General features: G+C 37.7%; 2 protein-coding genes across 2 annotated transcripts; both read right to left on the bottom strand.

The window, feature by feature from the left end:
• Positions 1 to 36,381: 36,381 nt before the first annotated feature.
• On the bottom strand, positions 36,382 to 60,852 carry TMEM47 (transmembrane protein 47). The gene is made up of 3 exons (XM_030951198.1): positions 60,346 to 60,852; positions 45,922 to 46,062; positions 36,382 to 40,163 (listed from the first exon to the last, which is right to left on the bottom strand). Exons 1-3 carry the CDS (start codon positions 60,569 to 60,571, stop codon positions 39,985 to 39,987), a joined length of 546 nt encoding a protein of 181 aa, XP_030807058.1. The 5' UTR covers positions 60,572 to 60,852; the 3' UTR covers positions 36,382 to 39,984.
• A 251,745-nt stretch (positions 60,853 to 312,597) lies between these two features.
• CFAP47 (cilia and flagella associated protein 47) lies at positions 312,598 to 573,455 on the bottom strand. The gene is given in 64 exon segments (XM_030954886.1): positions 312,598 to 312,850; positions 322,887 to 323,055; positions 332,612 to 332,773; positions 334,297 to 334,468; positions 345,925 to 346,077; positions 350,172 to 350,263; positions 350,898 to 351,057; positions 374,490 to 374,585; positions 381,511 to 381,667; positions 383,255 to 383,359; positions 390,394 to 390,505; positions 394,047 to 394,154; positions 396,467 to 396,642; positions 416,131 to 416,228; positions 434,344 to 434,481; positions 444,379 to 444,490; positions 453,680 to 453,853; positions 455,367 to 455,510; positions 459,160 to 459,356; positions 469,175 to 469,355; positions 475,482 to 475,708; positions 476,573 to 476,675; positions 481,540 to 481,685; positions 482,785 to 482,852; positions 488,475 to 488,558; positions 489,863 to 489,951; positions 490,617 to 490,767; positions 493,566 to 493,678; positions 494,166 to 494,300; positions 498,034 to 498,150; positions 498,992 to 499,089; positions 512,202 to 512,397; positions 514,762 to 514,902; positions 515,443 to 515,536; positions 516,220 to 516,426; positions 517,210 to 517,459; positions 518,211 to 518,339; positions 520,421 to 520,521; positions 529,791 to 530,000; positions 531,365 to 531,557; positions 536,273 to 536,432; positions 537,507 to 537,607; positions 540,456 to 540,606; positions 548,024 to 548,118; positions 549,664 to 549,808; positions 550,363 to 550,440; positions 551,651 to 551,782; positions 553,176 to 553,298; positions 554,407 to 554,537; positions 555,478 to 555,722; positions 556,388 to 556,604; positions 557,835 to 557,931; positions 558,036 to 558,225; positions 558,877 to 559,029; positions 559,406 to 559,619; positions 561,585 to 561,777; positions 562,442 to 562,677; positions 563,259 to 563,392; positions 564,128 to 564,282; positions 564,821 to 565,049; positions 566,205 to 566,343; positions 568,444 to 568,559; positions 570,613 to 570,764; positions 573,294 to 573,455. Coding segments are annotated over 64 exon segments (9,528 nt in total). The 3' UTR covers positions 312,598 to 312,628.
• Between the last annotated feature and the right edge of the window lie 3,261 nt (positions 573,456 to 576,716).

The raw sequence follows: 576,716 nt of genomic DNA, 5'->3' as shown, positions 1-576,716 counted from the left end.
TGTATTTTAAAATAAAAGAGCACTCAAAAGATGCTTTGAGTTAGAGGGATGACAATGGTTTTGGAGACTCACATAATTCCACTAACCAGATATCACCTTTCTCTCCTATTATGGCTTGACAGCCCAGAGAAGATGAGGTTGCACAGTCAGAAATTGGCACACTGGGCTGATGTGGGGGAAATGTGGGTTCAGATTTCCTCAGAAACAGCTCCTGCCAAGTGCAAACCCCAGTGCTAGGGCTTGGGGCAAGGAGACCACCATCAGCTCCTCCTTTTCTGGTGCGTGCTGTAACAGAAAAACATTTTCCAAACTTTCAGAGTTCAGCAGAACAGAAAGCTTTTTTTCTTGTCGCTGCTGCTATTCTTGGCTCCCACAGATGCAGAGAAAAGCTTTGGGTATCTTTCAGATTAAGACTTAAGACTTCAGTTTCTGGGACAAAAATAGATAAGGTATTTTAACACTGTAATTCCATGCAGCAAACGCTCTTGCTGGAAGATTATGACATAGTAAAAAGTGAGAAGCAATCTACTCTGTATACGGTGGCCACAACTTCATGCTTTCCAAATGATAACAGCACCTGCTAATTTGAATAGATGGCTGTGGATCTGATGGACCACATGCAGTTCCAGATGGTGTCTGGTGCTGGACAGCACAGACATCACACAGGAGGAAGGGGTGGAAGGGGAAGCAGCTCCATGTGCTGGCACCTGTGAATGAGAGGGAGCAGCATCAGTGGTGGAGCTGCAGGTTGTCTTCTCAACAGAGCATCCTGCAGAGCTGGAAAAGGCTCTGCTGGAACAGCCATCACCGTTTCTCCACAAGGAGCTTCTAAAAAAAAAAGAGGTGTTTTACTTTTTTTTTTTTTGTTTGTTTGTTTGGTTCGGTTGTTTTTTTGGGGTTTTTTTGCACCCACCAGTCCTGCCTCTTACTCCCCCCCCCAAATCCCAGAAAGCAGGAGCACTTTCAGGAGCACTGGGCACCAGGGCTGGCTATGTGGGCTCATGGCTGGGGTTGCTCCCTTCTCCACTCAGGCCTAGCCAGGGGCAGAGCTGGAGTCACAGGGCTGCAGATTAGCCCAGGAAAGACTTATACCCTCAAAGGGTATCTTTTTAAACTCAAAACCCAAGACACTTTTATAGTGATATTTTTAAGGCCTGATGATCATCACTTTTGCCCATTTCTGCTGGCAAATCTCCCCTCACATCACCCTACACCAAATGCAAATGAGCACTGTGCAGCTCCACTCTTCTGTCTCTCCTCACTTCATGTCTCCCTTGGTGTGACTGATTGGTGAAGAAGGTGGGTAAACAAACTGCATTCCAGCTGAAATGTTCCTTTCATCAGGAATGCTCCCAGCTGGACAGATGCTGCCAGAGGCTGACTCTTTTATGCTGCCTATGCAAAGTAATGGGACTGATTCAGTGGAAAGGATATTGCCCTACATACTTGCTATTTAAATAGCTTGCAAATTTAAAAGCAGCCTCTTGATCATTTTTAAAGTGCTCAGTGGATATGAAGTAAGTAATGCAAAAATAATTTCATCTTATTAGGGGATTTTGGTGTGCACCAGGGATAGTGGGCATTTAGTAAATTCACTTGGCAAAGAACATTCAAAAACAAGACAAATAATAAAATATGGTGTCTGCAACTCCCAGACTTCACTCTAAGACATTGTTTTGATAAACATGAGTGCTTAGGTAAACTATTGTTTGGTTTAAGTTCAATATATAGTCACAATAGAAGATATTACTCGTAGATACTTAATTTTATAGGGTTTTTTTTGTTTAAAAAGAAGACAGGACAATATTGGATAGAATGGAATGTTTTATGGGGACATCTAATGTTCAGACTGTTAAAGAACAAAGGCATTTTTATGGTTTTATTTTTACATATATTTTAGGTCCCCACTTTTATATTCATTTTAAGAAAATTTAATGGATAAATCATCCTGATTATAAATGAAAAATTCCACTGCTATCTCTGTCCATTTGTTATTCAGCAAGTTTGCAATAACTAAGATGCATCTTAAAGCCAACCTCCCAAAGCACAAGATATGAACATTCTCGGTACCTGGCAGTCAGGTTTTATTGCTGCATCTTTTCTAAATGTGGAAGCAAATCAGCCCCACCTTCCACAGCTTCTTTGCAAGTCCGTTGATGTAAAAACTTGAATTTGAGTTTATCTATCATGTCCTAAAAATAGTAAATGTCAGTTTTGAAGCAGCCTAAGCAATGACATCACTTCCAACACACAGAAGATAGAATTCAACACAAATGGGTCTATGAGAAATTTTATCAGTAAAAAAGCAGTCATACATGAGTTGAACAGTGTTTAGACAAAGAGTTGGAGAGAAGATGGAGCCATAACTTAAATATTTATGTTGAATAGAAAATACTGGTTCTAACTTCTGACCTAAATTTTCTTCTGAAAGGCTGTCTACCACGTAGGGACACCACAAGGGAGAGATATGTAAGAACACCAAGAGGAAGCCACATGTGGGAAAAGGGAAAAAACATTCATTCCATGATAATTGAACATAGTGTAACCAAAGGGAAAACCCCAGTATATTTATCTTTGGCAAGGAACACATCTTCTTGTGTTTCCAAGCAGGACTTTGCTCAGTGCCTTTCCCCACACAGACCCTCTTCTCTTCCACAAGCATGAAGGGAACATGCCCCCGCAGCTCACAGCTCCCCTCTGCTTCCAGGCAGGCTCCTCCATTCCGCCTGGAGCTGTGAGTCTGGGCTGCAGTGGCTGCTTTAGGCACAGCTCACCCCCTGCCCCAGCTCATGCGTGTGCCCTGCCTGCTCTTGTGCCAGTGGCTGCAGCCCTGTCCCCCAGAGCTGCCCTCCTTCCATCAGCCAGCAGCTCCCAGGGCTGCAGGCACACAGCTCCTGGCAAACCCCAAATTCTGGGGCTAACATGGCTGAAAGGCTCCCTGGGCTGCCACAGGCACTGCTGCCCTGCTCCTTCTCCTGCACTAAATGGGTTTTCTTACCGAGCCTCCTCCAGTGCCAGCCACAGCTCTGTGTGCCCTGCAGCCCTCTCTGAGCCATGAGCAGCTCCAGCTCACTCTGCTTCCACAGGCAATTTAATTCATGAAAAGGGTGAATTCTACTATACAAAAAACATAGGAAATAAATAGGAACAGTACCTCTGATGTCCACATGCGTGATTAATTCATTGCTTAGCTCAATTTTAGATGCTTCCTTTACCTTTCTCACATCTCAAGCACAGTTTAGTTTATTTCTTACCTCATTGATTCTTTAGTTAACATAACTCCACTTTGCAGGTATTTCCTAGCACACTGGGGCATAAGGAAATGGTTCACTGCAATCAAGTATGATTAACTACAGCAGTCAGGACACACTGAAAATGTGAATTTGCTTGTTTTTGAAAGTACTGAATTAAAGAATCGTAGAGTAACATGGATTGAAAGTGACCTCAAGAGATATCTGGTCCAACCTTTTGTGGAAAAGTCAGTCTAGCTGTGATTATCTAGCACCTTGTTCATTTATCCCTTAAAAAACTCCACCATGTCCCATGGGGTTATTCTGAATGATTGTTGTCAATGTAAAAAATTCTCTTATACTGAGATGAAACCTCTCCCAGTTCAACTTGCATCCACTCCCCCTTGTCTTCTCTATGTGATTTATGGTGAAGGGAAAGCCTCAATTCTCCTTGTAGATGACCTTAAAGTACTGGGAAACTGTGACAGGATGCCCTGAGAAGCTTTACTTCTCCAGAGGGAAGAGACCTTTTGCCTTCGCTCATTACTCACAGGGCAGGTCCTCCAGCCTGCCTTTGGACCCTTTCTAGTCTGTCCACCTCTTTCTGAATTGTGGGGACCAGAAGTGGACACAGCACTGCAGGAGCAGCCTGGCAGGTGCTGAGCAGAGTGGGATGCTCCTGCCTCTATCTCAGCCAGCTGTGCCCCTGGGTGCAGCCAGGATCTGATTTTCCTCATTGCTGCAGCCCTGCTCTGCTGGCTCACAGTCCCCTTGCTGTGTACCAGTGTAAGAGCCTGAATGAGGGATGTGGGACTCCATGCAGCTCTCCAAAATGCAGTTTATTACATCCAAGCTGTTACAGCAGTCCAGGGTTGTGGGTGACAGAGCCTGTGCCTACAGCTGTCAGCTCCAGCTGCAGGCAGACCTGGAGACCCTTTAGTTTAGGTTACAAATGCATTATATACTTTGCTGAGCATCTTAATACAGTAGAACCAACCTATACCTTAACTTTTATCTATAGCCTATCATAACTACTATAATTACCATATTCATGTTACTGTTCTCCAATCACTAAAAGTTAGTACATTACAGTTTAAGCTAGAAGTTGTTTTTCAGCTTTCTTGCAGGGGAAAATTCTGAGACCTTTTTTCTACTTGCCACATCGGCAGGCTTGTGTGCCTGTGCTATCTTCCTGCTTGGTAAAAACATCTTCTTGTTTGGGGTGGGTTTATCCTTTGCTGTAAGTCATAAAAACCCCTTCTAACTAACACACCCTTTGCCTTCTTGGTTAGCCAGTAAGGCTGGCTCAGCAATTCTTTTCTTCTATATCAAAATTTGCTTCCATCTCTATTCCTTCATCAGAGTCTACATTCAAAAATCTTTCTCGTAAGCATACATATATGTGAGATTTTCTTGTCAAATTTTCATCCTTCTCAACACACCAGGGCCCCCAGATCCCTCTCAGCAAGGCTCCCCAGGCACACAGGGCCTGTGCTGGGCTCTTTGGTTGTGCCATCCAGTGCAGGAGCTGCCACTTGCCTTTGTTATCCTGCTGCTGTTATTGCTGGCCCACCTTCCAGCCTGGGCAGGTCTCTCAGGATTAGGAGGCTCAGCTCTGAGAACAGAGAGGTTGCTCTGAATTCCAGCACTAGAGGCATGGAGTTGAGCTGGCATCAAGCTCTCAGGGTGGCAGAGCTTTCCAGAGTAGCCCTTGTTTTACGCTGAGATCAAGCAGCAAAATGAAATGTTAGTGCCCTCCCTCAATGAAACCCCCTGGTATGGGGTATGTTCACAGCATCAGTCCACAGAATGGAAAAAAGATTAATTTATCATATTTAAAAGCTGTGTAAATCAATGCCTGTATTGTTTTAATACCTTTCACACTCTGTGATCTCCAAAAGGAGGATCTTAAAGTTCTGTAGTGTGTTGAGTTCTCTTTGACAAGAGAAACTTTGCAGGAAATTTAAGGGTTAAGTCATCTTGCCTCTGTTTTATCTGAAGGATAAACAGTAAAGGAGAAATCTGACATACCTAATGCAAATAAAATAACTCAGTCACAACATTATAAAACTTCTCTGCTCCTTCCAAAGCATAGCAGGATCAAGAAAAAAAACCCCAAAGTTTCAGACTTTGTAAAATGAAATTCATGGCTTGTTTAATGGGATATAAAACTTATCAGATTTATGCTTTAAGTCATAATAATTTAGAAAGAATAATGAACCTACCATGAGACACACCATCCCCAGAAATAGTATTATTCTTACTTGTCCTAGAAACTGGCAGGGTGTCATCTCATTTTTCCATTCTGGTACAAGCAGACAGAGGATTAAAATAAGGCAAAAACCAATCTTAAATAAAACAGAAATGGCTCAGGGCTCAAACCAGAGACAGATCAGTTATCTTGTGACTCCATGCCCAAAAAGCCTGGTAAGCAGAAGCATGCTAAATCACTGTTTAGTGCACAAACCTTGGGCTTGCAAAAACTGTTTTCAAAGATTTCTGTTTCAGCCTTTTATTTTCCTTATAATGTAATTTGTGCTATTCTTATCTTTTTTTGGTATATGAAACCAAATAAGTAGCTTAAAAATTTTAAAGTGCATCAAGGAAATCAATATCCTTCATCATCAGTTTATGTACATGCACCCCTTCCATCTCAGCTGGGAAGGATGAACTTTTCACAGTTATTCAAATGGTTTGCAAGCACTGACATCCTGTTTACTGTTCAAGTCAGTTCAGATGCTGTGTTGAATTTTAGGCTTAAATGTGTCCATTACAGAGGTTGCCATGGCAACAGCTATACTTTAAAACAGAAATGTTGGTTTCATTATAGACTCCCTTTTCTTTTTCTGGTCATAGCCAGTAACCAGCTCATCATGCCAAGTGTTTGGGATGTTCCAAGTCAACTGATTTAGTTTTGGTCATTTGCACAGCATCCACCAAGCATCCCTGAATTCTGTGCTTTGTTTTGACCACAGTGCAATACACCCCTGGCCTGTGCATACCAGCCTCATTTGTGCGATGTATTTTGATACAATATTTCATGCAGAGTCCAAAATTTAAGCTCAGGTTGTTTTATAGGTCTCAATTCAAGCAAAAAGCTTGGAGAACTTTGAAAAAGAAAGCCCAAACAATTCTGAACCTGTTTTTCTTCTGACTTTAGTGTTCCAGCTGTTTCAGAGGCCTCTGAGAAAATCAGATAGGCAGTTACTGCTTGGACTTCAAGCACTGCTCATTATCTCTGCATCATAATTCAGTGCTTTTGCTGCTTGACAATCTCTTGGTGTTATTTGCACTTATGTGGTTCCCCTTTCCCTCTCAAATCACTTGAACTCTAACAACTGTCCTTGGTTTCCAGCTGCTAAATCAAACAGTTTGTCTAGGGTGGCTAACTGGGAATTGCAGCATTTAGTAGAGTTTAGTGGCATTTAAAACTACCAAAATCCTGCTGAAGAGAACTGCAGCAACTCCCTCCTCCAAGTGAAGGCTGGCCAGACAGTTCCTGGTGTGCCAGTAGGATTTGGTTATAACCCATCATCCTCTCCACATTTAGCTGTTCCCACTCTCTCTTTCCATTCCATTCCCTTCCCTCTCCCCTCTCTGGCTGCCAGGAAGGCACCAGCTCAGGCCAGCACAGCCAGTTCTGCAGCTGCTGCAGCTCCTGGGAGCATTGCAGGGCCAGGAGGGTTTGGCAGCCAGGCTGCAGCATCCTGAGGGTCCAGTCAGCTCCATCTGGGAGCTCCTGTGACCCCTCTGCCAACACAGCTCTGCCTCTGCTGCTGTTGGTAACACCTGGGCAGAGGGAGAGCCAGTGGCATCCCACGCTGTGTCCCCTTCAGCAGCATCAATGCCATTAACTCTTTGTCATTAGGAAAAACCATCCTACCATCCTAATTAATTTGCCAATCTTTGCATTAAATTTTTAATCATGCTTATTCCGAGTGCCTTTTGTTTCAGATTGAGTGTTATTTTTAAAATGGTTGCATTCTGCTGATGAAAATAATACAATGTGTTTTTTCAAGATGACCAGTTATGGCCATTCTATTAATAACTTCTTAATGAAGTGCAAGATTTTTAATATGTCTTAATCTAAGCTGTGCTAACATTTCAGTGCAAGTGGAATTAATTCAGGAACTTCAGACATGGCTTTCATTTAAACAAGATTCAGTGAGTGGTCCAAGATTCGTGCATCAACACAGTCTTCTCCCTAAAAAGGAATTTTACAAGAGAAGACTTCTATTTTATTGTTTCTTTACTTTGAAGAAACAAAAGCTATCCATTAAAAGGATAAATTCATATTTTTTGTCAGGAGCTTGAACACAATGTTCTAACATTCCTTCCACCAAACAATGCTCTAGACATTGCTGATACACAGCCATGGCATTCACAACCATATTAAAGTTATTTACAAAATTGTTGGAGGCAGAGAAAGTCTCGAGTACATGTCCCAGAACATATTGCCTTCAGAAACTCTAGTTATAAAGTCATTTCCTCTAGTTTAATCAGAGCCCTGAAATGTTTCAAATGGCACTATATAAACAAAGCAAAATATTAAACAACATCCTCCCTGTTTCCCTCAGCAAGTGAATAACTCAGTATTTCCCAAGGCTCCATAAGACCTGAAAGAAAATGAAGCTCAAAGATTACAGTAGGACCTTGAGAGAATAACTGCAATCAGAGTACTGCCACCCTGCACTTCAGTTTCAATTAAAAACACCTTAAAAACTTTAAAAAAATTAAACTTGTGGCTCACAGATGAGTGCTTGCAACCTAAAAATACTGCTGCATCTCATTTTGACCTGTACAATGGAAATATTATCAGCATCCTCTATTAATTCATATATCTGATCTGTTCTGTGACAGGAAAAACCAGTTTCCTTTCTCTTTGTAAGCTGGTTTTATTAGATGATAGAGGAAATGCCAAGGGAAGAAAAGAAAACTATATAGATAAATCGAAGGAGCTCATGTGTAAAAATAGTTTCAGGAAAAAGCAAACCCCACAGGTTTCAGTTCTGTTCAATGGATCCAGCCTGAAACACACATCAATTCAAACAAAAGGAAAAAAAAAAAAAAAAAAAACAAAAAAAAAAAAAAAAACAACAAAAAAACCAACCCTCCCAACAAAAAAAAAAAAAAACTCCAACCCCTCTCCCCCCCAAACCACACAACAACAAACAAGCAAGCTACAAAAAGCCTCAGCTCAGGTGTGACCCATAAATTCAGTTTTTATGCAACCAGAGCAGTTCCAAAGCCATTTTTCTCATTAAGAAAATCCTGAGTATGTTGCTTTCATATTCTTGAGCATAACTCAAAGGTGTGTCAAAAATAGAAAGGAAATGGCCACACGGTGCAGCATAGATAACATTAATGAAGCTTCTTCATGTTTAATTTTTAGTCCTTTTTTTATTTTTTATTTTTTTCTGAAGGGAAATTCTGCCAGAAGATTACAAGGAAAATTGTAAAGGAAAGTTATAGTTTGGCTTATCCTTCACCAGAATGTGTCTCTTCTTGTGGCTGTGAACAAACTTTCAATGGTGAACTGGGAAAATAAAGGCAAAATATAAAACCACAATTCCTTGCTATTTTTGTATTCCCTGCATGTCCTCTTCAGGGAGAGACAACTCAATGTTTCCATATTAAAATAAAATTAGGTCTACTGTTAGAGAAGGGTAAGTAAGCCAGTGCCACAAAAGAAAACCCCAGCTTCATGACCACTGATCTCAGCCAGTAGTCTTGACCTGGTCAGTAAGATTTTGTTCTCACCAAAAGTCAGCAAGGAAGTAGCAGTGCACAAGAAAGATGAACAAGCTTGGATACAAGACCAGAGCTTTCTGATGGCACATAATTGTGACCCACAACTACTACCACAACTGTTGATTATAACTATTTCAGTACTGCACATGGCCTCAAAGGTGAGCTATATAGGTACTCTTTTTGCATCCCACCTAAGGATGTGTAAATGCAGTGCAATTATTCAGGGAGTAACTTATTAAACAGTGGGTTTTGTTTGGGAGAATAGTAAATACCTTTCACAGTGATGCTTCAGGTTTTAGCTTTTATATTTTTCAGATTCTGTGCTGCTTTAGTGTGTAATTCTGAGCTTCATATTATGGCATAGTAAGCTCTCATCACAGAGTAGGGAGACAAAACAATTCCTTCTCTAGCAGAGGACCAAAGACAAATGATCCAAATTTCAGGACCAAGAACATAAACATGGACTGAAGAGAGAAAAACAAGAAGGATGGGACTCCATAACCTAAAGCAGTAATTAGACAATTAACTCCAATGTGCTAACAGACCAGAATTTATAAAAGTGAGTGGCCAGTCATTCATTTTGTGACCATTTTGGGTTCATCTTGGTTGTAGCCCTGGCTGGGCCCAAGGTGGATCCATTGAGGCCTTTTCATAAATACCTACTTTGTTCTTTAAGTCTGTCTAGCCTCTGTTCTAGGTCAGCCTCCACAAGGCATCAACAGTATGCCTGAAAGAAAAAAAAATGATAGGGAAATCATGCTTTTCTCTTTAAGAAAACCAGCCAATTCCATAATCCAAGACAGTCTGGATGTGAGGAAGTGAAATAGCTCAAGCAGCTTCATATACTGAGGTATGAACCTCTTTACTGTTTTCCTTACTGCCAGCTGAAAGAACTCCAGGGTAAGGGTCCTGTAATGCTCCTTGTGGGGGTCATGGCAGCCTTAAGGAGACAGAGCAGTGTGGGGAGGCCTCAGCTCCAGCACTGTGTGCAGTTTTGGTCTCCACAGTATAAGAAAGATATTTAGCCCTTAGAGAGCATCCAGAGGAGGGCAACAAAGATGGTGAAGGGCCTTGAGGGGAGGCCGTGTGAGGAGGGGCTGAGGTCCCTTGGTCTGTTCAACGTGGAGAAGACTGAGGGGAGGCCTCAGTGCAGTCACAGCTTCCTTGGGAGAGGAACAGGAGGGGCAGGCACTGATCTCTGCTCTGTGCTGACAGTGACAGGACCCAAGGGAATGGCCTGAAGTTGTGTCAGGGGAGGTTTAGGTTGGGTATCAGGAAAAGGTTCTTCCCCCAGAGGGTGGCTGGGCACTGAACAGGCTCCCCATGGCAGTGGTCACAGCACCAAACCTGAGAGTTCAGGAAATGCTTGGACTCTTGGGGATGGTCTTGTTCAGGGCCAGGACTTGGACTCAATAATCCTTGTGAGTCCCTTCCAACTCAGGATATTCTACGATTCAGGCATGCACATTAAATACAGTCACTTTCTCCAAAGGGAGTAACGCTGAATGGTTTCTTCTGAACATGAGTAGGCACTCAAGGAACAAAAAGAAGAATCTGTGTTGCAGACTCCTGCCTCAGACAGCCCTGGAGAGCTAACTAAAGATTCACTTCTTTATGTAATTTGAAGAAAAAATAGCTGGGATTCTACAGAGAAAAGCTCACCTCCCCTGCTCCATCTACCCATTCACATCTGCAGAGGCACCAGTGACTCACACAGCTGTTCCCTACATAGTGCAGAGCACCTCACAAAATCATTTAGCCCAGTTACAGGAGAAAGTGTTTTCTTCCTGCTGTCTGGAGAGAGGATAACTCATTTCAATATATTTGCACATGTAAAGGACCTTCTCTGTGCTGTCATCTTCCAAAAGCTTCTGTCCACTGACAGTGACATGATAGATCTTGTAAAGTGACTGCCTGCACATCCACAAACAGGTAACACAAGGCATCACTAAGTGGAATTTACTCAGTTAAACCTTTTCGTATGGGTTTCCAGGAAACCTATTGTGTGGAAGTGAAAGCTGTCTATGTCCTGACAGATATTTACTGGGCTTGGAGCAGCAACACGTAGGACAGATGTGAGCAGGGCTACACTCAGGATTAATGAGCTGCCTCAGAAGCTGTGCAGTGACGAGTGACTCACCCAGTATTTAGCAGTTCACAGGTGGGATGCATCAAATTAAACAAAGAGCTTTACAGCTGAGCTTTTAGGGCATGAGCTCTCAAGTAAGAGCCTGAAGTAAATGACAGCAATTGCCCCCCAAATTTGTCATTTATTTCCTTTCACTAGAGAGATGATCTATTTTGTAAAGCTCTAAAATAAGTCAGATGAACCCTGAGTGTTTGCAGTAAGAATTAAAGGGGGGGAGAGGGGGTTGAAAGTATTTATCATTAGATGGGTAAGACACTTGTCTTTACAGATGTCCTGAGTGTGATGTTTAGCTGCCTCTGGATATCATGGATTGAGTACTGAAGGCAGAGCATCTTCATTAGCCTTGCCCTCTACCAGATAAAATCAGCCCAGGTGATTCAAAAACACAAACTACAAACATAGCCTTCAGGTTAGCAGTTTCAGTGGCTGTTTCACAATCTCCCAGGCAACTAAGAATTTCATAAATGTGGTCTTGAAGCCATTTTAAATCCTTCTGGTTACTGCTAGAGTCAAATACTGACTTTCTTAATACAATTACTGGAAGGCATAAGGGGAAGTAGTAGCTGCTTTTAGTAAAACACAAAACAAGGAGCCAATTTTTATTAATGTTTTGTGTGTGAAAATTATGATAGTTGAAATTATCCTTAGCCTGCCTTTGAGGATAATAAAAAGCACTACAGCAAATGCTGAGTACTTGAGATATTCTCTCTCTACTCTGTGATTTTTCATTTCACAGACATTTCTGAATTACCACAGTTATTTCACAGCCTTAATACCTGTTCTTAACAGCATTATGGAAGGAATATCATTTCCAACCCTTCTGGTATCATGGTGGATGTGCACTTAGCATGAAGAGCATTCTAGGTATTCCTTAATATATTTGTATAGGGTTAACTTGAAGTGAAAAAGAGTTTGAGAAACTGTTGGCATGCAATAATGCAGCACAACAGTAGAGAATGTCCTTCCCATCAGAGGTGGGCAAGTGTCAGATCTAACAAAGAAACACCACAATCTTCTCAAATCAACCCAGACAACCAGGTCACTTCAGCAATCTTCTGGTGAAATTCTCAGCTGGAATAAATGGGTAGGATCTTCCAAACCTCCTTCTTTATTTTTGCCCTCAGTTGTGGAGTGGAACCTCGCTTCTAAATTAATGTTGAATTGTGGAATCAAATCTGTTGTATGAGTTAATCCTTTTCCCAGATGGAATGCATAAATCTCACAGCATACCCCTGTTACAAGGAGAAAACAAGTTTGTCCCATCATATCTCAGGTAGAATACCAGCATCCCTGCGCTGAGACCAGGAGGGAGTTCACAGCAAGGTACATGAAAAGGAGGAATATTGCTAGGATGAGATTTCTGCACAGGGTTCACTTCTGCTGGATGACTGTAGTGCAGCAGAATAGAAAGAAAGTCTCATTCAGGTATTCACAGGAATTTCTTTTTAATCTGTGGTGAAGGAGCCAATGGTCAAGTACCTTTCCACCAGTCTATGAGATGGGTTTTGGTGGCTGTGAAATTACTGTCAGGGTGAGGGAGGCGAGCAGGACCTGCCCACCACTGCTGGTTAAATGAAAACCCAGTAGCACACTCTGGCTCACGCTGTCAAGTCTGCTTGTGGAGCTACTCTCTTTTACCTTGGACATCAGTAAAGCTTCCCACATTCTGACTCAGAGGCCTCCCTAATGCTTGGGAGCTGGGTTCTCAGATGAACCCACTATTCAAGAAAATATACATTCCAACACCATGGAGTATGAGACTTCTAATTTCAAAATGCTTAAATGTTGTTTCTTTCTTCTGGTGAAACATATACAGATTTCTTCCTTTAGCTTCACAACATTGTTCCTGTTATCAATAATGGAACAGATCTTCAGCTCAATTGTTTTCAACAAGGTCCATTTTTAATCAGTCTTTTCTTAAATTTAGCATAGAGGCATTAAGCTAGTCATTTCCTTTGAAGTAAAACAAAAGTATTTATAAATATTTTCTCCACAGCTCACAGTAATTATATTGAAGTTTTTATTTGGTGAGAAATAGTTGAGGGAATTTGATAACTTAAGGCACAATCTTATGTCTTCATTTATCCAGCACTGGTTACCATAACTCCTGCTTCCACCACCTCAAACAATTTCTGATTTCAGAGCTACAACTGGCCAAAAAAATTCTGCAGAATCTGTTTGTAGATTAGATACTTTTCTAAGAGACACTGGAACTTCACAGTTGTGTAAAAGGGATAAAACAAAAGAAAAATATCCACAGAAGTCAGAGAAACTTTCAGGAATACACAAACGTGCTGAGAGTCTAGTTGTATAGAACCAAGAAAGTAATTTTCAGCTGCATTGTTTTCAAACATGTTTTACTTAAAAGCCATTGGAACAGAGATTCCTAAATCATTACAAGAATGAGAAATTTAAAAATTACAAAACCTAAGAAAAAAGGCAAGAAATATCTAAAGCCAACAGTAAAATTGATGGAGCAATTAAAGCTTTTCACCTATGCCAAATTATAGGCTAAGTTGAGAAAATAAGATCTTGTTTGCAATATGGAAAAATGGGCACCCTGGAGCCAGTCAATGGATTTTAGTCAGTTAATTGGAGCAATTCCCATATAGCATTTTGTATTTCCTGCGATTTCTTTATGAAAATATTGCAGAACTAAAAATCTTCACTGAGCATAACAAATTCAACTTTAGTAGGTATTGCTTGAGAATGGGCCCCTTGAGAACCATTACTTCACATTTAAATGAAGCTCAGGAGAACTTTTGTTCATTAAAAGCTCAATTAATTCCTTAAAATATGACATTTATTTCAAAAGCACAACTAGCACTGGAATCAACAAGTTGGCAATTAAGTACTTACACCTTTGTCAATACAATAAAAAATTATAGGTTATTTTTCTAACAAAGGGATATTTTCAATAAACATGAAAAAAATTATGCTAAGTGTTATGAGAAAAAGATAATTCTGGAGATGATTAGTTAATAAGTAATCATCAAGGCTGATTTTCTTTCCCAAACATGAGCTCCACATGTATTTCTTGTTTCAGAAAGGTAGCTGATTTGTACCAAAGCCTGGAAATTTTGAAAACAAATTTGTTTTGATGATGTAGCAACTTTCCAAATCCAAGTCCTGGTCATTTCCTATTGCAAAAAACTGGACCAAGCTCATTTCCCAAAACACTACATTAGAAATGGAGGTGTAGCGAATTTGAAGCATATTAAAACAAACTCCATTGAAAGGGGACAGGGGAGGAAGTATTCCTCATCATCATCATCCTTCATATCAACACAGTGATGTTGGTTCTGAGCCTCTCAAAAACAGAACACCATGGAAAAAATGTCACCACGGAGGCCCCCCTGAACAGCTAGCAAATTAAAGAACAACTATTGTATGAATTATGGACCGCAGCTGCATCTCTACCACCAACTATTAGTTGCCAAAAAAAAAAAATTGTGAAACTGATATAGAGGGGGAAAAAAATCAAAATGCAGTCTGATGTTCTGCTGGCTTTCCTAACAAAGTGCATGTGTGAATCACCTTTTTAATAGTCTCATAAAGAAAACATCAAATTGTCTGCACTAAGGTAGACTCCATGCCATATTTAGAGCATTTAAATTAGAGAAGCAAAAATGCCTGGGTTGACACTGGCAGGTATTTTGTTCAACAGAAAGCTGAACACAAGGACATCTGCTATCCAAAACCTGGCATCAGTCAGTGACCCTTGCAGACATGCAAAGACATGCAAATGATAGATAAGGCAAAGTTATGGTGGGAATTGGCCTCATTTCATGACACACTGCACATTTTAGGGTGAGAAGCAGCACTGCTGCAGCAGCCAAACAGATCAATTTTTCCCCATCTGCATAAAGTCAAAATAACCACACTGCCATGGGGAACAGGTGATGTGCCAAAACAGGGGGGAGATCAAAGGCAGCAAGTTTGACATTTTTGCCTCCAGACAAGCTCAGGCAGACAAGAAGCAGGGAATCAGGGAGACATCCTGGGACACAGCAACTGAGGTGACAGCACCTCACAGCAATGCTTGTTGGTGTCCTGCAGAAGCTGGCAGTCTCAGGCCTGTCACACAGTGTCACCTGCTGCTTCTCTTGTCTTTCTTCACAATATTTGGTCACCCCAGATCCAGCCAACATTACTGCTGCTGTTATGTTGGCCTGGCTACAAGAAGGCTGTGGGCTTAGCAGGTGAGAACAAATCTTGTGCCAAGTCAGATCCCAAACCACAAAGCAGGCTCCTAGTTTTGCAACAAGGTGTCACTTTTGGAATAATGGGTGTAATATGTCCCACATCAAATCCATGTCACCATCTAAGTCATGTTAGCCAAACTTCCAAAATTCACTAGTGATTTTTCAAGATCTGTAATAAATCCAAGCTCTGTACCTACAACAGCCAACAGTAATTGTTTGAAAAATACAGTGACTGGGGAAAGGTAAAACTGAAATGTCTCTTGTTACTAAATAATGGAACTTTACATGCTATAATTTGAATAGTTCAGTGCTGTGACAGAAGTCTAATGTAAAGATGGGGGGAAATTCTCTCTTTTCCTTCACCTTCACTAGACTAAATTGCCAGTCTTGCTCTTGTTTTGGACCCCTAATGACATAAGCAGGGCAGGGGAATAAAAGTGAAGTGTCTGCAACAGATAAAAGTTGGCTTAGATGGTTTTGGGCCTAAGAGAATTATTTAACAGTGACTCAACACATCTCTTCCCTGAGAAGGAAAAGTGCAGCAATTACAATGGGTCAATGTGTACCAGTTTGGTTTTTGGTTTTTTTTTTTTCTAATAGAGAAGAAAATTCCTGATTGAGATAATGTTGTGATGTCCTGGTTTTAGCCAAGATGGAGCTAATTTTCTTTACAGTAGCCTGTATGGGGCTGTTTTAGATTTGTGCTGCAAACAGGGCTGACAACACAGGGTTGTTTTCACAACAGATAAACAAGTAAGAAACAAAGTTACTGCCTACCTCCAAAGCTGTGAACAACATCTGCAAATTAACAGCTACTGACAATGTCCTTTGAAGATACTTTTAGATGGCTTTTACTCTCCCACTCAAAATGAAATGCATTCTCCTGCAGTCAAGAATAGAAAGGGGTTAATAGCAGTGTCTTTCCTTGTTTCCTCATGTCATATTTGTATTTCTGGGTAAGAGTAAGACAGAGTAGGGATATCCCATTTAATATTTATTTTGTTGTAGAAAAATAATGGATAATCTCAGAAGAAAAGTTTATTTGAATTCTTTATTGTTTGCCCTATAATGCTGAGGCTGAAGACAGAATAGCAAAGAAGGATAGAGATACTCCAATATACATCATTCCTTTTCTAAGTTAAACTGGAAGAATTTAGTATCATTAAGAATTATGGAGGGTTTTGACCATAGATAACACATGATTTCTTGTATGACCAATTATTCCCTGTGTACTCAGATATAGCACTTGGCCTTCCATACCCAGAATTTATATGAGATTTAAAAATCCTTAAAAATGGAAAAAGCTGCTTCTGTTACATCATTTGCTCCAAGACAGAGGCAAAAATCTCAAAACATTGGGTTTGCATTTTTTAAATCATGTAACACAGGTACAGGACAGTAAAGTGAGAAATCCAAGAGACTTTCCTGCTACAGAATGGTGAGTAAGGAACTTGCCTGAGCTCACACATTTTGCATTTGAGGCAGTTTCTTTCCATGGTTCAGGTGGTCAAGCAAGGTATGGCTAAGTATGAGATCCTGTTTCTGCTCTTACCTCAGAGAGCATTCAGATGAATTTACATGGGGGTGCAAAAAAAAGTGGAACATATTTAGGAATGTTTGCTGAAGAGTTCCCAAAGTTGTTGAAAAGAGCCAGATTATAGCAAGAATCAGATATTTTCTATTCCCACCTGGCCCTAGATGCAGATTTGCAGAATAAGCTCCTGTCCATGGGAACAAAATGGCAAACAGGAAAATGTAGAGTTGGGAAGTGCCCACATCCTCCATCACCCTTCCAGAGCACCATTTCCCTGTGATAGGTAATGTAAACTTATTCAAAACACCACATCTTTTTCATGACAAACTTATAACCTAAAAAGTCAAGACAAAGACAAGGAGAATACAAAGATACAGAGAGAAGAGAAATTATTTACACAAGGAATTAGTAACAGTGTTGTTCCCACCATATTTCAAGCTTGCTGGTTTTGTTTTTGACCCAAGGAAACCCTTTCATGCTCAGAGCTGTCTCTTTTCTGCTTTAATAAAATCTGATTTTGTACATGTATGCAGACATTTCTGTAGCAATTTTGCACTAACCAATTAGCAAAAAGAACCCAGTAATGTCAGGCAGGGATAAAAAAAAATAATTTGGAATACATTCTAACACTGTATCCATATCTTCCCATATTAATGGTGTGTCTTTTGAGACTGTGGACAGATATTTCTGGGGGATGAATTAATACTATTGTTTGGGCCTCTTTTTCCAACTAACCATTCAGGGGACTCTGGGTGTGGGGGTGAAGGCTGTTGAAAACTGTTAGTGTCTGAATTGTAGTGACTTGTTTCTGTAAAACAACCCAAAATGCTAGGACAGGAGAGAAAGCGGAGCTAAGCTCCCACATGAGACACAAATACAGGAGTATAACACACTCAAAGCAGGCAGAGATTACATCTCTTTGCAGCCCAGGCTTTCTTGCTGTAGAACAAGGTGCTCCTGAACCTTGTCAGAAACCTTCAAGGAGCTCCAAATCAGTTCTCAAATGCCTGGAGTGGTGCATAAAAAAACAACAACAAAACCCAAACTCAAACAAGTTAGGATGCCAATAAAATTCCTGCTTGGATTTTATGGAATTTGTTTAAAGTGAAACAGCATCAACCCCCAAAACTGTCATGTAGGACAACAACAACCTGAAAGTATCAGGAGAGTTGAACCATCCAGACAGAAACTATGACTCCCCACAGAAAAGCCAAGGGTTAAACCAATGAATCGAAAACTTCACGGGTTACTTTGCACAGGCTACAGAAAAATTAGAATAAAAGGGGGAAATCACTAATTTTAAAGCAATATTTGGGGAGCTGAGGCAGGTATCCACAATTAGGCAAGCTCTTTAAGTTATTGCCCATTAAGCCTTGCAAAAGAAAGGCAAGACTGATAATCTAACACAGTGAATTTTGCAAGAATTTGGATAAAAATCAAAGGCAATCAGTGTTGAAAAAGGGATTACCAAAGAAAATGTGGTTTTGGGGGATATTTTTTTCATTATTGTTGTGTTTTAAGTGCAGAAGAACCAACACACATCAACAGAAGGAAAAAAATGCCTATTATGTGATCATACCAAGTGCCACTGGCTTGGAGGACACCCTGGTGTTGGTATGCTGCATATCACCTTCTGTTTTAAGAGCCAGTTTAAAAAAGCTTTACACAGGATGCTTTGGGATCTGCCCTGAATTAGGATTGATTTTTTTAATGGCCACAGTGGAGCAAGAGAAAGGGAATGACTCAGGCAAATGGGGGTCTACACAACCAGAATTATATTTTATAATACCACTCTGTACCTGCAGAGTACTCCACCTTGCAGGCAAAGCCAGTGTTAGCTACCAATTGATTTTTATATGCTGAAACGCATCTTAACTTTTAGGGGCACCACACTGCACTGCACCAGACTGAGATATTTGTCACCCTCCCAGTTAAGTGAACTGTATTGCTTAGAAAACCCTGAGAAGTCATCATAAATCCCCCATGAACCAAAAAATTCTTAGATAATAAAGATCAAGATAATTCACTATGATGCATTAATTTATAACAAGTCATAATTCTAACACAATTAATGAACAAACTTTCATTAAGGACAAACAAGTCACCTTATCAGACAAAACACAAAAAACCTACACCATAATTCCATAACACATTTCCTCATCTCCCTTAAGTCCCATGAAGTGTAAACATTTTACAGGATAACTATAATAACCAAATATTCAAGGGCATGCAAGAAACAATTTTTTTTTTAACAGAGGGAGGCAGAAAAAGGTTCTATTTAAAAAGAGTTCAGGAAACAAGAAGCTGGACAAAGCTGAGTTTATTGTGTTTACAGTCACTGGTTGCAGTCCTTTAACATCATCACCCCCATTTGGGAATTACAAGGAGGAAAAAGCAAACAAGTGCATTTCCCTCAGGCAGTGGTGTTTGTTCAGCATTTTGAAAGAGTGCATAAGATTGGATCTGGCTTCTATAGATCTAAATAAGTGTCTTAAGAATGAAATTTTATCCCAGCAACTGCATGGTAAAAGCAAGAGTGGAAAAAAAAAAAAAAAAAAGCTGTTGAAAAGAAAATGTGCCCTTAAAAACCAAATCTGCCTGGGGACATTGTTTGAGACAATAAAAGCTTTATCAGAATCCCAGAACCACAGAAGATTCTGAGTTGGGAGGGACCCATTGGTACTTTTAGGGAAGCCAGGAGCAAGTCTGTCAGGGAAGCAGGATGTGTACTCTGAGAACTCACTGGAGGGCCACACTCAACACATTTCCTTCAACAGAGGTGACACAGAGCATGCTGGAGGCATTGTAAGGACTGCAGTGGAGAAAAGCACAGGGAGGATATGTAATAGAGAAGAATATAAATACAAGTCACATATAAAGATGTTCACAATGGGTATTTATAGTAGCTAGCAAAGGTTCCTCTACATCTATGTCACTCTATTCACCTTAAAACAAAACAAAACAAAACAGAGATGGAGATTAAGTATTTAAATAAATTTACATAGAGTACTTCACCAAGTTGCTTCATTAGCAGCTATCCAGTTTTGTTTGTGGTTTTAATCTGATTGTCCAGGCCACCCCCATCCTTCTAGCAGTAGCTGGAAATGTGCTTTACACAGCTGTGATGTCTCTGCCTGCAGAATGACCACAGGACCTCTGCCACCACTGGTAAATATAAAGAAAACTTGTAGTCAGTGAGGCATCTGAGTAAAACTTTACTTGATGTCTTGAGAAACTCTTAATGAGTAATGGCCAGGTGTTTTCATTTTCAGCTCATTAGAGGAGCTGTCCACACTAGAGCTTTGCTAATGGTTTGTCAAGCCAGAGTGTTATTCCTGGATATTACATCAACAGCAGCCCTTCTATATATCACCACTTCCATAAAATCCTTTACATCACAACAAAGAGTTTTCACAGTGACTGGTCCTAATACTCTTGAGCTGTATTTGATACTCAGCCTGAGGTCAGTCAGAGTTTTTCATGGAAAGCCATATGTCACTTTCTAAAGAGTGGCATTTCTTCAGCTCTCTTCAGGTGGAATTGTAAGCTTTTGTACCTGGAGTCACTTATGAAAAACTGTAATCCCAGTTTTTTAATAGTGGGTACCTACAGAAAGAATGTCCCCATATTAACACACCTGCATGAGAAGATCTGGGAACTATGTTGTTAGTTCCTTGGACATGAGGAAAATTCACCCTCCTACAGGAGCACACCATCACACCAGCTAACATGGCTTAACAAACACCAAGAAACAAAAAACTCCAAGAAACACCACCTCACTTCTGATAGGAAGGTTCATGGCCCACAGCTCTGGATTACTCTCCTTCTGAAATACTTCTTCTTGCATCTAAAGCAAGGGAGGGAAAAGTAAGGATTTGTACTCATGGCAAGTTTTGATTAACTTAACACCTGTTCACTGGAAATTAGATAGTAGATGGATTTGTTTTATTGAGGCTGCTGCATGGCCATCTGAACATAAAGATTTTTTACCACCTCTGAATTGAGTGTGGTATAGAACAGGCCTAAAACAGAATGACTCCACTTTACCTGAACACACCTTTGAAACATACAGATGCCTCATGCCTGCATTTCCTTTTTTTAATGTTTTCTACCTGGAGGTACTTAGAGAAGTAGAACCAGAGTTATTTTTACTTAAGAGAGATTCTAGAAATATACTGGAAAAAAAAAAAAAGAAACAGAAATATAAAAAAAAAAGTCATTTTCCAATAGTAAACGAAACAATTACTCCCTAACTGCACACGCTGTTCTGATGAAAGAACAGTGAGACCATTTGCTGCTATTTCCTAGGCAACAATCATATATTCAGAAATAAATCCCACTGAATTCTTGTGAGTTAGCCTTAAAAAATAGATTACACATGAATACAATCCATAGCATAAGTCATGCTGTGCAAAAGCTGAAGGAATTAATAAGGTGTTCTCAGTACTTTTGATAAGGTGCAGCAGCAGCTTGTGCCACCTTAGTGACTTAGAGGGAAGGGAAGGATTTTTCTTCCCCTCAGTCTCCTTCAAATATACTTGCTGCAGAAAGGAGGATTTGTTAACCTTATAACACTGACATTTTAAAAGTACAGATAATTATAAACAAGGTGAGAAAACCCTACCAAATGGGTTTAAGTGGAATACTTATAAGGTCTCTTTTTTTTTTCAGCAGCTAAATATGTACTAGACAACTTTAATGAGGCAGCACAAACAGGAACTATCTCAAAAGACATTCACCCAGAGATAACACAATCCAATTTCTGTTTGGTTCAGAATTTAACTCACAGTGGCAAACACCTATCCTGTTTAATTAAAAGAAACATTCATATAAGGAACATGAGGTTCTTGAATATGAATTTAAATATAACAGCCTAAGAAAGCAGTTAAGATTAAGAATGGACTACAATTACAAGTTAAATTATCTGCAATCCTTACACTTCAGGAAATTCAATAGCTGTACAAATATTATAAGCTTTGAATACAAGGTATCAGATCTCAGCTAATGCGATCTGTTCAGATCAGTTGATAGCTTATATTTGGCTCTGTGTGTGTATAAGGAGCCTAAAATTATTCATACTGGAGTTGTAGCCAAATCCTCCAGTTACCTCTGTAGTTATGTGGCTCCTACCACAAAGCAAAATATGGTTCCACTCAGAAATAGCTCAGTAGATTTGCTCTCAGTGTTTAGCCAGATTTTGTAACTTTGGTACCAGTTTCTTAAACCTCACTAAAATTAAGGCTTAAAAATAAAGCTTAAATTTTTTCGTTCCTTCCAGGTATATCAAGAAGGTGTCTGGGAACAACTAGACAGAGTTTTCAGAATTGAATCATACTTTACCAACATGATTGTCTTCTACCATCATCTACCAGCTGCGATGACTGGTAGCATGGATGATGGGAGAACTGTGGATGTTGTTTATCTTGGATTTATTAAGGTCTGTGATGTTGTTTCTCTTAGATTTATTAAGGCCTATTTTCCTACAGGAGCCCTAGACCAAAATTAGAGAGATATAGGTTAGAAGAACAGACAGTAAATAGGCTTGAAAACTGTCTGGATAGCCCAGTCAAAGGTTCATCTCCAGACTTCAAAGTCCACCTAGTGGCCATTAACCAGATAAACTAATTCTTCAGGAGCCAGAACTGGAACCAATAATGTCCAGTTTTATTGATTACCTGGATTATAGGACAGAAGGCGCTCTCAGCAAGTTTTCAGATGACATAAAACTGGGGAGAACAGTAAAATACAGTGGGGAGCAGGGCTTCCATTCAGAAGGACCTCAGGAAAGTAGAGAATCTCACTAATTTCAACAAAATCAAAAGCAAATCCCTGCACCTGAGATGGGACAGCCCAATACACAAGACACAGGATAGGAATGACTGATCAGGGTGTAGCTTTGCCAAAAAAAGCCTTTGAGTCCTGGTGGACAAATTCAACATGACCCAGAAATGAAGACCAACAAATGAATGAAGACCAAATGAATGCTGAAGACCAACAGCACCCTGGGCTAGTGGAAGTGCAACCAGGAGGTCCAGGAGGGTGGTCCTTCACCTCTGCTCAACACTTGTGAGAGCACAACTGGAGCTCTGTGAGTTTTGGGCTCCGCAGTACAAGACAGGGACATCCCAGAGCAAGTCCAGCACAGGCCAGCCAGGGTGCTCCAGGGGATGGAGCACTTGGCAGAGAGGATGAGCTGAGAGATGTGAGTTTGTTAAGCCCAGATAAGAAGACAGGTCAAGGGACGAACTGCAGTCTAAATTATTTATTCTATCCTAATTACTTGCAGGATATGAAGACAGACTTTTCTCAAAGATGGACAGTGGAAAGATGCATGACACCATGGGCATACTGGAATACAGGAAATCAGACACAAGGAAAATGGGTGGTCAGACACTGGAACAGAGATCCAGAGATCCATCCTTGAAGTTACTCAAATTTCAGCAGGGCAGCCTTGTCTAGGTGACTCTTTTATGAGTAAGGACTGGACCAGCAGGCTTCCAGAAGCCCATCCAAACCCCATTATGACCATGATTCTGTGGTTCTAGCTCTGGATTCAGCAAACAAAAGAAGTAAATGAGGTATATCTCAGCATATCAGCACCTTGGTGTTTCTACCTAAACTATGTACAGAATTTTTTTCTAAAATTTTGGTTTTGTTACCCTTAGAAATGGGCCCTGTCTGCTGAAATGATCATTGGGTCCCCTTTACTACACTTATCTGGTCATGTGGTGAATATCCTCTTACTGCTGCCTCCTAAACTAATTAATTAAAAAGGTACCAAACCATCACCCCATCACAAGAATGAGGAAGAAAAATGTGAAAAGATCCAGAGATGCTCACAGACCCACACAAGGAGTTTTTGGGAAATCACACATATGCTCCCTGAATCTCTAGTGTAACCCTAAACTTAGAGGTGTTCTTTCTTCTTCAGGAGGTGAGAGTAATTTTGCAAAGGTAAAGAAACTTCTGAAAATCCACAGCTCTCTCAAATTACCCAAAAAGAAGGCAATTTAGTGGCAGATTATTGTAGGTGACACTGTGTGACTACAATGGCTAGGGTGTAGGACTAGAAAATGAAGGTAGGAATGGAAGTAATGAAAAAGCAAAGTGGAATAAACACCATAGGACATTACACATAGGGCAAGTCCCCATCATATACTTTCACAGCATTTCCAGAGTCCAGTCTCATTTTAGGCTCTGTATGTTGAATCAGCCAACCAGTCAAGGGTGCCCCTAGACTGAGTGCATCTGTTCTAAAACAGAATCCAGGGGTTTGAACTCTGCCTTTCAAAGGGGTGACTGGCCCAGCCTGGGTAGCCCCATCCCTTTCACTACACCAGGTAATGTGAAAAGCTCTTTAAGGTAAGCTTGCAGCTGTTAGCTAGCTATGATAAATGCTTTGAGTGCATTAGCACGAATATATTATCCTCACCCTCTGATTCCCACAATAAATTAAAAACTGGATCTGTACAAATTGTATGCGTGTGGGGAGAAAGTTCAAAATCAGCAAAGTGTGACTGTATTGTAAAGTTAAATTTGTAGGTAGTTCTCATTTAAAGTTTTATGGGCTTGCAAAGATTGGATAATATGTCAGAATAGTTAGGAGGGGATTGGGAATCCTATTTGCAGTTCTCCAGCAGGCTCAGTCCTCAGGCTGATCTGCTAATAAAGGCAACCCTTGGACCATGGAAGAACTACTGAAGCAAAGCAAGGTGTAATGGCCAGATGCAGTATTAATACCAATTGTGAATTACATATTATTTAGGCCAAGTAGTGATATAAAAAAGGATATTTCCAGTGCTGGCTAAATGAGGAGAGAGAAGAGAAAACTGCTGACTTTAATCATTACTTGGTATGCTTGGTTTCTCTGTTTATGAACAACAGGAAAAAAATATACATTTCTCACTTAAACTTATTCATACAAAAAAGGGAGGCCAATAATATCAGAGTGATACATGAAAGACTGCTGAATTGTTTCAAAAAAGATGATGTACTACTAGGAATTCAATTAGAGCAAGGCAAAGACAAAGAAGGGTGGGAAGTGGCACCAGGACAAACAGGACAAAGCTTAGAACTGTATTATCAGTAAAATACCTGTACTATCTGTACTATGTACTCAATATATGTGACATTAAGGTTAATCATCAGTGTGAGAGCTTGTAAGGAATTCCTTGACACTCATAGAGGGACGTGTCCAGCCTGTGGTTGGAGACAAAGGAAACATCTAAACAAAGGCAATTCACCTCAGTGTACTGTACTCTGGTGTTTCACTTCACCCAGGAAACATCAGGCTCCTCTAAGCACTGCCGTCCTTGCACTGTGCTGTAGTAGAAAACTTAAAAGACTCTGCCTGCGCACAAAAAGGAATTTGCACCAGACTTCATGAAAAAAATATTCCCAGCTCTAAGCAAGCAAGATAGGAGAAACGCTATGGGATAAAGATTTGAAACAGTGCACAAAGCACCAAAGCTATAAAATCCTAGTTAATATACATGGAAAAATAATTAGTATGCATTGAAGCTTTGGGAAGAAAGCAGATGCACAAGCATTTTTACTGTAGATAAACACAGTGTGGCTGCTGCTGAATGTAAAATACAGAAGGCAACTTTTTTTCTTCTTATCCCTCGTCATGCTTGATGATCTTGCAGCAGTTTGGGATGGTAATTAAGTAACAAACTCATGGAAATTAATGTTTTACCTAGTCCATTTAATCTCATTCCTAGGATGTGAATGTATGGGATGAAATCAAGTATCCCTGTGGTGTCCCTGTTGTCTGAAAGATACTGTTGCTCTATGCTAAGAAAAGATGCAGGTATAAAGATTCTCTACATTTGGATATGAAAAATTTCCGTGAAGTGTGCGGAGAGGTTCTGTACTAAAGATCTATAATTAACTCTGGAAGTCTTCATCACTGTTACAAAAGGTAGTAAGAGGCAATATTTTTAATAAAAGGTGATAATAATAATGATTTCCTTTGTTTTCTCTTCTTTCCTTGTTCATCCTTTTCCTTATTCTCCATTGCTCACATTGTTCATTAGTGATCTTTTGAGGGTGGTTCAAGACCATCCTCAAGACTTCCAGCCTCTTGAAAGAAAAGTGGATAAATCACTCTAGGCCCAGAAAAACCTATGGAGAAAACAATTTTCTTTACCTTTCCCAGAAAATTAATGTGCAGACTACACCAGGAATAGATACTCTGAGAAGCTGCTATTATCTTGGTATTTGAGCTTACCATAGATATTCACAACATATGGGGTCAAATATAATCTTTCTCTCACTCATCTTGACTGTTACTATTGGATCCATAACTAAAAAGGGGTTGAGCCATAATAGCTGCCTTCTTATCTGGCACTTATAGAACATGCTAAGCAGAAGCAGGATTTGACTTGTTTCAAGACTTGAAGTGCAAGAAATTAATTGTATGTCATAGTAGCAGGAAATTTTAAAAGTAGATAGAGATCAAAAGATGCAGCCTATGGCACACTGAAATACTCAAGAAATATTGAAAAGCAAAAAAGGGAATTAAAGGTTTGGTCTATTTTCTGTCGTTGTGGAAGATACATCAAAGAGAAAGGAAATGTAGGGTCAGACTGTAGCTTACACTGGAATTAAGGTGATTGATTTTATATCGTTTGCAAGTGCTCATGTTTGAAATCCAAATTAAGTCTTGAGGTGAGGAGCTTCCATTGACTCTCCTCTTGCCTGATGAGGCTGCCCAGCATCCAACACACCCAGAGCTCACTCTCCCCACTCATGACTGATGGCAGTGCCCTGGAAGAAAGGTACAAACCAGCAGAGACAAAGGGCTTTTGTGTGGAGGCAAGAAAGAGATAAAATGCGATTCTCTGACAGACTGCATAAATCTGACCATATCTCCAATTCCTTAGCAGCCCTGGCAAGGGGAGCAGCATCTGAGTCTGAATAGAGGATATTGCCCAGTCTCCTGTGAAAAGCTTTGCCTGTGCCACCCACAGTCCTGCTGAAAACCAGCTCTGAAATGCAATCACTCCTCTTGCCAAAAGCATCCTCTTCCCCACAGGAGTCCAAACCTTCCTTCTCTCTCCCCTTGTCATTAAGCAAACATTACAAACCCATTCAGGGCTTTCTATTGTTGCCAGAAGAGCATTTCTGCTACTGACTTATACAGCAGAAGAGATACAAGTAGCCACATGTTCATCAGACATCTTAATTTACACTCCTTCCAAAGCCAGCACGTATCTGAGAGCTCATCAGTTTCTAAAACAAATTACACATCACTTATGACATATCAAAATTGAAGGAAAGCTCAGCAGGACTTATCAATTCTCAGCAAAGACTAAATAGCATGGTGAGAGATTTCTAATGCCTGTTTAAAGGGCTTTTTAAAAATATGCATATGGATACCTTTAGCTAGAACATTTCATCATGAGTATCTAAAGACAAACTGCAGCTGTCAAAATCAGAGGACAAAAAACATCTTTGTGATTTTTATTGTTTAGTGATAAATTTGTCTCTTGCACACAGAATATCATATCTATCTTATCTTGCTGGTATTTCAGGGCACATTATTGTACCATATAGGAGCTGAATTCCACATTCTTTGTGCCCCTCCAAGTATCAAGACAAATTTGTCCTGCTGCTCTGGGGTACAAAGAATTTTCCAATACCTTGAAATAAAAATGAAAAAAAAAAGAAAACCAGGGGAAAAAGGAAAAGAGCTGTCTCATGGTCTTTGTGTATGTATTGCAAAAAAGAATCTGCAATTTTGATTCAAGCTGCTGTTAGAATCAGATGCAAGTGAAGTTCAGTAGCTCAGATGGAAGTGAAGTTCAGTAGCTCTTCCAAAAATTACCTAATGTGCATTTGCTCTGGAAAAAACATCTACCTCAAGATATCAGCGGAATAAAAAAGTAATAGAACACATATATTTAAAATCAATGTCTCTGCAGACAACATCCATTCCCCATTGTCTGCACTTTGGCTTGGGAACTCTCTATTTTCCTCAGTGTTAGGCTTACCTTCAGACTCTTCAAACACTGGGGAAGATGGCTGAGAAAATAAATTCCTGCTTGTTGAAGATGTTCTAACCAGACTCAATCACAGGGGCAAAGGATACCCCTTCTAATGACCCTCATTTCCCTTCCAGCATCCAGTGATTGGTCTCACAAATATCATGGTTTTTTCTTCAACTATATTCTGAGTGCTGTTAGTCCAGGCACAACCCACTTGGTATAATTCAGATTAGTATTTAAGGTTAATTTTAGGGTTACATCAATATCTAGGAAGTCTCATTCTAAGGTGGTGGACAAAAATTTTCTTCTAGCATCTCTTTCTGCCACAGATTTATTTTTTAAGCCCGTGTTCTACAGGCAGCCTTCGAAGTCAAGTTGGGAGGATACATGCATGCATCTCTGAAATTAAGGACTGTAGTTTTGTTCTATGTGATAAGGTTCATAGAAGAAAAGGGTAGGAAATTGCTGCAGTCCATTTGGGACAGAGAGAGAATATTCTTCACTTTGTTCCAAGATTGTGTAACCAGTTTACATGCACTGGGCAACTTACACTTCACAGATTCTTGCTGCTCTAAAGCCCCTAAAACCAAAAGAAATCTTTCCATTGACTTCAGTGGTTTTGTATCCAGTTCATACTCTACAGAGAAATCTGTATTTCCCACTCAGATCAATAAAACACAAAGCAAAATATTCACTATGTCATGTAATCCATCCTGTTCCAGCTCTGTAGCGGACAAATGAGACGTCCTTTATTGAAGCTCACAATGAATAAATGAGACTTTCTGCAAGTTTTATATGTTCATCAATGATCATTACTTCTCAATTGATTTTCTAAGATCTGAGATATTCTTCTACCTGCATTTAATATATGCCCTTGCTTTAGTTTTTTTGACTGCAGTTGAAAGTCTCCTGGCTCTGATTCCAGGCTGAAAGTTCCCTATTTTTTTATGACTACAAGATGAAATAGTGCTAATTGCATCCTTCACTAAAGAAGAGTGGACACCCTGTAACTTATCAACATTTTATAGGCAAATGAATGAGTTTGCTGAATAGAATATCTCTACCAGCAAAAAAAAATCAGATTACTATTACAGAATATTCACAGAAAACAAAAATTGAAGTCACCCATAGGGCTGAAATTGAGAAATCCTTTGTTATTAATCTTGTGCATTGAATCAGGGAACAAAAATGGTGGCACTATGATTCACACTGATAATTTAAATTACCTTAAAATTTCAAAGCCAAATATTCAGGATGGCCATCTGACTTGCATTATTCAGACCAAAAGCTGCAAGAATTATTAACTAATTATTTTGAAATATAAGCTACTTTCCACATTTTCATCCACTGTACAGTTTGTTGACGCCACTGATGCAATAACATATCAGTAAGAAAAAGGTCAGGTTTCCATACAAAGTGACCCTTTGGGGAGAGTATCTAGTGGCCTGTTGGGTCGGACTGTATCAGAATATCTGATTCTTGTTTCAGACACTCTGATTTTTGCTTTTTTAACAGTTTCCAGAGCTTCTGTTTCATCTGCCCTGAGAAACAGATATAATCTGGGACTTGCAACAGCAGCAGGGAAGGAATAGCTGTTGTCATGAGTGAGGGGTCACAGCAGAGAGGCTGGGGGTGTGACAAGGACAGGGGACCTGCCCAGCAGTGCAGCCACAGCTCCCTTCATAGACAGCAGCAGGCACAACTTCCCAAGGATTTTTCCTGGGAAGGCAGTGAGAAGCACCGAGAGAAGAAGAGAAAACAACTCTTATCTCTATTCACCTGTTTTTGTGTGGAATGTGTTACGGAGATTGTTTACCCAAAGTGATTTGGTTAATTGGACATGGGTGAAAGTTGTTTTGAGTGATTAGCCAATCACTCAAAGCTGTGTCCTGGCTGTCTCAGTCACAGGTTTTTCTTTAGTATAGTGCAGTATCTCCTTAGTATAGTTATAATATAGTATTAGTGTAATATAGTATAGTTTTAATAAAGCAATTCTTCAGCATTCTGAATCATGGAGTCAGAGCATATTATTCCCCACATCAGGAGCTCCCTGTCTCGATACAGCAGTGCAGCTGGGGCCAGTTCTCCCCTGCCCACTGGTGCTGCCCACCCCTCCTGGTGTCCTGCTGCAATGGTCAGAGCTGAGGACACTTCCCAACCACTTCACTGTGCACTGGATCACTGAAATTATTCGAATTTACCATGCAATCCTGGAAAATATTGTATTAGAACAGCAGAGTTTGTGAGCATAGTATGGTAGGCAGGAACAAGAAGCCAAAGGAAAATATGGCATTACAGCCTTGAAAACAGAATCTGCCTCAAGAAATCAGGAAAGACCAGAGGACCATTTTCTATATTCTCTCTTTTAGCTTGAAAGGAATTTTTGCCTCCAGATGGTAACTAATTAATCCCAAACAAATGTCAGTAAAGGTGGCTAAAACACTTTTTGGAGCAGCCAGTCCTCACAAAGTCACCCTTTTCTCTTTGACCAGCCCTGCCCTACTTAGAGAACAAATCTCACTGACATCTTAATTATGAATTTGACTGGAAACTCCACAGTATAGAGGGACTGGAAATTTTCAGGGGCTCTCCTTTGGCGTTGGTTCAGTTCTAACACAACAGAGTTTAGTCTCAGATGGAATGCCTAGCTATGATGAATTTACCAGTAATTAAAAAAATATTAATTTCAGTAATAATAGTACCGTTATTCTGATTGACCTCAATCCAAGAATACAAGTCCCAAAGATACCGGAGGAAAATTTAAACACTCTTTTTTTAAACAGTGCTGTTTTTTGTCCTGAAAATAGACTCTTACAGATGCTATAAATACATTCAGCATAATGGTCAACAGTTTCTAGCACTGCTCTGTGAATCGTTTTAGCTATGCTTCTGACTCCTAAAATTGAAACCAATTTAATTTTAATTTTACTTCATTGTGCTTGGAAAGATTTTTCAACATAGGGTTTGGAGTTTTCCTTTTGTTTCGTTCTTTTTTTGTTGTTGTTTTCTCTTTTTTTAAAGCACTGCTGTTTCAGGTTTTGCTGGCAAATAGTGCTGAACTCATTCAGTCTGTTTGCCAGAGTTAAGGTCACTGCAGCTTTAGTTTTACAAAGAACACCATTTCTCTGTTTCTCTGCTAATCTTGGCCTGAAAAGACCACACAGTACCCTTCCCAGCTGAACAGTTTAGCCTTTGTTCCTTTGTTTGGGTTATACTATTAATCTGCTAGGTCGATAGCAAAAACGTGTGAACTGCTGGTGTACCAGATGACTGACAGGCAATTAGCAGCTTCTAGAGAGCCCTGCTTTGAATTCCCCAGATATGTGACTGTGTTGGGAGGCAGAGGCTGCTGATCTGACTTTTCTGTAAACTTTTGCTGCAGCACTAAAAACGAGATCTTTGAAAGAACTAGTGTAACTATTCTCAGGAGCTTCAGCTGCATGAGACCCACCAAACCGAACCAGAGGTGTGAAAAGCTTAAATGTAAGCAAATAATTAACCTGTACCTATTTAGATTTCTCAGAAAATAAGATTTGCAAAGCAGCATTTGTTTTAATCTTTGCCCAAAGAGCAAGTAAAATTCCTCATTAAAACCCAAATCTGAGAAAACATTCTTCTCCTGCTTTGTGGGAAAAGGTGTGTAGCCCGTAAACAGTGAAACTCTTACACTTGTTAGTTGTTTGTGAAGTTCTCATTTTTTGTCTTCCTGCTGCTAATTTCTTATTAAGATGATCACCCACTTTATGTTCTGTTAAGCTCTGCTAAAAACTAATAGTGTGAACAACATTCTATAATGGCATTTCTGTACTCTCTGCTGATATATATTCTGATTTTTTTAAGTTTATACATTTGAAAGCATGTAGATGTGCTCAATGCTACTCCAGTTCTCTATGTAGAACAAGTCTAAGACATGAGAGTTGCATATCCTTCTCTACCAACATAATATTTTATTTCCTCAGGAGATTTTTCATGTGTGTAAAGCTTCATCAGCAGAAGTGTGTAAGTGTAGGTCATTTCTTACAGACACACGTGCCCCTGAGAATTGCCAAGTGACAATTTCATCATTTTTTGATGGGGTTTGGGCTTGGTCAGTCACCACCAGAAGAGCAGGTTACACCTTTACCAATTCACAGTTAATGTGCACGAATCTTCACCTAGCCAAGCAGGGGAAAACCTGCCAACCTGCGAGAGCTGCTGGCCAAAGCTCTCCAGGAGCAGCAGCGCTGGATCACATCCCCCTTGGAGAGCCATGTCCACAGACATGCACAGCTCTGCAAATCACTGCAGGGACACAGCGGGAATTTGTGATGTGAGAAATGCTACTCACTTCCAAAAATTTAGAAACGCTTATTAGAACCTTATCAAAAATACAACAGAAGACTGAATAGAGAAAATAATACAGTGTCAGGAGCACAAGGTTTTCCCCACAGTGTGCTCATCCACACAATGGGGGTTTTGCCTTTTAATCCTTTTGCCTCTCCCAAATTTCTGTCCATCAACTCCTCCTTTGCTGTCCAGTGGTGGAGTTCACTTTCTCAAATCTTGATTGGAGGGCAGGTGTTGCCATAGTGACAAGCTGACCCTCCCAAATGTCCCAAGCCCAGGCTGTCCCCTGATAACCACACAATAAAACATAACTATAAATCTATAAAACTTTTCTTATCATATATACATGATATTTGCCCTTTAATTGTGAGAGTCAATCATCACATCACTCATCTGTCACAGTGAGAAGACTGGATTGGTTCCCTCCCAACCCCCTTCCCACATCTGCGGCAATGACTGCTTTTGTACAGACACACAACAGCCAAACTCCTGGGGGTTTAGCTTTAGTCCATGAGGCTCGAGAACCAGAAGCTGCAAAGAGCATCAAATTGTTATAGATGGATAATGAGATGATTGGCTCTCACAATTAAAGGATGACTATTGTGAGAATATTAAGAAAAGCTTTAGTGATGTATAGTTATGTTATTGTGGTTTAGATGTCCTCTGTTCTCCCCATAGTTCCCCTCCCCCCTATATTGTTGCCATCACACAGCCTGGGCTGTCTAGGACAGGTACAAAGAAGGTGTGCACAAACACCCCTCTCCTGGGGCAGCTGGGAATGGAAAAGCTTGGGGGTGCTTAGGGGGTGAGGCATGGCAACACTTGACCTCCAATCAAGGGACAAGAAAGCAGTTTGCACTGATAAATGGCAAAGAAGAGCTGACTGACAGACTTTGGGAGGGGCCAGGGCTGGCCGATGCAACCCCCAGGGGTATAAAAGACTGAGCATCCACCTTGAAGATGAGCTGGCTATGTGGTGTCTGTGAAAGCAGTTCCCAGTGCTGTGAATTTTTCCTTATGGAGTCCTTTTGTTTTATTTTTGTCAAGGTTTAATAAACCTTTTTAAATTTTCAAAGTAAGCAGTTGTTTCTCACAAAATCTACTTTGCCAGGAGGAAGGCATGAGCTGAGGGAAGTTTGGATTTGTGTCTTTGGTTCCCAAGAGAAATGGCATTCTAAAACCTGAGGCCTAAACCTCCATGTTGTCACATTCTTATAGCTTCAAAAACAGCCACAAAAATAAGCTGTGCTGGAATTACAAGATGTTTGGAAGGGAGTATAATAGCACTGCACTTCCATCAGGTAAGGGCTGTTTTCAAACAAATGGAGCACAATCTGTTCACTCTTATGCTTCTCAGAATATCTTTGCCTGTTCCTTTTGTGAGCTGCATGATATTTTATGTTAAATACCCATGTGTGAAAAGATTCAGAAAAATGCAGCAGTGTTTCTTTTAATCCAACATCTGCAAAGCTTTTCAGATGTTCCACAGTGAAAATAATTTTCTCCAGCTAGAACTTTCTGTTTCATTACAGAAATCCCTTTTGGCTTTCCCTCAAGCAAATTTTATTGATGCAATAATTTAAGTTGTTTCCAATTAGGCCTCGGAAATTAGGTATTCTAAACATTTCCATTAGAAATTCTTGATATTAGTTTAACAGCTACTTTGTCATACAGCTTTGCAGCAAGCACACTTACTTCAAAAGATGACCAGGACAAATCCTGAAATAAATTCTTCTTTTCTTGTAGCATCAAGAGAAGAAATGGGAACAGATAGAAACAAAGTGTGTGTGTCTAGGAAAGAGAGGCCTTTTTTCTCAGCTGCTATTCATTTCACCATTTTTTCAGACATTTTTATTACAGAGCTATCTGCTGATGCAGCTGAAATTAGCCCCCCCACACTCCTGTTATTCCAAGATAAGAATACTGTTCAGCCTTGCCCTCCTATTCTCTTAACTTCCAAGTGGCTCAAACGTTTCAGCTTTCTTTTTCTGATTGATGTGAAAAATAGATAAGTAGTAGAAAGGGAAATAAGAAACCAAGACCTAAACCAGATGTACCAGCCAAGAAATTATTTTAGAAGAGATGAAGTTTCACAACCTGAATACATTTAAGTATTTTAAATAATTCCAATATTATTAAATTTCCTAAGAAAAAAACTTGACTTGCTCTCAATGAAAATACTTTACAAAAATGGCTCTGATTCTGCCTTCTGTGACACCAACCTGAAGACAAAGGTATTTTAAGCCCACAGCAGCTCTGAGTCAGAAAGTACTCCTCATATTGAGGAGGGCATTTATGAATCCATTCATCATCGTTATATACCAAAGCTTCTCTCGCTGCAGAAAATCTTTTGTAGCTCACAGTAGCATTACAATTTATCTCAGTTCCAGCTGGTTTCACATTCACCAGGAGTCCCAGCTGTCTGCATCTAATCTTCATCTGTGGGATCTTGATCTATGGCAGGACTGAGGAGCATCCCAGACCCCTCCATGTCCTGCTCAGCTGCAGTGTCCCAGCACAGTGGGACCAGGCTCTATCAGTGGTGCACAAAGTGCAGAGAGCTCTCACAAGGTCCACAGCGACCAAAGGCACCCACAAGGGCAAAAGCACCACAGGAAGCTCACATTCAGTGGGAATGCATCAAGGGTTTGAGCTCACAAAAGCCTCCAAAGCTGCTCTGCTGCCCAGTTCCTCTCAGGGGATTGAAACTAAGATCTTTCGCGTGTCTTTGTCACCCTTGAGGCTCAGCTCCACAGGCAGGAAGGTCACTTACTTCTCTCAGGTGTCTGTCACCTTGACCTGAGCCAGAGGGCTCCCTGTTTAATGCTCACTTGTGCTCCTCTTGTTCATTGTACCCCAACTCCAAAACCTTACCCACACCTGGCTGCCTGCCGGGAAGGGCAGTCTCCTTTCAGCCGAGGATCAGATCCCTCCCAGAGAGCAGAGGGTAAAAAGACAACTCTCTCCCTGCTGCCCTCTTTTACAGACCCTTTAGTGTGACATAACATACGTGGTACCACAAAGTAACCACAATCAGGTACCCAAAACCGTTCAGCTGCCTGTCCCAATACTCCCACTCCAGGTGTTTTAAGTTACACCACTATTCAGCAGCTTTGACAGAGAAGTGCTGAATTGTTACCTCCTCTCTCATTGGAGAGAGGGAGGAGGCTGCAAGGCCTTGTGCCAATGTGTAGGAACACAAATGACCTAAAATTTGGGCATTAAAACAAGGTCAAACCTTTGGGTAATGTACCCCCTAAAACCGCAACTACAAGAATTTTAATGCAGATTTCCAGAAATATGCCTTTCACTACCCCTGACTTGATCCCTCAATCCCAGTGGATTCATAGTTCCCTATGAACATCCTTTCTCAATGCATTTCAAAGGAAAACAAAGCTTCAGATGCCTCCTATCCTTGTTCAGCCCCATCATGCTTGTTCCCTGCTCCAGATTCATTTCCTATGAGTTGATTTCCACTCTGGGCACCCATCCTTGTGCCTGTACTCACTCAGCACTCGTCTGCTGAAGCAAGCAAGGCTTTTGCCTCCCATTGTCCTCCTGGTTTCTGCTGGAAGCCTCAGGTTGCTGCCCCCTGACTTGAGGGATATCCAGTGATGCAGTAGATAGATACATTACCCAGTAGTAGAAAAAACACAGTATCATGTCCCTCTTAGTGCTTTAAACTTGCTTTCCCTTTTTTGCAACACCACCTTTCAGGTTCAAAGCATCTGTGTTTCTTCACAATGAAGAGTAACACAGCTTTCAGAACCAAAATAGGCAAAAGTATTAGTTATTGGAAATTCAAGAACAAAACCTGTATATAATGAATAAATCCCCCCACTGGAACAAGGTGCTCAGTACAGATTCCCATTTCAACACATGGCCTTGTTATTTACATTTCAAGCATTTGGTTTTCTGATGTTACAATACTTGCATCTTTATAAAGGCAGTGTGGGCTCTGTGACACCCAGAAACTCACCCTGTGCTACTGCTTTATGGCCAGGTGAGATACAGGAACCTGCCAATGACACCCCTCCATCTCTCCCTCTGTGTATTTTGGTATGACTCCTTTAGCATGCAATTAACTGAATACCAGGAATATTCATTAGCCTAAGAAGCCTGTTCCTCCTCAGTAAACCACACCACCTGAGCTGCATATATCTTCTACTCAGAGCAAAACAGGCACATTTTCTTAGTGTAACAATTTTTTTTTATTTCAGTTACTTTTCACATAAAACTTTATGTAAGCTACAAAAATCGTGAAATGCAGAAATGGTATTAAAACTGCAAACTTAAAAGTTTAGATTAAAAAAACAGTCTTTCCCTGCTAACAATGACCATTTAAAATGAACCATATTTTGATGGATTCATTTAATAAACATACCATACACTTCTCAAAAATAAATAAAGAACAACATCAGAAAAACCAATACTATCAACAACATGAAGCATTTAATCATCTTTTTTCTTTTCTTTGAAAGACATAAATGAAATTTCTAGGCACAGTTTTAGGCATTATAGAGGACACAGAGGCAATAGGTTAGTGTGCACTGCGCTGTACAAAAATACAGTCTGAATAAATTACATTGCTAGCCATAAGATTAGACTTCACTTACCAGTCAGTTCATTGCATGTTTAATAATATACAGTTACATGCTAATCCATATATATCATTTATATTTCAAACACATAGGTCTCTCTATATTTGTTTTTAAAATTTACAAAAGCTAAACGAAGTTGTGCAAGAAATCCAGAAGAGGTGCTGGGTATTTGTCAGCACCGGACGGTATACTTTAAGCTTAAAAAATACAAATAACTAGCCCTGCTTGCAAGTTTGCTATATATATATATATATATATATTTATTCATATATATTTGGAAGAAAAAAATGGATTTGTTGTGGGAGAGAATCATTCCGCCAGTGAGATAAAGTGAAACAACTGAAATAATGGTGACATGACACAAGCACAACATACAAAATTATTAATTTGTTGTACGTACACTCAGGACACAGACTTGCATCTTTTTTGTGGCTAAAAAACCCCCAAGAATCAGCACAAAGTTGCATTTACCTTTAGTTCTGTTCTGAGAAACAGAATGTTTGCCAAAATTTGCAATGGTAAAGAGGAAAAAAAGAGACACTGCAGTAGCAACCTAAGCTAAAGGTAGGTACCTAAATCCACATACTGAATGCCCAAACACAAAGGTCCTGAGGAGTCTGAGGTGGGTCCTAGTAGACTGCATCACCTTCAAGAGGAAAAGCAGATGTTGGGACTGAAAATCAGATCTTTGACTCAACTGTGAAACAAGATCCTTGTCTTTAGGCATTGACATTTGTAAATTGTTGTGCCTGAAGCCTTTCACATTAACAGCCAGTGACTTGCACAGCACACACCATTCATTTGCATCTGCCTTAGGCCTGGCAGCTGCTTTCACTCAAACTCTACATAAAGAAAAACAATTTGATAAATTAGTGGCTATGTTGTGGGTTCAGCATTGTGCCTTCTTGTCAGCACAGACAAGTGCCACAATGCTGGCCCCAAAACACCATCTTAGAAAGGTACAGACATCTTCTCACAGTGGGCTTCTCTGCACTAATCTAATTCCCATGCCAAACTACAATGCCCTCCATGCTGCTAAATAAAAGCAGAACTACACAGCTGTTCAGAAAGATACTGAGTGAACTATATACTGAATATCTGCCTTAAGTCAGTCTCAGGAAATAAAGCAGAGTTACAAATGCTCTCTTGGTGCCTGTGAAATAACTGGAGCCAAGTTTTCCTCCCATCCTTTTTGTTCCCCAGGCATTGCCATGCAGTCCCTTCCATGTCAAGCTGTCATTTTGCTCCATCTAATCTAATTAATCACCACTGCTGATTCTGAATATTCTGCCACAGTAGTAAAGACTGAACTCCAGAGCATGCCAGAGTTTTATAAACCATCTCCACAAGCCAGCAATACTTGCACAGTGACCTCCTAAAGGCAGCCCTGTGGTCATTGCAGACTCTCAGCACCCCGGAGATGGTGGCCCAGCAGAAACACAAGAGATGCCATCTTAACACCCAGTAATTCAGGAGCTTTTTCCATGGAACAAGCAAAACCGTTTGTGTAGAGGTGGATGTGCAACCCCAGCATATCTGCTCGTGTAGAGGTCCACATAGAATATATTTTAAATTTCTCCATTAAAAAAAATAGTTTTTTCTAAAGATTACAATTGTATAAAAATATGCTTATAATTAATTGAAAATATCCAAATAAGCAAATTGTAAACAAAAATAAAAGTGATGCGGATCAAATTCATGTGAAGGTTCTTCCTATTTTATCTTGGGTTTCATATCATGAGTACAGTCTCTGGATGTTTTAAGTGGGAAACATACTAAGCAAGGAGTAATCAGATGTACATAATCACCAAAGAGTCCATTAGAAACTCAGTTTTTAAAAAACAAGAGATTACCTCCTGAAGTGCCAATGTTTTAATATGGACATGATGGGGTCTCAGCTGTATTCTTGATGATCAGGGACACTCACAACCTAACCAGATTTTTAAAAAATGGCAGTTTTAAAATTTGCAACACCCTTAGAAAAGAATTTTTAGCAAGTATTATATTACACATGGAATAGCGAGAAGTTATTTTTGTCCAGTTCTACCTTAACTTGATGTGAACTTTTAAGCATTTCCCATAACACAGAGTCTGTACAAGGGCATATACAGAAGACAAACCGTTGTGTGTTTATTTTGTAACACCAATCAAAATTGGGGGTATCAATCCAAGGCTTTCAAGAATGTGTACAAAGTTAGTATTTCAACCACTGCATCACAGCTCATTTTACAATTTTAGGATGAATCATTTCTCTCCCTCTGCATATATATTTGCATTATATATATTCATTTATACTAACAAATACCTTTCAAAAATATAACTGAACTTGTTCCATTTGCATTCTTTTCATGACAATGTTTGCAAGTTAAATGGTTACTCAGGACAACTTCAATTCATTCACACATTTTAGATGTCCTAGGGACAGAACAGGTCTTTTTCTATTCCCCTTTATCTTCACCCCTCCAGCAAAACACTGAGAGCTGAGACAACTTCCAACTACACAGTCAGAAGCACATGTCTCTGGGTTTGGACTTCCTTCAACAATCTGCTACAGCTGGCACGGTGATGTCGATTACTAATTCATGAAATCCTATGTGGGTTGGTGGCTTGTTTGGGTTTTTCTTTTTTTTAAATTATTCTACCAGCAGACTGTTGAATGCAGGTATTGGACAAGTCATTAACCAGTTACATTCACTGCCCTCAACACAGTCCCTTGCAACTAATTCCTTAAGAGTGTTTTTGAGCAAGTAACAAGGGGCCAACTCAGCCTATTGTACACGATGCCATTGCCTGCTTATCAGACATCTGAATCCTCTATGATACAGGGAAACTTCTAAATGGAGCCCATACCAGCTGCTCCCCTGAAGGCAATAGCAGATGCTGGCATTGCATTCTCATTCCAACTAGTTTTCTCACAATGATCGCTGTCACGTAGATCCTTTTGCTTGTTGTCAGGAAAAATGAAGTTTATGTATCAGCAGCTTGCAGCATCTGCCTATGAAAGATCAGCAATCCTAGTGTTTGCAGTTCTTCTAAATGGTTGTAAAAGCTGGTTACAGTGTTCACACCCAAAAGGCAAAGGCTATTTTATCAACAGAGCAGACTGTTTGGTGCTCCACAAGTGTTCTAAAAAAACTGTGAGCTAGAAAAGATGGGGTAATCCTTTTTTTTTTAATTTTTCTTTTCATTAAATGATTCTAGTAATAGTCTTCATAGTTCTTAGGGTTCAGGCAATAAAGAATGGCACCCCCAAATGAAAATATAGTTGCACCCCACGCCAGGCCATAGCCCCAGTTGAATTCATGGTATATTTTCAAGCTGACCGTTTCGATGAACTTGATTGGGTAAAGGACTAAGCTGCAGACCTGGAGAACAACTGAAAAAGAAAAAAAAATACAAATGTCAAAAGAAGCCTTATTTTGCTTCCCTAAAAGAAAGAAAATATCAAATAACTGAAATTCACATTTAAAATGCTTTTGGAGATTTTTAGCTTGTAAGTGCTGCCCTTTTTAAATCACCTTCATTTCATTCACAGACAACAGATCAGCTCTTCCATACTCCCTTGCTGATCAACAAATATTATAGCTGTGATACAATGATGATCCTTCAAATGTCCACAACATAAACAGCGAGAGTAGCATTTCCCAAATTTTTTCTGTCTCTCCTTTATATTTTAGTTTGCAGTCATTACTTCTTCCATAACAGCAAAACTTGTTCTATTGCCATTATAAATAAGCCAAAACGAGAAGCGAGAATACATATTAAGAAATGTTGCTGAGAATCAAATAATTTACTTAGCCTAGAGATAATTCATTGTCACAGGTGATATATATTTGTGCTCAGTAGAGACTCAGTGAATCACATATTTCATATTCATTACTGTGTTCTGTAAGCAGAATTAATGACATTCTTGCACAGAATACCAAGGAAACTATAAAATTTGATCAGTCACTAAACTTCAAGCCAGCAAACTATTATGAATTTAGGGGGTGGGTCAGAAATACTGTGTGATGAAAGAAGATAATAAAATAGGTCAAATCCAAGACATTAAAAGCTTCAAAATCAATACTTCCTATAGCACTGTCTCTGAGATCTACAGACACACATTGGCCATTTCACTCACACACACCCTTGCCCAACTGGCCCTTTTCATTAGCCCTGGAGACAAATGCTCACCTGTCCTGAGGACAGGGCTGGTATGGGGAGATCATATCCCATGTTCATCAGAACTCCAGTGATAAAACTCTATAAGATACTCACTGGAAATTTCAGCTCATCCACCTTAGCCTACAGAGTAGAGTCTTTGGACCCTTACTTGAGACTGGCAATCTGAATAATGTTTGTACAGTGGATTTTCTGATGTGGATATCAAAATCCACAGGACTTTAATTCTACACTTATTGAGGTGTTACTTAATATTATTCCATTTGAATATAATTTTTTGTCTGTCAGCTCACAAAATACTGTGTAACATTCAAGAAACTCTGGCAGGGTACACTGGGAAAAGCACCCACTCTTATAAAAAGATTATGCATTCCACTTCTGTATAATGAGAGCATCTTTATATCCAAAAGCACCTCAGCATATGCTCAGTTTTCAGAAACATCTTTAAGACCATTCAAGGTCAGAAAGGATTTCTGAAAATGTATGGAAATATATGGGTTTTTCTTTAGTGCCTTCCTGCACTGGGGATGCAGCATCTCTGCTGAGTCAGTGCAGAAACTGCTCCATGTGTGTCTGTGTCAAGTGCAAACCAAGGAAGTCTCCACCTTCCACAGTGTAACATATGAAGTATGCTTAATCTCAGTCTACAGATTGGACTTGTCAAAACACAACCAAAAAAAAAAGTGATTCTCTTGGAAGAGGAACATGTTGCTAAAGCAGCAACACACACAAGAGGGCTTTTTGACATTTTCACAGTGAGGGTTCCAGCTTTCCCTACTATTGATCCAGATTTGCTATTGTAGAACTCAGAGCAAGTGCTGGCAGCAAGTGGCTGGTGGGAGCAGCCACCCTCCATAGCACTGTCATCACTTTGCACTGATTTTGCCTTCTGTCATTGTTTTTCCCTGTAGAGCAGGAAGGGAGCTGTGCAAGCTAGAGACAGCAGTCAGCAAAGTTATGAGAAATGACCAGCATGACCCCAAAAGTTGTTGAAAGCAATGCCTGCAACTTCTGATCTGTTTCTAATGAATTTAAAGGAACTCCATGCTATGCTGACCTGCTTAAGGGAAGTGTGGACTATCTTTCTTCAGAAGCACAAGTCTTTTCCTGTAGAAAAAAACAGGCTGCAAAGGAAATCTTAAAAAATCTGCTAATCAAATGCTGTTCAGAAAAGCCTAATCATCTCAAACTTGATTGTTCACTTCAAATGTAGACACGTTTTTATGAAGTACTATGATGTTTGCAATATGGGAACAAGAATACTGGTTTTATTCCATTCACATGAAATATAAGCAATTATACATACTCATCATATTAAACATGCAGAAATCATAAGAAATGCTTTAAAAGTAGGAAAAAATAATTTCACTCATCTTTTTTTGTACAAATGTTTGACTAAAAATTTTGATGTCAAAAAAAGAAACCACTTATGATGTGGCTTTTTAATTTATCTGTAATTATGAAAATTCTGGTGCTGGCTAGTATGTTCTGCACTTCTGTTCTCTACCTCCTGCTCATTTCACATGAGTAAAGCACTTCATTAATAAGTGCTGGGTATTTCAAAGATTACCTGAAAAAGTAGCTGCAACAATGATAGAAAAAAAATTCCTCTTTGCAGTGCCAAGTAAGCTGGCAGTAATGAGAGTGGACACTAATCTCAGAAATTCAGGATGGACATCAACAAAGAAAAAAGTATCCTAAGGAGGGCAGCAAGGGCCCAGGACAACGTGCTTAGAAAGGCCGTGACATCTTCATGCCTGAATTTCTTCAAAACTGGACCACACAAAGCTGTCACTGTTAGTGACCATCCTGCCTCAAAAAGGACATTGGAGCACATAACCTAGAGAGCATTTTCCCCAACAGTATTTCTTTGATATTATGACTCTTTTTGCTGCCCTGTAGCAACCTGCACTACATTCTACTGAAGTCAGTCCTACTTTTTCAAACCATTCCATCAACTTCACAAAATCAAATTCTGGCTTTCAATGTTTCTGCAATTTTTCCTACTTCCACTGTAAAATTTGACAAGTAAACTTTCATTCTATCTTCCACTAACTTCCACTCTATAATTATGAAAATAGGTGATAGCATAGAACTAAGGATGCCATCCAACTGTGCTCTCTCTATCAGAATTAAAATATACCTCCTTAAGTATTCTCCAATTATCATCTGCCACCATTTTATATTACTCTCTTACCTGTCATATTTTCACTTAGCCACTGTTTTCCCTATCTTGCATGTAAAAGCACCTTGTGAAATGCATTAAAAGCTTGTTAATGCCACCAGGATAGTCTTCCAAACACTGTCACAATTGTTAAAACAGCACTGAAAGGCAAGCATCTTTACTTTTTCTTTTGTTTCTTTCATGGACTTTCAGCAAGCACACTTCCTATTTCTGCCCCTAAGTTAGACTTGGTTAGCACTTAGCTAAAACAGTAAGTGAATGATGAAACTCCTGCACTGACAAGTTTGTGAGCCTGCACTTTGAGGGTCAGTTTGATTCATGAGCTCTAAGACACCCCAGCAGGTCCATGAGCCAGAGGCTCCACTAGACCACAGAGGCACACGAGCCAAGGTGGCTCCATGTAAAATTTCCTGCAACTGCCTCTCTGTCTGCTCCACATTTTTCTACCACCTGAGGTGTTCCTCTACCTCTCAACATTAAAATACATACTGTCAGCTCTAGGAAGACACATTCACATCTTTTCATTACTTGCTGGCTTATTTTCAGCATCTAGGTTGAATTTTGGTTTTTTTGGTCCCTTTCTTTCTCATCTCTTCCAGTCCTAGTCAGTCAATCTTCTCCCTCACCTACAGATTTGCTAACTGAAACCTAGAGCTGAGGGAAAAAAAAATCAAAACTTGAAGGAAAAAAAATAGCCTGGAGCTAACTGTTTAGACTCTTATAAAGCACCTGGTAATAACTTTTCCATTTTGTCCTTTTTCCACACAGAGACCTTTTCTACCCAACACCCACACATCATTAAACGTCTCTGGGAAATTCATACTGTGCCCTTTTTCCAGAGGCAGCTGATAGACTCCCAACCAGAGTTACACAGAATATTTGGTCTTGCCAGCACATTCACAGGTCAGGGTGGTGTTTATCCTGAAAGATTTGTGAAATCCACAGATGAAGGCTTGAATCCATGGAAAGCTGCATAAGGCACAAACTGCTACAATCTTAACCTTCCCCTCTTCAGTGGGGGATTCTTTCCATAATTCTTTCAAGATACATCATCCATATTCATCTCTACAATTGCTAACATCAAAGATAAAATCTGTAGGAAATGTCTTCTAACAATATAAATGTCAAATCCTGAAAGGATTCTCCTCAGATTTGCTAGATAATGAAGAAGACTGGGGCAGGTTGTCTTGGGCTCATCATCTCTCCTCTCATATGCTTCAGGTTATGGCTGTTCAAAATGCACATGCACACACACAGAGGCAAAGGGAAGATGTAAACATCATCATAAGCTAAAGAACCAATTTAATTTCCTCTTAGATTCACGTAAGCATTAAAACCCTTCACCACCAACCTTTTGTAGTAAAGACTAGAAGCAATTTTATGCAGAGGAGAGCACATGAAGAGAAACAGTAGGATTTGAGGAAATCTTTTCTTGTGGAAAGCCATTTCTTTTTTTTAGTACAAACTTAACTACTAAATGAGCAACACAGCAAGACAGGCATGTATGGCTGAATAATTACCGAGTTACTACATGATGTTATGAGAAATGAAGCCAAAAGCCAAACTACAAAAATTACATAACCCCATTTCCTTCAAAGTTAACTGCCCAACATACCTTATAAACCTCAGAATTAACACTAATTTTAAAAGAATGGCACCACTACCTTTATTCGTTTAACCAAGCAAGCAATGCAACACATAGAACAAAACCAGAGGACTTCCACTCAGGGAATCTGATCCTAGGTTGCTTTAATTTCCTGAAAGCAAATGAAATGCAATCTAGGAATATGTCCTGAGCACATAAAAGTGCATCTTGAAGGGCTTGGTTCCATCAAGGCAATGTTATCAGCAGGGGGCAGCAGGAGCCTTCCCGGAGCTCTGCTTCATCCCAAACTCCTCCAATTCCACATTCTCATCCTCTCATATCCCTCTAAGTGGCTTTTTTTAATACATCCCAAAGGTTCTGTCATCCTCTTCATTATGGGCTATCGGAAGGGGCTTAAGCTGCTGGCTCCAATGCAGATGTGAGTGACAGGATGAAGGCAAACCACGGTTGGGGAGTCTCAGGAGAATCTGAAACATCCATGCTGACAAAGCCCCAAAGCACCAGAATATATAAAAGGAGATGATTTGATATTGTAATTGTACCTCATTGGACCAGTCTTACAGACAATTCAGATTCTTAGCCCTCCCTTAAGATTTTGTGATAGTTTATATAAACTGTTCCATTTTTGTGTTTTTAAAGCTAAACAGAGGCTACACTGTGACAGCTTGTTAAATTAATAACCAAGCGAGATGACACAACAAAATTAATTCCTTATGGCACAGGGGCATATATAAACACCTTGAAAGATAATCCTATTTATTTTCACATGTAGAGCTTCCAGGGCTCACCTTTGGGTATTAATTTCCCTGTTTTAAAACTGCAAAAGAGAGAACATTAAAATAAAAATGGCTTTGCACGAAGAATAAAAATGGGGACATCAAGCAGCACAAAGTCACAGATAAAAAATGGGATTTTAAGATTTACCCTCTGTAGTTTCTCCTGCTGCATGTACTTCATAAAACAATAAATATAATGCAAATAAATAATTGTTTATGAACTAATAATAGTGCAACTGCAAAAATGATTAATGCTGTGCAGAACTTACAGCCTGAGAAACCTCACTGGAGTTAAGGCAGAAGTAACCAAACACCTCTGAATTAGTATGCAGAACGAGGCATATCTCCCTCCATGCAAGTCCAGCTGCTCTCAGGAAATCTTTTTAATGATGCCAGTGCTTACCTGCAGCAAAGAGCATGACTGCAACTGGTCTGTAGAATCGCCTCCGAGATCCCACGCAGATGGAGATCAGCCCAACCAGGAAAGCTATGAGAATAATGGCAGCACCACCCAGCAGCAGAGCCAGAGTAGCTATCTGCCAGTCTAGAGGGGAAAAAAAACAAAGAGGGGGAAAAAATAATTATATAATTTCAGTAAAACAAGCCCACAGGCCTGACAGAAACAAGAGAATATGAGGAACACAGAGGCTGCATCGAGGCTTGAGTAAATAAAGAGCCGTGCCTTGAATTTCTTTTTCCCCTAATTAGTGAATCACCTTCATAAAACAGATGTAACTCAGAAGCAAAGTGCCACAACCTCCCATGCTTACTCCAGCCTTAGTTGGCTTCGTTGGGATTTTTTCTCAAGTAAAACTGAGTAATTTTGTCCCCTGGTTTTTATCCAATTTAGAATGAGAAATTGAGGCTGGCTCGGAATTAGCTGGTGTTAGCTGCCCCTCAGTCTGCTGTAACTTTCCCACAAAAGAGAGTGAAACTCAACCTCTTCATGAGCTGATCAGGATGACACAGCAAGGGAAATGCACAAAGCCTCATCATACACACCTGTCCCTTGGGAAGTACCAAGGCCACACAGTTTGAGTAACAAAACCGAGAAGATGCTCAAAGGTTAAAAATATTTTCTTTTTTTCAACACTAAAAGATAGTTGGAAGTCAAGAATTTCTAAAAGCAGTAAAAATCATTAGGTGCAGATCCAGTCAAATCTCAAGCCCATTTTCAAATGTTAGTTATCCTCAAGAGTCAGTTTTTCTTCCCCCAAAAGCAACCCCTGCACTTGTTCCAGACCATTTTCTAGTTATTCAGATACATAATGGATAGAGTTATAAACAACATATTTGCAGTCTTAAATCACATAAATCAGAATCCATTTGTAAGCTGATGGCCATGATGCATGTATACAACATCCAAAATCTAACTTAAGAGCTTCTGTGGGACTTTAGATAGGCACAGGCATTAGGTTGTCTCTTTTCCCAAAAGAATATCTAAGACCTTTCCTCTCTACAGTCATCAAGAAAAAGAATCAGATCATTATTTACTGCTTATCACTACTATTTAGTATTTCAAGAAGACGATATAAATTCAGCTCATGGGAAAAGCACCTATGGATCCTCTGCATCTCACTACTTTGAAAATGCTACCAGTCATGTGACACTCAGAATAAAATGTCCAAGTTCGCAGAAAATAAGATTATTTCCAAATTAAATTTAGCTATCTTAAGGTTAGTAAAACAACAACAAATACAACAATGAACACTGTCTTTTGGGAATGAGTAAAAAGCACTGTTTTAAACAAACAATGGATCCAATCTCAAGAGGAATCTAATCTGCTGAAGATACAGACAGTGCAGCTGTGGAGTTTGGGAATGGAATGCTGGCAGCTACTATCACCAAAAGGCCCTCACATATTACATGAAAAAGGACGAAGGAGATTAGAAGAAGAAAGTGGGCAGAAGAGCTACAAAAGCATTGCTTGAAAAGAAAGTTATTTTAAAGGTGTGTTTGTGCAAGTACACACATTTATTTTCATTCTTTTCAGAAATTCAGGCATGTCTTTTACTAATAATTTAATTACTAAGTACTCAACCTTCCAAGTTATTTTACTCCTTGTTTTCTTACTGGACTAAACCCCAAGGCTGGGAACAATCTTTCATTCTATCATCACCATGCAATCTCTAAATCTCTAATGCCAGTTTGCTGTGTGTCCCACCGCTACACTATCACTATTGGGATGGAAATATGATTTTAGGACTGGACAGAGATGTTTCAGTGAGTGGTTTTTAATATTAACATGAGCCTTCAGAAACACCAAGAGGTTAGTGTACTGATGATTTAGAAAGGATTTTTCCAATATCAAAGTGCATTACAGATACAAAAAACAGAAATAAATAAACAGAATGGATCACTTTGGAACAATATTAAAGGAATCCTTGCACTAGAAAACTACACAGATACAAAGACCAGCCACATAAATCCATATCACACCAAAGTTAAAAGACACATAAAATTGATGAAATAAATCAAAGAACCAGACAGGAAAACCCAGAAACTAAAATTTTTTGACAGTCACCACAAATAATTAAATATTAAATGTTATCTTTGCATTGATCAGGTGCCAAACTCTAATGCAAAGCGATGCGTATGACACTGGAGTAGCAGCGAAATGGAACAAAAAGCTTAAGCATCCTATTGCTTTCCAAAACCACACTGGAAAAATCACCAAAAAACTGATAATAAATTAGGAAAAGATTATATAAGTGTAGGGTTAGAATACAGTTTAACTTCCAGGACAAATATACAGATTTTAGAAAGGTTAAAAAATAAACAAACTACCTTACTATAGCACTGATGTGGGAGGTAAGAGGACAAATGAGTGTTGGGAGACACCTACACTCCTAACTAAAAAAGAACTGCCTTGAATAAACAAAATTAATTTATTGAGTAAGACAACCTACTCAGAGATGCTGACAGCAGGACAAAACCAAGGCTCTTACAGCTCCCCACTACCAGCTGGGGGCCAGGCACTGAATGCTGTGCTCTGGGCACATCTGGAATTGCCTGATTATTTTAGTCCCTTTCACAGGAGCATACAGTGCTACCAGCCTTTGCCTTGAGCTGCAGGGACTTTGGTTGAAGAACATTGTGAAGGTCAGACATTAGTGCATGAAGAATACAGAACTAAACTTTCCTATAGTGGCTGCCATAGTAACTACATGTTTAAATCTCCTTGTCATCTTGGAAAAATGTTACCTTTCAATTCCAAAAGCCACTTATCTGGTGACAAAATAAAGCTTATGGTGGACTGAGAAAGCAAAATCTTCTGCATGGGTCTTCTACTTAACAGCAATTTTTTATCTTTTATTTTTTTTTTAATCCAGGCCATTGGTCTTTACACAAAATAAAGATCCAAAGAACCACTACTTCTGAAGGCAGAGCACCCTGTAAATCAAATATCTGTAATATAAACACATAGAGCAAACAGAGTTTTTCTACAAAAAGATCTGCAGTGCTTGTCAGACTACCCAAGAGTGATTTACAGGACACAGCACCAGAATGGGATCAGGAGATTGTTCTGTTACACAGTGCTACTGGTACACAGAACACAAACATCATAAACCTACTTTAGAGCATCCAAAATATGTTTGTATCTCTTCTAGGCATGCACCAATCTTGCAAAGAAGTTACTAATAAGAACTGTAAGTTCAGGAGCCTCAGCAGTTTAGTGAGACTGCTTGTTCTCACAGAGATAGAAATATGAAAAAACAGAAGTAAAATGGGCCTTACAGATGATAATTATTACTTTTCTGCATTCAAAACACAATTGGTTACACTTGAAGAGTATACATCAGTCTTTTTCACTGTACACCACTACAGGTTTTTCAACTACACATCCATTATCTAAGCAAAATATTAGGAACTAGTAAAAAACTAGTAAAACACACAGAAAGGTTAATAAACTTTTAGACTTTAAAAAGCACTGCAACCTAATATCATGCCCAAGTAAGATTTCCTTTATTGGTTTATATAAACTTTAGATTTTTTCAGTGTTCCAACATTTTATCAATACATTAAGAACTACACCAGTAGTGCCACCTATCCCATGCAAACTAGAATTAAGACATTTTTCACAATTATCAGGTAACTCGAGAGATTTCTTAAGAAAAGGCTCACTTATTGTATCCTATTTTTAGGTCTGAAAATCCCCAAGAAGCATCCCAATGTCTATAACCATGAGAAAGATATACTGCAGTTCTGACAGTGATTACAGTGTTTGCATATTTTAAACTATAACAATCTGCCCATTAGTTTGGGGATGTGGGCTTCAGTATTTGGAAATATATATAAATATGAACCTAGGCACTTGAGACATATTTTCAATACATATTTGGTGAAAAAAAATTATTAAAATTACCATCTTCAGTTAAAAAAAAAAAAAAAAGAAAAGCCACCAAACCATGATGATACAGTTTATTTTCAGTTAGTTCCTCATACAATAGTCAGTGCCTTTCTAGGGGACAGCTTGGTCTCCTTGCTATTTGGAAATTCTGCCTGTTTCTTAGTGACCCAGAGGCACAGTGTCAACTGTACACTGACATTTCTAACTCTCCTCGCTTCTTTCCCCAAAAGAAATGACCCAAGGCTTTGAGCTGTGATTTTTAATTAAGAGCAGTGCTATTTCCTCAATTCCTTGGACAAAATAATACTTCACTACTAGGAAAAAATCAGGGAAAGCCATTAAAGAAGAATAAATCACATCAAAGTCCTGAAATGTCTATTTTAATAACTAGGTCCTTTTTTTAATACAAGAAAGATCAATGCAAAAGGCTAGTCTAGATGTCATGTTTTCAGTAAGGTACCCCAAAATTAAATATTCTTTTCAACATGGTATTCTACCAAGTAAAAGAAGTAGAAGAAGTGGTGGGCATAGAAACATACTGTGGAATATGTGAAGCATTTGTGTATAGGGCTATTCCAGACAGTGCATGTGAAGTGAATTAATTTCTTAAGAAACAATCAAATATTCCTTTCTTCCATACAACGGCTCTTCACCAAGTCTTCTCAAAAAGGCTGAAGTACCAAAATGCATGCAGCTGTTACCTGATGAAGGCAATGCCTGACCTTCTAAACAAAACAAAATCTTGGTAAGAAACAAAAACACAATACTCAAGTAAGTTTTTCTGATTCATTGCAATGTTTCTATTTATCAAGTACCTACCCTCAGACAATACATGCTCTAAGAAATTACAATATAGCATTTAAAATCAAGAATAATGATTTTGAAACAATATGTGAAGCAGAGAAACCTGAGGCACCCACACATAAGAAATTAAATGTAACCCACTGAGCGTCATAAAAACCAACTTAAATAAATAGGATAGCTAGAGATATTCCCAATTGCTTCATATTCAAACTTAGATATCAAATAGCCAACAAAAGTTTGAGAAGTGTAGTGCATATATAAAAACATGAAGGCAAACTCTAGTTCATGAAAGTGCTTTGGTTGCATGATCAATGAGATTTCTTCTTTCTTCAGCAGGATCACGAGCAGAGGTCTCTGTGCAAGGTGAAGGTCCACTGAATTCTGTGGAAAAGCTGAGGAACAGCAGGGGCCATTAAAGTCTCACATCAAATTACTCCACAGAGATCACCTCTGGAGCCTCTACCTGAGGCAGAATGATGGTTTTCAAAGAGCTGCCCAGAAGAATTCTGCCCTGAGTGAAGGGGATGTTGGCTAAAGCTGGGAAGCCCAGTGGCTGGAAGTTCCTGGGTCCACACTCCTCTGCTCCTGTAGAGCCAGCCTGCGAGTGCAGTCCTTTGGGATCCCACAATGGACACTTCTGCACACTGCAGGCACACTGCTTTCTGGCAAGATCCATACCAAACCTCCATAAATTGCTCTAGCCACAGCTTTTCACAGTGGAGCCTTGTACAAAAATGACAATAAATAAGTATTTTCTGGTCACTGATTAGTATAGTATGTTTACTAGTGCTGGCTGCTGCACAGACATACTCTGGCTTTTATATTCTGGCTTTTATATTTTCTTTTTATTTTATGGACTGAGAATAAGATTTTTCTGAAGTAGGAAAATTACTTGCGCATGTGGCTGGCTACTCAAGTCACTCAGACACTTGAAAAGCATTACCAGAGCTACAGAAACCAGCCAGCTCTGTCTGAAAGCACAATTTCCTTGAGGGAACTCGCTTTCACACCAAGGCTTTCTTTTAAAAGCCATAAATTCAAACAAATGAAACAGCTATGTTAAATCACAGATATGTTAAAAAGAAGGACATGACATTTTCCCTAAGAAATCTGTCTTCATCCACACACAGCAGCACGTGGGACAAAGCCCTGGATAACACAAGCACTGCACAACACCCATGGGACTAACAGGAAGCCTTTCCCATAGCTCCAATTCACCAGGACACTGACAACACCCAAAGAGAAATTTAAGCATCTTATGCTGGGTGCCAAAATCCTCAAGTGCCTCCTAAGGATAATTCAGAGGCTCCACATAATGCATCAGTCATTTTGCATTTACTGTACCAGAGGCTTGCAGGATGGTTTAGTGTTCCTGATGCCAAGTGAAGAGTCACTTAGAATCAGTCAAAGAAAACAAGAAGAGAGATATCCAAAAAACAGCTTTCTGGTGCAGACCCTGTGTCTTACAGAGGTGCAGAATGCTAATGGATAACGAGGGCAGCCGACCAGTGAAGGAGGAAAGGCAGATAATTCCTTAGCTGCCATACACCAGGGGCTAGAGAGCTTTTCAGAAGCTGTAAGGCCTTTGCTTCCCAGCTCTGGAGCCAGACTCTAACCTCACACCTCTGCTCCCTTTTCCCAGTGGGATTTCCTGATTGCTAGGGTAGGCTGTAACTGTCCTCCTCTGTCTGCTAGACCGAAGGCACAAAAAGATTTGAGGTCTGTGAACAAATAGGTACAAGGAAATCCAGATCTGAGTCTTGCTCCAGAGAGCCTCTTATTTAACTGGTCCCTTCCAATGCTCTGCTGCTGTTGATGCTTCTTTCCCCTGATGCATAGGAATGCTGACCATTACTGGATGGTGGCCCAGACTCAGGGCTCTCTCGAGGGAAAATGGCCTGAGCAGCTCCCTACAGAGCTGCAACCCTCTCACCTGGGCTCCTCCTGTGGCTTTCCTCTTCTCAAGAGCAAGGTAACTTGTCACTATAAGACACGAAACAATACGACGTGGACACACTGCTGTTCTCAAGGTAAAAAGGGAAGTTTATTTTCTGACTTCAACATTTACAGATTTCCAAAAGTGACAGTGGATTGGAGGGTGAAAATGCCACCTCTCCAATGACACTGGACAAACCAACAGTCCATCAAATTTCTCCTCCTCCATAAAAGAATGCAAAACTGTCGCAGACATCCTTTTTGTGAAAATCCTTTCTTAGGATTTTTCCTGCTGAAGCGGAGAAGTTTCAGCAACAAGATGTAAACAATGGTTATCTGCTGCTGTGGAATGCAACAGGTCCATCTGTGATTGGCCCATCTTGGATGTTTATAATTAATGGCCAACCAAGGGCCGAGCTGTCTTGGACAGAGTCCGAGAGAGCTGCTTTTGTTATCATTCTTTCTATTACATTCTTAGCTTAGCCTTCTGAGGAAACCTTTCCTTAGTTTCTTTTTAGTATAGTTATAATGTAATATATATATATATATATCATAAAATAATAAATCAAGCCTTCTGAACATGGAGTCAACATTCTCGTCTCTTCCCCCACCTGACAACCCCAGTGACCACTGTCACACGAAACAATAAGTTATTTACAGAAAGTGTGTGAGAAAGTTAGTTACAAGAATGTAAACATCAGAAGGCTTAGAAAATCTTAAAAAATCAGGGTGACAGAAACTGAGATGAGCAAGGAAGAGGTTGACTATTCCAGGCAAGATAACAAACAGCCCACTGGCAGGATGCTCCAGGCTGAAGGTGCTCTCCTCCCAGCTACCTTCCTCAGCCTGGAAAGGATGTGCCTGATAGTCTGGGGGAAGAACTAGGCAGCCACTATAGCCACTATGCAGACTGCTCACCTTGCCATGGAAAGCAGTGTCCCTCCCTCACCTTCCACCCAAAGGTGCCATTGGGAGTGCAGGGCACAATTTGGTTATATCTGTAAAAATATGGTAAGCAACTCTATTGCTGTGTGAAAGAGACAGCAAGACAACAAAATGGTTTAAATGCCTGGGGGGGTGCAGATGCATGAGCAACTTGAAAGGAGCAGGTGCTTGCTTATCTGTACACAGACACAAACCTCTCCTGAAGAATCAAGCTTGCATTCCTTGTTTATATGAAATATATACACTTTGCAGAGGTGTGGGTTGGGGTGAGGAATGTTGTATGTCTGCTCTGTGGTCCACTTTTATTTATAAAATCACCAAGTCCTTTAAACACAGCACAACTTCAAATAAAAAATTAAATGGTGCCATTATACAGATCTTTATTTTACCATTTATAAGCAACAGACATTGCACACTGCTTTTGCCAACAGAGGACTTCAAGACAAGCACAGCATTACAGAAAATCATGTAATCTATAATTCATTCACAGAATAGTACAGCATGTGCTCAGGCATTTCCTCTATTGGATACACAGCATTCTTCTGAGATTTGCTTGTTACTATGTCATTTTAATTATTGTGTATTCATTCATTCAATAAGAATAATAAAAAACCCTCAAACAACTGCACACACCCACAACTTTGAGAACTTCACAAAAACCTGGAACTCAGAACTCTGCCATTAGGAAAGAAGTGTGGGAGATGTGTTATACAAGCTTTTCACAGTAAGCTCAATATTTTTGACCTCTTCTATAAAAGCTACTACTTTTTAGCAATCTGAAATACTATGCTTTGCATTGGAACTGGAAGTAACTAATTTCCACAGTTATCAATGTTCTTCCAGAAAACTGGCAATCTTCTGCAACTTTCAAAACACATTCCATTGTTCCTTGAGAAAAACAATAAGCATTTTAAAGAGTTTGAGGTGTACTTCCCATCAGAACGATGACTTTAAGTGGAACAAGTGAAATACATAAAGCAATACAGCTGGCTGGACTTTACCATTCCTCCTGTTACTCTGAATCTAATGTGGTCATCTTGGGCCACAAATCAGTAACAGAGGCAAGGCCACTCTCGATGCAATTCTAAATATAAAAATCTCATCAAATATTAAAACTTCTTCCATTATCCCTAACTCCAGAGACATCATATTTAATAAACAAAACTTAAAGCAACAGGATTCATTACTGATTTTAAAACTGCAATGAGCAACAGCAGTAGCAATAACCCACTATAGCGACAAGTCTTTATTTCTTTTAAGAGTATTATCACTGATAAGGTGTGAGGTGCTCTTGCCCTGATCACACAAACATCACAGATGTGCTCTAACCATGTCTCTTACTGCTTGGAGAAGGGTGGCTGCAATGGCAGCCTGCACCATACTAAAAGGTCCAGACTGCTGAACAGGTTCTGCTGCTCCCATGGCCCTGGGTCCATTTGTAAGAGAAGGAGCATTCCTTAAAATATTCTATCAGGGGCTGCTGAGAGGGGTAGTTAAGCCAATTCAAGGCACTCTGCACAGTTTGAAGAAGCCAGATAGACTTCAGGCATAAACAGAGTGTCAGTCATCACAGAATCACAAGAATAACTTAGGTTGGGAAGGGTGTCTGGAAGTCACCTAGTTCAGCTCCCCATGGAAAACAAGGCCAACCTTCAAGTCAGACTCAACTCAAACTTAGATCAGCCTGCTCAGAGTCTTAGACACTGAGTGTGAAGTAGTATGGCTTTTGATTTTATATCCATCTTCAGATACAGTGCTGGGGATGATTATTAGAGCTAACACAGAAAATGAAAGACTACAGTATTCAAAACCAGAAGGAATGTTTTATTAATTCCTCCTTAGATTGTATGAGCCTGTCCTGGGTTGACTATATGATGCTTTTATCCCCAAATCGTCTCATTGGTTTATGCTGAATAATAATAAGTTTTGCACCTTTAAGACTTGTTGCAGAGAGTGAAAGGGGGGAGAGAAGAATCGCACAGTTCTTTTTTTTTCTTCGCTCAGACATTGCACGTACTCCCCGCATTCCTGCTCCAGGACTGTGTTGTTCGCGGACAGACAGACGGCAGGACAGAGAGCTCTCCTTTTGCTTTTGGTTAGTTTTAGCTGGCTGAGGCAAAGAAGAGTCCCTGGACTGTGGTTTTTCTTTTCCTTTTCTTTGGACCTCTTGGAACCTGCTCTGGACTGAACACCCAGGGAAGCACCGGCAGCTCGCACCTGTGGCCACCGGGCCAGGCCGGGCCTGGCCTGCGAGAATTCCAGCACCAGAAGGACTGATAAGAGACTGAGTGAGCTGGGCTGCAACCGGGGGGGGTTTTCTCAATTGGTCATCTCTTTTAGAGCGGCAAGGGGTTTTATTGTTTTAATATTGTTAGGTTCTATTGTTTAATAAACAGCTTTTTTCCACTTTTCTTCAAGGAGGTATTTTCTCCCGGACTGGTTGTGGGGGGTAGGGGCCGATTGAATTTATCCTCCTACTAGAGCCCCTCTGGGGACTCTCTCTCTCTCTCTCTCCCAAAATTTTGCTCTAAACCAAGACAGAGCCACTTTTCTTTTTACAGGTAAGTAAAATCACATTCCTTCTTCTGTTATTTTATAGCAAACTACCAGCCTTGCTGAGCTTTTTACAAATACATGTCAACATCAAATCTGAGCAATGATCCAGATTTTCTAATGAGGAAGCTGCTTTTGAGCTAGCAATTTCCCCTTGGAACAGCTCCTTAGATTCTGAACAGGGAGATACCATCCAAGACTATTCTGGCATGTCAATTCTGATATCTGCATCTAACGTGTAATTAAGGTTAAGCCCTTGAAGGGCTACTGAATGAACAGCCTCTGATGCTGCTTTAATTTTAAGAACAAATTAGAACAAAATTACAAGCATAAAACTAGACTCAATTTGTTTACTGCACTGTGCTACAGGCTAAGCTTACCTTCATTGTTTGCTCATCACAAAGTTTAATACACATTCAGAGACTCTGTTGCATGTATTTCCTGGAGATGTTTTGTATTTCAAGTATTCATGGGCAGTTGTAAAAGGGCATAATCTTGAAGAAAACTGAATGTTGCATAAAGGAATCCCCAGGTTGTAAAGTAACAAAGCCATATACCCCACATTCACCAAAATGAATACAGGTAATCAAAACCATTCAAAAGTATTTTTATATATGCTGTTTTCACAATAAACTGAAAGGCTGTAAAGGAGCCATTGTTTTCTATGAATAGCATATACACATATTTAAGTCAAAATAGACAATGTTCACCAGCAGGTCAGATTCTATGGAGCCCTTTATTTCTTCTACATTACATTCGTGTATCTTTGATTTAAAGAGCCATAGTGGCTGCAGTCTGTTGCAAAAATTCACATTTACTGTTATTAATCTGCAGGAAGAAGATAAGTACCTGTGACAGTATAGCTATACCAGGCAGTTTTGTACTGGATGCATTTAATTTTAATGCTGTGACAGGAATAAATATTCATATATAACTCTTGATAAATGTGCAAATAAACCATCACAAATGAGATATAATGCATTTCAAATAGGGTCTAAAAAATAAATTTGTTTAAAGACACACAAGTTTAAAATACAGTGTGTCCAAAGCCAACTTGTGCATCATTAGCCAAGGTAAGCTTTGATCACAGAAAACAGCTATATGTCAAGACAGGTGGTGAAACTTCAGAGCTTTACAACTGCATTTCTGAATTTCAAGATTTTATAATGAAGCTTTCCACACTGGCAACTTTGTTATTCATCTCCTGAAGTTGCTGCTAGTGGGAGATTTACTCAGATCCTAAAGACTCCAAAAAAAAAAAAATAAGATGAGATATTTTATAATTTTCAGATGTCAAAAAATTAATTTGACTCACTATTTTACATATTTGAACCATAATTATTGTGAAGTACTTCCACAAGTTTAAAAGTAGTATGTGAGCAAACAACACTTGCAAGTTACAAAAAAGCCATTGGAACAGTGAAAGGACAAATGTGAACACATGTCCCAAGCACTAGCAATGCTCCAGGAAAAATGAGATTATTCTCTGCTACAACAGCCAATGCAGCCATGCTCTGTGCATTTCCTTCTGCTCTCCACTACCAAGTTGCCCTTCTGACAGCAGTCAGGGGTCCTACATCTAATTACAACAGAAGTTCTTAATTAAACCTCGAATATGCTTTAACAGCTTCTAGTGTGAGCATGCCCTTGATGGTGCCACTTGAGGTGCTCTCCTTCAAGGGATGATGAAGTAAATCTCTTAAAACCATCGGTGAAGATGCCTTTTTTCCTGTGTGTGCTGCTGCTTCTCACAGCTAGCTGCAAAGCTGCCTGCACCGGTATCAAGCTAAAAGAGCTTTCCCTGTGGGAGCTCTCCACTATCTGCAAAATACTGCTTGCTGGATTCACAACGTAGGCAGAAAGTGCACTTAAAATATTAATGCCAGCACACACAACGGTCTCAAATATGAGCCAAATCCAACTTGGTGAACTTAGTGGGAGCCCTCCTATTGGCTTTAATGGCAATTGTACCACAGTAGCAAAAGGCAAGAGGAAAACAGCACAGTTTCTCATATTTCAGGTCTGGTCAGAATGCAGTACTCTGTGCTGAGCACGAGGAAAGTGAAGGGTTTATCCCAGTCACCTCAAGTAAAACAATCATTCACTTCTTCCACAGTAGCTTGTGAAACTTGCCTCTACTACACCGGAAAGCATTTGAGGAAAATGGGTAAAGCTCATTTAAGAAACTTGAATAGGTAGGAATTTGTGCACGATAGAAAAAGGCACCAGCAGAGGACAGACCAGATTTTCAACACACAGCATCCAATGAAAGCTACATCTCATTCCTATCCATCCTCACCCATTCATCTTCCACATCCCCACAGACAGACAGGTGACCAAGAGAGGAACAAGAGAGATTAGTGTCCTTCTATGCTGTTCCATAAGCTGTCCTGCTTCTCTCCCGTCCCACTTTTGTGTGTGTGTGTGTGTATACACACGCATGCGTGACGGGAGATGGATGGAGGGGGGAGCCCAGCAGAGCGTGTGGAGCTGGGGGGGATTGGAAGCAGGTTCTCATTCAAGCCATCTGAAAAGTCTTTCTGTAATCAAGGGGATACTATTTCAGGAGACAGGGAGAAGGGGCAAAGGATTCACGTTGCTAAGGAGACACGTAGAAGCTGACATTCCTACATAAATTTCCATTTATACCAGGGAAGGAAAAGAAAGCGCTCCAAACTTTGTGCAGACACCCTGGTAACTGACTGAAACCAGCATTTCTTTACAATTCATTTTATGTTACTTGAAACAAAATCCCAAACAACATTTAAACCCTCGAATATTACTGCACACGACAGAAAAAGCAAAATAAGCACAGCAGCAAAGGAACCTGTGTAATTCCAACTCAAACTGAGATCAGTTATTTCCCAGAACCTATACAAGGACTTCAGAGAACACAGGAAAACAAAACACACCAAGAATATAGTCAGTCCTTTGCTTTCCCTCCCAAAACACACATCTTGTCCTTGCACGATTTACCCAACCAAAGAGCACAGCAATCCAAACAGATGATTTATCAATGCGAGTGTGTGTGTGTGTGTGGACAGAAATGGAGATAAAAACGATGTGGGGGGAGGCTGGCTGCATTTGTCAGTGCTTCTGTTGGGGCTCCAGAAGTTGCTATCAGGCACAAAGTAAATAAAACCACCCATGAAAACCAAAACAATTATCACACTACAAAAGAATTTACTGAAAAATATTCAACAGGCAGCTTGTTTTTATCATTCACAACCCGTTTTTTAAGTACTCCACGCAATAGTGAAATGACGTTAAAAAAAACCAATCTGTGATCAAAGACCTAAAGAGGTGAAGTACGAATGAGCATCAAGAAATCACAACGGGGAGTGTGGCATGAAGGCAAAGGAGCGTGAAAGACGATGGGGAGATCAGTACGTGCTAAAGAAAGGCACACACAAGCACACCGGGCGTGATGGAGAGAGTCCAAGCCCAGGCGTCACCACTCTGGACAAAGTAGCAACCGGTTTTGGTTTAGGAAGCCCCAACTTTCCATAACCGGAGACTTCTCAGATGGGGGCGGAGGAGCAGTATAAGATACTCGATCCCAAACAGTTTCTCACTGTATAGGGAAGCCGCCACACGGAAAAAAATAATCAAAACTAGTTCAAACTCGGGATCTTTTGTGACAGTACCACGGCACGGAGGGAACCAGTCACCATATGCGACTCGTTTCGCTCACTGAAGCCCTACACCTCCCGCACCCCGGGCACGATCCGAGCTCGGCGCTGCCCCTCCCGCACACGCCGCTCGCTGGGAGCGCCGCCGCCTCCGCCCAGCCCGACCGCCGGCGAGATGCGGGTCGGGGAGGCTGGGGGAACACGGGGAGAAGGAGGAGGATGGGGGCTGGTGAAGAAGCTCGGGAAGGGAAGGGGCGCGGAGGGCGGGCGGACAAAGGTGCAGGCAGGGGACTCCTGCCTGCGCTGGGAGCCGGGCGGGGACCAGGGGCGGCAGGGGGCGAGGCGAGGAACAGACGGGGGCAGCGGGGCACGGCCCCGGGCACTGCTCCGGTCCAGGGGGACTGGCCCCAGGAAGGGCTGGGATACACTCCCTAAGGAGACTAGGGTGAAGGAGAGGCAGCTCGAGGGATGCTGGTGGGTCAGCCAGGGCACAGCGAGGGGAAGGAATTCTCGGTGCCCGCGGTGCGGGCAGCGGGAAGCGGACGAGGAGGGGGAAAGCAGCAAGGGGTGGCGGCGGAGGGGAGCAGCGGGGGCAGCCGAATCTCACCGCTGTTCAGCGTCGACTCGCAGAGCCAGCTGTCCAAGTTGCCGGGCTTGCGGCAGGACTCCCAGAGGGACAGGTAGTACTGGTGGTCCGCCGTCACCCAGGCGGGGCTCAGCACAGCTCCCAGGTCCAGGCACAGCGCCAGAAAGATGCACACCAGCCCCACCAGCTTCAGCGGGGTCAGCACCGAGACGCGCACCTCCTCCATGCCGCTGCCGGCCGAAGCCATGGGGCCCAGGGGAGACGAGGAGGACGCGCTGCCGCCAGCCCCGAGGGGAACAGGAGCGAGAGCCCAGCTCCGCGCACAAGGGGCGGGCAGAGGGAGAAGCGGCGAGACCAGCGCTGTCTAACGGCGGCGAGAGGCGTTCGCAGGCGGCGGCAGCGCCGCTCCCTCCCGCCCTCCTCCGCCGCGCTCCCGCCCCGGTGTATCAGGTGCAGCAGCTCCCCCGGCCCTCCGGCGCCGCCCGGCCCGGCCCGGCGCGCTCCGCCCCGTGCCCGCCCCTGCCGGGGAGGCCGGGCCGCGCTCCGCGGGGAAGGGGCGGGGTGCGGCCGCAGCCGGCCCCGCTCCGCCCCGCCGGGGCCGACTTTGGGGAACTTTGAGCGGCCGCAGGCGGCGCCTGGAGCCGCTCGCATCGCCTTGCATCGATTCCCGCTGTCCCCGAGCGGCCTCCCCGGCCTCCCTGGGGGCCTCGGCCGCGCCGGGAGCGGGAGAGGCGCCGGCTGTGCCCCCGGGTGTGCCGGGCACTGAGGCGGTCCCGGGCCGGCACCCCCGGCCCCGCCGCGGCATCGCTGCAGCGAGGAACCGGGCAAAAGGAAAGGCCGCCTCGGATGCAGGATTAGCCGTGCCTGACCTTGATTCTTCTTCTGGAGTGACCTTTAAATCACAAGATATTAGTGGAGGGTTTAAAAAAATAATTCAGCGTTTCATTATTCGTGTGTGGACTTACCTGCGTTTCGCGCTTCCGTCTCCCGTCAGCGGCGTTGCTGATCCCAAATTAAATCTTTGAGGAAGGATAAGTACTTTGCCCGGTTTCCATTTAGTCTCTGTTTATTTTGTTTAATTAGCACTGAGGTGCTGAGAATGTCAAGGGCAAATGTTTGGGTTAGTTATTAAAACAAGGTACTAGTATAATTCACCGTCTGAAGCAGCTCTTCCTCGAGATACAAACACACACAGGCACGAAGGTGGAGTGTAATGTCCATAAAGGATTATTAAAAAAAGAAGAGCAGGAAGATTCAACCTGCGGATTTTAAAGTGTATGTTGCTACTTACATTTGAGGGAGAACTAGAGAGTGGGAAGATAAAAGTTAAGCCAGAAAAGCCATTATCTAGTGAAAAACAGGGAAAATCTTGTCCATGAGTGCTAATTATTATATCCCTATTAATAGTACTTAGAGGGTTTTTACCTTCTAACTATAGGAACGTTCACGTTAATTTCAAAAGGTGCAGGTTTAAAACTGAGTGGTTTGCACAGCTTCCTTCCAAGTTTAATTTCATTCTGTTCACAGTTTAAGGCTGAAACAGAAAGAAAAAATATTATTTACATGACAAACTTCTCAGAGCACAAACAGCCTTGCTCTTACAGCTGCTCGTAGGAGTTAGCATATGAGGTCTAGTCCTGGTTTCTCAGTGGTGTTATGTTAGAGAACACTTACAGCATATTGCAACAATTTCTCCTTTTCATTTAGATGTCTCCTCTGCTAGAAGCGCAACCACCAAAGCTCAGTACCCTGATTCCATAGCAGGTGTATCACAGTGCATATGAGGAACATGATGTTAGCAGAAGTTTGGTGTATTTCTAATGGGCTCTTGACCATAGGTACCTGTGAATTCAGCTACCACCAGTCTGTCACCAATACTGAAAAAGAAACTCGTTTCCTTGAGCTGTTGCTGCTAGAACTTGGAAAGAAATTAGAAATTTGGAGGTGGAATTTTGTGGAGTTTGTTGTGTTTTGGATTGTTTTTAATGAGTGGTCTCACTTCACTAGCAATGTACCAGACACATATATTAAACAATTTGTTTGTTTGAATCATATTTCTATTACGTCCCAAACATAAAGTGTTAAGTATTGGAAGAACGTAGCAAAAATAATTAAAAAAAAAAGGAGTTAAACAATAATTGATAAAGAACATAGATGTGCCAAGCTGAAGACTTCAAAACCCCATGAAGTGCAGAATCATGGTTTTGATCTAGTATTTCAAATAAAAGAGAGAGAAAAAGTAAACACCTTGCTAGAATATGTGAAAACTTGTGATATTATATACAGAAATAACACTGGTACCTATAGTTAATGAGTTAATGTTGCCAGTACTTTCTGGCAGTAAAAACTCAGTTTTTATTTAATTAAACCTTTGCTGTTTGGGCTGGAGTTGCCTATACAAGATACCTGCCTCAGGTTGATTTTCTTGTTTAAGAGTTACAGCTAAAATTCAGTCACATGTAGTCTGAAAAATAGATATTTTCACCATCTCCAAAAAAAAAAAAAATCCCAAAGACTTCAGCACTTTGCTCAGTGAGAAGCAGAAGGTTGACATATGATCTTCCCCAAAAACAAACCCAAGCACAGCCTGCACACCTCAGTACAGTGTGCTGTGCTCTAGAGAGATGCTTTGGTATCTCACAGTCTCCAAAGAATTCATCTGAGGTGAGTGTATGGAATCCATTTACAGTTTCTCTGTCTGAATAAATGATGTATCAGCAAATGGACACTTGGGCAGGCTCCAGCCTCCACCTTCTGGCCACCCACTGTTCCCAAAGTACCTCAGAGAGAGTGCTGGGGCCACTTTGGGAGTGAAAAGGAACAGGGACATGTTAGCCCACCTCAGAGACACTCACAGATCTTATTAAAAACAGCCCACACGGTGGGACCACTTGTCCTAAGGCACCTTCCAGCACTGGGGGTTCAAGGGTTAAGAAAGCCTGGGCTTCACAAAGGGCAAGGAGGGCTGGAAAGATGGCAGAGGCACTATAAATGTACGAGGAAGGTTATGTGAATGGAGGCAAAATGGGAAAAGACAGCGAGAAAGCCGAAGTAGCAGAGTTCATAACAAAGTAACAAGCACCATTGCCTCAGAAATTTCTCGTTGACTTAAGTATTGTGACAATCTCTTTTCCTATGGTCAATGGATGTGAAATCAACTGCAAAAGTCTGCCCTGCCCCCCTGGGTGGTCAGTCCAGAGAAGGAACAGCCACTGAAGCTGTTAGTTCAAGTGATAAGGATCTCCTCTGTGTCCCCAGGAGGACCTGACCTTTGCTGATGACATAAATTGTGGTTCAATGCAATTTCACACAGTGTGCCTCTCATCTGTACAAATAAGTAATTTTTTGAAATGTCTGAATGACTTACCTGGTTTCATTTTTGCAGCTCAAACTGGAAAATGAAATCAATTATAAGGATGTTTCTAACATGTAAGATATCAAAAGCTTGTTGAATATTTCCAAATACCAGGTGCAAAGCACTGCCCACTCTTACCATCAGTGGGCAGTTCCAATGAATCTCAGGAAGTCTGTACATGGAATCTCTCTCAGGAAACAGGGAAAAATACACCATCTCTAAATCTAACAGAGATGTTCATTACTGTTTATGAGAAGCCATATGCTAAAGTTAGAAAAACCATCAAAGTATTTCAAGAGAATTAATACCATTGTATTCAATTAAAAGTATAGAGATAAAATTCGATGAATTAAAAGTAAAGGTTCTAAGACCTACTGTCTGCCTGCTTCATTTCCTTGGAGAGCAGGGATCCTTGGGAAACATAGCTCATGCTTATGTATTAATTAGTATGCCACCATTTACATTAGTCAGAGCACATGTAGAAACAGCTGAATTAAATCCATCTAAATCTTGTCATTCCCTCACTTCTAAGTGCCACACTTTGGAACAACAGTATCTTTCAAAGTACAATGTATTATTCTGCATATAACTTGAAATGGAACAACTCTAATTTAAAGCATTTCCAATGAGTACTATTTTTCCAAGATACAGAAAGATGTTAAGAAAGTCAGCTGCTACTACTATTACTGTTGTACTAGTTCATATGTCTGGCACCACCATTTTTGTGTCTTCAGGTCAGGAAATAGTGAGATCTTCTTAAGCCTTTACTTCTCCAGGCTCAACAATCCCACCTCTTTCAGCTTTTTTATATAGAGTGCTCTGACCATCTTCATTGTCATCAGCAGGACTCATTCAGCATGACTGTACCTTTCCTGCACTGGGCAGCCAAAATTTTGGACAGAGCTCTCCAGAAATGGTCTTACAAATCCTGAATAGAAATGGTGAATCACCTTCCTGGACCTGCAGGCTGCATTTTTACTGAGGCAAGCCAGGATGCTGTTGGCCTTCTTCGCTGCAAGGGCAAGAGCCCTAAAATTAATGACATTGCCCATCTTGATCACCTCCCTGCCCATCTTGATCACCAGGTCATTTTTATTCAGAGCTGATCCCAGCTATTCATACCCCAGCCTGTACTGGTGTGTGGTATAATCCTCTCTAAGGTGCAAGGTTTGCATTTGCATCCTTGACCTTTGTGAGGTTCCTGCCAGACCATTACTGCAGTCTGAGCAACTCCTTCAGAATTCCCAGTCCTGCCCTCCAGTGCATTGCCTGCTCCTCCTCCGGCTCAGTGCCACCTGCAGATTTGTGGAGAGTTGCTCTTCATGCCATCCTAAGTCACACACCTTGCCAAGGGTCCTTCCAAGTCAAAGAGCTGAAGGAATTGGCCTGAATATGATGGACACTGCATAAGGAAAAGTGAGGGGTTCAAGCTTTTCCCTCTTCTGTCACGAACACAGCTCTTACAGGACAGCAGTAGCAAGCAGTCAAAGCCTGGTCCCACAGCTGCCTCTATTATCATTTTTTGCAGACTCAATAGGAAAAGCTGTGTGACAGAGGTCCCCTGAGATGGTTCCAGCCTTGCAACCTTTAAAAAAGGATCCAAGCAAGCAAGATGTTGGTTTCTGTGGGACTTCTATTCTGCATAGTGTCTTAGCACCAGACCCTGTGATAATATCAGGAGCACTGAGGCAGCAGCTCAGTTCTTTTTCTCTGGAGTGGGGTAGGGTCTGAATTATGCATGGGCTGAGGTCACTGCTGCTAACATGCTTGGTTTTAAATTAGACTCCAAAGCCAAATAGCACCCAAACTGGGAACTACAGCACCGCCTAAGAGCTGCTTCATTTCCCTTATCCACAGTGAACCTGTCACTATGTGGCAGGAGAAAACCTTGGGTGGTTTAGTACTGGCTGTGACACAAAATGCACAGTCACTATGAAAAAAATGAAGCAGATTCTGAAAAAGCATGTGAAAAGTTTATCTTAGTAGGAATGGAAAATAGTGTTATGTCCATGCAAGAAAACAAAATGTGTTTTGAAAACTGTGATGAAACAGAATATGACATATCAAAGAAAATAAAAAAGGTGAATAGAAACTACTCTTTGCACCAGGTGGTACACTCATACCAAGGAGAAATATATGGTTAAGCTAGTGACACACAGAAAATTCAATGTGACTGATTCACCCAAAACTAAGAAGAGGAGCACCATTGCTGCAAATTTTAATATCCTTTTCATTTCTTTTCTTTTTTTTTTCCTTTTCTGCAGAGGCTGGGATTGTAGGAACATTATCTCCTGATATATTGTCACCTCATATGGCCAAATGAGCTACTGTGCAACTTCCCAGACATCATATCTGGGAAAGTATATTTGTTCTGCTTGTTGATGCCTGTTGGAATTTCTTTCACAATGTTTTGAATCTTTCCCCAAATCGTTGTCATTTGTACATCTGACTGAGTGCATTTCCTCACTCATATATTTTAACACTTTTCATATGCCCTCGAGCATCAACAGAAATGTATTTTTCATTGGCTGAATTGATGTTGCTGTTTCTTCATTGCATTTGTAATGTGACATTCGTTTTTGTTTTGTTTTGTGTTTTGTTTTGTTTTGTTTTTTCTCCTAGTACTCTACTTTAAATGACAAAGTATTTAAAGAGAGCAAGCTGGTTCATTCTACTCTGCTGTATTAAGAGAATGCTTCTAACTGCAATGTTAGAGCTAATCTAATTAAAATTAATGACAAAACTCAGCATTTGAAAAAAGGGATATATTGCTGTGCTCTTTGATTACTTTGGTTGACATGAAGGTCACCTAGAAAACCATTCCCTCCCAGCATCCATCCTGTGGTTCTAGGTCTCCTGCTAGTGGGAAGGACAGCCAAGCCTGGAAGTTTTGCTGCTTTCCAGGTGTGACCATCCCCAGTGCAGTGCTCCCTCAGGCTTTTTTTTAACCTTCCAGTGGTCCATTTGGCATTTGACAAAGGCACCAGGCCTGTCCTCCAGCAGCATTCCTGCAGTTCCCTCTCCCTAAACTCCAGCCCTTCTGTCCCCTTGCATTTCCTCTTTTCTGTATAGCCCTTAGTAGAAATGCAGATGAGGAAGGGAAGGCTGATTGTTGAGGACAATCCTATTACTAATCTAGCAAGGCTATTTTATTATAATAATATGGCAGAGTTTTAGTCATAGTCTTTGTGCTGCCTTCAAAACAAATTGTTCAGATCTTTCTCCTAAATGAGGGAAAGGACAGTCACCTGGCTGGGGTTTTTTTTAAACACTGTCTGGCATTTTTTTTTATATTCTGAGAATCTATAAAAAGTGTTTTACACCAATTTTTTGTAATCTCCTCTTCTGTCAGACTAACTTCATGCATGTTTAACATTTAAGAAAAAGAAAATTGAGACCTAGCAGTTCCCTTTCCTCTTTCTCCCTCCTCCACACTGTACACTCACCACTTGTTTTTAGCCAAGAAATGGTGCTTCACAGCTCCAGTTGCTTTGTTATTCATATTAAGACTGCCAGTAAAAGAGTTTCATTTGGCTTCTGTCAGTCATACAAGAAGTAGTGAAAATAAAAGTGAAGGGAAGCTTGCAATCAGAAATACAGCCAAAAAAGTTTTGCATTGAGAAGTCTCAAAAGTTCATTTCTTAACAGAATTGAATGCAAAGCAAATAAGGTGATAAATTTTTAGACAATTGAGAAAATAATGGATATTTACTAAGACTTTTCCCTAGATCTATTTTAAGTGGTTTTTTTCCCACCAAAATGCTTTGTTTTCATAAGGAAAAAAATCCCAAAAACATAAAACCCAGATTCAGAATGAAACCAGGAAAATTATTTTGACTTAAAAAAATCAGGTTTAGACCAAGAAACTAAATTAAAATGCTCTCATGAAAGGTGACTTAAATTTTCCTTTAACATGTGTGTCTCTCCACTAGCTGGCCAGGTAAACCTAGTCCACTTAATCTGGACAGTGAAATTCCACTCTTAAAATCACTGAAAAAACAGTGACTCGCTTTTCCTAAGTCTATTTACCACAGTCCTGTGTTTCTTCCTTTTCTGGATGCCCCCACATTAAGAAATATGAAGAATGAAAGAGGCTGTCATGGTCTATTGAGAGATGTCAAGGCACCTTTGATGTTTTCAGGATCCTTGTTCACTTGAAGGAAAACATTAGTTATAAAATCATGGACCAAAGAGCTGGTGAAGATTGTGAAATTAGTAGAAAAAAAATAGTACAATACATTGTACAAAAATTAAATTTGTCATTTAAAAGAAAAAAATAGCTTGATGTCTAGTATATTAAATATACCTTCACCGGAGCACAAAGCATGTACCAGTCAATTACTGATTAAGGGAAAAGCTATATGTCAAATACAGTATATGATAGATTGAAGAAAAATCACTTTGACTAGCATGAAAATTAAACCCAGTCCCAGATTCTTTGCATACCCCAATCTCTTACTGAGTTGAGTAGATGAATACATTAGGAATGCACACTAGTTGGGATCAAGCACTGGTAATAAATAACCCATATCCTTCTGGGGTATGAGTTCATTCCTTTCAGTTCATTCCTTTCTCCCCTCTTATCCTGTCACAGGGGCAAACATTTGTGTTTTGGTGTTGATTATATAAATCAATAATTTTTAAAAAATTCAACTTCCTTTTCAGTTTCAGGAGTACAGGTTGCAGCAAGGTTTTCCCTATTCATTTATCACTTACAGAAACTTTATATATATTCCCCACAGCTTTCTGTCCTTGTGGGACCACAGTGGGATGGCGGCCAGCTGCTGGCAGCAGCGTGGCTGGTGTTGCCCTTGGCTGTGAGCAGTGCCTGCACAGGCACACACAGAACAGATGTCTGTGGCATGCTGCTCATTGGAGATGAACCATTATAGACCTTTCACACTGCTCATCCAAAATGTGGGCTGGAAATTGCCTCTCTGTTTTGAGTGGGATTCATCTGTCTGAAGAGCCCCATTGGTGCAAAGAATGAAGGGTCTGATTCACAAGCAGATGCAGCCTGAATGTACAAGGAGCATTAGGAAGCCAGGGAGCCAAATGCTGAGGGCTTGCCTCTGCCTGAAGGCAGCTGCAGGTCTGGGGCTGAGAAGAAAAGGTCCATGGCCCTGTTACATTGCATGTCTGGCTCTCGAAAAATGGCATTTGGGACCCAAAAACTGACTAGAAACAGCAAAACAATACTAAAAGCAAATTGATTCCCACCACTGTGAAGTAAGGGTGTGTATTGTATTTACTGGGATGCCCTGACAAAGGCAGGAATCATGCATCTGACTCCATGTTCTCAGAAGGCTAATTTATTACTTTATGATACTATATTATATTAAAGAATACTATACTATACTAAAGAATACAGAAAAGGTACTTACTGAATGCTAAAAAGATAATAATGAAAACTTGTGACTCCCTCCAGAGTCCCGACACAGCTTGGCCCTGATTGGCCAATGAGCGAAAACAACTCACAGCAGAATCCAATGCAACAATCACCTGTGGGTAAACAATCTCCAAACACATTCCACATGTGAGCACAATACAGGAGAAGCAAATGAGATAAGAATTGTTTTCCTTTTGTCTGAGGCTTCTCATATTCCCAGGAGAAAAATCCTGGGCGAAGGAATTTTTCAGAGAATGTGAATGCCACAAGTGTGAGATGGGGGTTGGTTCCAAGAGTTAGATCTTCTTTTCAGCCTACATCACACCTATCCCACTGCCCTGCCTCCCCACTGAAACAGCGTGCCTGACAGGGGATTCTCTGTGGGAATGCCAATGATTTTACATCAGTGTTGGGTCATCTTCTCATTGAAACAATTCACTTTGTTTTGGTAGAGAAGAAAATACTGTCTAGCCTCTTTCTGTGCTTTATAGCACCAATTCCCACTCTGGAAGGAGTACTCACATACTTTAGGTTAGATGTGTCTTCAGTGCCCTGGCAGACAGAGGCAGATGTTTCCCTCCTTGTGCTCCATCTGCCAGGAGAACAGGGCTGGAACCAGTCTCACAAGCTGCCAGAAATAAGCTAGCAGAGAGCAGAAACTTTTAAATGCTGCAAATTTAGGCCTCACTATTACCAACAAAAACAGAAACAAATTTCAAAGTATTTTCCCATAAATCTTCATTCCTTGCTATTTTAAGTGAGCTACACTGTTTTGTTGTGTATGACCACACAAGGTTTTAAATTTTTGGGGTTGTTTTTTCTGGCTTGTTTTTTTTTTTTTTTTAATAAGTTTCAGCTTTATGGAAATTCTGTGACATCCTTGAAGGCTGGGATCAGATCCAAACTGTCTGTGCCATAATTATTTTCAAAACTTGCTGAATTTTGTGTCAACTTTAACTTGACGCCAATATTTCTGTTTCACACAAAAGCATCAGATGGTGCTGTGTATGAACAAGTGCATGTGGACATGATAAACTAGCACCTCCATAATGACTTGGAGTGACTCCATGTCCCTGGCTTCAAAAATATGCAAATTTGGGTTTGTCATAGTGAATTTTTCTCTTCTTCCCACTCCAAGAAAGAAGCAAGAAGAATATGAATTTCAAAATGTAGTAGTAAAATGTGTTGGTTTTTACAAATTGACTACTTAATTAAAATGGATGAATTCTATGGCAAGAAAAATACTTCCCAGTGTGAGAAAGACACAAAGGACTGTTGTGAAAATTAGAAATAGATATGCAATTTGGAGACAATAATTTCTGTCCAATATTCAAGAGTCTTCATATCTCACATCCCTTTGAAATGATGCCTCTATGCATTGGTTTATTTTTTGTACTAATGAGCCATATGGATTTGTTCTTGCTTTTGGTAGCTGTTTTATTTGCATTTGGGAACTTTAAAAAACAACTTAATGTGTAGCAGGAGTTTAATAAGATTTTATGAAAGCTCCTGGATCAGGCTGACCTTTCCTACTCAGGTGTCTGGGAATTCTGCCTTTTTTCCATGCTTCAGAACTATGTGTTTTTTCTTTGGAAAGAGTGCACAGAGAAATTAAAAGAAATACAACAGCCTTCCAAATCCCTTTGCCCTGCTAGCTATGAGGAAAGCTGATGAAATGTGGGGGAGGTAATAGGGAGAAATGCAATGAAAAGTTAAGGCTGGAGTGGAAGGTGAAGATGGGTGGGGACTAAATGCCAAGGATACTGGCAGAAATGGTAAAAATGAAAAAAAATAGAACACCAGAAATACCTTCACAGTGATGAAAAGAATTATTATGTTCAAGGAGGTATTCAGACTGTGCAAGAAGTGGTAGCAAGGTTGAAGTGCTAACATGAAACTGCAGAAATGTCACTGCAGTACAATGGGATTTGTAATCCCTATCACAATGGTAAGAGTAGTCAGTTGTGGAAATTCAGATACCCACAGATGTCACTGAATTCAAAGGTTTGGACGCCTGGTAGTCTGTATGCTCTCTATCATTGACGTGGAAAATATGGATTACTCATAAAGATGCAAAAATTAGTGCTCATTTAATTGGTATATCATATTAAAAATGTAATGTTCAAATGAGAATAGAATGAGCAAAAAAACACATGGGTTATTTTTTTTAATGCAGTTCACAGTGAGATCAGACTGTGAGTATAAGGCTTTAAGAATAACATGGGCTTGCATAGATAATAGATGAAGGGCATCCTAAGTTGTCAAAGTCTAATACTAGTGAAAGCTGTAATTCAATTGAAAGTATAAAATAAACCAAAAAACATAAAAATGCAGCACAGGATTGTAAATGGGACCATCAGAGGAGATACCTCACCTGATAACAGCGAGGCTGTAAATATGAGGATGACAGAACTGAGAGAAGCAATGGGACTAAGCTCATATCATGGCAGTGAAAAGCCATAAAGTGGGAGGGCAAAGAATATTTATGGGAGGAAAGACACTGAAAACCGAAAAAGATATGGGAAGACACCAGCCTATATTTAAAATAATAGATATGTCATGCAAAAGAGGCAGAATGAAGGAGATGAAATATTGTGCAATCACACATCCGGGTCACCCAGAAACCCACAGAGCTACTGTGAATTAAATGCTGTTACTGGGGCATTATTCCATATTTCTTTACGTGGTACCAGCAACAAAGAAGAATGACAAAAAATGAGTCTGCATTTAGGTAAAGGTGATTAAATTTGATTTAAAATATAAAATTGCAATCTGAACAGCTGTTAACCACTATCAAAAATACCAGCACACACGGAAAAAATATGTAAAATCCCTGCGTCACTATCCACTAGGCCATTAACAAATTAATTTTTTGTCAAGCTTTCAGAATACTAGGCAATGTGGCATTGTCTATAAGATTACCACACATATAAATTCTTCATATATCCCCTGAAGAATCTACAAGACAATATAAAGTTAAATATCCAAGTGATGCATGTGCAAATCTTTCACAGGCTTGAAAGGAGTGAAAAAAGAAAGGTAATACTATAAGGACTGTCTTTTCTTTAAGCTTCCTTGATTTCTCTAATAAAGGTGCTTAGAAGAGCATTTTAATACTAAGAAATAAAATATCCTTTAAAATACTTTATTAAAAATTGAAAAATATTTTATTCCAGTTGCATAACCGAGGAGCTAAAATAAAAGGTAAAACACATTTGTAGAATTAAAATTAAATTATAAAATTAAAGAGTCTTTAAGTCCTTGGAAGATAATTTAGGTTTGATAGACATAGATAGAGTGAGGGACAGGAAGGAACCTTTTACAAAAATCGGAAGTTTCTTTCTCAGGAGAACAAGAGCTACAGACTATTTCCAGTAACTTCTTATCTTACTAGAATGAGGCCAAGAAATAAGGACTAACCTCTTACCAGAAGACTCACCTCTCTGTTTGAAGCAGCCAAAGAAGGCTACAAAGGAGCAGAACAGTAGGAAGAGAAGAAAATTACTATTAGCTGCATATGCCAAATTTCTGGAAGGCACATTTAGGCTCCCCTTCTATATGCCGAAGAGATCAATGTAATGAATACTTGATTTCCTTTCAGAGGGACTATGAAGTCTAAATGACATTTTTAGCCATCCTATATCTCTAGATCATAAAGCTTCTGACAATAGCCATCTAGAAGATGATGAATTGATAGATTTCAAAATATTGTAATTGAAATTATATACATCCTATACAGCCAGAGGATTATGCAGCAGGAGCTTTTAATTAGAATTGGTTTTATTCCATCAACAGCATGTTTAAAGAAATATGGCTTCTTATATTTCATAAAATGAGACCTCTATATTATCCATATTTTGCTGTATTTAAGAGAGATAATACAGGGACAAAAACCAATGCTAATTTGTTAGTCCAAAGTCTTTCCACAGCAGATAATGATGTGTCCTTCCTAAGAGCTGAATGTTGATTCTGCTCTGAAAACAGACTTGCAAAAGCCCTCAGTAAATAAGTATTTCTTCTATTGACTCTATGCCCTAAGAAGCTTCTGTTTGCTATTTACTGCTACCTGCATACTGAAAAATTACACTCAATAAATTCCTTCCTGCTATGCCTTTCTCAGATGGTTGGATAAGATTAGTCACAGCAGAAGGTGCCTTCATCCTTTTAAAAAGGCAATCTATTTTTTTCCAGAAACACAGGCATTCGTTTAGATGTCGGAACTGCCTTATAATTTATTTTAAATTACAGTGGGTTTTTAAATCACCTTTTCACATACTTAATGTTGTGGAAAACAGTGTAAATAAATGGAAAATTTCATATTTTATAGTTTTACTTTATTTTTTAATGTATGTATGCACATGCATATAAAATGCAACATATATGTAATATGCTTATAAACAGTATATATATATATGTGTGTATGCCATATATTTTCAGTGAAAGAAGAAAAGAGTCAGAAATTCATGTTCTTCTGTCTTGGTTAAAGCCTCATATGAATGCAAAATGTAGAAATAATTTAAATAGCATTGATGCTCACTATTCCTTTCAATTTGCTTCATTGTTGCTCAGAATCCAACATTTCATTTAAGCACTGGTAAAAATGAATGTCTGCACTTCAGCAGGGAGGTTCTAATAGAGCAACATGCACCCAGCAGCAGGAACTCCTAAAGGTTCCTGTTCAACTACATGTCAATTTTTTGGTAATTATATTCATAGGCAATGAGACTTGGTATAATTATATTAATGTTTATAAACAAGATAAACAATTCAAGATAAACAAATCAAGATATGTGGGCCTGTATACAAATGGCAGAAATTTTCACAATTGACTATTAATTTTGTAACTTCGTGCATTTTTATCGAACTCCTAAAACAAGATCAGATATCTTGTAAAAGAGCTCAGTTGGAATGAAAGTAAACTTTATTTTTCTTGATAGTGGGATTATCAATGAGTGGTTACTAGCCCTGTGCATTTTAAAGGTATGGGATGGAAAGCACATCCCATGGGACAAACTGAGAGGAACTTCAGTCCCTTAAATGAATTATTAACATATCTCCTGGTGACCGCCTTGGTGCTCTAGTCCCACTCAGATAAGTTTAGCCACAGGAAGTACAATCCCTGTTAGCTGGGATCCTGGTATTGTTGTTTTCTATCAGACTTTGTATGTCAGCCAAAATTCTTTTACAATAGTTGAACTAATAATTTTAGATCTGAACATTGTGCATAGATTGCTATCAAATGGTTACAATGACGAAATAGATTGCAGTGCTCAGCTATGATACTTGGTGTGGCAAAAATTAATCATCATTTCTGCTAAGTGTCAGTCTCTAAAACAGTAGTGCCTTTCAGATCAGAGTCCTTTCTAAGTGTTTTTCCCCATGCTAGAATCCAGTATGCCAGAGAAATAACAAAAAGTAGTTTGAGCACAGGTAAAGAGGGTCACAACTTCGGTGCATCTGGACTTTTTTCTTTTAATGTCAGTAATTCTGTGCAGGTACAGAGAAAATACATATATTCTTATTTACTGCTGGTGGTCATACATACAACCAATGGTAGGCTCATTAATGCATCTCTTTTCAAGATTTTTATGTTCTAAATCTTTTTGCAGCTTCACACATCCTCTAGTTAATTAAAGTCAACCACTTAGCAGAGGCTTGGAAGGTCTCTGTGTATCTCACTTTGAAAACATTTGTTTGAGGGTCAGATATTTATACAGTTGGAGAGGCTTAAGAATATTATTTATTTAAATGCTTTCTTGTAGATGTTTAGAATCAGACTCATCATGATTAGGAGTCTAAGTCTGCTAATTTTCATGGCAAAACCCAATTAAAATAATTGGAAAGAATACCAAGTCCTGGTGGCTTTACTACAGCTTATGTATACACACAGAGAAATTGCTTCATCCATCACTGATGCTCAGCTGTCACTGTCTGTCTAGAGCTGGCATCATCACCAGCAAATCAGGGTTTTATTATTTATCTTTAAGGACAATGCCCAGACTTCTTGCTGGATTAGTGGTTGCTGTATTATTTCCAGTGTTATAATGTCTTTAAGTGTACATCTTCCAATTTGAGATATGATACTTTCCCTCAAAAAACATTAAAATAAAACAACAATAACAACAAACTAAAATAAAATTAATCTCTTCTGGAAAAAAATGGGGTTTTTTCACTGTATAAAATAAATACAAAGAAAGTAACCCTATCTGATTATGTGAATACTAACACTGGCAGGCAAGTGCTCTATTTAGTTCCCCATAGAACGAGGATAAAAAGAATTTGCTCTGAGCATCGTCTACACATTGGGATTCTCCTTAGAGAGTGCAAGAAACAATTCTCAACCAACCCTGGGCAGCTTTAAAATTATGGTTTAGCTGTGTGTTGAAGGGAAAGGGGAAAACTGGCCCAAAAATACTGCTGGGTGAAGACGTCCCCAGGCAGCCATGCAGAGAGGAGGAGCTGCAGGTGCTGGATATGGAGCTGGTGGCTGTGGCTGCAGCCGCTGCTGAGGCTCACGTGTGGGAAGGAAGCAGAAATCCACTTTTGCTGGTGACAGCTCTCTGTTGGAGGGACGGAGCATTCTGCCCCAGCAGGAATACAGCATCACATCTCCTCAGAGAGGTGTCCCCAGGTACCAGCTCCAACCCAGGGCTCTCAGGCAAACACCCCCAGCTCCAGGAAGGCAGCTCCTGGGGATGCATCCAGCAGCTCATGGGGTGCAGGATTGAACCCCTCACAGCAGCAAGCAGGACTTTCACTCCTTGGAAAGGATGACCTGTTTTATAAATCCAGCTGTGACCAAAACAAAAGGGCTGATTCTCTGTAATCACTTATCTTTTGTCTCAGTTCTCATGTTGCAGCATTTACTGTGGGTTTTTTATCTTTTTTGCTGTGTAATAATTATCCTTCATCTGAAAATCAGAAACAAGCTTCTTAAGCTCTCAACCTCAGCTCCACAGGATTAGATATTATCACTAAGTTTTCTGACATCTATTCAAATGCTTCCTTTTTTTAAACTTTTCTTCTTTGAAACCAAAGGAGAAATTTTTGACTTAATTTTCTCCTCTACTAAATGAAGAGTAATACATTTAAGATTAATGTCCTCTTGGGTCAGGTAGAGCAGCCAACATTCCCATGACTTTGGACACCAGATGGTCTCTAGGAAAATATTGTGACTTATAGGCACATTTTAGTCCTAACTGTTATGAGTTTAGAGAAAATACTCTGATATAAGCCTGGGATCTAAAAGGAGAGCTGAGCAGCGTATAAACAACCACACTGGCAGTTGACATCAGGCAATGCTTGTAATCACTCACTGAAATGGGAATTTGTAGTGTTCTACAGCAGAAAACCTTCATTTCCTGCCTATCATTTAAAAGGTTTCCTGCAAAATTTGTATCACAATGAAAACCAGTCATAAAAGATACTTATTATTTCCTGATTTGATATCGTCTTTAATTTGCAACTTACAACACGCATTTCAAAGACACAGCTCAGGACTTGAATTAGAGCTTGGTTATGCATTTTCTAATTCCTGCTTTTGTGAATTCTAATAGTTACAGGGAGAATTCAAATTAATTTGACAGCTTATCACAGGATTTTGTGCTAATAAATCTAATTTAGTAGTATGTTCTTCAGTGCAAATACATAATTGAGATTTCCAATATTTGGTCTGCCAGAGTATTTTGAAAGTGCCCACACAGATCTAACAAAAGCTACATGTATCCCTCATTTCAGCAGAAAATGCATTATTTATAAAAGGTTGGATTTGGTTCCTATGTCTAATAATTTCATTTTGACTACTTGGGAGATTTTTTTTAAATCCAATACCTATCCAGATTGGTTTTTTTTTTTTTTTTTTGTCTCAATTAAATCTCAGCCATGGCAAAGGTGATTATCATATATCATGGAGCGGAGCACTAAGTTGGCATTACTTAATAGTCTTTGAAGTTATTTACCAGTTCCTTACATCTGAAGAGAAAGCAAACGGAATAAGTGCTTGCTTTCTTTTTAGAAATCAAATTGGAATTAACTGTTTAAAAATAAAAGGTCAGAATTCGATAAAAGGAAACATTTCTTAGTAGACAAGCAATTAGATAATGGAAAAATGCTTTCTACTGATGAACCTGAGTCACTTTCACTAATGGTGCTCAGAAATAAGTTAGGTACATTTCTTGTTGGCTTTCTGTACATTTTGGAACATTGTGCTCCTCACAGGAGGTGGTACTGAGTGATCTGAGAGATCTTCTCCAGCTCAATAATCAAAGCTTCTGCAAGAAACAGGAATCATTACAGATCAGTGAGTTTTCTTCATTTTTTTTCAAGTGGAATATACTGATTTGCCACAAATACTGCTTGAAATAACCTCAGCATTTCTTATTCTGCTAGTTAAAAACTTTTGCAGTCCTTCTATATGCATTCACTGCTTTCAGCAAAATTCCTGGTGTAAATTTAGGGGTCATAACCTGTGGTATGTGTATAGTGCTAGTGGTGCAGAGGTGATTAGCTGATTCAGAAATGGAATAAGGCCTGACATGAAAACCCTCACCCCACTGCATGCTGCCATCACTGCTTCTAATGGTGAGAGTTTGCAAAAAAAGAAAAAATCTGCAAAGAGGTTACAGTTGGAAATGAATATGCTAGTGTGCTGATTTTGGCTGGGGTGAAGTGAATTTTCTTCCCAGTGACTGGTACAGGGCAGTGGTTTTGATTTGTGCTGAACACAACGTTGACAGTGTAGAGATATTTTTGTTATTGCTGAGCAGAGCTTACACAAAGCCAAGGCCTTTGTGGCTTTTCACGCTGTCCCACTGGTGAGGAAGTTGGGGGTGAGTGGGAATCTGGGAGGAGTCCCAGCTGGGGCAGGTGACCCAGCTGACCAAAGGGATATTCCAGACCGTGTGACATTGTGCTTGGTGTAAAACCTGGGACCTGATCTGTGTTTAGAGGGGGGCTCTGGCACTGGGCAGAGAATGGTGGCAGCTGTGTCCTAGGGTGACGTTATGATGCTTGTATCCCCATTCGTGTGTTCTGTTTATGCTAGATATTATGTTCTGTGCCTTTAAGACTGGCTCTGAAGAGTGAAAGTTTTGTTTTGGTTTTTTCTTATCAGCCTGACAGAGCACAGAGATATGGCAGTACATAGTGCTGCTTTTGCCTTTTTTTGCTTTGGCTTTTCGCTTTGCTCTCTTGCTTCTGCTTTGCTTCTGCTTGCTTTTGCTTCTGCTCATTAGCTAGTTTAGCTAAACAGTCCAAATTTCTTCCTGGACTGTTTCTCCCTTCCTTTTTTTTCCGACCAACTTGAACCTGCTCCGGACTGGGACCTGGGAACACGGAGAGTTTGCACCTTGCGGCCTAGCGGGGCCTACTCTGGGCAGCAGCTGCCCCAGAGCCTGAGGGACTGATAACAGAGCAATCACCCCCAGAGAGACTTTCTGACTTTGTCACCTTTTTCAGAGTGGTGAAAGAGTGGTGTCATCCTGTACTGTTCATTCTGTGTGCTGGGGGGTGCTGTGCCTGTTAAATAAACAGGTTCTTTCCACTTCTCTCTGAGGAATTCTTCCCGAACCATTGTGGGGAGGAGCTGTGTGGGTTTGCTTTCTGGAGGGGCCCCCTTTGGAGATTCCCTCGCAAATTTGCCCCAAACCAGGACAAGTTGTATTGTGCATCACTTATTGTTCCCTTTTTTCATAATTCTTATTATCATTTACCATTATTACTGTGTTTTACTTTGTTTCTGATTATTAAACTCTTCTTATCTCAAGGGAAAGTTTTACTTTGATTCTCCTTCCCATTCCAGTGGGCTCAGGGGAAGAGATGGTGGCTGAGCAAGTGGCTGAGTGTATCTTAGTTTTCAGCAGGGCTTAAACCATGACAGCTGACAATTTCTGTTACTGACATTTATATTGTAAAAAGTACACTATAAAAGTGATATTTACAAATATCCTGTGCATTTAGAAGTTGAAAAAATTAAGTATTGGAGACTCGAGAAGTTCTAATCTTTTTGTTAACTTCTGTTGTACACTAGTGACTTAAAGCCTGTCAGGAAGAGTGATGGAATTAAACAGAATAATAACATTTCTTTGTGATAATTCTGTCACTGGGGTTTTTTTGGTGTTACAGTAATACAACAGAGATACATTTGTAAAATGTTACATATCTGCTTTTCTTTCTTCAGTCTTTTGTATTTATAATTTTACATCCAGGCATGATGCTTAGAAAAATGAATTGTGTGTACTAGCCTGCTTACTTATTGTTTTTTGCTACTTGGTAAGCAAGAACTCAAACTTGGACTCCTATGGGAACACACAGTTTTTGTCCTCAGATCAGAGGGAATCATTTTTACACATTTTCCTCTGGCACTAGGTGTTTATAGAAATCTAGATACATGTGCAAAAATATGATTTTTTCAGTATTTTATAAGACATCAATTATGTGATTTTGCATAAAAACCTAATTTTCTAATGTTCACTTATTGTATGTGGTAAGCTACAACTCCATTAACTCTTATATTAGATATAACATGAGTACACAGAAAAATAAGAGATATAAATAGAGCTAAGTTTTCACTGAAAAAAGGCTATAGATTTAGCAACTCAAGGAAAAAACAGTAGCCTTCTTCAGTTTTGGAAAAATTGTCTTCCTGGGTTTATCTTCCTTTGTGAATTATAGGAGAGTAGAATTATATAGAGAGATAGATATAGATACAGATATTTTCACATCTGCTTAACTATGAACTGGAAGACTTGTCCCATTTGAAAATTGAGAAAGTGAACTGAGGCTTCAAAAAGCTTTCATTTCTGTTTCATAAAAAAATTTTGGTCTTAAATCCTGTGTCCACTGCTGGAACTGAGTAGCCAGTTCCAACTGAGCTGAACAGAGTCAAGGCACTGAAAGGAAAGTCAAGACAAGGTGAAAAACTGAATTTACTCAGCAGGAAAATCAGTTCTGGGGAAATCAGGAAATAATTTGATCTCAGGAACTGAAGGAGACTTGGAACCTCCTGATGCTGGCTGCCAGCAGAGGTGGGAGACAGGGCCCTGCTGCAGCCCCTGGAACTCGTCCCTCTCCTAAGTCCTGCATCCCCTACACTGGCTTCCCAAGCCTCTCCTTTCTAAGCACAGCTCCTTGCTGAGGGAACGCTGCTGCCCCAGGCATGGTCTGGCAGAAGTCTCTTTTCTTTTTCTAGACCAGCCCCAGGTTAAGAAGTTGCTCAAGGCAAGGAACCCCCCATCAGACAGATATTCTGAGCCTCCTGTGCAGCACCTGCAGTTCACTCACCCTTCTGTTTGCACAGCAGAGGAAACTGCCCCAAAACACAAAATCAATGTTGTTCAGTTGCTCATAAAATGTGGCTTGTTAATGCACTTATAACATTTTTATAGGCAAATGTATTATTTACATGGCACTGAGAGTGAGCTGCATTATTTGATTTATACCATGTACATTGCCTTGCAATACCTGGAGTTGCAGACACTTTAGCAGCTCTGCTGAATCTGTGGTTGGTCACAGTTTCTTCTGCTTTCTTATCAATCTGAGGAAGATTTTAGGATAGGAATTACACGTGATTTCTTCAGCTGGAGTAGCAGTTCACTCGAGTCAGCCCTACAAAACAGGCACAAACTGTGCAGCCTTTAAAGCTGAAAGCTTAAAACAGAATAGCTCAACAAGCAAACATTCCAAATAAAAAGCAAAATCAAAAACCACAAGAAACCAAATCAGTCTGAACAATATGGGCTGGTTTTGGCTGGTTTTACATGAAACCTATGTGAAAATAATTCATGATTTGAGTGGAGTGTTATGAAATTGCTATAGCAGGAAGACTAGGAGCAAGGGGAGGAGTTAATTGTGATCTTAAACCCTGTAGCCTGGACCAAAATGATTGGGGTGGAGATTGTATTGGATATGCCTTTAAATTGTTGGATAGTGTAGGATGTGAGCATGACATAAATGGTGCAGAATGAGGGGTGGAGAACTTTACTCCAACCAAAAGCAGCACAACATGTTCCCTGAGTCAAAATGTATTAAGCTAGTGGTGTTTTTAAGGGCAAATCTGAATTATTTTCTGCTAAGCACATGTAAGGATTTTTTTATTTCTTTTACCCAGATTATGCTGGGGCAGGATGATAAGATCAAACAAAAATAATATTCATATACACATATGGAAGATTAATCTCTGAATACAAATCTTAAGCTCCATATTTAGAATAGAATCAACATTTTCAGATTTTCTTCATATGCATATATACAGAGACACAGTCATGTGTACATATGTGCATGCACACAATTGATACCCATAAATATTTAAGAATTTCTATATTTAGATGAGGATTTTTCATATAACAACACTTTGCAAGCCATGTTTATAGAATTACATCTACAGTGTAACCTGCAGCAGAACTGCTAATCAAGCAGGAAAAGAAACCATCTAATATTTGGTGATGAAAATTGCTTTAGAGTGACTGATTGTGCTAATCAATCTTCGCCAAGTAAATCACCACTAAAAAATAGTCGATAATTATAGGATCTTTCCCTGTAACTGGGTAAGAAGAGGAATAAAAATAAACTTGCACAGGAAAGCTGTCCTCTTCAGTAAACACAGTAGTCTGCTTTGCTTCCAACATGTTGGAAAGAAATTTGGAAAATGTGTCCAAGTTGTCTTAGCTTTCAGAAATATAATTCTTGTGTTGATTGAGCTAACAGTGGTAAAATTGGCCATTGAAATAATGTATGCAGTGATCCACACAAGACATCTACAAACAGGTTGCAGCCTTACTAATTTCTTCATGATTCACAAAACTTTGACAGCTTTTATAAAAATGAGGACACTTCTGGCATTTTACTGTTTAAAAGAAAGAATTTTTCCTTTCTCCACTCTTCACAAAATTCTTAGATAAATGTAATTGTTGGAGACCAGTTCCAGTAGGAAGAAAACATTTTTTTCTAAAATTATTATGCAGATTAACATTAATAAGTATATATAAATAAATCAGTGAGGTGATAAACTCAGAAAAACAAATTCACAGGCTTCAGCCACAAAAGATGCCCCAAGGAAAAAAATTCATTGGATTGCCATTAAAAGTACAGGACACCAATGAATTGTAAGAACTCATGCAGACCAGAGCAGAACCTCATGTGGGCAGGACAGAAACACCAAGAGTGCAACAGGGAAGTGGTCTGAAGGAATTGTGCCTGGGCTCTGTGACTGGTGAGGGTTACGCAGAGCTCTGGAGCTCTCTCACACTTAGCACAGACAAAATTCTCTTGGCCCAGGCACCTAGGGAATGCCCCACAGAGCCCCATTCATGTCCATGTCCCAGCACAAGGATTTCCAGTCTGGGTGGTGACATTCAGCACATCAGGGAGGGACAGGAAACGAAGTTCATACATGACTTGTTCCTGATCCAGCAGGGCTGCTGTGTTGGTTGCTCTGTGAGCTTCCTGCAGACTTCTAATGCCAACCTAAGGTTCACTTTCAACAACTTCAGCAAGGCAGGGTCAAACTAGACAAGTCTTTGACCATGATGTGTCAAGGTGGTCGCAATCTTGTGAGAAAAGTTATGCTAAAGAGCCTGTTTCAAAGTATTCAAGAGAGGAAAATGTATTATTTCAGTTGAAATATTCAGTTGATAAATGAACTTCCAGACTAATGATGACATTCAGGGTGTGCTGCAGGATTCTCTTTGGAGCAGATTTTTCCCCATTGTTAAGCTAATGGGGGATGAAGAAGAGTAAAAATGGCATGTTTGCCAAAAGCAAAACCTGCTAAAGTGGGAAGCAGGTCCCCAGTAAGGAACCTATTGTGCATATATAATTACCCACAGAATGTCACAAAAACTCCAGGAAAAGCAAAAGCTCAGAGAAACCTGCAAGCTGTATTGGCCCAACTTCATGGAAGTGTCACTACTCTTTTGTAGTAGTGGTACTCTTTTGATATTGTAACAGGTCTGACTTTATTGCATAGTCATCTGTGGGAACTCTGCACATCACTCTGGATGTGAGGAGTCCCCCGAGACCACGTCGAGAGCCGAAACCCCGTCAGGGGGCTCGGAGATCTTGGCATGATGCCCAGAACATTTGGTGGCTGGATTTCGATCCTGCAAATGAATTGCCAGTTTGGTATGAGGGCTGGAAGGTGTCACAGGTTTAAAGGGTGTTTTTATAAGGTGTACACAGGGTGGAAATATAAGTTTTAAAAATTTTCGTATAAAGGTAATGGGGACAAGATGGAGGGAACAGGGCGTGTCTCATCCTTCTTCCTTCTTCTTCTTGTTCTCCATCTTCTGCTGTGGTGTTGGCACTCAGGGATTGGTTTGGGGAAGGGGTGCACTGTCCAACATGGGTGATAGGTATTGGAAGGTAAAGGTAAATATGATATACGTAATTTGTGGTATAAGAGGCAGCGCAGCCTTGGGGGCGGTTGGAGAGCGTCGTGGCTGCCTTGCTGGTCAGACCTCTGTCTGCCAGGAAGAAAATTTTGTAGATAAGACTTAATAAACAACCTGAAGACCGAACAGCAAAGAGTCCAGTCTCATTCTTCAGAGCCTGGGGTCGCTCCCTGGACCACCCAACTCACCTCGGGGGCAGAGAACAAGCAGCCGACCCCGACAGTCATCCATTACAGTGAAGTAGCAAAACTTCCAAAACTTATTTTCTTAAACCAGCTTCAAAGGTGGCTACCACCCCTAACATTAAAATGCAGATAACATTTTTCTGGATGAATAGCTCACACTGCACTTTTGTGTTGCTCCATTAGCCCACTTCACTTATCTATCATTCCTGGAGATGACAGGAAGGTCATATATCTTATTCCCAGCTTCAGAACAAATGCTGCCTTGGCATCTTTGGACATCTCCTGTCTCCCCTTGTAATTTGTAGCTCCTGAATTCCACTGTGAAGATACTACCTTGCTGTGTGAGGGGAAATTTCAAGTAGTGATGAGAAATATTTTCCACAGGTGAACCATCTGTGGTGAAAACTTTGAAGTGTATTGAACATGAAAGAGCTTAGCACATGTCTGACTCTTAGATTAAAGAGCTATTTTAAATAGGTGAGTGCAAAAAATTGTGCCAGTTTATTTCTAAGAAAACTACTTTATTGCTCTTTCTAGTTTCCATTTGTGAAGGTGAGAAAAAAGCCCCACAGTTATTCTTTTATTTTGCTGTACTGGAGTTGAAAGCCTGCATTTTCCCTTCAAAAAGTAGCAGAATTTCCCATTTCTGTTCAGCTTGGGATATGAGCAATGATGCATATTTCCCCTTTGTCCTTGTAGAACAAGCCAACATTGTGTTTAAAAGCAATTCCAGTGCTGACAAGACTTTTTTTCCCCATACTGCCTTTTCAACTGTCATCAGGCACAAGATCCTGGTTGCTGCTTTTGGATGACAGCACTGACACTTTCTTGGAAGCACCTGCTCTGCTCTTGAGTTTCCATTGCTGCTCACTGTCCTTTGTCAAAGCTGCTGCGGAAAACTGGGTCTGCAGAAAAGGTATTTTTGCCAGAAATTTATAGCTAGATTGCAGCTCAGATTCCATTTTCTTCAATGGACCCTTTTATCCTTCCTTCAGCTAGCCCTTGTCTGTGCCTCAAAGTCCAAATTTCATCCCTCAAATCCAAAATGATTTACATTTTTAGAGATCAAACCCCACCATCTCTGGAGACTGTTCTCAGTGTACTCAGTAATAAGTGGTGCATTTCCACCTGTGACAATCAATTACATGCCCTTGTCAATTATCAAGCTCATCCTGCTGATATTGGCAACTAAGTCAAAAAGACCATTAAACAGGGCACCAGTGGATGAGTTAAAATGAAAATTCTTAATGTGCAACAGATGGTTGATGTTGACTTGTTGTTGTTATTTATGCACCAAAGAAGCACATGAAAAGAGTTTTAAAAGCCTGTTTGACAAAAAAACCCAAAAAACAGAGATGAAAGAAATTCATAGCTAACCCTGGGTCTTCCAAATGTGAAACATTCTCCACGTAATTCTCCACATGCCTCAATTAATTTGCATGATCAGATTTTAACTCCAAGTCTCCAACATTTTTTGTATCTTGTGCCACGTTCTTATATGATTGCATAGAATATAATCCCAGGTAAACAACTTTCCTTGCAGGCAATAACACAATCACTGCAGAGCAGTCTAAAACATTTCCTTTCTCAAGGGCTGAGCAAAGCCTGGAGTGTCCTTAACAAGATCAAGGGACAAAGACCTGTCTCTCTTATGGCTGCTGAGAACAGCAATCATCCAGGCACAAGAGGAATCTTCCAGGTTTTATACTATGCATCAGATTTAATAAGAGGCTATATTTTGCTTTATGAAAGATAACCATATTGCCTCTGACTTCTTTAGGTCTTTGTCAGGGAATTTACTTCAGCTCTGGTCTTCTCTGTTTTCAGATTGCATTCTATTTCCTCAACACAATTCACATAATTCCCAGAAAAATATTTCCATTCTTCCTCTGAATGTTTCCTTGTCTCTTAATATAGTGACAGATGAAAATAATTCAAATGCTGCAAATGTGAAAATAATTCAAATGCTGCAAGTGTGGCAAATACTAAACATTCCAGAGCTATTTAAAAGTCACAATTTAATAATTTATACTACAATAGTATATTTGAACATATAGAATAATAATAGATTTGCAAATTGAAAAGCTGAGTAATAGCTGAAATCAGATAAATAAATTTATCTTTAATCAGATAAATCAATTTATATTATCTGATTTCAGTTTGATAAGTCTGAAATCAGATTATCAGAAAACAGATTAAGATCTGTTCCATTCAGATTAAGAATCCAAAGCTAGGCTCTCATCTTTGTGCTTAAAAGCAAAGGAAAGAGGTTTTCAAAATCAGTGGTTTACTAGAATTTTCAGTTAAAAGCAAAGCATTCTGAGTGGACTTTAACAACTTCTGTAGACAGATTCCATTGCTTGTGAAATGGAAAGTACTGGCTTTTTGACAAGGAATTCTAGTCCCTGCAGAGCTGTGAGCTTTTGCACACTATCCTCTCAATATGACTATTCCTCCACTTGATGGCTGAAAAGTCCACACCCACATCAGGTCTGTGCCAAAGGAGCTGCATGGTGCCTTTGCAGAGAGGTGGGAGCGTGCTGAGGACACACAAGGTCCCAGCCCACAGGTGACACATTCCTGAGAGGAGCACCAGGAGCCAGTGCCATCCTCACTGGATGGTCACTGTCACGCCATTAGCTGGAATTTCACAAATGGCCTTTCATCCAGGGATTGCTGCAGCTGTTACTGAATTACCCTGAAATTTATTTCCGAATGTTTTTCTGTTTGGTAGACATGTCTGTTATCTGCTTTAACCTAGCTGGGCTGTGCAATGCTTCTCTCCAGTTTTAGGATGGGGTGGTTCTGAAGTGCAGCCATTGCAAGAGGAATGGCTTCAGTTTGTATGGAAGCTGACAGTTCTTAATTTATGAATAAAAATACAGATTTTAAAAATATATTTTGTATGGAAAATACTCTAAGCTGGCAACAAAATCTAATGCAATGTGGACCTAACCAAAGCTTGCCTTTCTAGATTTAGCTGTCTTTTTTTAGTGCATTCTGCTCTTTCCAAATCTGTAGCTTCTGCTGTGCTGTCTCTCCTGTGTTTCTCATTGTGCTTTTACTCTGCAGTCTAAAAGAAATCAAGGTATCCACCCACCCACAAATCACCCTACTTCTGTGTAGATATACTTGCATTCTAATAAAAATATGGAGAAATTAATTACTTTTTTACAGCTTCCAGACATGTAATCACAATTTGGCAGAGTGAGGGATATATAATGTGTTAATATGTGATAATAACAAGTTAATTTATTTTGCAGTGAATATCTGAATTTGCTGGTCTACTCTGTTATCTGTCCTTTGGAGGTCACTTAAACACTAAACAACCTAATAAGCCTTTTTTCCCTTAAACCTTTTAAATACTCAGCCAGCTTAATATCTTATTTACATTTTTAATTCCAAGGCTTATAGAAATGGTATTAATAGTAATAAGTACAGAAAGTAATTAATAGCTCCACTAAGTTCATCCAAACACAGCTTTTGAGGTGTCATAATAAACTATTTAACAACCAATATGCAATCCTTTAGGGCTTAGATTTTACCTACCTTTAAGTTGTTATTTGAATGCTAAATCCACTGAATTAATTCTAAAAAATTATCAAAAATAGTGCCAAAAGTAAAAGACTACAATTTAAAGTGGTCAAAATATCAGACTTGATAGACAGAGGCTAAATGCTTACTGCTGCTTGGCTTTCAGAGTTCTTTTAGCAATATATCCTTCAAGAGTGGTACCTTTTGTGCATATCATGCATTCATGTGAAAACAAAAACCAAGAAACGTCCCCCAAACCCAGTAATTGACCAAGAAACACAGAATATATTTCAGTACATGCTGAGAGCTGAATGGCTGCTGCTTCAATTTTCAGGCTTCTACAAGAAAGAAAAGCTTTCTCTATGAATAATGACTCCCTTAAAACTGTAAGTTTTACAGGTGCTGATTAAAGACAAATGAGCTTAGAGACCCGAACCAAGCACCTCAGACTGGAGAACAGAATCAAACAATTGCAAATTATTACTATTGTAGTATTTCATATTTATGGATCAGAGCATATCCTAGCCTGGACATTTTCACAGTCTGTACCTGTAACTAACTCCCTGTCAACTTGAACATATTTTAAACAAAAAAAGGAGTATGAGATTTTGCAATGTTTTATATAATAATGACTGAATTGTTTTTTTTCAAAAATATTAACTCTAGTACATATGTACTAAAATGAAACAACCAGTAGGGAGATAAGCCAACAAAATTATTCTGGAGCACTTCAAACCTCTGTGGAAAGAGATTAGAATGCAATTCAAGGGACGACACCATGGCATAAATAATTCTGTGGTTAAAGGATTAAAAACTCTTGACTTTCAGTTTCCACAATAAGATGAATAATAATAAATTAGCTAGAACCAACAATAACTAGCATGATCTTCTCACTAAACTTGCAGGCTAAATGTGTTAGAAAGCAATATGCTCTTTGAAAAAAGGTAAAAAAATAAAAAGCTACAAAAAGAGAGATGGAGCCAGTAAATAGTGCTGCAGGGCAGATATCAGAGCATGAGAAGATGACAGCTACACCCTGCAGTGAGGTACACTTGAAATATGCTTTTGTAATAATTTGTGTGTTTCATAGTTTTAATATTCTTGTCTTAAGTCTTCTTAATAATACCAGAATTGAATACAACCCAGGATCCTTCACATCTAATGCACATGATAAATTGGCCAGTATTCTACTTGCTTTAGGGCAAAACATGAAGACCAGGTTCCAATATTTTGAGTTAGGATACATGCAAATAAGCCCTTGCCACATCTCATTTAGGAAACAAAGCTCTTTTAAACAAACCAATTCAGCCAAAACCCTTAAATTCATGTTTGATTTTCAGTCCACACAACTCCAGTAGGAAGTAAACACACACTTAAATAATTTGATGAAATGCAGCCTTTATGTGATCCAGTTGCAAAACTACTGGCCAGCTAATGCCTTGGAAAACCATAAAGTGGCAGCTGATCATTTATATTTTCCCTCCACTCCAAAAGCACCTGGAAATATGCAAGTAATGTTCACCTTAGTGTCACTCATTGCTGACAACAAAATGAACTAAAACTAACCCCCACCTTTCAAGCTAATTTCTCAGTTAACTACTAAAGGCCAAAGTTAATAAGTTAATGTTCTATAAACTTGGTGTAATCCTGTGTGATGGCTGGCTTCATGCAGATTATTGCTGTTATAAACCATACTCAACTGTTCAAAAAAATCAATAACATATTTAAACACCCCAGAAAAACAACAAACCAAAACCAACAGTGATATGTCTGGAGCAGCTTCCATGGCAAATTGATTGTTTTCCCAGACACAAAAGGTGGGATTTGTTTAACTTCCTTTACAGTGTATAGTTAACTACTTGTATTTCTAATTTTTATGGTTTCCTGCTATCAAAATACCATTAGACACACTGTGAGGTCATATTCTTTCAGGTAGCAAAATCAGTTTGAAGTAATGGACTTTAGAATAATTGCAGAAAATTACAATAGCAGAAAATTACAATAGCAGAGACAAATTACAAAAATCTATGTGACGCATTTTTTCCCAAGAGAAAAATCTGTCCAATGCCCATCATAGGGAGAAAAACATTGTCAGCAATCTAATGGTTAATCAGAACTCCGTGTACTTATTTGATGCAACATTTAGAAAGTGTGCAGGGCTGTGTAGGTTACTAATTATTCAGGGGGGTGTGGGATTTACATTTTCTTCCCTTGTACTGCTTCAGTTGTGTGCTGAAGCATTTTCCCTCTAATTTAGGTTAAAGTGTAGTCTAAAAGCTATTGCATCTCCTGCCTTCTGTGTTAAAAAAATTATGAGAACTGTATTTCACCATCTATCAGTGTAGTTTTTCAGCCAGGCAGATGTGGGAAGCTCAGTACAGGGAAATTTGTTTCTTCCCTCTGTCTTTTAAACCATTCAGAAAATAGAAGAGGCATTAGGGAAGTGCAAAGCACGTGCAGCTGGCTCTCACAGACATGATGAAATCTTGGTCCTCCTAAAAATTACTAAGACTTCAGTCAACAGTTAAAATTATTTTTTGCTACTTATTCATAAAATGTAAATCCTCCACTAATGAGGGGCAGTGACAGCACAGTGTATATGCCCTTACTGGGGCTGTTATTTATAATGCTGTTTACACAGTTGTCTCAGAGCTGTCAGTTGTGGAAATGCAGGCTCAAAAAACATCTAATAATGATGGTTTCAGTGTGACAATACAAACCATGCTTTGTCAGAGAACAATGAATCCCTCATCTTTAAAAGAAAATAATGCAATTGCTTTCCTGTCACTAGATGACTAACCGGGAGGTATTCACAATTAGATGAAATTAGAATAATTATTCTCTTCCAGTTAACCTGTTAAATTAATGGCCTAATGAATATACAAGCATCTGTAAATCATGAATTGAACTGACTAGCTAGAAAAATAAGATATTACCTGCATATATGTTTTGATAAGCAGGTCTGTAGGTATATCTGTATTTCTGCATTTAGTAAATGTGCCTATATATTTAAAAAGAACACTTCCAGAATAGTATAGCTTACTCATGTTTCCTTCATAAGTTTTGATTTCTGCCTTTGATAAAAGGTGACAGTAAAATTGGTCTGAGTCAGCTGGAATTGCAACCTTCCCTAAAACTTGCTGTCTCTGAGGCACATTCACTCACTTGCTCATTCAAGAAGATTCACATGGGAGCCTGTGACAGTGACTGATCAAAGGGGCACGTATTATGTGATGGCAAATAGCAAACAGAACATACTGAGAGTTCTGGATGCTCCAGACTGAGACATGTTGTGATGGTGGTCACAAGGGTTTTTGGGATGAAGGAAGAGAGGAGATGGGCTCCATGATCAGAAGGCTTGATTTATTATGTTATGATATATACATCTATTTAAACTATACTAAAAAGAAAAAGAAAGGGATAGTTTCTAGAAGCTGCTAAAGCTAAGCTAAGAAAAGTAAAGAATGATAACAAAACTAGCTCTCTCGGACTGTGTCCAAGAGATCTCAGTTCTGGATTGGCCACTAACCATAAACATGCAAGTTGGGCCAATCCAGACAGACCCATTGCATTCCACAGCAGCAGATAATCTGTTGTTTATGTCTGGTTGCTGAACTTCTCAGCTCCAGCAGGAAAATCCTCAGAGAGGATTTTTCATAAAAAAAATGTCTGTGACAACATCTCACTCCCAGTCAGGGATGCTCTCAGCACGTACGCACCGCTGGGAGTAGAAGAGACATGGGTACCACAGAGAGATGGGAATCAAACAGGGATTCTGCCTGGCTCTCACAACCTCTAATTCACACCTCAGCGAGCAGCTTCACAAGCAGCAGGTGTTTGGGAGACTGGGGTGGGGCTGGTTGCACGCTGTGGTTTTGCGGCACTGAACCACAGCTCTGCTCTCCCAAGGTAAGGAAGGGATCAGTTCCCACCCAGCACCCCCAGCTCGGAGGCTGCCTGCTCCCTTCTCACCCTGCACAGCTTGTCTGCAGGGGATTTGGAAACATCTAGACCTATTGCAAAGAAAGGTTACAGCAGGAATTGGGGTTCTGTGAGCAGAGCTAAGGCAGATGGCTCAGAAAGTCCAGGGTGAGCAGAATGGGGGGGACATCACCACCAACAGCTGTGTGATGCCATTGAGCACTGAGGGGGGACACACTGCACATGAGGGCAGCCAAGCCCCATCCAGCCCCTCTCCCCCATCTCCCTGTCCTGCTCTGGGCTGCTGGAGGAACTTCAGGAAGGGATACCTGGACAGTGCTGCCCCCAGCTCCAGCTGTCACCTGGGTCCCACGTGGGATTTGGCTAGATCGGAGCCAGAACCACCCCAAACAGGATTAGACATAGGGATTGCCACGCTGGAAATGCTCCTTATGTGCCTGCCTGTCAGAACCCAGGACATTCCTCTGGCTGCCCTGGAGGACTCGAGACCCTGGCAGGGGGCTCAGAGACCTTGGCATGGAGTCAAAAACACCTATGCCTTTGATTTTAACCCATGGAAACAATTACCAACTTTGTGCGAAGATTTACAAGCCACAGGGTTTGAATAGAATGATAGTTAATTTGTCACAGAGTGAAAAAGTAGAATTTTGGGGTTTTAGAATGGGGGTTCAAAAGGCAAGATGGAGGAATCTGGGCATGTTCTGTCCTTCTCCTTCTTCTTCTTCTTCTTGTCCTCCCTCTTCTGCTGTGATGGTGGCACTTTTGGATTGGTTTAGGGTAGAGGCAGACTGTCTAACATAGGTGATAGGTATTGGAAAATTATTGTAAATAAAGTACACATAGTTTTTAGTATAAAAAGATAACACCACCCCAAGGGCGGTCAGTGTGCCTCAACCCAACCTGCTTGACAGATGTCAGCAGGTCAGAGAAAGAATGTATTAGATAAGAGAAAACAAACAACCTTGAAAACCAGAACTGAGGAATCTCAACTTCTTCTTCAGTCGCAGGGCTGGGAAAAAAGACTTTTTAATACCTCAGGAGCCATTTCAGCAACACAAAACCCAAGACCTGCCTACCAGGGGAAAAAATTTGGGAGGGTGAGGGTGGGAAGGTGATGCAGATAGTCCTATTCCAGTTTCTGTGTAGGGTTTCAGTGCAAATGTATTTAAGCAACTAAATTTCAAGTGTAGCATATGTTCAACAGTCAGTAACGCTAACTGCCTTCATTGAAGAAAAATAAATAATCACCAACTATTTATCAGGTTAACTTGACCAGGAACTTTGCTTTTGGTTGTCATGCCTTTTTGATCAGAATACATCAGCTGACAGAATTGATTTAATCAAATTTACATTTGGTAAAAATGTCAGAGCTGTCAAAATACATTGATTTGTCATTTTCAGAAACGAAAAAAGTTGGATTAATTGAAAATAAAATTATCTTTTATTTTGAAGTTTATTTATAGTGAGAATTAAATCAAAACAGAGAAAATGTGACTGAGAGATCCTTATATTTAAAAATAGTAGACATCTACTTATTTTGTTTTACAATATTTTTTCACTATTTGTAGCCCAGAGAGAAAAATCAGGTCATTGGTGTCGTATTCTGAGGGACAGGTAAAGATGGAAACAGAATCTACATTTATTTATTTTGGTAGGTCACCACTCAGCCCCTTACATCCTCTTCACTCATTGCACAAATAGGCCTATACCTGTTTGTGGGCCTCTACTAGATGAACCTAAACCAGTTTATAACATAAATAAAAAATACAAATTAGAAATCCACCATCTCCAGATTTCATAAATCTAGTGCTGAAAGGAGTGTTTTTTCAAACCCAGACGTCTGTACCGGCATTGGAGTCCTGGGGTTTGCTCAAGTTCTCTGCATGATTGCTGATTCTTATGAGGTGCAAAAATATATATCAAAAGGCATAAAACCTGAATTTTAAGACTCCTAGTATGACTTATGTAAAGTAAGTGGAAAATGATTCATGACTATGCCTCAATGTAATCCCCCAAAAGAAAAGAAAAGCCCTATTCACTGATCCCCCGAATTGCTGCCTGTGTGCTCAGGCTTAGGAGCTGGTGCTCAGCGCCTGTGGACACAGAGATAACGTTCTCTCAGCCCTCCAAACATGTTATGTCAGGTTGAATCACATCATATGTGCAATGACTTAATGGGATGTGACACAGTGTAGACCAGCACTGCTCCTGGCCTTGGGAGCTGAGGAGAGAGTGGGAGTGACTCTCAGCCACACCTGGGGCCATTAGAGCCCCTGGGTCTGGAGGCATTGTGTGCCTCAAATGTGACATGGATTTTAGGCAGGTATCCTTCTAATATGTCATATTATCCTGATGGATATCCATGGTACTACCTCGAGCTGGCGATGGATATTTGCTCCTCATGAGCTTGGCCACATCATCTCCACTGCAGAAACCAGAGAATAAAGGGAAATCACTACATCACTTCTGTAGCAGAACATGCTGGGCACAGCATTTCACTGCTTACTGAAGCAGCAATACTGTAACCCTATAGAGGAAGCTGAAGGTTCTACCTTGAATGCAACAGCACCTTGCTTGCATCAAAACTGTCATGATTACTGTTTCAGCAATTTCCATTTGATGTTGTAAGATTCATGCTCTGACTGGGATTTTAGTTATGCTGCTATTGCAGTATTAGCTCCCATTTTTGAATAGTACCTATCAGAGTATTTTACCAATTTCTGCTGGAGAAGAGCTAAAGTAGAGGTCCATCCCAGGTACATCAAATAGCCTGTTTTGTCAGATAATATTTGCCCAAATGTAAATCTGACAACAATTTGCAATTGCTAGAAATAAAATTCACTATCCTCTTCTCCTTAATCCTCCTGCCTTATTTTTTTATTTTTTCTTCTTTTTTTAAAATATATTTTGCTTGAAATGTTGAGTTACGCAGTGACAGCTATGGGGTTGTTAATTTTCTCCACTTCCATTTTCATTTTTGACCCTTCCACAGGAGATCCAGAAAAAGAGAGATCACATATCCCTGCAAAAAGCTTTCCTTTCACTTGGATTACCAGAACTGGGGAAGTTTTCAAATGCTCACAGATCGCTACAGACTTAACAGCACCAATATACACCAGCAGTCACCTTGGCTGCCCCTCTCATGGAGAGAAGTAGGAAATATAAAGCTCCCATCTTTTTACTCCCTAATTAGCTAAATTAGGGATGCATGGCTCTCCCAGTAAAGTGAGGCCAGCGTGCTTGTAGACAGCACATCTCCTGCTGCCTGAACAGGGACACTTATCCATGTGTGCTGATTACATAAATGTAAATGGTAACTATTCCAGTGTGGTTCCTCACCCATGGCTGCCCAGAAATCTTTAAATTAAGGGTACTATCCAGTTTTTCACAGCTGAAATACAGAAACTGATAGTAACACAATCAACTTCAAAGAAGAAAGAAGAAACATCCATCTGTGTATAATCTTATTTTATTTACCACAATTTAAATAATAATAACAATATAAAATATTAACATATATATAATAAAATAAAAATAAATAGCATTCTTAAAAATGAAATATATTCAACTATTTTCTGTCTCTAGTGGATAATTCTCTGTATATGTACAGTCTTTTTCTTTTTTTCCCCAAGGCTCTATTCCCAAGAGTCCAACAAACTCTTAGAGTTTGTGTTCAAAATTACTTACTGAAACTACTTTCAATGATTAGGGCAATTTGTCTTATGCTAACTGTGCTCAACCAAACCTCAAATGAGCTGACTGATACATGAGAGTGATGTTGTAGGACTGACATCTAGGAAACCTGGTTAATAATCAGGGTTGGCATTTTATACTCTACCCTATTAAAGACAAATAGCAAATCCTAGTTTAGGAGATGGAGACCCTAAAGATGATTAGGATACAGCAAAGGAGTTAAAGAAGCAAAAATGTGGCAGAAATTGAACCTTTCATTTTGCTGCTGTTGCTTTTCTTACTAACTCTGCTCAGATATTCACCTGTTGGAATTAGGTTCTCTGTGCAACAGCAACCAATCCCAGGCTGGGTATATAAGTGGGTGCTTCTAAATTTATATAGGCTGAATAATTTGCAGAAAAATTCTTCCTCATTCTGTGGACTATGAAGTATGAAAATACTGCATTGCAGATCCCAGAGACTTGTAGCTAGTGACACAGGGTCCAGTTGGAGGCCTGCCACCAGTGGTGGCCCCCAAGACGTCAGACTGGGCCCAGCACTATTTAACTTATTTATCTTATTCATTATTTATCTTATTCATCTTTATTCTTTATTTTAACTTATTCATCAATGACCTGGCTGAGGGCAGATGCCTCCTCGGAGAGTTCTCTGGTGACACAAGGCTGGGAGGAGGAGCCAATACCCCAGAGAGCCCTGCAGTCCTTGGGAAGGACCTCGACAGCATGGAGGGATGGAGAGAGAACCTCTTGAAATCCAGTAAGAGCAAATGCAGGGTGCTGCCCTGGGGAAGAACAACCCAGGCACCAGGACAGGCTGGGACTGACCTGCTGGGAAGCAGCTCTGGGGAGAAGGACCTGGGGGTCCTGAAGGACAAAGAGCTGTCCCTGAGCCAGCACCGTGTCCGTGTGGCCAAGAGGGTCAATGGGATCCTGGGGTGCATTAGGAAGAGCACTGCCAGCAGGTCAGGGAGGGGATGCTGCCCCTCTGCTCAGCCCTGTGAGGATCACCTGGAGTGCCGCGTCCAATTTGGGCTCCTCGGGACAGGAGTGACATGGAGCTCCTGGAGCAGATCCAGTGGAGCGTGACAAAGATGATGGAGGGACTGGTGCATTTCACTGAGGACAGGGCTGAAGGAACTGGGCCTGTTAAACCTTGAGATATCTGAGAGGGGCCCTGATCCCTGTCTGTGTCTGCAGGGAGGGTCAGGGCATGGACCAGGCTCTGCTCTGTGGGGTCCAGCAATGGGACAGGAGGAACAAACAGAAACATGGCCAGGAAGTTCCACCTGAACATGAGGAAGAATTTCTTCATTGTGCAGTGACCGAGCACTGCGACAGACACCCAGAGAGGATGTGGCATCTCCATCACTGGAGATATCCAAGAGCTGTCTGGACACAATCCTGTGCCATTTGTGCTAGAGTAACCCTGCTTGAGCCGGGAGGCTGGACCAGATGACCTCTTGTGAAGGTTTCCAACCTTTCCAACCTGGCCCATTCTGTGGTTCTTTACAGTCTTAAAGCTCTCATGCTAAGTGGAGGTTTTGAGACAAGGTCTTCAGAAAGGAGTATGGTTTCAGCAGCAAGACAGGAGTGAGCTCTAGCGCTGACACAGCTGCATTTCCAGCCTTCCCCAATCCATGGCCTCATTTTCAAAAGAAACCATTGATTTATGTTGCCATTATGTTCCTGTTTTCAGCTTGGAGCCCAGCATATATTTGTCCAGTCAAGAACTCAAAATTGATGGCTCTTGATGGATGATTTGTTTTCAGCCCCCTTAAGGCTGAGGTTTCTCCACCTGTTAACCCAGGATTATGTTTAGGAATTTGATTTGGAGTTTGCAAAATTTATTTTACTAGAACTACTAAAGTGCTTTGAAGTTCAGGCTCATGTCTACAGTCACCTGTTTTGATTGCTTTGTTTTCTCCTTCTGGCCTAAAATTCATTTTCCCAATTAAATGAATCTCTTCATCAGGCCTTCTCACAGCTGAAAAAAATACACAGAGACAGAAGGTGGGAAAGGCTCCCAAGGCCCATATGTTCTACAGCATGTTTCTTGCATAAATATGTCATGGGTATTTTAGTAACCTGCTGCCTTCTGGCATGAGATGTATTCAGCTTTCCATTGTTTGCACAGACACTCAGAGCAGGGGAGGGGAAGGATGAAAATCCACAGAGGGAAGTCTGATACTCTTCTGTCTTGTCAGGTCATGTTCATTTTTTTAGAGAAAAACATTCTCCTACTTGCAGATATGCTTAACATATGAACCACAGTCTTATAGCAAGTTATATGCCAGAATATCTCTTGCTGCAAAGCTTGCAGAAAAAGCAGAACAAAAGCTGGTATTGTGGCCATTTAAATAGGAGAATCTAGTCATGCTTGTCTCAGTCTTTAGTATGTACTCCATTTGTATGCTAAAGAGGAGACAATTCAAATTCAACGCTTTTCTCTTTTTCTTTAGGATGGGCTTTCTGAAACATGAACATCTGAGGAGATAAACATTATTTACAGCTTTGATTTATAATGGTTAACTACCATCTAATTGAGGAATGTAAATTTGTTGTTTGTTTGGTTACCTCCAACACTTGTAAATCCTTATTTATCATCAGAAACCACACACTTTTAATTCAGTGTGTTAATTTATAGATCTTGCTCAAATCTTATTTAACAGACTGATTTATAAACATTAAACAAAATGATCCAAATTATAAGTGTTAACTTTGCCATCAGATTTATGCATTCCAGCTAAGAACATGGATGTATTTCTTTGGTCGATTTACAAACTATAGCATTAATTAGTTCTCTAGTTGACTGATTAGAAAATACCTTCTATCCTGGCCATTAAGTTCTGATTTATCTTTTTGACATACAACTATGCCTCATAATTTGTTTTCACAGGGTTCTGATTTATTAATGCAATGTGCTAAACTTTAAAACATAAATTTCAAAAGCTCTGAAAAAAATGTAAAACAAAAAAAATTCTGACTGAAAAATAATCCTTGGGAACATAGAGTAGACCTTTTTTGCACTTTTGTTCGAAACTTAGGGAAGATATTGAGAGAGTTTTCCAGCAAAATTTTCCTCTTTTATTCTTTTTGCATAAAAAGTCTCTGCATTTCAAAGCTCTGGCAACTGCTAGAGACAGACACATAACTCCAGTGTTACAAGCAATGACATTCCAGTACTGGATCTGACTGAACTGAGACAATTAGAGGCTACTAAGCTCAATTTAGGGAACTGGATCACAGTTTGGTTTCAATATACCAGCACCTCCAGTGTTTTCTTTCTTTAAAAGAATAACAACCAAAGTATTTTTTGACTTAGCAAGAGTTGTGTATTTTTCCCCAGACACCCTGGTGCAGATTTAAGTTTATCAGTACTGTGCTCTCACCTACTGAGCACTGAGCTACTGTTTTCTGCCAAAGGCACTTGCTGCTCTAGGAATCCTGGGCAGCACTGGAGAGAACTGGGCAGGGATTAACCCAGCAGAGCCAATTTCTAAGCCGTCTTATTTTAATTATTCTTTTAATTGAAGCTACAGAAAAATGCTGGTCTGCATTTAAATTTTTTTCTAAAAATTCTGACTTTTAACAAGATCTCGTGTTTCTATGCTTTTGGTTTTCACACTTGGCAAAGGATGGATCGTGCTGTTTTGTGCATCTGGTACGTGCCTAGATAATAATTTTTTATACAAATATTAATATAGATGTAACTATATAAAATTATAACTCCCCATACATGACTAATGGAGACTCTTACAGCTTTTCTACTCCATGATTGGAAAGCTAATGTTGATTCAAAGTAGTAGAACAAATTAGTAAGTTCCCAGTTTTATGCTTAAATAACTGTGCAGTTTCTTATGCATGAACTAGCACATGTAGAAAGAATTTGAGGCTTCTGTGGGTATGTCTATATTTCTAAATTAAACAAGAGGAGGAAGGCTGAGTACTGCATTGCAATCCTCCAAATTGGCCACCCAAAACATGATATAAAATTTGATAGACTGTTCATTCCCAGAACTGGCACAAAATATACTGTTGAGCAGATGATTACACTGTTTGGTCTTGTTCACCTAAAAAAGTCTTCTAACATGTCTCCAGGCTTTGTGTCCTTAAATACATCTATATATCCTTTTGTCATGCCCTACAGCATTCAATTCATATCCTCCTTTACATGTTATAAAGAGAACTCTCCAAAGAGCTCCAGTGAAGACCAATTCCTTGCAAGTCTTTGGCCTGCAAAGAGCCGCACACAAAATAATCCCTTTGTTTTTGGACCACATCAGTCTCAGACGAGATGTGGGGCCTCAGGACAGGTCAAAGACTCAAACTATCTGCTCTAATGGGACCTGGTCTTGTGGCCACAAACCTGCTCATGCTACTTGGAGCCAGAAATCAGTCCCTGCTGCTCTTTTATTCAGCAGTGTAGGCAAAGTCAAGATGTGTTGTGCAGTGTTGTGACCACTGCCCTGGGGAGCCTGTTCCAGGGCCCAGCCACCCTCAGGGTGAAGAACCTTTTCCAGATACCCAACCTAAACCTCCCCTGACACAACTTCAGGCCATTCCCTCGGGTCCTGTCACTGTCAGCACAGAGCAGAGATCAGTGCCTGCCCCTCCTGTTCCCCTCACAAGGAAGCTGTGACTGCACTGAGGTCTCCCCTTGGTCTCCTCCAGGCTGAACACACCAAGGGACCTCAGTCACTCCTCACATGGCTACTCCTCCTCAAGGGTCTTTACCATTCTTGTGCAAAGAAAACCACATGAGGGCGGAGAAAGAAAGACAGGAAGAGGAGGAAGATCAGGTACCAATCAAATGATTTTGTTGAATCCCAGGCTATCACTGATCAGAAACTGAATCAAGGAGAACATTGAAGAGCTGCTGCTTGGAGAAGGTGCAGTAGGAAAAGAGAGAAGAAAAAGCACACTTGTTCTGGAATTGCAGTAGCTGATAGTTATTTCAATTAAACCATGTAGATCCTTTAAGACACTTAGCAAAACACAACCCTTCTTAGCCCAAAATAGATGTTTTAAATAGGTTAAACAGGTAGTGTCCTATACTTGATTATAAGAGGCTCTTAGAAAACCAGGTAAGACATAGACATTTGCATTGCATTTCCTCCCCCTCCCCTTTACAAAAAACTGGCCACAAAAACCCAATGTAGTGTGATTGAGTGAGATGAACCGCAAGTATGGACTACCAAGGAGGTGGTTCAGGACTAAGACCTGGGAAAGATCAACCACAGCAGCTTAGAAAGTGTGGGTTGGGAAAGGAGTGCTGAGGGAAGTTTCTGTCCCCTGGAATGTATCACCCCTTGTTGAGACAGAACCAGAAGCTCAGAGTCCCAAGTCTCACTTTTTCTTTGCTCTTCAATAAATGCTTATGAAAAGCACTGGCAAAGCTGTTGTGGGCTCACACCAATATTGCTGCTGGCAGTGGTAAATACTTCATTAGCTTAAAGTGACACATTCTGCTGCTTTAATGATTCCCAGTCTACTGCTGACCTATGCAAATATCAATATGAATGCCTAAGATGAAAATAGTTTTGAGAAACAAAACACCAAGTAAATTGCACACGTGCACAGAAATGCATTAAAGAACATTACTCATCTCCACCAGCTTAATATCATCCTTTTAATGTTGTTTGTGTGCACAGTAATGGTTTAAATTTCTCTGACTCTTGAGCATGGAATTATAAGTAGCCAAAATAAGATTGGGATTTCAATGAATATCTATCTCTTCAAAAACTATATAATAGGATTCAAATCCAAAAACTGATCCAAGCTGCAAAATTCATTATTAGCAACTTTCTAATACTGCTGCACAAGGTTACAAACTGGCTCCTTCCTCCTGATCTGTCCTCACTGCCCCTGTGTCCAGATGGCTTTATCAAGAATCTTGTACTGTGCTCCAATCCTTCAGCACTGCCCATGTACTCATTAAGGTAACTGTCTTTGCCTGCAAAACCGGCTACATTTTACTTGTCCTCAGCCTCTCAACTCCTTATTGCCAAAATTGTCTCAAACTCCAATGTGTGTAAGCGCAGCAGCCGACTGCCGATGCTAATGAAGCTTTTAAATTCCTTTGTTAACCCTTTGAAAGCGCCAAGTAAAGATTTACACTCTCCCTGTCCCTGCAGGGCCTCTGGAAAAGAAACCATCCAGATGGCAAAATGCAGTTCTGCCTAACCCTCTCCCACAGCTGCCAAAGGCAGGAATGTGCTCAAGGCTCTGAATGCTCAGCACAAGACATTTCACAACTCATTAGCAATGCCACATCAAAATAATAAAGAACAAAACCCACGCTGAAACCCAGCAGGCTGCAATCCCAGAGGTTAGCTGGCAGCAGCCGAGAGGAGAATTTGATGTCACAATTTGCACAGATAAGGTTTCTTGACCACTATTTTGCACTTCAATAATGTTACTAGTGTAAATATGCAAAAAAAAACCTTTCCAAAACTATTGACTCAGTCATCTTTTGAGGATGCAGCAGCTGAAGGATTTAGAACTCCCAGGCTATCCTTTCAAGAATTGGAAGCCAGATAATTTGATTATTTTTTCTCAAAGTGAAGGTACAGCTGCTTTTGCCACCCTAATTTTTACATTACTCTTCCCTGAAAGAATGCTGGGGGAGTGTGAAACTGATTTTAAACTCCTTTTGGCAAAAAGAAGCAGCAACTGAGCTCTGGGAAATCTGAAATGCTTTCCCCTAGAGGTCCTCACTGTAGTCTGACCTTTTCTGTACCGAGCACTGAGGACACCATGCTGTTCACTGGTTACCCACAACAAACTTGTTTTTCCACCTCTCCAGATTTTCTGAAGGAAGAGAAATGACTACATTTTAAAACAAGCCAGAATATTCACCATTGATCATTTTTATTAACTACTTGTGCTTCAAACTTCAGATTTCTGAACTCAATTGGGATTGAAGGTGAGCCAATAAATACCTTCTGCAAATGTATTTCAGAAAGTGGGAGGCTCTTCAGCTGCTCAGTACAGTCATTTTTTGTACAATGCATGCAATTATAATTTGATTTTCTCACTAAAGGGTTAGGGACCCACTCACAAATCACCATCCCTGATGTTTGAGTGATTATAGGGTTGACAGCTGGCCAGTTTCCAGGTATTCATCTGAGTCACAGCATGCACACAGCTGATTAGCATGAGGCCATGGACCTACATATCTCCTGGTACCCTCTGATTATTGTTTATTTGATTTGTGAGGTAGCAGCTTTAACTGGCTAACCAATAAAACATTTTTTTGAGCACAGGACAAAGTTATTGGTAGCACAGAAATGCTTGTCTGACAAATTTTAAAACACTAGTTACATACTGAAGTTTGTATTTTACTGAAGTTTGTATTTTACATGGCTTCTCCTGCTTTCTTAGAGGATTACCTGAGGAAAGCAGACACTCTGGGTGCTTCAGAGTGAAGCAATGGTTTGCATCATTATGGAATTTATATGGCACTTAACTTGCATGAGTTGAGGATGCTGTTACTCTTTTCTTGTTTTCCTACTTTGGTCCTCATCCTCCTCTGGTTCTCTCTGTCATCCTCTTTTTATTTGCTGCCTCTCTCCTGACTCCTTCCCTCTCACTTCTGATGCATGCCCAGGATTCCAGTCATCTTTTTCCTCTAGGCCCTGCCTCTGTTCACTGGCACAGAGATACCATGAGCAAAAGTCAGGTCCTGTTTCATTCTGGGAAGTGTGAACCCAGGTTCCTGGGGATTCCAGGTGTTACAGACTCTATGGCAAACTTCATTATATAAATTAATTGCTAACAAAAATTCCTTGTAGGGGCATGGTCTGGTTTGGGCTGGGGTAGAGTTAATTTTCTTCATGGCAGTTTGTATGGGGCTGTGTTTAGGTTGTGCTGGAACCAGCACTAATAACACAGGGATGTTTCTCTGACTGCTGATCAGCCCTTGCACAATGTGGAAGGGTGGCCAAGAAGCTGGGAGGGGACAGAGCTGGGACAACAGAACCTAGCTGACCAAAGGGATTTTCCACTCCTTGGAGTGGCTGAACATCTCCCTGCCCATGGGAAGCTGTGAATGAACTATCTGGTTTTCTTTGCTGGCGCACAGGACCTTTATTTTACCTGTTAAATTGACTTTATCTCATTCACCCTTCCAATTCTCTCACCCATCCTGTCAGGGGAGAGTGAATGGGTGGCTCTGTGGGACTCAGCTGCTGGATGGGATTAAACCTTGACAGAACATCTGAGCATATTTCCATGATGGAAAAAGGAGTAATTCCTACTGCACTGTGAAAATCAGCTTCTCACAAGTTCTAAGTAAGCCCTCTTGTGTGAAAGCTGGCATTTGATTGCTGTCTGCAGTTTCACAGGTCCCTCCTTGGGGAACTCCTAAATTACCCTAATATTTTGGGCAGGCATGACAAGGACATCCTTGAGGTAGAGTTTTAATTAGGTCACATAACAGGACCAATAGTAGATTATACAACAGGACGGCTGCACCTTTTTATGTAGGTACGTGATCATAATGTTGGAGTAAGGACTATTATTTCCATTATAAATCTTACTTATGTTTGAGGTTGCTATCTTGGTTGCAAATATTTTCTTCAGACTAAAATCTGACTGACAAACCCACAGCTTGGAACCAAATATTTACACTGTATGGAGAAAAAGAAAACAACCTGCAGTAAGGTGCTTTGTTGTTTCATTCATTGCATTCACAGACAAAGAAAATCAGCTTCCATTTAAAACAGTGATCTAAAATGATGCCTCCCTGGGGAAGCAAAGAAAGATATTCATAAAGGTTAACATTAGCCTTGGGAAGAAAGTCTGCTCTATTCCCTTTAAGGCCTAAAGTAATGAAGGCTTCTCCACAGGATGATTTGAAGCAAGAGACTAACTTTAGGGATGTTGAATCCAGCCCCCTGCAGTAATCTCCCTCTCTGCTGCCTGTAGGCACTTGAAGGCTGCAGAGAGTCTCTCTGAATATGCTTCCTAATGTTCTAATAATGCACTAATAAAAGACAACATCCAGCGCTGGAAGAATTAAGCCTTTGCAGCAGTTACAAGGGTTTAAGGAATCAACCAAAAAAAAAAAAACACCCATTTTTCTTCCTTTATCTCAGGTGTGGGCTGAGAACTTGCCTCACACAGCACTTCCCAGCAGATCAGGCAGTGAGGACTTGCCAGGTTATTGATCCTCAAACACCCATTCCCATTAGCAAGCTGGACATTTGGGGGAGAGGGAACATATCCCAAAGTTAATCACATCTGCCAGCTTGCTTGCCTATAAAACCTGAAATGACAAAAAGGTGGCTCAGTTTTTAGTATTCTTCAAGGAAGAGCAAGATCCCAGAGGAGTGGAGCTTATCGTGGCAGCACACACTGAGGTCCTTTTGAGGAAATGCCCTGAAAGCTCTTCCTAAGCCGACTTACAGAGTGTGACTTGTATTAATTCCTGGGGATGTTTTGTTCAAGAGGAGTATCTATTCAAGGAACTCTGCACTTCAGAGGCAGGAGCAGACTAAGCTTCCTTCAAAGCACTCTGCTGGGCTGTAGAACATAACAGCAGGGCTTGTGACACACGTGCATTTTCAATTCCAGTCTCATAATTGTAGGAAAGAACTCGCTTTTAATTCTTTGAAGGTAAAGCAGAACAGAGCCCAACCCATGTATTTTCCAGCTTCAAGGTACTTAAGAGCTTCCTCTTTTTCATGTATTGTTTTTGTTACTGAAACCATCAATTATCCTTTAGCCCTAAGCCACTGATGCTTTGTGCTTTGAATGTAAAATAAGGGAAACTCATCAAATTATTTTGACTGGTTGATCAAAATTTTATTTCTCTGAGTCCTGAAGTCTTTTCCTGACATTAAATTGGATATAAAAAAGATTCTAATATCCCTCATTTTCAGATATGGTTACACAAATAGTTTTAGGTTAATACAGATGGCAAACAAATGCTACAAATAATAAGATCTTAAACCATTTCATGAGATTAGTGTTCCTCTAACAAAGCAGAGCACAAGTATTGCACAGCACTAACAAGTAAAGCTGAAAGACGTAATCAAACATTCTGGGCTATAATTGAGGATTTGGGCAAAGCAGGATTAACACATACTTGCCTGGTGAGTTGCAGAGTCAATTACAGCTCTTCTGAGGGAGCTACTCCAAATGATGGCTGGAGAAATCTCTAGGCCATGGAGAACTGTAGGATTTCATGACCTCTTAACTACACTGAAACCGTGAAAATTTAAGGATAAGCAGAATTCACATGACCTTATTTTTTTCTCTGCAGCTTTAGCAAATTTCCAGTGAGGGAATGCTGATAGTACTGGGTCGTGCAGAAGAAGATCTGCCCTGGATCAGACCCGAGGTCACACCTGGCTCTGTTTCCAACAATATACATGCTGATGTCTGGGAGAGGATAAAAGCATATTTTGCTACTTCCCCATTGTAGTCTGACAGTTTCAGAGTTTTCAGATCAAAGGTGGTTTGTATGTATTTTTTTTTTTAATTCAGATGTGGATTCAAGGTGCTCAGTAAGGTTGAAGGAGTTGTCTAGACTCCTTGACTTCATTTCAACATTTGGGGTTTCTTTGATAGCAAGGCCACAGGTATTGTTACAAATTGTACATCTGTGAGAAAAAAGTGTTGCTCAGCTTAGATCTCTTCATTATCTTATGCAGGCACTGACATCACTTAATTGACCGCTTAACTGATGTCCCAAACTAACTTTGGCACCTGTAGTTAAAAGCATAAAAACAGACTAAAGTTTGTTGAGTACCCACTTTGTGTGGAAACAGAACTAGTTTGAAAATAAAACTAGGAGACTAATTAATTTTCCCTGGAGGTATGGTGGGAAGGGAGGAGATCTGGAAGGTAAAGGAAGAGGATGAAAATAATTTCTCAGAGTTATGGTGAGCTAACCACAGGTGTAATGCTCCACACAAGGTGTGCAAAGGCTGGGAGAGCAGCTCACCCAGCCCAAGCCTCATTAGCAGCAATATCCATCCCTGGCTGGCCTCTCAGCTCTCGGGCTCAGGAGCTCACCTCTTCCTGGGTGTTTGTCACAGCAAGGAAATTTCTGGCCTAGCACCACAGACAGCAGCCAAAATCTGTGCTGGAATCTATATTGCAGCACATACTCCTCCTAATTGTTACCTAGGAAGGGAAGGGTGAAGAGATGGTGTTTATTTTTTCATGGAGACTGGATGTATCTGAAGAGTTGACATTATTGCCCGGAGTTATTGGTTTCACAAGAAACTGTGAACAAACCTTATTAATTTTTATATTTTACTTCCTATATTTTATGTTGAAGTGAGCTGTATTTGTTAGAATAAACATACTTGTTAAATATACATGACCTCTAACAATTACAGATCCTTCTCAATCTGGTTTTTTTTTCAGTAAAAACCATTGAATCCATAAAAATAAATTTAGAAACATCCTTTCATTTTATTTTTTAAGTAAAAAAGAAAAAAAATATATATTTCTACTATAACAATAAAAAAAAAAAAGAAAGGAGCATGCACCACATCTAAATCTAATCTTGTTGCAGTGAAATCAATTCCACAAACCACATTTAGATCGTTCCTTTAGTTTGTGGATTTAAATTGCTTCTTAAATCTCATTAACCAAACCCCTGTATGGAAAGAATCTGGCTTTGCTATGACAATAGGAGGCTGCTCCCAACCCATATACACCCTGCACAATCATTTTCACACCTCATGCTGCAGAGATAAAAAAGCCCTATTTTTGGCAGACATGATCTGAACATTGTGATGACCTTAAATTTCAGGACAGCTTTAAAATCAGAACATGAAGGTGCAATTTTACATTAAAAAAAAGTACACTAGAATAATAAAATTATGTATGCAAGTGGTTTATTCAGGATTACTATTAAATTTTCAGGAATCCTTATACATGGATTAACTCTACCTGTGTGTTTCTTACCTTGAAAATTTCTCATGTGGTTTCTTTGCAATCAATTTCAACATTGGTTTCTGTATTTTTAACTTGTTTGAGATATTAAAATTGTGGGAAAATTTATATAACCCTTGTACTTTTAAAATTGGTATATTCTCATTCTAATTGTAGAAGGCAGAGACCTCAAAATCCGGTAGACATTTAACCTTCATACATGTAACTAGTATTATAAATTTCTAAAGTATTGCAGAAATTCTCTTTAGGAGGACAATTATTTTCTGTTGTGCTCCTCCCTCCCCCCCCCCCCAAAAAAAGAATTATTTGCCACATGAATGTGTTAGCTTTAAAATATAAATAATTTGGAAGATTCAAACAGATTGAAACCAAATCTCTGCCTTTTCTTGTTTTGCTTCTGTTGGATTTTATGATTGCACAGATAGTCACAAGTCTTTACTGATGGTTTGTTGCCTTTGATATTTATTCCTGTATTGACATGATTTAGAATTGGTGAAGAACAACCAGGTGCCTTATGCCTAGATTGTGCAAATCTACAAACCTTAAATCTGAGAGATTATCACCATGCCTTAAGATTCTACTTGCAGCTGTATATATACAAAAAAAAATGTTATCTTTAAAATAGCAGTACTGGGTTACAAATATGTGATTTTTAATAATTTTTTTTTTCCTAAAAGGTAAAAGATAATATTTGTACTTTAAAGAGAACATAACCCTAGACCTTCCTATAAATTTATTGAAAGTTCTTTGCTTATAATGATAGTTTACCCTCGATTCATATATTTTAAATAGCAATAGAACATGCAGAGCTGCATTTGGGGAGAAGATATTAAGAACTAAAGCAAAGGCAGAAGAGTTCTGTCTATGATCTCTGCAGGAGTAGTATGTCAAAACTGAAATGACTATTTAATGAATAATTCCATGAAGTATTTTTAGTCTTTAAAATATTGCCTTGATAAATGAGTGCAGCTCACTATAGGTGTGCACCAAGAAATAGGTTCCATTCATCTGCTCTTTCATCTTTTCTATCTGGTGTCCACAGCCTCCTGTACGTTTCACAAGCCAGATTCACATAGCATTTGAGCATAAATTAACTCTGTGGTTCCTGACAGCCTCTCTTGTGTTACTGCTGGGCTCCATCTTCCCATTCTTCTCTGGAAGCTGCTAATTTCAGCTCTCTCCTCACATTCCTGTCACTCCAGGCCAATGTGGATCTCAGCTGTCATATTCTACCTTATCCTTCCTTGAATATTCCCTTCCAGAATTGTTGTAGAAGTCGTGGACATGGGGTTTTCTGAAGGACTCTGGTCCTAGCCCTTACTGCAAGGTTTCTCATCCTACTGCAAAGTCAGATCCTGCCTCTGACCTAAGAAAGTCAGATGTAAATCTGTCTTAGACAATATTATTGATGAACTAGAAACAAGAGATGATGGGTCCCTTAACACTGCTTTAAAAATTGTTTCACATAGCAGAACCAGTGGTGATGGATTGCATTTCAAAGCAGTGTGAATGTGTACACAGGAATTTTAGAACTGGAGGAAGTTTGATGTTGTCAGAATGATTTTTGACATAGGGATCAGGGGTTACAAAACTGAGTTTAAATCCTGTGCAGGGCAAGGAGTTGGACTGGATAATCCTTTTGGCTCCTTTCTATTTTAAGAGGTTCCACGATTCAATGAAGGGTTAACAAAAGGATGGTGAGGAATTGTGAGGACTGTTCTCTCTGTTCCCTCTACCTGCTCAAGAACGGGATCCTGAATATGTGCCCTGATCAAACCACACAGCTCTGATGACAGAGGTGGTGAGAGACAAATCTCTGGGAAACATGCAGGAGTGGTCAAATTATCTCCAGGTCTAACACAGTTTTCTGGTAATCCTGCAGGTTATTGCATGGACTACTGGGCTCAATCTGAGCATAGAATGGGTAGGTTGAGCCCAAGAAGAAAGAGCTGTAAAACAGCTCTACAAATAGCGGAAATTGGATGAAATGTGGAAAATTACAAGGGGGGAAAATGCCAGAAACAATAGTCAGAATAGTTTCCCAAGGTACTGCCTGAAGACCTACAGGTTTAAACATAGTGGGGTAAAATATACAAATTTAAATACACAGTTTTCACAGTCTCTCACAGGTTCCTTCTGCTGGGTTCTCCTACCATTCTGATCCTTCCCTCTCTCCCTCTTCTGTGCCTAAACCCACTGCACACCCTCACTTGCCATTGGAAAGCCCTCCAATGAAAAATAAGCACCACCAGCACCTGCCATATTTTGTTTCTTTTGTCTTCTTTTCCAAGATGGGAAGATCTCTTTCAATTTATGCTTTTCCATCTAAAACTAATGACTTGCAGCATTCTTATTCTTTCCTAGGTTTGAAAATGTAAAATAGGAAGGATGTTATTTTTTTCTCATTTTACATAAATACATGCATGTTTGTTAGGATGAAAGTGCACCAAAAGAGCAAATAAATGAGAAAACAGAAGAGGAAGAAAGAAGAACAATTGTTCTATTACACTGACATATGCTTTCTGCAGCCACAGTATTAGCAATTGCCGTAATAAGGGTTTCTCTGCCTGTATAGGAGCCTTACTCTGAGAGATGTAAAAGCATGAAAAACTTCAGAGAACAGGATTCTCAGGATGGTGTCCCAAATAAAGAACTAGTTTCAGATATCTGAAATGGATTTTTTTTCTTTTAGGACTTCCAGATCTCTTCATCTATTTAACTCATATTGATGGTTCCACATTTTCTTTCCACTGCCTAAATGAGATTTTCCACTGATATAACATTCAGAGAAGCCCATTTTATCTGTGCATATAGAATCTCTTTTGCATTTGAAAAACTGTGCTAATGTGCACAGGATGTATTATTCATATCACACCAGCTGTAATTTACATACCTCAGAAAAAAGTATTCACATTCTGGGTTTTCATTGGCTGCACAGACAATACTGATAATGCTCACTAGACTTGTGTGACTGTCTTAAAGTACAGTTGTTGGTCACCATGGAAATTTAGTGTAGCTAAATAATCTCAACACACAGTTCACATGTCTTTACACATTAGTATAGTATTCCTTATACTGAGCAGCAATATTTCCTGAGCTCTTGGCAAATACTGTGGTAATAATATTCACTTAGTCAGAAAGAGAGAGCAAAAGGGCATCATTTTAATAGCAGACCCTTAGTGCAGGTAGGGCTGTAGGGCTTCTTACATATTTCCATACTGTAGGGCTCCATACATATTTCCATAATGGATCAAAGTTTCATAGTTTGAAAGCAAAAGAATGTTTGTCTTCTATCTTCCTAATTATGAATTCTGCAAATTAAACCCGAAATTTGAAATTCAAGATGACTGTTTCCAGCTTTGATTATGAAAAATTGTGCCACAAGAAGTTAATAAGGTTTTCCACAAGAACTAAAAGACAACACAACTCTGTAGTCCTAATGCAGTTCCACTAGAAATGATAAAAATTACAAGACTCAATTTTTGTCTTTCAAAGTGAGTAAAGGCCAAACAGAGACTCGACTGTAGCAAATGAAAAAATTGCTATCACAAGCTGAAATGGAAACCAAGAGAAAATACTCTCGGGACAGAAATAATCTTCCACTTTTTCTGTAGCCATATAAATAAATTCCAAAGGAGAAAACTGTCATAGCTCTTCCTTTTCCTTCTCCTTTAATTAGTGAAGAGTACAAAGCTGCTCATGGGCCTTAAAATCTATACAGGAAGATACTGAGACTCATGACAAGAGTTTACCATAAGGTATTCCTCACCAGAAAAGTTCCTATGCCATCAGAGATCTTGTTTTTCCTTTCCATGCTGAGATGGCTCTAAAATGCTGGAATAGACAAGGACCTTTCTCTCTGTAGGCTTAGCTTGAGCCACAGACAATATGCATTCCTCTCCTGTATCTCACTAGATACCTTCAAGTCAGAACCTTTCCCTGGAAGTTTGTAGCAGCTCTCCTGCTCTCTCAGATGTGTGGAGTTGCTGCTGCTGTCTCTCCTTACACATCAACACCTGCTTTACCTCTCAGGAGGGGCTTTGTGCCTTTTTCTGCCCCTTGGCAGACTGACAGACACTCATTTTCCTCAAGGAAAATGATCATTAGAGAGGGCTCCAGGCCTGCTCCTACTGCATCTCAGCAGCTCTGTGGCTTACACTCTTCTCTGCTCATGCCAGGCTTCCTCATCTTTGCCTTCCATGCCCCTCTTTCGCTATTTCCTTCCCTGCACCCAACCTAACTCTGATATTCTGAAGTCTGATTTTGAACTCTACACTTAGTTATATATTTTCAAGAAGTATGCAACAGTGACATTCTGAACTCAACCCTTTTGTGAATTCAAAAGTCCATCCTACAAGCTGCATATCTGTCACCCAAGCTGCTGCTGCTTGCTGAACGCTCCTCTGCTGTCTTTGTTATTCTATAGGACCTCAGAAACAATCTGGTCACTATCAATCAAATGCACTTTAAATGCAGATTTTGCTGTTCTGCTTTAGAAAACCAGCTAGTATCTTTAATACCATTCAAGGCTTATCTCTTTTGCCTGAATTCACACTGTATTTGATGAGAGGTAGATGAGATCTGAGCTCCCTGTTTCCTGATACTATTCTTGGCTCAATAGATTCTCTTTGTGCCAGGACCTGTAAGTGTGAAACCAGATGTTCCCTGACTAGAAACTAATGTCCTTTAGCAAGAATTGTTTCAGGCAGTAATATCTAAAAAAGTGAAGAGCAAAATGTGCTTCTGCAAAGACCTTTAAATAAGAGCTCATCTAAGTCAGAAATCCTTCCCCTAAACTACTTTCTCCTGTGCACTTGGAAAAGTTTCTCTTTTACACATAGTTTTTAAGGTATCATTTATGTCACTTAAGGGTTTTCAAAGATCAGGCACAGAGTGTTGTCTTTAATAAGTGTTGACACTGAAGACAATGGATACAGACTGTTCTTGCAGCTTCCTGTGGCTGCACAGCTTTGTGGGGAAGGAGCCCTTGGTCAGAAAGCAGGTGCTTGTGATTTATCAGATTCTTCTTAATTTAGGGGATGGACAAGCTACTAAGCAAATCCAGCTGTAAATTTAAATCTTTGCATATTGACAAATATTAATACAGCCTTGCAGCAAGTACTTGCCAGATTAGTTCTCTGACAGAATAGAACTGTCTTCCATCATTTGTTATTCTGGCATAAATAATTATGGATATTTGTGAGTTGCTTTCAATTCCCAATGCATTTAGAGGAAAAACTATCACAGTTTAAGTGAAAGAAAATATAGGCCTCATGTGAATTTCATTCACTGTACTGCAGAAGAGTTTATAGAAGTTTAAACTGCAATAGGGTCTTCTTGCTCTGCACCAATGACTGGAGTCTACTAATAAACTATTTAAAGCTAATACCCAAAAAGCATCAATAGAACCTTTTAATGAACCCAATCAGATTACTTTTTTCCCAGTTATCTTGACAGGTGAGTCGAGTTTAAGCAATTTACACAATGTAATACTATCAAACAATTTACACAATGTTATACTATAAAGGAAATGTGCTGTAGCATATCTTGTAGGACTAACAATCTCAGTGAGATCAGCCTTCCCTAAGCACACTGCTGTCAAATATATGCTGCTATTTTTAAAGTGTGTTTCCACAGTACAGGAGAAGCACGTTAAAGAGAAGCATCCAAATTTCCACATTACAGAAGATGACCTAGGAAATTCTACAGCAATAAACAAATATTGCTCCCATTGATATAATCAAGTTCCTCTCGGTGCAATCATGTTATTCCAGTTTTATACCTGATTAGCCAAAATGGGAATTGGCCTATTTATCTTCTCCAGGCTAATATTCCTGCAAACTGCACTATGCCCCTGTATAAAGCTGGGATATTCATAGCAATTTTCATAAACACTCGCTACACTGAATCTTACAAATCCTTTAAAAAGTGCTGGTGTCAACTTATATTTACAGTTAATGCTTGTGCCACTGGAGTGCAGGTTTTTTTCCAATCATTAATACAAAACTGGTGAGCCAATGAAGAGCCCATAGATCGGTTTTTTCCACACCATACTTTTCCCACTGCCTATTTAAGATCATGAGGAATATTTTTGCTACAAGCTCTGAATGCTTTCAAGCAACATTTAAATGAGGGTTTAAATGTGATTGATCTAAAGTCCTGTATATCCAGCAGAGAAATGGTGAATACACTACTTTTTCAGTGTCACTAGTTTTAGTGACAATGTAATGGCAAACAAAGCAAAAGAATCTTAGAGGAAAATAAATCATATAAAGGAAATGTGGATTTATTTCTCAAACTATCCACAAGTTCTGCCATATAGAGGCCTTGGAAGGAGCACACATTCTTGGGAATTTGAATCTAAATTAAGGGAAATAGGGAAAGGTACATCCCTTGTATCTTAAGTCCATCAGCAACATCTATCCTGACTTTCTGACCCACTGTAGGTACTAGTTCTTATTTTGCAGGGAAGCTGGTACAGACTCTCATGCCATATTTCCATCACTGTTTTTATCCATGCAGATAAATCCTAATACTAAAGGGGAAAAAATTATGTCAGCTTTAAGTTTTTTCTAAACAAGCCTGAGCAGCAGGCTGTTTTTATTTGTTACTTACTTATTTTGGATTCATGCAGCTCTGCTGAAAGATGTATTGCCATGACACATGAGGAGACAAAACTGTGGAGTAACAGAAGGAACAAAAGCAATGAGACCTCACAGTATCATTTTTACAACCTGGTGAAGCATCCTGACAGCAATATAAGGACTGAACCATTCCCAAGGTATGTCAGGGACCAGCAGAAGCAGGTGGCTCTGAATGGGATCTCAACAGACACTCTCATGGAGTTTAGGAACAGATTTATCTCAGGGACAGGTGTTTCTGATCACCTCTAGGAGCATCTATGTTTGTCCTGTTTTCCTGGCAGAAATTTATCAAATCATTATTTCACAGGTTCCTCAACGGGCTTTGTACCATCCTGAAAGAATTCCTGTGGACCAAAGCATTAGTTCAGAATGAAAAATTGACTGTGATAGATGATTCTGCAACAAAGTAGTAATGACTTGCAATGCACTGCAGCAACTGTTTAGGAGCCTTATCTCTGATTCATCTGAAATCAGGCACTGAACTAACCACTACTAATTTTTGTTGTATCCTTGTGGGTGTCATGTACAATCTCATGAGACTTCTGCTGCAGTACTTTAACTAATCTTTAGAAAGAGTATCTTAGCCCAGTGAAATTATTTCATATTCATCATAATAGTACAGATCATAATGGATTCATGTGATATTACTGTCATTGTCATATGTATTGATACAAAAATTCCATTAAAATGTTGTTATATCATAACATTATAATAAATTATCTGGAGTAGAAGGGTGAGATGGCATTTTGAATCTGTAGGACATTGTATTTTCATACAGCATCTTTTCACCCTGAAAAAGCATAGAAGAGCTTATTTTCAGAGAACACCAGCTGTAAAGCAGCACTTATAGGTAAAATATTTATTAAAATAGGATCTCTATTACACTGAGATTAAATCTGATAAAGAACAATTTTTGCATTTGTTTTACTTTTGTTAAAGGAGAAATAGAGTGCTTGGAGAAATATTAACCTGTTATTCAGAAAAGGCTTGAATCTCATGTTAAACCATTCAGAAATTTTTAGGTTCATATTGTAGCATGTAACTGTAGTGCTGAGAGTGTAGCTCAATAAAGTCTGATCTGCCCAGAAGCTAAAAAATCCCTCCCTGAAACATGAACTGTGAGCCTATGTGTTGGGTTAATAAACCTATCTCCTTTTTTACGTTTTTACCATTGGTAAGGTTTCCTTCCCTTTACTGTCAACACTACAGTGACTTTGCAGTTTAGTTTTGTACTTACTCCTACAGAAGTAGAGCCTGTTGCCACCTATATTCTTCTACTCAGACCTGGACAGCTGTCATCTCACTGCAGATGACAAGGACTTGAAAACAAAATCCAATTAATTCCCAGGTAAATCATTGTGAACTGTTAGCAGAGAGTAGCTGTAATTAGTGAGCAACTGGGTAAAGCATGAGAAATTCTAAGCCAAACAATTCAAAACACTACTTACTGATATGTATTAAAATATTAATCAGTGGAAAATAAATTATGAGGTGCATATAAAATAGGGTAGGAATCTGCCCAGTGTACAAAGGAGAGGGCTCCACTTTAGCATCGTGCCTGTTGCAGTCTCCTGTCAGGTGTCCCTTGATCCTCTGCCAAGGGATATTAACTTTCCATTCCTCACCATTGATCTTACTACCTCTGACCTCTCTCATTCTTTATACCTAACCATTCCTCCATTTGTTCTCCTCCACTTTCTCCTGTTGCCAAGAAGTATCTTGTTTCTATCCTGGCTATTAATTCCCTTTTTTCTCCACCTCTTCTCTAGTAGCTCATTTTTCTTTGTCCAAATATCCCCTTCATCACTGCCTTGCCACAAGTAGCCACAATCTTTCTTATTTTTGATAATATGCCACCTTGGCAAGCCTGAGAAAGATCAGGGCTGTGATATTTCTCATTTTCTTCTCCATTGATCGCAGAGCAGTTGAAGCTGCTGAGAGAGGGGATCCCTTTAGCTGGAACTCAGACGGGCAGCTGCCATGACTGTGGTGATCCTGCAGGGACAGATTCCAGTGATGCAAGTGACAGCTCCAGCCACCGTGCCAGCACAAGTCAGTGGAGTTCACACTGGGAGGAAGAAGTCAGAATTTTGCTGTCATTCCTGAAACTCTTATTAGCCAGCCTGGTTATCAGTGCAGGCAGCCACCAGTGGGGTGGAGATAGACACCATCTACCACAGGCTGAGGAATTTTTGGGAGAGCTGCCTGCATTTCTGCCTCAATCTACTTTTCTCAAGTATTATGAGCAAGGAAAAAAATGTCTGGAGGCTGCAAGAATGCAGAAGGAAAGGCAGAGGTATCCAGCTCCCAGCGTCTGGCTGCAGAGATTGTAAGGCTGGGTAGGAGACCCTGCTGGTATATGAGAGGAGAGTCAGACAACCATTGCCTCCAGGAAGAGGGGATTTGAAGCTTGAGAAGTCTTCCAAAGATGTGCTGTAAGACAGAAGCAGCAAAATCCTAGTGGGATCTCCAGCCAGAGAGTCACAGGTGTTAAAGGCCACTGGGTGACTTAGGCTGTAAATCCCTGGCAAAAGGATATAAAAGACATGTCAGAGGAATGACCCAAACAGCATTTGTGTGCTGAAGAGAGTCCTGTGGTGACGTGGGGTACAACAGCACCCAGAGGCACCAGCCAGAGCAGGGTGATGTGTTGGTGGTGCCAGGGCTGCTGGCTCTGAAGGCTTTCTGTGCTGCACTTCAAGGGCAGAGAGCAGCACTGCAAACCCTGCAGCTCCAGAGGTGTAAGTGACCTTCCAAAGTCTCACACCTGGCAGGTGAGAGCTGGGGATAGCACCCCTCAGGTGGGATGACTCCTTGGTCACAGCCCTACCTGCTAGACCAGATTTCCCAGCCACAGTCACACTCTAATTAGTCTTGTTTCCTTGGAAACCCACAGACCCAATTACAGCTTTGTTGCAGCTCTCTAAGGCCAGCTCTTGGGATGACAAAAATATTCAAGGCCACCACCAGCCCACCAACTAATGTTTCTTTTTTTTTTCCTCCACTTTCCTAATTTTCTTTCTAAAGAAACACAAATGGCTCAGGAAACTCAGGGATTTGTTCCTTTTAAAAACCAAGAGAAAAAACATTTGATTGCTCTTTGCTGTTGCCTTTTCTGGGCAGATGATGCAGACATGGTCAGTAGGTAAGACCCTTTCCATAAGATTTGCCTTCTGTGGTATTTCAGTGTCAACACGAATGTGATTTGTAAGCTGAAGCTGGATAAAATTTATAAAGAATGAGCAAATCTCCCCCTGCTTCCCCTGACTCAACCCCCTCCCAAATATTAAGCTTGCATAATGATTCTGTGGATGCTACAGACCAGACTTTTGAAGAAAATCACTGCTGGCATAAAGATATGGTTTTGATTTGGCTACATTTATTCTGCAAGTCAAACAGCTCACACAGATCTTGGCAGCATTGTAAACAAGACATTAGCTAAGCAACAAAGCCAGGATGCAAATTTTGAATGCCTTGAAACTCTCAGGACACTGGACTCACAAGTCCTATTCTTGATAATACACACTAATACAGTTTATTTGAAAAATTCTAGTAGATATTACTAACATGCACAAAATGTCTGTGTGTTGGGATTTAAGGTTTTTGCTTGAAGCCTGTTGTATTAAAAAAATCAAAATCAAACCTGGCACTTTAATCTTTTATAAACAGATTTTGCAGGAATGTTATTTTGATTTAGAATGTTTACAAACTGGAGGCTTTTCAGCCATTACACAAAGTATTGGACACTATCGTGTTCAGAGCAGTTACAAGTCACATCTGTTTAGGGTGCCAGAGGACAGGAAATTTGCACTATAATTTTGCACAAGAAGCTATGATGAAAAAAAAATCATACTTTTCCTTTTGGTTGTCTTGCTTTTCTCCTCTTGTTTTTCAATAGGAATTGGGGCACTGTGTTACTTAACTGATTCTGACACATTGTGGGTAGCATAAACTTGCAAATTTTGCTATTCCAGGCAAATTTTCCAGGCAGAAGAGAGTCAAATACAGTATCTGAGAAGTGAGTGTTTGAGATTATTTTCAGGAACAGCATCCTCATGTTCATGGCTCATACCTCCAGATAAGTTACCTGAAGCAGAAAGCAGAGGCAGAGCAGAATGAACAAACAAAATATACTCAGTTGAGAGTGCTGCCAATAGCGTGTGAAGGTCTGAAATAAAATTTCCAGCATGATTTTTACACATACATGTAACCTGTAACACTAGTAGCAGAATCCCTGCAGCTACTGAATAAATAGCAGCTGGATTTTTTGTTTTTTTGGTCCCAGTAAGGTATGCTTCAGATTAGACAGGGAAAGCAAGTCCCTTTTAGGAAGGGCCATCTTTCATTTTGATGTTCCTTTGAACATTGCATTAGAGAGTCTCTGCATTACTGCTTGGTATTTTTATACCAAGCAGTAATAGTCAACTAGACAGCCCTGTCTATTCCATGGTAAGTCACTAATTATTAATTTTTTTTCCCTATTTCTATTCAAGATATCACTAGGCAAGGGTACATCACAGTTATGTGCTTATCTTTTCCTGTTTTTGCTCTCACTCTTGCTTTGCAGACACACCACCATCCCTGCACAGCAGTGCAGACTCAGCAGTGCCTTTAAACACCCAGTCAAGCATTGAGAAGGTGGAATTCCATCTGGGCAGGCTGTTTCACACTGACACCTCCTAAAAGATGCACTAACCAAGAAAAGAACAGCTGAAGTAGCTAAAGACATGTTTCATTTTCACTTAAGAAAACACAGACATTAAAATAATGTGATTAATCCCCTCAGCCCCCTTATACCCCACATGAAAGAGAGGCAAAATCCCCCTCCTTGATAGGAGTGCTGAAGGTACTGATGAAGAAGCACATGAGGAGTAGGTTTGTCTCTGGTATTTCTGTTAGGCTTTTTGCCAAGACACAAATTTCAGCATGACAAATTTCTAACATGAACACATATTCTCTCACACACAGTTGTCTTCCAACAATGGAACTGACCATGTACCCAAACCCAGCATTTCAGTACAAATGCACACCATAACTCTGAATCACATCACTCCAATGTCACCCAAACAAACAGATTACTGCTGTATAACCATCAGGTAACAGCTCCCTGAAACACAGCAAAATTGGCATCAAACTAATTATTATAATGTATGTGTGCATTAAACAGGAGATTGGAAAAGTACTTCAACGTGTATTTCTATTTATTCTGCAGGCACACAAGAGAGCCCAAGGGGTGAGCAAAACTCCTTATTTCCTAGTCCAATGCACATCTATATTAGGAAGAAAGAAAGATTGGAAAGGAATAAATGGCAGAGGGAGAAAATAGCTGAGTAATGAAAAGTAATGCCTAAAGTAGATAGATAGATAGATAGATAGATAGATAGATAGATAGATAGATAGATAGATAGACAGACAGACAGATAGATAAATAAGAAAAGAAACAGAGGAATGACAAGGCAAGACAAAAAATCAAGAAGAAAAAAGAGGGAAGAAAGATGAGCAAAGAAGGGAAGCTGTCTTATGGCATCACCAGCCTTAATATGCTCTTAGGAAGGCTGGCCTGAAAGAACAATCAAAATTTCCCATGGAATTATGCCATGAAAAATGGAACAGAGATGTTCACTCTCGCCCCCTGTTCCAGAACAACTTTGCACAAGAGTGTTGAATGTGTACTGACAATGTCCCTTTGGGATAGGGAGGCATCACCCTCAGTCTCCAAAGTAACACACAGTGGGATTGAGCAGCTTCTTATAGGTCACACAAGACACCTGTGACAGAGCTGGAGACTGTCCCAGTCTCCTGGGTTTCATGTAATGCTCATTAAAAAAAATCAGCTGTGGGGGGAGCACATCAGCTTGGGGACAACAGTCACAGCAATACACACTCCAGTGCACTGCAAAGACACACATTTCTAGAAGATTGTTTTGTTAATGTCTGCACATCCCTTAATCAAACAACCTTTTTCTGAAACACCTAGAGTGAAAATTTTCTGAACTTGCCTTGCTCCTTCACAGGTGCTGGAGCCAGTGGGGGAGATGTGGATTTGGCAGACAGTGTAACAACTTAGTCCAACAGGAAGCACTGGCCCAGGTGCCGTGACATTCTGGCTGAGCTCCTGCAGTGTGAGAGGGACAGCAGTGAGCCCTTGTCACAGGCTGTGCCCAGGGCTAAGCCTGCCTCCTGCTAGTCCCATAATTACCCTTCCAGTAGACTTCCCTTATTCTTGTGAAAATGGGCTCACATCCTTGACTCTAAACTCTTCTCTCCCAAAAGGCTGAATCAAAGCAATTGCTGATGGGATCCTCTTCAGGATCTGGCTCAAATCAAACATCAAAGGTTTGGAAAACCACCGAGGCTTTTCCAAATTCTTCAAAGCTAGAGCTTTCCCCTCTCAACATCATCAAGATTTTATTCTCCCCAAATGATTTCTCTGCTTCAAACAGCAATACCCCTTCCTCTGTTGTGCTGTTCTTGTGGGGAAAACAAAGGCAGATTCCTGCTTTTCCATGTAACTGGATTTCATCCATGGACAAGCCTGTAGGCACAGGATGCTCTATTGGTCTGTTCATGAACCATCCCCCAGGACTGACCCCACTGCTGCACATTCTATTTTTGCTGGGGCAAAGCCTCCAGTCTGAATGAAGGGACAGACCTACAGGCATCAAATCAGGTGTTTTGGATATACTGAATTATTTTCTACACCTGCTATATAGCTATTACAAATAAGGCGATCCACCTTACTCTGAATGAACTCTTTTGAACAAAAACCAGTTTCAATCTGCAAAGGAAGAGGCTCCTTTAGCCTGACACCTGTTCAAATTGTTTGCCAGAGGGGGTTAATGAAAGAAAGGAAGGACCATGATGCTGCTGCATTTTGATTAAGGAAGTGGTACTTATAGTGAGATATGTTGTAGTGAGGGTGGACTTCATTTGGACTTCATTGCCAGAATATAAGAGCAAAATAATCTGAATGTAGACTTTTCTATATCTGTTTCTTGAAAGGAGATATAAATTCTTTGTTTTTAATGAAATATGCTTTCTAAATTTTGATCCATCCCTACTCTTCATGCTCCCAAATCCTCAATCTTATCACAAACCTTGCTAGTGCTTTACAGTTTTAAACTACTTGATGGAGAATTCCCAAATACACAAAAATTGTGGAGTGATAGCTTACAGAACCAAATTTCAGAGTTCAGAATGGTCAAACATTCTTTTTTTCATTTGTTTTGGTTTTAGAAAGCAGTATTTCAGGGTGGAAACCCTCAGAGCAAGTAAAACTTGCAGGGAAACTGAATCATGTACTCTGCCAGCCAATGATTCTTACTGGCACTCTTAAGTTTATATAAACCTCTCCCTCCATTTCACAGTGAAATCTGGTGACACAGGTTTAAAGACAAGCCAGTATTACAGTCAGCCAGCAGTTTGTAGCAGCCCTGTGCCTTTCCCCAAAGAATATCTAGCTAGCTATGACTTATCTAATTTAGGAGTGATATGATCTGTTATTTTAGTCTGCAGTTAAGAACAACAGCAACTAAAGAAATAGAAAGTAGGCAAGAAACCAGATTTATATTGAGATCACTGTAGCAACAAGAGCATATTTCTAAGCACCCAGAGCCAAATAGCAGTTGGTACTTCAGGAGATAGGATTTTGTCCCGGTGAAGGCTGGCATTGTGTCAAACTACAGAAAAGTGCTGTGGTAGATAGGGAAAAAATACCTCTCCCTGAGAGCAGTAACCTTGTCTCATTCTGCATTTATGAATTCCTTCTCTTTGCCAAGAGGGAGGAACTCTTGTCACCCTATAAACTCTTGCCACCCTAAAACCTAGCAGTGGCTTTACATAAATTGTTCACTTTCTTAATTTCTCTCCATCAAACATAAAAGAAAAATCAAGTGCTTTAAACCAGGCCAGATTGGTTTCATTTTTCCCCCTAACATTAGTTAAAAAAAAAATATCCCTCAGGAAATAGTTTTGGCATGTAACTGAGCAGCTTAGCTAATTTTTTTCCTCCTAATATGGATGTAATTATGGACAATACAGTATGGTCTTATTGCAATCATTGTGATAGAACTGCATTTGCACAGTAAGCTGCTCTGAGACAGATTTTCTTGTATCACAGCTGCAGTGAGTGTCTTCTTGCTTAAAAATAATGACTTTTTCAAATAATTTCTAATACTGGCTCTTGACCCAGAAGCATTTAAGGAAACTGACAGCAACCAAAACCTCTAGCTGCTGGAATGTGAAAACTCTGAAAAGATAAAAAATAAACATAAAGGCATTTCAAGGTCCCTTCTCCCTTAGCCCAGCTACCAAATGGTTTAGCTGTGGATGTGTGTTCGTGGAGCTGTGTGGTTACAGAAAATAACAGACAAAGGTTGCATTAATCACCCCTCAATCCAAGCTGAAATTAGACTTGTGGAAATGTTTGGCTGTAGCTGTGTTTCTGCCTCTGTCTTTTTAGTACTTGTCAGGATATGGCACTTAAAATAGTTTTACTGCATCAGTGATCTGTTCTCCATGGATCTGGATATGCTTCCTCCACTGTGTGATGTCTTCACCTTGTGAAGGCCTCCTCTTCAGTTTCCAAACACACAGATGGTAGCTAAAAGGTACAGAACTTTGGCAACATTTTTGGGTATTAATTCAGTCATGTAATGAATTTTACCCCTTTAGTGTATAACATTTCAAGTTGTCATTTCAGTAAAAGATATAGGGAAAATTGTTTGAGGAAGTGTTTTGGATTCAGTTCTTGTTGGATGAATGAGTCCTGGAATAATAAACCATGTTATCCCCATGATTACATTACCTGTGCTAAGCAAATCCCTGGCTGATAGAGCCCTCATGGCAGGTGAGAAGTTGAGCTTGGAAGAGCTGAATGATCCTGTCTGACCTCAGCAATCCTGCAAGGCAGCCAGCCCCAGTGGAAGATGAAGAGAGTGTGATGGCTTCAATGCTTCTCCTCTCTCACACCTTCATGTCTGGCAGCAAGGCAGCTCACACTCTCCTTGCTGAAATGAGTCACAGCCAGGGAATGACCCTTGTATACAGAGGATTTCAAGCTGCCCCCAGAAGAATCTGTTGTTTCAATCTCGATGTTTTGGCTGCTTGTCAGATGACAAGGCCTAGGAGGAATGAGGTCAGACCAGCTGCGGCTGAGTTGTGTCATGATTTTGCAATGAGTCCCAGCTGACTGATAAGGAACCATGAAAACAGCCAGAGCTTTTCCATCTCCTTCTCTGAGGCATGACTCCACTTTGCACTTCAGTCTGAGCCCAACGCCAGTGAGCTCCTGCTGGAGATGTCATCAGTGGCAGCAGGAGCAAAGGAGTCTCAAGGCAGAAGCACAGGTCCTTACTCAGCTGTGCTGTTGGGTTTGATGTTGTTGGAGTATTTGGGTTATGCTAAAGATGCTTATAATGACAATACCAAATGACTCTTCCATTATATATGGACATGGAAAAAGCAAGGTCTGTTTATTTCTCTCTGGTCACCTAAGCTCATTCAGTCCAGAGTCCCATGTATTCTGATTTTTAATTAGATGTACAGTGATTATGGTTTTAGGGTCCTGTTTCAGTCTGATGAGCATTATGTGAACCTTCAGCCAAAGGTTAAAGCCTTGCAGTCTGAGATAGAGCTTGTAAATCACCCCAAACAGTGAAAGCAGCCAGGACTGGCCCTGGCCTCAGTTCCAGCTGACTGAGCTAACATGGAAAACTGGGATGTGAGAAATTGCTGGATGTGACAGATAACAATGACAGGAGCTGGCAGGAGCTACTGGTAGCACCATGAAGAATGGCTGATTTTCACAGGTGATTCAGAGGGGGTGATGTAAGAGATCACAAACCTCCCTGAAAAGGAGCTTTGGGACCTTGGGCAAGACCAACAGCAGTTTGATGCCCACATCAGCCACAGGATTTAGAGCTGAGATTAGCTGTGCCACTGACGGGGTCAGGAATACTGACTGGGCTATGGATGTAGTATGGATATAGAATCAATAATAAAAAAGTAAATGAGGCTGGGTTGTTTATCTGGAGAGGACTGGGGAGGAGAGGGAGAGGGGCAATGATGGTGAAAGAAAACAACAAGAGATGGAAAATAAGGTAACAAGATATTTAAAAGGTGCCATTGTTGTTATCCAAAGGTACCCGTCAGGCACCCCTGCTCTTCCTCACTGCAAACAGAGAAGAACAACAAACCTGTTGGATCCTTACCACACCACAGGTGGCAGGGATGTTTCCATGGCCTGGTGGACATGGGGATGTGGTGGATGCCCTCCCTGCTGGCCAGGGTACAGCCAGGATGGCTCTCTAGAGTATCGTGGTGTCGGCTGAGTCCATTCCCATTTCAGGCCTGAGAGCATCATAACAACATCCTAAAATGGAAAAAGGCAAAAATGGGATGAGCCTTGCACCTGGGACAGGCAGCTGTGGGGAGAGGCAGGGTGTCAGGATTCAGTCCCTTCAGAAGATGGGAGCAGAGCACTGGGGGTTAGTGAGAGAGCCAAGGGCAAAACTGCGGGGTTATGAAGTGGGAGTGGGGAATTGTCACAACTGTGCCCCTCTTAAAGAATTAATGGCTGTAACTGCAGTTTCTGCAAGCCAGACTTTGTTGGAATCTTTCAGGCAAGCTTGGAGAATTAAATTTTAATTTAGTTCCCTCCAGGAATTTATGATTCTTCTGATCCCATCTGGACTAAGGGCGACTCTACACAGCAGTTTATTGAGCTGAATCTCCATATTGTCTCCACTTACTGAGCTTTACTTCAACTCATGGAGAGCCCTCAGGGAAAACCAAATTGGATTCTCTTCAGTTAACACCAAAGAAGGACTTAATTGAGGGGCAGCTGGGAAGGTTTCACAGTTTCTTTTTACAGGCAATTAAACCCCTTTGTCCAAAAGTGTCACATAAGCAGCACGAGTCCTTTCAGGTCCCTTTCTGACTGTCAGACATTTTTCTTAGGTGGGTTTGCTCCTGGGTAGGGGTGCTCATCTCCTGAGTTAGTGAATGCCTCTGTGCACCTATATGTTTCCTTCTCATCCCACTGCAAAGGTCCAAAGAGAAATGGTGTGAATCTGTGAAGCTTCAAGGTATTTGAATTTATAACCCTGAAAAAATTTTAGAGCAGACGTGCAAAGAGATTACAGAGAATATGGGAGAGCATAAATGTAAAACGTCAGAATTCTTCTGTTTTCTGATCAAAATAAATTGTTTTTATGAATCAACACAAAAAGTGAGTTTTGTACAGTGACATTTCTCTAAAAATGTTGTATGTCATCACTGAGGGCAGTGCGTCTCAAATTTTTTTCATATTCTTTTTCTTTCTCCATTGCAGAAAATAAATATATGGGCCTTCCCAATTGAAACATTTCTCAAACATGATGTGAGGGGAGTCTTTCAGAAATATACCATAGTTCTGCAGTGCCTATTACTCTAAAAATGTAAACAAAGCCAACTTGTTAGTTTTAAATTTTGTCAGCTTCTGTTTCAGACATCACTGAGGGAACACAGATCTCTATTAAGCAGGTATTTCTTTCTCTGAGGTCATGTTAAAATAAGTGGTAAATAATCTATTTTAATTTAGTTTAGTCTAGTTTTAATTTAATTTTATTGTTTTCTGTCTATTTCCCTGGGTTAGACTAAGCCTCTCTGGGTGAAATTAGAACTTCTTCCAGAAAGCCCTCTTTGGGTGCTACAAGAGACTCTCAGTCACTTACTGGATTCTTAGGGACTGGAATTCCCAGCCACAGAACAACAGAATCCACAAAGATAAAACCCAGAGGGTTTAGAGCTGATCCTTTCCACATTCAGCAGGTCCAGATTAACCTGCAGCACTGACCCAAGGGGCCTGGAGCAGCAGCCCCATTTTACAAGCCCTGCATCACACCAGGCTGTGTCTTTCTCAGTCATAATCAGAAAGAAGAAATATGGGAGCCCTGCAAAGGCCTTGTAAACCATGTATAGGACAAGCTACAGCAGAATGAGATGGACATAAGGGGCACTACAGGATGGATGGTGGTCTCTGCACACCTGCAGTTCTTGCTGAGTGGCTGAGAAATGGTGATGATGAAATGAAATCTTTTCCTAAAGATCATCAACCAGAGGGTAATCCAGCTTGGAAAGTCAGAGCTCCACTGAAGAATACATTCTTTATGTGGACAAAGCAAGCAGAGTAGCTGGAGGAGCCTAAATAGGAAAGGAAACCTTTCACTGAACCTTTTAAACCACAAAAGAATTTACAAAGAAATGAACCATAACTAAGCAGGAAGTATGAACTGTGTACTGTGAGCAAATCAAAAGCAGAAAAATATTTTCACAGTGAAAACTATTTAGTGGATATCTTGCCTTTCAAGTGACTAATACTGCTTGCTGTGCTCTGCTAACGTGTAATTTGCTGGATCAACTCTTGGTTGGCAAAGCTGGAGCGAAGGTGGAAAGAATGTTTCCTCTTGACATGTTCAGCAGCTGAAATCTCTCAGAAAATTTAGAAACACAGGATTATTTCTTGTGGAGAAATAGATAAGAACATTGCAAAAATGGACTGAGAGGTCAATATTTTTGTTTGTATTATAATTTTTAGAATCCAGAAAGAAGAGTTTTTTGGTAGTGGTGGTTTCTTGGGGTCTTTTCTTTTGCTTTCTTTTGCCTTTTTCTTTATGAGTGGAAATCCTCCCCTAATCCTTTGTGTTAGAAACAGAAAAAGGTGAAGCAAATTTATCAACAAATCTGATACACAGAAAAAGAACCCCACATGTAATTATAATCACTGCTTGATTCCTGAGAGATAAGTGATTACTTGCCTCTGTCTCTTCTTGTAGTCTTGGACTCATTAAAAAGCATCTGATTGATCACACTGACACATTTTAAATCCATCTCTCCACAGCAGAGACTTGCAACAGAAGGAGAGGGATTTTAATCTAACACATGATCTCATGTTCTCCAAGCACATCCCACAAAGCAGCCAGCTGGGGGAAAAGGGGAGAACTCAGCATTCCACAGGTTGGGGGTCACTCTCAGCCCCAGCAGGCAGGAGATTCCTGACCCCCAATGACCACAGCACACCCAGAAATAATAACTGAACTCCAATATCCCAGACCAGCTCTATATATGAGATGTGGATCAAAAAGATGCCAGTTCCAAGTAGCAGCCACCAAAATTATTCTGCTTTGGACGCTGAATTTTTAAAAATCTTTAGGAAAGACCAGACCCTCACCATTTAGCATGGTTGTTCTGAATATATACAACCTTTTAAAAAATACTTATTAAGATTCATTCTTTCAGCCCCTCCTGGCAAAAGGCTAAAAATGAGCCAAGTTGGAGGAGAAGTGGGTGGGAGGAACTCATGTGCTGGGAGCTGCAGCTGTAGCTTCAGTGGACCTGTGAAGCTGCAGGACCCAGGGAATGCTTTCACTCAGCCAGAGATGACAGAAAACCAACTATGTATGCTCTGGCCTTGTCAAGGTTTCTGACTCTTAGGTCTCTTCAAAGGATTTTTCTGCCTGGAGTAGCTGTCCCTGTTTCAGTCTGATTCACAACTCCATTGCTACAGTTTTATGCTGATATAACCCTTCTGAAAATCAATCAGCCAGACTGGCGCCGGTATAAAAGTGGAGTGATGCAGTGGTGAATCAGACCCATGGTTACAAAACAGTGTTTGTAGGAAATTACATAACTGGACTGGGAATATTTTTAAGAAATTAATGACTTTTAAAAAAACAAAACAAAACTAAAAAAAAAAAAAAAGTAACCCAACAACAAAAAAAAAGCCTCAACAACCCAGATATGATTATATTTAAACTTTCCTGATAACAGAACCATAAATACATTGCCCCTTAATCACACACTGCCCTGTTTTGAAAAGGAACTAGATTCACTATAAAGTTCAACAAACCCAAAAGATATGAAGTAGTGCTACTCTGTCTGGCATTCTCTCACACTGGAAGGCAATGCTTTGCCCTTGCAGCAAATTTAAGAGGGAGAACCAACATTTTCCTCAGAAAATCAGGGAACAAAATGCATCAGGAGGAGACTTAGTGCTGAGTTGAGCTCGTTGTAATGAAATAAACACCCATTTTGTGTCTCTGGGATGGGATCTACTTTGTATGACTGAATTGAAAACTGATATCCTGCTTCCTCTCATCTACTCCATCCTTCTGGCTCTCCCTTGGCAACAGGTGCTGATCACCAGCAGAATTCAATCTGCACCACTCTCTGCTCTCACAAGTAGAAACTGGGGCAAGATTTAGTTCAAATCCTTTTGTTAAGAGAGGGTTTGCTGTCTTATCTACACACATGGGAGGATGTTCATCACATCAGTTGGTCCTGCAGAGCAGAAGTCCAGTCTAGTCCAGCCTTCTGAAAGCCACCAGTCATCAGCTCAAAAGCTTTGTGATCTATTCAAAATGAGATCAGACAGAGATGTAATCCTGTATTAAGCACAACTAAAATTATTACATCACAGGTATTTTGGTGCAGCATTTGTCAAAGTGGTCAACTTTTTTCTTCAGGGTGGGTCTGTCCTCTCACATGTGAGTATCTCAGGGCACTGCAACATTCCAACACAGCGATGGTGGTTATTTGGGCCCTACACAGCTACTGTGTCTTCAGGTATTACAAGGGTTTTGTTTTTGGGGTTTTTTTAATATTGCAGTATTAAAAGGTCTGAAACATCTGTGTGGTTTCAGTATTTGCTGTTTTTTCAAACTGAAAACCCAACTCTGGATCTCCATAGCCCCCTTTTGCTGTGGCTGAACTTTACCAAAGGCTCATGATCCACGTTCAGTCTAGCTCACCTCCCAAGCTGACAAGGGACAAGTTTTACTTTCCTATTGTCTTGACAATCATTTTTGCAGCTGCATTAGGTACTTTTTAGTTATAAATCCTGGAGCACCCTGAAAGTGCTTCTCTTATTAACTCCTTGTGAGTGCCCACAGTCATTTTCTCATCTGTCTTAATAACCTATGATGAAGTTGAAGAGGAGGTTTTGTTCTTTTTGCCATAAAAAGTCAATTCCCAGCTTTAGGCTTGGAAGTGAACATGAAACGCTTGCTCACTGAACCCTTCAATACCACAACTAAGGTGGTTTTGAGGTAACTTGGAAGTAGTAAAAGATTGGTCTAAACCATTAAATTAAGTACTTTTGTTTTGCAGAGAAAATAGGCATTTCCTGGACTATACTGCCACAGCAGGTTGCAGATAGAGATATTTTTATCAAATATTCAGGAAAGGATTAGACAAATTTATGGACATTAGGTCTGCAAAAAGACATGAAAAAAGACATGAAAAAGACATCATTGCATTCTCAAATATCCCAATATAACCATTATGGATGCTAGAAGAGAATGATGGAACAAAAAGCCTTGTCTTGCTATTTGTTGGAGATAGATAAATTCCTGGGTTAAGTGGACAGTTGGTCTGACTCTGAAAGGCATTTTTTTCTGTTTTTATAGAACATGTTTACTTTCACCAGTTCTATTCTCTGTATGAACATAAATACCATGAACTTTGGACTTATGACCCTTCACCCCGAAAATTTTCAGAATGAAAGCCTGTATTAGCTTTGAATACAGCAAGATTGTCTCACCTTCTTTGTTAAACCTCAGCCCAAGAATTTCACTGTAAACTGGATTTCTTGCTTTTTATCTCATGTGTATAATATCCAGGCTACTGCTCTACTGCAGTCTGAAAGGGAGTGTGTTTCCCATCCACTTAGCCTTTGTACTGTGAATTCTGTTCTCATCTGCAGTTGGTTTTAAAAAGATTCCTTTTTCCTTTCTTTTTATAAATTCCTACTCTTTGTCCTGTCTGATGTCCATGCTTCTCAAATCCACTGATTTACTCAGAAAGTACTTTAAAAATCAATATATAGTGGTTGCTGCAGAAACTTGCTAAGTTGTTTGTAAAACATCATCTGGGACCAGGCATGGAAAGACAGGGCTTTTGTCAATCATATTCTCTTATTATTGATTGTCCTCAGATCAAAGTAAATATGTTGTAAGACGCACTAAGACACAAGCTAATTTTCAGCTGCTGGGAGAGGGAGAGTCCCTAAATGCTTGACAGGGAAATGTGAAGGCCAGGAGCTAAAGACTGGTCTGGTGGATGGCACACGAGCATGCAGAAAGTGGTCTTTCCAAAAATATTTCTGCCATTGCTGATGAATGCATCATTTCACTAGTTCTAAAACTGGCCTCATGTGCTAATAAATACTTGCTTACTTGGAATGCTTGCCTTTCATTCTTGTAGGCCCTAATGATTTTAATTCACTCCCTCGTTTGCCCTTTTCTTCCTTCTCTCTGAATAGACATGGGAGGAGCCCCTGCATATTAATCTTGTTAAGTGTGCTGGAGCTGATGGTCTAAAATCTAAACTGCTTGATTTAGCTGCTAGAGGTAAGTTTCCTCTTTATTTAATCACTCTCTGGAGATTGATGAACTACTCTGAAAACACAACAAGGTCATACCTTTGCATAACAGTGAAAGCAAATTACATGTGACCTTTTACAGATCTAGTTCATGATTTTTTTGTAATTCCTAAATCCCATGAAAAAAAATATTTCTCAGAGAAGCATGTTTTGGGGTTTTTGGGTTGCTTTTCTTTTTTTTTTTTTTTTGACTCAGTGAGTTGTTTTTATTACTTAAGACATTAAATCTTTCCTTTGTGGTACAAATATCCTGCCACTTGTTGGCTGTGGCTGCCATCGCATGAAAAAAATATTTCTCAGAGAAACATGTTTTGGGATTTTTGGGTTGCTTTTGTTTCTCTTTTTTGACTCAGTGGGTTGTTTTTATTATTTAAGACATTAAATATTTCCTTTATGTCACAAATGTCCTGCCACTTGTTGGCTGTGGCTGTCATCCCAGGGTAAAAGGCTGCAGCTGTTTCTAATAACTTATAGCTGAAATCCTCAATATGTTAAATCACCAACTCCTTTCATGAGAAAACACTCAAAAAATGCAATCAACACTTACTCATTGTTACAACTAATAATTCAGTATTCACATGCATAGCACTCCATATCAACATGACCATATTTCAGGTTTGCTTTGAAGGACAGGAACAAGTGTTTGTTACAGGATCAATTCTAGGATGGCTCATTCTCAAGAATAATTTATCCCATGGTGATAAAAAGTGGATGTGTACAGAAGTTTACCATGATGTCCAAGCTGAAACAATAAAAAAATTATTGTATCCCTTGCCTCCTTGCCTCTCTTCAAAAAAAGAGCATATTTTTTCAAGAACCACGAAAGACATTGCTTTGGGATGAGATCCTGCTTCATTTACTCTGTCTATGAGCACTTCTTTATATTCACACAGTTTCACTGTTTTTGTTCTTTTGTTCACTTGGTGCCATGATCTAATTGAGGCGTTAGAAGATGGGTTGGACTCAATGATCTTAAAAGTCTCTTCCAACCTAGAAATTCTGTGATTCTGTGATTCTATAATGGTGCTGAAACACCTCTTTATTTTAACTGATTGTAGCAGCAGGGAACAAAATTAAAATCTCTCTTTCATATATGTGTATGTATTTACATGTATACTTTCATGTGTCCATGTATATGGGCATTTATCCATGTATATGGCAATGTGAAAAATCCCAAAGTGGACAGGAAAAGTGTAGGCACAGGTGTAGTGTTGGAAGCCACTACACAGGGGTAACTATATAAGTCCCAGTGAGCTTGTAAGACAGATAAGCCCTTTCATCCTTCTTTTTGCTCTAAATGTAAATAATATGAACAATAGGACACAACTCGTCCTGCTGTTTATTCTCCCCACTATCTATAACATTGATGCTCTGCACCAAAGCATTCCTCAGTATCTAAATTTCCTTAGATAAAAGAGAGTAATTTTCTTTCATCTCATCCTGTTGTGAGCTAAATCCCTTTGTTCAACCAGGAAAAAATATTCTGTAAGTGCAAATGTATATTTATTATAGGAGTTCTACAAGAAGGCTGTTTTATATAAGTAGTGATACAACCAGCTCACCATTTCCCATCCTTACCAGTCTGCTGTTCCCTTGGGCTGCAGGCACAAGGGGCAGGTGGATGTTTACTGTGCTGGCAGCTAATAGGCAGAGCCATTATGCAGCTCTCTTGGATGGTTAATGGGGAATATTATCCAAAATTGACCTTGTTTAGACTTCGAGTGCCTTTGGCCTCACTTCAAGACACTTAATGTGAACAAGTATCTGATTATATGGGCTTTTAAAAGACTATTGCTTAAGCAATATCTCACTGCAAGAAGCCCCAGTGTGCACCAGAGTTTTCCTTTCAAAAGGTTGCATGAAGTATAACTTCATGTCATTTAGTTCACATTTGTCAGACTGAGGAGAATGGAGCCAAGGAATTTAGACCTGATAAGTGCATTTTAATCTAGTGCAGGAAGAGCTGCTCAGTGTCTCTGTTCCACATTATTGCCCACATTTCTTAGCGCACAAGCAAGTTTTACCTTTTTGACAGACATGCTGTGCTGAAATTTGAGATTATGCAATGGTTTGGACAAAAACAGAGATGAGACCACAGGAGCACACAAAAAGGCTCCTCCCTGTCTCAGGTACATTTTATATCCTTTTCTAGAGGCACAAGTGCCTGCTGTCAACTCTACATTCTCATGGGGCTCCATTTCTTAGACTCAGGAATTACCAAGCAAGCTGTTTGAACAGCTTGTTTCAGGACTGATATTTAGATATCTAAATAAAGTGGCTGTTCTTAGAAGAGATTCATGACAAAAGAGAGGATGATAATAATTCTAGTATATTATCATTTCACCTGTCTTAACTAAACAAAGCTGTATCAGGGCTGTCAGTAACTGGGACACATTAGGCTGATAGAAGTTATTATTACTTTTAAAACATAAATATGCAAACAATAGATTAAATTTTCTCTACAATGTGTAATTATCCATGGTGACAGGTGAGATGGTGCTGAGTATAGTGAAAGTACATGTATTTAGACCGTTGGTGGAAAAACAGGAATCTGAATATTCTTTGTGGCTGAAGCAAAGAGAGCAGTGCAAGCCCAAGCTTCTCCTACAGGAATAGTGAACTCATCTCAGAACTTAATTACAGTATAAATCAAAAGCCTGAAAAATGTTATTCTGGGGGCCAAAATAAAAAGAGAATCTCCTACACTTTCAGCTTATCAAATGGAGATTGCAGATTTTTCTAGAAATGCATATTAACGTGCTTGAATTACTCTACCACGGGGTATATGTATGTATAAAGTATATGGTGCCTATGTTCTTTCAGCAGTTTGCTTCACCTGGGATAAGCTACAAGTCTTAGGTGCCCCATCACTCTTTTCTGTCAGGCATTGCCTTGCCCCTCTATAATATTTTGGTTTCAGTTTTAAGCAATATGGATTAATTTAATTGTACTTTTTCTGAAACACATCTTCCTTGGGCTTAGCATTTTTAAGGCTCTCTCCAGAGCATGAATGATCTGGGGTTAATATACCCTCAAGAACCTCTCTTACTCAATTTAAAAGACCAGCATATCTCATTGCAGAAATGGTCACGTCTTCCTAATAATTAATGATTTTTTACATAATAATTTATTCACCTTTCCAGACTATTACAACTACAGTTCATAAAGTCTCCAGTAAAGAGCTAATTCCCATTTCTCTAACCACGTGCAGTATTTGACTTCAGAATGGTCAGGATCTAAGAAATAAGAAAAATATTGGGCAGAAGAAATGTCCATCATGTCTGGCACAAGAAGAGCTAAAGGCAGATAAATTGTTCAGTCAAAAGACTATGGGCAAAACTGATAATTGAAAGTGGACTTTCTAAATCCCAGACCTGTGCCTTAAACAAAATTGCTGCCTTCTTCCAAAATATCAGTGCTTCATTTCTGTTTTATCTCTGGATTCCCTATCAGAAAGGTGAAGCAGCTTTCACATACTTGTACTGAAAATAAATTTGCCACACAGCAAGATCAAGTTTTTAAAACCCATTTTTACAGTTTTTATTTCTTCCATCATTATTTTTTAAACAATTAAACTGCCTGATTATGTCTGTCATCAATTAAACACTTGTTAATGGCCCCTCCATTGCTCCTCTACTCATGTGCTGTGCTAAACATACATGCAAGAGAGATATGACACAATGCTACATAGAGACCCAGCAAAGAGCCATTACTCTTGTCTCTACCTGGCATTTAGGAAGGAGTGAAAAAAGGGAGAAATTGCAACTCATTAACTCAACTGTATTTACAACATCACGAGCTCCAGTACATGAAGAATTGCAATCATTACCTAGGAACCTAACAGCCCATGAAACCAAGAGCCAAGGTTAAACAGGCTGTCTAAACAACAGGGCTTTATTGTCTAGTACATCAGATTTGCTCAGAAAACAGGAATACAGTTTATGTGAATTATGTGTTCATCAAAAGGCAGTTGCTAGCAGAGCATGGGGTGCATAACTCCCAGTGCAACCCATAGGGATAAACATCTACTCTGCCTTTTGGGGACAATTTAAATGTCTGCTGAAACATACACTCAGGCGCTGGGGAGACTAAATTATTCCAATTCATTTCACATGTTCCACCAATAGCAATTTTATTTCATTAGGAGTGTGGACAGACCCTAGAGATCTGAAATGAGCTTCAGTTAGAGCTCAAGGTGTTCTTCAAAACTTGCACATAAAAAAGGGACATAAAACAGAAAGGAATTAAGAACATGGTAGGAATAAGGTTAAAGAAAGAAACAATGCTTTTGACAACAAAATAACTACATCAGAAGGAATTTGTGCAGAGTGTTAGAAAATTGTTGCATGCCTATAATATACATACTGGAGAAAGGATCAAGGGGCCACTGTGCAAGGTACCACACAGTTTTTTAATAGCCAGTTCCTCCCTGTAGCATTTTTATCTTCATTTGTTTGCTTTTCCTCTCTCCATCTATACCGTACTCTCTGAGGGCCAGACTGCCATCTGTCTGATGCTGTGCCCTTGATGGGACTCCTCAGGATAACATACTTTTAAATGCAAGTTAGTTTGGGAGAAGGAGGTGAAGCCAGGTAACACGTAGCTTGCTGCACAGTGAGTCAGAAAAAGGCTCATGTCCTTCCTTGGCTGAGCTGGAAGCTCCAGGCTACCTGGCCAGCCTGGTCCCTCTGCACAAGACTGAATTTCACCCTGAGAGGAGAACTTGGGTATCAGGATACACCACTGATAGGACGTGGGGCTGGTGCATCTGTTTGCATTTCTACCTGAAATGTGAAATTTATCATCAGTTGGAAAAAAAAAAACTCAGTGCTACAATTTGCTCAAATGAAAACATACAGCTGAGCTTAAAAGGAGGAGACAAACTCAGATATTCAGCTGAACCCTGAGTCTCCAAGTCTTGCAGGTCAAGATGAGAGATCTTAGGGAATATACTTGTGGCTGGTCATTCTCTAGCATCTGTTCCCTGTGACTGCCACTGCATTTTCAATATCATTTTGTCTGCTTCCTGCTGGAGAAAAAATAAATCTGTGCCAATGCAGAAGAATTACCATGGATAATTCTTTATTTCTGTGAGTGACATGATCTAAATAACACCTTAAAAGTAGCTAGAGAAGCAGGAAGCCTCTTACTTTTTGACATGGCACTAGATATTTAGATACTTTTAATATAGCATAAATAGCTGACAGAGCTCAAATTACCATGACAGATCTCAACTGTCTGATCCAGTGGGCTAATGCCAACTTACAGCAGTTTAAAAACTGTGCCAATGATACATGAAGTGAATATAGTTCCTTTTTGCAAACCAGGATATAGTTCTACATTTACTTAGTGAGCATACTTATTTTAATATTAAAAAATTAGGCCATTTTGAATTAGATTTTTTAATAGGAAAACCCATGACTCACTAAGAAACCAGTGTAATGACTGCTGTTCTTGAAATCATGAAAAAAAACTTTGATTTGATTCACTGAAAGAACAAAATTACACACCTAAATTGAATTAGTCCAGTCCAGACCTCATGATTCTGAGGATTTCTCTGCCCACAGAGATCACTAATTGTGAAATTCCTCACAGGCATACCTGTGCTTGACAGGAGAGCAGCCTGATCTGCCCAGCCAGTGTTGCTAAGATCAGCTGACAGAACCGTATTCATGTAAAAGAATAGGCTCAGAAAGAAATAGCCAAGAATTTAAGCAAACAGTATCGTTATAAGCAGCTAGCAATTATCTTCAAGCATTTCAAAGCAAATGAATCACCCTCTCATGATTTCCCTTGCAAAAATGCAGGCAAATTGCCATGGTTATTGTGGTTGTTTCTGTAATTGATCTAGTTAAGACTACAGTGGAATGGATATATGGGTTTAAATCATCTCCCAAGGAGGTCTGATTAACCTACTGGATTTGTTGGGGCAATTTGGAAGGCTGGAGGCAGCAGGTTTGCCAAGAGGGTGCCATAACAAAGATTTGCTTTGCCTCTTGTTCTTCTTGACACAAACCCCAAATGCACTCAATGCCAAAGCAATGGAAAATAAACTGATTGCTAATGAAGGAGTTAACGCTTTAGGTCCCCTGCAGCAATGTCCTTCTGTCCACCTGTCCTTCTGCAGAGGGACCTCTCCCAAAAGTCCCCAAGGATAGAGGACACTGAGGAGAACGGGTTCTGTTCCCCATGTTCACAGCCTGGCTTTCTGCCTCCTTAACCAGGAGCTGACAACTGCATTTGGGAGTCAGAACCAAGCCCCCTGTAATTTGGTATTTTCCAGAAAAGCTTCTAAGAACACCAGGAACAGGAACTGGTATGGGTGCAATTTGCCACTTTTGTATCTTATTTCTCCTGTTTCTACTTAACAGAACTGCAAATTAAGACCTGGATAACTTAGTCCCTGGCCTAATCAGGCCCAAACTCAGTATTCCACCAAGTTTTCTGCTATGTGGAAAAATGCTGGTTTCTTTATTGCAATGTTTTCTGTCACCCTGTTTTTTTAAGATTTTCTAGACCTTCTGATATGGACATTCTTGTGGTGAACTTTCTCAGACACTTTCTGTAAGCAACTGATTGTTTTGTCTTCTTTATGGAGGGGGAGAAAGTTGATGGACTGATGGTTTAACCAGTGTCATTGGAGAGGTGTCACTGTCACCCTCCAATCCACTGTCACTTTTGGAAAACTATAAATTTTGGAGTCAGAGAACAAACTTCCTCTTTCTTCCTTCACCCCGAAATCCTTGTGGCAACAACCACAGTTTTCCAACATTTTCCTGTGTGGAAATTCTTCTCTTTATGCTGTGGTACAGGAAAATCCAGGTTCTCAGGAATCTTGCTTTCTTTGATTTTCCTCACTATTTCACAGAGGGCTTTTCAGATATCTATCTTGTCACCACCTTTTCATAGTTAAAAAAGCCCACACTTTGAATCTCTTTTTAGGAAGAGTTTTCCATAGCCCCAGTTGTCTTCCTCACCTGCTTTGGTGCCTATGTTAGTCTGAATTCAGAGGTATTATCAGCATCCATATGTGCATTTTTATATTCCCATTCTATGCTTAATTTCATTAGTTATGTGTCTACAACTCAGCAAATCTTAACCTGTGTTTAACAGTGCATGAGTCCTTTTAGTAAGGCTCAGTATAACTTACTTTCCTATGATAATTTTATTGATTCCTGGTTTAATCATCTACATATCATCTTGTGTTCATCAGCTCTTAAGTTTTATCTATGGAATGCTGAAGTTTCCCTTGTGCCCTCAGAGGCTGAAGAACAAAGGAAGGTATTTGTCCCATCTGCTTAAAGAAAATTCAGATGCCTAAAGGACAGTTCAAAATGTCAGAGTTTAATATTCACGTCTCTTTCATGCAGGAAAGAAAAGTAAATTCTTACCTGGTGGTTCTTAAGGGCAGACCAATAAAATGTCTTGAGCATAATTATTTGCCAACCTGAATAATTTTATCAGATGCATAATGTTCTATCTCATTCCCTTCTTCCAAATTAGTGCATACTTTAAATAGAGAAATTAATATAGAAATAATTACGTATCTTGATGGAGGGGTTCTTAACCTTAAATTTTGTTTTAATTTTTGGTTGATTTCCTGTTGCAAATCTTTCAAGGAACTCAGTGGAAGGTTCTTGGATGCTCTAAATAAAATATTGCCAGTTTTTTCCCCCTTTTTCCAAAGGCATGATTACAGAACCAGGAACCACAGAATGGCTTGGGTTGCAAGGGGCCTTAAAGATCATTTTGTTCCACCCCCCCTGACATGGGCAGGGACACTTCCCACCAGACCAACCTTCAGCTTTCAGGAATGGGGCATCCACAACACCTCTGAAAAATGTATTCCAATGCCTCAACAACCTCACAGTAAAGAATTTATTCCTGATAGCTAAGCTAAATCTACCCCTTTTCAGTTTAAAGTGCTGTCCCTACATGCCCCTGTTAAAAGTCCCTCTCCAGCTTTCTTGCAGGCCCCCTTTAGGAGCCATGAGGCTGCAGTAAGGTGGATGCATTCCAACAATCTAAAATGTTAATATTTTAGCCATTACTTAAGAAAAAGTCAGAGAAACTAGTTGATTTTAGAGTGACATGGTGATGCTTTTAGATAAAAATGGTTGTTTGCTATTTTGGTAGGGAGGTTTGCTTTTACTGTAATTCTCATTCAATCAGGCAGAGCAAACAGTATTTTCAATGAGAAGCCCCATGATTTGAGCTGTTCAGTGTTGGGGGGGATTTGAGGGGAAAAGCAGAAGCTGCAGAATGGAAGATTCTGGAAGGAATGGGATTGCTGTGTGTGCAACCAGGTGTCTGCTGTGGTGTGCTGAACCAGATCTGCAACACAGCCATTTCTACAGCACCTCTGTGGCGTGAGAGAGAGCCTGTGAGGGCAAACTGAGTCACTCCAGAGCAGGTGAAATACAGCTTGAAAGCTCTTGGGAACTTCGGGAGACTTGATGTGAGCAGCACAGAAATCTGTGTGCAGAAGACTCAACAGCAGTTTCTGAAAAAAATCAGATGGGTGGAATTTTATCTTGTTTTCCTTGTTGCTTTAATTGAATGGATTATTCTATTAGCTCAGTTCTAACTCTGTATTGCTGATCAGGAAATCTGAGAGTCTCTTGGCATTTTCTGAGCTGTCCATGACGTGTATAATTGGATGACTAGAATGTAAGTTTTGTTGGTTTAGGATTATTAGATTTCATTTTCTTTAGGGTTTGCAAGGATATCATGTTACAGCACATAGGGAGTTTTGTGTCTCATCACAGCCCCAGACACTCAGGTAGCAGGTGCCCCAAGACTCAGAGCACACCCATGTTCAAAGCCTTCAGTCCTACTCCGAGAGTAGCTAGGAATCACATTTTTTGTACACTTGATACATTCAGTGGCCATAAAGCCAGTAATTAAACTCTTGTGTGACTTCATAGTGGTGCCTTTTTATCCACAGAAGGAAGAATTAGTAATTTGAAGTTATTTAACACGGTTATTTCTGGTAGTAATTCCAGTACATTAAATGATACGAAACATAAACCAGTCCCATTATATTCCAGGAGCAACCAATTCATACAGCAGCTGAAAATGAGACCAAAGCAGTTTTTTTCTATTTGACCAACAAAGCCACAGGACACACAGACTGTGTGCTGGCTGCTGCCACAGCACTGTGTATGGAGCAGCAGTACAAAGAGAAAAAAAGGTTACAATGCACATATTTTGGGAGGGCTTTTGCTGGTATTGCAGCACAGCCATGTTTGTTCACTGCAGGCTGAATGAGTGGAAAGGCTGACAAAGCTGCATTGCAATGGCAAATTTGCACCAGAGCACCACTGCAACTGGGGACTTAAGGTCAGAAGATGCAAGTGGTGAAGCTCCCACAGTCATTGCTCCAGAGCACAAGATGCCTGAGGCTGCAGATTGACAGTGCTCTCCAATGCCAGTGAAAAAGGACCCATGAAAATTACCTGTCCACCTTCTTGGTTTGGAATGCTCACACTGGGCATTTTGGATTTTTATAATCTGTGTATTTCAAAAGCCTTCTTCTGATTCTCTCAGGATCCATGTTTAAAATTACAAGGAGACTACAAAAAAAAAGTTCAAGTCCAAGCAGTTGCAATTTCCTTTCTTTTAGCAAAACCAAGAAGTGTAGTTGTAGTTATTAATAAAACAATTGGGATTTGGAGAACTGCTCTTATGTGTACCCTCTGTTCTTGGAGTGCCTGCAAAGGAGAGAGAGCATCAAGAGGTGTAAAGGGGGAATGTAGAATTAATCCCAAATTTTCTAAACTGAAAAAAAACTGTCAACACCTAATTTCTTCACATTACTGCACTGAAAGGTGGGCAGGGTGGGCAGGTTTTCATTGCCTGGGTGCAAAGTTGAACTCAGGGTTTGTTGCATTTCTCTTGAGTCACTGAGGGAAACAGAGAGAGGAATTCTTGTCTTACATCTCTGTATTGTCCTGTGAGCTCAGGCTTAGCATGAAATAAGAAAGAAAAAGGCGCTGCAATTAAATTTGTTTGAGTTGGCAAGCTCTTAAATAGCAAACTCTTGGGGAGGCAAGGAGAAGGTGGCTGCAGAGACAAAAGACTGAATTTCATTAACAGTTACACCTACAACAGTTCAAAAATAATTACCACGCAAAATGCATTTTTGTTAGAAACAATTATTTAATAGTCCTGGAACAAAATTTGCTACTTAATTGGGAATGCTGACAGGTAAAATAGGGAGAAAATATTTCAGCACTATGACCTTGTACACATATGCCCTCTACTTAAAGGCTTCCCAGCCTTCTCTTTAACACAGAGTGGTTATAAGCTAATTTAACACCTCTTGCTCAAATTCATATCTGGTCATAAGAGGGTAACATCCAAACCCAGCACAAACCTTTTGGACTGTCCCTACATCCATTTCTGCTCCTGCACATCCTAGATCCTTTGGATGGGTTGGCAATGCTGATCCCACTGTGCTGCCAAGACCAGGACCCCTATTCCTCCTCCCCTGCTGCAGTGGATTCTGCTCCTCAGCAAAGGAGAGAGGCTCTGCTGAGAGGCCATGGGACATTTGTTAGTCAAATTCATTCAGAATTTATGGTATGGACATTATGAACATCAGAAACCAAGAAAAAGCACCAGTGATGCTAAAAGAGTGAGAAAAGACTGCACAGGAGGAAAAAAATTGAGTACAAACACAATCCATACTAAAATGCTTAGAATTTTTAAGAGGTGCATAACTACAGCATTTGAGCACTTTAATTGAAATATTTTTTTATATTAAAAGCATATTTCATCCCTTCTTTAGAATCGCAGACTTTGAAATAAATGGGTTCTTTTATTATCAAGTTCACTTCACGTTATAGCAAATTAACATTCAGTGGTTTAATTACCCATAATATATTCAGTTTAAAAGAAAAGAGCATCCATTTTGCCTAGCACAGCAAATCATAAGTTCTCATAGAAATGGACTGCTTAATGTAGAGAGAATTCATAATTTTCTAGCAGTGAAACCAGTTATCCATGGTAGTAATACAAGAATATTTCTGGCATTATTGGAGCAGATTAAAATACACCTGATTCTAGCAATTTCTGTGAAGCACTGAAGAAGCACTTAAGAGAGAAGAGTAGCCCCATTCCTAATCCTCCCACCACAGGGGAAAATCATGCTCATCTATTTCCCTTCTTTCTGTTCACTGAATATTTAGGATGCCTACAGTGTTTCTAGTCCACTTAATTCCTGACTTCAGTTAATTGTAAGGCTCTAGTCATCAAATCTTAATATGCTTAAGACAAAATTAAACTGTGGATGATGTCTCCACAGAATGCCTTTTCTGACAGTTTTCCTTTGGAAAAACAGGGGTTTTAAATCCTAATATTAAAAGCACTTCCCAAATTGTGAAGGGGAGAAAAAGCCCCCAACAGTAAAATCCCCCAGACACAGAAACAAATATTATTGTGGGGAAATTTAGTAAAAAAAAAATAGTGAGTGATTAAATCGGGCACCATGGATCCCTGAAAGTATTTTGTATAAGGACTTGAACATACTGAGGAAGAAAAGCAGATATCACAGGGATCCTGACTCTTCCTATGAATATGATGAAGAGGCCACTTCTTTGATGCCCCACAGTGAAATGAAGAAGGAAAATGTTGGGAAGTGCTGTTGCTAAGTTGTCTCTTGGAAACAAAGCATTTCTATCAAACATGCAACTGACCTCAGGTTTATATAGAACTGTCTGAATTACTTTTGTCTGACTTTAAAACGTTGTGGTGTCAGAAAAGAGCACGTTACTAAAATTGTAAACAGTAAATGTAAATTGAAATGGAAAGTGCTTTTATTTTAAAATAAATCAAAAGGTTTTAAATTAAAACTGGAATTCAGTTCTTCATTGTTTCTTCTGCAGCTAATCATTAAATTCCCAACATATTTCACACGTACCTCCAGGAAATACTTTATTTAGTTTGAATTGGTTAGAGAGTTACTGGTATGAAACTTATGGAGATGCTTATGTCTTCTTTCTCTGAATTAGTATGGATAAATACACTCCAAGTGACATAAAAGTCTTCTCAGGTTTCTCCTGAGACAGGTGAGCTCATGTAGCAAGTAACAGAGAAATTTCATTTATATTTGTTTGCAGTTAAGCCCAGCTCCATGCAGAGACTCAGGCTTCTGTTTCTGGGGTCCTTTGTGTATGTCCCAGTGTCCCTGATTCCCATGCACTCCTTACTGTATCCAGAGGGGAACCCACTAATATGTTCCATGTTTGATGTGATTGACTATTGATACTAATTCTTTTATGTGTCCTATGCTGCATGATAATAGTTATTAATATTCTCCAAGACCCCAGATATTTGTACTCGCTGTTCTTCTATGATACTAAAAAGTAATATAGTTCATTATGATATTTTAAATATTAATGGTATTACTAATATTATTAAAAGAATGAAAATGCATATCCACTTCAGAATTTATTTATTTGGAAAAAAACATGTCTGTTTTTGCTGGAGCTTGTTGGATGCCTACATCCCCGGTGAAGTGCCAAAATGCAGTCTTCTTATTCTTCCCTCCAGAGTCCGAAAAAAAAAGCAAGACTCAGTTATTTCAACCACACTGAGCAGCCATGTTGAGCTGTACCAGGACAAGATAATTTTGTGCTCATAAGAATTGTGAGCCAGGCCTACAGTACATACTTATTTGCTCCCTGTAGATAGATGAGAGCAGTTCAGAAGTGCTGATTTCATTATATCAGTCAAAACAGAGTCCTCACACTAAGAGTTACACAAACACCAGTCAGGTGTCAAGGATTGCCCATACCAATGACTCTCTTCTCCCTCTTCATCATATGCAACAGCTAAACAGAGAAACTTAAAATGATGGAAAAATATTGGGGGGTGGGAGGGCATTTAAACTAATTTAAATTTTAAAAAATCTTATTGAAAGCTTGAGTTCCAAGCTGATCTGTGTCAAAGGAGGCACTAATTATTAAATATATATCAGGTATATTGTAGAATATGGAGCTCTGTATGTATGAACCATTTTTTTTTCCTGGGTTATGTTCAAAAGTGGAGAGGTCAGTGACTAGAGGAAACTCTAGAACATTCAGATCAAATATAAAAAAATAACTAAGATATATAGAATCAATTAATACTTTTTGGTTTTTCTACTGTCAAGCAAGTGGTGTCCAAACACAAATGTCCAAAAGAGGACACAGATTTGGAGATATGAGAATTACAGCTGGTTCTAAATTTCCTGCATGTAATACTTACAAATATATTCTTCAAAATTATATACAGGAAGTAAGTTTTTGTGACCATGTGAAGCACAAGAGGTGTCCTTTCTCATCATAAAGGAGCTTCAAAAGAACTCTGCTTTCTGTTCTGCTGCTCAAAAATTAAAATTTTTGCATTTGCTGCTTTTTAGAAAGATCAAATTCAAGCCTGGTTCTAAAAAGAAAAAGAATTGTATAAGTTCAATAATCATCTTATTTTACATTCCTTAAAATGGCATAAAATCTTGAATCCTGCACATTTTAAATCTAAATGTTAATGGAGGTGCACTGAAAACATTCTTTCAGAAATCATCACCTATAAAACACCATTTAAACAATTCCAAAATATTGTATTAGACCACTTTCAACCTCTTTTTTAGGATAATAAGATGATTCAAATAGCTGTCACTGAAGTAAATATAAATCACAGCTTGACTAATCATAAACATGCATTGATATTAAAAAAAATTACTTTTTTCCTAAGTGAGCCTTCCAGTGCAGTGCTGGGACTTCTTTTTTAATTCTCCACTGAGAGAAGTGCTGGTGGCTTTATCTTTCATTCAAAGCTGAATGGAATCTAAAGGTTATCTTGAACATTCAGGCTTTAAAGGGCCTTATATTTTCCAAATATTTTATTTAGACAAAGACCATGCTTTCCCTGAGTCACAGCAGCTGACATGACGTATCCTAAAGGCACTTCACATTTATAAGCTGACCTTCCAAACAGACACTTGAAATCTGCATAGGTAAGAGTCCACCTGGAGGAGAATTTTGTTTGCTTGTGTTTCTTGTTTTCCAGAACAAGAATTTATCTCTTCTCTCTACTTTTATTTCCTGATTTGTGACTCGATCCCTTGTTAACAGCTGGTTTAAGCATTCTCTGCCCTGTAACAGCTGTGTGTTTATGTCACTGCCAGTGCTGATGTGTGTGTGTGCACACAGAGGGGAAGATGGAGGAGAAAGCAGGGAGGGGATAAAACCAGGATATAGCATTGTAAAACTTTTACAGTTAAAGGTTCAACAGAATTCCCATTTCAAACTGCTTCCACCCAGAAGAGCTTCTCTTCTACCTGCAATGTGATGGATTGTTATAAGCCCATGATTTACTCACAAGTAGAATTTACTGCTTTCCACAGAAAACAGGGGAAATTCAGCTAATGGAGTCATCTTGTTTCCAACAGTCTTATGTGTAAGAAAGGAGAACTAGTTAAGAAACTCTGTATAGCAGCAGCCCCCATGCCTTCAGCTGAGAATTACTAATTTGCACATCAGTATTGACTTTGAAAGTCAGTTCACAAGCAGATTTATTACAGGATGTAATCAAACTCTCACTCAGCTGCGCATTCCACTGGTGACATGACATAATCCATTTTCTGTGTGTTAGCAGCAGAGCAAGCTCTTTCTAGTGTTGAAATGTCAACTGTGCAGCCTGACACATGTTTTGATTGGGTTTGGACATCCTGTTGGGCCACCAGAGAAACTGACTTTTAAAGGACGCTTACGAGGAGCCTTTGGTACATTTATCTTTGCAACTGTTCCTTTGTTCTGCTCACACAGCAGGCTGCAAAGTGAATTTATGTATCTCAGTTCATAAAGGAAAGCCAGCCAAACATGTTTCTATGTAAAGTTTAAAAATAAAATCCATAATTAGATAAGAATCAAATTAAAACATGACAAAAGATGTTCTGCAGCGTGTTCCATTAGACACCACAAAGGAGCAGAACAGCAGGACAGATCAGAAAAAGATAAAACATGAAGGGACTTGGGAAGAGTAACTGAGCAGGGAGAGCTGATTATGAGACAACAAATTGCAATGGAATAGAAGGACAAGCATTTGAGAAGATATAAAATGGAAAAAGAAAGACTGAATGGAGACTGGTATTGTTCAAGATACAAAGCAACAAAAAATGTGGGGAGGTATTTTTTGAGTTCTTGCAGTGAGAGTTCTGGCCATCTGATTTCCTAAAAACACAAAATAAAAGTGGAGGATGTGATCTACTTGTTAAATCTTAACCATTGTTATGGCTTACTTTGCAAGGGTAACTGTAAATGGCTGAGAATTAAGAAATATTTAATTTTATACATTGCATATTGTTGCAGTGTAATTTTTCATTAGAAATTTTCACTTGTGTATTTACCTTATTCTGGATTAAGATGCAATCAATTTTCTTGTTTTTTTCATGTAGAGACCATTCAATTATAAAATAATCAGCAACAGGGGTTCTATCATAACAAAAATATCTTAAGGGATTCAACATTCAGAACAACACACATTTCCATGATGTGTAGCAAAAGATTTAGCATCACATTCAAAGGAGATGCAGGAAGAATTTGTAGCAGAATTGGACATTCTAGCTTGCAGTATATAAAATCTGGGACAAAGTTTGTCAGGGTCTTTTTCACAAGCCTGTTAGAATCTTGTTTAGTTTTGGAAAGACTTTGGGAAGGTTAGCATCTACACTAGAGGGACTCCACAGTACTCTTCTTTTTGCTCTTTGTTTGTATTCCTGCAGTGTCTTTACATAATTCAGTGGATTTTGAATAAATCTGCTTACTAAATACCTGTAACCCGCGAATGCTGCAGCAGGTCAGGCTGGTTTCTGTGGTCATTGAAACATGGACACAAATGCCATCATCCCAAAGCAGAGCTAAGCTTGAACACAATCATCTCTGCTGTTACAAGACTTGCATTGGTAGCTCCATGACCTAGGACTGTGTTTGGCTAGCATATACAACATTTATTCTTGTGGTACAGGAAAAGAATTTCATTTTCTTTCACAGTGAAGTCCTTCATTTATGTCTAAGCATAGTGATTTTCATCCTCAGACAGATATCCAGCCTCCTGCAAGGAGAGAGAATTTAACCAAGTATGTCACTGAGTCTGGTAACACAGATTGAAATCTCAAATATTTATGATGAACAACTCTTATTTGAATGCTTATATGTATTAACCTACTCCAAGGTACTCCAAGAATGAAGAGATATTCATAAATTTGTAATCCATTCCAAGTATTTTTCCTGTAATTCAAATAAAGAAATCTTTTATCATTTACATTTGTAGTGGTTACAAGCAACTGAATCAAAAGATCATGAAGGGGTTGGTGTTGGACAGGACCTTTAATATCATCTTGCTCCAATGCCCCTTGCACGGGCAGGGACATCTTCCATTAGACCAGGTTGCTCAGAGCCGGATCCAAACTTCAGAGCCTGATCCAAAAGGAACCACAGTGACTCTCTTGAATAAGTTTACAAGTTATCCTCAATGCTGAGGAGGTGCTTCCTTAGAATCCCACAGCACAATCCAGTGCCATCAGAAATCCTGCTCAGAGAAGGAGGTTACGAAGGAACACTGCCACTTCCTCTTGTTTTCATACAATTATGCAGTGAAAATGAACTTTTAGTTCTCTGTAGGTGTATTGACAGAACTTGTTTTGGTTTTAAGCAAACAAGCAGGATCCCCAGATATACTAGGATAAGAGTTTTTGGCTATATTTTAATAAATTAAGGGTTTGATTCTATTTTTTAACTAGTCAAATAAGAGTAAAACTGGTGGTTTGGAAAAAAATGCTAATGCATAACAAAATTTGGGCTGTATCCCAAGTGACTAAATCCTATCTAATTAATGCTAGTATAAATCCAGTGGAATTATATGGAAATAAAATTACACATTCTTTCTTTGGCCTAATGGACTGCAACATCCAGTCCACATTGGTTAATGTAATAGAATTTACTTTTGATATGCAAAATATTACAACTGCCAGGACCCTCCTGCAGGAAGAAAGGAAGAATCTGAATAGCTGCCAGCATGAACTCTGAATGCAGTACATTTTCATCACATAGTCTCAACAAACACTTCTTCCATTAACTTTACTCCTCAGTAAGAATAAATCTTTCTCACAGTTTCATCAGATGAGAAGAATTCATTCATTTGGAGCAAGCACAATGATATTTAATGGGAAGCTTGAGCTATTTGTGTCATGGTGTATTTTTTGCAAATGTTAAAAAAGAGACAGGTATATCTTTTGAATTTTAGCACTGATTGTGCCTGTCTGTTGAAGCACAAACATACTTCTTGAGCAGGCCATCTCTGCATGATCCATGACATATAAAAATAACATAAGCTTGAAAGACATCATGTCAGTAGCAAAAAAAAAAAAAAAAAAAAATCATTATTCAAGGCCATATAGATGTGACAGAACTGATAACATTGTAATTTTTCCCATACAAAACAACAAAAATCCCACAATCATTCAGATATGTGCAAAGATTTCACTATGCTGTTTCTAAAATTCACATGAACAACACTTAAACCTAAAGGATAATGAACCCAATACCTCAGGCTTGCATATACATTCAGATTAAATTCTGTGTTCTACAGCCAAGCTTGGTATTTTACCACTTTAATGATTCAATCATGTGTAATGAACTAATTTGCTACAGCATCTCATTGAATTCCTTGCTGAAGCGTGTCTGCTGTTGCCCTTTTCTTGCCCTCAAAGAATTTTCAATACAGATTAGGAAAACAAATAAAAATACACACCCAAAAGAAACTAGAAAAAGTTATTTCTTTGTCATTGTGTCCTGAAATCACCATCATCCACCCCTTACAGAAGTCCAGAGATGAATGTGGAACTTTGGATCAGCTCCCTTGCTCCAGACTAACACATTCCAGTGATCAGAGCAGTGTTTCCAGCTGGAAGGGCATTTTTAAACTGTAGTTGATGTGAAATCTTGATCATGAGAAAGACTCTCAGAAGCTCAAGGTTTCCAAGGGGGCTTGACAGGGAAACTGCCTGCACAGAGCCAGAGCTGCTACAGCAGCCAGAGCAGGAGATAACAAAGAGGCCAAGGGTTTACGAGTTGGGAAACATGTGAGTGAAGGTAACAGATCTGCATGGCTGCTTGGTTAAACCACCTTCCATAGTGCAAAAAGTCTGGTTGATTGTACTAGGGGCTAATAAAAATGGATAACTATATTCTGAAGCATCCTTCAATGCTTTTTTTCCTTCCCAAACATTCTGCCTTTGGTCAATAGGATCTGTTCTTCTCCTGTTAGTGCTCTAGATAAGCTACCTGTGTGCTGAATTTGTGAGGGTCCCCAGGACGAGGTGAGATGAGTGAATCTGATTCCATGTTCTTAGAAGGCTGATTTATTATTTTATGACATTATATTATATTAAAGGATGTTTTACTAGAACTATAATAAAGAAAAAGAAAGGATACAGACAGAAGGCTTAACAAGAATGAATAATAAAAACTCGTGACTCCTCAGAGCCTTGACACAGCTGGCCGTGATTGGCTATTAAGTTAAAGCAATTCACATGTTCGATAAAGAATGTCCAGACCACATTCCAGAGCAGCAAACACAGGAGAAGCTGAGGCTTCTCAGCTTCCCAGGAGAAGAAATCCTTTCGAAGGGATTTTTCTAGAAAATGTGACAGTGACACCTGTGCAAAACAAGCAATGAAGATGTTAAAGTAAGACCCGACTGCCATGAATTTCCACAGCTCAGAAAAATAAAATGCGTTCCCATTAATGAGAACTTTCCATTTATAGGAAAAAAATATAAACACTAAAGAAAAGGAGCTGATTAGATTTCATGACAGACAAGGTGAGAAAATTGATAACACCATGAAGCACTTATATACCCAATTAATGAAATTAACATCCTCTCAGATAACACTCTTTTGTCATGTGAATTATGAGCAGTCTCTTCACATCTATTTTGCTGAAAATAAATTGGTTTTGTGAGGCTTGAAGGTCTAGAGATTTACTATAAAGGTGATCACCACCACACTGATTACTTTACTGAACATTAACTATGGGAAGTAATCTTGCAGCTAGTAAGATGCTCTAGCAAGTGCCCAAAGTAGATTCTTATGCAGAATACATGGTTGCAGGTAAGTCAAATGGGTAATTGTAGATGGAGAAGTGACCACCCAGAAAAGCAATTGTTTTTTTCACATAGAAATAAAAATTAATTAATAATCACAACTTATTTTTATCTATCTTCACCTACCTTATGAGCAGAGCATGGTTTATTTAGCTGCAAGTGTGATATATCTTCTCACTGGAGTATCAAAAACAAAGAGTGTATAAGTAGCAGGTGCAGTGATGCTCTGAATGGGGATACAGGTGTGGAAGAAGAAGGAAGTAGGTTTTGGTTATGATGCCAAGATACCAAGTGAAGACACCTAGGCACCCTGTGTGTGCTTTGTTCTTATACAAGAGCTCACTGGTTTTGGTGCTTTATTTGGCTCCCTCCTCCACAGTGCATAAAGGATAAATGGGAACTTGTTTTATTAAATACACAAGACCAATCTAAAAATTAGGATTCTTGATTTTACTAGCCACTGCACAAATACAGAGCTGGGACAGTCTCTATGCTAAAGAGATTACTTGAGAAATACATTAAATAAAGATTACTGTATCCTTTTTATTTAAGAAAGTGGAAGAGTTCTGTTCTTCCAGTCATGAAAAAATGAAATAGAGGAACACAGGTTTAACCCCAGATGCTTTGAATATTGCTCTCCTCATTTTTATTGCCAATATTTTTCATTGCGTTTGTGGAGGTTATGTGTTCATGCGCCTTCCTCTCACCACAGCATCCTCACTGCCAGGGACTCACAACTCAATTTTATGCAGAAATCTGCAGAAAATAATGCCTTGTGTGTAAAAGAAGAAACAACTGAAAGCTTAAAAAAACCCCAAAAAACCAAGCAACTGTTTTGCTCTCCAGATATATATTTCATACACTGCCCAGTCAACATATTTGCATCTGTGTTAAAAATAACACATATGTGTTATTATAAAAAGCATATGAGTCACCACATGGCATTTCTGCACAGAAGGTACATCAGGGAAAGGCAGGTCAAGGATTACAACTGTAATGCTGAAAATGGACTGAAGTAAAACTGAAGCATTTGTTACAAAGCTACACCCTTGGCTTTGTGGACATGGGAGCAGCACACCAGGGGCTATTTCTATACATGAGACCTTACAGGAAGCAAAATTACCCATCTGACATTCCTCAAGATAACTATGAAGAGGAAGAAGTGACCAGAGGGTCTGGCCTTTAGCTGTGTACATGAAAAACTAGGTGGGGGTGACCTTCCTCACAGGAAAAGAAAGATGCTACTGAACTTATGTATCTAAAAAATTACTGAATTAAAATTCTAAATCTCACATATTATCCATAAAAACATGCCTTTACCAGGCAGATGCAATCTAAGCTCTGGAAAAAAACCAGTAAGGGTAAAATCTTGAGCTGAGTTGAAGAAAATAAATATACTAGCAGGCAGTCAAGAATTTTAACTCTGTCTAAAGACAAAGGTCTGAAAAAATACTCTTTTGCAAGAAAAGAATCCCCTTCCTCTTGCACCAATGCTGTCTGCATTAGAAGAAAATGAAGTGAAAAGAGCATTCACCATCAGGGAAGGCACCAATGTGTCATCGCCTAGATCAGCACGGAATAATTTATCCAACTTACTCCTTGATGATAAAAAATTTGGAAGCTGCAGATGCTAAAACGCAGAGTTATGATGGTGTCACTGTAGAGAAGTAAACATTTAAATCTCTGGATGCTCGAAGGAAAGCTACAGAGCAATGTCCTGGTTGTAACATTAGACACGACGGCATGAGCGGCACCGTGGCTGCTCGTGCCTGCCTGGATGCTGTGATCAGGACTGGAACACGCACAGACAGGTAAATCTACACATTTAAACACCTGTGATAGTCTCAGCACCCATGTGGGACAAGGAGAAGGCAGTCTGTGGAGCACTGGGTCTCAGGAAGGTGAGATTGCTATTCCCTTGGGAGGCGAAAAACCTTCCAGTGCAGAAATGGACCATGACCCTGCTGCCACAGCAAATCTCTGGAGAGGGGAGAAGGGAAGCAGGGTAAAAATACTCTGTACCCTGACTGCAAAAGGGAGGATTTTATTAAAGCTCTTAATGATCTGTAAAAGAAATACAGTGATGCAGAGAGGCCTCTTTTAATTCAGAAAGAAGGAAGGAAATACGACGCTTAAGAGAATGTGGATTTATGTAGCCCACCAGTACTAGAGAGGCAATTTTGAGGCAATTTTGCATCTGCAGGTTGGCTAATGTGTTTGGTGCTCTCTTATAGAAAAGAAAAGCAAATACACCCCCCAAAGAATAGACTATGTGGAGATAGGTGGAAGAAATTTCAAGTACTGACAATTTCAAGAAATTACATGGGAGTTTCCCTAAAGCCCACTTCAATGTAAAACTTTTCCTGCAACTAGTGAGCAATATATTTTAAACATTTCTTCCACAAGTTTGTGAGCCCAAAATAGACAAGACACAGCTGTACTGCTGTGAATTATAATGTTGTGCTTATCCACTTGAATTAACAGCAACACCCCTCAAAAGCAACTTGCACTTCACATAGCTTCAACAGCAACAAAGCAAATAAGGAGAGCACTGCTGATTGCAGCCCATGTATAGAAAAAACATGTGCCCACTACCCAATTTCTCATTGAGAACATGTAGAACAAACACACTGAAGCTGAAAAAACCAAATTACATTAGAAAAATACGATTTTTTGTGTGACTGCATACCAAATAAACATTTGAGAAAAACTTATCCTGGGGAGTAATAGTAGTAATAGTAGTCCCTTTAGTCCGGCCAGGATCTTCAAACTCTTCATGTCTTCCAAGACCTCCTCTTTTAAAATGTGGTTTGGAGACAGAACAAGTGAAAAAGAGACTGTTCAAGCTGAGCAGACAACACCTTTGCATTTCATGGAGTAAAGTCTAGATTAAAATCCTGGTGCTTGACAGTCTAAAAAAAAGACCTAGAAGAATTTTGAGTGTCTGAGCTCACACTGCTTGTACATTTGCATAGCATATTCACTGCAAGCTTAGAGATAACAGAAACCAAATGTGTTTTATGTCTGGAGTCAAAATGAATTATGGACTGATAAGAAATAAGCATTTTTAAAAGAAGAGAAAATACCAAATCATGTTATTCATAGATTACAAAGGATTGTCCACAGTATCTGTAGGACAACAGAACAACAACTGTTTACAGTTCTGACTTTTGCACCAGCCTGTCCATACTGCTGTGGGGCAGTCAGTGACATGTGCAGCACAAGGTGGTTGCACTACTCTGGTTTACCTCAAAGTACCACACAGCTGCTGTAGCTAGGGGACCATGAATTGCCAGGTTAAAGGCTTAACAAGCAGAAGTTGCTAGAACCATTAACACCAGTGTCTGATGAAAAGGACTTTCCCACTCTCAGGAGTATCTTAAAAATCATATTTAGAACAGACAAAATGCTGTGCAATGGGACCTCTGTCAGCCAGAGCATTCAGATAGGTCTGTCCAGAGGGAACAAAATCCAAAGAACTTTATAAACAGCTTTCTGATTCTGAGGTCTTTGCTCTCTGGTTTGATTTCAGCCAATTCATTGGCTTCTGACTTGCAGCAAAGTCTACACTCTCCTCTCTTTGCCTTTTGAAATTTCTCTCTCCAACCCTTCAGAGACCTCAAGTTCTTTTCACTCTTAGTCCCAGAAGCTGTCTATCTCCAACCAGGCCCTATTTTCCTGTAGAAGGCTTCTGAGAAAACACCCACTGTTTGACTGTCACTGTTCATCACAAATAATTTTGGAAACTAAAGTATTCTGGCTGAGAACCAAAGGGAATGAAAGAAGTTTCCCATGAAATGTTGTCATTTTGGGTAGAAAACATTCCTGCATCAGAAATTCAGTTTAGCACCAGGAGGTTTGATGGACACATTCTGACAAACTCTCATAAGGAAGAGTGTCTTCAGAGGAGAAAATTTCTATTTTAAGCAAGGTTACTCATTTTACTTGACATTACTAGAGCTGCTTTGGAAAAACAGTGTGTCCATCTTTAATGCTAACGTATACAAGGAAATTTGCATTGCATGTGAATACTCTTTTCAAGTTTCACAACTACCCAAAAGCAGAAAAGTTAAATGTGACTCAGCTAAACAGGCTGCAAATCATAAGCATGAAGACTGTAAATGAAAAAGGGAAGAATATTGATTTAACCAGGTAATTATCCAACAGATTTGTATGAATTGTTCACTGCAATTGTAGAGCACAACTCAAGGCAGCTCAGTTATTATCCCAGGATCCTGAGGCATATCAGAATTTCACCCCTATTAAATAAAAGGAAAAGTCTGAATTTTAAGGCATACATTCATTTTATTGACTCCAGGGCAGACACCTATGAATCTGGGGCATTATGAAGAAGACAACACAGAAGTTATGATGCCAGGAGGAAGAAAGAAGATTGAGTGGCCATGTGCTGATCCCTCTTAGCAAATTTCTCATATTTTTCATGCAACAACTTCTTCATGCACGAGCAGTCCAAGGAAGAGTGAGATAAAGCTTGACCCTTCTGAAGTCTCTGTTCTCATCTCTAGTCTGGGGACTCCTGTTCTTTTGTCTTGGTTTCAGTGGGGATAGAGTTAATTCCTTTACATTCTCTGATGTGGTGCTATACTTTTTATTTGTGATCAAAGCAGTGTTGGTAACACACTGGTGTTTTATCTGTTGCTGAGCAGCATTTGCACAGCGTCAAGGCATTTTCTGCTTCTAAGACTGCCCTGACAGTGAGCAGGGAGTGCACAAGAAATTGGGAGAGGACACAGAGGGAACAGCTGACTCTAACTGGCCAAAGGGATATCCCATGCTGCATAACCTTTGCTCAGAAATAGAAGCTGCCAGGAAGGAGGAATGGGGATATCTGAAGCTATGGTGTTTGTCTTTCCAAGTCACTGTGATGCACAAGGGAGTCCTACTTTTCCACCAACTTTTCTGGCTGCCATTTGAAAGTAGTGAATTAATTCCTTATTTTGCTTTGCTTATGTGTGCAGCTTTGCTTTACCAATTAAACTGCCTTTATCTCAACCTTCTAATTTCTCACTTTTGCCCTTCAGAATCTCTTCTCTGCTGAGTGGCTGTGGGGGACTTATCTGCCTACTGGGGTTAAACTGGAGCATCCTTCAAGCTTGTTTATACTTAGGGTTCAGAAATTTCCCAGCAATGGCAAGCAGAGAGTGCCTGATTATTTCAGCCGTCTTACTAGTTTGCTGTCTTGGGAAGACAGCCTACTTATATTGATAATGTCATGCTCAGGAAAATGTAAGTCTGCTTTCTTGGAAAAAGCTTCAATGTCTAGGCTGTAATATGAAAGTTGGGTTTATGCTGCCATCATCAACTTCTTTATAGCAAAGGGAGGATACACAGTTAGTTGTTGAACCCTAACAAGGCAAATTTTATGAACAAATCTCTGTACTCTTTAAGAGCAGATGCAACATTACACTGCAGTGAATACTCTAAGCCACACAGGTGGAATCGCTTTGTGATCCAGGGCTTTCTAGAAAGGACTGGACATGCTGACTTCATGTGGCTGCCCTGGGTGTGTCATTTACCCACCAGCTTGAATCAGATTTGGTATTACATAGGAGTTAAATACCAAGGTTCCAGTGTAGACTGCATTCTCTCTGTCACTTAATAAGTGTGTAAATCATATCCCAAGCTCTGGAAGTTATATTTTATAATCAATTGCATGAGTATCCAATCAAATACCATCAGTGTTTACACTAGGTGTCTTTATCCCATAAAATATTTTCAACGTAACCAAAATAGAATCAATTCAATAAACACTATTATTCCCATCAGTGATAAGAGATAAACATGGGGGTGGGTAGAAAGGATAAAATTATAACTTCATGCATTCCTTTTTAGTGGAAAATCACGTACCTGTAACTTTGTGATTTTTTACTACTGGAAATAAAGTGAAACCAAGTATCCATACAACCATCTCAAAATTATTCTTTTCAGTTTCAACTAATAACTATTTAATTAAAATCAACTGTGTGAAAGGAAAACCAACTTTAAATAATAAAACAAAAAAGCACAATTCTAAAAGCCATAAGTAATCTAGGTACATTCTGTCCTCTGTTCATTCATTAGATCAAAACTAATGACAGTGTTCAGTCTAGGGGCAGTGAGCTGTAAAACAGCACAGTGTTAAAACTCATATACTTCCTGGCAGGGTGTTTGTTTCCCATGCTGGAGTTCCCCAGGCAGGATTGCCTGGGAAAGATGCAGAAAAGATGCAGCCATGGATCCTTGTGGGCACTCTGTCCTTGGGAGCTTCTCAGTGTTTGATGTGTCCTGCTCCCTCGAGACATTCAGGCAGAAGGTTCCCTGTGCCATGGCAGGAATGCAAACCAATTACACAGAGCTGGTGACAGTGGCCTCAGAGAAACAAAGCTCTGTCTGTGAGGAGAGCTGTCACTCAGCTCCTGACAGCAAGGGGGTTTCCTGACCAATCTACATCTTTCCAGCAATAACAAGAATAGACACACACACACAGAGAGGAAGTATCTACACTTTGTATGGTCAAACATAAATACACACACACTACACATATATATTTAGATAATACAGATAGACAGGCATATGTAGATCTCTCTTTTAATTTTAGAAATGAGAGCCTCTGAAGTCACAGATGCTCTTATGATCTACATATGGATGTGAGAGGATGGGAATGGGTGAAGAACACCTTATGGCAATTCCAGAAGTTAGCCACCTGATTTTCTGTGAAGAATAATACAGTATTTATGAAATGGGTGGAAAGAGTTGTAAAAAACACAGTCTCAGACTGTCTTATTAGAGATGGCCACAGGGTGTCTAGACTTGATAAACAATCAATAGTCGTGGTGAAAAAGAAGTGAGTCAGATTTTACATTCTAACCTTGTTAGACAAGTTCAGTGTGCTGCAGAGTACAGCTCTTTGGCCAGTCCTTCCTTGGGAGCCATTTCTGGCACAGTTACAGAATCACTGAATCACTTATGTTGGAAGAAACCTTTGAGATCATCAAGTCCAACCTGTGACCTAATTGACATTGTCAAATAAAGCGTTTGCATCTCCTCCTCCCCTCCAGACAAGAGCTTCTCCCTCTTGCCTCCAGCAGTGGGTTTTTCATTTAACACTCCAGTGCCTCACCAATGATAAAAAAACCCAAATCACTCAGACCACTGAACAGGCGATGATTTTTTTTATCCAGGATGTGACCTTCAAGCTGTTAAATTTACAAAGCAAATTTAAGTTTTCTCTTCCAGGTTTACAGTTTCAAATAGCAGGTTGTTATGTGGTGTATTCCACTCAGGAGCCACACACACCACTAAGACCTACCAAGGTACTTTCATTTGTACCTAAGTATGGGAACATTCTCTATGATTTTTATGGGATTAAAGCAAATGAGAGGTGCTTAGGTGAACAGGGATGGAGTCAAATCTATACCTAAAATGAGCTGGCACTTAATCTTTTTATAATCTCAGGCGAAGTGTGGGAACTTTGAATATCTGCATTGTTCCAGAGATACCTCACGGACTGAGGGATTTCCACTGCCGTTTTACAAGCTGTAATAATTCACAACTTTAGCAAAGTTTATCAGGCTTAGCTCTATAGAAAGTTAATTTGCCTAAGAGATCATAAAAATGCTTCTGATATGCAAAATCCTCTTTCCCTACATCGCTATTGCTAATGCAACTTACCACAACCCAGTGGTTTTTTATTTATTTTGCAAAATGTACTTTTGATCTGGGTAAATTTCACTGTGGTCAAACATCCACATGGGAACACTTCAGTACCTTTTCTAGCAATAACTTTAGAAAGCCATGCCCAGAGTGACTAATGAGCTGCCTCATTAGATGAGGGTACTCCACCTCAGAGTCAAGAGTATCAGCATAGAAATGAGGAAGAAGCTGGTGGTGGTTGTGGTGGTACTGGGCAGGTCTCCTAGAAAAATAAACTCCATTCTGCATTATCAGCCCAGTATCTTTTTATACACTATATTCACTCAAGGAAAAACCTGGCAAGGAGGATTTTTCTGTTTTTCCTTGTGAGACATTTCAGGTCTTGGTGTCAACATCTACAAAATTCGTATTTCATATATGACAAGATTCATATAAAAATGTCATACAGTAGTGCTTATCATAAACCAAACCCAGACTACATTTAGAGAAAAATATATACAGAAAATGAGGATTTAGTATTGAATGAATCAAAAAGCTAGCTGAAAGGCACAATTTCAAATTGAACTGGAAGTAACTGGTTTAATTTTTATTCAGCTGAGTTTTTTTACCAATTGCTGAGGTATTAAAAGCCATGAATGTAATCTGTAAGCAAGAATAAAAAAATTAGAAAGTGAATCTATTTCTGAAGCAAGCAATATAAAACCAACAAAGTAAAAGCCCAGGTAAACAGTTGTTGAAAACACTAGATATATGAATCCTATGGCACTGTTGAATTTATGTTCAAAGAGGAATGCATGTATAATAAGTATATTTTAGCTTCATTTCTGAATTATTGTTATTTTGTGTGCCTTTTATTTCTAACTACATCATAACAATTTTTGTGTAGATAAATTAGAGTCTGATTAGATATTTCTCTGTCTTGCAGGAAATAGCTTTAGGTGCCAAACATTATGAAGCATTTTCCAAGCTAGACAGCTTGGTAGGGGACCAAGAACTTCAGTTCTCAGAAATGCTGGGTTTTACTTGCATGGTATCTCTGCAAGTGATGGGAGCTCACATATTAAAGGCAATCCTATTTAAAAAAATGTTTTCACTGCAACAGTAATTTAGACTAGGAACCATTTTTAAAACCCAAACACTATCTGAATTTATCCAATGATCCATAAATAATCCCATTGCACTTAGAAAAATCAAGAGAGAAAGAGAATGGGAGGAGGAAGCTTGAATGCATTCTTAGCTGAAATCAATGCTTGAGAAAAACACAAACCAATATTCAAAGGGTCATGAGCTAAATATACAAAAATTTACAGACTAGTTACAAGAATTGTGCCAAAATCAGCAACAGCTAAGAAATTACATAATAAAACAAACACAACTAAAGAAGACACACATTTTAAAGGCCCTATCTATCTTTGCTTTATCTTCTTTGTTTTATGATCTGTTTCTAATGTTCCTCACCAAAAATATATCCTTTCCTTTTCTGGTATTGTTAGCTTTCTGGGGAAGAAATGACAATTCTTTGTACCCATGAAGTCTTTTCCAGATTATGTTACCTACTACAAAATTAACACACAACTTAAGAAAAGGGAAAAATAATTACAGTTTTGCTCCAATCATGTCTCACCACTGGTGTGTCAACTATTCTTGCAGAGGGGGAGTTCTAGGAGCTTTGTGAAATGAAAGGATTTGTGCAGAAAAGCATTTATTTACTTTGACATTTCTAAGAACCAGCCTTTATTGTCCATCCAACATAAAATTCAGGCAGAGTTTCTCTGGTCATCTTACACAAAATCGGGTTTAGAGCAAGATTTCTTCGTACAAGGTGACATCTGAAAGTGTGTTATGCTGTGACAATGAGACACTGTGCAAAACCCCTTTGGGGCCCCCAGCATGGGAGACCCCTAATAAAGTTCTTTGCACCAGAAGTGAGAACTTTTTTCAGTTTTCAGGTTGCTATTTATTTTTTATCTTATCAAAAGTTTTGTACATTGTCTACACCAGACTTAGTGCACAAGGAGAAGACAGCAAAAAGGTCACAAGATGTACAGTTTTGAGTCCTTTTAAAGCCATTTCATCCAATTAATTTCTAAAATGTATTTTATTTCTACTTACCTACCAATACCTAACCATTTGTCTACCACACAACACTGTGACTCTTCCCAACCAATCACCCTGTGCCACCAACACAGCAGAAAATGTAGTAGAAGAAGAAGAAAGAAAGAAGAAGAAGAAAAGAAAGAAGAAGAAAAGAAAGAAAGAAGAAAGAAAGAAAAAAGAAAGAAAGAAAGAAAGAAAAAAGAAAAAAGAAAGAAAGAAAAGAAAGAAAGAAAGAAAGAAAAGAAGAAGAAGAAGAAAAAGAAAGAAGAAGAAGAAGAAGAAGAAAAAGAAGAAGAAAAAGAAAGAAGAAAGAAGAAGAAGAAGAAGAAGAAGAGAAGAAGAAGAAGAAGAAAGGAGAAAAAAAAAAAAAAAAAAAAAAAAAAAAAAAAAAAAGAAGAAGAAAGAAAGAAAGAAGAAGATCAGGCACTGCCCAAAATCCTCTATCTTGCCTCTTATCCACCTCCATACTAAAACCCAAACTCTAAATTTTTCACCCTGTGATAAACTACACTACTATCTATTTCACACATTTGCAGATTCTAATTCATCCCAGAGTCTTGGAAGCTTTCTCAATGGACGAAGGTTAAAAGCAGTGTTTTCCTGGGAATCAGGACTTGCCAGGACAGGCAGGGGAATATTCCCTGTGCCCTGCCCAAGACACCACTAGCTAGACTATGAAACTAGTGCTTCCTGTGTAAACCCATTTCCCCTCTATCCAGGGGCACTTCAGGGACAGCAGTGGCAGCAGATATCCCCAAAGCCATGTCAAGTGCTGCGAGTACAGCTTGTTATCACACAGCAGTACCGCTCACCCCCACACACATTTCTATTCCCACTGTGATTTTAAATGCCTCCTTACAAATAAGCTTCTCAGAGGATTAATAGTCTGATTTTTCTGCTATATAGAACAAGTTCAAATGAGGCAGCCTCAAAAGCCCTGAAAGTCCGGTGCTCTGGCATTCGTTTGTCAGGCAGGACAAGGAAACCTTAGTGGCACTTCCTGAGCACCATTGTGGGCATGCTCCTTGTAGTCTGAATAGTGAGGCCAAGAAATCAAAACCTATGGGGATGCTCCAGACCTCTATCCAGTGGTGGGTTTTGATGAAAATGCCTGTTTGCCATTCCCTGGGACAGTGGTGCTGCTGGTGGAAGATTGAACCAGAGGGGGATACTGAGTTCTGCAAGGTTCAGAGTGCTCACCCAGAAAAGCTCTGAAGCATTTTTCATATTAATATGTCCAGTGAAATCATCTTTGAAAAGCGAAATACATCTTGTTAAACTAAATTTTGACAGCAGGATGATATTCAACGCACAGTGTCACCATCTCCTTTTGAGCTTCCCTTTGGGATGACAAAGTATTTCTAAGTACTCTTTGTATGTACAGCTATTTGGTCAGGTTACCTCACCATGGGCAGACCCGTCATATGAAAACAATTATTTTGTGCTTCAATTCATAGATAAATAACATATATATTTATACAGATACCTACAAACATTTAAGTGAGTTAAGTGCTCAGCTGTGACTGAAGTTTTATGTTCTCTGTACATAAAACTAATACCAGGACCCTATGGAGATTCCTGATTTAGATGTCTTCCAGAATTAAATTTACTGGCCATGTAACTTCTACTCTAAGAATTATATTTTCAAAGCTGTCTATGTAAAGCTGACCAACACAACAAATGACTTGAGAAATGCTGTGTGTTAGTGCTGCTGATTTATAGCAAAGAAAGCATGTGTAGAAATCAAAGACTCATTACCATCAGCTTCTTGCCAGTTTTTCCCAGATGCCCTATTCAATATACAACAAGTTGGGTCAGGCAAACTCTAATTTATTTGAAGGTATCTTTGGCCTTAGAAGTTTGTGAAAAGACAATACCTTCCAGGCCTAGCACACTGACCTTGAGTAATGAACTCGAAGAGATATATTTATATAAATATACAGGCATATATATAATATATATTTATTATATATATTTATATAAATATACTTGTATGGCTATATTCATGCAAATGTTGATTTAAAAGAAAGTAGCAATGATCTTTCCTAACTTTTACTTTCACAAAGCATTTAATCAATCAATAAACCTGCCAATCTATATCTGCCTCTGTATGGGGAGAGATCAAGACATTTAAGCCAACTAGGAATACACAATTTAGCAGCTGTAGCACTGCAAAACAGCATGTACTCTACAAATTAAAAGAAAACAAGAAAAAGCATTAGCTAAAGCAAGCAATCTCAGCCTTTTTGCTGGGAGTCTTAATTTAGAAAATCAACTCAGGAAGAATAATTGTTCCCATTCGTTATTTTGCTTGGATGACTTTTACAGAGCTGTTTTTGCCATCAATTGGCAAATTCAGTGGAAGGAACCAATTACCCTATTATTAAAACGCATTTGCAGCAAACAATAGATATTCCATATAAGCTGTGCTTATCCAGCCATTTTTCCTACCAATTCCTAAGAGCACTATGCCTTCATCCCAATGTGCCTTTGTGCAACTGGTGTTTAATGGCAGGGTAGATCTCCAGCAGAACCTGGCTCTGCTGGCTCCACGTGTACCCCACTGGGCTCTGCTCCAGGGCAGGGCAGCCTCTCTGACTGGAACTTGTGACCTTCTCAGTGGGTTTCCTGCACTGTTCACAGTTTCTCGGCAGCTTGATCCCAGCCTCTCTCACTTTTTCTGCCAGGGTTATTTTCTGTCAGCATTCCTGTTCCAGGCTGCCCTTGTTTTCACAGGTGGCAATATTAGAATGTTTGAATGTTTCTTCTGGGCTAATATTTTGCTACTTTTCCCTACTAATGAGAGTTTGATTTTTATTTCACTTCAATGTTTAATAAGGTTATAAGAAAAGCTGACTTGGGAATTGACCTGGGTATAATTTCCAAAGTCAAGTATTTAGAATTAAATTAATCTTGCTTAATTTTTGGCATGTGTGAGTCAGCTAAGTTACTCGCGTACAATCACTCCACACTTAGTGGAAAAGAAATTAATTATCTTTTGGTCTTGCAGCTTCTTCTTCCACTGGTGGTCAAAGTAGTCAAGATTAAAAGAAACCATGAACACCTAAATAGGGTGTTTTGAAAAACGGAGTTAAAATCCAAACCTGTATTGCATTCGGCTCATTCATCTTGTTTTCCTTGCAAAATCATATACATTTAATTAAACTTCCAATGGAGGTCTTGAAATGCAGGTTGCAGCACAATCTTTATTCCTCTCATTTAAAATGAAAAAGTTTTAGCAGATCAATAACCAATGGATTAATGAGTCACTGATGATAATACCAGCAATTTACATCAGCAGCACCTATTATAAAGAGCAATCACAAAGTACTTGGGAAGCAAATTAACAAACTATTTCTGCTTAAGCGGTGGCAGAAGCCAACTTCTTTTGGAAGCCAGATGAAGAAGGATAGAAAATAATGACCATTAAAGCAAATATTGAACTACAGTTGCCAAACAATTGTGTAGAAGACACAGTACGTTGTTCACTTTCACAAGAATGTGAAAATAGCACAAAATCAGTTGTCTCAGCATGGCTGTTCACTGTTCACATGGCTGCTCACTTCAGGCTGGGCACTGAAGTTTGCCATGTGCCCCAAATACCACCAAATAAGAGGTGTGCTTGCACACAGTGTGTTCCTGATTTGAAAGGCCCTCACATGGAAGATGTGACCAGTCTATGAACCAGCCTCCATGTCCTATGTCATGCCAAGCTTCATCAGTTGAAAAATGAGCCTTGGAGTCTTCAGTGATGCTTAGTGAATAGGCACACAACCTTTCCACAATGGTCTAAAATACCTAGAGTTCTTTATATTTCCTACCAGAAGCAGCAAAGAGACAAAACACTTAAACACTGGCATGCATTTGAATTTTCTCTTTCTTTATCATCTGATTATTTTTGGATCACCTTAGCAGATCAGTTTTTCTCTCTATCTGTGAAACTGAAAGTCTCCCTGCTCTACTCTCCATCTCTTTTATGATATGAAGACCATTTTTTTTCCTATGCACTACATCCAGAATTGAGCTGCATTCCTTTGTTATGAAAGCACAGTGCTGATATTCTCCATTTGTATTTCTTTTATTTCTGTGAAGGGAAGTGGCACTATGATATTTTTTGAAAAATCCCTTCTCCAGGATTTTTCTCCTGAGAAGCCTCAGAAAAGAAATGTAAACAATAATTATCTGATTGCTTGGAATGTGGTCTGGAGGTTGCTTACCAACAGGTGCATCTTTGATTGGTTCCATGTGAATTGTTTTTACTTAATGACCAATCCTAGTCCAGTTGTGTCAGACTCTCTGGTCAGTCACAGGGTTTTATTATTCTTGTCTAGCCTTCTGATGTATATCCTCTTTCTTTAGTATAGTTTTAGTATGTCATTTCTATTAATATAATCTAATATCATAATATAATAAATCAGCCTTCTGAGAACTTGGAGTCAATTCTCATCTCATCCTGGGACCCACAACAACACTGCAACAGGCAAGCTTCCTAGTTTTTCAGATCCAATGTATGTACTGATCTCCTAATTCTGTTTTTTTGGTAAATCTCCCGTTCCAAACCCTAGGTGTGCCATCTCAACACTGCTATCCCTTCATGCCACATGAACAGTGAGGATTTGCACCTTCCCTTGTCACTAGCCTGGAAGTGGCACCCCATGACCCCAGCTGCAGGCAGCTGACTATTGGTACCCTGATAAACTCTGTAACACAGCAATTCTGTGAATGCAGGTGGTATTCCCAAGATTCATTTAAATATCTTTCACACATAAATAAGCATTAGTCATCACTGCTCATTATAATTGTGAATGTATTCAAGATGCTAAGTTTGGTAACAAGTGATGATCAGAAAGGTAATCATCCACCTTGACTGGAAAACACAGATAGTAAATTCATGTAGGTCTCATGTCCTCTGACAGTCATTGAATTTATATGGCAGCAATCTTTAAACTAAAATTTGTTTTTAAGTGGCTGAAGGATAAAGAAATGGTCCCCTACATTTTATTTTCCTATTTCCACTGGAAACTTGAAATGTTCTTGTTCATAGTCTCACAGGGAATAAGAAATGCAAGTTCACTTCCATCAAGCAAAGATACAAGAAAAGAGAAAAACACAGTACAAAAACAACGAAGAAAATGTTGTGATATGTGTAAATATTTATATGTCTTTCTAGTTTAGGAAAAAATAAAAGTGAACAAACAACATATTTGCAAGGAAACCTTCCAAGCCATATTTTTTACAGAAACAGCATGTCTGGCAAACTGTGACCTGCAGTGACCATGAGTTGCATAAAGGTGTGGATGAACTGCAAGCTAACAAACTGTGCTCACTGAAGTTAACAGACATTTTACCACTGAAAGTTAACTGGGTTTCATATATCCTTGTAATGTAATGCAGTTACACGGAAATGTAAGATACTGAGAACATCTGCATAATTTTGTCTGTAATTCCACAGATCTTCAAGAAAACTGTCTCAGAAAAGATAATCTTTTAAATACAATCCCTTTGGAATTTCACAGGAGTGATTCTTACCTTCAGAATGTATTCACTTACCACCACCAAAGACTTAAATACAAAACAATAATGACAAGATGCCCATAAAAAAATAGCTTAAGGCCCATAGCACCATATAAGAAAAAACTCTTAATTTCCCCTGTGGTTTTCTGTAATCTTTGACACTGCATTTACATTCTGCATAACTCTCCAATGTGTGCTGGAATCCCAGCACAGCAATATAAAAGCAAAACAGTTCCAAGGGGTTATATTAGGATACTAAGTATCTCAAAGACAAGACATGAGCTATTGACAAGTTTCATGAATAATTTTAGAGCATTTTTATTACTTTGTAGTAAAAATATCTGTACAAGATGCAACATCATTATTCTCTTCCCTCCACTTGCAAATGATTTTTTGATATGTCTAAAAAAAACCCCTTTTCACTTAAAGGTCTAAAATTCACACTTCTAGTTTGAATTTGAAATGTAATTAAAATGCACACTTCTCTGTTAGAGCTGGATGAAAATAAGAAATTTCTTTTTGCTCCCTTTCATAACTTAACATTGCTTTAATTTTTAAAAGGCTTTTTTAAAAAAAGCAAGAATATTTTAGTTAATAATTTAGTACTCACTTCAATTAGAATAGTTATTAAAACCTTCAATGACATTACAATTAAAAGTTTGAAAATAGTTCTATAATTTCTAGCTTGATACAATTTTCTGCTCTGAAAAGAAAGCTAATGCAAAATCACTTTTATAATCTTGGTAGTGTTTCAATGTAAGTCTTTAAAACTACCAAGGAGGACTCTTACCTGACAGTGTATTTCAATATATCTGAAGATGCTCTGCATACAATGGGTCAGTTTTTCATTCAGTGGCTGCAAACTGATGCAACCCTATTGCCTGAAGGAAAGGCACCTGCTCAGGATCTTGTTCATGCCACTCAGCAGAGGAGGGACAGTTCCACAACACAAGAAAACCTTTGTCTAATTTGTATGTTCCATCTTAATATAATTTGCCATGAGGCCAATCATGTCTAATCACCTCAAAATTGTAAGCCCAGCATCACCTCCCTTAGGTAGGTCAGAGAACAGGACGAGATGCAGAGGGGAAGCAGGATTTCCCCAAGCTCAGCATCCAGGTATGCGCATTTTTCAGGGTAAATGCTGAGAAGTGATGTGATGTTGTTAAGAGGGAAGAGCAGCACTGAACAGACACTTTACAAAAATCTTCTGGATTAGACAAAAAGCCAGGCAGGAGAGAGGCTGACTTTGAGAGCAGCACAGCAGCTCTGACAGCTTTCAAAAAGCTAAGCCCATCACCACTCTGATACAGAGTGAGCTGTGCTGAATATGTCTGAGGTACTCCTACCAAGGCAAGACAAGAATATTTAATGTATACTGCAGTGTTTAAACAGCTGCATGTACTAATCTAATTTTACTAATGCCACTAATAATAGTAGCTACAATAACATACAAACCACACTCAGTCCCTAAGGTTCATTAAAAGGTTGTCTAGTGCTGCCTTTTAGCCCTTTATACCAGTATATTGTTTTAATTTAAACCTGCAAGATTTTGCTTGGCCATTTTGGACTGAAATTTCCCATGTCATTCTGTCTCACACTTCATTTTCTCTTCATTGGGAGGTCTCAGCTAGCATTAACTTAGTTATTCCTAAAAATTAGGCTGGGAAAAATTTTATTCTGAACTTTGGAAGGACTGGATGTCTCCCCTGCACTGAAGTTGGGTCACAAAGAGGGCAGGGAAGGACTGGTTCTGTACTATGAATGAGAGTTCTCCAAAAGGTGCCAGGTTATCAGGTGCCCCATACTTTTAAGAGACTTGAAGGCTAAAATTGTTGACCACTTTCCTAGACAAAGGGTCTCCAGGCTTAAGCTTTGAGGTATTGAATTGGGACTTTCTCTGCAATTTTGCAAGTGAGCAGGGGGAGACTGTCCTCCTCCATTCCTTCAAATCAGTATGAACTGCAAGATCTGTGATTACTCTCCAGGTCACAACGCATTCTTCAGCCATGGCTTGAGATGAAACAGATGCAAGAATGGGAAGCAGAGCCAATTTCCTGCCATTCACAGGAAGGAAATCTTTGTGCATGGGATCTGTGAGGTCTTTGGCATACTCTGGATTCAAACCCTCTTCTGTACTGAGAGTAGAGCTGAGCATGACGTGGGGATCTGTTGTATTAAACACGTTTACAACAATTCACACCACTTGTTGTATTAGACACATTTACAACAATTCTCATACATATACAGTAATACATTACACAACAATACTTATACAGTAATATATTATACAACTATACTTATGCATTACAGTAATACATTATACCAGTTACATTACACCAGCATCTATCTCTATTTTTTGAGGCAGTCACAATGCAAAGTAAATACCTCAAATGTTCCAAAACAAAGATTTCAAATGTCCCATTATTGCTTGTTGGTGGCTCACCTACTTCCAGGTGTCTTGATTGGAGATAATCAGGTCCAGACCTCCTTGTGGCTTCCACCTGCCACTCTCAGCTTCACCAACACCGCCTCCCCCACTCCGTCCCAGTGGGTCACAGTAACACTACACACTTGACACTAATACCTATACATTACAGTAAACATTACAACAACAGAGTCCATCCCCTCCAGGGGCTTTTCCCAATGCATGTCCATCCCCTCCAGGGGCTTTTCCCAAAGCACCCAGCCAGGAGCATCTACAGCTAATCCTGCAGCCATCCAATGAAGGATATTACTGCCAGACTGCCACAGAGCCCTGGCACGTCCATAGCTTCTCCAACCCTCTCTTGGAATCTACCCTCCTGGGGTCAATCTCCTGATATTATTCATCCCTTCTGGGGGAACTCACCATCTTCTCCTGGGACTCTCCTGGTCCTTGCAGCAGCCATCTCTGGGACTCTCCTGGTCCTCACACTCTCTTGGGGTCCTGGGATTCTTCTCTTCTCTCCTGAGGTTCCTGGTCATTGCAACAACCTTCTCCTGGCTCTTCTTGCAGTCTTCTGACTCTTTGGCTGACTCCACCCTTTTATGTCCCTTGCTCTTAATTACTTACAGGTGTTAACACAGCTGCAACTCATTGGGGAATACTGTGCCCCTTACAATTCTCCCTACAGGGATCACTGGCAGCCCCAGTGCCTGACACAGCTCCAGTGTCAAGGGAGGGAAAGGAGGAGTTGCAAAGGGGAGAACAGCTGGAATTGATAGGGAACAAAGACAGAAAAATGGATGAGGACGTTGTGAGTGAGAAGCAGGGACTGACACTTGACCTTGTCAGGTTGAAAATTGAACAGAGTGGGGAAGGTTGGACCTGGGGCGAATACAAGGAGTGAAGTCAATTTAGAAAGGAGACCATAGAAACTGGAGAGTTCATCACTTCACAGATTTTAAATCTTAAAAGATTATTAGCTGATACAGTTAGATCTTAACATTAAATGGACAATCAGGGAATGATTCAGTCAAGGAAGACTGGAGAAGGCATCAGAGCAGAAAGCTGGCTGACACTACTTCCATCTCCATTGTCTGGGAAGTAAGGTCGATAGACTGAGTGGAAGAGGAGGCTGGGAATGGTTGTGTAAGGAGAAGAAAGCTTCAGAAAAAGAGAGGATGAAAGAACAGAAGGAAGGTGAGTGTTAAGGTGGAGGGAACAAGGCAGAGGATATTGTGTCTGGAGTGACCAGAGCAGATGGCAAAAGGCTTTGCAGGTCTGGAGCACATTGCTGAGTGCAGCTGTCCCACCACAACTTTCCCTGCCTGGAGATGCCTGCAGGAACTACCAGGGAATGGCTGTAGGCCTTTTCCTGTGCACAGGCAGAGGAGGAAATCCCTCTGCTGCCCCTCTGCGCCCACCTGGTGTGCTGGTGCCAAAGCACTCAGTCTTCCTGGGGATCGGGGGGCTTCCACAGGTACCGAGTGAGAGCTTCCCCCTGAGATTTCTTTGTAAAGCACTGTAGAAAAGCACTGTAGAAAAGCACATTTAGACTGGAAATGCAGGCAACCAAGAGTTAAGGAAAACCATATTTTATGTGTACTCTTCTATACTTGTTAAAACAGTGTTCCTCTTTTGCAGCCATGAAGTGGACAAATAAATTTTGTGGGATTTCTCCCTTATTCCTCGTAAAATTGTATTGAAAGAAATGAGCAGGAAATTTCAGGAGAAGCAAGGACATTCTCAAGGAAGTCAAATGTTGAGTGGAAGAGCTGGCTTTTAGCCCTGCCTGATCCCCACAGTTCTTCTCTGATGCTAATCAAGTCACTAAACTAACCAGACTTGTCATTATACTTGATTTTATACGGGTTTAATGCACAGAAATGCTTAACCTTCCCAGATGCAATTGAAGCCTCTGGGTGCTAAGCTTTGAGCGAAAGCTGAAATACAACATGAAATACTCTGCAATATCAGTTTCTACAGAGAGACTCATCTAAAAGAAGTGTATAAATTCTTAGCTCAATGCATCTATGTAATAGAAAAATTCAAATAATCTCATGCATATTTTGTGCAAATATAGGGATTGGTTTTTCCTGCAGTAAGATGATGTGGTGATAAACCCTACAGAATTTCACTTTCAGTGCAGTTTGACAGATTTGAAATGGGATATAGAGATATATGGAGAAATGAAGGTATTAAAAAGAAAAAGTAAAAAAAGGATTGATTAGTTATTCTTTGCCCTGGGTGGTTCAGGGCACGAGTAGGAAAAAGAGTATGCAATTAAAACTTGATCAGCATCCAGTCATGAAAAAGAGTTAAGCTTGCACTGTTAACCTCAATTATAACACTTAGTTTCTTACCTTACAAACTCAGTAACATTTCAGGTGTTCTTGGTTTGTGTTGATTACAATATGTGCAACACTTATGTGTACCTTGTGGAATTTGCCACATCTGGTCTGCCATTGTTGGGTTTTTCTCCTTGAAAATAGAACTTCTTTTAAAAAAATCTGTTATGTTGCTTCCTTAGCTTCTCTTTACCCTTCCTTAGATGGAAAAACAGACCATGCTTAGCTTAATTCAGCATGGCCCCTAAATTCCAGGGCACATATCTGAACATCAGATAAAAGAACAGTAACTTGGCACTTTTCCACTGTATCTTGAAAAAAAGCCCAAAACAAAATGCTGAAGGCTTAGGCATTTGCAAACCTTTCTGTTCAGCTTTGAAATGAGATTTCCACTTATTTGGTCTGAAGACAGGAATATAAAGCAGTTAAAGTCCCTGAAACAATAGTTAACCATGTGGTTTCCATAAAACACAATGGAAAATGTGAATTTCAGATGCTATATTAAGAGGAGTAGTATTCTTCCCCTGATCAGGATCTGCTAGACCAGGCTGCTCAGAGCCCCATCCAGCCTGGCCCTGGACACTGCCAGGGCTGGGGCATCATCTGGAGTAGGTAAGAATGATTTGCAGAAATTTAAACTGTTACAGGATGAGTTTCAAGCTACATCACTGCAAAAGTGTTTTAGACTTCAGCATGAATGTTCCTCATGAATTTGCAGAAAACAGCTGCTTCAGGCTTTCTAAGTTTGACCTGACCCAGCATTATCTCCCTCATGGGAAGCCCCTCAGACAGTGGCACTCTGCATAAGCACAAAAGTTTATTTGCATGCACCTCTTTTCAGGAGTGCAGGCTTAATTTAAGGACCACAAACATGAAAATGAAGCACCATTTTTTAAAATTTAACATTTAATTATACACAAAGGAGACACTTGGAGGCAGAGCAATAGGTACATAACACCATAAATAAAACTTCCACTTATTTTCTTGCCACAAGTCACAAGCATGAGTTGAGGTTAGATCCTCTTGCTGGATTTTAGAGAAAGGCTGGAGAGTGTTTTGGTGACTGATGAAATCTCTTAAGGAAACGAGAATTTGGTATCTGTAATAAAATCTCTCATTTCACAGCTTCCGTCCAGGGGATCAGGAAGGAATATCCCGTATCTTTAGAACATCTTGTATGTTTGGTTTCCTCCATTATAGATTTTTTTCAACTTCTTCAGCTCTGCCAAATGCAGGAGTTTGGAACTGGAGTCTGTGGGAGCTGCAGACAACAACTGCAGAGCCCTGCCTGGATGTTTTCTTCATGTCCTGCAGCACACAGGGAAAGCAGAGAGCTGCTGGTGCAGCCAGACTTGTTGTGGCTGTTCCATGACACAGCTGCCCATTTGGCAGCTTGACCAGCACACAAATTTTAACAGGTTGTGAACTAAACCCAGCGGCAATAGGCTTGCTCTATCATGACAATGCTTTCTAGATTTTTATTTTCTAATGTATAGCTTTATAAATATTAGATTACTGAATGCTTTCTTTCCCAAGCTCCCTACAGATGCTTTGATTTTCTTTATTTTTTGTTGCTAACTGAGACTGTCTTGTAAACATATGAAACTGCTCTAATTATGGAATTCGTTCCAATTTAATGTCTGGTTTATCATGGACCTATTTATGGATAGGCCAAAAGCTGTTCTGGCAAATTAGCAGGAAATGGGGAAAAGAAATATCAGTATGAGCTTCATAACTGTTGGCACTAACTGTGCCTTACTTATGCTCTACTTTAATGATGTTGTTTTATTTTTCTCAGGAAAAAAGCTGGTATAAGAAGCTTCTAAATTCGTAGAACTATTAAGTTCATGATGAAAATAACATTAAGCTAATGTTCCCTGCTTATTTCAGCAATAGAGTATTGGTGTTATTGCATCATTAAAGTGTTTTACTAAGTTTATCAAAGAAATAATGGTGACAAAACATCTTTAGTTCCTGCAGAATCTTCTTCGCCATCTTATATAAAACCCAAATTACAGCATCATCCCAGCCTGGAAAGCCCACAGCTCCCTTCTACATTGTAGATGCATTTTAAAACAGTAATTCAAGCTACCTGTGTCTTTTAAATAATGGGTGAATTATTTTTCTTCCATGAGACATTTAGAATGCAGTTCTTATCTCTCATTTACTACTGTGTTGGGTAAAAGCAATTAAGAATGGCAAACCTACCAGGGGCTGGATAATTTAGCATTGTCTTGCCAGCTGTGGCCAGAACTTGGTCACACACTTTCTGTTGGCTCCCATCAAGATGAAAAATCTTATCCATTTTCTATTGCATTAATATTAATGTTCACTCTTGTTTAGAAGTGGCTGTGCTTTGCTGAATTTTCTGTTGTATCCACAATGCAGACTAATTGTGCTCAGCTGCACTCTCCCTGGTTGCTGCCAGCCTGCATGCAGGGGTTTGCATTTCATGCAGAGCAGACAGCAGAGATGTGGGGGGACCTGTGCCATGCTGTCAGGCTGCAGTTGTGGCAGGAATCCAGATCTGGAACCTGCAGAGCTCTCCCAGGATCTGCCCTCTGGATAAGGCCTGCATGGACATTCTGAACAGATCTGAAAGTGGAAAAAAAAAAGAAAAAATAAAAAAAATCGCTAGCTCAAGACTTGAAACTTCAAAATAGTAAATAAATAAATTGACCAGTCTTCACACATGGTTAACTCTCTGCTTGAGGAATTTTGCCCTATAGATTCAGAGGTGGGAAACTGCCTTCATGCAGTATTTAAATGGCTTCCTTTCCTTTTCAAGTGGAAGCTGGCTGCAATGTACAATGTCTTTAGGGAAGGAAGAGTCATTCCCTGATGGCTGGCCAAGAAAAAGTGAAGACAGCAGCTGCAGAGGCAGCTGGAGTTACCACCCTCACAGATGGAGTGGAAGTGCTGGGCTGTAGCTGAAACAGGAGGGAATGAATGTAGCCAAAAGGAAGGTAAAAACAGGGAAATAGCAAGCCAGATAATGTGTCTTAATAAGATCTGAAGGTTTTCTGCATATTCCGGTGTAACACAGCCTGGAAGAACTCTAGGCTCTTAAAAAAGGCTGTATGCCCCACTGCTGGATAATACTCTTTTCCTGACCCAGAGGCAGGACAACTGAGAGGTGTTTTAAAAACTTTTATTCCATTTTCAGTCTCATGAGAAGGGTGAGACAATACAGATGTTATAATTTACACCATCACAATCAGAAGCCACCGATCTCCTCATAATAATACTCAATAAGCATTTCTTGTCCTATCAGCTTTTTGCCACACTATGTTGTAGATGCCTTAAAGCCAATCATCTAAAACTACCCCTCGTGGGTCCTACTACAATGCATCTTTCATAGTTTTATTTCTCTAAAGTATCTAGTCTCATTTGCAAGGTCATCCTCTGAAACTTTTTTCTAGCTCCATTTCTCTCTCAACAATGTCTGTCCTATTCCATGGCATTTCTAAGTCAGCATTTCTTATCTCAAAGTTTGCATACAGATATGGGCCCTCTGTCAGGCCCTGAGAACTCTCTACAAATCCATTTCCTACACACCACACAGTCTGTAGAAAGTGTAGTTTCTCTGGACAAGACTGTAACAGAGACAGAAAAATCTTTAATTATCCAAAGTGGAAGAGGTTGTGGATGCCAAATCCCAGGAAGTGGTAAGCCTTTGCTAGGTATGAGGCTGAGTTCTAACAGCACAAACTCTGTTGGGCTAGATTAGAGAGAGATCAATGGGTGTTCTCAGCAAAACCAGAAAATATAAAATTATCTGGTCCCAAGCACAGTCTTCTAGCATTCAGTAACTTAAGGCCCACTGGTCTTACATAACTTGTTCATTTTCCTTGATATCCTGGATCTGACAAGGTCTAAGCACTATAACAGAATGGAAGTTGGAAGCTCTTAACTATTCTTAATTTTGTTCTAGTGAAAACTGAAACAGAATGTAATTTAAGAAATTGGTTTTAAGCAGAAATTTGAACTAATAATTTGGGGTAGCTCATTAAGTAGAAGTGGCTATTTGTATAAACTCAGATCTTTTCAACAGAAGGAAATAACCCATTGAATAAACATCAAAATAAGGATAGTCTTTTCCATTTTAGACTTTCTTCATACTTTCTTAAAAATGCTGTGAGAAAGCAAATTTCATGCCAAAGAATTTAGGCCTAGCAATAGTAGGTACACATGCTTATGTGCTTATAAGGAAGCTGCTGAGGGAAAAAGAAAAAAGAGAAATATTAATATGCAAGCACACACCAAGAGAATGTGGTCTTTTGGTGACAGAAAATATTAGACAACAGAAATACAATTTCTGCATCTGAGCATAGCTGGGGTTTAAACATTTAGTCAAGGTTTGAATACAGTTATTTTCTTTCTTAATTAACTTAGTTCTCCTCAAAAAAAGTTTCAAACCAAAAACTATACATGGACTCACAGAATGAAATGCATATTGAAGCAAGCAATGAAAATTATATCCTCTTTGTATAAGTGACTGATATGAAAAATTGTGTTCGATCATAATGTTTTTAAATATAAAAAATAATCCATATTTTAAAATTAAAAGTGCTAAGTGGTTTTTTTTTTTCTGTCAAAGGAATCTAAAAATTATTACAAAATGGCCATTTTGGTGAACAAGTATACATGGGAGTCAAGTGGTCCCCCAAATGCTTGTGAATGAATTTCACTGAAAGTGAAAATCCATTTCAGAGATCCAGACTCTCACAACTGAGTGTGTTTCATCTCTATATAAGACAGGAGATAATCTGCATCTTCCAAATACCATCTGCAACAAAACTGATACCAGATGCCAAGCACTAAATCTTTATGAGCTGGGTGACCCTTGTTAGGAAAAATGTTACACAGACCTGGACCTGTGAAAAAATACACACTGTGAAGGGACACTCTCTTAACTTCAAGGATTAATTAGGCAGCAGCTGATCCTTCCTAACTGCTCTCATCAATCTCCAGTTTAATTTATTCCTAGAACTCCTGTTTTTCTGTAGGGTTGATAATGGATATTAGCATTCTAAGTTCCCACAAGAGACCATTTGTCTTATGGGTTTCGTTCAGTTAAACTCAAACAGTTACAGGTAGACTGCACAATCCTCAGTCTTATAAGAAGTCCTAACTTTAGACCATAGCTCTGCATAAAATGGATTGTGGATGAATGTCAGAGCTCACAAGAATATCCTCTTCCTATTGAGTGAAGCAGCAGGTTGACAGATATGTTTGAGCCCTTGGTCCCATATGAAAAATCACATGTTCCAGTGCTTCACTATGTGGAGCTCATTCTCAGACCAGTTCTCCCAGATAGGAAACCTGTCAGGTTTACAGCTTGAGACAGGCAGAAAAGTCTGGCAGCCTGAAGTGAGGCAGCCAAAACCTCCCTTACATCCTCAGAGGTACAAATAGGCTTCAAAATCAGTCTTGAAGAAATAGGTGAACAGGAATTCCAGAGTGTTCCATGGTTTTGAAGGAGAAACAAAAGCTTGTGTGGTTGTCTTTTCCAGACTTGCTCTAAAGCAAGATTAGAAGCTAATTTTAGACTGTGTTTACTTTAAGTAAAAAACAGTCCCTGGTAAATGAGAAAACAGGGATTTCATTCCCCTGGAATACTAAACCACCAACCATGACAAAACGCAGCTACAGAGTGACAGTTAGACAGACAGCAGAATCCATGGTATTTACAATTTTGTCAAATGAGTCCCCTTCTGCAAATGTTTTGGCCTTTGCATATTTACATTCCTTGTGCCTGGTGCATTGATATGCCTCATGTAGCACAGCTTCTGCACCCCGTCACTGCTGCTCTTCCTGCTTTCCAGTCTGCAGGTTTCCATCGCTCCTTTGTTTCTTTTTTTGAATGCAATACATACTCATTTTACAGTAAATGCCAGTTTACATTAGCTCAGCTGTCCTCATGACATAATTTGACTTGAAGTTATGCAAATTACTTCTTTCCAGATACCTCTGATTAGCTGTAAAAAACACTCCCTAATTAGTCCAGAGATAATCAGGGAGAAATCACAGTTGATTACATATATTGAATTTGCTTCTCCAGTCTGAACTGCCTTATTTCCTGCCACAGGACCTGTGAGAATTCTATAGAGTTTGCACCTTCCCTTCCCTTGAAAAACACTTGAACTACTCCCTCACAGTTCCATCAAATCAAACATTTCTTTTCACAGTGACTCTAACCAGACAGGGAGAGATCCCTGCTGACAGCCAAAGAGAAATTGGCCAGCCAGGTGCAGTGCAAATTCTGCCCATTGCTGGAGACACAGGCTGGTAAATCTGACTGGAAATACACAGGTGTCAGAAAGTTTTACAACTGGCAGCAAAGAGAGAGGGCACAAAAGCAGAACTTCTGATAAAAATGACATTGTCAGCTGATATTAAAGTGACAACTTTAGAGGTCAGTAATTTATACTGAATTTCCAGTGGAGATTTGCTGGCTTGCCTCATGCTGAACTCTTGTCCCTTCGTGATGGCTCAGTAATTTATCCTAATCCATTTCTCAAATAAACAGGGAAAAGTGAACTTCAGAAGGCTCAACATTCAGATTCAATTTGAGTAAACAGATAAACGTTCGAAGGTTTATTCAGAGTTTGTTTTCAATTACCCAATACATCTCCAGTCTTTGAGTTAGGAGGGCTGGTAACCTTTTCTGCATGATCCCTAAACTCTTCCCCATATAAAGTGCCTTGACAAGGTGAAGAGTAGGTCGTGGTCATGTGCCTCTTAACAAAACCTCTCTTTTTCAGAAACAAGACCACAGGCTGATATTCTCTATAAGGAAAGGAGGAGAAATCATTGAGCTCCAGGTCTTTTACTGAGTAACAACTCCAGACACAAATACAGATGAAAAAGACACCGGATTTTGGGTTTAATCTGTGCAAGTTCTTGACGATGCTAGGAATTCAGACTTGAATCTGAAGTTTCTAAAGCGTATCCATCCACAAGGGATGTGATTTGACCTTTGGATTTGTATCTCTTTCAGATGGAGCCTAAAACTTCCCCTAAAGTGAAGTACTTTTTCAAAATTCAAGAAAATTGTAACAGTGCAAGGGTGAAAATGGAGACATTTCAACTTAAAGTTGAAATGAACTGCAGATTTGATGAGCTAGAGAGATCAAAAAAGGAATTTTCAGCATGTAGCATGAACAAGAAGAGGAGGATTTTTCCCCTTAATGAACCTTGCAATGCATGAAAGGAGATCTCTGCAAGACAAAAAGAAAGAAACCCAGAACTTTCAGTTAGCCCTGAGATCTATGGAATAAAGATATAGGACTAAGTTCTTCCCTGATTTATGACAATGTAAGTCTGAAGCAGTGATTCAAGACTCAATCTTACATAAACCTGATACCAAGATGTTATAATACTACCAAAAAGAGTTGTGATGCATTTTTCTCTTTGAGAAAAAAAAAATTGGTGAAGTTTCTTTGGGCTACTAGTAGGAATTCTGTCCTTTCAATGAGGAATTGCTTTGTCTCCTTGTTGCTGGGTGATGTTCTGGAGAAGCTAAGGCCTACCCTGCAGATTTCTGTGTCATAAAAGGCAATACAAAGTGTTTAGAATGGCACTGTACCCTTCCACACACTGCCTCTGGGTTCTCAGGGTCAATACTCTGCAGAGAAAAGCAATGGCAAGGACAGAATATGACCATGAAATGGATTCCATAACAGTATGGAGCATAATCATTCTGGGATTCCTTTGTACACTTTTTATTACAACCATGAAACCATGGTAGCATAAATTGAGGTATTCTGTAGATGTAATAATTTCACATGGAAATAAAGAAAAATCTCAACAGGAAGAGGAATTATCCAAGCAGGTATTTTGTTAATATTTGAGTTAGAAGTTAAAGACATATATTAACATTTCAAAATTATCCACATTTTTTACACTTTTTCTTTTTACCTAACCTTTTGTCAACAGCTTTTTTACAGTTTTTAAGACAAAACCATCCCATCAGAGCAATCACCACAGGCACACATTTACCTCTGCTGATTTTCTCAGAGGCAGCTGGGACATAGTCAGGGAAGGTGGTGCAGGTCACAAATCATTCTAGACCTGCAGATGCCCTACTTCTCCATGGCTACACTTCCTGTCAGAACCAGAAGTAAACTTCTATGACAAATTTCCTCGCCTGGCAGTGCGCGTGGTGTCATTGACAGTGATGATAAGTGACAGACAGTTTATGTGGCTTTACTACAAACTAAATGTATGTAATACCAAACACCAAAATTATTACATGCTCACACTGTGATGTAGCCAACGCTGCAACACTTGTTTTGTGTCCTTTCCTGTCAGAGCCTGCACAATTATTTCTGGTCCATTTCTCTGCTGTACATCTCTCCTGTGCTGCTGCCAGAGCTGCTCTTTCTCATCTGCAGAGCCAAGGCTGAGCTCCCAGCCCCTTTTCACCACTCTGCTCTTCCTCTCTCTTCTCCCAGGGATGCTATACAGCACATGCATGATTCGTGGAGAGGCTGTTCCAAGGGGAGGAGAAAGGACAGGGGACTTACCCCATACCCATGGGATTAAAGAAGGAGAAAAATGTTTCCAAACCCCTTTGGTGTTTCAGAATCTATCACAAGTTGAAGCCTTTCAGGGACACAGCCCAGTCACACAAGGGAGATAATTGTGAAAAAAAGGTTAGGTGGGTACAAAAACAACAACAACAACAACAAAAAAATCTTATTTCCAGACCCCACTGACTCTTTTCTAAAGTCTCCACATGTGGAGGTGCAATACAGATTTCAGTTTGGTACTAGAAATTATTCAAACAGAGCTGTCTCTCAGTGTGATGTAGAACATTGTGGAGGCTCTATGAAGTTGTCTCATGTCAGTCCCAGTCACTTGCAGGTACAACATGTACAGTCATCCTCCATGGCAATGTTCACCTTTCACAGTGAGAATCTGTATTTTCTCTATAAAGTCCTAGTGATGCTTATACATCTATACCCTGGTAACTAAATAACCTCTGCAAGGGATGTTTTACTGTTTTCTTTGCCTTATATGAGGGAGTGGAGGGAAGTTTGCTTTTGAAAGGATTCATCTCCACGATGCATTTATTGTTAATACAGGATTTCACCAAGGACCCATTTGCAGGCAGATCAAATATACAAGTTCTGTGGCCTCAGATTTGAAGTACACAAAGGAAACCCCACTCTGCCTTTTAAAAGCCACATTTGACCATATCACAAAGTCATTCATTCTAATGACATGGATATTTTCGCAGCATAGCAATCTGCTTTTTCAAAAAATCCAAGATGCTTTTCCATCCTACCTTATGGAATAAATGGTGAAGTAAAGCCAAAACACTTGATGTCAAGGCAAGAAATATCAATCTATGACAATGTTTTGCAATGTGATGACTTCAATGCCATTTTACTAAAGGTTTGTGATGTAGTAATTATTTATGACAGATTTTTAGGGGAAAGAGAAGCATTTGATCATTGCAGTCTTCATTATATGGAAACTGAACTGCTGCTGAAATATACAACTGCATGTTAATGCTCGCTGAGGTCAACAAGAAAACTCAAATAAATTTTGGTAATGCAGAATCAGGATTTCAGCGTTGAAGTGTTCATTTTTTTCTCCTGATGGATTGTTAAAGGTACTGCTTTGCATAATATTTGACTGGTTATTGAGTTACCAGGATTGAGATAGGTGCATAAACAATGAGAAAATTCTCACAAGCACAAGTAGCCACCTTCCTCAGCTTGATCCTGCAACACTCATCCATTCAAATGCAAAAATTTTCGTTTGTTCTTTTATAATTAATGCTTTTAGTCTCTTTCAGTGGTAATATAAACACTACTAAATGATAGCAGCATTACTGGGACCACTTACACTAATAGTCTTGGCATTGGCGCACTATACACTTAAATAAAAGGAATTGACCAGAATGGTTTATTATTACAAAGTGTGCATATTTTAATGATCACACCTAATTATTTTCTATTTAGGTCAGAATTGTTCCTGTTGTGTTATCAACAATATTCATATCCACCAGCTAGTTATGTTTTAAGTGAGTTCCTAAATAGAATTACCCCAGTATTTAAATGATTTCATATAATGAGAATAGTAATATAAAATCCAAACTGCTTCCTCTTAAATAAAGCTTATAACTATGTAAAGTGTGAATTGGAGATATTAATAATCTGCATTTTTTGTTTATTCTTGACTGAGTAAGTCGATTGTAATAAGATGCAGTTAAATCTTTGCACGAGACAATGCAGGATTTGATCAAAAGAAAGAGTAGAGAAAACACTGCTGTCACAAACACTTTGCATGATTTCACTGGAAGAAAAGACAAAGTTGGTTTCTTAATTCTGAATTCATCTTTAGATAAACATTATTTGACTGGAGTTTTCCTCAGTAATCTCAGTACAGAAATAAGCAAGGGGCAGGCCTGGTTGCTCTCGAACTTTGATGATGCCTTCTGATGCTCACAAAAAATTAGGGTTTTTTTCTCTGTATCTCACAGTTTCTGCTCATAATGTTGGATTTGTTTTGAGCAGCTGACAGAAGTTCAGCTTAACCTTACGCTCAGATGGAAGGACTGACTTGCCCATGAGACTGAGTTAAATCCATGAGAAACACAGAAATAAAACATGTTCTGTAGTGGCCAACATGCCTGGTCCATCAAGGCAGGTCAGCTCAAAGTCACTGGACTCATCAGGTACCTGACTTGATCAAATGCTGAAAGAATATTGAATTATGTGATCTCCTAAGCTATTAGCTAAGCTGCTGAAGGACTAGGAACTCTGAAATTAGAGGTGGTAAGTTCAAGAAGGAGGAAAGAAAATTCCTCTGCTTGTCTGTAGGAAGAGGAATAGTTTCAGATTGGTGAAACAGACAAGATGGAAGACATTTAAACAAGACTTTTTCTCTCCAACATGTCAAAATACACATTAGGGAGCTGCAAAACCAGAGCAATTTCTTTAATAAGATTCATTTTTGAATGACTCCTATCTGGGAAATTAAAATAACCTGAGCAGAAATCACAAGATGCTTGAGATTTGGAAAAAAGCTTATCTGCTCTCAATCTTTATTTTTTACTGGATGAAATGAGAAACAAATAATTTGAGAGATATTGAAATATTTAATAACAGTAAGATGTTATTAAATATAATTCTGAAGAAATCCTTAAAGAATTCTGGAAAGCTTGCAGTTGACAAAGCTGATCCAAAGATGCCTATTTAGATCATTTGGTAAATTGACTCCAAATATACAAGAATTTGATACAGCTAAAAGTAGCAATGTTATTGCAGCTGTTGTGGCTTTGTTGTATAAAATGGAAGTAAGGTTTGTAAGAAGAGGCACTGTTTTTCTATTGGATCAATGGATTTAACTGGAAAAGCACTCCAACCACGAATATCATGCACAAAGCCTTCTTTATCTGAAGGACAGCTCTTAGTAAGAGAATATTAAAAAAAGAGCAGGCTGGAAATGAGAGAGAAAAGCTGCCACAGAGCAGACAATATCCCCCAATAATTAGATATGTCACCAGGGACATGAGAGATGCATCCCTTCCTGGTTTGAAATATATGAGTGCCTTAGTGTCTGGGCTTTTCAATATTCAGGCCCATATCTGTCTGATTTTGATCAGTTTCCACACACAAATGAAGAGAGCTCACGTGCCCATGGCTTCTCTTTTTTTCTTTTTTCCTTTTCTGAGTATATATGCTGATCTCAAAAGAGATATTTCTCCTTACAAAACTTGCCTGAAGTTAAGCTAAGTGCATTATTGACACAGAACAGAGCTAAAGGACGTGGGACTTTATCCCGAATAGCAGAAATTCTGGAAAGATACAAGGAGTTGTGGGTTTTTGTAGATCAAAGCTGTGACAAGCAGGACTCTGGCACTCCTTGAATGCGGAACAGGAATGTTATCAGGAAGGAGGGAATGGGTACAGTCTCCACAAACAGGGCTGAAGAGGCCACCACTGGTGAGCTGTGTGTAGTTCTGACGTGCTTCAGAGAGAACACTGCAAATTTAGCAGCCTCAGAAATGACTCAAAAAGATTATTGCAGAAATATATCTTGGAATGAAACTGTTTCCTATGGAGAAGGAGGATATGTGGTTTTGAAGCAATCTATATGTAGGCTGGACAAAAGAAAACCAGCATTTAACTTTAAAAAAATAAACAAAACACAGTAAGAGTCACTGACTGGCAGTTAAGGCTGGAGAAATTCAGGCTGAAATGAAAGTATAACCTTTAATAGCAGAGCATTAACCATTGGAATCATTGACAAAGACCAAAGAAAAATATATTCTATTGGTTTTATTAAATGTGTGTTTTTAAAAAGACATCCTCTACTTCAGCTGTGAGGTATTGGGCTTGACAAAAGAGCTTTTAGACAAAATTACTTGGACTGCTTTGTGAAGGGATTCTTCAGGCTTCAGAAACTGTTAATCCTGGAACCCTGCAACCACATGCACACAAAAAATAGCATCTCATAATAACATTCCTTTTGCAGGTTTTAACTCTGAAAGGCACTCAGCAATGAGCAGGAAAAAAAAACCAAACCAAAACAAAAAAGCCCCAACAAAAACAAACAAAAGAGGAAAGTTCACAGAGTGATGAGTCAGGGAACTGATGAGAAGATAGAGGAGGAAGTGGCCACTGCAATCCCTGGCCTCAAGGATGGTGTCAGTGGGCACAGCACCAGGAATGAGCTCAGCTCACTGTGCTGATCATTAGCAATGGTCAGGAGCTGGGGTCACTAACAGCATTCTGCAGGCTCTGACAGAGAATGGCTCTTCTGTACTTGTGCTCAAAATGGGTACTACAGAGTTATTAAATGTGTGATCTGTCAGGCATTGCTGCATCCACCCTTATCAGGAAGAATTAGTAAGGATTGATAAGGGGATAGGGACTGAACTATGCAGCCATATGCTTTTCTGCTCCTCGTTACAGCTGTGCAGTTCCATTAGCCCTAAACTAACTTCATTAGTTTTGCTGTGAGTATAACCATTTGTATTACCCAGGATTCAAGGGAATGAATAATCTAAATTATATGTTTGAACCTGAGCACCTGCTGACACCCTTTGCTGAATGGGTGTCATACAAATGAAGTTAGGCAGGAAGCAGCCATGGTCAAAAGGAAAGATAGAATAACAGCCACAAGTCCCTTTCAGATTTTCTCTTTTTTTATATAATTTTAGCTAAATTTTAGGGATTGCTGGAGACCTGAGCTTTCACTTTGTAGCAGATTTGGCTTAAATGTCCTTGCAGTTTACAAGCCAAACTCTCCCTCCCCCTCAATGTTGCAATAAGAGCTGATGCTGTACAGTCTTTCCTATCCTAAGCCATGATTAGCACATGGAATTTCCGCTTCCTCCTCTGCTTGAAATCCAAGAATTTATACTAGACAAGAAAATCCCAACCCCATCCTACAACCCTTCTTTGTTATTTAATCTCAACAGAGCTATTTGCCAAGAACCCTTTTTTCCTTTTCTAGTGTCTCCAGGCCAACCTTGGTGTTCAGCTTGCAGAGCCTGCTTTGATTTTATGACCAGGGGCTGCTCCAAAGGCATCATTCATTCCAGTGCCTGTTGCCCCTCTTGGCCTCAGGAACTTCTTTAGAGCTTCTTCCTTTGCTGTCTTCTGACAGTGCCTTATTCAGTGGAAGACAGTTTCTCACAAAATTCATAAAGATCTTAGACCTTTTGCACTGAGAACATTATTACTTTTGTTCCTTGCATGGTGACATCTGTCTTTCACATGCGACCTGATATTATGTTTGATTGCAAAATCCTTTTGTATTTAGAAGTAGACTGTTCTTACACTTGGTGAACATTGAAAGCAATGTACTGTTATAAAACATTTTTTTAAAACCCCCACCTCACTGAAGGTTATTTTAGCAATAAAATTCCCCACAATTATTTAAGTACAAGGCCTCATATTTGCTCTCAATTTCAATGACTCCTGAGTAAGCCTAAAGGCACAATTCAAGGATTTTAGGTATTGGGCTGGCCAAAAATTAAGGGTCTGGCCCCAGCAAGATCATTCAAAGAGTGAGTCAGGTGTCTTTGCCCTAAGCACTACTAATGGCTCTGAGCTCTAAAGGCTTCCCAAGGATAATGCACAGGGACTGCTGAGAGTTTCATGCCTCAAAAGGATAACAGAGTAATTACACACTGAGCAAGTTACTGAAAAACCATAGAAGCAGCAAGAGAGGGTGCTGAGCTCTGCCTTTTTGCTGAAGCTCTGAATCCAAGGTTTATCTCTTCATGGGTCCATACACCCACCAAGATTTTGAAGGGGATTCATCAGGGAGAGGGGTAAGCTACCTAGATAAATCTGTGACCTGATTCTTTATCTGCCATCAGCAGATCTTCATCTCCCCTGCTTCCTGTCTAAGTTTCTTTTACAGCAAAGAGGAGTGGATTATGACTGGGCACAGATGCAGCCTTTGAAGTCAGCTCCCTCTTCTCACATTCTCAGCCTTCTTTTACAGGCTATGGGCAGACTCCTAAATCCTCTACAATTTCAGAAATGCCTGCTTCTTACCATTGCTGTGAAGTAATCTTTGGAAACTTTTAAGATATCCTATTAGCTTTAGAGGAAGCCAGCTTGCTTCATTACAGATTTTTCATCACCCCAGTAGAGACAAACACATTTTTAAGCACTGAGATGGCACAGCTGGGAAAGCCAAATTGATGTCTCTGAATTTTCTATCCTTTGATTATATGAGGAATTGTGATTTTGTTCTTCAGGTGCTATTGTGATAATCATATCAATAATTCTGGTCAGATGGTTCCTTTTCAAACAAGACTGTGGAAAAATGAATCATTGAACTGAATTGTAAACTATCCTTATATTACCATTATGGTAGTATAAAATATAAACAAGTAGTCCAAAAACTAAGACAATTCAACAAAAATTTGCCTCTTCCACTGGTTTTAAACCAGTAGGAGCAATCAAACAGAGCATTAATAATTCCTTCCACAGTAATAATAAATAATGTATCTTCTTCACACTCAAAGTCCATTTTGATACATCTTCCCCATGAAAACAATGCAAGAATAAAAGTCCCACTGGATTCAGCTGTCTTGCCTGACTTCTCTAAAGCAAGAAAACTCCTTGTAGAGAAGGCTGAGAGAAAGCCAGGAAAAAAGTGGATAAAAACAACAATGAGGCCACCCAATGTCAAGGTAGCTCATTTGTAATTTTAGAATGAAGACAGATGTATAGCCCTTTGGATAATTTACACAATTTGGGAGACATTGCAATTTTATTTTTCTTTTTGAGCCTAGCAGTAAATAAATACTAGGCCTTAAAGGCCACCTCTTTGAGTGCTGACAGTTATACAAGTAGATTTTCTTAACATAAAATAAACCTCAATTCAGAGACCTTGTATGGAGTTACACTTTGCAATGATAATCTTCATATTAATTGATCTCTCAGTACAACAGGGAACATGACTCATACTCATTTATTCTTTATACTGACATTAACAGCTGAGAAAAAGTCCATTCATGGCCCATTTGCATAACTCTGATTTTTGATAATAACATTATAAAGGTGTGATCTGCAAAAGTAAATTATTTAATATTTGTACTATAACAACAGCTGAAGAATTTAGACCCAATCCACGTTTGAAAGATAAAAAGGGCAAAACCCTTCTTAATCATGATTTTCTTCAGCTTCAGTTTTCCATATTCCCAGTTGTATTCTTTCTTCCTAAGGACTTCCTTTTTTTTTTCTACTATATTCGTGTGTTCACAAAGCTGATATCATATTGTATTATGGTATCTGAATTGAAGTAATGAAGTTTGCTATTTAGACAAAAGTAGCATTTATACACAATATTTATGCACATTGATTATGTGCTTTCTTCACGTTTTAAAGCATCTCAAAAGAGCAATGGTTTCCTAAACTGCAGAAGGCACTGGCACTGAAATTCAGTGGGATATGTATCTCCACAAAACATATGTGTCTTAAACTTTTTCTTTGCTATCAACAATAAGGTTGCCATTAATTTTTGCTCTGTATAATCTGCAGAAAATCAAAGTGCCCAGATTCCCCTTATCTTTGCAGTGAGGTGTGAGACGTGTACATTGCAGTGATCCTTGGCGTGTGCTCCTTCTCAAAAGCCACACAGTGCAAAGTTTGTCAGATCCATCACAGAAGTCCTGCACAGCCCAAAACAGAGGAGCACTGGAGAAGCTCAAGGACCCTGCAGGGAGAATTAAGGTGTTTCATCCTTTCCTTTCAGCTTCCTCAGCAAGACTTGCTCTACCAGCCTTGAGATTCTGCTCATACCACCTTGCAAACTGACGACCTTTAAATCTTTTTCATGCTGACAGACATTCCAAATGAAAGAGGCAAGTTTTGTTCCAGAGACCTTATGCAGAGCCTCACAAAGGAATTGTGGCACTTCAATTTCATTTTAGGCTTCATTCATGTACTTAAATCTGAGGGGATTAAAAAAAAAGCTTCTTTTCTGTTAGAGTTCTGAGCATGCACAGGCACCAAAATTTTCAACACAAACTTAAGTAGGTACTTTAAGTTTTGCTGCTGTGCATGCCGAGATAGGCCACCAAGCTGGCTGATCTGCGTGATTCAGTGCCTAAGGCTGTCAGGAATTCACAGCTTAAGCATCCCTCAACCAAAGTCCCCTGAGTTCTGGTCTGGTAAACTTCACAGTACACCTAATACATCCTGACAGCATGAAGGTCACACCAAAGCACAGGAGCCACAGTTATTTCTATTCAAAAGAAGAGATTATTTCAGGTTCCTTTACTTTCCAGAACTGCTCAGTCTTTTAAGTAGCTTACCAAAGAAGGGAGCTGTGCTAGTTCAATCATGGTCACTGATACACAATGCAATTTCTGTCCAGTTTCAGGGATTTTGTATACTTTGGAATTAAAGAAATTGACAGATTGATGCAGTCCTATCTGGCAAAAAGGATAAATTGAAAAATATTCTCCTGTCCAAGTTGTAGGTTTATACAAGGCATTTAACTTCCTGGCGTTTCTGTATGACTCAGGTTACCTGTTAGGAAGTCATGCTAAGGGACATAATTCTCCCCAGTCTGTGCAGGTATATGCCTACCTACATGTGTAATTCCTTAATATGTGACTGTGAACAGGTGTTGATTAAACCATACCTTTAATTGTAGGCTCCACAATACTCACCAGGACAATTCCTAATAGGATTTCTGAGCCTGGACCTTCATGTCTGTTCCATGACTGGGAACAAAGACTGTGGTTGATATGAAGCCTCAAGGAGCCTTTGCTTGCAATGGGAGTGAGATTTCATGATATTTCTTTTGTGAAATATTGGGTCTGCAGCATTCAATTTCCATAACACTGGGTCACTCAACTAGATTCAATATCTCCTTCCCAATTAAAGAAAAAACATCTATGAAATTAGACTCTGGTGAGCTAAATGCAGATCACTGGACTGACCCTACAATGTACAGATATGTGTAATTATTTTCACTGGAAGGAGTCTGAAATCCTGATGTGCACAATGACCTGTGAAGTTTATACTTTGATTCCATTGAATTGCATGAAACCTGCTTTTGCAGTGATATCTTCTAACCATGCACAACTCTGTGTTGAATTTACCATAGCAGTCAGACATCACTGAATATTTACGCTTGGAAAACACAAGATTCAGCTCACTTTGCAATCTCAGCTAAGTTGAATTTTTTATTATTTGAATTTAAACATACAGAATCATACAGCCTTACTCTATTTGACATCTTCTGCAATCTATTTCTACCTGTTAACAGTTTTAGTGCTTGCTCTAAATTTCATCATTTACCTTATGTATTTTTTATTTATTTGGTGGTGCAGCTAACCCAACAGTAATTTCCATTTTTATCTGAAACTTTTTCTCAGGATATCTTGTACTGACTTTTCACAGTCTTACTCTGTAAAGCAGATGAGAGTCCTGCTTGCTCCTGCACCCTGTCTACCTTTTAATTCAGCTTCCTCCAGGACAGCATTAGCAAAGAGCAAGCAGAGCCACAAAGACTAACAGCTATTAAAAATTTGTCTAACTGTCACTGGCACCATAAAGAATAGAAAATAATTTGAAGAAATTCTTTGCCTACTGTCACTACTTTCCCTAGAAAGACAGGATTCTTGTGTAAGATTTTCTCTACACGTTGTTTGCACTGAGAACAAAGAGTACCAGATATGATTTGCTTTAGAAACTATCGAATGCTGAGTATAATCCTCCCCCCACTTCCCAGGCTGAAAGTTGTTCAGATGTAGGTCAGGCAGTACACAACAACATCTTTCAAACCATTCAGCTTTATTGCCCATAACTCAGCTGCTTGTTCATCAGCCAGTCCTTTGTTGTCTGCAAACAACTTATCTGAGGTCTACAGGAAAAAAAATCATATTTTTTCCAGGATATAATGACAGTACCACATTCATGCTTTCTATTTTTTTGAGATTTGAGTTTCTAGCTTTTTACCCTGCATTTTAGGAGGTTGGTGAGAACTGGGACATCACAGAACTCATATTCTTAAATTTGCATAATAAACCTGCATGTAAGTAATTTTAATCCCCAGGTATGCAGTGAGACCTGGCTAAAGGATTTAAGAAGCTGCAGCTTTTAAAATGTCATCCACATACTTATTCCATATATATACAGTCTTTGGATTTGCCCTTTTGATGCCAGTAACTTGATTTTATTTGTCAAATGTTAGTCCAGTGTACATTTTTTTTAATATACCAACCAAATTAAAATAGAAAATATAAGGCTTCACAATAATGAAGTTCAATGACTTCAATAGTCATTCTTAACACAATGTCTCTCTTTCTCCAAGGAGTGTGGGAGCTGGAAGGATTCCTGAATGTTCTCCATGTATTCCAAACACAGACTGTTAAATCTCACTTGTACAGGAATCACTCGGAGGAAAAAAAAATTAAAAATCCACAGAGAGTACAAAGATTTATTTACTGAGAAGTAAGGCTTCATCTTCTTAAGTTTTTGGCTTAAGAAAGATATCTTGCTGTCTGGAGAGTGGCAGATCAGTTAAGAAATTGTTGCTATTTTATTGTTTTCTGCCTTCCTATTTTTAATAAGCATCTTGATCTTCTGGTATATGGTGTAATGTGCAATTATTTTTTATACGAGCCATAAAGACTGCTTCATGTATCACACCTTTATTTTTAAAAATGAAAGAAAAAATAAAAAGGAAAAGAGAAATAGAAGACACTAATTGGAAGGAGAAGTTTGGAAAATGACTGGGAGGTGGTCAGAAATTAAATCTCCAAAAGTTGCCGAACTGGGCCCAGGTTTTGTCTCTACTTTGTTGTGAGGATAGGTGAGGGGATTGCCATACATTTTTCATTCTGCTTGAGCTCCTGAAAACAAAATGAATAAACATATTTTAAGAAATTGAGTTTCTTCTACTACAATTTCAATGCAGACTTCTGTGGTTTAGTGCTGCTTAAATCAGTGATTCAGGATTAGCCCATTTCAAACAGGAGTGGTGCTGGCCCACAAAATGCTGCTGAATTCTGTAGACTCTTGCTGGAAGTCACATGCAGAGACTGAAAAAGCTGTTGAAATGGCCTTATTTCCTCCAGCAGTTCTATACAGTGGAGACCTCTTGAAAAAAAAAAAAAACAAAAAAAACCAGTATAAAATCAGCTGTCAAGCTGCTGGGGTTCATCATGGGTGACCACAAAAATGACTGGTCTGGAAACAGGACAGAGAGCTCACAGTCCTACTGGCTGTACATCTTTTCCCTGTGGGCTCACTGGAAGGTCCTTTTGCTGTTTTCTGTTCTGCAGTACACAAAAACAAGGGGTGGGGGGATTTCTGTGACTGCCTTTGGAGAAATTCTTCTGCAGTCACATGATGCAACTGCAGGCAATTAAACTGAGTTTGGGGCTGCATTTTGATACCATTGTGCCATCAGCAGCCAGTCCACACCTAGGTCTGGATTCTGCTTCAATTTATCAATTACCTTCAAAAATGCTTATATTAACTGCTCTGCTTCTCCACTATCATTGGGTGGAAGGACATTCACTGTTTGATGTAGAGAATGTTTTTTTTTCCACCAGATTGGATTATTTCCCCACTCCCAAAGGCAGCTTTTATCATAGATTTCAGCAGAGGATCTGCCTGGATAAGGAGGAAAAGCATGGTCAGGAAAAATGATGGAAGTGATGGGAATCAGTGGGGCTGCAGGGAGGGGCATGTTACAAAACTGACACTAGGTACAAGGAGGCTCAGGGAAGGTTTCCAGGAGACAAAAAGAAGCTGCAATAAGAAGCTGCTCACATAGGTCACCCTTGCTGACACAGACTGAATAACAATGATTGTCACGACAAAAAACATGTGTGAGGGTGTGTGTAAATCAACATTCCAAACTGCCTAAAAGCACACTTAGTCCAACATTTTTAATCCTATTAAAAGGAAAACAATCATAGTCAGATTAAATAGTAGCCAAGTAATGTGCTGGCCAGCAGCTTCTCCTGATGGAGGGGATGGTGCCAATGTGTGTGAGCACACTCACGTGTGTGGTTGTGACTTTTAGACATCAGTTGTGGAAAGGTATTTTAAAATGTGCAGGTGTATATCAACATTTGTATATGTCTAGAACTATTGAACTTGATCCTGAATGTATAGTTCCTGACCTGTCATTAACAAATCAATAAATCACTTTGATCATAATTTGTTTTAAACTATGTGAAATGGGATATTTTCCCTGAGACAGAGGGTGGGACTGGCAGCAGATGTGAGAGACATAGAAGATGAACTGAATAGAGAACAAGGACAGCTTTGGCAAGAAAACTAAGAAAAGAATCAGAAAAGACAAGGCACACTGGAGGCAGGAGGTAGATAAAAGGTAAAAGGTGTTTGGAGGTGATGTGAAAGATTGTACAACATTTTACTCAGTCCGAAATAAAATCTTCAATTCCCAAAACTCATACCTGCTGTTTCAGGAAACGTGTATCTCATCCCATTTTGGTGTTGGATCCTGCTGCTGCTGTCCTTTACTTAGTTAATTCATGGGGAAGAGAAACAAACACTTAAGGTCCTGGTTCTGTTTTTGCATGAAGTAGGTGAGAAGACCACACCATTGATGTGGTTTTGCTTCTACCACAGTCATACACAATTTTCTCTCAGAAGAATATGATTGTGACTGTGAGGCTGCCAAAAATTAGAAATGGACAGAATCCAGGTTAGAAGTATGACCTTAATTTGGCCACCTTTTTCATATGGAATGTAGTTTTTAATTACAGGATCACACATTCAGTTCTCTCAAGAATACTCCTACTTAGTGCATCAAAAGGACTTAATTAGCAGCTGTTCAATATTTTCCTTGGCCTCATTGTTCAGTATGTTGCCCTGGGTGTAATTTTAAAAAAACACTGTTCGAGCCCTGCTCTGAAAACAAAATTATCAATTTCCTCTGGGGCTTTTCTGTGATGCTCATCACCCCAGAATCTGAGTGCTTGGCAGACAATTAATCCATCATTGTAAAAACCAAGTGAAATTTGAAAGCATTATCTCCATTTAGGGACTAGAGATCTGAGATACAGGCAGCCCACAGACACTGGGTGTCCAATGTGAAATATTTCAGACTGTTAAAATGGAATTTTAGCATTACAGAAGGTCTTACGTATGAATGGATTAGTTTTCATGGACTTTGCCAGCAACTGAACCTTTTGCAGAGCAGACCTACAGGTACAGACCAGGCACTCAAAGATGAAGAACATATCAGAGTCTCAAATCATTGCATACCGAGTTCTCAGAAGGAACAGATATAGAACTAATTTTCTCAGGAAAAAAGTCACATTTCTGTTCCTACAGTTCCCTGCCTCAGCCACTATCCATCTGTCACTCTGAAATGAACAAGGAAAAGGAATTTATGAAAAAAAATCCCATTCTTCCACTTCATTATTGAGGCATCTGTGTGTTAGCTGAGGCCAAAGTCCTGTAGAGGAAATATTAACTGATCTTTGGTTAATTTTTTTTTGTAATATTCAGACATGGGGTGACAGGGTTGCATAAGGGCTGGGGGTACAATGTCAATGGAGGTGTTCTGTCATTTCCAAATTTTAGACATTTTAATTGTATTTCCTTATATAAATTCATGTACCAATGAGTGTATGGCCACTTACATATGCAATATAAAGTAGAAGCTTTTTGATTTACCAACACTGAAAAATATGAAATGTAACCAGGAAAAAGTCACTACCAACTGCTCACTCTTTGGGGATAGAGAAAAGCTTTTGAGTGTTTTGTATTTGATAAGCAGGAATATGCAAAGCTAAAGATCCGTTTTCTATTGCTTTCAGGCACAATTAATCTTGAGCAGCCTGGATGGGCAGCTCTTCTGGATTACAGAAGTGACAGAAAAATATGAAAGCTCCACAAATTTCTTGCTAAGGCTCTCCGTGCTATTCCAGCTGTGTACTCACTAAGAAGATCAGAAAACTTTCTAGCCTGGAATTTGATTAAATTAGTCCCCACATATATACAAGAAAACACCACAATTTCTGTTTCTAGCTAAGCAGTATAAATCTGCTCAGTTTTACTATATCTTCTCAGTAATTATTAAAAACAATAATTAAGGACTGTAAAGAAGTTACCCCACTGTTCTAATGCAGTGTATAGGTTCCCTAAGATAATTAAATTAAGATAATTGTTTTCAGTATCTGTCTTTTACTAGGATGTCTCCTGTGTTGACAGCCCTCAGTTTATTCATCCTTTGAACAGGAATTTTCTCCTCCAAAGTGTGTAGGAGAGATCTAATGTGCTTTCTTGATCCAATGGACTAAATTAATCAGCAATTAATTTAATATCACTTTATTGGAACAATCTTTAAAGGGAGTGGAGACATCTATGAAGGCACACAGTTCTCAAGTCTTTAGAGAAATTTGTAGCACTGAGGGGGCAGGAATCACTAAACTATCTGTCTGATCTAGCACAGATATACACATTTCCTCGCACACTCTCTACAAAGGCCTTTCAAAATGAGGCTCCAGTCAGGGCACAGCCTTGTTCTTTCCAGGAAGGTAAAAAGCAGTCCCCTACTACCCCCAGTACTTCCTCAGAGTGTAAAACTGGCCCTGAGCAGGGAGTTCCTGGTGTCCAGGCGTGCCAAAGCAAGCAGTGGGAAGGCGATTGTTCCTCCCAACCACAGATGTTCCTTGCACCCAGCAGCGTCCACACACACTGAACATCTCTCGGGTTTCTGTGGTTGAGATGACTCCCCAGGTATTACAAAGTCTTTTTTCCCAGCCCCACGAGCAAAGAAGAAGTTGAGATTCGTCAGTTCTGCTTTTCAAGGTTGTTTGTTTTCTCTTATCTAATACATTCTTTCTCTGACCTGCTGAGATCTGTCCGGCAGGTCGGTTCGTGGCACATTGTCCACCCTTGGGTTAACTTTTTTATACTAAGAACTACATGTACTTTATTTACAATAATTTTCCAATACCTATCACCTATGTTAGACAGTCTGTGTCTACTCTAAACCAATCCAAAAGTGTCATCATCACAGCAGAAGATGGAGGACAAGAAGAAGAAAGACAGGACATGCACAGATTCCTCCATCTTGCCTCTTGAACCCGCACTCTAAAGCCCCAAAATTCTACTTTTTCACCCTGTGACAAATTAACTGTCATTCTACTCAAACTCTTGTCGCTTGTAAATCTTCACACAAAGCTGGTAATTTTTCCATGGACTAAAATCGAAGGCACAGGTGTCTTTGTGCCAAGGTCTCTGAGCTCCCTGCCAGGGTCTCGAATCATCCAGGGCAGCCAGAGGAGTATCCTGGGTCGCGACAAACATCAGCCTGAATAACCCTGCAATGGCTGAAATGTTTATTCTCAAATAAAGGGGTGACTCTGACAGTGAGGCACCACAATAAATAATGTAATTTCCAAAACTGCCATTTTTACAGCGTGTCTAAGCCAAGCCAACAGCTGAACTCTGGAACAGCCCTGTTAAAGGCAGCCCCTCAGACAGCCCTTGCAGCATTTCAACATTTAATTGCTTCTTACAACACCAACCATAACTCAGATTTCAGAATTTTGGTCTTTTCTGATGCAAGTTTCCTCCAGTGAGCTGAAAGAGTTATGGAAGAAATTAAGCAAATAATTTAAGTGAAGGTTTCCAAACTATTGTCCATGCTTTGGATTTTCATCAAAATTGATGTCCTTGCACAAAATTTCAGAATGTTTTTTGCTTGATTCCTAAGAGTAGTTAATTAAAAAATCTGCTTATGGGTATATGAATTAAGATTATTAATAAAACAGCATTCTTTTCCTAGTTTTTTCCTTATTTAGAACTCTTAAATTCTTTTACTTGAGTTGTTGCTTTGTCCTTTTTTCCTTGCTGTCACAACAGTGCAGGTCATGTACTTATCTTAGGCACTCAATAGAACAGCTTAAAATATCTACTAGCTATAATTAATTTTTAAGAAAATGTGTGATGCCTTTTTGTCATTGCTTCAATTAATTATTCACCACTGTTACTAAATAAAAAGCACCCGTGGTGCATTTGCTTGTTTCTCATTCCATTTTGTCTCGATGCTGAGGTGTCTCAGGTGATTAAAAGAAGGACAATCCACTAAGAAAGGCATTAATCTGGTTCATAAGACATTAGAGCATAATTCTGTGCTCTGCCACAAACACTTTGTGTGCTGTGGTGCTGGTCATTTATCGTTCAATCTGCTGGCTCCAAGATGAGGATGAAAACGCCCTCTCCAGTTTTCTGCTCCTGCTGGAAATACAAACACTGAATGTCCCTGCATGGAAATGTCAGCAGTGCTGCTGTGATCCTGTCCTGCTGTCCATGTGCAGCCACCAGTGCAGTGTTTATAGTTCTGGTTAATAGCTGTTGTTGTGACTCACAAATGTGTCAATTAGGCACAACAGCGGGTGCAGGAGTGTTTGAAAGGGTATGGAGAGGATAAATTGTAGGAATCACTGTTTACCAAGAGCAGACAAACTGAAAAGCCCTTTTTTTTTGTTTTCTGAGATGTTGCCAAGTGGGGTGTACTAACACAGTTCCAGAACTTTTTAGCATCTCCTATTTCTGCTGAAGGTGAGAGAGCTGTGACTGCTGACCTCCCACCCCAATATACACTGTTTTATTAAACCTTCCTTATAGCTTGTCCATTCTTCCACATGTTGGTAAACCATTTGGGAACAGGGACACAAGGAAGGTGCTCTAGCCTTGTGCTACCACAGTATTGGATCAAGTATCTAATAAATTAATTCAGTAGCAAATGTCCATAACCACTCAGATTTCCCATGCAGCTTGACTATCTCTGAAATTACCTTTGCAAGGGATACATTTGCAAATAGTCTGAGCATAAGTTTTGCAAAGCGTATTTTTGAAAGAGTGTAAGTTACCAAGAACCCTAAATGTATTTTTGGCTAGTGATTTGGAGAGCTAAAGTTAAATCTCAATCTCTCAGAAGGACCTAGGAGTCACAATCACATAAGCGTAACTTAAAATTTACCCTTCTTGTTATTACAAATTGTTGCTACTTCCAGGGTAATTAATCTCCTCTTTAGCCAGAAATACCAAGCACTCCAGCTAGCTCAAAGTGATCCAGCAGCTGTTCTTAGGCACTTTCTACTCATCAGCAAAACATATGACTGAGCCTTAAAAATATTACTGGAGACACTATTCTAGAATTATATTATATTTGGATTCCATTTATCCGGGAACTTCTTGCATGCCTCTAAAAACTGACCAGAGTGGCAACAGCAGGTACGAGGTTGATCATTGAATTACAGAACCTCTATGCATGCTGGGAGAAAAAAAAAACCAAACAAACAAAATTAAAAAAAAAAAACAACCAACAAAACAACGAAACCAGACTGGAAAGTTATTTCTTGAACATGTACATCCAAAAATTTCTGAAACTGATTCTGGCAGTAACACTGGCTGTAGTGGGCTAGCCCTGGCTAACCAAGGTTCACCAACCTGCTCACTCTCTCTTGTGTGATGTGAAGAAAAGTGAAGGAAATTGAGAAGATATGTAGATCAAGCTAATAACAGTTCAACAGAGAAAGCAAAAGCTGCATGGACAAGCAAAGAAGTGGAATTAATTCAGTGTCTCCCATTGTCAGGAAGATGTTTATCCACTTGCTGGAAAGTTCAGCTTTAGCACAACCAATAGGGAAGAAGAACAACCTTTATCTTCACCCTTTTCACTGAGCTTTTCTTGACATCATCTGGTATGATGGAATATCCCTTCGTCAATTTGGGTCGAGTGCTCCAGCTGTGTCCCCTCCAAACCCCTCACCCAGCCCCAGCCTGTGCAGTGAATGCACACAAGGAGAGCAGGGCAGGGACACAGAGCCTTGATGCTGTGCCAGCAGTTTGGCAACAGCCAAAACCTTGCTGTGGTACCAGCCCTGCCCTGGCCAAGGCACAGCACCTCATGGGCTGCCATGAGCAAAGTTCACTCCAGCCCAGCCAGACCCAGCACCCTACAAAAGGTCTGAGAAACCCTCCTCTAACTAGGCAAGACATTATTTACATTGAAGTCTGAATCATACTGAAAGAGTTGTTTGTTATTCCCTTTTGGTTTGAAGACATTTATAAATGTCAAATTTTGTTTGTAGGGACTAACCCTGTGGTACATTGAGATGTTTCTGTTAGATAAAACTGAGAACTGAAAGTCCCACGCAGAAAGGAACTGCCTGTATTGGAAGGACTAAGTGGGTCAAATATGTAACTTTGCTACTGGTTCTGTCATTAGTATGTCTTATTTTACTGGCCATAGAAATAAATTTTATTGGTCATAGAAATAAATTGAAACACTAGTTGCTTGTTTTTTCTTTCTGACTTAATCAATACTCATATTTAATGCAAAATATCCTGATTTCTGAAAAATATACCATTTCCAAGAATGCTAAGGATAGGAAAATAATGCATTCTCCAGCTGAATAAAGAGAAACACATTTTTCAAGGTGCAGTGGATGAGTCAGAACAAAAAGTAGTGTGAGAAGCTTACACCTGCATCTCTGTGGGTCGGTACCATAGTGAAAGGGTGTTTTTAAATGGCTGCTGGTCTGCAACCTGAAGCCTTGATAACAGGAAGAAGATTCTGATAATGAGAAAATTAAAGCTTTAAAGAAAATTGGGAGATGATTTTTCATTGACATGACAAAGACCCTTCTTTAGATCTTCTTTCCAAGTGTAGGGGAAAGAACTAAGCAGTAATTTCTCTACCCTTTATCTGGATTGTTAGGATGAGAACAATTTTAATGAGCATATAGAATTGAGAGTTTTATTTTGAATCCTATTTTGTCAAACTAGACACAGGGCAGAAGGTTCTATAGCTCAGCTCTATGTCACTGCAATGAAAATCATACTAAAAATGAACACTAATTACCTATTTCAGATGCTGACATTAAAAGCATTTAAAGAATGAATTTTTTTTTTTAAAGATTCTGCAAAAAAAATTTAAAGTGCCTTCCTAACCTTTTCTTCCAAACTAAATGTTATTTGTTCTTCAGTTGATTGCCACGTAGTAAACAAGTAAATGGCAGCTACTGAGGGTGTGTACTGACATGCACTGAAGCTATCCTAGGATATCAGTGCAAAAGTAGAGCAACAACCAACCCAAAGAGACATGCAGAAGGTCTAAGGAAAGGAAAATCCAGCATATTGCATAGAGAGGGAAGATTCCAGAACTAGTGTAGGAAGCAGATACCAAAACCTTAAAAAAAAATGAAAATCCTATTTGTAACTGATAAGGAATCTTGGCTGGGTGCTCGTTCGGGGATCCACTGGCAAAAAGGGGAAGCATTCAATTTCCTGCACCACTGCCCTCACACTTATTTTATAAGTTGCTGATCCCAGCCAATGAACTCATGCTTATATTTCATATTTAGGGCTGATTTCATGCGTAGGAATGGGATTCCCACCATCCTGAGAGTGTTTCACTGGAGTGTCTGACTATAACCAGGACAGAGCTGACTATAAACAGGAGCAGAGCAAGCTGACCTGGGCTGTGTCCTACTCTACTTTCAAATACATGAAGCTCAGAAGAAATGATAGGGCCATAATCTCTATGGTCCCAATGTTCCTCTATAGATTACCCTGTGCATTTGTCTGTCATCAGAGTCTATCCCAGCACTATTCCAGGCACTTAATTATAGTTTAGAAGGACTCAGCCCTAAGTCCTGAGCAGAATATATGTATATGTGTATGTATCCCCCTGCAGAAATCCACCTGCAGAGCCATTTCAGAAGCCTGGCTTTTCCTGTTCAGCAGACCTCGTGATGCAATGCAGACAAAATTCTGTGCTCTTCCAGCCTGGAGCAGGGTGCCAGTCAGGGATGCAGCTCTCTGTCACTGGAGGAGAGGCCAGGAGAGGCAGCATCCAGCCTGCTGCTGCTCTGTAATGTCACTGGTGGGCGAGGGTGCGAGGCTGAGGATGGGAACTGAACTGACAGAGCCCTGGCTCACAGGCACGAAAGCTCCAAACCGAGCTGGAAGGGTAACAGAGCTGCTTTGTACAGCTGAAAAGAGCTGGAATGGCATCATTTAAGGTTCAGCATATAACCAGCTCTGAAAAAGAGAGCTGGGAGAGGAATATTACAAGTAGGGCAATGATCAGGGACACTATTGCTTTCATGTACATACACTCACACAGTTAATAAACTATCAAGAGAAGACAGACACTAGAGCACAGCAGAAAATAAGAGCCATAAGGAGAACATTATTTTTAATATACATGTCTGCCAATCAAACACTGTGCTGGTAGTTTCAAAAGGTGACCTGGTTGCTTGGCCATTAGCACAGCAGACTGCCTTGTGGGGAAAATGAATCCAAGTCCAGTTGTTGAATATAATAGAAACTTGGCAGGGGAGATCTAATAATGACTGCAACTGTGCTAGGAAAAACAAGGGAGAAAAGAATACAGTCTCCCAGTCCATTTTGGAAGACCAAATGATTTTATGTGCTTAAAAAACGAGTGCAGGGATCATGTTTGTGAATTAGGACAAAAGACTATTGAGACAAATAGCTAAAAGAAGTGTTGATGAGATCTTAGTATCTTCCAATTTTACTATAACTCAAAGGATCTGATATCAGTATGTGACTTTATTTTTCCCATTTATTGAACCCTTAGCACTGCTACTCCATGACTGCAAAGCTCCTAAGTAGACCAGGCTAATGCAAATGTGTCACTGACACAATCAAAATTAGGATTAAAGTTGCATTGCACAGTCTACAATGCAGAAGATTTAGGCCACTTTCTGGCTTTAACCAAGTTGTGCTATAAAGTCTTTCTTTTTATACGGCACATTAATAACATGATAACATTAAGAGTTGATGAAGAACCATGCCCTATATACCAGAATAATGCCTGTCTTATTATAATATTATATTATTATAAATATAATATATATATAAAATATATATATTATTATAAAGGCTTCTCAAACTGAACTTTTCTTTATCTTCAAGAGGTTTGTGGGTGGAATATCTTGCTAATACTTTGCCTAGGTTAGAAAAACTTTTTTGCCATGATTACTTTTCCTAAGTCCTTATTCATGATTTTAACTCCTATACCTTGACTGGAAAAAAGACTTCATAATTAATTTCTGATAAGAAAACACCATATGTTAGTGTTACTGATGAAAGTTACAGAAAGCACATTAAAAGTTATTTGCTGCTCAGTTTTATGTAATGAACTTAATTCAGCTGTCTAAATTGAATTTATGTTCTAAATAATATTCCCTAACTAAATTAAAGATCCCTGCATATCAAAAGAAATAGGAACAGTAAAATAAACCAACTTTTATTGTATTGGCTACATGGGAAAAATGCTGCTAAATATATATATATTTTTAAAACATATCTCCTTTTGCTTTCCCACTTAATGACCCTAGAAGTTTTACTAATGAAAAATAGATTATGTACCAACCCATATTGTTTGGACAGTTGAAGTTCTTGGCAGGTAGAGAATTATTTTTATAGACAAGATACAATGGGGACACTGGATAAATTCAATTGGGACACTGGATTTCTTTGGTATAACAGGACAATTACATGAAACTGTGCAACACTTACTGCTATTGCTATCTCTTGGGCCTTAATCTCAAGTTTAAAACCCATTGAGTTTTTGTGACAAAGTTTTGAGGCAGCTTTGGATGAACTGGGATGAAAATCAACACAGAAATACTACAGAAATCCTAGAATGTCAAATTAAAATCTCTTAGGCTATTTCAGTTTCCAAGCTCCAGAAGGGAAAAAAATTAAATATATATATATATTCATATCTATCAAACTGTTAAACCACACAGGCATATCTGGATTTTAACTTCTAGCACAGCAGCAGAGAACAGAGATTTTAGGAAGGCAGGGAGGCAGTTTAACCTTTATGAACACAAGGCAGTACTTTCTAGGTAAAACAGAGCTGACAGGTTTGTTGGCACAGTTATGATTAGCTATGCATCACCTACCATTCAAACTGACAGAAAAATGTTTATTCAAATTTAGTGAGGGGTTTGGGGTTTTCAGTTTTTGTTAGGTTTCTTTTGTGGGTTTTTTTGGTTGGGTGTTTGCTGGGTTGGTTGTTGTTGTTTGATTTATTTTGTGGGTTTTATTACTTTGTTTTGTTTTGGTTTTGTTTTGGTTTGGTTTTGTTATTAGTATCTAGACTCATCCTGGGGGCCATCAGGAGCTCTTTAATACTGCACCACTTGCTCCACAAAACATCAATCTTTCCTGCTTCAGGTCATCACTGTTCAGCACAGGGTTATAACAAGGGCTTGATAAACACTTCAAGAGTTTAATAAACAAGATAAACATTGCAGGACTTACCATATTGCAAACTAAAAAACTAAGTTCTTCCTGTTTATTTTATTCTGTCACTGTGGTTTAGAAATTAGACCATTGAGAAATCCAAAAAACATGCAAAAGAGATGGGGAGTTGTACAAGCAATAGCGCCAGTAATCCCCTGTCAGTGGTGCAGATCCAATTTCAGTCCCATCCTGAGTTGTTACAGCAAACTAGACTCATCATTCCCTGGTTGTCTGCTGATCATAGGAACTGGTCCCAATTTATTGCCTCCTCAGTGCCATGATCACCTTCACTAGGACTGCATGTTTGTAACATCCCATCCTCTTTTGAAGGATACACATCCATGGTGCATCCATATGTATGCACCATGGTTGAAAATCGATGTGGTCTTTTGTAGAGGATGAGGAACAGCAAAAAATGGAAAAAGTGATGGCAAACAACTGAAAACATACAGAGGAGCTTGAGAAAAGAGAAAAAATTGCCTGCAGCAGGCTTGGACAGCAACTAAGCAGGGAATCATTCTAGAGCCAGACTCCTCCCGGGCTGTGTGTGAGTGCAGAGAGGAAAGGACTCAGGTGAAGAGCCCAAGCTGTGGATTTCACTCACCCTGAAGAACCAACATCCATGTGGGAGTTGTGAGCCTGGCCCACAGGGGACCTGCAGAGAATTCAGTAGTTGGAGGCTTTTGCAAGTGAGAGACAAGACACAAACCACAAATTATAGCCTTAGCTGTGCCCTTTCTTCCCTTGAGGAGGAAGGGAGCTCTTGTAAGAGGAGGAAGTTCTGTGACTTCTGTAAGAAAGGAAGAAAGAAAAAACACAAGGGTTAACAGCTGAGATTTGAAGTAATGAGGCATTTTGCCTGCTCTTTCCATGTTCATAAGAAAGGAGGCTCAGTGCCATTGGAGTGGGGATACAGTGCCACTGGAGTGGGGATACAGTGCCACATGGAAGGAATGGCAGCATTCACGTGTCCCTGCTGGGGACACAACTGGCAGGCACCATAAAAGGGAAATTCTGTAAGATTGCAGCATAACTTTTAATTGTGACTCAGAGATTCTGGCATGAGGCCTGCCTTGTCTGCCTTCTTCCTCCTCCACCCCACCCCACATAATGAGAAAAATATTATTAGTCTATTAGCTAATAGCTCTCATTATTACTCACCAGCTTTTTCTCATTGCATCCCACTGTTTTCATGGGAATAGTACACAGATTCTTCTCACTCTGCAGCAGCACTTTCCAGGGCAGAAATATGAGCACTGTTTAGAAATACTCTCAGAAAATTGCAGTCATTAAAATCAGAGATTCATTGATCACGAAGCCCATTTCTCTGTTTAGTCCCAAAAGCACATTTTCTAGAGTTTCATACAGAATAATGTTAAAAATACCAGGGGTGAATCATCCTCCAGGTTATCTCAGGAGGCAATTCCTCAGCAGAACACACTTTTGAGCTTTGTGGTTTTGGTTTGTTTTTTGGCAGGCTAAATTTTAATTTCTTTATTTTATTCTTCTCTCTATCTTCCCATAAAAACATTAAATACTTTGCACGCAGCCAACAATCTTCTTGCTTTTCTTACCCATCAAATCTTGCACACTCACTGTAGGACTCATGTTGCTCTCCCCTTTCACACTCTCCCTTGGCTGAGCTCTTACTGTGGGGCCATTTGTGGTGCAGCATCAGAATCACAGGAAGCCCTGAACCCGTGACAGGAGTGTCCCAGAGCAGAGGGACACATCCTCTTCTACATGACCCACATAGCACCACCTCAGGCACTGAACCTGAGCAAATCTGGGAGATTTATCTCAACACAATTTCTTGCTTTCCTTAATCATCACAGACCTAATTTAGTGCCATTAATCCATCTCCTAAATCCCCATTCTCTCCTATAAATTAATTTGTTGTTCTTTACTAAATTTGCTCTAATTGATCAATATCTTTCTAGTTAGCATAGTGCTGAATGCTGCCCAGTATTTCACGAGAAAAGAACTGTTGTTGTTTATTGGACCTGTGCCTGGCTATTTTTATCAGCTACTATTCTCTTAAAAATACTCACAGATCTTGGCTTCAGCCCACTGAATTATGCCCATATCCAAGTTTTTAACAAACAGGTGCCTTGTGTTGTAGACAGGATGAGCAAATAACAGGTGAAGCCTCATGGTGAATGCTAAAACCTGCTTATATTGCTATAGTTATTTTGAGTCTGATGACTGGAAAACCTCTGCCAGCTCAGAGAGGACATTCTCACTTTACTGTCAGGAGAAAAAACCACCAAGTGCCTTCTGATTACTCAGTGCTTTTTGCTCCTTTAACTTTTTTAGTTTTCTCCCACCACCTCCTTCGCACACACTTTATGGTGCTTCCACTATTTAGGATTTCACAGAAGAAATTAAAAAATACTGTAACACAAAAATACTAGTTAAACAATACTGGGTTTTTTCCCCTTGGTCCAGTTATATATGCTTTTATAAAAGATCATAAATCTTTAACACAGGTTTGCTCCTTTTTCTACATTAATAATTACACCATTAACAGAAACACATGAATACCCAAATCTGAGTGGATAGGGAGGATATTGGACATCTGTCAATAATTACTGCCTCTAAACTGGAGTGTGTATTTTACAAATCACTGAAGCTCTTTTCCAGATATTCTTGCTGCTTGCTATAAATATTTCCTATCTTGTACCACTCAGATTTATTCACCCAGGGGGGTGTGTGCACATGCATACACACATGTATTTATCCATCCTTGTATTCACACAAATACATTTCTCTTTGTGCATGTCTGCATGTGGGTGTGCATACACGTATATTTAAATTCACAGTGTATGCTACCCAGGTATGTGTTACTTCTGCAATTTTTTCTGGGTAAATGATTAGAAGTTTTAATTTTCAGCAGTTTTCTAACAGCTTCAGGTGCTACAATTGTGATCTCGCTCGAGAAGCTCATTTTTCAATCACAAAGATTAAAAAAAGCAGATTTCTAACCCTTGTGGTAAAAACCTTGAAGAGACGAAGCAACCCTGAAGACACGAAGTAAATGAGCATCAAAGACAAAAATAAAACCCCACACATGAGAAGAATGCAGCATTTAAAAAAAAAATCAGAGATTTTACTGACTTCTAATTTTTATTAACGCTTGGTTTTCTTTGCATTCTGATCAGTGTCCATGGTGTTCTTCTGAAGCAGAAAGCTAGTCTCACATGGGAAACTTCCTGTTTCCAAAATATGCAAAAACAACAGTTGTCATCAAATACAATTTAATCCACCTTGCCCTTTCTCCAATAGGAAGGGGTCTGATGTCTTCTGTGAATGCTATATGTGTAAAGCAGTTTACATTTACGTTGGTGAAATTTATATCTATGTGACATGCCAAAAAGATAATTATTTTTCTTTCTTGGATTAATTAATACCTGACTTTCCAGTAATTTGGTATTTCTGCTATTTGATGAATAACACACCTAAAAGTATATCCGGAAAAGTACTCACCAAGATTTTAAACAGTATAAATTAGTTTCCTGTGAACCAGGAATTTCATCAGCTGATGACCTTCAGGTAAATAAATTCATCATCTAAATCCTATTTTCTAAACAGAGCTGTCAAAATGGGACCTAAAGATCAGTCAAGTAAATTCCAAAAATGATCTAATCAATCTTTACAGATTTTTTTTCTCAGTCTACATAGTCCTGTCCTTCCACAAGCCTCCCCACCTACAGCATTTTTCTATTTAGTTAGACTATCATCCATTTATACCTTTGCATATAGTAAACCATAGAGAAAATGTAGAGAAGGAAGGGAACAAGTTGCCTGCAACCAAAAAACAGCACTGAAAATTTTAAGTAGCACCATAGGGAATTTGAACTTGCTGCTTCAGAGGTTTGGGAAACATGACAGTGAGATAAATCTTTGTATAGGTTCAAGGGAAATATTGCACAGTTGGACCAAGGTGTGCTTATCCCAATGTTCTGACCTTCCTGTCCATGCCTGGGCCAAGCTCCATGGCTGAAGTGCAGATACAGCTCCATGGCTCTCCAGAGACAGGACACAGCTGACGTGTCACCTCACCACAGCTTCCTCTTACTTGTGTAGAAATGTCTTCAACACCTCGTTGTGTCAAAGGCTCCTTCATGTGGAATGTGATGCTGTGACAAAATGTTCCATTCTGTGGTGGTTTAGCAAGGTGATCAATAGCCCCCAAGGACATCTGAAGGACTGTGTGCTGGAAGCAGTAACCTGAGTATTAATGATAAAAGAGTATAAAGTCTATAGGATTTTTATTGGTTTATGCTTTGAAATATTGAAATCTGTGGCAGAGCATTAATGCTGAAGCCTTGTGGCCATGGGCATTGAGAACTGTGGGTGATAAGTAGAGAATAGGAGAGTGCTCTGTACACTTTATGAGAGGTTTTCAAAAAATATCACAAATAATTTCATTCTAGAATTCATTACCTTTGCAAGGTGAAAAGGGAATCTGACACAACAGATTTCCACATGCTGAACTGGGAGCTGGACCAGAACAGATTAATTAGAAATTAAATAGAGAACACCTGCACTTAGTTATTTATATAATTTTGAGTTCAGCTAAAATCCAGGGCCCAATTTTTGACACTCTTATATTTTCCAAGTCATAGAATCATGGAATCATTTAAGTTGCAAAAGTCTGTCAAGATATTCAAGTCCAATTGTTAACCCAGCACTGCCAAATTCACCTCTAAACTGGATCCCCAGGTGTCGCATCTATACATCTCTTAAATACCTCCAAAACTGGTGATTCAACCACTTCCCAGGGCAGTCTATTCATGTTCAAACATGAACATGAACATGTTTGAAAATCCTGTCCACAAAAATATGTTTCCCAATATCCAATCTAAACCTCCCCTGCTGCAACCTGAGGCCGTTTCCTCTTGTCCTACTGTTTGTTACTTGGGAGAAGAGACCAATACCCACCTCATCACAACCTCCTTTCAGAGCATTGTAGGAGGGGAATAATCTCTCCTGAGCTTCATTTTCTCCAGATTTAACACCCCCATCTCCCTCAGCTGCTCCTCATAACACAGGACTGGCCCCAATGCTGAGCCCTGGGGAACATCCCTGGTGTCTGTCCCCAGCTGGATGTGACTCCATTCCCCACAGCCAGTGTTTTACCCAGCAAAGAGCACATCCATCCAAGCCATGAGCCATCTCCAGGAGAATGTTGTGGGAAATGGTGTCTAAGGCTTTACTAAACTCCAGGGAATCAGGACCCACAGACTCTCTCTCACCCATTAAGTCTTCTCACCATGAAAGGAGACCAGGGCCGTCAAGCAGGACCTGCCTTTCATAAACCCATTCCCAGCCGTAGACAGAATCACACTGATGAACAACAGGTGAAGGAGCAGAATCAGAAGATAAGAGCAAAATTTTGTCAAAAATATTTCAAAATGAGACAAAAGGGGATGGACTGACTGGGCAGACATCTCCAGTATCACAAAGAAGAAGGATTTTTTAATATGCATATTAAACACTCAAAGCCTCAGAGAAATGCTGACATCAATAACATCATAACGTGTTTTGACAGTCTTTGTAAAAATCAATGCAAAATGCTTGATGTAGTTTTCCTTTTTTTAATAAAATTTTTACCATGCTATTTGAGATAACATTAGATTGGGAATGGACTGGTAGGTTGACTGGGCACAAGAAAACATTATTATGAATACATTAACATTTGTGAAACCGATATATTGAATAACCAGGCACAACAGCTTGACATACTAGACCTCAGCAAAAATTAAAATATTAGCAGAAATTAAAGCTTACTATCTTTGGGGAAATAAACAATTTACCTGGTCTACAGATGATATTAAACAAAATAAAATCATGTTAATTTCTTTTTTTAGGTCAATAGCTGAATTTTCAATGTACACTTGGGCCTCCAGAATCAATTTTTTTTTTTGCCTAAAATTTCTTATCAAAAAAGTTCCCTTAAAATCAGGAAACATCATACACACAGATATAAATTTTCCTTTCCATTCTCAGAATCATCATGTATAAAAAGAAACATTATTTTTACTGCAGTTCTGATATTTCTTTTTGGAAAACAAATCATAAAAGCTAAACATTTCAAATTTGTGGCCTTAGTTTCCATAGGTAGGAAGGCATAGGTATGTTTAGGTCTAATCTGTCTTGTAAAGAAAACTTTAAAATGCAAGTAGCTCCTAATCCACCTGATAATTAAAATTATGACTGCATCTTACTTCCTGTTAAGTGTTCACCTTGGAATGGTGTCCAATTTCAGTATGATTTGCAAGCCCTCTGGAATGCTGATATTTCTCCTTCAATAGCCCAAAGGAATGACGCATTACCCATCTCTGCTTATGGACAAGGATTTCTGGCAGAACTCCTGAGTGAGCTGCTCTGCCTGGTATTGTGTTTTTGGGGTGTCCCGTGGCAGAAAGGAATGATGAATCTGACTCCATGTTCTCAGAAGGCTAATTTATTATTTCATGATACTATATTATATTAAAGAATGCTAAACTATACTAAAGAATACAGAAAGGATACTTACAGAAGGTTAAAAAGCTAATAATGAAAACTCGTGACTCTTTCCAGAGCCCTGACACAGCTTGGCCCTAACTGGCCAGAGAATCAAAACAACTCACAGCAGAAACCAATGAAACAATCACCTGTGGGTAAACAATCTCCAAACACATTCCAAGTGAGCAAAACAGAAGAGAAGGAAATGAGATTAAATTGTTTTCCTTTTTCTCTGGGGCTTTTCAGCTTCCAAGAAGAAAAATCCTGGCCAAAAGGGATTTTTCAGAAAATATGAAAGTGACGGCCCAGCTGTCCAGGGCAGGCCACCAGCACCGCGCAGCTCCAGCCGGGCAGGGGCGCTTCCAGAGCTCCCATGGAAATTCATGACCATACTCTCAAGTCAAGCTTTGTCTTCCAGGGACATTCCAGTGGATGCCAACAACACAGTGTGACTATGGGTGAAGCTGAACAAGTTATGGCATTTGAGAGAGAGAGCTAGGTTTTCCCAGAAATATTAAATTTCTCTCTTGCTCTCCTTCTATTCCCCTCCCATGAATGGAAGATACCATATTATTGAGATCCTCAAAAGCAAAGGTGCAGTTCCCATTCCTCCTCCTGAGGCCATACTCTTACTCTGATGTTGGAGGCAAAATTTGGATGCAGATTCTGAGCCACACTGCCTTAAGCAGGGGGCAGTCAGAGCAGTACAGCAGCACCTCTGTTAAAAACCCTGACTAGGACTTCTAGATTTTAGAAAAAGAACTGCACTTCTTTCTTTGCTTGTCATAGACACATCATTTTTTCTGAATGTGGTAGCATCTATTATTTAGTATTTTCCCAAGAAATGGGGTGAGAAGAAGGACAGTACTTTTGTGTTTTGAAGAGGAAAAAGTTCTTTCCTGAAGAGTGAGTTATTTTAACATCCTACCTTCCTTGTTGAAGAATGAAGTGAGATGCTGAAATATGTGAGCAAAAGAAAAAAATGAATAAATATATCATTACACACTCACATGCACATACACAGATATGAAGATGCCAAGCTAGACAACAGTTAGAAAATTGACATTTTAATCTATTATAAGTGCTTATTTTAGTAATTCAAACAATAATAGAAATGATGATATACATGACAATATAAACATCAACTGATTCCTTTATATTCTGTCACATCTTCCTATCAATCACACATATAAACAAAAAAAAAGTATAAATAAATAAATAATTTCAGGTAAAATAAATCATTTTTTATTAATTAAAAATATATGTAGAGAGTAGGTAAGTAGAGATAGTTCTGAATTGTCTGGTCAAGATCCTAATTTGTCTCTAAAGTTCTCCAAAGTTAAGAACTTGGTTTTTGGTAACGTAAATCTGATGCATTTGCAGTTACAACAGTTCTTTGCCCTTGACCAATACACTATGAATAGGCATAAATAATTAAAACTAAGTAGCAAATAAATTAGGGGTGGATTTGTGATACATTACTCTGAATTTTAAAATTGTAGTTGCTCATTTATAAGCTTAGTAGTAGATCAACCAACTATTACAATAAATTAGAGAGTTTCAGTTAATTAATGGCCACCAGATGTCTCCCATATTGTTTTCTCTATACAATAGAAAAACACTCACAATCATGGAAAAATCAATGCAAACAAATGAATAAGCGCTAAAGAGTTCAGCCAGTGCATTCTCCTTGATTCATGCCCAAATCTACAGTATGTTCTTTAAAAATCAAACACAAATTACTGTGATTTATACTGTTCCTTGAACAAAAAAGCAACAGTTGCACATAATTACATTCTGTCGACAGTGCATATCTCTGAAAGGAGGCATCCATTGAAATATTTACTTTTAGAGCCATTAGCTTTTTTGGTCCCTGAGAAAAAGTTCAATCCAGAATTATTGTCTATGTTTCTTTGGTCTCTGTTTCTTTGGTCTCTGTGTCAGTAGCTAAGTATAAACCACTTTTTTAGTCCTTTCTCAGAAATTTCTGGCTTTTAAAGCGAACAATGAAGGGGGAGTAGGCTGTTGCCTTATTTTCTATTCTGTACAAAAACTAGTGAAAGAGTGTAGGGAGTAGATCTGTAGAATGAAACTGCTGGCATGGAGGATCAAAGGCAAGTGAGAGCCATACACGCCTCCTTTAGACTGGCTCCAGTTTGATCCTGTGGGCTCAGCTCCCATTTGCAGTTTGCACTCATCTGGTGCTTTCTCAGAGTAGTTTTTCTCACATTATTTTCATCCAACTAAATGTCGTGCAAGCCCTCTGAAACCACTCAATAGGACTAATCACATAAAGGTAAGCATGGGCAGTCAGGATATTAACTTCAGAAGTGTAAGCAACCAAACTAAAATACTCATGTAGTTGCACATCTCCCTGTAGAGACCCTATAAACCCATGCTTAGTACAGAATAATCGTGTTCAGGGCATGTTCCCAGGTACATAGCATCATATGGGCTCTGTTTAAACAGTCTGAGGGTGTGAAAGAGCTGCAGAGCCTTCATCCAAAGGAGCCCATGATGGTTTGGCATTTCTGTTCCTACTGTGGCTTGTTTCTCAGTGCTACTTGTGTGGGTGCATGGTCAGTACATAAAGTGGTTGCTAACAGAGGAAGAGGGATAAACTTACCAAAGATGAAAATCACATTCTACCTTGGGGCTGTTCTGACCCAACCAGTGCTAAGAACACAAGGGAAAGTTCACAGTTTTGCCAGTGCTGTCCAATGTTTTGTTCTCATTATCAGCATTTCACGTTATCAGTCACAGCAGCTCGGCCAGGTGAGCTGACCTCTCCATTCAGAATGCCAAAGTGATTTCTGCCTTTGGTCAGAAGGGAAAAGAGCTTCAGTATGAATACATAATGTATTCTCATTCAAATCCCTGGGATGAATGTCACCAGAGCCTTGAGTTCTGAGGGAATTTTCTCCCATGGTTCTCTTCACCAACACTTTTGCTGCTTTAGGATCAGAGAATTCCCCCAGGCCACAACCTCATACATCTTTGTGTGCTTTCTACATCTACACTTATTTATCAGTAAGAATCTTAATCTACACATGATGGACATTCAGTTTCAGAAAAAAAAAAACAAACAACAACAAAGGATTCTTGTACCTTTAAAGCAAAATGATGCAATTTTCAGAAAAAAATATTTAAGTGCAAGAGTAAAATTGTTCAGTATGCTTATTTTAAATGTTAGCAGCAAGCAGCAATTTTTCTTTTAGCTTGCACAGTGAACCCAAAGTTAACCTTTCCTTGGAGGTTGCTCTATGTCTGGTCAGCTCTTTTGCACTTAATGGATTCACTCCTGTCTTCTGAATTTTGCTCCAGAAGCAGGTAACAGCTTAAGCAGGTACTCTGTTACTTGTCTACTTGCTGGGGAAAAAAAAAAAGAACTAATTCTGTGTTAAACCATAATCAATTAGAAAAATATTCAAGTTCAAATTAAGGGGAAAACTAGGGGAAAAATTATGTCTCTCCATTGTAAACATTATCTACTGAATTTAAAGTGAATCAAAGATGCTTACCTACAAAGACAACTTGATATTAAACTATAATCAATATTATGTTGTTGAATTTTAGACCAAATTGCAGTTGAGAGTCGACTTTTTTAATTTTTAAAAGTGGATGCTTACATATTTTGAGTCAATTATACAGAATTTTAACATCAACTTATTGAAGAATGTATACAATTAACTTCATGGAAAAAAAATATATTTTCTCCAAGTAAGGAATATGGATTCCTTCAATGTGTCTGCCTAATGGATGAATTTCTGATAACATGCTGAAGTTTTAATGAAGCTGAAAGTTCCTGGCAAAATAATACTTACTGTTTGGCAGGCTTGCAAGAGGGTAAAAGCTAAAGCTTAATGCCCAAATTGATCTTGCCATGCACTACTGGAGCAGGAGAACCCAGAGAAGTAGTCATCCTTTCCTCTTCAAATGATTTGCAGAATTCAAAGGCTTGATTAAAAAAAAAAAGGGGGAGGGAAATAAAAAACCATAAACTAATGTTATCGAGTGACATTTGTGTAGGATGTAAGAAAATCTAAAAGTAACATTGAACACAGAAATTAAATTACAGTTTCAGTTAAAAATACAGCACACTATGCTTGAAATAACCCTCTCCTGGAGATAGCACACTGTATCACAATTATTACAGCACCTTAATAAAACTACAAAATTACCAGTGAAAAGTTGCAAAGAGGACATGGTGAAGTTCATGGCATTCCCTATTCATGTTATATCCTCAGCATGGGGGTGGATTGACTGGAGAAAATCATGGCTTGTACTTTTCATCTTTCTCAGTTTACACAAGAGAGTGGATTGTTTTCTGTCTCACAGTTTATAGTTGGTTTGTTTTCAAACTAGGAAGAAATAAATCTTTCCATTACACTTCAGCAAAAGCTACAGATGGAAAAAAAAAAGATTCAATTCTGAAATATCCACAATTTTAGAATTCCAACATTTCAAGCATCATGTATCATGTGGAAATCATGCATATCTGTATGTAGTCATAACCCAAACACAGGACTAGGTACTGGATGGAGATGGAGTTATCCATGGACTCTTTACTCATAGAAGAGGTGGGGTCTTATTTTCTTCTGGTGACTTTTGTTGCAATCTGATATCCTCAATATCAGTATTAATGTATAGAAAATCATGGCAGTTGAAGGCAGTACATTGCACTGATTTTATTTTCATGTTTTGGCTGTAAGGCACTTGATTGTGTAGGGTGGTAAATTGGGGTAATTAAAGAGCATAATATCTGCTTGAGACACCCACTTCACCTTAATTTAGACTGAAAGAGGCTTTTTGTCATCCATTTCCATTTCCTGAAATGAACCATGCTGAGCTTCAGCATCTATAAAATCACCCAAATATGGAATCATAGAATCACAGAGTAGTTTGAGTTTGAAGGATCCTTTAAAGATTATCCAGTCCAACCTGGGCAGGGACATCTCTCACTGGGTCAGGTTTTTCAGAGTCCCTTGCAATCTGGCCTTGAACCCTTCCATCTACAACTTCTACGGGCAACCCATTCCTGTGCCCCAACACCTTCACCTTAAAAATTTCTTCCTTGTGTCCAATCTATATCTAGGACCTTTCAGTTCAAAAGCATAATCCCTGTCCTGTCACTACAGACTTTGGTAAAATTCTTTCTCCATCTTTCTTTAGGTACTGAAAGGCTGCTATAAGGTGTTCCTCAAGCCCTCTCTGTCCAAGTTGAATAACCCCAGCTCCCTCAGCTTCTCTTCATAGGAGAGGTGTTCTGTCCCTCTGACCGTTCTTTTTTGCCTTCCTCTGGACTCTTTCTAACATTTTGATGTCTTGCTCAGGATGGGGACACCAGAGCTGGAGCCAGTACTCTGGGTGGGCACCTCGCAGGAACAGAGGAGGGGTAGAAATCACCTCCCTTAACCTGTAGGTCACATGTCTGAGCTACAGTGATTGAGACCTAGGAACAACAAATCATGAAACCCAAAAAATGTGAACATACAAGTATGCAGAGGCATAGAAAATGGCAGGAGAATTAGAAAACACTGGGAGACTGAACTAGATTTATCCCATTCCAGCTAATGATTCCACACACCTCAGTTTTAAGCATTACTGTAAATTACCTCCCTCCTATTCCTCAACTTCAGATAGATTCAGCAAGTTTTTAATCCACAAAATTGAGTCTTCATTTAGCTTTAGAATATTTTTTCAGTTTATATATATATATATATATATGTATATGTATACACAAATATATATATAAGAAAACAGTAATTTTCAGATTTTTTTACAGACTGTCTCCAAGGTAGCACATCTGCTTGCTATGCTAGCTGGGTCCTTTATGCTTCATATTTTCATAGAAATGAAAAGAAAAATATGACCATTCATCTATTAATTAAGTTTATCTCATTAAGGGATAAACTAACATCAGCCATTTTCCATTTATCACCATATCTGATATCTTGCTAATCATTTGTCCTTCTCTGGGCCAGCAGTGATTAGTACCAGCATGGCAGAGGGAAAGACTGAGCTTGACTCTCCACACCCATGAAAATCAGATTGCAACCGCTTGGACACACATAACAGTTCTTCTTCAAATGATAAAAAATCCAGTCATAAACAATATTTCCCCATTATTCTGCCAAATAAATGGAGGAAGATATAAAAAAATATTCGTGCATATAAATAGATTACAGTTTTCATGTTAGCATGATATTTTGTCTCATTTAATTAAAGTCAGGCTCGTATTCAATCTGCAGCAGCAGAATTCTGTGCCTGCCCTCTGCCCTCAGGCTGCAAACAGACTAAGAAAACAGTAACTCTACTCTCATCTGCAGGTGGCCCGTTCAAATTCTTTTCTCTTTACCAAAACCAAAAATCCCAGATAGAAACAGATGCAACAGCTATTCCATGCAGTGGGAAAGAGCAGAATGGCCAGGGTTGCATCTCCTGGGTCTTGTGTCTGATTGGCACAAGCTCTGCTCATAAAACTGTCATGTGAGCAACCCCTCTGAGTATGCAGTTTGAAAGAAAGGGGTTGGACCCCTGCAGCAGCTATAAATAAAACTGAGAGGAAAAATAGATCTTTAAAAGTTACTCCTTTATCATTGTCACTCTCTCGGAGACCTGCACCAGCTTCTAGTGTTTTATTTTGTAATTTTAAGCCATGGTAGGACACTGAAAAAGTATGATTCATTATTTCTATCTGAATAAGCAGCTATGAAAGTAGCCGAAGTGATGGTCATTACAATCTATTGCCCAAGTGAAAAGCACAGTATTTTAATGTAAAAAATAAAATATTCAGGTTTACTTGAGACTGCTGTCAAAATGTAGACTCAACACCTTGCAAAACCCAAATAACTAGAGCCCAAGAGAGCCAAGATCAAGCTCACAGGATCATATGTATTGAATACAGCTTTGAGTTTTTCAGAATGGATTAAACTTTCCCCTTACAATGCGTCCTTCCCTATTAGAGCAGGTTTGCACAGAGCTCCATCTGAAGGAACTCCCTCATTACTGGGTTTCTCTGAGCTGATCTTCTGCTATTTGGAACAGTCCTATCAGCAGGTGGACACTACTTATTAGCTGTCAATCTCCATATTTTCAAGAATAAATGTGAAAGGTCTATTTCAGGGCCCTCTAATTAGGTTCCATTGAATGAAACAGAAAGTTCCACTGAATGAAACAAGCAGGGCTGCTGCTGCAGAGCTGGAGGCATCACTGGCCTTACAACAGCCTTCAGCTACTTCTTCCTTCCTCAGAACCCGCAGAGTAAAATTATACCAGTAAAACCTTAGAAGGGAGGCTTATTTCATAACACCTGACAAGGGGACACAGGATCAATCATGCTTTCCACTGCACAAAAAAAAAATTCAACAGCTACTAAAGGCTAAAGCAAAGCATTGTTGGTTTCACAGCAGCTCACTGTCATTCTGGATCTAAAACCTTGAGGCAAATCATCTCCATGTCAAAAAATAAGAGTGCCATTAATATAGAGATTTAGTTGTCAGTAATTTCAGTTTGTGCTTTCCAGCTAAACAAAACCCTATCCATCTCTTCCTTTGAACTTCCTTTGCATCATGTATAGTGTGTTCCCACAAAACCCCACAGGCAAGTCTCCCCACCAGCTCTGTGTTTTGAAGCACCAGTGATGTTAATTGCCACATGGCATCACATTTATTTTATGGCTTCTAGACACACCATGCATGCACTGACAGTGTGTCAGGATTTCAGATCCCACACGAGATGACAAGTGTAAGAATGCTATCAATAGAGTTATGTTACTGTGGGCTACCCCTGGCAGCTGGCTCAGTAATTCCTGAAGCCCACTCCACGAGGCTGTGATCAGATGGTGAGCTGGCACCACAGTTCTGTCCCAGGTTCACTTAAATGTACAGCTCTTGGTGACAGCAGAAGCTGTGATTTCATGTTTGGCAGGGAAAGAGCATTAATATTGATCTGGTATCCATGCAACTCAAGTACACAGGACTGGTATGAAAGGGAAGGATCTGTTTTTCAGAGATGGCACTAAAATAAAGACAGTGATAAGGATGCAAATAAAATACTTGCAAAATAGAGCTAAGCGTGGCTTTGCTAGAAGAAAAATGTTGCTCTGCTTTTCATACATCTAAATGAGCATTAGTTCTGAATCTCATCCTGCAGTCTTTAGATTCTACATGGATCTAAAGAGATTGTATGTAGCACAAAGCATTTTCCATTTTTAAACTCAGGCTTCTCTGCACTGCCATTTCTAAACTGTGGGGTTTTTTCCCCTTTGTAGTTGAAGCATTGCATGTATGACTGGAGAGAGCACAGTTTAGAACCTCTCTCCCTACTGGAACAGCACAGCACTCTGCTGTCCCCTACAAGCAGCAGCTCCCAGGGAGCTGTGATGTGAGCTAAGACCAGGAGGGCAAGCAGATGGAGATGACAAGGGAAACAGGGGAAAGCATGCAGAGAAAAAACAACATTAGAATCTTCTCTGCGCTTTTCTTCATATATTTTTTCATATTCCTTTTTTGGCATTAAAAACATACAAAATCTAGGAGGCAATGGGGCGTTTTGCAGAACAGCTTGAAGATTGCATCAAACCAGGCAGAACTACAGCAATGGCAAATGAAGGCCTGGCTCTACTGAGTCAATGGTAATTTCAGCATGTCCCAAACTACCCCACATCTTATCAAATTAGGCTACTTGTTAGGATTTCAGTTGGATTCAATTGACTTATTTCATTTGTTGAGATTAGAACTACTGCTGGGGGAAAAATAATTCCTGGGGAACAAGTGGAATGAACTCCAACACCTGGTGCATTACATTACATTCTGGGAGCTATGGCAGGTATGGATTACAGCTCTGCACCAGAAAAGGTTCCCATCTCTTTTTGTGCTGGGTTAGTCAATGTGAGCTGCAAATTACAGCCACTCCTCTTCCCTGCTCTCCACTTTGCCTCCTGGACCTTCATGCATGGATTCATCTCCACTGGCTAAAGGAAAAGGGCAAGGAAATTATTAAAACCTTTCTCCCTGTCCAGTCACATGCTCTGTTCCTAAGCAGGCTGCATAGAAACAGCATCTCTGTCAGGCATCAGTGGCAAGGAACAGCCAAGCCCTTTGACTTTGAATTTCAGATTTTTCAGCTCCTGCTTTTTAATTTTAGTTCTACTTTCCTTGTAGCTGTGATATGAAAAGACTGTAAAAATCTGAACTCAAGGATTTTGAGTTAATATCTATTTATAGAGAGAATAACAAATATTTATGCAATTTGAATTTTCCTTTCATTTTTTCCTTGTGAAAAAAAATTGCAAATAATTAAATAATTCTCACAATTTCCAGGTTTTGATTTACTAACAGTAAATTGCTGTTTACAGTTTACTAAAACAGTAGCTACTTGAGGTGACAGAATTGTGTCCGTACTTGCTGTTGCTATCCTATTATTTATTTTAGGCTAATATGAAGTGTGAGAGGTGCTAATGCATTTTTCCCACTAAATACTTGCAGACTTTTCTTTAATCTTAATACAGTAGTCTTGCCTTTGTTCAATTTTTTTCTTGAATTTGGTGAAAATTGCCATAAATCTAAAACCCAGGAGAAGTCAGGCAAGCTGTCTCAGTGACCTTCAACATTTTTAGAGCTGTCTTTCTTACTGAAATATAGGAGAAGACTGTGATACTGGAAGTGTTGTTTTAAGGCTAACTTGAAATTATGAATAGGCATGACAGAATGTGAAGAAAACTCTTCTGATTTGTTCCAGAGAAATATATTTTTCTTGAATACTATATTCACAGTGGTATTTTTGAGACCTCTACACATAAAAAAGTGAGGCATACTTTGACTCTGAAAACATTGATTTCCTGAATTTATTTCATAGAATGACCTTGTGCAGCATGTAGAAAACTGAAAAATATGCTATTTGCTGTTTTTCACATGGCAGATATTTTCTAGTACTAGAAGAAGTATAATAACAGAGCTATCAGAAATAGATATTTTGATTGCTATTTTTTAAATTATTTTGAGGGATTTTCTTTTAACCAAAAATAACTAGCAAATTTTAATAAGTCAATGGCTTTCCTTGTTTTTTCCCCTTCCCCAGCTATCTTTCAATAACATGAAAAAAGGCAGTACCTCAAAAATGGAGATTAAAAAAAAATAAGTGAATGAAATTTACAGCTTCATTAAAAAAAAAAAGGATTGTCTGTGTCTCCTCGTCTTGCAATGCAATAAAACATTTTGATATTCAAGATGGTACTTCCTACTAAAGAAAAAATTGCATAAGTACAGAAAAAAAGGGGGAAAGGACTTCTAGCAATGACTTAATAGCACTGAAACATCTGATGGTAATATCCCAAGTTCCCTCCAGATCACTAACTGGGGAAACAATTGCTCTGAATTCAAATCAATTAATAAATGAGAAAAAACCTAATTGCAGCCATGGAGTTACTGGGCAGCCTATGGAGGTTACCAGGAGTTTGTCTGACTGTGCCATCTGATGTAGTAAAAACTTAGAAATTAAAACTATTGGTCCATCTATAGAATTTGCCAACATGTCTACTATAATATTAGTGTTAGGGCAGGATACTTGTCCTGCGTGTTTTCAAGCAATCTCTTTCCTCTGCCTGCTCACTAAATAAGTGATTTGGTCTCCATAATGATGCAGGCAGTGGGATTTTGGGCTAAAAAGTAGAGAAAGTAGACTTATGAAAGGAGTAGATGGCTCATAAAGGAGTATTTATGGCTCATATATACAAAAATCATCTCCAAAACATTTCTTTAAGATACTTTCTTAGAATTGATGGACATACAGCTTATCAACTGGAATGGCATGTTGTCTGCTCTGGTACTAATCTTGCTAATTACTAATTTGTCCTGGAAGTCTGAATATGTGCATGTTTAAAGCTGTTACTTAAAGAAATGCTGACTGACCAACAGAAGTATAACAGAAGTGTGCAGACACTGAAGGATATTGTAAGTTTGTCATCCTCATCAAAAAGGAGCTGGAGTGGGCTGAAAATTTCATTCATTTTCCTTCTCTTTTCTTTTTTTTTTTTAAATTTTATTTTTTAAATTGCATTAATGCAGTTTGTCCATAGTGAAAAATAAAAAGAACTACTAATTTCCTCATAGTTGAGCTGGTTCACATCGAGATATATTCCTCCAAATAACTGAATGTGAGTGTGGGTAGGGTGCAGAGGTGATGGATGGTGGGAGTTTAGCATTTGCGTACAGGGATGCTCGAGTGGGCCATTACTGGGGCATTGCCTGCTGTGCTCTGGTTCTTTTATGATCCGTAAGCAGCAGTAGTGAAGAATTCCGCTCTAGGATATAATGAAATGGGAATCAACTGAATAACCTGGAAAACATTCCAGGTTTGACAATCAGGTCTGTGGGATAAAATATTTATTGTATAAGGTAGGAAGAAGAAAGACAGTGTGCAAAAAGTGCATTCAAAGTGCAAAATGAAAATTAACTCCTAATGTCATCCACATTAAATCCAAAATGTTGTGATGGCATTTCTTTACTACAGCATCTATTATTAGTATTATTTATTTGGATACCTCCAAAATGAGCTTGGTTTTTGATGGATAGGTACTAAAAAGTGTCTCTGTTCAAAATATCTCACAAGGGAAGAAAGTACAGGTTGAATATTGCTTTAGAGTGTTTGTCTTTGCAACCTTAAAGCTTTTTAACATGATAGTTTGTGTATAACATAAAGCAAAGCTTGAAAATATGGTTCAGTGACTTCATTGAATGTCCTCAAAATATTATCCTCATTTTATGGTTAATATCCATAGAGAAGCTATACAGCCTTATGTTAAAAATGCTAAGCTGCAAGAAGCTGAGGTGTGGAATGAAATGGTGAAGCATTCACCAAATCCCAAATGACATTAAAATTCAACCCCCTCAATATGTCACTACCTGATTCAAAAAATTCATCCAGCCCTAACTTTATGTCTGTATGGACCTGTGAACCCTGTGAGTGAAACCCTGAATTTTCTACTGAATCACTCCAGGATCAATACTCAGCTATAGCATCTCTAAAGTAACATGTTTTGGAAAGAAGGGACAACAAGGAGCACTCATCAGGAGGTTAAGCAGGGAACATGAGAATTGAAAAAACAAAGTGCTAATTATCTCTGATTTCTGTGCAGACTCCCTGATACCTTTAGAGACGTCATAGGAAGGAATTATTTTACAAATATTTGTACAATATTCTCTTCAGAAAAGTGAGGTTTAATAGAGTCACAGAGGGGTTTGGCTTGGAACAGACCTTCAAAATGTATCTAGCCCAAACTTCCTCCTATGGGCAGGGACATCTTTCACTAGATTGAGTTGCTGAAATCTCCATCCAGCCTGACCTCAAACACTTCCAGGGATGGGTCATCCACAACTCTGGTCAACCTGTTCTTGTGTTTGAACACCTTCACTTTAAAATAAGTCTTCCTCGTGGCCAGTCCACATCTACTCTCTTTTTGTTTAAAAACATTATCCCTGGTCCTGCCACTGTCTGTATACAGGCTTTGGTAAAAGCTCTCTCTCCATCTTATAATTTTCCTTAAAGTATAGCAAATCTGCAATAAGTTTTCCCCCACCCATGTCTCCTCCAGGCTGAATAACCCCAACTCAGTTTTTAATTTGTGAGAGAGGTGCTCCAGGTCTCTGACCATTTTTGTGGCACTCCTGTGGGCCTGCTCTAACAGGTCCATGATTTATGCTGGGAACTCCCAACTCTGTCAAGGTCCCTCTTGATGGCAACCTTTCCTCAAATGTGACAATCACACCACTCACTCGTTGTTTCTGGGACAATTTCTCAATTACTCTTTCAGGAGGGAAAAATATAAGGAAATCCTTACTGTAAAATGGCCATCTGAGAGGCATAATCTATTGCTGAGCTTCTGGGGTATTTGCATTTTCTTTAGTGTACATTTAGTATTTACACTAAAAAGCTTATTGTTCATTAACTGTGTTAGCATCAAAGACTACAGCCCATGAAATTCTGAGAAATGGCACTTATGCTCTGGCAATTTATTTCTAAGTATTTTTCCATTGCCTGTAGGAGAGAAATGCAATGTGAGAATAATTCTCTGCCAGCATGCTTTGTAGTTTATCAAGCAAAGTAAATAATAGTGTGGGAGGTGAGTAGAATTAAAATTTCAAGGACTGACTATCTGAAAAGGTGGACCACAATAGCAGTGTAACTCAGCTTTTCAGTAAGCCTTTACTTGGTTTTCCATTTTTGACAAACCACCTAGGCAGGGTACTCCCTTGGGCTCCTTCTGTGCAGCCAAAGGTACTCACAAAAAGCTGATCAGAATGTGCAGCCTAGTAAGGTGTTTTTGAGAGCCCACCAAATGAATGCTAGAGTGAGAGCGTGGCTCAACACAGCATAGTATTTTCTGTTACAAGGAAATATATACAGATGTTCCATATATAGCAGCTGCAGATTGCTCAACTTGACTGAAAGGGGATATCATGTCCTATATTAACAACCTATCAAAGGCTTAAGATATCTGAAAACAAATTGAAGACTGCAGAAAATAAATTATATAGCAATCCAGAACAGTGTTCCATAAAAATAATAAATTGAATTATTTTTAGTCCTGACTTTATGTCAGTCATTTTTCTTTGTATTTTCTGGGTTTTTCCTATATACTCTAGATCAAACTAGGAAGAGGATTAATTAATTTTAAAATTAAATTTGGAGTATGTTAATAAAATGCATGTAATACTCTTAGAGCTGAGCTGCAAATCACTTCAAAAGTTTAAAACCATAGCATTTTCTTAAGAATTTTATATATAATACCAGGTTTATGATGCCATTTATAGGTAAAATGTTACATTATGGTAAATCAAATGGCTTAATCATGAAACTTGTTGCAGAAACAAGTGAACATGTGCCACAGACATCTTTTCATTAAAAATCCTTCTTTGGGATTTTTCCTTCTGAGAAGCTGAGAGGCCTCAGAAACAAAATGTAAACAATGGTTATCTGCTGCTGTGGAATGCAACAGGTGGATCCATGATTGGTCTCATGTGGATGTTCGGAACTGGTGACCAGTCATAGCAGAGCTGGCTCTCTCTCTCTGCCCGAGCCACAGACCTTTGTTTTCATTCTTTCTATTCTACTCTTAGCTTAGCTAGCCTTCTGAGATGAAACTTTTCCTTCTATCGTTTCTAGTATAGTTTTAATGTAATGTATATCATAAAATAATAAATCAAGCCTTCTGAACATGGAGTCAACATTCTCGTCTCTTCCCTTGCCCGAAAACCCCTCTGAACACCATCACAAACATGCTTCAGCTTTAGGAATAGTGTTTTATTAGTAACTCAACATTATTTCTCTTGTTGAAGTTCAGCTGCCTGCTCCCCAGGCATGTACACCATGCACTAACAAATGCACCATGCTTGTTGTTGGCCTCAGATATCAGTGCTCCCCTCTATGACAAGACAAGCTCAAAGAGGACACAATGGTGATAATATCTTTGTAAAAGTGTGTGTGTTTTTTCACAGCATGGGCTTGGCTTTTGCAGTTACCATTGATCCATTTTCCTGTATAATCAAACCAGTTCTTTACATCGTTTCCTGTCCAATGCCCAGACTTGCAGCCACAGTGTTTGTGTGCATGTATGTGAGAAGGTAACAAGACAGCAGGTAACTCCTTCCAGTTCATTTCCCAAAACAAGACTGCTTTATTGGAAACTTTCCATCAGATGAGAGATTTCTCCATCCTTCTCCCCTTTCTCCCCTCCACTCAACAGTGCTACAGCAGAACCCCAGGCTGTTATGCAGAAATTTAGCTCAAGAGTTAAGATTCAGTTTTGGACCAAATGAATGAAGGGGACTCTTCCTCTTTGCTGCATCCACTCTGGCAGGGAAACCAGGATCTGTCATTCCCTCAGGTTTGCCCAGGGCTTCCTCTTCTCCTGTCTCATGATAAGGCTTCAGTCATTTCCTGAGCCTGGAGAGCAGGAAGCGGAGAGATGAGACCATCACCCACCACTGAGTTAAACAACAGAATTAGGAGACACATTTAACCATCTTAGTGCAATTTTAAAGGGCCTGCTTTTGTTTTATATTAATCTTAGTCTTGAGGCTCTTTCAGTCAGGCAGATATCACTGAGCTTCTGCAACTTGGTTCTCACTGATGGATTGTATCACACAGATGCCAAAAAGGGACATAACTTCAATTAACTTCCTATCTGTTTGCAATAACAGGAAAGTAGATAAAACCAAATTATGCTTTTAATTTTCCACTTATCATCTCCATTATTACTGCAGAGACATCTTCTATGTGTCAATACTTTGAGTCACACTGAAAAAACTAAATGCACCCATTTAAATTTTCTCAATTAAGTTTATTAAGCAGAAAAAATAGTTTCAAGATTATATTAAGAGGTAAAAGTAGAAGCAGAGACATTTTCCAAAAATTCTCTAAGTGAATCCATGATAGTACAAAAATAATTTTCTAGTTAAAATGAATTTTCATTAGACACAGAAATCACAAAACAATCACCTGTCAATGACAGAAGACAATTATAATCAGTAGCAGCATGACAACTCAGTTTAGCAAGCATGTGAAGTTCTTGGTGTGAAATAATTAGAATCTCTGCTTCTGCCTTAAACACTTTCCTACATTCATTTCTACCCATTTCCTCTTGATGGATTGAGACACACCATGTCTGACACAAGAGTAATGTAATGTATTCTGTTCAAGGCTGCTGATTATATGCACATGTGCACAGTGACAAACAATTAGTGTAATGATGCAAAGCTTATCACAACATTGTATAAGATCTCATGCACCAGAAATTACCCTGACCACCTTTTCATGCTTTCCATTCTACATTACTGTGAAACGCAAATTTGTACATCGAACCTGAAAGGCTGCAAAGAGATTGATCTATACAAAACCTGTGCTGAGGAAACACTGCCTTCCAGCAAATCTGGAAAATAAATTAAAAGTGATAAGGATGAAGGGATGGAAATACAGAGGCAGGGTTAAGAGTTGGTGCTTTGCTCAGTATTGATTGAAGCAAGATGTTTCCAATGTAACCCCACTGCAGGAAGGCTGATGCTGTGGAGTTTGTTCACCCCGTTGCTGCCTGCCCAGAAAGCCCCTCCTTGGCTAGAGCCAGGCTCTATCCATGCCCAGAGAGCCAGCCTGCTGCTGGCATGGGCACATTCAGGGCAGGAGCACTCACCAGCTGCACTTCACCCATTGACACGGGCTGAATGTGCCATTTATACCCCAAAATCCTCCAGCAAAGGTAAAAGAGGAACAGTGCCCTGTGAGTGCTCATTTCTGTCTCAGGAGTAATGTGCAGAGGAATGTGAGGCAAGAGCTGTGAGGAGTGCAAGCTGATTTCTCCCCTCTCCTTTTCTCTCAGGACTGTGAGTTGACAAAGCCAAAAGAGGTGGGGAGAAATCTTTTCACCCCCTGATTGAGCTGGGCACACAGAGCAGGGGCACACAGGATGGCAGCAGAGGTGTATGCCCACAAGGCTGCAGGCTCCCTTCAGGGAGGAAGAACAGCTGGAGCAAAACGAGTATCCTAGTCATAGAATGGTTGGAAGGGACCTTAAAGATCATCCAGCTCGAACTCCCCTGCCATGGATAGGGACACCTGGCACTGGATGAGGTCTCTCTAAGCTCCAGGCATCTGCTTGATGTGTCCATAATGGAAAAAGCCACATGCAAATAAGGTCACAGATGCTCCCCACATATTCCAGGCATGGACTTTTCCTTTTTTTCTTCTATAAATTCTCCTGTTTAGCACTTCTCCCATTCCTTCCTGAGCCTTTTTTTACCTTTTCCTGAGCTTTGTTTCTCACACAGAGCCCAGCAGTGAAAGTCAAGCCCCTGCTTCAAGGGGTTCAAGTCTCAGGGTGATGCAGCTGGGAGCATCAGTGCTGCCATGGGCAGGAGGTCACCTGCCCTGTGATGGCTGCAGCTGGCTGTAGGCAGCTCAGAGGCTGAGGCAAACCCCTCCCAAACTGGGGGAGCCAATCTGAGGAGCATATGGTGCTCCTACACAAGCATATTTAGGAAAAAACTGTCATCTGAAGGGAAGAGGCTGGAGGGAGACATGTGGAGCCAAGAGGAACAGGGAGTCCCCTAAGGGAACACAGATGTGGGCAACAGTGCTGATTTTAACTGGAATTGAGTTAATTTTTTTCATAGTAGATTGTATGGGGCTGTGTCTTGGATTTGTGGTGAAAAACTGTGATGTTATCGCAGGGAGGAGCTGAGCAGGACTTACCCAGAGCCAGGCCTTGGTCAAGCAGGCTGGGGGTGCACAAGAAACTGGCAGCCAGGAGAGGTGACCCCAGCTGCTCACAGGGATATCCCAGAGCATATGGAATCATGCTCAGCATACAGAGCTGGGGGAAGGAGGAGGGAAGGGAGTATTTTTTTTTATTTATGGCATTTTTCATCCCAAATCACCATTACATTTGATGGAACCTGCTGTCCTGGAGGCAGCTGAACACCTGCTTGCCCATGGGAAGTGGTGCATTGTGGCATTCACATTCTCTGAAAAAATCCCTTTGCCCAGGATTTTTCTCCTGGGAAGCTGAGAAGCCTCAGAGAAAAGGAAAACAATTCTTATGTCATTTGCTTCTCCTGTGTTTTGCTCCTTTGGAATGTGTTTGGAGATTGTTTCCCCAAAGGTGATGGTTTTATTGGATTCTGTATGAGTTGTTTTGATTCTCTGGCCAAACAGGGCCAAGCTGTGTTGAGATCTGGAAAGAGTCACGAGTTTTCACTATTATCTTTCTAACACTAAGTATCCTTTCTGTATTCTTTAGCAGAGTATAGTATAGTATTCTTTAATATAATATAGTATTATAAAGTAATAAATTAGCCTTCTGAGAACATGGAGTCAGATTCATCATTCCTACCTTCGTTGGGGCATTCTCTGCAAATACAATAGTGCATGAATTCCTTGTTTGCTTTGCTTGTGAGTGGGGTTTTTACTTTATCTGTTAAACTGTCTTTATTTCAATCCATGAGTTTTTTCACTTTTACCTTTCATATTCTCTCTTGTACTCCAACACAGAGTAAGTGAGCAGCCATGTGGGGTGAGCTGCCAGCTGGGGTTAAACCAGGGCAGGAACACTGAGGAACTGTATGGGAGGGAGATAAGTGAGAAGGAAAGAGTGGAAAAAGCATCACAGGCACAGTTCTCAGTGGGAATGAACATGTGGTTTTGAGGATTGGTGTAGAGTGAATTGATATGTAATTGTGCTTCTTTCCTCACTATCCAAATTAGTGATCAGAAGTTTTATTTGGACTGGCTACAAGCTGGGCTTCCTGGGCTTGAAACTTTTTTGTCCATGATAGTGCATAAGTAAATTTTTTTTGGACTATAAAGTGCATTATTGTGTTCCCTGGGTATACTTAATGGTGCACTTCATCTTTCTTCCTCTTGTTCTCCTCCCTCTCTTATGATTCTTTCCACAAGTCCTCTGGAAATGAATAATAAACCACGTCAGTTACTTCTGGATCCAAAGATTTTTTGCAGTGGAAGGACTGTGGGCGGTGACTCCTGGCCTGTAATTATATGAAAATATCACATGTTGCTTTTGTAGAGGGATATTATTGAGAAATATCAGTTACAGTTTCCTTTCCTTACTGAGTAAGCAAACAGAAGAGAGAAAAACATAATCTTTGCCTTCCAGTATAAAGTTTCTGTGCCTTCCCTGCCCTGTTCCAAGCTCACACTGCCTTGTGGAGCAGAATTGACACAGGTAGGATCAGACTATGCACCAACTGTATGCACAACCAGCCCACCAACTGCAGGTCCCTATTTGTGTGTCAGAGATCTCAGTTCCTGAACCACCTCCCTGCAGAAGGTAGCTCTGCTCTGCTGGAGGAAGGCTGGCTCCACAGCTGATGTGTCAGTTCGTGCAGAAGACAAAAAAGTTTAGTTCAGAAAATCTGTTCTTGATGTTTTCTTGCTAAAAACATTTCTTAGTATATACAGCTCTCCTGTACCTCTGCATGGAAAAGGAGAGAACACCGGTCACAAGGAGGTTATGATTTTAAATTTTCAACCATCATTCACAGTTCAGGTGTTATTTTTTAAAAACTATTGTATCAGACTCAGTCTATCATTCAGGTAGGAAGTTCTTTTCTCCCTGTCTAATAGGTAGGCCAATTGACAGTGATGGGCAGACGGTTAAAATAAGTTCTTCAACATTCTGCCAAAGCAGAGATGGGACAACAGATGCTTTCAGACAGGCAGGGGAGGACAAGGTAAGAACAAGACATGCTTGGGCAGTATGACACGACAGCTGTCTTTGTAAAATGTTTTGCATACTTGCAAATGTAAATTTTTAAAAAATATATTGCATACAGATCTTTGAAGATGCTTACTATAAATCTCTTTTGAGTCTGAGAAATTGAATAGGGGAGAAACCCAACCAGCACTGATATTCAGGTATTATCTGACATGAAGTGTCATCTTGGAGAAGCAAAGGAGAGGCGACAGAAAAATGACTGCCAAAGCAAAAGGGTCCAGGCTGAGCTTTGCATATTCCAGGCACAGAAACAGAAGAGCACCAAAAGCACACATGGGAATTAGGTGATGTTCCTTTGAATGGGACATCAAATGGGAGATTGAAATGGTATTAACATTTATTGTTATCTGGGGATGGTGCAACAGAGCACCAGTGTGTTCTGCAGGAGGACAAGAATAGAACAATAGGTCTTGCTTCACCTCACTCCATTTTTAGGTTACTTTTCTCTCAGCATTGTGATATAGACAGATGGTGCTGTTTGAGGAGTAATTGTGTGGTTGAGTACTTTGCAGCACATTCTTATATTAAAGCACTAGCTGAATTTTCTTTCTGAAAGCTCACTCAAAACTTCATTATTGCTGAAGTGACCACAGGAGTCATAGGTCTGAAAAGAACTGTGCTCTGCTCCTCACTGACATTATCTTCCATCTAGCTCCTACCTTCTCAGTAAGTTCCAAGAAAAAAGAAACTAATAATTTAAAGGGCATATCATGTGGTAATGCCTAAATTGCTCCTAGTGCTATTTATAAATAATTCAAAATAAAATGAAAGCCACAGCAAACACAGCTGTCGTTTATTTGCTGTCACCTACCTGCCGGTGAATCTAGCATTGAGCTGTAGCAGTTGCTTCTCAGCTTCAAACTAAAACTAAAAAAATCCATTATTGTTGTTTATTATTGTCGCTACTAAACCCTCACCTGGATACCTGCAATTTGCAAAGTCTGGTTCTTGACATGTTTTTGTTAAGTGTCACACCAGAATTTCCTTCACTGCCAGTCAGGACACTCATGTGCAGTGTGACTCAAACCTTCCTGGCATTGCACATCTTTCAGAGGCAGCCTGAAGCAGGCTACCATGCAGTGGAGTGTGCACAGTTACTTTAGCAGAAAATATTAGGAATGAAAATTCTTTCAATTCAACATTAATAGAATATTCTTATCTTTATATGTCCTTGTATTTGCCATCCTCTGAAAGACAAGCTTATGAAGACTATATAATTGACCTTATTCTGTACCTGTCCCAACACAAATTTCTGGCCACCACTAATTAAACAGAATAATCCCACCAGTACCCCACACATTTGTTCTTTAAATACTACTGATAATATGAATTTTTTTTCTCACATTTCTGATCTGTATGGATTCATAGGTAAATATCCAGGTGGCTTTATTCCCTGCCTTGCTAAACTCCTTTTCTAACCATGTACCCTGACTATCTGTTTGATCTCCTTGTAAACCCACCTTAGGATGTGTGATGACTTCCTTGGCTCTGGAGTTAATCACTATAAAAAGAACATTCTTTCGTCCTATGGGACTTCCTAACCATATGAAAAAAAAAAAAAAAATCTGCTTATCAACACAAAATAAAATGCTGTGAAAAAGTATCTTGTCCAAAAGCAGGAATAAGTAAGGGATAAATGACCGACCAATGCAACTTTGACACCTGTTGTAAGGGCATAGGAAGTTTTAATGACCAGATCTGCCGTGTTTGTTGTCAAGGATGTCACTTGTCTGTACATCAAATCCTCACTCCACTACTAGAGCCTAAACCACATCTAATCTATAAGCCTTTCCTGCTGGCCTCTCTAGTTCTTCCCCCTGCAACTTCCTTTTCCTCAAACACAAGGATTAGATAAATTATTTACACTGGCTTCTTGATTTTAATTGGCTGCATACACAGATTTTCAAAGGAAAGGTGAAATGAAAGTGTGCTTCCCCCAGGTTCAACTGTTAGAGAATTAAAATTGGAGCAGGAAGGCTCTGCCATGCTGTGGGGAGAGCTGCTCTGGAAACAGTCACGGAATGGGTATAAAGATGAACAAATGTTAGTGTTAAAAATAAAATATTCCAAGGAACAGCTTTAAAGAGCTGCGGAAGGAATTTGTTTTTCCCTTGGTTTTGTCCAAGAAATTAAGTGACTAGGGGGAGGTGAGCTGCAATAAATCACACAAAGTGGTTTCCTATCTGAATGGGAGTGAACTGTGCCAACTGGTGGCAAGAGTTCACTTTTTACTCTGCTTATGGAACATATCTTGCTAATAGACCAAACAGAATAAACAGACTCTTTATACAAATAAGAAGTGTTTGGAAGGGCTGGGAAGTAGGAATGCCAGGCAAAAGGGGAGAAGTGAATCGAAGCCTTACATGCTTTTGAAGGCTTCTCTATTTATAACCACATCCAATTTATCTGAAATACTTGGCAAAAATGCATGTAATTTTTAAAGAAAAGCTGCATCTTTGTAAGAAGTGTTTTGCCTGAGAAATTCTAGGAATATTTCTCTTAAAACACAAAAATTTGCATTACTGCGCTAGCAGACCATGCCAACATTATGAAATCAGAGCTCACTTTGAACAGTAAAATATAGGTTACAGAATGCACAGTAGGGTTTCCTGGTTTAGATCTATAGTTCCAAACTATGGAGTAACTTGCAATTACTTGGCATATCTCTGGGAGATTTCTTCCCTCAGCATCAGAGAAGGAGGAGTGTTTGCTTAATGTGTCAGGGTCCTGACTCCAAGTTTTTTAGTTCTCTCTCTCCTATGAGCAATAACTGTCTCAGCAATCACTGATTTCCCCCAACCTCTCACATTATTATATTCAAATCCAGTAAAAGTCCCTTCCAACTGTGCATGATTAAAAGAAAAAAAAAACAACAGGGAGTTTGAAGGGAGAGAACTAAATGTGTTAAATCATTTATATTGCTAAAAGAGTAGCCAAGAAAAATTATAATTTTCCTTTTATACTGACATTAGATACCTTTCCAGATTTCAGGATACTTTTTTTTTAATATGTAGTGATAATATTTTACTACAACCATTTCTATTTATTGAGTGCATTGGAAATATTATGAATTACTGAGTTTTGAACCCTTTCCACACAACTTACTCTTTGGCATTGGAAATGCGTGTTTTATTTCAAAGGAAATTTCAAAGAGAATATTCCCTTCTACAGGAACTGGAAAGGAGAGGACTTTGGAGAGTTCCCTAAAAATCAGAGGTGTAAAATAGGATTTTCCTAGTGGTCATTGATGGGACTAGGACTGCTGCATCATGTTTTTCAGGCGGGCTGCTTGGGGAACTGAAAGGTGGAGGAGGATCAAGTAATGGAGCTACAGGGATTTCAAGCAGGGCAGCACAAAACATTCATGCAATTCTTCCAGAGGTAGTCAAACAGATGTTTTACTACAACTCTGTGTGCAGCACCATGTTACTGAGACACAGTAAGAGGGACAGAGCAAAAAGAAGGCAGTTTCAGTTCCCATGAAGTGCCAGGTGGTAACTTCATGAGAGAAGCTGGTGGTCTTAACATTCTGTTTTAAAAACAGAACACAGTGTTGCTGTGTCTGGAATTTTTTGCGGAAATGTCCCTCATTTTGCAGACTTTGAACAAATCACAGAGCTTTCCTATAGTGAAAAAAAGCCCTGCTGTTTGTGCTCTTGCTCATCTCTGTGGCTGTAAAGTGAAGATTCATACTGAGCTTGTACCCAAACGTTGTTAGTGCCCTCATTATATAAACAAGATATCAAAATGCTCATGGCACACACATCACAGAGCAGCACCATTAATGCAGCACCACAAGCCCTTTGCACTGTGTGAATCACTCTGGGAATTCTGATGATCTGAACTGTCAGGTGTGAACCACTCCCACATTGTTAGAAGTGGAAGATTGCATAATTGAAGAGTAATTATTCCCTAGTATGCAATAAGACATCCACTCAAACATTTAAAAGTTTTTCTTTGCCTTTGAAACTGAAGTGCTGTTTCAAATCACAGAACTTGTGTTCCTAAATAATTTTGGATTTTGTGAAAATCTATGCATGGAAATAATGTACTATTTTAGCTATGAAAATTTTTAACATATTTTCTTCCTAAAAAAATAAATATTTTTAACTTACATTTTGGTAATTGTCATTCATAATAATATCAGCAATGCTCCTTCTACAGTTCTGAAAATGATCTGCAGTGTTCAGCTCCTGCTTCTACTTTTCTAGCTCTCTTCTGATGGAAATGAACATCCTGATGCTTCATTTTCATGACAAAGACCATAGCAGAAAATAAAACAGACTGAGTCTTCTCCTGACATTGACTGAGGTTAGGATGAAAATAAGATAAGGAGATTAGGATGAAAATAAGAGATTCCTTACTCACATTTTAGCACTGTTATCAACAGGAATCCACAGATACCAGTTACAGAGGGGATATTGATATGCAACATGTTCAGCACTGCAAGCATTTCATGAATTACATTTTAAGGGTGTTTTTCACATCCTGCAGTACTGATATGTATTTCAGGCAGCATCAAGAGTTCTTCTGCAGAGAACAATGAAATATGATTACATTTGTCATAACTGCAATATACCTTACCACCAAATGACAAATTAACAGAAAAGGTTCCTCATGCTTTTTCCTTCTATTGAATTATGTGAAACTGCCATTTTTACAACAAAAATTACTGTTGCAATCCTGTGTGAAAACCAGCTGTAACAGGTTCAAGTTCAGCAAATTCATTTTCAAGGTTGTGCTGCTGCTTTTACAAGCACAGTGACTTCTAAGAGGGCAGAGAGAAAGAATATGAGCTTTTCTGCTTTGCATTAATTATTTTTATTCAACAGTTTTAGGAAAGAAGAAAAAGTTGTAGCAACAGGTTGAGCCTATTTGTTGATTACTCTGTTTTTCTCTTTACCATTCTCATTGGTTTATGTTCAGTTAATAAAGATTGTGGAGTTTTCTTCATTCTACAAAGAATGATTTTGAGTCTATGACTGCATTTTTTTTTGTCACTAAATTCTTATGTACATGTAGAAACTGAAATGCATTTCCATATAGGAAAATAGCTAGATACTGATCAAGGATATAGTATATTAATGTCCATTAGAAATCATTTAAGGAGTCTCTGAGAAGTAACAGAATTCTTTCTGTTCCGATTCTTTCTGGATAATCTTTCTCTTTACCTTTTCACATAATTTTGTCATGTCCCACATTTGGAATTCGTAGACAGGAAAAAGATTGTCCAAGGAGGATGCTAATCAGTGACAGACATTTTGAATTTATATGTAAAGAAACCAAGTTTCTCTTTGAGCAGGGCAGACTGAGCAAGTGAAGCAGAAGTGTTGTTGCCAAAACGGATATCAGCAGCTGTCAGGCAGGAAAGAAAAACCTTGTAGCTGAGGCAACAGAGTAAATGGATGATTGCCCAGAAACAACAGAAGGATCTGGCAGAGGAGCAAATGCTGCAAACATCTGCCTGGTATCTGTGATACATCAGGGCTCTGCAGTGTTTCCATCAGTTCCTTTTATCTCCTGAGCACTGATCTCATGCTCTGTCACTCTGTGCCCGCAAGGATCCTTCGTCCCTCCCATGCTTTTGTGTTTTGTGTGCTGCAGCCTAATTCTCTTCACTTTGCTTTGCTCACAAGGCACCACAAAGGCTTGTTCCTGCGTCCTAATGACTGGAAAATAGTTGGGGAAAAGGAGTCCTTCTCTGTGAGGCAAGGGGCAGATTAACATCCCAAGAGGAGCTGTGTGTTCTTGTGCACTTGCTGCAGCCCATTTGTGCTGGTAGTGCTCATCCCTTTCAAGACTCCAGACTCTCGAGTGAGTCTGAAAGTCACACAGCATTTGACCTCCAGATGAGCCAGTGACACTGAGAAAAACTACATCAGTGGAGCAGTAACTTATAAAAGAAGGCAAAATTCACATTCATCATAAGGCTTGCCTTTCAGTAGAACCAACGTGCAATTCTCAGCCTTCCCTGAGTTATATTCTCTCGTTACACTAGGAAATTGCTAAAGCAATGCTCCAAATGTCTCTTTCATGTAGTTTACATAAGCTGAACACAAGCCTTTTGATATTTCTAAACGTGAACACACAAGGTCAATCCACCTTCTTCAGCTGGTATTAGGACAAAGCCACTTCCAGAAGTGCTGCAATAAACTGGCAGGTATTAGTAGTGCTCCAATTTGCTTTCTTGCTTTTTTTGTCTCCTAAAAGTGTCCTCCTAAAAGAAGGAAGGGTTCCTGTTGATTGAACAAATAGGTCTTCAGAGTCTAGGTACAATGAGAAATTCTTTCAGAGGGATTTTCTATTCATACAAATTATTAGAAATTTCTAAGCTTCATAGAAGTAAGTATTCAGTGTGTTCTATTAAATCCGGATTTTCCTTTAGCCTCATATTACAATTTCTTGTTCAGTGATTCATGCATCCTCACATACTGAACTCAGTAAACAGAGTTAGGAGACTGATAAACTTTAAAATTCAAGATTAGCACTACAGAAAGCAATGAAAAAATTATTTACCTAACTCAGGTGAAGGCTTTCTTTTTTGATGTGTACAGCACTGTCCTTTCTGCTAAGCAGCCAAGTTCTTTATAATCATCCAGATCAGTACCTGCTTAGTGCACATAATGGCACTGGTTTTATGTACAAAATAAGATTTGTGGAAGGAAAGCTGCTGCAAATCTGTGCCTTGTCCTCACAGAGAACAATGATATGACCAGAGCATGTTTTCAGATTCAAGATCTGGGAATCACTTCTAGGAGCCATAAAGCAAAAGTAGCATCAGCACTGCACCTATAATTCACATCAGAAGACCAACGTGTAACATCTGCTGCCCAAAATGGATCCATAATTCTTTAGCATCTTGTGTAGAATATAAGCAGTCAGGCTGAGTGAGCCAAGATCAAAAGGGTGGAGTACACTGCAGACTAATAGCAGAACAATATTATCTGTAAAAGTCTTTCAAAGTAAAATAGCAGGCACTTGCACTTGAAGTCTTGAGAATACATGGAGGAAGTGATGTAATTTTTTTTAATGCAGTTAGTCCTAGGAACTGCAGAATTTCTAGGGGGAGGAAATATTTAATATTACCTTCCATTAAAGAAAAATCCAGTAAATATTTTGCAGTAAAAGAAGTGGAAGAAAATTATGTTTTTTCTAGAGAATAACTACACTGCTACTGAAGTTAACATCTATTGGAATGTGGATACCAGAATGCTGCATATAGGGGTTTGAACAAGAAGGTATTTTCCTATCCCACCAATTTGCAACACATATATCCCCCACCAATGTGTGTGACATTCTTATACAGGTAAAGCCTGCATTAATGTGCTCTTGGATGGAATCAGGCTTGTACTAAAATACTTATGTTCTTCTCTGGACAAATACCTGGTCACTCATGTCAGACTCGGGCATCAAACTTGATCTTTTTGTCTCATCTTCCTCCGGCAGCCTGTGAGTTCCATCCCATTGGCTGGTCTGTATTTTTTGTAGCTCTAACAGAAATCAAGCTGGAAAAGCTTAGCAAAGGTCAGTGTTTGCAGTGGCCTTGCTGGCCAGGACCAAGAAACAAGATTCAGCTGTCACATAAGATGTCTGTCCAATGAAATCTGAAACTTTTATTTTACTTCCAGAAAATGGATCCAACTGGTTTGGTTTTTTTCATTTGTTCGGGTTTTTTGTTTGTTTTGTTTTGGTTTTTTATTGAGACTGATTTGCACAAGTGAGGAAGTCTGCGAGTTGAATAACCTTGGTGTTAAGTACTCTTCAATACTAGAGATTTTTCATAATCACTCTAGCAGAAAAACAAAACTTCACATAGACTCTTGTGGAATTCTGGAACATGCAAGGACATTTTACTTGGTATTTTTGCTTCTTTCCAGTCATAGTCTTGAACTTCTAAAAGTATGTGGAAGAATATAATGAAGAGACTTAATTCCCTAGTCAGGCACTTCTGTGTTTGAGCTCTTAATGATGTCACTGAGGAAGCCTCATTTGCTCAAGTTCCTTATCCTCATTTCAATTCACAGGCTGAATGAGGTATAATTTTTACATATAAACATGCATTTTTTAGCTTTCTCAGTCCTCTGCTCATTTGGGACCATTGAGATTATCAAATTCTGAAGAATCCACCAGACTAGCAAAAAGACTGATTCTGATATACAGTTTGTCTTTACTAGTGTGTTTTTAAATATTGAATAAGCAAAGTCTGTGAAACTTGACTGTTGTTACAAAATAAACTATAGTAATTTGTAGAAGCACCTTTTTTCAGTATCAGCCTTCATGGTGTCCTGTGCCTGTAAGTCAAACAGAAGACAAAGAGCAGGCTTACCTGTGCAGGGCAGGTGGCAGCTCTGGCAATCAGGCAGAGAAGCCCTGCTGGTTGGAAGAGGCAGATTCACAGTAGATCCTGCTCCTGGAGCTTTCTTTCTGCCATTTCCCGGCCTTGAACCAGGTCAGGTTAAAGGATAAGGAGAAGAAGGAAATAAATTATCACCCTCACCACTGCTTTCCCACATCTTCTGCTAGATCAGGGTTCTCAAAAGCCTAGACCAGGTTTGTCACTGTGATATTTTCTGAAAAACCCCTTCACCAGGATTTATTCTCCTGGGAAGATGAGAAGCCTCAGCTTCTCCATGTTTTGCTGTGCTGGACATTGTTCATCCAAACATGTGAATTGTTTTTAATTAATGACCAATCACGGTCCAGCTGTGTCAGACTGTCTGAGTCAGTCATGGGTTTTTACTGTTCATTCTTGTCTAGCCTTCTGATGTATCCTTTCTCTTTCTTTAGTATAGCTTTAGTACAGCATAATATAATATAATATAATATAATATAATATAATATAATAATAAATCAGTCTTCTGAGAATATCAAATTCTTATCTCTCACCTCATCCTGGGACCCTCACAAACACCACACAGGTTGCTTCTCCATACAGATGGACAGCTTTTTCCCATCCAAATTTAATTTTCCTCCTTATATCCTTTCCCCCTGACAAGCAGCAGGATCTTCCCATAAATCAGTGGAATGCTGGCTTCACTAGTGATCCACAGCACCACGAGGTGGCCACTTGACCTAAGGGGTCACAGTGACTGTTTTCTATTCCAGAGCAGAGGGAAAAGAGATCAAATAATGGCTGGTAGTGGGTTGCTAGAGAAGACACAAAATAATAAAAGCATGGTTGTGGCAATCCTTTCTCCATCAGACTCCTTGTTTTCAGCAATCTGTGGTTCAGTGGGCAGCCTGGACTTCTCATTGGACTAAGATGGCATATTTCCTTCAAAAATCAGTGAAAATGTGTGCTTACACATATACCATGCCCAATACAATCACTGTTTCAAAGAAATATACATTTATACTAATCAGTACACCCAATAGCCATAAATGATACAAAAAAGCTTGCAGATTTCTAAGTGTTTCTAGCAGCCTGTGTGCTGAGCAGGTAGGTGGAATCAAGATAGAAAATCATACACCAAATTACAATGTACAGTTTCCAGCTATAGAAACCCTCCTGTGTAAAGCAATATGAAGTGAGGGAAAAGACAGAGTCTGGTATCATAAATCTGAGCAGGGTCAGCAGTGGAAAGGGGAATAAAGCAAATCACTTTCCTGAAAAATGAACTAAAATCTGCCCTTTTGATTTCTTTTCTTCTTATTATAATAATCGGATTATAGTAGTAGATATCTGACACAATTCATTACAAGACAGTAAAACAACTATAGGGGCAGGAACTGAGTCTTCTGTGCTTGGTCTTCACTAAAACTTTGTGATTGATTTGTATTTGGCAAAACCACTCAGTAACATTCTAACTGCCATTCCAGAAGCACTCAAATTAGGGACAGGACATAAGGGAAAGTTTTGCCCTTCATGTCCAGAAAAAGAGCACTCTGCTGTCTGACAAACCAAGTGGCTGACATGCCAGGGGGAATCTGGGTTTCTCCTACTCTGGGAGACTGGAATGCAGAAAGGGAGAGGTCTGGGCCACGGCTGAGCTCCTGCTGCCACCACCAATGACAGCTTCAAGATTGTAAAGATCAAAACCAAGGCACATGCACCATTGAACTACAGTGCTTCTTTTGGATAAAGGAAAATCTTATTATCATTAAAATAAGCAGACCTCGGAATGTTCATGCTAGTCCAGTTCATATCACAGCCACTTCAGCATAAACACTTTGAAATCACTGCATATTGGTATTAAATTCACATGAGCTGCAATATTAGTTGTGTTTTTTTCTCTTTGTTCAACAGAATGAAGAGCAAATTAGCTGAAATCTTTCTGGGGAGAATCCTGTGAATATGTACTGTATTTCTTCCTTGTTACATTCTAAGAAAATGTCTTAATTTCAACTGCTAGCAGATTTATAAGTTTTATTTCTCACTTGAGCCAAAACAAAAAAATTAAATGCATCTAGTTTATAAGTCATTATGAAGTCATTTGGCTTCTCTCTCAGAAAGCAAAATGGGGACATTTCACATTTTCCACTTTCTTAAGGCTTCCATATGACACTGAAAACTGTTTGAGGAAGGTGATGTTCGCTTCTGCTCTGCCCATGTGAGACCCCACCTGGAGTGCTGCACCCAGCCCTGGGGTCCCCAATACAAAAAAGGTGTGGACCTTTTGGGATGAGTCCATAGGAGGCCACAAGGATGGTCAGAGGACCAGAGCAGCTCCCCCGTAAGGACAGGCTGAGAGAGGTGGAGAGAGAAGAGAAGGCTCTGGAGAGACCTTAGAGCAGCATTCCAGTACTGAAAGGGGCCACACAGGAAAGCTGAGTGGGACTTCTGACAAGGGCATGTAGTGGTTAGATAAGAGGGAATTGCTTTAAACAAAACAAAACAAAAAAACGTTATGTTTAGACCAGATGTAAGGAAGAAATTCTTTACTGAGAGGATGTTGAACTACTGGCACAGATTGCCCAGAGAAGTTGTGGATGTCCCATCCCTGGAAATGTCCAAAGCCAGGCTGGATGGGGCTCTGAGCAACCTGATCTAGTGGGAGGTATCCCTAACATGTACAAGAGAGGGGCTGTTGGAACTAGATGATCTTTAAGGTCCTTTGCAAACCAAACTGTTTCATAATTTTATGAGTTAATTGGGCAGAAAGTGTCCATGGGTTTGCTGTGCTTTTGAAGTTTCTCATAATGATGTTTCTCACTCCTTTCTGTGTTTTAAATTTCAATAAGTAATAGTTATATACAAATGTTTGAGAGGACTTGGTAGGTTTTTGTGTTTTGTTCAGTCACTAGAGTTTTGGGTTTTTCCTTTTTCTTTTACCCCTGAGAGTCCCTGACATGTTTGAGCTCTGTTGCCTGTAGTAGTTCTGTGACTGCCTCCTGTCTAGACAGAAATATCAATATATTCTGGCCATAAAGGCCAGGAAAGAACAGTAGAAAGCAGAAGACAAAGACTTCTGGGATTTGAGGAGGTCTCTCAGCAAATGTTCATACTGATATTTATTGTGTTTATCCAGATAAAAAAAATCCTCCCAAGAGTGTGTTAGAAAGCATATAGTGCTTACATAAATTTCTACTTTCACTGAGTTCTATGATACTGTCTTGCATTTTAGATGTTTCTTCCTTGAAGAAACTGGTCAGCATCAAACTCAGGATTTATGTAATTTCAAAGGATTAAAATGCAAACAACTAAAGAAAAATTAACACTGGCATATACAAAACATTTGTATGTACAAAATAATAAAATGATGAAAGTTGGATGCAAAAAATGTCACTAGACTACTTCCCCCACTACAACAGTTTGTAGACTGAAAGTAGACTCCCAGTGTGACTACATGATGCAGATGCTCTTCACTGATATCTTCAAATAAATGTATTTTTTACACTTCTTTCCATTCAATTCTGGACCATATTAACAAAACCAACATTTTGAAAAAAAAAATCTATATCATAAGTAGAAAATGTTAATATTAGGAAATTTATTGAATCTACAAGATATTCTATTTGTGTTTGTTCTATTTTTACTTTTATTATATTCTATCTCTTGATTCTGAAATAATTTTAGTTTGGAAACAACTCATGAGAAAACAAAAAAAAAAAGGATGATGTGGATGAAAATTTGGCAACTATTACTGAGAAACGTAATTACTGTCCTAAATATGTATTGGAAGTCACAATTATCTGTATTTATATGTGCATTCTTTTGTTTTGTAGTTCCTATAGGAAAAAAATGCATATAAACATTAGTTCTATTTAGTACTTTGAAGTAGAAATGTATCCAGGAAGTCAGTGAAAAATTTAGAGGAAATAAAATTGTTGAAAATGCAAGAAGTCCACAGAAGACAAGATTTTTTCTTTTTTTAAATATTTGATTTTTCCCTACTAAGAAAGTCAATCAAATGTTCGAAGAGTTCACATTCCTACATTTACAATTTTCATTACTGGTTATGCAGACTTCTGACACTTTTAAAATGCTGACAAACAATTGATATAACACTGAAAGGTTGGTGTTAAAAGGTCGATGGGTGAATAGATGTCTGTGTGCTCTAGCACGTACTCATATTGAAATTGTTTCTTTGCATCCCAATAAACCAATATTCTTTCATACAGAAAGAGAAAACAAGTGTCTGTTCTCTTTGTCTGCCTGTTGAAGAACTCAAAGTCTTTGAGGAAGACATTTGAAGAGGAAAATAAAAAGGTGTAAGGACTTTAGGTTTAGCTCTGAGTAGAAGAATGAGTCACAATTGACTCTCCCCATATAATTCCAATGGGCTGGTTCAATCCATCCTTTTGCAAAGATCATCTTTCCTGTCTCTTCAGGTTTACTGTTACTTTTAAAATTGCAAGTCTTGGATTTTTCCTGAAACAATTTCCCTTATTCCTCCCTCACAATTCCAGCTTTTGGTAGCTTGTTTAAAGTGCTATCACTTCATCCTGCACCACCTGAAATTGCACAGCAGCCTGTTAAGACAATTCATCTCTGTGGGAACATTTATAGAGCTGTCTGTGCTTTGAAATCCTGCCATGAACAAAACAGGCACTAATCTTTTGGGGATCTACATGATCAAGTCAAATGCCAGCATTGACACTGGCTGTGATTAACCAGGCTGCTGTGTCTTTATGAGCTGATTATGCAGTGGTGCAGGCTGTTCTGATGGAGACAGGTGGCATTGCTGCTAACGCTGAGCCTCAGAACAATTTTTTTTTGTCCTCTAAGGTCAGGTTCGCTCTGACACTGATGTCAAAGGGAGAGCTGACACTACCACAGATCCTCAAACTACATGAACATATCACTATTAATTTAATCCCCCAAAGTGTTGATGCCTGTTGAAGTTGCCTGACATTCTGTGATACATCACAGAAAGAACCATCCTCAACCAGGCTCTTTCTGCAACAGGAACAATGGCAGTCATGGCAAGACTATTCAGGAAAATGAATTGGATGAATATTTTGTACCTGATAATGTCAACATCTACATTGATGCTTGATGCAGGTGGAAAAAGGCTTCCTAAAAAGCAAAAGAGCAAAGAATGTGAAGGATTAGTCTAGATTTAATTATTAGGATTAAGTGGTTTCTGATACTAATTACATACTATTTCATTTCATTACATTTCTCAAGAACAAAACGTCATCTATTAGAGGACAGCATTTGAGGGGAAAAACTAGGAGAAGTGAGAAATATTTTATATTCAGATCACAGGAGCAGGGTATGGTTTGCCTTATTTTTCTGACTTGCACAGCCTGTAAGCTCCTGGACATCATTTCAATATTCTTCTTCTCTGTAAGATGTGTCTCTTTTCTACGGGTTTTTCTGTGTTTCCCTATTTCTCTTCCCTGATTTGCCTGGCTGATCATTTACAATAGCCATCCTTACAAACCTGGATTCAGCAGGTGGTTTGAGAAACCCCAAGGCTTCATGTGCAGGCTCTCAACACACAACAAGTTGGCGATTTTTATTCAGTAGCACCTGGGAGAAGCAATAGCAGAGAAATCACTGGGCCATATATGGTGGTGCTATGAATCCTACGTACTCTGTAAGTTGCTGGGTCTGGCCTAGCACATTTAAATGTAGCCCTTTTGTTGTTAAAACTCTTCTGCTAAAAAACCCCATGGTAATAGTGGTATTTAGCATGGCTTGTCATGTGGTGTTTACAAATTATAAAAATATATATAGTTTAACTTATCAAATGTTCAGAGAATGTGCAAGCACCCTGATCAAAGGGTCTCATTTTATGAAAGTTTTGGCAGATGTTAAGACTACTCTTGAAATATGACATGGTGAGCTTGAAATGGATTTTCAGGTCATTCTATTAGTTCTGATGCAAAATGATGAAAATCTTTTTGGGAGGGGCTTTTATTGTTAAATTTTAATTACAGTCTCACTGTAGTATGTCTTTTAGCTACTCTTGAATTACTGCCCTTGAAAATTATAAAATAACTTATACAGTTTCAAAACTGCTTATATTAGCAGAGAGATTTCCTATTTAAAAAGTGAAGAAGTACAGAAAATGAATTAGTTCTAAAGTCTTTTAAATTTCAGGCAACTTATGTAACCAGGAATGAAAAGTTTTGTAAAATGCATATGTTCTGTCACTTTCCCTTATGAGGGAAAAAAAAAAGGTATATATCTTCCTCCCTGCTTATCTTCAGCTATTTGGTAACCATAATTACATCCCAGCATTGGCTACTTAATAGAAAAAAATAGTACTTTGGGACATCTGGTTTACAGTCCTATTTTTCTTTTATATCTTTGAATATATCTGCAAGAATTCCCAAGAACTTACTTAAAATTAACAAAAGTGAAGCAATTTCCCAATTCACAATTTTTGGCCTCATCATGTTCAGCTCAGGCCAAGGACCATTTCTGAGAACTTCTTTTGTCCTATGCAGACAAATGCTGAATTCAGTGATCTTCCTGGGATGTTTGCAACAACAGGACCTAAACACTGACCCAGACAGAGAATGGATATCTCTCCTTGCCACCATGGTTTAAATCCTTTTTAATGTATCTCTGAATCACAAATGGTTGAGGTTAGGCCTTGAGGGGTCATCCAGTCCAACACACGTGTTCAAGAAGGGCTGCCCAGACATCATCAGTCACCAGGACATCACAAAATCAAGTCAGCATGATCTCTTACATGAAGGCTCTCTCTGTTCCATGTGAGAAGCCAATTCAGTTTTCAAGTCAATATTGACATGAAATATATTGACATTTTTAGATGAGTATATAAGGTCTTAAAGGGATTTAAGTTTTAAAAAAATCCAACAAATCTGAGTCCTTAGTCCTAGCAGTCTCATTTAGAACAGGTTCCCAAGGATGAATAAAAGTGTCTGTGCTAGAAACCTGTGACATTGGACCTACAGGCATCCAGGTTTTAATTTCTACATGCTCATAACTCTCATAAAAACTGAGCTCACACATGCTCTTGAAAACTGAGTCCCCCATTTTGAATTTCTTTCTTAACATGCCATTCATGTTAAACCAAAATAAACTGGGGTTTGATATTCTCCAGTTTAAAGGCAGCAAGAAACCTTCAAACTGATCTCTGATGTCTAATTCTTCTTCATTAGCCTAACTACAAAAGTTTCACTCTTGGTAAAGGGGTTTTTGATGCAGATGTCCAACTGTTCTGAGGTACATCCCAGTGAACTTTGTGCGAGGAATGTAATTCTGAATTTTGCATTTAGACAAATGAAGAAAGTCAGCTGTTAATTTAGTTGCTTGCTGCTGTAACTGGCATCAACAAGAAACAAAGTCAGGCTGCCCTCTTCCATCTTCATGTGCTCTGAGATGACAGCACCACTTTTTATTCCATTCAGCTCCTTTTTCTCTTCACTTCAACTCCCTATTCCACAAGTGTCTTCTCTCTATAGAATGTCACCTGTTTTACTTCTTCTTCCTGTGCTGCTCTAAACACATCTGTCATTTTCACACTCCAGACTCAGCTCCTTTTTGGCATACCTGTCAGCCAAGAAAAGTAATCACAACCCATGGGGATGTGGTATATGAGAAAACACGCTATCAATTAAGATAAGGATCTGTGTCAGGAAGGAAATTTGATAAGAAATCTTGTCTAAACTGCTGAGGGTGAGAATGACAGAAGATGTCTGAAATGTTTGAGAGCTGTATTGGGTTACACTAAAATAGGAAAATCAAGTCTAGGAAAAATAAAAGGAAGGAGTTGTGCATTGGGGGCTGTTTGGGGTTGTTCACAAAACAGGTAACTGTTACAGCCATGCCTGCTATTGTGACAGCATTGCACCAGGACATTTGGGGGTTTAAAACTTGTCTTTACATTATACAATATTTAATCTCTAAGAAGGAAAATGGAGGAGAGGCAGGGGTTAATATTTCTTTGTTCTATCAAACTCCCTCAACCAGCCAATATATCATCTCAAACTCAATCCAAATTGACATCAATAGATAACAGCAATGGACAATTTCTATGCTGCTTTTTAATTTTGTTTTTTAACGTGGCAACGTTTGAGTCAGTCAGAGTCTTAACTTACAGTACTGTAATTAAAGTCCTACTGATTAACCAGAATTATTGCTGCACAGTAGCTACTATTTTTACACCCTTATAGTAATTTTCTCAAGAATAAGTGTGTCTGGGTTTATATTTTAGTTCCTGATTGCTAGTATAACAACATGATGATTAGTGCAACATTTAAATTAGTTTATTTCTTTGAGATAATTTAGCAATCTTGTCTTTGTTCAGGTCCCCAAGTCCATCATTAAGCACCAAAATAATAGTAACATTTTCTTCAGAAAATATTCAAACTATGTTGCTAACATTTGTAGGAGCTCAGAAAACCTTTGGATGGACAGTCTGTATTCTAGATTCAAACCCAAGTTAGGAACAAAACAGAAAGCACAAAAAACTCAAATAAACTCTAAATATATAAGCTAGGAAATTTAAAATTTTCCTGTTAAAGAAAAAGTCATACCTTTTTTTAACAGAGAATACATCAGAAGTTCAATTTTCAAACAGCCCTATATTGAGTAAACCATGAGCACTATAAAGAACATTATACCAAGGAATAGAGTGTATTACTTAATTCAGTTTCCAGTATTTTGGTTTAGAATATGCTGATTTCTTTTATATCACCAACTGTACTGGCTGATGGAAGATTCACAAGGTTCTTTCTCTGCAATCTAGAGAACCTCTAACATTTTTACTTTTATTTAATTATGATTTTAATTTACTTCTCCTTAGTAGTACTTGCAATACTTTCATCTCTGCCAAACAAAGCAACCACCTCTATTTGGCCTCATAGCAGTAACAACTATACTTCTCCAACTGATACCTATAAATACTTAGAGTCTTCCTTTCTTGACTTTTATTTTTCTCGGGGAGTTAACTTGATGGCATCCTGAAAAGATCTTAGGACTGGAAAGTAATAGAAGAGTTTCCATAGGATTCCTTAACAAGAATGTTGCCTTTTACTTTTGCTGTGTCTGAAAGGGCATAACAAAGCTTCTGTGTACAATACCATAGCATTTTGGATGAAGCAAGATTAAAAATTTTCATTAAAAATATATATGTATTTTTTTTAAAAACACATACTCTGGAGTGTGCAGTGGCAAGCACGTCTATCACTGTTCTGAGCTGTCATGATCCTCAGTAATTGACAGAGTTTTTGCAACTTTTTACATCAAGAAATTTCTTTATCAGTACTTCAAAAATTAAAATAATGCCAAATTGAGAGGTTTCAGTCAAAAAACCAATAGAGATGTTTTATATACTCCTTGGTTAACACTAGCTGTCATTTGAAGCCTTCGTTTCCATCTCCCCTAAGTGTTGGTACTTCTCTGTGTCCTCAGAGAAATTCCAGATATGAACAATTTTTTCTCTTTGCTACTCTGCCACTCAAAAGCTGAACTGTGGTTTCTAAAAATAACTGGTAAGTGGTAATAAAACTGTGTCTAATATAGCTGCCATTCCACCACAAGTTTGTGAGCTTAGTGTTATTTTTACATGAAAGCCTGGCTGAGTCAGAAAGACACCAGTAATGAGGAGAAGATTCTTTTTTTGCGACAAGATCAGTGAGAAAGCTTTCAATTGAACACATAATGATGGTCCTCATTAAATTCCTTCTATTACTGCATCACATTTTGGGAAATGGCTTTTAAATAAATCTGTAGTATTTTTTTAACTGTTGGAATCCTTCCAGAAATAGGGAGTTGTGGGAGAATAAGGAACTGAAGTGAATAAAGATTACTGGATTATTGTAAATAGAGCACAGGCATTTTCAAATGGATTTGAGTCAAAAATCTATGGCTTGATATAACCAAGATTCTTCACTAGCTGTATTAGCAACTATTATTCCAAGATTAGCAGTCATTTTTTTATTAAGGTATGATGAGAAATATGTCTGGTCTTGAAAATCTTTGCCTGAAACCCTGGAATCTTTTGTGCAGCACAAAATTAAGTGCATCTTCCTCAAAAATCTGTCAATAGAGTATCTTCTTTTGCATCCACTTGGCATCACTGCCACCTTTTCCATACTTTTGTAGCACAAAACATGTCAACAGTTGCTTGATTTCCTAGTGCAACTCTTTAATAATTATTAGAGTACCATTAGGGATCACCGTGGGATTTTACTTTCTGTGTCTTCCTTAGCACAAAAAGTACCTGAACACTGCTGACACCAATAGGTGTCCATGACTAAGTGTGAGTGTCCTTCTCTAAGTGTGAGAAACAGGGATGCACAGACTGCTTCATGGAACTGAAACACAAACACCTTTCTAATGATTAGGGGAAATAGAAATTTCAGGAAGAAATTATATAGCAATGAAAAATAATGGAAGCATCAATAAGAACTAATAATGTTCACCTATAAAAAATATCTTTAAAAGTAAACACAGCCCAATCCTCTCTTTTTTACTTTCACTGTGACCTTCTGATAATTTCTAAATCTGGATTGAGGTTTATTGCTTGCTAAAATGATGATATTTTTAATACTTTACTCCTATATTATATAGCATTTTATGTACTTCTTAGTTACTCTCAGCATCTGTTTTCTCTAGAAATACATTCCATAGCTTATAAAATGATTAAAATAAACCAGCTACTGAAGGTTTTCTTTGGAGAATATAATTCCTCATCTTTGTGGTCATTAGCAATTACTCTATTTTTAATTGGGCATAATAAATATTTTTTAGTATTTTCGAAATGCAAAATATATTAAGCATGGGATTATACAAACAACTTTTCCCTTATATTAATGACAAAGTATTCAAGGGACATATTTGTTAATGTATAGCATGATGTCATGGTTAGTCATTTTGCTTGGAAAGTCAACTTTTTGGTCTGCTAACATTAAAATTGCCTTTTAAGACAGGAAACAGTCATATAAAATATATCCAAAACCTAATTTTGTCACCCTGATTGGACAAGGGTGTGTGTTAATATAACATTACTTGCATCACACAGAAGGTCTCAGTCACAGCTTTAGACATAAGAAGAATGACTGCAAGGTGATTTCCCTAAAGTCATTTAACAAGCCTCTGGCAGTACTTAGAGTAGATCCCAAGTCTACTGAAACAAATCCCATGCTGCCTTGAATGAATAGGAATGTTCCTTGTGTGCAGAGAAATTAAACTTCAGGGGCATTTATACATTAAAAACAAATTGCAATATCCTTACATGAGGAAAGTGATTTATCTTTGTCAGTGAAGAAAAGGGGTTTTCTTTGTCTACATAAGAAAATTCTTAAGTGGAAGCTAGGCAAAGTATTTTAAAGTTATGAGAACCATCCTAAAAGACTACAGACTGCTTAGATATGCGCCATATGTGCACCACACCATAACATCCTCTGTTCATGCTCTTAAAAGGAGTGAGTCTGTTAATGTAATTCCCTCTTGCCTTCACCTTAAAAGCCCTCTTAGAATTAAGCAACCACTGGCTCTGTGCTTGCTCTTGAGCTTTTAAATCAAGTCAGAGGTCTCATTGGTGTATTAAAACCTCAGCTTTGACTTTTGATTTCCTATTTCTTGCATCTTTTTTCCTTTCACTGATTCTTGACACAAAAAGTCCTTTCTCTCCTCTGTCGCCAATTTTTAGTACATAAGGATTTTTTTTACCATCACTGTCATGACCATTGCTTCAGATCACATATAAATTCATAGTTTTGTACAAAGAGAGTGCTGCCACTACCTCCCTTTCTCTGGTCCTAAAAGACTAAATAAAACAAAAGTAAGACAACAATTAAAATAAATTCCACTGAACTCCTACTGCAGGCTGGAGACAGTGTATGTAAGGACAACATGATGTGGATATCTGGCTATTTTCTTTTTGTATGTAGGATTCCCCAGTACTGTGGGAATATCTGCACTTCATTTTGAGAACTTTAGGGTGTCTCTTTCTCAGGTTTTGTGTTGCTGAAATGGCTCCCGAGGTATTAAAGAGTCATTTTTCCCAGCCCCACACTCGAAGAAGAAGCTGAGATTCCACAGCTCTGGTTTTCAAGGTTGTTTATTTTCTCTTATCTATTACATTCTTTCTCTGACCTGCTGAGATCTGTCCAGCAGGTTGGTTTGTGGCACACTGACTGCCCTTGGGGTGGTGTTATCTTTTTATACTAAAACCTACGTGTACTTTATTTACAATAATTTTCCAATACCTATCACCTATGTTAGACAGTCTGTCTCTACTTTAAACCAATCCAGAAGTGTCATTATCACAGCAGAAGATGGAGGACAAGAAGGAGAAAGACAGAACATGCCCAGATTCCTCCATCTTGCCTCTTGAACCCCCATTCTAAAACCTCAAAATTCTACATTTTCACCTGGTGATAAATTCACTATCATTCTACTCAAACCCTTGTGGCTTGTAACTCCTCACATAAAGTTGGTAATTGTTTCCATGGGTTAAAATCAAAGGCACAGGTGTTTTTGACTCCATGCCAAGGTCTCTGAGTCCCTGCCAGGGTCTCAAGTCCTCCAGGGCATTCAGAGGAATGTCCTGGGTTCCGACATCTCTTGACCAAAGTTGCTGGGATGTACTTTTCGGAACATGAAGCAGAATTTCCCACACTCAAGTTTACTTTCAAAATAGCTCTTTGTAAGTGATAGGCACATAGCAAACCATTTGATCTCCTTCAAGGGTAAGAAAGACAGCTAAACCCAAGTGTTATGTTAATAATGCCTGTAAGACGTAACACAGATGAAAGCCTTACATTGCTAAGTGCTGAGTAGAGCTCTGATCAGTTACTGAAATATGTGACAAGAAGTTTTCATATCACCATTCTCTAGAGGAAGAAATAAAACATCAAGTCTAAAATCAGGGCCCAACCTCAAAATTCCTGCCTATAGGACCCAATGTTTAGCCACAAAAATTTCTTCTAATCACACTATTTTAATGTATGGAGTATTGTTTCCTTGATAAATATTTATCTGTAAAAAAAATTTTTATATATCACAAATAGGATCTGTTTGGGATAGCTGTGCCCTCTCACAGTGAATTAAGTCACATGGAACCCTTTGGACTTCCCAGCTCAATTCATCCCAGAGCACAAGTGTAATCTGAATCCCTTCCACACAAGCACTGTTATTACCTGCAATTCTCAGCTCACTAAGAATAAGCCCTTATAACCCCATGTAGTCCCCAAATTTTACCTGTGCAATAAAATGATCTGTCAAGTAGCAAGAATTAATTACCTTAACTATTGATTTGGTGCAGGTGCTGATAAAAAGTGTTAATTTTTCATGAGTCTCAGCACAGGTGATAAAACAGTACAGAGTTTTCAAAGTATTGATCATCTCAAAAACTCCAGGTGCTTTAGTCCTGTGATTACAAAGAACAAACAAAACCTCTTGCAGGGGAAAGGAATCTTCATTTTCTTCTAGATTTTCTGAAAACTCATAACAGCCCAAAAGTCCATCAAGTACGGTAAAGCAGACATCAACAGAAGGATGAACAGTATCCACAATTACAAAATATATTTCCCTGAGGAACATCAATCATTTTTGAAAATACTTCTGGACATTTATGTAGCTGAAGTTTCTTTTTGCTAAATGTAGATATTTTATTCCAGCAGCTTTGAACTCTAAAATTGTTAAGTGGTATCCTGTATGGAAAAAATCAATCATAATACAATTCTGTACTTTATACTGTATTCTGTGTTCCAGCTCACAGTGAGGTATAAAAAAATCTTCTCTGTAAGTAATTTTCAGAAACAAATACACTTTTACTTGTACAACTGAATTTCTACAGTAAATATTATCTAGATTTCCATTTTCTACCTAGCTCCTATCCCATTTAGTAGGCTTACTAAAAAAAAAAAAAAAGCCCACTGCTCTCTCTTAAATATTTTCATTGTCTTACATAATTTAACAAATAGATGAACATCATGACTTATTTGGTAACTTATTTGGCAGATTTTGATCTACTGCTGAAAGGTGAAATTAGTCAACTAAAGCAAAGACTAATTAGAATTTGTAAAAAAGTTTTATTGAGTGTTTTTAAGGCCTCAGCTTGCCAACAATTAACACTCCTCACTGTTCCAGAGCAACGACTTTGTGCATTCCTGCTCCCTACCAACTGCTCCTTCCTATGGAAGCAAAGGACACAACTTTTAAATGTCTATTCAAAGATGGAATTCCTATTCAAAATCATACTGCTGCAGCCCACATTTAAACATTTGTTTCAGAACTGAGCGCAGAATTCAGAAGAGGACCTGAAGGAAATAATTTTTAATGTTAATTCATCTTTCCAGAGGAACAATAATGTTTTAAAACTCTTCATTGTCACTGAGAAGAACTATACTGAATAGGCAACAAAAACAAAAAAAAAAAAAAAAAAATAGGACCATTAACATCCAACAGTAGAGAATTAAAAAATTATTTAATCATTCACTTAAATATTAGAGGCAAAAGATTGAGATCACAATGAGAATCAGGAGTAGGAGCTGGGAATAGAACTTCAATTGTTTTCACTGACTGTGACTTTACAGATAGTCCTTCCTTCCTCCTAAAATGTCAACATATTAATTATGGAAGAGATACAGTTTGGGAGTATTTATGCAGATTACTGCACATAAATTCTATTTCATGAGACCAGTGTTCATAACTGCATTTCCTCAAAATGAAAAGACATCTTGAAAATTAATTTACTCCTCAAGTAAAATCTCTGAACCAGATGTGTTACTGAGAAGTTGCCCCAGAAATTGGGTTCATTCCTACAGCAACGAGGGAAACAACAACAGAACAAAAGAAACCAAGAAATTCTGCAACTCTTGAAAAGGAAAACAAAACAAAACAAAACAAAAATAAGAGCACATCTACAGGAACACAGTTTTAAAAGAGAAATTAATCTGAAAAGCTAACAAAAAGGCAGAGTTTCTTTAATGAATGTACTGAGAGCAGCAAATGGTACCTACATTGCTTAACAAACTCTTGCTGTTCTTGTTGAGAAAGGTTCTTTCAACACAGAACCATGGCCTGGAAAAGCTTTGCACTGTGTTTACAGCTTCCCAACTTGGTTACTCATTTTGTTGTCTGTCACACTAATCTACAGAACCGCACCAAGGACTCCTCACTTCCCCCTCACGAGAGACATTTCAGTGCCAGTGAGCTCTTTGGCTCTAGCAGTGTTTCCATTCCACAGAAGTTGCCAGCATTGCTAATAGAAGTGTCACTGCTCCTGCTGTTCAGATTATTTCATCCTGACCCTAAAAGCAGTGGAACAGGTTCTCTTTGTGCAATTTAACTATGAAGAATTGTTCTGCAAGTCAACAGAAAGAAGCTAATGAAGAATTGGAAGAAATTTACTAATAATGGATAAAACTTGTTGAAATAAAACACCAGAAAGCATTCAGTGTTTTAGCTGAAGAGTGCAGACTCTATTCCCTTTAGTGTGTTTGTGTTTGGCCTGTTTTATACAGACAAAGAATGGAAGAAAACCTGCGGTTTTTCCCAGAGTATTTGGAATAGTTTGCTCCTAAGTGAATAATGAGTGCTGCAGCTTCCCCCTAAATAACAACACAACTTGTTCTGCCAACCCAGCCTCGCTCCCTTTTCCTGCGCTGTCAAACACTGCATTCAGGCATCCCATGAAAAAGATGAGACCTCCCTTTTAGAACTGTTCTCTTCTCAGTTCCAGCTTCAGGCCAAGCAGTTCTCTGGCAGAATGGCATTTTAGAGATATTGCCCCTCCATCACCTTCCTGAGCAGTAATTTCACACAATTATCCAGCCAGGAGCTGGGGATCTGAGCTAAGATTACATCCTCAGTGAAGAGGGGACAGACATTGGCAGTAGCATGGGACATAAAATCACACCAAGGTTCAAGGCTGGAGTTCATAACACATTTTTAGCAGCTGTTGGATTGGGTATCAAGCCTTTCCCATTGTAATTAGAACAGACATCCCAAAATATATTCAACACATAAACAAATTTAGCTCCACTAATGGAATTGTCCTGACTGCTATCATGTGGAATCACCTTATAACATCAGAGGAAAGAGCTTTTCTGACAGTGTGCTTACTGTAATTTGTTGATTTTTATTTGAATAAGAGATCTAGGAAGATTGCTCCTGGTTGAAATATTTTCCTGGAATACCAGACATGACATGATGGTATATTTAATTATCTCTTATTTCCCCTAAGTATTTATAGAATTGTACAAGGCAAGCTGGTGCATATCTATTAATATCCATATCTATCTATATATTTATCTTTTTATCTATTCACAGACACCTATTTTATCATAAAGTAACTCAATAAATCTCTTACCTAAGGGTATCCTATGAGACTACCTAAGAGATTGAGTTGTGAATCAAGGACAAATGCTGAACTCAACTGAACTGAATAATAACTGGAAGAAATGCTGAACAGAGTGCTGAAACAGCAGCTGAAACTGAATACTCATGAGGCCAGGGTGGTGCATGGGAAAGAGGCCACTGTTTGGGGAGCTGTCACCATGCAGAGTTACTGAAAGAGAATCTCTGCCTTCTGCTCTTGGTGTGGAAAAGTTTAGACAGAGCCTCTCCGGGAAAACATGTTATACTTATAAACTCAGCTCCAGTTTAGAGGAGTGAATCATTTGCTACTTGCTGAGTAAAATGTCCCCTTATGAGAGCAGGGCTAACCTGACAGTGTTTCTTTTCCCCAGAGAACAGAGGTAAGACAAAATCTTATCAAACTTGGCCTTTCTTAGACCAATAACAGCAAAGGGCATGATTGCAAAAACATGGTTTTCTGGGTTTCTTGCTAGCATTTATTTGATATTTTGCCCTACCTATCTGCAAAGTTCCTTTGCCTTCCCTTCACAAAGCATAACTAACAAAGAATAGGTAATTTAAAGCATTTAAAATGTGAGTTTTCTGGACCTAGTTAGCCTAGGGGTGGTTGGCACTTTACCAGCTGTGACAACCATGCCTGACTTTCTGACAGGTGAAATAATAAAAATAAAATGGTGCTCATTGAAGCAAAACCTCCCAACAGTGGATGTTTATGGGTTTATGGGAAGGTGACCAGAATGTGTGCTCATCCAGTGTGACCTCTTGAATATTGTAGACTATTAAAGAACTAAATGTAATCCAAAATATGACATTCACCCAATTGCTCCATGTTTTCCACTGTTGTTTCACTAGCAAGTGGTAGTGTAAAAGAATGATTCAGTCTTAATCCTGTGAATTAAATCTTCAGGGAAAATGCAGCATTGAAAATTAGTAAAGAAATCTACCTGCTTGAGCTGAAGAATGAAACAAAGTGCGTAAAAGGATCACCTTAAATAAAGCAGGAGAGAAAAAAAATTCTCAAATAATTTGACAGCAATAAAATCAACATATTAATACAACATTACTGGTTCTTTCATCCACACCATTACTGGTTCTTTCATCCACCCCATTACTGAAGTATCAGTTTAGGGTCTATAGTACAATGTTAATCTTTATTCTGACAAAAAGAAAAAGTCTTTGAGAATCCTTCATTTCTTCAGATTTACTAGGGACAGTTTTGTCCACAGTAATGAACCGCAGTCACTTGTGGTTCCTACAAGCATCTTCTCTACCTGGAGGATTCCTCATGCTTGGATATTCAGTGCAAATGTTAGCTAGATACCAGTGGAAAGTCATTCAAAGCTTAAAAGGAAAATTTCCAGAGTAACATTTGGAAATAATTTCTTCTCTTTGAGAGGATTATGGAGACAGCATGAAAACAGGCATTTAAGAAATATAGTCAGCAGGATGACATTACACAGTGCTGGTCTTTGGCTAAAAAATCTAGGAAAAGGCAGAACATAAAAAATGTCCTTTGTAATGTGAGCATTTTAGACCAATGTGATAAATGGGTTTGTGGAGCTCCTCATGTTTCCTAAAGGCATCACACTCCACAAGAACAGCATGTCTGTCAAACAAAGCTGCTATGAGTCAGACCTCAGCAAACAGAAAAAAAGACATTAATCTTCAATTGCAGTTTTTCTATCTTTATTGTAATTTCTTTTTTCTCTCTGATAAATGAAGATGTATACAAGAAAAAAATATAATAAAAACAAATATGATTTACTGTTAGAAGAGATTTTTAAACCCATTTTAAATTATTCAATCTGCTAAATAAATTACCAAGGTTTATCCATTGTTGAAGATCAAACCCTAGAGTTTCCAAGAGAACTCTGTACCAATTTGAGTAAAAAACAGTTTAGCCTACTTTTTCATACTCCTTAAAGTGTTGCCTTTAAAAGATTTGCCTGAAAATTGTGTCCAGCTGTTGCAGAATCCCTGTTGTCACATAAATTAAAAGTGCAACTACCTCAAAACTTCTTTTGCAATTCCTCACTGCCTGGACATAGTCTGTGTTTCTGTGGAACTTAAAGATATATTTCCTCTGCTTTTCTGAGTATTGTGACAAAAGCAAAGAACCAAATCTTTTATGCTTTCTGTTTCCAAAACCTTAAGCTTACAGCTCTCCATATTTGTTCCACTTACTGTGGCATAACTGCTTCTGCTAAGGAGTGATCAAGGTATTTCTCAATGTGTTTCTCTCAACAAGGTGTTCTTTGTCCAGAGATAACAGCAGGTTGATAACAATACTGAAAAAGGAGATAAGAATTTCTTTAAAATAATGTGGCTGATAGTTGTAAAAAGTGAAAAGAAATGACAGCTGAGCAGAGCAGTTCATACTTCAAAGCATAAAATTTCATTATTTTTGTAATATTTATAATTTCTTTCATGTTATATCATAAGCTCAAATCCTGCAAGTTCTTTAAATATCCACAATCCCATTAAATACCTTCGCAGAAAGGAAAAGCTTACTAAACTGGCACACAAATATTGGAAATCATCTATCTTTTCAGCTTTTTAAATTTACTTTCCTAATGCAATATATATTAGTTCCACCATATTTTTGTGAATGATCAGAAAAAGAAACAAGTAAATTATCCAACTCAATACTTTTCAAGAAAAAAACCTTGAGAGACAGATAAATATTCTGCTACAGCACGAGAATTTTCTGCCTGTTAAACTCCATTCAGCAGAAGCAATAGTTTTGCACCTCAAGGTCACCTCCCTCCTCTCTTCAGGAGTCTCAAGTTTCTTCCAGTTAGTAGCTTGGCAACCCTGTCCATCTTCCTTTCCTTACTTACTGGCAATAAAGGCAGCGTTGGACAGTTTAAAAAAAAACCCCAAACCAAACCAAATCAAAGCACACAGCCCTCCAAAACACACTGAAAATATTATTTAAAAGATAACTCTTCATTTCTGTAAGTCGTGGATGTTTTTAAATGCCAGAGGATGAAATACCTTTCTTTTATTCTTCATCTTCTAAGTAAAAACATTCACAATTACTGGAAGCATGGGGAAAATCCCAAGTGTGGTGTGTGAAGCAAGCCCCACCAGCTGGCTTTTTTGGCCACTATGTTGTCCTTAATGTTTAAATGGATCTCAAAATTAATCATGTTGCTAGATTTGCACACAATCTGTAAGAGGGAGGCTTTCAGGTTTTTTGGGAGGTATTGACCCCATTGCATTAGAATCTGGAGAGGGACTAATTGACAGGTAATAGTAGGAGGAGAAAGCCTGAGAGTGCTCAGGCGACACAGCCAATTAATGTGAGACAAACTGGCAATAGACCAGGGGATGGCACTTACTTTGGGAGGTTTAATTTAAATTAATGAACAGTGTCCTATAAGAAGGGTCAAAAAATAAACTTGCTGTACTGTTTCTTCACTTGAGGCTCCTACAAAGTTAGCTGACCTACAGATCTCCATTGATGACAGTCTTGCAACTTCCTTTATTTTCATTGTTTGTCAATTTCTCTGGTTTTTTTCTGTGTCTGGCCTATTGCCCTAGCAGCTGATGCGTTTTAGGATAATTTTTCTTTTTTTTTTTTTTTTCCTGTTTGCTTCTTAAAAACTACCCTACTTAATTTTTATCCTTTCTGCTCTGAACTTTACAATCCTTGCTCCAAGTTTTCTGCTTCCTGGCTGGGGATCACACATGTTTCTTTTCTGCCATGCAAACAGCCATGGGAATACACAACTTGGACAGGGTATGTCCCATGTGAATGCCCAGCACATAAGCTACTCCAGCAACTGCCTGCACGAAGGGGTGCTGTGGAATCAGGATTATGGTAGGTGACTTTCAGGGAGCAGAGGATTCAGCTTTGCCAGCAGCTGCTGGAGAACATTGCAGGGTGGTAGCTGGAATGTGTCCAGGGTCATGCAGATTTATCCACTCGCACGGCATTTCTCCACTGCTCTGCACATTACTCTCATCTTTCAACCCTCCCTGGGAATGCTGAACCAGCCTGGGGAGGAAAGATATTAAACATATATTTAGTGCTGCTGGAAGTGAAAATTACAACTGGGAAGTTCATTTCTTTGCAAGCGCATTTTGTTCGAGCTTTGTTAAAATTTTGCAGGGAAAAAACCCAAAATACAAACAGTTAAAACTTTCCTGTATCTTTATGCAAAGTAATAAATGCATTTTATATGCTTTCTATGCTTGTGCACTATGGATTTATACATACACATACTCATATGCAGATATATGTATGGATCACTTAGTCACTGAAACACAGGCACTTGTGTAACAGAGCACAACAGCTCTTTAACAGAACTGAAACGCATTGAAATGATATTTTAGAATAGAAAACTAAGGCAGAAGGGAAACTGCTAAGAGAGTTAAAGGCAGAACACCTCCATTTCGTTGTGCAACCTGAAATCAGTGAAGGGTGTGAGGAGCAGCATCTCTGCCCCTAGGAATGGTGGCCTTTTAAAAGAGAAAAAATGAAGAAAATATGAAGTGAAACTGATTTTCAAAAAAAAACAAAAACAAAAACAAAAACAACCAAAAAAAAACACCACAAAAAACCAAAACAAAACCAAAGAAAAACAAACAAACAAACAAACAAAAAACCCAAAACCTACAGTTCTTTCTCTTTATTCTATTTATTTAGTTTCAATTTCTAATTGAAAATAAAGTGAGCCAGAACTTGAGCAAAATAACAGGAGTGAGAAAGGGGTAATCTATGAGATTGGAACGCAGAGGGAGAAGGCAGGAAGGTTTTCACACGTATATATGGACAGGGAAAATAAAGGTGATTAACAGTCTAAAACCATAGCCTATTTCACAATCAGCTGTCTAGAGTGACTGCAAGGTGAAATGCAAACTAACACTACTTGTGTCTCCTACCTCATCGTTGCTGATGTTTTGGAAAGACAGGACAATAACTGCCTGTCCTAGGGTAGGAATCCTCTGCTGTCACCCACAGATGCTCCCTGAGTCTTTGGTCTTAATCAGCAACACACACTAATGCAAGTATCAACATCTGCAATGCATTAAATTCACTTCTGCTCCTCACATAGGTTTCTGTACATTAAGCTGTTTCTTGTACATCCCCCTTTTTCCTGTAGCAATTTCCATGCTCACTTTTAAAGCGTTCCCTGTATGATTTTATCCCATCTTTCATTTATATTTTAAATTAAATAGATAATAAATTCAGCTGATTTCCTTAACTGTCTTTAAATAAATGACTTTTCAGATGTGCTTTAGTAAGGGAGAGGGGTAGAACAGTTCAAAACACGCAGTCACTCTGCAAAGGCCATATAGAACATAGGATGGTGCCAACACCAAGGTACAAGTGAGCTAGAGGATGACGGGTTTGAAAAATAGTGGGGTGGAAATAATGTAAGACAGCTGTGGTGATGTTGAAAAAGTTCATTTGATAGCATTCAGGAAAGGAAAAAATGAAGGGTGATATAATTAGCAATGGTAACTGAGATTCTGCCCTAAGACACTGGGAGTACTGTTTTTCTATATGGGATCAAATCATTTAAATGTTGTTGGGTTTGTTTTATTTTTTCAGGAAAAAAATCAATTGATAAATTAACAAAATTTCACATATATTTTTCTGCCTTTAGTAATAGAAACAAAAATAATTTCAACAAAAAAACCCATGATGTCAATGGTTTGTGCAGGAAATGATACAGAAGATACATCCATTGTTGCTTCAAATGAGAAAGTGTAGTTAATATGGTACACCAGATGAAAAGAAAATTCAAATTATAGTAAATATAGAAATAGACACTTCTTTATACCACTCACTTTGCAGCATGTACAAAAATAGTGCATAATGCCATTGCATCTCAAGAAGTTTTATCAGTGACATATTAACTATCATAAAAGTCTTATTATCCTGCATGAAGATATTGAAATGGATAGGTTTGAAATGGAATTACTTCTATGTAGTTTGTATGTATGACTTCTAATGACTTCTAATGTAGTTTCTAATTTTCTAAGGAAATTAAGGTTTTGGGCAGAATCCAATCTAGAAAGAACAATAGCACAGAATGCAGAGGAGGATGGCATGACTGTTAATGCTAGAGAAATTAAACTACTGAGTAAGGGTTGAGGAAACATTCCTGAATGTGCTTGGTTGCACGATCTTCTTACCTAGGCAACTCAATAATCACTTCTATTTCTATATTTATGGGTTTTTTAAATCCTTCAAACCATTTCTTTGAGCTATATGTAGTAATGATATTGTTACTACCAATATAGAAAGTGATTAATATATATGTTACATGCTCATGTTAGAATGTAGGTTATTGAGAAAGCATGCTTGGTATCAAATGTGTGGAATTACATGTTAAGGTAATATAATCTATTTTTAAATTATTGAAATAAAATATGAGTATTTTCTTTTTCTCCAAAGATTAGTATTTCATAAACTTTTTATAGTATAGGGAATGAGTATATAGGAAGAAAAATATTTCTAATGTCACAGGGAGTCAATCTCTGTGACTTGTAGCTCCACTGGCATTCCCCCTCAATCTTCTTGCTTCTCCAGATGATTATAGATCAATGTTCGGATTTGTGAATAATTTCTATGCATAAAACTTTATTCATTATTGGATTTTGGCCAGCAGTGATGCATCACCTAATTCCACCTTTACTACACAAAGAACAGTGTACAAACCCTCCATGCTGTATATCTAGAACAAAAAATAAACTAGGAAGCCTATAAATAGAGTTTTGATTTTCAGACATTGTCCCTAGTTCTGCTATTCTTTATATTGACTGTAATTTCTCTCATTTCACACAAATCAAAGATACATATCTTTAAATAAAATATTTCTCTATTTTGACTGGGAAAAAATGGAATAAGGCTGGTGACTTTTATCAACTTGTTTATAAAAATTCAGCAAAACATCAATCAAAGGCTGGCAAACTGATAAATCTCCCTCAACTTTTTGCAAGTTCCTTCATTATTTCTTGTTCTTGAGCTGAGCATTGAAATAGAGCACATCTTCCCCATGCTTCATTTCATGTCTCTGCTCTATTAAGCTCCAGCCTAAGTCACTGGCTTCTTTATATTCCAGTGATTTGTTCATAATTTCCACAACAGGTAGGCTGAATTTAGCAATTTGGTGCAAATGTGTGGATCGATAGATCAAAGCAGTACATGCTGAGCACTCTCTCCCGCTATTGGGGCACTGGCAGTTTCTTTCCAATTGGATTTCTTCTTCCAAGGGAAATATTTTGTGATGGAAAACTGAAGGAAAGAGGCAGTGGCCCACACCAGAGGCCTAAGTCAGGGCAAAAACCCCACCCATGGTTTGGGTCCAAAGTTCCTCTCTCAGTGGTGGAGCACTTTTTGAAAAGAGCTTCTGTTGATTTTCTTCCAAAATGAACTGGTTCTGGAATAAAAATCTGCAGTGGAAACCAAGGCTGCTCTCACCAAAAGGGTTTAATTTCTAAGCAGCACCACTGCTCTGAACCAGCTCACTAATGGAAACAGCTAAAGTCTACACAAAGAGCCTTGGAAAGAATTTCTGCCAAGGCCATGAAGTAGACCCAAACTTCAGTGGAAATTTGGGTGTACTTTATGGCATCTTTCCTTGTCAATATCCCAATCTATTTTTCCCTTTTATATGATTCCAAGATTCTCTGGTAGGGCAGCATTCACCCTCAGTAGCTCTTTAGACAGCACAAAATCAGGCAGGGTGCTTGACAGAGCATATGAGTGTCCTGCCATTGAAGGACCCTCTCACAGACAGGAAAAATGGGTCAGCACAGATCTCACAAAGTTGAGCATAGGGAATTGCCAAGTCTTCCATCCTTTTTTTTTTTTTTTTTGCATTTACATCAAAAATCAAGTACTCCATTTATGATTTAAAAGTAAACAAAAAAAATTAGATTTAAGTTTGAATTTGCACAGATTTAAGAACTGCATTAGAAAAAAAAGAAAGTAATAGAGTTTGGTTTTTTAATCTTCTGTGTTTTAAGCAAAATAAAAGATAGGACGTAACAAACATATTTACTGTGATTAAGATATAGCTAGGTACTGCAATTTGCCCTGGACAGAAGCAGTCCAACAAGTTCAGGGTCAGCAGAAGGGAGATGGTGAGGGGAAGAACATGCCCTAAACCACTGTAGTGATTTCCTGTGGTAATTGGTAAATTTTAATCAATAATTTTAAAATGTTTTCCTGATATGTAAAACGTTTAGGTATCTTTTGATCGATGCCGCCCTACTAGTTTTCACAAAATATGAACACAGTGATATTTCTCCTGTTATTTCCAGATGCAGATCACATACAAAAAGTTAAATATGCCACGTATCATGTGTGATTACAGCAAGTTTAACAGATCCCCTTATATGAAAAAAGGTACTAATGAAACACTCTTTGAAAGGGACTGTAAAATCATCCATGACTGAAGGAATGGAAAAAGGAGAAAAGCAAGGATGGCTTCTAATGAACTGGAATAAACTGTTCTGACATAGCTTTCAGCTGCAGGTCGGTCTCAGAGTGGGCAAGTTTCTCAGTGATAATATCAGGCACAACTGGATCAAATGAAAGGCAAGAGGAATAACTGGCATGTCAGAGATCAGAATTGATAAAGGCATCCCAAAATCTGGAGAAAGACATGAAAAGGGGGAGTATTTTAGAATAATTTTAAAGGAACATGAAGTCTAAGTCAGAAACAACCATTTCACTGCACAGCATGACCTTCTTCATGGCTCAGATTGTCAGTATCTTGCACTTCTTATGAGGTCTATGCATAAAATAATGGTAGAAAATTTAGAGATTGCTTTCCATCAAAGCAGTTAAATATGTTTGATGAGCAAGACTGATTTCAAAGCACACTTCTATGAAGCAATGGAAATGTACAGATGTAGACACATTTCAAGGTAACCTGACCCCAGACTCTCTTTCATGCTGTTTTGCTGTACTCTTTCTGAAAGCAGCACTGAAATAAAGTTTTTCATTAAACCTACCAATTATTGTGATAAAATGTCCCCAGGTTTTGTACTCTTGTCCATCACAACCAGCACATGGTCAGAGTGGACTCTCCTGTGGAGCATATCCTCTTCCCTTAGCATGAAAACATGAGTGGAACAGAGTGCAGAAGAGCCAGTATGTGACAAGTCTTGCCTGATATGAAGGATGAGGTGGCCAGGGACAGCAGTAAGAGCATCACAACCCTTTGGCTGTGTTTTATGGACACAGTAGAATGACTTGTTTGTTCTCTCTGGAATTTTTCTCACTTTCACAAACAGAGTATGTCCTATCTAATCTTATTCCAAAAAGTCCTTGAAAGTTCATCTCTGAAATAGAATATAATGACAAAATACCCATGCAACAGCCAGCTGTCTTGGACATGTCACTGATGCCCTAAACTACCTGTGTGCTGTATGTCACCTTGATGTGTTCATGAAGCTGTGGCCTCCCAGTTTCTCATGGGCTCACACCAGTCCTTTCCACACAGTAGTTCACCAAAAAATAGCAGATCTGATTGGCGAGGCTCTCACCACTGGTCTATTATCTGGTGGGATTTTTCTAATGCTCTTTGATGCTCTGAATTAACACATTTCCTCTGCAGCATCCTTAAGAGTCAGAACCTAATAGACTGTAACTCGTCACCACCGCACTAAAAGCCTGCCTAGTTTCTGCACTTGCATGTGTAATTAGGACTATCAGTCTCTTTAATTGCCCTCCACTAAATAACCCCTTCTCACTTGAGCTGGTATTTTTCTTCTGGGACTTTCTGCCTGCTGGTATTGACAATGTGCAGCCATCTCATCAGGCTGACATACCAGGACTGCAAGAATATCACTGGTGACTGCCATTTCATGCTTCATTACAGCTGTGCATCTGAAATCATAACACTAATTAGCAAACAAGTCTCTTCTACACCTGCCTGCATGATACAGAATAAGAGCACTGGCAGGCTGAAAACAGCCAAATTAAATCACTTTACCATACACTTGAATGGTCAGTACAGTGGCCTTATTCTGCCTGTAGCAACTATGCCATTTTGCTCTTGTAAATTCATAATTTTAGATGATGTTAGGACAAGATTTAACCTGCTCCTGTTTTCCCTTTGCAACAGATACTTTACATGTGAATTGGGTATTAGTTATTGTAACATGGTCATTTCAACAGCTCACTCCTATAGTCATGTATTCACCAGCATCTATTTTCACTAATTTTTAGTCAAAAGCAGTTCAAATAAATTCACAAGTATCTCATGTGGGTCTATTCATACACCAGAGAGGGAAACCATTTATAATATTTTTACTTTGTATAGTCACTGGAGATGCATAAGGGACTTTTCTCACATTTGTATATATTAAAAGTGATATCCCTCTTAATTCCATTTACCCACCCATTAATGAAAATATCTGAAATGTATCCTACAATCTCATATAATTTAACCTCAGTATGGCTATGGAAAATTGCACGAGTCATCACTGCCATTTTTCATGTTAGCATTGGGGTACAGAGTCTCTATGACTTGCCTTAGGTATCAAAGTCAGGCTCTGAGACAGAGCTGGGAATAGACCTTAGATTTACAGTCTCACAGCCCAGAGCTCTGACTGAATAAATCTCTACTTCTGCTTTATCCAGAGCAGGGAAGACTACAGTACCTAGCCTGCAAAAAGAACTTTCAGGAAAAGATATCTATCAATTATTATCTCTTAAGTGGGGGTCTTTTCATGACATCTGCGTTTAGAAGTCATTTCTGTTATGAGCACTTTCACAAAAGACTACTTCTAGAAGCCTCTTGGTCCCTCAGTGCTTATGATGAGGATACTAAAAAGGAAACAGGTGAATCTAAAATGTCAAATCATTCCAAAATCCAAAGTCTAATTTTCTTTACTTCAGAAGAAATATCTTCATCTTGGAACACAGCAAATGCATGAAAAGTTATCATGTAGTCCTGGGAAAAAGAAATCATTCCAAGTGAAATCATTGTTGGATTTCCTTTATATTAAAAAAAAAGTCCCCATCACCAACCAAAACAAACAAACAAACCAAAACTAAACTCTGAAGAAATACAATTTTCTGCGGAACTTGAAGACTGAGAATTTTTCCATCCTCCTCAGAATTTTGCATTTGGGATTCCTCACTGCTAGATGTGTTATGGTAAAGCCAAGGGACTTCCAAAGACAGGTCCTTTTCTACCGCACTCCAAGAGAGCAAATGGTGTGGAGGCTACTACCTCCTCATGCTGTACAACCTAAAGAAAGGCCAGCTATAAAAATGGTGGAGAATTTATGCCTCCAAAACACTCATGAAGTCCTTTCCAGTAGCCTTTGAAAGGACACACTCCTTTCTCTGTAACTCCACTGAGTTTTCTTGCCATACAGAGAAGAAAAACCCATAGTTTTGTCCTTCTCTACCCCTTGGAGCTGCTGCTCTCGCCTGTGGCAGGACTCAGCCACACCAATATATCTGCCCTGCCTCAGTGCACAAGGCAACAGAGGGAAGCAAAGTCTTCTGTATGAACTCATCAGGACCCCACAGAACCCAAACAAACACAAGAACTCAGGTTGTGGCAATGGACATTGTCAGTGGCAATTGTCAGGATATTGCCCTGCTGAAACTTCTGGCTGCTGTGAGAGGAGGACATGTGGTTTCGTCATTTCATCACCCTAAGAATGCTGACATTGTTAAAACTAAGCAAAAAGACACACATTTTGGAAAAAGCAGGCTTCTCATTCATGAAGTAATTTTCCAGCCAGAGAATTCCATGCACTTCACTAAGGGATATATCAAGAAAGCAGTGGGTATGGTGGCCTTTGTTGTCTCTTTGTTCTTTCAAAGGGAATATATCCATATTTGCACATCATGGATGCACTTAAATTTGGATCCAGATCAGCCATAAAAAATAAAGTTACAAAATAAAGGAGCTGGGAGTGAATACTTATGAAGGAAGTCAATCCATAAATCAAATTATTTAAGACAGTCTGTACAATCCCTCTCTTAACTGGCTTTTCTCCTTGAAAGACTTTTGATGGCACAATCTTCTTCTGTTTCAGAAATACCAAAGAAAAGTTGTCCAAAACCCAATCTTGTAATTTCACAAGAGCCATACTACATCACAGCAAGGGAGGATGGGGGCTTACCTGTTAATTTTTGAGCCAATGCTCAAAGTTTGCACTTTGAGTTCTTTTAGCGGAAGCCACAAGGGAACTGTTGCTCTCCTGAAGGTCTCTGGCAGCCTGGCCCTAGCTCAGGTGGTTTTGCCTCTCAGCGAAATCCCTGCACGTTCCTGGAATGTGGTGAGGTGCATTCCTGCCACCCCACCAGTGAATCAAACCACGCAAGGAAGTCTCACAGCCCTGACCCTGCACATGTGTCCCCATTGCTCCTGCTCTGGGTCGGGGCAGTGACAATCTGAACAGCCAGGACAGCACAACCAGGACCCTGCTACATGACCACAGCATGATTGCAAGAGTCAATATTGGGAAATTAGGGAAGTTACTCTTTTTTGGCACTTTTTATAAACAGTTATCTTTTTTTGCCCCAGCACAACAGCTGGATCCAGCCAAACAATATTTAGGGTGAGCAGTGCCACAGTCCCAGCGCACCAACGTGACATTGGGCACTGTCAGCTGCCTCCACAACTTCTCTGCTCTCCAAGAATCCATGGGTGTGCTGTCAGAATATGACAGCAATAACAACTTCACCATAAAGTGTTCAATATGAGGACACCTCCACTAATGTGATGCAGGGAGCAATTCATTATCCTCAGCATGCTGCTCAAGGGGACAGAAACCAGTGCTGGAGGCTCCCTCTGCTCAAGCTGTGTGCAGAGAGGAGCAGCAGCATTTTACACTTGCAATTCTGCCCGGGCAAAATGGATCCACAGGAGGCTGGTGAGTCAATCCCCGTAAATATGTCTTTGAGAAGAGCTGCATTTGGGGGTTTTATGCTGAAAAAACTTTGATTTTCCTATGCCATACAGAGTCTAATCTTTCATTCAAAAGTCTTGCTCTACTCACCTGTAACACAGAAATACCAGCTAATGCAGTGGTGCCTGATAAATGATGACAGCAATTAGATTGCTTACACATTTGTTCTCCTGAGGAGGCTCCAGTGCTGAAATCCACTCTCTCCTTGAGAAAGAGAGAGAGTCTCTGCTCTTTGTAGAAAGCCAGCTTGCCAGTCTTAATCAAATCTATTGATTAATTGCAGCAATATGATAAATGAAATTTAAAGTAACTTGACTCTAAGAGAAACAAGTCAAGGGAAAAAAAAACATTTTCTCTTGCAAATGTTTTTAAATTTCCTGCAGATGTAAGAAAGTTTGATATAAACTTTAGATTTTTGACCAAAACATTGTTTGTTTCTAAATTACTTTATACTATTTGGGGCTTCTATAATTTTTAAATTGTCTCACTATCATTGAAGCTGAAATAAGATATACAATATTTTGGTGTTCCTTACAGTTTCCGGGATGTCTTTAATGAGCCAAATATATTGCAAAAAATTTTAGGGAAGCAAGACAGCCCTTTCTATCCACAGATCATTTATCAGATATTCAGCATATTCTGTACTTTGAAAATATAAGGTCACTGCTGGATAAAGGAATGATGCTCAAATGATTTAGCTGATTCTGAGACATGACCACAAATGTCATCGGTTAGATTGTGAAACTGCTCCTAAGGGATTTTAAATATGTGAATATAGAAGAAATTTATATACCAGAAATCTGTAATTGACTCAATATTCATTCCTTTCTGATAGTTATATGTAAAGGATACAGCACAAAACTACTGTAAAAGTGAAAACTTGTTTTATTTGAAAGGAAGCCCACATATTAAAATAAATCTATGCTTACATAATGTGAGAAACTTTATATTTGCAGAAAAAGTATAAGTTGCTTTTGTAACCTGTGAAAAGTAATTAAGTTATTTCCTAAAGCAGAATTCATTAATGTAATTTGTGTAGTTTACACACACAGACAACATTGAGACTTTGGAAGCAGAAAAATTTCAGACTTGTTTCTTTAATAGTTTTTCTTTTTGTTTCCATTTGCCTGAGCTCACAGTTATTAAAGCCTTTGAAGCAGTTTTCCTATGAAAACCTGATTTAAATTTCTTTAAAACTATCAGCAGGTTCATTCCAGTAAATTTCAGGTTTGCATATTTGTTGATCTATGAGTTGAAGGTCCCAACAGAAGCAATGAGTTGATTCATCTGAGTTGATTCATCCTGTGATATGCAAGGCTGCTGACACAGGCAAACCCTCTGGATGCTGGAGAAATGCAAGCCATGCTCCATTCTACACAAGCTCCAGCTCATCCCAACAGGGTGAGCTAAGGATATGGTTTATTCAATAATTCACTCCTTTAATTGCACTGAGCATGTTATGCAGCATGGATTTTAACTCAGGGGGTTTTTTGTGTGCTCATGCTACCAGCACAACACATCAAGATCTGTACAAAACCTGAGTAGGAAATGTCAGGTGCTGCCTATCAGCTATTTGGAAATACCTAGCCACTGCTTCTCCTCCAATTGCTTGCTCCTATAGAGCTTTATTCACTGAAGCAGAAGAAAATAAGACCTATTAGGGCACTCATAAATAAAATCAGCACTCCAGTGACTGGACAAGCTGCTGGAATTTTTTTTCTCCACAGTATATATGAAAATTTTTGTCAAGGGAAAATATTTCAGAACATGAATGCATTTTTCCTTAGGTCAGTAGCACTGGGCTCTCCCCCATCTTCCCAGCCTTGCATTTAATAGCTTCAGTGGATCTGGGACAGGTCCCCAGTGCACAAGTGCTGTATCCTGGTGTAGAGATGCTTCAGCTGCTTGCCTGTACGTTTGTCTCTGGATTGTGCCTGTCAACTTGTCACTCTTTAATAACATCCTTTATGATTATTCTATCTTCATCTTCAATCCCATAGATTGTATTTTGCTTTTTCAAAACTTGCACGGATGTAATTGGAACTTATAATACTCAGAACGGAATAGTAAAAGTGCATCTCCTAGGAAAATCTCTCTAATGTTTTCAGTAAACAGCTGCCTCTCCTTGTTGACTCCACAACTGGCTGTCAGGCAATATTTTTGAATGAGGACCATATTTCTAGTCTTACATCTATGGATCATTTATATTTTTGGTTTTCTTCTCTCTTTATTCCCCCTCTCCCACAAAAGTAACAATATTCTCTGAAAGGGATGGAAAGTGAGTCCAGATTCTTGATATTTTTTTATCTAGACAAGTTCTTCACGTAGCACATGGCAATACTTTGAAAAATTGTTGTAAGCAAATGTTTTATTGAACTACTTTTTTATAAGTTATGCAGAATGGCAAGTTTTATGAATGACAATGAAATACTAAATTAAATCCATTTGCTGCTTCTTAACAGATACTACAAACTTCTTGGCTTTTCCCCACAGAATATTTCAGTTTGCATACTTGTTTCCATTCTTTTGTTTTGGTCATCTATTTTCTCCTTCAATAATTTTTGCATTATTACATAAAAATACTCATCTGGATGCCCAAAATGTCTTACTTTTCTAACTCATCAACTCACACTTCATAAATAATGGTTTTCAGCTCCATTGGTCATGCTGAATTGCTGTAAGCCTACAATGTTCATGGCTGTGGCATCAAAATATATTTGCTCATTTGTTATATATTTCATGAAATAAATTAGACTGCTGCATAATGCAATGTATCTGGTTTATGCATCATTGTGTTCTTTATACAGATTGAACTTGTCTGAATATGGAGGGATTTGGTAAGTTAACAGCCTCAGCATCTGAAAGCCTGCAAACTCATTTTTATGCACTGAAGTAATGTGAAATGGCAATGAGCAGAAAAAGAACAACGGGGCACAGTTCTAAGAGAAAGAAATGAAGCTCTGAGAGCTTCTTGAATCGTTAAATGCAGACTTCAGGGTTTGATTTCTTTTTTTTTTTCCTTCTTTTCTGCTTTCTGAAAATGGGAATATGGAGTTTCTTGAATCTGTGGAAACTTAAATCGTTGCAGATCTGCTTTAATATTTGTGAAGGGACAGCTCTACCCAGCACATGGCAGTCTCAAAGGTTCATTTAACAACACTATAGCAACCAGTAAATAATTAAACACAGTGCTCTGTCTCAAACAGCAAAGCTAAAGAGAAAGAGATAATAAGAGGGTCCTTGAGCAAAGGACACAGGTTACATTAAATCATTGTTATCTTATTTTCCAAGCGGATATTTCTTGCTTTCTTTCATTTCAGCTCTTCTCTTTTAACTGAGGCACACGTGGGACGTACATCCTCATGTCAATGAAATGAGAAAGGCTGAATTCTGCATGCAGAGAGATATTGAGCATTGACACCAGCTGGGGGAAGTTTGAGGGCAGAGATGGCAAGGCTGGCTCAGCTGACAGGTGGAAAATGCTTTAGCTGAACTGCCTAAATTAATTCTGTGCAAAATTAACCCTGTAGATGATCCCCTGCAAATGTGATCCTTTGCTGCTGTGAGAAGACAAGGGCTGCACACACACCTGGAGGAACTCCTTGTACCTGAATTGGCTCCTGTCAAGCTAGTGACACCAGCCACAATGATTCACCTTATCTGCAGAATGAATGGCAGTGAATCAGAAGGAAAATGCATTTTGGTAGGGACTTTGGCCCCACTCGTTGTGAAGATGGAGTGCAATCCCATAACAGCTGGTTTACTTCCAGAGGGAAGCTGGCAGCTCATCAATGCAGAGGTTTCTCCTCGAGGCCATCCCGTGAAGTGCCATTGGGAAGAGTTTGCACCTGTCCTGAAGGAAGGGGAGCTTCTCTCCACCTACCTGGCAGGAGGGGGGTATGGATAGCACCAACAACTAGAATGATGGTTTAGAAGGAATTTTTTAAAAAACTGAGCAATTATTAAATACTTAAATAGCTTTCCCCGGGGTTTTTACCCTACATAAATGTGCTATTACAATATTATCAAGAAAGGTAGAGGTGAGGTGATTGAGTTCCCAAATACACAGGGTGCCAGGAAATGAAGATTAGTGCTGCTGACAGCAAGAGAGGTGAGTCACAAAAAGAAGATATGAAGATTTGTATGGTACATGACTTTTACATCTAACAGGCTGAATTAGGCAAGAGAAAAGTTCAAAAAGTGATCCAATTCTTATTTGTCTCACAGCTATCTGCTAAAAAAGTATTATTTTCTCTAAAACATTTGGCCTGCAGGACCAAATTTTTCATCCAGCAAATCAAAAATAAAATCAAAATGAGACAAAGGATAAGACTTTTTAAAATTACTATATAAGGGCAGGCTATTAAGGTTTAGTGCAGGCTCACACATTTTTTCCCATAGATTATCTGTTCTCCTTCAGCCGATAGAATTTGTCAAACATTTGCAGTGGGGTGAGGTGCTCTGACTATGTCAAGAATCTAGAAGAAGTGTAAGGCAGAATTCTACTTTTTTCCCCCAGGGCAATTGGAAAGGGATGATGGACTCTGCCTTCAGGGGCACATGCTGTTTGCCATAAAAAACAGAGCATCCTGCCTGTGTGCTCTGGGTTTGAGATGATGAAGGAGGTGCACTGCTGCTGCTGAAGGAACAAAGCAGCTCTCCTTGTTTATGGGTGACAACCAGCAACTTATCCACAATGTTAGAATCTTGCTCCTCTGGAAAAACATGTTATAGTGGCTGCTGACTTCTGATTTCCTGTAATTTACTTCACCAAAAGGTGACAGATTGATTGCTCAGCATTGGCTATTAACGTTTACAATTCCAGCAGCTGTCATGGAAGCCAAGTAATTCAGAAATTTTGAATACTTCAGGGTTCTTTTGGTCTTTGAGAGAAGAAAAAGCGTATATAACTTGTCCCATAAGGTAATGACACGTTAGCAGTGTGACATCTTGCCACTGAGTGCAGGGGGTAATGGATGGGGCTGGCATTCCTAACAACACAGTCATTGTGAGAGCACTGATGTCTCTGAAAAGAAGTCCATCTAGCCACACATAAATGGAAGCCACTTTCAGAATTACCTGTCCATCCTGGTAATTTATAAGTCAGGCTTTCTACTGATGGCAAGAATTGCATTTTCTCCTCTGTTTACAAATGCTACCATAACCTGAGCCTTGGGGTTCAAATAAACCTGATTTAGTGGGCTTGAACTTCAAAAGCAAGACATTAGACATCTGTTTCTGCAATTCAGAAGGTCTTTATTATGCTCAAATGTTGTTGATTCTTTTGTTTTTTCAGCCTTTACAAGAATCCTGAGTCAAAGGTATGCAGGGGAACATTACTGAAACGCAGAGATTCACACAAGAAACTTCCTGAAATACCAAAGGCTAGGTATTAACAGCCAAACTGGAGAGGAGAGTATTTCCTCTCAGATTTCATGCCTTGGTCTCACCTTGGTTTTAAATTTCTTTTTTCATTACATAAAGCGATTTTTTTCCATTTGTTTTCCTTTTGGGTAATTCACAAGCAGTCTGCCTTTGCTCTGCAGATAGAAAAGACCAATATGCTGCACACAACAAAATAAGCAACATATCAGGAAAAATGTAGACTAAACATGGATGGAAAACCTGAGGGAAAACTTGTCTACTGTGAAGTATTCCCACCAGATATCATTAAACTACACAATACAAACCTCTTTTACGAGCCTTGCAATGTGGAATATGCTTAAAAAAGAAGAGCTAACATTTTCTTAGATTAAGATCTTACCTAAATCTTAAAGCCTGTGCTCAGGGTATGGAGCTGTCTAGTCATTCAGGTACCTGCAAAGGAAGTCTTGATCACAGTGGGGAATAGTGAAACAAAATGAGAGGAGGGATGAAACATTTAAGATGATCTTCACTAAAAAATGGAATTAATTCTTCATTACATTATTAATTCACTACTGAACATAATTAATTTATTGGCCATTAATGCTGCTATTTGCATTACCATTGGGTTCTCTGGAAAAAAGCACAATGTGACTTTCCTAACACATTTCAAATGCTTTAATCAGACAGTGAATTGCTCTTCAACATTGCTATCCAGATTTAAGGCATGGATTGTTTGGTCTCTCTAAAATGCTTTGTGAGACTGGTAACAACTTAAGAGACTGCATGAATTATTTTGAACTGGTCTGATACATGACAATAGCAAAAAAAAAATCGCATTCTAAACACATCTCTGTTTATAGGATACCTGAGGCTCTTTCTAAGTCATTTGCCCTTTCTCCATTGTTCCACTGCTCCATTGTTCCACCCCACATTAAAACACCTCTTAAGCTCCATGTTCACTATTCAAGATGTGGACAGATGTGTGGGAGACCTCTGCACACAGACAAAGTCCTCACTCAGAGAAGAAAAACACAAATTGTAAATTATGCAGAGAAGTTTGAGAACCTGCACTTGTTTGGCAATGCCTTTCTCAACACTTATGTTCCTATTTTCATTACCAGTATAATTATGGCATTTCACATGCTCCCCCACTGTTACAAGGATTTCCATCTATGCAGGAGGTGGTGGAAGGAGACAAATTTCAACAAGAACTTTCAGTTTGGGTCTCAAATATTTGCTTGTGCTTCTTCATTCCCCAGATAGTGATAAAGAACTCTCAAGTCTGAAATATAATCACTGTTGTTCTCTTGATAGTAGAGTATTCTAATGTTACACCTCTACAGTCTTATCTGAATGAGCTCACTGAATTGCATAAATAATATTGGCAATGACACGTGAGAATAGAAATCAAGTTCAGTCTCTGTAATCAATGCTGGCTTGGCAAGTCCAAGGAGTCAAACAAACAATCAATGAAAAAGGATGATCTGTGTCACTGCAATCAGGGACAAACTGCATCTGAATCAGAAAGCTTAATTTTTACATTGTTTCTTTTGAAGGGACAATCTTCACAGGTAATCTGCAAAGGACATTGCTGAAGAAATACAGACAGAGCAGAATTCCATCATCAGAAAGTTTTACAACAAAATTTCCTTGAATTACATTTTTAAAAACCTAAACATTGACTTTTCTAAGAAACTGCTAATTTCTTTTGAAGGAAAAAATCTAGCTAATTATTTTTAGTTCTGTTAACAATTTCAGAAGAGAGGAAAGGTATTTTTTTCCACAGTCTAAATGTCCAAAGATGAGCACTCATATTTTAAAAACCTTAAGGTGGGGTGGACAAAGTTTCACAGGAGAAGGGGACCAGGCCACAATAATATGAAAAACGTGGGGGACAAATAAGTTTAGCTTATAAATACATGTATTTTTCTTTAAAAATTTGTTGCTGGTGAAAGCTATTTTAGAATTGCAGCATACGTTATTTTACTATGTTGCATTAGATGCCAAAAGGCAGAGTTAGAGGCCAGATGATAGCTGTCAGGTGAGCTTAGTCTGTCTCTCAGTGTCTAGCTCAACTGTTTCTCTATGATATAAAGGCATTTGAGAAATGTGACCATAAACATTTGACATAATACTTAAAATGACAGACTAAAATTGCTTGTGCTTGTTTTCCACCTTCTGTTTGAATGCACAAATCTTCAAGAAATAAGTGTAGACTGCTTCCCCCAAGGATTCCCTTCAAGTGTTGCTTTTGTGCTATGATAGAATGTAAGGAAAAATGAAACATTCCTCCCAGGACCAAGACCATTAATGAGGCAGAGAAGAACTCAACTCTGAGTCACTTTTTGAAACACCACACAGAATCAGGCCTCAAGTTTTTTCTCCAAAACTGATGCTCATTCCCTGACACTTGTGAAATGAGGTGCTGGCTCAGCCCAGCAAGCTGCTTTGATGTGCATCACCTAACTTTTGCCATGGAGTCTGACCCCACTGCTCACCTGCCTGCTTTTAGGGGTGCCTTCATCCCCCTTCCAGACTAGAGGCCTGATGCACGCTGTGATCACAAGTGACATGCTTTGTCTGTAGCCTTTTGAAGGAAAATCATCCAAACCCGAGGCAAATGAAAGTTGTTCTTGAAAGAATTGTGAGGGAAGTGCACAGCTACAACTCCACGATCATAAAGACATCTGCCATTGTGGAGGGCTTTGCCCTTTTGACCCATCCTTTCCTAGACAGTAAATCCATTTCTGGATTAGACTAACAGTACCTCACATTGGTGGAAGATGTCTGTTCTGCTGTTGAACACCAGTTTGGAGATTCTAGACTGTAGCTAGAATACTTTCTCTAGTACCATATCAAATTTTGGTCTAGAAGAATGATATTTCCATATGCAAAGCAGCCGACCCAGTATCCCATTCTCAGCTGCTTGCAAAGTACCAGCTGATACACAAGCCTTTTTATGTAGTGGTAGATCACATCAGCAGTCCTAGGAAGGGCCACAAAAACACATTTTGCCCATGAATGGACAAAGAGGAGGAAAACAGGCTTTGCAGATGTCCCCCACATGAACAAAGTGGAAATTTAAAGGGTAAAAGAGTATAAGTGGTAAAGGGAGCAGGAAAAAATCACATAGGGAATAAGAATTAATAAGAAAACAATGTAGCAATGATATAATGAGAGAGAGAAAGACAAAACGGGGAGCCAGAGGGAGCTGAAATAATGAGAACTTAGTAAGTCAGAGCTAAGAAGATGGACAAGAGAAGAAAAGCAGCAACCAGGTGTAAGACAGGATCCCACCAGAAGCACAGCAATGTGTAAAAACTGAATGGCTTTAAATCACAGTTACAAACTGAGTTCCAGGTCTTTCTCTTTCCCTTTTCAGCAAGCAGGCATGGAGCCCAAAGGCTAACTGTGCATGCCTCCAGTGATGATGATGATGAGTCCACAAAATCCACTTTGATTATATTGCAAATTACCAACTTTTTGTCATTAAACTAATAGTCACAGCTGGAGAAGGCAACAGAATTTACAGAATTTGACGCATTTCTTATATGAGGTGAAATAATGGATAAGTTTAGGAAATAATTTTAAAGTACAGGCTCAAAAACAATCTTATGACTGCTAAGTCAAGCATTCAGATGATGCTTCATATATCCAACTGGTAAATTATTAAGTGGTATTTATTTATATGATCACATAATGTTTTTCTCTTCCACTTTATCCATACCTCCTCTGGAAGCCAAGTGTGCCTTTTTCAACATCATGATAGAATGCACAAACAGAAAAAGCTCTCCTGGGTCAGAGGAGCAGCCTGTCATGCCAAGCCTTGGGCACACTGAGTGCTGGTGAGAAAAGCAGCAGAAGGAAAGCTGTGAGCCTGGTCACCCTCCAGCCCCCTTCACTTCATCCTCCCCAATTGCTTGGTGCAATAGGGATAGCTGGGGACACATCCTTGCCTTTCCTATTTAATATTCAGGTATGGACTTGCTGTCCACAGAGTGGAATAGACATCTGGAAGTCATCTGTCTCTCTCTGAGGGCAGGATTAGTTGTCCTTGACAGATAAATATCCAATGTATTCAAAAAATCCCTGGTGAAGAGCTCTCCTGAGCCTTTTCTAATATGATCTACTTGATCTGCTTACCTTCAGAAATATTTTCTTCATAGTTACTCTAACCCTCTGTTGTATTTTAAGTCAATATTTCTTAACCTTCGCAGCATCAACAAAGCAGTAAACTTTTCTGCCTTTACCAGCAGTCCTATGGAAGCAATTTGCAGCAAGCTAAATAAATTGGCTTAATGTAACAGCTGAAGCGAGCATCACCAAAAACAACAAAAAAATACTGTGCTTTAAGCTGTCTGCACCATTGGCACTGTGCCTATATTCATGTGAGTCTACCATGGAATGTTCTCTGGCACTGGGGCCCACAGGGATGGACTGGCCTGGGTGTGCTGAGCACACTCTCTACAGCATCATGGCCAGCAGCAAAAACAATGCTGCCTGCTGCTGTAATACCTGATCAGCTCAGGGAGTCACATTCCTTGCCCTGGTGGTCTAACCCACGCAAATCAAAATAGGATAAGGAGGGGCTAGCTGTGACTGAAGTATTGCATTGTTTAATTTTTGGTTTACTTTATTGATTACAGAATGCTACTTGTTTGCATACGGGGCCTTTAAGTACCTCATGGAAAAAATAATATTATTACATATGCACAAATATAAACTTTGATTTGTGTGCTTTCTTCTCCCCCAGTGCATTACTCACAACACAGCTTTTATGTGTGCCTCCAGCCTCCCTTTATTTTTGAACTCATTTTTCCATCACTTTGCAGTCCCAGCCTCATATAATTTTTATTTCTCATTTTTCAGAATTTCTAAGAATTGATCTTTTATCTGACCTTCCCTCTGAATCCATGCAACATGCCCATACAACTTTTGACCCTTTGATATCTTCTGAAATGGAGCAGCATGTATGGTCTGAATGCTGTTTTCACCAGTATTTTCTGGCTGAACACAGGTCCAGTTTGTCCCAGCAGCTTCATTTAGTGTGCCCTGTTCCAGTGGCACAGGAGCCTGTAGATAGTTCTGTTCTGGTTTTTTTTGGAGGAGTATTTCCTCCTGCATGTTCACAGCACAAGTCTCTTCGCCTCTATATTGATGGTAGTCCTCTAGCCCTTTCCATTCACTTGCTCTACCAAAAGCAATTTCCTTTCCCAATCATCAGATAATATTTATGCATTAAAATCTGTGAAAAATAATAGAAATACCCTATTTCAAAAGCAGAGAGGCCAAATAGACAAAATTAAGCTGTTTTGCTTGATGGAAACTTCTTTCTGTACTATCTTGTCCTTCAAACACAATTTCAGCCCTAGTTTAACTTTTCTCACTGAGCAAAGAGTTTGTCTATCAACTGATAATGTGGAAGCTTGAAACTTCTTATATCCAGCCTAGAAAGTACCTTATAAGTCCTTTGGCTTATAGGAAGAAAACATCAATAGAAATACAATTTATCTTGTGCTCATCACCCAGAGGGGTTCTCAAGCACTCTGGAGCAGATCTGCAGCTCACACGTGGGCAGAGCACACAGCCCAAGCCCTGGGCAGTGCCCAGTCCAGGTGGGTGTCTGCAGGAAGAAGGATTGCTCAGGCACAGACACTCATGCACAGCTACACACATGCCTCTTCTCCAGTTTAAATCTAAACCTTACATTCTGGCAGAACATTTTAATCAGGGCAGAAGTCAAGGAAATGTGTTATTGCCTCCCCCTTACCTGGACTGTTGTGTTTTTAAGCAAAGATCTCTGAAAGGTTTTATTTGCTGGACTCTCCTAATCCATGGCCCTCCGTTTCCACCTCTCTGCTCAAGCCCGCTGAGCTCGAGCCCAGCTGACACTTATCGCTCCATTCCTTATCAGGCTCAAGGTAGCATGGGCATTTCTTCCCATCACTTACGCAGATTTAAGAAGCAAACTAGATCACATTCCACTTTCATGTTTCCTTCCTGATGCAAGTTATTTCATTAACACTCTCGTGTCCACTTCAGAAGATTTCACAGGCCGAAATACTCTCACACATCAAAGTAAAACTCTCCAGGCTGCTCATAAATAACTTCACAAGCATAGACAACCATATTATGCAACTATGAAAACACTTTTTCTGCACAAAGTCTTCAGAAGATTGACATCCTTTCATATTTGTTTTATCTTTTGTATCTCACAGAAGATGATCTAGGAGCGCGGACATTTTATGATGCAGAAAATGCAGGAAAAGTTTCTCTTGGCTGATCAGGTTACCAAAGCACTGTTACATATGAGGAGGCATCATTGATTCAGAGGAATCAATTTTGCTGGAAAAGGTTACGTATGGATTGAGAAATAAAATAAAAGGAAGAGATGGGGAAATCACAACACAGGCAAAAATAGCTTTCGATAAGCTGCCCTTGGTTGCCATGGCTCCTTACTTGCCTTGTCAATAGAAATTATGAATAATAATACCTATATGAAAGTCAGACATAATCACATTTCTATTGCTGCCCTCACCAACATACAGAAATTGTTAGTCCTGCACTATATTGATTCTTTCTCCACACTGGAACCACTTCAAAAAAGTCTTGAAGTTCCCAAACACTTTGGCACCTCGGAGAGCAAAGCTATGGGATCCTTCTCTCCCATACTCAGTGACGTTCTTCTGTCGGAGCCCAGGACATTGCTCTGGCTGCCCTGGAGGGCTTGAGACCCTGATGTGGGGCTCAGAGACTTTGGCACGGAGTCAAAAACACCTGTGCCTTTGATTTTAACCCATGGAAACAATTACCAACTTTGTATGAAGATGTACAAGCCACAAGAGTTTGAGTAAAATGTTAGCAAATTTGTCACAGGGTGAAAAAGTAGAATTTTGGGGTTTTTAGAATGGGGGTTCAAGAGGCAAGATGGAGGAATCTGGGCATGTCCTGTCTTTCTCCTTCTTCTTCTTGTCCTCCATCTTCTGCTGTGATGATGGCACTTTTGGATTGGTTTAGGGTAGAGACAGACTGTCTAACATAGGTGATAGGTATTGGAAAATTATTGTAAATAAAGTACACGTCGTTTTTAGTATAAAAAGATAACACCACCCCAGGGGCGGTCAGTGTGGCTCAACCCAACCTGCTGGACACATCTCAGCAGGTCAGAGAAAGAACGTAATAGATAACAAAATAAACAACCTTGAGAATGAGAGCCAAGGAATCCCATCTTCTTCTTTGGTCTCAGGGCTGGGAAAAAGAGACTTTCTAACACCTTGGAGTCATTTGACACCAGAGACCTCGTCATTCTTCCTCTGTCCCCTTCAGGGGCCACACAGTGTCTGTAACCCAGTACAGGTCCCCACTCAGGGCTGTGTCCCCAGTGCTCCCACAGGGGTCTCCAGACATTCCCTGCAGGGATGCAGCACAAGCATAGAAAGAGCAAGGAAAAAAAAGTTGAAAATTGTCCTCCTCAGGACAAAATTTTCTGTGGCAGAAGCGAGGGACACAGAAAATGCACCTTTTCTGGGGCAAGCATCTGAGGCTGCCACACCTGGTCAGACACAGATCTCTCCCTGCATTGCAGGGAATCCACACCCAGCATTCTCAAGCACAGGTTCTCAGCTGCTAGATTTCAGGTGCTTCACAAATTACAGACACAACAAAAGCATCTTCTTAGTTGTGGGAAATTGTGCTTACCACTAATCTAGGGCTCAACTCCTTTCCTTCACATACCTCTACACATCCACCCCCTTCAATGTCCCTCACCTTTTACTCCCAGGTTTAGCAGGTGTGACCTCAAAGGCAGGTGTCATGCTCAGCAGCATCTTGCCTTTGACATAAACTCACATTTTCCTCTAAGTTCTGAGCTACAAAATGATCCAGAAGTGACTGCATTGCAAGCAAGAGGTGCTAAGTTGAACCTCTGAGAAGGCAGGAACATACATGCCAAAGGTACTGCTTTTTTGAATGTCAAATCAGCCTTTTTAATTTTTAATGGAAAATTATTATTCAAATAAGTAAGCACTCATAGGCTATATTTGCCTTCTGAAAGTATTTAATTTGGAATTGTATTTTAATTTTCAAATAGTAAAATATTTAGGTAATATTCCCCCAGAATACCAAAGAATTCCAGTCTGTTCTGCAAAGTTCTCAAAAAGTTTTGTAAGGCAAGATACTAAGGGAATATATAGAGACTTGACTAACAGACTCAAATTAGAAAGTATTTTCTTTGGCAATTTTGGATGAATTTGGGATTTTCCAGAGTAACTTGTGCTATTTGGTTGCCTGTTTTTGCAATTTCCTTTTTTTTTCTTTTCCAAATATTTAATGACTTTATCCTCTAAAAGCAGTGTGCTTTACAGTAAATGTAGCTTAGGCATTTGTGAAATTTATGTATGCCCCTTTCCAGTTATGTTCTGAAAGAGAAGACTCTTCTCATCTTTCACTGTACAGAACAAGGAAGTATTTTAGTGTAGCATAGAAAGGCAAAGACTGAGACAAAACCCAAACATTATGGATGCAGCAATTGGAAGCCTTTGATCCTGAACACATTTTAGACATTGTCAGTTGCACATTTATGAGAGGAGATGGGAGCAGGAGAGATTAGAGGAGCAAAGTATTGGGATAGAAAAAACATGATGTGTTCTGCTTATTCTTTAACAACATAACCACCCTCATTCTGATTTATAAACTCACTTGGTTTGCAAGAATCATTGAAACTGGCAGCCAGTCACCAAAAAGAAGTTGTTTTTCAGAAAACACATTTTCTGGCAGCTTAGGAACATGTACCTCTATAAGAACTTGGGTCTATACTCACTATCAGCTTTTTTGATACTCATTACACTCTCCATAATATTCAGTTTCATTGTGATTACTCTAATTGCAATACTAATAATTAATCGTTGACTTTATATCTTGCTTGCAAAGTACCCAGGGGAATGTAACACAATAAGCACAAATACAACATATGCTTTCAAATTCATAATCAGAGGGAAATTATACATAATTTAGTATTTGAAGGATATTATTAGAAGGATGAGATCAGCAGCTTGCTTCCAGATCAGAGCTCTTACTTCAGGAACAAAAGTGCTAGATATGCACTCAACTAGATGTGAAATTTTTAAGGAACACAAGATGATTGTTCCCCACAGCTGATAAGGACATCATTTACACTCTGAGGTAAATAGAGCTGCTCCTCTCTTTTCCAGATGAAGAATTTGACTTCACCTCTCTGTTTTCTAATTGTCAGAAAATGCTGAAAAATACATTTATTTACAATGAGTCTGTTTTAAAAGCTTGGCTTCTAAGCTATTCATTATGACCTGCTTTTTCAGCACAAGGTTTTTTCTATTTCATGTGTTTTTCCAATTCCAGAAAGTTTTCTTACCACATATCTGAAAAAAATAATGTCAGGACCAATTGAAAAAGAAAGAACAGAAGTGGACACCAGATAACCTGCCAATGTCTATATTTCTGCCCTTTGACTTTATCTATTCCAATATAGCATTTTACTTTTTGTGTATGACAAGGAGTTTTTTTTACACTGGGAAACAGTATTTTTCATTGTCATCTTAAATTGTTACTACATAGGTATAGTTTTTTAATATTTTTATGGCCTTATTCTATCTAATATTTTCTGCTCCACTTATAGCAAAAGAGTCTGCTGGAGAACAATTCGTTGCATAGCCCATATCACATATTGAATTGCACTCCACTTTATCAGAATTTTTTAAAGCTGTAGTCATCTATCCTATAGGCTTCTTGTTGGTATTTTGTTCCTGACCTTGCACTGGCAGAAGTCTTACAAATAAAAATCTGTCCAATATGTTGTTATGGCCAGGTTGCTGCCACCACTCCCCACCTCTGGTGCCATTGTGTGTGCTCTTTTCGCATTGCAATTGCCTGTCAGGTGGAATACTGTGCAGCCATTGAGAGTTCCTCTTGGCAATCAATCTTCAGAAAAAAAACCAGACCCTGATATTTCTGCTATAACTGAAATTAGAGGAAGCCTCAGCAACCAGCAGTAGTGACAGAACTGCACTCTACACCAGCAATGCTCATTGGGAAATGGTAGTTTGATGGTTATGCTATTTTCTTCTCCTGCAGCAGACTTTTCAGGTTATGCAGAACGAGGAATAAGAACTTTGAAGGGAAGGAGGATAGCAGAAGATTCCCCTGAGGAAGTTTGCAGAATGTAAATACACGTTACTGTAGTAATTTTTAATAATAAATCACATTTCTGTGATATTCTAGGAAACTTGCACAGTTTGCTAGAAACAACCAGGTATTGTTGACCTTACTTTGTCACCATGGATAGTAATTTTCCCCCATTCTGCTTGCATGCAACAAACTCAGATCCTAAATAATTTTTCTACTAAACCTCATATTGAAGAGAAAAGATGGGACAAAGTACAATGAAACTTATTTTCTTTATTTATATAAATTTCAAATTGTCTATACAGCATCAGACCAAGACAGTAAAGCATTAGCTCACAGATAGCAGAATGAAACAAAGGAAAAAGCACAGCTTTCTTCTGAAGGGATTTGCACATGTCATTCATATAATAATTCAGTTTTGTATAATACATTTAAATACTAAATAGTTAAACTGCACAAAATTCAAATCAGAGACAGACTTCAGAAAAATATGTGAATAACTCTTCAGTTATGGAGTTAAGATTATGACCTTCACACAGCAAAGGGAGCATATTCATTTCTGTTTGGTAAATAATGTTTTTCTGCTTGTAGAAACTACAACGTCATTAACAACAAAATCTTGTGCATTCTCTTCCTCATCACTTTCAGGGCATAGTGCACAGAATGCATCTTCTGAAAAATGCACAAAATACAGGAAGGAGCAAGAAGAAATTTTTGCTCAGATGATTATTTTTTGGATGCTCAGAACAAATCCTGAATTCATATTTATGTACAGCCTTGGGCATATGGCTTCAATACAATCAGCTGAAATGAGTTTTGAGCAGCAGAGTCACATCTTGCAAGACTTCAGTTTGCAGCATGCAGGTTAAACAGGAGCTGCACACCTTTTCAGAAAGTGCTGCTGAAACAACCCCACCATGAAATGCAGCTGGCTGTGCTGCACCTCTGCAACGAGAGGCATTTGCATGAGCAATAAATCCCAAATGATAGAATAATAAAATGCACTTATTGCAGAAGGCTGGCTTTCTGTCACACCACCAAACATGGGGCTTTAGATTCTCCAGGGATCACACTGAGTAAGGAATTAGAAGAAATATGCAGCAGAAATGGCGTGGGAATCTTATTAGGTACCACTCTAGTGTCTTATGTCCTGATAGAAGAGGATTAATATCCTTTTTCAAAGCGCTATCATCATACCCTTGATACCTATATACCTTTACTGATTGCTTCAGGAGAGCCTGTGGCCTTAATTTCCTGTGGTAATGGTTCCCTACTCTGGTTGCATACTGTATGGAGATGAGTTTGCTTTATCATGCTGAAATTTCCTGCTTCTCATCTAACAGTCTTTCACCTTTTTTTTGCATAGCAAAAGCAGAAGAAGTGAAGCCCCTGCTTTCCTTTCACCATGTCATTTGTCATTTTATATGTATTTTTTCAGGCTTGTTATTGGGTTTTTTTCCAAGTAATCAATCCTAATCTAAAACTCCTCTCTGGCTGTTTTCATTGACTCATTTTTCATTTTCTTTGACATGCACAAGTGTACTCCAATTCTGCTATATTATTTTCCAGGTGGAAAAGCAGCAGCGAATGCATGAACAAAGACTGCACCACTGATTTACCTAACATTTCTCAGCTTATCTAATGTGCTCCTTTTTCTTGTACTTAAAGGTTTTTTCTTCTCTGCACTCTGGAAGACGTACATAGTACCAATGCTCATACAAAGCCCAAGTTCTCCAGCTGAGCCCTGACACCCACACTGGAAGAGGGAGCCCTTTGTGCAGGAGCTGGGAAGGAGAAAACAAGGCAAAGAGCAATAATTCATTTATTAGCATTGCCAGTTTAGGTTCCAGTGCACTGTCCATTAGATTTCAATGATGCTTACATATGTTCCATACACCTGCACAATTGCCAGCACAGCTGCACATTTCTGAGACACAGTTTGTGGAACTGCACAACCCTTAGGGCATTCCTAATGACACCAGAGATTAAACAAGGCATTACACCAGACAGCAACAGTATATTTATATTGTACTGTACAGTCAAAGCTGTGCCATGTTTAATGTCCTATTGCACAACATCATTAGATATTGATTTTATAAATGCAGTAACTTGCAAGCTTTATTATCAGGCAGATTGATGAAAATGATTTTTTAGAGCTGAGTTTGGGCTGTTGTATTCAAGATCATAACAAAAGAGGCATATAAATGATGTCTTGATGAATTCTCTGGATGTGAAGACATCACAATGAAAATAGATTGTCTCTGAATCTGGGCCGTTTGATCACTTTATATTCACCATGTTTTCTATGGGGAAAAAGTCAGTGTGAAACAACAGGAATGCAGGCAATATTGACCAGACTTGCAACTACTTAAGGGATTAACTTCCAGTGATTTAGGCCCTGAATGTGTTTGAGAATCTGGGTTTAACTCCTCTTTTAATTGGTATTTCAACAAAATGCATCCATGGTGAGAGCACAAAATAGCAGGGAGAACTGGAAGCATATGCAAAGCCAGAGGGAAAGATTGCATAAAGCCTGCAGTGCCTGTCCTGCAAGCTAGAGCAGACAACTCCCATATCACTTACTTCAGAAAACTTCACACTCCAATTTTGATTCATATTATCTTATATTTCAATGCAAAGAGAATATGAGGAAATTTTCAAGCTTATGAAATGGTATTATCTATATCAGAAGCTTCCCATTCATTTAATCTGCGTATTTCTAAGTTATTGGAAAGGAGATTTATAAGTTCCTTTAAGAAATTCAGATCTGTTGATTATACAGAATACATTTTATTATTCTATTTTCTGAATCTCTATATAAATGGGCTAAGACATGCCAAAGGCCCACAGACCTCTCTTCTCAGAGAACAGCACTTCAAGAGACTGTTTTGTATTAGGAACTAGGTCAAGATGCAAACTGAGATGCCATATTCATTCATTATCTGTAATTACTTTCAGTGACTTGCTGAGCATTGTAATGTGTTTAGTATAAGGTTTGGTTTGGGATTTTTTGAACAGAAGAGCATGACAATGCCAAATGCCATGAACATATCCACTAGAAATTAGTATTCTGTTACTTCCTCACTCTGTTCCACTTAATTTGTTTTGTCAGTGAAGTTGTTCACTTCAGGTATCTACTGTTTCATTGCAAGTTTTTATTTATTTTTTTACAAAGAGTACAGATATTTGGTAAAGACTTGCAAAAGAAACATTTTTAATAAAACTAAAGCTTATCAAGGCTATGCTTATGTTAGGAAACTATCAACCTCATAGGAATGGATTAGCAAACACAAGATGTTGCCTTTGAGAACATTACATCATCACTAGACACAGTCTTCCAAATTTTACTTCAGACTAGGTTTAGTTTGGCCATCAGGACTGAAGGTCCTCTCTCTATGCACCAGTCAAGCTGGTGGTCCACAGAAGCTGTGGTTGGAACCTTTATACCTAAAAGAGAGTGGGATGCACACCTGAGGCAGGATTTGTTTAGTTTCCTCTGAAGAGGCCCATTCCCAGACACCAGAAGGGCAAAGCAGGAATGAGGGACCGTCAAGGAACTTGATTTGAAACTGCACTGCCACTGCAAAGGAAAATGTGGATTCAGTGAGGTATTCTTCTGCCTAGCATGACATCTGCCTGAATATGTTCCAGGATTAAGAACTGAGTAATCTCTCTGTTTGCAACTCTGCACTAGTGCTGGTGGCAAGGCTGACTGATGCACGCTCCAGGTCCTGCAGGTTCATGCCATAATATGTTCCTGCATTCAGTAGGATCATAGAAGGTGTTTATTCACTCTATCAGAGGAGGTTTTCATTGACAGCATTGGATTTTTGATCTAGGCATGACAAAGTCATGGTTATAATGTTGCACCAATATCTGACATACATATTAAAAAGCATTTATGTAAAGATCGGGTTAACAAAGAACAGGGAATTATCAAGAAATATGTTAATTTGGCATAGTCTTCAAGCTTTTTAGCCTGAAAGTAGAGGTAATAATCCAGGGAAGCAGCAGAACAAAGACACAATACTGCTCGCAACTATTTTCCATTTATATGAGCAAAGGCCAAGCTGCTTCTGTAGCTTCCACTATAAAAACAAAATGTTGTCATATTTTAAAGTAATGGGCCAAGATTATATAGCTGCATAAGCACAGAGTAGCTTTCTGCAGTGTTTCAAGCTATTTCTGTAATATTTTCATAAGCGATTATGAGTTGTCTCCTACCCTACTTCAGTCAATAAGAAATTTGCATTCAACAAGGATTAGGAACAGAGGCCCCACATCAAAGCTCTTAAGAATTTCTGTCTCATTGAGGTCAATGTAAAGCAAGCTTGCACTCGAGTGCTTTGCTGGGAAGAGGAAAATCACTTTTGGTTTTTATGTTTTGCCTGTTTGTCTAAGTAAAGAAAAAAGGCAGTGAAAGCTGATTTTTAATTTCTGCCATCGCAGTTCTGAAACTGAATGGCTCAGCTGGAAGACATGGAAATTAGCCTGTGGCAGGAAGCTATAGAGACACAACAACAAGTGAAAATGCAGCACAGTATTTATCTTCCTTATAAGTTAATGTTCTACTTCTGGCAGTGAGTAATGTCAACTGACTCTAAGTTTCTGTGTTGTCTGATATATACATCCAGGGTATTTAAATATACTGGCAGCATAAAGATTTTCCTGCATCAATACTTTTTAAATGCAAAGTTGTCTTTACTCAGATCCTGATAAATGATGACACGTCAGTCTACCAAACCTAACATGGAAAACAGGTAGAATGCCATTATGAATGAGAAAAAATTCTATTAGAGAATCAACAGAAACTGTTCCATCCATACTGGCACATGAAGGTAAACAAAAAAAACCTATGCAACAGAGCAAAGATACAAATCCCTGATTTTTGTAAGAGAAAGGTCCACATTATCATAAATCTCCATCCTTTATTGGATGTGGTGGAAAACATAGTGATAAAAGGTGAGGATGAGGTACTTAATGTCTTTCCCTCACTATTCAATAGTAAAACCAGTTGTTCTCTGGGTGCCCAGCCACTCTGACCTGGAAGACAGGGATGGGGAGTGGAATGAAGCCTCCATAATCCCAGGGGAAGTGGTCAGTAACCAGCTGTTACCTTTTTGCAACTACTTAGACACACACAAGTCTGTGGGGCCAGATGAGATCCACCCAAGGGTACTGAGGGATCTGGCAGAAAAGCTCACTGAGCCACTTCCCATCATTTACCAGCAGTCCTGGCTAACCAGGGAAGCCTCAGGTTGCAGAATTCAACAAACACGATGCCCATCTACAAGGGTCAAAAGGAAGATCCAGGAAATTAAGCCCTGTCTTGGTGCCAGTGAAGGTCATGGAGCAGATCATCTTGAGTGTCATCTCAAACAAAGGGAAACCAGGGGATCAGGCCCAGCCAGTGTGGATTTGGGAAGGGCAGGTCCTGCTTAACCAACCTGATATCATTCTGACATAAGATGAACTGGTTACTGGACGAGGAAAAGGCTGTGGATGTCATATACAGAGATTTTAGTAAAGCCTCTGACACCATTTCCCACAGCATTCTCCTGGAGAATCCAACTGCTCATGGCTTGGACAGGTGTGATTTCGGTTTTGCTGGGTGAAGAACTGTCTGCATGTCCAGGCCCAGAGAGGGGTGGGGAATGGAGATGTGATGGTGGTCACAACGGTTTTCAGGATGAGGGAAGAGACGTAGATCTGACTCTATATTTAGAAGGCTTGATTTATTATTTTAAAATATATACATGTACTATAACTATACTAAAAAAGAAAAAGAAAGGAAGGTTTCCAGAAGCTGCTAAGCTAAGAATAGGAAAGAAAGAACGATCACAAAAACTGTTCTCTCAGACCCTGTACGAGAGAGCTCGGTCCAGGATTGGCCATCAGCTACAAACATCTATGATGGCCCAATCCAGACGGACCTGTTGCATTCCACAGCAGCAGATAACCTATTGTTTACATCTGGTTCTGAGGCCACAGCTTCTCAGAAGGAAAATATCTTAAAGGAAAGATTTTTCACAAAGAGATGTCTGCGACATGGAGACACATCCAGCTGGGGACAGACACCAGGGATGCTCCCAGGGCTCAGCCCTGGGGTCAGTCCTGCTTTGTGAGGAGTGACTGAGGGAGCTGGGTGTAGGGAGAATGGTAAGGGGGCACAGTATTCCCCAATGAGTTGCAGCTGGGGCCAATTAAGAACAAGTGGCAGAGACACCTGTAAGCAATTAAGTACAAGGACCATAAAAGGGTGGAGTCAGCCAAGGAGTTAGAGTCAGAAGCCTGCAAGAAGCAGAAGGAAGATTGTCAGAGCCAGATTAAGAATGCAAGAAGAGCTGCATGGCTGGTGTGAAGACTGCAGGAGGAGATGAAGAATCCCAAGACCCTAGGAGAGGGTGAGGACCAGGAGAGTCCCAGAGAGGGCTGCAGCGAGGACCAGGAGAGTCCCAGAGAGGGCTGCAGCGAGGACCAGGAGAGTCCCAGAGAGGGCTGCTGTGAGGACCAGGAGAGTCCCAGGAGAAGATGGTGAGTTTCCCTGGAGGGGATGAATAATCTCAGAAGAAGATTGACCCCAGGAGGGTAGACCCCAGGAGAGGGTTGGAGAAGCTTCGGACATGCCAGGGCTCTGTGGCAGTCTGGCAGCAATATCCTTCGTTGGATTGCTGCTGGATTAGCTGCAGATGCTTCTGGCTGGATGCTTTGGGAAAAGCCCCTGGAGGGGATGGACATGCATTGGGAAAAGCCCCTGGAGGGGCTGGACTCTGTTGTTGTAATGTTCCCTGTAATATATAAGTATGGGTGTAAGGTTTACTGTAATATATATGTATTGTTGTAAACGTGTTTAATACCACAGCTGGGGGTGTTTATTCTGGAGAGGAGACTCAGGGGAGACCTTACTGCTTTCTTCAACTCCCTGAAATTAGGGTGTAACAGGGTGGGGATTGGTTTCTTTCTCAATCAACACTGACAAGGGGAAACGGCCTCAAATTGCACCAAGGGAAGTTTAGATCAGATATTACAAAAAATTTCTTTCAAGAAAAGAGTTGTTAAACACTGGCACAGGCTGCCCAGGGAAGAGGTTGAGTCACCATCCCCAGAGGTGTTTCAAAGATGTGTACTTGTGGTGCTTAGGGACATGGGTTAGTGGTGAGCTAGGCATTATTAAGCAAACAGTTGGACCTGATGATGTAAAATGTCTTTTCTACCCTAAATTATTCTACAATTAGAAAGACTAAAACCAAATTTTCTATGTTACAATGTACAAATATTTTATGTGATAATGTAATGACCTAAAATGTGATAACAGCATACCTGCCTTGGGCTGTACATTGATCTTTACATTTATCATAAATCCATTCCATATCTTTCCCTGATAAGGGTGTTTTTTCACTGCTCACCTTGGACTCAGAATAAGAATGCTTACATTTCTTCTGCTTACAAAGGCACCACAAGAGAGGCTATAGAAATTTATGATATTTTCCTTAAAAAATATAATATTGTGGAATATCATTGGAATGATATTGGCAGATCATTTCATTCTGAGTCAGTTTACACTTACAATTTTTTGCATTTCATCTTTAGAGAGTGAAAGTCTTATCAGGAGAGTAAGTCAAGATCCAATTCTCAGTCCACACTTTCAGCAGAGGATAACACACTCCTGAGAAGACACAGACACTTCTTAGGCTTTGATAGAAATGGAACAAGTGAGATTGGACAGAATTAATTACTGTACTTCAAAGCAATCTGCTATTTCTGGACTCATTGACTGACTTTGATTTTACTGATTGCAAACCTTCAAATGCTTAGCACTACTTAAACTTTTGCCTGCTGTGTTAATGCCTTTGTGCACAGCCTGAGGAACTGACCAAGGCTCCTTGTAGAACACAGCAGTGGCAAGTCAATTCCATTAAGAAATGAAATAAAAAATAAAAAAATAAAAAAAAGAAAAATCAAAGAAAGGAAAATTTAAACAAAAAGAAGGGGACTAAAATACATAAGTGGAGTTTTTCTTCTCTTTTGCAATTAAATCCTTTGTAAAATGCAAATACAGTGATTTTTAGCTAAAAGTAGTTCCCGCTTGCTATGAAAAAGCTGGTTGGAATTTCTCTGAAAATATATGTTCCATGTGAATTTCCTGATCAGTACATACACATCAGCATGTACTGATCAAAAAAGTGATCAGTATGATCAGTTCCTGATCATGATATCACCACATCCTGATCATATGAATATTGAAATAGTTATCTCTGACAAAGGAACTATTGTACAATTAATTTATCTTTCTCCTGAAATATTTTTCAGAGATAAAAACATTTAAACACAATTTACATACCTGCTGCCCAAATTATTTTAGGGAACAGGAAAATGCAACTGTTAAAGAAATCTGGCCTAGGCATAAAGTATCAGATTTCTAGCTAAAATTTCCCCAAAATAAATGGTGATGAATAACTTGTTGACTTCTGACAAACCAGTAGACTGGACTACAGAAATGCACAAATGTGAATGACTTGACTGATGTGAACAACTTGATGTGATAACTAGATTGCACAGAGACAAAGCAAAGACTAGCAGCAAAATACAGCATTTCCTTTCTCCATTCTCTGCAGGAGAGCCTTTAATTCATTTTGTCCATTTCAGCATAACAAACTCCTTTCAATCACAACTCCAACCCATTCTAGTAAAAAAATAAATATATTCTACCAATCTGCTGCAAAAACAGAGCATTGTCTCATTACAGAACTCAAAAATCTCATTCTTCTCTCCATTAACCAACCCATTTCCTAGAGTGATGATGGAAGCAGTTCCCCATAAAAATTTGTCATCAGATTTCTGCTCCCCAAGTACCAAACAATTTTACTCAGGAAGAAGAGGAAGCAAAGCAGGAAAACTTGAAAAACTCCCTTAAACACACAAGCAAAATTGCTGGTTTTTGTTGTAAACTCCTGATTTCTCAAGCAAAGCCAGAGAACCAAGGAATGAGGGAATGCAGTGGACAAAAGATAAGGGAGCTGATATTCTCTCAAGAAAAGGCAGAGAACCCAAAACTGACTCTTGCTGGCCAAATCCACTCCATCTCAACAACCTTCTGCCAGAGTTTTCCATTTCTATGTGGCCTTTGTTTCTATTGTGTTTAAAATCATCCAGATGGTGTCAAAGCTGGTTTCAGCAGGATCTTGGCCACCCACTGTGGGTGCAGGGTCTGGACAGCCTTCCCAATGCCTTCCTTCTCTTCCTTCATCTTTTCCACCTGCAGGCTCCCATCCTACCTCCTCCAAAGCAAAAGATGATTTTGCATTCCCTGCTTTTGGCCAAAACACCCATTCTTAAGGCTACTTTTCCTCCTTGGCACTCTTATCAAGGATCCTACTGGCTCAAAAAAGCAAACACCAAAGTCCCATCATTTACTCAGAGCAAAAGCCTACAGCAGCAACTGCAAATCCACACAGTGAAATGGTACCTACCTTTAAGTCAAGAGAACCTCTCATGTTTACAGAATAAGGACAAAAGTGCCCTCAGGTGTAGTAGCAGCCACAAAAATGTGTGGGGCTGATCTCCAAGTAATTTGGAATCATCCATACCTCCTTTTAATTGTCAACATAGTTCAAGTGAACAAGGCAACTGACAGTAGGTGCTGAATTACTTAAAAGGATAAATATTTTATTTGATTTCCAAGCAAATCTATCCATCCACCAGCAATTTTTCAGAAAGATAATTCTATATTCACCACAAAGCCTAACAGCTGGATTCTCCCTCCATATATTTAAGTCAAATGAGCTTACAGGAACTGATGCTGCCACAATGTAAAAAATCCCCACATCAGAGCTTTAAACCATAAATGCAACATACATCCCTAGGTCTGCTGGACTGAAGGCAACTCCTGTCTTTTGCCAAAGCCATACTACTTGTAAATGCTCAAGAGACAGATGCTAGCTTAATATTTTTGTGTTCAAATCATTGCTTAGGCCAAGTCCAAAGCACAAAAAAGGCTACTAGGTGTGAATCAGCTCCAGTGCAATCCTCTCTCCCTCCAGACAATCACACAGACCAGGAAACTATTGTGTACATAACTTAAAATTATTTCCACCTCCTCTTCCCTCCCTTCGTTATCTCATGTCTTCTCACTTCTCTTACCTCCTGTTATTTTCTCAGGAGTCAATAAATTGCTTCACAGCAATTTTACTGTATCTTCTACTATTCCCTTGTTTCTTTAGCAAGACATAAATAACTCTGCTTATTCTGAAAGTGTCCTACAGAGGCTGATCACACAGGCTCAGGTTAGAGTTTCCCTCCTGTCTTAAAATCTGGAGGTCTATAGCCACATTATCTCTGTTCTGGAGAAAAGTGCTGTGGTGCTTCTTTCTCCCATGATTTAGGGAAGTAATATAAGGCAGGATTGTTCAGTAATGAAAGTCAGTGGAAAGCTAAAACATTCATCTTAATACCATCAAAAAATAGCAAATAAAAAGGGGTGATACTCGCAAGTAACGGTACTGATTCCAAAGTCATTGCCCCAGATTTGCATCTGTATAGAAGAGGTTCATTTCTCAGTCTTGTGATTTTTTTTTAATGGTGCTCATTGTGTTACAAATACAATGATTGCAGATTGTAGATATTTAAGTAGGACAAATATTTTAATTACTCTAACTATGTGAACCAGACATGAGAGCTGTATATAATGGTATATTTGTTAATAAATAAGATTTGGCTGAAAAAATGTTACTAAAATGCGAACAGCTTTTAAAAATGAGTATTCCATTCACCCCTATATAACTGACACATCAACCTAGTGGTTCTGAAACAGCTTAAATAACTTTAAAATATAGCAACAGATGTAGATTTCAATATAACATAAAGCTCTGCACAGAAAGTGTTGGGGAATTTTGAATATACTTTATTTTGAGCTCGTTCCCCCACTCCTGTTAGGCTATATATATTTTACTACAGTTTTTGAACTAAAAGTAGTAGAGATTTATTAGTTCTCTTTTTATAACACTGCCTATTAGCACTCAGTGGAGGCCAGAAAAGGCAACTTTCTGAAGGCTCCTTCCAGCAGACTGAAACGACCTCATGATGAGCAGAAAAAAATGCATGTAAGAGAAACATAAATTAAAGGCCCATTTTTTAGCTCCCCACCTTGTTTAGAAGACTTACAAAATGGCAATATCTAGCCCACATCTACTGGTGGCTTTATGCTGTTGTGGGTTTTTTTTTCCTGTGCTACAAAATGAAGTTATTTACTTGTGAGAAATACTGGTCTATGTCAGCCCCAGCCTAAGAGACCAACAACTTACTCTGTCCTTGGCAACACGACAGGACCTGCCACTATATCATCCTGAACTGCTCCTGAATGTCTCCAGCATATTATGTACAAATGTGCTTTCCTTTTGTGCTGGGCCTGCAGCCTTTCTTGGCTCCTCTTTTGCTGTCCCCGAAGCACACACACTATTCTTGCACCCCATAGACAGCACCAAAATTGCTTTCATAGAAAATGGGATTGTTACTTTCACAGCTGATGAAGTTCTGGACCAAGCTCTCTCTCAGTAATAACTGGCAAATGCTTTATTTTCTCCTGATTTCCTACAAAAATTATTTATAGTGGCAGGAGGATAGGATACACAGTCAACCAAATCCAGCTTTAAACAACTTTTTTAATTGCTGAGATTTTGAGCACACGTAGCTCACACATTCATTCCTGAATAGTGCTTGTGTTTCTGGGAATGGCAGTGGGTAGGTCCCAGCAATGTCTCAGTAGTGCTGCATTTGCAGACACATTTTGAGCACAATCAGATTTGAAAAATTTCCTGCCTTTCTCTCTCTGATATATCCTGGAGCATTAACCTGGACAGCCACACTGGGAAATCTTCCAGCACCAAGTGGAACGGACTCTGTAAAGATGAGGAGAACTCTGGGAAAGGAAAGATTGGAAGGAAAAATGGTGGACTTGGGAGGGCTTACTGTCTTCCTGAATTGTGTGTATCTCTAGTTACACCAAGGTGTGGGGAGAGATCTACACCTGGCCTCCTTACATTCCCATCTTTTCCCACCTAACACTTTACCTTTTATGAAATGACGATATGGACAGATGTGGCAAACTTCAGCCACATCCTGCAGGAAGAGGAGAAGAGACACAAGTAAAACCTGGAGCATCCCACTGTGATGTACAAATGCAGTTGTATTTCTGTTTCTGGTATCCTCCTGCTCAGCTCTCACAGACAGGTGAGCTCACCTCTGTGTGCCCCCTTCTGCTGTTTGCCTTTCTGTGCCATTCACTCTAAGAACTGAGATAACTGGGCATATGTACACATATAATTATTTATTTATTTATATACATATATATATTTGTGTCTGTGTGTATGTATGCAATTATATGTTCAAATTTATGCACACACATGTAGAATTTCACACAATGGCCACCAACCCCTGCTGAGACTGATGGTTAGCACTTCAGTGCAAAAGATCATCATTTGGAGAGGGGAAGGGTGTTCCAGTTTTTAAATTTTTCAGTGTTGTTTTTTTAGAAAGCAGTGTTAGCTTTTCAGGATAGCCTATGGCTGCATTCAGGGATGTTTCTAACACTTTTTCAACTGGTGGGAGCCCACCTCAGACATGGTGAGGGTTATTGCATGGACACTGCAAGCTATATCCATGTTTCAGTGAGCAATTCTGTGTCTATTTGTGCTCACATCAAGCACAGTGTGAACCTAGACACCACTCATGCTCAATGCAGGAGAAAAATAATATTCTGAAAGTGTTTTCAGATAGTTTTTAGAACTCTGCTGGATCTAGACCCACACTATCCCAAGGTGTGTGTGGAAAGAGGAATAAACAATAGAGTGAAGCACTTGGAACAGCCAGCAAGCTCGGGGGAGATTTTCCTATGTGTCTGCATTCCTCTAGCATTCTTTTCTGCAGCTCTTAAACAACTATGAAAGGAAATCTCTTTGGAGCAAGGACACTGTTAAAATGAGCATTTGTTTAGGTCTTTGGGTCCTCAGTGCTGAAAGGGAATTTGAAGTGTTATGATCTATTTGAATAAATGCTGTTGCAAGACCTGAAGTTGCCCTTTTAACAGTCTGTGTTTTATTCTTTGCAGCATCTTTTCAGGATGAAACTGTTTCATATGGGGCTTTTTGTTTAAATATATATCTCTGTGTGTGTGTGTGTGTGTGTGTGTGTGTGTGTGTATGTATATATGGGGTTTGTGCATGGGTAACATGTTTTTTAATAAATTCCTTCTTAGAAAGCATTTTTTCTGAAAAATTCTCCAGTAACTATATATACCAATAGAAAATTTTCAGGGAGATAAACCCCATGCAGAAAGATACTTGAGCTTTCCAGTGAAAAGTTGTCACAGCTGAAACAGGGAGAAGGCTTAAAATCAGGCTTTGAATGATTAACAATAAGAAGGGATAGATGAAATTTTAACAATATTCATTAAATAAAGGCAGCTTTAGTGAGGCTGACAACCAAACAGCTTCACTGCACAATAAGGGTGTGAGCAGCTCGCTGTGAGAACAGGGATGTGGCTCATTCAGTAGTGCCTCCTTCTCTTCTAATGGAGTGAGTCTGACCCCTGTGCATTGAACAGGATGCACAATGAAAGACAAAAGAGTGTCTGTCATTGCAATTTCTCCTCTGTTTTGAGGTGACAATGCAGCAGCCATCTCATTTTGTTCTCTCTAATCATTATAAAACACAAGACGTGATTTTTTTGCCTATTCTTTCTTTAGTAAATAAATTTAAAATTAATATGATGGATTGGGGGGAAAAAATCATTGATTCCCAAACTGAATCTGAGTATTGGATTTGGCTGGAAAAAGAGGCAGGATTTCAGCCCTCAGGTGAATTGGTTAGATAAGAACTATATTTAATATCTCCTTATTATGATGAAATTCACCCTTGGTTTTCTTCCAAAGCTGGCTGGTGGGAACCTCACAAGTCATCAGTAATTATCATGTTGAATTTGCAAAAGATGGGTGAATGCCAGACCCTTAAAGAAGGAAAATGCAATGCCCATACTTCAGAAAGGAGGGGGAAAGAGACAGAGAGTTGCAAAGGTGTCAGCTTAGTTTCAATTTCAGAAAAATCATAGGTTAAGAAAACATCAAGCCAACTATTTTTAGGCATCCAGAATTAGAGGGGAAAAAAAAAGCAAAAGGAAACATGGATCAGTCTGAGAAGTCTAGAAGTCTTTCTTTTGCCAATCCTAATTGCCTCATGTGACATGGAAACACATTGGTGGAAGGGAAGCAAAAGATGTCAGATCTTGGCTTCTAGCAGAGTTTTGAATGACATGTTCATCATCCAGCTGGGAGCCACAAGAGGCTGAGAGCAAAGATAGCTGGAGGAATGTAATCGAACCACAGCTATCCATGAGCCACTGCCAAAAGGAAAAACTCTCGAGCAGACTCTTTGGAGTCTGGAAATACTTAATATTTTCTTTACCGTTCTAGATGTCTCGACAGGGTATTCAAATTAAATTTGCAGACAATACCAAAAATAGGGATTAATGGGACTAAATGGGGACCAGCCACTCTCCTGGATGCAAGACTGAGAGATCAAAATGTTCTTGAGACTCCTATATGAAAAAGTATGACTCAGGGTCTCACATTTTGAGAAAATAGATACATAAATACACATAAGTAAATTGCAAAATGGTAGGATTTGGTGATTTTTGACTCAAATTCTGTCTGATATGCAACCTCAGGTTGCTGCAATAGCTGACTGGGATGCAGAGAAAAATGTCAAGCTGGCATGTCAGGTGAAATGAGTCTCCTGGTACTGGGACAGCCACAGCTCAGGTATTTCAGGTTTTCAGCTTCATATTTCTGAGCAGTTGTCTAAAGATGAAAGGAGAGATTAACCAGAGAGTTGAAGAATGTTTGCTCTGAGGAAAGAAGAAAAATCACATGAAGGACAGAAGCCTTTATAGGTGTAAAAGGCAACTTCAGAGGGGTGGGGAATCATCTCCACATTCAGACAGGGAAGGTAAAGTAATGAGTTTAAATGGCAAGAGGACATGTTCCCAAGTGAAAGACGATATGGTCCCAAGCAACACCCAGGAAGGTTTCTTAGGGTGAAATGTAGAACCAGTTGCTTGAGAAAGTTGTGGAAACTCCTTTAAAGCATTGGTGGGACAACATCCTGCCTGGAGCAACAGAGGCATTGCTGATTTTCCTTGGGCAACAGGAGGGTCTATGACTTTGGGCAGGCCCAGTGGGACTGGTAACAACCTCTGATCCCACCTGGGCCTTCCTGGGGGCTAAAACTGCTCTGTGCACCCTGCCTGGAGCCCCTGCTCTGTGCAGGGATGGGCAAACCTCTGGTGGTGGGTCTGGAAGGGCAACAGAGCAGAAGATGCCAACATTGCAACTTGCCATTGTTTTTATTCAGGATGAGTCTCTCCAAACAGGATTTTACTTGTTAAAACTCTGGGTTAGCTCTTTGTGTGTCTCTCCTTTTCCTGACTCATATTTATTCAACTTCTTAAATCAAGTTCTTTGGGTTCTTCCGTTCCTAAGATAAATAACACTTATTTCTTTCTGGCTTCAATAGCCAAGCTAATAAAAATCTAGTTGGTAGATTTAATTCTTTTTAAGCTTTTATGAACTGGAGCAGGAGAGCAGACAGTTTTATGCTGATGCACAGTCATTGGTGGTATATGAACATAACCTGTATCACATCCTGCCAGACAATGCTTTATTGTTGTTATTGTCATTTATTGTTTAGACTAACAGGAAGTGCTGCCACTGTTTGTTTAAAATCAAATTTAGTAATTCTGCATTGATCTGGAAGAAAACTGTTCAGAAGAAAAACATGGCATTTACAGCAACAGTAAAGAATGTAAAAGCTATGCTAACAACCTTGCCTAGACTATGCCACTTTCAATGCTGTTATTTAGTTACATTATTTTATTGTAACACACACGCAGAAACTATTCTGAAGCTTAGAAGAAAGCTCTAAAGTGTCATTAAAAATACTGCTCTGAGGTATCATTGCATATATCTACTTGTATCCAGAGGAATAAAAAATGTAGATGGTTACCAGAAGCTTAAAATCTTGCAGCTATATAATTTCTTAGATAAACAAAAGTCAGCAGCATATGGCTCAAAGTGATAATTCTCAGAAACCAGAACCTCCCTGCATCACTTCGACCAATCTAAGCTCAAAAGTAGCATTTCTGGTATGAGAATTCCCCATTCAGCCTCCTCCCTATTGCTCTTCCTACATCATGGCAAAAGCATAGAGGCCATCCACCCTTAGCTTGCATTCCCCAGATTAGTTTTCTTGGAAGACCTAAAGCTACAGTAAACTTTGCCCAAACCAAGAAGAGTTTGCTGGGGCTGGGACAGCCTTGTTTGTGCTGCTGCCATGACAGACCAAGGTCTTAGACCTTCTTATCTGAAATGTGGGTGACTTCACATTAACCTGAGAGGATGCTTCATCCATTTGAATATGGGATTTAGGGAATGTGAGCAAGAACAGAGGGAAAGAGGAAAACAGCCAACCCTGCTATAGCCATAATCCCCAATACCCCTCCCACTCAGAAAAGCATTTTTAGCTCCACAGCCTCAAATGCCAGAAGGTTTCAGAGTCACAGCAAAGGACTGGGAACATTTAATAATATGTCACATTTTCTAGCATCATCATGCACCTTCAACAGATAACTCCTTTAGCCTGTAGCCAATGCACCTTTGTCCTTTTAGATCTTGTCAGACTGCAAGGTCTTAGGGGTAGAAATTTTATCTCCTTGGAAAAATATCCTGCACACTTTAACATATGATTTAAAAATAATGATATAGCCAAAGGACTTCAGTGTCTTCTTAGCTGCACATATTTAGACCTGCTAAGTTTTAACTGGCATTGTTCAAAGCAGAATTTAATCCACATTTCACATTCATTTCTGGGGAAGTTTAAAGGCTATTGCAGAAAAGTATGGCTAGTTAACTCTGAATCCAGTTGTCACACAGGAAAAAGGGACACTACAGATCTTCTGGCTGATGAACACAAGTAACACTCCAAGGGAGACCAACAAACTTGTAGTAAAGGGGAGGGCAGTGGGTGCAAGGTTAGGTCTCTAGCAGCCTCTGGTGGCTGTTCAAATAGAGATTTATTATTATTTTATGTTCATGGTTATGCAAAGTTTTTTTTTCAATTTTGTTTTCATGCAGTAATATGGACAACTCTTGTGTTGTGAAAAAAAGTGTCTTTGCTTGTAAAGTCTTTGGTTATCTCCGAAAGTCTATTGTTTTGTTGGAAGCTTTTTAATAGAAGAGGTCACCTAAATACATTGGTTAAGCTAGCAGCACCCAGGTGAGAGGTAGTCATGGTAAGTGACTAATTACAAAGGTTCATTCAAATGGTTTTGAACACAGATTTTTGGGTTGACTATTATCAATGTAAGCTATATCAACACACTACCTTCTAAATTAATAGCCCTTTAATTTAATTGAATAATATTGTTTCATAGTAGCAGTAAAACTCTATAGGGCAGTAGATTCCTGCAGGATTATTTATCAGCTTTATGTCTCATGTCACCCCTGGAAAATGCAGTAATTTTTGTCAGGCTGTATTTCTTAAACATTGCAACTGTCATCCACTGCAATTGCTGTAGTAAAGACTGCAAACTACTAAGAATTGCAGCTCCTCTGTTTTCACAGACTCCTAATTTTCTAGCACAGTCTCGTTTTAGTAGTCAGATTTTCCATGTTTGGTCTATGCACACAGGAGTGAGTGTGTGGAAAAGAACAACACCCCATTAAGATATTTTTTTCCCAAGGAAAAGACCCTAGAGAAGGTTACAACACTCTTTTGTGCATGTAAACTGATCCAAGTGTTTAGACACATAATTTCTTGCACAAAATTCTGCCTGTGACTCCCTGTGTACTGCCCCAAGACATTCACAGTGGTGAATTGCTCATTTCAAGGGAAAATAGAAAGGTGAAAGTGTTCACCACTAAAATTGTGCCTTTCTGTATCTTCGGATGCCATCCAAATCCTACTTTAAATGGGATGCATGCCAGGGTTGGGCCAAGGCAATGTGGCAAGGGTCATGTCCTTTTCATCTCAGCCCTAAAACCTAACCCTAACACGTGGTCTCATTCCTCCTCTGTCCTCCAAAAGAGGCATCTGTCACTCTTACAAACTGAATTTGTTCTGCTCTACCCAGATATAAAGAGTGGCTTATGTTTTGTTGACTAAGTCAACCTGACCTCAAAGTTAGATATTTATAATCAATGTATTTCAATGAACCCTTCTCCCTAAAACTGTAATAAAGTCTTTAAGGACTTCCTAATACCATCTTCTGATCTGGTTTTTTTTCTTTGCCTCCAAAGACAGGGTATTTTTAAAAGTGGCCAAACATTTCAAACTGACATTTTCTTTGCATTCACGGGTCATTGAACAGCAAGCCCTTCAGACAATCCTAAAAATGCCTGTAAAGCTTGTAAAGCATTTTTGCATAAAGTAGTAATGTTGTGTCACTTAGAAAATGTGTATTCCATAGGCATAGAAGAAAGCCATGTATGATTTTAAATAGGAACCATAAATTCAAATTTACCTGCTGATATTTGTTCTTAAAATTTCACCTAACATAGATCAAAACGGGTAAAAAATATCATTAGAACAAGTCAGGAAGATTAGAGCTCTGCAACATGGAGCTGGAGAGACTCAAACCTCCCTTTCTGTAACGTGGCCCAAGAGGAATTCCATTTTACAGAGCAGTCTGGCATTTATCAAATCTTTCACAAGATTGTAGCAGCAGGTGTGTAACCACAATGAGACAGAAACAACATTTAGCATCCCAGATTAGAAGAAAATTACCTTCCTGGTTTCAGGTTGGAAGTGTTTAGCCTGTGGATATGCCTGCAGCATCACTGCAATGGCATGTGGAAGGGAAAGCCTGGAATATTATCCTGTGGGTGAGATATCAGTTATTAAAGGAACTTTCATTTTTAGGCACTGGTGGAGGATGAGATTTGCAATGAGAGCCTGTAAGGAGTTTTACATACACAAGGTCACCTTGTGTGCTGCGCAGTGCTGGAGAATTAAGGGCAGTGGTGTTTGCACAGGGGGGAAGGACACTGAAATTGCAGCAGAGATCTTTGGGCAGGACAAGGGTCAGAGTCAGCACCAGCTGTGTACCTGAAAGAAACCATTATTTTAAGAGCTACTGAAGGATTTCATTCTTGCTTACCAATCAAGGTGATATAATGGGGATCTATGGTGATCTAGCAGTCAAAACCTTACAAGAAAACCACTAATCCTACACCTTATTCCCAGTCACACAACTTGTGTGTCATTGTTCTCTTCCAAAAGCTATTTTTATTGCTGCCTAGAGCCTCTGCAAAATAATTTTCTGTTTCTTTTGCTTCTTTAAAGAAGGAAAGGTAGACACCACTGATTTCTGAGTTCTATTAATGGCTTGTCTGATGGAGGATATGAAACCATTGTTTAAAATATGTATCTGCAAATGAGCATTTTGTTTTGAAACAGCTTGATTTTAAGTGTGGCCTAAGAAAAGAGCCTTAGCAATTAAATGTTATGGAGCACAATGGTGGGAACAACTAAATTACATTTTCTTGACAGTAAAAAATTTCATCAAAAGCATGTTTACCCACTCAAAATAAGCTAGAAGTGTGAAAACCACTTGCAGGCAGCTGTGGGTGTTGTAAAGATCTATGCACAAAGGACCTGCTCTCGTTGCAGCGTTGTCCTGCCAGCCATAAAATCACTGCTCACGGGAAGCAGCCCCTCCAAAGACTGCCACAAAAGGCCTTGCTGTGCAAGCAAACATGAGAGAGCTTGTCTGCTCTGCCATCTGTTACTGAGACCTGCTGTGACTGCTGAATCATTCCCTTCCCTTGGATATTTAAGGTTCTTAGCTGGCATCTTCAGAAAGGAGGGCTTGCTCCTCTCTCTGTCTTGGCCTGGGGTGTGAGTGGGGATTACAAACTGGCATTTTCTGTCTCAATCTGACTGGAAGAGAGATACAAGAAGACAAATGTGCCAAGCCTTGGTTGTTGGAAGTTTGGGACGGAGAAAGAAGAGACTGAATTTAATGTGGATCTTAGTCTTGAAGAAGAGGGGGGACAGGAGCAAGAGTTGAAAGGCTCCAGCCTGCTGTTCTGCAGGCAGAGAGAGGAAAATCTAAGCAGCAGCTGATTGAGACAGCTGAGTAAAGAAGCTACAGGGCAAAAATAGCAGCAGGCTGTCAATTAATCTGCCAGTGCTGGGCAGGAGTGAGGAAACAGCAGGAGGCTTTGGAGAAGGCGAGTCGGGAATGCTGTGTGGGGAAGGGGAGGCAGCTCTGCTGAGAGCCCTGAGCAGGAGCTGGCACAGGAGGAGCAGGCTGGGGCTGGGATTCTACACTCACATACAGTTCTGGAGAGACTAGCCAAGTCTCACTTTATCACAACTTCAGACTGAATATTTGTGTGAATGGGACCCTTTTATCACTGAGACAGCCACAGTTATTTTATGCACTTCCTTAGAAGGGACACTTGCAGATTTCTGAAGTGCCCTCACAAGCACAGTCTGTCCACCCCAAGGAACAGGGATGTCACCCTCCACTGCCCTGCCAAAGCCACTGAAACACATCACTTTTAAATGAGATGTGCAGCACAGGAGGTGCTAAACCCCCTGGAGTACTGTCAGTGCCATAGGGCTGGCTGTCATGGATTTTTCTGTAAATGCTTTTGCTCATTGAGTAATGACTGCAGTGCACAGGCATACCTGATGGATGGCCTGCTCAGCATGCTGATGGGCCAAGGATGGAGCTCTGTCTGTGTTTTGTTTGTTCTTTCATGAATGCCAATGCTAGTGAAGGGTTTTGCAGCAAGAGTCTCAAGCTGTTTATTTACACAGCAAGAATAACATAAATATTTTGAAGTGTGGCTCAAACCAGCCTTCAGCAGAGACAGTAGACAGGCTCAGCAGAAAAAGCTTGGTATTAGCAACTAGGGTGTCATCTGTGATTGACTCCAATTGCAGCTGCTGTGAACTGGTGTGTTTGAACCCGTGATCTTAATTGTGCTGCACACATTCTTGGATAAAAAGTGCTATAAAAATGCCAGGAGCAGCTATTCTGTATTTTTAATAGTATTTTATCTATATCTTTTCACTTTCACTGTTCCTGAACTGCCTGAGGTGAAAAAGTCAGCCTGTGCCTGTTCAGAGAAAAAGGTACAGCTGTGGTTGTTGTGGAGCTCAAGTTTGTAATTTCAGAGCAGGATGCAGGGATGGAGTGGGCAGGTCACTTCCTAAGCCTGCAGCTCTGCACAGGCACTGCCTTTGAGGCTCAGCCCTCTCTAATTCACTGTGCAGCACTTTGGCTCACATTGGCTCTGCACCAGCTTCTCTAAAGCCCCAGCCCACCCCATCCCCACTGGGCAGAGCCAGCCTGGCTCCAGCACTGCCTTCTGGGTTGGTAGGGAATGTGGATACCCAGAGCACAACATCCACAGATGAGAGCTGGTCATGGCAATCCCCTGCTCTGCAGCAGGCAGAAATGGCTCAGAAATAAGACCCTGACCCCTCGGGCAGGGTGGGTCTGACAGTGTGAATTTGGGCACAGCCCAGGAAAACAACTGTCCCAGTGCTGCCAGACATCCTGCACAGTGCTGAGAACTGAGCTCACAAGGACAGCAGCAGCATCCCCCAGTATCACAGCTCAGCCTGCAGGCAGGGCATGTTCAGCTCCATGAGCACAACTCTGCTCCTGGCCTGGGACAGCTCTCCTGGCACCAGCAGCAGCTCCACTCTGCCCATGACTTCTCTCAGCCAGGAGGAGGGACAGGCTTAGCAGGGGTCTCCTCCATCCATGGAAACCCATCTATCCTCCTCCTTTGGGAGATGGGTTAATTTTTGCTGTTTAAAAGGCAGAACCAAAAGCAGGCTGTGCTGGGCTGTGAAGATGGACAGCTTTTTAGAGATATCTGTAATAACAAAATCCATCTCACCCAAAAGAGCTGAGACACTGTGGCCAAGGAAGAGGCTGGCAAGGCAATGGCTTCCACCCTTCAGAAATCTTGCAGCACAGAGCAGGGGAGCACATTTAGTCCAGAGATCAAAGCAGTATTCACTTCTCCTTGTGATTTTACTCCATGGCTATTTAAGATCTGGGCCAATTGGCCATCATTTGCATGCAGATGCCTTTGCTGTTTAGGGATCCAGCCCAGAGGTGTGGAGAGCTTGCCTTGGGTTGGCTGTCAGAGTGAGGTACCAAAATCTCTCCCTTCCCGGCTGTGCCCAGCTGCCTTCTCTGGACAGATCACCTACTGGTGGGGCGTCTTCTGTGCTTGGTAGGGAACAGCCTGCAGCAGTCAGTGGCCAAGTTATCCCAAAACATTGAGCTCTGACACCCAAAATCCTTGCAGCACTGCAGGGAGTGGTCACTACATTTGTGTATTCTGGCTGCCTTATGGGTTGTGTACAACAACTAGAGAGATTTAAGTGTTAAGCATTTCAGTAATTAAGCATAAATCACAATTTTATTCACTGGCTTGTTGTAATAATCTCAAAAAAAGAGTTCTTCCTGTCTCTTTCTCGTCCTTCTGGAAGACCTATAAGGTGAAACTTGAGCTATTTCTATTTCTTATTAATTAAGAGAAGTACAGAGAAATGCAGAGAAAAGATGTCTTGCTCAGAGCTTAGAGATGACTCCCTGTGGCTTTCCTGGGAAGGGAATGGTCCCAGACACCCACTCAATGCCACATGTGCCCTGTTAGAAACCTCTCATCACCAATGTATGAGGATCAACTGCCCCCATGAACACTTAACTATATCTGTTACATCTAGGGTATGTATGGAGTGGCTGCTCTGCTATTAAAATTGGACTGGCCACCATGGCTTCAAATCTAGGAGTTTTGGGTGCATTTCAGAGCACATCTTTGTCTTGAACTTTGAAAGCCACAGTGTCCATGATCCTTGTTCAACCCTGAATAAAGACTCATGCAAAGATGTGCCAGAAAGATGAGGGTCTCAGCTGGTGTTAAATCACCAGTGCAGATTGCCCCATCTGCCACTGAAATACAGCTGCATGGTGCAAAGTGACAAGCACTTGGTGGCTGCTTCCTCTCACAAATGTCCACAGGATTTCAATCACCAAAAAAAAAAAAAAATCTGTCCTATCCATATGCCTATAATTCATTGGCCATTAATCTCCCAGTGTTTACATGTTGATTCCTCCAGAGCCTAATCTCAGCCTGTAGCTGTCAAGCCACTTCTTGGAGAAAAAACAAGACAGATCCTGCACTCCCCAGGAATCTCAGTCTCTAGGCAGCAAACAAGTGTGGGGCCATAAGTCAGACATGTTGTTAAGTCACAAGAACTCTGTCATTTTTACCAGTTTCCCACATGTCTGCCTTGACACCCAAAGGGATCCTCACAGCAGCTCTTTCTCTGCTTCACTTGTAGGTGCCCCTTAACAGGGACTGAAGAGGAAGAGCTTCCAGCTCTACCCCATTTATCTCCTTCACAATCAGGCAGTTAACTGAAACACAGGGGCTTGCAGGTTTTTTTTTCTGATAAGGAGAAATTGATGATGAAAAGGGCATCTGTGACATGAAATCCAATTTTCCTGAAGACAACAGGAGAGAGGATATCAGGTACTCCCAGTTTCAGCAGAACTCCCACCCCCAATGACTCATTCCACATTGCCCAACCAACCAAACTCTCATATCAGCATTTGCCATGTCATGCTTTTTACTTCCTGAGTTGTGCCAAGGAAGGCTCAGATTAGATATTTGGGAAAATTTCTTCACCAGAAGGTTAATAAAATATCCCAACAGGCTGCACCTGGGCAGTTGATTTACTATGTCTAGAGGTATTTCAAAGACACGTGGATGTGGCACTCACAGACAAGGTTTCGTGGTGGACTTGGCAGTGTTGGGTTAATGTTTCCAACCTAAATCATTCTGTAATTCTCCATGGTTTATGGGCTCTTCTCAGCCACGTGTGCCTTTAGTGTGAAACCCCTCTACACAGAGTAAGGGTGACAGTGCATAAAATAAAGTTTTTTACAGTTACTTCATAAATTAAGGATAACGGTTCTTCCTGTCCCCTGAGCTCCAGTTTTAACAGGTTTCCCATTTGCAGTCAGGTGTTGGCCAGTCTTTTCAGCTCAGCAGTTTCAGCCCAGCTTGTACATGAGGCAAATTACTCCACGGCAACCTGTATTGCCTCACCAGGGTTTTGTAGGAGGGAACCACATATGCGCAACCCTTTTCTGCCTCCCTGTTCTCAGAACTCTTCCACATTTTCCTCAACCTCTTCAGAAGCCTAGTTTGGGTTTGCTTTCCTAATTTAAAGTTTCAGTCCTTGCAAAATGGAAATTGTTCAGGGATTGTGAGGGGGAAGTGGGCAGACATCTGTTAAGTCTCCCTACTCAGACCTGTCTTTTTTTTTTCTGTATTGCTGGTTAGTTTGCAAGCTGAACAATTGTATTTTACAGGCTTGGAAACATATCTAGTTTGCCAGAAGAGCTGATCAGAATGGCTCTACGTGTGACCCAGTGCTCTTCCCAGCAGCAAAAATCAGGTGTTGCTCAGGTCCCTTATTAAAACACAATAGGCTGTGTCACCAAAGGTGTTTTTTACCAACAAGGAAAATGTAATTATGACTTTTCCAAAGTTGAAATGCTTCTTTGGCTTTGTTTGACCTTCTAATGAGAATAAATATGTGAGTAAACATTGCATTATTTGGAGATAACAGTCAAAAAAACACTTGCTGGCAAGAGTAAATTCAAGCACTTGCAAAGGGGGTGTCTCTACTCTTAGTGTCAGTAGTTCTCTGCCTGCTATTCAGGAAAATTTATTTTATAATAAATTATATGAGGATATGGTGTTGTTTTTCTTATGTGACACTGAAAAGTGAATCACTCATCAAATCCTACAGAAATCTAGGTACTGAATCCTGACAATCTCCAGGGTGGTTTCATTTCTTTCCTCTAGTGTGAAACCACACCTGTGATCTGTACACCTCTCCCAAGCAGAAATTACTACAAGATGACTCCAGGCATGCTGACCTCTCTGGCACCCACAGCTGATGATCGTCTTCACTGGGCACATTAATTAGTGGCTGGAGTAATTAACTGGAAGCTGCATAATCAATGCCAGATGTTTTGGAGTTGTTTCATTTTGGATTGCAACAGCTACTGGGTTCCCAAACCACTAATCCTGAATGTTTTTCCCATGGAAGACCAAACTCTTCATCATCCAGTCAGAGCCCTCCATCAGCAGCTCCTTCTATTCTTCCAGCCCAAAGCTGGGGCTGTATCACCTCACCAGCCCCACAACACCACTGCTGGTTAGACTCGGGTGAGATTGGAAACTGTTGGTTAACTTTCTATTTCCCTGTGCATCTTCCTCAAAGAGATGTTTCTGCCTTGGGAAGAAGCAAAGCAATATGTCAGAGCTGGCATATTTACATGCCAATGTTTAGATCCATGTGACATTTATAAAGGAGAACAGTGAGGGATGGAAGGAGGTATTTGTGTCAGTGTTGGGGTGGCTTTCTGGGGAGAAAGCTCTGTGGCTTCTTCAGGCCCTACTGAACATTGCAGAGTGGAGATTTCTCTTTTTTAATTATTTAAATTATGACCATTACCTACTCATGAGTTCAACACAAGGTTTGTGGGATTTTTTAATGTTACCTTCAGACTATATTAAAAATGGTAAATTTTCACTGGTCTTGAACTACTTTTCATAGACATAGTTATATACTGTGCCAAGATATGGCCTACTAAATTTATTCTGATATGGGCTTTCTTAATTACGTCGTATACTTACTGCAAATTAACCAAAAGTAGTGGAATTTTGCTGGGGAACTGATTTCTTCTTAACACTTTGACTCTTTATAGTCCATCAAAGACATTGATAGAAGTTTATAAGATACAGGTGTGTTTGATTTAATGGGGAGGGGAGCATTTGTTCTTTTAATTGCATCTCTTCAACATTGTGAATGCACTGTGGTTTCTTTTGAGCCAGCAGCTGGTGGTGTCACACTGTTAATGTGCTTTCCCTCTTGGGACCCATTGATTCTTGCACCCTCATCCTTTCTGGCTCTCCTCACCACCAAACACTCTCTCAATCTATTTTTATGGAACTGCCATGGTATTGCACTGCAGCTAAGGAATATTCTGTCTTCTCTGCTTTACAGCCAGAATTACAAGACTCCTCTCAAGGTACAGTTCCTTGGTGATACAGTTTTTGTTTCTTTCAGTTCCATTTGAACTGTTTGGTATTTATTTCTTTTTATTGTTGGACAATTTCTTTGGCTGATTTTCCTTGACAGACTACTGGGACACTGTTTCTTTCCCTAGTTTTACCATAATTTTTCATACTTCTTACATTGTGACAGAGACACTTGTCATAGGGTTGACAGTCCTGGCAGATGTCTGACTGGCTCAAATGTTCCTCAACACCTGCTGAATTTTTTCCTCCCATTTCTAGCTTAAATAATCCCCCATAACCTCATCTGCTTTCTGTGCCAGTTGACTTGTCCTACTTTCTTTAAGGTGGAACTATTCCTCATTTACAAACTTCCTCTCTTCCCAAATAATTCTAGTGAGGCCCTTACATTCATGTTTTTTCTTCTTCATGCTGCTTTTAATTCATTAATTCAGACACCAATAATCTACCTATCTGGTTCGGTTTTTTATCCTCTCTGTAAATAATCAAGTAATTTATTTTCTTTTACATTTTGAAAAGTGATAGGAACTGCACCCAACCATCATTCTCAATGCACTAGATGACAGGTAAAATCTTCCAAGAGCAACATCACAATTCACTATCAGCTATCATGAGCAAGCTAAGTAAGCTAAATGCAAATTTCCTCTTTGTAATTTATTCCTTTTAATACAAACCTGGGGAAAGGTGCAGAGATAATTTGCAGCCTGCTCTGAAAGTTAAGATAAGGATTATATCAGCCCATGAACTGATTATATTTAAAGCCATGGGACCCCCAATGGCAATATCCCCCAGCTGTTCCCTCTCATTTACAGCAGCAGAGCTCTGGCTTCACCACTGCAGCTGATCTGGGCAGCTGAAGCCTCAGAGCACGAGGGGGAGGAACTGCAGGCAGCTCCAGGGCAGCTTTTTGTCCTCCATGGTCCAAGGGAGGAGCATGGGGGGGTCCCAATTCCAGCCACCTCCCACCATGGAACTCGGGCACTTTGACTTCTGTGACCTGCAAATGACCAAACAGCTCTTAGAGCTGTTGAACCCCTAATGAATGCCATTTTATTAATGAGCTAATCCAATGTTTCTGCAGCTGATTTGTTTCAGTCCAGTGACATGTCATCTAGCAATTAATTCCTCATATGGCAGTGATCACAGCTACTGTGTCTAGATACTGTTCTCTAAAGGAAGGGAGGATTCCTTAGGAAATATTTCTATACAATAAGATTTCTTTACCATGAGGATTTAACTGTGGAGCTGTGAGCTTGCTTCTCTCTGTCTCCCCTTCATACTATCTCCTCTGTGTAATTTAGATTCAGGTTCAATAGGAGCAGCTTCAAAATTAATAACTGGTAGCTGAGCACAAGAAAGCTCACACCTAGGCAGGGTAGCCTTGTTTTTGGTTTGGTGTTGCCTTTTTTTTCCCTTTAATTATTGTTTGTTTACTTATTTTTTAAATAGCAAATATTAGGGCAGAAATAAGGCAAAAATAAATGGAATGAAAGTACCAATTAGCACTAGCCGCGTGGCTGCATGGCTCAGAAAAGCGTTTTAAAGTCAAAAGTTTTACATTTAAATGCAACAGTTCATGCCAGGAGCAATGCAAGGCTGCTGAGTCAGTGCTGCTCACATATTTACCATGTATTTAACCCAATACTCACACATGTGCTCTGAACTCAGAAGCACACACCTGACTGCCTGCACATTCACCTTGACTTTCCAAGTGCAGAGGTACTCAAATACACATTTTACATTTCAAGGAATAAAAATAATCACTATTTTGTTCTTAGTTTAGATGTATATTTGTTAACTCTGTAATATACCACATGCTGCAGAGAGCTATTCCTAAATGGAGTTAGTGTGCTGGCAGTACAATTTGTTAACATGGTGAATTTGCATTTGTTTTCTCCATGGATGTTAAACAGTCCAAAATGCTTCAGATTGCTGACAGGAGTCCCCAGTACACTAAATGCTGTATCCCAGGTATCAGTCAGGATATTTATGGAGGAATTGATCAATTGTCCAGCTCTGGAGTTCTCAGGAGACACAGCCCTGCTTGTGTGAGTCTGGAGAAGGGCCACAGAAATGATCAGAGGAATGAAACATTTCTCAGGTACAGAAAGGCTGAGGAGCTGGGGTTGTTCTACATGGAAAAAGCACCAGGGAAACCTTACTGAAGTCTTCCAGTACTTAAAGGGCACTCAGATGAAAGATGGGGACTGACTTTTTAATAGGGCCTGTTGCAGTAGGACAAAGGGTAATGGTTTTGAACTAAAAGAGATTTAGACTAGATAAAGGGAAGAAATCTTTTACAAAAAGGGTGGTGAAACACCAGAACAGGCTGCCCAGAGAGGTGGCAGATGACTGTATCTGGAAACATTCAAGGTCAGGTTAAATGGGGCTGTTAGCAAAGTGATCTGGTTGAAGATGTCCCTGTTCATCAAGGGGATTAGATGACCTTTAAATGGCCCTTCCAACCCACACTGTTCTATGACTCTGTGATGCTTAAACCTAAACAATATTAGAAAAATGCATTCTATACTCATCAAAGAATGTGAAAGTTTCACACCGTACCCTGAAGTCTGTTTGTTTATTAATAGATCATCAGGAATCTTTCTCTTCATAGGCTAGTTTCTTCAAAGTTATAACGTGTTTTCTGAGATGCTTCTTTTAGAGAATCTTGTGGGTGTGTGGGTGGAGGAAATAGTTTCTTATGCATTTTTGTTTGTTTGTTTTGTTTGTTTTGTTTTTTGGGTTTTTTTTTAATGACAATTGCAGGTTTCATTGATTTGCAATGTATATTTTGCACTTCAGTGTTATATCTATGAAAACGCTGAAGACTGAAGGAGATGTGGAGTCAGGACACAGCCACCCTTGCCACCTCACACTGACAATATCAGGCCAATGCTGTGGGCTACAGGAAAGGCTGGATACCTGTTCCAGTGAATGGGAAAACTGGGCCTTTGATTTTTGTACAGATTGGTAAATTGGATCTCATCTGATGAATATCAGCACTATCCATTTAATAAGTGGAAGGATTGTACTTTGCTGCCTCACCCTTCTTGATACCTCTGAGTTTATTTTGTCACTTAAGACTTGTGCCAGACTGGTTTGTTGGCATTTTCTGTGTCCTACTATGGTGGGATGTGCAGTGAGTTGCCAGGTTTTGCACTGATAGGTTTATTTAATTTTTTACCAGGAGAAGCTGGATACTTTGCAGAAAGGAAGTTAATCATGGAATAATGAGAGAAATAAAAGGTCAAAGACTGTCCTTGCCCCATGTCTTTAGTTCCCCAGCTACCAAGCAGAGATTTTTAGACACATTTCTGTGCAGTGACCTTGGCATCAATTCCTGCCATGACTCCACCACATTGGCATCGTGTCATGGTCTCAAATTGTAAAATATCCTTCTACAGGAAATCTGACACTACCAATATTACAATAACTGCAGTAAAGTAAACTGTAGAAAAATATGTTTCATGACAGTGGAAGCAGAAAAGCTGGTAGATGAATTGGATTCCTTTTCAGATGAATCTTCTATGGATCAGTAGGTTTATTCAGAGTTACTTAAAAAGCAGTTAACATTCCATTAGCAACAAACTGTGATCTGTGTCAGCAGTAAAGCACTGTTCAGTCATTTATTTTAGAATGAGCAGTCACTGCAGGGAGAAATAAAATTATGAAACGCTTCACAAGCAAATAAATAGTAAGGCAAAGCCAGGGATTTTCTCTCTTATTCTAAATATTAAGCCTTCCTCCTAGGAATATCTATTAATATACACCAATTCTTTCTCCAGTGTTTGCTATGTGCAGGGTGTGTCAGAACTTTCTGTATCTTCTGCTAGTTTAGGCTTGTGATCAAAGAGGAAAAAAGTGCATGCTCAGATTTGGCTGCTGCCATGGTATTTCACCAAAGAGCATTGTTGGTTCAGCATTTTGTCCTCTGCTAACCTGGCTTCATTCCCAAAGAGCTGCATGGAAAGAATCCCTTTCCTTGCAGCAGGAATGGATAGGGCACGGTGCCCCTGTGGGCTCTTTACCTGATCATCATTACCTCCTGTGCTCACAGCAGCCTTTATCTCCCCATCCTCCTGACTCACACAAAACCTGCACTGGCACAGAAGTTAATGTTTGGCTCCTATTATTTTTGATGGGCAGTTTTGATACTTCCAAACCTTTTTATATCTTGTGAGAGAGATCAGGTTTAAAGCAGCCTTCGAGTGTCATTGATACCATGGTGAGCCAGACATGAGTAGAACAAGCATTACTGAAATGTGTGTAAAACCCTCTCCAAGCTGAGCTGCTAATGGCAGCCATCCTAAAGACATCTCCACATTACCCTGGTGTCATTCTCCTGTGTGCAATGTGCCAAATAAAGCTCAGCCAAACATCAAACAATTAGAAGGTCGATTGCTTTGTACTGCTTTGAAGCCATTGCTCTGACTGTACACTCCTGCAGCCCCCCAGGGCAGACTGTCCCCACTACTGGACATGTCACATAAAACCAGGAGCTCAACAGCTGCAGAAGCTCCACTGTATTTTAACAAATTTAAATGTAGACCTCATTCCCCAAGTAACAAGTTTTGTGCTACACAATAATGTTGCCTCGTAAGGTTTTAGTCCTTGTTTTAATTACTCTGATAGATGGATCATTATAGTGAGGCATAGAGAGAGAAGGGAGGAAGACATATAAATAAGCACATGGTGGCTACACTGGTTAGACGATCAGCATTTCTGCCAAGCCACTAACAAGAGATGCACAGCTGACGTGTGTGGCATGTAAGACTATGATTAAAACATTTGGCCATAAATGCCATATTGACTTTGAAAAACTACTTGTGCTTTATGAATTAGGCATTTCTATAAATCAAAACATATAAATGGGATCAGTAGAAGTAATTTTCAATTGAGAAATTAGCTATTAATTACAGTAATAACCAGTACCTCCTCATTTCCCTGAGATTCTGCTGTGCCTACACAGATTAATGTGAAGGGAAAAACTCCTTTTTTCATCCTTTTCAAAAGGATCCTGATGGGTATTCTAATGTGGAGAAACAAAGTTTTGGGGTTTTTCCTACTGGTTTCTGATAGTGGCTGTTCTGATGTGGCATGAGGCACAGAAATCATTGTGAGGGCATCTTCAAAAGCCATAACTTGAGGCTGTGTTCATTCTCTACCATTGCCCTTTAAGATTATGATAATGAATAGTAATTTAGAATTAATTCAAAGCTAAATGATTTGGGCTGCTTTTTTCCAGACCTGAGCCCTGAGCGCAGCAATTGTGTTTAGCTCTATCTAAAAGAGCTGAATTCCTCTACAGATTATATTTTTAGGGTGCAGAGGGATGGTGAGCTTGCCCAGCTCTTCTGAAGCTCACATTTAATGGTGGGTCTAAAAGCTCTGAAGTGAAATCTGTAAGAAAAAAATAACAACCAGCATTTTGTAATCTTTTCCCATGTGAGACCTTTCCTTCTAGGAGTTGAAACACTAATATTTTAAAAATGGCTCAGTAATTCTATTAAAAAGGAGGAAGCAAGTAATGAATGGAAGTTATCATTCTGGAAATCTTCCAGTGCTGCTGCTTAGAAACTGTTTTTAAGAGATATACTTGGAATTAGTCCTTGCATTACAAATAATACAGTCACCTCAGCAATGGAAGTGCAAATTATCAAGCTAAGTAGCAAAAATGAATTTAACAGTTTATATAGTCACTGTAATCCATAAATGCATGCAGATATTATGTAAAACACTGTGTATGTCACAACCACACAGCTAAAATGGTCTTTCTTTAAATCATCTTTGCAAGTGTATTCTTCATATCAGAAAAAATATGCTTAGTTCTGTTTAAACTGTAAGAAATTAGAAAAATACATTTTTACTATTAGGTCCAAATTTAATTGACAATGACATATCTTGCATAGCTCAGAAGTGACCTTGTACACATTGAATAAAACCCCATAATTTTGTCCTGCAAGCAGAGATTATGCATTCATCCCTTTTAAAATAGATAATATAAATGGTTCCTTTGAAAACACCCCTCTGGTACTATTTTATTGCACATTTTCCCATGGATGTTTAAAATGTTTAGATGTACGACAGAATTTGAAATCTAATACATATAGCAGCAAGTGCAGGCAAGTAAATCAGGCATAACATTTCTGGAGTGAGCACCATGTAATTTTTAAGTGATTCACCTCTACACCACCTGCTAATCCATTTCTGGGAGAATTAGAAAATTTTGTGCATCTTGCAAAAAAGTGCCATTTTAAATAGGAAAGCATAACTCTAAAGGAGTGAAACACGGATAAAAATGCTTTTACAAAAAGATGCAGTCAATGAAATATTTTCTGAACACCAATCATTAGTTTGAAACCATTGCTGGTCCATAAATTCTGATTTCTTACAGTCAGATAAACACTTACTTCATTTATATATGCAGATAGAGCCTTCCTATGAAACCCAGCTGCATTTGTGGTCTCAGCAGCATTTAAGATAAATATTACAACAGCTTCTTTCTCAATGTCTTCTAGAGATATCAGTATGGACAGCATCTTTCCAGTGTTGTCCACTGAATTTATAAAGCTGATTTTATTCTCACTTCAGATTACCTGGTTTCTGACCAAAATGGGGCACCCTGCATTTAGAAGAGGTATTAAACAGCACCATTGCTGCTTTATGCGCTCCCAAAATTTTCTGTAATAGCTTCTCTAAAAATGTGTGGCATAAACAAAATCCTCAAGCACATTGCGGTAAAAGGGTTTTATTGGTGCTCATTTGCACTGACCTACATAGGTTGTTCTCAGGCTCCCCATTCCTGAGCACTGATGCTCAGTCTGTATTGGAGCCAAGAAGGCACTTAGTCTGTGCCAAGCCATCTTTTTGTCAAAGTACATTTTGCCATCAAAATAAAGGCACAAATACAATTTATGTTCTGTTAGTAAAATCAGGAAAAACGATCTCAATGAAGAAAGCAGTCAGGAGTTACCCATCCAATGATCTTACAAAGCATGTCTGTATAGATCTAATTTTCCACATTATATCAGGAGCAGAGAAAGCCTGAACTCCCATCTAAAGAATGGAAATAGAAACACACTAGGAATAGCACCTCTGATTTGTTTATTCTAGGAAAAAAAGGAAAATCTGTCCTCATTCCTCACTGAATTCTCATAGCCTTCCATATGTTAATATTCTAAACCACTCTATAAAATATACCTGGCATACAATCACTGCAGCAGGACATTTTATTTCACTTCTGTGCTATGTATAATTATCAAAGATTTGAAATGTTTGAAAATAACAAGATTGTTATTTTATACACAGCAAAGATGTCCTAATCAATCAAATTGGCCAAAGCAAGAAAAGTAAGGTTTTTCTTATTGAAGAGAACAGGGATTGCTTTTTCTTGCTTGGTCTGCATGCGTATGATGTGCTGAACATCACAAAGAATGTTCACTGAAACTTCATATTACAGTCTTATTAAACCAACATCCTTCAGAAAGCAAAGCATTAGTTTGAGTTACCCAATCTTCAGATATAATTTTTTAAACATAAAGCTTTTTCTCTGAACTTGCTGATATCTGCATGACATAAATAAATTGTTAGGCATCCAAAATCCCTTACAGAAAACCAAGAATATTACTAGGGCTCAAGTGCTCTGAATCTTCCATATAGAACATACAATCAATGAATACCATATCTGTTTAAAAAAAAATTAACAAACCATATGTTCTTTTTATCTGCAGAATTTATTTGTTCTCTCACCAAAAACAAACAGATTATAACTTTTCCTGTCTATTCCTAAGGACCAAAGGTGCTCCTTTGATAGGTGAGGATGCTCCAGTGGTTGTAAGTTTCAGATTTTCACGTACAAAGTTGCGCTGTCGGACTGTGAATGATCCTCTGTAGCTGCTGGTGCAAACCACTTTTGCTGCCACTGCAGGTGGCTCAGTCTGTGGAGGAAGTCCATTGATTATATATGTCCACTGCATTGATTGTGTCTGAAAATAATGAACAGGAAAAAGAAATCAATGATCAAATACTTGTAAATTCATCAGTGATTTTACATGAAACATTGATTTCAAAAGATATTTGTATTTTTCCATGTAATGCACTGGAATAACACAGAATGAGAATTGTAGTCATGGAACAAAGAACTGAAATCAGGTTCAGCTTTTTCCAGGACCAGGCATAACAAAGATGAGAAATTTACCTTCTCTGGCTGATCTAAAATTCCTTTTTTATTTAAAAATCCCAGAAGTCTGTATGTTTTTCAAAGAGCTCTGTATGTTTTTCAAAGGTGACTGTTCCTTACTACAACATGAATGCCTCAAGTTTGTACAGCAGGGTTCACTTTCAGCTCTGCTATCTGTAACAATGGTAATATCAAATGGTGGGATTTTCACATTAAAACAATGAACAAAACTGAGACAAAAGGATTCAGAGCATGCACAAGAGAGTTGATGCTTCATGTTGGAATTTCTAGTTTGAGGCATATTTATGTGGATTGAAAATGACACTCTTCATTTGCTCTCTGTTTATAACTGGTCTCTAGGAATGGAACATATGTTTCCATGTCATGTCTTGTAATGCTTGAATACTTGATTCTTCCTGAGTACATGGTCCTTATTCTTACTACACAGCCCATCTACCCATGCTTAAGGACTTTTATTTCTATGAATATTAGGGTATAGTGCTGTCTACCTCCCATGCTTCATTTGTGTCCTGAAACAGAAATTTGGTTGTTAAAAACTTGTGTAATTTTTGCAGATCTTCCAATACTTTGCTTTCATAACATATCATTTTAATTTTTGAAAGCAGGTCTTTATTCCAAGTCTCTAGCACTTTCCTGTCATTACATATGGAAAAAGGTATATGCCTGGGTTTAAGTTTTCTGTTCTACTTTTCTTTTAAAAACCCCTCAAACCTACAAACTAACAACAGAAATATAACAAACCCAAAAGATATTACAAGATTTCAAGTGATTTGTCATTATGCCCAGCTTTGTACTGTGCAAAAGGACAAAGCAATGCATGCCCACTTTAGGCATGGTGTCATCAATTCCCTCACACTAGTGACTTAAAATCTCAGGTTTTATATCTGGGGCTTTTCTTTCTCCTTCTGAGATAAAGCCGATAGAGGAAGACTGAGTAAAAACATGGCATTTTAAGGCTATGAAAATATATTCATACAAGTGAAATTTGGCTTTTATACAGAACACAGAGCATGAACATAGTGCACAGAACAAAGCAGACTCTGACTTTGCAGTCTCAGAGCAGGGAAGTCACATGAAATGAGTGTTATTTCCAAATTCCCAAGGTCTGCCTTTCCCAAGACACAGCAGTGCAATCACACAGCTGTGCTGGCTGTGGTTCCAGAGCAGGTTTGTGGTGCTGTCCTGCTGTGTTGAATTACAAGGGCACAGCTCAGAGGGTCACCTTTCTCTGCTGCTTCCAGTTTTATCATTACAGGAGGAGTTGTACTTCGTGGAATTCATCATCCATTTAAAACTTAATCCTTAGAACAATCCATTGTAGATAGAAACATTAGACCTAACAGTGTCATTCTTCATCTAAGGAAACAAAAGGTCAGAAAGGCTGATATGCTCTCAAATTGCTCAGGAAAACAGTGCTACAGTCAACCCTCAAAGCTCATGAGTCTTTTTCTCAGCTGGCAGTCCAGCTTCCCACATGGCTGGATTTGTGACCAATTTATTCATTCCAGTGTGAGCTTTGTGTTCCTGCTCTGCTGCTGGGCGTGGCAGTATCCCAGGCAGATCTGGCCTCTAGAGAGGTGCCACAATACCCACAGAAATGGTGACCAATTTTCACACACCATAAATGCTATCAATGATCTCCAAAGCACAGGGTGTATATTTGCCTGTTATTCATTGCATTTTGTCATTTAATTATGGTCTAGGTAAAGCACTACAAAAGCCACAGAGATGAGCAGTGAACCTTCTCCACCTCCAACCTTCTGTGGAGGCATCCCATATTTATAGCAACATTCAGAAGAGGGAAAAAAAAATGATAAATTTTTTCCTGACTTTACTAAGTTTTGTTACATCAGTTTTATACTTGCCACTGAAAAAGTTTTAATCTATTATGTTTATCTTTGTTATCTTTCATATGCTTCTTCTTACCATTCTAATTGCTACCCTGTTCAGTGATAATTTATATTTAAGGAGTATCATTGCAAGCAGTTTTGAATTTATAATACAGATATTCAACAAAAAGAAGTTTCAGAACATTAAACCATAAACTCTTTGGCTCAGGCTTTGTTCTCTGCTGTGCACTTATAGAGCATTTATATTATTTCACAGATATACTGCATACACTTACAGCCCCTAAATGCCATCATCACATGAATCTCTAATTGTACTTTTAACCAGCACTTTGGCTACTGAACTATACTTTTCTGCACCAATGTTGAAATAATAACTGAGGGTTTTTTTGCTGTGTATTTTTAAAGAAACCTCTTCTTGAAAATCGGCAGTACTGATTTTACATGCTGTCTGCTGAATGTCTTGCCTTATTCCAGTAAGATCAGTAAATGAGAACTCAGTAGATATTTTACCATGTATGCTTAGTTTTTCAAAATTTTTATTACTATCCTACTAAAAGCAAAATTTAAATTGAAATGGAATATTATTCTGTGTAAAACAGGCAGATTAACTCTTCTTTATTCTCAACCTTATATAATACCGTGAAATGAACTAGTAACTCTACTGTTTGTAAAGGCAGCAGCCAGCAAAACCAGGTGTGACATGAACCAGCTTCATGTCCAAAGGTAAAGCTGTCATTTAAGAGAAGTGGCTTTCCAAAATGAACTCATTCATTCATTAACTTCAGTACAAAATTAAATATTTTCTCTTTCTTTAATAAAGCAGATGAACAATTTAGTATAAACGTAATTTGACCTCAGTGTCATACTCACTGTGTGAAAGTCTCATGGATTATTTCAAGGTCGGAGAAAAGATCTGGTGTTTCAGCCAGTGATTTAAACCTAGTAGCAAGTTACTAAAAAAATATTTTTGTTCATTAAATCCACACATTTTGTGACTTGATTGTCTGTAGTATTAGTAATAGTGTGATTTAAACAAAAATGGTGGGCTATTCCATCTCTCAACTTCACTTATCGTCAGCATCAAACTGACGATAAGCATCAAACGGACTTCTGGAGAGTAATAACCTTATGTAATTTCCTGTTTGCCACAGAAATATCCTGGATTGTGTGTCCAGTGGAAAAAAAAGGGTTATGGCTTGACTTGTTGGAAAAACCTGCCTATTCTGTTGCTGTGTCAGGTGTTCTGCAGTAGGAGACATTGCAACTCCACCCTAATATCTCATCTTGAACTATGGTAGTTTACCCATTGTAAATCATGTGCCATCATCCAACACTAATGGAAACAATCATTGAGAAAAAATTTACGTACACATTAAGTAAAAAAAACTAATGTTGTGTAAGGTAAGCTCAGCATTTTCTGCTAAAGGAAAACAAGTGTCACACATATGGAAAAGTTACTGTAATTGTCAGCATAACTTGGGGTTCTTTGTTTACCATTAGAACCACCCAGAAATCAGTAATTTTCAAGGCAACCTAGATTTAAGTATTTTGCAGTAACCTTTAGGCAACCTGTCGTGAGTTTAGTAGTTGGAGGAGTGGTTAAGGCTAATAGTGTTTAATTTTAAGACACTAGGCTTGGCTATTGAGTTTTGAGAACATAGGGGTTAGAAAAGCACACTTTTTTTTGATTTTTGGCTAGTAAAGAAGCAGTCCTCCTGCCCGTTTCTCTTCAACAGGGGAAAATCTATGGAGTAGCTGGTTGCTGGACTTTTGGACAGCATGCCTGCTTCCTCGCGACACAGGCTGCATGCAGGGGGGGGCTAACTGAGAGGGTTTGTTTTGTTTAGGGGGTAGACAAGTATGGGGGAAAGAGGTCCCGGAGAGAGAAAACTGTGCTTTTTGGACTGGTAAAGCACCCTTAAAGATAACCTAAGTATTCATGTCCAGTGATGAGGCGCTGGGCATGCAGGGAAGAGGTCACATGGCCCCAAGAAAGACTCTCCTCTTGATGGACTAGAATTGAGTATTTACAGGGTGATGGAGAAGTTGAAATTTGGAAGATGTATTGGAAATGTGGTGGGGGGAGGAGGAAATGCTTTTTGTGGAGTTTTCATTTTCCAGGTGTGTGTGTGCGTGTGTGTGTGTGTGTGTAGTTTTTTTCCTTTTTTAGTTTAGTTAATAAACTTTTTTTTTCTAAAGTAGAAGCCTGCTTTGCTTATTTCCTAGTCACATCTCACAGCAAACACCAAAGAAGTATATTTTCATGAGGCACTGGCATTGTGCCAGTGTCAAACCATGACAAACCACAAATGTCTATTTTACTACAATACTTAATTTGCAAGAGCACAATATTAGTTGCTCAAGCTGTAAGTAATTTTTTTGGGGATAAGTCTGTAAAGCTTAACTTCAGTAATTATTCTAACCAATATGAAAACTGCAGCAAGAGCAAGTCTATCTTCAAAATTCATGCAAGTGCCTCAAAGCTACTGCTTTGGGTTTCCAGGTCAGACCAGCAAAGTAAAGCACAGATCATCACAGTTTCAGACTTCCCTGGAATGGTGGAGAGGAAGAAGAGAGACTTTCAAAGGCCACCCTCATATGACCATAGAATTATGATGGAATATTTGATTTACAAGCAGCATTTACTTGCCTCAAAAGCAGGCCAAAATTTCCCAAATCAGAGGAACACTTCTTCCTATTTTTAAGGCAATGCAGTTTATTGTATCAAATTTGGAATAATTCCAATACTAGCTCCGGTAGTAACAAAGTCTAAAGATGAAATTATCAAATCCGCTGCAATCTGTACTATGACTAGAACAGAACTACAAAAGAGAATCTCTGTTAAGAAGATATATCTGATATAAACATAGGTAGGTAAGAATCCAGGCTCCCTGTGATGCAGATCTAGGCCTATTTCACACACTATTTAAGAAGAAAGACCAGAGCATATTCTGAATGTCCTTGACAATCTGAGGGAGGATTTCTTGTTGAAATGAATGACTTTCTTTTTTCAAAACCTCAGTATTCCTGAATCAGAATGTGAAGAGAATAACAATTTGGCTCACCTGACTGGAGTAATGGCCATGTACTGAGCTAAATCTCTCTGAAAAATGTTTTTAACAATTAAAAATGAGACATAAACTGCCACTTCTTATTACATAATGTAAGTTATTCAAGTAAGTCATTCAATCATCTTGATGGCTGACTGAGTAATGTTCATGAAGCAAATTATTCAGCCAATACTGGTGATAGTCACCAAAAAATTTATATTAAAGTCTATTTGTTTGGTATCCAACCCATTTTTATTGATGGATCATGATTCATAGGAATAATTTGCAAAACACAGATTATCCATGGGTGTTCACTGTAGGCTGGAAGTGCTATTGAAGTACGTGGTAAATAATTGCCAAAGCAATCTGTTAGGAAAGTGGATTGGGAGCAAGGATCGGGAATTTCAAGAAATACTGTATTCCAGCTAGCTTCCAAATACTGTTAACTCAAAAAACTCTAAATACAATTCACAAGCCTTCTTAAAAAGTAAAACCAGAAGAAATTACAGGTATTGCATCAAATATTTCCCAGCCATTGATTTATACTGCAAGATTTTGTTATACAAACAAACAAACAAACAAAAAGACCAATTACCATCAGTGTATACAGAATGAAATTAAAGCAAACCTTTATGTGAACTTTGTAAGAGAAGAGCAAAGGCAAGAAAATTCATGGATCAAGACAATGGTAGCTTGATAAGTGAAGGAAGGAAGGGGAAAAAACCCCAAAGCAATAAAAACCACCTCCCACAAGCAGACAAATGCCCATCCAGGCTCTGATCAATTTCTAATAAAGAAGATGCATAAGAAAAATTTTCTTAGCTTAAAGAATACTTCCAGATACAACTAAAATTTATGTAATTGGTTTCTGTACTTCAAATATTAGGTGTTTCACAACATTGCTCAGACATTATATAATCAAAATCCTCCAGAACTGACAGTGTTCTCAGTACCCTTTTCAGCAATGGTTCCCACATTATTATCACCTTTTTCCATTATCAGAACTGTAAGTCTTAATAAGCAAAGTAACCTTTCCTCGTGCTTGTGAATCAAAAATGTTGAGTACTGATCCTGCAGTTTCTAATCCTACAACTCAAGCCAGCACCAATATGTATCTTATTTAATGGGAAACTACTTCAATTATTCTAGTAAGTTAGTTACATTTTTCCTTGCTCATTCTTTTCAAGAGATAAAATTTAAAATAACATTGAACTATGGTAATTATGAAATCCACCAGGAACAAGGCAGTTTCAGCAAGCTGCTGAATATGTAACAGTACTGTTTGCTGTTAAGATATGCAAGTTTGCATAGACAAGTTTAGAGAAGCCACACCTGGGTACTGTGGCTGGCACACTGCATCATTTATTTGCAGAACAGCATGACAAATGGTTTTGATATGCTATCTTCCATAGGCTAAGTTAGTGATTATTCAGTAATAAAGGTGCACAAGCCTGACTTCTGGAGGGCTTGATAATGTTACCTGCAATCTGGTTCACTCTGACACCTATTTTATCATTTAAGACTTATTGTGTGTGCCTTCTGCTTTAGAATATCTCAGAAGTCTCACACATGAATTACAAAGCAATTGCTCTGGTCTCCAGCTGAATTCAGCACAGTGAAAGGAAATTAACTGCAAGCCCACAGGAACATTTGCCAAGGATTCCCATCCTCCTGGCTGCTCCACCTTGTGCCTGGCTGTGATTCCAGCCCCAGCTGCACCTTGACATCCCTCAGCTCTGTCAGTTCTCTGTTCAGCCTGACTGGCACACCACAGCTCTGGGATGTCACTGGGGCTCAGGAAGCCCCTTCTGGACTCACAGCATTTTACAGCTCATCCAAGTAGTGTGCTAGTGTGCTCTCTTCACTTATTTAGCATTAGGGATAAAGGCAATTCTAAATTTAGAAGTTTGATTATGGAAAAATAGCTATTTAAAAATGCTGTTCAGGCACAGTTTCACTGTTTCTTACCTGTAGCTCAATTAAATTGTGATGTCCTCATTCAAAGCTACAAGCTTTTTCAAAGAAACAAGCATGATTATTTTCCTTACCGCCTTTTTGTAATAGTTCATTCTTTGATCTACATAAAATTTTAAAGTAATTTTCTATGTCACTTCTGCAAAATTAAGATTCCTAGCAGCTATTTAAATAATTATCTAACTTCAATTGTTTTGAGATGTAGTTGACTGAGAACAGAAGTTTTAATGATGGTTAAAGAGCTTTAACTGCTTCAGCAAAGTAATTAAGGTTTCCTGCCATTAATAAAATCTACTGTAAGTATTCATGAATATTAAAGAATTCATTGAATTCTCAAAGAATTCATACCATATCCCACGAAGTACTTGATTTGTGTGCAGAAATATAAACTAGTCAACATTATTTCAATTATACATATATATAAGTATTCAGTTAGTAAAATGTACACACTAAGTTCTGGTAGAGACAGACTGTTACATATATGTTAATGCTAATTAGCTTCTCAGCATTGGGTTCTCAGCAGGATAATAAAACAAAAAAAATTGTACATACAATATTTGGTTTTAAAATTTAAAAGCAAATGAGAAAAAGATGACTGTAGGATCTTCCTCCTTAATCCCAACCTCAAATTTTCCTTTACAACACAATTGTAATGATGAACATAAACAAAAGAACTTACACTGCTATCTCTGCTACTTTACAGCTTAATTATCACTGTTCATTGAAATACACAAAAATTACAAATCTGATACTCAAAGAATTTAATAATAAAAATAGTTAGTGTGTTAGGAGTATGAGTTTACCCTTTGAAAATGCAAAAGACATTTTAAAGCAAGAGCACTGTAATCCTTTATTACAGCACAGCAGAAGAGAGGCACTGCAAAAGAAAAGCTTCTTCAACATTTCTAAAAATAGCCCAGAGCCTCAGCCAATATATTGGCTAGAGAGGATACATGCAAGAAAGGTTCTTCAGTGTTAGGTCAAACACTAATTGCATTTCACCACCTCCACTGTTATTCCCCAAATAAGAATGATTTAATACAGCTTTTATTTCATATATCTTACTAAGCCTCTCTCCCTCAGTTTATTAATGGAAATGATTTCAACAAACACAAAAGGCAGAAATGAGTATCAGGTATTCTGAACATCTCATCAAATCTTACATCAGGTCAGTGCTGAGAGCACAGCAGCTGAATCACACACAGCCACAGATGCTCTGCCTTCCACCAGAACTGCAGGAATTAAAGCTTGTGCGGAGCACAAAGGGGGAAGTCTGGAGTACAGAAAAGGGCTACCAAAAAGAGCAAAGAGAACACAAGCCTCATCAAAACATTACTGAAACCACTTAATTCTGCAATTTGAGTGAGAATGTTAGAAATATCTCTAACAAACTGTGATGGAGTTATACTGGTCCAGAATGTGCTTGTGAGAATCAAGAATCCTTGATGCATTTTTAAATATCCAGGAATAGATACAACAAGATGTGATCTGATATATATATATATAGATATATATATATATGTAATGTGTATGAATGACTGACTTACTGCAGCCACACACGGTACCAAAGGTGGAGATGAGGAAGAGCTGTCTGCCTAGATCATAACCACAGACTGAGGTGTGAGTGCATGTAGCTTAAAAATCCAATTAGACACAGGCCATCTATACTGATAAATTCCTAAAAGGAAATTCTGAATTACTGCCTGAGTTCCTGAAGAGCTAATAATAGCCTTTGATCATTGTGTTTGTCCCATTCCAGACAGATTTATGGTAAAATCTCCTTGTTAGTGATGAAAGCTGAGCCAAGGACAAGCATAGGTACTGCATTTGTATGTGCCGTGCCTAAAAACAGCAGTTCAGCTCCAAACTTCAAGTGTCTGAGCTCTGTAGCTGTGTCATACACTGCTTTTTAAACACAAAATAGGACAAAATATATTCAGTAAGCTATCTTATTTTTCAAATGGAAGAGTGATAAGCATCATTGCTGTTTTTGTAAAGAGATTGCATTAATCAGACATCTAATACAGTAAAAGAAAACAAGTAGGAGGGGTTGAAGGACCTTGTTTTTCCCAGGATTTGAATTTCTTATTCACTGTTATACAAGTTGTCACTTCTAGAGATAAAACACTATGGTGACTTGCCATGCATCTTTTTATCAACTTTGTTCTGACCATCTTATTTTTTAAATCAATATTGCTGTTTCACTTCTAATATAGTAGTCTGAAAACACTACCAGCATGCAGTGAATAGAGTGAAAGTACAAACCATGATTTATAGAGAATGTGGGGTTTTGCCCCTGCTGTGTGTTTTCAACAGATTCCTTCTAAAGAATAACTTAAAACTTGAAAATTGGTTTCTGAGAGCATTTTAACTGTTGAAGGAATACATGTCTTCAAATGTTTCCTGACCTTCACGCTTACACAGGCTATTTGGTTGCAAATAATTTTTGTTTATTTTGCATCTTGCTTCAAAAGAGCTACTCCTGGCTTTGTGCTCTGAAATTCTCTCCTCCACAGTTGGGCACTTGCCTTCTTGGAGCCTATGATCATATAAGATGTATAATACAATTAAAATCAATAACTTAGGCTTCACATATTCAATTACTTTAATGTTCTCCACCAGTTCCTAACAGGATTATATTGATTTCTCTGTGAAAATCATGTTGTCCATGGAGCTGGGGCGAACGTATCAAGATCAAGTACCTGCCTCTGGTGCTGATGGCAAAAGGATAATGCAGAAATTATAATAAAGTGTAAAATACAGTACATTTTTCCAGTTTCATCAGTAAATTCTCCAAAACCAGTTTTATTCTTGTCCATTGTGAGGAGTAGCAAAGCCATCCCAGCACATGCACTGGGTGTGTTCCAGTGCTGCTCCTTGGTGCAGGATTTCTCTTCCTGCTGGCACTCCTGAAGGAGGATTTGTGGCTGCCCTGGGGAAGGCTTACCTCAATGACCAGGGTTGCCGTGTGCTTCCTGCCATACATCCTTGGCTTGTATCCCACTGTTATATGGGTTCCCACAGTGCCTTCTGGGAGAAGTTCTCCAGCTTGTGGCATCACAAGGAAATCAGGATCACTGCCTGCCAGGAAGTGTGCAGTGAATGGCTCCGGGTACCTGCAGAAAAGCACAGGAGACTGTTGTGCCTTTTACAGCATCTTCACAGAATTTATCTGCAATCTAACACTTGGGCCACCATGTGGCATGACTCAGGAAACATGGCATGGAATGAATATGGAATATTAACAGCATTCTTACTTACAGAGTAATTAGTTTGTAGTGGTTCTTTATTTATACACAGGGACCTGCATACTGGTATTTCAAACACATTTACATGCTATTATAAATATTATATTAACTATGGCAGAAGGATAGCATTTTCCACTAGAAAAAAAAAGAATCATTTGACTTGCAAAAATATCATAATAGTGATAGAAGTAAATTCCATATCAGAGTAAAAATCCATTTTTCCTATTAAAAGTACCCCCTTTTCCAATGTCTAATCAAATAAAACTGACAAGCTACCCATTTTATTAAGGTTTATGACTAGAACTGAATTTGCATTCTGGCACTGTTACTAGATTAGGAGGGAGTTCTGAAAGCCTTGAAATGAAGATATGAAAAATAATAATTTTTTATCGCTGTTTTCACATTTTTCATATGCCATAGACTGAACATTTTAAGATTTTTACAGTATCATAATTAAGTTCCTGTATTGATAATACTGTGAATCTCTTATCTCAAAGAATTTCTGTCACAGGTACTGCAGATCTTGTCTAATGCCTTTGTTCACAGCAGTGCTCTTGGACCCAAAGAAAACCTCTAGTCCTGGTGAAGACAGTGGCTGAGCACTATAAAACAATCCTAGGCCAATCCCAAACTAAAGCCTGTCCATCACAATTCCTCAGGGACTCCTTGCCATAAACATTCTCAGCATGAAAAGAATGTACATTTTTGTATTTTCTGGTGAGGCATTCTCCTTTTAGTCTTTATGTGTGTTGCTGAGGACAACTCTATCACTCTCTGAACAGAAGGAGAACACAGGAAATTGAAAGTAGAAATACAATGGGATGGTCAAAAATTAATCCACAACAGCCTGGCACTGCACAGCAGGGCAAGTCTTGTGCATGCTTAGAGGGAATACATTTTCCTGTATTGATAAAACCTGAAGAATGGAAAGCTAACAGTATCTCAAAGAAAAGCTGTTGAAATCTGTTTATTCATGGACTGTCACACCAGAAATAACACTTTTCAAAGAAAATACCCACAAAGGAATGAAATTTAATATTTTATGGCAAGTCATATCTCTGCGGAAATGTTCCACATTTCCTGGGCAAGCACTATCCTGTGGGTGGCACGCTGGGCCTCTGTCATTTTGTTTAAAAATAACCCTCTCTTGGAATCTGTTCTCATGAAAGGTTGCTCTATATTCAAAATGCTCTCCTGAAAAAAAGGTCACACTGCCAGTTTATAGAAACAAACAGTGAGAGTGCAGAAAACAGAAACCAAAAAGCTTCTGGTGCCTCCAAAACAATGAACTGATACTAAGCAGTGCTGTTGGACTTGGGTGCATCAGCAGGTTTAGCCTGGCTTTTCCTTTAGGTGACAGCAAGGTGGGCAAAAGTACTGAATGTCTGAAACTACATTTCCAGTCCTCCAGTCTTGACATCAAACTTATGCTAACAACCACTTTTTGTGGTGCCTAAAGCTGTGCTGCTGAGTTTATAGCCCTGGGCCATGAGCACTAATCCTGCTGGGCCTGAGCTCCCATCCATGTGCCAGAAAAGCCTGGAATTTTCACATCTTTGTTTCCCAAAAGAAGTGCTCAGCTGAGAATGCCTAGAGCACACCTACTACACACAGACAGCAGGAATGGGATCAAAAAGAAGTGACAGATCTTGACTGAGCAGCAGAGCAGAGCACTCATCAAAAATGCCTGAGAGAAATATTTTCATGCTGAAGACAGACCTGGACACAAGTCTTCATTTCCAGCATCACTGCTCTATTGACTAGCTTCAGGAACATTTCAAGGCAGCACTTTCAGTGTCTCCCCTGCTCAATCTGTTTTTCAGTGAATAGTTAGGGGTGAGAACTCCTAGTAAGTGCTTGGTGTCTTTGTAAACATCCAAGAGCACGACTTGGACCACAGATGAGATGATGAAGTGCTAGGGGAGATGAGGCAGGGGACAGGCTGCTTACACAGCAGACACAAGAAAATACAGATTTCATTCCTGCAGAAATTGCCTCTTAGCAGGGAGATATGCAAGAGTAGCTTGCTTCAGAATTTTTCAGAGACATCAAAACATTCAGAAAACACAGAGGAGAAAAAGCCACAGTTTTTGTCCAGACAAGGGGATCAGACAGTTTAAAGTGAAACTGTTAAAAAACTCACCTATAATTATGCACAAGATATTTACCAAGTCAGAGAAAAATAATGTTATTACATCACCCTTGTCAGATTTTAAAAATGGAAAGAAAAAAAAATAAAAAAAGCTTTAAATAAAATCTGCATGCTTCTTGACAGCATTATCACAAGGTGCTACAGGCAGGTATAATTTTTGAGTAAAATACATAAAGGCATATGAACTTGCATGAACACATATAATCACAGCTAAAACATCCCTGTTCCCAAAGCCTGTCAGTTTTAAACAAAAGAGTCAGGGTGTCTACTGGATGCAAAATGTTTCTCGGAGTAGAAACTATAGATGTTTCTCAGAGTAGAAACTATGTCCAAGTAAGGAAAATAGAAATCCTGACAAATTAAATGTATAGCCATAAGATGATAGGCCAGCAGGGATTGTGATGAAGATGGTACAAAAACCAGCAATTAAAAAATAAAAATTATACATAATCAGAAATAGAAACCTTTCACTCATAAATCTTGCATTGTTTAAAAATAAATCTAAAAATTCCCCCTGAGACAAAACAAGCAGTGCTTTCACTGCTGTTCACATTAGGGAGATGAACTGCAATGCTGGGTACCTCACAAGCACAAGTAAATTGCTTTAACTTTCTCATCTTTTATAATAAAGAGAAATCTGGAGATGAAATTCCCAGAATAGCACCCGAATTTCAGACATTATCATTTTCTGTGTCTGTATATTTAGTTTATAATTAAAAATTAATAATTATGTTTTTTAAACTTATTAAAATTTAATTCCTCCTTTTTGATTAATCCTTCAGGTGAAACAGTTCTGGAGTGAATGTTTGGCTTGTCATTTCTCAGCCATGAAGGTCAGTTGTGAGGCAGTCTGCACTTTTTCAAGAAGGGTGGCAGATAAGAACATACTTTATAAAGCTTAATGATGTGTAGAGTTTTGAAAACACATATAAACCAAGCACAAATGAATTAGAAAGTGTAAGGGCAGAAGCCTTATAAACCAAAGAAAATAAATGTGTTTTCCCATCTGTCTTTCCTTAACTCCTCTCATAATGGTTTGACACTGCCATCAGACAACATAAACTCTGTCCTTACTCAAATAATGAACAAGAGTAAACACTAACTTGAATTTAAATAATGATTGGACAATCAAATAATGACAACTTGGAAAAGAGGTTGTCTTGTCTTGCATGGACATTTTTATAATTAATCCTTTAACCTTGTCCTTATCAATGTTCTCATGCTACACAATTTTCAAATTATTGAACTAAAAAACAATAGCAGCAACAATACATCTTCAACCAAAGAAGATGTTAAAATTTATATTCCTGTAGAGATCACACTCCAAAACTTATAAAATACTCATCAAAACTGAAAATATCTATTAAATTATGGCTCAAAATAGGTTTAATGTTTCTCTTCCCAAAACTACTGAAGCCGTAAATCATTCCTGTAGAAATGTATTCCTTTATAAAACTCAGGATTTTGAAAAGCCATACATAAAAATACCAGCACGTAGTCCTTTTGGCCAAATGCTTGGGTATTTTTTGCAAATAAAAAATAATCTGTAAAGTAGGTTACTGCTTCAAGAAATAAGGGATATGAAAATGTTACAATAGTTCAAGTAGTTCAAACAATAGTTAATCATAACTAAACTTATTTATTTTACCTTGTAGTTAACATCTGTTGGATGACACAAGAAATTTCATTTATTACATAGTCAAGTCCTTAAAACATATTAATTGTATGCTGTTGTCAAATTCTATAGAATTATTAGTGATACTTGGTATGATTTAGAAAATTTCTTATCAACAAAAAAAAATTCAATGGAAAAATAAATTAGTAACTCATTATTATTTATAAAAATTGGTTATGTTTCATACCCAAACTAACTCTGGTTTAATTGACCACTCTAAATCCTGAACTCTGAACATCAGAAAAGCTTTAAAACTCTGGCTATCCCTTCTTTGGAAAGGCTGCTGTAGAATTAAAGGACTTTCAAAAAATATGAGCAAACACTGCATGAGAAATGCCTGTCAGAGAATGCTTTACCAACCCTAATATGCCTTTTTTTTTATGTACATGCTGTAAAACCAGAGCAGGAGTTAGAGGTTCTATCTGCACAAGCTGATTTCTGTCTCATCCCTGTTCTACCCAGGGGGGCTGTTTGCAGATTGACTGATGACTGCATACAGGTCCTGGCTAAATGTGTGACATGTCAAGGATTGCGTTGTTAGGAACAGTGATCATAACTTTGTGAAAGGTCTGCTGAATGTTTACATCATCAATATTTCCCACTTGTCTCCATTCAGACTCCAAAAAATGGAGCCCAGTCAACATTTGTGTTTTGCAGCTGTCCCTGTGTGGGAAGTACTAAGAGGAAGTATTCTAATTACACATTTAGATTGGTGGTAGAATTTTGCAGAACTGCTAGCAAAGAGACTGGCAGAGGAATCCAGCCCTGTACATACACAGCAATGTGTGAGAGAGTGAAGGAGAGGATGAATGAACTGAGAATTTAACAAATGCATTTTCTTGCAGCATATTAATCCTGGCTCACGGTAGTTCTAATGAAATATCACAGTAATTAGAGTAAAATAGAAATGGTTCTTAAAATTGTAATTGTAAACATTTTTTGTTGTTGTTTTCCCTTCAAAATAAGGGAGGATGTAGAAACAAAATGGGTAGCCCACAAATTCCTCAGAATTAAAACTAATTTTGTGTGACCAAGGAATGTTTTTAATTGAACATTTATTCTATGCAGTAGGAGATGTACATAGAGGAAATAAGGAAAATCTCCAAAGAAAAGTTGGTTAAGAAAACTAAATCTGCATGTGTAGTCATTTTAAAGCCTAATTTCATCTTTATTTTCATCTCCCCAGCCCAACAGTTTGGGTCTTTTCTTCCTCTTTATTCCAGCTCGGTTTCCATAATCAGGTGGAGCCTTGGATTTTGCAGATGTCCCTCTGTGGAGATCACATCAACCCGAGAACATGAGGCTGTTTGCTTTTGTGACAACAGGTGCCACGTTTTTCAGAGGGGCAGTTTGAGTTTATCCAAGAAGTTCCCTTAATGTTACAAATATCCTGCTTGTGATAAACACAGGATTGGAGTGACAGGGCAGGATGGAAAGATGGAAAAAAGTCTACTGCATATGGGAAGCCATACATGATTGTAACAATCACTAAGAGGAATGTGGGAAGGCAGAACTAAACTGGTGAAAGGAAACTCTGGGCATAAGAAAAAAGCAGACAAAACAAATAGGAGAGAATTATCCCCCAGCTTGAGTAAACCTGCAAATGTAGTGTGGTTTACAAAAGATTTCCAAGTGAATATAGTGTTAACAAATATCTGTCTATCTGTCTGTCTATCTATCTATCTGTCTATCTATCTATCTATCTATCTATCTATCTATCTATCTATCTATCTATCTATCTATCTATCTATCTATCTATCTATCTATCTACCACACATCTCATGCTGGCTACCGAAGTATTTGCCCTGGAAAACATAAGGTAACATTCTGCTGTAGGTGGACGTCAGTATTTTAATGGGAAGAAATAAGTCCAACCACCAAAATAACTCTGTACAGGAAGATAGAGCAGTAAATAAGCTCCAAAACCCACTTCTGTATTAATGCAAATGTCCTGATCCCAAACTTAATTGATTAAAAATACATTAAGCTATCTTCAGTGTGCCAAATATAGAAATGGCTAGTTTTCTTAAGCAGAGTATCACTTTGAGAGTTTTTATTTTATGTTTCAGTTACAGATTTCAACATAAAATAATAGACCAATAATTTAAGATAGATATCAAATAAATTTCTGTGAGTTTTATTTCCAAGGATAATATTCTATCCGTTTTGGTTAAAACTGCTGTCATTCTGTAAACCATTGGCATTCAATAATGTATTTGGTATTAAAACAAGCACTAATATTATCTCAAACATTAGAGGTTTATACTAAAACAAATTACTCCAGTGGAAATGCTGCCAATGATTTCAGCTGGTGTTGAATTACTCCTGCATTTATGATAAAACCCGAAAAAGGTCATCCATGAATGTTAAGAAGTGGTAGATTTTTCTTATTTAGGAAGTGAAATTTGCTGATTTGACTCTAATCAAGCTTAATGCCAATACAAAAAACCCTTCAACAACATGTCCCTTTGGAATTTTTAAAGCTGAAAGTAAAATATTGGTCTACTCTCTTCCAACTGACATAGGTGCATATAGTTTTAAAAAATACATTTGTTTTCTTCATGCCATAAAACTGTTTAGCTGCATTCTCAGTATCTTTCATTATTTTCTGGAGCACATATTGGGCTATTTCTCATTGTGTGAACTTTAAATGTATTGAAAGGGTGCATTACATATTTTCATGAACTGCTGGAGCTTTCATCATTGCAGATCATTGTGAAGAGCGTAGCAATGACCTCCCATTTTTAACTGATCATCGTTCCAAAATCATTAATTCATTCTGAGATATCCTGTACACACTGAGGATTTTTGGGGAGGAGGGGAGGGAGGGGAGGAATGTGGAATTTAAGGAGGAAGGCAACATTTGAGTTGCACTAGCTGTAAAGAAAAAGAAAGCTAAATCCATTGATCTCATAGATTTACTGTGGAGCATTGAAGATCCTTGTTCAATGTGGTGTGTGTGTATGTATATGTGTATATATATATATATAAGAATTCTAACCTGTTCTTAATAATATCCTGAGCTTTTTTAGGGCCTGTGGCTCTCCAATACTATTTGTTGCATCACTATGCACCCTGCTAGCTCAAAAAGATGCAGAGGTGCTCTCAGTGATGCTGTGCAACCCCTCTCTCCTGGCAGTAGCAGGAGAAAAAGACACATCTGCAGAGTCCCTCGCTAGCAGGTTACTCAGAAATAGACCTGTTTCCCCCACAGTTACTCCCCAGGCAGCAATGCCATGAGCTAATGTCCAGCATAAAAAAAGGAGACATCAAGTATCTATACAGGCAAGTAGAAAAAAACCCCATCTCTCTTAAAGAAACAGAACTGCTTCTCTATGGATTGTGCTGCTAATTGATTACCAAGAAAATTCCAAAGGGCTGATCTTTTTTTTTTCAGGGAGGATCAATAGGATGGCGCTTTGTATCCTATTCAAAATTTTTAAACAATGTTTGATTATTTGTTTTGGTTTTAATCTAAATAATTTGAGTTATTCAAGCATTAAATTATACTTATTATATAATGTTTTTCTCATGTAATTGCTTTTAATCTGCAGGTCCACTATACTATGTGTTGGTTGGCTGAGTGTGCTATTTCTATACAAAACCTCCACCACTAATATCTCCTAAGCAAATCCCAGGTGAGACAAAGCAATGTATAACTTATGGGGCAGTTCACAGAATCACAGAGTGGGTCAGGTTGGAAGGGATCACAGGGGGTCACCAGGTGCAGCCTCCCTGCCCAAGTGGGGTCATCCCAGAGCCCCCAGCACAGGATTGTGTCCAGCCAATTATTGGATATCTCCGCTGAGAGAGACTGCACAGCCTCTCTGGACAATCTGCTCCAGTGTTTCGTCATTATCTGGAAAGAAATTATTGCTGATGTTCAGATGGAACTTCCGTGCCTCAGTTTCTGTTTGTTCCTCCTGTCCCATTGCTGAGCATCACAGAGCAGAGCCTGGCCCATGCCCTGACCCTCCCTGCAGATACAGACAGGGGTCACGGCCCCTCTCAGATATCTCAAGGTTGAACAGGCCCAGCTCCCTCAGCCTGTCCTCATTGAGATGCTCCAGTCCCTCCATCATCTTTGTCACCCTCCACTGGACCCAGTCCATGATTTCCATGTCTGTCCTGTCCTGAGGAGCCCAGAACAGGACCCAGCACTCCAGGGGATCCTCACAAGGCTGAGGAACAGGATCCCCTCCCTGACCTGGTGGCAGTGCTCTTCCCAAGGCACCCTCATGAGTGGAGTTCCTGGTACTGTTTGTAATACAGAGCTTTTTTACTACATGCAAACATTACATTTTGCATTTGAAATGTGTGAGGGAAACACTTGCTATATAAAATAAAGTTGAAATTTGTTTAAGGGCAAAAGAGGATCTATCTTCCATCACTGCTCTTTCTTCATATAACTATAATGACTCAGGTTTTATGACACCTTTCTGGAGAACATCAGGTATCTTCACTGCTATCAAACACCTACCAGGAGATTACAGTACTGCCAGAGCAATTGCTTTGCTTTTGTTCCTGAACAGCCATTCTACTGAATCTGTTAACTTGAACACTGTGATAGAAGCCTCTGTCAGAGTCCTCAATTAACATCACTGACAGACATCTAAAACCTGGAACAACTGTCCCTCTTAGAGACACAGCTTTTGGAAATAAGCCTAAAAAAATATCAGTTGTAACCAAATACATTTCCTGATAAGGATGAAACCAAAGGATGTATCCACAATGAAAGTGTCAAGCTGCATATCTGGAACACTTTCTAGATATATAGTAATGATCATTAATTTAAAAGAAAATAAAAGAAACTTTAAAACTTCCATGAGCTACATGGATTGTACACATTATGATTCATTCAGATTCCCTGTTTAATATTTTAAAACTTATCTATCATTACCACACAATTTATTCTTTAACATCCTGCTGTATACAAATGACATGGTAAGTTTACTGCAACATTGCAAAACTCTGGGAAAATAATTGAAATATGCAAAAATTATATATTAATAGAGGTTTATGCAGGACTTTTAAAAAAGGAGAGTAACAAAATACTGAAGAATTACACCATTATTTTAGCAAGTAGAAGTAGAGATGAATTCATAGCACACTTACATAATATAATAGGAGTACTTTAAAAAGAATGGCACATTTAAAATCCTTTAAAGCACAAGGTGAGGGAATGTTTTTGACTTGGTGTAAGCATAAAGTACCTTGAAATAAAAGCTATGAGTAAAAAAACTAGCTTTTTAACTTTTACTAGTGAGCCTTTATAGCACAAAATTATTATCACTCCTTAACATTGTATTACACATTTTAAAATCCTCCAAAGCCTTTTAGGGAAAAAAAATCGTAACAAAAACATTTGGATCTATTCCACAGATTTTCTCTCAAGCCAAATATAGAATGCTTCTGTTTTCTACAACAAAGCTTCAGAATCACATTTGTTACTTAAACAATGCAGCTCTTGAAAATAAGAATGAAATAGCTGCATCCCAGTTATGTGTGTGTTGCCCAAACTTATTCTAACCAATGTGTTTGAGTAGGAGTTGTACCCTCAGAAAACTGCATAAATTCTTGAGTGTAAGTGTTTTTACCTTGTCTGGCTTGTGAGCTTAAAGCCAACTATGGATTCCTTATTGAGGCCAACTGCTTCAATGTTGATCACATCATCCACTTCTGGCTCTGTGGCAATGAACACCAATGGAAACTTCCAAAGGCCTCCTGCAGTACACTGAATTACAAGAGTTGCCTCACTCCTTAAAATTTCAGATAACAACAGTCAATACATAGAAAAACATTATAAAACATGGACTGATTAATATACCAAAAAAAAATATCTTTGAGTGTGTAGAAGTAAACTGCAGCAAAATGAAAATACAAATTACTTTAAACTGGAATACATCCCTAATTTTGCATGGTATAGTATTTATCAGATAAACTTGACTGGAATGTAGACTAAATAGTGCTAGATATTTACAGCAAATTACAAGAAAGAACATAATATGGAAGTAACATTCCTGGCACAGCCATGAGATTGTATTCTTCCTCTGCTTGCTCTTTTTTAAATTTAAAAGAAAAACACTGAATTTATTTTACTCATTATTCTGTATTTACTGTGATGTTAGAGAATTTTGTCCAGAATATATTAGCAGTTCATAGTAGAATCCAATAGATCTGACAAAGGTCTATGTACTTAAGGAAAATGCCAGACTCTGATGCCTTCAGACTAAGAGAGTTGGTGCTGTAGATTCTGAAGATAACAAAACTAATTAATTGCAGTCATTGAGTCCTCTGCAGGAAGCCTAAGTTGCAAGTACACAAAGATAAAAAACCCAAACCAAATTAAAAAATAATAGAATAAACATGAGAGAGTAGAAATCAAAAGGCTTCATAAATTCACCTCCCTCTGACACAATGACACTGAAGCAGGTGGGTGGATCATTCTTCCTAAAGGTTTGCTCTTTGTTTATTTCATTAATCTTCTGGACTACTTCAAATGAAGAGTAACCCCCTGCCTCCTAAAGATAACTCTTTTCATGCCTAAAGATAACTCTTTTTATGCAATCCATGATACTCAGCAGTGACTGTTCCCTAACACTCCTGGTAATGTTGACACTCTGGATTTACTTTGTGCCTGCAGGTCCCAAATGCTTCATTTCAGCCTCCTCCTTACCCACATCTGACTGCACCCAGAGGAAGGGGCAACTTCCCTCTCTCCAAAAGGATCTCCCTTCAACAGTTTCTTTTTCAAGAAGGGAGATGTTCTTATGTAAATCAAAGCACATACATAATTTGTCACATCACAATTATAAAAAAGGAGAATAATTTCCTGATCATTGATCATTGTTACTGGTGCAGTAGAAACTAATTTCAAATTCAACTATCCCACCCAGTCAAAGAATATGTACACACGCTTGCCTAGGAAAAGATTTCCAAGACTGATTGACCATCTTGTTTGTATGTTCTTTTATGAATTATGAGAACAAATAATTTTCACTGGAAGTCTGTCAATACTCCAATGCTTAGAAGTAAAACGATGCACACACAGACTATGGAAGTAATTCAAAAGAACCATCTGACAGGCACTAAAAAGTAACACTGTCAGTTTTAACACCAAAGATAGCATACTAAAAAGCAGAAAGAGAGAAAATCTAAACCAACAGATCTCAGAGGTGAAAACAAAATGAGGAAAGGAATGCAGGGAAATTATTCTATAAGTAAGAATGACCAGATAGGATTTCATTACATGTTCTTTTGGTAGTAAGGAACAGGACCTTACCTCATTGGTTTGCTAGGTGCAAACACTACGTTAAAGATCAGTGTTACAATTCTGGATTCTGTATCCCATTCTTTTTCAACCAGCTCCGTACCAACCAAAGATTCAAGCTGATATCTAATTTCATCTGATTGATATTGCAATTCATACAGAAACTCCAGTGTTGCAGAGGAACCTAAATGATACAAAAGAAAAATATCAGCCTGTGTGCACTGTAATTTCACACAGTTGGTTGGCTCAGAGTTACAATTCTTCCCTTTATTACTAAAAATGACAAATGAGTAAAACTAGCAATTATCTAAAACTTAAGTGATTTCCTTCTGACTACATAACAAAATCTTCCCATTTCATATGACAGGCTATATAGTTTCCATCAAAATAGAAGCTGGAAAACTTACTTGGGATATGTGAATGGCAATAGCAATATTGCTCTGGCTGGTGGAATACTTCTAGTTCATCAGCCAAATGAAAATCTCATAATACTCTTTTTGAGCAATGCCATTGGAACAATTGAAAAAAAACCATCATTAAGGACATCAATGCCATTGATGGCTGCAAGCCCAAGACACAGAATACAGAGAAATAGTGAAGATGTCACCAGCAGCCTCTTCTCTCATTCCCTGAAGCAGCTATGAAAAGGCCAAGTAGTAATGACATAAAAATAAACAGCTGAGCTTCTTGAATCAAATGTCTCCTCCAGCTGTAATAAAGGAAACTGAGATATTCAGTATACAATAGTAATTTGGGTACAGAAGGGAACATTTCTATGAGGAAAAGAATCTCAAGCTGTTAATCCATTAAAAAAGTTTTACACATTTTCTGGATGAGAAATGTTTTAACACAACCACTAACACCTACAGGAGATTTCATTGTACTATGACCACCTATCTCAGGACACATTTTGAATTTGCACAGCTGGGTAAAATGTACAAAACTGCTGTGTGTGCATCCCTGCTGTGTGTGCATCCTGGCTGCATAGTGCCAGGCAGCTGCAGAGTTAATTCCCAAGGCCTTCTGACTCAGAATTCTAAAATACAGATGACAGATTTGTTTATATAAAAAATCCAAGTGGCAATGTTGGAGAAAAGCTTACTTTGGTACTGCCAATCTGTAAAACCACCCAAATTTAGGTGAGTATGGAGATACCTTCCCACACTTTTTAGTCCTTTGTCCTTTTCTGAAATGCACAATTTCCTCTTCCCACATCAGCAGCTAACAGGAGGTGTGACCTTTCGTTGTTTCATTTTTATAACACAAAGATTAACTCTAAGAAATGTAGAAGCTCATACTCAACCATTTGTAGCTCTTTAAAGTAGACTGTTCACAGACCTCTGTACAATATATACCAGATTAGAGTCACACAGATGTAAGCAAAGTATCATGACCAGGGGTTATCAATCATAGTAGCTCAATACACACTGAGTACCAAAATACAGGATTTCCACATATTGATCCATATATGCAGGGACTTCATTACAATAAATGTAATTTTTCAAAATGAAATTCAACATGAAAATTTTCCCCTACAGTCTATTAAACTTAGGACCATCTTACATTTTTTCATCTTTGCTGTTTTTCCATTTGAAAAATGTAATGGTTATGTCATGCATTCAGATTCCAACACAGCCCAAGGCTTTTAGGAGTCACCCTTGACAAATGCTAGAACATGAAGATTCAGATGCTGACAATCAGTGGAAGAGAAAGGATGAGATAATCTGGAGCATTTCACAGTGAAAAAAAATTGCAGCTGTTGAGCAGATGCTTCTTTCAGCAGTTACATCATACAATGCTACTCAGGAAAAGCTTATTTTATAGTTCAGGTGCTACAAAGACAATGTTGGGAACTGCATGCTGGATTTTAATATCCAAATATTTGGGTTTGGTTTGACATACATATATATATATATATATATATATGTGGATGTATTACTTTTCAGTCAGAAGCAATTAAATATATTTTTTTTCTGTTCCAGGCTGTTTTGCAACCTGTTCTATGCTTATATTAAGTAATTAGTTAAAATATTTTATATTTCCAACACTTAAGGAAAAAATGATGCATTTATGAATGCCAATATTTGGAACCTTGCTATATTGGTCCCTTCAGCACATTTTGATTTAGACTGCTGATCTAGTTTAGCACTACTAAAAAATGTAAAACAGTTATATTTTTCATCACAGCTGCCCTGAAGACTCCTATATTATCATGCTGTGGGAATTCTCTGTGGAATGTTAATATTTGATTCTAGCAATCCTGTAACACACTGCCTAAATAAACTGGCAGAACCTAGAAGAAAAAAAGTTATGAATCAGCTAGGAAATTGTCCAATTTGTCAAATATTCAAAGTTCTCTTGACTTTTAGAATTCCTAGTTTCAATTAAAATGGCACAAGATATAAAACATGGAGATAGCACTAACACTTTCTTTAAAGCAAAATCTAATACAATATAACATCCTGCTCAAATAGGCCTTGACCCTTTAGGCCAGGCTATTTGTAGCCTTTCATTCAGTTTTCTCATCATTTCAGTTCAGTTTTCTGAATCACTATTTTCAATACAGGTAAAATTCTTCTTTTATCTAATGCAAGATATAAAATACACGTGCAAATGTAAAAGTATAGCCCAATTAATCGACTTGTGTTCTGTAAATAGAGAGCAGCAGGGAGAGCTTTAGCCACATCTGACTCAACATAGAGATATATCAATCTAAACACTGGGAAGATATAAGCATGCTATTTATATACAGCTAGTTAAATCTAGGGAACAGAAATTCTGATTATAAAAATTATTGCTTCTTCCTATTTTCTGAATGATATTTTGCCTTAGTTAAGAGAAAACACATTCTGAGGTAATTATTCCAAAACAATTTTTTTAATCATTAAACATTTCTTCTTTTGAAAGGCAATTAATCTTAGTTGTCAAGCATTTTCATTTGTGTAAATAAAGATATCTAAAAAGATAGAATGCATTTAAGTTACACTTGTGTATACAGAGCGACTGAAGCACCTATGTTTAAAAACCAACCAAGCTTTCAGCTATACAGTACTATGACTTGGCTGTCATTTATTTGGAAATGGTAGTAAGGACACTGGAATAAAAGTGTTAGGGTTTGTTTAAATAGCCTCTAAGAAGATGAAAGAATATAGATCACTTTTTAAAAAAAATTTTTTAGGACTCATAGGACTTACAGCATGAAAACTGCAAGGATTTTACACTCTGGGCATACAAATTGGGGAAATGTGAATTTTTGTGACTGCTAGATTACTGTAAAACTAATTAATAGATGCACGCATCTAAAATTAATGCATCTAAAATGTAAAGAACTATTCCAACAGATTCATAAAATAGTAATATTAGACATTTAAATAATATTTTAGTGGAAAAGAACCTGTATTCAATGTTCAAAAGAATTAATAACAAACACATTTGTAGAAGGGCCCATTGCCTACAGCAGGGCAGTGAAAGGCCCACTGGATATTTCTGACCTCAGAGTTTCACAGTGTCAGGAGAGAAGCATTTGTACCTCCCTCCTGTTTCTGAAAAGTGAGTGCTTGATTTCACTGAGGACCAGCTCATTATCCTCTGCATGTCCTGATGATAAAAATCTCATGGCCACTGGCCCAGGAGGCTGCAGTGCCCTGTGGACACCCAGGGGAGATGTGGCTGTCTGAGCCCTCCACAAACAGCACATTTAACCTGTGGCACACTTGGTGACATAAACGAGACAAAGGGACCCCTTTTAATTTCACACTGTCTCCCATTTCCAGTGAGACAGATGGAAATTAAAACTGTGATGGAAACATGCTCAGACTGCAAAACTGCTTGTCCTCATTGCAGAGGCTTTTCCTTGGATGGATGCAGTAAAACAGAGATGCAAGTGAATTCACTTTGCTGTTCTTATTTGTAGTCATTTCATAAAGGAGGGAAGCACAATCACCAAATATAAACATGTAATTAAAGCCAAGGCATTCATAATTTTGCAGTTTCATGCTTTGCATAAACCAGATTAATTATTTTCACTTGGTGCTGAATATAACACACTGCACTCACACTGATTTTTTCCACTGGTTCTGATAATTTTCCAAGGCTATATCTACTCTGGCCCTGACACCTAACAAAGATTTCTTCCCGTCTTGATCTAATAGTCCCAACTGCTAACACAGAAACTACAAAACCAGACGTTAACTACTCATTTCTACCAGGTATCTGGCATCTAATCTTCACCTTCCAAATATTTTGAAATATCTTCCTACATAATCCCTTTCAGGTCTCATCTGACACTTGTCTTTTTCCTGCTTCTCCATTGTCTTCCAGGAGTTTTCACACAGACACCACAGGAACTCAGCAGGCAGTGGGGAATGAACATTAAATATGCAGTTCTGCCTTTCCAGCAAAAGTAGAGCAGACAGAACACATTATTGTACAGTAGATTAAATAATTATTACTGTTTCCAAGTACATATTCAAATAAAAAACAAAAAGTGAACTGTGAGAGTAATAAAGGAAAAAATTAGAAAGTTTAGTGGTCAAGAACATCCAAACACTTAAGCAGACATCATGTGGGTAGTAAGACATGAAATCTCAACTGAAAATTATGTATCTGTTTCTCAGTGTAAAATGTCACAACTACAGGACAATAGCAGCAGAATAAGCAAATTGCATAAAACCCTCCAAAGACCTGGCTGTAGTTAAATATGCCTTTCACCAGATTTCTTCATACAGATACAGATGAGCTGTATGTGGAGCATTAGAAATATAAGCAAAGATAACATAGCTTAACTAAATCCCAGACACCAAATTAAAATCACAGAAATTAATGGATAAAATGCTGATCTTCTTCTGTTGATAATAAAATTATTGATACTTGTAGGAATTCAAGAAATTCTCAATATAGTTCTGCATATATTTATTTGTATCTCTTCTCTGCAAGTTTTTCTCTTTCTATACCCAGCCAACTTTCATCCATATCTTCAAGGCCGTACAAAATTCCACTCTTATCCACATCTTTTACCCCGCATCCCACTGCCTATTTCCTTAGCAACTAATTGGAATGCTTCTTTCTTAAATTTTCTCTTACATTCAATTTTTCTGTTCCCTAATTTTTTTCTTTCAAAACACTTCTTTGAAAGAGGCATCTACTTCTAAACTAAGTTTCTACTGTAAAGAAGCAGCAAAAGGCAAAAAGCAATGCCCCCACCTTTTTTTTTGTTTTGAGAATGTGTTTCTTCAAAACACTGCACAGTTTAGTGAATGAAATAGAAGCTTGTGAATCCATTTTATGTATATGAAACACACAGTGTGCTTCTAGTATTGTTCCTTGCAGCTTGTTTCCATATATTCTCTCTTCCTGAATCCCTTTTTCACTAATTATCTTTTTACTCTGCCTCCACACATCCCTTTCAACGCTTTCTTTATTCTCATATTACTTGCATAATAGAGTTGAAACAAAAACCTCAGAAAAATCAAAAATATTCTCTTCAGCCCAAAGGATCTCACATTATTTGCCTTTGATCTGGCACTCTACTCAGATTTGTATGCTACCCGGTAAATTCATGCTATAAAGGAAACAATTAAAATTTATTTCTTCATAACCATTATAATCCTTTTTCAACAAGTTCCCTCTTTTATTTAGCCATGTCTTCATTTAGCCAGAAACTCTGGCAGATAAAGATCACATCTGTACCTTGGCACAGAATCATCAAAGCAGCTTCTTCAGGAATGTATCTCATGGTTTAGTCCTAATTCATACAGACATTGTTTTTTCCATGGCATCCTGAGTAATCTGCCTCACTTTCAGTGTTGCCCACAGAAATCAGTAACAACTCAAGTTGACTTTTAACCTGACCATTCTATTTGAACTGGCACACAGCAGAGGCTAAATTGAAAACCCACGTCGCCATTATTTTCAATAGTTCTTGACAGTTTTACACTATACTATGATCTATTACAAAAACATGCACTTTTTATCTTCTGGCTTTTTTAATATACAAAACTGAGCCACAGAGAGTGGAACACAGCACCTGATCACCAGGGTCACATTCATTTGCTTCCTTCTCCTTACCCAACAGATTGCATTCAGTTACACATAAGACAGAACATCTATCACACAGGGTAGTGTAAATTCTCTACTATAAGACATTTCATCTCATGGGAGGTACCCTCTTGTGTTATTTTTTGGATACAAATCAGGTTTCAGAATTAATAACATTTTTGTGTAGTAAATTTCTGAGGTTTCACTCCTGTCTTCCTCAGCTGGCTTGAAGAAAGAGTGATGGTTCAAGGTTATCACTTCATTCAAAGTTCTGTGGTGGTTCTGTGTAACTTCTATTTACTTGTCTTATAGTTTTAATATCTTCCTGTATCTCCACAGCTTCAGATCAAATTGCTAAACTGTCAAAACAACAGGCCCGATGCAGTAATTTATAAAACATAAAGTTTTATACATTCTACAAAACAACAGGGGAAGTTTGTTGGGGAATTTTTGTATCAGGTTCTCTTTGAACTGTGTAGTGTGGGAGAGATGGAGATCTAGAGATAATGATTTCATTTTCTGTAAGAACAACAAAACTTGAACAACGTAACTTCAGAGACAGAAGACAAGCATAAAGAATTTTATCACAGAATTGACAATAGGATGTAATAACCTGGAAATGGAAGAGCATTTGAGATAGGCTTGTGGCATGCATGTAGTTTTTTACTATAGTGACTGTCTGATAAATTTTCTGAGGCAAATTTAGGTGCATAAATCCTCTGCTTTTCTATGACAAATAGCATTCAAACACAGCTGAGAGACATAGGGCCACTGTCCCAGAAACACCAAAGAAGTTTGCATCTTAAGGGGTTTGACCAGCAATGCTCTGTTGGTGTCCCATAAATAATGAGCAAATAATTCAGAAAAAAGTGGAAATTAATGCAGAGAGATCATTGTTAGGTATGATGATGTTCCAGAAGAACAATTAAGGTCCTATAGAGCTGCGTTGGCCATGGTTGATTTACAGAATCTTCCCCAAAATATCTTTACAAAACAAGGGTGTAGTGGTGCTGTTTCTATTGGAAGCAATACTTCCTTATCACCCAAACAAAGAGATTACAGGAAATTCTGTGTGCAAGAAAGGGGAGAAACAGCAATCACAAACATAGAGCAATTAAAGTCATTAATACACTCCTCCAGCTAATTATATTGCCTAGGTTTTTCTTATCCACTAGCTCAAATAATTTTAAGGGATATCTATTTGTGTTTTCTTGTTTCAGACATTATTTGAGTTAGTCAATCAGCTCTTTTGGACTTCTCATGTTTCCTGGTTCTATATCATACTGAAGAGAAATAATTTCATGATTTCTGGTTTTGTATTATTTATTGTTTTTGCAATTTTATGAAGCTGAAAAAATAACTTCAGATTAGTTTATAATAGATCTGGTTCCCTTTAAGTGTTGAATATTTAAAGTGAGCGTGATTTTGCATAAGTATCAGAAAGTAATTTTAATTAACATAATGATGACTCTCATTCCTAAGGCTTACAGATTTTAACATTTTATAAAATGGCAAGGAAACAGAAATGAGTGACAGCTGTAAACAGAAATAAAAGCAGTTCCCAACTGCCTGATCACAATTCATGAGTTCTTTTTTTTTTGCTAAAATTTGTTGTTATTGTTCTAATTATATTAAGAAATGGCAGTGGGAGAGTTTACTTACGAGATAAAAATTGTGCTGTATTTTTTCTCTTTTTTAATGGACCCAATGATATCCTTGTATATCAACAAGAACTATTTGACCTTCTTCATTAAAATGCCTGGCATTATTTCAGCTCAATAATGGAAATAAACAATACATCAAATCTCTCCCATGCTTCACTCAAAAATAAAGAAACAAACAGGCAGATGTAAACAAAAATCATGTAGATGACAAAATAATCCATTTAAGACTTTCAGTTCTCCTCTGATGCTTTATACTTCTACTAGTTCTCTCTTTTCCATCAGGAGCTGTCACCCCCTAACAAAAAAGCAATAACCCATAACAAAGTGTCTCAATTGTTGGTTCATCCCCTTGTCAACAGCTTCATTTTGCCATTGATCTCTGCTTTCATCAACTCTTAATCCAAAACAAACACTTTGTTATCCTTTCTTTTATTTCTTGCATAGGAAGAAAATCTAATTTATATAGCTATAATTTTCTCATCCTCAAGGATAATTTCAAAAATAATGCCACAGTAATTCTGACAATACAGAAATGGCTTAAGTGGGATATAGGGTCATCTTCATCACTATTATCCTCTTCATACTGCTTTCAATATTAATCTGCTACACTTTACCAGCAATCATATTAACATCTCTGGATGAGTGATCAAGTCTATTTGTCTCCAAAGATTTCTTTGGTCATACCCAATTTTATTGACGTTAAATCTTAAAGGTGAGCCTCCTGATCTAGATCCATCACATTAAATGGGAATTTAGTGTAATCCATACCGCTGGCTAACAAAAAATCCCTCTGGGGATGGAAAATAGCTTTTTAATGTGTGTTTGGATATGTTTTTATTCTTTGCTGATTTCAAAGAGCTGCTTTAATGAAATGAAAGGAAATAGAGCCTTTTGAATATTCTGATGAGTTTCAGGAATATTAGGTAGTTGCTATAAAGTTTTTATTAACTTGAAACAAAGGGTACAGACACATTTTGTATAATGATGCCAACGTACATTATGGATTAGCATAACTGGAAAATGTTTTTTCACTCTCAGGTGCAGTTGAACTCTCCATCTGTTTAGTCTGAGTTCAGAATGGTTCTAAAACTTGGTCAAAACATAAACCAACCTCATACCTGTGCTACCCTACAGAACATGGGCAGCACTATTCCCCTCAAGGCAACTGTCATGAAACCTTCCCAGAAATAAGAATTCAGAGCAAGGAGCTAAGACCAGCTGCTGGGCTGTGAGGAGAGCAATGAATTAATAAAGATGAGAGAAGTTAATGAGAAACACTCAGCCCTCATGGCTGGCTTATGAGATAAACTGAAGTAATTGAAAGAGAAAGGTTACAAAGGACCACTACAAACACACAATGTTGTGAATGTTAAATGTCAGTCAAACATCCATAACTGATTTGTGAATGTTTGATTTTTTTTTTTCAGAAGACTGTGGAAAATAAATGTGTTTGTACTCCCCACTGAATACTTAACCTAAAAAATAGCAAACTTCACTTTTTTGGATGAATCTCAGCTCTTAAATTTCCTTTAGTGAAAAAGACATCTTTAGGGCCATATTCAAGAAAACAGATGAAAAATACATTTAGGATGAAAATATGCATGTAATGTCTCTGAAAATTATTTTTAAAAAGGGCCATACTCTATTTGCTACTTGCTGTGTCTAAAATATTAAGCTTTCATTATTTAATCCCTGGAAGTTTGCTGACTTCTTAACAAGAAATTATGTCATTGGACCTAGACAACTTTTAGATTGCACCCTCTTTAAGAAATTTTAGTAGCTTTCTGTGTCAAGTGCACTCCTCCCTATTGGATGAAATTGAATTTTTTATGTAAAAGACCTGTTTGAAGATTTTTCACTTTAAAAGAATTTATACTTGTCCAAATAATTTAAATACTGAAGCACAGTATTAGCTGTTTAAATCTGATCTGCCAGTAATTATCATCATTCATCCTTGGGTGTAAAAACTGCTTGCTACTCTTCACACAGGCACTCTCATGAATCACTCTTTCAGAATAGAAAAAAATGAAGAACAGTGTGCCAGACTGTTATCTTAAAGGTTTAGGCTTTTATTTATGTTATTACTGGTAGACTGCAGAAAAGCTCAGATAGTACCATTTAATTTGCTTCCCAACAGGCCTCAAATTCATCTATCAATAATGGCATTAAAATGCCATTGAAAAGGATGAAAAGCACAGTGTTAAAAATTATTTTACTACCTAGGGTGCAAAGCATTTAATTACCAGACTTCTTACTTAAAAAGATGCAATGCCCCAAATCAATGTCTTGTACCATGCAGCAGCCAGTGTTAATAAATTATTCTTATGAATAAAACAAGAACTAGACATCATGAATCTGCAAGACTTTCAAAATTGTGCCTCAGCTTGCTCACTTCATGTTTTTCTTGCCAATTCACAGGCCAACATTTTGGAGAGAAATAGCCCAGGCAGCCCACTCATATGTGACCAGCCAATAATGAGCTAAATCTGTTACTCTATGATAAAAACAAATTTTTAAAAAGTGCCTTTTTATCTTGATGGACAGCTGTCCTCAAAAAGCTGAATAAATTTTTGTAACAGCATTTACAGTTCTCCAAAGTTGAAAGAATGTACACTGACAACTTCACATCTTTTTGCTTTACTGGATTTTCCACTATCACTTTGTAATATGGATGTGTAAGATGATAATATGCCCAGGAAATAAGTTATCTTTGACACTGCAATATGAGTAAATATAAAATTTTAAAAAGTAATTATGAATATCAGCCAATCAGTTAGCATATGCTGTGCAAGCTCTCTTAAACACTTCAACTTCAGATCTCCTATTTTAAAAGCTTTCAGAAATAAAATCTATTTAAAGACAGTAATTGTTGATATGAGATTACATTGATCAATGTGCATGTTTGCATGAACACTGGCCTCCTGGAAAGGCTGTAATGCATCTTGATTTACCTTTTACAGCTATTCACTTTTGCTGTTATTTGGCAGGACACGTTCTGTAACATGGTATTCCTGCACAGCCTCTGTTGGAACAGACTGTAAACGGCAGAAAAGGGACACAAAAGCCAAGCTTGCCTGCCCTTCCAACTGATTGCCTGATAGACTGCAATTATAGCAACATCTGTGAACTCATCTTTTACCACTTAGAACAAAGTCAGAGTGCAGGTGAAATCCCTTCCCTCATCTACAACTAAGTTAAACACACATTAGTCTGTCTCATGTTATGTGCCATAATTTTAAAATAACATTTTCCTTATAAAGGATGATGACTTTGAACACAAAATGTAATGTTAAGTTTCCAAGGTGCACAATTTTCAAATTTTTTGTAGTGACTATGACTGATAACAGAAGTACTGGTGATACAGCAGTAACAAGTATTCTTTCCTTACTACTTATTTGTTGTGCCATTCTGTTTCAAGGAGAGGTATATTTTGAACAGCTGCTGTATCTGAATAAATTGATTTTCACTGTGTTCTCAGCAGATTAACAGTAAGTGGAAGCTATCCTTTTACAAAGCTTTATCACTTCTTTCAAAAAGTTCTCCTTCTTCAATCCATTCTGATACCAATATTGACCTGCTGATGGGAATGCATCTTATAAACCTGCAGATAAATGTCTCCTGGCAATGCTTACACAGATGTATTTTTTCTAACTGAAGACTTTGTGCAGGCTCTCTTTTAAAGGAGAGATTGTGTGTATGCAAGGACACACAATCAGAATCCTCACATCCAGAACAAATTTAAAAAGAGGGAAGGTTCAGGTTTATAAGTGCCCATAGCTGCAGACAAAAAGTTAAATACTCTATACTTGCAAAATGATAGCAATATCATAACTGGGACTATTTGCCTAAACCTCACGAATTGTCATGGCAGAGCTGCACATCTGGTGAAGTACTTATTTGAAATTTTCCTAAAATAGTATGACATCAAAACTATTCTCACCATCAGTGACTTCTGGGGTGCTGGACAACTCTTCTGTGTCAACCATGGCAGAGTTCCCTGCATCAGGCAGATCAGTGGCACCAGGCATGACTCCAATCAGCAGCAGTTCTACCCTCTGCTCCAGCCTCTGCCTGGCCTGACAGCGGATCACAACTACAGAAAAGCAAAAATATCTTATTTTCAAAGAGCTGGCATCTTGATTTTAACAAAGAAATGAAACATAGAAGCTAAATGTGCTTAGAGGAAGACAGAATTCCAGTAAGGAGCAAGACGTCTAAAAGCTTTTCCCAACCTCCACCTTCTATTGCTCTGTTGTGGTAAAGTGGTAGAAAATATTGCTAAGCAAACAAAAATCTGTTCAGTTAGTTCCCAACAGCACTTACAGATTTTTCTCTTATCTTTTAATCATTAAATTTATCTTCATTTTAGTTCAACTGCTAATAGGAATTATGGCATAGTTTGAAATATGCCACTAAGAAAGAAGACTGAAAGAAAACCAAAATAAATAAAAGGTTAAAGAATATTAAGTTACTCTTTGCTTTCTTAGTTTAAGAATACTGTTATTAAAACTTCAACTTTAATAGAAATATTCCAGAATAAAAAGTATTCTCAAAGCATCATAGAACTTCTTTCAGTTCAGTAAGTGATTTTAATTTACTACTTCCAAAGTATGTCTTTTTCATGACAAAGTTTTTAGGTTTTAGCTTTTACACTAGTTTCTATAAAGCCTATTAAAACAGGAGTTTGGTTTTTTGTTTGTTTGGTTTGGTTTTGGTTTTTATTTCTGTTTCTTGTTTAATAACACAGAAAAAGAAGAAAACTACATAAAAGCACTGAAAAAAATGTTTTCCCAAAGTCCTAGAACTTCCTAGAGTTCTGGGAACTAACATGAAAAAGAACAGTTGACCACATACTTTTAGTTTCAAGATCTGTAAGTCATTTTCATCAGAGTTAGACACAATGTTTCTTCAAAAATTAACTGTGAAGTTAACATAAGGAATTAATGATCAATAATTTGGAACCATACTGCGGTGAATCAATATGCAGTGTTTAAAAAAAGAAGGAAACCCTGTTTTTATATATTTTTTATTTAGCTTCAACTTTCAGTTCTGGCACTTTATTTACTCTGCAAAATAGACAATTACACAAGGTCAGGTGATTTCCTTTCTCCCTTGGTCTTTCCCTGTTTAACAGTGTGTAAGTAATTTCTAGAAATCTCTTCGAATTTCCATGAAGGAGAGTTACTGAAATAGGTAAACACACATCTTTTTGTTTAAATATATGCCCTTATATAGTTTTAAATCTATATTTAAAAATAGATTACATTCTCTGTATTCCACTAGTTTACCAAATGTTTCAGATTACTCTGTGCACATTGTGTCATGTTCTATTCTACAATTCATCTTACTACCAAAATTGATTTTACATTTTCTTTTTCCAAAATGGCTAAATAATATTTATGAATAAAATTCAGAGATATGTAGGATTTGACTGGAAAAGTCCCTGAGCAAGCTGCCCTTGACCAGGTGGTTGAATTAGAGGACCCCCAGTGGTCCCCTCCAATTAAAATTGCTGCACGCTTCTTTGACTCTACACTCTACAAGAATTAAAAGAATAGTCTGAATGACCCTCCATTTGTAATCACTTCTATAAGATAGCCAAGGTATCATCTACTTAACATGTACTACATGGGTTGTGACCACTGATCATTTTAATTGGTCTCATGAGATAGAAAGCCAAGTGACTTCTGGAAGTTTAAGTATATTAAGATGCAAATAAGAATGACCCAAAGATGAACTCCTTAATATACCAGCAAAGCAGCTTGGGTTTTTGACACAGAAACTTGTAGCCTCCAGGCAATTCTAATAAATGTCGGCATTTAGAGAGATGACAATACTCTTGATAATTATCCTTTTTTTTTTCAAGTAGATTTCTTGTTATTATCTGCTTTGGATTTATACCTGACAATGCAAGTTTTCTAAATGCCCAATTATAACTGAAAACCATAGGCTTTCATAATCAAGGTAGGAATGGAAAATTACATAAACACACTTAAAAACACCTATTTCTGTTTTCTGGGACATTCTTGAAAGACCTAGATTTTCCTTGAGAAAAAAATATTAGCCCTACATAACATCCTGATGGCCAAAGAATTATATGTATTCAAAATTAATGCAATGCATTTTTATGTATTGCAAACATTTCTTGAACATAAACTAATGGATAACAGTTATAAATATGCTACAATTTAGTTCTGCTGTTTTAAAAAAGCATTTAGGAATTTGAAATTACTTAAGGATTGATAGTATGTGAGCTTCTGATCATATACAGAAGTGATGTCACTTAAGCAATTCATGAATGCTAAACATTTTAATTCATAACCTATACAGAAAGCATTGTGTCCTGCACTTGGGGCACAACAACCCCAGGCAATGCCCCAGGATTGGGCAAGAATGGCTGGAAAGCTGGCCAGGGGAGGACTTGGGGATGTTGATGAAAAATAGTCTGAACATGAGCTCAGATGTGCCCAGGCTGCCAAGAAGGCCAATGGAACCTGGCCCGGATCAGGAACAGGAACCTGGCCTGGATCAGGATCAGGAACCTGGCCAGCAGGAGCAGGGCAGGGATTGTCCCCCTGTACTGGGCACTGGTGAGGCCACACCTCGAGTGCTGTGTCCAGTTCTGGACCCCTCAGGTCAGGAGGGACATTGAGGGGCAGGAGTGAGCCCAGAGAAGGACAGTGGAGCTGGGGAAGGGTCTCTAGATTAGGAAGAGTGACTGAGGGAGCTGGGGTGCCTAGCCTGGAGAAAAGAAGGCTCAGGAGAGACCACCTCCATCTCTAGAACCACTGGAAGGAGGGTGTAGCCAGGTGGGAGTTAATCTCTTCTCCCAAGTAACAAGTGACAGGACAAGGGGAAATGGCCTCAAATTGTGCCAAGGGAGGTTTAGATTGGATATTGGGAAAATTTTCTTCATGGAAAAGGTGGCCAGGTGATGGAACAAGGTCCTCAGAGAACTGGGGGAATCATCACACCTAAAAATATTCAGAAACCACAGAGATGTGGTACTTAGGGACATGTTTAGTGATTACACAGAGTTAATGGTTGGACTCAATGATCTTAGAGGTCTCTTTCAACCTTAATGATTCTGTGATTTCAATGAAAGCAACAGCCCAATAAAAGGGAGATTTATCTTGAGGAGTGCCACTGAATTACACAACAGCTTTAAATAACACAACAAACACCCACATTAATATACATGGTTCTAATGCTAATGAGACTCATTAAAGCCATCATTTTGGGCAACAGTTGATTACATGATAATATTCTGTTTCATTCCTTAAGGTATTAAAGTACAAATTAATGAGATGAAAGCTCTAATTAATACCACATCATTGGCATTTGTCTACAAGTCAAGAGTCCTTAAGCAATATAAATTAATGACAGTACAAATATCTATGTTTTTTCAGAAATTGTCCCTATATCTCAATACATTTAATGTAGAAAGGTATTATATTCACTGATTCAATCCACAAAAAGTAAGCTGAAAGGACAAGCTGGTATAGAATTGGTCCCACATTTACACATTGAGCTGTAGTTTCAGGGTTATAGAGTTGAAAAGCTGTTTACAACTTCTTGTTTCATAGCTCTGGAATTGTATCACACCTTAAAAACACAGATGGTCAAATATATAAGCATTTTCTATCCCCAAAATAAGCAAGAACCCTCCAAGAATGTCTTCATCTTCTAATGCAAGTTTACTTCTAAAGAGCAAGGGGAAAACTTACTGCTGTTCACACTACTTTATATTCTGGCTCTGATAAAGAAATGAAATTCAAGGATGAGAAAAGCAGCAAACATCTCCTCCAATATTTTGCACCCTGTAGACTCTCCAGAAGGGTGTTCTGGGTATGCAAGAAGTCTACCCTTGAGTCAGTCCTTTGCTCAGCTTACCTTCAGTTCTCAAACTCAGGATTAATTGGGATACTGAAGGGTGCAGCCTTAAAGATTTAAAACTGCCCCCAATTCCTTTTATCCACAATAAGAACAAAGTTATGATCTAGATTTGCTTTGGAAGTGGGAGAAGTTTTTGTTTTTATTTTTAATTTGTGATTTTATCTTTTTTTAAGATATAGCTAAGTACTACTGCAAATTCTTGGGATCAAGCAGGTGAGAATATAACTGACTATTTGATTTTCTTATATATTCTTAGATATATTGCTCAAGCTTTTTTCAAGCATTGCCTACCTGATTTCTGCTGTGGTGCTTCAGGTGTTCCATTAATGGGATAGATCCAAAGTATTCCCTGAGTTTCCCCGTTCTCTGCTACAATAACATTTCTAGAAAAATACGAGTATCAATTAGACTGCTGAAAATTCTGTTTCCAAAGTAATCTAGAATTAAGAATTGTTGGAAAGGTTAGACTCTACTCTATTGTATGCTGTAATGCTAACCAGATCTGAGAAAAATATGAAATAAAATCCAGCTAAATATATCAGCTATAAGTTATATCAGCTATAACTTAGATCCACTTAGTCTATTCAAACATTATAGATCTGCAAACATTTGGCCTGATCTGCATTTTGTCAGGTTATGTTTACATTGAGATAAAATTTCTGTAGTTTATGAATTACATAAAAATATCAGGATGTAAATCATTATTATCCCAAATATATTGAAAAAAACAGAGATACTAAGAGCTTTCATTTGCTCAATATCCATAACAGCACCAGCAGCCAGTACTTTACATATTCTTTATTTAAAGCAAGAATTGATAGGTATTAAAACTGACAGATATCTTACCCTGAAGCTGCATAATTTGCAGGGTACATTAAAAGCTTTTGATGGATACCCACCGCCCTCAAAATCAGACACTGGACTGCCCTTGGGATCTACACATGAATAGTCAATGGGATAAATGGTGATAGGATTGAGCATCTCGACTGCTTTTTCCTTTCTATGAGAATAAATTACCTGTTTAAGTCTGTATTTGATTCACCAGTAACCTCATAAGGCCAGTTCTCACCGTTTTCCCTCATTACAAGAATTACCACCACTGCTTTATAAATTTTCATTTCAGCTGGCATGAATAACACAGGGATTTCCAGTTTTTCTTTTGGAGCTAATCGGATTCCTGCAAGATGAAACAGATTGTTGTGGCATTTTGGAAGTTTTCAAAATATTTTCTATCATTTTACTCATATCTTTCCCTTTTTCTTTTTTAATCACTGTTGAACCTTTTATCATATAGTATGACTGTCCCTGTAAAAAATTCCATTATACCCTGCCTTTGCTACAAAAAAAAAACCCCAAAACAAAATCACAATTAAGTGAATGTCCCACATTTAATATTCAGAGATCACGTGTAACATATGCATGTCAATCCCATGATTTTGTAGGCCCTGTCATGTTTTTTTCAGCTGTGAGTTACATCTGTGAGTAACACTGCATTAAAAAGATCAATCCAAAAACAAATGCTCACATTCAAGACAACTATAATATATTTAAAAGAACCTTCATTATTATTATTATTATTTTACACACCATGCCTTTTCTGTATGATTTTTTTATCTGATTGATTTTGCTGTTTAAAAAAAAAAGAAAACAAACTAAACTTATGTTGTTTGTAATGAAGGCAGCCTAATATTTTCAGTCTTTAAGGGCCTTCTTCCACTGATTTGTCAGTCTGCCAAGCATCAGAACATCTACCTCAGCTATTTCAGAAATAATCGAAAGATTACACAGAGTAGAACAAGTAAATCAGTCTTTTAACTACAAAGCTCTTTGTTTGAAAAGTATTCCTGGAATTTACAGGAAATGACACCTCAGGGTTAGGGTTTCAGCTTTAATTCTATCTGCAGAAAATCCTCTTAGTTATGAGTAGTGGCTTCTACATCAGGCTTTGAATCAGTTTTTGTGATAATATTTCACACTTTCTACAATGAATAGGAGCTGATGCAGGTCTGTGGGTACCACTCCCTGAGAACGACTGGACATGCAGCACCCTCCGGGGCATTGCTTCTTTGATCACCACAGGTGGCTTCATGCTCAAAAAAAGCAGCAGGGAAACTTCACCTGTGCTCCAAATGGTCACATTCCTCCAGCCAAAATTCCTCGAGGGTGAAGACCCCGGGGGTGAGAGTTGTAGAAGAGTGGGTGGTAGGGAAATTGTAATGCAGTCTTGGAATGGATGAAATGGGAAAAAAGGTGGATGCTCAGATGTTTGGGAATGAAGGTGGAAATGTTGGGAGACTGAGTAAAATGATGTCAAGAATACAGGAATGGCCAGAAAGACAAAAAAAATTCAAGTCACATCAGGGAAGGAGAGAAGGGTTTGAAAAAGCTCTCCAAAACACAGAACACCAGTCTGGACTCCTCATCTGCACTAACTCCCTACCAGCATTTAATGATAAAGTCTATTGGTGATATGCTTTTTGCTAGAAACACTCTTAAAATAAACTAACCAAATTAAGATGGGAAAATTAGGAAAGTTTTGAATATTTAAAACCACACAACTCTGCAGGTTTTCTACCTCTCCCAGTTAAAAAGACCTCAGGACATCAGAGACCACTGCCTCACTTTATTATGAATGGGAAAAGCCATAGGAAGTTCTTACCTAAACATATCTGAATTTCTGTGTGTAAGTTTTATCATATACTAATTATGAAAATTAACCAGCTGCTTTGCATTTGTGATTGCTTAATTCTTGTGTATTTGCAGGAGTTCATCATGGCAAGAGCAATTTGCCTTTGAAATAATTAATTGAAAAGTTTTGTATCATGAAAGAGCTTGAAAATATCCTAATTAAAATCCATTAAAATGTTAATATCTAAATGAAAAAAACAAACTATATATTTTTTTTCCAATTTTGATAAAACTTTAAGATTTTTCTTTAGATCTTTGAAGCATTATCTATCAAGCCCATACCCAAATTTAAAAGATATACAACATATACATGTATTATTGGCAATTACATGGTCAAAGTGAAAATCTTTTAAAATTAGCAACTCATTTTTAATCCAATATCTGAAATAAATAAGCTGGTATCAGTCATGTAACTATTTACAACACTTCTGAAGACATCTGAACTGGGAATTCCATCTCTGCTGGAATTTGCCCCCTTTGGACTTACTCTGGTCTAGTTAGGACAAAGGCATGTAATATCTTTAAAACAGAAGAGTATACTTCAGGATATATTTGCAATTAAATTGCCTTGAATCCACACATACATTGATACCAAAATAATGTAAACACTTTGTAACACCATTACAGTGCATCCTTAAGGTTCATTTGCAAAGCTTTCAACAGATGGCAAATAGAACGGACTGTAAACTCATAACCAGTTATATACCTCACATTACATATTTTGAATTGTAGCTTAATGATGCCTCTTACAGGACAGAGCCCCTTGGTTTTTTTAAATAGATTTTAATGCAGAATCCATATGATAGCATTCTGGGTCATTCTGGCAGAAAATTGGTTATTAAAGATCATGAAAAGACAAATTTTATAATATTGCTATTGAAACAGATTGTATTCATATATTTAATATAAAAATCTTCTTAATAGAAGATGGTCATAATAAAGGTAATTTTTACATCACCAGGCTTGTCTGCAGCTATCAACTAACCAACTGATCATTAACTGCTAATACAGATTTATTTCATTGTGATTTTGGCTAGTTAATAAGATAAATAAAATAGGCATAATGGCAAATATAATTTGCTTTTATTTCTTCTTTCCCATTTAGAGAATGCAGGCTAGCACACAAAAAATAGCTCTGTGTACAACTTTAATAAAAATCAGTATTATCTGCTCCTGCTTGCCTGGGGACCTCAAGTACTCTGCCAGGGATACCAAAAACTGATACCAATGGCTGATCCCTTGCATTCATGTAATTATTTAACTGCAATGAATATCCACAAACTCTGTGTAAGAAATCCAGAGCAAGTCCCTTTTCTGAACACAGGTACATCACATTTGATAAAAAGTTTTGGGCCAGATTTTGATAATACCTCACTCCTCTTTCACTGTCCTACAGCCCATTAGGAAACAGTTAAATTTAGCAGAGTAAGCTCACTGACCCATTAAAGACTGAAGGCATCTGACTCAAACCAAGGGCTGCAATTTGAGTCATCTGCCTTACAAAGAAGTGTGTGGAGCTCTGCATCCTCCCTCATTTCATTTTTCGGTAACCTTTTGTTAAGCCTTGCCTCTAGCCTCCCCAGAGGCTGCTGGAGAACACTGATTCTGTAAAAGATTCCTCAGGCATTGAGCCTAGAACTCAGAACTGGATTAAATAATAAATCAAAATGAGTATATTTCAAATTCGTAGCTACAATTCTTTGGGACACTGAGCTGTGGTTGAGTTTTGTGTAACTTTTGTGTCAGCCCTAGAAAGCTCAGCACTGTGAGAGCTAAAATTCAAGCTGCAGTGGATACCAATAGCTAGGATGTTATTTGGAAGGAATACAGATGGGGAAAAATGCATTTTTTGCCTCTACAGTAGATTGGGAAAAAATGTTAAGAGCAAGCATACCAGCCAGCATCATGGTAATACAACAGTGATGGCAAGGAACAAAATATTCTGCAATATATCATCCTCCCATTGAACTTTAACCTAAAGCTATCTATTTTTCATATTAGCAAGGTGCTTTGCAGGTAGATTTTCTAGATTTTGAAGGGCATCTCCCTGATTCACTGCTCTTAATTCTGTAGCATCTGAGTGCCTCCCATTGATTTTACCCAGAAGAAGAGCACTCAGTTCAGTCTCCTTTAATTGAAAAAGAGAGATGAGACAGAGCTCAGAATATCTTGTTGAAGTCTCATGGAAAATCATTTAGGAGGGGGTACTTTTATTTGTTTGTTTGTTTTCTTGATAGTTTCCCCATTAAAATTACTATAGCAGCATTTTGATTAAACCCACAGACAGCTCTGCTAAAATTAGCACTGGCCATGTAAATGTCAACTCACTATAATTAGGTCTGTTTTCTCCTATTAGCCTCAGAATCTGGAAAGGGCAACCTCCAAAATATTCATACACAGCAGCTGCTGCTGGGGAATTATTGCTAATTTCTTCTCAAGGAGCTCATCCAGAAAAGAATTGATATCAGATAGCAAAGAGTGAGCTACTACCAGCACACTAGTATCCAAAAAATGTATTGAAAAAGTCAGACTTAGGTATTAATTTCTTTTCATCTGCTGGAAAAGATAAAATCCTGGTTCACATATTAAAACTAAGACCTTTTATAGCACCTCTCCCAGAAGACTTTCATTGCTAAATCCCAAGAGTCTAACAAAGAACAGACAACATTTCTACCTTGACTCTTATTAAGGGTGGGTCCATTTTTGTTTGCATCTTTTTCTTTTTTTTTTTAGTGCTTCCAATAAGGCTGCTTGAATTTTTTTATTCCCTTTCATGAAAACATGATCATAATCCCTTGTTATGGATTCTAATTAAAAAACTGTGAGAGCAGCAGCCTGTTAGTTTTGCTACATCAGTATTATATTTATTCAGTCTCAATGAGTAAATATAAATACAATTTTCTGAATTAGAAGTCATTATACAACAGCTAACAGCCTCCATCTATGTAGATATTCAAAATTTGACTGGACATGGTCCTGGACAACCTGATGGAGATGACCCTGCTTGAGCCACAGAGGGTTTCGATGGACAAGATGATCTCAAGAGGTTCTTTACCACCTAAACAGTTCTGTGCTTCTGAAATTCTGAGGTCATGATAGATCAACAGGCTTTGTCTTGCTTCTCTTTTTAAGAATTCTCATAAAATGCATCCTTGTTTGCAAAACCAGACGCAGATACTTTTCTCAGTGAATTGCAGGTGATATGAAAAACAGTGCACCCTACAAAGGGAAAGCACAAAGGCAAGAACAAGAGATCACCCTAACATAACAATTAGATTTTTGGTGCAATTAAAGGCAAAGAAGCAGGATACTTCTAAGTGCATCTTCTCTGGGACAAATAAAATGGAACATAATGCACTTCAAGCTATATCAAGTCCCATACAAATAGGTAAGTAAAAGATCTAATAAAATAAACATGCAAAATGCCAAAAATTAAATTTGCTGCATCCCATGTTTTAATATTTACATCATCATTTTCCTTCTTTCAGTAAAGTTCATTTAGGCAAGTGGAGTGCAAGAGAGGTTCCTTCCACAGATGGTCCACAGATGGTCCATTTCTTGGGGACTCTCTGTTTCATGAATTATGGATACTTGCACTAAGAGACAGAGTTGTGTTTTCCCTTTCCTCTGGCAGTTTCACAAAATTCCAGAATACCTGAAGCTGGAATGGACCTCTGACAGACAAGTGGTCTAATACCTCTCTCCCAGCAGAGTCACCTACCTGGACCACACTCAAAAAGGCTTTGGACATCTCCAAGGATGGAGACTCCATAATTTTTCTGGGCAACCTGTTGCAGTGCTCAATCTTCCTCACAGTAAAAAAAGCATTCCTTTTGCTCAGATGAGAATTTCTGTGTTGCCTGTCATTGGGCACCACTGAAAAATTCCTTTTTCCATCCTTTTTGCACACTCCCTTCTGGTACTTATACAGAATAATGAAATCCCTCTGATTTGATGAATTACTTAGTTGTAAAAGTTAAGTCATGAATATGCAGCTCAGATGCTAATAAACAATTTCACAAATGACTGGATAAAACTTTATAAGTTGCTGTAAGAAAGACATGGCACAAATAAACGCCTCACAATATCAGTACCATAAGCACACTATAAAATGTATTAGAGCATGTTTATAAGATTTGTTCACCATTTTATGGATCTTGTATTAATACAGTTTTGAGTACTTCTGGCAGAGACTTTCTAGATTATTTAATTAAGATTTTTCATTTAGAATAATTTCTTTCTGGTACAAAATAATAGATTCAAGTTAAACACTTGCTATTTAGATTAAAATAAATGGATTGAGAACAGGGCTCAGTAATTAAATATGTTGTTTCATTTAATGCAATTTATTTTGGTTTTAAATTAAGCATGTCTGAAAGGCCAAGTATAAAGTTTTCCTTCCATTTACAAAATTATCCTTCCCTAACTAACAGCTTATATTGCAGTTTCAGTAAAAATCAAAACAATTATTTTGACAGATATTATATTTTGACCTATTATATTTATTTATTGTTGAAGTGCAGTAACAACTATGCTTACAATGGTTAAGTACACAGAGGAAAAAAATGTTGCCAAGTAGAGTAATTAAACCTGAGTAGAGTAATTTCTCTGCTGACAACCAAAACAAGCAAAATCATACTTAAGATCTTCAACTCCAAGAAAACTTAAAAAAATACATGTAACAGAGATCATGAAAGTCACATTATCTTCTTATGAGAGTAAATTAAAAAGTTTTTTAAAGCCCAATATAAAATTGTCACTTAATACATTTCACAACAAAGTCTCCATCACTTCCCAATCACATCTGATTATAAATCTTGATGAAATAATCTTCTGCAGTAATACACAAATAATGTAAAAACCTAAAGTGATTTATCATAGATCACCCCTCTTATCTCTGAACTCTGATACCTGCAGCTTTGACTTTAGGTAGTTATTAGTTCATTATCTGTCTAAAAATCAAACAGAAAATAGATTTATAACTATTGTGGAACCAACATTCATATAGGTGCCACATTTCATTATATTTCATTATATTTTACATCTCTGCTGTTACCTTATGCCCTTGTCTTGACACCAGGGAGTATCTTTGCAATTGTCCTTCAGGGGCGATGGGCTTGGGGCTCATTTGACAGAAATCCAGTTGGGCAGCACATCAGGAAAGCCACACCCAAATGAAGGACATGAGAGGAGTAAGGAAGCAAGGCTGAACTGAGCAGTACAGAGCAACACAAGGCAAATGTCAGAGAAGGAAAATCATTGTAAAACCAGGGAATAGTTCAGCAATAGGGATGGAAAAATGAACAAACAAAGCACAGGAGGAACCAGCAAAAGGGTAACAGGCATAGACAGTAACTTGCAAAATGAAGCTACAGCAGACAGAGAGCAGAATGCGTGGAAAAGGCCAGACTATTATATTAAAGTTATTTGGCAGAGGCAATGCCAAAGAGATAAGAGTCAGGAGTGAAGAATAATCAAGAATGAAAGTAGTAAGTTTTCTATTTATCCTGTGGTCCAACACTTGTTTTAAAAATTCATGGTGTACAGACAGTTTCTCTTGCTTTCTCCTTACAAATCTATTTTATTCCTCCAATAATCTGAGAGTTGGTAGATCTACCCCATCCTCCTTTGACCAGTTCATCTATTTTAAAATTTTTTATCATCCTCATTTTCCTTATGACAATTTTACATTGATAAAACTCTGTAGATCATTCTGGCATCCAAAATCTAAATGTCTGCAACATAGTAATGTCTTAGATCCAGAGTCACTGAAAGCAGGAGACAAACTTCAAAGTTGAAGAATAAGATGCAAAACCTCTTCCAAGATGCAAAACCTTTTCCTCAGCACAGTAAAAGATGCAATTCTACACCTCTTCTCTGAGTGATTCTATTTGTGACAGACTAACAACAGAAAAGTAAAAACTCAGTTATGTTAGGTCAATTTTCCTTTCCTAAGCTAAATATTCATTTTAGTTCTGCACACTTGTAAGTATAACTGACATTCTCAGGAGAGATTAATTGATAAGTAGTTATACAGAAGAAAGACCATAAACTCAGTGTGGATGGAGAGTGCTGAGCTGAGTGGAGAGATAAGATGGCCGTATTTTTTAACAATAGGATCTTACATTCTATACTTCAGTAACAGAAAATCTACTCAATCCACTCAACCTCTTTTGCTGGGGTGATGGGCTTGTGTTGGTTGTGTTCTGTGTACAAAAAAACAGTCTACAAGCACAACCTGCCTACAATCTCAACAAAGTAGAAAGTTACCACACAAATATTTTGAAAATGCAAGAGCCACACAAGAAATGGCATATGCTTCTTAAACAAGTGTGACTTTCAATTTAGTGCCCAGCCACTAAAAACACCACCAAACCTTGTCCTTTCTCTCTTAAGAAAAGTTCATGCTACCCTAAGATAAAGTACGAGCAAGTAAATTAGGACTATGACAACTTCTCTATTTCTTAATCTTTTTCTGGATTGAAACATACACAAAAGTGTCTTGAGTTCATACCTGAAAGGAAACTGTAATTGCTTCAGTTCAGATGTAATTGAATTTCTGACATATGTCAAATATCTGATTATTTTTGACAGATGTGTTTTTACTTTCACTTTATACTTCATGGATATATGCGTCTCTTAATCTGATCTCTGAAAGCACTGGCAAATTCTGAAGCTATGGCAGATTTTAATCAAAATCTGCAAAGTGTTGTGAAATCACTAATGACACCAGTTGCTGTTACATCCTTCTACTTCTCACATGCAACCAAAAGTTGTACTGCTTGCTACAAGTATTCATCAGAAGATACATCATACTTCATACAGCAGACAGTAACTGGAAAGAGTGTGAGTCATATTTATATTAATATATATATATATATATAGGGAGAGAGAGAGAGAGAGGGAGAGAGAGAGGGTTATTCATTTTCATAATTCTGGTAAGCACACTCTTCATCATTTGAGGTTTTACAGGTTTCTGTAGTAAGGCAGAATTGATTTCTGCCTTTTTTTTTTCTTTTCATACTCAAGAAAATAGGTAAAGATGGTAAGAAGAATCCCTCTTTAAAAGTAATGCTTGCCCATTAATTTGACTTGTGTCATAAGACAGTAGCTCAGTGAATGACAGAGCCCACAACATGCTACATGTATTTCATAGCTATGAACAGCAGTATTGTTGTAAGTGGACTAACAGTAACTTCTTCTTAGCCTATCAAATTAGACAAATATTTTTATTGCTCCACTTTTGTATCCTTTTGACCCACTCTACTTTGTGCAACATGCTAACATCAAACATGTGGCAATGCCAGCCTCAATGTTAAACCATGACACTGGTCAGCAAGTAATCTCCAGATTCCAAAATTCTGAAGAAATTATTTACATTTTTTATTCCATCTGAAAATAAATCTGCCTTAAATGAGAATATATATCAAGCTCCTACTTACAAAGAAGAAGAGCAAATAAAATACAAAAGAAAATGCTTTTATTTCATTAAAAATCCCTAGGCAGAGCACTAGTTTTAGAGCTGCAGCTTCAGCAGCAGCTTCTTTAACTACTCTAAAAGTTGGCCCCTTAAATGAAACTTTTCTCCTATTCACAGCTTTTCAGCTAGAGTTCTTTGTCCTTGTCCTTACAGGTAAAATATTCAAAGGTCAGCCAGGATACTGTTGCAATGTGACTGAAGCATTTGGGGCTTAGCTAGGAGCTGATGTCTTCAGAGAATGTGGACTTCACCCAGAAATAGCCTAAGACACTAACAACAGCCATAGACAACTTGGTACTTAAACCAAGCATTCTTCTCTTCCTAATGCCAGTTACATGTTCAAAATGTTTCTTGTGCTCTATGTAAGCAAAAAGGAAAAGATAAAAATCATGGGCTCTGAAAACAAGGTTGCAGGACTCAATTCATAAAACTTTATGTAGGAATAAAAAATGCCTGAGAACAAAAGACCCTTCTTTTTTTTTTTCCTATTTATTAGGGTGTCATTTTGATTACTTCCTTGGCCAGGAGAAAATGCAGTCAAAAAATAGCCTGGATGTCACTGCTGTTGGATTTTATCTCATTTTTAGGAATGAGCACTGACTTGACTGCAGTGGCCTCATACAGAGGCCAGCAATCATACCTCTAGGATGACAATTTATAGAATACATCTTATGTTCTGACTGTTCTCATTGACATGCAAAACCTGCTCCAGAGTTTATCAAGACCATCACAGAACAATAATTTGTCCCTAGAGAAAGTACAGAAAAAAAAATCAGCAATATTCTCTAGCAAGAAACTCTGTTGAGCTGTCAAGTGCCTTTCTACTTCAGTGATATTTTTGATTTTTATGGACAAACTAGTAACTCACATTGACTTGTTCTTTTTCTAACAAGTAATGATTTCTGACAGAATCCATTTTTTCAAACTCTGAAAATTCGCATGTCTACACAATATCATCTTTTATTGTCAGTGCAATCTCACATCTGGTTATGTACATTCCTGCTACTCAATCATTACACCATGTTAGAACACATCAGCTTAGAAATATCCAGAAATATTTTAGCTCTTCTACAAAGACCTGGGAGATGCTGGATCAGCAAATGTGACACATGGCTACTTACTTGTCAGACTCGGGTATAGCTACAGATCATATGTGAACTTCATTCAGACTTCATTCAAGTAACTCAATATTTTATCCCTTGAATTTCTGTTGTTAATATGATAATTATTACAATTCTCCTGGTCCCCTGAGGGGCAATTGAAATGCAGTATGAGTTTCCAGCCATAAGGACAATTAGCAGCTCATGGCTGGGGACTGTGCATTGATTCCTGTTGTGTGAACAAGGTTAAAATCACCCCTGCAGCTGTAATTTAGAGCAAACAGTAATCAAATATACAATAAATATATGAGCTGCCGACCTCTGAAATTCAGAGATTAATATAAAGGGATATACTTGAGGGCCTCATGAAAAGAACAAAATGTTTAGAAGCAAACATGTAGGAAATTAACTAGATTAAAAAACCAAATAAAATTAAGCCTAAAAGTGGGAATTAATATTAAGATATTCTGGAAGGGATCAAGGACCCAAATTACTTGACAGTGTCAGGATGATTGTGAATCATAGAGAAGACAGGCTTTGGATGACTCAATGGTAATGGGAGCTGCAGTGTTTCTGAAGAGGGGCGGCTGCTGCAGATCCTGTACCTCTCTGTGAATCCAGAAATGGAAACCATTTGGTTTCCAATGGAAACCAAATGATACACTATCAGCCACAACTCAGAAGGCAAGATGACTACTTCATTTTCACACAAAATACAAAACAAATATCTAAAATTTAGCTTTTTTTTTTTTTTTTTTTTTGCACAAACTGTTTGAGTTCCCAGTAAGAGACCAGTTTTCTTTTGATTCAGGAAGGAAGAAAACTGATAATTTCTGATTCTTTTCTAAAACTTAGTTAAAATATAGCCAGAGATAAAACTACAACACCTTTCTGGAATAGAAAGGAGACATTTTAGGTCAGTAACTGTAACTTCCTCTGACAATAACTTGTGGTGAGATAAATGGGAATGAAAATTTTCATGCAAGTAACTTAATCGGGATAATACATTTTAAATCTGTCAAAACAAGAAGCTGTCAGCCTTCAAATCTAAGCCATTTTTTCTCTCCATATGGTTTAGTCTCTAAAGCAGCTCAAGGCACAAGTGATTTGCAGCCAAACAGTGAACAAATGTAGGGACAAATGCATTTCCCAACAGCTGCTTGTCATAGGTGCGAAGTGAAGAAAAGGCAGAGGAAAAAAATCCTGTGTGCAAAGATGACAAGGAACAGATCTTTACAAACTGTCATTTGGTATCAATCTAAAGGAAAAACAAAAAAGTTTATTTCCTGATACGTGGCAGCAAGGAGTTGGAGAAGAGTAGAAAAAAGAGTTAGAAAAATAGCAGCTCATTTTCCTACAGTCTATAGCTTTTTCTGGTTGAATATATTGGGTGTCAAAATTTAATTTAATTTTTAGATATATTCCTTTTCTATATACACTAATGACCAAAAAACTTACAATGCTGATTCTTTAGAGGCAATAGGTTACAAAAGTAAAGAAAAGAAAGCTTGTACAGTTTGTATCTATTGATGGTACTTGACTTCTTGACCCTGTTTTCATCCTGATGTAGTAAAAGAATAAGAAAAATAATATAATGGAAATTCTGAAAATTTTAATTCAGAAATTTCAAAGTACTTTTTTCCCTTTTTGGGTTGTATTATTAAAGCATGTTTAAAACATATTCGATTATGCAGAACTCTGCAGAGATCTTTTTTTGTTTCTTCACAGCTAAACATTTCAGTCATTACGATCATCTAACTTGAGTTCAATACATAGAAAGAACTCATTTGAAAAAATCAAGGTTCAGTCTCAATAACTCTTCTTGAACAAGAGAATTTAATTAGGAAAAATCACAGCCACTTGATTTAGAACTTGTCAGCAATACTGAATCCTCCACGTTTCATTGAGAATTGTTCTGAGAGTTAATTAAGCTCATTGTTAAAAATAGATTTCACTTTTAATTTGTCTACTGAATAACACCGACTTGTTTTCTGTCCCTGCTTTTTTCTGTGACCCTGAATGCCTCATCACCAACATTCTGCTTTTTAGAGAGACAGGACAAACAAATTGACACCAAAATTCTCTTTGGTCAGTTGAGTAATTAGAGATCACTGAATCTCTCCCTCTCACCTTGAATCATTTAAACATGTTTTTATTACAAAGATGAACAACTGCAGAATGCAACCCAGGCTAATTAACATTGTATATCAAATAGAAGGACACTAGAAGTAAATAGGCTTCAAGAAGTTGGAAAAAAACCTCTGCATTTCTTCAATCAATGAGATTGCCATCAAAAAGTAGAGGTAGCAGAAAGCAGGAAAAAAGGCATTTCCACTTAATTCAGAGTTGGGAGAATTGGGTAAATCTATAGATCAAAGAAAGAAAAAAACACAAAAATTAATTCTTGATTTGGAAAAGGGATAAATCAGTAAGAAGAAAAGATTAACAGGATACAGCTTGCGATTTTTCATTTGAAAGGATGTAAAGTAAGCTGGAAAGATAAGGATTATCCAAAATTTCCTCAACAGTTACCGACAAGCTAATATATTGTCTAGTGTCACTTGCTATTATGTGTGATGAAGCTGATTTGCTTGTTTGTGCATGTAGGAAACAGGTTGCTGACAGAGGTTTGAAAACCAGTTCTTTCCAGCAATCAAATTCTTATTTTCCTATTTAATGGAAAAGAGAAAATTGTATACATCGCTAGAAAAAAAGAAATTGGAACAGCCCCTAAGAGGACAGCTTGCAATTCAAGTTCTGGGTTCTGCTGGTAGTATGCAGCAGAGGTAATAAAAAAGGTAACAAACCTCGGGGATTAGCTGAAATTACTGGCACTTATTGTGAAAAAGGGAATGCTACCTGTAATTAATAGATATCAATCTTTATGGGCATATAATCTTTGTTTTATCTTAGTAACTTTCTGAAGGAGAAAATTACTTAATTTATAAGGGATTTTCAGTGCTTGTGAAGAAATCAGATAAAAGACAATTCAACATCAGAAACTGGTGCAATGCTATAGTTTTCCCCTCAGTGTAAAAACAGTCTTATAACACAAGCAGGCGAACAAGGCAATCAAAAAACATGATTTGCATTCTTTAAGTTCATCTATTACAAAAAAAAACCTCTCAAGTTAACTACACTGAATTTAATACCTTAAAGAGGCAGTTAATAGCTTCAATTTAGAGATAAAAGGAACAATCACATCACGAAGTTTCACAGACCTCTCGATGGTTGCATGGGATAATTTTCATTCCATGTCTCCTTTTGGACTTTGTATGAAAATTTGTTTTCCCAATGCTTCACCAAATGATTATGAGAGTCTTCTTACATTTCAAGCCTCTGGATTTTATTTTGAAACAACCGCAGCTTTAGTAGGGGAAAACCTTTATTATACCTATAGCACTGTTTCCCTGGTTTAAAATGAGTAAAATGCTAAATTCCTTTGCTCAAGTAAAAGAAGATCTGTGAAAATAAAATCATAGAAGTACCTTAACAAGATATGAATGCAGAAAGTACTTAAGGTTCAGTCCACTTTCACTACCCATATAAATTTCAGAGGCTTTGAATATTTTTGCAAACACAGATTTTACCTGATGTAGTATATAAACAGTAAAAAGAGTAAAATCCTTGAACATAAACTACTGCATGGTAAAAATAACATTCTAGCAAGAGGAGTCTGAGAAAGTAAAACCCTCTTCTAATGCTCTCATGACCCTTTAAATTACTGTGCAAAGAAGTTAGCTTAATTTCCCTCCACTCAACAGATGATACTAGACCAAATATGTGATACTAGACTATGAGTGTAATAAAGCATCTTATGTACATTGTTAAGATAAACTTTGATGTTCAATGAAGAATTTTGTGCTGCAGGCTTCAGTGGTTGTGAGGTATTATCCCTTCATACAGTAAAGGTCACGATTTAAACACTTCTCAGCTATTTGCAATCTAAGTCCTGGTTCTGCATTTGTCTAAGAACACACAAATGATGTTCAGTACCGAATACCAAAATCCCCTCTGCTGACTGACTTACTATGGCTTACGGGCAGAAAAAGCATCCCACTGAAATTAAGGCCAAGTCTGGGTTAGAGTTACAGCCCACCCTGGCCTTTCACACACAGCAAACACAGCAGAAGTGCCCAAATTTCCTCTTTCCTGTGCTTGTTTGGGCCTTACATGGGTTTTTTGAGCTTGGTATCAGCAATGCATTTTAAGAACTAAATATTGTTTAAACCTAAATATTATTGTAAGATGCAAGATTGTTAGTAATGTTGATGACTGAAAGCATCAACCTAATCTTCAGGTAAACACAAAGGATTTCACATAAATATTGTAAAAGCTGAAAGTAAGATCCTGTATGAATCATAAAAGGCAGTGAAGAGAAAGATAAATTTTTGCTGAGACTAATATGAAGAGAGAAGTGGAACTAGTGAGATGCATTCTTTTTGCAAATACACTCAGGCAGGTACAATCCCAAATGCTTTATCCTAACAAAACAGGCCCTGACTAATCATTCAGGCTTTGTGACAGAAAAGTAAATCAGGGAATCCAAATTCCCCCTGGTAACTGAAAGATATCAATTTTAATGAGATTGTGAATAATTTATTATCTTTCCCATAAAAAAATATTTTGAATAATTTGTTAATCTTAGTAATAGTATGGCAAAATATCTAGGGAAGAATGAAAGCAGCAGAGTACAAAGAAGATGATGTTCATTTTAATTAAATTATTCCCCCCCTTCAGAGAACAGCTTTAAAGACCCCATTTGGCAAGAAATTGAGCTACAGCATTATTGCTTCTGGTTATATCTTATAAGCAAGGAGAAATATATAATTTTGAGGTGAACATACAGATTATGGGCATATCAAATTATTTATCAAAACAATTAGCCACACAAATAATCCTACCTCTATTCACAGTACAGCAGTTAGAATAGATGCCTGAAATACACATTTATATTCCCTGTAATTACTCCCTGTGCAAGTGAGGCAGATGTTTAAATTTAAATTCTTTGCTGTCTTGGGATTGTCTTACCTACCTGAAATTCATCAGATTCAAATATGCTACTGAGTTGAGACTGAATAACCCAAATGCATCTTTCCCTATAATGAATAATCTGACTTGTGAATCCAACAGCTAGCAGCTCTTATTTCAATTAATCACATACCCTTCCACAAAACCAAACATATTCTTTTAAAAGTGTATAAACTTTATTAGGTGATGTTTAGGGGAGAGAACACAGACCCTCTTAAATGTTAAATCTCATTATTCAGCAGGACCTTTTCTGCTACTTGTAAAAAATGTTGGATCTAGCTATCAAATACAGTGCAAAACTAAAGCTCAGACAACACTGACTTCACCAAGAAGGAGAAAATGCACATCTGCATGCCCAGAACACTCTGACAGCTTTCCTAACGAAGTCAACGAGTCCTGAAAACTTTGTGACTAAAATAATGAATAAAAATAATATTTAAAAAGCCACCCTCTTCTCTCCTTTCAGTTTGTTCCTGACTGCAATTCAGATTGAGATTTCACACAATTATAGCTCAGAACATTTTCAGACAGCAACAGAACTATGTATCTATTGAAGGGTTGTAGAACTCCGAGCAGAGAAGGAAGACAAAAGAATTTATAGAGCTGTGGAAAATGCGTAGAAGCAAGTTAATTGTTCGGTAGGACAATTATGGAATGACCTGGTCGTATAAATTTGACTTGTGTGATTGGGTTTTACAGAAATACAAGATAAAAAAAGAGACACTCTTGTATAATACACCTGAGTCTATGTTACATTGGACAGAATTCCAAAAGAGATTCCAGGCACATCCTGTTGTTCACAGGACTTACAGAGAGTACCAAGGGTTTGCAAAAACATCTTCTAAATACCTGTGCCCAGTGACTCCTCACACTGCACTGGAGCCTGGACATCTAAGAACATCTCATGCTACTTGGAATGAGAAAAAAAGGGTCAGGACAGGGACTATCATAGATGTGTAAAAAGTTTAACACTTGGGAAATAAGACATTTAAAATCAAGCTGTTCTGCAAGCCAAATTCTGATTAAGAAAAACCTTAATGGTTTCCTGACTTTAAAGTTTGTGCCACTATATTGAGAATTCTCTTACCACTGTGGATAAAAAAATTGTTGTTTAACTACTGAATGCATACTACATATATATATATATGTATATATATAATTTTACTTTCTCTTAGCTTCTGTCTTATACTTGACACCCATTCTTCACTGACTAAAAGAAAAAAACAATTAATGCAAACATTTGACAAAAAATGTTCTAGAAAAACTCAGTATATGATAAAAGAACATTAGTTCAACAGTGTAATTATCAAGCACTTTTAAGGCATAAAACTTCAAAGCTGAAAGATCAGTTTCAATAATGCCTTCTAGCATTTATGCTTTAAAATAAAATCTGTGCCTTGGACAGTTACTTAAAAAGGTAAGTTTAAATTGGCCTCTCTCCTGGAAAGTGTACAGTAATTAAAACAAACAAGCAAAAAAAAAGACACCTAGCTCTTCTTTCCCTCAAACCCTCAGACCTACTTTTGAAAAACTTAAAATTTTATCATGCTCTTCCATCTCCAAATGCTCTTACAGAAAAGGTTCAATTTCTTTCCCACACATACCCCACCTCTTCATTTTGAAATGTTAAGGGAGTATTTTCAAGAATTCCGTAATTGTTTTCAACCTCTATAGGGAAAAAAAAAATCTGTAATTTTCAAAATTTCCATACATTTTTTCTATTAATACCAATGCCAGTAGGATGGGTGAGTTTTTTGTTGTTCCTTTCATTTTTAGTCTTTTATCCTATCTCAGAAAGGTTAGACCTCAACAAGGTTATCTCCAACATACCTTCAATGTTTCTCAGAACACAACAGCTGGATAAATAAGCAAAGTCAACTCAGAAACACAAATGAAGAAATGAAGAAAAGCTACAGCAAAATCAACAATTTTAGTTCTCAGTCAGCAAATTAGCTAGCTTAGAGGGCAGGAGGGAAACCTACTCCCCACAGTATATTTGGGGTCCAGCACGGATGTGGAAGCATCTTGCACAGATGAATTAATGAGAGACAGAGATGTCATTGTTCCCAGAGCAGAGGAGGATGGGGAAAATGGAAATAAAACAGATATCCAGAAAATCAAGCCTCTTAATTCCCTTAAGAAACAACTGATCGATACTGCTGGTAACTTCCCCACTGTGCATGGGCTGCTGGAAACAAAAGATTAGTACAGATAATTTTTTATAGCCAATTTAGAGCTAGACATAGATTTACTGAGTAATTTACAGGTTGAAAGAAATCTGTATCTCTGGAGTTTTCCCTGGGTGTACGACCTAAAAAGGCGCAGGCTAGAATCAAGAATCAGGAAGAGGGGAGGAATTAAGCAGTTCTGTCTTATTCAAGGGCACATCCTGACTCCATCTTGTCCATTAACAGCTGTTATCAAATAGATTACCAGCAACATGCTATTCAAAGTCAAAATTAATAATCTTTTCATTTTCTAGTTCTATTGAAATTGAAGAAGATAACTTCTTATCAAGTTATACAACAGAGCAGATATTTTTAAATAGAGAAATAGGCCAAGATAATGTGAAATAACAGCCTCCCCTGAGGTGATTTGCATAGCTTAAATGCACTGAAGTACTGTACTCTGGATGTTCAGTAACAAATCATGATATTCTGAAGGAAAACTACTGCATGGCCTAGCTAAAATCTGTGAGGCAATTATAGACTGAAAATCTATTTTTCATGATAAATCCACATGAGAAGTCTTCTGTGCATCTACGTGAGACTATGCAAAATCTGGCTTTCTGATGTCTTCCCTTCTTTTATTTGCATCCGGAATATCTTTTTTCTCTTCTTTTGCAACATCAGGAGAGCATGCTGAAATAGAGAAATCATTTCCTTACCCAGTCAAGGGAATGTACTGTTCTTCTCCTTCAACTCACAGGGTTGTTTTTAAGAGAATTTTGCTGTTACTGTGCTGCCTTTCACTTCCTTAACTTATTTCACTAGAATGGATTCCTGGCAAACACATAAAGATTTGTCGACAGCATATAATCCATAAAGAAAGCAAAATTCAAAGGTAAAAAGAGGGCATATAACAGGCCAAATAAACATATATAAAGTATGTATGGCCTGAAGAGATTTCAGAGAAGTACAAAGAAAAATGTTTCAGCTTTGTCCTTCTTTATACTAAACGGCATGAGTGTCTTAAAACACGACACAAAAATTTCCCTACTGATTTTCCCTATGTGAGGGCAGCCTCAGTTTTGCTGTGGCTTTAGAGAGCTCTCTAAGTTGTTCCTTGCTGACAGCAGAGACAACCAGCACTCAGGAATGCCACCAGCTTCACCTCATTGATTTTATCACACATCTCTCTGGAGATAAATGTGGCTTGGACCACACAATTTGTGCTGTCACGTCCCAGGACTGAGGAATGACACCCTGTTTCTCTGTCAGCTGTAACATGAGGACACTGCTCTTTCAGAATGGCTTCACAGGGGAGAGGTAAGCCAGGGTGATTCAGCAATCAGGAAAATGCCATGTGCATGGATTAGGCAGAGATCCCACACCTTCCTTTCTGCTGGAAATTTCACAAAGCAAATCTACATCTGTACAAGCTTCCAGGTACCATGATAGTACATCAGAGAAAAATGAACAAGGGAAAATTCCAGCTGGAAGTTTAAACAAGGAACAGACATTCAGACAGATACCCAAATAAGGCCAGGAAGGGAAATCATTGTGTCTGGCACAATGAAATAGTTTCAAGAAAGCTATTTTGTGGAGAGCATAAACAGCAATTTCTTCAAAAGCACAAGTAATCATTTGAGTAGCAGTTCAGCTGTCAGTGATGCAGATCCTAACTAGGTACAGCAGAGCACCACTACTTTGGATTGATTCTACTGAGAAAAGTAATAAGGTGTGAGAAAATAGCTAAGAAATAACTCAAGGACGCAGTAAAAAAGTTCTGAAGTGAAAAGCTATTTTAAAAATCTATGATAAAAACCCAAAGAATCAGAAGGTGGTAACCCAGCAATATCATGGATGAACCCATTCCAAGACAAAGGCTGACCTGGCCTCAAATGACTAATGACAACCTGGGCAGCAGACATGCATCCTCTGTCTCATTGGGAATACTGATCATGGTAACACCTACCCTGGCAGTGTGTCAGTCCTGGTTATCTACTGCATGTTTCAGACCATAAAACAAACCTGTGTATTCTGAAATTACACAAATCTTGCTTGCAAAGTCTCTCTCTACACAGCAAAAGATGCCCACACCAGAAGTGATCGCAGGAGGAAGGAATCCGATACTCTAAGGGGAAGGACAGGTAGGTTTCTCACTCAGAGGACAAATCCAGAGAAGATGGCATTAAAATATTCTCAGGAAGCTCCTGGTTAAGTGACCAACTCCACGGCACCTCCAACCACCAGGGACAATCACCCATCCACAACAGGATACAGCCTGTCAGTAAACCTTTCTCTGACAGACTGGTGCTGAGGACACATGGACCATAATTTTTATACTAGATATCCAACAGCCAGTGATTCCTCATCTAGATGCAGTCTCCAATCAGCTAGCCACTGTTCAATATTCAGTAACAGTACAGAACTGAAGTTAAGCCTGACTTTGTGCACTGAATTGATCCAGGAGTTAATCCTGGACCCTCTCACAAAGCCAGCCCTAATAGCACCAAGAAAGCAGGGCCAAAAGTAGTAGTAAGGTATAAGAAAAAATTGAGATGTTAAAGGCAGCCTGATCTAGCAAACTATGTCCTTTCCCAAAAATTACAGACAGCAGATTAGAAACAAAAGATGATTTGCAGTCCTAAGAAGTGAATATACCCACAGATGGAGGAATACTATCAGCTGGAGCCACTGATGGTGGCCTTCAACAGAACCTCTGATGGAACTTATAAAGTGTAAAATTATTTCTGCTTGTTGTGAGGGACCAAACCTTGGTCACAAAATGCAGTTAACATATAGAAGAGGAAAGCAAACTTACTATTTTTCAACATGTTTTCAAACTAGCCTGCTAGAATGAAGAAATATTTCTCATAGCTCTTTAGCTTTTTTTCCTTTTCTCTGGCTCTTCAAGTCATTTTGAGATACTGAAGGCATTATAAAAGAAACAGAGAGGAACTCAGGACAACCAGGGCAATCAAGTATGTTAGTTTTGTTATTTTTTCAGTCTTTGAAAGCAATAATAAGAAAAAAAAAAAAAGACTGTGCATGCAAAGTTATTGAAAGAAAAAAGCAGATGCAAATAAATATAGGATTCAAGAAGCAAATCTTGAAATCTAGTATTTTTAGAGAAATGGCCTGAGGACCTGAACAAAATTTATGCCATTTCTTAGGTGAAAGTAGTTTAAAAGACAAATTATCTGTAATCACAGTGGACTGTACATGACATTAAAAGTATGCTAAAATGCTTTCTCAAAGAATGTTGAATAAAATATGAAACTGTAATAGTAACATGCTTCCAAAGAGCACACACAGAATTTTAGTATCTCAAGTTTGATTGCCATCAACTGGTTTTACTCTGCAGGCAGCTTTTTGGAAAATGTCTCACATTAAATACATTTTTCAAATATATTTCATCTTTCCTTCCTAAGTGGTTGGCAAAGTCAACAAATACATATATTTTAGACAAAACCAAAGTTAGAAGAAAAAATTAAGGGGTTAACCACAGAGTTCTCCACAGGGAAAGAGATAAACATGATACAGGCGACATGGCGGTTTAAAATACAAAAGTTTTAAAATATAAAACTTGTGCTGAATATGGCAAGAGATATCTAAAAAGCATGTTTAGACAACTGCCCTGTTTACTGCTCCTGTTTGATGCTGTACCAAGTGGTTACAACAGAGAGGCTCACTGATCACCCAGAACAGCAGCTAAGCCATAAAATGTGATGACAGGAGGTTGAATGCCAAATGAGATCAAACCTTCACTCTGAGGGCTGAGTGAAGTGACAGAGTTTGTATTAGCGGGAAGCCAGGGCAAGGAATCTCACTGTCTCTGAATTTCTACCCCCAGCTTTTAGAGGGAGTGAGGGAAAAACAAGTAATTAATTAGCAACAAGCAGTTTTTCAATAAGCATGAATTTTGCTCATAAAATGATCTAGCAATCATATTCCATCAAGTCTATAAAGAATATTTAGTTCCAACACATTTTCAAAGTATTGTTTCTATTTTTATAGGAAATAATGGCAAGCAGTAACACCTGCACCTAATCTGATCTTCACCTACTGATCACATCATTAAGATATTTCAGACATAAAGGAAATGAAGATGAGGAAAAAGTACAACTTTTAAAGATTGCTTCACTGCTCTTATATTTCTTATATTTGTGATTATACTTTCAGTTTTACTGTGTACATGAACTAGATTGTTTTGGACAGTTCCTCACTGCTTCTGTGGAAAAAAACAATATATAAGATCATGGCAAAAGTTACAGCTTTTTTATTTGTCTGTATAAAATGCGCTGGTTTTGGCTGGGGTGGGGTTAATTTTCCTCTCAGTGTTTGGTGTGGGGCAGTGTTTTGGATTTGTGCTGAGCACAGTGATGATAATATAGGGATGTTTTTGTTACTGCTGAGCAGGGTTTACACAGAGCCAAGGCCTTTTCTGCTTTTCCTGCTGCCACACTGGTGAGGAGACTGGTGTGCATGGGAGGCTGGGAGGAGACACAGCCAGGACAGGTGACCCAAACTGAGCACAGGGATATTCCAGACCCTGGGACATCATGGATCAGAGTGTGAAGTGGCAGAAAGAAGGAGCAAGGGGGGATGTTTGGAGTGATGGGGTTTGTCTGCCCAAGTCACTGTTAGCTGTGATGGAGTCCTGGAGATGCCCGAACCCCTGCCTGCCCTTGGGAATTCTTTGAGTTCTTTGTTTTCCTTTGCTTTTCTTGTGTGGCTTTTAATTTCCATATCAAATTGTCTTTATCTCAGCCCACGAGTTTTCCACCTTTTACCCTTCCAGTTCTCTCCCTGATCCTGCTGGTGGGGGAGAGAGTGAGTGAGTGGCTGCCTGGGGCTTGGCTGCTGCCTGGGGTGAAACCATGAGAAATGTATATATATAAAAATGACATGACATGCAGATCAATTCTTACACCTCTTGTTCTTCCAAATCCTTCTTTTTATAATCCCTAGAAATGTTTTGAGGCATAGCAAGCTTCCAGAAGGGAAAATAAAAATAGTTCCTTGCTGGGAACAGTAATGTCTGCAATATCCTTTACAAAATAAAGATCTGTCAAGTACATCTACAGGAAAATCATAGCATATGGCAAATTTTTTTGAATGAAACTGTAAACAAGTGATCCTCATTTCATATTTCTAAACAAGGTCTTTAATGTGAGATAGACACTATTTCTTCAAGAAATGGTATGGCTTTTTCTGATATCTATATTAACATAAAACAGATGCTCACACATATTTGTGGGGGATATGAGCAAAGAAAATTAATTTCTTTTGTAAACAATTGAAGATATGAATAATTTACCTGTGTGTTCTGAAATTAGAAAGCATATCTGAGAAGTAATCAATAGAAATAATTACTAGGAAAAATATTTAAAATAGGTACAGAAATCTACTTATCTGCTATACTTCAGCATATAATCATTTTAAATCATTAAAGTATGCAATTGCTGTTATAATCCAAGCCTTATAATTACACCAGATAAATCAAATAAATCAATTATCATATGCAAGTAAAAAATAAATTTTGGTACAATTACAGCACTAAAGGCAATTTGTTCCTTTCATATCCTGTGTCAGATCAGATATGACCAGAAGTAACACCTAAAATTTCATTCAGGATAATGAACAAATAATTTAATTCTTTCCAGATAGCTTTTTAATTGAAAATTACTGTTTTCTGTATTTTCCCATGAAAATTTTCCCAGAAACTACAGACCACAATTATCTTAAAAAACGCCAGACAAAAACAAATAAACAAAAGCAAAAAGCAAAAACAATAAACAATCCCCATGAACAAAACAAAAAATTAGTTAAAATGACTGAAAAGGCTGAAGATAAACATAAGTGTATTTAGAATTAAATACTTTTCTTTTTTGTTTTCTGTTATTTTGGTAAAAATTCAAACAAGTTAAAATTGACCAACTCTTTGATTTTTGGAATTTCTTTCCTCTTCTTTTTCTTAACTGATCCTTCAAACTATAGAAATTTTATTTTCAAAATAATTTTATTAGAAATTACATATTTTTCCACTCTGGTACTTCATGTTGTAGGAAACTGTGACTTGCTGCAGATAAAATAAGTAACAATAATAGTTTAAATATATATTAAGGGTTAAGAAGCTACATACCTTGAGGTTGTTTAACCAGAAGATGAAAAACAGATTCCTCACAGGTGGCCTGAGATAGGACAGATGCATTCAGATGCTTATTCAACAGCCCCTGATCTAAAAGGAAATTAAAAAATTATTTGTGGAAACCCATTCAGAATTCAAAATTGATGGAAAAATTTCCCTAATGAAACAGATTCACAGACAGGTTTTATAAAATACATCCTTGAATGGGAGCACATGACTCCTTTTTTCCTGCTCTGCTTCAAGTTTCTCTCAGTATTTTTCCTCATTGTGAAGTATAGATACAATATGGATATCTTTTTAAATATAATTAAAATGAAACAAAACAGCATCAACAAACACGAAGTTAAAAATATTTTCAGTTAAATAACAATTAGAGATTACAAAATAAACTGTTTCTAAATTAAAAAATCAAGTAGCAATGAAAGCCAATGGTGACATGGAGTGTAAAAGACACAAGTTCAGGACCAGCAGTACAGATACAGCTGCAGACAAGAACTGCTTTCTTGATGGCAAGAACTGGATCAACCAACAGATCCCTTCATGAAGACAGAGGATTTAGACATTATTTAGATTGTTTCACTGATCACTGTCAATGCTGTGGATAAATGAAAAACGAGATAGGAAAAACTGGTTTGAAGTCCAATTTTATAAACAGGTTTTGGAACCAAAGGAAATTCCTTTCAGGAAATATGTCTAGCAGCTAACGCCAAGAACCTGAGACCAACAGATTGACCATATCTGTATAATATGTCATATTAAAATGTGGTAACACTAAATGATGAACTGCTGACAGGAAAATGGAGTACACAGGACTCATCCAACAGCCAGGAAAGACTGTTGGGGTTATGGAATAAAGTTAAGATAGCTTTAAGAAACAGAGTAACAATCAAAGGCATTCAGGAAGGCAGAGAACAGCTCTCTTGGCACTATCATTCTTGGTTCTTGGAAGACGAGAAACAATCCCCAAAATTATTTCATCTCAAGAACAAGGTTTCAGGTTTCAGAAACCAGCTTAGAGGTTCGAAGTAAGGTTTGCAAATTGTGAGGAAATAAAAAAAGAATTCAAGGGCCCTTGCCAAATATTAAATGATGGATGCATAAGAAAAGCCAACACACTCATTTTAATACAGCAATAAAACAACTGTATCACCTTCTTTCCTGACCTGAGAGACTGCAGTGGCAAAAACATGGCTATAGTGAAATCTCCCTCTCTAATGCTTATTATTCTGTAAGAATTATTTTCTATCTTTTTTTTCAGGATGTTAACAAGCTGAACACTTTAAATTTCCCCTACTAGAAGATTTTTGCAAACTTTAAAAGATACAGGTTTGGTTTTTTTTAGTTTATATCCTTCTACACATTCAGCTAAAAAGTAATTTTCACAAAATTATCTAACTAATCTCAAGATCTTTTTTTATCTGAAATATATAGTTTCACTGTATGAAATTAAAGGCATCAGGTTATTCTTCATGATGCTTCAAAATTGCATTGATCAGTTCAGAACTGCATTTATACATTGCACATTATCTTTTTAATTCGTAGCTAAAATAATAATTTCAATTATGTCAGAATCAGCACAAAGTGATGTTAGCACTTGTATTCTAAATTGACTAGATGACTTAAAATAGTATTTCTAGTATTTCTTCAAATCTTTAGTATTTCACTCTAACGTTCACACACACACACACACACACACACAATATATATATATGTGGAATAATACTTAGTCCAATATATTTTGTCTGAAGGAAAAATGACTAAGTAGCAGACTTGTCTTTGAGTGCTTAGTTTAATTGCATAAAGTCTCAGGAAGCAGTTTGAAAATATTTTGCAAAGTACATTTAAAAAATTGCAATTCCAGTTTGGAAATCTTTGAATGGGAAAAGACACAGCCAACTCCCTGTGAATGCAGCCTTATCTTGGACATAGGGTAAGTTTTAATAAGCAATTTTATACACTGCCCAGATATCAGTTTTACCACTGCAGGTAACACTGCATTCCAGAGGAACCAATCCACCTCCCTTATCCAATTCCTAATTACTGCTGTAGCTTTAATCTTTTCTTTGAGCACAGCCCTTCAAACTCTGAAATTAATACCCTCTATAAAAGCTGTTGCAATTTTTTTCTTGAACTATACATTGTGACCACTGAAAATATGAAATAAATTGTCCACAGTGACAGAAATAAAGCATTATAGTATTAAAAATACTAATACTTAGGAATAATTCTTATGCAGGTTAACTCTGTGGGCCCTGGTAAACACTGAAGATTTTAGTAGTTTCAATTATTTATATTGTTTTTGTTGCTTCCAAAAAACCCTTTAGTAGAAAAACTATACAGTGGTATTTAGAGAAAAGCAATCTCATTCAACCTAAAACAGCTGAACTAGTGCAGGTTGCTAAACCATCTGTGACAAGAGTTTGCATACTCTGTAGTTCTGGTCACTGGCTCAGTTTGGGGAAAATCACCTGCTGTTAAATAAACATTACTTACATCACTACTCTTAATATAGCTGTGAATGCCAATGTGGAATAGGGCTGCACATTTAAGCATTGAAGGCTCTAAATCCTGGGAAGAAAACTTAATAGTGTTAAATTCAATAAGAAAATACTTAGTTTAAAGAGGCCCAGGGTGGTAGTATCAGTAGTTTTACTTGCTCTATAATTATCCCAAATAGAGGACTGTTTGTGCTACAACAGCAGTCAAAATTCACAGAAAGAAACATTTCTGAGGAATAATGCTCTTGGGTTTGACAAAGCCTCAGAAATGCAAATGAAAGCTTCCGAAATGGTCCGGATAGGACAATTCCCAATTAATGTCAATTTTAATTCCTGAACTCTGCCGTTCTAAACATAATTTCACACCTATATAGAGCAGACACTGCCTGTGGAATGTTACTTGAAAATAAGAGAGAACTTTGGTAATTTTCTTTAAAGCATGAAGTAAATATATAAATGTTGATGCTTATTGCTGTTACACCTTAATTGAAATGCCCTATTTTCAATGTTGACACACTGAATTCTCGTAAGAAGGGGCACATGGTCTAAAAGACAATTTCTAAAGATCTAGACCAATCAAGCACATCACTGATTTCTGAGTTGCTGCCTTCTGTTCATTTCCCCATTGCACCCTCTTTCTGGCCTCCACTAACATCAGCAGCAAGCCTGACACAGTTCTCAGGATATGTAAGGGCCAGAAATGCTAAACTGAACTTGTGCATCCAAAATTTTGCTTAAAAAACTAGATTTCTCTTCCTCTGGAAAGAAGGAAATAAGAATTCCAGGCAAGTATTCCTATACAAAGCAAATCACAGAATGAATATCTAAAAATGCAGCTTGAATGCATAAATCAACTATCTTGTCGTAATAAAAACAAAACAAATTTTATGTACAGGTCACCAAGAGCAACTGAATTACAAAAATTAACATTACAATTAATCTGATTTAAAAAATTCAAGATAGACTTCAAAGGACAGGTATAATTATCCTTTCATAAGAATTGCAGTATATAATTTATTTTTTTCAAAGATGACCTTTTGTAATTCTACAGATCAGAGAAACATTAGATCATCATGATATCAGGTCTACTGATGGGTAAAGAAAAATGAAGACTGAAAACTTCTAATGCATAAAAACAAACATTTGTCCTTCACTGTCTAAGCCAGATACTTCTGTCTCTGTCACTATTTCTGAACAACTCCCTGGGACAAGTTTATGCTCAACAGCTAGAAAGATGACTGTTATCACTAAAACAATTAAACAGTGCAGTTTCTCCTGTTTCTCAGAATTTCACAATCTACTATGCTTTAGTTACAATATTTAAGCTCCATAAATACTTTTTTTTTAATTAAGTTGCATCACAGATAAGTTTGATTATTCTTCTCCATTATTTTGTGAACAGCACACTGGATTAGTATTCTTACAAATTATACCTCAAAGTATTGGAATACTAAACTGAGCTGTCTGGCACTAGATTTATTCTCAATAAGACAAGCAGTTTGCATCTCTGAACTGCTCTTGTTGTACAAATCAGAATCCCAGCTTGCACTTTCCACTAGAATAAAGCATCCTGCATTTATGAGATGCAACAGGAATCTTCATACAACAGATGAAATACACTCCTACACTTCAAAAGTTTATATGATCAGTTATTTCCTGGTCAAACGGGGTGGATTACACCGCTAGTAATTCACAGCACTTCTAATTCACACAGTCTGGGCTAAGATAAGCACAGAGGGTAGATGGAGCAAGGGAAAATTACAGAGGGTTAACATTTTAGCATGAAAATTGCATTACTAATAATGTAAAAGTTCACTTTGTCTTCAGCTGTTCCAGGAATGATGTGCTGATGAACAAAGCAATTCAAAACTGAGGTACACCAACAATTTATCAAGGTACCTCTGCATTGAAGCTCTACCATCCATCATGTCAGTTCCTCTCCCTAATTTACATTGCAATCTCTATCATCATGCATGTCATTAATAAAGGTCTTGAATAACACAGGCCCCAAGGCTGACCCTGGGGTGCAATGATCATTACCAGCCAGCAGCTGAATGCCAAGATGTTGATCACCATCATCTGAGACCAACAGTTCAGCCAAGCTTCCAATCCACTCAGCAGTCTGTTCATCAGGCCTAGACTCCCTTAGCTTCCAAACAAGAATGTTACAGGATACAATGACAAAGTCTTACTAAATCATAGTGTATTACATTCACTGCTCCTCCTCTATTTGCATAATCACTCATTTCCATACAGAAGGCAATCACATTTGTCAATCATGATTTGCACTTGAGAAATCCATTTGACTACTCCTGATTACCCTCTCAACCTTCATGGGCTTGGACATGGACTGTAAGAGAACATGCAAATTATGGGCTACACAGACTGCAGTAGTGTCCAATGACCCCACCAGAGGTTCAGGTGAGGCTGATCATTCCAGTGCTCCTCCAGTCTTCCTTCTATCACTTTTCAAAGGAAGAAACAACAAAGCCTTTTCCCAGTCAACAGAAAAATCTCCTGATCAACATGAACTTTCACAGAAAACAACAGTCTCACAATCATATTGGCCAACTGTTTTATTACATTGCAAATTTCACCTGGATTTCTGGATCTGAATACCTCCAGCTGCTCTAAATCCACAGCCTGTCACTCCCCTACAGGCTGCCCATTTCCCCCTCCAAACACGAAGGTCACCTACCACAGCATTCATCCAGCTGGTGAGGCTCCTGCCATTCACACTGCAGTGCCAGGGAGACACCTCCACAATTCCTGACTGCCTCAGACCAGAGCTGCAGCTTCCACCCTCCCAGCTTCCATCTGGATTACAGAAGCAATGGCTGCACAATCAGAATGACTGCTCAAGAGCAGCTCCTGTGGTGTGCAGTCAACATTTACCCCCCTTTTCTAACTGTGAGAAGCCTTGCTAACTTTGGAGCCTTGTGTACATGCACTGAATGCCACCTGCTGCAGCAGCTGCCCTGTCTCTGAGTGCAGAGCCAGTGCACAGCGCTCCTTGTCACTTAAGGACAGCCAGATGCCAGGTAAGTAGGAAGCTGGACAAGATTCTGCTTCTCTCAATTCCAGGCTCCCCCCTTCTCTGCCAGCTATCCTGCTCAGCATCTGAATTCTGGTAAAGTCTCCAAGATCCTGGCCATGATTCCCTTGGTCTGTAAGCACTGAATATTTTGCATCCTGCTGCTTCTTTCTCTTTTCCAGAAGAGAACATCAACTGAAATTCACAAGAGAACTGGTCATTTACAAATAGTACTCTCTTTTGTGACAGTCATAAATTTCAGCAGTTAAACAGAGGAAACTGCACTGAAGTCTGACAAAAAATCCTGGTCAGCAAAAGTACAGAGTGTTTAGTCACGAGACCAAGATGCTCCTGACCTTTTAGGTAAACATATTTCCAAGATCCCCCACATATGAACCGTGTATGTGGACAAAGCTGTATTTCATTATTTCTAATTCATATTCAGAAAGAGGATCAAAAAGTGTGAGTTTAATGCAACAAAAAAACATGAATCTACAGCTTTTTAAAATCACATTTCTTCACTTATTCTATGTGTCTCAAACCCTGAATCACAGCATGAGTGTGTAAATATGGCTTAAAACTTACCTTTGAACAGGCTTGATTTTACTATTCTCTTATGGTTTAGTTGCTATTTCTCTTACATTTATTTACTTATGAAGATAAAACTGGAACATTTATCTTCAATTTTTGTTATTTGCAGATGCCAGGACATGCTTTGGCACCTGTTTTCTGATGCTACCTACATGTTATGTTTGAGTAGGTAGAGATTCACAGAACCTTTTGAAGCCTTCTGATGCACTCGAAGTGAAATTTCCTTTTTGACTGAGTAAATTTTAGTCATCAGTGAGAATGTGGGATTTAGAACCTGAGTTCCTACAGCATTTGTGAAATCCCAATATGGACAGTTACTTGTCAATCTCTGGCAATTCTGGATCTCAGATTATCCTTTAAAGCATGTTTGAAAATATTGATGAAACCTACTTGCTTGGAAGATCATCAGAAAAAAAACCCCAAAAGATCCCAAAGAAAACCTTAAAAATGTTTTGTCCTTGCTGTCTTACTAACTCCTTTAGTTATCCAGAATCTGACCAAGTAATATAAAATACTTGAAGTTAATTGAGGAACAAAAGCAAAGCATTAGTTATGTGGCTTAGGCACAGCTACCAAAACACATCCCAGAGTCTCCTGTTGCCAAAGTGCTACAGTGCAGTACACAGCCAGCCAGCAGCTGCACATCCACATGAGGCTGCATGACCGAAGCGTTCTCCTGTGCACAGCTGTTACAGGTTTGTGTTCTTCCCTATCTCCCACAGCACACTCTACGGAGTTTTCGGGGTGGGTGTGGACTATACACAAGAACTCTATTGCCAACAAATGGAACGAGAAAAATTTAATCACATCCTTTTCACACTTCTAATGCAACCCAAAGAGCTGAAATTCCTTCCCCCGCTCAAAAAAAAAAAAAAATTCCAAAGCCCTGTACCTGCCAGCACGATATCTACCACCACATTCTCAGCAGTGGGATTTCTGAAGGATATGATGGCAGAGGAGTACTCTCCAATGCAGGCACTGGTGGTGGTGGTTTCCATGCGCTCAGGAGGAACTCCAGACCCCGTCAGGTGAAATATCCTCTCTCCAAACTGTGAATGGAAAGTGCCATTGTTTATTATTTAATGAGGCAGAGCTAAATGTTTTCAAGTATTTTGCCTACTTTCTTCCGCTGTTTTGTGTATCTTCTCTAAGTGAACTTTAAATTTTGCTTTCTTTTTTCTTTCTTCAAGCTGTTGTTACTCTAAGTATTGCTATCTGGACATCAATACTTTCATTCTAGGAGATGTTCACATCTCCTTTTTGTGTTTAATTTCTGTACTACCTCAAGCACACAGTATTTAACTTCCATCAGCTGCTCAGAGCTTTCAGTGTAGGGAATGGAAAGATGTAGTTAGTTCCAAAAGCAGAATTCAAAGCACATGTATTAAAACCTGAAAGCAGATACAGTGAGAAGTTCTCTTCAGAAGACAAAGGAAGAAAGAAAATAATTATTTGGTGGGACAGCAGTAGAATCACACAACAAGCTAAAAGTGTTACTCCAAAGATAATAATGAACATTAACCTTTAGACACAGAAAAATCAAGGATATTGGAAAGAAATAGTAGATCTAAAATTTCTGTGGACCATCAGGTTTCAGAGAAAGACATTGTGTCCTCTTGAACTGACCTTGGATATAAACTATTCATATTAAAATTGCTGTCTCCTTTTTTTTATCCTTACTAAATATTTAAGAGAGATTCTGAAAATAAATGCTATGCCAACAACACCTGCAAATAGCCTGTCTTTTCAACATACTTTTTCAGGACAAAAAATTGCCACATGACTTCCTTCAGTATTTGTTTTCTTCATATAAAAGAATATTTGCTTTTTTAGTATCGCTTAAAACACTACTGAAAACTGCTGGTAGCACTCAACTGGAATAATTCACAGGTCAGCAGTGTTTTAGGATATCTGAAACTCAAAAAAAAAAAATACAGAGAAGAAATTGCACAGAAAGCAAAGGCTTCATTTAACCACATCTTGCATGATGAAATATTACCATTTACATTGTACTATCAGTTTTTCTTTTTTATTCCAGCTTTTTTATTCCAGTGTAATTTAATAACACTTAGTAGGTCATGTTGATGACTCATGTCTCTTTATTTACTAGTTTCTCATTCAACTTCAGGAAAATTCACAGAAAAAAAAGAAGTCAACAATTCTAAGGTGTTCAAAGTAAAAAACATTTTCAGATAAAATGAAAGGAAGAATTCACTTTATCAAGTGAGTGATCTTCTAAAATTCAGATTGGATAAAAAAACTGAAACCATTTAATTTTGGGGAGGTTGGGAATAACACCAAGAAATTTAATTTCAGAGGTGACACCTAAGAAGTGTCAGTCTTCAAGTGTTAAAACTAGCAGAACTCACTACTGAGCAAGCTAAAATTATTCATTACCTGTTCTAGCTCCTAGGCCATTATGCCACATTTTAATACTGTAAACAGAACAATTTCTGTGTAAAACTAAGGATAAAACAAATTATCAGTTTTTAACATCATTGCATTTACTCTTTCATTGGGCATCCAGTCACTAAAGTTCACCTTGACCTACAGGCTGAATCTTTTACTACCTTGCCTATCATAAATAGTACCTAATCTGAATCCCAAGTGTTGTGGGTACAAGCACATTATCATACCTGCGAGCATTTCAAGGTTATTGTTGCCTTGTGATTGCGTCTTCCAAGGGCAGAGGGACAGAATCTCACAGGCAGCTGACTGGTGGAATGAGGAGGAATAGCCAGCTGCACAAACACAAGAAAGAAGTAAAAGAAAGGACGGGTAAGGGAGGGGAAATCAATTTTTTTGAGTCTCTGTTTTGCGCTTTGTATCAACAGTGCTGATGTGTATGTGATTAATGTGTTCCACCAGAAGCATTTCCCCCTCTCAGCCAGCGAGTTACCGCAGCAAACAATGCCAGGGGCAGTCCCTGCACGTCCACTGCCCAGCAGCTCCAGGGCTGAGGCTAGAATTGCTCCAAGGACACGGGCAGCAGATCTCAAAAACAATTCCAACAGCACTGTGGCGTGATGGCACTGAAGGGTTATCACAGTGACCCCCACGGACACAAACTGCCTCAGAAAGGAAGTACATGCCAGGTTTTAATAAACCAGTGCTTTGTCTCTCTTCTGCTTACCTTTAGCAAAATCAACACTAAATAATTTTGCAGGTTTTCTCTTCACCTCAAGTATTCTACTTGAGACTCAATTGCATAGGCAAAAGCAGAGGAGCTGACTACAACGGATTAATATCTGTTTTCAAGAAGCAGATAACCAGTAAATTAATTGAATCATGAAGACTAAAAATGCCAATGCATTTAGAGTGTGATCAGCCAGAATCACTGAATACACAATTACTAGGACTATTTCTTTAAAAAAACCCAGGTCTTAGTCTTTTAATATTATATATGTATAAATAACATTTGCACGTAAGAAGAGATAAAAAGGTAACCGATTGATATCATGAGCAGTTAACCTATGTTTCATAAAATGAATATAATTTGCAATAAATGAAAGTCAAAGCAACACCCTACAACAGCTGGAACTGACAAAACACACATAAAACTACCAACTCCTGGTGCTCAGCATGACTGAAACAGAAACTCCAGCAGAAGGCACTGTCCAAGTGTGCGCCATCTCTTAAGTTCCATGGCCTTCACTGGCCCGTTCCCAGGTGGGCCTTCCAGTCACTTGGCCAATCAGAGTCCAATTAGCACTGCCCCAATGTGTGATTGATAAGTAACACTGCCAATGAGAGGCCAGGTTAGCATGACCCCGGTATGTGATTGGTTGATTGACTGATTGATTGACTGACAGCTCAGTCAGGCTGGGGGGTCTGGGGTCACTGTTCCCACACAAAGCAAGGCCTGGCCCGTCCCCAGCCCCCGCACAGGGGCTTTGTCTTGGGACATTGATGTCATCCAGTCTCTGTTGAGATGGATGAATCCCATCCATCATCCAAGCCTTTGCTGCTTTTCCTCACTGCCCCATGGCTTTCCCTGCCATCCCACAGCTGGGCCCAGGCAGGAGCCACGCTGTTCCTGCCCTTGCCAGTCATCCCCTGGGTGTATTTATAAGGTAGAGTTACCTGGAATAAAACACCCATCCTTCCAAACACTGTTAAAATGATAGCATATAAAAGTAAATCTTCAACTGAAAGGCCTTCGGGGTGCACCATATGGCATAATACAGTAGTTCTACAATTTTTATAAGGTTATTTGGTTAGTATAGCTATCAAATATTGTCCAATTAGAAGAGCAGTTGGTTAGGTAATTTTACCCCAGGTACTGCCCCATTGGAATTAGTCCAGGGGCTTCTTTGCCCCATTTCTTGTGTCTTCTCAGATTCTGGTTGGAAAACAAAACATCTTTGTAGGTTCTCTTCTTGAGAAAAAAACTAAACAGCATTTCAGGAATGTTTTAGGTTAGCTTATTGTTCTAAAATGTAGGGATAAAAGGGTAGAAAATTACTAGAAGTTACAACCATGTATTAGCAGTCTCCAAAGCCACAAATATAGGAAAATATATAAAAAGCTAAAAATCTTTAGTCATCAGTACCAGCTCAATGAGGGACAGGGATGTTGGTGTGTCTTGACAACAGATATTCCTACTGATAGCAGTGGGAGGTAGGTTGTGCAGAAGAGAGGACAGAGCTCAGGTGTGCTCAAGTAACACACCTAAATTAAAATGTTATTTTCTTTTTTGGGAGAGAAAGTTTTTAAGTAATTCATCAGACTACTGCCATAACAGTTAATTAAACTTTCATTTGCAGTCCAGCTCCTACCTACTAGTCAGACCCATTTATCAAATGAAGACCTACAAATGGAGAAAGAACCACAGCAGAAAACACCCCCTCCCAAATACTTTTTAATGAAATTAAAAACTAGGTAAAGACAGGATGGCATAGACTAAGATTACATCATTAAATAAACACTAAGATTTTTAAATATTGAGTAATTTCAGTGTAAGGCGTTCACATTACCTAGAATAATAACTCTTCCACAGATATGCAAACAGACAGGAGTTCAATTTCCTATAAGTATTACTTGACATATTATCATTACTCAGAAAATCCACTGCCACAATGAATCAAAATAATCAACATGGAGCTATGATAATCCAGCAGACTGCCTGCTCTGAAAGCAGAAAGGATTGTTAATTTTTACACTATAGATTTGGTTTTAAAAATTAATTTTTAATTTTACAGTTTGATGTGCTGTGAATCCAAAAAGTAATTTGTTTTGAGATAAGCTAGGCAAAAAAAACTACGTACTTTCTACTGAAATAAAAAAAAATTGTTTCTAAAACTAGAATTGAAAATAATGCAAAAAAAAATATATTTTAAGAAGGTAATGGAATAATTCAATTAAATATGCTGATGCTAACACATCTCCTGCCTTTCATTTTGTTTACATAAACAAATGCCTTCCACAATAGTCATGTGAAAAGGAACTGTTATCATTGCTCTTCATAAGATCTCAGATATAACAGTTCAAATATAGAAACTGAGTCTGCAGTTAACTACAAATACATTGTTTCTGTTACAAAATGAAGAAAGGAGAGGAAATCTTTATTAAATCTAAAAGCTTGTTCTCTAATCTGTACAAAACAATACTCATGGTCATTAAGAAAATCCTTAAAGCTTGCACACAGAGATTGCACTCCTCTCTGCCAGCACTTTCCTATTAAGTTATTTGTCCTCAATAAAAGTTGTGTTTCAAAGCCAATCAGGAAAGAACTCAGCTTAATTGAAAAGGTTTAGGCTACTTCAAACCAGGAGAATAGCAAATTGAAGAGTTACAGTGAAAGCATGTTTCTTTTTAGCCATGGAGATGATCCTATTTGTAAGACTTTTTTGTACATTGTAAATATACGTGTATGCCAATATAATACACAAATATGTGAAATATATCAATATATTTATATAAAGGAAAAGCAGTAAATTGGGGGACACATTATCGATGATTGAAAGTTTTCAGCTGTTAAATGCTGAACCTGAATCTTTTTCTGCTAAAGACAAAGAAAGCCGCAGTCAGGACAGAAACACAAAACTCAACATCCCAATGACTTTTTTCCCAGACACCCCTAATATCCAATATACTAATGAAAAACAAGTTGGAGTTTTACAGTAAACTTATGAAAATTCACTTTCATTTTGGCTTTTAGATAATTTGTCAGCATTTATAAAGATAAGTTAGTTAAAGTTTACAAGAAGGGAAACAAAAATTTAACATAGGTTGTTAAAAGAAAAAATCCAAATCCCATTAAAGGGAATCCTTGAAAGCTTTTACCAAATTTTTGAAAGAAATCCAAGATGTTATATTCCATTTAAACTGACTTAGGCTACAATTGCAAAGCCACCAGTAAGATATGCAGTCTTTTCTCATTTTTATCAGTTTACAAAGGGTAACAGAGCTGCTTCCAATTGACATGAAGCTGACGAAGGATTTAAAGCCTTTGAATTTCATTTAGACTTCATTATGCACACTGAAGTTCAGGAATACTTGAGCCTAATCCAATTGGACCTCAGGAAAGCGTGTTATTAATGATGTCCATACTTGAAGTTGAATCAGATCTAAAGAAAATAATCCTTTGTGATATTTCAGTAATGCCCTTTGTTTCAAACTGAAACTGGAACAAACAAACTTCCACACACATGGAAGTGATAATAATATTGGATTTTTTTTAAATTCCAAAATATTGGTCAATATTTTGGTTATTAATTTTAGGCAAATATCTCAAGAGAAGAAAAAAAAATCTTTGATACCACTATATTATCTGGTTTATCTAACGTAAGTCAGGGATTGAAGAAATCGATTTGAGACATTTTCTGATCGACAACCCAGTATATTCAAAAGTCCTACATCTTAGATGACATAAAAACAAATATGGAAATATACATGAAATATCAGTTATTGACCTGACTCTACTGTCTTCAAATATAATGTATTTTCATTGCCCAATCCCATCTTCAATGTATTGTTTGAATAATTTGCTCTTTTCTGCTGCCTTTTATCTGAGGGTTGCACAAATGGTAATCTTTCTGCTGACAAGGAAGCATTATTTTCTTGCTTTAAAGAAAACAGAAACTTGAATGATTAAGATGGGAAACTTCTTCCACACGTAGCAAAGGCTTTGAAATGGGTATTAATATAAACCAATACCTGGAACACAAAATATGGTTTATAAGCAGTAATCTTCTGGAAACTGAATGCAGTGTTGTGTGGAGGTACTAAGCCTAGCATGCAAACTATTCAGGAGAAGCAAAAACATGTGGAGTGCTGTGTCCAATTCTGAGCTCCCCAGTCCAAGAAAGACAAGGAATTGCTGGAGAGGGTCCAGCAGAGGCCACAAAAGAGATTATGGGTCTGGAGCATCTCTAATGAGGAGAAACAGCGGGAGCTGGGCCTGTTCAGTCTGGACAAGAGACAACTGAGAGGGCACCTCATCAACGTGTACAAGTATCATAAGGGCAAATGCCAAACTCCTTCAAGTGTTGCCCAGTGACAGGAAGTTCTATCTCAGTATGGAGAAAAACTTCTTTCCTGTGAGGGTGACCGAGCACTGGAACAGGCTGCCCAGAGAAGCTGTGGAGTCTCCATCTCTGGAGATATTCAAAACCTGCCCGGAGGTGATCCTGTGCAACCTTCTCTGGCTGAACCTGCTTCACCAAGGGGTTGGATTAGATAGTCTCCACCCCAATCATTCTGTGATTCTGTGATAAATGCCACCCTCTGACTTTGTCACCAAAACTGAATGAAATTACATAACCTCTCCAAACATGGGTCTGTAATGGAAGAAATAGGTTCAAAAAGGGACAGTTACATGAAGCAAATATTAAGTAGTTGCATTTAGCAAACAAAGCTATCCTGTAACTGAAAGAACTACTGCAATTAACTAGGAACATTTCAGAATTCAATTCATAATGATATACAGGACTGAGGATTATAATAAAAAGGCGAGAGAAAATTACTACAGTTAGTGTTGAATGTGTCTTTTCCGACACAATGTAATGTAGCTATTGTTGATGTGAGAATCTCTGATGATAAATTATGAGAGCAGAGAGATTTTTTTTCTTGTTAATTTCCTGCACAAGGTAATATGCAATCTGCAGCAGCCAAAAGTCACTATAGTTAAATCTAACCCACTTCTGTGGCAATGACCCAAACATAATACATCTATAATACTCCCAGACAATTAATATAGTTTGCATCCATTTTGTTTGTAAGGCCCTATTCAAATACCAATTCATTAAATAATTAGTAATAGCACTTGTCAAGGTTTACCATAGTGTATAAAGATGTGTTATTGTGCATGACAGAAAAGACAGACTAGAAAAAACCTAATTTATACTTTTATACTTTTAATTAATTGGAATCCTACATAGCAATATTTAGGGAAGCTGAGTAAATAAGTTTGGTCTCCTTTAGCTGTTGCCATCAGAACGCCTTTTAGGAACACTTGGTCTGGCTGTACTGCTACATTTGAGGCTGAAAGCTGTTCAGTTTCTGAAAACTGAACCTATAATGACTATGTATCATTCCTCTATTTTCTACATATGGTCTTTTGTATCTTCTTAGCTTTATTTTATTACAATATTCCTCTCCCTGACTCTTAAACCATTTTGTGGGAATAGAATCATAAAATTGTGGAATAGTTCGCTTTGGAAGGGACCAACCAAATTTGGTATTTTCCCTGGATTACCTTATTCATATCTAGAAAAGGCACCATTTCACTATTTCTTTCCTGTCCAGCACACATTTATTTCTTCTTTTTTTTTGTTTTGTTTTGTTTTTGTTTGTTCATTTGGTTGGTTGGTTGGGATTTTTGGTTTGGTTTTTTGGGTTTTTTTTGGTGGTGGTAGTTTTTTGTTTGGTTTTTTTTTGTGGTAAAGGTTCTGAATTCATATCCTAAGAGGCTGTGATAGAGGCACTCAATGCCACTCATTCAGATGCAGAGTTTACATACATCTGCCCTCCCCTTTTCTCATGTCCCCATCATAAAAAGGTCACATATTTCATAGAATCACCTTAATAATAAAGAATTGCTCATGGGGCCTGTACTATCAACTAGTATTCAGTGGTCAATAAGAAATATTTTTCAGAACCCTGACCACCTAGAACTCTAGCAAATCTCAATGAACATACAAAAGCTGAGCCAATCTACACCATTGTTATTCCTAGAAAGGACATAAATGTTAGGCAGCAAGATCAAAGGGCTACTGTGATGGAGAAGGAAAAAGTGGAGTACGTGAAAATGAGAGGGTTAAGAGAAATCACTCTCAAGGTAACTGAATTTGCACAATGAAACAATTCTAGGTATTTGCTTGAAGCTTCTTTGCAGCTATATTGATCAAATTATTATTCATATTCCTTGCAAGTTAGTTATAATATTAGATATTCCTGTATTCTTCCATTAATATTTTATCTACTAACCTAAATATTTACCTAGTTATTCTGTTGATTATTTGATACTTATGAATCTTCTACCCAGCTGCTTTGTTTACAACTTCTCCTTCTAATATCTCCTGAATTATTTACAACCTACACTGCAGTCTTGCTCAAAACCATTCCAGGAAAGAAAAAAATATCTGTACTTCAGCTTGAGTTGCTTTTCAAGTTTAATTGTTTTCTTCCTCTGGCTATAAAATCTCTAAAATATGTACTTAAAATGTCTAAAAGATTGTATATTCTGAACCCACAGTACAATACATAATTCAATTTGTTTTAAAAAGAAGGCTCTCTTTTATCTTTTTTGTGAAAACACAGAAATCTTACTTACAAGTTGTGTTGAGTCAGTCTCAACTGCAAAATGGCAGGGATCACTGTTAACCACTTGTAGCATCAGAGTGTCATTAGTAGGATTAGTAAGAGGTAGGTGTGTAAGGGTCCATCTGGAAAAAATCATATACACAATGATGATTTATTACAAAGCTCCTTGCATTATATGTCATTATGCATAAGGGGTTTTCTAATTCCTGAAAAGTTCTGGAATTTTTTTTTATTTTAAATATAATAATTAAGTTTTATTGCATTGGCTTTTCCCCACTAGTGTGGAAATATATTTAGTAACTTAAATTATTATTAATAATCATTATTAATAACAATAAATCCTGAATTCATTCAATGTTTCACTTTGTTAATTTGTTGTGTTTTTTATTACAGCATAATCATAGAATCATTATGTTCCATATGTAGATTATATTTTCTAATGAGAATAGTGATCCTCCCAGCAAAAAGATTGGAGTATGCTGATTGCTGAAATCAGCTGGCCCTCTATTTTACAGACTTTCCTTCTTTGTTTTCCAGTTAAAGAACATTCATGAGATAATTTCAATAGGGAGAAAACTCTTAAAATAATTCATAAGACTCCCAAAATTTCCTCTATTCTGGTCAAAATACTACATTTTTTGTTTTCAGCAAAGTTATATGGCCATAAATCACATTCTTGTTGTAATACCAAGGGACACAGAGAAGAGGTTCAAGGTGAATAAGTGAAAACAGTAAATAAGAAAATTTTGAAAAATGAGATACATATATTGGTTTTGCTGTAATTTATCTCCTAATGGATATTCTCTCTAGTGAAAGGAGTGGCAGGTCAACTGCCAGATTGCTGCACATATTTATCATCTGGAAAAAATTAGTCTGTTAATCATAGCTAAATCAGTAAGGAAAAAGAAAATATAAAAAGCAACATTCAGTAGATATTTCAGTCCAGCTTCATGACTGTAACTTCAGCCCCTAAAACCTGTTCACAGGTGGATTCCTTCCAACCCATGCAGTGGCACAAATCCCCAGCAGTGAGCACCAGAATTGATTCTAACACTGTCAGAGCATTGTATCATTGAGTCTCAAAACCTGAGAGTAAAGAAATATTATGGAACTTTCACACAGGAACTTCAGACTCACTTGATAATTCCCATTTTTCACATTTACCCTCTCTACTTTTTTTTTTTTGCCTGGTCTCCTTCATATGTAATACTTTGCCAAAGGGAAAACTAAGTTGGAATATCTGAAATTTCAGGAATTACTCGACTGTTAGAGATTCTTCAGCTCATCAAAATCCTGCCACCCCACACAGACTGACTACGATGGCTATGCTGGAAAAATTGTTGCATGTGGCAGTAAATTCCAGATCACTGTGAGCATCATTCAACTGACTCATCTTCAATGACTCCACTGTGGAGCCCATAACAGGATGGATAAGGAAAGATGAAAAATATCAGGGAGAAGGTTTCCCTCCCTAGAGACATATGCTAAGGGATGTGTTAAATCTACCTTGACAGAAACAAAAGGCAGATCTGACTGTGATAGCCCCAGAATTTTAGGGAATATGAAGAAGGACTAAAGGATAAATTGCTGCCTTTTTTTTTTTCTCTCAAGAATTAGTTAGAAATTGATTCTAAGTTATCAGTGGGATCTTGGCCCTAATCCAATTCCAGGTAATGTTTTAAGGACACAAATACCGAATTTTTTCAGATCAATAGAAGAAAGAATACAGTGAGGACACAATGAAAAACATTATTCTTATATTCATATGCTAATGTTTCTTCTGCATTCAGGGAAAAAGGGGTAGAACAACAGTAAATCTGTTAAAAAATACAAATCTTCACCAAACCAGAAATGCTTCAAACATTTGATGATGTTTACAGTTCACATCACTGGATACATAGCAAAGAAGTACATCCATTCAAAAGACTCCCAGACTGATATCTTTCTTAGGCAATACACAGATGTCAAGCTGCACTGCCTTTATATATTCAACATACATTAATGCAGCCAATTTACTTGGACTGTCTCACTTTTCATGAGGCAGAGAAATTCCCAGTAACCTCAATGGCATCACTGACTGCCATTGTCCAACACTTTGCACTTCAACAAGAGTGCTGATGACATTATGCTGACACTGCTGGACACCACCAAAAAGAGCCTGGCACCATTCTCTTGACACCCACTTTGTGCTATTTATATGTGTTGATGAGATGCCCTCCCAGCCTTCTCCTCTCCAGCCTAAAGAGGCACAGCTCTCACAGTCTCTCCTCATAAGAGAGATGCTCCAGACTGCTCCTCATTCCTGTGGCCTCTGCTGGACCTTCTCCAGTAGCTCCTTGACTTTCTTGTACCATGGAGCCCAAAACTGTCCAGAACTGGACACAGTGTTCCCCCACATATTTACAAATGCATAGGAACTACAGCATGCAGTACTTGTAAAGGGAAAGGAAATCTCAACTGACAAAAATAAAGCATGGGCTTTGAGGAGTTTTAGACAGGAGTTTTAACAGGAAGAGTTGTAGTTAATGGAACTAATCTTTTCCCACATCCATTTTACTTGCAGTAGGAGAGGATGACTTGCCATTTTCCACTAGACCATTTGTGCATGTAGTTTTCAGGCAGTGCATGTCAGAGAAAATTATGAGTGCCAGAAAGTCTGAATAAAAAGGTTTTAAGTAATTCCTAATTCCTAATAGCAAGAGCCTACATAGTAGAGAAAAATTATGGTTTTTACTCCAGTCAGCCCAGAATTTTAAAGTAAAAGCCAGGAAATAGCACTTTTTTCCTTTGGAACATAATAAGAAAGGCATTGTCAGTTATCTTCAGTCTGTGCATCATATTTGAACAGCAGCATATATTCTGCTCACTCACAAAAATTTAATCAGGTAAAATTTCATGTTGTGCTCTCTAATAACATTTCTGCTCAGTCTGTAATGTATAGTCACTACAGATTTAGTCAAAGATACAATGAAGTGGAATTTAGCATGCAGAAGAGCAGTGTGTCCACAGAAACTATTAGGAAGTGGAGGTAATATGAGGAAAAGCACTGCTGAAGTTTTGGCATTCTTCAAAGTCTTCTCTTCAAATTTTTAGTTTATGTCTTGAAAGTTAGAACTGAACTGAACATTATGCTGTCAAAATGCACATTGAAATTTTGTTGAAGGATGGTAATAATTGGGTTAATTTCTCTAAGGCATCCATTTTCTTAACACTTGCAGTGTTTCAACTATGTCTACAACCAGGGCCTGCAGGACAGAAGTTGCATTATTTTGCCATTTATTGAGAGGTTAAAAGACACTGCTAACTGGTATACAAGCATTTGTAAAGCAGGATTATCAGTAAATTCCTAGTTTAGAGAGAAGGAAAGAAACAGAAAATAAAGCAAACCTACAGAGCTCTGTACAATGGATCTGGGTACTTACATTCTGCAGTATTGTTAGAATGATTTCTACAAAAATGATTCAGAGGAAGTTTACATAGAGGCTAAAATTTCATTTCAATTATTTTTCTGTAAAGAGTATTTCACCTACCTTCAAATATATCTAAAAAATATTCTGCAATCTACTACAGCAGCCATAGAGCACTATTCTGAGTTTCAACTCTTCATATGTTATCCATGATACCTAAAAGCAGAGACCCAGTCCAGCACCACGAACTACTCACTTTCCAAGCTCACATCCTATATCAGGCAGTGCAGCTGGTGATGGCTTCTCCACATTGAACTTCAGGGCGTACCAAAATTCTCCAACCACATCTGACCGGAACATGACACTAAAAACAGATACAGAAGCTTAACATGACAGCTGGTTTTTTCAGATCTTTAAAAAACCCAAACAGATTAAAATTCAGAAGAAACCCAATGATTTCAGCACAGTGATTTCTTTAATTAGATCATATTTTTCTTCTAACACTTCTCGCTGGTATCTGAATTCAGCTACCAAGTGTAGCTACTGTTTAGAATTACTGATGCAACAAAATCTCTTCTTCATCTTTCTTAAATTCTACCAATAAAATTCATTTGTTACTTTTATTTTTTTGTCTGTTAGCTTGCTTTTATCAAAAATACAACCCAAACATGTTTCAGCTTGTAAGAATAAGCTTTCATTTCATTTCAATAACACAGTATTTTCTTTTTAGTCATTTTGAAGGGCAAAGTAACAGAAGTACTACACACTAATTTAAAAAGTAAATTTTTTTTCAAATCTAGTGATAAAGTGAGAAATAGATATAGACACATTCCTATGAGCATGGCAAAGAGATACACTTCAAGGAATATTCAATATATTATTTTGATATACAATCAGGGATTGTCATGACTGAAAATTGTGTCCTGCTGGGTGAGATATGTACAGCAATATATTTCAGTTACAGACACTCTAATACAGTCCTTTCCTGCTGCAGAATTTCTTTTCTATTTCTTGAGGATTTTTGAGTAGCTGAGTCATAATAACATTAAACCAGAGCATTGGAAGCATATAAAAACTTAGAAGAAATGCACTGCACAAACCCATGGCCCTCTAAGGATGAGTTCTTTTTCTAAATTATAGATAACTATGTCTATTCCATGACTTTATGGTTCCAGACCATCCCCTGTGCCAACAGAGCTTTTAAAGTGAGCATAAAACAGCTCTAGGAAAGAATCAACCATTTGAAAAGGTACACCTGCCACAATCCCTTTTTCCAACAGTTCTTCCCAGCTGCTAACATAGCAAAGGAAACAGAGCATGGCTTCAGAAAAAGAAGTTAACAGCGTGGATGTAATGTGCAAGTACCTCCGTCCAGCTGTAACTGCAGCCTGTGGGAGCTACTGCAATTTAAAAGAGCTATTACACACTTCTGGAACAAACTGCAAAACCATTTGGAGAATGTCCACATGTGCTTTATTTCACCACTGCATATATCCCCTAAGCCCCAGCCCACCAAAGCTGAGCCCAAAATTTTTTCCTGTTAAAATAAACATTTATCTTATTATTTGGAAATTCTGCCCTTGAAAAATATCGAAAAAATATTTTCATACCAGAAATAATATCTGGTATGAAAAACAAAAGGTGAGCTCTATTCTCATCTTCAGTTTACGATAGCATAATTTCGACAAAATAAAGATACTTACTAGAGTTATAAAAGTACTCACTTTTATAAAACAGTGTTATTTGAATCTGTATCACTCAATGATATCTGACATTATTCTGGTCTTTGGAAAAATCAATATAAGCAAATTGAATAAATCTCTGAATGGATTTTGACTTTGTAAATATTCTTTCAAAACTGGACAGATGTCTCTCCCCTCCTCGTAAATGACCACCCCAACCTCCACCCCATCCCCATATTTTTGCCAGTCAGTAGAGATAACTGAAAAACAAACTGTTTTTCAATCAGCCTTTAGACTAAATAATGCTTTGGTAACCAAATTCCAGGAAAGTAATCTTTGCAATTCTACACTGTTCAATTACTTGCTGAACTGCTTTAGTTGAAACTAAGACCAAGAGGTCATCTGTGTTTTTATTGCTAATTAAGATACCTGCAGGTTTTCACTGGGATTTCCAATGTAATGAAAAAAATTTAATTTAAAACCTCTCCATATTCATTTAGTGGATCATGGTTAAGTAATAGAGGATCTTGAAGGTAAATGGATTTAAGTGAAGACAGTTAAAGGGTTCTCCACATTGCTCTCCACATTCTCCAGTTTGTTTTTACAATTTCATTTCTTCTCAGAAGAAAATGAAATTGTGCTATTCCCTTTACAGAACTTAAAAATTAAAAAAAAAACAAAACAACTATTCAGAAGTTTTCAAGGGGGGGCTTCTAACATTAAGTAAGTTTCTAAAACATTGTTCACTAAATTGTAGTGAACTAGAGTAGCAAGGAGTTATTCTATTGCCTGTCAATAATGCTTTTCCCTCAAGAGGAAAGCTACTGTTAGGGACACAATACATTTAAAGCTGGAAATTTTCTTAATTCCGTTTAATAACCTTTGTGGGAGTTTTTAGGGCAATATTTTCATCAAGGGACTTAGGTTTCAATGAAAGTAATCAATTTATTAGTAAAACAGCCACAATTACAAGTGTCAAAACTCAACACCATACCTTCCAGCAAAAGCGCCAACAGCAGCTGCAGAAAACGTTAGGTGATATGAAAATGTTTGTTTGGGCTTGAGAATGAAAGAGTTTTCTCCAAATAGGGATGGATGATCCAGCAGCACACTCATCTTGAGAACTTTATTGGTAGGATTAGTGATGGGAATATTAATTCCAACAGTATCCTAGAAAGAATTAAAAAATTCAAAATCACAAAATTAATTATGAGCAATTACACTTAAAAGATATTTCTCAAACAAGTGTAAGATACTTACTCATTGTCCACACTAATGCAAACTCAGGCTGCACCTTTGTTTGATGTGTGAACTACCCATAAAAAGCCAAGCTGCAGCAAGAAACATTTCAGACAACCTTCAAATTGTAAACTCTTTAATTCCATAAATACATAAAAGTTCAAATCTTCCTGGCTGGTCTGCATTCTAACAGCCCACTTCACCTTCCAAGATATGACCAAGGCATCCCAAAATACACTTTTCAAGCCCATCTGCTGTAATCCCAAGCAGGTAAAATCTCCAAGCTGTCTCCCAACAGCCAAGCACAGACAACTGGAAATATCCACTTTGCAAGCTGGCAAATTATTAGGCTGAATTCTGCTGGATCTGGTCCCTTAATTTATAAGTTACATCATAATACCTGACATTAAAACAACACCACCACAATAAATGTTCCCTCTCTTATTCCTTTAGGCCATTTCCCACACTAGAGATCTCTGTATCTTTCTTTAAAGTCTAAGGGAAGGACCATCGTCCCTTGACCACCTGGAAAACATTGATACAGTTAAAAGCGCATAAAAACTCCAGTTATTGTAATAAAACAGAGCCAAAATATGGTCTCATTAGATAAATCTGCATATTTTACACGTGGAGCACCTTCAGGATGAGCAGGAATTGGGCAGAAACAGCTCACTCTGCACAGCTGCTACATTTTAGAAGAGTTCCTTTTGCTATGAGTTAGAAATGGTGTAAATTCACCCTGTGTGCCCTGTATCAATACAATTCATGAAATAAAGCACTTTGAATAGACCAGAAGGAATTTACTTATGAAGGCAGCGCACTGTGATAATCCAGGAGGCACATCTGCAGTTTAAAATATATATGTTCTATTTATATATATTTATCCATAGAAAATACACAAAATCCAAAAATAAGGATATGTATTTATTTCTCTGTACCTATATTTGTGTCTACTCTTATGTGGTCTCTTTTCTTTGCTCTAACCAAGCAGTTTATTTCAAAATCCATGTTTGGCTTTTTTTAACATACAGTGATTTGTTTCTCACAGCAAAATTATTCCACATAGGTTTTTTTTTAAAGTAAATAATTCAAGTTGCAATATGAAAGGAGAAAAATATAAAATGCCTATTAAAATTAATAACACACTAAAAATGAATATGAAATACTTTTATGACCCCACACAGAGCTGCCTCCTACTGATTTCAGCCTGCCTATGATTTGGTAAATTTCTATACATTTCCATTTATAGACAATGACTACTGGAATATACATAAAACACATTTAATGTTCTACAGATGGCAAGATTACACCAACAATTTAAATCATTTAAGTGCCTTGCATGAGTAAAATGGGATTTAAATTTGCCATAAAATATTTTAAAGCTCAGATTAATAGTTTTTACTGGTGTAAACAAGTTTCTAAATCTATCTACCATTTTATTGCCAAAGGCTTCATAACAATTTTATAGTAAAACATCTACATGCTGTGTTAAAAAAATACTTTTACAGTAAAAAGGAAATATGAGACAGCTGATTTGGAAAAAGCAGCAACTATGAAAGAAATCTTTTTAATATTGTACACAAAAGAAATTTTACATTGCCAGTATTATCATAAAACAATTTTCTCTTGCCAGTATAAAATGAATGCTTAAGGTTATGTATTTCCCTGGAATTTCGCAGGAAATTTGCCTGGAATTGCCCTACACATTTCAGTGACCTGCTAATTCATAGATGGTAATAAGAGCAGATGGATATTTATCAGCAAAATATATATATATATATATATATATAAAAAACTTTTTACATTTCTAGGCCTTATTGGATTGTTATGGAGGCATAGAACTAGGATAAATAACAAAATGCCCATGCAATTGCTAAGAGTATTATTTTTCTTATTTTTCTTGAAAGTGCCATTTTATCAGACCGAATGTAAGAGGAACATCACAGGCAATTTCCAAACACATTTATAGTCATTAATTTAGTTCCACATTTCAGTGCTGAGTATTTTATAAACATTTTGATAGAGGAGAAATGTGAAAGTTGAGAAAAGAAGGAAATTAATCTCTTTCCTCAAACATTTCTTATATCAAGGCTGCCAGTGACCAAAATAGAGGCACTTTTGTACTATATGTCATGCTATTATTCCTTTAGAACTTTCAATTACCCAATTCTTGTACAGTTCAGGTTATTTAAAATAATCTCACCAGAGTTAAAATTAAATAAAATGAAATGTAAATAGGAGCTAACATTTATTCTCTATGGAAATTGAAAAAACAATGGACTGCTAACACTCGATCCTACATTAACAGCCTAAGTCTATGCATAGGTTTGATACTTTGTAAACCAGACTCTTGTTTCAAAAGATGCTCAATTGATCATTTGTGATATTATACTAGTTTGTTGAAATATTTTCCTGACATATTTTTTGCCTAAACTTTCTCACCATTCCTTTCTCTATTTCCTTCTTTGAGCAATTGGATCTAATTTATTTAAGTCCATAATATGGAATTTTACTTTTATTAATGTATACACTGCATTGAAATATCAACTAATCCTCTTCTAAGTTCAACAAGGTAATTTGCAGGAAGATGGACACATTCTACAGTTACTGTGCATAACAATTCTCTGGGTTCCATCTTCAATAATAATCCTATTCTCACCATCAGCAGGTGTCAATAAAAACCCTGCCTGGCCAAAGTGTCTAAGAGACTGACTACAATTTTTATTATTTAGAAGAATTGTTTTAAATTAAAATTAAATTTCATTAAGGAGATGGCATTCATTCCACATTGTTTGAAGCTTTTTCAAATCCATAGACCTTGAGGTGAAAGCATTTGGATTTGCTCCCGAGTTTGCCAGGTTGTGACTATAGAAGCAAATTTTCAAGTTGAGTAAGCAGCAGGAAAGTTGTTTTTATAGGCCTAGTGAGATAATGCAGCAGAAAATCTTCCCTTTGTGGGTCCTTGTCCAAATCATGGTTCTTCTAGATGGACAAGTATCAAGGGCCTTCTTTCTCTGTGCTGTACCTGACAAGCAGGAATGTTGCTCGCACAAGGACTGAACTTGGAATGGTGGCAGTATTGTTGAAAAAACAGATCTTGGCTTCTCTCTTCCATAGGCTTAAAATGACCAGAGCTTTCAAGATCCCCATCAGTGTCTACATGTCAGTAGCAGGAGTTAGAGTCTCCTGCTGTATTCTCATTATTAACTCGTTTCTGCTTCTTGGAACAAAAGAGGTTCCAGTGAATTGAGCAGCAGCAATTGAGAACAGTTTCAGGGCCATGTTCAACAGAGCTCAGCCCAGTTTGGTCAAACTACTTCTAGAAATCAGTTCTGGCTCTTGAAGTGCCTGATGCAAAGTGTCAGCAGGTCACGCCTCACCACCTTTTTCCCCACACACCCCCAACCCAGACACGCATGCCCACGCTCAGCTGGGCCTTTCTGGCACTCATCATTCACAACACCCCTGTCCTGAGGGACTGAGTCCTTCAGGCTTCCTATTCACTCCTAAATCAATGGAGATCTTTGTGGAGTGAACCATCTCCCTCACTGTACAAGCTCCTTAATCTCCTTTTTTTTTTGCCTTTTTTTTTTTTTTTTTTCTCTCTGAGATGTAAATGAATTTCCAAGATAATCCTCTCCTTTCCATGTCGGGTTATGAGGCTAGAGAACCACAGCATTGTTATTATCTTGATACTGTTTTTTTCCCATTTTACTTGGCATATTTTGCCTTATAAAATATCAGCTCTCAAAAAGGCACCAACTGTTCATCAGCAGTGAAGTCTATCAGAACAGCAGATTGAGCTGCTTGAAATTTAGGACTAAACACCTTAAGCAAATTATATATTTGTAAAACCTGCTTAGCAAGGAATCCATTCTTATTGCAGTACAGGAAATTAACTAGAAGGGAAAAATTTGCACAGAACATTTAATATCAGAAGCTAAAAGGGCAGTGAGTTTCAGGTTTAAATTTACATATAAATTTACATAGGAAAATCACACTGAATTGAATTTCTTTCAGCTGAAATATGCATTAGTGTCTAAGTCATAATGCCCTGGAACAGAATACAGCAACAATTAGTTCATAAGTTATTACAATAATTCTAAGTTCCCTGACTAAAAATTACCACACTGTTAACCTCTTAACGGGGACTACATATTGTACCAAGAAAACAAACTGGGAAAACAATGTTTTGCAAGAGGCAATTACAAAAATTATTTTTCTGAAATGGAAGGAAAGGAATAGACTGAAAAAGCATTACATTTAACGACTGAATGGATCTATGATGTCCTCAGCTCCACCAAAATATGCCACAACCCATACCAAACTGATATTGCACTAATTTATACACATAAAGGAAAACTAATGAACTAAATAATATGCCCATATTTGGATTTACATGTAAAAATAGATGTAAAAAGCTGAGTTTTCAAAACTCATCAAAGATGAGTGGAATGCTAAGTGAAGTGCTATTTTAAGATAATTAGAAGAAGTATACCTGAGAGGGGGATACAGACTGAGTCAAAGTAAAATTAACATCCCAAATTCCCACAACTGAGAAAGTAATAACTATGCTCACATCTTAATGAATACTTTTTTGAATTTGAAATCAAGGGCACCTCTGCATCCATGGAGACTGAAGCTCAGCAACTCTCCATACTCCTGAGAGCCAAATCCTGAGGAAGATTTCCTTCTCAGATTCAGCAGTGTTAGAAGAAATTACCAATTACAGCTATTTCTTCCCAATGTCTATACTGAAGATTGGCACTTCCAGTGAGCAGCTCAGTTGCCTAAATCACTTCATACAGTAAGCTGGCTTATCAAAGCCCAGTTGAGTTTCACAACCCTACTAAAAAATGTAGAAGTCAATCTTTTACATTAGCAGAATCAATGGAGAAGAAGATCAGAGACTTATAGAACTGTTCGGGTTTGGAAGAGACCCTAAAGATCATCTCATTCCATGGGCAGGGACACCTACCACTGGATCAGGTTGCTCAGAGCTCCATCCATCCTGGCCTTGAACACTCCCAGGGTTGGGGCATCCACAACTTCTCCAGGGAACCTGTGCCAGGACCTCACCACCCCCACAGTAAGAAACTTCCCCTAATATCCAATCTAAATCTACTCTCTGTCAGTTTGAGTCCATTCTCTCTTGTCCTGTCACTGCATGCTCTTGTCTTTCTCTCTGTCTTCCCTGGAGGCTCCTTTAAGGCACTGGAAGGCCACAATCAGATCACCCTGCAGCCTTCTCTTTTCCAGGTTGAGCAATCCCAATTCTCTCACTTTTTCCTCATAGGAGAGATGCTCCCTCTAATCATCCTGGTGACATTTATTTCCCAGAGGTCCCTGTCCTTCCTGTGCTGGGGACCCCAGAGCTGGACTCAGCCCTGCAGGTGGGGTCTCACCAGAGCAGAGCAGAGGAACAGAATCCCCCCCCTCACCTGCTGCCCACGTTGCAACTGATGCAGCCAAGAACACATTTGGCATTCTGAAATTGACTGAGTTTGACTGCAGAAAGATGGGCTGCTTCTGATATCTGACACTGAATTAATGTAACAAAGGACCAAATTAATCTTCAGAGGATTTTACAGGAAAATCATTTACACCTACTTTGTCATCAATATTTTTGGAAAGCGTGACTCAGCAAGTGACAGATTTCCATACAGCTCCTATTCATCATTTTTATGGGTCACTTTGCTGTGCAGATGCATGCACACAATATATGAGGTGCCAATGATAGAAAACAGTTTGAATCAAATCAATAGGTGTATTTACACTCCTTGGGTGATAGGACTATTTGTGTGATGTAAATCCAGGCTGCGTCTCTCAAAAACAGACATTTCTCCTTTTTTTCAGATAATCCTTTCTCCTTCAGAGACTGTCATATCCACAACAGCAGAACAAAATAATTAGGGTCAGTATCACTCAATAAAAATCACTAAAAAGTGCAACATTTCCAAGTGAGAAATGCACTGCTCTTAGAGCATGAAGTCAAGAGAGATATGAATGACTACTGCATTTTCAAAGTTAGTTATGTCTCATGGAGTTGTAATATGCAAACCCTTTTGCAAACATGTCATCACACCTATCCAAAATCAGCCTCAAAATAATGAAAATCAGCATTTGTGACTCTTTCTTTCAGACAAGTTAAGGAGATGCAAAATTTAGGATACTTTCAATTTCCAAATAGCCTCCTATATATCAGGTAGACAGTTTGCAAAACCTGTCTTTTTCAATCATTCCTCTCAGATCTAGACTAAATCTAATTCTCAGAGATCTCTGAATGTAATTCAGGTTAAATGTTTAAGTAAATCTGTGTTCCTTATTTACCACAGAACTGCACTATTATCCCTGGACTCTGCTGTGTACAGCACTTCAAGGTTTAGTTCCTGAACTAATTGTATCTGCCCATATAATGCTACAACATCTAGCTGTAATTATTTTCTGCTGGTCTCACTGATTTGCTTTCAAGTGCTACATAAAGTCAAAATAATGCCATAAATTCACAAATCCAATAGACTAGAACAGACTTTGGAAGGCTTGGTGAGTGCTGATGATTTCTGCATTTTTATAAAGAAGTCAGTAACTGAAACCACAGAATTGCTTCCAGGAATTTACTCTAATTTAATTACTCTATTAGTTTAATACTGGATTAATATTTAGATCCAACTGCCCTGGATTGAAAATTTGATGTGATGAGGTTAGAAATCTCTGACATGTAACTACAAACACAACAAAGTCTTTATCAGTGAAATGCTGAATATCAGCTCACTCAGAACTGACCTGGAAAAGGCAATGACCAGCAATGTTCCAGTGGTTTCAAGTCTTACAGAAATACTTGGTAAAAATAAACTTACAACCACCTATCAGAACTCAAAACTTTAAAGACTCTTGCAAAATGTGGAAGAAAATATTCTACTATGTGCCTCTACTCATAGTTCATGCTGTTATGAGCTAACTAAAAGTACTTCTTTACTTTAAAAGTAGTAACTAACTCCAATAATATCTAATTTTACTGAATTTTTATGACCATACTAATGAGGTAATTTACATCTCAGCTACACCACCTACCATCAAGTTAATCAATCAGTGGAGGTAAATGCTAATTAATTTCACTGTCTTAGATCTTGCACCTACTGTGACTTTCTCATTCTGTAGGTCTAAAGATAGATTTTTAAGGAAGCATTTCTTCACAATTTAAAAGGCTGATACCATAATTATTACTTGGACAAAACATGTAGAGATAATTTTAATAGAAAGCTGAAATTGTCAGGGTTTCTGCTGAGAAAAACTTTTTCTCCTGAATTTCTAGACGTAAAATTCCTCTGATAAAAATATTTCTCTCCTATATTCTAGCCACGTGGGTTTTTTTTAATCCAACTTTAATTTTTGGCATATCTCTGCAGTCTCAGGAGCCAGAAAGTGTTATAATAGGGAGAGAATTTCTTAAATGTTCATAGTTTTTCTGTAAAAAGAATTATATATAAATGAAAAGGAACAATCTCTGTAAGAGTTATCTCATTTTCTGTTCCTTACTATGACTCGCAAGATCAGATAAACTTTGAAAACAGCCTCATTGCTAGTTGTTGCTCCAGAATAAGTTAACTTTTAAACCCTTGAGGTTGGCTCATAGATTACTGTCTCACATGAAACAATAAATACTGAATTATAAATATTGACCTCAATGCTAGAGGTATCTGCACTCTGTCCCACACATTCCTTTAGCAGTTACTCTACTAAAGTAATGCAAACTCAGTATATCACAAGCAATGTTTATTAATAACAGTAACATCTATATATATATTCTTACTGATGGTATCTGTTACTAGAACCTCTGAAAAAGCAGTCTGAAGCAAGGCCTATACTTGAATTTCCCTGGGTCTGTGCAGTCTGACTACTCCTGATGTCAATCAGAAAGAAGCCTCCCTGTTTCTATGGGGAAGATGTTGAAAGTGTTTATTAGATAATTGTGAAATCATTAATCACGGAGTTAGAGTATAAAGCCCTTTAAATACAGATTTCTCCACACTTCTTTCTGCTCAGTTTTGACCACCTGGCAGATCAGTTTGTGAGAGAAAGTATTGCTACTACAATCTCCTGACATAATACTTTTATTTTGGCACATCCACATATTTGGACATGAGCCATTATTTCATCCTTTAACTTTTCTACAGTAAAAGCTATCTCCTGAGGTTGCAGCTTCAAAACACGGGTAAGTATCGATGAAGTGCTTTTCAATTGTTATATTCATCCTAAAGTCACATTCTGCTGTGTAGGGCTTACACAGAACAGATCTGCTGCATTCATTTTTCGAGGCTGCCAAAACCAAGAAGATTTGAAGGTTGGAACCAGTAATGGTAATACCCTGCCTCTGCTTAGATCTGCATGTAAACAGTAACACTGTGCCAGTGACTTTTTAAGAGCACCACAAAAGGCTCAGAAGCAGTGTGTGAGTGGTCTGGGAGCCTTCACAACCAGCAACAGCAGCACAAGTTTCAGCTCACAAGAACAAATCTTGTAGAAGTGTGGGTGGGCAACATATTTCAGAGATACATTACCAACTTTGGGGTACCCATGTGGTTCTAAAGGACCTGAGAGAAAGAAAAAAAACAGATTTGGCAAAGACAAAACTATTGTCTCCACACTTATGAGGAAACCAAACTCAATCCCTTGCAGGCTTTGGTTTTATTAAAGCAGAAACTAATAATTGACTGTTCGAAACAGACCTTCCCCTCTGGCTTATCTCACGCTGTACAGATCCTGCTTGGAGCTCACTTATTAGATATTTCCTCTCCAGACAGAAAATACTACTTTTCAAGTACATGGATGGATTAAAAAGTCTCTTGACACAGTGAACCAGTGCGGTACACTTAGAATTTTCTCCATGAAATAGACAACTGCTAATGAGTAAGTGCTTAAAGCAATAACAGCCTTTTAGACACTTTACGTCAAAATTTAAGAATCGCCTTCTGTCTTGAACTCTACATTCAACCTGAATAAATCCATTAGAATATTTGCAAGGCGAAGTAGCTATTGCAGTTCATTTTTCTAAACAATTTGAGATAATGGACCTGAATTTATCAACCTAAGTTACACCTCTGTAACACCGTTACAACCTAGGAAATAAAAGTAAACAGCAAAGTAAAATACAGTAACAAAAGTTTTAATTGAAAATTTACAATGTTTAAATGGTTGAAGATACTAATAATTATCAATTTATAAAATTGAAAAAATTGATAAAATTAAAATTATAAATATGGTTGTTTTCTCTGCATTTAGAACTAAAAATATGTGCCAATGCACAAATGAATCATAATAACTGAAACTGTTATTTAATAAATGAATAATGAACATTAAATTAATTTTCCTTTGACTCAAAATTTCCTGCTTTCACAGATGGTTCCTTTGATCAGTTAAAATTCTTTATAAATTATCCTTTCTAAATCCCAGAGAAATATATAAATTATTACTGAGTAAGTATTCACTACCTCCTTCCATGTAAAATGAGTAGCATTAATTTTTACTCCCCATTTCTCTCAAACAGCTTTAGCTGGAATTTTTTCAGTAGAAATATTTGCTGCAGGGAATGAATTTTATAGCCTTCAGGTTAGTTAGTTTTATACAAATAGGTCTGCAGATTCAGCTGAGGTAGTCTCTATGATCACTGAGATTTTAGCTTTTCTTTAGTCTTCTAAGATTTCAGTTAGAATGATTTTCATCTCCCTTTACACCACGAATTCAAATCAAGAAGCAAATTCATTTTTACAAGGCTGGAGAAAAGTCTTCAGACTGTAACAGACACTGGGCCCTCATCCTACTGAGGTTGATGACTTGAGCAAGTGTCAGAGATTGTCACATTTACACAGTCACTCCTTATGCTGATTTAAATAGAAGAGGAAAAATCTCGATTACTTTTTCAGAAGGCCAAACCATCTAAAATAGGTAGAGCTATAGCCTAAAGTCAAAACATCCAGTAAAACGTCATAATTTAAACCAAGTAATTCCTGAGTTAATGGCATTTTTCAAACTTCAACACAGCACCTGTTTTCAAATCAAATCTTTACTCAACTAGCTTTATGTACCTACTTGAAGTTCCTGATTCAGATGTTATGAATATTTGTATGTGTGCATTAACTTGTTGCTCATTGCAATGATCTAATTTAATTATCACTGGCTGTTTCAGAAGCTGTGCATACTGTCCATAGAAATCCAGCAGAAAAGAACAACTAGCTGCTTTAACATGCAGAAAAATTTAGTTAAAATGTTATTTGATTTGAATAAAAAAATATTTGATATTATTTGCTATTATAAAATTTTATTTGACTTTCACTCCAGAATTTTTAAATAGTATTCCGACCATGGGAACACAGCAATACTATTTTAGAGAAGCAGGGATATTGGTACATTTTTTGGTAGCAGTGGTACCCCTGCCAAAACACTCTTAAACACAGAGCTTTCTGTTATACAGATGGACAACCTTCATAGGAATTGAACAAATAATAAAGATCCCTTCCTCCTCTTCCTTCATCTTACACAAGGAAAACAGAGATTTCTCACCAAGTCACATTAATCACTGGGGGGGAAAACAGTGCAGTAGCACCAGTTTTCTTGGCAGCTCTAAAAAATGGCAGGACAGGTTTAAAGGTTAGACTTCTGCAGAAAAAATCACAGAAGGTTACTTTTAAGAGCCTCCAAACATAGTCGGAAAATTTACACTTAACTACATCTTTTAGACGAATTCACACTGTTCTCTTTCACATTCCTCTCACTTTTATTTATTAAAAATAAAAACAAACAAAAAACCCCAAAAAAACAAATGACAAAACCATCAAAAAGTAAATTCAAACAGAAATATAAAAAACCCCACCCAAATCTAAGAGTGTACATACAACCATGTTTTGTCTTGAGCCAAAAACCTAGTATAAGTTCCTAGCCTTGACAGAATGACAGGGAACAGAGTTCAAACATTACATTTTCTTTTCAATAATGTTACTTTACTACCTACTTCAATCTGCACTCCAGGCCATCAGTGAGCAAATTTTTCTTAAAAAGAACTTTTTCCACGGACTTGCTGTGTGTAATGGTTGAGGAAAAAAACGCTCTTGTTTTGATTGCTAAGCCCCAGGGGAGCAACAGCAGTTGTGGGCTAGGGAATTGGTAGTTTCCTTATTCAGGGCCACCTACTTTCTTCACATAACCGTTATTTTTCATAGATATGACCACTTGTCCAGATGAAATATCCCCTCTAATTATTTGGTTTAGATCTAACCTCGCATTTTTGTTCCATGGCAGTTAGTGACAGCTCAGATGTCATTTTGTGATCTACATTAGCTCCCTGCTCTTATATCAGAGAACTGATTATTCATCTGTAGGAACAAGAGGGGGGGGTTGGCAGCTGCTAAATATTTATCAAAAAAAAATCACTCACATTTTTATACTTCTAATAATTATCCTTTGTTTTTTTTATTTATTTTTTTATGAGCTATACAAATATGCTCTGGTCTGAATTATTTGCCTAACTGCTTTTAGTTAGAGTGATTAATAATTACTACCTTCTCAAATTTGTTTTCCCTCCCACCAACCATGTTGCCATGGTTCTTTTTATACTACCAACTGTCATGAAAGCATATGATAGAAATTAAAAAAAAATCTTAAGGCATGATTCACAACTTCAGGTTACTCAATTTCTGAGAACATGATCCAAGGTTCAGCCATATATGACAATATTCAGACTACAGTTTTGCTTAGCATTTATGAATAATTAATGTACCACAGCTATGAAAACAGTGTGTTACGGTCTTCAACTGCCAAGTTACATAATTACAAAACATTCTTAATTATACACTTTTTACTTTTAAATAAATAATGAAAAACATAATAAGGGAGACATTGACACATAATTTAGATTCTAAGTTGGTTTTTCTCTAACACCAGTGACACTTGTAACAACATCTCTGCATTATATCTGTGAATTGACCTAATGCAGTTACCACCAAATACAAACTCCTGCTAGAATAACCACACTGCAGTGTTTTATGACAGGATGGGTTACACAGATTTGGTGCTGTGACCTGTCCATATCAGCTGGCAGTGAGACACAGGAGGAGGAGACAGAGCAGAGCAGTGTGAGGGCTCAGCCTCCACACTGTGCAATGCCATCAGTGTTTTGCTTATCAGTGGCTGTTACACTCCCATGAAGTTGAACTTCCACCAGTGGTTGAAGAACATTAAATGAGCACATGGAAGATATTCTCCAGTTAAATTACACCCAAACAGGTGGATTTCATCCACTCCAGGACTGCTGTGTGATACAGATGAAGGAGCAGTAAGTGACGGCAATCAGCAGAGAGACTAAAAACACTATTTCTGTGTACTGAGAGTTTAACAGCAATGAATATTTCTTGTGAGTTCCCTTCAAGTAACTAAACAGAAAAAGGAAAGATGCTGGAAAGAGGCATGGCCTGGGGAAAATTAACACATATTTTCTGAGATTTCTTACTGTTGTGCCTCTCTGTAAAACAACTATAAGTTTAAAACAGAATGCCATCTCCCATGATGGGTTCTACTTCTGCAGTCCCCAAAGCATGATTCCCAGGTTCTAAAGATCTGCCAAGGCTTTTGTGGGGAACTATTCCCTGAGCCAATAAATCCTATGAGAAGAAACACACCAAAGAGTTGGCAAGGGTGATGTTTCTGATCTACAACTTACAAATCCATTAGAAAGCAAAATCGTTTCTGCATGAGAAGAATTTGAGGAGTATCACAGAATTGTTTGGGTTGGACAAAACATTAAAGAGCATCTCATTCCAACCTCCCTGCCATGGGCAAGGATATCTTCCACCACACCAGGTTTTTCAAAACCCCATCCAGCCCAGCCTTGGCCAATTCTTGGAATGGGGCAGCCACAGCTTCTCATGGCAACCTCTGCCAGGGCCTCACCACTGTCATAGGAAAGGATCTTTTCCTTACATCTCATCTAAACCTACTCCCTCTCAGTTTGCAGTCATTACCCCTTGACTAATCACTACATGCCCTGTCATCAGTCCCTCTCCAGCTCTCTTGTATCTCCTTTAGGTACTGGAAAGCTGCTTGAGCTCCAACTCTCTCTGTCCTCACAGTGGAGGTGCTCCAGCCTTGGATGACCTTCATGGCCTTCTGTGGACTTTGCAACACGTTCATATCCTTCCTGATTTGTGGATCTCAGAGCTGGACCCAGCACTGCAGGTGGGGTCTCACCAGAGCAGAGGAGCTGAATTCCCTCCCACACTGCTCTTAGTGCAGCCCAGGACAGGTTTGGCTTTGTGGGCTGCAAATGCTCACAAGCTGGGTCTGATACATCAACACCACCGAGTCTTCTCCTCAGAGCTGCTCTCAGTCCATGATCTGCCCAACCTGTATTTGTGCTTGGGATTGCCCTGAGCCCAGTACAAGACCTTGCTCTTGGCCTTTTGAACTCGATGAGGTTTGTGCAGGCAATTCTTAGAATTCATCATGAATTTGAAAAGCTGTCAGCTACTAATGAACAACAGTCTGATCTAGCTTGTGCTATCTAGACGTCAGTAACAGAGTAAAACCCACAGAACTTCAGGATTTTTTAAAAGTAAAATATACATTTGAAAATACACTTCTGCATCCTATACCACTTGCACTCTTACAAGTTTCTTCCTTTGCTTTTGTGATTTATTAGACTGCCACAGGCTGGTCTAGACAAGACAAAATTAAATAAAAATATGTTATTACTTTCATAAGAGAAAAATGAATAAATTCCTGAGCAGGCTGTGATCACAGTGCATACTTTCTCCCTTTTTCCCTGAACTACTTTTCAGCTGATCTCTTTTAATAGAGTTGATGATCTTTGTCAGGGTGAAATGAAACCTGAAATTTGCATTGGTAGAAAGAAAGCCAAAGCTGAGAAGTCTCCAACATCATTCTCCCTTACATCATGCAGCTCAAAACAGAATGATTTTCTAAGATGATAGAACAGAAATGACAGCTCACAAATCTGAAATTTCTTTACTGGAATTAATTCCAGGACAGTGCTATGGAAATGTTTTTACTTGTAGCAAAACTAATGGAGTATTTAATGACTGTGGGGAAATGGTCTCCACAGGCCAGCAATTCCAATTGCCCACACTGGTTATCCAGGTAGACTGAAAGACAGAGGACACCAAGAAAAGACAAAAAATTCTTAGAATTTAGATTGGTTTCTTTCGTTATGACAGCTGGCAAAAAAGGAGGTTGAATCTGGGCAGGTAAAGTTGGAGGTGTTCATTATAAGCAGCACTAGGACTGACTGGATTATTTCAGTCTTACCAACACTTGATAATATCCCTCCTCTGAAATACTGGTTTTATCCTTGTCACACTTGTAAGGGTCCCCCTGTTTACAAAGCTTTAGCAATCCTTCACAGCTGGAATGCATCCTTACAACCTTTCAAGGCTTCACTAATTATCTATTTTTTCTTAATATACACAGAACCTAGAAAGAAAACCTGCAGCTGGATACTGTCTTCCATTTCAGTGGGGTTTTTCTTATTTCTGCAATGGTTGAGCACTGGATTTCAGAGCATTCAAGGCTTGGATTAGGAAAAAATATCCAGATCAGGAGGATATAGGCTTTAAAAAAATCATTCATTTTAAATGAAAATCAGAAATCGTGTACCAATCTGTCCAAGTTGGAAAACAACACCCAGCCAAACATGAGAACACCCAGCCTTCCCCCCTTTAATCCAAAAAAACAAACCACCACCACTAAACACCACCACCAAACCACAACAACAAAAACAAAACAGAAACACAAACCCCCCAAAAAACCTGGAGAAGAAAATGAGAAATAAATCTATCTTCAAGAAGTTTAACTGAACACTGAAAAACAAGCTGTCATCCATTCCTTTCTTGGAAATAGAAGCATGTGGAATTATCACAAAGAAAGTTCAAATCAATATTTTATTCTGCTGTTTGCAAAGTAATGGCACCAAGCATTTATCCAACACAGGAGATACCATGAGTACTAATGACCAGGGAGAAAAGGTCAAAAGTGAAACTGCTTCTCTATCCCAAACCTTCTAAACATAAAAATATTAAACAGTACTAGCACTATTAAAAGCCAAGTTTGTGGCATTTTTTCCTTTTTTACTATAGTTTTCTACACACAGAAAATGAGATTACAATATTTTTCTTATTCAAACATTGTATTGACCTTTAAAGCATTGTATTATACCAAACAACTTGTGGTGGGCATTCTATTGACCACATGGACCAAAACAATTGAATCTTATTCAATTTAGAGACAGATGTGCCTCAAACTGGGGGAACTACTGTGCTTCTATGTAAAAATTAGGAAGAAACTATTACATTTTAATTTCAAATCCATTTCATAGGATCCTTCATGGAAAGGAACATCGAGTTCAACTCCTGGCCCTGCACAGGACACCCCAAGAGTCACCCCACATGCCTGAGAGCATTGTCCAAACTTCCTGAGCTCTGCCAGGCTGGTGCTGTGACCACTGCCCTGGGGAGCCTGTTCCAGTGCCCAACCAGAAACCCACAATGACTACTGAGGAGTAAGGACTACAATAGGATTTGACTCTAAATTTCCAGTTAGATAACTTCTCCTATTCAAACATGGGTATTTCTTTTACTGATATACAGTGATTAAAATAATTGAAATTGGACTAGAGTTTAACATGAATGACTTTTTCAATATGGCTTATGGCTTTAAATATTGACTTACTCAATTTTTTTATTTCCATAAACAACGTAATCATAATCTAGTTAATAGCAAAGTACAAGCTTAAATGATTTCAGCTATAACATGTCAAAAGAATTTTAAGAAAACTTGGGCAGCACAAAACTTGGCTTGATTAATTTAACTAATCAATCTCCACTTTGAATTTTAGGTTGAGAGAAAAAACACATCCAGAAACAATATGTTGTGAGATGGGTCTCAACAATGTAGAAAGGTAAACTTAAAATATCTTTTTTAAAAACTTGAGTTAAACCCAATTATCTCTAAGACTTTCAGATACATATCTGCAGATATGCTTTCATATTGAAATTTTTCACCTTTAAGGATATCAAGACATGGAAATAACAAAGCAAACTAAAGGTAAATGTAACTGGAAAATCCTGTGTTGTTCCAAATCAAGACACCGATCTAATCAGAATTAAGCATTAGGCAAAAGATAGATGAAAGCACATGCAATAATTTACCACAGAAAATTCTGAGCAAATTAAATGAGCATGGGGACACGATGCATGAGTTTGGGGTGGGGGCAGTACAGACCTAACATTTAGGCAGGTATTTCTTTTTAGCTGATTTTATGTACTGAAAACAGAAGAGAGCAACTCTGTGCTGACACCAAGATGTAAGCTACAGACAATTGCATGGTGCTGCCATAGAACTTCTTGTTTCTTCAGTTCTCTGCACTCTTCAAGAGAGAAGGAGCATCAGCTGATGGCCAGTGCCTCAGGCCATCTATCAGGGTCAGAACTTGCACAGAGTCAGAAATTTGGCCTCAATCCTGACGCCTCTCACCTCCCCTTTCCATGTGGTGGGAGCTGTCACCCTGCCACAGGCACCGCATTTCAGACAGACACCCATGAATGAAGCGCAAAAGGCTGAGTCACCTAAAGCATTTCCAGACCTCAGACGCAAAACTGGAATCTGCAAGCAAATATACTCATCAACAATAACAGGACATGTGCCAAATGATCCCACACTGTCCACAGCTCCTGGGGTGCCCCCCAGCCCTCAGCTCCCTGGGCCCTCCCTCGCTGCCTGCAGGCTGATGGTCACCGTGGCCACCACCAAGAACAGCAAGATGCTACACCTGGCTCATTTAACATCTCCATCCTGCCAACTTTACCTCTGCTGTAGCAAATTTTAGATGTTCCAGAAGTCTGAACACTTGTGTAAGACAGAACATTACTTTTGATGTGCTGAAGATAAATTTGTATTGCATTTGATGATGAGATTCAGCTACAACTACCATACAAAAGCAGTGTTATTAGTATTGTAAATTAAATGTTGCTAATTCTCTTCGTTCCAAGGGCCAGGACGGAAGAAGACTCTAAGGTCAAAAAGAGATCAATGTATTCATTAAATCTGACTCACTGATATAGCAGATGTACCAGGTATCTACGCTTTTTAAATATTTATAAGATTTTGAAGCAATTTCAAGTTCTCACCTTCACAAGACTCTGTCTATGCTTTTCACTAGTAAGATCTTCCAATGTTTTATTGTTTTCATTACTGGGACAGTCCATGCAAGATTAAATAAATCTCAGATGTAAATTTTTGGCCATTAGCTCTTGATGCATGTTGGTCAGCAAAACTGAGACATCATCACTAAATATTCTTTAGCAAATGGTCACATTTCTTCTCCATTTTTTCTTTGGCAAACTAAGTTGATAGAGCTATTTAAAACTGAGATATCATCACTAAATATTCTTTAGTAAATGATCACATTTCTTCTCCATTTTTGCTTTGGCAAACTAAGTTGATAGAGCTATTTAACATTCATATGACAAGGCTTGCTTTTCCAGTCCCCTATGCTTCTAGGAGATTTCTTTGATTTTCTTCCAGCATTTTAAAATCATTTTTAACCTTCAACAACCAGACGTGCACATTCTAATAGCAGTACCAGCAGCATGATTTGCTTTCTGTTCATGTCTGACCATTCTTCAGCAGTCAAGGACTGCACTGGTTCTCTTTCCTGGGGTCACACTGACAGTTCTATGGAGAAATTAATAGGATAATCCCATTCCCTTACATTAGACACAGAAAGCTCCCACACTCCAAAACTGAGTGCCTGGCATGTAACCAGTAAATTCAGCAATCACAATTCCATAACAGTAACCACGTGTTTTTATTTGCTAGTCAGAAATATTCATGTCATCTTCCAAACTCATCAATAAGAAAAAAATTTTTACATTTTCCATAGAGATCTGAAAAAGAGACATAGCTACTTCTTTACCTCCTTCATTGTTCTTTAAAGGAATTATCCAAAATTTAAGCCCAATCACTTCAGTGCCCTGAACACTGCAGAAGTATTTTGTACTTTAAAAACACTACAGTGTTTTTTCAAGCTTTCACACTGAATTTGATTAAAATTTATAGGAATAGTTCAAATGCACCTTGAGAATTTCTCATACAATAGGAGTCAATAGTGTACTTCAAATCCAGCTTTCCCTTTAACTGCTTCAAAGAATTTTCAGATCAGAAAATGATACAAGGCAATGCATGATCCTGTGGGAGAAAAATCTGCACTGCTCTTCTCAAGGTCTGAAATCACAAACTCTTTTAGTCCAGCTTTAATGTTCCTTACTAGCAGCAGACACCTCCCAGAATACTCATCCAACACCAAGACTTTGAAAACAACAGTATCTGTTTCTCTTCCCTACAGAAGTTCACAGTCAGGACACTGAACTTCAAGGAAAGAAGAGCAAACCTGAAGTCATATATGGACAATGATATTTAATTTTAACATGTGCTTACTGGTTTGGATTTTTACCCCCCATTTGAACACATGTAAAATCAACTGAGGAGACTCTTCTCCCTTCCCAGTATTTGTGACTGGAAAAGGTATTCCCTTAGCACCTCCATCACATCTTTTTATTTGCAAAAATGTTCCTGCAGGAAAAACCCATACCAGTAATTTCTACTCATACAACCTGTTACCAGCACCCATTATTACAATGCATGCAGAAAGCAGGATGTATAGACAATAAAGCAAAAATCCATTTACAGAAGATAGGAGAAATAGTAGCTCTGAAAACAAACACCTTACAAATGATAATTCAAAGACAAATAAAATTACAAATCAGTGGGAAACAAAAACGCTATTTATTTTTTAAGCAAACATACTAAAAATTATTTTATCTTTACATAATTAAGTGACTTGAAGCATACTTATTTAATATTATGTAATTGTTCTTGTAGTATGACTAATATAATTTAATTTTTTTAAGAGTGACAGTATGTATTCATTTAGTAATACAAACATGATTAAATATATCTCAATGATTAAAGAAATTGAAATGGCAGTAATAATTTGGCATGCATGAAGAAGTAAAGTACCAAAAGGGACAAATTCAGTTGTGGACAAAAGATACACTGAAGTTTTTTCAGAATTCAGGCTTATTTGAGATCCAAAATTAAAAGTAGATGTCAGAAGAATAAAAGTGTAATTTTTCCAACAGGATAAAGAAGACACTTTTATTCAAGCATTTATTTTAGTTCATATCACTGAGCTTAAATGAGATCTTAATAAGTATTGAATTTTATTACTCAAAAAATGATTGTGTGGTCACTTAATAAAATTGATTAATCCTCTGCGATAGCAGCCAGAACAACAACAAAAATTAAATTTTTCCTCTAATGCAGTAGAACAAAATGAGACATTTAGAGTAATCTTACCAGAGCTTTGCAGTCCACATCTATTGTCCTTTCTGCTGCTGCAGGTGCACTGAAAATCTTCAAGGAGAACCACACTTTGCAATTTGTAGAACTTCCTCCTATGTTAGAAAAACCAAAATGCCTTACAAATTATCCTATGAGCTGATCAATCCTAGCAGCCTTCAAACCAATGAGAACTTTGAACTTTTAGCAGAAATGCCAGTCACTGTTCATACTGAGACAAAGCAAATCCTGAACTGATTTAATCAGTGTCAACATACTGTATTATCTAATCCCTTCTTGTCAGGATTCAAAGTAGTAACAAAATCAATATATACAAAAAATGGAATGGAAATAGCACTTCGGCAAATTAGCTTCCTAGACTACCACATTGTCTCTGGGTTTTAAATATCATTGCTTTGTAACTAAAACTTCAGAGCAAACTGACAGTACTTTTGCAATTTTATATCAGGAAATCAAAATTAGTTCCTCTCACACAATAGTTTTTGTATCTAGCATTTTCCTGGGTTTAGAATGCAGTCAGGAATGTTAATTAAATTATCTCAACAATCTCATTCAGGTAGATGAAACAAACTAAGCCTGAAATCTCTACCATAAGGCCTGATTTTCACAGCACAAATATTTCATGTGGTAGGATCTTTTCATATATAAAGAGCTGTTCAGCACCTTTTAATAATGCATGCCCAAGAATTACTTGCACTATTCCTGTTTGTCAGTACATTGTATGAGATGAAAATAGCCTTAATCTTCCTACTCACACTTTCCTGAATTATACACTAGAGATCTCCATTAGCACTCCTGTTCCACCCCAGCATTAGCCTTGGGAGCTCCTCCTGGTTTTCTCTTGTGCTGTGACCCCAGCTCATCTCACAGTCACCATTTTCCTTGTTACAGCTCCTTATGCCACATATATGATTTTATTTCCAAACCCTGTTTCCAATAAGACTGTTTCTGACAGGATTTATTTGCATTCTTTTCTTACAATTTCCACCATGTACATTCTGTATTCACTTACCCATTTTCTTTGGGCTAATTTGATATGCATACAATTTACAGGGTTTTAATACCAGAATTCCAGGCTTATACTGTCTGGAATAGCCTCAGTGTCTTAGAATCTATAAAAATTAGCATCATTGAGCTAAAGAGATCTTCTGAACGTCCATTAAAGGATTGTGGCATGTACAGGACCCTGAGTTTAATCAATTACAAAAGGTAAAAAAAAAACCAACAATATTCAGAAGAGGTAACTTGTGAAAAAAGGGAGGATCACCTTACACCAAAACAGAACATACTGCCTTGGAAACTGAAATAAAAGTTCTTAATAAAAAGACCAAAAGAAAATTAAAGACTACTCATAGCTTGGGACATCACATTCTTCAAGAATGCAATCAAACTGTAGAAAAAGCTCTGAAATTCAGGTAGGAAACAAAAGAGGAAAGCATGAACAGCAAAGTTCCTTTTACCAAGGATATGTGATTAAAGTGCAGGACAAAGGGATTTATTAAAGTACAGCGACACATTCACGAATGAAAGCCTGTAAGGTTAAGGAAAACAGAAAAGAGCATAAGCTGCTATTTAAACAAAAAATTAACAAGGCTGCCACCCTCTCCTCAAACCTCCAAGAACACTCATACCAAAAAAGCTCCACGCTCAAGTGACAACTTGCTAAGGATTTAAAAAAGCAGTAGCACAACCTTTTCAAACACAGCTGAAGCTGGTAGCTTGACAAACTCAGAAGGGCTGAGAGATGATCAGGGTGGAGAAGGATTGCTCAAGGAAGATAAGGCTGCAGCAGAAAATCTAAATTAATTCTTTGCAGGAGTGTTCATTACAGTGGAGTTCAGGGACTTTCTAAACTCTAGAGCTTGTTTTGAGGGGAATGGTCAGAGAGACTCTTCCAAACTGAGGTTTCAGCAGAAAAGGTTTCTGAGCAGACTGATAAAAAAGAAAGTAACAAATCACCTTTGTAAGAGAGTGTCTGCCCAAAAATTGTGGTTTAATGAAAGATATCCCTATCCATGCCAGGGGGGCTGGAAATAGAAACCTTTAAGGTCCCTTCTAACCCAAACCACTCTAGGATTCTGCAAGTCTGTGAATTCCAAAGGATCTCATGTATTAAATTGTGGTGGTGCAAACCAGCATGTGGCTCCTTGCTTAAGTCAGCTTGGGATATGAAGAAATGAAAAGGCAGAGAATGTGTTGCCAATTTTTAGACAGGTCTCCTGCATAAATTCTGAAATTACAGATATTTGTTTATATATTCCAAAGAAAATCATTAAGCATCACAATAAGGGAAGGAAGCCACATCACACAAAACTATTTGAATTTTTTGACAAAATCAGCAGCTGTGTGAATAAGAGAAATGTGGTTTATATGGTACCCTGCATTGTCATTACAATATTAGACCTTCCAGCAATTCCTATATACTGCAACCAAGTTACTTTTCCATACACACTTAGAGCCTTCATTTTCCCTCTGACCACACATTTCTCCTTGGTATTCATAACTTTCCTGAATCACATTTCTGTTCTTCATAACTGCAGTAATATAAAACTTATTGTCTACTTCCATTCTTTCTTCTCCCTTTAATATACAAAGTCATTTATTCTATTCAATTTGTTTAAAAAATACTCTAAAATTTCTGATCTTTCTCAAAAGCAAAGCTTTCAGGTCAAGTTACTGTCTTTTTAGTTTTGACTTCAAGTATTTTGAGCTATTAAAACCTTTTTCTATGTTAAAAATTCTTTATTTCTTTTTTTTTTATACATTTTATGCATTTGAATGCGTAGATTAATTTCTCTTTAAATTTTTTCTCCGTTTTGAAAAATCAAATCTTTTTTTAAAATAAACTTCAGTACTTACAGATCACCTTTCTGGGAAAGAGCAATCATGTCTGGGAGGGAATACCTTGTATGTATTTTTCAGTCATACTACATGCATTTAGATATTTTCAATTATAATATTATTTGCATAACACTTGATATGTCCCTAAATATTTTTAAATACTTTAATGGAAACAGTTTTCTTAATGCATGGTATGAACCTGGCAATTCTCTGCTGAAAGAGTATATTTTTATTTTTGCAGCTTAACCCTTGACTGAAAGTTTCTGCAATTTTTGCTTAGTATTAAGCCTTGAAGTTGTATAAACTTTGATGTTCTGTCAACTTTTACTCAGTGAAAACAAAGCTGAATTGTTGTTTGCTGCCCACTTGCATTGTTAAAAACATAAAACAGAGGGCTTTATCCTCACTTAGCTGAAAACCTGATATCAAATAGTGACTTTAAAGGTGAGTCCCTGCTCATGTCCTTACCCATATAATCTATTTGAACAGGCTACATCAAGGCCAATTTATTTCAAGTATCCTCATCTCCAAGTAATTATAGACTAATTTTGCTCCAAATTTATTCTCTTCCTAAGGCAACCCACAAGTCAGAAACTAGTTCTTCCTCTCAAGAATACTCAGAAGTCACTTCCAAAGCTATAAAGCTTAAGTTCCCTGGAAAAAATAAAATACTATAAACACATCAAAATAACAGCAAAGGCTTTTGGAATTTCCTTTAGTTCTATCTCAGCATTCAAACTCAAAAAACAACCTACATGGCTGAAGTGTAGTATTAGAAATTCATTTTCTAATATACAGAGCAGAAGGTCAGGAGTTAGGGGATTTCTTTCACCATTTTTTGTTAGAGTTTTTCAAAGAGTTTTACTTTGCCAGGAAGTAGCTGCTGAGAAAGGCTCAGTGATCAGGGGCAATGGAGATAAACTCAATATACTCAGGCTGAAACTCCTAGATAGCTCCCTCTCAAGGGACAAGGTTATATTTCTCTGTTTTCTGCATACATTTCAAAAGCAGGCCAAAAAAAAAAGTATGCACTCTTCCTTTTCCCTCTACTTTTCTAAACCTCCATTGACATTTTTAATGCATTTTAAGTCTTTTCTTAGGGCCTGAGCACTGCACTTTGATTTCTTGTGAGATAAACTTCATTTGACTTTAGGCTTGGGTCTCTTATCTCCTCACTCTGGCCCTTTGATGACAAATAAAAATCCTCAGCCTGCTTTATGCAACCACCAGGTCATGATCTTGTCAGATCTCATGAAATAAACAAAACAAATTGCAGTCAGTGCTTCAGATGGAAATCACCACTAGAGAGGAGCGAGGACAAATCTTCTGAACATAAAAATGCATCTACTTCAATATTTAATCTCCACCACCTTCTCTTTTAGTCTCTCCTTTGGTCAGCAGGCTTTCACCCTGACTAGTCAGGGTCAAGCATCTGTCACTAATGGTTTGTGCAAACCAGCACCTTCCATGTGTCAGCTGCTGCATATTCAGTTAGCACCACTGTAAAAGAGCTTCCTAATTTTAAGGTTTTAGAACTTTCCCCAATTATTTTGTAATATTTCGTTTTATTATGGAATCACTGGAAACATAGAAAGGCGTGTAATTCCTGTTTCATGTAGTTGACCTGAGCTGGGGGAACAACAAAATCAAAAATTTTTGGCATTATTTCTGTATCCATTTGTTAATAACAAGTCAATTTCTTCAACTAGTATTTATCTACAGTAATTGCATTTGTGAACAGACAGTTCTGTATTTAAAACACAGAATTACAAAATTACAATTTACAAGAAGTCAGTAAAATTAGGATGAAACCTCAAACTTCCCTTCTAAACCTCATTCCAGCTTGTAAGATATAACAAAATTATTGGTTTTTCTTCCTGAGCTGAATATTCTTTTGTTATCAAATCAGTCTGGTGCCTTGTCCTACTTCTCTTCAGTGATACAAATAAACTGTTTCTCCTTTGCCTGATCTCTTCATTGATTGTGCAATTTTAGAAAATGTCATTAAATCTTTCTTAGCATATCAGTATTTTTAGCCATACACTTTTAATCTTCTACTTTGTATCACGTCCTGAAGAGTTATCAATTCTGAAATCCTCTTCCTTCTACTCACAAGATGCTCCTCTCTATCACTGGCATGAGAATACCATGTCTGCCACAAGCTGAAATTTCTCATCTCTCTGTCCCCTTTCCTTAAATTTACTTTTCATCCATCCTGTGTCTGCTACACCAGCCATTAAATGTGCTGTCAGTTATAAAAAGAAAAGATCCTTCTCTCCTGATGGAGACAGAGCTGTCCATCAGCTCTGAATGACACATCACTGATGATGAAGGAAGATTTGCCTTGGTCCTGAAAATTGTAAAATTCCAGGGTCTCTGGGAGAAGGGTGTATGTGTGATAGGGACACAATGGGGAAACTTGAATTGTACTGCTAAATATATTGATTTATTTGAGAAACTTCATCCTAATTTTACTGACTTCTTGTATTGGCATCAGAAATATGATTATTTAAGGAAAAAGCTGAATTTAAGTGATATATTAAAATTTAATGTGAGTTCTTTCTACAGAATTTTTACCTAATGTTTGCCGAGTTTATATAGTAATAAAAATTAATAAATTACATTCAATTCCATTTTTAAATAAAACACTCTTAGATAGGGATGTTTAAGGGTATGGGTTTATTTTGGAATAGTGGGCAGAGAAATAATACAGCATGATTTCTTAATTCTCAAGAAAACGTCCTAGGCTGGGAGTTATGAACATTCTCAGAGTAAAAGCCTTAATGTTGTCCTCATAGGTATATTGGTGTACTTTACTAAATGTAAGACATAAATTAAAAATTACATTTTGCCTAGTTTCCTACAATATATAAAAATGTAACTGCTTTTAATATGTAAAGAGTTCATGCAGAAAAAAAACAAAATTTAAACCTTTTTGATTTCGAATAAATATTTTTCATATAAATAATGTGAAACAGACTAGCTGTTAAGCCCATGATTATTTACATTCCTTATTTTTCTAACTGGACTTGCTTTAACCATCTAAGAATTACTATTAAAAGATCTGACATTTCTTTTGCTAACTTTTACTGACAATTTTAGTTTCCCTAAAATGCTAAATTATAAAAAAAAATAATTATTTTTTACAGAATTTTAGGGGATTACTTCAGACTCACCATAAGCCTCCAAGTTTATTCCAGATACAAAACTAATTGCAATAATCAGTCATAAGACATGTAAACCTATTAGAAAAATGTTTTGGATACTTTTGACAGTGTCACTAGGTAAATCTAATGCAGGTTTGTCCTAATGCTGAAGGACAAACCTGCAATTTTTTCTATATAGGTAGACCCATAACTCCACTGGAAAAGAAGTTAAATCTTGTTTTAACTGGCTCTAGATACCTCTCTTCACTTTTACTTTCCAAGTATTCAAAATCCTCACTTGATTTATGGGGGAAAGCTGTAAAACATTAACTCATTAATAAAATATTACAACCCTATTACATTAAGAGTTCAAAATTATGCAAAAAGTCAGACATTTGTATTCATTTTTACTACATGAGGATTAACTTATCTTTGAAAAGGCTAAGTTCTAAACACTTCTACACTTTTCCAGGGAGGTTATTAGTTTAGGGGTCTTACCTTTAGGCTTGAGCTCATGGGTTTTCTCACCTAAGGGTTATACTTTTTCAATAAAAGTGATCAATATGTACAGCTTTTAAAAATGTTTTTGCATAACACGGCAAGAGAAACTTTGCTCTCAGCTGCCATTTTATGTACATGAACATATCTGAGAAACCCGAACATTTAAATGAATATTCATGTCATGTATTCCATATAACACTACTTGGAAAAATATTTCAATATTCATCAGTCATTAATCTTGTTCTTAAAGGATATGATGTTATAACTCCCCAAGAGCAACTTCCATAAATTAAGAGTGTGCCTTACATTCTGTATCCAGCCAAAGTCATGTCCTAAGTCCAGGTCCTTAAAGTGACTGAGGATGGAAGATTGCATTAGTTGGCACATGTAAATTGGAATTGATGTATGAAAGTGATCCCTTTGAAGTGCTGTAATTCAAAATTAAACTATGATGCTTTCATGTGTAAATATGTACTTAATATTAAATTAATTCAGAATTTTCAAGTTAATATAGTACCTATAGGCAGGCTTGGTGAAGAGGGGTATTCTGCAAAAGGAAAATCTGCAAGATAGATTAAGGTTCCTTTTCTTCAAGACTTGTCCTAGACCAGGCAAGGACTGTATCTCCAGAGCCTTTTTCACTCAGGAAAATTTGGAAATGGAAATTAGAACAATTTTTTAAAATGCAAAATCAAAACCTTGTTTTGGCCCTTGGAATTATCTGTGAATAATAAAACACAAAGCCCTGAAAAAGTGTCTGACCTTTTAAAAGGCAGAAATCCAGAACCTCTCTTTTTTAAATTCTGGCTTCAAATCCATCTTTTCAAATGAACATCACCACCTTATGGTGGAAACTGAGATACCACTAGCCCATGAAAGACATCTCTTTTCCCCAAACTTCTTCCAAACTGTAAGAAGAAGAGAGAATTTTAACACTAGACAGCTTATTTCAAGGAAATGGATGACTAACACCATTGGTATCTTCCATTTTTGAAGCTCAGTCTTCCATACTATTCATACCACCACAGCAGGATGTTCTAACACCATTTTTCAGTCAGACACCTTTACTCCATAGACACTTTCTCATCTCCATCTCCCAGGTAACAACTTCAAAAAAATCACCCAGCAGATCTGCTATGTCTGTGGGATGTGAAAGATGGAAAATATTTCATTACCTCAGAATATTCTTGATGTCCTTCATAAACTCTCAGTACCTTAAATGATGATGTCACAGCTCTCCCTTCTCCCTTGTAGTTGAGTGATGAAAATGTATATAAGGCAAATATGGTTATTCACCATTTATAGGGCCTTTTTCCACTCTCCATTTGGGTTGTGTCCTACACTTATCCTTCATGACATTTAGCCTAGCCTGTCTAGTGGTGACAGAATATCTATCTGCTGGTACACACAGAGATAGAAATCAGGATCTGATCTTATAAACGTGTTAAACTCTCTCTGATTAAATCATGGCATGGGAATAAACCCAGGGCACATGACAGTATGTCATCCATGCACTTGTGACATTAGTAAATACAGATCTAAAACAAAAGATAAAAAATCAACAAGAACACAGGTAATATATTGGGCATTAGAATTCATCTCCCCTCACCTTTTTGAGCTCTGCAGGCAGTATGACATATGTGAACACAAAGTATGCAAAGAGTAAGAAAAACTCAAATGCTGAAAAGAAATCCAGCAAGTTTTAGCAATACAAGCGCCAAAACTTCACTGTTTTGGTGGTTTTGGGAGGAAGTGGGGGGAAGTGGGGTAGGGGAACAGGGAGGAAATATTCTGCCTTAGTAAAAATTTGAGGAATAAATTCTGGGGAAATGAATTCAAAGGATCGTCACAAACCTTACCAATGTAGATCCAACGTCTCAATTACATTTCTTACTAAGACCACACACTGAGAAGAACCCCAGACTTTCATAACAAGCCACTGAATACTTGCTGAAGAGGTGGGATGGCAGGGACATTTAACAATCTGCCACATAAGGAATCTGCCACATAAGGAATCTGCCATGAATACATCACTGAAAATAAAGTTGGTAGGTTTCAAGTGCAATGGTCTATGTGTTGGGAATGACCTGTATCTCACACATATTATGTCACATGGAGTTCTCAAAACTCTCTCTCTAAGGCATTCTTTTGTCTTTTGATTGCCTGGCTTCATTAATTCTCTCTATTCTTAGAGATGATTAACATGTCTCATGTAGTTACCTCAAAATCAGACTGCCATCACAAGCAGAATCTTCATGGTAATTTACAGGAAGATGATACTTTTCAGTTACTGCACTACAGTTTTAGAAATTTGAATAGCAAAGAACTAGAACTTTTCACTCAGCATAAATTTCTATAATTGGAGGTTATATAGTGAAGTGATTGTTTAGAATACTAACACTTTTAAAGTGCTGTTTAACTTCTAATGTGAAGATAAGTGATATTTGCTTTAAGATTCACAGTTATTTGGTTATTATAATTACCTTCATTCAAAGACCTAGCAAAGAAAGAAGCTGAGATTAAGTGGAGAAGATACTTAGAATAATCTAGTCTAAGAGTTGAATAAGGAAATAATTCCAAAGGGCAAAGAGACAAGAATAACTCAAGAAGCAAAGTTTAAAAAAACCCACAAAGTGGCTGATTGTTAGGCAACTATGAAAAGACACAAAACCACAGAAAAACTTGTACAACCAATAAGAATTTGAAGTTCAGAAAGCAAATATTGTTTAATAAATTATTTTACTTTATTTTCCTTAGAGAAGATTTTTGAGGAAAGACAATGCTCACAATTTTCATATGCACAAAAGGTTGCTGGTTGGAGTGACCTCTCTGATGGAGAGAGTAACAAATGGTGGACTTCAGAGAATGCAAAAAGTATCACTGGAACCTTAGAGTGGTGAGGGTGGAGAAGAAGTTAGTCAGTAACTTTGAAGAATATCCTAGAGGAATGGTTATCAAAATCCACAAGGAAGCAAGTTACTTCTACCAAGTTATACCTAGCTAACACACTCTCATATTCCACAAAATGTCTCAAAACACCCTCATTCCCAGGCATATAGCTCACATAAATTGAATTGTGAAAATTTGTTAACAAACACAATCAGGGCTGTGTTAAACTAATGACCCCAAATTATGTACTAACCCTCTCTGATTCTTCTTACTTCACACAACTTTTAAATTACTTAAATTGAGAGGTTATTTTTGCCCAAGGACTACTGCCTTTTCCCAAAGGACTACTGTTTTTTCTCCATTTGCCATATCTTTCTTTATTTCTACTGACACCTTTTTTCTATTTTTGCCTATGTCTTAACTTTGGAAAAAATCTAAAGGTAACAGAAAGATCCAAAGGGAACCTTGTTTCTGGCTATCAACTTTTAAGGTCTCAGATAAGAAACAGAAAAGGTATTGCTCATTCCTATTATGCTGGCATATAAAGCTAAGGGTGATCATGGACAAAAGAATCTTAAATTTCCCTGTAGGGTCTCTGGAAGGTTGGGAAAATCATCAGTAATATGGAAGGATGGACACAAACACAATATAAAGCACATAAAAGGAAAAGAAGGGCAAAGAGAATAGAAGGGGAAAACATCTTGTGTCAGAAGACCCCACAATACCAGTTGCTTGAAAAAAAATTAAAAAGTAAATGGTAAAAGAACTTTTTATTCTGCCTCTTGGCAGAAACAGCATTCACTGGCCAGGTTTTGCATAGAGCTGCACATTTTAAGAGTGTGTAAACTGTGACTTATGTGAGGAATTCACTTGCCAGGTGAACAGCTTGGGCAGCTGTGTCACACAAATATTTCAACATGTCTGAAAAGGCAAAAGCCAGCTCAGAAGTCACGTACGCACAGTCACAGCTGATACACCCTTGGCACAGTAGGTTAAGTTATACTCAGATCATTTTCTGAGTCAGGAAATTCCTTAAAATGAAGTGTTTTCCTGTTCACATCACAATGAAAACAAAACATGATAAATAGCTTATAAATGTATGCATTTAATAGTTTTATTTCTTCAGAGAAAACATAATTGCTTAGAGTCTGGGGTTATTTAATTTTTTTCATTTTTTAATATGTGATGTATTACTACATAAAATACCTTCATAAATTTAACATTTTGTCTGTCAAGAACTCTTTAAAATAGAACATTTGACATCAAAAAACCGCAGCCAGAAAAAAACCAAATATTCAATTAGCATGACTTTAGAAGTGGTAAAAATCTTCTGCTGAAAAAAACCCCATACCAATGTGTAATTAATTCTTGTTTTCAACTTTTGTTTCAGTCGTATACAAGTTATTGAGCTAAATATGATTGTATATTGGTGAAACATAGATTACATAAAGAGTATATTAGTTAAACACAATGAACTGTGACAAGGCTAACAATCAAAAAATACAAAAAGACAGCAGAAAAGCAGCAGGTATTCTCCAGTTGCAGAAGTCTGCTCAAAATATGGCACTTAGTTACTGCAAAGGCTTTTTAATTTTAAGTCTTAGCAGCAAAGACCTGTTAAAGGTGCTTAACAATTCTCCAGGTGTATCATGCTGTGGGGAAATATACTTCGTGGTCTTTATTGTGAAATTCCAAGCCTTATTTTATTATTGTCAACATAGCATATTAAAAATAAGCTCACTGAGGACAAAGTGAACCCAGTTTTTACCAGTGCCGTGTCACAAAAGCAAATAACTGTTGTTATGAGTTGCAGCACACACAAGGAGCACAAGCCTTTCACCTGACAGCCAAATACCATTCAATCAACTGAATTATAGAATCTCCCTTGCAACTGTAAAATCAATTGCACTATTTCCCTAGAAGTTTTATATCCCCCAGCTTGCAATTCAGCACTTTCAAAAAAAAAAAAAAAAAAAAAACGAGAGGACCCCAGAAATGCTGAGTACAACATATCTTCATTTCTATTACAGAATGTAATTAGTATTCAAAGATTTTACCCCTTCTAGCTACCAGGAAACTAAATTGACAACATTTCCTTGAATATACATGAATTTTTAACTGAACCTTTAATGTGAATTAAATTTGATTTTATGATATGAACCTACATGAGACTTCAGTGAGAAGCCAGCTCACTTCCAGACAGGGTTCACTTTTTAATTCCGTACCATACACAGGCTCAGTGTAGGCAGTTTCTTCTTAAAAACATGCTAAATATTGAAGGTAAGAATGCCTATTTCCTGCATGAAGAGAGCCCAGAATTACAAATTTTATACCCCAATGAGTGATTCCTGACTGCCATTATTAGAAAAAAAATTATTCTGTATTTACAGATCAAAAATATTTTTTTCCAAAGTACTGGGGGTTTGCTAAAGATATAAAAGTAACCAAAAGCATTTTATTAACCCTAATATAGTCTTACTGCAGGGTTCCATAGGAACACAGCTAGGCAAATGCAAAGGCATTAAAACTGACAAATGTCTATTTTTCAGTATAACCCTTTTACTTTAAAATGAACCTTTCAAGTTCATTGGGATTTGAGTAACTTTCCATTCTAAACTCTGTCACAGAGCAGGCATTTCATCTTATTCCCCTAAGGAAAGGCAAAGAGGCAACACAAAGTGACATCACACACAGAGAAGGCAATATTTTTCCTGGAATAAAAAATATGTCTTCCCTGAAAGAGGTATTAAGGATTTCTGCTGAGCACCCAGGTCATTTTAGGAAAATTACATTTATTTCTCTATACATCCATAAAGTACAAAATCACTTATATGAGATAGCATCCTGAGCACAATGATGAAGTGGGCAGATTTTCATTAGATTTCAGAAAACATATTGTGGAGTTGTGTGAGAAATTCATGTCTTCAATAATAAAAAGAAACTATGAAGTAAAATTCCATTAATTTTCAAGCAGAAGATCTTTATGCTCATGTAATTTAATGTTAATAAAATCAACCCTTCGTTAATTTAATGGATATTGTCTGCCATATTTACAGTAGATGAACTTTATAAGGTTGTTCTTACTAATTTCTCAATATATTGCTGGGCAAATAAGGTGGAGATAACCAATAAATCCAGAGAAGTTAGTGAAAGCAATCCTGAAATTCTTTCAAACATTCAATAATAATTAATGTATAAATCACATTATGAAAGATACATTCTTCCTAAATAACACAAATTTACTTTAATATATTACCAGAAATACTAGTCACATTTTTACAATTAATTCTAAATTTCACAAAACTTCTTGCACACACATACACTCACTCTCTGATGACAGTGTATAAAATATCATCTGTCTTTTTACACAGTGGGAAACAGTAGTTCCCTAATACTTAAAATGTCATAGTTGTGCCAAGAACTATTAGGACTCTACCCAAAGAGAAAGCAAAAGAAATATTTTGAGAGAGACAACCAAGACCATAACAAATAAAGCACTGCAATGCACAAGAAATATCTATTACCTGCTCTGTAAAAATATGAGTGGTCCTTTGCTGGTTAGTTCAGCAAACCTACCCCACAACTGAATGTGTCAGAATGCAGGAAGTGCCCAGTGTCTGGATAAATTAAAAGCCAGAATTTTGAGTTGGAAATTTATTTTGCAGCTGCTACAGAAATAAAACTCATGAATTCCAGCAGCAGGATACTGACAGGACAAGAGATGGGCATGAAACTCATCCATGAGAAACATTGAAATGAACTGAGACTTTTACCAAGAAAAAAAATTACTATCACAACTATAATGGCCCAACCACAAACAGTCTTCAGGAATAATCTATTTCTAGCTTCAGAAGCAGACAATGGCAGCAGTACATGGTGCAAGCTCATCTAGTTACCAAAGTCTAGCACTACTTCTAATAATATTAATAACAGCAATAGGAAGAAGAAGAAGAAATTAGATTGGAAGGAGAAATGTGCTTTATTTTCTTCTCCTGTTGGAAATTATACTCCCTGTCATCTTAAAAATGTAATTTGGACTCAATCTAATCCTTTAATTGATATTTCTGAATTGCATATTTTTCAGAAATTTGAAAGAAATAAATATGTACATTATTATTAATATATATATATATATAAATTTTCCTCTGGATTTGTAAATCTGTTTATAAATTAACTGTTGTATTTTCCAAACAGGCTCTGAGAATGTTTATTCAATTATTTCCTCTGCTTGAGGGACTGAACATAAACCTTGAAGGAAGCTGTTCTCACCCTTAAACAATATTATTGATGTTGCAGTAATTTGAATGTCAAATATCTTGGGGAGAATTACATGGTTTTTTTGTGAAAGATTAATTTGAATGTTTCATAATATTTAGATTAATGTAAAAGATTCAAGTCATTATTCAGCTAGAAAAACTCCACACTGTAAGACTTCATAAAAAATCCCATATTTGATTTGAACTCCACTTCCTATGAACTGTCCCATCTATTAGGCCATAAAGTCTGACTTTTTCCTGTTTTCTGGCTCAGTGAACACTTTCACAGGTCACAGCAATTGAAACAGGATGATAGAGGAGACTGATGGGGACCTTCCCTCTATCCTCTCCTCACCTCATTATCTCCAGCCCCAGACATGCTTACAGGACTGTGAGGAACTGGTAAATATTATGCTCTTTTTCATTACCATTATGTACTCTCTGTGTGTTCATAATTCAGTACTTGCTAAAGGGTAAAATAATAATTGTTTGTAAGCATGACAAGGTAGGAAAGGCAAAATGATGACCTAGAAAGAGCATGTCAAACACTCCAGCATAACAACAAGGGCACTGGCTGCAGGGAGACTGCTGCTCTGTTGCTCATTTCCTCTTAAGTTTCAAAAATGTTGTTTTTTTTATATCACTCTGAATGTTTTCTGTCACAGACAACAAGTAAGGGCTTACACCTGGACCTGTCATGTGAGCCCCTCTCATTATTTCTGCTAAGGATTTTGTTTCTCAGAATACTTTTTTTTATTAAATGGGCTATTAATTGACAAAATTCCATACATACACATTTGAGGTCTGCCAGACATAACAGAATGATGTATTTCTCAGTAATACAGTTTACAGCCTATACAGACTTTCAAAACAAGCATAATGCACATCACAGATATTTAAATTGGGTAATAAAATTTAATCTCTTTATATGCAAATGCAATCCTACATGCTCTGATATCCAAAAATATGCAGATGTACAAGTTCACAAGAGGAGTGACTAATTTGTGGTTAGTGCAGATGCAGCATTACCTGCTTTCTCAGCACAATAATATTCCAACACCTCCTGCAGGAAGGGTGATGCAACCTGAAGTTCAGCAGCAGCCTTATTCTGTGAGCAATTACAGATTGCTCTCTGTACTAATTTTAAATGGGCTACCATGCATTGTTTGCACAGATTTTTAATTGCACACACTACCATGCCCCACAAAATTCCATGTGGGCCATAGGTCCTTTAAGCATTGCTATTTCAGAATTGTTTCAAAACAACATGTTATTTTACTGGGGGGATCAAGCTGTTCTGAGTCTCAGAAGGGCACAGGAAAATTCGTAACATCCAGCAGGCTGCAGTACTGCAGAAGGGCACCTACTGAGAAAGCGAGCAGTAATTGAACAATCTTTTTGACAAAGGAAGAAGGCATAAAACAGTCTAATACTTAATGTTCTACATATGCTATACCATTCCCCAAAGCTTGTATGCCTTGGCATAAGTATAGCTGCAAATGTGAAAATGCTATTAAAAATCACAGAAAAACAAACAAACAAAAAACCAAAACAAAAATAAAACTAACAAAAAGCCCACAAACAAACTAAGCTGCGGTTGGTATTGTAAATTTGCAAATATGCATGCAATTTACATGGGGATTATTTTCTCTGCATAGGTCTTTATTTCTTCCCTGAAGAGGGAGACTTAAACTAATCTGAAGCTGGAGCATACCATGCATGAACATACAGAATGTAGATTGGACTGAAAAATAGCTTAACTACCCAATCAAAATTTATGGGCTGGTAACTTAAAGTGATTTTATAGGACAGTCCTCTTAAAAAGACATTAATTCAAGAAATAAATATACACGTGAGATGTATCAAGTATATTTTAATATATTAAAAGTATGTGAAACACCTTACTGCATTAATACTGAATAAATCCTATCATTTACCATTGCATCCTCAGGTCTTATGATCTTTTCAAAAAATTATAATGAACAAATGCTAAACTTTTTTATATTTTTTGCCATCCTGAGTATGGTTTACCTGTTAATCATTTCAACAGAACAAAGATATTATCCTTATATAAAGACATCTTCCTTATATGAATACCCCACAGTGCTCCCACAGATGTTCAGCCCTGAGGGATTGATTTCAAGCCTGGAAGTCCAGGAGAATCACATGTGCAAGCACCTTTACCTTCCAAAGGCATCAGGTGCTCAAAGAATCACACAGAAGCAGTTTTTAAACTCAACAGGAAAGACACTTAACTCAGAGACATCTCATAAGAACTACAATGACAACTTAGGCTAGAAAACATTGCCTGCCATTGAAAGCCTGGTTGAAGCATTAATTAGCTTTAAGAAGACAATTAAACCAGGCTTTGCCAAAATGAATGTCTGACTTGGCCCCCCCTTTCCATCATGGCCTATTTACAAGTAGTGTATCTTTCTAATGTTTAGCCTTTCAAGTAGAAGGAAATTCAAAAACTTGGCAGTGCCATAAAAACCTAAATGCGCTCCATAAGACGAACAAAGTGGGAAGTAAAATCTTTGGATAAAGGCAATGCTTAGGGCAGCCACCATAAGACAACAGCCCATGCAAAATTCCCCAGAGTCTTGTACAAACAAACACTGAGGGATATCACTGCTGGCAGAACACTGAAAGCTGGGACTGAAGTGCCAGGTCTGTGCTGAGCCCTGCTGCTGGACAGAGTGGGAGGGATGCTGAAGAGGAGAGGGGGATAATCCTAATGATGCCCTAAACACTGCCAGCAGTCCTGCAGCTTGAGTCAGTAGCTTACTAGAAACATGCAGGTCACCATAAGACAAAGATAAAACACTAGAGTTGCACAAAAATAGCAAAAAATGGCAACTGAAAGAGAAGATGAAGTAACTCGAGGCAGCCATATAGGAATTAGGTGTGCAGACTGCTTCAATTAGCAATGGGATTTTCTGTGTGGGAGTAATTATTTCCATGTAAATTAGTGGCAGCAAAAGAGCAGATTCGGGGCTGATTACCTGGCTCCTCTCAGCAAGTTATGAGACTGATATTTTATGGTATTATTTATTGTCTTTTAATGTGTCAAACATGTTTGAAAATTTAAATGCGTAAATAGACCAATCAGTCTCACCCTGTCATTAGGGAATTACATGAAGCAGAAGTATTACAGTAATGATAATAGCAAATCATGAAGTTACATTGGATTTTCTACCTGAAAACAAAACCCTCCATTCACATCAGTGACAGGGTCAGTACTGAGACATCCACTCTCCTGAACTATTTTCTTGCTTAACCTTCTATGTTCAGTTACTTTCAGTTACAGCCTTTACTAGTTTTGGACTTGTAATTCCTAAATTTGCAAATATCTCATAAGAAAAAAATGTTTCATTTGGGAAATTAAAGATTAACAAAATTCATTAATATTCTCAGGCTTTCAGTAGAGATTTTAATATTATCTCCCATTTACCTGGCATTGCCCTTTATATTGTTTTTATCATTAATTCCACTTAATATCTGGAAAATTTATAATTCTTGTCTCTACTATGCAATCTGCATATATCATCTTAATTTAATCCTTCTTAAAATTCTTCTTCTGTAAAGTTCCAACGAGGTGTTGCGTGAGTTTTAATGTTAACCAACTTCCATGTTGTTGTACAGATTATTAATAGACTATAAAAGAACAGACTTTCTGATATTCACATGGACTTGACTCAAGTTATTTCTAATTTATTGATAAAATTAGCTTCTAATTCTTTTTAGAGCTTGATAAATTCTGATTTTAATTTATCTAGAAAATACAGTTATAAAGACAAAGATATCTCCAATCTGAAAGCCCTTCCTAATTTCCTAAAAACTCAATATTGACTAAACCAACTTTTTTAGTTTAAAACTTTCCTTGATAGCCTTTCTTGCAAGAAATATTCTTTAAAAAATTTAAAAAATACTTGATAATTTAAATATATACAAAATTAGACATTAAAAGCATAAAGAACAAGGTTCTCTAGGCAAAGCTATACTTGCAAATATAAATAGGAAGGTGAAGAAATTAATCTAAAAACAAAAACCTGGCTTTGTCTATTTGGTGTAACCACAAAAGGGTTCTTCTGGAACACTTGAAATCTCAAAACTAATGCAGATACTGCTTAGAATAAAGCAGGTGGTGACAATATGAAAGTAAATTGGTATTCTGGAATCTTTTCTTTTTGATTTTATTGTACCAAAGGAGTACCTATGTCTTACTGTTATTAGAAAGTCTTTTCCATAGTGGAAAGAAGTAAAGCAATATGAATTTCAGAAAAGGCCTGCTTTGACATCAGCACTAACAGCATTATTGGAGAGTTACAAAGAAAGCATTAAAAACATTCTGTCCCTCTCCAGCAACAAGCAACAGTCACTGATGTAAAAAGAGGGGGGAAAAATGAAAAGAAAAAACTCAGCTTAACAATTCATTAAAATGTTTCAGAAAGCACAAAAGGATTTCACACACTTTTTGTAGGCTGTGCATACTAAATATTCATTTAATTTTAAACCACATTATGATATAATTTTATGAAAATGGACAATGAATGCATCCATAATAACAAACATACCAATGTCAGCTGCATCAGGAGCTGGTGAAGTCCTGGCTGGCAGTTTCTGAAGGGCCCCTTTGCCACCTGTCCTCTGTGTTGAGCTGCTGCCTTGAGGCTGCTGCTGGTCTTCATCTTCAGCAACAAATGAAATTACACCTAAAACAAATAGATACCAGGTGTTGTATTACCCAGGAATTAGCTTCACAAAAACAGACTGCCAGACATGCACAAGTATTTCCTCTGTTCAAAACTAATACAAAATGAAGTACAACTTCCATTCCAGGTGTCAGCCATCCAATTAGAATTTATGATATTAAAAAAATATCTCTTGAGTAAGTGCAAGGAAATTAACCAATTTTTGTCCCCAAAAAGCTCTTCTACTTGGCTGAAAAGATCCATAATGGGCACCTGTAAAAGATCAGTAGTATGAAACACAATACAAACAAGGACTTCATAAAAGTTACAAAATCTGGTGATCACTAATTGTATCTTTTTCCCAGCTCAATTTTCTGTGCACAATCTTGATTGTTTCTGTTATTTCTTTTTAAATCACAGTGTCTCATTCTAGTGATATAAGAGATTAACTCTAATAGTTAAAATATTCCTGTGATACATTTTTGTATTGCATGTTAAATTGTAATCAAATGTGACAAGAAGATAAAATACAGAGACTATAAACCCCAGATTTATAAATTGCCAGATCTCTATTTAATAACATAAAATCTAGTATGTACAGGGTGCCTTTAAATAATATTAATGTTATTCTGGAAGATTTTATATACTGGCTTCCATTAGCATCTTTTCATTTCTTCCATTTCTTGCCTCTGTCTAAGAATTTTAAATCTACAGAAACTTTTGGAAATACCAAATAGCATTCTACCTGCATTATTTTCCTTCAATGTTTTAATATATTTTGAGAGTTTCTAAGCCAAAATAAATACATTTTGCAGGTTTAATTCTTGCTCCATATAAAATCTGAGGAGGTGACATTTTATGCTATTATATAGTAAGAAATATTCTCATTGCGATTATTAGAACTTGTGTGAAACATCTCCAAAAGAGAATTTGTTCATTGTGTCTTACCGAGGACTTGGAAAAACTATAATTAATGGAACTTTTAAAATTTGAAATGGGGAATTCTTATGAGAGTCCCAGAACAATTTGATTTGAAAATACCTACATCTAATTGTAGGGGGGCAGTAGAATGTAATCTTACCCCTCCATGAGTTGCAGCTGGGATCAATTACTAGAAATTAAGAACACCTGTAACTAATGAGAACAAGTGCCATAAAAGGGTATAGCAAGAGGGGAGTCAGATGGCCACTGCAAGGATCTAGAGGTGTTACTGCTCAGAGGAGCTGCTCCATGAGAAGCATTAAGAAGGTATGAAGCTTAGAAGCTAAGGGATCCTTGCAGCTTAATGATAATAGAACTGTTGCTGTGCACTGTTCTAATATATAAGGCTATGAATGGTGACCCCGGCGTGATTACAACAGGTGGTAAAAATAAAAAAGGAAAAAAAAGAAAAAAAAAAAAAAAAAAAGGGAAAAAAAGAAAAGGGTACCCTAAATAATGACTGAAAGCAGCAGAGATGCTGCAGAAGTCCGGACTTAATCCAGTCATCTAATTTGAGGTGAGCGACTGGGAAAATAGCTGACTATTTTGGCCACGTGGAAAGCTTTATTGAATGACAAAGTGCACATCATAGTTTACTGATTGTGAAGCTGGATTTGACTACTGGATTGGACTACTGAATTTGACTATATAAACCCGTGGATTCTGGGAAATATGATTAGGAAAATGTATTGGTATAGAACTAATTTATTGGAAAAAAAAAATTCAACCTTCAAATATAATGTTATCCCCAGTGAAATGCAATGATGTTACTCTGTATGGGCAGATGCTTGAAACCTTCAGATGAGGTATAGTGTAAACTCTGGGTAAATGTTTAAAGCCTTCTAAAATTGTATGGTGGTAGTCTCAACTGTGACATATGCTGTGACATAAAGAATTAGTATAATCTGCTGTTTCAAAATATATTTATACATAACTCTATATGAAAAGTATAAATGTGACATAATAGTTACTAAAGATTAAGATTGAGATAATATGCTGCTTGAGCTTTTGTATAACCAATAGCTCTATATGAAATCTATAAATATGACATAATATTAATATATACTTCTGGAAAAGCTGCAGCTCTGTGGTTAAAAGAAAAGGGGGAATTGTAGGAGGGCAGTAGAATGTAATCTTACCCCTCTATGAGTTGCAGCTGGGATCAATTACTAGAGATTAAGAACACCTGTAACTAATGAGAACAAGTGCCATAAAAGGGTGTAGCAAGGAGAGGAGTCAGATGGCTGCTGCAAGGATCCAGAGGTGTCGCTGCTCAGAGGAGCTGCTCTACAAGAAGCATTAAGAAGGTTTGAAGCTTAGAAGCTATGGGATCCTTGCAGCATAAAGATAATAGAACTGTTGCCGTGCACTGTCCTAATATATAAGGTAACATCTAATGGTATCCTTTGTTTCTGCAGCTTTGAGTGGGGCAGAGGTGTGACATGACAAACACTGACAAACTATTCCTACTAAAAAGGATTACATTAAATAATTATAAGGAAGAATCTTTTTTTTTTGAGAGACAGCAACTGGAGAAGCACAGGTATAAAACACTTAAGTTAAAAACAAAATCACAAAAAAGGAAATAGGTTTCAATCCAGAGGAAAAATATAACTTCAAACTTAAAAAAAATTAGAATCCTGAATTTTCTTTCATTAAAAAAACTCTACTTAAATACAAATAAACTAAACTAATTAAAAACAAACCTAAAGAACGAAATTTTCATTTCATTCATTTCAAATGAAAGTGTTTTAAAAACTACTAAAATTACAGTAATTAAGTCAGAACTTGGCTCCAAAGACGAAGAGGAGTGACTGCAATTTCAGGAAATTACTGATTTTTTTCTTTTTTAATCTTAAAAATAAGATCCATGTGCAAGGATAAAAAAATAAAACCATTATGGAAAGGATAATGAAGACTGAAGAAAATGATCAAGGTATATAAATCATGATGAAAAGAACACATGAAATGGCACTAATAGGTAATGGATCATAGGATAAATGACTAATTAATAACTAATGACCACAGAATTCTGGCTAATTAATCTGATTTTGTCTCAATATAAAATCCTAGTATTATTTTGGTCTATTGAATCACAATATTAGGGAGAAGCAAAGCATAGGAGAGAATTCATTAATTTTAAATATCAATCCTTGCCATCAGTATGCTTAAAAGTTATCAACAATTAGAATAAAATTAGTAAAAATATGCAAAATTATAGTTTGAAGTTGATCAAAAAGTCTTGGCTAAATGCTAATCAATACATTCATAAATTCTACCAAATTCTTACAGTAAAGAATATTTGGTTGCACTTAATTTTAAAATTTTAGTAATTTTTCCTTGTAGTTCTTCCTTCCAGTGACCAAGGAGAATTTTCTTTACCGATTTTCTGTATCTCAGAATCACAAATTATCCATATGTGAGTGTGGGAGAAAGAGGGACAGAACAGGAGCAATTTAAGTAATGAGATGATAAAACAAAGAGTGGGTTTTGTTCTCTGCACGAAATGTGGCCTCAAAAGCATCAAAATAATTTGCTGAAGCACTTGAATAATTAATTTTTATTTGCAGCAAATATTGGAATGCTTGAAAAGTTCCAGAAGAATACATTCCTACTGCTCAAGAATATTTCAAGAGCTATGAGAGGAACTATGGTAACTGAAAACTACTTGAATTGCTAAACCACTGTGCTGATAATCCACCAATTGCATGATCAAAAAATCAGTGAAGAATTGCAGAAAAACTGCTGACACTCCATTTTCCTATTTCATGAAAACCAGAGCTCAAACAAACAGAGTTAATAACAATGAGGTTATAATCTTGATCGATAAAGGTGAATGAATTGATGTGGTGAATACAGATCTCTGCAAGGCTCTCAATTAAATCTGTCAAAGTATTTCTAGAAAAAATAATGAGTTTTAGTACAAATGGTATACATTTTGTAGCTCAGTTTATCTGCTTAATCTTAAAATATTCATAAATTGTCTTTCTTAATTTTCATGGGCACCAAAGTATCTACTACTGGCTCAAAGCTCTTTGAATATTTTATTAGAGGAAAATAAAAGGAAATCATTGCTGGCAAGAACTGCAAATAACAAAAGAAAAAAGTGTATTAATTCCATGTCAAATCTAAAATGCAGAATCCTTATCAGTGAAGACAGTATGATCTGCATGACTTGAGTCTATAAATTAAGGCAGAACATTTTCCTAGGAGTATTCCTAATTAGAATGCTCTGCTGGTTTGGGAGTAAATGGTGCAATCCACTGACCCTTACTGGATCCTAAGATAGCAGATGATACATAAATATATTAATTTATTCAAATTATGGGCTACAAAAATATTCCTGTCAAGAGATATTTTGCAGGATGGGAAATAGAATTTTATACAATGAAGAGTAATAAAAAGTACTTTGTGCTCTCTGAGGTCATAAATAATACATTGGAAATGTGCAGTAATGCTGCATCAAAAATGACAGATTTCAAATAAATACAAAAAGCAATTTTACATTTTTCATGTGGTTCTGCTGAGCTTGGCTCCTCTGCTTTTAAAGAGCTTTGACACAAAGTTCTGGTCTTCTGGCTGTGAATGCATAGTCATCTTACAGAACTTTTACTTAGTGCATCTCACTTTTCAATATTGGTGCTACAAAACAACTGATAAATTAAAATCTTTTCATGCAAAACAGTCCTCAGTGTTTGGGTGTTTTGGTTTTGGGGTTTTTTGTATCCAGTTGCTCAGTTCTGACTTCTCTGTCACACATCACATAACAGTGTAACTTGTCAAAATATCATGGCTGACACTTTTTAAAGCATACATTCAAGACCAAACCAGATTTCACCTGCATCCCAGAGATAAAATTCCTACTGATTCAACCAGCCATAGAATTATGCCATCATCATCTGTTTTAGAAAACAGGACTTCTTAGCTATCCTTTTGCGTACATATAGGATACTAAACTTGCATATGTGATCCTAAAATAGTAAAAGCAATAATACAAGTATTTCTATAATTCTACTGAAAATTAATAATTTTACAAAAATTGAGGGGGTTGTATTTTTGCTGACACATCACCGATTTAAGAGCTTCCTTGGTCAAAACATCCTTGCACGTTTTCTAGCTTTACTAGCCGGTGTTGAAACATTTTATACAACTACAGTCCAAATATTAATACCAAAGCTTTGCTTTCTATTGCTTCATAGAAGAAGCATCCCTTTAAAAGGAGGCAGGCTGTTTTATTTCTCAATAAAATTGTAACTACAGCACCCCATGTTAGACTGACTCATTGGCTGTATACTACACACCCCCTGTATCCATGAATACAATTATGAAAGCAAGAAGTGCTCAATGCTTTCCTCTGTATAGCTTAAATGGAATATTTGAAAGATACATAGTGTGCATGATTACTTCCTGCTGTGGAGAGATGACAAAAGTCCACAATATCCAAATATTTTAACTGGAAAAAAAACCTAACCCAGAAGGCTATATGGCCACAGAATTCATCACACAAATCTGAAAAGATATAGAAACATTTGGCTTGTGGTTTAATTATACCCATGTGAACTTAGTAAGGTCTTGGGAGGGGGAGGAGGGGTTTTTATTTTTCCTGGTTTTTTCTGGCCAATGAAATCTGTGTACAGTTGCTGTCACAGAAAAGTTCCACAAAAGAGATAAGATAATTTAACAAGATGAGTGTAATTTATGTAGCTATTTGATCAATTTTTTCTTGTTGTAGTTTTTCTATTGACAAAAAAAAAAGGCTATTTACTGTAGGTTACTACAAAACTTTATCATCTTTATTTTCCTAGGGAAATTTCTGTGATAAGACATATAAATCCTAAGGAGTTTCTGTAAATCCTACTTGTTGGTATACTACGATTAAATGAATTGCTCCCTACAACAAAAAATGAGAATAAGCTTTAAGACTCATACCAAGGAGAAATGAGCGAGTGGCAAACCCTGCTATCAATCTTATTTGGCTTTGTAGCATTTAATAAAGAGGTGAGTTGTTTTGTTTATAATGCTCGCTGCCTTTCCTTAATGTGACAATGAATCCACAATATGGAAGGGCACAGGAGCCTGAACCTCCTACTGGGTGGATGGATGGATGGATGGATGGTGCCAGGATCATCTTGCTGGGCCATGCCAGCAGCTCCTCCAGTGCACTCTTGTGATCCAGCAGAGCCCTTCACAATAATCAAGCAACCAGAAGAGCCTCCAAGCTTTGTTTTTGCCCCCACTGAATTAGACTCAGTTTGTCAGGGTGATGTGGATGAAGAAATGCTCAAGACAAACAGGCAGGTGCTGGAAATACAGCTTAGGCTACCAGAAACTACAAAGATCATCTTTCTCCCTCATGGGTGTTTATGATTCCATTGAAATTATAGTGATCAGCAGATCAATATGCAGAATTCCAGAAAAGAAATTGATTTTTTTCTTCCTTAATGCCAGTGTCAAAGAGATAATAATGACAAACAAGCTCAATCAACTCATTTACAGGCTAGAATGTATTAGCATGATCTTCACCACCTCAAAACTGTCCTACAGCTGCATCTGACAGGCCTGGAAATAATATTAAATAATATTAAATAATATTGATTATCAAAACTAATTAATATTATTTAAAGGCCTGGAACATGCTGCCTGTTTTTCCTCAATTTAAGTTTCTAAGTAGCATACAAAAGCACTGCCTACTAAACATAGATTCAGTTAAAAAATTAGTGAAAGGTGAGACACAAAGTTAGAAAGCTCCTTTCCAAATGCTAGGGGGTTGTATGAATGAAAAGGGCACTGACTATGAAAGGTTTGTGAGTTTTTTGCACAAGACATCTTCAAGTATTACGAGTTTTCCTGTATTCTGGAAAAATTCTGGTCTATTCTGTGGAAAGCAGAAATAAAAATTTGATAAAATATAAAGCAATCTGTAGGAGATGCTTTCTCAAACCTAAAGAAAATTGCTCAATTACTCAGAAAACTGACTGCTGGAGAATTTTATGTAGTGACAGAATCTTGCTTGAGGTGTTTATTTGCTATTATTTCTGTGTTAAAGCTGTCACACACCTAAAAACTAGCTGAAGCATGTAATATTAGCACTCTACTGGAATGCTTCCAAATGGGCTTTAGAAAATAACTGGGCCCATTTTTAGCTTAGCAACCATAAAACAGCAAGACAGAAAGCAAAAGCAGCATAATTTTGCAGCTATATAATTTTGGAAATAAAAGGACTTTGAGAGTAAATGAAAAATGCAAACCACTTGCTCAGTACAACTTACATGGTAAAAGTTCTTTCATTAGAATTTATTTTAATATGAAAAAAAGAGTATTAGAACTCCAAGGCTACAAAGTTTTACACTTAAAATTTAGGAAGTTCTAGACTTGAAATTATTCATCAGCACTAGGACAGAGTCCTCAGCTAGATATCAAAATAGTTGTTCTTTTTTCCTTGGAGGATAAAATTGACTCCCCCTGCAGATAGGTTTGAAACACTGCTTTTTATTTTGTCATTACAACTGTTCACCCCATGGATTATTTTCCTCCTTCTAAACAAATTCACCAGAATGAATAAAGAATACTTTTTTTGCGGGGAGGGGGGAAGTATTTAAATTATACTTTTCTTGTAGTGTCTTGAATCTAGAAAGCATAAAGATTCCTGAGTATTGCCTAATTCCCACCTGAATCACCTACTCTCAAGATTCAGGTTGGCTGTTGAAATATGCTGAAAGCCAAAAATGCATTTGTGTGTATATATATATATTTTTTTTTTAATATATATATATTTATGTTTTTTTAAATCTTTGACATTGAAGTTTCTCAGGGCCTGGAAATTCTGCTCTGGAGAACAAATATGACTCGCCAGCCTTGCACAGTCTGATGCAGACAGCCTCCCATTCTCCTTGAAGCCACAAAGAAAGCACTTCCTAATGTGTTATCTTAGGTAGGACACTCGGTAGTCAGGTTTACATCAAACCTAACATCAGACAGCAAAATCAGCTGCTGCTTTTCACACCTGTGACAGTGGCCTCACTTCCCTCCACCCCTCTCCTGCTACAGCAGCTGAATGGTTAGAGAGTGTGCACGGATTTCTGTGAGAGAGCCAAACCCGTCTCTGTTCCAGGGGAAGAATGAACATGATTTCCTGAGGTGGTGATTAAAGCAAGCCCTGAGCCAGGGGGTGGATTGCAGATAACTGGGCCCTGTCCCTTTCAAAGGATAACTTTATCCTTCCATCAAGTTATTTTAAAGTGTAAAATAAATGAACTTTTCTGAGAAGAAGGGCAGATGTGGCTTCCCAGTATTTGAACCTGCAACTTTTTGTTGGGTTAGAGAAACTGACTGTTCTCTCTTTTTTCACTCAGTGAACATATAATACTTCAAAAGACAATGGAAACCATTGTGATAGAAGTCAAGGGAAGGAGAGAACATTGGAGATGTAGATCTGAACATGCCATCTATGTCCCTTTGAAGGCATGGCTTTTATCACCTGGTATTAATTTGCTCTCTGATAGATCCCTTGGAGCTTCTTCTACTGAAACTTTCATTATATATAAAAGAACTGGGGATTTTCTAAGGCAGAAGAAGAGACTATTCCTAAATCTTTAATGCTTAAAAAAAAAAGCCATGTTTAAATATAGTACATCCTCAATATTTCCTGGTGCACATTTTTGATGGTTATAATTTCATTGAAAGCTGATTCCTATTCATGAAGCATGATTTTTTTTCCAGGGCTACAGATCAGGGCACTGAAATCTTCCTATGGCTCGAGGCCAAGCCTTGTTACAGGTATTAATTTCTTTGCACAAGTCACTTGTGAATTGAGATGGCATTATTAGTTAGGTTTTACATACCAGGTACTAAAAACAAAATGGCCAAAGGAGCAAAGTAGTTTGACATCCTCAGGGACAAGATTTAATAGCTTTTTAATGCTAAGAAAACAGCTGTCATTAATCTCAATTGTCCAAGAATGTAGCAGAATTAAGTGCTTGGAGTTAGGAACCCACAAATTTGAAACTACACACACTAAGCATTTCCTATTGAGAGATTTATCCATTATCAGGAAGTCAAAATCTTTCCCTGAGTGCTACTCAGTTCCTTTAGGACGGTCTCCTCTGTTTCCACAATTCCCCCCAAATACCTTTGTACTCTTCTCTGCTGAGAGTTAGTACAATAGTTACCCTACAGGGAAGGCAAAGACTGATTGTACAGTTTCATTCTCAAAACCATGCTTTTCACATTATGAGCTAAATAATGAGCACCATGGAATTTTTGAACCATTACCAAACATATAAAAGTTATGAAATCTGAATTTTTGTTAAAAAAGAAAATCATGAAAAATATTAATGATGGGATGCTGACATTGGTTAAAAATATCCAGAGTTTTGCTATTGTATCATAAAAATACCATTTTAAACATGGATGGATGCAAGTTATGAACAATTAATTTTAGATCTCCCTAGCCTCTATCTATGCCAAAGAAAGAACCAACTTCACAGGATTCTATTTATGTACTCTTGCCTTGTGGTCAACAGACTGAACATTAATTAAGGGGAAAAGTCAAATTCTGGTCTCTGCCTTTACATCTTTGGTTGTAGTAGTGCTAACATATCTAAAGGGATTAAACAGATTTTGGAAAATTAAATTTAGATCTACAAACCTGGTGATAATTAAAAAATCATTACTTCCTGTTTAGTCAGTTTTCATGAGACCAATTAAATACATAAAGTTGTTCATATGCTGGCATTTTTGAAGAACCTGACTACACATTTAGCAGTAAGATACCTTCAAAAATAAAAATATGAGCCAGTTTAAAAACCTGAATCACCAGTAATGACAACCTTACTTCCAGAAGAAAGCTTATGCAGAAAAGATGCAAGCATTAGGTGTAAGGAGATTTAACCTACTCATTTATGGGGATATTTTATATATTTGAGTTCTAAATAGTACCTTGAAAGACTCCTCGTCTGCAGGGAGATATACTCAAGGTGTAAGCAGCAGTGTCCTCTGGGTTGACAGCCACATCAGGGGCACCACTCAGCATTGAGAGATTGGAATACACCTGGGGAGGACAAATCACATAGAGGAAAACTCAGCACAAATTTTGAAGTCATTGCTCAACATGATCAAAAATATATTGCTCAGACCCTGGAACTCCTTACATATGCAGAGATTTGCACAGTTAGGCCCTTAATATTTTACATACATTTTTGTTTGAAAAATAACAAAGACATTCAGCAGTACTGATCCATCTAAATAGACAGAGAAAAGCAAAATCTGAAGTGTCATTCTAACATCATTTGCTACACCTCAAGTGATATTAAACTGTCCTTTTTGATATGTCATATTTTGTAAATGACACATACACATGGCATGCATGGTAACTCTCGGGGCAATAGAGAAACCAATAGAACTTTCACATGCAGAAATTTAGATTTTGCAAACTGTAAAGCTCATTGGGAGAATATAGGGTGAGTATTTTTTAATTGCATCTCATTTCTTTCTCTCTTATACAGAGTTGCTACAGAGGAATCCTCTGAGCAGCTGCTCATGGTGATGCCTTAGGATTTTAGCTTTTATATATTTTTGAAATCCTGAACTGCATTAGTATATGCCTTTAAACTCTATATAGTGTTAGTTAACTGTCTTCACCTTTTGGTCAGACAAACAATCCTTCTAGGCCTGAAAATCAAGGACACCCTATTGCCTCAGGCCCTGAAAAGTATAAGCAAAAGTGAATTGGAGGGGGACAAACTGGGAGAATATGACTTGATTACCTGAAGCTGTAATGGGAGGGTTAACCCCTGGTGTGTAAATGGACCAAACTCAGATCTGTCTGAAGAGCTCATGACCATGGTCCATTTTGGGTGTAGCCCCTTGGGGAGGCTTTATCTGCCCTTAATGCACCTGAAGGCCCTTCATTAAACATATCTGCTTTTATTCTTTTAATTTTGTCTGGCCTCTGTTTTTAGGTAAGCCAGGAAAAGGCATCAGTGAAAAAGGTGTTCATATACAAGGCATCCCTGGGCAGAGCTGGCCTGTCCAGCATCCAAGTGGATACCTGCAATCTACAAAGATTTCTTTTGCAACACTAACAGCATTAGATGCACATTCATTTTTAAAGTAAACATATTTTCTTATTATTTTCTGTAGAAAAGAAGCATATTCTTAAATCATCTTTTCTTCTGATACCAACAATCATTGCCTAAAACACATTCCTTCTCTGTGGTATTTATGTTACTGTAATTCTTTTTTCAGGTGCAGGTTCTTCTAAATCCAGAATTTCTATTCCAAGTAACAGATTAAAAAAACCTGTAAAGCAACAGTCTTCCTCTTCCACAATAAATCCGCATTTCAAACTGGACAATAGAAGTCCAGCAACCAGAAAGAATAGGAAGAAACTACTTGGCAAGAGGGAAAAAAAGGCTAAAAAAGAGACAGATGGAAAGACTTGTTGAATTGGCACTTGCAGAAAAATAACTGGAAAAAAATCCTTAAGTTGTCAACAAAGAGCAAAGCATAGGAAAGGTGGGGCTGTTATACACTGAAGATGGGGAAGATTCATTTATTAACATATAAAAAATAAATTAGTCACACTCCTACATTTATGGACTTTTCCATTTCAGTTGACAATGAATGTACACAAGAGTGAAGGATAAGTACCTAAAAATACAACTAGGATAATAAAAATGACAGCAAATTACTAGGGATAGAAATAAGATTAGTTAAAATGAGATTTCTATTTAAGGAAAAAGTAATATGGAGACAGAAACAGAAGTAGGATAAATGTGATTCATTTAAATGGGATAAAAAGCAGAAGGGTAGAGTAATACAGTGTTTATCAAAGACTGGACATACCAAATAAGTTTCCACCAGAAGATTTCAAAGTAAAAGGAACACTACTGGCATGGTTGACTATAATAAACATGAAATGCCTATGGATTGCCGATGAGTAAATATGGACCAGAAGTTTGATTTTCAGCCATTCATGAGAAATTTTGGACACTTTTTCAGAGTAGTGAACTAACAGAAGCTAAATTATTTTAAAATGAAGTTTTTAATCTTAAGGAAGTGACTGTATAACCAAATAGGAAAAGGTTGAGTAGAAGCAATGAAATGATGTTAGTACTCACATGGCCTCTGTTACAGTGCTTGAATCCAGATCCTGTATCAAGAGACATGAAAGAATTCTCCCTTCCCTGTCCTGCACCAGATTAAACCCTTTGGAATCAGATGCTCACTAAAACTTGTACGTAACTGACGCTGACCTCAGTCTGCTGTCACCTTTCCAGCTGCAGTCATTAAACTCACATTCCTCAAGCTGCTTGCTATTCCAGAGCTATAACACAAATATTCGCCATCTTATTGAGGAATCACCCCCATTCATTTACCAACCCTATTTGTCTCTGTTATTTAAGTTACCCACACCTCAGCCAATCTCCAAGCAGTGGTCACAACGATTCAGTCTCCTACTTCCAACCTTCTGAGAAGGTTTATGGTTGTGACAGACATCACTCACCAGGTACCTCTCATGTGTTCCATAAATAGAACTTTGTCTTGCTCCAATGGCCATGTGATTTATCAGCTCTGTTACTGACACTAATTAAAATTATCAACTTCAAATGACAAATGAATACTAAAAGTGCATGCCCAAGCTTGCCCATGCACACAGGCAATTTATCCTAATATCAGAATTCATACTGAGAGTCATCCTCATTTGTTCACAGACATTTGGGATTCTAATATGGCACAATGTTGCATAACATGTCTCTGCAGGTCTATTACAAAATAACAACACATCCAGGAATACTCAGAAAAGGAAAAAGTTGGCAAATTTAAAAGTACACATAGGAGAAAATCCAGAAATTGCAGATTTATATAACAATAAGTAGTTGCAAAGATTTTGTAAGTTTAGAGGAAAACTTGGAGTGAAGAAACAAAATTTATACACAGTAAGCCTTAAGTTAACTTTGTTCTGAATATCAGAGAGAGAGAGAGCTATTTCTTATTAAAATACATTTTTATGAGGATTATATGTAAGAACAGGACATAATTTTAGTCACAGATGTAGCATTGAATAACCTTATATCCTATAATAATCTACAACACTATGTTCCTGAAGGTACCTTAATATGCCTTACAAAATCTTCTATGGATCACTACTGTTAGGCAAATACATTTTGAAGGAAGAAAGTAGGGCATTAATTAGGGTGCTTTTATCAACAACAACAAAAATAATATTGATTTACAAGCTATTCAAAATGAGTCAAGATATGGAATTACTTCTTCCAGTTAGTGGGAGAGGCAGTTTGTCAGCTTCTGTCCTGATGTGCAACCAGAGAATGATGAACAATTACAGGCAGATTAACCAGAACCCACACCAAGGGTGGGGCTGCAGAGATATGTACTTACACACAGCATTTATACTGAGAGAAACAGGCAGATCTGCAGATAAACACTGAGTAACACAAAAAATTTATCAGGCATAAATAATTGCATAAATAATAAATAATAAATACTTTCTTAAAATATGTTATGTCACTATCACTCACGAAACTAGAACTGCAGAATAACTCAATGGAGCTAAAATGTAAATTATTACTAAAGTGATCATTGTGACCCTGCAAAACATTTGCTCAAATCAATCCATACCCAAGGATTTGGTTTTTAAATTATAGTATTCTCCATTTTCTTATATATCAAGTCATGAGTTACGCACAGCCAGAAAGTATAAATGTATAAAATGCTGCAATTTAAAACTAATTTATCAGCCACTGGTTTAAAAACTCATTCTGCAGAACTGTAATATGGCTATTTAACATGAACAGAAATGGAAAACCAAATTTCAAAATTACAGTAACTTTTTCCAGAGTTGAATAACCAAATAAGCGCAACTCCAAAAACTTCAAGGCAAAGAGATGAATGGATGTAAGAACATAATTAAATATATTTAAACTCCATTGTGTCTTAGTATAACAAAGTTAGACAGTAATATATTCAAGGTTTCCATTTGAAAACTGTTTCTCAGGTCTGTTTAACTATATTGACAGGCTCTACTTAGCAAAAAGTTAATGCTCTTTGACCCTAGGTCAGAACCTGAGCTGTAGGAGTTTCTGATCAATCTGACAACAAGACACTTTACAAAACTCTCAAGAATGGCAGTTTTCCAAAACAAGCCCCCATTACTTTCCCACATCCACCTTTCAGTGCAAACTTTCCAAATTCCTGAGTCATTAGGAACTCATTTAATTCTTGCAATCACTCTTATTTTGCCACCAGCATGATACCACACTGAAGGAAAAATCTTTGCATTGCACTGAGGATATTCCCCAAATAATTCCTGCCTGTTGAGCAGCAATCTGGAGTTCTATATAATAATCCAGATTTGTTCCTAAACCAGGCCACCTGTCAAGACCACTAACACATTTCAAGAAACAAATTTGACCTAAAACCTTACAATGCCCTTAATTGATCTAAAAATTTCACAAGTTATCAAGAAACACCTGGCAACAACTACAGTTATTCTGAAATTCTGTAGGCCTTTGAACCATTCATTATTGCTAAGAAGATTGCCTTTTCTTTAGTGAAAAGAACTCTGTTACAGAAATTCTGGTAGATATAGGGGAAGACAAAGGAATTGAAATTGAAAGGATAGATAAAAAACAAAGCATTATGGAATACACAGCTCCAGTTGTTGTTAAAGTATATAAACTTGACCTTGAACAACGAGGTTACTGGACTTGAACAGAATTTATTCTCAGAAAATCTCAGATACATTACCAAACAAGAGTTAGGCTGAATGGGGAAGCCCCTCATTAAAGGTTTATGGTATATAATTTTATTACCGTGAGGCATTTTTTACAAATACCTAACCTTCATGACATTGTCTTGGTCACATTGTAAAAACCCAAAATAGATATATAGAGAGTAGACATCAACAGGCTGAAAAACAGGGCATTTCATTTTTTTTCATTATGTATTTATTCTACAATTTTATAAAATATTAGTAGTTTGTATAACCTAATGCCTGAAAGGTAATTTAACAGGGTCTTGAGATTCCTCTGGAGATTTTACTTTAATAACATCTATTTTGAACAGCAATGAGAAAAACAGTTGCACTGTTTTATATTTTTATTGCAAAACCATGCCTTGAAAGAATTAGGCACCTTTACTATAAAGTTTCTATCAAAGGTATCATTAGAAGAAGCCATCAACACATCAGACAATTCTTTATATCCAGTTGACAAAGATTTATATAAATAAACAAGAAAATTGCATTTAAAGTTTTGTCATGAGACTGAGAGATTGGATTTTCATAAAAATGCTTTACACTTCCTCTTCTTCTCGAAGGATTTGAATGTAATTTTACAGACACGAAAATCCATTTACACTGCAGTCACTTACCTTCTATTAATTCATCATCAGAGAAGGATGTGCTCTCTGGCTGATGTTATATATGCACAAATTCTTTATTAATTCTGTTGTGATTTTTTTTTCATATGCAGGAGTAAGTTAATCACAAGGAAGCCTATTTGTTGTAAGATCCCCTAGAACCAACCAGGAAGAGCACAGTGGCAGCAGTTCCCTAAGGAACTATACATCAATCAGCAGAAAAGAATTCATAAAACCATTCATATCTTTCAAGGGAATTTATGGAAATTGTCTTTTTAATCATGGAAAGCTTTGTGAGCACTGAAAGTGTTTTGCTTAGAAGTTTTAAATGCAGACTGATGGAGTCATGCACATGACCTCCCCTGAATTGCAAAGGCACTTCCTCCCTCCCCAGCTCTAGATCCACACTAATGGTTGCACAGACAATCAAACCACATATATAAAAATTATTGCTGCCCCCTCTGTATCTGATTGAAAAGGAAAAAAATTATTCAGCTGGAAGAGGGCTGTCTTTCTGCAATAAAGGCAAGGATTATTTCCTTCTTCCTTCCAGACTTAAATTTCATTTTAAATAGTCACTTTTGCAGTAGTAGCCTCATTTTGGCTTAGGCTATTAGAAAAATACAGCACATATGAGAAACAGAGTAGCATATATATAACATTTTTTTTCATGAAATGAGGTTTTTTGTTAAAATAGTTTAATATATTCAGTTATTAAAATGAAATAGTGAAGCTAAATTTACACCTCCAAGGCAAAATTAACCAAGTATTAGTTCAGCTAAATTACTTGTTGCTAAGTATTCATCTTGCAGTAAATTGTTTATGGACATGCCTGTAAATTATTATGTTTGTCAGCTACTGGCACATCTCATACTATTCTTGATAAAGGTTGAGGTTTATTACTTCAGTAAATGAAATTCTTGCGGCTTTTTTTTTATATCATGTGCATCCCAGTTAATCTCTGAGAAATTACTTCATATGGTGGATATACTCCAGCAATGCAGGGTGTATGGGGCACATCAACCAATCTAATCCAATAATGAAGATATCCATTAGCCAACAAAATTACAAAAGATTTCATCAAAAACACATCCAAAATTATTACTTCTTGTATAATCTTTGCTCTGTCTGCTAAGACTGACAACATTTCCTCTACCTAATCACCAACTTAGCTACAGCACAATACAGAAAACTGTCAAAGATGCTGGATTAAACAGGAGGAGGAGTTATTGAGCTGCCAGCAACTGCTCCCAGGGGAAACACAAAGACAAAACCAGTCCTCTGCTTCACCACAGACTACCCAGATATTACAGTAATCATCAGGCCACATGGAATGAACAAAAGCAACAAAATTAGAATAACTTCGTTTTTCTGTTGCCCATTGTGCTACATACATCTGAGTAAATAAAGCTTATTTGGCATTTCTAACAAGGCTGTGGGTCACAATTCCCTCTTAGAGGAGTTTTTCTAAATTCTCTAATAACTACAGATACCTGTGATCATGTTCTGGATTTAGTGATTAAATCCTAATTTACAGGCAGACTGTATTGGAAATAAAAGCAAGCAAATGAACTTTGCTCATTCCAATAGCACAAGACACTACATGACATCTGCTGGAGAGTGCTGGAAGTGATTAATATTGTTTGCTTTGAGGAGGGGACAGCTTCCAGACTCCAGCAGGCTTTGTAACCATGCCTTTTCCAGCCATTCCAGCCCACCTTGCTCCAACAACTGTTCTGCAACTGCTCCAGGCTAAGAACCTCGCACAGAGAAAATGCATTATTCACACTGAGTAATTTATTATAGGCACACATGCATGAAATAGCTGACCTTACTATTTCTCTCCTAAAGGTCCCAAAGCTAAAAGAGCACACACAGTTGGATTGTCAAGCAGTATTTCACAGAGATGAAAAAAGCACAAAATCCCTCCAACATCACAAAACCAAATTTCAGGGCCCAGAGAACACCCTCTAGGAGATCAAAGTTCAGTCAGATAGAGCTCACCCTGGAATAGTTACAACTGTCATAAATTCATTTAATGCAATATTTCTGAAAAATACATACAATGAATAATTTTAATGTATTCATTTTGAAGTTTGTTATTTCTGTACCTTTCACTTATATTGGCACAAAAAAAATTGAGTTCATACAAAATAGGAAAGCAGAAAAAACAGTTCTGTTGCCAAAAACATTCACTTCTTCCAGAGATAAAAGTACAAATATATCAGAAATGCAAATGCATTCACATCTGAAAAACTAAACTGTTGAAACTAAAAATGTCAAAGCTGGTGATGCCCAAAGAATTCATTTCTTACTTTGTTTTGGGGATGATAATGAGTCAAAAAAATAGGAATATGAACCTGGACCTTAGTGTGATAAACAAAGTTTACTAAATGTAGATTGACCTGTAAAAGTGGAAACCTGGAAAACTGGAGACTAGCAAGAAGACATCCAAGGAAGGATTTTCACATTAGCATGAATTATCATTACTTAATAGAACACTGCTGCTGGTATACACATGGTGTCTCTTTATATCTTATGTTCAAATCATTACCTTTCAATTTGAATAAAGCAGCATTTGGACCTACTGGCACCAAGACAGAGAACAAAATGACTCATTTTGCAAGTCCACACTACAAAGCTAGTCAGATTTTATCTTCTAGTATGTAATTGTCCCATTTTCAACCCTTCCATGGAAGAAAAACTAAATATATATATATTTACAGATGCTGGCAATTGTTAGCTGGCACTCCCTGCATTGCTTCAATAGATGGAGCCATCCTGGCAAACACTGTATGACCATAATATCTGGATGCTACCTACTTTAGATTTAAATGCCATGATAGAGTCACAAATATGGATTTTCATGAGCAAGATCCAAGATGTTCCTCAGGAATTTCTCTGCAGCTGAGAGGAAAAGCAGAATTTCATCTTTGTTGCCCTAATGTACCTTCTGCCTCTGCCAGCATAGGTCATAGCATCCAATACATGCATGCAGAAGGTGAGGAATGCTACAGAAATAGTTTTATCACTTCCAAATTAAACATACAGACAAGATAAATATTAGAAAAATTATGCTATTTCAGTACTACAACAGTGGTTTTAAATAGGAAAATGTGTTTCTGTAAACAGAGTTATAAAATATAGTTAATGGAAAGCATGAAAAATGATCATATTTAATAGTAAAAATATGTTCTTGAGCAAGGAAATCAATAACACTGTATTTCTTAAGAATTTTTATTAACCTCCTCAGTAACCCATTGCCTTTCAACAACTCCAATGATTACCTCTGAATTTTCTCTTCTATCAGAAAACACACAAAGCATTCCCAAATTCCTCCAGCATTGCTGAAACAACAGCTGGGCAATAGACAATAACTGGGCCAGGCCACTGGGCCATGAGAAATTCATGTATAGTGAGCTCATGCTGCAATCCTTCCCTTAGGAGGACAATAATTTTTGTCCTTTTCATGTAATATTCAATATTTCATGAAGATTTTAGGAACCTAGTAGTTCTCAGGCCCCTTGTCTGATTTCAAAACTGATGGACTTGGCCACAGGTTTCAAACTGTCGGAGAAAGAAAGATTAGCAAATGAACAGAGAACAATTGTAGAAGTGTTGTTCTCTCAGAGTAAAACGTGAAGAAATCTTTCCCATCAAGCACACAGTAAAATCATGCATTATGTCACAGATTTTCTGACTATAAACATATCCATATACTATGAACTATAGAAAATTTTCTCATGGGCACATGGATTTTATCAGTCTATCTGCAATTGCAGCAATCGTTGCTACTGTAATACATAAGGTAACAGTCTTTTTCAGAAAAATATTTATCATATTATTGCAAAAAAATTACCTTGTATTTTAGCATCTTCTTGGTATAATTGTGCACCCATAAGATTTTATGAGCCACCTTTCCCACTTGGCACTCTATCACAATGCAATCCTGAGGCAGAGGTTTCTTCCCTATTCCCTTAAGACTGAAGATGTTCTGAGTTCCAGCTGTGACATTTCTCAGAATAAGCCTTCCCTGTGACAAAGGAAGAAAAAATAAGTTGTTTCATTACTGTACAAGTCCCCTTTGGCTCCCCTTGTACTTCAGTTTATTTATCTCAAATCTAGGTGACTCAGAGCACTTACAAGAAATGGCTCCTATTGACTTTCCTAGTTCTGTAATAAACTTATTGCTAAACAGAGAAGCAGAGAAACAAAACCTTTGATTTAAAATTTTTCTAAACCATGAAATTCAACAACATAAAGTTTTCATATTTCTAGGTTTTCTACTTCTTGGTTTCTTCTTGATAAACAAACATCTCCAAGAACATATGATCTCATGCCTCCTTGTCTCTCATATAATATTTAACTTTGCTCATTGATTATTTCCACCTGTCCTATGAGCACAGGGTTGAGCCTGGAGAAAGGGAGACCCGAGGGAACTGCATTGCTCTCTACAAACACCTGAAAGGAGCTTCTAGTGAGGCAAGGATGGATCTCTTCTCTATGTCTCAAGTGAAAGGTTGAAAGAAAATGGCTTTAATTTGTGCCAGGGGAGGTTTCATATTAGACATTAGCAAGAGGTTTTTACTGAAAGAGTGTTAGGCATTGAAATAAGTTCCATGGGAAAGTGGTGGAGTCACCATCTCAAGAGGAATCTGGATTGGCACCTGGGACATGGTTTAGGGGTAACTATGGTGGTGTTGGGTTGACAGCTGGGCTAGAGGTCTTTTACAACCTGGATGATTTTGTGATTCAGCTAAAATGTTCTCCATAATCATTTGTCATCAAAGGATTCAGGGCTTTTGGCTTTTAATAATTTTACAACACTGGATACCTAAACTGCATTATATTTGGTTGGTAACACATGTAGAAGGGTTACTACTCATGCTTCAAAGAACATTTTTTTTCATCTTTGGCATTTCACATATTTCAACAGCAACTTGCAGTCAAAATTCTCAGCTGGGACACAGACAAAGTCACAAATACAGTTTCTTGCTAAAGGTGTTATAGCCTTTGCTATGCTTGACATTTTAGCATTTGGAATAGTGATTACTCTGATGGCAAAAGCAGCTGTGAAATGGTGGCCTAGCTTGTAAATAAAGTACTCATCACATAAATTAATTTGTGATGTAGGCATGCAATAAGAAATACTACCTAATAATTTAGGTAATGAAATACGATTTAATATAAGTATTTCAATTCAGAATAACAATGTATATTTTTGTGATAAAAGTTCAGAATTTTTACAGAATAACTGTAGGATTGAAGGATTTCATAGAAATGAATGGAATTGAAGAATATAATGGAAAATTAAATAAAGAAGAGATGATAATATGTGGTGGGGAAATCTATCATACTTAATCTTAAGCTTTACAAAGTTGGTTCATTTGTGTTTTTACTTCAGATAGTAGTAAATCTTACCCTTTCTCTCAAGCAGATGCTTTAATATTAGCAACTATCTAAACACTTTCATAATTTGGATACTGGTGATAAGCAGTATTGGTGAGAGCATCCTTTTCAAATGTTGAAACTGATTTCTCTCTTACCATTATTACATTCTCAGCAATGGGCTTGAACGTCAGTGGATACGGAACTGTTCCACCTACAGGCACATTTAATACAGGAGGGCCATGAAAACCCTGTCCTTCCAAAATTGCTTCAAACCTCCAGTCCTCACTGGATAAGTTACTCTGAAAGATGTAAATCAAAGTAGTAAATTAGATTATGCATTTAAATTTTTTAATGTGCATTTCAGCTTTCACTTGTAGCTATCACTGCATCAGAGGACAATACTCATTTGCTCCAAGTACTGGCTCAGAGTGCCTTTGGGAAGAATAAAAGCAGTGTATTTTAAAAATTAAATAAGCTAATAATAAATCTCTTATTCCTGGCAGCCAGAGGTACAGAACTCCTACTTTCAGGAGCAATACTGTCAGCAGGAATACTCATTAGAAAACATGAGCATAATCTAGCAAATGGTCAAGATGGAATTTGTAAGTATCATTATAAACATTTACAAGTGTCTTTATGATGTTGTTTAATGCTTGGTGAAATTCTGTCCCTATGTCATCTTTAAAAAATCTTGGTGCACCCCTTTTAGTTCTGATGTGGTGTCTTGGCATACATTGCCTCATTTGGCCACTGACGATGCTACAGGATCAGTCTTATGAATTGAAAATTCCATCTCTAAAGGAGAATTTACAGTCCTGAGTTCTCAGATTCTGGTCTTTCACGAGACTAAGCTACTTTAAAGAATGCCTATCCTGAGCAATATGAGCCTGAGCCTATGTAAGAAACATGTTTATCTTGCACCCAGATGTATCACAAGACTGCTTGGTTATGGAAAAAGTGGGATATTTCATAATACATACTTCGAGGCTGACTAAAAGTAGTAAAACTAAAATAATGCTATTCAGCCTCCTACTATTTGAAAGAACCACATGACCAAACATCCAATCTGAAAAAAAAAAAATTAACACTCATCTGAAAGATAAAATAAGCTGTCACTCATGAGCTAATTCATGCCTTGTCAAATAGAGAAGAATCATCTCATCTATGAAAAAAAGGAGGTAATCTTTTGACCTATAATGGTCTTCATCTGTGGAAAATTGTACACAAACATCAGAGATAAAGAAGGGATTTCAGGGAATAGAGATGATACTCCAGGCTTTGTTTCTGTCTATGAAAGTCTCAGGAACAAAGAACCTGTGCTCATCAGAGCTAACCCAGAGCTACCCACATCTGCAGTACCATATATATGAGCTTTGATCAATATGTATGATTAATGCTTCAGTGTTATTTGTTAAATTTCCCAGTAGCTGAGCACATATGCCTGCATGGAATGTTGAGGTTTGTGTAGTGTCTCAGTTTCACCAAAAACTTGCATCACCATGTCTCCAATTCTGTAATAACAATGACATCATCTCTGGTAGAAAGCACAAAAGAAAAAAGTATGACGTCCTTGTGCCAAGGATAAAATGAAAAGGAAAAAAAGACAGCAAAAGGGTTTTTTTTACTATCATGCTTTTTATCTCCACAATATCAGGAAAACCTTTATCCTTTTGAAAACCAGCTGGCCAGGTGTAAAATTGGCAGATCATCACTCTCTGCTAATCTAACATTTTAAAACTTGGGATAGAAGAAAAACATCATCAGGATTGGTCTAGATTCTAGAGGAAGGCCATGAAATTTTGGGTGCTTAAGTTGTTTTATTTTCAGCAATTTCTAGTACAATTGGTATCAGATGTTTCATTTATCCACAGTAGTGATAATTACATCAATATGTAACACAAATATTTCTTCTTAATCTCTAACACAAAATCCTGTCATCTGGAGAAATGTAGCTGGCAAATATGGTCACGGTGAAATTCTTCTGTAACAAATTCTTCTAACACAACAGGAATTTGTCTTAAAGTGTCTTCTAAAGAAAGATATTAAGGACAACAATAAACATTAGAAAATGGAAAGAAAATATCTGTAAATTCTATTTCCTTATACTTGTACATTAATGGCTTTAATTAATTAATCATCTAATTCCTACAGGATCTCTGCTTAATGTAAAATCTCATCCAAAGCCTGTCAAGTGAATTAATTGAAACACAATTAATGCTAAGGGAGTCAGAATCTCCTCACAGGATTGTAGGTGGTACAACCCAAGGAACCTAATAATTGTATTGGACCTATACCTGGAGAGTCTGACAGGCAGAGATGGAAGAGTTACATTCATCTCATGCTTGAGAAAATCATGGAAACTCCAAAAGAAACTAATCACAGATCTCAGATTCTGCTGGGTTCTTATTCTGCTTCTGTCTCAAATTCACTGTGTGGCTTTGAGCTGACCAGCTGATCATTGAATCTGCTCCATTTATAAAGTGTTATACCTAACACACATTATGACTGTTAGTTTGATTGTGTCTGTAAAAAGTGCTTTGAGCACTAAATATTTGGTTCCAGAAACTACTACTAGCAGATTGAATAACTCCATCTTCAGTTCCACAATGAGCATCTCTTCTTCCACTGAATATTTAACAAAATTTAAATGACAAATACAATACTGCTAATAAAAATATAAAAATATGGGAAATGTTCTGGTAGATTGCAGAAGCTCCAACTAGGAGTGTATACAGAAATGTATCTAACTCCTAAAATAGTAAGTATCTAATAGAAATAAATTAAATAAAATAATAAAGTAATAAAAATAAAATAAAACAAAAGTAAATTAAAATAAAAGTATCTAACTCCTGAAAAATAAATCCATCCGAAGAATAATGCAAATCTATTTAGAAAGTGTCTGTTTAAAAAAGGTAGAAAATCCCTTTACCTTTCTGTGTTATGTATCAGTTGTTTTTAGGCTAATGTAACATTCAAAAAAAACAATGTTTAATAACATGAATTATTAATATCTTAAAACTTATGTGCAAGAAGAGATAGCACTATAATAGGGTTTCCTTTAATTTTCTGTTTTCCTTTCTGATGTACTAGTTCCCTGCATAGTCTCAATATTTGACAGAGCATTCAACATGATCTTTCCCCAGATATTCAGTCTTCTTGTCTGAATCTGCGCCCACTCTTTTGACTACAAAATCTCAGAATAATTTCTCTATAAATTAGCTCACTAGTATTCCTTAGTGGCTCTACAATCAAAAGGACAAAGACCAAACTCTAGTTCAGATCCAGGAAATCTTTTACTGGTTCTATCTCTTAAAGAATCTTTATTCCTTCTCTCACAGCTTAAGTTCCTTCCCCATCATTTTTTGTGGTTTTTTTTTGTTTTGTTTTGTTTTGTTTTGTTTTGTTTTGTTTTGAAGTTCTCTAAAATTTGACTAATAATTTTCTGAGAGAGATGAGATTGCACCCATCTTCTCTCTCTGATCTTACTTCTCATGTGCCAAGGGTTTCATACACAAAGTAGATATGATAAAACTATACACAATATACTGGCTATGCTTACCATGTTTTTTTAACTGTATTTAATCTAGTTCTTCTATTTTATTCCTCAGCATGTCTCCTTTTTTCCTTCAGAAATAGAATATTTATTCCCTAGATTAAATAACTACTTTATTCACTTTCATTGTGATAACATTAGTAAATAACAGACTAAAAATTTTAAGAAGAAAAACATCAAAATTTAGTCCATCAAACTAATTAACTTGAAGTAAATTATTTTTCCCAACAGCTTTTACATTATCTACTACATGGACTTTGAGATATGATCCTCAAGTTAGTATTTACATGCATTTCTGCATTTCAGGACTGGTAATTTTTACAGTATTGATCTGAAATCCACTTTTTTTTTAATCCCGAATCTTAGCTTAGTTAGCAGTAGAGGAGTGAACTTACAATTGGAATTTCTTGAGTCACTGTCTGGTAAGCTGGAATTAGAAATTCAAGCTGTGCATCAGCCTGGTCTGCATTCACCACACACTCAATCTCATAGACACGAATATCATAGGATGACTTCAGAATAATCTGACAGTGGTAGCAACCAGGTTTCTTAGGAGTGAATTTTATAGGAAACTCAACTGCATCACTTCCACCTAAAAAAAAAAAAATCAAAACAAAAAGAAGTGCTGTTGTAAAGCTTTTCAGGAACATTGAATTCACAAGCAGAATCTGAAGAGGTTTCCAATAAACTTTAGGAGAATCTTCTCAGCAGTACATGCAAAAATTTCCAAGAAACAGCAGAGTTTTAGGAGTGTTACCATATAAGTTAGTTTCCTAAAAATGATATTTTGAAGCATGCAAACAATATTTTCCATTGATTCTAGTAGTGCACAGAGAGAGGTAATTTAAACTATCTCTTAAATCTAGTAGAAGAATTTAACATGTATATATCTCTGTAAATATTTTAAAAAAATATACAAGCTACTACACGTTTGTCAACAGCTGCCATCAGAGATATCAGTGATAGTACAGAATATTTGGCTGAGTATCCCCAACAATTACTGAAATTCTGTTAAATGTAGTAGCTCTCATGACAACTCATTAGACCTTTTTCTAGGTCACATTTTTGATTGAAAGTCTGAGTTTCCAAAATTGACAGGGATTTCCAAGCTGAAACAGATTCACGCAAAATCCCACTTTCCCAACCTGCAGCACACAGGAAAGCTCCCCACTGTAATCTCCAGAGCAAGGAAAAAGGAAAAGAAATGCAAAGCTGCCCATCTCTGCACAGAGCCAGGTCTAACAAGTCTGCTGCAAAGATTTCCTCCTTTGTGCTTGCTTACAGAAAAAATCGGACTCCTACACAGGATTTTAAGTAGCCCTTTAGGACACATTCCAAAGGAGAAAAGAAGGTACATGGGGAGCTCCAGTGATGGACACAAAGAGTTCCCCCAGTCCCAAGTCTCCAGGAAATCTGAAAAACCACATCAAGACTGCAGCTGTAAAAAAAGTATTTTTACATGTAACAAAGACTGATTCTCTTCACTGTTTTCCAAGGTTAGAATCCCATGCCTAAAGCTGGAAAAAGATGTTAAGGAAAGTCAGAGACCAGGTTCTTGAAGAAAGATAATACAGTGTACTGAAAGATCCAATATATTTCTGCATGAGTTTTACTTTGTTGCACTAAATGGAAATTTTAATTACTAACAACTAGGGTTATTTTTGCCTGAGTTGGACCCATATTTAAAGGCACAGTTTCAAACAGAAATGCTTCCTATAGAAAAATTTAAAAAGAAAAACCATAAAAAGTACATTCCAGAATTATAATATTTAGTAAGGCATTACTTTAGCAAAAAAAATTGTTTCTTGTGCATTTAGAAAATATATTTTAGAATAAATCAGTTGAATAACCTAAATATTATGTTCAATTACAATGAATCAAAAGGAAAACAAATAAATTTGTTCTATTTATTCAACAGGGTAAGTATCTTCTGCAGTGATACATGGTTCCTGGTTCCTCCAAACCAAAGTAACTACAGAAATCAATTGTCTTCAAATTATAGATGAAGATTGACTTTTTTCCTTTCACAATCTTTTTAAATACAATAAAATAAACTGGGCTTAAAAATGCCTCAGCTTAGCTCGTGTTGCTCTCTCAGTCTCATAAGACATTCAACGAAGATTAATTTAGGGATATATTCAAAGATTTAATGAACATAATCCATGGGGCCACAACCGGCTTACCCACTAATTTCTGAGAAAAGTGTCAACAGTAAGCCATGGGCAGCATTTATTTGATTCCCATGTAGCAGGAAGTAGAGCCTGCATCCATCAAAAAGAATGAGGCTGCAAGCATTTCTTCAACAGTGAAAAGCCAGGCAGAGCAATACAGAGGTTTGCTACAGCTTCCAGCCTACTCAGGATTTTTATTGTTTCACAGGGAAGCATTCCATGTGAAATAAGCTGACAGTTTTATTTTCCAGATTTATGTCTGACAAATGCCTACAGGAAACATTCACTTGATCATATTGGGTTTTGTTGTGAGACAGTTGTCAAAACAGGGGTATTTGCAAAAACTAAACTTGCAGTGTGCATTTTCACCATGATTTTTTGAGAACTAAATCACAGCACATAGGCACTGGCCATGTCCTCTGGCAACTGCCTGGCCTTTTGTGCCACTTATTTATTGCAAAATACAATCTGATCACCAAAATTAACAAAGTTCATGTCCTCTGGTTCTTAAAAATCTTATAACTCATCATTTAGATCTGCCTGAATTCAAACTAAGTCCTCTAACTGCATTAGCTGACAAACAGTACCTTTCAAAGAAAAGTAATGACAGTTGTTTTGACATTAAAATGCAAGAAAAAACATATTCTGTAAGGTAGTAATAATGGCCCTCAGTAATCACTGTTTAGCCTTATTACATATTGTGGGAGGATGAAATGAGTAAAAATAGAAATGCTACTCTTCCACACCACAACCTGTTGACATAATTTGTGAAGGTAGGAAAGTATGGGTCTTCAGGAGTTCATCAAATAATTGCACATTATATTAGCTTTTGTTCAGCAATGGTGACTCTATCTATTCAGACTTTCAAAGCTAAATTTCTCACTGAACTTATCTCAGTCTCTGACACTATGCATTTGTCACAAACAACTGGTTAAATTAACTTCAACACTGAATTTGCAGGTATGGACTCCTAGAAGGTTAAATAAGCAACCATAATGAAGAATGCAGACTCTTCTGACTTCTGCTTTTATATATTAGGTCTTCAAATGGGCTCATCTGAATTAGAACATCACTCAAATCAATAGTCTTGAAAAAGCAACTACTCTTTTATATCCCTTATTGAGTGCTTAAAAGTTTTGAAATTTTTTGCTACCACTATGAATGTTTATTTATGATTTCCTTTCATTTTATCATAATAAAACAGATTTGTAGAAGGGTTTCTAAAAAACCTACTAACTGGTTATTTTTCCTTATTCTGTTTAGATAGATTATACCATTATACACCTAAACAAAAAGTTAAATACACTTAATCAGAAAATGAAGATCAACTGGGGAAAAAAGAATGAAAGAAGTTTTCCCTTAATTGATCTAAAAAAAAAATTGGAGACTTTTTTTTTCAATGTCTTGTTATGCATACTCAGCAGCTGTGTTTGTGTATCATTCAGGAGCCAGTGAGGAGCTGTGTGGCACTACATAAAGCAGTTGTAGGGGGCTGGTTGTTTAAAGATCATTGAATCTAATATTTATGAAAAGTACTCACAGGCACTCTAGAAACAAGCAGTCACTACTCCAGTGAGCAATGCTGCCAAGTTTACTTAATACAGCTTTAACAACCATGACATGAAGGTGTTTTCTTAAGCCATTTGATGAAGAGCTCCTGCTGAAAGGGATTAGCCAAATTATAAGGAATTACACTGATAAAATAGAGTAATAATTCAAAAACTCTTGATCTAAAAACACAACAAAGAGCTAAATTTACTCTAAAACACACACTCAAAATTTACAAAAAAATTTCAAAACTGAGTTTTTGTGACTGGAAGACTAAACAAAATTTCCTACAAACAAGGAAGAGGGCTCAGAACTATTACAAAGACTGCACTGAATGCATAAGGAAATATTACAAGGAGAGAGGATCAAAATCAAGTCTTTTATATCACTTACTGCAAAATGGTAAGTTAATGCACAATTAGTAATGAAGGCTTATAGTGAAAAGATATAATAAGAGCTAGCTAGAGACTTCTATGGTGCAGCTCCTTTCTTTTTGCAATCTAGATTTCTCTGAAGAAAGGTTTTCTTTCTTTAAAAAAAGAGAGAAAATTAAGTCACTAGTAGCTTTACCAGAAGCCACAAAGCAGTCAGAATAATCTGAATAAATTAACTGTAGGAACAATTCTTGAGAAAGTAGAAAATATCTAACAATTCCTGGTAGTTCTGTAGGAAAAGATTTTTCATCATTCACTGGGTAGAAAGGGGGGAAAAAAGAAAAACAAGAGAACTCTTCTTGGATATTCTTTTTAAGTGTAACAGCAGGGAGCTAACATTGTCAAATCCTGTAGGAAGAGGCAACAGAACTAATATTAGCTTGTGATACTGAATCTAAATTAGATAGCAAGGTGGAACAACATTTTTTCATTTAAAATGAATTGTAAGCTTTACTTATTTATATGGACAATTTTGATGTGAAATAGTACAACCTAGCCATCAGAAATAGGTTTTAGTTTTGTATTCATGCCTAGGTTTTCCATGTTTATTTTTATAAACATAGGAAAAGCCCTAAACCATATGGAATGACAAAATGCATTCCCAGTGCATGCTTGCCTTAGAAAAGTTCAAAAATAATGCACATGTAAAATACAGAAATTGCTTATCAGGACACACTGGCTCAGGTGCATATCCATTTGAAAATTAAAATCTACCATTACCTTATCGAACTGCACAAATCCATCATTACTGATGGAATATATTTGTGTATTTATCATTCCATGCTGGGATTTGGTTGTTATTATTAAAAGAAATAAAATAAGGTATTGATATGCTGGTACTAACATGTGCTGCTGCAATGTTTAGAGCAGCAATTGCCATCAACCACTTACCCCATATATTTTCTTTCCTTTAAAAAAGTGTCTAGTCCAGGGGTATTGCTATCAGGTTTTCTGCTAATAGCACATGTTGCAATCTAAAGTCATTTCACGGCAGAAGATTGCAAACAAAAAAAAAGTCTGAAAAAAAGAAAACCAAATTAACAGGAAGCCCTTCTTATAAAGTACTTGGATGGTTCAGTATTGATGAACCGTCACAGGCAGCTCTGTGAGCTGCTCTGTCTCAGGAACTTTTATGCTTCCATTACTCAAAGCAATTGTCAGTGTCATGTTACAATGTGTAAAGGCATAGCCTATTCCAGAAAATTCCAGAATTTCATAATTCTGGGATAAATCCTTATTTAATACCAAAACACGTATTATTGGATGTTTCTCTTAGCATTAGAATTTCACCAACTAATTCTTATATTAAGCCCTAACCTGACAATTGGAGCAAAAGTGTGTATGTTAGGAAAGCTTCCATTTTCTTTTTTAATGATTGAGTGGTAGAAAGATTTTTGTTTCTCTTGAGTTTGTTCATATTTGATAAACCCCTCATTTACATAATTTTACAGGAATCATAAATGGTTTCATTACAAATCTCTGTCTTAGGTAGAAAGTGCTGTACTTTCTGCATAGAGCACATAACAGTCTCCACAGTCAGACATATTTTCCTTTTCAAATAATCACAGGTAACCTGAAAGGAACCTCTTTCCCTCAGAGATCATGGAGTCATCAAGATATTCAATCCTTCAAGACCTTGAAAATTACTATAGAGCTTGGCTGAACCCTTCCTCATTTGCAACCTTCTGTCTAAAGTTCAGAACAAGAACTGGATGTGCTGTTCCAGTATTGTGTTCTCTCATGGTACAATAACAGCACTTTTCCATACCTGCACTGTATTTTTTTAAGTTATGCATTCAAGGACCCTTGTTTTTCAAAATTTGACAAGAAATCCTTTGATGAAAGAACAATGGAGCTGATGTCAGAAAAACAGAGTGGGAAGTAAGGCTGACACCGTGAGATAGGTACTCTGCTGCTTTGCAGATTTCTCAAACATTTTGGGAGACATCAAAATGTTTTGCAAGACTGCAAAACAAAGCCCATCCTCCCCTTTCTACCTATGTTATTTCATCTTTGATAAGCAACATTATTTAGCATAAAAAACATGTTTTTCAAAGAAACTCAACTGCCTAAGAAGTTGTTCTGCTTAGTTAAAACTTAGTTGAAGCTGATTTTGAGCTGATTATTTGCTGAAAAGACAAATAGCACTGACCTTTACACTGGTTTTCAGAGTTCTGCTTGAAAATCCACAGATATTTCCTTCTTTCCTAACCACAGTGAGTGTTCTGCTGCAGGACAGGACCAGCAAATATTCAGCAGAAAAAACACTTATAAAAGCTATTCAGAAAGAATGTAATAGCTCTGACTTACCAAACATGGTCCTTACCTGCAGGAAGAGCATGCTCATTTACATAGATACAGATTTGTGAAATAAGACTGCATGGCAGGAAATCTTAAATAATTATAGAGATTATAAACATATATATGCATTACAAATCAGTGACACTGGTAAAATTACAACTCAAGTTAGAACTCCGAGCCATAAAACCTGTCTGTTCAAAGTTTCTTGTGCTTTCACCTTTAGAAGGAATTTGTTGGTTTGGTGAAGCATGGAGCTGGTTTTGGATGCTAATTCTCTGTTGATAAAATTTGGAGTGATTATTTTAATCCCACTTGACATTTTATCCTTTTCATTCTTTCACAGCATCCCTCTAAGAAAAAGGCAACATATTTCCATGTTGCAGCATATTTCAGTTATGCCTAACATTATTTCTAAATGTTCAATCTACCATTCTTTAGTTAGTAAAGCATTGCAGGTTTACTGCCAATTACCTTTCTCCTGAGCTATATATGGGAATCAAATTATTTCCCAGGTTATTTCTGATGAGAGAGGGAAACTAAAGCTCTTAAAGATCACATTTGAGACAAAGATAAACAACCACCATGGTGTGGTTAAACCATACCAAATGGTTTAGCATGCAGACTCTGTTACAAATATATCATTACATATTTTCTTGCACTAAAATTCATAGCTTTTAACTATGTAAGAGCTCCAACTAACTTCTTTCACAAAATCTGTGTCATTCCTCACTCAACAAAGTCTTTGTCTAATCTTCCCAATTAGTGAAATGTAGCTAACATTGTGCAATAACTACTGGTTGCTAAGGACTTCCTTTCTGATGAGTCTCCAATGATGGATTAACATTTGCTAATGGTTTTCAATCTTAGGAAAGTATTATTTTAGATCTACGCAAGTATGCAGAATTAGTTTTGATCAAGATATCACACTTAAAGTAAGGTAAGCATATTGTACTCTTTATCTATTTGATCTGTAAATAGTGCCAAAAATGTAATAAGGTCATTTAACAAGGTCTATTTTACAAGAAAATGTTTTGAGTGGCATTGATTTTTTTACCTTCTAATTCCCTGCTGGCAGAGTTCTTAAAACACTGGTTGCACACTTCCTGCTACTGCAATCTAAGAAATTCTGATCCAAATATTGATTTTAGTCAGCTTGTTTCCACCTTTATCTTCATAAATATAAGCACTGTCATTTCTTCAGAGAACCAGCAACTCCCACCCTAGGAAAGCCACCACCATGGCTAAAATATTCCTGCTTTCTCAGACAATGATGTCAAAATTTTCAGATGAGACCAGTGGTTTAACTAGGACCACCAGCTGGGGACTTCTTTCACAATATTAGATTTTCTAAGAGCCTGTAAATCCTCCTGTGTCTCCTCATTAGTTTAATAAATACACTGAATCAGTTGGCACTGTCTTCCTACTGAACACATATTTGTTTTCATGCTATTCAGCTGGTTGCATCAGCTTCTCTTTCTGGATGTTCTTTATCTCACCACCTCTCTGAATTCACTACAAAAGCCCCATTTATTTCTGCATCATCTTGACATTTCTACTTCCTCATGTAACTATTATCCATCCTAGAAAGAAAAAATACATATCAAAAAGATTGTGTACACTGCTATATGATCCAATTTGTGATTTTGCATTGATTACTCTCCTCTTTCAAGCATTTCTTTCATATCCTTGGATGAATAAAGAAGCAGCATGAACTAAGAGTAAAATAACTACTTCCTTACTATAATTTATTATAGTATATAATTTATTATAGTATATATTATAGTAATCATCCATTTACTACATTCTTTACTATAATGTCATTTATTCACTACATTTTTGTAGTGAATGCAATGCAATTAATATTCTAAATTGTCCAGATATATTCATTCACATTTCAACTTTTAAAATAATTTGAGCAGTTGCTAAGGAACAGTGATCTCTCAACTGGTCAGTTAAGAACCTTTGTTGTGAGACCATGATGGAGATCCTGTCAGGACATCAGATCTGTGTGTGCAGAGCTGGCTCTCTTTCCCCAGCTGTTATTCTGCTCTTCTACAATGTAATACAAAGAATCTCCTAAAACACTCAACAAAGCTATTAACTATTTTTAGTTCACCTCTACAGTAATTATGACACAAACACGTTGTTATTAACTTGACAATGAAAGAGTTTTAAATAGGACTTAAATATCCTGCCACACATGACATGCTCCAACCTCCAGTGTCACATCAATTCTACAACTTCTACTGACTGCTCATCCTGCAGTCCCTCACCAACCCTGCTTCTAATACTGCCATAACTATTGCTGCCATCTTCCTAAAAACACACCCTAATTTTTTAATAGCAGTTAAATTCTATTTCAATTAGAATATCTGTAATAAAGACTCCTCAGAAAAAAAAATAGAGATTATTTTTATTACTCCAGAATAGAAAAAAAACAAACACAAGGTATACACTGAGTGTCAAAACAAAGACCATGAAAGCACAAAGACCATGAAAGCACAACTGATTCCAGTGACACTTGGAAAAGTGAACTGCAAAAATATGCAGAAGGACTCCATTGATTAAGAACTGGTGAAACAAAACTAGATATGGATTGTGTATAATTCAAGTTTCTACAATTTGCATGAAGTTCCCACCTGAGTCTCCTTTCTCCAGACTCCAGCTCTCTCAATGGCTCAGGTTGTTTGTGAGTTTTTTTAAGAAATGCAACCAAGAGTGCTTTATAGGTTTAAATAAAGCATTGTTGAAGATTGCATGCAAGATGTTTTCCATTACCATCTGTATGGCTGATTATCTTGTCAAGTGGGCAGTTTTCCTTATCTCTCTCTTTGAGTGACCACATTCACACCCCCCTGGGGAGGGGACCTCTGCTGATAACAGACTATTGAATATCAGTGCATGACTGATAAGAACTGTAACATCCCATTGTGAGATGCTCCGCCCACAGGGAGGAGCCAAGCATTGCTACCCAGATATAATCGGAGATTCTGGAACACCAGCACGGCTTTTCTCCACAGGATTCCCCAGAGGAACAGCAGCTGCCTCTTCCTCCACTGGATCTTCAGAGGAAAGAATACATCCTTCTCTACAGATCCTCCTTGCTCCAACAGAACCACCCCTGACGCTCCAGGAGAGCTGCAGCCACATTTCCAATCGGACTGCCACCAACACCCTGCCCAACAAGGTGTCAGGTTGGGTTCTGACTCTGTCAGTGTTGTTCTAGTGGACTGCATTGTTTATTTTATTCTTCTTTTTTTTCTTCCCTATTAAAGAACTCTTATTTCCTGCTCCCATATTTTTGCCTGAGAGCCCCTTAATTTAGAATTATAGCAATTCGGAGGGGTGGGGAGGGTTTACATTCTCCATTTCAGGGGAGGCTCCTGCCTTCCTTAGCAGACTCCTGTCCTTCCAAACCAAGACAAGCATTTTTTAAAAATCAACAAGATTTCTGTAAAAAATTTAAGATACTAGAAAAATTGGAGACAACAGACTGACCAAAGATGGCAAGATCACTCTGAAAGACAATGCAGACCTGTTCATTCACCATTAGCTGAAATCTCCCTCTGGCTGACTGAGGAGGGCAAACAAAAAAAGAGATGTAATATGAGTGGCACAATCTGAACACAGAACAGTGCTGGATGAGAAGTAGAAGGGAGAAATGGGAAGGGAACACAAATTTAGGATCTGTCAGATAAACAGACCTAATTATTTTTGTCTTTTAGAGCAAGTCTCCTGTGCTTCTGTGCCTTTGAGAAAACCAATAAACCAATGGTAAGTGGAAAGCACTGGTTTGAGCTAATATTTAGAACCCGGGTAGTGACAAGAAAAGCAAATTTGATCAATAGCAGAAAGGAAAGAAAGATCATTTTCTGGATCTATTCAGGAAAACCTTAAGAAAAAAAATTATCTTGGCAAAAGAATACAGTCAAATTCATCACCTTTAAGACTATTACCTGTTTTCTGAGATGTAGGGTATTTTGCTGATGGAGGGTCCAAATTAACTCTGGCTGAAGATAACACTGGAATAGAGAACTTTTTAGGAACTTCAAAGACGTGTTTTATGCTCACTTCTACACTGTACTCCACGTGCTTCAGCTCGGAGGGGTGCTTGCGAGGCTTCAGAAGTGCATGTCTCTGCAAGTGAAGCAATAACGTACACAGCTGAGCAATCACATAACATTTTCAGGTTGAGAAATGCCAAATTTTCTAAATTTTTTAGAATTTAGCTTAATTCTAAAACTGAATTGGGAATTAAGAAACATACATAGCAATTTTGAGTGATCCTTCCAAATAAAAACTGACTTGTAAGGTATTTTTAGACATGATGCATCTGAAACATTTGTTTAAGGATAATGCATTTTGAAATTTATAGTAAAACCATAGCCTACCCAGAAAGAATCTCTGCTAGCCTTCATGCATACACAGGAAAGGCAAGAAAAGGAAAAAAAAACCTAAAAAGAAAACTATTTTTTATCAGTGGTAGAAGGATGTTTCTTCTCCTACTTCATAAAGTTTCTGAGTAATAAGAAGCATGAAAAAGAAAAGTTATTTTGCTTTTTGGTGAGAGATTATTAGCTAACTGATATTTTAATGTTGAAAATGTATTTTAGAAATTAGGACATTTAGAATCAATTCTAGAGACAATCTAGGTCCTCCTTTTGGTAAAAAGCATTGCTAGTCAACAGCATGAAACATATTAGTAAAGGATTAGCACAGTATATTAAGGCAAGATCAATACAGGCATGTGAACCTCTTAATGAACTTAATTTGACTCCTGTAGGATAACATTACAAAAAATACTGCAATGATTTCATACACTAATTGCTCAAAATTGACATTTTCAATCCAATAACACACTACAATTGCAATGCTCAAGAGTAAGTGCAAGCTGAACAAATTTTAAACCGAGTAATGTCTTTTTTACAGACAAGGCTTTGAATTAATGACTGCTGTGAATTATCTTGAAGCAAACCTAGGGCAGAGATAAATATGGATAATATTCATGTTTTCCTAAGAAAACTGGTTTATTCTCAAAGTCTTTTGCTGAAAAACACTGCCAGGACTACAGGTATCAAAGTACATATTTCAGTAGGCCAAGGAGTGCAAATCGATTGAGGGAATTCAAAAACTCAATGTAAAAGGAAAAACAATTGTTCGTAAAGACAGCCATTAGGTGTAAGATGGTCAAATTACTGTTTAAATCAACGAGACTTGGGTTCTGCATTGGGTTGGTGGTGAGGGTTTTTTTTGTTTGCTTTTTTCCCCCCTGTTTTAATACAAATCTCACATTCCCTTGCTGGCTTTAGAAAGCAGATCCACACTCTGACACTGCTTTGTTTTGTTCATTAATCTACCCTTCCATAGTGTTAATACAGTGTTAAACAAAAAGTACATATGGACTTTGGGAACCTGTTAAGATTTAGCTGTTAATATAGGTTTTTTGGCACAATAAATATAGAAACAGATAATAATTCAAAACTCTTTTTCAATGAAGAGAAACTGGACAGATGTATTTGATTTAAAAAATCACATCAAACCAAATTCTTAGGATAGTTCTTGTACTACTGTATTTGCACAACCTTGTGCAAATATAATTTACAGAAGGAACAGGAAAAATTGTTATGTGAGTTGAAAATCTGAGCTCACTATTCACTCATTTCTATCATACAGAACTGGACTCTGATATTACTCCTTCTCAAATGCACACAAAATTAATTAAAAAATCAATAGCTACAAATAATTCAATTGCCATATTAATTGCAAGTTCCACTTCTCTCTGATAAGAATGAAATGCCAGAATACTTTGCAGTGGAAAAAAAAAATTCATTCTAACTTGTAATGGGAGGTTCCCAACCAAAAGAATTACATACATTTACCAGTTTAAGTTTGACTTCATCTTCTGCATAATCAAATATAAATTTATACCTACAAATGATTTTCATAACGAGATTATTTTCCAACACTGAAATAAAAATCCAATATGATTACACAGTTTTGTTAAATTTTAATTGACAATATAATTGTAAGATGACCTTTCCTGGAGCACTGAACACATTTGAATTATAATTATCTTGAAGAAATGTCCTAGTATTTAAAAACTCACTGAAAGACTTTTTTTTTTAAGATACTTGTTCATGTTATCTCATTTTAAAATAGAGGTTAGGAAAAAACCCAGTTGGTTAGTATTATATAATCTATGAACATTTTGAAATATTTCCTGGCACCTTGTAAACAAGAAAAGGATGAAAACATTTTTAATGAGAGACCTAGTGGAAAAGAAAATTCTGCAACCATACACAAGACTAAACTTTGCTGCGTCATAGGCTAACATTTCCAAGAGAAAATGTCAACACAATTCAGATGAATGTTGCAACTGCTCCCATTTTTAACATTTTTGTGGGCAGTGAGAGTTAAATAGAATTTAATATTTTTTAACTCTCATGATCAATGCAGATCTAAGGCCTCTCTACTGCAAAAAAAGACAGATTCCAAGCACTTTCACTTCATCAACCTGATGGTTCATGATATTCCAAGCGAGGAAGTCTTATTACCAACTAGTAGTATCTGCATTCAGTTCCCAGGATTAACTATTTTCTTAGAATAATTTTTTGGAAAATGAATGGAGGGTATATAAAGCATCAGAATTAAACTTGATCTTGAAAGTCTCAAGGAGTTTTTGATTTTCTGAGGTATTTTCTCAGATGTGCCACCTGCACTTTCTATTTGTGAAGAGTGCCAGATTCTGTTACAGGGTTCTGAGGCAGCTCTCTCCTTCCTTGCATATTACTGTTCTTCAAATCCTAATTTAGCACCATTTCTTCCTTCCAGAAATTAGCTTCTAAAACTGTTTCTCATGAATAAAGAAATTTATTATCTTGGTCTCTCAGAACCCCTGTGATCAATCGTGTTTGCCACCTCCCTTAATCCCATATCAAAAGATAAGTGATGTAATATAGAAGACATTGGTCTCACTTGTAAATTCAGCAAATTGAAATCTGACCACAGGTCCTTTTCTGAAAAGTTCATCCCCACTCAAATGTATCTAATGCAATTTTTTATTTCCAATGCCTTCTCTGCTCAAGGACACCATGATTCTTCCTCAAAAAAACCCACACCAGTTTTTTAAAAAGCAGATTCTTTACACTGAGCTTACAAATTTCCATAATCACACAGGAGAACACAAAAAATCCTTCTTGATCCTTGGGTGCCTATGAAGAGCACAGACTCTGAAGATCCAAGCTGGACAGGTGGAGGATGAGACTTTGCCATGTCAGCTGAAGAGCAGAAGCCACAGCCCCAAGTGCACAAGGTCTCCATTCATTTCTCCTTGATCAAAACTCAACCTCACCAACACCACTATGGTGTACTAAGATAAAAACACTCCATGTGTACTAAGATAAAAACACTCCATGTTGCTCAGACCCATGGACAGCAGGATAGAAAGGAAATGCACAATGTCATAACATCTGGAATATGGCAAATGTGGTGTCCACAATCAGATGAGACATTCAAAAGGAAGCAAAACAGGGCCTAAGTAAATACTTTTACAGCTTAACAATGAGGGCAAACCTGGACCCAGCAGAAAGTTAAAGCTTTAGCTCTGGGATTCTTTTCCAACAGGACTTTTCCTATCATAATGTCTGGTTATACAAGGAGATTATTGGCATCTATGAAGAAAAACTCCTGTATCTAGCAATTGGGTCTAAAACTAGGCAAGTTATTTTGTGTCTCACTTCACTGACTGCAGCATCCTCTCCTTCACAATCCCAAGTAAATGAATTCTCATATTGTTATTTCTTTTTAATTCACTTTCCTCTATTTACTACATTTAGCAACTTCAGTCTAAACATGTTCTTCTCCCACAGTCTCTTATCTTTTTTCCAATACCCTCTTGTTATCTATGCTCAGCTAAACATCCCCCTTTCAGCTTCCTCTTATTCATCATTACTAATTATTCACAAAACAGCCTTTGTTAATTATGCACTATAATGCCAAATCCAACCTTAACAGTGTCTGAGAGCTCCTATATTATCCTATACTATCTTTACTACTACCCAAAATTGTTTTAGGAGGAATTAAAGAAACACTCTGGAGGTAAGAAAGTAACACAATTTTATGGGAAAAAGATTTAAAAATCATTATTTGTTACTAATTCTAATAATTCAAACAATCAAAATAGATCTTTGTTCCTTGTGGCAACAAAGAGTAAAAACATAGTAAAGAAGTACCTAGGACTTTTAGCTGTGTATTGATGAGTCAAATAAAAAATTACACCTCTAGTTACTGACTATGCATATCCAGTTTGACTCCAAAAATGCAGCCTACCTTTAGTACTTTTTTTTATGTGACTTAAGTAAACATTACTAAAATTTACAGTTTAGACAGACTGGAAATCATGCAATTATTTAGTCATTTATTCTTCAACTTGACAGGTAAAAAATAGACCAAGTAGTACTAATGTAAGGGTATTTTCCCTTCTGTCCATCTGTTGTCTAACATGATTCTACCTGTAGGAAGCAAGTAGAGAGGTGGAACAGAAATCCAAAAGAAAACAACAGATTTCCAAAGGTTCTGGATTTATCTCTAGCCTACAACATCTGCCCCAAAGGATTTTGTGAGCCTAAATAATTCATTAAACTGTGGGTGCTGTAGATTGGCTTTTTTCTTTTTTTGTCTTTTTTTTTTTTTGTGGGGAAAAGGGGAGAATTTAGACCACCTAAAACCATAATTCAACTCCAATTTTCACTGCAGAACACCAACCCCCCTCAAAAAAGGTTTCTCCAGTTAATGCAACCAGAATTTCTATGTTATCACCTTTAAACAGATAGTTGGCAAAAATTTATTACAAGAAGTTTTTAAGAATATGTTTCATATTTTACTCTGCATAGTGGATATTGAGTTTTTTTTAATGTATAAGCTCTTTTCTATGCCAGTAGCAGAACTCCTCCCCTGTATTTTTCATAAGCAAGTATAAGACTTTGTGTACATGAAAAAAATACTTCTTTCTGCACATTAGTTTCATTTCTCACATGATAATTCATTCAGTGCCAGTATCCACCATTATAAGGTAATTAAGCTAATTATCCTCCAGTCTTCCACAATACATGTGGTTTTAGAACTCATATTGCATTTTAGCATAACTAGTGGTGCAGAGAGTGTTCCTATCATGTTCAGTCTTGATCCCATCCGCAACTTCAGAGCAGTTAGATTTTTATCAAGTATTTGCTAAGTTGTTGTGATATTAAGGGACTTGAATTATGAAAACTCAATAAAATGTTGCCAGAACAGTGGATTAGCCATAATCCCAAAGGAGACTACTTGAGTCTAGATGACATGATTACAATTGTTGTCCCACTCCAAACACACAAGAGATTAAAGTTATAATGTAATTTTCCATAATTTTGTTTGCTTTCTATTACTTTTCAAACAAAAGGTATACATTTGGGAACATCAAATCACAAGGGAAAATTCTTTTCCTCTTACTTGGGGAACTGTCTAACTGGAAAGCTGGAATAACATCGCTGCCCATCAATTGGTCTGAGGCCAGGCACCATCAGGGCACAAGGGAAATTAAAATCCAGAGAGAGCCTGACATCCTCAGAAGGCTATACCAGAATTCTTCATGAGGAAAAGCCTTGTTTATTTGGCAATATTACTATTACAAATTTATTCACAACTAATAACTGATTGTTTAATGGACTGCCTTGGGAGAACTTTTTGTTTCTAGTTGTTGAAATCTTAGGAAAATATGTATAGGTTGGAATGATGCATAAGAGGGGAGCTATATCTTGTTAGAAAAACTTGTGGCTTTTCAAAACTATTTTCCATTGATTGTAAGACAAAGAGAAGTCTCCTTCATTTATTCTCGAGGTTTATCGGTTTGGGAAAAAAAATCCATTTCTTACAAAAATATGCATAATGAAGGTTACTAACACAGATACCTTTTACATGGAATATGAAAGCTTTTTTAATCAACAGGTATTTTTCAGAAGTAAAGTAAATTGTTAATACTTTTCTCAACTGCAGTCAAGTTTTCTTAAAGAAAGGACATCATAATAGCATGGGGTGACAAAGTAGCTTCAGAATGAACATGTAAAACATTGCAGTGTCTGAGGGGGAATTGGGATCAGTAACTGTCAGATTACAGATGTGTGAAAAAAATATAACTTCACACTATTACCTGAAACATAAAAACAATTCAGTCCTACAAATCAAGGACAGCTAAATTTAATTGCAGCACCAGATCATTTTGCTTCTCACCTCTACTCCGGACAGCCCCAACAACGCCGTTGCAACTCGAACACTGCTGCTCTGCAGAGTCCCAGTCATCAATCTCCTCTCATACTCAACAGCTGACATCTGCTGCTGTGCAGCCAGAGCCAGGGCCCTCTCTCTTGGCTCATTGATCAATGGAATCTTCAGAGTCTCCTCCAGAGTCTGACCAAGTCCACATTTCAAATATAAAACTGGGTGTACTGTGCATTCATCTGTTAAAAAATCCCAAAGAAATGAAAGAGCAAAACAAAACCACACACCACATTTATCAGCTGGTGGAACTGCAGAGTATTAAAAATTTCTAATCTCCAAAGTTTAGTTCCATGCTATTAACCTAGTACATGCAATTTATTACCTGTAATACTTTATTTTTCAACATAATAGGGAAGTAAAAATTAGCAGACTGAAATGCAGTCCAAAATTTAGCTAACAGGGCTAAGAAATAGCTAATAACTTAGCTAATAAAAAAATCCCAGGCTTTAGTGTTGCTACCATTATGACAGTATTAAAAGTTCACCAAAGTCTTTCTGCTGCCTACACAACACAGCCATGCTTTCACCCCTCTAAAAGGAAGACCAGAAATTATTTCAAGTAGCAGTTGTCAATTGTTTCAAGTTTCAAGCCCTACACTGCTTCTGAAATAGGACTGACAGGAGTTTATCCCTCACTATTTAAAGACAAAAGCACTGGAATATCACATCATTGCACACAAAACTCGTGTTCTAAAGCTAGAAAAATTCTAGATAAACATGACTAGTCCTGGTTCATATGGCTAGCAACCTATATTTAGAAGAAAATAAGAAAAATTATGAAAAAGTATTTATGTAGACTGTGTTAAAAGCAATACAAGATGAAGATCACCAACAACCAGCTGATGCTCTGAAGAGAATGAACTGGAAAACATTACAAGAAATATCGCATATTCATTATAAGGTATTTTTTACACTTCATTATAAATAACTGCTTTTTTTTACCACATGTATTTAATAATTTTAAGAAAAATCCATAGAAATAAAAGAAGATTTAAAAAAAAATTATTTGCTGTATTTTACTCTTCTCCCTTCTATTCCCTGTACCTTCTGAGGTAGCACGCAAAACATTTGGACTATCCAAGGTAGGCAATTCTGAAGTCAGAGGTAAATCCCCTGATCCCTCAATCAGGTATACAAATTCTCCAATCTGAAACACAAGGACACACATCCACACACTTCAGAGTGCAACTCATGCAGAACAGAAGGCAAAGCATTACAACTAACAGCAAAGATATCCTAGTAACATCTAAGATCTCACCAGAGCAATAATTTACATATTCAGGAGAACTGAATATGTAAATGTAACAGTTCGTATGTAAATTTGAACTGTTTTTTAAACTATGCCTAAATATAAGAAAATTACTATTTCAAGTCACACTGTGATAATAAAGTAACTTTAATTGATAATATTAAATCTGAAAAGTCAAAAAATTTCAAAAAGCAGAATCCTTTCTAACTCCTCATATAATTTAACTGAATAAGGGTACCCTGACCCATAAATACAGCAAGAAAACGAATTCTAACTATCTACTACAGTTACATATAACTAAAAATGCTCATGAGCAACCTTCATTGCTCTTCACCATTTGGATTTTTTAATAAAAATGTTTACAATAGTTTTGAGCCAGAAACATTTCTCTAAAAAGAAAAAAAAATTAAAGTCAAGGCAGGTTAGCGTCATGTGCAAATTCTCCTTTAAAAAATAAAGTTAGTAAATCTTAATTATTTCATTAAAAAATGGAAAATTTACAGAGCTTGAAAGTAAATATAAACATGACCTAGAACAAAGACATTCATTTTTCAGAGAGGAAAGGATAACTTAACTAGCCAAGAAATAACAGTTTGAATTATAGATGGGATGAAAAAAATAAGGCATAAATGAAAGACAGAAAAGTATTTTTGAAGAAAAGAAAACTCACTGAAAGTACTCCAAATTAAAGTCCACAACCAGATTGGCCAAAACTAAAAAGATTTCTAAGCTAGGTACCACACACCTATCTGAACTAGGCAGGAGATTTAACATATATACTGCATATATTGCTTTGATAATTTCTTTGTGTTTACCACAATTTTTTTTTTCAGACAATTTTAGCTTCTCCTGATTGCAAGATGAAGAATTAAATGCCTCTGCAACAACTGATACAGTTTGCACATTCAGTCACTCTTTATTTCCATAAACCATATTCTGTAAACTCTGCCCTAAAAATACGTATTCTGTCTTTTATTCTTCATTCCAGATATGAAGGAAATAATTTATTTCTATAATTTAGTGCATCTACCAACCAGCACAATGTTTTCCTTTTAATACTGCTCAACAGCATAAGAAAACTCTGCTTTTTCCTTTGCCTTCATTTGTAGTTTCATCAGATATTTATGTTAAGGCTGAAAACACTGCAATTATATTTCTGACCCAGCAGAAGGAAAGCTATTCAACTTTGATGGTATTTTCTCCCCTTCTTGATTCAAGAGCTCACACAAATCTTCCTTGAGAAGGATTAAACAAACCTCCAGCAAAATTGGATTCTCACACACAAACAGCCACTCCTGGGAACCAATTTAAACAGGAATTATTCCTGTTTGACACAGTGATTTGGCTCCATAAGGGCCCTTAACAAGCTCACAGCACACACAACTGATTTTAGGAAGGTGCTGGTGGCTGGGATGCCATTCTGCTGCTTTTCCTGTCCTTGCTGAAATCAATATGCTTATAGCAAGAAACAAAATTCCCCAATTTTCTCTTTGCTTTGAAGAATTCTGGGGTTTTGATCTCCACAGAATGCAAATCCTATTTTCTTTCCACTGAGCTTTTTTCCTGATGCTTTGGACCAGAATGGGTATTTCACTGAACTTGGAGAGTTTAGCTTGTACGTCCATGGTTCTAATGATTTATATTTCCATTTTTCATCAGCTGCAAACAGGACAGCATCAGCGTTGAGCAGGGTTTACTGTTAATGAAAACAGCTAATGAAAGAGCTGTTGAAATTTCTATCCAATCCCATTGCTATCTGATGTTTCAAAAGAATGTAGGGCTACTAGGAGTTTGTAGTTGCCTGTGCAAGCCAGTAAGAGAAACAGATAGCAAAGTGTTCTTTCAATAAACAATTTACTTCTATACTAGACACTTAGCTGTAAAAGCCTGGACTAACACTCTTAAACTATGATTTAATAAATTATTATCATCAAAAATTCCACACTGTTCACATTTAAATTACCTCCTGGAAACAAAGATATATTTTTTAAGAGCAACAGGGCTATGTTTAACAATATTTAATATCAACTATGAAAAGATCTAGGCTAAAAAACTGAAAAATTTCTGTTTCAATTTTTATTAAAGAACAATGAAATCCTGAAATAAATTCTTGAGAAATGTGCTAAATGGCTTGTGCTGCCATTTCAAACCTTAGGAAAGTTAACATAAATATATTATTGCAAAATAAGGAACATCCTTGAGTCCAGAAGCCTTGAATCAGTGTATCCTCTTGCTGTTATTACAGATATATAGCTGCTGCAGTGATGGATAGGATTCCCAGTCAGATTCAAGTATAGTGATTTAAATCTCAATACTTCATTGATTGTAATGAAGGAGCAGACCTACTCTGATACCTGTTTTGGTCTATTTGTCAAAAAGGATAGGAAAGGTAGGCAGGAAAAAATCACAGCAATGCTAAATTAAATTATTTATTAGATTTTATATATAGCACAAGTCCATATTTGAATGATATGACTCCTCATTGTGTAAAGTCATTTGATCAGCATACAACATGCTGGCTGCACTATGTCAGTTAGATAATGGTGCGACTGAAATATTGCAGCCATATACAAAATAATTAAGAAAGCCAAATTTTTCCTGTGCCATTACTATACAGCCCTAAAATCATGCTAGCTATCTTGCAGTTTCATCTTTCCCAAGGAGATTTAATACAATTCCTCAGAAATGATGCAATTAAGTAGATGGAGCTAATTTTTCTAACCTGAGGTTCTGCATATCAAAAATTTTGCATTTTGAGGAGCCTTTAAATGCATCACACCTACTCAGCTAAGCTGGAAGGACCAGGTGATCCAGAAAGTTACCACACAGGATTTAACAGCAGCTTCTCTGAGGCATTAATGCTTCCTGCTGTGAAAAGGTCAACTAAACCTTTGTTAAGAACAGTGACTAGTAGCTAGGTGTCTAAATTTACTTTTACATCACCTCTGGAGGCAACACTGGGGCTGTCAGAAATGTACTTTTCCCTTTCCACCTGAAATATGACCATCCTACAGCTCTGCCCACGTCTCTTAGATTAACACTCTTTCCTTAACATGTCTAAATTCCCCTTCTCTTCACTATATTATTCAGCTTTCAGGTTCTATTCCTTGTGTAGCATGAGCCTACTCTTCTCAGCCAGGGTGTGACCTTCTGCTTCTAATAAAGATGCAACAGGTAAATTGTCAGTAGCTAAGATTTAAAGGATGTTAAATAATGACAGGTAAAAGGAGATTCCTCTCAGATTTACTCCCAGAGTGCAGTAGGCCAGGTTTTTCCCTGTCTAGAGACTGCATCTAGATATTTCATTGAATTAAACTGATGGACCTAAAATTCCTCTATGAATGTACAGCTGTTGATGTGTATTTCTTCCCTAACAATTTCTCTCTTTGAATGATGCTGAGCACTGGATTGATTTTCCACTGAACCATCCACAAAGATTGCTAACCTCTGGCATGGGGACTCTTTGTGGATGATTCCTTGCTGTCAATAAGGTGTGAGCTCACTATTTCAGCGTGAATTCAACAGAAATCTCTCTTCTATCTCAGCTAGTTTTCAAGAAAATCAGGATAACTGTACACTCTTTAAGATGCCCAGTCATATAGTTTGTTTTCTTTAAAAATAGCCAGTATTTTCAAACACTGGACAGAGTCAGAAAGACAGACTTGGGCATCATTGTATCAGTCTTATTTTCCTTTATGAACAAGATAAAAAAATCAAGCTGGCCATGTGACATAGCCAAAGTCATGTTTAAGCAATAAAAAATCCCATCAAACACACAAACACCAGACACTAGCAGAAGTTCCATGTCTGTTGAAGGTAAAAATATGGAAGCTGAAAATGTGCAGAAGGAAAAGTAATTTGGTTTTAGATGCCTTGTTACAAATCATCAAAACGTGGCAGAGAGAAAAGCAGAGGCTCATAATTGGACAGAGGGGAAGCTGAAACACAGAGGCATTGTCAGGAAAGTAAGAAGCAGAATCCAAGCCTTGAGATCACACATAAAAGAAGATTATAGAAACAACAGGGTTGTGAAAAACATTGACAGCCAGAGACAAAACACAGCAGACAGGTTAAAGAGGTGAAAAGATGGACTAGAGACACAGAAATAAGATTGTGACCACTGAGATAAAGGATTACAGGAACATCAAAAAGCTGGATTGCAAGGTTTGAAATTCTGAAATATGATCAAAATCAAATTTGGTGATTTGATTGAATTTTGATTAAGTATATAGGGCAAAATCTTGGCTACATGAGTCAAGAGAGACTGAAAGGTTGTTGGAGTCAGTATTCATGTACAGTCTTTTCTGAATGAAACTCTGATTGAGAAAAAAATTTTAAAAGAGACAGCAAGGAAAATTATTATTCTACTTTGACAGCATACCCTAAATACAGGGATGAATACATGGAGAAGTACAGAACAGTAAAGTCTTTATCCATTCCCTGCCTGTGCATTGTTCTTGCACCCACGTCAAGACAAATTATTTAAATTTCTTTTCTTTTCTTTTCTCAGATGCCTAGAAAAAGCCACCAAAATAACATTCCCTGCAGTATTACTTTTTTATTACTTAGTGGTTTTAAATGAAAAGTTGCCTGTAGCATTTCATATAATTCTGTGTAAAAGGACAATAAACTGTTGCCCTTGATCAGGACCCTCAAGTCTCTTTTCACAGCACTGCTCTCATTTACCCTATTCATGCACAATTGGCAAAAGTCCTGATTCTTACCTGACATGATAAACACAGAACACACACTTTATTCTTACCTTTTCATTAATCAGAATGAGAGTGCAGTAACGCTTTTCCTGATAAAAGGGAAGGAAGTGAATATCTAAGGCTGCAGAATCTTTCCCTTTCAAGAACAGGTTTTCCATTGGACTGAAGAACTCATGCAGGAGGCCAGACTGATCAGCTGTTAAAATAAATTTAAGTGGATGTTTAGATACAACAGCACAGGCTGTAAAATAGACTAGCTGCATGAGTTTAAAAAAAAAGATACTGTATACAGCCTCCTGTAGCAATCAGTGTTTAAGGCACACTTGTAATCAATAATCACTATTTACAGTTACAGTTGTGTAGATGTGCTGCAATATTGCATGCTGTATTATTTAAATACATTTTGCTAATCACCTGTGTTCCTATTCTGTGCACTGAAACAAAACACAGGAAAATAGACAGTTCTCACCATTACAAATTCCTTAAGGAGGTACAGCCTCTAAAAAAAAGTCTACTCTCATCAAAAGGAAAAAGTATAAATTACTGCTATTTGAACAAAGAATCTCACTCTCAGAGCAGCAACTATGTCTGACATCTTCTAGAATAGGCAAAACCCAAATACTGGCAACACTGGCTTTCTTTCACTGCTTTTCACAAAAGCATTAGGCTGGGACAGAATCCTAGGGTTGAACCTGTCAGGCTCTGACTTTCTCACTGTGTGTTTTTCATCTGCTAAGCACATTGTGACACTGACCCTCAAGCTTTCCTGGCCGGCTTTCTAGGCAGGACAGCAGACCTGAGAATATAAGTGAAAGTGAAAACAACAGAAACGAGTGAGATCACATAAGAAAATTATGCCAAACTCTGGCCAAATAGATAGAACAGGGATGGGACACCCACAGCTTCTCTGAGTAACCTGCCCCAGGGCCTCACCATCCTCACAGTAAGAATTTCTTCCTCATATCTAATCTAAACCTGCTTTCCTTCAATTTAAAGACATCACCTCATGTTCTGTTCCTACATTCCCTTGTAAAAAGTCTCTCTCCAGCTCTCTTGTAACTTCTCCAGGTACTGGAAAGCCACAATAAGACCACCCTGGAACCTTCTCTTCTCCAGGCTGAATTTTTGATGTGATGCACAATTTGACGCCAACATTTTATGAAAACTAAAAATAATATTTACTGAGCATATCCATATACAATATATATTGAACATACTTAGATGTCAAAATCTTGCTTCAGTAGATAATCTAATTTTTACTGCAGAAATACATGAGGTATTGCATAGGTACTTACAGAAAGTCTCTTTCTTTGAATCTTCAGGCAGTACACTATTTTTTGAATTTAATATGCTACTTTCAAAACTAAAAGAAAAAAAAATTAAAACAATATTGTAAAGCTGGACATTTTTATTACCAGTAGGTAGCTTAGTTCCCCTTTTTATGAATAAACACCAGAAAAGCAACAAAAAAAACCCCCACCAAAACAGACCACTACATTTTGGAACCATTTTCCAACCAATAATATTAAAAATCACCCTATCCACTTGAAGTGGCTATAGGAATGATCTATATTAAATAACATTGCAGTTAATAATTCAAAAGAAACCTAATGTAATCAAGGCTTTGTCTAAGAAAGGAGAAAGGAACAAATCTTAACCTAATTACCTGAACTCTGCTCATTACAATATTGCTTTTCAAGTATATTTGAAAAGAACAAATATACTCAAAAAAAAACCCAAACCAAAACAGCTTCATACAAAATCTCCTTTGAACTTCCACCCTCCCAAAGCAAACTGTGTTCCTGACCATCACATTCTCTTAAAGTGACTTTATGTAGTTTTCTATTCTTCTTCACAAGTAATTCCCACCATTGTTGACAGGTGTTAAGATTGTGCAGTTACACTTATGGAAGAAGAATTCTGCTTAATTTACAATACACACAGAGGTCAAAGATGCTGAAAACAATACTGCAATGTATCAAAAAATACTGTGAGTTTCAGCTCAAAATTCTGATTTTAAATTATCCATACACAAAAGTTATTCCCCCCAGCAGTAAAATTTGATGAACCAGCATACAGCAAACCATTACTAAATACAATGTTTGATGTTGGGTCTCTCTTAAAATAAATAGTTAATCTTGCTGGGCTAGGAAAAAATCACAACCTTAAACAAATGGATGTACAAAACTCTCAGAATTTGTTACCCTGGAGATTTGTTTTAATATCTCTACTTAAAGACAATTTTTCAGAAAGGAAAATGATCTCTGAGTATATGCATAACATACTATTTATACTGTACTTCACAGATAAGTATCTCACATTAAAAAATTACTAATTTTATATAAAACATCGTTTCTCTCAAAGCTTTATCTTTGAATGAGAATGTTAAGTCATGCTTGCAAAAAACAGAGACTACAGCAGAAGAATCACTGTAAAAGTAACAAATAGCTCAACAGCTGTATGAAAAAATAATAATACTAAACAAAATACATTACATCTTTTCACTGGTGAGAATTATACATTGAATAAGTCCTACTTTCAAATCTGAACAACTGAGAAACTCATTAGACTGATTTAACATGGTATTGAACTTCTCTCAGTATCAATTTTTTTCTTACTTCAGTGAACAAAGCACTTCCAGGTAAGTGATGGGAAAAGAAAACAAACCTGTGTTGTGGAAGACATGAACATTGTGTCTCATTCTTCCATAACAAAAAGAAATAGCATCTTGCTCAATAATAAAACTGAAAGGAATAAAGTTCAGAAGGTATAAGAAGCTTGGTTATGTTCAAAGTCTGGTTCAATACATCCTCTTTCAATACACAGGGAAATAAGGAAAAGGATTAGGGAGAAGAGCTTAAAGCTGCCATAAAATAAGTCTACACAGCCTGTTCACAGCACCTGAGTCAGGCAAATCCCTGGGATCAGCAGAGAATGTGGAATGAACGGCTCAAAAGCAGCCCTGTGGAGGAGGATTTGGGCATATTGGCAAATGAAAGATTACAGATGAGCTGGTGATGTCCACTCCCAGCCCAGGGAGCCAAAGGTGTCCTGGGCTGCATCCAGAGCCCCAAGGGCAGCAGGGCAGGGAGGGGACTCTGCCCCTCTGCCCTGCTCTGGTGACACCCCACGTGCAGAGCTGCCTCCAGCTCTGGGTCCCCAGCACAAGAAAGACAGAAGCTCCCACAGGAGGGACACAGAAGCGATCAGAGGGCTGGAGCACTGCTCCCACGAAGATATCCTGGAGGAGATAAGGCTCAGGAAGACCTCTCTGTGGTCTTTCAATATTTAAGGCTAGGGAAGAGAGAGCTGGGGACTGAGGGGGAAACAAGAGCAGCTCATAAGAAAGAGAGAGAGATCAAGCAGCTTCTCCAACTGCCCCTCATTTGGTTTGGGGATTTTTGCTGACAGAGTAAGATAATTTTACTGTTCATTAAATGAACAAGAAGTTTAAGACTATGATACAGGTGAGGATGGGTTAATGAGGGCACCTGTCAGTTGCCTGGTTGAGGTGTGAATACTTCCAATTCATTCTTGCTGTGGTCATTCTAACCAGTTCAGATTAAAATCACTGCCTGGATAGGAAGGGAGCTTGAAGATCTTCTAATTCCAACCTACTTCCATACTTTTGCACCATTAAGAGTCTAGTATCTGTTATCTGAGTTGTCAGATACCAGTTCCAAGATAACATCGTACTGGGCTTGCCATGTTATCAGTGTGCCAAAAACCCAGATCAAAAGGAGAATCATCTCTGCAGTCAACACAGAGAGTGTGCATACATCATGATGGCATATGAGCTATCCATTGGTCATGGTGTGCCTTTACTCTTCATGGCAGGCTCCAAACAAGCCAATAACTCTGTTTTCCATCCAACAAATGCTCAGGGAAGAAAAAAAAAAAACAAACAAACACAAAAAAAAACACACACACAAAAAAAGGACTTTCTTATATGTATTTGAAGAAGAATTCACTAGCTTATAGCTCCAGATTCTATATATTATCAAGGACATAAAAAAAATAGTGCCAGACACCATAAGGAAATCTTAAATTCACAGAGCAGCATCTTAATCAATGAACTTTAGGATGTTTAGCAAGCAAAGATCTTATTAGAGAGAAGGGATACAAGAAACTGCTTAGAAATGCATTGAAAATACTGAAACATTTGAATACAAAATTCACATCTAAGATAGTCACCAGTTTCCACACTGTAGAACAGTTTGTGATCTCAGAATAAAGGGTAGGATAGAAACTAAAACAAGAGCTGCCCAAAAGAGGTACTAGGCTTAGAGTAGCTGGATTTCTTTGATATCAAATATTACCCTGAATTTTAATGACTTCTGAAAACATATTTGTAATCTGTATTTTCTGAAACAACAGGTATTAATGCTGTACCTCAAATTACAAAGAGATGCCATTTTTAGATCCTATTTTTTTCTTTATTCTTCCAGTAAGTAAATACAGGTATTCTGCATAACATAATTCTCTCCTTGGCACATGAAACAGCTTAGAATCACAACAGAAAGTGTAAGAATAAAATTTGGAAAATTGAAATTGTTTGGAATTCCTTACATTATCTCCAGTTTTAAAAAAAGGAGTAATTAATTTAACAGTAAGAAGATATACACAATGCAGAGCTTGATTGAGCTTGATTTGAAATTCATTCATTAATTTCTTTTCTTTTTTTGGTTTAGAATACATTTTTTAATGTCAAAATATTTATCAAAATTCACGGCATGTTTTGCAAATCAATCTGTGCTTTTGCACAGATCCAGATCCAGCCTTATGGACACTACTCCATATGACAATCTGCTTAGTCACGGTCTTAGAATAGGAATATTAGTGAAACACTGGTCTATCTTTACCACTCTCTAGTTTTACAGCAGGAAACCTGTGAAGGCAAAGTTAGCTATTAAATTTAACCTTGAAGTTTTACAGTCATTTGATACTTTTTTTCCTAATGGATATAATTTTAAAATACCAACATGCTTGAAAGCTATGAGTGGTTTTATATTACACAGAATTTCTGGGCCATGTGGTGTGCCTCTCTCCACCTGGTTTTCCTTCTCCCACAGGGAGCAGACCATGCTGGCACACAGATGCAGACCAAAGATAATAATTGAAGTGTCAAGGGCTTGGAAAAGCACAGAGAACTGCATAACTTGAAAAAGTCTTGTCCCAGTATACTTAAAACTATGTCAAGTGGATTAAAAAAAAAAAAAGAAAGCACTGTGTTTCTCACTAAACACCATCCAGTTCTGCATGAATAAAGAAGTTTTGCCTGCAGTACTGAAGGACTTGGGCTACTGTTAGAGTTTTGGGCTTAGTGCTGTGTCCCAGCAAGGACATAGCAATTCCTCGGGCTCCAGCTCCACACAGGGATTGTTCTGACACACTGTGACAGACCCACACCACCATGACAGAAGGGTTGGTCTCCTCTCCAGCCTGAATGACCCCACTTTGGGTGCCTGTGACACTGTCAGAGGGGAAAGCTGGGAGGTAAAAGGGTCACCTGCCAGGCAAAGCTCCCTACAGGGAGGTTTAAAGTGGATGTGACAAATCTGGAGGCACAGGATGAAGATGCAGGAGGAGCTCTGAGCCCAGCTGGTTGTGCTGGGATGATGAAGTTGTCGTGCGCATGTCTTGGTCCTGCCATCAATTGTGTCACAGACACAAATACCCAAAGGGCAAGCACTGACTCCATGGCAGTTTTACACTGACAGAGCACTTAGAGAAATTTGCCTTAATTTGTACATGGCATTTTCTGGATTTACCAAAAGAATAAAAAAGATTGAGGGCAAAATCTCCTTACTGATAAGTCATGAAATGTACACACACTACTTTTTTAACATAAATTACAGAAGTTTGTTCCATTCAAGAAAAAGATCTTCTGAAAGGAGGCATTTAAATGGCTTCAGTTATTATAGATGACAGAAACATCTAAACATAGAGCAAATCAGTACTGGAAATTTCTAAAGACCTAAGATGCCCTGAAATCAGTTTCTGTAAGAATGAGATCTGCATGTGTGGTGAAAATTACACTATTTAGACTGGTTGTCCGGGGATAAATTAAGCTGAAATATGCAAGATAATTAAAAAATCCTTTTCTATATCAACAATTATTATACACTTTTTTGATTTAGTAGAAAGTGTAGCATAAATTACCCTTTAGAAAACTATTTCCACTTATATTATGTATATATTTTTTCCTTAACAATAAATGCTCATTATATTTCTGCTTTTAAATTTTGTCTTCTTTTTTTGTAATTTTTTTAGAAGAAATTTGAGAAAAAGTCTGCATTTCATGACATGACTGTGGAACATCCCTATAATTACAATTCAACCTACAGTATTGATGAGGTAATAGTGTATATTTCCCAATAATCCTTGAATAAGTGTTTCAGGATTTTGAATGTTTACATGAGCTTTAAAAATGGCACCCAGCTATGGAAAATATTTTAAATTATTAAATAAAGGATTATCGAATTACTGAAGAATATATTTTTTAAAATCTGTTTATAATTTTTTTGCAGGACTCTCCTGGTTTCAGTTGGGTAGAATTTATTCTTTTTTTTCTTAGTAGCTGGCACAGTGCTCTATTTTAGAATGGGATGAGAATAATGTTGATAACACTCTGATATTTTAGTTGCTGCTAAGCAGTGCTTACTCTTAAGTCAAGGAATTTCCAGCTTCCCATGCTCTGCCAGGGAGCAGAGTCACAAGAACCTGAGAGGGAGCATGGCCAGGGTGGCTGAGCTGGAGTGGCCAAAGGGACATCAGAGAACATCAGACTCAGCATGAAACCCAGGCAGAGCTGGACAGGGGGGCCCCCGCTGATCAGGGACTGCTTGGTCATCTCCTGTGACATTTCCATGTCCTAAACTGTAATTCTTTACAACAGGCAGCACACAGCATGTACAAACAGGTAATATTAATAGAAATGGATGATCCAATATACTGTAGTTAGCAATTGTTATCTGGAACTTACCTAAACTTTTGCTCTTGCTTTACTTGCCTGACTTGATACACTTTCTCTGGGTGGAGTAAATGTGTGGATTCCAGCAAGAGTACCCTGGAGTATGAGAAGCACACATAATGACTGCATTTTTAACTTGCAGAATGACAATGAAACCCAATTTATTCTAACTTTTAAATCAGGCTCAGTAAAGAAGCTTATTCTTTTCGATTAAAGAAACTTTAAAAGTACTTGTTGTGGTTTAACCCCAGTTTTTCTGTAAAAGATCTTCTCCCTTGATATCAAACTAGCATTTCCCAGTGTTATTTGCAAGTAAATAATACACCCTCTGATGAAATACTAGATTGTTCTAAACACTGTAAGCCTGATACAAAGAATTTTAATTTTAGATTACTGGTTCAATGTTGCCCAAATTGATAATGACTTAATGTAATTGTCAAGTAGCTTTTGAATTGTATAAAACTAAATTACATAAAACTAAATTACTTCATCACTTCATTGATAATTTCCAAGCAAGTTATCCAAATCATAAAACTAATTCAGCCTCACTGACCACCTCAAGAACTTAAAAATAAAAGACAGAAGCTAATTAAAGTAATATGATCCCTACACACAAGGCCTGGAGCAGTGGAAACAGTCCTGCTACAGGATTGTCATTGTTGTTGCTGTTATTACTATTTGTATACACCAATCCTATTCTGTGGAGGAAAGAAAAATTTAATTTGCAGTTTCTGCAACATGTATGTTCATGTTGCAGAAAAAACCAAGTTTAAAATGTTGTGAAAGATGGTTCTTCCAAATAAATGAATGGGATGAACCAATGCTTAGTTCTAAAGACTAAAGACAAAATATGGAGTCTGATCACATAAACAGATTTTAAATGGGTACAACAATCTATTTCCTTTGTACTAAGGAAAGCAACATTTGTAGCACTGCAGTTGTTGCAGCTATGATGAATACAAATTAAAAATTAGACTAACTGATAATGATGCAAGCCCCAAGGCAAAAGCATTTTTTTCTTTTGCATGCTTAATAACTTAAACAGCAGAATAAAGCAGATTGGGGGAAAATAACCAACTATTAATTAACATGGCTTGTTTCTCTTTGGAATTCTGCTGGACCTCAGCCAAACACAAAAATACAAGCAAGGTTCATGAACTCTGCTTGATTAAAGCTCCAGCTTTACTGCTTACACGGAGACAGATTTCAATTAAGGCTTATTTATCTTCTTTATTCATTATGATAGCTTCCACTTCATAGTGCTTGTAACAATTTTGGGAATGTAAATCCCTATCATTTAACCTCCAGGTTTTACATTTTTAAGAAGAAGAAAATAATTATGGAAAAGAATGGATAAAACAGGATGATCATTAAAGAATTGTCTTTATATCACTGTTTACCTGAATATGCCATCAGTTTTGAAGGGATTAGTGACATTTATAGTAAATTTCTTCAGCTCATAACATGGGGATCTGCATCTTATTATACTCTAAAAGAGAACAAAAACCATAAGACCAATAATCGAGTTATCATTGTTTTTTCCTTCTTATTTTCACATGTCCTCTATTTTTTCCTCTTGCCCCAACCTTCTCTTGCCCTAACACATTCAGGGGAGCTAAAAAAATGAGAGGATCACGTAAACACCATCTAAGTTTAGAAGTCTTTCCAGATGTGCTTGATGAATGTGGATTACAAACACAGGCCTACCTGTCCTGACTGGGACATACCTGACAGAGTCTCTGTGGTTAAAAAGCACAAATAAATACAGAAACATCAAACAAAAGCTTGTGGTCCCTCTACATATGACATGAGAAATCACTAGGCTGAAGCACATCAACACCCCCACAACAGAATTTCCAATAACTGAAAAGGGCTGAAAGGGCTCCAGATTTATTTTCAGAGCTATCAGTACAAATTTTTACAGTTTATTCATGATCCAAATGTGATTTCTGTTCTTAGGAATCTACATATTCTTCAGGGGATTTTGCTGCATGTACATAGTCTAATATTGCAAATCTGAAAATTCAGAGGTCAAAGGTGAATGTTGATGGTTACTCACATTTTCATTCTTATCTCAGTCCCCTTTTGTTTGATATAATGTACAGAATAACAATATTTTTTGTGACAATATCAATCATACACATATAAACTTACAAGAGGCTCAATACTTTTAACTTCAGCTTTCAGAGAGAATGCCATTGTGGCACCATCTATTCCATCAACTTTATTTGAGATCAGAAGCAATACTGCCTCAGCAGGGTGCAGGAAACGAATTGTGAATTCCACATTTACAAAGCCTTGTCTCCTATGGAAAAAAAAAAACCACAAAACCAGGGCTCAGAAATTACTAAAAAATGTAATTTCAGGAGCACACTTCAGAGTCTTTGTAAGGGAAGGATCCTAGAAAAGAAAGCAATTTGTTTCCTCTGAAATACTTTGTTGTAGTATTATCTTCTGCCTAAGGATATCTTAAAACATTCATTAAAAGAACTATCTAGATAAAAAACAATACTGAATCCTTGCTGCTTTTTACATCAGCACATAGCTTAATTTTTCTTCACACACACACACACACACACACACACACACGAAGTTCTCTTTCATTAGAGTATCACCCTAAGTTAACAACTGATTCAATTTATGCTCCTCTATCTGAATAGGTTTTTCTGAGTTAATCAGTCAGACAGCCTGTTATGCATTTTGCTGGGCAGATCTAAATAGTCTAAATCAAATTATCAATGAAGAGTGAGAAAGAAATTTGTTAAAAAACCCTTCCGAATAATTAGTAAAGCTGGGCAACTAAGAGGGAGAAAAAATAAAGTTCTGTAGTACAAGCAACAGCTTCTCTCTAATGAGAAAACTGGAGAAGACCACACAGAACGAGAGTTTAGACTAGGTACACATTTAGACTTCATCTGCATCAGCCCTTCAATGAAGCAAGAATAAGAAAACTTCAGCGCCCGAAGCTGTCACTTTGAAGCTCTCCAAACATCTCTCTGATTTTGAGATTAGTCTTAAGAAGGCAGTAAATCTGCAATTGTCAATTCTGAATATTGATGATGAAATCCTGGAAGTTCTGTAAACCTGGCTCTTACAGCTTTCAAGTTCCTACTGCAGAGCCCCCAGACAATTCCATTTATGACACTGAAGAGTTGCCCAGTCCCCCAGAGTGTGAGGCTCCTAAGTCACCTCACCATTCAAAATGTTCTGAAAAAATAATGCTGTGGTGCAGGCACCCAGAGGAATAAACTGCCTGAGACCTACACTCCCAAAGCCACTTTAAGGATCAAGTTTTAAGAAGTCTGCTCTGGTCACAAATAAGACAGACAGTCAGTGTACAGCACTTTCTGCCTGATCTTTGCCCTCTGACTCTTGCAATAGCTGAGAATTTGGATTTGAATTGTTGCCTTCTGTGACAAAACCACGAAGTTGCTTCATTTTTGTCTCTATTAATTCGTGTTATAGTCAATGTAAAGTGAGGGCAAATTAATCTCATGGACTTGTTCCATAACCTTGGGGGTTTATGTTAATCCTGATAACTGCAAGTCTACAGAGCACAGTGCAGTGCCCTGGAGAGTGGGAATCTCAGATCAAGAATTAATGATGCCATGTGCAACATAAGACACTCAGCTACACTCAGAATGTTATCCACATTACTATAATTTCCAAACCCACCTACAACATTATGATCTAACATAAAGAACCTGCAAGACTGCCATATGTCTCGTCAATTCTCTGAGTTTTTAAACACTTGCATCAGAATATTAAGAAAGCTATTAATTTCAAGAACCTATTTTTAATTTAATGATCATGACATTATAATAAACTCTGCAGAGGTTACTGTGTATGACTGGCATTTCCACAGGTTTTTAGTTCTATGCAATTTTTCTAATATTTGTTTCTATATACAATGCCAAGCAACTCAACAACAAGGTTTTGCACATTTTTTTCTGTCTTGATTTTGCTTTGTGGTTTGTTCTGGGTGTTTAATTTTAAAGGCGAAATGAAAAACAGCCATGATATTGACCTTTCATAGAAACACATGGTATTTTCAAGGATTACATTTATATGATAACTCATATTTGAAGTAATTGCAAAGAAAATGGAATCACATCAGCCTCACAGCTTGCTGAAAACATAGCATTATTTGTGGTTCCCTTTGCATATATTTATAATAGGCATGTAATTTAATACTGACATATTGATGGTCCTTAAAGAGCACTGTATTTATGTAGAGTCTTCTTGAATTTTTTTTCCTCCTTTATGGTTTATCTTCATACAAATCTTGACCTTTATTCTTCCTTTCTTACAATCTCTAATCCATTTTATCTGTAAATGGATATCTTGCAGATAAACTTGAAAGTTCTTAACTGACAGCCAGAGTCACCATTACATCCCTCTTGTCTTCACTAGTTAAACAGGGATTTATGAAATTCCTGCATTGACTCATAAAGCTGCATAGCACAGAAAGAGAAAATGTACTTAGTGAAAAAAACACTTAGTGAAATGAGATGGTGATATACCATGAGTATTTCTGCTAGCAGAAATTATAAGGTAATGCTTTCCCAAAATTAAATCTCTCAAATCCCTAGATGTCTCTCAGACATGTAAGATGAACAAGTAACTACATCACATCCATCTTGGTGGGGAGGAAGGATGGGGGCAAAAAGATGCACTGTAATACTACTCAAACCTGTGTCATGGTCTCTTTAATTCCCAGTCATGTTTAAATTAAGAGCCAAAATCTGCAACTTCAGAAGAAAAGAAATCTACCTGCTCCTGCTTCTACAATGCATTGATGTACAAAATGTGAATGAAGTTTTGATACATAGGAAAAAAAATATATATTGGAGACAGAAGATTCTTGTAATGATCTGAAGGCTTATATATTGCTCTTAAAGCTCTACTGAGCCCAGCTGCAAGAGTCCCACTGAAATATTACTCTAGATTTGTTCCAGGTTAAGGAGAAAAACCTGACCCTTACACCAGCTAATTTTGCCCTGCGTGAAGTTGAACACATTTCTAGCATTCCACCACTCCTAAATCAGGAAGTTTCTATTTCTGTAATGCTACCAAAAATAACACAAACACTTCATTACTCACCCAGCAGGAATGGTAACAGTGTTTCCTTTTGGTAAAGAGAAATCATGAGCATCTCTTCCCACAAGAATAACGTTGTAGGCCAAAGTGTAATTGCTTGGGTTCTTCAGGAGCACCTACCACAACAAAAGCAGCAAGATCAGCCTATTTTTACTCATTTTACACTATAAAAGGTGTGTTCTTTAGGTAAATTCCAAAATACAAACCAAGGGTATCACAAAATAAAAAAGTACTTCAAATAACTGGGTAGATAACTTTCCTTCCAAAGGAGTGCAGATTTCCCATGGACTATCCAAACTTCATTTCTGAGAGTACAGTATACACTGCACTCCTATGCCTGTGAATCTCTCATTCCTCTCTTTCATCTCAGATTTGTCAAATTTGTAGATTTTTTCATGTGCTTTCAAGCATAGGGAAAAAACAGAACTGAAATCCCAATACTGAAGTGAATAAAACCAGAAAATGCACATTTCCATCTTCTATATTTACTAGCCAAATTACAAGAAAGCTATTAATTCTTTATTATACATAACATAAACACATATATACAAACAGTGTTTTGACCTTGCATTACTATGAATCTCAATTCAATGGTATCAATACCTGCTTCACAACAGTTGCATGGAGAGCACCTGAAAATTCTATACTGTTCTTGGGTAAGTAGTGAGGGAGAGCGTCATACAGGTGGACACACAAAATAAGCATCATGACAGGATTTGGATCACAGATATCAGCGGCCTAAGATAGCAAAAAACAAAAAACAAACAAACAAACAAACAAACAAACAAACAAACCAGATGTTCATTTAAAATTTTGCCTGCATAGTCTAAACATAGGAAGAAGAAAAAAAAGAAATTTTAAGTTAATTCTTATTATACAAATATTTTTAATCTAACCTGTAATAAATGGATTATTTTCATGGTTAATATGAACATGAATCTTGTCACCACACAAAAAAACCTCTAATTAATGAAAACCACTGTCATGCTCTGGTGATAAACCTAGGATAAAAATTAAGCTCAACTTTTTTTTCCCAAAAGTTCAGCAGAAACAATGCTAATGTTATTAAATGCATCATAACAGAAAAAGCATAGAAACTTTACTGTCTGCAAAAACATACATATTTACCATCTTAAAAAAAAATTAAAATCTCTTCGTTTATGTAAAATACCATCCCAAATACTCCTACATACAGTAGGAGTTTACAAAGATAATTTCACCTTCCAAATAAAAACAATATAGTTGTTTCTATTGCAGATAGTTTTATACTTTTGTAAATTGATTTATAAAAGGTAGAAATTACTCTTGCAGGTTAAATATTTGATTTACAGAAATTAGTTTGAGTGGCAGCATCAAAACATGTCAAAATTTAGTCCTGAGCAATTGGGTAAGTCACTGAGGAGAGTGGTAAAATTATTTGCCACAGAGTATGAAAAAAGAGAAAAAAAAACATTTACTCTTCTGGACTGTCTTCAGTGTTGCAAGAGAAAGGTATAGACATATTTATCATCTTAACTGAGTTAATTTTTATTTTCAAGTTAAAGTTTATTTAAAGATTTTAAGGTAAGTTTTCTCTTGCCCTGTGCCCAGCCAAGCAGCTCATCCTACTCCCAATAGTTCTCACACAGCTCCTCCTCTAACCCTCCAAGAGAGTGAGTACATAACTACTGGGCACTGATCTGAAGTTCCCCTGCAACTCTCCATGGATTCCTAGATAATGTTTGTCCTTGTGATTCTTAAGATCAATTTCCTATACTCTTCACGCACTGATGTAATCATACATCTCATCTCGTATTTCTAGTTAAATCCATCACCACGGGGTGAAGATTTGAACTTTAGGATGTATTCACTATGCAAAGTAAAAAAGCTTCTTCTGTGCCAAAAGCTTTAAACCTGAATTCTGAAAAGTATTCTGAATTTTCCATTAATTTATCTCAGTAATGGCTATTGAATGTTAACCATTATTCCAATACGGCTGTGGTTTTACACCCCTACTTTTCACTCCTGTATTTTCATTCAAGATTGAAAAGATGCCAGAGTAGATTATCTGTTGAAGACTTTCTCCTGCCACCTACTTCCTTCTACCCATTTCCACTTAGATCGGAATTTATTCCCTCAGATACAATTCTATCCTGTGATTAATTCATAAAACTCCATTTGTGCCATTTATCTACTTTTCCAAGAGCTAAATTTTAAAAAAAGGTATTTCTTAACAAGATTCATTAGAAATATTTCATATAGTAAATATTTTTGCTTTTAAAATAGGTGTTAGCAAACAATAGCAATAATTATAAATTAATAATAAATAATCAAGTCTGACACAAATTTCCTTTACTGGCTGTTCCCAGTCACTGCACCTTGTATCCTAATCTCTTTGTCACACACATTCCCTCCATGTTGCTGCTATCCACCATCTTATCTTCTAATAATTTTTAGGCTTTCAGCTGAATCTTGTTCAAATCAAAGCATTTTAAAACTTAAAAATATCAAACACAAATTAAAAACTCATAGAAAGCCACCACTAATACTCTAGGGTTGAACTGTAAGTCATGATCAGAAAGTGGAAACTATTTCCTGACCAAAGTACTCCATCTTAAATCTACACCTTAATCCTTAAAATTATTTCAAAGCCTTGAACTCCATTAAAAGTGTCATTTAAACCTGAAGCTGAAGCTTAGCAGACAGTTGAACTTCTTTATCATTACAGATTCTTAGATTTTTAGATTGAAAATACCAGCTTTTCCAGACCTAACACATCTCAGCTTGTGCTGTTAATTAATACAAGTGTCCTGAGAGTTCAAAAGCAATGACTGCCTGAGTCAAGAACTTTGCCAATGCTATTGGAACATTTTAGCCTGCTAAATTTTAGACAATATTATCAGAAAATTCCCAAATTAAGAGATTTCAGCAAAAGGATTCATGTATTTTGCAAATTTTATTGCTGCAAATAAAGATAGTTCAGGAGTTTCCACAGTAGCCTTAGAAAAGTATATATGAATTACAATAAATCTATGCAAAATATACCCTTTGAACTAAAATACAGACCTTGAAGATTCAAGATCTGTTCTTTTTTCTGGTACTGTGTACCTTTGTTTAAATTTTTAGTCTGTACAGAAGTGGATTGTCCCATTTATTGTAGACAATTTAGTCTTAAAACAGGTACATTAGTGAGAATATCTTAGAATTGTGCTTCCACATCTGAAGTGTTCAACACCCTTTTCATACTGGCATCAAGCCTCGGCCTTCATGTGCTGAACTGCCTGTTTTTCTTAATAAAAGCTGAGGCAGAATATACCTTTGTTTTGAGGGTTATATCAACATTACTTTTTTTGCTTCCTAACAGTCACAAGTATGGGAAGCAGTAGATTTTCTTTGTTTAGCCTGTTATAGCAAAGTCCTTTCTAACAGAGTGATCTGTATCAGGAAACAACAGCAAGACAGCAGCTGATACAAATGGAAATAGCAGGGTTAATTTTTCCCTGTAATCACAACACAACCAAATGGAAAGGAGAAAAAAGTTGTAATTGAGCATCTTTTTATACTATTTTGTTCACACAAATAAGCTCTACCTCTGATTCCTAATGCCATTAATTCCTTTGGAAAGTCTTCTCCTACACTTTAAAATACTGTGTCTATTCTACTGCACCTTCTGCTCTTCCAGCCAGCCCAAAGTGCTCCCAGAAATGTAAATAACTTACAAGGGGACAGTTAAAGAAATGCAGACTGGGAGCAGGAGAAAACTAGGTTTGGGGACAACAAAAAGAACAAAGGAACAATATGTAACTTATGTAAACTCATCATATATAGAAAATTTGGAGCCATAGGTCAATTTACATGGAGATGTAAAGCATGTTTACTAAACATATAAAAGAGATCCCAAGCAGAGCCTTGATTGAAGAAATTATCAACAATTATCAAAATTGCATTCCTTCCCAGAAACAGGTCACCAGAAGCTGCTGGTTTCAAGTGAGTGCTACTCCCACCAGCATCCAAAGCTGCTGATTCTGCATGCACCAAACCTGGGACAGAACTCTCATGGGCCTTCATGGTTAGATGCATCTAATTGTCACTAGACATTCATATACTCTTTTTCACCATGTATTTTTATGGCAAGTGCATGATGTTTGTTCTTAAACATATTTTTCTAAATTGCCTTCCAACAGCAATAATGAATTCCATTTGAGTTTTCACTGTATGATTTAGGATGCTAAAATCTGAACTGAATTAATTTATGTTCAGCTAGTTGTGCATGCATGATTCTACAAAGCAAGGAATTATGGAAATTACTTCTAATTAAGTCTATTAATATGAAGCAGTACTTTGGTTTCCATCATATAGTAACACATCCTGAAACAAAACTATTTCACTACAATCTCGCCTTAACTGCATGTCCAACACTACTATACAAAAATCAAAATAAAAGTATTTATATATATATATATATAAGAGGTGCTACTATAAAATCACCTACCTTTATGTCCAAATCCATACTGATAGTATGCAGAGCCTTCACAAGTATCAAGGCATTGTGCAGAAACTGTTCATGAGTTCTTGGATTAGTATACATCTTTATGAAGTGAGTGGGAATCTAGACAAGACAGAGAAATCAAACTCAACCTTCCACTAGGCAAAATTACTGATTTTGTATTTCTGCTCATTCAGCACTCAATAAGTTCTAAATTTTGAACTGAAATTTCCTGTTAAGAATAAACCCAGTTAAAAAAAAAAAAAAAAAAACTAATACTGAAATAATCCCCCATGACTTGCTAAATGTTGGGGTGGTTTGTTTGTTTTTATTTTTTCTTTTTAAAGCTCCCATAGGCCAAGAGGTGCTGTTGGGGAAAGTTCCCTGTCCAAGCACCCAGGAGCCACTGGCAGCCACCTGAGCTGGGACTGAAGGGCCCTTGCAGTGGGAGGCTGCAGCGAGTGATGGATGCCCTGCTTGACTCCCCACACACCCCACCCTGACACTCTCAGACAGAGTTTCCCTACTGTCTTGACCCCAGGTTTCCCACAGCAGAGTCTCAGCCATCTGGACCCTTAAAATAATTTAATCTTGGTGCAAAAACAGAAGAACACCTCGAGCTGGTGCCTCTGAGGAGGGATCCCGTGCCAAGGAAACCCTGGGCTTTTCCACACCTCAGCCTGAGTGTGTCCAAGTCAGGGGTGTTCCTGCTGGATCCCCAGCTCCTGATGTGTCCCCTCTGGTCACCTGGCTATGCCCCAGGTCCCCAGACCTTTCTTGTGCAAAGGGTCAGTGCCAGGGCTGCTCTCCCTCGGGCTCCCAGCACCCAGAGCTCCACCTGCAGCTCCCACCACATCCACACCCCAGTGCCAGCCCTCAATGCACTCCTCAGCATTGCAAAAAAACAAACAAGTGACATTAATGAACTGCATAAAACTTGCACAATATTAAAAAACCTTCTTACCAAATATGGACAATAACCTGCCATCTGTGCTGCCAACACCAGACCATCCAGAAGATCTTGGTCAAAATTCACTATCCATCTCATGGGTGGTATTCCACCTGATTAAAAGACAAAGCAAGATGCATAAGACTTGCTTCACCCCAAGATGTCTATTTTGTTCTGGATAGATATGGTAACTATTTGAAATCACTGAATAGAAGAAATAACATAAGAAGGAAGCATCCATTCACATGCAGAATTTCACCGGCATACTTCTATTTCAGAGCTGTTGCTTGAAAATTTGAAAAATCTCACCTAGAATATTGTAATTTATTCACTGTGCTGCAGCATGTAAGAGTATTCATCACAGCAGAATGGAAAACTAATAATCTAAATTTAACCTCACAGATTAGGAGCCTACAGTATTTAAAATAGTATTTACATGAATAATTAATTTTCTTTAAGTTTTCAAAACAAAATTATAACTTGCAATAATCTCACTGCAACAAAAACTATTTTTTCATTATTTTTTACCTAAAAGAACTTTTTCAAGCAGAAAACTCAACTTTCAAGCAATGAAAACTCCATTTTGGAAGGTACCAAAGATGGAGGATATATAACTGACTGGATATACAATATATACCTGTTATTTTTGACAGGAAGAGATTATAGTAATATGGGCCTCAATATCTAAATTGTAACAGTATTAATTTTAACTCAAGTCAAACATTCATTTTACAAATATCTACATTAAGAGACATTTGTTTCATCCCATCTTCTTGGTAACCTGTTTGCAGTTATTTAAAAAATATTTAATGTAGTCACTGAAAAAACAAATACTTTAAAAATAGCAAGATCCATTTTTGAAAGCATACTTTCTTCCTAAAAAGTTAGCCTTTCTAGCATAAATTCATCACTTCATTGATCATAGTGGGGACCTGTAAAAATCAATAAACTGTCTTCTTTTTTTATTAATAGAGTTCAGACTCACTCTCAGCACATAATATCAGCATTTTTTAAAAAATCAATATTTTCAAATTTTTATTTTTAACTTTTTAAGATTAACTATTTCTGCTTTAGTAAGTCCAATATTGAATTATTCTTCTGGTTAGTAATCTAGATTGATTTGCAAAGCATGATTATGGAAACCCATTAAACTTATGCTTTGATCAAAAAAAGCAACTTAATTTTTTATCCTACTTTCTATTTTACTTTAAATATACTATTTGCTGGTTTTTGTTTTCTGGTGGGAATATTACTTGAGCACACTTAAGCAGAATCACAGAATGGTTTGGGTTGGAAGGGACATTAAAGATCATCAAGCTCCAAAGCCCTGCCATGGCCAGGGACACCACAAACAGCACTTTTGTACTTTGCTGTGTTCTCACTAATCCTTGCTTTCATGCTGGTAGAATTGTCTGTGTGCCAACAAAGTAGCTGGCTTAAAAAGAAAGAGCAAAAAATTCATTTACTGTTTAATCTGGATCACCCAATCCAGTTTTGCCATGCAGCCACATAAATGTGCCAGTGGAAAGGAAACATGGTGGGACTATTTTCTAAAACACCATTTATTGAACTATAGCTTTATAGTCGTGTAAATGGGTGCATAAAGGAAAAAAACTATTAAGTGGAATATTTTCCCATCTTAGCTAATTAAATACTTCTATAAGCACTTTTGTCGTTTTTCAGTTAATCCTTCTACTATCAATCAACCTACTTAACTCAAAGGCTTGTGAATAAATTAGTCAGAAAACATAATGTATTTTTCCTAATTACATCAAATCTAGCAGAACATCTGGCAGCTAACCACTCTACAGTAATTAAGTTTTTAAATAGAATTAGTCAATTTTAGTAGAAATAAACAATAGAAATCAGAATTATTACTCAGGATACCTCTAAGCATGTAAATATATTGAATTTCATTTGTACTGGCATTTCTGGCAAAAAAAAAATCAAGTGGAACTTAAAGATTTTCATCCAATGTAACGATAAAAACCAGGCCAAAAATAGTTTCAAAGATAAATGGTAACAGGTAGCAAACAACTCTGTGTGACTGGGGGCAGGAGGAGAGAAAATTGTCCAAACTTTTACTTCTGAATTGAGACAGATTCCTGCTACTTGCAAGCTGAGTCCCAAAAGGGCTGGCTGCAAATTTTGATAACACCAAGACAGAAATGACACATTCTAAATCTCCCATTAATGAACAGGAGTGAGACAGAAGCCCCAATTAGGCAGATAATGAACTGTGCTCTGCATATAGACTAATGAGATTGGGAAAACTGGAGACTTGGAGTTATGAAAAGAAGAGGCAAAAAAGAAACATTTCCAAAAATAATCCATGGTCTTGATGAGACAACAGGGGACTGAAAAGAAGGTGAAAAAAATTCATAATTGGAGGAAAGATTTTGGAAGTGGGAAAGGTTCTGAAGATCAAAGAGGTGCATAGAGACAAATGCCAGCGGATGTCCAGGGACTGCATGGACATGGGACTGGTGTCTCTGAGCAGCAGCATAGCAGGAATTGACTTTTCCCTGATGTTCCAGTGGCCTCCCTGGCACTGAGGGAATGGGAACAGAGTGCTGTGGGAAGCAACAGGATGGATGTGTGAAATTATCAAACAGGGCAAGAGCTGGTTCTGCAATCAGCCCAGGATCCTGACCCACCACAGATGTTTTGTACTCTGTCTTGCCCACAATAAGAGGTGAAAATACTTGGCAAAAGAAAATAACTCAGCAGGGTTAGCTTGGAGTGGATGTGCAGCCAAACACTTGTTATGGTTATAGAAACCTAAAAATATACTGCAAAAGGCTCTGCAAGGGATCTGAAATGAGAGTGGCTCTGTTTCACTCGTTGATTCCACCCAGCACTTAAGGAAGTAGCATGCAGTCAATCCAGTCATTTGGGACCAATTTAACTCTTGAATGCATTTACTTTTAATAGGTTTGGTTTTTGGTGGGTTTTTTTTACATGTACTGGTATCATGCTGCATGCATGTAGCAACCAAGCACAACAGCATTGTCTCCATCTTTGTTGTGACAGGTTGAGCCAACTCCTGAAGACACACTGCTTGCTTCATTCATGAAGCATTTCTACTTAGAAGCAGCAGAGTTTTGCCATGCCACTCTAATTATTCACCACTTTTTAAAAATTTCTCTCAAAGTCCAGATTAATTGAGTTTTTTAAAACTTGATGCTCTTACCCTGATAAATCAATAGAAATTCTACAAGGTTTTTCTTTTTTTTTGCTCATATTCTATTTTTCACAAAAAAAAAAAAGAAAAACAACAAAACCAAACCAAACAAACCCCCATACCTACCAAAATTAAACATTTGTTTATATTTATTATTATATTTGAAGCCTCAATATTTTTTGTAGGATCTGAAAACTATTTTCCATACTGAGATAATCAAGAGAATACCTACAGCAATTCTACACAAAAATAACAAACCACTTATTTGTTGTCAGAATACCAAGCAGCTGTTACCATAAAGTCCTCTAGGTAATTTTTTTTTATTTCTTTGATATGTAAATGATACAACAGACCAAGGAAAAATACTACACATTTTAACTTCAGCCAAATTTTGATTACATTCTTTGTCATAGAAAAGCAATGAAAACGTATTCTAGGAAAAAGGTCCTATAAAGTGAAGCACAAACTTCATTGAAAAACAGTAACCCTAACTGCTATCAGCTGTTCACAACAAAAATCCTAGATTGTGTACTTTCCAATATTTTCATACGCAATTTTTAAAAATTGCACAAAATTACCTTACTCCCATCTGGAGATAATATAAAACAGCTTAAAGAATTGGCTTTGGGAAGAAAAATTGTTTGCAAGTATTCCTGAGGAAAGGACTATAATTTAAGCTCTTGAACAACTGGAGTAATGATCTGAAACAAATGGGATGAAATCCAATAATGATGCTTCCAGCAGACTACAATTAATTAAGAATAATTCATTATGCAAGTTCTAGATGGAAAATTGGATAGAGAGAACTTCTGCAGAAAAGAATCTGGAGAAAACAGTGAATCCAATACTGTGGCAGGAAAAGCAAATACTGTGCTAGCATGCATTTACAGGAGAGCTCCATCTTAGGCACACACAGATCTTTTCACGTGTGTTAATTTCCAGTAAAGTCTCACCTGGTACAGAAACCAGCAATGGCACCAAACTTCAGGAGAAGGAGCAAATAAAAGGGTTTAGAACAAAAAACCCTGAGCTGAGTACACTGAAAGATTGAAAGAATGGAAATATTTTGCCAGGAAGGTGGAGAGAGAGATTACACATCATATTTTAAACGAGGAAGAATGGACTTAACCCAAAATTTCCCATGCTAGAGTTCATGTTAGACAATAGGAAGCTCTTTCAAACGGAAATGAGTGGGAAATTCTGGCAGATGTTTCCTTAAGTGGATTGTGGAATCTCCTTTTTCAGAGATTTTTATAACAGCAAATACCTGTTTAGTACACTAAAGGTATATTCAGATTAGTCTTTGTACATGAGAAAAAAGCAGATAATTTCTGGTCTCATTCTACATTTCTGGGACTTATTGTGGGTTCTTTTTAAGTTTCACTTTTTTTAACTGATCCATCATCTGGATAAGCAGATATATGATCTGTTGGAATTATTTGCATAAGAATAACCTGAGTCACCCCTGTGACACTGCACAGTGTAAAAACTGGCTTTATACCAAGGATTAAAATACTTAAAGGATCACATTTTTGTTGAATCTACTAAGTTTCAAAACTATTTTATATGAAAAAAGTAAGAACTACAATAAATCTTTAAAGTACTGTATTTCTGGTGAAGGTTATTCTGCTGTTTTCACAAATAATAAGAAATTTAAATTCTTGACATGACTTGAAAATCCTTATATCTAGGGAGGAACAAGAAATACCAATGATAAATTTTCTGTTATATACCCACAAGCAAAATTTTCAAATTCTGAGTCACTGAAAAACAGAGGAAAAATACACAGAGCTAGGCTACTATTATATAAGAATTTTCAAGTAAACCAAATACATTCTCACAAAAACTTTGAAACTGATGGCCTTTTGTGATTAAAGGCATGAAACAGGGCTTTATAAGAAATTAATAAATTAGACTATGTTACTAAGAGTAGCAGTGGAATGGTGCTATGACAGCAGTCTGTATAAGTAGGCAGGACACCAAGAGCAGGAATGTTGTTAAATAGCTTAGTGGAATACACAAATTTGCCAGCAAAAGAAGAACCAAGTCACAGTGTTAAGCAGCAAACACAAAACAAAGTATTTTACAAAGAATAGAGATTTTGCATTTACTTACTGCTTCAGAATACTGTGATACTACAAGTGTGCATAGGCCGAAAATACAATTAAATTCACAGAATGGAAACCTAGTACAGCATCACAGGAGTGCCACCTGCACCTGATGGAGTCCTGAATTTCAAAGCAGGAAGTCTGAGAGTATGCATAAAGCCTTTCTGTGCATTTGCAGTGTTACTCACCTCTAAGCAACTTCTGTTGAAGATAGAATACTGAGCTACATCTACCTTTAATATATCACAGTACGTCCTTTCAGTGTAAACTAGTGCAATAATAATGGTTCACATTATTATATGGCAAATTCTTCCTCTAGAATTTGAAACTGTCTGGAGGTGGAACTAATCTATAGCTATAATAATACCTATAGTCCTGTTTCAGTAGCTTAAACCTGGCACTGAATAATACAAACATTTACAGAAGAAATATGTAGCAATAACCTTTCCTGAACATGCTAAGATTGGAACCAGAACAAGTTTTGAAATTATAGTACTGAGCATAAGAAAGATGAGATGAAATATGCCTTTGAATAATTTTTGAAAAGGCTATTATTTATTGCTTAAAAAAAAGATTAAGAGATTGATAACTTATCTGCCTTCAGAACATATAGTATGTGTAGCTACACTTAACATGGCAAACAAGTTTATTTTATTTTATTAGAGATGAAAGAAAAATTACAAGTCCTACTTCAGGCAGGATGCAGGATACAACTCTTGCTCATCAAAACTGATAATTATTCATCTAAGAATGCTTGAAATATCACTGACAGATCAAATTAATACCCCTGTCAATTCACAATTCTAAGCAGAAAAGCTCAAGAAGCACCACATGGGGCAATAACAGAAAAACAGAGACACTGGGGATATGTCTCATTTATTCCCATCTGTTGCAGAACACTTTTACCCTGAGGCATGCACATTCATCTTTCTGCTCCTAAAAATAATTTCCTATAGTCTTTCTATGCAGTTTTGTTTTATTTTCACTGATTCATATCCTAAACAATATCTTCAACTGACAAATTTCTGAGGGTTTTATGTATCACATAAGAGCAGCATTACTTTATATCAGTCTCCATTTCTTTGGCCTTCAACAGAAAACTTCCCCCACCAGGGTGAGGAAGCTCCACCAAGGACCCCCCAGGACCGTGAACATCCCAACAGCTGGACCACTGCTGGAATCAGGGCTGGTGAACTCTTGCTTTCCCTCATTCCTTTCCTTTTTCTCTCTTTCTTTTCATCTCACCTCTTTATCCAAACCCCACTGCCACATCCTTACAGAGTAGATCAGGGACTAACAAATCAATTTCCATGCCAAGTGTGTAATTTACTACTAAAACTCTGTGAGTTTTTGCAGACCCTGACTTCTTTCATTCCTTTCAATCATGGGTATTTATGAATCTTGAGTGCTCCTTTCACCTTAAGGGTTGCACCTCACACCATGGCATTTCACTTAGACATCATTTAGATTTAAAATGCTACAAATCACAGCAAATCCTTACAGCTTTGCTGGCTTCTAGACTGGCTTCACAATGATTACTAACCTGCTTGTGTTTTTTTATTTAGTAAAACAAAATCTAAATAGTGCTCTCAATTTATTGTTTGATACTTAAAATAAATTCACAGAATCTTTCTCAAACTTCACAGGCTGAAATATGTTTTCTCCTCAAAAATATCTGATGTTGTATTACTAAATCCTCAGCCATACCACACTCAATATATATATTTCCCATGCATTGCAGAAGTAGCATTAATTATACAAATAATCAAATGCATATTTATTCCAATTAACATACAACACTGCCAAGTTCTCTGGCTAAAAGCAGAATTGCTGTTTAGACATCTCACAGTGTATTGCAAGTAAGTAAAATTTCTTTCTAAGCATTTGTCTGATTATTTCTCATTAGTAAATTATGGTTTTGAGGACCAGCATATATTTATATACATATAAGCATACATGTCTACAAACACACACAGGTATGTATATATATGCATATATGTACACACAAACATATACAGAAATACACATAGGCCTGAGTTTAGGCTTTACTTTCTTTTTTTTAAGATCTTTTTGACAGGTTTTGAAATATGAACCCTTTGAATATTTTCAATATACAATTCCAAGGATTACCCTTCCCACTTTTATTTCCCTGAAGCTGCATAATGCCAGACAGTATAAATAGTACAAAATAATTTTTATACTACACAAAAATCTAAAAAGTTAAATGAAACATGACGTTCTGCTTACTTCTCAATGGCTTGTGAACTTCAAACTCAGAAAATAGTTATATTTCCCTTTTTTGTTAAATAAAATTCTGATATGATCTTGTGGGTTTTTCAGGTATAGGAAACAAACATGGAGTGCTCAAAACAACAAAGAAAAGCAAGCAGAACAGAAAAGCCTATTTATTGGATTCCATATTAACATTTTATGTTTCATTCTTATGTTGTGCTGTGCAGATCAAGAGATATAACATAGAAAAATAGTTTAAAACTTTGCAATTTATAGTTCAGGAAATAATTTCCAGGACTTATCACTCAAGAACAATGTTCTCTTTTTTTCTTTGTTTCATTATAAAAAGTCAGACTTTTTATAATAATGATAGCAGTTCATTAGATAGTCTTTTCTTCTTTAATTCAGCCTTTTATTAAGTGGGTAAAAAGTAAGAGTCATTATTTTGGAAAATACTGTTTTGCAGTGATTCTAAACAAAAAAAAAAAAATTACATGAAATTAAACAAGATTCTTCCACCCTGCAAAGGGTGGAAGTATTCTTTAACTCTAGTTCCTCAATTTTCTCTGACAACTATTAAGTTGAGAAGCAAAAATCAATGGACTCCCTAAATATCCTTCCTAAAACTGGGGAAAGAAAGGAGAGAGGAGAGAGGACAAAGGCCAAAGAAAAATTCATGAAAACTTATGAAAGAATAAAAAATATACTACGGAATTCTTATGTCAGAAACAACCTTAAATAAAAGTTCTACAAAATCAGTTTTAAACAAGAATTTGACTTAACTCTCATACAATTTTTTGAAGATCTGTAATCACACACTAAAATATCTCCTCCTGTAACATTTTAAATCAGATGTCATATTGAATTGATATCAAAATTAGAAAATATAAAAATTTAAACCACAAAACTCCCAAGCTCACTAACAGTGAAGTGAATAAAATGCAGAAAACCCGAAACTTTCCTAATTAGAAGTAAGAATCTTGCAAGATGCAAGACTATGCCTAAGATTGCCAGACACACCTATGTTGGCAATGGATTAGAATTTCTCTTCCCTCTTTAGCAGATTTTCCCAGTTAAGTGAAGATGTATCTGCTCTGGGAATGCTCATGAATCTCAGACACAGACTGACTCTTCAGGTATTGCTGATATTACTGGCTGTCATCTTCTCTAACAATTTTATATTAAATATAGAATTATCTATTCTTTTCAAAATCTTCCTGGAACATACTGAAGAAAATTCCCTATTTCCAAAAACATAATTTATCTTTTTTACCTCAGTAAGAGTCAAAATTAATAAAGAAGAGACATACAGCATCTCAGGAGACAATTTAATTCACCAGTTTGCAAGATTTTCTACCATTTAGGGACTACAGTATCTGAATTACAATATCCTTTACTCTAGCAGCTCTTCAAGGGTTTTTCTTGACTGTTATTTTTTCATGTTATTAGCAGTTAGTCTTTCAGAGAGAAATGTTGAAAAGAAACATGAAGATAAGGAACACTAGAAGGTAAACTGAAAATTTATTACACTCAAATAATTAAAGCAATTAACTATTCCTCTGTTATCATTATTATTGTTCATATAATGCCTTAAGTGGGTACTGAATCTTATATTTCATGCCTAATTATAGCCTCAGCATAACAGGCATAGCTGCATTTCACAGTTTTCTGGCATTTGGACTCAAACTTCAACCTTGCTTTCCAGTTTGTGGTCAATAAGACGTGGTACAAAGCCTGCCCTTCCAAAACACATGCCAAGATGCTTTTAAAACTTCTATTTTTCAATAGCAGTAAGGAGAGAAGATGTGGAGACACTAATCTCCTCACTAATATTCTCTATAAGCTATTAAGATCTTAATTCTTGCAAGAGGAGAGTTCTGATCAATGGCATAGTTATCTCCAGCTTCAGAAGAGTTTAATAAAGATGAATATTTGAAACCTCTCTGCACTGCAGTAGCTTAGGCTTTTCTCACTGTCACATTTCACTTTAAGGAGCTTAGGTATCAAAGGAAAGACTGAGAAATGTGGCCTGGATAGATCTTCATTTATTTTGTGGGAAAACAGACAGTTTTGAGCTGAAAACAGCAGGTCAATACATGTTGCTAGTCAGGGCTAAGTATTCAAAGCAGAGTGTTCAGATGGTAACATTCAGGAACATAAATGTTAAGCAAAAAGTGGTAATTGCTCTCTGATCTGCACTGTAGTAAGATTTGGGGGAAAAAAACCCCAAAACCCTAACTGATCCTTCTCTTAAAATTAGCAAATAATAACAACCAAAATTCAAAACAGGATATTTGAGACTTTCAGCTGAGATGCAGTTAATATACTCTGACATTTTTCCTTATGACACTTAATTTCCTCTGGAAAAGCCTGCTTAAACGCTTAGTTTAAAGCTAACATAAATTAAAATGTCAAAATATCTGAGTATAAATTTAAAGATTGATCTTATCATCATAAAACTTAAAGGACCAAAAGTATATCAGATTATTAAATCTGCCAAAGTATATAAGCTCTTCTCCAGTGCATGATCTTAAGGAAGAAATTCAGACTAATGACCCCTGGGGGATATTACTGATCACCAGACTCCAGCCAGACTTTGTGCCACAACCCTTTGAGCCTGGCAGTTCAGCCTAATTTCAGTCCACCTCACTGGGCTCTTAACTGGCCTGTACCTCACCAGTTTGATTTTGAGGATGTTACAGGAGGCTGTTGAAAGCCTTGCCCAAGCTGAGATGAACAACATCCACGCTCTCCTCCGTCCACTGAGCTGGCCATGTCATCATGGAAGGCAATGAGGTTCATCCAGCATGATTTTCCCTTTGGAAATTCAAGGCAAGTACTCACAAAAACGTTCCTCTACTCTGTATGCTTGGTAATGTTTGCAGAGATTATTTAGTCCCTCAGCATCCCAAGAGACAAGATGAGGGTGACTGGCTTTAAAGCTTCCTGGATTCTCTTTCCAGATGGGAATAACATCTGTCCCAAACCTCCCCTCCTCAGATTGTCCTGACCTTTCCAAGGCTGTTAAATGTGACCTTGTAATGGCATTGGCCCCTCAGCACTTGGTGAACTCCCCTGGGTCCCCTGGGCTTGTGTTTGTCCAGGGGCTCCCCAGTCTGATCCTGCCCCACCAAGGCTAAATATTCCTTGTTCCAGACTTTCCCATCCATCTCAAGGGCCTGGGATTGCTCAGTGCTCAATCTTAAACAGCAGAGACCAAGGTAAAAGAGAAGGCACTGAGTCCCTCAAGTCTTTTCTGTGCTCTTTGCCTTCAGATTCTTTGCCTCATCTGGAAGAAAGAACAGCACAGTAGCAGAACCCTATTCATTCTGAGGCAGCCAAAGCAAAACAGGCTGGAGGAAAGTGAAGGTTAAACAGAGGATTCAAAGAGATATTGAGGCAAGTCATCTCTGAAACAAAACAGAGTCAGATGACACAACTAGATGCTTTCATAATGCAAAGGCATAACAGTAAGACTATGAATTTCACAATTTTTCAGAATCTTCTCTCTTTATTTTGGATTATTAGATCTTTCCCAATGCTCATTTATGCCATTTGGGGAGAGAAATGGAAACAGAAGCAAAAGAAAAAGCCATGCTTATGTGCATACATCAAGTTGTTTTTAGGTGCTCTACAGAAAAGAGAATACATAACTCATTAATCAAAAAACCTATAAAGAAATTCATATAGCAAGGCAGCATCTGTAATTTCCCATATGCAGGAAATGTATGGGAGTTTATATATATATAAAAATTCTGCCTTTTCATTCCAATCTTGCACCTCTCTGAAAGCAGAAAAGTGTAATTAAGTGAAATTGTAGGTGGGAACTGTAATGCAGATAAATGTCCCCTGGCAGTAACCACAGAATTCATCTTCACCTGTGACCCAGAGTCAAAGCTACAGCTAGATTTGCACTAATTAATATATCAATCTAATAAGTTATCTGTACTGATAGCATGATTTAGCAGAAGTTATTATTATTTTCTGAGAACACCAATATTGTAATTAAAGGGTTCTTCTTTGGTGCCAATTTTGGGGAGCCTTTAGAACTAAATAATGGTAAAAAATCCCTACTTTACAATTGCTGATAATTATATGATGACTTATTAAAAACAGGTCCCTCATTTTTATATTATAATTCATTACCTACTCTTAGGCAACTAAAGTAACACTTTCAATAATTGGCTCTTTCAATGCATCCATAGTACATATTCCACTTGGACATCTGCAGCTTTTTTATCTGGTAATATCCACTAGATCTGTATTTTAGAATTCACTCCTTAAAGACTATAACTCAATTAAAAGTTTAATGTTAAATAAGATATATTTTGGCACTCAGATTCTCCCCACCGAGCTCCCACAGACCAGAACAAGGCCAGCCACACCTCAACACCCAGATATTACTGGAGCCTTGCAATCCAGAGAACATTTGGAGATGGGGAATTTATCCATGCAGCATTTACAGTGAGCCACAAACCTGGTCAGGCAGAGCCATTCTCTCTGCAAGTTGTCATCTGCACACAGAGGCTCAGAAAAGCCCAGCAGAGCAGTGCTGGCAGCTGTAAGAAAGCTCCATTAAAGCAGGCACAGATAATAAAAAAATAATATATTGCAAATACACCCAGGGCATGTTATTTAGCTGGGGAGCTCCCTGAGTTAATCATAAGACCAGGCCCAGATAATGCAAAAACAGCCAGTTTCTGCTGGATGCAGGAGGTACAGACTAACATTTCAATCTTACCAGCAGAAGTACTCAACATATTTTAGAACAGCCATTACAATTTGCTTCTGCCCAGTAAAATGAGAAAAGCAAAGGGATAGTCAAAGCATGTGCAAAATAGAGATTCTGCCCAAACTGGACTTATGGAAGATGACATCCAAATAGATTATCCATAATTGAGAGAGGTCAAAAATCACTTGAGGCATAAAATGACACTAGAAAATTTTTCCACATGTGGCTTAGGAGCCATTCTGGAAGTCATCCCTGCTTATCACCAGACTGGCCTTTCTTGTTGTTCACCACACACCCAAAATTACTGCTGAAAAGGGAAATTAAGTTAGGGTCAAAAACCAAAGTAAAAAGCTATGAAAGAAAATGGAAATAATAATTACTAGTGGTTGAACAGTTTATCCGATTTGAATACCAGAACTGCCTAGATCAGTCTTAAATGGAAAGGGTAATTTTATCTAGCCTTAGTCAAGCAACCATGAGAGTCAACCTGCTTTTACAAGCAGGACAGGATTTGTAATCAGGAACCTTGGTCTCTACTGATTTCCCAAATGTCATTGAATAAAGGACATACAAAAATATTCTAAAAACTCTGAAAAGCTAGCTCTCAAACATATCACTATAAGCACACATACTAACAACTATGTCTGACTATAAACAGGAATATTAAGACAAGGTAATTACTGCTAGCACTTCCTGACAGCATTAATGGGAAGAAGAAAGTGAGAAGGCTCACATCACCCTTTATGCCTAGTTAAAAACTGCAACACACAGATATCATGAATAGTGCTAATCAAAAGATGCTGATCTTGGAACACAGAAACACAAGGAAAGGAAATACATATGGGTAGGCAATAACTTATACCAAAAAATACTTTCAGTGGCAAGTTGTCACAATATCTCTATGAGTAACAATTGCAAAAGTCTACAAAAGGAGGATTAGAAGAAAGAGCATAGTGAGAGTTATCTCACCTCTTTCATTATCTTTCCACACAATTTTTCGATTTTTCTCATAATTTTTATTCAACCAGATGAGGATGGTTCGTTCATATCGAGAATATACATTACTGCATAAAGGTTCTGATTTTATTCCTGGCATGTTCTGCAAGCTTTCCAAGCTCGAGGGGTCAGGAACCATACGGGAAGAAACGCGTGGAAGAACAAACACCTGAAATGATAAAAAAATGTTTTCAAGCATGAGCTGTAAAACGAATTTCAAGCTGACAGATAAAGAAAAAACCCAAACACTTCAAACTCAAGAGGTTTTATAATTTAGGGAAGGTTTAGGGGATTGTACATTAGCACCCACATAACCCCTACACAGGATGGTGAAAGGTCTCAAGGTCAAGACAAACAAGAAGCTGCTGAGATCACTGGGTTTGTTCAGCTTGGAGAAGGCTGAAGAGTGGCCTCACCACAGTCTACAAATTCCTCAAGGAGGGCAGAGGAGAGGAAGGTGCCAATCTCTTCCTTCTGATGATCAGCAATATGGACATAAGGAAATGGAATGAAACTGCAACAGGATAAGTTTGAATCCTAGGAAAAGGGTCTACACTCAGTGAGGGGTCGGTCACTGGATCAGGGAAGTGGTCATGGCACCAACTCAGAGTTCGGGGAGCACCTGGAGAATGCTCTCAGTCATATGGTTTAGCTTAGGTAATCCTGTGAGGAGTTGGAATCAATGCTCCTTATGGGTCCTTTCCAATTTGAGATATTCTCTGAGTTTAAATATTTTTTGTTTTCAACTTTTCTCCAAGTTTTGATGAACCCTGTAAAACTATTAGGTCATCTGTATTCCAAGAATTACAGTGCATATTCTACCCAAAGCTCTAACTGCTGAACTACTTACACTGATGTCCAGCACAATCTATAGAAACATTCAAATTGCATCTTTCATGACCCAGTTGCTTATTTAGGTCCAAATTACACTGATTGTTTCTCCTGAAAAATTCAGATTAAAGGCCTAAAATAAAATTCAGGGCAGAATTGGTTTTCTGGGCTGCAAGTGCACATGGGTGGCTCATGTCCAGCATCTCATCCACCAGCACCTCCAAGTCCCTCTGGGCAGAGCTGCTCATAATCTGTTCATGCCCCATCCTGGACTGATACTGGAGATTTCCTCAACCTGACTGATATAAAACCTGATTGAATCAAGGCATTTCAAGCTACCTATTTTTTTATGATTTCATCTCATCAGGAAAAAAAAATCAAAATCCAAACAACAAAACACACACATATATTATTAATTTTGGTGGGGTTTTGCTCTGTGCTAGTCTGTCATGTACCTATGAATACTAGAGCAAACTGAAAGAACAGCAAAGTGAATTGCTTTCTGGTAACTATGATTGCATTTTTCCACAACTATATTCCCATGTGTCCTTAAGTCATCTGTCTCAGTCCATGTACATATGCTGTTTCATCTCTATTTTTTTGTGCTTTCCCTATCAATATTCACATAGTCAGAGAATACTTGAGGTTGGAAGGTGCCTCTGGAGATTGCCTGGTCCAAACTTCCAACTTCCCCAAAACTCCACAAACCCCTCAAGGTATCCATTCTAGTGTGTGACCACTCTAACAGGAAAAGAGGTTTTTTAACTTCAAAGGCATTTCCTGCATCTCAGTTCATGCCTGGTGCCTCTTACCATGTCATGAGGCACAACTTGAGGAGTCTGGCACTGTCCTCCTTACAACCAACCTCCCCTCAGGTACTGAAACACATTTCTTAGATATACCCCTCCACCCAAGACTTCTCTTCTGGCTGAACAGTCTCAGCTCCTTCAGTCTCTCCCTAAATGACAGATGCTCCAGTCTCTTAAATCATCTGTGGAATCCTTCACTGAAGGCACACCCCAGTACATCCATGTCTGAATTTTACTGAGAAGCCCAAATATTAGCTATATTTTTAATCTATTTTCTTTGGAACAGAAATAAAGAAATTTTTCTCTTAGGCACATAAATGTACTGATCAATGAAGAGCACATAAGCTTTACTTTGGAAAACATGGCACCCAAGATTTTTCTTTATCATCAGTAAAAATAAAATTGAATAAAATCTGAGAAGTCTATACTGACCAAGATGATCATATTTTAAAATGAATAGTTATTATAAAATATGCTTAGCTGTTTAAAAATTCCATTCAAATATAAGGCAATGATTGCTACAGTTACACATCTAGGCAATTACGTCCAGTGAAAAGGGCTTCTAAGCAAGGTAACACAAAAGCATGAAAGAGTTTTCTTTACTTGCACTAATATTTATATAATATTTAATTCTACAAAATGCAGACTGTTATAATATAACATTTCCTAGTTGGAACATATTAACACACTTGAAAGGTTTTAAAGAAAATTAAAATATTCTCACTCTCTTTTTTCTTTCTCTGTTAGAGAAAAAACAAAATGCTTACATGCATTTCGTTTTAAAGATGTGTTTGGAAAAAAATAAACCTCCAGTATACTACAGATCTTTTTCAAAATAAAGCTTTTAGCCATCAGTTCCTCAGAATCTGGTAGCAAATATATCGGCAATTTACCTTGTACATCTGCAGCAGCACATCTGTCCAAGCTCGTTTGCTCATTGTCTCAAACATTCTGCTCTCCAGAACAAAAATACGCCTGCCACTTAACTTGCCTGAGCTTCTCATGCTTTCCCTCTTCGCTTCAGGTACAAAACACTTCAGATAAAAGATGGGAATTTTTTTTCAATATTCATTTCATCAGTTTGGATAGGAAATTCACAAGAGCACAATAATGAATCAATGATATAAATGGGTGATAACATCTACTGTAGTGCAATAGAGATCAACATTAGAACCATTTGCAGTTTGCTGCTATCTCAGGAATAAGAACCATAAAGAATTGACAGGAATTGAAAACAGCAATCGGAAAACAAGGAAAACACACAAAACACTTAAAGATGGTAAAATCTGTATGATAATCAGATCTCTACTTTAAAACATATCTGTTGGACATAAATATCAGGTATTAACAGTATCAGAAGAAATTGGAAAAAAAAACCAGGGAGACCAATGTAAATGTTAGAGTCAGCTTAAATTCCTACTTACTCTCACACATGTGCTTAGAGTTATGCAATTCTAAAGAGTCACCACAGTAAAAACACTCATGGCCCACCAAGAACTTCCACTAGTATCCAAAGGACTGAAACTGAGCACATGGGCTTTGTTAAAAGGAGAAAAAACACCAAACCTACCTACCCTCAGTCCAGTATTCACTTCACTCCATAACTCATAATCTTCTGGTGCAAGCAGAAATTCTGGCATAATATGAGGAAGATATGCTCCTTTCCTTCTGAAATCACAAAGCAGGAAAAGTTAATAGGAAACATAATTAAATGAAATTAAATTTTTTCAAGTTGTTTAATCTTTGTGTAATCTCCTCTATCTGAATAGCCTCTGGAGTAGTGATCCAGTTCCACTAATTGCTTAGATGATCTTCATGGATAGAAACTCATGTTCAATTCCTATGACTACAACTACACACTTAAAGACCATACAACTCTGGACAGATTGGCTTCTTTTTGAGCATTGCTCCTCCAGGAAGGATTTATTATAACACAAAACATCAAAACAAATACTATCCATTTCCATGTGAAAGCCAAAGGAGTCATCAGGTTCCATCAAGAGCATCAGTGGAATGGTGAGATTATGAATGAAAAACTTGATCTGACTGTCTACTGAGCCTGTCTAAGAAGGCTACAAGTCATCTTTTGCAATTAAGGAAGGAGAGTTCTTGTGTAATTCCTGTGCTGGATATAACCCTACCAGAGGACACTTTGATTAGTGCAAACTGCAGATAACCTTGGTAAAAATAAATTAAAGGTTATAACACATAAATCTTATCTCAGAAAAATGATAAAGGAAACCCTAAACTCACTGTATGCCAGCCAGTTAGAACTAGGCTTGAAGAAGGCTAATTATAAAAATTGGAAGGAAAAGGTGCACGCATGGATATCTCATCATAACTGTACTTACCTAAGGAAGGAAAGCAATTCAGAATGCTGCCAGTGGAGTTGGAACATTCTTTCTACTGGATCAGTGGACAATGACTGGCTTGCTGCAATGCCTGGTATTGATTGTCCATTCAGATGCAATAACATTTCATAAAAACCTTTATCTTTGTCAACCCTTCGTTTAAAATTCTTTTCTTGCGCAACAGTTAGCTGGACTATACACACATCCCTAAGAGAGAAAAACTTTTGATATCATATTGATATAATTTGATATTATTCTTCCAAATGCACAAAATGAGGTACAATTTCATGTATCACAAGGCTAATTTAAGAAACCATGAATTAAAAACAGCAGCAAGGAGGGTTGAAAAGTACAGCATTTTTTCATCTTTACAGAACTTTCATAATAAAGTAAGGATTTTGAACTGCATGGAATATTTATACCTTCATAAATAAAAGCTTTCTGCCAAATATAATTTGGATTTTTATCATAAATGTCTATGTGAGTCTTTCCCAGCAGAGTGGCTTCTTCACTATTTAGCACCAAGCTAGATAAAATCAAATAAGTGAGGCCACCACAACTGATGTATTTCCAGAGTACTTGCAAGACTCTTGGTTATAAAATATTATTTCTCATTTGTTTCTTGATCTTTAGATTATGTGGGGGGAAAAGACATTGTTAAAGAACCTACTTATGCCTCCAAAAAAGGGACAAAGGCTAGAACTGTTTTCAGTCTCAGAGGAGAATCAATTTCAGTTAAAAAGGTGACATATAGCTTGAACTGCATATTTAACACACACTGCATTATGATACACAGTATGATAGTTGAAAATGTATTTTAGAAAGTAAAAACTAACACCTGGATGATATTTTCATATAAGCACCATATAGAAGCTAAAATTTTGATAGAAAACTGTGCATTAGAGTGTGTTTCTATTCCTTAGATCATACCCAAAGCCCTTAAAGAGATCTGTTATCCTGAGACAGACAGGAGTTAGCTCTATGAATTACCTTCTCAGTGAATAAGGTATGGAAATGGGATTCTGTCCCTTAGACCAGCCAAAGAGTGTGAACCAACTCTGGACAGCATTTAGGGTCTTTTGAAAGAAGATGTAGTCCTCCTCATCTTCATCAGGAAAAAATGATAATTCACACTTATCTCCTTTCTTATCACTTTCACTGACAGTTTTACTCTCTTCACTTGCTTCTTCATTCTCTTCACTTTCATATTCATCACTCTCACTTTCATCAGTGGTACTCTCTGAAGGATACAAACAAAATAAATCATCCAGAAAGATTTCTTATTTCCCCATTTTTGTCTAGTACAAAAATATTCAACACAGAATTGTTTACAAAGAACAAAAAACTGCCAGACAACAAATGATCAACTTCCTTTAGGAAAAAACAATTTAAGCTACATTTACACATCTTAGGAATAAAATAATATATTGAAATTTAATTTCACTTTCAAAAAAAGCATTACCCAATCAGCAAAAAATAAATTCAAGCATGGCTTACAAAACTATAGACAGAATCTTAAAAGGGACAGTCTCACACCAGGTTCCAACAGACTCAGCTTTGCCTGTCAGTCACTGCAAGTTCACTTTAACAGTTATTGTACAGGTATAACTCCCACTGCATCCATAAGCCTTTGGACTTTTCTCCCCTCTCTTAGGCTTTCTCACTCCTAAATTCTGATCTGTTCATAACTAATATATTTTAAAAACTATTAGTTGTTAACATCAACAACAATATCATTGCACAAAAAGGTAAATAAAAAAACAAATAATAGTTTTCCTTATAACACAACTAACTTAGGTCAACCTCTTTCCTTGAAGGTGTATTTTAATACCACTGTTGCAGTTTCACTAAATGATATAAAAATAAAATTAATTTATACCCTTGTGAATTAAAAAAAAACATTACCAGGATTTAAAAAGAAAACCCAATACAATGTGGAGAAAAGAGGCTAATTCTTTATAAGATCATTGATTTTATGTGCTGTACTATACCTGATTGAGAATCTTCCCAGCTGGAGCCACTATTTGCACCTAAAGAACTTGTGGAATGGGTATGTGAAGGTGACGCTGGTGTAAAACATGGCTGTAGAACAACTTCTCCAGTGCTGAAGTCTTTACTGTCTGTAAAAATAGATTCAAGCTGCAGCTGAGAAAACATATTTTATTGTCTGAGCCCTAACAAATTATAAATATCTACTTCTATATTTTTCTAATTCATGCTTCAATTAATCAAGTAACAGTTCTTATTTGACTCATAAAAATCTTACTTTGGTCATTAGACTGGGGTCCAGAAAAAATTGCATGCATTTTTGGGGTTTTTTCCCCATTAACTGTATATTTTACAGGATGCATCTTCCTGCTTGCTGAAAAGCCCCTATCAGAACAATGCTAGTTCAAGAATTCTGTGTCATGAACAAAATATTCTTAAAGACTTCTTTTTGTTCACAGCTGTGTAATGAGTCTTTCATCACTATCAGGCTCTTTTATACTTGACAACACATATTTTACCAAAAAAACTCAGAGGTAAACTTTATCAATCCATCAGTTCTGCAATAACAGATGTTCTGACATTCTCATTTTGGCCTAAAATAGGATTAAAGGACCCTCTATCATCAGTTCAAAAGAGGCACCAAGTGTAGTTTCCAGAGAAGCAAACACACCACTAAGAGAAGCAAGAACTCTCTATGATTATCTTTTAAATTTTGAATGCTGGCACTGTTATTTTTACCATCTGTAGGAAGTAAAACAAAAGCACAGTGTCAGAGTGGAGGCAAAGCCTTCCTGGATACCTTTCAAAGACACTGTGTTGTATAGATAAGGTTTGGTCACCCATTAAACAGCATTCAACATTAACACAGTCTGTACAAAATCCCATTAAAAATACTCAAGGAATTTAGCAGTAATTACTTGCTTCAAAACTAACACAAACTGATGTGTAAACAAACCAATAAGTAATCAGTGCAGGACAGAAATATCCCAATATTAATGGGAGATCATTTATTATAAAACCATCACTTCATTTTTGGCTTAATCCTCAATGGAAATCTACAAAGCATCTTTACAAGCAAGCTTGTAAGAATGGCATATTGGTCACAAAAAATAAAGAAAATAAGCAAAAAATTACAAATTAATAAGAGATAATATTTTTCCCCTTCCTATCTTCATTTAATTGTGCTATGATCCCTGAATGATGTGGTACTTACACCTATCTTCTTCCATTTGGATGAAAAAGACCAAAACATGACCTGTCTTCTTACTAATCCCTTTCTCAATTTCCCAAGTAACAATTCTCTTTTCTCTTGAATACTCTGAGTGACACACTTACTCTAAGTTGATGCAGTCTTAGAATTCAGTCTTTGATGCTAAATCTGTCTCAGATCTAAGAACTTACTTGCTTACCTAAAAAACTTCTCTATTTCATCAAAATACATCAGATCACATATACAGCTATAAAAAAACAAAAAGAAAATCATCATTTACCCCACATTGAACCTGCTTTAAGCAGGTTGGCTAGATGGCCCCCAGGGATCCCTTCTAGCCTGGATTATACAATGATCCCTACCTTGCCATGAGCACAGCCACACACAGAGATCACAGATCACTGAGACAGCAGAGATGGCTCCAGCAGGGGGGACACAGGCAGAGGTTTAGACAGAGGCAGGCAGGGAGACATAAAGCAGATAAAAATATTTCTGCTCCCTGACCACAGGTTTTTATTAGGTCTTAAAAGATAGCTGTGCCCTTCTCCCTTCAAGGACAGGAGTTAAAAAACCTTGAAAACTATTCCCAACAGGCAAATAATGACCACATTTTAAAATAACATCATGTGGTTTCTCTTTTGCTTTCTTCAAAAGATATGATCACTGTCTATCAATACAATTCAAAATAACTTATTCTCTAATGTTTTGGCTGTTTTCCCTATTCATATTTAAAACACTTCACAAAACATTCTATAAGATTTCAGTTTGCTCAATATCTTTCAATAAATATGACCTAATCATTTATAGGACAATCAACTTGTCCTCATTTTCAACAAGGAAACTGAAGCTATTAAATTGTTTTAAAAGTTTAATTGCAGTATTCCCCTGCAACAAATGAGGTAAAAAGCTATCTTGACAATCACATTCCTGTTATCACCCTGAAAACACTGGTAATACTAATGGACATAATATAATTTCAGAGGTAGAGTTTTGACTGCTTACTGCTTCTCCAGACAATTTTTTGATCAGAGGAGTGCAATGCCAAGTATGGGTATAAGGTGAGAAGACAATTGTCTGCTGTTCCAGCAACCTGAAATGAGAACCTGTTGAAAACAAAATACAGAAGTTACCATTTTCTATTTACCAATGGTAATCAAGATATTTTTCAGCACAAGAACAGAAGACAGAGTGAAGATATCAAAACTCCCTCGTTTCTTCTCTGGTGGTTGAACAGATTACACAGGTGGAACTGCACCTTTCAAAATGCTGAATTTTGATATGGTATTTCCACTTCTTAGTTTTACTATGAGCATGGGTATATCATCAGTCTGAAAGAGTCAGCAGAGATTTAATGAAATAAATTAACTCTGCTTTTCTAAAATGAAAAATAAAAACTAAACTACTAAAATTACAACTGACATTAATAAGCCTCCTAAAGATGCCTGCTAACTTGCTAAATAATTTGTCCTACAACTTCTGACAAGGGAAGTTTTCTTGAAAAGCAGCTTTTATTTTGATGCAGCATTTATTCTGTAAGACTTTACAGAAATGTCAAAATAAATATTTAAAAATAAATAGATTCAATTTAAAAACAATAAGGTATTGACTGCAGTAGCTGGAATGTAACAGAAATTGATGTCCATGCTCTGATGTTCACTGGAGTGTCTGCTCTACCTGCAGCAACTTTATTGATGTGCAGCAATCCACCTTTTAACCCTCTTTTTGTACTTCACCTCAGTCTCTCAGTGTGTAGTCAACAAGCAAATTATTGCCATCAATGCAATGCTGGGAGCCATCTGTATTTATGTTCTTAGCTCATTGCAACTGACAGGTAATTAAACTGAGCTTAGTCCTATGTTATTAAATAGCTGGGTTTGTAGTCCTTGTTTACTTATTAACAAACATTAATTTTAATTAATTGTTTTGAGTAAACTGCCAAAAGTAAAAAGAAAAATGTGTTTTAATTATTCAAACAGCATGCTGATATCCATCTTGCTTTAATACATTGAGAATTATGGATATTGAAAAAATACCTTGCACAGAAGAAATTAATATATTTTCTGTTTCCTTGAAACAACCAAAAATAAATTTATATTTATTGCAAATTTATATTAATATTAAAAGATATAACAAGACCTTTCAAGATTAATTTATTTCTAATATGACATAATTAGATTTTACTGTTGGGGTTTTTTTTGTGTGTTATAAGATAATCAAGGAAAAAATAAATGTTTTTAAAGTACCAGAAAGTAGTTTTGTTTCCTCCTTCATACTTCACTCTCCAAACACAACATTCTTGGACATGGTTTTCAAGGCAACTTTAATAAACAGAGCAAGGTTCCAACAAAATCTATAGCCATTTACCTTTCTGACAGGTAAATATTCCCATTGGGATTCCAATTTGATATCTAACAGTCATTTAAGTAAATAATCCAGCTCTGAAATGCTTTGGTTTGCTTTTAGGAAATGTTAATCCTACTGGGACTTGGCAGGGGGCAAGGCAAGGGCTCTGGCCACTTGCACTGTGCAGAATAATATTTCTTGCAGCAAACATCATTCTTTCAGCTTTTATTCAGCAAATAATCTCAGCAGCAGAGCATCAGCAGGACAGTTCGCTGTGAGAGCCACATCCAGACCTACCTGTGTGCACAAAATGTACAACTGTACATGCTCCAAACAAGTGTCAGGGCTTGTTTGTTCTACCTTTACGAAGCCATTGAAAGACACACTGGATCAATAACTACAACACAGAAAGGTTTGCAGCTTCCAACTCATGACTTTACTGTGATAAATGGCAACTGTCAGTACTCTGCAGGTACTCAGGTGAACCTCAGACAACTGAGCGAGGGGCAGGAGGGGAAGAAAGCTGACCAGAGGTTAATGAGAGACAGCTCTCAAGTTACATGAAAGTAACTCAGACGTCTGCAACATCTGAGACTCAGTCAACTTCTTGATTTCTCAGTTTGAGGCGAGCACCTCAGCCATTTCCATCCTAAATGCCAGGTTGGGATTCAGGGAAATCTTCACTCATGCTCAGATTTGCCCAGTAATGTAACACAGAAAAGTGTGCTTGAGAACAACTGCAGTACATCTGAACCACTCATACAAATTCCATGAGCGCAACTACTCAGAGCAAAGGAAGGAACTGCACAATGTAGATGATAAAGAACAGCCCCACAACAGATAATCTGTGTACAAATAAACCCCTCAGAGCTCGTGGTGCTGCCACAAGCAAAGCTCCTCCCTGTTCCTTGGATGTGCCCGGTTGGCTGCTGTGGTAACACAGTAAAAGGCACAAACACACCCAGCCAACAGCAAACAATGCACATGAGAGGGAGATGAATCCTGCAAGCCAACAACTGATTCTGCAGCTGATATTGATTATAAGGATTAAACTTCCACTGACTGTGGCTGCAGTGTGCAGGAGATGGTGGAGGTCAAGACTGAAGGATGTAGAGAGGACTGAAGAAGCTGTTTTAGGGGTGTTCAGATGCGAGAAAAGAAGGCTCAAGGGGATCTTGTCTATGTGCACAAATATCTGATGGGAGGGAGTAAGGAAGAAGGAGACTCTTCTCATTGATGCTTAGTGAGACCACAAAATGCAGAGAGTACAAATTTAAATACAGGAAATTCTATCTCATCATAAGAGAAAAAAAAACCAAAACCAAAACCAAAACCATGAAGAGTTGCTAAACACTGGAAAACTCTGCCCAGAGAAGTTATGGAGTTCTCATCTTTGAAGATACTAAACAAAATCAACTGGGCACTAGCGTTGATTCCTTGAAGAGGGGCTGAGATGATCTCTGGAAGGCTTTTCCAAACTTAGGCATTATGTAATAATAAACATCAACTCACTTACTGGCCACCTGTCCACTTTTCAGTAAGTACTTTATTACAGCATTTTCTCAGAAGTGCTATTTGAAACAAAATTCAAGAATGAGTCTGTACCTAAAAATTTCATCTGAAATTTAAATAATGCCACTCCATTCATAAGGACACATGGCAGAAAAGTGAAGGTGCTAGGAGCTATTTATCATATGCCTTTGAGGAACTGAGTCAGAGGGCACCAGACAGAAAAGCATGCACACTAGCATGCAAATACAGAAGAGAGATTACAAACACATGTGCATTCTGTACGTGTAAAAGCATCTTGTATCACTGACCTTTACTCACAACATCATTAATGAAATGATGTTACAAAACTAGAAGTCTCGTACAACATATTTATTTTGTATTTGTAGCAGAGTTTAATGAAATATTAGAAAAGTCTGTATTATTCTATTGGAATGAAAGGTACTTGTGCTGTTAGCAAATGTGAAGTCACTAAATACATTAAATTATTCAGTGTATTTGGTTTTATAATGCTTACTAATGCAAGTAAAAAATTTGTTATGTACATGAACCATCATTGCCACTGCTACTCCAGTGTTTATTCCCTAATGCATATTTCCAAAGAACACAGAACACAGGAATGGCCACTAAATAGACTGTGTTTACCAACATCTGAAACCTGCTGAGCACCAGAAGTAAAGCTCCAACTGTGATGACAAAAAACATTCAATCCTGTAAAACAAAGCTTATATAGAAGTGCTTTCACTTCTTTTAAAGTAACTCTGGAGGGTTTCTTTCATTAATTTGTTTGTTTTAATGTTTGTGGAAAGACAAAAGAACCCAAATCAAAATATATTTATCTATTTTAATCTGCTATATAGAATGTCAGGTGTTTCCTAACTACAAACAAGTGATTTTTTTTGTATCCATGTACCCCAAATGTTCTAAATATGTAGGCATAGTTAAATAACTCTTCTTCAATAGTATTCATTAAGAGATGCAGAATATCACTAAATTTCTAATGAGAAAAAAATCCAAATCCATTAGCATCTAACAAATTCCTGTAGCAACATCATTTGTGTAAACTAAAAAAAATATTTAAGAAAAACTCACACTGTCAGTTTAAGAAACAAAACAAATTGCTTGCAGAAGTGATTAGTGACAAAAGAAAACCTTACCTAAGAGTGTAGCATTTTACAGATATTTAAGAATAAAGAACAAGTTTGATGCTGGGAAGCTGCAATTTAAATATCAATAAAGACCTGCCCTCCTCCCTCCCCTCAAAAATCCTAGAACAAATACAGAGAGGATGGAACTGGAAAAGGAAAAGATGACCCATGCCAGCTCTGCCATTATTCACAAATAAGCAGTTCCCCCACAATGAAGGGTCCTCATCCTTTGTAGTGGGAGCTCAGGCTTCCCCAGCAACCAACATAATACAACAATGAATAGTGGCTGACACATAATTTCATGCTATATGTAAGACTTATAGCTGGGAAAGTATCCACATTTTTTTCTAGTAGCAGCAGTGACGTTAGCACTTAATTCCTGAATAAGAGATGCTTCAGCTGTCAGGGACCATCACAATGGCAGAAAGCCACAAGCACAGAAAAGAACAGAGTGATTAATGGGTTTGGACCATCCTTGTTTTCAAAAGCACTCCCAACTATCTGAGGTAAAATGCCAACATATTCTTATGTCAGATGAATGCTGCAGAGCAGCATGCAAATATCAAGAACTCCAGTGTTTCCTAGCTCCCTGCTTTCTCATGAAATGTGAATGATATTGAAAGAAATTGACAGCTCCTGCTCTCCCACGCATGCCAGCAGAATCCATGGATTTGACATTTGCCAGCAATGCCTATTAAAGAGCTGGATGCTTTGGGCATGCTTCCCAAAAGCAAAGGGAATGTTTTCCCCTGTGAGACACCGAGATCTGATGGACTATCAAAACAACTGGAACCAATCCATAATTGGGTTAGTGACTGTGTCTCACTGCTATCATATTGTTATTACAGGCTACATTCCCTGACGTTCTCTCTTCCTGAAGTTCCAGCCATGAATAATGTGAATAAATTCAGAAATTTCATGAGTTTCCATGGCTTCTCAGTGGTAGAGGAAGAGGGAAGGGAGAACTGTAGAACATGGGAGGAAAAGACCTCAGCACACTTGAGTCACCAATGACACACCAACCTATCTACACCGCATGTGGGGATTTTAGCATATTTTTCTGCCCAGAGCACCATTTTCTTTGATTGCCTGTTCACTACTTATTTTCAGAAATAGTAAGTTAAACATTATTTCAATCAAGATGGTAGAAAAATTTCTTTTCTGCTAAACTCTTTGTATAATCATGAAACTAAAATATATAATAACAATAATTAGAGAACAAATATATAAACATGCCATGTTTGCAGAGGAGTTTTTTTTGCAAAATATGTGTCATAGCTAAATATTTCTCCCATTTATTAAATACTTGCTCAAGACAGTCTTAGATTTGATGTTAACTTTTACTTCTGAATTCCTATCAGTCCTGTGTAAGGAAGAGTAGTTTCTTCTGCTTTAGGTTCAAAGGAGCAAAAAGAAAGCATAAAGATTTAAAGTAATATTAGAATTATGTACTTATGCATTTATTAGAAATTAATGCACTTTTGTATGTTCCATTTAATGGAATCTGTGCACACAGTACATTATTGCGTAAATGACAACCATACATCTCTTCAGTTTTCTTTTACAGTAACATTTAATATTGCTTTATCATAAAAAATGATTGCCTGTCATCTTTCAAATGTTTTCTGTAAAGCAGCCAAATCCAACATTATCTATTCTCTAGCCAATGTTCACTCTGTTTTAAAGCAAAAAAGTAATTCTTATCTAGGACTAAGTACAGGCTGTGTGAATCAATCCTACTGACATTTTAGACCTGCATTTAGAAAAGCAAAATACTACAGAGCCTAAGTAAAGTGCATTGGGTTTGTATAGCCAGGTTTTGGTAGTGAGGGGAGCTACAGGGGTGGCTTTGAGAAGCTGCTGGAAACTTCCTCCACCTCCATCAGAGCCAACAGCAGCCAGCCCCAAAACAGATGTGCCACTGGCCAAGGCTGGGCCAAGTAGAAATGGTGGCAAAACCTCTGTGATAACATACCTAAGAATTTAATAAAAAGTTATGGCACAGATGTAATGGAGGCAGAGAAGAGTGAGAATCAGTGAGAGGAGCAGCTCTACAGACACAGAGGTCACTGCAGAAAGAGGAGCAGGAGGTGCTTGAGGTACCAGAGCTGGGATTCCCCTGCAGCCCTTGGTGAGACCACGGTGAGACAGCCCAGGGAGGGCACAAGGATGCAGAAATCCACCTGCAGCCCATGGAGGAGACCCAAAATGGAGCACAGGGATGCTGAGAGGAGGCTGCGAACCCATGGGATGCCTGTGCTGGAGCAGGGTCCTGGCTGGGACCTGCAGACCTGCGGAGAGAGAAGCCCACCCTGGAGGTTTCCTGGTAAGACTTGTGACCCCATGGGGGACCCAGGCTGTCCTTGAAGGACTGCACCCCATGGCAGAGCAGTCTGGGGAGGACTGCTGCCCATGGGATGGACTCACACTGGAGAAGCTCATGGAGAACTGTCTCCCATGGAAGGGAGCCCATGGTGGAGCAGGGGAAGGACTCCTCTCCCTAAGCAGAAGCAGAAAAAATGTGAGATGAATTGACCACGACCCCCATACCCTGTTTCCCTCCACTGCTGGGGAAGAGGTAGAGCTAGGAAGCAGAGAGGGGTGAAGGGAAAGTATTTTTAAAGTTGCATTTTAGTTCTCATTATCTTGCTTTGATTTCTTAGTAATAAATTTAATTAATATCTCTAATTTGAGTCTGTTTTGCCCATGAGGGTATTTGGTGAGTGATCTCCCTTCTGTTCTTATCTCAACTCATGAACCTTTTATTATATTTTCCCTCCCCTGTCCAGCTGCAGAGGGGAGTGACAGAGAGGCTTTGGTGGGTGCCTGACATGCAGCCAGGGTCAACCCCTGTGGAGTGTTCTTCTCCTCAACACTCCTGCTTTGAAATATGCCTAGAACTAGTTCTGCTTAGAAGTAAAGGCTTTTTTTCTAAGTAGCTGTAGAATACAATATTTTACCAACCTCTGAAAATCTTGTCTTGCTTATTTTAATAAGAATATCCCAGAACACAGAATAGGAGTTGAAGTTCAAAAGTTTAGTTCAAATCATTTTAAAGTACATATTATCACTTTGAAAATGGAAATATAAAGAGAGAACACCTGAAAAATTAATTCATCTTCAGCAACTGATACTGTGAGATTTCACGGCCTATTAAACAGTCCAAGGAACTTTTTCAAGACTAGTTAGCTTTTATAGGCGTTATAAAAGGTTATAGGTTTCATTGTTTTATTATTAAAGATCAAGAAGACCCTGAAATCTTGTCTTTCTAAAATACTCAAATTAACAAAGCAGTTTAAATTCATTAGATACACAGTTTGAACCAAATTTTTCAAATGCTTAGGTAATTGGTTGAATCAGGTTTGAAGTTTGAACATGTTGCACAGGGCTCCCATGGGGGCTGGCAGGAAGGAAGGGAAGATATTGCAGAGAACAAGAAATTGCAGCTACATATTATTACAGAGTGCAGTATCAAAGCATATATAGTACCAGCAGTGTTATCCAGACTTGGATTTATCATGGAATTACCATGGAGTGTATTAGAAGAAGAAGGAAACGGTCAGGACTACAGAATTGGGTGCTTACTGAGACTTTTCTAAGAAAAGAATTATTTCTGGTTACAATAAAAATTATTTCATCTGAAAGCCAATATAAATAATATTCCCACACTGACCACAGACACACATATAATTATTTTATTTCTGATGCTGTGTTAATTCACCCAGTTTTGCTCAGATTTTATATAACCTGCTCCTAGAGCCACTCACAACTCAACTGCCTGTCAGAAAATCCCAAATACATTAGTAAACTGCTGTTATGAGTTCTGCCCTTTAACAGATACTTTAGTTCTACATTTTAAAACCTAGCAACAATTCTGAGATTATTTGACATTCTGGAGCATGAGTTTTTTCACCCTCACAAGCAAGAATGGCTGTTAAGGTTACTTAGATGGCTTTTATTTGCTATCTTTCTTTAAAAAACATATTCAGTTTGCCTTTAAATTGAGGGTCATATTCTTTATTTCCTTTTAATGGCAGATATAGAAAAAATTTATTACACAGGAGGAATTTTTATTTAACAAGGTTTGAGAATCTGCTAGTGCATCATATAAAAAGTTATTAAAACTAAATATTCTGCCTGCTCAGAAGCTACATATCAGACTTGATCATAAGCTTAAATTATCCTTTTCTTGTAATTACAGCAAGCTTTAACACAGATTTATGAATCACACCTCACACAATGATTAAATCCTAGAATTAAATAAAATTAATAACAAATAGATTCTTTGCTGACAATGTATACAGAAAAATATGAAATATTAACCCAGAGAGCAGCAATAACCTGAAGATCCATAACCCTTGCATCAAAATAATATAAAATTTAGTTTTATATTTATTTAAAAGCCCATTTTAAGCTGCAGGATGGAATTATTTATCTCTCAAAATAGTTGCTTTAGTGAAAATACTAAATACAGGACTTTAATAGAAACAATGCCCATCTTTCTTAATCTTGCATTCACCCTCTCCCCCATCCCAGGCAGAGCTGAACAAGAGATGAGTTACCAGTAGATATAAATGAGATCTTGAAACAAGACCTTAAGTTAGACACTTAGATGGATTTTACCTAAGAGACCAAAGCTGAATTTTTTAGCCTTGAATGTAATTCAGTTGAAAAAAAGAAATAAATGTCTGCCTTCCATTTTCTTTTTTTTTTCAGAGGATTCTTGTGGAAAATGGAAAGTTAGAAACTTCCACAGACACTGAAGGGTTTGATCTGCAGCCTTGGAAGAAGCTTGGATTGATGTAAAAATAAAGTACACAGACATTAAGTAGAAAAATCATAAACTTATGTTTCTATAGTTGTAAGTAAGAGTATGCCTTAAGTAAGTAAAAACTGTATTAATAAGATGGTGAAGGGTTTATAATGCAGGAGTGTAACTGTATAGAGTAAGCTAAGAGTTTAGAAGTTACAATAGAAGCATATTTGTGAATGTGTAATAGCAGCCCATTGGATAAAAGTATCTGCAGCACAGCACAATTAAGTAAAGGTGATAGGTCAGAAAAGCAAAAAAAAATTTGTGGCAACTGTCTATTGGATTAGAAAGTTCTATATTGTCTTGTAATGAAGCACTTGTGACTACTTTGAGCTATGGCTGAGTGCTTGCTCTTCTGAAATCTCACAGCCTCTGAGACTGATGTTTATCTGAGCAATAAATCATTCTTAGCCTGACTGTGGTCCCATTCCTTCATTAAAAGCAGCGATAATAATAGATTCTTGTGTTCCTTTACCCAACTCTTCTGAGTTCTGTGTCTTATATACAGCTTGGCCAGTCTGGAACCTTCCCCCAGGTGAATTTGAATTGCACACATTACCTGTTTTCTTCTTGGTCGATGAATAACACTTCCCCTAAAAATGACATTGGCTTAGATGAGCTGAAGCTGATGCGGCAGGTCAGTTCATTAGTTGTGCCATCTGACGAAAGAACAATATTTTTTCCCTCTGGGAACTCCACAGAAAAAGGGCAAGTCCTGGTACCATCTGCAAGTTCAAGCTCAGGAAGTTTAACTCTAATTTGTGAATCCCTGTGTTAAACATAAATAGTAAGTGTTTGTGGTCACAGGGTTGCAGTAACCAAGTTAATTCATAGATTCTCACATTCACAAAACTCTTTCACAGTTGAATACAGAATAACAACTTTAGTTCTCAAGAGCAAATCAAATGAAACTAATTCAAAAAATAAAATTCTTTCATCATTTAGATGCTAGTTTGTTTTCTTTGTATGTATCTAAACATTTTATGCTGGCCCACAATATCTGAACATCCAAATGAAATTTCTACCTAACTGTGCTACAAAAGGCATAAAGAATTTTCTGAAACTTAAAGCTTTCACTAGTGTTCATTAAACTGCACCACTGCACAATTAAGTTACAAAGTTATAAAACAGAAATATTAAGGGTAAATTTGTCAAGATGCTGAAGACACTTCAGTATGCAGTTATGTAGTTCCAGGTTTCAGCTCTGAAATAAGAAGAGCAGTCAGTCCAGACCCATGTGGAATCCCTTCAGTTCCAACCACCAAACTACTGACAACAGACAAATCTCTTGATATATCAGCACAACTCAAACAAGACAAGATAATAATAATTTGAAGGTAATTTAATTAATTTACAACTAAAGGGAATTTTTGCTGTAATTCTAGTATCGAAATGATACCCTCACAAGCATAGCAAACAAATATTACTACTCTTTACTAATTATAAACAGCAAAGCTAAATCTTAAAATGTTGAATAGTTGCAATGCTAAGTTATTATACATTTTATGAAAATTACAAAAAGTCTCTCTTTTAAATTCAAGTACCAGCATGAAGTGAGTGATCCATGACAAATAAAAAATATATAGATTTCTTATTGAAACAAGTGGCAGGATTAAAACATTTCTGCTGTCCTTTTCAATAAAACTCCACATGGAAAGAAGGAAGAAAAAACCACCAAGAACTACAACCCCACCAACTGTTCAATTAGCTAAACCTCAAACCAGTTGAGTAGAAAACATAAAATGACAGAAAGATTTCACATTACCACAATGTGAAAAATTAGAAATAAGATTTAAAACCTTAGTATCTGGCTAAACCCAACAAAAAATCCTGGCGTCTCCTTTGAATTTTTTGCTATCCATAGTAATTTTCTATTTCTGATATAAATTCATAGGGTGAAGATATCAGGAGATAGACACTTCATGAAGCAGATATGTTTGAGGAAAAAACATGGGCTTGTTGAATATTCAACAATATAAATTACATTAATTTTCTCTTAAACATACACATTCTTCTGCTGAGCATAAAATTAATACTAACATTCACAAACAAATATTAATTCACTTTTTCAGAAATGAATAAAACAAAGAATTATTCAGGATTTCTGTAATAAATATACTTTGAGATTTTTACCTTAAAAAATCCTGTGGAATGATGGTGACGACTGCTTCAGTTTCCACACCCAGAGGAACTGGCATCAGCATTAAAAAGGGGGGATGAAAATCCATTTTTGGTGACCTCAGTGTGCCAGACAATGTTAGTATGTATGGTGCTGGATTATTATTTAGATACAAGGTTATTTCAGATGTGTATGTCCCAGGACAAGCTGTTGAAAGGTTTAAAAATATATATATTACCATAAATACAGGAATAAAGGAGTTATAGTAAGAGGTTTGGGATTGGAATTTTTGTTTGCTGGTTTGTTTTTTTTTTATTTAGTACTGCTTTCTTTCTCAAAATGTAGTTTAGCATAACATAAATATTGTATGAGAAGAGTATTTATTAAGAAAACTCAGAACACTTGCCTTTAGCAAACCAGAAATTCACTTTTTTTTAACTTGTCAGAATTCTTCTAACTTCAATAAATGAGTTTATTGCATTAATATCCCATTATATATAATACCAATTCAACAGCAGAATTTTAAGAATTGCAGTCATACTTTTGAATTACACTAACTGACACAGTGAATGCTTATTTTATAAAGGAGTAACTACTGGAATCATCTGCCAAGACAAGGAAAAGTTGGCACCTTTGAAGAGTGCAATTACACCACTTCAAAGATGCCTCCAAAACCTACAGAGTGGCCAAGCAGCCTCACACAAGGCAGCAGGAGGTTCCACCCTGCACTCAGAGCATCTCCAATTTCACAGAATCATTTAGCTTGGAGAAAATCTTAAGGGTCATCAAATCCTACTGCAACCCGCATATTGCCAAGTCCACCAAAAAAAACCAGGAAGGGATGGCCAAATATTCTTCTCCACATGCTCTCTACAGCACAGCTGGGCATGCCAACAGCAGGGATAAAGATTTCCTTGTGTTCTGCCCTTTCTCAGGCACCTTGCTCCCTGCTGCAAGGCAGTTCTCTCTAGGATGGAAAAACACTTTTTTTTCACTGATACAGGGTAAAGGTAAAGTACTTCCTTCCACAGCTGTTAAACTATGAAAGAGACGTTCCAAACCATGCAGTGCCATCTACCCAACCCTCTGTCATTCTCTCCTGCTGAAGAGCTAGCAAAATCAGCAATTTTGAGGGCAAACTAATGAAAAACTCCTGGATTTAGAAATAAATCTGCTATAATGCGTTGTAAAACAACCCAAAAAGTTTCATCCTTGAATTTTTGAGAAAAAACACCTTTTCCTTTGATTCCCCTCCATTAGATCAGTATGGAAACACCTTCACCTAATTATTCAGATAGCAAAAAGAAATTTTGTATTTTATGTATCTGCATGAACACATACATGTCACAGAACAAAATACACAACAGAGTCTTCTGAGATTATCTCAAATCATTACTTCCACAGCCTGAGAAAGAGCTGTCACTGTTTACATACAAAAAGAAGAAAATCCAGTGTCTTCAAAGTACTTTGTCTTTTTCCCTTCCTGCAAGAGCTAATTTCCTAATGGAAGTGACAAGAGAAGAGCATCAGGGATGCTGTTATGTCACCAGAACATGACCTATGGATCCCTTCATTTCAAACCAGCAAACATGAAAATGCAAACTGAAAAACAGTTCCAAGGGGAATCTGCTGAGAAAGCAACAGAAAAAAAGTCATGGAGATGGATGAAGAGCCAAACAGGGCATTTCTTACAAGCTTGCAAGAAAGGATCTTCTGTACAAGCTCCTCCCATGTACCACAGCTGGGCTACAGCTGGGCTGTAACTAAACCATATTTCTAGTGTCTTCTCTTCATCCAGGTGTATGACAAGGTGAAGTGAAAGGACATAACCAATAAATACCATAGGGGTGGAACACAGTGAAGGAAGTAAAGTACAGGAGCATATATCAGTACCAAAGAATATGCATTTTTCAGTAACTCACATTTTAAAATATTTGTATTACCCATAGTTTCAAAGTTAGACAATAGTAGTGTTAAGGTTTTCTGGTACAAACTTTCCATCTATACTTTCCATGCCAGAGAATCCCTGGCTCACCCAAGGAGCAGAACAGACATTGCCTATCCTGCATCACTGATCATTCTGTGTGTGGATCCACACACATTTACTAACACCAAAATTCAGCACAGTGTGTAAACCAATAAATATACAAAACAAATATACAAAATTATAATATAATATAATATAATATAATATAATATAATAATAATTAATATAATATAATATAATATAATATAATATAATATAATATAATATAATATAATATAATATAATATAATATAATATAATTAATATTATTAATATAATGTTATGTTATATATAAAAGATAAAAAATAAATTATTGCTTATGTCAGAAACACCAGGACAATGTAATACTATGATCATTTTGAACAGAGACAAAGGCAAAAACACATGAATTCTGTCATTTATTAAGATTTGTTCATTAGTTTGAAATGCCTAGGACCAGTGATTTCAGGCTATTTCACGTTAAATAAAATACATAGAAATTAATTAGAATTATGTCCTGAACTGACTGCTGAAGTCAAGAATTTACTCTACTCCTCACACCTTTCATGACTGCTGTCAAAGTCTGGCTGCTGCTACCATTCTCATACCACCATTAATTTCTAGTTCAGCAGATGTGAACATTTTCCTTAGGGATATTTGATGGTACTTAAAAATTTGCCAATCTAAATCTGCCAAGGGCTAACAAAATCTGTAGAATTATATGGGAAATATTTTCTCTTCTCTAGGAATATTAACTCTATAATATATTTTCAGAGTTTATGAGAAGAAAGGAAAAACATCCTCTGCTCTCCTCACCCTCCTAAGTTTGTATCATATGGTTATGCACTTCCTACATTTCTCTCCCAAAAGCACATTTTTAGTTTAGTTGCCTTGGACCTTATGATAATTCAGGTGTTATTTGATTTATATCCCTTCAACATTAATAGGTACCACTGAACAATTTGCATACAGTGAAATACAGAGTTCAAAGCAGAAAAGCTACAGACATCTAGAACTTACAGGTATCCTACAAAAAAAAAAAAAAAAAAAAAAAGAAAATTCAAAAGTGAAATAACAGTTTCTTCACATTTCTTCACAGAATTTGTTGAAGGTCACAGCTATTTAATATCTTGCTGTTGCAGAAAAAAAATTAAAAAACAAAAGACCACACAATCAAAGTATCAAAGTTGTCATTTGTGCCCATTACACAATCATCACATCTTCCAGTATCTCTGAACTCCCAGGAAGGGAACCCAAGAGCACAAATTCCTTGTAACTTCCTTTGCTGCAGATAAGTTTTTTCAAATCAAAATGAGATATAGTGAAAATTTTTTTAGATTGTTAATGAATTATACTATAAAACAGCAGAAGAGGATCATATTAATAGATCTTCAATTCTTGAAAATCTGTTTTTAGAATAATTTTTTAACAGGTAGCATGATTTTACCACCAACATAACCTCTTTCATTTAATTCAACATTGCAGTTTATTATAGCATTTTATAATAATATAGTACTCTATCATAACTGCTGCAGCATATTTAAATAAATTACCCTAATGCACACTCAAAGTTCATTTTAGGGTTTGTTCACTCCCCCACATTCTACAACTTTACAGCACAAGCCTATGAAAGTGATTAGCAGTCCATGTTCATTAACCAGGTCTCCTGTGTGGGTTTTGATGTATCTAATGCTCTCTTACAAGAGAGTAATGATATGCACTGAAGGTACAGCATAAATAGCATATAAATCATAGGAAAATACTTAGAACATTGCATTAAGGGTAATTGATCTTTACAGTTATTTATGACTTTCTGTAAACAAAAGATATGGGATACACAATTTATCCAGTAATTCAAAATATTGGCTTTTATTTTTAAGCTGTTCTCTGCTTCACAGTCTGCAACAAGCAACTCCAAGCAACACGTGCAGTTAAACACTGCTCTTGCATACTCACAACATTTACAGAACCATACTTAATGCACTCTTCTCAATTTATCATAGAGTCATGGCAAGAGCTATTTTTCTTTATTTATATTAAATTGTTTCCAGTGCTTAACTGAGGTCAGAGATTTCAGTGCTATGATGAAGAATAACAGCAACATCTTTCTTTAGGACAGGGATGCTCACTTGCTGACTCAGCATCAGAACCAACGGACACAACAACTTTTCTTCCCCTTGACAATGCTGCAGCCCCAAAAGTGCTGCACTGAAACTGCCAAGAGGATGCAGTTCTGTGGGCATCAGCTGCATTTGCTGGTGGGATTTAAAAGCTCAAGTACACTGTTACACCCTATGAATCTTGTATATCACTGTCTACTCTAAACACTCGGTTGAAAAAAAGTAGAATCTTAATTTTCCTATTCTTACATTCCTTTTCTGGAGTTATGTGGTTGATTATCATTTTCCCTTATTCTTCCAAGTTTTGTTATATATCTATTTTACATATTTTTTCTTAGGGGCTGGTTGCCTGACCAGTCTACTCCAACAAATACCACAGACAAGCGATTTTAAAACTTACTGAAGCAGGAAATTTCTATTCTTATCTAAATTATGGCTATTTAGAGTAAAGTTTAAAAGCATTCCAAGTACCATGGAAAGCTTTACTACCTAAGTCAGCCAATCTAAAAGCACCTGAAGTAGCAGCACTGAAAATGATACACCTATCCCAGTCCTTGATGCTTTATGGGTGAAAAACCTGATGCTTTCTATGTGCCAAGCAAACTTTTCAAATAATGCAATTTCAAAGACAGTGATTCCATGCTTTTTGTTAGGTCTGCAGCTGTCTTATTTTCTCAGAACCAAAAAAAAATCGTCAGTTGATGAAAATAAGTACTACTATTGATTCATCATAAAATCCCATTTAAACATCCCTATGCAAATGGCCAATCTATAGAAGAATTCACAGAATTACTTACGAGGCCAGAAGGACACAGCAATACTGATTTCTTCTTTTTTATGAAGACGTCCATGCTTCTGACTAAATCTGAAAATACCATCTTCTATATTTTTGTCTACATCATCAAAATTAAATTTCCATATTACCTCCTCTCCTGCGAGACACTTCAGGACAAGGTCCTGTAAATATTTTCAGAAAAGGAGTGATGTTGAAAGAGAGAAAGGAGCAAACACTGTGACACTTTTCACAATGCTTTCTCCTAAGCATTCTTTATGCAGACACACCAGAAGGAAAGGAAGAACTCAGTTTATTTTATCTGTGGGGTGCAATGGTGAGCATGCCTATCTGCACAGACTAGATGCTTTCCAGTCATTCACCACATTCACAAAGAGAATACTTTCTTCCCAAAATGGAAAAACCTCATTTAAGTGAGGTAAATAGATCAAGCATCACAGTGGGAGTGCTCAGACAAACAGAACAAGTACTTATTCCTGATAAAAATGAAGCACAGTAAGCACTAAACACATGGCTCACATGTAGACTTACAGGTAGAGATGTTGAAAATGGAAAAAGTTCAGAATTGATTTTCAAAACCCATTCTTTCAATTCAGTAAGATGACAGTGGAAACAAAAAATAAAATTAAATTCCTTTATCTCAGAGTTACTCTCTCAGCTTTTGAAACAAGCCTAGCTAGAAAAATGCCTTGACTTTGTACTATCACTGATTCCTGAATGCATTTGAAAAAGCATTTCAAGTGTTTTCATCATTGCCAAAAATATTTTTTCTGAATTCTAACCAAAGCCCTCAGGTAGTAAAGACAATAAATTATGCTATGATATGTTTTGCATTCATACATATTATCTGTGTTGCAAATATTAAATTTAGTGTCCTTTTCCCCCTGTTAAGCCATAAGTCATGACAAGGAATTTTTTGGGAGAGTGTCAGTTGGCACAGTCCCTACCATACAAGGCACTGGGACAGCAGTTTCACTGTTTGGCCCATCATAGCACAAATCAGTTGCATCCTGGCCCCATCACTGTCTCATTTACTGGTATAGGTAGATGCAGAAATCCTTCAGAATTATACTATTCATATCTATTTCTTACATAATTCATGGTCAATTTCTCATAGTGCCCACATTTTCATATTGTCAGATTTAGTACAAGCCCAATTTTAAATTTTGGAAAAAAATTTATAGTGATTAAAAGACAAACACGAAATCAAAAACTGAACAAAATGACAATGTCATTACCTGAGAACTCACACTCCTATCAGCAGTACTGGAACGAATGTTACTAAAATGTTCTTCAAATTTAAGTTCCATAGAGGAGAACTCCACAAGTGGTTTAAGTCCTATTACAAAAAAACAATTCAAAATATTTACACAGCATCACTTGACAAATATTTTCTCAAAGTACTTTCATAAAATCATTGTTTCTGTACATGTTTAGGGAAAATGTTTCTCCCATTTTGATGCTCCCATACTATATACACGATTACTGTAATTTAACTTATTATGACTCTTTAGTAACAATAAAATTATTTAAATTTTATATCTACCAGAGTTATAGCACCTCTCCATATCACAAGAGCCACATGATCTTCCTTCTGCAGATGAATGCATTTACATTTCTGATAGCAACCATCAGACAAGACCTGGGAAGATTTTATATAAAACAGCATTTCTCCTAATTTCATAGAGCTTTAACAAAAAATCATCACAACATATGAATTTTTAAAGTGGGAGTTTAGAAAAACAGAGGTATGTGTTCCCACACCTCATCTTACTTCTTGGAAACAGCCCTGGAAAGGAACCTAGCAAGCACACAGAATCCTTTTATTAAAATCTGCGCGTCTGCTCCATTCCCAGTGTTGATCAATTCTATTCTCCCTCTAAAAAACCCAAAGAATTTCGTAATCACATATATCACATTATGTAAACAACAATATTATCTGTATTTCTCTAAGTCATAGGTACACAAACTCTACAAAGTAATATTGTTTCAAGGTAGGAACAGGATGTGCTGGAACCTTCCACCAACACAACTACATCATTCACAAAGTCCTCAGCTCTCTCCCAAACTGCCTGTGCCAGGAGAACACAGCACAACTGAAACTCTGACATTGAAAGGAGATTATCTACCCAACTAAAAAATCTCTGACTTGGAATATTAAAATATATTTCAGCTCCCATGAGGCCATTACATTGATAGTACAAACTTCTCCTCAGTACCAGGCTTAGATAAACTTGCATCTTTTCCAGGTGAGTCTTCTGTCCCAGTTTTTTTGAGATTTTTCTCTTTCAGTTCTTTCTTACATACACATAAACACTTTAGCAGGGAAAATTCCTGTAAGTATTTAAGTAAGAGAGCAGCTTTCCTTCCCAAGTGCTGAAACAGTTTACAAACTTTGTCTTAAAAAAAAAAAAAATCAAAAAACGGATTTCTGATGGATATGGACTACAGTGAAGTTAAAAGACAGGGCTGATCACTGAATCCCAGTCAACCACAACTACTATTCCAGGAAAATAAAAATTGTAAAAGCAGAAAACTAATATGCCATAAAGCATCTAGCAGTGAGAAGTAGACATATTTGCCAAATCAAAGCTTAGAACTTTCAAGATACATCTTAGTTTTTAGCTTTTAATGTGATAATCTGAAATCATTTAATAACAGACATAATTTTTAAGTTGCCAGAATGTAATCAAATCATCAAGTTCTTCTTTTAACAGTAAAAATAAACTGGCTATTTGCCTGTAGCCATAGTCTGAAATACTGTGTGGTCAAGAAACTTATTTAGACTTCTCTGCCTCCTCCCAGACCATGAAGATTCCCAGTAAGAATTTAATTTCAATACTCAAATTTTAATAGAATCCACACTTCATTTTTTCAAGTATTTATTAGACTTGAAAATATTATATATTCACTTTTATATTATGTTACTTGTTGTAGGCAAATACTTATCATACTTTGAAGAAATTCTACATAACAGAAATATAAATTTGTGATAAAATTTGGATAAGATTGTCAACTGTCCATGAGATTTAGTGATTGCATCTATTCCACAAAGAAAGGGAAAAGGAAATAAACATTTTCTTTCCTCTTCACATCACTTAAATCACTTCTGCACTATAAATTTGTGACTTGAATACATATTTTCACTTAGTGACACGTTTCCTAATAATCTCATAGACATATGTACATTCACTTTTATTGTATATGTTCTCCAATTACATGTATTTTAGAAAGCTTTAATATGAATTTACTTTCATAACAGTATCTAAAGAAAGTCTCTCAAGATTTCTTTGATATTTTAAATTATCTCAAAAGACTTAAGAGAAAAACAAAGGGGGAAAAATCAAATATAGACAAATCCTAATAAATTTGAGTTGATTTTACCCCACTTTACATATTTAATTGGCCAGGCCTTCTTAAATGCTCCCAAAAGGTTTAAACATTACACAAACATCATTCTAGGAAGACAGTCTGTACTTCACTCCCATCTCAAATAAAAAGTGGTTATAAATTAAAAACTGAGACTAGGAAAGCCAGTGTATCCAAATATTCACAATTTATAGTGAATATAAATGACAGTAAGAATAAGACAGAAGATTAAGGGAACCACAAATTATTTCGAAGAAAAGCAGACAAGAATTATATAAGATATCAATTTCTTTGCTGCAGGCAAATGGCCTGTAACTTTGGCTATTAACAACCTCTGACAAGCCAGATGGGATGAGGGCCATTCAGAGGCATTTTAAAGGAGTTTTAGATACAGATATATATATATCTATATATGGATATAGATAGATAGTTAGAGATCCCAGTTTTGGCAGGACAATTCCACAAAAGAGCACGACTGACATTCTACTTTTCAGAGGAACTGCTGTAACCACTGGGATTTGCATGATGTAGTCTATAAATCTATGATAAATGGATAGACACAAAAAAGAGCTTTGGTAAACTATTTTTATATAAGGCCAATACAAAAAAAATCTTTTCTCCACATCATGATTAGGTATAGAAAGTTCAGCTTCAAGCATATTTAAAAACACGAATCAAAACTTGAAAATTTTGCAAGTTTCCAAAAAATGTACAAATTATACAAATTCCAATTAAGTAGCCATTCTCTGCAAAGCAAAAACATCACTCCAAATCTATGTATCCAGCAGGTGTTTAACCTGTGGGCGTGGTTCACCCACCATTAGCTCTGACTCTACAGATGGGCAGAGTTGGGGTCTCTGGGGGTGGCAGAGGCACGGGGGCACCGGGCTTCATAGGCACCACAGGAGCTGGAGTTGGGTACGTGGCCCGAGGAACGGCAATTGGGAGAATGAAGTCATGTGCTGCCACCTAAAGGGAAAGAAAATATTGTGGTCATTTTCCCAAAAAAATCATAGGTACCTCCTGAATCATCTGAGTGGTTGGCTGTTTTGGCAGAACTATTGCAATTTTGGATAACAGGATTTTCATTTACTGGAACTCAGATTCAGTTCTCTAAGCAAGCAGTGCCCGGGTATTTTCTCCCCATTAAGGAACAGCTCTATGATCAAAAGTATCAGGTTTATCAGCAGAACTACAGACAAGACTTCTGGTAAGTCACAGTGTCATGTTCCACTCCTGCCACCCTCATGAGTGAAAAAAGATTGGAGCCATGGCCCAAATGCAGAAGCTCATGTGAGCAAAGAGGAGGGAAAACAAAGCTACATCAGTTATGGAAGCCTTTCTCAAAGGCTGAAAAGCAAAGGTCAACCATTACAGTACACCCAGCATAAACAAAATGGGCTCTGATATCAAAGTGGGATATCAGTTAAAATTGAGAAACCTTGGAGAAAAAAAAATGTCTTAAAACCTTTGTCATGAAATGCCACTGAATTCTAGGAGTCTAAAGTCCAGTGATTTTGATCCTCATTTTACCTGTGCTATCACATTCCCAAGTGGGGTTTCAAACTTAAGGTGTGTTTTGTATAGAATCCTCTTTTTTTACAGACTGGGCATCAGAAAGGCCAAATTTATTTCAAAAAGCACTTTCAAAGAGATATTTCTTGCCTCTTGCTCTGTCTTTTCAAGGACTAACACACTAAGATAGTATGTTCTCCAGATAAAAAGTATGGATAACCTTAATAAAGGTAATGGAAAAAAAACCCAAAACTTCTGCACTAAAACCACTGTTAGAGTCCTTCAAATCCTGTTTTCACCTTGAAGGCCACAGAAATCTTAGAAAGGAATTAAACCTATAAAATCTTTATGCTGCTTAGGAAAGGCAGTAAAACCAGCTATATAAAGATGTTATGAATCATTTAAAAGCTTTCAAAACCTGCAGAAAATAGTGCATCATTCTTCACTTTCACATCTCTGGTAGCAAGAAAAATATATAAATGATAGGAAAGAAAACCAAGTGTCCTAAGTCAGGGCATGAGGCACAAATCCATCTGTAACACTTACTGAGAAGCAAGCACACAGCACTGGGAGTGTGTGGTGTTCCAGCAGGGTTTGTGACACACAATTCCACACTTCTGGAGAGTGAGGTGTGTGCTGAGCCTTGTGCAATGTTTTGTCTTTTTGCGCTCAGCTCACAAGGAAGGCATTGAATGAGGACAAGTTTTGCAGCAAGTCACCACAGTCCCTTGTTTTATACTGATATTTCAAATCTAATCATGATTAGATTTTGTAATATATAACTGGCTTCTCAAAATTGACATTTAATATTTTTAGTAACTAAAACTCAAGATACATCAAAAAGATTGAGTAAAAATCTCCTGCTTTGAATTATATACTCTTCCACTTTTAGTATCTCAAGTCACCCACATAAAACACTTCATCAAGTTACATCTTCAAAATATGTTCTTATAACAAAGCTAATTTTGTTTAAGTTTGGTGAGATTAAAATGTTTAGTCTGTTATAGATTTCATGACAGCACAGGCTGTGCAAAGGAGTGCAGTCTAGCACAGCAATTGCTCTTCATCAATGCTGGTATGTTTAGGCCAGACAGCAAAAAATGGAATCCCTTTTTCCCTCTCCTAAAGCAGCAAATCAAAACCTGTTTTTCATCCCAACTAACAGGAAAATTTGGTTTCTTTTTACTATAAAGGGGTTATTTTCTAAGAACTGGCAAACATAAGCAAATATGTGAAAGACTCAATTCACTACATGAAGGTCATGATGCTCACTGAAAACCTACTTTTGCTGTGAAGTACAATGGTACAAATTCAAGGCCAACATAACTCATAGAAATGTATTTATATAATTGAGAACAAATCATAGATCTTTTATTTTATTCATACATTAACTGCACATTATGTAAACCACATTACAAATGAAAAATCCTTTAAAAATTCTGTGTAAGTAGAAATTAGATTATAATACATACACATATTGCTGAAACAGAATTAAAAATTCATTTCAGTTATTAGGACTTCCCTTTGTAAGTAGAATCATTAGGTCTCTTTCTATAAATATTAAAAAACTCTTTATGATTAATTTTTCATTTTTCAAACTCCATAACAGAAAATTCCCTCTTTTGCAAGATTAGATACTTTACAAAGTAATTACAATACTTAAAAAAATAAATCCTTAGACTATTACTGGACTTATCATTGCTTTTTAGATAATTTATGAATACTTTGCAGTTACTTATCTATTGAGATATTTTGCTGAAGCTGCATTTAACTTCATATACTAGAGAACATGGGAAGGGCAGGAAGGAAGCAGCCTAGAGAGAGTTCTTTCACAAACACTCCTGTTTGTTAATATAATTATAAGAAACATTTTTCCTGTCCTGATGTACACTGATTATGCATGTTGGTTGGAAAGGAGGAATCATCAACAAAGCCAGAGTTTAGAATTCAAATACTACAAAAGCTTTAAAAAGACAGGTGAGACAAAGGAGCTTTTTGTTGTGTGTTCACATGCAACATCTCCAAAGGATGTCAGGAAAAGGATGCTGGTCTGGCTGCCACCAGAAGTTAGCTCTTTAAATAAAAATAATAGTCTTGGAAACTTTTATTCAGATGGCATCTTAAAATACTTTCAATTTTTTTATTTCCACTTGAATTAATAAACAAATAGAAGCTGTTGGTCATAAGGAATCTGTGAGATTATGAAATTTCTGCTACCAAAACTCACTTAAATTTATGAAATAGTTTTGATATGAACAGTAGCTCTGAGCTCAAAACTGGGGAGCAAACATGGCTGAATGGCTTCCTGCCTTGGCCCTAAATACCTGGTATAGGACAAGAAACAAAAGGGGGAAAACCACCCATCAAACATTACAAGTGAAGTAGTATTCTACATAGAATTCATGGATCAAAAATAAACTGAAGCACAGCTGTCAGGTGGCAATCTGACAGTAGGAAAAAAAAGTATTGTTATTTTCAAAAAACACTTTCAAAGCAGTTATTTCATCTCTATCTTTACTAAGTATTCCAAGGCAATAATATATCTTAGAAAGAATAAAATCTATTTCTCTAATTACTATTCTAATAGAGCATGTATTCCCAAGGTTGAATAAAAATTTTGCTAATTTAGAAATCATATAGCTTGTTTAGCACAAAGAATATGTGACATCTCTCTAAAATTACAGTGTTTCCTTTCACAGTACAACTTCCAAGAGAATTGCACATAAATCAATAAGCTAATTTATTACTTAGAATTACATTAAAACAACCGTAAAAGATAATAATACTCTTGTATTTATCATATAATACCATGCCGATTGTTCAAGTATCTTGAAGCATTTGTGAAAAGGTTGACCTTAAATTTTCTTTATTTGTACCTCTAATACACAAATTCAGCAGGAATAGAAGAAGACAAAATGCAATGTACATTAGAAAAAATCAGTTTGATTCAAATTTAAACCTAACTGCAAAGCCAAGGGTTTATATCCTGCAATTGAATCCAATATACACTCTCAGCCATCCCACAAATTTAAATGAGCTTTTCCTTAAGATACACTGAAATCTTTCATTCCCCCTGTTTTATATCACAGAAAAGCAGCTTCCACAATGAATAATGTAACTGCTGTTCAAAGCCATCATTCAAAGCACTGCAATAAAATTAAATCTTTCCTTTGTTTATGGTCAGAGATGATGTAGCAACAATACCCTGTAATTCCACAGCTGCAGATTTTCCATAGAATTCACTTCTTACACAACAAATCTGTTCTTTCATTAGGAAAAGGAAAAAAAAGTCATTTAACAGGACAAAAACCCCACCAAAACACCTGTCACCTCCCTACAACAAGCTTAAGCAATAAGCTCTGACAGGTGTGACTTGTTCTATTTATCTCAATCAAAGGCACTCCGAGGCTTCATTATTACCCAGCTGTGTATTTTGTCCTTTTTCCAAGATGCTGGAATTTGTTATTTTCCAGCAGGTTTAAAAATAAAAAAACAAAAAATAAAAAAAACTCATTTTGAATCACTACACTCCTGCACTTTGGTTTGCATGCTTTCCCCATCAGACCCTGCAGGACCTCTGTGAGCAGGGGACAAACACAGACAGACAGACAGACAGAGATGATATAGATACAGATATAGATGATAAAGTAATAGATGATGTCAATACTGCTTTCATTGACAGCTCTGACTTCCACAGCCACCAAATACTAAGGTTAAAATCTCTGCAGTGAGGTGCAGAGCCCTGTCACCTCTAACACCTTCAAAGACACAGGAATAACAGCAAGGCACAGCCACACTGTGTCTGAGCAACATCCCAGCCTTATCTATAATGCATGGACTCCATTTTCTCACTTGGAATACTGAAAGAATTGCCTCAACATTTTTTAAGGTTTATTTTTTAAGCATGCCAAGATGCTTCATCTCTAAGAGCATCTTTTGATGTCCCATGTATTAATACCTATTATATTTTAGTGAGAGCTGTAGCAGCTCTTCAGAGTTCCTATATATGTACTACATTTGTTGATCTGAAGGGTTTTTTTAGCAGAATTCAAGACTGCATTCAAGACTAAATTACTTGCAACCTTACATTAATAATTCAGGTAGCTTTAATAAATTTTTTAAGTACGTTAAAATAATTCCATGGGTTTTTTATGCTTTTAGCAGTGCTCCTGAATTATTTTTACTTTTCATTAGCCCTATTATCCACTCGGTTAAAGAAAACATCAGTATAGTGGGGGTTTGTTGGTTTCTAGGGTAGTGTTGTCAGTAATGAGTAAAACAGCAGGAAGTTCTAGTAAAACCAGAAGGCAGACAGAAAAGAATGTGACCTCATGGGATACAGAAGGTTTGTAGCAGCTGGGAGGTAAGCTGGGGAAGAGCAGTTATCCAAAAAACAGAAATGAGATCAGAAACAGCTGTTGCAGTGCACGGAGGCAGGAAATAGCACTTGCAACTGTGAAACCTGAACAGGGGAAGCTCAACACACAGAGATTAGAGATTTGGGGATTTTTTCAAAAGTGGAAAATCAGGAAAGAAAGGGGGATAAAATAGAAATTAATGTTTTAAGAAACAGTAACTACTGAGAGTTTCTGATCACAGTTAGAGATGATGGTACCTCGACCACCTTCTCAACAGAGCTATGTTTTTAACTAGTATTCTACAATGCAGGAGTTAAATGAAACAAAGTTACAGCATCCTGGGGGCTACATATACTTCCAGATGCTGCCTGTTGTCATGCCACCCTGGGTAACTTCATTTTCAATCAGTCAGAGCTCAGGGGCCAGCTGTGATGGTGCTGCAGCAGCTCAGAGGTGCTCACCAAGGGCAAAGGGAGACAGAAGGACTCTGAGCACACAAAGAGAAGGAAAACTGAAGTAAAAACATGTAATTAAAGCAACATTTATTAGTTGGCTATGAGGGGGCCCAAGAAAATTTCCTTTTTGTAGTTTTTATTTCCTTATTTCTGAAGGAAGTTATTTCTGTTTGTCAAAAATTATTCTTAAGACTTGAAAAACACTTAGACCCAGAACGTGAAAAATGAAAAATAAAATCTGTAATCATTAGGGCCAATAATCTACAGCCTTTTTTTTGTTTGTTCTGTTTTTAGGGGTTGTTTGTTTGTTTGGGTTTTTTTAGCAAGAACAGTCACAAAACTTATCCTGTCAAGAGTAAAAATTGTTTTTCCAAATGTATATCACAATTAAAGCAGACTTCCAATTGGCATAACCTTATCTTCACTTAAGCCAATGTACACCATTACCAAATGACAGCTGGACATGGCTCATCAATAATGAACAGCAATCCTGAACACCGTGCTCATGAGACAAGCTAAATTAAACATAGCAAGGTACTATTTCAGCATTCTTCAGAAATATTATTTTACAGCAGTGTCAGTAGCAACACTTCTACTTTTATTCTATCCTGCAACTCGACAAGGAAAGGAAATAGAGCTCAAATGTCACAATGGGAAACAGAGTTCTTCTCTTTTCCATTGATTTCTTTTGGACTTTCTTTCCAAGTGGAATTGTCCTACTTCTTTCTTTAAACATGGCATTCCACATGGGAAAAGGGTGCAGCTGAAGTGTTATCAGCCCTGATTAGAATAACTATTTTACTTGCTTTATTAATAAAAATATTCCTATTGGTATAGTAGGTCTCTGCTCTTAATTCTTGTTCAGCTTGTGGCCTGAAATGCCATACACACAGATTATTCCAAGAGCATTATCTGCTCCTGTATTCCCATTACTTGCCCTTCTTACTCAAAGGAAAATACCAGAATTTTCCTTTGCTGAGTTTCTCCAATTTGATTATAGGTCATTCATGATATTCTGTAGGTACCATTTTGCAAACAATTCCATACTTTCCTGACACTTAAAAACATATGACAACTATTCATTTTCCCTTTATTCAAGGCCTGCCATACTACAGAAGAAATTTTTTATAAATCTATTGACTCATATTCTGTCAGGAAAAATTATTTCAGGGTAGTGTATGGGCCATAAACTCAATCCAATAGCTTCCATGTGTACACAGAAGAAAATCACAATGTTATCAGACACAGCCTGTAATATACAAATATTATTTGAATGATGCTTTGAACAAAGGAATTCCATTTTATACTGCTGGGAAGGCAGGAGTGGGAGGTGGGTGGTGGTGGAAAAAGAATACTCCTGACCTTTTCAAGATGCATAAGATGTTGTTCACTTTTAAGGTAAAAGTGCAGTTAATGCAATGGATTTATATGCTGTAGAAGTGATCCCCAGCTGCTTGTTCTGAAGCTGGTTTATGATATCATACACAAAGTTTTTGCAGTTCATCCTTCTCCAAATATGTGGAAACCCCAAACCTCCAATTTCCAAAGCATTTTTCTATGGGGTTGGATTTAAAATTCACTTGAGTACTCTCTATTGACAGTCACTGCCAATAAAATGCTAATTTTCAGATGTAAAAGTAACCTAAAGTCTCATATCTTCAATTTTTTCCACTCAAATAGCTCAACCAGAAAGCAACTTTTCCAATCTTTATGACACATAAAACTCATGTACATTTGCAGTTTCTTGGGTCATCTGGGAATACAGGCGAGAACAGCTGCAAAAAGAAGGTGGCTGCTAGTTTGTTGAATGATTTCATGTGTGGTATGACATTTCAATGTTAGTTTACACCATTGAGGAAGTGTGTTTTCTTTGTGTATGCAAACACTTAAAGCTATAAAAAGGTTATTTAAGAACTTGTTTTCTTAAGAACTGCATTACTAATTATAAAACTATTGCACAGACTAAAATGTTCATCTAAAGTCTCTATTCTCCCACCACAAAAAATTTCACAGAGCATGATTTTAATTAACTTAATCCCCCCTGTTCCATAAACCTACCTTTTTTGGTGTTAAGGTCAGGAAGCATTGCAAAGATGACTCTTCCTTTAAATAAACTGTATAGAGATAAGGCTTTGAACGAGAACGGTCAATTGCTGCCAAACAAAATTCACAATCAAATTACAGATGCTACTGCATGAAATAGCAACTTTATAATAGCTACAGGATTTCAAAGTGATTTTCAGTATCAAGTATCTACCTATTTGCATGGTAAGCATTTCTCACAAAGTTACAATGGAATATAGGATTCCGAAGGTAATTTTGGGCAGTATTAATCACCAGAAATTTTCATGGAAGTTACTCATTTGGGAAAACACAATATTTCAGAAAAAAAAACCAACAGCATTTTCCTTTACCTTTGAATACAAGTGTTAATCTAAAATACTTAATTACATAATAAACTAATACCACAGAGTTAAAAATAGTTGGCTGAAATGGGTTTGGTTAGTTTTTTTTCTAATTATTTTTAGGCATAATCTACATTTCCAATAAGGCTTGCTTCCTTTTTCAGATTTCCATGTTCAATTTTAAGGCACTGGCAGAAGCACAGGTTTCCAGCAAAGGTAATATTCCTCCAAGATCAGTATCCATCATGGAACACCCGGAATATTCATCCAGCATTCACCATCTGAGTACTGAATCTGACTGGATGTCACATGAGTGGTTTCAAGCACAAACTCTGATCCAGAGATCACGTGCAATGAGTCTGATCCCATGCTGGCAGCCTGCCTGTTGTAAAGAGCCTTACAGCTCTTTTGGAATTTAAGATGACTGACTAGGAGCCCTCACCTCTTCTTCCTTTTTAAGTGCATCACATGGTAAGAAAATCCCTACAATTTTGGAAGATCTTTTTTTGCGTCATCCATATATGCATCATTCAATAAAGAGATACAATTAAATTTTATAATACTGTCTTGCAAAAGAATGAGTTGTAATTTCCTGAGTTTGCAGCTTTGCTTGTAAGGCCTCTAGTCTCTGTAAAATTCTCTTGTGAATAATGATGGTGGAAACATCCAAGGAGATGCCATGACTGAAGTAGGAAAGCCATGAGCAACAATGTGCAGGATAAGAATCTGCACTTGTTCTACCAAACAAAAAAGAATTCAATTCTACTCCTGCCCCAATAACTTCCTGAACTGAGTACTCATGGAGAACAGAGGCCCTGTCATTAACCTGCAGACACCTTGTCCCTTTGGGAAAAAGAAAAAACCCTTATACTGGTGATGAAATGATCAAAGGGTAAATATTGTCCAAAAGGAGGGTATGATTCCATGAATAGGAAATTAATACAATTGTTTGGCTTTGTTTTTTTGGGTTTCTTAATACTTTATTTTAACTAGTAAGAGGGGGGTATTCATTTTTTTTATTATACCTTACCAATCCTGGGGAGGAAAAATTGCAGAAAAAAAAGATCTACATGCAACCTGACATTCTGCAAATATTTATTCTTTGTCAAATGTCATCTTATAGGCAAACCAAAATGTCTCCTCTTAATTTACATTAAGCAACACTTCTAAAATAATTGCTTTAGATTTTCTTATATTAGAAAATTTGGCTACCAGAAATGGTCTGACAGATTTTCTCTCAGCATTATTCATTCTTATATATAATGAAAATTCTGCTATAGCAAAAGCAAATACCTGAATTGTCTTCAGAATACAATTTAAAATCCTTATGGTTAATAAAATCAAACTGCACTCTAGTACAAGATTGTCCTTTGTTCTGCAGCAAAAATGGAATTGATTTTGTAGAGCCAACATAAACACCTTGATATTCAAATATTCCCTGTAAGTTTAAAGAAGAAAAATGGGTCAAAGCACTGTGAAGTCAAGTTTATAACTGAATATAATGTGAAAAAATATAATTGAGCAAGATTCACAATTTATAACACAATAACAGTGTTGGTTAATCAATAGTCTCACATAACTCTTATTTTTAAAATCTTTCCAGGACACAAACTAGAAGAGTTTAGAATTTAATATCAAGTCCAGTTACACCATCAGAAAAGTTTTAATCATTCAGTAAACAGATCAGTGACTTACTTTTCCCTTTATGGCATTTTTTGCTATAACCACCTTAAGAAATACTCTCCCTTTTAACATGCTTATTCCAGATTGCCAAGTTCAAAAACTAAAGCTGTCAGCTATCATTTAGTGTAATTGTTATATGTAAATTTGGGTTTTAATATCTCTTCCTAAGTTCATCTCTTTCATCATGTTCTTGGGATGTTAGTTTAGGAAGAAATGAAAAATATGAAGTAGAGAGGAGCCACTTTCACATCTAGATAAAGAAAAATACTTAACCAGTCTTACCAATTGCTACAATTTCTTCACACTTACCACATCAATGCCTATTTCAGTGATCTCTGAAAATCCACTGATCCTAAGTGTGAGTTCTGCTGCATTCCTCACTGCTACCTAAGTGAAGGGACAACACTGGGACTGTGGAAAAGGTCATCTTAACAATCTCACCAAACTTCTCATAATTACATGAAAAAAAAGTTTAACCAAAAAAAAAAAGCAACCCAACCCTACCCCACAGATCAGAATGGATAGTCACTATAAATTGCACTGAAAATACGAAAATAACTCTGTCCTTATAACATAACGCATTTTTGCTGCAGGAATATTAAGAGATAAAGTAAATGCCTTCATTTTCTAGAACATATATATACAGATTCCAGCGACACGTGGCTCCAAATCATGCCTTTGTGGCATAGTACATCTGGGACAGATATAGCTAGATAGATACAGTTGTTAATAAAAATCCAGAACAAAACAAAAAAAGAAAAGAAGAAACATAAAAAACACAACCCAAAGTTGTAAGAAAGACCAGTGACCAGTCTTTGCAAAATATGCAGACAAAAATAATATCACAGGAGGTTGTGTTACTAGAATGAGTATTTTTTCAACAGGAAAAACCTGTTTTCAGCAGCTGTGAGGATTGGAATGTGTATCACAACACACATTGCTTGACAGAGGTGCTGGTACAAGGTACACACTCTTGGTCTAGGGAATATTAAATATGTTGTACAAATGGAAAAAATAAATGAATACTAGATTTAACAAGCATAATATATGCAGCCCCAGAAGATGGTGAATCCAGGATCAGTCAGAAATGGTAGCAAAATTTAGGCCCTTGATAGCATCTTTCTTCCCCAATTTCACTTATCTCAGCAAGCAGGCATGCAGAAAACAAAATATGTTACATGTTTCTTGCACACCTACTATCAAAGTAAAGCTACTAGTAGAGCCATCTCTGACAAAACCACAAAAAGAAGTGAAGAAATTAAAAACATTTGAGTATTCCAATCCTGCCTCTGTATAGATTACAGAAACTGCAGGTATGTCTACATTATCTCATAAAGAACAATCACCCATTACTTCCAACAGCTTGTCAGTGGCATAGTATGAATCAGCTCAAACTGAGAGGATGCTTTGATACCTCTGAGCAGGACTGAGACCAAAAAAAAAAAAGAAGTTACAGCAGTAATGATCTGCTGCAAGAAAACCTTATTCTTAAAAAGCATTAGGACACTGGAAATAAAATCCAAAAGATACATGAACATATACACATAAACACACAGGATAACACTCAAAAGCCAAAGCTCTTCCCAGTTTGAAATACCTCCACTTTTTTATCAAAACTCATGTGTGCCTTTGGAGTGAAAGAGATTTTTAAATCAACAAAGCCTCCCACAGGTATCACTCCTTCAGAGGGTGTGATTTTCATTCCAGGCAGTGGGTTGGAGTCAAGAACCTTCACAAACACAAATAAGAAACATACACAAAAAGGTGTTTGCATTCCTTTGTTTTTTGGTTGTTGTTGTTTTATTTATACCAACATATCTATCATAAAGCTTTTCTATTCTTACAAGGAGAACCTTCATAGCATATAATGCTAACTTGGACATAGAAGTTTGGGAGAAAATGCAAGTAAAGCAAAGTAAAGTAACAGATTTCTTAACAAAAATGTCAGTTTCTACTATGAAATACTTCTTTCCACCAATTGGAAACTTGGAGTTCTGAGTTTTGGGTTGTTTTCACTAAGTTACCAAAATTAAGATTTGCTACCTAGCAAGTCTTCCAAATATTCTACAAAACATTTTTTTTCACTGACAAATAAATTCACCACTTCTTTTTTGACATTCACAGTAAGACAGGACACAGAACCCCAATTCTGTATAGCTCAGTGATAATATTAGAAATAAATACTCAGTTTACCCACAGTTAGGAAAAGACAAAAAGGAATTTCTTCTCTTTTAATGCACTCCTAACAGATAGCTTTTTAAAGTATAGCTACACAAGTGATAGTGACCAAAACCAACCAGCTATGTCTTGGCTTAAGAGTAATTCTGGAAGCTAAAAAGGCTGGGTATGTTTGCTTGTGTTACTGGCTGTGCTGATTTTATTCTTCCAGGCCCAGCCTCCAACACTGTGGTACTACTTGTTATTTAATGCTCAGCTGATAAAAGAGAAATCTGGTACAAATCAAAATAAATTAAATGTGTTTCTCAGTACTCTAATAATGCAGTAACAAGAACTCTGAGGATTTTAATGAAAATTATTTTCCTTCACTAAATGCAGCAATTATTCTGTGACCAGCAAAACTAAATGAGGTTAGGTTTCCTACTAATTTGTGTATTATGTCTTTACCCACTCTGGCATCCATCTTATCCCTTCTTCAATTCATTGCAGAGCCTCTCTTGCCCGTGGATGTTGGTTTAGCAAAGTCACCCATGTGCTGTGACTGCCCTGGATCCCTGCATGCCCTGACTGGGCAGCAAGGGTAGGATGAGCAGCCAGTTTGCTCTGTCTCTCAATGCAGGGAAACATCCAATAAATGCTTTTCCATAGGGTACCCCAGTATGGGGCTCTACCCTCACCCCTGGCTCTCAGGAAACTGCCAGAATCATTTAAGCCATCACCACTTTGTTTGTCTTTGTCCCATCTACGCACCAGCCCAAATTTGACAGAGGGATAGAATTCTTATTTACATCAATCTTGTTTCTGCAGGAAAATGTCACAAAAACCTTAATAGGTTCATATTTAGTAACTGAAAACACAAAAACCATAACATGATCTGGTAAAATTAATTCCCTTCTGCTCCCCAACCCAAGGAATTAAATGTGCTAGAAATCATTTTCTCTTACTTGGAAGTATGCATGGTTGTATCCTGTGTTTAGAATAGTGGCTGTCTTACAAGTAGTGAAACCAATTGGACTGTGAGCAAAGGAGATACTTGGAGCCACAAACTGAACTCTAGTATTACCAAACTATTAAAAAAAAAAGAGACAGATAAAACAAGCAAACCATAAAACATATTCCTAAGTACAAATAAATAATTCAGCCTAATTTTTTTATCACATTATGAGCTAATATAGTTGTGCAAACACATAAATTGGAAGTATCCAAATAGGAAAACACACCTTAAGTGTGAGAGAAGATTTACTCAATGTACTAAACTTATCTATATTCAAATTGAACAGACTCAACCCTACAGACATTTCTGGACTAATTTCAAGACCAATAAAAATATTTTCTTTTAACAGCACAAACTTCATTAACTCCAAATGTGTGATCAGGACCAGATATTTCAGAGATATTAATAGCAGTAGAATTGCAAATATTCTAATTTACACACATCCTGGTTTACACGTGGCAAACTTCCAAGACTTCAAAAGAAGAGGAAGAAAAGAAAAATAGATACTGAGGAAAAACAGCCAAAAATGAAAATGGGCTCATCAAAAGAAAGGGAAAAGTTTTCTTGGCTGCCAGTAAAAGTTCTAGAACATGTAGCCAGTAGTAGAGTGAAAAAAAAAAAAAAAGAAAAACTCTTTATTCTTTATACTCCCTGGTATGCAGTGTAAGACAACAAATAACTAACCAAAGCTGAATGTCACTGTTTAGAAGACTACCCAGAACATTGCTTCTCAAATATCATCTTCAAATAACAACACAAAATTAAATTAGGAGTCTGTTGTTACCTTGAAACTCTGAAACATACCTTCCCACGCAGACCTAGATTTTTATTCCTTTAATAAATAATATAAATATATATTAAAAAACTGCTGTATCACCTCTCGACATTTGTTTAGTCATACTAGGCAAGCAAAATAACTAGACCGTAATCTATAAGGACCACTAAGCTGTGATGCCAAAGGTAGAACATCATCAAAAGCAAAGAAAAGGTAAATTGTCTTTGCCTTGCCTTTTCCATCATGTCTTTGGAGCATACTCTTGAGTTAAACATGTTAAGTAAAAGCTATATGAAATTAAAATAGTCAAATAAAAAATAGCTTATGATAGAGATATTTAAAGGTATTACTTGTTTAAAGAAATCCACACATTTTTCCTCTCTAAAGCTGTCCCATGAATTGTTACCTTTGCAGAACATTTCAAGTTAACTGAATTTCCTTTGCGCGCATACAAGGTGAATTGTCCTGTTTCTGGAGTGCTGAACCCTGGATGCCAAACAACTTCACACTCCACATCACTATAGGGCTCCACAAACCCTAAATATATGTACATAATTGAGATGTTATAGCATACACATGGACAACTGTCAAATTACATTGTAGAATTAGAAATAACATAGGCACATAAAAGTGAAATGACTATCTATTACTGAATGTAAGCATACATTTCTTAGGTGTTGAACAGTCTGATGAATTAAGCAAAATTAGGTCTTGGATTCTCATGAGCATTGCATAATCTATTTATTAGTAACCTGCAGTAAAACACTCAAAGTTTGCTGGTATTTTTAGCCATGAATTACTCTAATAGTCAACATTGAAAAGAAGAATAAAAGAACAGACTATCTTTCTTGCAGAATAGCAACCTGGGGAAAGACCATATGCACTTTTTTGCTTGCAACTGAGTCTGAATTTGTATTAGCAGAAATATCTTTTCTCAAGAATCAGAGCACACTATTCCAATACAGTTAGCAGTTTGTTCTTTAAAAATGGAGCTCCAACATACTCCTGCAGAATATTATTTTTCAAAGAGAAGGTAAAAGCTATACACACATCTAACAAATACTGATCCATGATGCAAATGCAGACTAATTCCAGACTGAATGCCATTTATGTTACTCAACCTTCATCAACTTTTTAGCAGCTTCATTCAGTGCTTTTGGAAAATTTCCTATCCTGATGAGCTGTATGATGTTGCTGCCCCACTCTTGAAATGTCAGCAATCTGTGCTGAGAAAAATGTTTACGCAAGCACTGCTGGCTGGGCATGGAGGCAGGGAGCTGGACTGAGCGTGCATTCAGGACAGGCTTTACACAGAGAATGCTGCTGTGGTGCTAAGCTGTGACCTGACACTGCTTTTGTGACACACTGATATTGACAAAAATCTAAAAATATAGTTTGTAGCATCAGCTAAATGTTAGTCTTATTTAATACTGTTGACACATAAGATACATACACACACTGTATTTGCATAGCATACCTCTGGTTGGCTGTATAGTAAATGCAGATTTTGTATCTCCAGCTACAGGTCTCCAAATAAAGCCAGCAGGTTGGTTCCTGGGATTGCATACCCTCACAGTTCTTCTAAACTCTGTCCCTGCTAGGCAGCCAGAAACAGGACTCAAAATCACTTCCCTTCTAGACAGCTGAAGTTCAATAGGCCTTGCATGTGCAACTACCAGCACATGTCCAATGTGTTTGTTGTTTATTTTGTAACTGAAAGAGCTGTAACACAAAAATATTTCTCTCTCAATATTTTTATGCATTTGCTCTGTTACATTCAGAGTAAAATTTACCTGAAATATAACCACTAGCAAGAAAATACTTAGCAATTTAGTGTGGACACAAGACTGACGAGAAAAGTTTGCAGTTGTTTTGCATACTACTTAAATCATGTCAGAAGTGAAGATCATCCTGAAGAATGATCAGTCTCACACAGTCATTTTAACATTAGAAAACATAGAATTCATACCAGCAGACTAGAGAACAGTTATTTTATACATTTTCCCATGATCTGTATCAAAAGACCTGAGCATGGATGCAAGTGATGGAATTCTAGGCTGGAAAGACAACAGTATTTTCCATAAAAATTTCTCTTAGCAAATACACCATAATAACCAACTTTTTTTCCCCGATGCACCTCTACCTATGGAAGGCTTTTCACAGGACAGACTTTTGTTTGTTCTGTAAAATCAAAAACAATGAACAGTATTCTACTAGGAAAACTTTGCAACATAAAACTGCATTGATTATTGCAACATCACCATAGATGAGTGTACACCATTAAGAATTATCATGACTACACTTTAAAATCAGCCAGGTGATTTTTTAAAAACAAATTACTATTGCCAAGAAAATATGGAAATCAAGACAAATATAAAAAGCCTTACTTTTTAAACATTCCAGCATTGATTGTCTCAAACACAACTGGAATATGGGTTTTTGTGAGAGGAGGCACCACCTGAGACAATGGAGATGTCTCCTGCAATTCTGCAACTCCAATCTCAATTTGTATCCAAATATGAACTGACAAATTATTGATGATGTGCAGCTCTTTGGTTGTTGTAGAATACACACAAACATCACCAAAATCTATAGTAGAAGGACCTGAATTATATAAGAAATAAGATCCTCAACATTAAAAGGTAAAAGCTAATGTAAGGAAACATAACTACTAAATGCTACGACCAAACATTATAGTTCTTCAAATTACAAATTTAGACAACTACAAAAATCTTGTGGTGGAACAAATTATCACTAAAATGTGGAAGTAAATATCATCCATGTTCTGTGAGTGTTTTCAGCAGTACAAGCCAAAAGCCAGCAACATTTATTTTTTAATTCTGCTTGGTTTAGTCAACTGGTAAAAGAGGAAATCAGTGTGCTCGCTACTAACAGGACTATTAATAACCATAGATACTTCTTTTTGTTAAGCAGATATTTAAAAGTACAAATTGTTACCAATTCACTGAAAGTTTATGGATGCAACCTGTTGGTTTGCTCCCTGATGTGGCAACCATTTGATAATTCATGTCATGTGATGGTCACAGAATTACTTCACTACCTAGTTTACTGCTATCACCAGTTTTTAAGCTGGTCAATTAACTTGAGTGCTCACGGCACTAATAAAACCTCTTACAAAACTCTCAGTACTTTTTGTATTATGATGTTTATCTTGTTCTTCCTTTCCCCAAGTGTATCAGTTTACACAGCTACACTATTCAAGTTCTGGCCTGACTGAAAATTAAAAAAAGCCCAGGAAGTACTGAAAATTCTCTTTTTGCTGCAAAAAAATTTTACTGAAGAAAAGCTGACTTAAAAATGGACCTGTAGCAGTAACAGATGTTGTTAATAAGTCACTAAGAAGTTTTAGAAGGTGTTACTCCCCATCACAGAACATTATCCTGAAATTATTTTGATGGAGAATCCTGAAGTTTTAGTTTTTGTGTGCATCAATCTTCACTGTTAATTCCCAGAAATATTCGGAGCACTTCCATGAATCTTGCTGATATTAATGCTGGTCCAGGTACTACCCATTAACAAGGCCTAAGGGGATGAGCAGCTCTCACACTATGCTGTGGTGATTTCTCTGTAAGAGGTTCTGATATGAGCAGCCTTCAAAGGAAATTCTTCTTTTCCGTGTTGATACCTAATCATATCTCAGTATTTGCTGAGAATTACAAAGCTTTAGTGAAATACTACTGTAGGATATAAGCTGCCTACCAAATTAAACTGTTTTCTGTTTAGGGTGAACAATTATAATCATAAAATGTGTTACTATGCATAAGTGCTTTTATAACAACTATATGCATTTAGCAACCAAATTAAAAATCTTACCAATGAATATTTGATGAAGCTGTTTGTGTGTCAAAGTTAGACTACAATCTTCCTTCTCCTGGGCAGAAGATGGCATAGGACTAAGCCAGCTCCAAACCTGTGATAGGCACAAGACACTTCCTCAGAGCAGGAACAAAATTCTTATTATTTCTTCTATGAAAAGCACATTATGCTCACATACTACTCAAGCATTTAACTTACTCCTTTGTTTGTAGATTTAGAAACAATTTCTGCCAATTTTCGACTAGTTAACATGCAATTGTCATCTAAAGGAGGCATTTCAGGCTGTGGCTTCTCCATGGGAAAATCTGTGATTGAGATGTTTGGTGACTTAAGACCTTCAGCTGGTTTAATGCCTAAGCTCACAGGATTGTTATAAATATAAAACCGCCTACAGGGAAGGAAAAAAAAAGAATCTAAAAGTTTGAGCACTCCATGATCTAAACATTAAATTATTTAATATTTTTAAACAAAACAATTAATATTTTAAGTAGGAATATTTCATTATTTTAAAAACCCTCAAGCACAAAAATACCTTGAAAATACTTCTATTATTTTGGTTTTTATTGTAAGATAAATCTAGAGGACCAGTCAGATTAAAGGATTACATCTGCTTCAGTACACACAATTATAATAATTCATATATTGAATCTGTCACTTGGGGTGAGCTAGAAATCCTAGTTGGAAATACATATTTATTATATAAAGAGAATCCAAAACAATCAATGTTATGTTTTTTCCTATTAACCATAACCAAGTATTCTCAAAACTTGACACTTTAATTTACCTTCACTTTAAGCTTAATTTCAAGTGCCTTGCCTCTATCCCTACATTTCACCCAGGAAGTGATCTCTATGTGTCTAAATACTTGAAAACACCAGGTTTTGAATGCATTATAAATGCAAGTCCCAATATCATAAGCATATTGTCATGGGACAAATTTAGGCGTATGATCAATGCCATGAAGTTAATTCTGCACATATATTCACATATTTTGTGTATAAGCCTAAAGTATTTATTTACCCTTTAAACCAAGCCTTACCTAGCAGCCTCTCTCTATAAACGACGCTGTCTCAAATGGGAAATGAAGCGTACATAGTGTTTCTTATTTTCTTCTCTTAACAGTCGTTCAGAGTCAGTATAAGCAAATTCTGGGTCTACATAATTATATCTCTCAGTCTTTGTGAAAATAGTCCTAAATATTTCAAGAGAATTGTAGTTTCATTACACATGTATAATGATACTGGGTCTTGTTAGAATGAAAACATAATTGATTTTGATATATATGTATTTCATTTCAAACATTCTTTTTATCCCAGCTGATTATTAATATTTGACTTTGTAAAGGCAACCATAAAAATGAAATATTGCAAGTGTAATAGCTACATTTGTAGTTTCACATAAGAAAACTCAATAAATTTATGTGCAAGAGACTCAATAACACAATGAATTTTAAAGTACTTTCAGCCTGAGAAAAGCCCAGTGAACTGTCATATGAGTAACCAATCTTGATCTGCTATATGATATATATAAATGTGTGGGTTTAAATATTAGATTCACATAATTTTTACCTGTACTTTTTATTCCATTCACTAGGCCTAAGGCTGGCTGCACGGTCATTAGGAAAAGCTGTAAGTGCATCATCCTCACGATTCCTGTTTTTCCGGTGAGTATGGATTTGTGTTTGGATTGATTTAAGGATTGCCACAGGTGCTGTATCACCGAGCTGTCCTCTGCCACGAACTACAAACTGTCCAGTTTCATTGGAAATCAAGGGTGTTAGACCTTAAAATTCAAATAAAACAAACTTGAACTATTATTTTCTAAACAAAATTCAAAGTCTTGGAAAATACATCTAATTTACAATGGTCTACCCAGCAGCACGACAGTCAGTCACCCATCCCATAGTGTTTTCCTCAGAAAAGCGGGAAGAAGCCATTCACATCATGCCAAGAGCCAACTGCTACCTTGACCCGGATCACAGAAACAAAAGCCAGAGCTCAAACCAGCTGTGTCCAGCTGTGATGCTATGTCTTGCAGAGACACATCATCAGACACTCAGAGCTGCCTCCACAACACCAATCCCAGCGTCCCAAACCTTGTCTTAAGAATTGCAAACAGAGGCATGAATTCTGACAAAACCTCCCAAGCTAGAACTACTAAAAAGACAGCTCAGATTTCTTTCTATCTAGTTTTAAAAAAGCACATATAAATTAACATTAAAGCGAAAATTATGGCAGAAATAAGGTCAAACTTCAACTGCCCTTTCCTCCCTCACCTGCAAAAAAAAAAAAAATTATCATGAAACATATTTTTTACCCACTTCAGCCTTACTTTAATCCATCAACAAAAAATCAAAAACTACTTTCCATCTTCTAATCCATAGGAGTTATTACAACTTTCACTGGCCAGAAAGGCACAGTTTGCAAGAAGCTTCATTTCTGTCTCTCCCCTGCCTTCACCTGAATACAGAGACACAACTACACATACTCATTCACAGACACTGGGAGAAGGTAACAGGAAGATATAGAACCATCTAGAAAAGGATCTAAAAACAAAATCATTTTTTCTCCACACTTCAATGAAGCCTAAAAGCAAAACGTAGATACCCCTCGTAAAGTTTTTATAAACCTGGATGGTTTATAAAAATGGATCAGAACAGAACATTAATAGAGCAAATGGTAGACAAGAGCATGTAGAAAGCCTGAAAAACTTGAATACCACATTAAGTCTTTGATCCAAAAAAACCCACTTCTTCTAACTGGGTTTCTGAAGCAGGAAAACTAAAGGAGCTCTGGATTTCAAAAATAAACAAGGATATTGCCAAACTTCAGTTTCTCATCAAACCATGGTTGATAGCCACGGATCGGAAACACCTTCCAGAAAGTACCAGGAATGCCCACTGTTTATTCCAGCACTTGTAGGCAGAACAGCATTTTACCATGATTTCCAGTAACTTTCACTTTTTTCTCCCCCACAATGGAAAAAACGTTTCTTATTAGGGACTGTATCTCAAGCTGGCAGCAGCTAAAGAGAATTCAAGTTCCCTTCCTGATCTACACACAGCCACCAGTGCACCAGTGCACAGGTTAGGAGATTGCACTGGTGCTGCAGAGGCTGCAGCACATTTGAGGTTAGAAAAAAATAATGTTTGCCATGACAGGTTTATAATCCAGTGACAGCTTAGTCAAATCTACTGCAAAGCGGCTGTTTGTGGAAAACATTTGGAACACGAAGAACAAATCATAGACTAATTATTGGATATCCTGAAAGACTCTTCATGCTGGCACAGGCTTCACTGGATGGGAAGAGTCAGTGGACACAGGAGCTGTAGCAGGCTGTATGAACTGGCAAGTTCATCTGGCAGCAGTAACTTTGAATCAATGAAAAATATTCTGTTATCTTTCCTAGTTCTTCCTGTGCTTTACATATCTCTCCATTCACTCCTGAAACATCTAACACTGTAGCTTGGCATTGCTTGCAAAAACTGAACCTTATAAATGTCAGAATATCATATGATGAAACTTATGCTTTAATAGTTCAATTTTTGACACCATTTGTACCATTATTTTAGCTTTTGTTTTGCAGTCTTATTGGATATATGTTATACAACTGAGCATTCCCTCCAGTCTCAATGAGATATTACTTTTCACAAGCAAACTAAAAATAGTAAAAAAATCACTTTTAAAAGGCTAAAAATATGCTTTTAAAAGATTTTATCACTTGTCACTTACGTTTTTAGCATCTTACCAGGATTAATTGTGAATACAACGCTTGTTCGTTTAGATTTGCACACACCATGTAAGGTCAAATATATTTGATGAAAAGGTTTTGTCTTCAAAACATCTACATTATTTTTATCTACTCCTGTACCAATGATATCAATAATTTGCTTCATCTCAAATTTTCCTATTTGATGTGGAGAAAATGAAATCCTCACTTCCTGGAAAAGAAAACTCATTATGAGACATATGAGACAATAAAGAGCGAAGTTTTGTGTAATTCTCTATATGATTGAGTCTCTGAGTCACTTCTCTCCACACTTACCTCTAAGACAGGCATTCAAAACAGGGCTTGCAGAATATGCCAAGAAGCACATTAAAATTAGCAATATAAGGAAACATAAAAATGTGACACATCAAAACTCATTTTTCACTTCTGAGAGAAATCTTGTGCCCTGACTTACTGGTTGGAGACATTGTAAATGTTTACATATTTGACTTACTGTTTGCCAAGTTTCTTCCATTAAAAAAATTATCTTTCTTGAGAATTTGTGATTCACTGAAACAAATTAAAAGTATTCTTCAAAAATATTTGCATATAAATCAATCTTCTCAAATCAGCAAAATTAAAAAAAAATACAGATGGAAAAACCCTTATAAAGTTGCCTTAGTGCTCCAATCTTTTTTCCTAATTTAAAATTATATTTGTTGCTTCCTGGAGTAGGGAAAGAAAATTAAGGGACTATAAAAACAATGTATTTGGCTGATATTAAAAGCCATTGCTACTGAAAAGAAATTCCTCTAGTTTACTTTCAAAAAATTCCACTGCTAACCACTGTAAAATAATCTGCACAGTTACATAACCAAAGAGAAAGAGGGAGTTACCTTTTCAGATTTTGTTTTAATTTTTCCTCTTGCAGGAGAAACACTGAAGTGAGCAGTCTTGCGGAATCTGAACATTACTGGAAGGAACTCAGATTCATTTTTCATTGTGCATGCAACTTGTGTTTGTTCACCCAAATAACAGTCCTCAAAATTAATTACTGTTCCTGGCTTAAAAGTTAATATCACAGGAAACCCAGAACCCATCAAAGCTAAGTCCACGTAACGAGAATGACTGCCTGCATTAGACAAACACAAAAACAGGCAAACAAACAAAATCCCTCTCACATCCATCATCTCACTACCAGGAAAGTCATGCTGTAGTTGTATAGTCACAAAAACAAAATAATACTACAAACCAGTATATTTTATAATGCAGTTTTTATAAACATAACACAGAGATCTTTACTTCTAATAGCTGTTAGATAATGCACTGCCTCAATAAGAAAGTTGAGGATGAAAAAACATGGACTTGAAAATGCACAAAACTTGCTATTACAAAAGTGTTAGTGACTTGCAAATGATTGGGGGTGTTTTATTTCCCTCAAATATTTGCATTTATAATTATTATAATTTAAAATAAAGTGATAGGTTTTCATTAATGACACACATAAATCCTCTCTACTCACTGTTCAAAGAGGTTTTAGTGCATTCAAGATGCAAGTTTATTTATTTGTGTTGATATAAACAAACATACAAAACAGGCTTACCATAAAACTATTAAGACAATCAAGATTTTTTTTAAGTTTAAAAAGTCAAGATACACAGTTTCATCATCCTCATATACATTTCTGATGGTGACTATCCATTTTTAACATACTTGTGGTTGCTGTGGCACCACCACTGAGGTTCTGCAGAGAGCCACCTCTCTTCCCAGCAGTTTCAAATCTCAGAAACACGACATAATCTTGAACTGGTGATGCGTCATTCACTTCAAAGTCTCTTTCAAATTTTCTGGAAGAGTCACAATCTCAAATTAAAAGATGGTAAAAAAAAAATAAACCTCCAAACCCACAAAAAAATCACGACGTGTTTTTGACATCCAGTCTGGCTTCTTTGTTGTCATAACAGCTTGAACAAATTACCTTTATACTTCCCTTCAGAAAATGCAAATAATAACAAATTTAAGCTCATCAATATATGTGTGCTTATTATATTGGTAATTTGATAGCTTTTCTAGCCTTCAACAGTTTTCTAAACTAATATCACATGCATAATAACTACCTGTACTGGATTTAAGTAAGGGAAAATGGCAAGAGGGCATTTGCTTTTTCTTTTTCTCATCTAAGAAGAAATGTTTCTTTATGTTTAGTTTTGGCTTTTGTTTTGGGTTGGATTTTTTTTATGAGATGACAGTTCTCCGAAATGTTTTACTCTCTTGATGCTTAATATGCAGCAAAATCAAATAAAATTCTTATTCTCACAAAATCATCTTAACCAATTTTTGGTCCAAATATACACTTAGGGTATTATAAAACATAAAATCATAGAAACACTTCAGGTTTTACTTTCTTATTTGCAGAATCACAACAAGAAACTTATTTTAACACACATAAATACATAAGAAATAACTCAGAAATAATTTGCAGACAAATTAATTCAAAATTTTCTCTAACACAGCTCTTGCAAAACAGTGTAGACCAACCAGCTTGTGAATGTGTGTGCATTTAATTCGTATCACTCACTCACTCTGGACTAAAGCAGACTGTAATCAAAGATTTTTCATAAGGCTCTAAAGTTCCTTGATTGGGAGCACACAAGATCAAGGTGGAAACATCTACATCTTTAGTTTTCAGGCTTAAGTCATGTAAAACAGCATCTGTACTCCCCTGAAGATCTGTCCCCTAAAAAAAATTCAAAATATTGAATATTTTGATATTTGATAATTGAATATTTTGATATTCAGAAGTTTGTTCTGCTTTCCCTTTTGTGTTTGTTTTTATTCCTACACACACATTTTCACATATAACAAATAGAATGACATAACACAGAAAATGGCAATCACATAGTTACACAGCACATGGCTAATTAACCAAATTTTAAATCAATTTCATGTCAATGTCTTGAATTCTCTTTTTTAAACATGATTCTCAGATTATTTCACTATCTGAGAAAAACAAGTGAAATCACAGATCATTACCATCTTAGAGCTCAAATTTTATTTTGGTAACTCCTACTAAATAATAACTGAAAAACTCAATTCTAGGGTTAAATTGAAATAACAAACGTATTGGTTGGACAAGTGTTTCAGAAAGCCTATTGACAAGGAAATAGTATGACATAGTAAACAATACTAGAAGACAAATGTTGAGAAATAAAAAATGCAAAAGCAGAAATGAAAACAAGTTTTCAGCTAAAAGAAGAACCAGAGCAGTTTCTTACCATCTCTCCTCCAATGGCATTGTCTTCCAGTACTGCTACCCAATCCATACACTCAGGGCTTTCATTATATAAATATATTTGTTCTGTCTTTGAAGTCCCAAAGTAAAGAGGTCCAAAGTTAATGCACTTCAGTACTTTTCCACAATTCACTCCAAGAACTTTAAGAACTTGTTCAACCACAACACCTTTGACCCATACTTCAGCGCAGCCACGACTTTCCAGCTCCACTCTGCCAGTAAGAGCAGCAAGAGGTTATGTAGAGAAGAGTTAGAAATAATCAGTTTGGTTAGTTTGCTTTGTATTAGAATCTGTGCCAAAAAGAAAAAAATTGCCCAATCCAAGCATTCAAATCACTGGTTTTCCATAGATAAACTAAGTGTGAGAGCAGGGCAAGTGAGCATGTCATAGACAATGCCCTAACAGGAATACCACCAGTCAGGAAAAATCACACATTACATGATGGGAGTTTTGGTTTTGATTTTGACTTTTTTTAAATGTTTGAAATGACAGAAGTAACAACTACAAAGAATCAGGAGGTGTCCACAGACCAAGAGACACTGCTCTTATCCCTCAGAGTCTTTGTATCTAAATACCAATTTTAGTATATAACAGCTAATTTTCTTGTAGGGAACAGGAGCTAGAAGTTCATCTGAATAAGCATGAAAGAACTGCAGCTACTTCTGCCCAGAAGCTTGATCTTGATGATTCCAAAAATCACCAAAACAAAACACCCAACAAATTCCCACGCTGCCCAAAGAGGTCGTGGACTCCCCACCCCTGGAAGTGTTCAGGGACAGACTGGACGTGGCTCTGAACAACCTGGTCTGGTGGAACGTCCCTGACCATGGCAGAGGGGTTGGAAATACAGGATTTTAAAGTCCCTTCCAAGCCAAACCATGCTGGGATTCTAGGATTCTGTAAGATATGCATTAAAAGCAATCTACTCCAGTGTTGCAAATACATTCCCTCCAGTGAAAATAAATATTCCCAATGACACCAGAATGTTTCTGAGACTCCTGAAATACATAGAGTTAAAAGAAAACATGCAGTTGCAGAAGGTAAGAAAATTAAGGATGACAGGATGTGCAGAAAGGTAAAAGATACAAAAGCTCCTTGTTATTTTTATTCTGAGAAGTGTGCAAACATCCCAGATCATTACAAATTATGGAAGATTTTTATTAACCCAGCCAGGTATACAATTTACGCATTACTTTTCTGTGGAGATACTGTAACAATCAAATTAATTTAATAAAACTAAATGTTAAAGACAGCAACTGAAACTTAGGAACTTAATTTTTTAGATCAACATTCATAGTAAAGAGTCGAATTAATAACAGACAAAAGCAGAATTTACTGAGCTGTATTTCTTCAGTCATACACTCACTTCATCACTTCTTTGATGACTCCAGGCACATCTGTGCAGACATCCACTCGAATTTTCCTTGCAGATTTTGGCTTTACGACTCCTCTGACAGGTTTTATGTTAAGCAGGACCACCCCATCATATGATATTTTAAATACACCTAAAAAACCCCAGAGCAATCAACAGCATGCTATACAATATAAAGCTGTAGATTTATATGCTTCTATTACACACTTGAAATTATACAACACATAATGCAAATGTTCACAAGCAGTTTATCTTCCTATGAAAACAGGAAACATAGACTTAACCTTTTTACAAGGTGTTTCTAAGCAAGAGTAGATCATAATTTCCAGGTTTTCTATAATTATTACACCCACATGTCCAATTCCATTTTTTTCAGCTGTGATTGTAACAGGAAAGGTACTAACATTCCAAAAAAAAAGCGACTATATCATGAAGTAGCTGTAAATAACACCTGCAAGTTATTTACAGCTACAGATGCCAAAAAGTTAAGTGCACGCTGCAGGGTAACAACAGTTCCTATTATTTGGTCCACACCCAAGACAAGTTACTGCAGAAGAGAACAGTAAATATTTCTAGGTTATACAAATATTTTTTAAAATGTGAAAAAACCCAGTATTTAACCAACAACATTATCTGACATTATATCATTAAAAAAAAGAAATTGCTTCAAATGTACAAAAAATGCACTCTTGGATTTAATATAAAAGACAATCTCTGATGTGAGATCAGAAGCAGGACCAAAGGACTCCTTCAGTGCATAGAAAGACAGGTGAAATGCAATCCTTGAGTCTCAGGCCAGCACAGAGCATCTCCTGCTCACAGAGTTTACATGCTGCCTGTTACTGTGACCTGTTGTGTTATGACTTACAGAGCCTGCAGAAACACAGATTCAGCTGCTCTTCCCTCATCTGTCCCCAAGACATCCTTTACTAACCATCACTTTCTTTCTGATTTTCATCCAATCCTATAAAACTCCACCATGTAGCCTGCATGTACCATGCAACTGAGTTTATAACTAGAAACAGTTCCCTACACAATATGAAAAAAACATAATTATCATACAACTTAGCTGTAGGTATATATATCTAGAGAGATATATATATAGATATAGATATATATATATATATATATACACACTGTAGGTTGTCTCATTTTAAAGTATTAATTTAGCATATATGAGAAAGACCCAATTATATAAACAACATACTACATCTTTAAGAAGAACTGGCTAGGAAAAACATCCGCAATTATTTCTCCATTTACTTTATGGAAAAAAAAATTAAAATATTTGCTTCTGAAAAGCAAAGATTTGCTTCTGAAAAGATTCTTCTTAATCTAGACAGAAATTTGCTTTTTTTTATTTTGTTTTTTTTTTACTATTGCAACTCTGTGTTTCTGTAATCATGTTATTTTCTCTTGGTACAATATTTCATATGAAAACCTAGGGGAGAAATCTTCCTACAACTTTGGCCTAAAGCAAAGAAAAAGAGAGCCTTTAATGTAACAAGCAGCTGTACAAATGAGGAACAAAAATAATTAACTGCCTTAAATTTGTTGTTTGAAACTCAGCATAGTTGCTACCCTGCCTCTGGAGAAAGGTATTTGCAACTCTCTCCAGTGCAAAAGGCAGTCAAACAGGTTATCTGGATCACATAAGCATTCTTAAACTCCTTTGTCCATGTTTCTTACTCTCCTTGGAATAGCTGCTGACAGAAATTTAAGGATGTGCCTGTTGTAAAAGCTGCAGGATTTCAAAAGCTATGGCAGCAAGATAAAAGGCCTCTCATTATCTTCTAGCAACAAATACAATTCAATTCCCATCACAGAGGATTTCAGCTCAGAAAGTTCAGGGACTTGCTGTTGTTTATTCAAGAGACAGGTCTGGGGATCACAACAGCACAAAGCAAGAGCAGATGTGATTTGCTACTGTCTATGCTGGGCACACTAAGGCAATGAGCAACTATTATTTCTACATCTTCCAAATGGGATTCAAAAGTAGAGAAATCACAAAATTTTCAAAGTTCTAAAGTATTTTTTCTTTCCTAAATGGCAGTGTAGTACTGGCTACATAAACAGTGAGCCATGTACAACACCTGCAGCTAGAATACTCATCATCTGCATAACCCAAAATCCAAGTTAATTGCTACTTGGTCACTGAAGTATTGACTTGCATAAAATATTTTTTTTCAGTAAAAAAAATATTTGTATGATTTAATGCATACTAAATATTTACCTGCAATTGTTCCACGGTTAGAAATACTAATCTGTTTAGTAACTAGTTTACTGTTTGCAATCATTTCACCAAAATCAACCTCTGACTGTATTTCCAGATCACAGTATGGAATCAATCTGCAGAGAAAAGACAACATATTATTTCCCAAAACTTGAAAATATCTTTGCATTTTCAAATAAATTTGATTAAGCACTGCAGTGGAAGAGAGTTCTCTTTTTGTACTAGTTATCCTATCAAGGTTTTGGCAACTCACTTCAGCTCTACAGTATACACAAGGGAAGATCTAAGAGAGAGGTACTTATCTATCAGCCTGTTTAATGATTCAGTACTCTAAATTTAAAACAATATAGCTATAAATGATTAGTCAAAATTGAATGCACACATTTCTATTGCATCTTTACTTCATTACAGTATTTTAAGTAAAACTATCCTGAGTTAGTTGCATCAAAAAATAAGACCAAATAATTCATCACAATTCATTATGAGCTGCCTGAACTAAAAGCAGAGAAGTAATTCCAGTTTACAGTTTTGTGTTTGAGACATACTTTATGTGACTTCAACAACAGACAGAAGTGGGTAATGACACAAGACATGAGCTACTTTTATTATTTACTTAAGAACCTCAGCCAGTGAGATGACATCACTGTATTGGGTACTTTTTAGCCAAAATGGAAAGATCATGCCTCAGGAAACTTGTATTTTAAAGACTCCAATTTTTAATACAATGACACCTGCGATCTCACATAAACTGTTTCAAATCAATTGGAATTCTACATCAGCACATCAGACTATTTCCTTTTAGCCACAAATAGGAACCTGTAGGAGCAATTCCATCTCCTGATCTGTGTCACATACAGTACAGAAGAAATAATGGACAAGAAAAATAAATATAATAGGTCAAGCAAGGTAGACCCTGCCCAAATACTCTACTGCATAAAGGGATGGGGAGGGGGAAGGAAGGGACAGAGAAAAAAAATTAATCAATAAATGTCACAAGAGAATTTGTTTTCAGGAGTTGCAATACACTTTTTAATTCTCTTTGATAATTAATTGTAATGTAAAAAAAATTTAATAAATTCTTGAAACACATGATGCTAGACCAGCAGAATGTGGCAAAAAAATGAAAAAAAAATAGTAATCAGCTATCAAAGCTAGAGTACATTCAAAACAATTGTAAAAATTTTACTTTCCAAGTATCCAGACATTCTTACAAGAAGCTTTATTGGAAGAATGAAACAGAAGTATTTCTCCTCTCAAGATACAAGTAGTTCCTTTCCCAAGTGGACAGAAATAAGCATACATCCTAAATGCAATGAGATTTTCTAATAGATACAGACCTGCAAAAAGGAGGTAGTTTTGTTAAAAGGTGTGGGGTTAGAGTTTTAACACAGTGTCAGGTTTATTTTTTTGCTTTGGTTTGTTGGTTGGGGTTTTTCCATGAAGCTGGAATTTACTGCTTTTGCATGACACAAAACACATTTTGTAAAATGCTGATTAAAAAAATCATAAAGTATACTTGCTTTTCCAAGCACGCAAAAAAATAATTATTAAAACCTGTCAGTGTTTCCCCTGCAAAAGACACTTAAACATGAAGATATGAAATTCTTTAATTTATTGCAATTCCTTTCCAGAAAGGAGTCACCAGTAGCATTATCATCCTAAGTGGCTTTACCTGCACAATACTGGTCTGATAAAAATTTCAAAAAATCCTTGAACAAGTGACATTGCTCTAAAACATGCACTGTATTTTTAGAATTAGGCAAGATATGTTTCACTATAATCTAGATTTGTAACTGTTATGGACAATTACGGTAAAGTGTTCTATATCAGTGATTCAGTATGAACAGAAGATGTTAAGAGTAGTTGTTGACATGTCTAATAATACAGCACTCAAAATTATCAACATTATCATAACAAAGTTAGAATAAGGCAAAACTAAAAATTCAGACTCTCTATGATTTTAGAGGGGTATCACCCCAATGAATTTCTTAACCATGTGCTGCTCGGAAAAAAAAAAATAAGTATCTTACTTTTCTAAGAAAATTTACTGTTTGTTTTCTATGCAATTGACAGACTAATTAGAAAGCCATAACTGACATGCAGAAGTAAACTTTCCACAACATTAAACTGCAAATATTAACAGCAGCTCATGAACTTTAAATATCATACCCAAGCACGGGGATATGAACTATGTCATCATCTACTAAAAGAGTTAGTTTATCATGAAGATTTTCTGCACACTTGGGAGTATATTCCACAGCAGCTTTAACTTGAAGTCCAGATGCAAGGAGTTTTTCTGGATTTTCCACAATCAATTTAAACTGCAATTTAAAAAAAGAAAAAAAGTGTTACACATTTCCCGATTAAGGAGGATATGCATGTAGTTCATTTTCAGAAGAACACAAAGATTGATTTAAAACTTACCATGGACTTATATGTAGGATTTTATAATTTCAACTCCCCTATTTATTGTTCAGACTTTTTAGAGGAAAAGTGAAAGACAGAATGAATTAGCCAAATTTTCTAGTCTTTCCAAGACAGCTACAAAAAAAACCTTCTGTAGCAACACAAAATTAAATCAGCTATTACTCAGTGAAGAATATTTTTAGTGCCTGAGAACCTGAGAAAATAATAAGGATTAAGTCTCAGTTCAAAGCAGCAACAAAAGGGGAGAAGGTAAGAGTTTCTTCTAGCTCTGATTGACATCAACAGAAAGTCTCACTGTTCATTGAAAATCTGCTTAAAAAGCCCAAGGCACCTCCAGTGCTGGGAGTCAAATGAAAGAAAAAAATCCAGAAGGATGGAAAGCACTCTTTCCTCTCTCAAAAAAATTATACTGGACTTGTTGTCAGCAAGCATCTGTTTACATAAAACACCTCCCACACCTTTACTTGAACAGAAGAAACAAGTAACCCAGCAGCACACAGAGGGAAATCCAGCATTTCCCACATTCCTAGAAAAGCCTCAAAGTAAATCTAGAACTTCTCTGGTGGTTCAGTCTCCTTAAAATTCACATTACCCCATGCACAGTGGGCTTCTGCTCTTTATGTCCAGTTTAAATATGTTTTATTTTTGAAAGACATGTGTCTTCCCAGTATTCTCTAAGTTTTCTGTTCTAGTTTATGTTTTAAACATAATTTACAACTTGCTGTTTCTGTTGCCCGAGCATCTCCTTCTATTCCTTTAGAATCCTCACAGCAGTAGAAATACTCAGCTAAAGGAGATTCATGTCATGCACATCATGATTATGGGCTTGATATTGAAAGAATAGCCATGTTTTAATTCTGAGGTGTGTAGAATCTATCTGCTCTCTAAAAAGAATTAAACATCCAAGCATATTCATTTTATACAAGGCAAAATTAGTATTTTGTAGTAGGAATATTCAATGAAGCCTATAGAAAACTGCTTGTGAGCTTTATTCGTTGGAAGGCATTTCTTGGCCATGCACTATGACAGCTGAGGGAAGGTTATTTTTCAGTGCTGGCACTCTGTGCATGTAATGCACCAGAATGTATTTCAGAGGAGTCCTACACTTCAGAGCCTTGTAATCACAGACAGCAACACCAGGTCTGGGAATGAGAAGGGTCAACACAACAGACCTTTCTGGAGCTGAGGGTGTGAATTGGAATCCTGTCCCCTAGCTGTCATCTTGGTAAATCTCATGTACAATGCCATAAAAATACACAGCAAAAGGCAAGAGTTGATCACAGAGGGAAACACCACAAAACTATGATTCAGTACCCTTTTCTCTTTCCTAAAACTGACTCTGCCTTTCTGCTTCTGGAGCACATGAAAAATTGATAAGGCTGATGAAAAGTAACAAAACAGAATAAGCACAGCCCTACCAAATCAAGCAATCTCAACAGTTTCCAGCTCATTCTTATTAAACTGTAGTCTTCAGTTACAGTTTTTAGTAAGAATCAAGCTGCCACTCTCACCCTCAAAAAGAAAGGCTCACTACCCAGATAGTGAAATTACCCAAGGTACTTCAATTGTCTGAAAATCAGATTGATGACTATCCTGAATTATTCATAGTTCAAGCTGCTATGAACAAAAGGCAACATCAGCTTCTGTTCAACTCCTGATGCCAGTTCAACCCAACCTTTTTATCTGAATTTTGGCATAATTTAAAAACAATAAACCAATAACCACAGCAGGCTTTTGCTGGAGCCACATGGGTTACAAGGACTCAACTGGTTAGAATTGTAGAGATGCGTTTGCCTTCAAAAGGCCTGGACATGCAATGACTCTTCCAGAATTTATCAGATGTTATTAATAGCAATCATACTATCTTCAGAAAAGATTGCAAACCTCCTCTTTTCTGAGAAAGCTTAAACCTCCTCTTTTCTGAGAAAGCTCTGAGAAACCAAGCACCCCAAGGGGACTATTCCAGTCAAAAAGGTATACAACTTAGAAACGAGGTAAGAGAGCTGTCACTTCCCAGATTTGGTGTTCACAGCACAGCAAAGTGACTCATTTTTACAGAATGTTCCCTGGAATTATGAGAAACTCATGGACTTCTTGCGGGATGAATTCTGGAGTGCGCAAAGCAGTATTTGGGACTTGATCACAGAACCACTCAGGCTGGAAAAGACCTCCAGCATCATCAAGTCCAACTGTTAATGGCTGATGTAGTAAGGAAAGCCTATTTATTTGTAGTGAAACTATGGATTTTAGAAAGAAGGAAGCTCTCTCTAAACTGCTCACAGCTTCAGGAGAACAGAGAACCGGGAAGCTCAGGGTTCTCTTGGTTCTGCCTCTGTTCCCGCAGGCTGGAGCGGTGCGAGGCCGCTGCTCGCAGAGAGGCGGCCGCGGGCACGCCCCGCGCCTCCCTCGCGGCCGGCCCTCACCTGGGGCTCCTGTGGCGGCAGCAGCCGCAGGTGGCAGGCGCCCGCCCGCAGGTTCTGCACGGTGACCGCGGCGCGGTAGGAGCTCCCCGGCACGGCGTCGGTGAAGCGCAGCTCGGCCGGGGCGATGCGCACCCCGCACACGTCCCGCCATCGCTCCGCCATGGCCTGCCCGGCCGCCCGCTTAGCAACGGCCGCCTAGCAACGGACGCGGGAAAACCAACCAATGGGAGCAGGAGGCGCGGGCGGGCTCGGGTGAACTCGGCTCGGTTCGGCTCTGTCCGGCTGGCTTCGGCTCTGTCCGGCTGGCTTCGGCTCGGTCCGGCTGGGTTCGGCTCGGTCCGGCTGGGTTCGGCTAGGTCCGGCCGGGTAGGGATGGGCTCGGTCCGGCCCGGCCCGGCCCGGCCCGGTGACACAGGACCGTGTTCAGGTGGAGTCTCAGTGTCTCCAGACAGGGGGATTTCTTGCCCTCACTGGGCAGCTGTTCCAGTGCTCCGGCACCTTCGACATAAAGTTCTCCCTCCTGCTGAGGTGGAACTTCTTTTAGTTATGGCCGTTGCTCCTCGTTCTGTCGCTGTGTACCACTGAGGACTCTGTGACCGCCCTCTTGGCGCCACTTTGAGATATTTATGTGCATAAATGAGATCTGCTCTGAATCTTCTCTGCAAACTAACCAGGTCGAGCTCCTGCCATCCCTCCTCATAAGAGATGTTCCAGACCCCTCATGACCTCTGTGGTCTCTGCTGCACCCTCTCCAAGAGCTCCTTGTCTTTCTTGCTCTGAGGAGCCCAGGCCTGGACGCTGCAGATGTGCCACCGGGGCCAAGTTGGGGAGGATGCCCTCCCTCCATGTGCTGGCCACGCTCCTCCCAGCACAGCCCAGGATGAGATTTACCACTAAGGAGATACCTGATGTGAAAAACGCCAATCACTTGTTTTTTAAAAAAAAATTAAAAGTTTAATAGAAATAAAATGGTTATAAAAATAGTAATACAATTAGAGTAATAATAATTTGGACAAATTGAATTAGGACAATATGAGACAATAGAAACAAAGAGTTACGGACAGTCCGGGTACCATTTTCTGGGCAGCACAAGCCCAAAAAAGGACCCTGTTAGCAAAGGATTAACCCTTAAAAACAAGAGCCTGTTGCATATTCATACACTTCATACATGATGCATAAATTCCATTCAAACAAAAGATTCTGTCTGGTCATCATCATCTTCTTCCTCTGAATCCTAACAGCACCTTCGAGGTGGGAAGAAGTTCATTTCTTCTGATAAGAGGGCAATAAATTCTTTTTCTCTGAAAGATTTAGGTATCCTGTGGCTGCTATCTTGCTGCAACTCCTTTCTTGAAAAAAAGTATCTTACATAGCACAGTTTCTTTTTTAACATTTTGTTATAACCTAAAACTACATTTAACACACTACTTAAGAAAATTAATACAGCATTACTTTCTACCACAACATATATAATATTCGTTTTAATATTTGCAAAAAGCCAGTCATAAAATATGCTTTTTTCACACCTGAGCAATGCCCACCTTGGGGCTTAGGCTCGGGGCTGTCCAGCTCATCCCGTCTGTCACCCCAGGTATTCCCTGCCATGGGTGCCACCCCAACAGCACCCTGGGACAGTGACAGGTGATACGGACATGTGTGCCCTGGGTTTCTTAAAGATAGAGTGCACTGAAATAAAAACTGCCTGGTCACTCTTCTGGGCCTCCATGTGAATCACAGCAGGGCCTATGCAGAACTACAGCAGGCACTGTGAGAAATGTGTATTTTATGATTGGCTTTTTGCAAATATTAAAATGAATATTATATGTGTTGTGTTAGAAAGTAATGCTGTATTAATTCTCTTAAGTAGTGTGTTAAATATAGTTTTAGGTTATAGCAAAATGTTAAAAAGAAACTATGCTGTGTAGGATACCTTTTTTATAGAGAAAGAACTTGCATTGAGATAGCAGCCACAGGACACCTAAATCTTTCAAAGAGAATTTACTGCTCCATTATCAGGAGAAAGGAATTTCTTCCTGCCTCGCTCAGGAAGGATGACGCCGCTAGGATTCAGATGAAAAGTTGACACTGACCAGACAGAATCCTGTGTTTGAATGGAATTTATGCATCATGTATGAGGTGTATGAATATACAACAGGTTATTGTTTTTAAGGGTTAATCCTCTGTTAACGTGTGTTCTTTTTCAGGCTTATGCTGCCCAGAAAAAGGTACCCAGATGTCTGTAACTCTTTGTTTCCATTGTCTCATATTATCCTAATTCAAATTGTCCAAATTATTATTACTCTAATTATATTACTATTTTTATAACCATTTTATTACTATTAAACTCTTAAAATTTTAAAAACAAGTGATTGGTGTTTTTCACAGGCACTAACACTGCTGAGTGCTGCTGGGAGCTGCAGTGTCTGCAATGCCAGCGACCACACTAATAATTCATGGCACATTTTACTGAGTGGTGGAAGATGTGTTCCTGCCCTGATCCTTCCTGTGCTCTAATTTAAGTGGTAAAATGAGGTTGACAAGATTCCAGCACTTAGACTTGGAGTGTTATGGGCCACTCCCAAAATTTGCCCTAAACCAGGACAGCCACCTTGTTCTTGCCTTCAAAGTAGGAGAATAAAGGAGGGAGAGCTGCACGAACAGCAGGTGCACAGAACCTCAGACATCAGTTCTGATTAACTCAAAATGCTTTGCCTTGAATTACTCCATCTCTTGAAAGTGCATAAGGACTGAAATTATTTATGTTTTAAAAGGCAGATATGAGGAGCTGCAAACATGGATTGCACAGATAAGAACTGCAAAGTACAAAAAAAAAAAAAAAGCTTATTTTTAATAAGTCAAGAAACCTAGTGGGAAAAAAGAGAGTGAAAAGTCTTTGTTTCTGTTGCTGGATGCTAACGGGTCTTTTTGTCTATCTTAAAAGATTCAAATTACAGCTACCCATCTGTAGATCACTAAAGAATATGCTAGAACATGGCATTGCAAGCACTGTGAGTAAAAGCATCTGGAGGGCTTTCTTTGGGAATACTATCTATTTTATGGTAACATGGTTGTACTTAATGGAAAAACACACCAAAAAAAAAAAAGTAAAAAATTAAAAGAGAAGAATACCTTATCAAAGAATTACATTTTCTCTTCTTTTTCAATACAGAGTGGAGAACACTCCTACATGGTTTCTCTGGTCCTTTGATGTTAATTCTTTCGAGGCAGAATTGATTTTTAAAGATTTCTGTCTCTGCTGCTTGCTCCAGCCCTCACTGACAAAGTTACCACTCCACAAGAGAATTAGTATCAAAGAATACTGATCTGTTTTCCCTTGATTTGACCTATGTCCATACAAAATTTATATCAATTTAACCAAAACTTTAAAAAACAAATTTAAACTGAGATTTAGCTTGTGTATAG

Source organism: Camarhynchus parvulus, chromosome 1 (genome assembly GCF_901933205.1).
Source record: "Camarhynchus parvulus chromosome 1, STF_HiC, whole genome shotgun sequence".
Taxonomy (NCBI): domain Eukaryota; kingdom Metazoa; phylum Chordata; class Aves; order Passeriformes; family Thraupidae; genus Camarhynchus; species Camarhynchus parvulus.
The sequence above is the reverse complement of the archived record's forward strand: the minus strand, read 5'-3'. Positions and strand labels throughout refer to the sequence as shown.

Bases quoted from the DNA above. Each gene is read 5' to 3' on its own strand.
- TMEM47 (XM_030951198.1), bottom strand. From the start codon at position 60,571: ATGGCTTCGGCCGGCAGCGGCATGGAGGAGGTGCGCGTCTCGGTGCTG. The intron at 46,063-60,345 runs GTGAGATTCGGC...TTTCCCCTCTAG, and splicing joins CGAGTCGACGCTGAACAGCG to ACTGGCAGATAGCTACTCTG. The intron at 40,164-45,921 runs GTAAGCACTGGC...TTTCTTTTTCAG, and splicing joins AGTCATGCTCTTTGCTGCAG to TTGTTCTCCAGGTCTGCAGC.